This window comes from Schistocerca americana, chromosome 3 (genome assembly GCF_021461395.2).
Source record: "Schistocerca americana isolate TAMUIC-IGC-003095 chromosome 3, iqSchAmer2.1, whole genome shotgun sequence".
In the NCBI taxonomy this organism is placed as follows: Eukaryota; Metazoa; Arthropoda; class Insecta; order Orthoptera; family Acrididae; genus Schistocerca; species Schistocerca americana.
The window spans coordinates 463,289,732-463,866,447 of record NC_060121.1 but is presented as its reverse complement, the minus strand read 5'-3'; the positions used below and the strand labels follow the sequence as shown (position 1 = coordinate 463,866,447).

The window sequence follows — 576,716 nt, the reverse complement described above, 5'->3', positions numbered from 1 at the left end:
CGAAGCAGCCATAAAAGAACTGCAAACTATTGTTCATGAAAATCACGAGACGGGCTAAAATTGACTCAGTTGCATCTACTGATTCGGTTACGCTACTTGCAAAAACTCAGGAAAACTTAAAAGGACACAGTAGATACTCTGAAAATTGGTTCAGAAAGACACATGGAGGAAATTAGTTCATTATCAGAGAAAGTGGTCGAACTTTCGGATCAGCTAAATAATTTATCTACGAAGGTAGATGCCAATCTGAATGACACAAGACTGGTAGTCTTTAATGATACAGAAGAGTACGAACAAATTAGGAATTTCAAACAAAATCAGAATCAAATTAATACGCAACACCAAAGAGAAATCCAGGAAGTACAAGATCAGTTGATACAGGTGATACAAGAATTACCTATTTCAGAGGACACTCGCGCTCCAATACGGTGAGAGGGACATAGAAATACGGAACAGCCACAAAATAATAACACAGGTCACTTCAGAAATTATGAAAGAAATTGGCAAGGTACACCGAATTTTGAGATGGAACCGCCGAAACGCAGTAACAATGACCGATATGCGACTCGCCGAATGATGATTTTGACTATAAGCTGTTTATTACTACACATAAATTCAAAACATTTAAGAATTCCGGCAACGACATTCATCCCCAAGCGTGGCTTCATCAATTCTCTCATTGTTTTCCTCCCAATTGGTCATTAGAGCACAGATTAGAATTTATGTGTGGCTGCTTAGGAAATAAACCAGCTGTGAGAATGCGATCCGTCATCCACGATTGTCACAGTGAAGGAGAATTTTATCATGCCTACCTCTCAGCATATTGGTCTCAAGCTACACAAGACCGAGTAAAACATAACAACATAATGACGAAACATTTCGAACAATCGGAATTTTCTAGTCTTGTCAAATATTTCGAAGACATGTTACATAAAGCCCGGTCCACACGCAACGATCTGTCTGTGCAGACATCGCCGCAGATGTCTGTACGTGCAAAAGATCGCTGCAAATGTGGTGTGTTCACACGACACAAACCCCAATCTACTACTCGCCCGCCATCTGTCGGTGTAGAAAAGAAATATCAGTGGCAAGCGACTACGCTCCCCGAAAACGTCAAAATTTAATTCAGTTATTTTGAAAAATAGAAATGGAGGAAGTTCTGTTGCGGTCTGTGTTCGCAACTTGTGTTGCAAAAAACATTCAGACCAACCGCAGGAAACAGAGAAAGCGCTCAAAATGGTGCAGACAGTGGCTGCTAAAGCGAAAGTAGTTTTGTCACGTAAATTTACTGCGAGAGTTGCAGGGCGAACCTGTTTTGTTTTACATAACCTCGTGTTCCATTTCCTCGCACATTGGCACTCCAATTTCATCTTCAATTGTACTCCTGCTTGGTCTTGGCGTTTCGTGATCACTAAGAAAGCCAAGTAGATCAAAATACCATAACGTTGGCTGGTATACTTGCTCTACTCCTACACCAGATCTTCTAGATTTCTGAACTTTGAATAACTCTTTTCGGTAAACAGTTCGCTGGCAGACTAATTTACTTGACTTGCCTTCATGAACTCATCCTTCAGGAAAGCGTAAATAGCTTCACGTGTGTTGGGTATTATTTCACTCAATGTTTGTTTCGATATTGCAGATGAAAATTCCAAATCATTGTAGCTCCTTCCTGTTGCTAGGAATCTTAAAGTTACTGCCAGGCGTTCATGAGGAGAAATTTCCCTTCTCATACAAGTATTTTTTCTCATAATATGAGGGGTTACATGCTTTAAGAGATAATTATAAGTTTCGACATCCATCCGCAAATAATTTCGCCAGTTCGCAACGAAATTATTTTTTTTATTAGCGTTTCTCTGTTTGCCGAGGCGCCAACTGCCCGCAATTTTTCAATTAGAGCATTGTATGCTGCTGTCTTTTTGTCTCGGTCACTATATTCTTTACTTTTAATCTTCCACAAACATGGGTGGTTTCTGTATATTTCAATGAATTCACTTACAAACTCTCGAGAACACTGACGAGTATCAGCCATTTTAATGCCCTGTGCACACAAATACAAACACTAGACTGAGCAAACAGCTGTTTCGCGCCAGATTTGCGACGATCTCCTGTCCACACGCTCCAACGTGTCTGCGTAGATGTGGTTTGAACCGACAGATTTGAGAGGTTTCGCTCAAACCTCCAACTCCAACTTCCAGGTTTGCACACACCTCAGGTTGGTGCAAATCTTCTGTCCACACCCAACGATCTGTCTGCGCAGATGTGATGTGCGCAGACATTTGCGCAGACAGGTCGTTGCGTGTGGATGGGCCTTAAGAATCAGTATCTTTCAAACCCATACAGCCCCTCAGAACTCATCGGCATTTGCTTAATCAAATTGCCTGGACATTTACAACATATTATTTTGGCAGGACGTTGCAAACACGACACTGAAGCTTTTCAGGGACTCTTACAAAAACTGGACGCGAAAACAAGAGCACAACAATTACAGGTCACATCCGTCACTATTCCGCGATGAAACAAATAATAACTGGACACGACAGTGCTATTCTTACAACGTAATTCGTGACCAAAACAGACACCACCCGTATGACAACCGTTGGCAGAGTAGTAATAATTCCAAGGAAAGATCACCTCTCTGCGGTAATGGATATCACAGAGACAATGAGAGAAACAGACAATATGGGAACCAAAACAATAATTATCAAGGGAGACAGAATAACTTCAGACGCAACAGTTCAGCTCGCAATTACGATTCCGGGAGAAATTCTCCACCACATGACCAACAAAAGAGAAACTATGGAATCTACGGACATGACGACAGACGATATAATCGTAATAACAGACCTGAATTTCATCAGAACTGGCGGGATTCATACAAGGCAGAGCCCTCTCGGCAAGGTGAATTTGTAGAAGTGAGGTCTCCTAATCCCAATAACGCACGCCAACAAAGAGATAGCAGACAATGACTCGCACCGCAGGCAGCCACGTGTGCCGGCTGGCTCAGAGAAGAATTCCAGTATTCTTTACCGACATATACTGCATGATAATTGCATTCAAGTTGAAACTCTGAGTACTATGAAGAGTAAAGGATTGCACCACATTTCACATGCAAAACCGTTTATTGAAAGATAATCTGCTTTTTAACTTAGTCTTTGCTATAAAATTTTTCACTTCACGTTACTAGTACGCTTCGTCAGACGTAGAAAATGTTAACATGCAACTATGTTTTAAAGTTAACTATCCAGTCTGGAACATATTTAGACAGTAATTACGAATGCATTGTTATAGTGAACAGACAGCGCAGTGTTGTTATTTGCACATGCTTGCTTGTTGGTTGCACTATTACGTAACGAATATACGGCTTACATATATAGAACATATACCAGTACTGCTAATGAGATTTTACTGCAACATTTTGGTTTACTTGAAAATACATTATGGATTTAAAGTGCTTTCTGAGAGATACCAGATGACACAGTGGTTAGTTTATTTGACAGCTACACGACTATATCATGACGCTACTAATGTGTGACACAATTTACATTGTTGCTTTTGTGCTGTATCTGCTTTATATCTGCACAGTTTTTCTGAATTCTTCTGGAAAGTAAAGCATGTTTTAGTAGTAACTTTTGTGGTATAGCTACAATGAGACAACCTTTTCCGTAGCACAACAAAACGTTACAGTACAGTACTTACTACATCACAGCAATAAGCGTAATAACTACGATATCTATAGGCAAAGCATTTCACTTTTGTTTATTACGAGGTATGTACAGTGACTTCTACGGAACTTCGCTTATGGACGACGATAATTACGACACTTGGCACATTTTTTTACCAGCGCCACAGTACACGTATTTGAGTGATTAATTTTGTACTTAAAACATTTATTTTTAAAGATTTTTGAATTACAAAGCTACAAAGAAAGTTTTCGGTGATACATTTCATTCAGTTGCTGTAATCTGTAACACCCTGAGGGTATAATTACATTAATCCTCAGGGGGGTACACGCCTATTTTGTGTATCATGTGTTTGGCAAGCACAAGGAGCCCTAGCTAATATGGTATTTGCTTGTACAACTTTACACATCGGTACCATATTTCTCTAACACAGAATTACACAGCTATCTGATTATTTAACAGGGAAACAAACATTTTTTTTTACTACGTCAGTGACAGATGTTTACGTAATTACACAGCTGGATAACTTCACACTTATGCAATCGTATTTTGTCTGTACTTTGTGAACTGTTCATATTTTTTCGGAACCATTGTGATACTATGAGAGCTTTGAATGATGTATTTGGTATGGGATCATGATTTTTAAAGTACGTTTGAGGTAGATGACATGATTGAAATGAGCAGAGAAATTTTTTTTTGGGTTTTGAAATTATTGGAGGAAGCAACGACGATTTTGAGATTTGACTGAGGTGTTATGATGTTATTATTACGACGACGATGTGTATTATGCTGTTGAGGTATGTTTATGATCAATAAGCTGATGCTATATGAGGTATTTATTATTATGAAATATTGAAGAAGTGTCGACGAATATGTATATGTGTAATAAGGTAAGGAATAATGAGTAGTGATTAGGGACACGGATCTGTGAAAAAGGATGTTGGAAACCAAGAATCGTACTTTAAGAGTTATGAACTGTGTGTAAATGCGTGAATGTATTACAATGCCGACGAAAATTTTTTGGACACTGTTATATTTATAGGATTTTCTTTCTACACATTTGTAACGCAAATTCTCGACCTGTGAAATTTTTTATATGAGACTGTCACTGTAGAGCAAACTGCTGTCGTAAATATTTCGGTAAGAAAGCCAAGTGACCTTAAAGTAATGGATTGTGAGCGGCCAGCTGTGCCAGCCGCCTCGAGAAAAAGCCATTAGGTGGAGAAAAAAGAGGCCATTAACCTCGCTATTGACATTCCTTTGTAGAAAGAATCGCAAATATGACACGCTATTACGTGGAAACATATGATTATACTGTGGAGCACGTGATTTGTGCTACTTTCTGAAATGCTTATGAATTGATGGGAAATACTGTTACATCTGCACACTTGATTATGACATGTGTCTTTCTACGAGACTTGAGAGAATTTCTACTGACTTATGAAATGCCACATGGCTATTGAATGATGTTTTTAAGCTTTGCTTTACATAGTTGCTTATTTCATTTGATATCTGGTTTCCAGCTGTGTTACAGCATTGGTTATATAAAATAAAATTAAATGCATTTGCTAATGTGAACACTTTCTGTCAACAGATCTATTAAATAATAATTTTATGATCCACATTCTTCAAAAAGGGAGCACTTGGAAAGGAAAGACCAATACAAAGGGACTAATAACAGTAACTGCATACATAATTTTCTTTTCAACTACTTGGTAATTTTTTTGGTAGAATAACTTGTTGTGGTGCACCACTTTAATTACGTAGACATTAAGATGTGAGTAGACATTTCCCTTATCTGCATTGTTGTCTTTAGTGTAATATTTTTTCTGCTTGAGCTTTGCCATGTTTAGGTATAAGTTATAGCATTTGCTGTTGCTGTTTACCCGGCATAGTGTTACTGAATTTGACTTTGTATTACTCTGTTAAGCCAGTTTTACTACTGATTTTTTTTCTTTTTGCTGCACATTGGCTCATATTTGTTGTAATGTAGCATTTGCTCTGCTAATTTAGATATACTGTTGCTTGCTTTGCCAATTTGCATTTTTTTGTCATTGCTGTTTGTGTTAATTGTTTTGTACTGCTGCATTACCTCGTCCCTTAGTATATATATCTGATCTCAGTAGATTTAAGTTAGCTTAAGAGGGGGTAGACTATATAAGAAACTAACTATGGAGAATAGGTAAAGAATGCATTGAGAAGTTATATAAAAAAGATTTGGGCCAAAATGACTGTTGTACACTGAGAAATAATTATTTTGAAAGAAATATGAATAGAATACAGAAAGCAGGTATAGATAAGACTTTTTGGGAATAATGATGAATGAAGGGAGATCTCCAAGAAGTGAAGAAAGTTTTGTTTGCAATATACTGCAGTAAAACAAACCCTGTCCTTTCCCTTTGTATTATTCCGCTATGTGTTTGTGTACCCTTGTGTATTTGTGTTCTTCCTGTCTTTATGTGTTTATCTGATAAGACTTATGTTGTAGAATTTTTCTAATAATATGTTATATTCTTTGTAAAGATGTTTAGACATTATTTATTCTGTTCTGTTTTAATGCTTTTGCGTAAAATTAATGTTTCGAAAACTATTCTCATTATTTTATATATTTACTTATGTCATACTTCCTGTAACACTGATATATATGCCTATTTCTATTCTTTTGTAAAGCCTGTATTACTACAAATGTTATCTGTATTATTACGTTTTTAATGATGTTTTCTGTACCTTTGTGATTGTATTCTCATGTTATAAAATTGTAATTGACACCAGTTCATCAAATTAAGTAACTTGTAAGCGTTCATTTCACTGCACACATTTATGTTGGTCATAATATATGCACAATATGTGAGAAGCTGGGACTGTTAGTGTTTGCATGTATGTTAAGAATTCAGCAATGTGGGTGCACAAGTGTTGGTTTATGGACTTGCTATATTGTCCGCAAGACTGTTCGATGGTGATTGTGCACCTGTACAGTCGCAACAGATGACTGCTGGCCGTCTCTACAAGGACTACAGTGGGTCTGCATCTTTGGTGGCCCACCAATACCATAATCTCTACCAGGATTACAGTGGGTCTGCTCTGTGATGACCTACCTACCAATATTCTTCAAAACTTCGACTGGCTCTGCTGTGGGTTTGCTCTGTTGTGGCCCATTACCTGTCTGCATGTCAAGAGTCAGCACTGTCTTTCTGTTGGAAGGACAACACTACTTGTTCAAGATTGCATGGAAATCCACTACTTCCATGTGCATTTTCTTTTACTGCTCAGACTTTGAAAAAAAAAAAAAAACCGCTGCAATTTTACTGTGGTGAATGATCAGGACTGTCTTTATGGACTGTGAGAAAGTTTTGCTTTTGACCAACATTGTGTCAATAAATGTGTGAATTGATTTCTTTGTTATTATAATTGTGAAAAAATTTAACAAATATGTATTGGCCAGTGCCCAAAACGATTTGTAAATTTTTTTGTGCGGAGCATGGGGGCTATGTAAGTAGGCTGTTTAGGCTCTTATATTGGTAACGCCACCGCCACGTAGCGCTCTAATGAAAATCACTGGCTGTGCTGTGTGCAGTCTGTGGCTGGTTGGTATTGTTGAAATATTCTCTATTGTAGTGGGCAGTTGGCTGTTAACAGCACATAGCGTTGCACAGTTGGAGGTGAGCCGCCAGCAGTGGTGGATGTGGGGAGTGAGATGGCGGAGTTTTGAGAGTGGATGATCTGGACAGAGACAGTAAATTTGTAAGACTGGATGTCATGAACTGATATATATATATATATATATATATATATATATATATATATATATATATATATATATAATGACTTTTGAACACTATTAAGGTAAATACATTGTTGGTTCTCTATCAAAATCTTTCATTTGCTAACTATGACTATCAGTAATTAGTGCCTTCAGTAGTTTGAATCTTTTATTTAGCTGGCAGTAGTGGCGCTCGCTTTATTGCAGTAGTTCAAGTAATGAAGATTTTTGTGAGGTAAGTGATTTGTGAAAGGTATAGTTTAATGTAAGTGAGGGCCATTCTTTTGTAGGGATTATTGAAAGTCAGATTGCATTGCGCTGAAAATATTGTGTGTCAGTTTAGTGTTGATCAGAATAGGTAAATAGCGAAATGCCTGAGTACGTTCAGTTCTGCTCAACTGTTTGAAAATCAAATAATGTAAGAGGTTTATCAGCACAGTAATTCAATAATTTTTCTGAGGGAACGTTTCATAACTGAAAGCTTATTGTGTGACAGTACTATTGTTGAGCCTTCTGTGCCTTGGCACCTCTGCTATATGGTGAGTAGCAACCATCCTTTTAATAATATTGTTACAAATTCAACAAATATATTTGACTTGTCATTGTCATCTTCAAGCTTTGATGCTTCAGCAGGCATTTAAACTGCTTGGCTGTATATTATGATTCTTTGTCTGTAACTTAAGGCAGTTCATTACACATAACTTGAAGATTCAACACCCAAGAGAAAGACCTGACATAAAAGCAACATTCACAGTGTGATTGGATATGACAGTTATTCTACTCTGAGAACACTTTTACGTATAAATTATGGCCATAGAGTTACTTGTATTGACTAAATTGGGTGTACACTGGTATGATCTACATAAGAAACTCACAATAAATACACATGGTATCTTTAAGTACTGATTTTAGCAACTGAAATGGCTACACATCTACACTGACAACTGAAGTCTGCTGATAAGAGATTTATTACAAAACATAACTTAAGGTAGAGCTCAACTCACATTAAATTAACTTGGTTGGTATGTCATCATAACCGCTGGAATACTTTGATTTTAAGGATTTTATGATGGATGCTACTTCTTAGGGAGAAGTGAGTGTTGTTTCCATTTTACTGAAGTTATTTGTAGAGACTGGTCTCGGGTACTACTTTGCATTGTTTACTGAACATGATAACCCCAAGCTGTCAGTAACAACAAAGTACTTGTTCAAGGAGTTTACAACACTACATGTGTTTGTTACCAGTGTCTTATTTATTTTGCTTTGAAGTGTCACTGGAATTTGCAAAATGCTGAACATGTATGTATCACAGAATCAACAACAAATTTAAACATCACACAGCACATCTGCAACAAACCATACAAATGTGGGCTTGGTTCCTGCTTTCATGCAGTATGAATGGCCCCAATTGAACAGCTCTGTCAGGAGGGTCAATATAGAGCTAGATCAGATGCTTTGGGCTGCTACTTTGCCAAGCATAGGTTTGATTCCTCTTGAAGGTATTGGTACGCGGGAGTTCACAAGACATGGCCTGCATCTCAGTAGGAAAGCGAAGGGTAAACTAGCTGGGATGATAGCAAAATCTTTAAGGGGGGGGGGCACTGAAACTCATGGGAGTACTTTTTTAAGCTAAGATCAGTATCCAATCATCCTACATTGATTGAAATTAATCTTAATAAAAAGTTCAGACAGGCCAGTACTAGTGATGTGAAAATATCACAAGATTGTCATAACAGTACAGTGAAAAATAATGTTAGTATGTCACAAGTTTCACATAAAAGCACAGTAAAACATAATGTTAATATATTGCATCAGAATATCAGGGGATTAAAAAACAAAGTAGATGAGCTTCTTGTTTGTTTAGAAGATTTAGAAACTGAGGGTGGAATAGATGTACTACGCCTATCTGAACATCATGTAGTCACAGGTATAGAAATGGTAAATGTGGGTGGATATAAGCTTTCAGCACATGTAAGTAGAGACACTATGGAGAGAGGAGGAGTTGCCATATATGTTAAAATCAGTCATAGTGTAAAAAATTTGGAAACAAAAAAACTTTGCATAGAGCAACACATAGAAGCATGTGCATGTGAGCTTAAACTAAATAAAGGCACTTTTATAATTGTAGCTGTGTATAGGTCTTCATTGGGAAATTTTCAACTATTTTTGAAAAACTTGGACTCTTTGTTGTGGTACCTGTCAGACAGAGGAAAGCAGATTATTGTTTGTGGAGATTTCAATGTAGATTTTCTGAAAGAGTCAGATGGAAAACTTGACCTTGAAGTATTACTTGGTTCTTTCAATTTGAAATCACTTGTTGATTTTCCTGCTTGGGTGGTACAGGAAAGCAGCACACTGATATATAACATATTCATAGACCAAGATAAATTTAATCAAATAAAAACTTTTCCTGTTAAGAATGGTCTGTCTGATCACAATGCACAGCTAGTTACAGTATTTGATATAGCTCCATACAGTAATGCAAAACAGTCCTCCAAAATAGTGTGTTCCATTAATGATTCAACACTTCAAAATTTTAGGGAAAGCTTGCAACAGTTAGACTGGGATGAGGTGTGCAGGGAACATGATGCTAATAAAAAAAAAATGGTTCAAATGGCTCTGAGCACTATGGGACTTAACATCAATGGTCATCAGTCCCCTAGAACTTAGAACTACTTAAATCTAACTAACCTAAAGACAGCACACAACACCCAGTCATCACGAGGCAGAGAAAATCCCTGACCCTGCTGGGAATCGAACCTGGGAACACGGGTGTGGGAAACGAGAACGCTACCACACGACCGCGAGCTGCGGACTGCTAATTTAAAATTTAACCTAGTTCATGATACCTTTGTGAGTATATTTGAAAAGTTTCCCTAAGAAAACAGTGAAATATAAATGTAAGAAATCATGTAAAAAGCCATGGCTTACTAAAGGGATAAAAATATCTTGTAAACAGAAAAGTGAAATGTATCTTATAGCTAGGAGGAGTAATGATCCCAAAACAATGAAACATTAGAAAAACTACTGCTCTGTATTAAGAAAAGCTATTAAAAAGTCCAGAAGTATGTGCATTAGGTTGGTTGGTTGGTTTTTTGGGGAAGGAGACCAGACAGCGAGGTCATCAGTCTCATCGGATTAGGGAAGGACGGGGAAGGAAGTCGGCCATGCCCTTTGACAGGTACCATCCCGGCATTTGCCTGGAGCGATTTAGGGAAATCACGGAAAACCTAAATCAGGATGGCCGGACGCGGGATTGAACCGTCATCCTCCCGAATGCGAGTCCAGTGTCTAACCATTGCGCCACCTCGCTCGGTATGTGCATTATGTCTGAGATTAGAACATCTGATAATAAAATTAAAGCAATTTGTAATATTGTGAAAAGGGAAGCAGGGAAACTGAAGCACAGGAAGTCTGTATTTCTATCAAACACAATGAAAAGTTTGTTAACAAGGAGTCAGAAGTAGAAAACATTTTTAATAATCATTTTTTAAGTGTTGTAGAGAAAATAGGTTTCAGTTATTCATTAGAAAATGCAAGGCAGTATATGGAAGAGGCAGTACCTATGCAATTTGATAAAATTGAAATTCAACCCACCTCTCCAACTGAAATTAGGGAAAATAATAAATTCACTCAAAAGTGAAAGCTCACATGGAATTGATGGCATTATCAACAGAGTGCTAAAAGCTTGTTCCAAACAAATAAGTAGGATTCTCTGCCACATATGTAGTAGCTCACTGAAACAGGGAATTTTTCCAATTAGACTGAAATATGCTTTTGTTAAACCATTGCATAAAGAAGGGGATAGATCTGATGCTAACAACTACCACCCAATCTCACTTCTGACAGCATTATCCAAAATTCTTGAAAAAGTAATGTATTAAAGAGTAGCATTACATATTTGTAAAAATGAAGTACTAAAAAAATGTCGATTTGGTTTTCAGAAATGTTTTTCAACAGAAAATGCTATATATGCTTTACTGATCAAATATTAAATGCAATGAATAACCGAACATCACCCATTGGGATATTTTGGGATCTCTCAAAGGCTTTTGATTATGTGAATCATGAAATTCTTCTGGATAAGCTTAAGTATTATGGTATGAGTGGGACTGTGCAGAAATGGTTTAATTCATACTTAACTGGAAGACTGCAGAAGGTTGAAATTAACAGTACAGATAGTCTACAAAAACCAGGAGAGTCCTCTAACTGAGGAGGTATCAAGATAGGTGTTCCACAGGGTTCAGTCTTGGGTCCCTTATTGTTCTTAATATATATTAACGACCTGCCACTTTATATTCATGAATATGCAAAGTTAGTTCTTTTTGATGATGATATAAGTATAGTAATCACACCCAAGAAGCAAGAATCAACTGAGAAAACTGCAAATAATGTCTTTCAAAAAGTTTTTAAGTGGTTCTCTGCAAGTGGACTCTCACTAAATGTCGAGAAAACACAGTTTATACAATTCTGTACAGTAAATGGCATAACACCACTGATAAATATACACTACGAATGGAAGTCTGTTGCTAAGGTAGAATACTCAAAATTTCTGGATGTGTGCATTGATGGGAAATTGAACTGGAAGAAACACATCGATGACCTGCTGAAATGGTTAGGTTCAGCTACTTATGCTATTAGGGTTTTGCAAATTTTGGTGAAAAACATATCAGTAAATTAGCCTACTATTCCTATTTTCGTTCACTGCTTTCATACTGCATCATATTTTTTTTGGGCAATTCGTCATTAAGAGAGAAAGTGTTAATTGCACAAAAGCGTGTAATCAGAATAATAGCTGGAGCCCACCCAAGATCACCTAACATACATTTATTTAAGGAACTCGGGATATTCACAGTACCTTCGCAACACATATATTCACTTATGAAATTTGTCATTAATAACCCATCCCAGTTAAAAAATAACAGCGAAGTACATAGCTACAACACTAAAGAAAGGTTGATATTCACTATTCTGGATTAAATCTCACTTTGGCACAGAAAGGGGTGAATTATGCTGCAACAAAAATCTTTGGTCATTTGCCAAATAGTATTAAAAGTCTAACAGGTAGTCAACCAACATTTGGAAGCAAATTAAAAGAATTTCTGAATGACAACTCCTTCTACTGAATGCTACATATTTTACAGATGTTAGCAGACACAGTGATTTGCTTTGACTGTTATCTGTAAGGCAAACAGTAGCCTGTCTTCCTAATCACAGATGATGTAAAATAGCTCATAGTCTGTAATTTTTTCCTTTGGTCATCTTGTCAGACAGAAGTGCATCATATAATATAATTATTTACAGGATACCAGATACATTAACAGTAGCATTATATGTACATCTGAAAGCAAAAAATCAAGTGTTTTCCTGGAGGCAATTTCTTAATCAACACTACATAGCACAATAAATAAGCAATGTCTCTCTCTCTTTTGAAACTCTGAATCAAATCTACAGTGACTTTGCATTATGTGGTGCAAATTGTAGATGTACCATGATAATGGAAGAGCCAGAAAAAATTTATAGGATATCACAGTAAGAATGGTCACAAGAACGTTTTACAAATCTGAAACAAGAGTAAGAAAAGCTTCATAGTGTTCAGTTCATTGTACTAAAATTTACTTTTTTCAAAAATTGAACAGTCACAGTCACAGAAAGTCCTCATGTACTGGATTCGTATACAAAAAGAGATATTTCATTCAGCTGTGGAGAATTCATAGTTAAACTTGCAAACAAGTGGAAGTAATGTGAAAGATTTAAGATAACACTCTTTGTAACATAGTTTGTAATTTGCTCTTTCATTTTCCTGCTGAGAGAGAGCTGTGCATTCCATAGCAAATGGCCTTGTACCTTGTGCAGTCACGTTAATTACCCAGTCTTCTCACATCTCTATATAGTTTTTGTGTGGTGACATTGCACGTCATTGTTCAAGTGCAACACACAAGTATTTTTACCAATTTGACTGTGGTAGAATGAATACTTTTTTAAAAGAATTTTATCGTGCCCTTGTGAGGTTTCTCTCACAATCCCTTAAAGCTGTTTCTGCACGATCAGTATTTGTTTGCATGCTCATAGAAGCCATTATTAATATACCAAGAAAAAAAAGCTGTCCTGCATGTAGCCAAACAACCACCACTTAAATGTATAACAAGGGCTGCTCCTTCTGAAAAGTAGTTTAGTAATTAACTGAGAAGACTGCAGAAGGGTTTTATTAACTTCCTGTCAGGCATAACCTAGAAAACATATCTATTTTCTTAACCCGAGTAACAGCTCTTAGCAACCCAATATTTCATTATTATTGCACTGGAATATTATATATCCCAGCAGAAAAAAAATTATTAGCCTTACTAAGAGACTCTTTTCTTAAGAGTTTATTGTATTTTTTCTTTTCTAATATGAGCTCATATTCGACAACAAATGCTATTTTTCGTTTGCAATAACAACTCTCTGTATGGATCTACAAGATGTTTATGAACTGTGGTAAGGAAATACTGCATTTATTATTTAGGTGTATATCTAAATTACACATTTTATGCTAGGTACCTATTTGGTCCCTGGTGGAGTAAATAGATCAATCACAAAATGATCAAGAAACAGGTAAAATCTGACAATGTGAGACTCCATACGATTTATTTACTTCTACATAATTTATAAATACGCTTCCATTTCTTCGCTCCAGTGTAAATGCAATAACAGCCATACTTCTTTCACACTACACCCACATACCAATGGATCAGACTCGTTTCAAAATCATACCTCACATAGGCCGAAAAATTTCACCTAACTCGTTTTGATCAGGGATCTCTATCAATCGACATGTGTGCAGCACGTTTATGTGTATGTCATTTTGACGTCACTTCCGAGTGGTTCTAGACCACAATGTTGTGTGTGTTAGGCTTTCCTATTGAAAGCCGTGCAGCTACATAGAATTTGTGGCGTCCTTTGTGAACAGTAGCTCACGAGACCACTATGGAAGCCAGCTTTACAAAGTGACATCTGAGTGACAAAAGCTGGTAATTCTGTGGACCAGCTGTACTTCCTTTTACTAAAATGGCGGCAAGTGAAGATGTACAAATCACGAGCTCTGCACATAATGAAAAAAAAAAAAAAAACAAAAAAGAAAAAAAAGAAAAACGCGTATAGAAGTATTCTCTGCCCAAGAAATACAATGCATTGTATGAAACACAGAAGCACCAAAGAAACTGGTATAGGCATGCCTATACAAATACAGAGATATGTAAACAGGTAGAGCATGGCGCTGTGGTCGGCAAAGCCTACATAAGACAACGTGTTTGGCGCAGTTGTTAGATCGGTTACTGCTGCTACAGGGGCAGGCTATCAAGATTTAAGTGACTTTGAACGTGTTGTTACAGTCGGCGCACGAACGACTATTTCACGAGTTTACAGTGAAGAAACACCAAATCTCCGATACCGCTGTGGCTGGGAAAAGATCCTGAAAGAACGGGACGAATGACGACTGAAGAGAATCGTTCAACGTGACAGGTGCAACCCTTCCACAAATTGCTGCAGATTTCAATGCTGGGCCATCAACAAATGTCAGCAAGCGAAACGTTCTACGAACCATCATCGATCTGGACTTTCAGAGCCGAAGGCCCATTCATGTACCCTTGGCGACTACATGACACAAAGCTTTACACCTCGCCTGGGTTTGTCAACACTGACATTGGACTGTTGGTGACTGGAAACATGTTGCCTGGTGGATCGTTTCAAACTGTATCGAGTGGATGGATGGGTACGGGTATGGAGACAACCTCATGTATCCATGGACCTTGCATGTCAGCAGGGGACTGTTCAAGCTGGTGGAGGCTCTGTAATGGTGTGTGGCGTGTGCATTTACAGTGATGTGGGACTCCTGATACGTCTAGATACGACTCTGACAGGTGACACATATGCATCCTGTCTGATCACCTGCATCCATACATGTCCATTGTGCATTCCGACAGATTTGGACAATTCCAGCAGGTCAGTGAGACACCTCACACGTCCAAATTGCTACAGGAACACATTTATGAGTTTAAACACTTCCACTGGCCACCAAACGCCCTAGACATGAACATTATTGAGCATATCTGGGATACCTTGCAACGTGCTTTTCAAAAGAGATCTCCACCCTCTCGTACTCTAAAGGATTTATGAACAACCCTGCAGGATTCATGGTGTCAGTTCCTTCCAGCACTGCTTCAGACATTAGTCCATGCCACTTCGTTTGCGGCACTTCTACGTGCTCGCAGGGCCCCCTATACGATATTAGACAGGTGAACTAGGTTCTTTCGCTCTTCAGTGTTCAAAAATGGCTCTGAGCACTATGGGACTCAACTGCTGAGGTCATTAGTCCCCTAGAACTTAGAACTAGTTAAACCTAACTAACCTAAGGACATCACAAACATCTATGCCCGAGGCAGGATTCGAACCTGCGACCGTAGCGGTCTTGCGGTTCCAGACTGCAGCGTCTTTAACCGCACGGCAACTTCGGCCAGCGCTCTTCAGTGTAATACGTGCTCATGAAGTCATATTTTAATAAGAAACACTGTAAGAAAAGAGCGCGTGAGAAATCTTAATTCTAGAGTCTAACAGTCTGCTGTTCATGTCGCTCCCACATAATGTCAGATTGATCGCGTTAATACTTGCGTGTATTGTGAAATATTGCGTATTTTCGAACATTTGCGATTGCCGCAAAAAGCTCGTAACTTATTGTCAATTGTAAACTTAACTTGCGTGTTTAAGACTGTTTGGCTACTGTTCAAATTCAATCCTTCCGTAATTTCGTTATACATTTACTCGTAAAAAAAAGGAAATTTTTGAGAATACGCTTGCCAACGTATTTTTCTATAATTTTTCCAAGCTACAGGTGTGTATGTAACCTATTTGGCAGTAAATTGTGTTTGTGATATACAATTATTGCAAATAACTAGCATGTTGTGTCACATTAAGTTTCTCTTTCAACAGTAGTATATAGATTATGTATTTGTCGTAATTCAATGCTATTGTCGAATTTATTAATGATTTTAATCTGAAAAACTTTTCAGAGAAACGGTAAATTTTGTAGCTACCAAGATATCCTGTCGTAATACATACATCGTTTTTGGCTTCAGTTGTAACAGGTTACTGGCAACGCTTGTAGCATAAAAGATCTGTAAATTAAATTAAAAGAGAATCAACAAGCTTCGTTTAAAGCTAATTTTTTCTTTCCTGTAAAATATTGCACCAGGCACAATGCAGCCCCACTATGTATGCCGTTCTGAGGCATGGGACAAGCTAGTTGCTATCTGTAAGCAGATGGAAATCACCTAGGCTACTGTCAAGGAATTGGAAACTGCTGTGAATGGATGGATTGCGAGGGCTATTGACAGTCTTATATCAGAAATGACGAAAGCACCTCAAGTACTATCCTCTCCCACAGATACTGCCTGTTCAGCAGGAAATACAATCTGTCACTACTCGTCCTCTTGATTGTGAATGGTGTGACAGTCACAGGTCCAGACATTCTTTACAGAGAAGACAGAGACAAAGGAGAACTGAAGATATTAAACCCACCCCACCAACAAAGAAGTTTGAGGTGCTGTCTCCCACTTAAACTGAGCCAATAGGATTCACTTCACCTGTTCGGAAAAGTGCTGTCGAGGCGAGCAAACTCGAATGGGTAGGGGTCTATTAAACGTCAGCAGTTCACACATATGGTGAATGATACTATCTCTTACACAAATGGCAGCAAGGGATGGGAAGAAACACCAAGTGCACTCAGTGTGTGTGTCTGGGGGACTCATTTAACATGTTGAAAAGGCAATTGTGGCAGCCATTGAGAGAAGTGGATGCCACCAACTGCAGATTGTGACACATGTTGGAAAGAACGATGTCTGTCGTCTGGGATCTGCGGTTATACTTGTAACACACACACACTTAATGTCAAAAGTACGACCATACCGGATATCATGCGAAATTTGTGAGCGGTCTGAGTTTTTCTTGGTAGGGAGGATGCAGTAAGTTATCTGGGATGGAGAGTCATTGCCAGATGTAGAGATAACTTTGGGTGTACCCAGAAGAAACGTGTTTGATCCCTTGCTACGCATTAAATATATTAATAACGTTGCAGACCATATTAATAGTGACCTTAGACTTCTCACAAATTATTTAGTTATGTATAATGAAGTACAGTCCAATTTCACTGCACAAATATTCAGTCAGATCTTGATAAGATTTCGAAGTGGCACAAAGATTGGTAACCTGTCTTAAATGTTCAAAAATGTAAAACTGTGCATCTCACTAAAAAAAAAAAAAGTTGTCTCTTATAATATCGGGAGTCATAATCGAAATCGGTATACTCCTACAATTACCTGGGTGTAAAGTTTAGTAGGGACATGAAATGGAAAGACCACATAACTTCGTAGTGAGTAAACCAGGTACCAGACGTCGGTTTATTGGTAGGATACTAGAGAAACACAGTCAGTCTACAAAGAAGACAGCTTACAAATAACTCGTGTGATTAAAGGGCTTGCACAAAAATTTGCAGAAAGAACACATGCGTGCACATGTGTTCTCATGTCCACACACTGCCGCATTGTACAAGCAGTCTGCTATGCATCCCACTCTTTGATAGTGAGATTTTAGATCCTCTGCTTGGTAAACTGCAGTGGTAAATCTGGCAATAATATTTCGTTAGTTGGTAACTGGCATATTATAAACCAATTTGGACTGTTAATTTTGCATTTCAAACAAAGCAATTCAATGAATGTTCCTGAAACTGAAAAATACGTAACTAAGTTGCTCAGTTGTTATGTGAAGATTAATTGGCTTTCAATACATAATTTGTATTTTATTGTATAAAAAGTTGTTAACACAACTTTAACTATGGAAGGTTATAAACATAGATTAACATGATCAGACAAGACAAATGCGGACATTTCTTAGAAATCTGAATCCACTAGAACAGAGGTCGCGTTTTCCAATCTTGTATTTTTTGTTGAGGAGCTACACATGCCTCACCTTTTCTTTCGTTCAGATGTCAGGCTCCTCTATTATTATGCTATTAAGCAGCCACAGCAAGAATATTCATCCACAGTTGTCACATATCAGTGCAGTTTTGATGAATTTGTAGGTTTCTTATGTGTTTTCCTACTTTAAGACTTATCTCATTCTTTACAGTAGTATGACTTGAGACTTTTTATCCTATACTGATGCTCAATGCATCACATCTCAAATTTTTATTCAAACAATTTTCAGAGGTGGCTTTGCATATGACTTTTCGTTGTCCATAATCGTCTATAAATTTTAGCGTGGTTCCTGTGTAATCAATAGAAATTATTGCACCTGAATCACCTGAACATACTACAGAACAAAACATGCATAGGCCCCAGTTACCTTCCATCTGGTAAACAGTGTGAGAGATTCCCTCCTAACACAGGAAGCAAAGTCTAATTATGCATGGCCTCCATTTAGAGGAAATGAAGCAGCTCTTACATGGTTGCAGCGTTACAGTGTATAAATGTGGTGATGAAAAATAATAACACAACACATATACAATATAACACACTTTTATTAAGGAAAGGAGCATCCATGTCAGAAGCAATTGAACTCAACAAAGTCATCTAGCAGTCAGAGAGATTTTGTGCAAGGCCCTGGTTGACTGCCAGCGATGGTGTTTGCTGACAAAATGTTCCCACAGGGTTTCCTCCCCCACCTCACCCTGTAGCACAGAACACTATGAGGGAGGCTGTATGAAGTGTGGCGGTTGGTGAGGCTGCATGAAGATGGAGAGGTCTTCCAGGAACGTTGTTGTCAGCAGCAGAATGGTCGTTGGGAGGTGATGTATGCCAAATGACATATAGGTGGTAGTCATGGAGATGGGATGGCATGCGGCATGTGGTGGGGGCGACCATATTATGAATGTTTTATGGCATTGAGGCAGAAGTGTGAGTCTTTTATGGCACTAGCAATGATGTGAAATTGGTTGGAGGGTAGCATGGGACAATGATTATGAGGATACTGTCAGTGGAAATGTGGGAATTGAGAGCAACACTATCAGTGTCAAGTGGTGTCAGATGATGGAGCTGTCTGCAGTCTAGTGGTCTGTATGATGATCTTTGATGAGTTTGATGTTGAGTTCTTTGGAGAGGAATTCACATCCAGTAGCAGTTCGAATGCCAATGATATGGTGCCAGTAGTGGAGGCGCGGCAAGTGTAGCAGAGGACGAGAGCTTGGCAACAGTTGTCATCTGGTGAGGTATCTTTTAGTGTCCACATACGTTAGAGTTTGTTAACAAACATTGTTGTAGGTTTCCCATTTAATAATACGTGAAAGGAATGATTGCCTCTTTGAAGCATCTTGTTGGGACCTGAGTATAGGGGGTGTAGGGCAGGTCATGCTGTGTTGTCTTGTGACTTTACAGAGTCACAGTCTTTAGGTGCTTGTGGTAGAAAGACTTCAGGCACCACCTGTGAAAGGGGGTGGAATTGCACAGAGGTGAGCGGTGTGTGCTTGACCAGAGAGACCAGGTCGGATAGATCTGGAGGTGTAATTGTTGGTTCTTGGAGCACAGAGATAGCGTCTCCCTTTATAGGATTTCAGCCAGTGAGTATCCAAGGTCATGTTTCTTGTGCAGGCTCCCAGAAGTACCCATAGTAATGCCTCAGTCCATTGCCCACTGTGGCACATGAACTAGTGGCTGTCATATTCCACACTTCAAGGAATATGGTTAATTCGAACTGCTGGCTCTGGTCAGTTGTGATCGAAATGGGGGAACCATAGTGTCAGATCCACATTCCAATAAATGCTTTGGTGGTAGATTAAAAAATGGTTCAAATGGCTCTAAGCAGTATAAGACTTAACATCTAAGGTCATCAGTCCCCTAGACGTAGAACTACTTAAACCTAACTAACCTAAGGACATCACACACATCCATGCCCGAGGCAGGATTCGAACTTCCGACCATAGCAGCAGTGCAGTTCCTGACAAGCCCCTAGAACCACTCGGTCACATCGGCCTGCGGTGGTAGATTCAGCTGTCATCTCTTTTAGTAGTGTTGATTCAATTCACCATATGACACAAGCAGTTGTTGAGAGAATGTAGCAGTAGCCATTTGAGGCCGGTAGTTGACTCATGAGGTCTCTATGCACATGCTGAAAACATCTTTTTGGAATTTCAGAGCGAATAGGGGGCAATTGCTCTTGATATGAAACTTCTCTCTTTTGACATGGGACACAAGCATGAGCAGTAAGTTTATAGGTTTTCTTCATTTAAGCCATATGAACTGGTCTGACACCAGGTGAGTAGTTGGGTGAATTCTGGGGTATGCCAAGTTATGTGTTGCTCAAAGATGACTCGGTGGAATTGCTGAGGTACAACAGGACATGTCCAATTTTGTGAAACATCTCAGAGCACCTGGCAGGTCGCACCTGTCATAGGTCAAAGTTCAGTCCATAGATTCATAAATAGATCATGAATGAGGGCTTGTAATTGTTGATCACATTGTTGTGCATCAGTAACTATCCATAGTTGAAGTGAGATAACGAGGTGTTCGTGCATAAGAAATAGTCTGCCACAACATTCTCTGCACCTTTCAGGAGACAGACATCTGTAGTAATCTAAGTGCAAAATGATCAGGGGCAAGGATCCTTGGATGAGTTTAAAATAGAGTTGTAGAGTGGATGATGCTCAGTGTAAATAATCAGGGAGAGTCGTTCTACATCTTGCGTGAAGTAGCACACTGCTTTGTATAGTGCTAATAGTTCCCTGTCATATGCAGAGTACTTGCTTTGTGATGGCATGAGCTTGCTTGAGAAAAAAATGAAGTGGATGCTGAATGCCCCCCACCTCTTGTTGTAGAACTGTACCTATGGCTGAGTCATTGACATTTTCTGTTGTTATGATCAGCTGTGTCTCAGAGAGGGCCTGCGTAAGGCAGCCTTTAATGTAGTCAAAAGCAGTCTGCATCTTAATCATCCACATGAGTTTGCATATCCCAGTGATTTTCTTGCCAGTGAAGGCTGTGTTAGTGGTGCTTGCAGAGGGCTGCCTGTGGAAGGTGTATTCTGTAGATTTTTAAGAACAGATGTAGTGTTAGATAGTCTTGCAGTGGTGGTGGTAGCTGAATAGTCTCTATAAGTTATGGTGTAAAGACAGATGCCTGAAGCATTTACAATGTGTCCAAGGAAGCTAACTTCTTTAACTTGAAGTTGACATTTGTCTTCGTCAATCACAATGCTTGCCACTACAGTTGGTGACGTTATTTATGTATTGTCTATGCTGAATGATACAATATATTCGATCAGCAAGTTCAAGGCAGGTGAGATGGCAGAGTAGAGCGGCTTTCACAATCTCAAGTTTTTTCTGCTGGTGGGGGGGGGGGGGGAGAGGGAGGGTGACGTCACATCCCTAAAATGGCTAAACAGAGTGACAAATTTCATATCATCACTGATGCCATTACTTGAAGAAAGATGCTGTCAACAGTTTTGAACCACAAAGTTTGTTGACCTGTCTGAAAAGGGGGTAGCTTAAGATGTGTCATGTGGCCAACAGATTGCCAAGGTGACATTCACAGTGGAAGAACAGCTCAGCAGGTACTGCCCGTACATGGCCTCATATGATTCTAGGTAGGCAATGTAGGATACAATGCACCTACCTGCATGAGGTCTAGAGTCATGAATGGCACAGCTGAATGCGAGTAGGCATGAATCCAGCTGGTTGGGTTGGTGTAGCTCCAGTTTGCAAGCAAAGTGAGGTGCAAGTGAGATCTTGTAGTACATTATCTGTTACACTCCATTGTTTGGCACTGTTGCACACCACCCTAGCACTTCTCAAAGAGTGTCATTGTCACTTTTTATCATATGAGAACCTTTTACCAACAGCCTAAATTGCATGACAGAATAAGGACATGATCACAACATTGTAGATGTTGATATGGTGCTTAATTGGTGGTGATGATAAATTGACCATCAAGGAGTGAGATTGAGAAGATGCACAATAATATTGAGAACATTAAAACTTGAAGTATATGCATAACCTGGAAATATTGTTCCAACTGTGGGCAGTATTGACTATATCTCTTGCATGCTACACATTCCAAGGACGGTAGGTAGCAAAGAAAATGACTTCAAAACAAGACAAAAGTGCATTATTATTAGGGTATATCGAAATGTGTAAATCATTGCCAGCATTGTGGAATACTGGGACAGATAAGTACAAAAACAGAAGTTCTAAGAATGATGAATCATATGATCTGTTGCTCAGAAAATATAGGGAATGGACACAAAGGAAGCTTTTTTAAAAATTTTATTAATGCAAAGTTATGAATAAAAGAATATCAGAGATTTATTTTTGTGTATATATTACCTACACAATTCTAATTCATTAATGCACATATTATTGCCTAACACATTTCAATAAGTGTCTTGAGTACTGTGAGGTGAAGCTGTGCTGGTAAATTTCAAGTTTTCAAAAGAATTGCCAATAGCAAGATATTGTAGCATAAGTGCCCACTTGGTGGAACTGCAGCTTCCATTGTAGTATTTTGTTTTTTGACAATGAGAATACGGGTATCTGTAGAAATTTATCTGGGTAGGTGTGGCAGTGGAGAACAGGGAACTGCCTATGTATGGTGATGCCAATTTATGGGGAAATAATATCCAGTAATGTATCAAATGTTAGACTGTCATCCCATGACGCTGTGATAAGTATTTTTTTGCTCAACCTCTACTTCCTCAACAAGTTTTCATGAATGGTCTTTGATGCTGCTTGAGCCAACTTTTTATCTACCTTTTTCCGCTTGCAATACAGTAGAACCATATTATTGTGCAGCGCTGACGACTATCTAGGATCCACTGTAGATACACACAAATACAAATGCATAGTGCCACTGTTGGGAACATTAGCATATGTGCGAAGTTGAACAGGAAAAACGCATTGTGTTGATGCTCCTTAACTGCTACACTGGGATATACCAGACAGTGATTAGCTTGTAAAAAGCAAGTCTTTGCAGCAAAATAAAGATGAAATGTTTTGTGAAACAGGTACAAAATAAAAATGGTCAATAAAAAATTATTTTTTCAATGTGACAATATAAACTACAGAAGGACTTGAAATACATACAGTCGTATAACAGTGCAAATACATCGCAAACAAAAGTTATGAAATGTATATTAGGCCTAAAATTTCACTCACAGAAAACACAGTGAAAATGTTTTCCAGGTGCCATTAAAAACAGCTTCAGTATGCCAGAGGGAAACAAAAGTAAAGAAGAAAAGCATTCAAATTAAATCACAAAAAAGTGTGCTTACAAATATAGCAAGAAATACAGGAATGAAATTTTTTATGTGAACATGAACTTGGAGAGACATGGACTAGCGAAAATTGTATTGGAGGAACATGAAGGGACATCTGCATAAACTAATTCTCCAGGTAGAGTTGGTTTCAGCACTCTTTCACCAAATGCTAGCTGATGAGGCTTACCACAGATGTATCCCTCACTAAAGCTTCTGTCAATCTTTGTTTCTATACTACAATCCTCCAAAAACTGGTGCACATAGCGTTTTTTATGCCCTCTCTGTAAATCGTCATCAGTTTCAGAAACAACACAAGACTTCTCTTGACAGACAACCTTTACAGCTAAACAATAAATCTCATTTTCACCTTTGGATACCGATGATCTGTCTCCATTTTCGATTACTTGATTTATTCCATTTTGTGCAGCTATTTTAACAGCAAATAGGTTACAGGATCCATCAGGGCAAAACCAAACATCTTCAAAATATCCTTCTGTCCATCTTTGTCCATTGAATGACAGTACATCAGTTCGACCTGTACCAATGCTTCAATAAACTGGACTCTCAGTCACATATGTAGTAACTCACTGAAACAGGGCATTTCTCCAGATAGACTGAAATGTGTTATTGTTAAACCACTGATGCTAACAACTACAGCTCAATCTCACTTCTGATAGCTTCATACCAAATTTTTGAAAACATAATGTATTCAAGAGTAGCCTCACATATTTGTAAAAATGGAGTACTAACAAAATGTTTTGGTTTTCAGAAAGGCTCTTCAAGAGGAAGTGCTATTTATGCTTTCACTGATCAAATATTAAGTGCTCTGAATAACTGAACATAACCCATTGAGATTTTTTTGATGTCTCAAAGGGTTTTGACTGTATGAATCACGAAATTCTCCTAGATAATCTTTGGTGTTGTGGTATGAGTGGGACTGTGCACAATTGGTTTAATTCATATTTAACTGGAAGAATGCAGAGGGTTGAAATTAACCGTACAGATAGTCTGCAAAAATCAGAAAAATCAGCAGATTGCTCCAATTGGGAAGGTATCAAGAAAAAAAATAAAAGAAAAACAGTATTCCACAGTGTTCAGTCTTGGGTCCCTTATTGTTCTTAATACATATTAATAACTTGCCACTCTGTATTTATGAAAATAAAGGCGTGTTCTTTTTTCTGATGAAACAAGTATAGTATTCACACCCAACAAGCAACAATTAGCTAAGGAAGTAGTAAACAACATAGTGCAGAAAATTAATAAGTGGTTCTCTGCATATAAACTCTCACTAAATTTTGAGAAAACACAGTATATACAATACTGTACAGTAAATAGTATAACACCATTAATAAATATAGACTTTGGACAGAGGTCTGTTGCTAAGGCAGAATATTCGAAATTCCTGGATGTGTCCATTGATGAGAAACTGAAGTGGAAGAAACATACAGATGACCTGTTGAAATGTTTAGGTTCTGCTGGTTATGCTATTAGGGTTTGAGTTATAATAATAATGAAATAAGAAATATACATATGTGAATGAAAACAAATTTAAACGATAGTACAATTACATTATTAGAAATGTTCTGCATGTACGAATTTAGGCCAATCAGAGTTCCTCTCTTACATTTCAATTGTAAATGCAGGCAGCTGACTTCAAGGACACCAGTGCATGTCAAAAATAAGAAAATCCTCCTTGCTTGGTTCCACCTAACTTCAATAAAAATACTTAATACTGTTTTTAAGTATTGTCTTATTCCGACACACACATAATACTTAACAATCATAATACATCATAGTTTTAGCTGTACATCTTCATTGTCCTTCTACATACGAGAGAGTCAGAAACAAAATCATGTGCAAAGAAAAATGAATGATTTTTTACATTTGTCTACACCTTACTGTGCATTCATAATTAATGTCTTTCCTGACACTTATGGTCGATCACTGTTTCATTTTTGTTTTTAATAAATTTTAATTTTACCATATCTGGGGGGTTTTTCACCATGTACCTACAAAGGTAATTGCAAATTTTGTTGATAAAAATATCAGTAAATTAGCCCACTATGCCTATTTTCGTTCACTCCTTTCATATGGCATCGTATTTTAGGGTAATTCATCATTAACAGAAAAAATATTCATTGCACAAAAGTACGTAATCAGAACAATAGCTGGATTCCACCCAAGATCACCTTCCAGCCATTTATTTAAGGAACTTGGGATAGTTACAATAAATTTGCAATACATATATTCACTAATGAAGCAAGGTGCTTGCTTGTTAAATAAGTAATACAGACAAATCGGATGTGGAAATATTTCATTTGAAAGTCCATTGTGCTTGTACAGTGTGGTACAGCAATCAAACTTCCAGTTTTAGAGACAAGTTTTTGAAGAATGTAAATATGATAAGAATGTTGTTTGCTTTAGTGATTCTCATTGACAAGTGCAATTAGGTGAAGATACACAGGCAGTAAGGCCCATATGTGTTTTGAAATTTTGTGTAACCAGTTATATGTATTTTGATGACATTAATGCATGGTACTAAGATTGAACTGTGGTCATCTGCTAACCTCTAGTTTATTTTGGTAGTGTCAGTCAGGAAGCTGCAAGTAGAAACAGACAATTCAGCTGTAGCAACATTTAATTCGAGGGTCCATTAGGCTTGTGAAGTGTGGTACAACTGAATTTCACTTGCTAACCTAAAGGTTTTATCAGTAGTGCCAGTATACAAGCAATAAGTACTTTTACTTTAAATACTGTTGGACAGTTGATATTTGACAGTAATGCCATTTATGTTTTGTGCTCAGAATGTTATTTATTTTGAGAAATAATACAATTTTATTTTGCTATAAAGTTCGAAATTTAATATGTGGTCAGACATTTTCCATTATATTTGTGAATTACAATAAGCTACCTGCATGTCTTTTGTACTTGATAAATAATAAAAAAAAATTATGTCAGGGACAAAGATCTTATTATTGAGAGATCGACCTTCACGTCTGTCTTGGTCCACCATCATCTTTGGTAGTGTTACATCGCTGTGTTCTTCGAGCACTGTCTTTGGTCATACTTTGATATATGTAAACATAGCAGAAGTTCTCATTGTATACTGCAAGAATGCGCTGCTTAAGTGATACATCACAATAAAATGTCATCAGAACACCTTCCTTCCTTCTTAAAATCGTGTTTCGCCAGTTCATTGTCTCTGTTAAGTGTGTGTGTGGAGTGTGTGTGTCTGTGTGTGTCTGTGTGTGGGTGGGTGTGTGTGCGCATGTGTGTGTGTGTGTGTGTGTTCAGAAAGTGATGCATTGTCTTCAGGTGACGACAGTCTAATCTACAAACCAAAAATAACATTTCCTAAGATTGAAAGGACAACACTCCTTTCGCATTTTAGATGTGGAGATACCATTGTGATATTTGACAAGCATCATAGAACCATTTATAAGTTGAAATATGTAATTTGAGGTTGTATTGTGCCCTACACCAAGAGTAGGGCATGTACTGGAATTAATTATATTCTTCCAGTAGCTGGTATTCATAGAGACTGTTTGTTTATGTGTATGCCTGATTAGCACAGTATTTTAGCTAACATATGATTTCTACAATTATAATTTTTGTCAGATACACCTTACATCATTCTTTTAGGCTGAACTTGAAATGTCAGCTGTATGTTTAGCATGTTATTTGTAACTATTTAGGAGTGGAAATAACATTGCGGCACTTATTTCAGAGTTCAATGTAACATATTAGGCACCAACCCGATTTATATATGAGTGTGTATGGAAATAACATTGTGACATAAATATTGCTTCTTGTATGTATGTATTCTTGTATGTATGTATGTATGTATGTATGTATGTATTCATGATGTGAAAAGTATACTGTGACATTTGTCAAGTGTCACAGAACAATTCAGATGTAGCAAATTCATGATGTGAAAAGTATACTGTGACATTTGTCAAGTGTCACAGAACAATTCAGATGTAGCAAATAATTAATTTTATACTGTGTTGTGGCTTACACCATGTGTGGTACAATATTCAAACTATAAATGCTGCTATCTGTGTCTGACGACCATACTCTGGACACTTGGATGAAAACGTAGTCTTTTTCTGAATTCCTAGTTGGAAATAAACTAGTATTTAGGCGTTTCATGACTAGTTAAACCATAAAACGTTAATTTTGTGGCACCTGAAAAAGCATATTTCGACATTTACGCCTATTTTTGTCCATTTTAGCTTTAAACTCCTAAAGAGGTATACATTACTTTAATGCACCACAATGTTATTGTACTATTTTCAAAAGATTAGAATTTCTTACAAGAATCTGCACCAATATTTGAAAAAATATAGCTCATAGAATCCTGGCCAACTGCCTGTTTCCACAAAGAAAGGTTTTAGTAGGCCTTGAACTGACCCCAGCTGAAGACAACTACACTCCTGGAAATGGAAAAAAGAACACATTGACACCGGTGTGTCAGACCCACCATACTTGCTCCGGACACTGCGAGAGGGCTGTACAAGCAATGATCACACGCACGGCACAGCGGACACACCAGGAACCGCAGTGTTGGCCGTCGAATGGCGCTAGCTGCGCAGCATTTGTGCACCGCCGCCGTCAGTGTCAGCCAGCTTGCCGTGGCATACGGAGCTCCATCGCAGTCTTTAACACTGGTAGCATGCCGCGACAGCGTGGACGTGAACCGTATGTGCAGTTGACGGACTTTGAGCGAGGGCGTATAGTGGGCATGCGGGAGGCCGGGTGGACGTACCGCCGAATTGCTCAACACGTGGGGCGTGAGGTCTCCACAGTACATCGATGTTGTCGCCAGTGGTCGGCGGAAGGTGCACGTGCCCGTCGACCTGGGACCGGACCGCAGCGACGCACGGATGCACGCCAAGACCGTAGGATCCTACGCAGTGCCGTAGGGGACCGCACCGCCACTTCCCAGCAAATTAGAGACACTGTTGCTCCTGGGGTATCGGCGAGGACCATTCGCAACCGTCTCCATGAAGCTGGGCGACGGTCCCGCACACCGTTAGGCCGTCTTCCGCTCACGCCCCAACATCGTGCAGCCCGCCTCCAGTGGTGTCGCGACAGGCGTGAATGGAGGGACGAATGGAGACGTGTCGTCTTCAGCGATGAGAGTCGCTTCTGCCTTGGTGCCAATGATGGTCGTATGCGTGTTTGGCGCCGTGCAGGTGAGCGCCACAATCAGGACTGCATACGACCGAGGCACACAGGGCCAACACCCGGCATCATGGTGTGGGGAGCGATCTCCTACACTGGCCGTACACCACTGGTGATCGTCGAGGGGACACTGAATAGTGCACGGTACATCCAAACCGTCATCGAACCCATCGTTCTACCATTCCTAGACCGGCAAGGGAACTTGCTGTTCCAACAGGACAATGCACGTCCGCATGTATCCCGTGCCACCCAACGTGCTCTAGAAGGTGTAAGTCCACTACCCTGGCCAGCAAGATCTCCGGATCTGTCCCCCATTGAGCATGTTTGGGACTGGATGAAGCGTCGTCTCACGCGGTCTGCACGTCCAGCACGAACGCTGGTCCAACTGAGGCGCCAGGTGGAAATGGCATGGCAAGCCGTTCCACAGGACTACATCCAGCATCTCTACGATCGTTTCCATGGGAGAATAGCAGCCTGCATTGCTGCGAAAGGTGGATATACACTGTACTAGTGCCGACATTGTGCATGCTCTGTTGCCTGTGTCTATGTGCATGTGGTTCTGTCAGTGTGATCATGTGATGTATCTGACCCCAGGAATGTGTCAATAAAGTTTCCCTTTCCTGGGACAATGAATTCACGGTGTTCTTATTTCAATTTCCAGGAGTGTATTTAAACAAGGGAAGAGTTAGAGGTGCCTCGGCATTACAGTAAAAAATCCTCTCTTCTCTCCTTGGTTGTACGGATTTCTGTTGATGAAACTACTGATAGTTTGGCTGGTACATTGGAAATCTGATTGTTGGCAACTTGTAGCCAGATGCGCCATTCAAGGCTTATTTGATCTGTTCAAAACAACTCCCAAAGAAAAACCAGCAAACAAATGCACACTTTGTCAACAATGGGCTGAAGGTCCTATATTGAAATGACTTGGATAGCCTTCACAGATGCCACCACATGTGTGTTTGCAGCACTTCAATTACTTCAGGTTTTCTACCCTTTGATGCTGCATGTAACTCGTGTAACATGGTAGCAACTGTACAGTGGAGCAAGTACAGCTAGAGTTCCCTAAGAAAATAAATCTCCACAGTAAACATAGTTCTTGTTAAGGCACCATCAAAGATATAGGTATTCAGAGAACAAGCTCCGTATGTTCCCTTGTCACATGAAACTGTTATTAACCTCTGGGCACAAGGTTAACGACAACAAAATACTACAGTAAGTATTTCCCAACAGTCCAGAAGGTAACTGAAAATCTACTGGAGAATGTCGCTCTGTAACTTCAGCAAAACAACTACAGAAATATTGCTCAATCCAATAGGTCTTGGTTTGTACTAGAACCAACTGTATATTTGTGGTGCGCATTATTTCCGAGTTGGAAGGCTCAGGGAGACCTGTCTATAAGAACATTCCTTTACTGAAGGAAGATGGAAAGAAAATTGATGAAGAGCCAGGTGACGTGGGAGAAAAAGCACAGGAAAAAATGCAAAAGGTTTTGCAAAAGAACACCAGCGTGAGGGACATTCGTACAGTGGCATACATATTTAGTGGAAAATCACCTCCTCCAACATGTGCTGAAAGTGAAGCACATTCTATTACAGCTGCTGATACAGAATGTTTTTTTTTCACCATATAAATTACTACTGACTAACAAGCGCTGTAGTCTTTCTCTGGAGAAACTAGAAATGAGTCCAACTATGGTCTGAATAATTGAAACCACTCATTTATCTGTCAGTAATTAAATTAAATATTACACATATTACAACATATGGTGGTATGTGTTTTATTCCGCATTTTTAGCTTGGAAAAATCGAAAAAGGTTTGGGATCTGTTTTGAACATTAAGACAATATAATGCTCGAACAGTCCACGGGTAGCCGGCCGCGGTGGTCTAGCGGTTCTAGGCGCTCAGTCAGGAACCGCGCGACTGCTCCGGTCGCAGGTTCGAATCCTGCCTCAGGCATGGATGTGTGTGATGTCCTTAGGTTAGTTAGGTTTAAGTAGTTCTAAGTTCTAGGGGACTTATGACCACAGAAGTTGAGTCCCATAGTGCTCAGAGCCATTTGAACCATTTGAAGTCCACAGGTATACTGCTGGTTCATAAACGGGCACAATATTTCGGCGATCAGACATGTCGCCATCAGACATGTCGCCATCGTCAGGTGTGCTGTCGAACTGAGCTCCTGAGAGCGGGCGGCTGACCGAGGTGTATGAGGACACTGTAGTTGGAAACAATAAATCACTTGAAAAGCTCGGATGAGTCTTAATACGGCGCCTTCTACCTCTTCCTGCTACATTTGGTCATCCTGATACATTCGGTGGTAGAAGTTGCCACTACAGTTCTCTAGATTTTTGCAGTAGTGTTCTCCGAAAAGAATGCCGCCCTCCCTGCAGGAATTCTTATTTGAATCCCTGAAGCATCTCTGTAACACTTATGTGTTGTTTGAACCTACCGGTAACAAGTCTAGCAGCCCTCCTCAGAATTGCTTCAATGGCTTACTTTAATTCGACCTGGTACAGATCCTAAACACTCGACTAGTACTCAAGAACAGGTCTCACCTGCTCCCTATATGCGATCTCCTTTACATATGAACCACACTTCCCTATAATTCTCCCAATAAACCGAAGTCGACCATTCGCCTTCCCTACCACGGCTTTCTGGTGTTCGTTCAATTTCTAACGCTTAGCAGCGTTACACCGAGATATTTAAACAATGCAACAGTGTCAAGCGGGATACTACTAAGGCTGTATCTGAACATTTATGTTTTTCTTTTCCTACTCATCTGCATTAACTTATTTTTTTCTTCTACATCAACAAGAAATTTTTTGTAAGTCATCTTGTATCCCCCTACAGTCAGTCAACTTCAACACCTTACGGTACACCACAACATCATCACCAAACAACCGTAGATTGCTGCCCATCCTGTCTGCCAATTTATTTATGTATATAGAGAACAACAGTGGTCTTGTCACATTTCCATGGGACGCTCCTGAAGATACCCTTGTCTCTGGTGAACACTTACTGTAGAGGACAACATACTGGGTTTTATAACTTAAAAGGTCCTCGAGCCACTCACATTTCTGTGAACCTATTCCATATGCTCGTACGTTCGTTAACAGCCTACAGTGGGGCACCGTGTCCAATGATTTCCGGAAATCTAGCTATACGGAATCTGTCTGTAGTCCTTCATCCATAGTTCGCAGTATACCATGTGAGAAGAGGGCAGGCTGAGTCTCGCACGACAGATGCCTCCTAAAACCATGCAGATTTGTGGACATAAGCCTTTCGGTGAAGATAATTTATTATATTCGAACTCAGAGTATGATCAAGGATTCTGCAGCAAACCTAAGTCAGGGATAGTTGTCCGTAATTTTGCGGGTCCATTATTTTACCGTTCTTATATATAGGAGTCACCTGTGGTTTTTTTCCTGTAGCTTGGGTCTTTGCCCCGGGCTAGAAATTCGCAATAAATGCAAGCTGAATAAGGAGCCATTACTATAGAGTACTCTATGTCTGCTGGCACTTCCACGATCAGCGAAAGTGTAATGTCTTTATTCTATGCCCAGCCTGTATTCTTCACCTTGTCGATGTAGTGAAAGCTAGGCGACACAACACAGTCTGTTATTACAGTCAATGTTTGTTGATAATGTACACTCTTTGCAACTAATTTGAGTCTATATTCGGCGTTACGCAAATCTTTTAAAATCTCTTTCGTTAATAAGTTTAGATTCAAATTACTACTACTGCCTAGCTGTGTTGTTTAGCAGTTGCCACCAAAGATGGCTATTAACAGCTACTAGGCGGCCGATTAGCGTTTCAAAATGAACTAGTATTCTTGATTAGCCTAGCACATGTACACCGAATTAATGCCTTCAAATGACACAGGGTTTATTTAACACAACACGATGTTTTGTCTGTTGAAAATTATACCCTTTAATATTAATGTGAAATAAGCTATTATTATTGTTGTTATTATTCTCCAGAGATAATCCAATACACGATTCATTTCTCGTGATACTCTGTTCGAAATCATAGGACACCATAGTTTTTCCGTAACTCGGTTTTTATTAACAAAGTTTCTTTCATACGATTCACTACTACGAATGGTCAGACATTAGCTCAATAATAAATGTCTAAACAGGGTCTATAATCGTTCATGGACAGTTCGAATAAATTTTATTTTCAAAAAAGACCAGATATGGAAAGAAAGGTTACAATCCGGACCTGGTGATTTATTTGCTTTCAAATCATTCAGTTGTTTCTCTATGTGGGGTAAGCTTCTTAGTGTGTCGTCCACACGTGAGTCTGTCCGATGGTCAAATGACGGTATGTTTGTACGATTTTGTACGGCTCGTGCGTAGATCTTTCCACAGAAGCACGAATCTCTGCTAACTTCTTGTTGTTGTCATTTGTGCGTTTCATTTGCGTATTCTCTTTTGAACCGAGAGTGTAAAGCCTCTGCTTCCTCAGCACTTTTCGAATTTCATTATTAAACCATGGTATGTCTTTTCAATCCTTAAACCACTTACTAGGCACATAACTCTCCAGAGCACGCTGCTTAAGCCGGCCGATGTGGCTTAGCGGTTCTAGGCACTTCAGTCTGGAACCGCGCGACCGCTACGATCTCAGGTTCGAATCCTGCCTCGGGCATGGAAGTATGTGATGTCCTTAGGTTAGTTAGGTTTAAGTAGTTCGAAGTTCTAGGGGACTGATGACCTCAGATGTTAAGTCCCATAGTGCTCAGAGCCATTTTGAACCATTCTGCTTAAAATTTGCCCATACTTCCTCTACGTCCATCTGTAACAACTAAAACGGCTTATGACACTCAATGTAACAGTTGTGTTACTAAATGTGACACTTCTGTCACACAATGTAACTGGGTTTCTCTTTGGATGCTGTCAATTGTCAGGATGAGCATTCTAAAGCATTCTGTCAGGGTGAAAATATTAAATAAATTAACTTTTCTCTCTTACAACATGTGGGCAGGGTGGGTTCTCCCTTGGCTCGGGTATGAGGTCGAATGAAACATCATTTTTACGTAAGATAACTTTTATTGAAAGTTTCGTACAACTGTATCTTACTGGGACGTTCTGGTTCGGAGAGCGGCGGCTGTGTCGTTTGTGAAGTCTTCTTGCTGCGGCAGCGGCAGTGGCGGCGGCGGCGGCGGCGGCGTCTGATTACGCGTAGCGGTGTGTATCTCGTGTCGCCGTCTCGCCCAGCTGACCGGAGACGCGCAGCGCGAGGTGTCCCGTTTAATTATTGCGAGCGACGTCGTGCATCGGATGGTGATACCTTGAATGTGGCGTCCCAGTGTTTCTCTTCTCTAAGCGACCGCGTGTGTTGTGCGTCGACCAGCGGAGCGGCGCGGCGGGGGAAGGCCAGTGTTCCGAACTCGAACCACGGACTCCCGCTTGCCAGTCTTCGGCTGTCAGGTCTTCATCCCAGCTCACAGGTAACTACTGATCTGAGGCCGTCTCCTTCCCGTCCTCACGAGTCACCCGGGTATGTAAAAACCAGACTTCAAATACCTTTTAACTTCTGTCTTCTGGCGCCGCGGCTGCTGCTTGCTATTCCATTACAGCGGCGGACTTGGTGCGTCTGTGCATGATGCAGTCTCTTCTTGCATGACGGTCTTCAGCACCGAAACTGACTGAAAACTACTGCTACTCTTCTTTTCTTCCTTCGTCTCTCGTCTTCGTCTTCATCTGTCTTCATCTGTCTTCCTCTGTCTTCATCTGTCTTCAACTGTCGGGCCCACCGCGTCTCGTGTATTTATTCACTTCAGTTTACTGGAGGTGAACGACTTCACGGCCATTGCCTCTTCTGTCACGTTGAAAAGCTTCTCGAAGAATCTTCTTGACCTCGGTCATTGGCTCTTGGAATGTAGGCGGGGGCCTCTGATCGCATGTGACGACTGAGAAACACGTGAGCCGGTCATTGCCTCTTCCGTCACGTTGAAAAGCTTCTCGAAGAATCTTCTTAACGTCGGCCATTGGCTCTTGGAATGTAGGCGAGGGCCTTTGCTCACATGCGACAACTGAGAAACACGTGAGCCGGTCGGGCGATGCCCTGACGGCTGAATCGACAGCGCCCGCTTATGTGGAACTAGCTGACTTCATGGTCATTGTCTCTGCTGTTCTGCCCGCTGAATGCCAGTATGTAACTCTCTAAACTAAACCAAGTTTTCCATTTATATTCTAATTTCTAGTTCACTTTGATTTCACTAATTTATTTACTTAAGTACCACTCAACATCTTACCAGAACTAAATGTCAGTTCACTGTCTGCTCTTTCTAGCAGAAATATTCTCCTAGAATTCTTGAATGATTTATTAACTAACGTAACCATAGTTGCTATAATGACATCATGACTGTTAATCCTCGTTGCTGTACTGATGTTATCGATAAGGTACTGCCTATTTGTAGCTACAAGGTCTAAGAAATTGTCGTTGCTTGCGTGCTGCCGAACTAGCTGCTCAAGACAGTTTTCAGAAAAAGTACTTCGCACGACGGTGTGTCTACAATCCTGCAATGGATCCGTAGACATCCCAGTCTATACTCGACAGCCACCTCCCACTAATATTGTGTGGTCTGGTTATTTACGCGCTACTACTGTAGACTTTCGTGGAATGAGTTCAGAACAATCACAGCGGACTTCGAAGGAGGGTAAAAACACCCAACAATTAACTTGGTTTCACCTACACCTGTTATAAGCGACCAAATAACTTTACTGTGACACTCAACTTCGACCTCAACAGAGACAATTTTTTTTGGTCAACTCCAATGAACACTACTCCTCCTATGGTCTTTCCTTTATACGTTCCACGACTCGTTAAATGTCTGAGAGCTTTCCACATTGGGTTTCAACCAGCTCTCGGCCCCACGAATAATTTGAGGGCGAGAACTTTTCTGGAGGACAGTTAATTCAGGATCTTTGTTATGAATACCTCCATAATTTACTGATAAAGTTTTGACAATCCAAATGTCTTTACCCTGAACACGTTCTGACTTCTTTTGCTGCATATCGACTGGTGACTGTTCATCAGAGTACCTCAAACTACATTCTAGCCTAAGAAACCCTCTTGTGGACTCTTCAAATACTCTATTACCCGAGTAGTTGCTTCTTCTGTGTAGTGCACCCCTGATCTATCAAGGGAATTCCTACAAATCCCCACCTTATAATACAGGTCTTGAAATATGCAGCCAAGACCGTCAGGGAATCGGCGAAGCCTTTGGTTGCGACCCTCCACTCGGCTCCAAACCAAAGGGACCCTATCAACTCTGGGAACAATGCTGCAAATTTCTCTGCTCGCACCCCTTGCACGGGGCCAACAGCCTTCACCACCTCCGCCAGCAGCCTGTATGAACTGAGTATTGGCTCAGAACCTGTTCGACAGATGTCGTTTATGCTGAAGTGAGCCACAACTTGCAGACGACTGCACCCTGCATTCTCGATAGCTGCACACAGGGCCACCTCTACATCTTGGATGAGGTTCTCCTGGCAGGCATGCCTAGTGCACATGGGCTTTTTTTCCAGCCCTGAACGCTATATATCTAAGGGGCCCAATAACACACCTGACGTTGGAGCTCCCGTTAGCTAGTAGACCCCTAATTCTCCATCCATCACACAGACTCTCCGCCTCCAGCGACGTGAACGAGTTACCACTAGCCATTCATCCCGTTGTGAGGCCAGATCCACCATGTCAGATACACTAGGAGGTACCTCGACAACAGAGCCTTTGGACGAAGAAGGCGGCACCTGAGGTGTCTCATGCGAAGCCCCAGAGTTTCTGCTACTGGTACACCCTGAGGAAACAGCCTGAAGGTGACTGACCATAGCCAAAACCGCATTCAGCTGTTCGTTAACTGCGACTAGCTCCTCCTGCATCCTCACACCACAAGCGCACATCTTACCCAACGTAGCTAGTCTAACTGAAGACATAAATTATAAAAGCAGACAGAGTCTTAGAAATGCGACTTGCCACCCTCCTGGTGTGTCATCAATGGGCGTTGATGCTATAAGGAGCTATGTAGCTGGCTGTTTAGAAGTAAATGGTTCAAATGGCTCTGAGAACTATGGGACTTAACATCTGAGGTCATCAGTCCCATAGAACTTAGAACTACTTAAACCTAACTAACCTAAGGACATCACACACATCCATGCCCGAGGCAGGATTCGAACCTGCGACCGTAGAGGTCGCGCGGTTCCAAACTGTAGCGCTTCAGATTGAATGAATTTACACTTACAAAAACACGAGATGAAACCTCTTAAACAGAAAAACCCGCATGAAATTTAAGCTATATACAATGAGGAAAATACACGAAAACATGAACGCTTAACTTGCAGCTCTATAGATGTGTATCAGCCGATAGCAGGGGTCTTCGCTTTTACTTAATTCTTTAGAATATTTTGTGCAACACTGATTTAACTAATGGTAGTGGATCCTAAAATTACCCAGTGTATGGTAAAATGCTGGTACTAGTGTGGGTTCACTACTATGTTACCGTCGTAATAGATGTAGTGAATTCACCACGAAGCCTTTTGTGAGAACTTTTCTCTGATACAATCCAACATCTTTTTAACAGAGCCACTTAGATAAAGAGTATTTATTCAACGTGCCTCGTCTGCTACCACCAGTTAAAGATTAGCAGAGTTATCATGATTCTAGCGCTGATTTATTGTATTAACTTACGATGTATAGTGATTTTTCAATTTCTCCAGTCGTATTTGATGACGAAATAAATCTCGGGTGAACAGCCTGGATTGAGTGTACAAAGGACACAATATTTCGGCAATCGACCTTGTTGCCGTCATCAGGTGTACATCAGCACACCTGATGATAGCAACAAGGTCGATTGCCGAAATATTGTGTCCTTTGCACACTCACTCCAGGCTGTTCACTCGAGATTTATTTCGTCGATACGATGTATAGCTTCCCAGAAAGGTTCTCAGCAAACACATATTCATGTAGTGTAACAGTATGCTGTGTAAGAATAGCTCTATATTGATACCCACATGCGAGAGATTTTTGCAGTTCATATCTTACAAATAATGTGCAGTAAAGGGACAGAGTTTCTGCACTCGCTGACGGACGAGCCGGTTCATCATAGAAAAACAAGCATACCATCATCCAACATTGTAACAAACATTGGATGAAGCGTGAGTTATCAAAAACAACGAACAGTCTGAATTAATAGTATAATGAGAACTTTTAATCTTGTCAGAATTGCAGTCGTCTCCAGACTGCAGGCTGGCACTTATGAATATTTCAAACTAAATTGGAATCCTTTTGACTGGACCTGAAGACCGCTTAGTTGTCTTGGATGTCGCCTATCAGATGTATTATTGCTCACTTTTGGTGGCTATAATGAAACACTGTACAGCACAGTGTTATGTTTGTGTTGCTGACAGTAAGAACAGGCGACGAAAAGCTTCATAAAAATTTTGAAGTATCTGTCACTACTCTATAAATTTTTTTGTCAATGTGTTTGTTAACTGCCATGAAGAGAGAAACAACAATCGAATTTCATACGTTACTTCCACCGTTTAAGCGAGGTACTGTTCGGCATACCACTTCTGAGAAAAAAAATCATATGGCATTAGGGGACGGAGTTTTTCTCCTAAACTTTTGTGGTCGTGAACTGCGTAAAGAGCGATGCGCGAAGCATGCAACCACTACCACCGTCATACCTTAGCAAAAGATCTTGCTGAAAACCCAAGGAAATTCTGGTTTTACGTAAAATCGGTAAGCGAGCCGAAGGCTTCCATTCAGTCACTCACTGATCAGTCTGGCCTGGCAACGGATGGCAGCAAAACGAAATCTGAAAATTTGAATTTAGCATTTGAGAAATCTTTGACGCAGGAGGATCGTACAAACATACCGCCCTTTGAGTCTCGTACAGATTCCCTTATGGAGGACATAGTGATAGACATCCTTGGGGTTGAAAATAAATAAATGGCCAGTTCCTGATGGGATTCCAATTCGGTTTTACAGAGAGTACTCTACTGCATTGGCTCCTTACTTAGCTTGCATTTATCGCGAATCTCTTGCCCAACGTAAAGTCTCGAGCGACTGGAAAAAAGCGCAGCTGACACCTGTATATAAGAAGGGTAGAAGGACGGATCCTCAAAATTACAGACCAATATCCTTAACATCGGTTTGTTGCAGGATTCTCGAACCTATTCTCAGTTCGAATATAATGAATTTCCTTGCGACAGAGAAGTTGCTCTCCATGCATCAGCACGGCTTTAGAAAGCATCGCTCCTGCGAAACGCAACTCGCCCTTTTTTCACATGATATCTTGCGAACCATGGATGAAGGGTATCAGATGGAGACCATATTCCTTGACTTCCGGAAAGCGTTTGACTCGGTGCCCCACTGCAGACTCCTAACTAAGGTACGAGCATATGGGATTGGTTCCCTAATATTTGAGTGGCTCGAAGACTTCTTAAGTAATAGAACCCAGTACGTTGTCATCGATGGTGAGTGTTCATCGGAGGTGAGCGTATCATCTAGACTGCCCCAGGGAAGTGTGGTAGGTCCGCTGTTGTTTTCTATCTACATAAATGATCTTTTGGATAGGGTGGATAGCAATGTGCGGCTGTTTGCTGATGATGCTGTGGTGTACGAGAAGGTGTCGTCGTTGAGTGAATGTAGAAGGATACAAGATGACTTGGACAGGATTTGTGATTGGTGTAAAGAATGGCAGCTAATTCTAAATATAGATAAATGTAAATTAATGCAGATGAATAGGAAAAAGAATCCCATAATGTTTGAATACCCCATTAGTAGTGTAGCGCTTGACACAGTCACGTCGATTAAATATTTGGGCGTAACATTGCAGAGCGAAATGAAGTGGGACAAGCATGTAATGGCAGTTGTGGGGAAGGCAGATAGTCATCTGCGGTTCATTGGTAGAATTTTGGGAAGATGTGGTTCATCTGTAAAGGAGACCGCTTATAAAACACTAATACGACCTATTCTTGAGTACTGCTCGAGCGTTTGGGATCCCTATCAGGTCGGATTGAGGGAGGACATAGAAGCAATTCAGAGGCGGGCTGCTAGATTTGTTACTGGTAGGTTTGATCATCATGCGAGTGCTACGGAAATGCTTCAGGAACTCGGATGGGAGTCTCTGGAGGAAAGGAGGCGTTCTTTTCGTGAATCGCTATTGAGGAAATTTAGAGAAACAGCATTTGAGGATGACTACAGTACAATTTTACTGCTGCCAATTTATATTTCGCGGAAAGACCACAAAGATAAGATGAAAGAGATTAGGGCTCGTACAGAGGTATATAGGCAGTCATTTTTCCCTCGTTCTGTTTGGGAGAGGAACAGGGAGAGAAGATGCTAGTTTTGGTACGAGGTACCCTGCGCCCCGCACCGTATGGTGGATTGCGGAGTATGTATGTAGAAGTAGATGTAGATGTAGGCTATCAAACGTCCAACAAGCCATACGAATTACAAAAGCCACTAGTGTTTAATGTGAGAATGTGAGGATAATCTGAAACAAAAAAAAAAAAAAAGGAAATGTGATGCGAGTTGGTAGGCTTACGCTATTCTGTTCTAGTTTTACTTTATTTCTTATTTGTTTGAGCTATTCATGTCTGCGATGCACGAAAGTGAAGCAAACAAATGAACTACACTGAGCGTCAGAGATTCTGCTAATTGTCGCGACAAATTTTGTGAGAAACAGAATAGAACAGAGGGAAGGAAGGTATGTTGTAATCACATTTACCAGAGTGACTGATATAACGCAGTAATATTTAGAAGAAAAGAAGCGATTTTATGTGACCATTTAATGGGCACAGAACAAAATAAATAAACTTCCATGCTTTTCTCGTTGTGAACGCGAATATAAAAAGAATGAGTTAAAATTTCTATTTATTACCAGCAGAAAGTACTTGAAGAGAATATTATTTAACAGACATTATCGAGAACTGTGAGCTTGATGAAAAGTAACGCCTCCAAATTTTTTATGTGAAAGCTCTTCAAACTTTTAAGATAAAACATATGTTATTAATATTCTACATCTTTGTTCTTTGTGTATGCATTGTTCCAGCCCTTATAACTAGAGGGTGTATAACATGGCGGCGAGTAACGTAACTATGTCAGTGTGTGAGAAACAGTGTGCTGTAATTGAGATAGATGGAGCACCCTCTCTTTCAACATGACAATGCCAGACCGCACACGAGCGCTGCGATACGTGCAACGATTTGATGCCTTTGGTTGACTGTCTTAGATCATCCTCCATACAATCCAGACTTGGCGCCATTTGATTTTCATTTGTTTTCAAAACTTAAAGAACACCTCCGTGGATTTCACTTTGATAACAATGAAGCAGTGCAAGCAGAAGTGAGGCTGTGGCTCCATCAACTAAATCAAAACTTGTACATTGACGGTGTCAACAAACTGGTGTCTCATTAGGAGAAATGTGTTCGTCGCCAGGGTAACTATGTTTAGAAATAAATATGTAGACATGAAGAATAAAAAGTTTTAAGAGTTATCACATAAAAAATTCGGAGCCATTACTTTTCAGTATGCCCTTGTACATCTGATTAAGGACTGTTACTGTTGGGTCTCGCCCACTTGTCTCGTGCAGGGTGCCTAAGGGATGCAGCATACTCGGAATGCTATACAACAGTTAAAGCAAACAATATTAGTAGTTTTATTTCTATAAAGCAGATTGACAATACTTAACTTGGAGATTTACAAATAGTAGTCGTGAACGATGGGCGACATGAAAACAGTTATGTTCGTCCCTATACACAAGTCCAGAGAAGCAACTGTTAAGGATCACTACTAGCTGTTACTGTAGCATGCTCTGCGAATACATTCCACTAATGTCCAGCCAAAGCTGGCAGGAGTGGCGCTTATATTCACTTCTCGCAGGTGTCGCTCCTGGCGTGGCTTGGTCCTAATCAGTGCACCATTGGCCAATGTCGTTTCACCGCCTTCTCTGGTCTTGCGTTCTTCGTCTTTGTTCCGGCGCTTGTGGTTACGCTGGAACAGTTATAACTATGAATTGATGTTAACTACAAGGCTGCATGGAGTGCAAATACAGAAAATTTAAAATGTATCAATCAAATAGCGTTCTTTGAACAAATAACGAACATTTTCATTAAAATTATATCTATAGTGTCCAATGAGGAAAACTACCATCAGTATCAGCTGGGTGATATGTATCATGAAGGAGAAATATTTGAGTGATCATGCCACTAACATCGAACCGAATTCGTCGTGTGAGTTATGAATTACACTGCTTGCTTACATTTTGCTCCATGATCGAAACTAGAATACTGCAGTTGTTTGCCATGTTTTTGGACATTTATTTATTAGTAACAGCTGTGGTGAAAAATGTTCCTGATACTGATGTAAATAGGAATACGCCATGAGAAAGAATGTTACTTTTAATACGTAAGTGTCAAAAAGGTCTAATTCCATTTATGATATCAGAAAGAGGTCACTTAATGTGAACGTACGGCCATATATTTACAAAACAAGAGCTAGATAAATTCGATTGAGTGGGAATGTGTTGTCCCTCAGTCCACTGAATATATACACATTTAGAGCGATTTCCGCCTGCAGACAATAATTATATACGATTGTCTGACTCATTACTTCCGGATACACAGGTACCCATACCATTTTGCTTTTTTAAAACTAATCACAGTAGTAAACTGTAAGAATAGCATGTCATGGAGAATGAGTATATACACTGAGGTGACAAAAGTCATAGAATGCCTTCTAACATCCCGTCGGACCTCCTTTTGCCCGAAGCAGTGCAGCAATTCGACGTGGCATGGCTTCAATAAGTCGTTGGAAGTCCCCTGCAGGAACAATGAGCTGTGCTGCCTCTGTAACCGTCCGTAATTGCGAAATTATTGCCGGTGCAGGGTTTTGAGTATGGATTGACCTCTCGATTATGTTCTGTGAATGTATGATGGAATTCATGTTGGGTGTTCTGGCTGGCCAAACCATTCGCTCGAATTGTCCAGAACGTGCTTCAAACCAATCGCGAGCAACTGTGGCCCCCGTGACACAGCGTAAAAGTTCCATCGCTCTTTAGGAACATGAATGGCTGAAGTGGTCTCTAAACAGCCGAACATAAACATTTCCAGTCAATGATCGGTTGAGTTTGACCAGTGGATCCAGTCCAGTCCATGTAAACACAGCCTACACCATTATAGAGCCACTGCTAGCTTGCATAGTGCCTTGTTGATAAGCTAGGTATAGGGATTCGTGGGATCTCCGCCACACCATAACCCTACCATCAGCTCTTACCAACTGAAACCGAAATTCATCTGACCGCTCCACGGTTTTCTAGTCGTCTCGAGGCCAGCTGATATCGTCACGAGCTCGGCAGACGCGCTGCAGGCGATGTCGTGTTGTTAGCAAAGGCAACCGTGTCGGTGTCTGCTGCCATAGCCCATTAACAACAAGTTTTTCCACATTGTCGTAACCAGAGAAATAGAATACCATAGAGAGGCATCACCGCGACTAGAGTGAAGCAGACCGCGCAAGTCTCCGCCATGGTTTCTGAAGTCGAAGGGAAGGAGCGTGGTACGTGGCAGTCGTTAAGAAAATTACGAAGTTGCAACCGTGCGCGTTTATTTGCAGTATTACCTCTGAGTATAGTGCACAGACACTTTATGTACAACGTCTTTTGACAGTGTCAATAGCTTTAATTTAAATACTCTAGCCCCAGATGGTCAGTAGCAAAGATTTTACAAGTAACGTTTACCTTCTGTAAAATTTAGTTTAGGATCCATCTTCTGTGTTATAGTACACCCTTTTCTACAGAAAACTTTCGAAGAATAACAATAATTTCAGAGACGACCGTTCTACAGGAAGATTACGTTAATTTCGGTAGTATCATTAATTTCACATTCAAAGCAAAAGCTGTGTTGTACCGTGCAGAGAGACACCACCCCACACAGCAGGTATATTGCGATCTAAATCACGCAGGCAACGAATATGCAATCAGGTTTATGGATGATCGTATGTTTATTAAAATGATAGCCAATACGCTGCTTTGTGTTCTCATGAATCAGATTACTCTGTTTACGTATAGCTACTCATAAAGCCAAATTCTGCAGAGTTGCGTAGCAGACCCTCCCTTAGGTTTTTTCGTAGTTTGTTTATGATATATGTACATAGTTGAATCAAAGCACTTGGAGACTTGCCCATTATCTAATATACGTTTTCTAAATTTACCGTGCAGTTTTAGTTTTTACAACAAAAAATGGGTTAAATATGGAAAAGTGCAGTTAAATAAGGGGCGAATGTAAACATTACGCTTCGCTACAGGTCAGTCTCACCACAACCAAGATTTCTGTGTTGGGGTGGGAGGGTGAGGGGGGAGAGAGAGGGGGGTGTCCAGTTTCATCGCATTAGCCATGTGACTACCCTTCTACATTCCAATTTCTAAGGTTTAGTGTCAGATTAATTGACACTTTACACCCTATCTATGCTATTATTGCAAGTTATAATTTAAAATATGTAATTATCTGCTGTATATCCAATATTTGGAAAATGACTATTCATATATAAAAGCATACCAAGATTGATTTGTAGTTTATTCTTTGCATATAAAGCACTCCTATTATAACTTGAAGCTATAATTTAAAACAAATAACTGTCTGTTCACAGGGAATTACAAACCTTTCCAGCTGTAATCCATACTTTCTAATGAGAAAGCATACTTCTTTTAGTTTCCAGAAAGAAACAAAAGCAGTTATTGGAGTATGCTTATTGCAACTGTCAAAAACTTTATCATGCAAAGAAGACGTAATTAACTATACTGTCCATCCAGCAACTAAGTTTTCAGTCACAAAAAAAGCTTACGATCTTATGTTCCTGACGTTTCGGAAATGTTACAGAGAATGATGCATGTTGTTGCTAGCTTCCCCAACCTCACAAAGTTCTTGTAATATCAAATGTTTAGAAGAACTTGGGTGAAACGGGATTTACAACAGAAGTGACAAATACACCACTGTTGGCTATACACAGCACAGTAACAGAACACAATACCGGTATGTAAAAAATATTTACACCATTCTTCAATCTTTTTTCTAGATATATGCATTCATTTATACCCTGAGCACACAGCAGTAATAATTTGGAAAGAAACTCTGCAACTGTGTAGCATACAAAACCATACACAAAATCTGTAACTTTCAAAACAACTGCATGATTACTTTCCGAAACATGGCAACTACATAGATATCTGCGGTTATTTCGCGCAGTGTTGCTTGTCTGTTAGCACCTACAGCTCTTTGCAACTGCAGCTGCTCACGGTCGTTAAGCTAAGACAGTTGCCCATTACATTGTCCGTTGTAAGAGGCAATGCCTGAAATCTGGTTTTCTCGGGGCACTCTTGACCCTATGGATCTCGGAATATACAATTCTCGAACAATTTCCGAAACGCATCTAGCGCCAACTACCGTTTCACGTTCAAAGTCTGTTAACTCCCGTCGTACGGCCATTATCAAGTCTGAAACCTTTTCACATGGGTCTTCTAAACATTTGTACTTCACAAATAACAACTCCACCAATGCACTACTCTTACATACCTTGTGTATGGGATCTACCACCGTCTGAGTATTTGCATATCGCTATCCATGACTTGTCACCTCAGTATAGACTTGATAATTTGGTTCTCGAAGAGTGAACTAAGTTTAAACATAGAACACTAGAAGGGAGAAACAGAAAAAATTAAACTCTAAAAATATTTCATTCTGTGATAAATCGCTAATATCCTCCATGTCACAATTCCAGATTCGATGCTTTTTCGGAACACTTTCACTTGGACGTACTAGGAATCCATTTTATGCTTCCAGCACAGCGTAATTCATTAAATTAGAGACTCAGCAGTCCGAACTAGGGCAGTACAAAAGCTAAAAAAATAGCGGTTGCTATCCCTTCTTTTCTTATAGGAAATCAATTTGCACATCTGACCTGTGAAACTTCTCGGAAGTAAGCTAAATGTACTTGCATTTATCTCTTAGAAGTTCTAAGCCAAACTCATTTTAGACATCGAGTGCAGAGTATAAAGTTGGCCACAAAACGCGTGTACAAAATACGGTTGAGCAACGGAAAATATGCAAGTAAATATATTTTTATTGGAGCATTCAAATTGGCTCCAGTTGGCTCCAACTAACGCTTTACTGGTCGAAGTAAATGAAATGCCATTAGAACTACAAAGGAAATATATCACCTTCAAATTCCTCTTTAAATGTTTTCACTTCTTAAATTATAATTTATTAACAAAGGTTAGTGATCTCACTACAAAGTGCTATGCAGGTAGGTGGTGGATTAAGAAGAAACTTCCACCTTTAGCAGAATTTTCCTTCAATGATTCTTCTTTCTGTAAACACATTGCCACTTCTGAAAATAAAAGCTGCTTCAGAATGCCCTTAGTGAAGCTGAATAGAGAGATGCACCTTCCACTCAGGAAATTTTCATAAAATGAGAAAATTCTAGCTGACAACCTAGCAGCATGCCCACTGTAAAGACAGATCTATGCAGATGGGTTTAAACAAAACGATGGAACAGGGAGTACATTTGTAATTATCAAGACTAATTGAGGAGGAAAATCCAAACTCCTTGAAGTTATGTCCATACTCGGTACAGAACTTAGAGATTTTAGAAGGATTTGAGTACACAAAAAAAGTGCAGGCACTGAGGGCGATGTTAATCATGTCTCCTTCGGCTGCCATAGAAGGTACCAAGAAACGACGAAAATATTACAGCATCTGACGACCTCTGGAAATGCTTTGCCTACATTCATTAAAATCCTTTTAGCAACAGACGACACAAAACTATATAAGCTCCTGTACGATTTTATAACAGAGTATCAAATAAGAATATAGGAAAAGAGAACGCTTTTTACATTATAACATAGAAAATATGTTAATTTACTTGGATCATTTACTTAAGTTCAGTTTAAATGAATGTATAACTGTTGATTTTTGTGGTCTGCGTGGATGCTGCCCAAAACCAACAGTAAAAGTAAAAAAAAAATACATGACATTTTTGATTGAGGTATATCAGTAATAGTGATGTAATTACATTCAAAAGGTGCAGCGAACTTCTGGGAAATCTTATGTAGCACCAAAATCATGTGGCTATTGGAGCTGATATATGTTGGTGACAAAATTCCGTTTCTGTGCCTAAATTTTCAATCCATAGATTTTCCCACACCATGCTTATAGTCACAGAATGTACTGCAGCATCAGATAAAAAATACATACACACTAAAACTGGTCTATCAAATTACTTTACCAAAAGAATTAGAAAAAGCTTTTTCAGATTATTTCTCAAAAAGAGATTTAACTTCATACTTCGATGAGTTAAGTAATCTTAATGATAAAGAATATGATAAACAAATTATTGAATTTACTTTTATGACTGGAGGGGAACAAAAAATGCACACTTTTCAATATGATTTTAAGCCTAAAAGAATAATTGGTGTTGGTAAGAATATGAACAGAGAATTAAAATCTGATGACTTTGACATTTCTGTAAGCATGCCTGATAAACTATACCAAATAAATAATTGTAATCATTCAATAATGGTAAACAAATAAAATTTTCTCACCATAAGATTAAAAGATTATGTTAAAATTCTTCCAGTTGAAGTAAAGTTAATTATATTTGGTGAAGTAATTCATATATTATTAAATTTTTATCCTACTTAAATGAACGATCATGCTGCACACTCAGCTCTTCAGAGTAATCACATTTATTATTTGAAGTGCAAAAAATTTACTGAGACTAGTAATCCTCACAGAATTACCACTAAAAATGGACGACAGAGGGTTGAAGGCCTTTGCACAGCATGTAAAACTAAAAGGAGTAAGTTTTTTTTAAAAAAATGTAGGCAAACATAGTTCTAAGACTGCTTTAGCAGTTGGTGAAGGGGTGAGCAAGTCTCTCACGATTAATATTCGTGAAGAAATCATTAATGAATTATAAAAACCAATGAGAAAAAATTTTAAATGAAGAAATGTGATTTCTTTCAGTACTGAACATCTATGGCAAGCTGACCTAATCGGAATGGATTCTGGAAATTTGAAAGGAATTTCGAAGATAAATCGAGGGTATATGTATTTACTGATGTTGTCGACATCTTTTCTAAATTTGCTTGGGCTATCCCAGTTAAAGACAAAACAGGTAAGAATGTAGTTGATGCTTTTGTAAAGGTATCCATCGCTAGAAAACCAAAAAATTTACAAACAGATCATAGCAAAGATTTCTACAATAAAGAATTTAAACAGTTGATGAAGAAATATAACATTAATCATTATTCATCTTTTAGTGAATTAAAAGCATTTGTTGTTGAAAGATTTAACAGAACACTTAAAGAAAAGATGTGGGAAAGATTTGCTCTTCCAGGAAATTATAAGTGATTTGACTTGGTTAAAAATGTTGTTGATGAATACAATAACACAAAACATTTAACTATAAAAATGAAACCAATAGAAGTTAATGACATAAATGTTGGTGTCATCTGGAAGGTGGGTTTAGCATCTCCAAAATTTAAAAAAGGTGATAAAGTTATAATTAGTAACCTAAAAGGAGTTTTTCAGAAAAGGAAATACTGCCAGTTCATCAACAGAAATTTTCGAAATTGATGATGTTATTCATTCTAATCCAGTCACATACAAATTGACAGATATTGACGCAAATTTTTATTAACAATAACTAATGAAAACGAATTTTCCAGATGTTTATCTTGTTGAGAAAGTTTTGAGAACGAAAGGATATAAAGTTTATGTTAAAGGACTGGGTTCTGATAATTCATACAACAGCGGCATAAAAGAAAATAATGTTATTTTATAAATCATAAGTGATATTTAATTCCGATCTTCATGAGAATAATTAGTTTCCTCTAGAGGGGGAATTTCCCCACTCTTTAATTCCATACAGTTAAGTTAGAATTTTCAGAGACTAGATCAACTCTGTTCTGCTGAAATTCCATAATTATTTAATGCTGTGTTTTAATATTCATTATCGTCATTTGAACTTGTTTCAAAATGATTTCCTTGAGACATTATCGGTAATCTTTCTCTCATTACATTATATAGATTAATTGAGTTCAGATTCCTGATTCTCAAAATTATTTCCATTTCTGGATAATCTGCTTGTAATTCATTCAATCTAGAATTTACAGAACAATTTTGAGTTTTTATAACATAATATGGATATTCCCACATATGATTTTTCTTGATTAAAATAAATTCACTGTGTTTGTTTCGATTAATGGTAGGAGGAGTGGCGTGATTGTTAATAATTTCATTTACCATATTTCTCATACTTTCAACTTTATTTTCTAATTAATTAATTTTATTTTGTAGTTTATATTCATCTTTATTACGAACCCATGTTTAAATTATTTTGATTCTTCTTTTTTTGAAGATATAATTAGTGAATAAAGTCCTGCTTCATTAATAAATATTGTTCTTTTTTCATTACAAGTTAGACTACTATTGAGTAAGGTCTGGAAATATCTTCAAATTTTGCTTTATTGTCCATTTTTCCATTTACTATGATGGTTTGATTAGTATTTTCATACTCAAGAATGTCAGCAATGTCTTTCACTTAAAACCACAGATTATTATTTCCAACAATAATCATAAGAACTTACTTATTATTATATCTAAGTTTTTTGTTGATGAGGTCTTCAGTTGATTCCATTGATATAGAATAAAAATACATTAGAATAAATTAAAATTCTGTAGAAGGCACTGTCAACATTTCGTCACACATATTTTTCTCTTCTCATTTATTTCATCAACGATATCATTGGATTGGCCACATAAAATCTCAACAAAGTAAGGCATATTGTTGATGTCCATATTCTGTATTTCTTTTCTTTTGTCTACTTTGTGTATACTAAAATAAGTGCTAAGCATATTTTCTACTAATTTGTAATCTATACATTTGTATTTTCTGACATAAAATATTTTATCATCTTTGGGACTTCCACTATTATAACTGGATAACCTTCCTGGAAGATGATTTTCAGATAATATGCCACCAACTTTGAAATAGTTTTTCTTGGCATATTGCTTGGATGTGGCAATGTAAATAATTTGCTCTTTCTTCGTCTCTTCTACATCAGATATTACTTATTTTACATGAAGGCATTCTTTCTCCTTTTCTTTTACTTCTTGATCTTTTACCTGTATTTCTTTTCCCTTTTATTCAGTAATTTTTTGAGATTAAGTGATGTTATATTCTTTTGTATATTTCAAATAATCTACACACACTTTTCTACAGTTAAATAATATTTTGTTACCAGTTTACGTTATTTTGAATTAAATATCAACACTAACTCTTTAAAATGATGAACTATTAATAAAATCCATTTCTTCTGAACAAGATTATTAGTTCTTAAAGTTTTTATTTAATTTTGGATATACTCGTATTCTAAAGTAAGTGGATCATTGTATTGTATTTCTATGAATGGTATCTCATTACTTTAAAGAAATACAACACAATGTCTATTGATTTTTGATACAATTGCAGTCGCCAAAGATTTGGCGCTTGGAATTTCGTGTAAAGTTGCATCAGCCAAATATTTGGACTCTGGCATTCCATACAAGAAAGCTACAATATCATTAGTAATTAAGACATTATTTTCCTCAAATAATGGAACCCATATATCTCTTAACCTAGAACCCAAATATAGCCGACGATTTTTATGGTTAATAAATTCAAATATATATATATATATATATATATATATATATATATATATATATATATACAGACACATATATATATATATATGTTGATTCAACAACAGTAGTGGATGTATTTGATGTTGAAGGAATTGTCTCCATTTATACAGAATAAAATTTTTTAAATCTCTTAAATATGACTAATGTATGGGATGAATTTAAATTTGATATTTTTGTTAATACAAATAATAAACCGCCAGAGAGACGAGTTGTTATTAATATTTGTAGCAAATATTTTAATCCATCTTTAACTATAGAACATTTAAGAAGGTGGAAACATGATGTAAAAATTAGTATATAGAAATATGGGAAGAAATAGAAAACTTAGATTCTCTCTTTTTTATATTGTAAAAATAATAGCAAATCAAAATTACCTATAAATAATATACCAAAAAAAATACAAATTACATTAAAGCATATCATTATTTTTAAAAGCTTTTCACTCTATAACCAAAACGTTAGACATTGGACAATATCATGAAAGGGAACTAATTAATTTTTTCTATTTGTGTAAGGAATATGATAAAAATTTTTTCTTTATTTTAGAAGATATAGATTTAATTTTTAATATCCATAAGGCACTGTATCATAATTCGCTAGAACCACTCTTTTATCATACTGAAAAGAGAATTCTTTCTTAACCTGTTTGTTTACGAGATTTTCAGTATGAACATCTCTAGCTATCTGATTGTAGTCTAACTATATTTTTTCTTTCACTTCACTCTCTATTAGCCTTATCATAGATTGGCCATTCAACTGTTGAATTTTCTGTTAATTTAATGTGTGACCCTTTACTTTCAACACAGAACTTTCATCGTTTTTCTCATAATAATAAGTCTTTGGTCCAGTCGAAACCCAATTTTCAATCCATTTATTATCTCCTAACTCATCTGTCCACTCGCCCAAAATGCAGCCTTTCTGTAAATTGACTTTGCCATCACCAATATATACTACAGAATCAGAGTCAAAATATATAACATTTCTTCCTAGTCTGTTTAGCCTATCATAAATCAGCCTTGCATTTGATGTAATGAACGCAGCTATGAAGATGATTGTAGCTGCATTGCTTTCCATATAATAATCCTTGAAATTGTACCTCATCTGTACCATGTGCCCAGTAATAAAATTTATGTCTGAATTATCTAGTTGATCATCCAGTAGTATATCATAAAATTTCTGTAAATCTGTGACATACGCAGTTTTACTCATATTTTGCCTTTGTCTAAATTTCCCCCATAATGAGTTAAGAAATATCTTAACAACAGCTCGCTTTCCAGGATTTTACTTTGTTCTATCAAGATCCAAGTCTTTGACTGTTTTGATATACTCTTCATCATTTTCAAAATTATGTGGACTGGTTTCGAGTTTTATTTTCAGAAAGTGTTTTACATGATTTTTAAACAACTTGTTGCTCCTACTTCTAAAATCCCATACTAGATAAACATCTGAAACCTTATACTCCATTTCCACAGCAAGTTTTACTTCATCTATTACCCAAATTCCAATAAAACGTCTTTCATCATCACTGTGATTGCACTTTCTTATTTTTTCTTCTGCACATTTGACACACGAAGGGAACAGCAGTTTTTCACTTTTATTGGTCTTAATGCTTACAGGCAAAACAGGGTGATACAATCCTCTAGGTGCCAACACTTTACATTTTATAAATCTTTACCAATTTTAGTATAATATCTTGGTCTACATATTCTTGATTCATGTCGCTCAGGATAATAATCATAGTATTGTACAGTTGTGCCAGCACCATCAGCTTTAGCTCTTAATTTCAGTGTATTTGTGCGACCACCATAAAACACATTGATCGGATTCAATCGTTCAACAGCTTCAGGTAAATGTTTTAATTTCCTAACCTTTTGTATACTCTACTGAGTTAATCCAATCACTTTCCCACATATCTACTAAATTATGTCCAGCATTTCGTATTTGTGTGCTTCTTGTTAATGTCTTTTGATAAAGGTCATCCATTGTTTCTTTATTTTTATTGTTAATTGTCTCAATTTTAAAGCATTTTTTACATTCATGCTAGAAACAACTGTGGTATTGATAAACAGTTAGTTGCTGTATCAAATCCATCAACTTTTGCACCAGCTATTTCTACTTTGCTGTCATTAAGAGCTTGTGTGATATTGTTAGTGTTTAAACTGTTTAACCAAGCTATGGATTCTTTAGTATATTTCTCTTTCTGTTCTTTATCCAGTACAGCAATTGTATTTTCAGGTAAATGTTTCGATCTGTAAATAGCCCCGCAAACTCCAGTGATGATTAAATAACAGAATGGATCAATATTAGCTATTCCTAGAAATTGCTCACTCAGTTCTAAACAACCTCTTCTCGCAATATCTACATCAGAATTATAGTTCTCGTTAATTTCTTTCTTCATATTTTCCTTAACTCTGGATGAGTTATGCTTCTCTATCTTTTGACTTTATAGTGTTAACACAGTAATACTGAGTATCAGAAATTGGCTCTATGTAATTTTCATTTTTTTGTGTATTGAACAAATGACAGAAGTAGCCTTTCTTCATGTCTTGCAAATCAAAAGTTTTTGGAAAACTACTAAGAGCGTCTTGGACAAAGTTACTGCTATCTATAATTGTTAGGCGTAACTGTTTGCTCTCCAATAAGATCAGTTTAGTTCCTGTGTAGATGATGTATGGCTTTACTGTATTTTCAACACAGTGCTTCAAAATGAATTGGGAATCATAACCTTTTGTATAGTGAGCCAAGAAAGTGTGATAACTGTTTTTCTTTCTGATATCGTCCAATGACAGAATTAATCATTTGTCTTAAATTTGTAAATGGTATCTCCATTAAAATTGTGTACGATTATGAGATTTGGAATATGTGTTCCAGTTTCTTGAGTTGCTTCATAGTCAAACCACATGTATCTCTCAATATATGTACAATTCATTCTCCTGTGGAATATATGTTCACAGCAATTATTTGGTTTACCAGTGAGTATTTTATTGCATTTGGAGCACTGGTAAACAAAAACATTTTTGAATTCTCCATTGACATAGCAACCTTCTTTATCACAATTTGGGCATTCTTGCCCTATAAAATCCTTACCAAATTTTCTTTCATAGATAACCTCCTTTTTGCAATTTGTGTTGAATGTAACATTTGTGATTTCCAATTTTCACTATTTGTTCACAATTCCTCCAAAGTTCAATACCACATCTATGTTCTTTAGATCTAAAACAAATCTTTTTGCACCCTTCACATTTGTAAGCAGTATCACAAACTTCTTGTAGATTTTTTGAGCATTCTTCCTTATAACAGTATCTGTTGTTCTTTTCACAATAAATCTTGTTTTCCACACTTCTGTGTTCTGCCCTTTTGCATAATATGCAAACGTTTCTCTCTATTTTACATCTGTGGTGGTTCTTGATGTTATATGGTTTGTTAAATTTATTACAGAAATACACTGATTCTAGGAAAGCTGTCATACTGTTGATTACATCAAAGTGGTTGTAATCTTTGTACAGGTAGATATTTATTTCTTTCTCAGGACCACTATAGATAACTGAACTGAAATTCTCAGCACATAAACATTTATTTCGATATCCAACAATTGTTTGACATTTTAATGTCATCTGGAGTAAACCCTAATTCGTTGTATTCACACAACTAATTACATAATATGTCAGTTAGCTCTTTTTGTAATTTGCATTTATCTCCTTCTGTAATTTCCTTAATCTCATTTGTAGTTAGTTCTCTGCCCAAAATGTTATTTGTATGGTATGTTAGTGCCACAATTACTGCTCTAGGACAACACAAACTATCATTGTTATTAATTCTTATGACACATCTTTTATTCTTTGTCTTCATCTGGATTTAAATTTTTTTAACCTCAACCACATTTGCCTCTAGTAACTGCCATCATCTAATGTTTAATGAGGTATCTGCTATATCAATAGTCTCATCAGATGTAAAGATATCTCTCATTTTATTGTGCAAAACTTGAACAGCTTCTCTAGTATTATCTGATGCTTTATATCCTGTAGAAATTGGATTGTTAGTTGTTGTGTTCAACTTATCTCCTTTGCTGAAATTAGTGTTCTTTTTAGCTACAACCATAGAATTGAGTGCTTTCGTTATATAATTTGTTTTATCATTGACAGTACTGCGTTGGAAATACTGACATAATTAAAAACGATTGGTAGTCAACAGACCAAGCTTTAAATTTTTCATTAAATCTCGATCTTATTTCCTTTATCTGAAATAAATGCTTCTTAGATGGCTTAGTCTCTTTTTTCCTTGCTCAAATAGTTTGCTACTGAATGGATAAATTTGATCTAGTCTCACTATTTTTTCTTGTCTCAGTGGATTAGCTTTTTCAATAACATCAGCATCATCAAATATGTAAAAATAATTTATATTAGGTATTCGTTTTGGCCTTGATCTAGTCTTTTGGAATAATTCTGGATGAGACTGAAACTTCTGTAATGCAATAGCATTAACTGACTCTGATTTCTTTACTTTACTTTATCCACATACTTTCAACCTATCGAGAGTTTTTGCAGGAGGAGGTAAATTATTTGAAAAAATTACATTTATTAAATCGTCTTTTTAAATCTGCTATAAACTCATTTTATTCCTTCTGCAATAATCAGGAAGTTGATCAACTGTAAACTTTCTCAGTGAGGGTTCCATTTTATTGTCTTTTATTTCGAAAATATTTTCATTTCACTTTTGAAATATGGACAGAGGTCAATTATGTGAAATAATTAAATTAATTATATCATCTTTTCTAAATATCCTATAAACTCGTAAACTATTCCTTCTGCAATAATCATGTGACTGAGTGATTGCAAACTCTCTGCGAGAGGGGCTTCCATTTATTTATGGACAGAAAACATTAGATTTGCGCAAAATGAGAGTTTTCATTTTCAGTTATTTTGATGTGTTTATTTGTCTGTAAATGTTTACTGAGAGCACTTCTAACTATTTCTTTCCACATGTACACACTATTTTATTTTTTTGCATATCTTCTAGTTGAAAAATCTTGCATCTACTTGTGACCTTGTCCCTAGACGTATGACTTAAGTAAAAACAACTAAAATCTTTATTTCTTGACAACCAATACAGTTTTTACAAAGTGCTTCACTTTGTTCTTTTGTATTTAACTCCTATTGATTGCAAAAACAAAGAAAATCTTCCCTGCCCTTAAATTTTTCCAAAGGATTCTTACAATTAGGTATAAGCTGTTTAAAAAGTTCTTTTTTATTATTATATATATTTATTCTAAACATTTTATAACATTCTTTAGACATATGTGAATGTTTATCCTTGGTATATTACATGAATGAAAGTTATCAATTGACTTCTCCACTTCACATTTTTTACACTTCTTCAACACTTCCATTTATTGAGACAAGTTTTTATTAGATTAATTAAACTTATTTCTTAATAAATGAATGCGCTTTCTTGTTGCTGTGGTATAGTTAGTTGTATAGATAAAATATTTACACTCTTAATTTTCTTCCTATCACTAGTATTTTTACTGTCTATTTTCTTCTCATTTATGACTTTGCAGTACAATACATACTTCATGAAAAAGAAATTGTAATTTATAATGACACACTATTAAGAGAAATTACAGATGGAATTCCAGTCACTAAATATTTAGAGCCTGACAGATTAACAGAGTACTATAGAGTTTTAATTTATCTACTATATTTTTATTCTATATAAATGGATATTCTACTGAAGAAGCTAAATAATGCAAGCAACTATAATTTGTTTAGATTAGATTAGTACTTGTTTCATAGATCAGGATACAACACTTCATGATGATGTGGAACGTGTCAGGTTTAAAAAGGATAGTGAGCTAGAGGTAAATGAGTTGTATTATGTTACTGATTGTGAATGTTTAAAAACTAGATTTGAGGAGAAAATTTGTATGGAGCTTGATAATAAATTTAAAATTATTTTGTCAGACATGTTTAATGAAAATAAGTAACTGGGACTTTCAGTTTTTTGAAGATGGTAATATTAAACTAAATTGTAAAGGAATGAAGAGAACTAAAAATAATGATAAGAAATTTCATGATCTGGAGTTGCTTGAATAAATTTTTATCGATTTTATTTTTTATGTTTTATTTTTCTGGGTGGTTTGGATTTGCTCAATAAATAGTCTCCTAGTACACTGAACGTACCCAGTTACTACTTGTAACTGTTCTGAAAGTCATGGCTACGAAGCCACTGATGGAGCGAAATGTGGAAACGAGGAAATGCATTGGAATATAGTATTCACAGAAAATTCCTTTGGCCGACACCAGTCATACGTTCAAGTGGCATGTGGAGGGTACATTACCATTGCCAACATGTTCGTGGCATTTCTCTGAGCAGTTGTAGATGTTTCTGTTTGCGTACTTCATTCTGCACGCTTTTTTAAAATAATATTGTCAGAAGACTGATGGTAAGAGCCTGGCACAATCACAGTACCTTTTAACACACAACTTCGCAGTTGCTCCAGCAGTATGGTGACATATAGTGTGGGATAAGTAATGATATCTGAATGGTTTCGCAAATGTGTGTTCTAGTCTCTACAACAGTAGAGCACAGAGCAATGGTCTTGAGTTGCACAGGTAAATACTCGGATCGTAACTAACAAGATGGCTGCACCTACTTGCCATCACAGATTTCGCCCAAATTTATGGTCTGGGCAAGGGCTGGCCGAAAATAAAAGTAACAGAAGTGGAGGCTCCAGATTGCCAAGGGTATAGAAAAAAATAGCTTTTTTGTCATCGGTCGCTCGAGGAATTTGCCACTTGTATTACTGCAGGTTCCAGGCAGCTGATGGCACTGGGGATGGCGCTGGGGAAATACGGAACAATAATTCGAGGGTCGTGGAGTCGAGTCGCTATGTGAAAACTATTTTTTTGATTTTCAGTTTTTAGATTACTTACACTTAAAAATAAACCAAAACAATTTGGGATTGCAAATAGATTTCCAGGAAGGGATTGTAAGCTGTACATCAGAACTTTGTACATCGATATTTTAAAATTTCTATGGGGAAACAAACTTGGTTTACGTACATAAAAGTTTCTCTCTCATTTAACAGTTTGGCAGCAAACCATGCGTAACGCATCACGTCGCCAAATATTGAGGATGATGCACAGTGGAACGTATTTTGATGAAGTCTTCTCGGAATGTGGTTCCTTTTTCTCTCTCGATGAGATAAGAGCAATTTTGAAGTTTTCTTGTCAAATTTGTTACCTGACGATAAAAATATACATTGCCGGTATGCACTATCGGTATGCATTGGGGAGGGGGGCGTGGGGGGGGGGAATCTCTTTAATACTGCATGATGGGAATCTTTATCTTGAACAATCTCCTCCTATAATTGTGGATTTGTTTGTCCTCTCCACGACCCAATTAATGGAAATAATTTGTTGTCCCAAACGCAGGGCTTCATCACACCAGTAAAACATTTTTTGTATTACCCTGTTGTGCCTTCAGACTTTCAAGTTCTAAAAATCTTAAATCAGGCATGTAAAACAGGCTCAATCTCATACAAAAATAGCTTATAAAAATCAGGAAATAGATGACCAAAAGCTGACATTTTATTGTCTAGAAAGATAAATAGGTAGACAAAAATCCACTTTATATTATTGTCCATGTCCACAATGACAGTCACAGTAAATAACTAACACTTTCTTTAGATTTTCCGTTAAAAACGGTATCTCTTGTCTGTTAATAGTATCTTATATGCCGAGAATGAGCGTCCCACGTCAACAGATGTCACCAGAGCATATTTAAATGACGGTATTAGACGCAATGGGAGCGCACACTCATGTTCTGTTGGTTTACCTGGTGTCAGCCACTGTGCAGAGGGTGGTCAGTAGTGAGTCTTTTTGTAGCATTGTCTTTAGTTTCTCACTAACTTTCGTACCATTAGAACCTGGGACCAAGTCGATTTTTTCTGTCACCTCTTATATCAATCGCAGTTGCGTGCAGACTGGTTTCCCTGAACACTCTAGAGCCTCAATAATAGGGACCAAAATTATGTAATGAGATTTTATATATACATTGTCATTGGAAATTGTTGGGTCCTTGGAAGATGCTCACTGCCTCCTCCTGCAATTTAAGAACAATGTTTTTAATGTCTTCCAAACGCCCTAGCCACGTTCCCCAGTTAGTAAGTATGGGTTTCGGTGGAAGTGGTACTTTGGGAAGTTGCTCTCGACATAACTGGATTCTTGTAGGTGCTTTAATTAAAACCTTTTCAATGGTTGAAACTAGCTTATTTACACATGGAAATTGAAGACGTATCATCTCAGCTACACGATTCATGGCATGGGCAAGACATGTGGTATGGATCGAGGCTGGGTGAAATACTTTCAACGATTTAACAGCAGCAGTCATGTATGCAGCTGCATCAGTGTAGATTACAAGTACTTTATTTTCGTCTAGACTGTTGGGGAAAAGTAATTTGGGGGCTTTATTAAGGAAGTGATCAAGTTTTTCCTGGTTAGTCTTTTTTAGCTCCTTGCTGCATATCAGATGAGGTACAGTGCGAGTGTCAGGATCTAACTTTCCAACAATCAAATTAGCCACATATCGACCTTGTCTGTCAGTTGTCTCATCGACAGAGATCCGCATGTATGAGTCGCCTATATGTTCCCTTATCCTGCTCAATGTGTTTTCATATAAACTATTTAAATAGTTTTTTCTTAGTGTGAATTCTGATGGAAACCTGCGGTGACAGTATTTCTCTAAAAAACTTTTGAACTGGATATTTTCAACTGCATTGAATGGTATATTTGCTGCAACAGTGCTCAACACAAGTAAAGATGAATTTTGTTATTGTTTGTTGCATTTGGTTTAGTTCCAAATGTTTGTTTCAAGTTTGATTTATTTTTTAAATTTGCCTGGTGTTTAATCCCTGCAACGTTCTGACTTAAATGCGACCTCTGTTCAGAATGTACCTAAAAACAAATAGAAATGAGAAATATTTTGTGGAAAAACTTACGTATGAGATCTACTTATCAAAATTAACATACATGAAGGGTTTAGAAACAATACTTTTGCTTAGCAATGACTTACAGTCAGGTTCTAAGGTGAAATTAGGTATTTTAGGTACTATAAAATTACAATTTTCGATAAAATATTTCCATAATTCTTAGCCGGGAAGACCACGAGAGAATGTTAGTCATAAAATTTTTTATTTAATTGAATTTTTAAAATTTAGGTACAATCAGGTACTAACCTGTTGTTTGCTGTTTTTTTTTGGGGTGGGTATGGGGGTTGGGGGGAGAGACCAAACAGCGAGGTCATCGGACTCATCGGATGAGGGAAGGACAGGGAAGGAAGTCGGCTGTGCCCTTTCAAAGGAACTATCCCGGCATTTGCCTGGAGCGATTTAGGGAAATCACGGGGAACCTAAATCAGGATGGCTGAAAGCGGGATTGAACCACCGTCCTCCCGAATGCGAGTCCAGCGTGCTAACCACCATGCCACCTCGTTCGGTACTAACCTGAAATGAGATATTTTTAGATGCTATAAAACTAGCGTTTTCGATCGTAAATTGGCGTAATTCGTCTAAGTTCAACTTTTACTGCCTTTATTTAATGATGAACATAATAGGTATTTACCTAAAATACTAGGTCTAGTTACAAGTTTTTTAGATTTTGACTAAATAATGACGAAATTCCTGCATTCTGCCTTTGTCTTTACTTTTCATGTCTTTTATCAGAACATTAATAAATAGATCATATTGAGCGTTACTTAAGTTTATCTGAAGTGTAAGTAACGTAAAAAATGACAATAAAATTTTTTTTTCGCACAGCGACTCGATCCCACAACCCTCCTATTACCGTTCTGCTGCGCCAACAGCTGCCTGTAAAATACGCTAACACGAATGGTTCACGTCTCTTCCGACCCGCGCCAGATATGCAATTTTTTCTAAACGCTTGACCGCCTGGAGCTCCCACTTCCGTCACTTTCGTGTCTGCCCAACCCCTGCATACACCATAACTTTGGACGAAATCGGTGATGAGTTACGTGGTTGCTTACATTTGGCGCATTAAGCTTGACATTTCTCGGAACTTTTCTCCTGACTCTTCTCCTTAATCGCTATCGCTTGCCGAGATAGAACAGTTTTCCGGATGGTATTTATTGTAGAAGCAATCGAAACACAAATCTGTAGAGCACCACGCACATTTAATGAAAGCTACTGCCTAGTAAGTATACGGATTTTTCAGAAGCAATGCCGGAAAACACACAGTTCTTTTAAATTCGAAAAAATTGTTCCCTTTTTCGATCAACTTCGATGCGGACCACACGTATTTGTTCACACCCGAAAGCAGATGCACTAAACTGATGCAGACTTAAAGAATATATTTTTGTGGAATCTTCCCTCGAAGCGATTTCTCTACTAGTTTTTAGCAAATAAGGAGCATTTTTAAATTTTTTGTGACAATTTTAATCAGGCTGTAAAAATGAACATCGCATGGTTGACAAAGTGGAGTACTTTTGCATGGGAGAATTTCTATGGTACAGGTGATGCTTGTCTTTCATTTATAAAGATCTGATCGAAAAGTCTGGTTATTCTGCGATCCTCACGAATTTAATAACATAAGAGAATTTTTCTTTTTGAAGGAATAGCAAATTTTAGTAACTCTTCGTGCAGCACTTTCGTGAGCTTCCTTGATTTCGTGCAGGTCAAACTACATTTTTTAATTTATAAGTCAAGTCACAAACTACTTTTTGAACATTCCCAAAAAAATTTCTTGGTGGTACTTGCATACAGAAGAAATCGTTAGGGAATATCTTTCCTGAGGCATTTTTAGTATACTGTGCTGTAAAGGGGTGATTAATCTTGTTAAAATCAGTTTTCGCTCTTTCTTCCGAAAGGGATTTATTGTACGTCGATTGGTATTTGCAACCGGTTTGATCGGTTTTCGTTACATAATAGAGGTCAAAATTAGGGATGAGTACTTCCGTCTGTACCTAGAATTCTTCCACAGCTGCTAATACTTCATCCATCGTTGAGACTCGTTGGAGCTATCCAAATATTTGTAATTTTAGTTACGAATCCAAAAGGAATACATATTTGAAGGAAGTGTGCTTAAATAACTCATTTATTAATGATATTATGTACGATGACCCTCCCCATGAACCATGGACCTTGCCGTTGGTGGGGAGCCTCAACGATACATATAGCTGTACCATAGGTGCAACCACAATGGAGGGGTATCTGTTGAGAGGCCAGACAAACGTGTGGTTCCTGAAGAGGGGCAGCAGCCTTTTCAGTAGTTGCAGGGGCAACAGTCTGGATGATTGACTGATCTGGCCTTGTAACACTAACCAAAACGGTCTTGCTGTGGTGGTACTGCGACTGGCTGAAAGCAAGGGGAAACTATAGCCGTAATTTTTCCCGAGGGCATGCAGCTTTACTGTATGGTTAAATGTTGATGGCGTCCTCTTGGCTAAAATATTCCGGATGTAAAATAGTCCCCCATTCGGACCTCCGGGCGGGGACTACTGAAGAAGACATTGTTATCAGGAGAAAGAAAACTGGCGTTCTACGGATCGGAGCGTGGAATGTCAGATCCCTTAATCGGGCTGGTAGGTTAGAAAATTTAAAAAGGGAAATGGATAGGTTAAAGTTAGATATAGTGGGAATTAGTGAACTTCAGTGGCAGGAGGAACAAGACTTCTGGTCAGGTGAATACAGGGTTATAAATAATACAGAATCAAATAGGGGTAACGCAGGAGTAGGTTTAATAATGAATAAAAAAATAGGAGTGCGGGTAAGCTACTACAAACAGCATAGTGAACGCATTATTGTGGCCGAGATAGACACGAAACCCACGCTTACTTCAGTAGTACAAGTTAATATGCCAACTAGCTCTGCAGATGATGAAGAAATTGATGAAATGTATGATGAGATAAAAGAAATTCTTCAGGTAGTGAAGGGAGACGAAAATTGAATAGTCATGGGTGACTGGAATTCAACTGTAGGAAAAGGAAGAGAAGGAAATGTAGTAGGAGAATATGGACTAGGACTAACAAATGAAAGAGGAAGCCGCCTGGTAGAATTTCGCACAGAGCATAACTTAATCATACCTAACACTTGGTTCAAGAATCATGAAAGAAGGTTGTATACATGGAAGAACCCTGGAGATACTAGTAGGTATCAGATAGATTACATAATGGTAAGACTGAGATTTAGGAACCAGGTTTTAAATTGTAAGATATTTCCAGGGGCAGATGTGAACTCTGACCATAATCTATTGGTTATGAACTGTAGTGGTTGGGAAGGGAGTGGGACAGGGTTGTAGTCTCTCCCCGATGCTATTCAATCTGTATATTGAGCAAGCAGTAAAGAAAACAAAAGAAAAGTTCGGAGTAGGCATTAAAATACATGGAGAAGAAATAAAAACTTAGAGGTTCGCCGATGACATTGTAATTCTGTCAGAGACAGCAAAGGACTTGCAAGAGCAATTGAACGGAATGGACAGTGTCTTGAAAGGAGGGTAAAAGATGAACGTCAACAAAAGCAAAACGAGTATAATGGGATGTAGTCGAGTTAAGTCGGGTGATGCTGAGGGAATTGGATTAGGAAATGAGAAACTTTAAGTAGTAAAGGAGTTTCGCTATTTGGGGAGCAAAATAACTGATGATGGTCGAAGTAGATAGGATATAAAATGTAGACTGGCAATGGCAAGGAAAGCGTTTCTGAAGAAGAGAAATTTGTTAACATCGAGTATAGATTTAAGTGTCAGGAAGTCGTTTCTGAAAGTATTTGTATGGAGTGTAGCCATGTATGGAAGTGAAACATGGATGATAAATAGTTTAGACAATAAGATAATAGAAGCTTTCGAAATGTGGTGCTACAGAAGAATGCTGAAGATTAGATGGGTCGATCACATAACTAATGAGGAGGTATTTAATAGAATTGGGGAGAAGAACAGTTTGTGGCACAACTTGACTAGAAGAAGGGATCGGTTGGTAGTACATGTTATGAGACATCAAGGGATCACCAATTTAGTACTGGAAGGCAGCGTGGAGGGTAAAAATCGTAGAGGGAGACCAAGAGATGAATACACTAAGCAGATTCAGAAGGATGTAGGCTGCAGTAGGTACTGGGAGATGAAGAAGCTTGCACAGGATAAAGTAGTATGGAGAGCTGCATCAAACCAGTTTCAGGACTGAAGGCCACAACAACAACAACATGTACGGGAAACGGATACAAGAAATACGTAGGCAGGGTAGGTGTGAATCTTGACCCCTGCACTACGGTCACTAGGTCGAAACGTCTTTAACATTGGAGTTGAAATCTTCTGGGTTGTGGGTTGTTAGGCCACGGCATATTTCATCAAACATTCTACGTTTCGACGTCTATGCTGCGATCTTCTTCAGGATCTTTTGGTGTCCACTGTAGTTTGAGTACTTAACGATATAGGAGGTACACGTAGAACTTTAATATACTTTTTCTCGGTAACTAAGAATAGTCGTATGAAAAGCTACTAGCCAGGTACTGAGGACTGGTCCCTCCAAAACGTACCTAAAACTCATGAAAATCCGTTATTAACAGGTCTGATGGTCTCCATGATGGCGAAAGCGACCACAAAATCGCAGCTTCAGGAGGGGTAGCAAATAACGAATTTAGCTTTATTTTAGGTATTTAGCACCTACGAGCATGCGTAATTAAATCTGTAGATGATTTGGGGATGTAGAAGCTGGAAAATTCGGTACATATATGAGGAAGCAACAATGACTCTAACCAGCTGCTCATCAAGTTGAACAGAACTAGAATGACAGACACGGGATCTTCACTCCTTGTTGCTTCAAATGTGGATCAGATACAGTGGCACGAGGTGAGTGGGGCCACTATGATGTAGACATGGTGGTGAGGCCGGTTGAGGAGGCGGTAGTAATCGTCAGAGGTAATTAGGAAAAGTCCACCACCCACAAGGTATAGCATCATTTATTTAGTCTTAATCTATAAATGTCGTAGTGCTGCGACACCTCCAGATATGCCCTCTGCAGGTACATGGTCCACAGGCAGTGCGGTTGCTGTCAGAAGGTCACAGTGGTGGGATGTTCGTATGATGTCCACGCCCTGCTTTGCTGACACTGTTTACCCCATTTGGCAGCGCATACCTGGGTTATGTCTATGTGGCCCTGAGTTAACAGTGCCAGCAGCGTGAACATTCGCTAAATTCTCGTATGCATCAGTATTAGGGTAATGTTCGTTCTGGTTCACTTTTTGATATCAAACTGATATGATAATTAATTAAACCAATCAATTAAAACACCCCTCCCCCTCCCCTTCGCCTATTGTTCTGCTGAGTGGTTTATGACTCTGTGTGGATACCTATGGTTATGCTAACTGATTTATGGCGCCCTATGGATAATACACTCTTCTGAGAAACGACCCACTCCATCCTCTCCCCTTCCTCTTCCCCTGCCCCTCTGAAAAAGGGACACTTGTTCAGTTCTGAGCCTCTTTTCCCCATCCTGGGAAGTTCCCCAGCCCTCTCCTTACCTTCCCCACGTCACCTCTCCCATCTCACATCTGGAAATTGGTAGGAAAAAAACACACTCTGCATTGGAGAAGAAGGATTGCACGACACGAAATTATAATCAGTGTCAATAATATATTGCTGCATATTCTTTATTTAATCAGTTTGCAGGGGACAAGGCTCCTCCCTGGTGGGAAATAACTCAGCTACGCTAGCTACAGTCATATGATATCACCTCGCATCCTATTGGTGGATACTGGTGAAGTTAGGTCAAAATTTATACTGCTTTGACCCTACAGCCTGTTAGCTCTATGAAAATATTCAGTCACTTTTATTGATTGCTTGCGCGTTTGGCAGGAAATATAAAATTGAGTGACTGTGTGGAACACGGCAATTTGAGGGAAAACGCTACTCATAATGAGGTCTTATATGCACTGATGCATGATTACACAAGCACCCTCCACCACCACGACAACCCGTATTTGATGAAAAAAGGCTTCTGATTAAGTCTTCGCAGGGCAGACGTGCTGAGAACTGCAGCCACGCTGACCGCCCCCTGTATTCTTGTGCACACAAGTCGGGAGGGGAGCCCACACACAGGTGATGGTAGCCCTCTCCATGGCTGTGCTAACAGGTAAGAGGTGGTAGGAAGCGCTAGCTTTCCACAGCCAGAAACATCAGACATGATGTCCTACTCTAAGTGCTACAGATTGGCAGTGTGAGTAACGTATCCCAAAAACAAGAAAACAAAAAAAAAACTATAATAAAGAACTAAACATTTCAGTAAGATCGAGAAAAAACCCTGCCTGACACGTATACCGCAAACAGACTCTGTAAAACGCACACCCACTTAAATCTGCAACCAGATGCACAATGCTAGAAAAATAACTTCCTTACTGCACTTCGCTGGGGACACGGCGTCAACACGTCTGCTTCCCATGGTATTCAGAAAGCTTGTGCCCAGTCCCTAGTGATTGATCCCAGCACAACAAGCGACGTTGGTGATCACATCACAAAGAGTGACATGGTCCAGCCCAAGATGTACAGACAGATAAAAGCAAAAAAAGTAATTAAATTTCAAAAACATTCGCCATTTGTTGGGGGTGTAGTATAGAGAGATATTTGAGAACACAAGCACCATACTCCATATGTTACCTACACTGAGCAGTAGTTTGCTGTTCACCCACTCAGATGGTGCCTCGAGCATCGGTACCTGGACAATCCAGCGACTGCAGGGCAGAAGTCAGCGTCTTTTGATATTTGGTACCTAGGAAACCACTTTCACTCTCTCTCAAGAGGCTGCAAAGCATGTCTTCCAGTTGGCCCCTGGCTGGAGGCACTGCAAGACAAGAAGATCTTGGACGTGTAGTTCTAATTACAATTCCACTCCTGACATAGACTCTCCCCAGTTTAAAAAAATCCATTGCATCCATTCCGAGGCAGGGATGTTGTTGACCATACAACTCGAATTTCTCACGCAAAATATACATTTCTCCCCTTTATATGAGTTATTTTCGAAGACAGAAGAAATTGGGGCATACACGCGTTTTCATATGGCTGAAGTATCGTTACTTGTTATGAAAATCTTTTAACACTGTGGCACAGGATCCATTTGCTCTAAGTATTCTCTCAACAGTTAAAAAAATCGGTTAGAATCGCTTCATATCTGTTATGTTCTGCATCACAGGATTAGAGTATTAAACTGATTTTTGACTCATGATTGAATGCTGAGATCTACATCTATCATAGGATGCTTCATTACTTTCAAACTCTCTTAAAGTAACAAAATGCTTCGTCACATATGAAGTCTCTTCAGGTAACAGCTCGGAGAAGTTGTACATATCAAATTTACACTATGTATCACTTTATAAATTCGGTAATATTGCTGATTTTATTACGACGGTCATCTCTCCCCATGTAAGTGGGAGATTGAAATTCAGTTAAAAGATATCGCCGCAATGAAAAAAAAAAAAGAAAAAAAACGCCTGATTACCGCTCAAAACACCCGAATAATATGCATAGTACTCTAGCCCTTGCTTCCACCCACTCGGCGATAAGTCACTGATGTCAAATTGATTGGCTAATTAATTACACTGACCATGAGAGTCACATTTCACGATTAGCACTTTCTTCCAGCTGTCGAATTACACTCGCCACATAGCTAAAATGGGAATCCCTGAAGGGAATCCTATGTTCTTTTCGATGAACACTGTTGAGTACTGACATCTGCAGCAGACCACAGAAGGATTCTACCACCGCCAACATCATTTCGCATAAGAACCAAGCACATAAGATGCGAGAAATTTGCGCTCATAGGGAGGCATACACGCAGTCTTTTCCCTCGAACTGTTTGGCGAGTGGATTGGGAAGCGGAATGACTAGTAGTGGTACAGGGTACCGACCGTCACACACGATACAATAGCTTGCAATGTAATCATACAGAAACAAATATAAATTTAGTCTACATGTTAAGATGTTGCCCCATCCCTTTATAGGCACATAAACCTCACTGAAGAACGTTGACTCTTATTTATCGAGAAAACAAAAAACGAAACGTTCATTGTCGATTGCCTCTTGGTAAAAATCGTCTTATTACCTCCTAATTTTCTTATTGCAGTCATTTTGTGAGACATATGCGAGAGGCTGTAATACGTCTGCCCTCAACAGTTAGAAGAAGCGCTATAGAGCTCACCTCTCAACTCTGTTTCATCAGAGTATCGCTTACCTGCTGCACTCTCACGAATCTTCCAGTCTTCGACATATAGCGCCTGATAAACAAAGTAAGAGCCTACTGAATATCAGACCAGCTGTGTGGCTGGATTGAAGAGCTTTTAGCAAACAGAACACAGCATGTTGTTATCAATGGGGACACGTCTACAGACGTTAAAGTAACCTCTGGCGTGCCACAGGGGAGTGTTATGGGACCATTGCTTTTCACAATATATATAAATAACCTAGTAGATAGTGTCGGAAGTTCCATGTGGCTTTTCGCAGATGATGCTGTAGTATACAGAGAAGTTGCAGCATTAGAAAATTGTAGCGAAATGCAGGAAGATCTGCAGCGGATAGGCACTTGGTGCAGGGAGTGGCAACTGACCCTTAACATAGACAAATGTAATATATTGCGAATACATAGAAAGAAGGATCCTTTATTGTATGATTATATGATAGCGGAACAAACACTGGTAGCAGTTACTTCTGTAAAATATCTGGGAGTATGCGTGCGGAACGATTTGAAGTGGAATGATCATATAAAATTAATTGTTGGTAAGGCGGGTACCAGGTTGAGATTCATTGGGAGAGTGCTTAGAAAATGTAGTCCATCAACAAAGGAGGTGGCTTACAAAACACTCGTTCGACCTATACTTGAGTATTGCTCATCAGTGTGGGATCCGTACCAGATCGGTTTGACGGAGGAGATAGAGAAGATCCAAAGAAGAGCGGCGCGTTTCGTCACAGGGTTATTTGGTAACCGTGATAGCGTTACGGAGATGTTTAATAAACTCAAGTGGCAGACTCTGCAAGAGAGGCGCTCTGCATCGCGGTGTAGCTTGCTCGTCAGGTTTCGAGAGGGTGCGTTTCTGGATGAGGTATCGAATATATTGCTTCCCCGTACTTATACCTCCCGAGGAGATCACGAATGTAAAATTAGAGAGATTAGAGCGCGTACGGAGGCTTTCAGACAGTCGTTCTTCCCGCGAACCATACGCGACTGGAACAGAAAAGGGAGGTAATGACCGTGGCACGTAAAGTGCCCTCCGCCACACACCGTTGGGTGACTTGCGGAGTATAAATGTAGATGTAGATGTAGAATCCACAAGACTTCCACCAGTAAGAGATGTCCCCTGCCAAGTCACAGACCCCTGCAGTTCTCACGAAATCCCATCACTTTCCGACAGTAGTATTCCATTAGTTAGAAGGCTGTCTAGTCCTACACCCGTCACTAAGTAGAAAGCTGTAACAACGAGAAAAATAACCAACGAACCTACAGGAGGAAACTCACAACCATATAGAATATACGTGGACTGCACAAAGTAATTCAGAGCATAACACTTATAATTAATCAGTATCGAAAGACTGTCTATAAATATCCCGTTGTACATGTCCTAATGTCCTTTATCGTATTCCTATGATTACTAAGAAATACGATAGTGTAAAGGTGTCAGAGTCTTCCTTGATAGCACAGTCTCTCTCTCTCATTGTTATTTTGTAATATCCAATGGAGTGGTAGAGAGCTCAAAAAGATTTTACCGTGTCTCTCTCTTCCGATATATCGAAAACAATTTCAGTTTGTGTGCTGATGTCAAGCATATGTGGTGATCCCATTAAATATACACATATTGATCCAATGGAGCAGGTGATCGGTGAACGAAGTCGCTTCCACTGACCTGCATAAAGTTTACTCTGCTGTACTGTAAGAAGGCCACATCCCACAGACAGTCAGAGGGTAAGCCGATATTAACACATTTCTATCCATTGGCTCTCACAGAAAGCTGGATATAGCATGGCATAGGGTAAGCTACTCCAACAACACACAAGATGATTGAAATAAAAGACAGAGATGATGTTTGTTATTGACAAAAATATGGAAGACGCAACGTATGGAAACTGAAAGAGTTTGGAGCATTGTGGAACGCTTTCAAACGGCTCTCCGAAGGTGATGAACTCTACATTTACTCGTAAACTCATGTTCCACAGTGACAGGGTAGCAGATGTCTTAATTTCTTCCTCGTATTGGTGGTGCATATAGCATCCAGTTATATGATCACTGTTTCGGTGTCCTTGCTGGTGGTCATCATGACCTCCATGTCTTTGGACATTGCATCCTTCATTTTTAAGGATTGCAGTGCATGACCATATGTGGAATAAGAGGTATTCTGCATGAGTTAAACCCACGGAGCACAGATAGTAGCGTGGATGTGTGTGATGTCCTTAGATTAGTTAGGTTTAAGTAGTTCTAAGTTCTAGGGGACTGATGACCTCAGAAGTTAAGTCCCATAGTGCTCAGAGCCATTTGAACTGTTAGTATGCACCATCAGTTTTCAATCTCACCGTGGAGGAAAGAAATGATTTTCTTACACCTAAGAGTGCATGTATCTCAAATTTGCGTATTTTCCATCAATTTTCGTAATTTCACCACGTTTTCCATAACTGAAACGCGTTTTATCCAATTACTCGATTTCGAAACCACCGCTCTCGACGACTTGTCACGTCTGGAAATGTCTGTGATGCTATCAGCCAATGACATTCCAGTGTGATTCTTATATATTGTATCATAGCTAAACCACTTCCATCCACTTCCTTGCGATGTGGGCATATCGCGAACCCTGTTACTCTGGGTACATCACATAACACAAATACTTTTTCTTACGTTAGTGTAGGAAATAGCCATTAATCAGCTGAGAGGAGGTCCAAAAACTACGCTCCTTAGCCGAAACACTTTATAAATTCGGTAAGATTTTATTACGATTGGCCATTTCTCCCTGTGTGGACGGGAGTCAGTATTCTCGCAATCGTGTGTCCTGACCAAAGCCCTAGATGATCTCTCTATGCAGCTTGTAACTGTTCCTCTGTATTTAAACAACGCTCCCTGCAACATTGTCGCAAATTTAATTTGGAACTGACCAGAAGCAGGAGACCGCTATTCAAGCTACATTAGATGTCTCATGAATGAACAGAACGAACTGAGTTTCAATGATTTAAATATTTTGATTTCGGAAAGAACATAATATGTGTTCCAAACTTGCACAAGCGTCTGATGTATTCGATATAGACCAGTGTTATCATTCTGATACCATAACTACCATTCCACGAAGCCTGTTCTGTACCAATCTTACGTCAGCCATCAAATTACACACGATCTCTCTAGATGCTTGCATGCTGAGGAGCTTAGCACTCCTCAGTGGTGTACAGTAGATAGGAGCCTGATACATTTGAGAGTATTGTGTTCATATAACAGACGATTGAGAAGAAGAAGAAATGTATGATTTATGCATAATGGAGCTCCAGAAGGAAGGAGTGTGAAACAATTTACATAAAACGCTTGTGCTATCAATTCTGTAGAATTGTTGTGTGTTTGGATTCCATACCAAGAAGGTATTGGGGAGAGGGATATGATCATAGAACATAAACACGCACTCCTAAGGCTACATAGTTCTGCACTTAAACATGATATAATGTTAAATCCAGTGTGCTTTCCGATATATTAGTTGCGTGGAATGAAACACTGTTAATACTTCAAAGCGGGAAATATATTTCCAATACATGACATAAATTCACTCTGCAAGTTTTCTGGGCACTCACTATGGTGAGAAACTTTAAGATGATATTACGCTCTACACTAATTCAAAAAATAAAATAAAATAAAAACATAAGAGTCATTATGATCCTTGCATTATATTAGCTTTCCAGAGGTATAAAGCCCGCAAAGTTCACATCCATCTATGTTTTAGAAATTGTGCTATGTTCATATCAGTTCTGTTATGGTGCTCGCTTATTTCCAAGTCAGTATCGATCTAAGTGCTGAGTTTTCACTCAGATGGTGCTTTGGCGTTAGGCGGCAACTTTCCCACTAGAGCGCGCCCCGCTAAGTACAACAGCGCAGGCGCAGCACCTGTCCATCTCCGCACTACGAGATGGCGCTGCCTTAGAGACGGACCAAATTCTGCTTCCACCGATCCGCATATTAATATGTAACGCAGCCATTGAGATTGCTGCTAACATAGAACCTTTTCTCCTCACCGATCACACTTGCGCAGTGATACCTGAACGCGTGAGGTATTATAACGAGTGTACAGACCTCCGATCAGTCAGTCTGCATTTGTCTGCACCAGTCTGTACCAGTCTACATTAGTCTATACCAGTCTATAGTCAAGTTTCAGTCTGCGCCTAATAAGATTACCATATTCCTGTACGTAGCCATGAAGATAAATGAATAGACACTTTGTCAAGTATCAGAGATATGTGAGAATAAGATTAACGTACCAAGACCAAAGGAACTTCAGATTGTCAGTTGTAAACAGCATACAGAATCAAGTTACGTAATGTCTATGCTTTTTATTATTTTAATAAATGTGTGTGAAAATTAAATCAATTTCTGTTTAAAGTTGGTCACCGTCAATATGCTACTCTAAGCGTGCAAGTGGCATTTCTATCGTCTGTCCTAACAGCAGAAGATAAACACGCCACGATAAGACCACGAGACATATTGCTGACACTCGCCTACTTCGTTAGAGCGACAAGTCAAATAATCTGATGGTGTGTGTACCGAAGGTCTTACAGTAAGCACACCACAGCGGTTGTTTCCGTGTGTGATCGCTGGCCGGGGCTTAGCTGAAGGCGTGTGAGGAGGTAAGAGGTGGCTGCTTCGGCGTGAAGACAGTTCGGCTCGGCTGGGGTTGTTTGCGTCTGGACGCCGAGTGGGGTCCGATGGGAAGACCGGACCGTGATTTTACGATTAATAGTGTGGACAGCGGCGAGGTGCCGTTTAATTTGATTCGCAAGGGGAGCAAAATCTCGCCTGTTGTAGTTTGTCGAGCCTGAGTTTGAAATACCTTCTATGTGCAGCGGGATGTCATTTCGTCCTCCTGTCTCTCCATTGCTGGGATTACTATCCCCGTTTACCGTCCCATGATTGTACTCTACTAGACGCTGGTGATGGAAGTGCGTCGTTCAGCGGCACGTTAGACTGGGTGCTTTATGTTTGATCTTCAAGTGTATAGTCTTCGAGTGGCATTCCTTAGAGTTTGCCTTGCGCAGTTAGATTGGAGTTTGTTTTGTCTCGTGGTGCTTCTGCTTTCCGTTAACGAAGGTTAAGCTTGATTCGGCTCTCCGTACAACGCTTGGCACCTCAGCAGGCGGGTCAGAGCCACCTTCGCGACTAAACGGAAGCCTTTGGACTGAGAGGTTTTGTGTTTTGCATATTGTTCATAAATTGTTGTTTTGATACAGGGTGTTTCAAAAATGACCGGTATATTTGAAACGGCAATAAAAACTGAACGAGCAGCGATAGAAATACACCGTTTGTTGCAATATGCTTGGAACAACAGTACATTTTCAGGCGGACAAACTTTCGAAATTACAGTAGTTACAATTTTCAACAACAGATGGCGCTGCAAGTGATGTGAAAGATATAGAAGACAACGCAGTCTGTGGGTGCGCCATTCTGTACGTCGTCTTTCTGCTGTAAGCGTGTGCTGTTCACAACGTGCAAGTGTGCTGTAGACAACATTGTTTATTCCTTAGAACAGAGGATTTTTCTGGTGTTGGAATTCCACCGCCTAGAACACAGTGTTGTTGCAACAAGACGAAGTTTTCAACGGAGGTTTAATGTAACCAAAGGACCGAAAAGCGATACAATATAGGATCTGTTTGAAAAATTTCAACGGACTGGGAACGTGACGGATGAACGTGCTGGAAAGGTAGGGCGACCGCATACAGCAACCACAGATGGCAACGCGCAGCTAGTGCAGCAGGTGATCCAACAGCAGCCTCGGGTTTCCGTTCGCCGTGTTGCAGCTGCAGTCCAAATGACGCCAACGTCCACGTATCGTCTCATGCGCCAGAGTTTACACCTCTATCCATACAAAATTCAAATGCGGCAACCCCTCAGCGCCGCTACCATTGCTGCACGAGAGACATTCGCTAACGATATAGTGCACAGGATTGATGACGGCGATATGCATGTGGGCAGCATTTGGTTTACTGACGAAGCTTATTTTTACCTGGACAGCTTCGTCAATAAACAGAACTGGCGCATACGGGGAACCGAAAAGCCCCATGTTGCAGTCCCATCGTCCCTGCATCCTCAAAAAGTACTGGTCTGGGCCGCCATTTCTTCCAAAGGAATCATTGGCCCATTTTTCAGATCTGAAACGATTACTGCATCACGCTATCTGGACATTCTTCGTGAATTTGTGGCGGTATAAACTGCCTTAGACGACACTGCGAACACCTCGTGGTTTATGCAAGATGGTGCCCGGCCACATCGCACGGCCGACGTCTTTAATTTCCTGAATGAATATTTCGATGATCGTGTGATTGCTTTGGGCTATCCGAAACATACAGGAGGTGGCGTGGATTGGCATCCCTATTCGCCAGACATGAACCCCTGTGACTTCTTTCTGTGGGGACACTTGAAAGACCAGGTGTACCGCCAGAATCCAGAAACAATTGAACAGCTGAAGCAGTACATCTCATCTGCATGTGAAGCCATTCCGCCAGACACATTGTCAAAGGTTTCGGGTAATTTCATTCAGAGACTACGCCATATTATTGCTACGCATGATGGATATGTGGAAAATATCGTACTATAGAGTTTCCCAGACCGCAGCGCCATCTGTTGTTGAAAATTTTAACTACTGTAATTTCGAAAGTTTGTCTGCCTGAAAATGTACTGTTGTCCCAAGCATATAGCAACAAACGGTGTATTCTATCGCTGCTCGTTTAGTTTTTATTGCCGTTTCAAATATACCGGTCATTTTTGAAACACCCTGTATTAAGTTGGCTGAGGTTTCTTATGGATTTCCCGGCATTTGGTCTGTTGTCCAGCCCAGGCTAGGTCTCGTTATTTTAATAGTCGGTCCTTGTTTTGGCTTTGTACGATTCTGGTTTACAGCCTGGTGGTTATGGTAGAACGCCGGGTCGCTGTGGTTGTGTTGCATTTTGTATAGGGCTGTGTGCTCGGAGCCGTGGAGTACCATTTGTGTGAACTGCTTCACTGGGGAGTACTGATCGGGCCATTCTTGGTCCTCTTTTGTATGAAATAATTTTATTATTATTTTAAAGTAACATTATCACTTAAATGATTTAATTCTTGTTGCGTTAATTGCAACTTGGTTACTGAGAAATTTAGTAGTGTAATTATGCAAGATTTAATAGTGGCACATGCCCCTTTACCTTTCGTAATCCATTAATTACTCATATGATGTGATTTTATTAAATTATTTTATTCTTATGTCATGTTATTGTGTTTTAAATTTGCTGATCACTGGTGTACTGTTCCAAGTATTAAAATGTTTCAGGTAGCTGTTACTTGGGTGGAACGCGCGGAACCGCAACGGAGAGAGTAGTTGCGTGTCTTACGTGTCCGTTGTTGGCGCGGCCTGGTGTCCGTTGTTTGTTTTCGTGCACCTGAGTTAAGTATTGTGTTTCCTCCTCCCTTGCGGCCCCGTCGTGTTCCTCTCATAAACATATCTTTCAAGGCACTTTAGTTAATTTTATGCTAGTATTATTTTAATTTCTTACATTGGTAAAATTGTGCAGCCTTCATTATGCACACTATTTCTCATAATGTCTCATATATCATGATGTGCGTGTGTAATGGTTCAATAAATGGATGATTGTTATTTCTGTGTTGGCGCCCTTCATGCCTTCTTTCTTGTCCCTATTGGTACGCTATTCTTGTACTTGTGTTGGTATCCCACATCAAGTTCTATAAAATGATCGACAGCAGGGGAGCAGAACACAGTCTCTTCCACACACGACATTTGTCAAGCAAATGTGCACACAGGGATTGCAGTACTTCACAAACCCTTGTCACTAATTTGGAATCACTGCAGTTATAAAATTGAAGTCTCGATTTATATCCAATATGTGGCAGGTGAATGGATTACTTTGCATACATCATTCGTCTAGAGGAGAATGCCAAAATGGGTTTTCTGTTGGTTTAGTGGAGATGATTCATCACACATGCATTGGAAGTCCTCTGATGACTGGGGTATGGAGAGGTTTGTTGTTAACGATTGCAGGTACATAGCACTCTAAGTCACACACAGAACACGCAATTGTATATGAGTCCAACGCAGGTCATACCACACAACTGATACACCATGATAGAGGAATGGAAAGAATGGTTAAATACATGATACATGACCTCCTGCAACATATCCCTCTTTCTATAATGCATTATCAGTCTAACATTAAATCATATCTCGTTACAACTTCTCTTAACCTATTACTCCATCTACTTTCTATCATTCTTTAACGCAGATCCATGTCAGTTTAGAGGCAGATGATTCTCTTTTACAGAAAAGCATCAAAGACAACAGTCAATTTGTATGTATCCCTACGGAAATGGAAATGCCTTGTGGCTAGGGCCTCCCGTCGGGTAGACCGTTCGTCTTGTGCAAGTGTTTCGAGTTGACGCCACTTAGGAGACTTGCGTGTCGGTGGGGATGAAATGATGATGATAAGGAGAACACAGCATCCAGTCCCTGAGCGGAGAAAATCTCCGACCCAGCCAGGAATCGAACCCAGGCCATTAGGTATGACATGCCGTCGTGCTGACTATTTAGCTACTATGGGCGGACATGTATCCCTATTACCTCAATAAAAATACAGCGGAACGTTGTCAAAAACCGTGCAGCGACTGTTCTGTTAGGTACCTGTTAGCTGACTCTGCATGGTTGTCACTGGTAGAAAGTACAGAGAAGCACATTGTAAACATTTTTTGTTAGCGTTTTAAACACTTGAACAGTCTTAGACTAGATCAAACACACATCCATTCGGTGGTTTTATATTGCACCCTAAGCTGGTAGTACAGTGCTCCTTAGCTAAGGAGGACGTAAAGTTTATCGTACTCACATGTCCAATCACTTTATAAAAATCTGAAAGGCAGAATCCGATAACTTTCAGGTCATACCTGGACTGGTGATTCGACGTATATAAATTTACTACTCTACATTTGGTGGTCATCCACATTAAATAATATATTCTAGCCATCCTACCGCTGTCCACAAGAAATCAGTGTTTTTCTGTTTCGCAGTGCTTCCATGTCGACTTTTTCTCGTGTTCCTCTTGCTGTCTCACACTTATTTTCTTGTACAAGAATTTTCTTGCGCTAAGAAGACGTGTAAGTACTCCCTCATTTTCCCTCAATTTTCCCACATTTTGTCATATTTTTCCTTAACTTATATGTTTTTCGTAAATGTAGTTATTTTACTAATTACTTGTCGATTCCACTCATGTGACGTTGACCTTAGCTCGACCGGTGCCATTGACAACTGATGGTGCGTACTATCCATGCTCTATGGGTTTAAATCATCCAGAATACCACCTCGTTCCACATATGGCTATGCGCTTAAGCCATAAAAATGAAAAACGTAGTGTTAAAAAATGTGGAGGTCATGATGACCACCAGCTGGGTTACAGGAACAATGATCATATATCTCGGTGCAATATACACTGCCAGTATGAAGAATTAATGCTCTTGGTCTCTTCGAAAACGGAACATCAAGACATCTGCTATCCCGTCTCTGTGGAACATGAGTCTGTGAGTAAATTTGGTGGTCGCCACCTTCGGAGAGCTGTTTGGAAACGCTCCACAATGCTCTAAATTCTTTCAGTTTCCATATGTTGCGATATCCTCCATATATTTGACGATAAGAAACACTGTCTTTGTCTTTTATTTCAACCATCCTGTGTGTTGTGGGAGCATCTTACCTTTACACCATGCTATATCCAGCTTTCTGTGGGAGCAAATGGTCTGAAACATGTTAATGTCGGTTACTGACACAGACATCAGAGTCATAGTAGAAAACCAAAATGTATGGCGGTGTACAAAGCTGTAGTCATACACCACTTGGTTGTATTACAGAAAAGAAAGAAAAAGCATAAAATTGCTTATGCAAGAACAACACAGGAACGCTCTTTTGCGATTGATAGTGTGTGGGATATGGTGTTACTACAGTAAAGGCGAGAAAACTTTACACAGGTCAGCGGAAGCGAATTTGATCACTGGTCACCTGCTCCAAAGGATCAATATGTAGATGTTTAATCGGATCACCACATATGCTCAATGCCAACACGCAGACGGTATAGGTTTATGAAATATCAGAAGAAAGAAACACGGTAAAATCTTACTGAGTTCTCTACCATGTGACATTAGCGAAATTTTTGTAGTTTTTAGATTTATTCCATTGGACGTTACAAAAATAACGATGAGAGAGAGAGAGACTGTGCTATCAACAAAGACACATACACTATTACACTGTCTCATTTCTAGCGTAGTAATCATAGGAATACGATAAAGGAGATTAACGTGAGAGCGGGATTTTTATATACAGTCATTCGATATTGATAAATCGTAAGTGATATGCTTCTGAATTTCTTTGAGCAATCCACATGTACTCTGGATAGTTGTGAATTTCCTCCTGTATGTTAGGGGGCTAGTTTTCTTCTTGTGACAGATCTCTACTTAGTCTATGATGGATGGAGGACTACACAGCCTAGAGTGGTAGATTCGTGAGTATACGGCAGGTAAGCGACAATCTGACAAAAGAGGAGTTGAGAGGTGAGCTGTATACCGCTTCTTCTAAGTGTTGTGGGCAAATATGAGCCTCTCACATACGTCTCGTGAAGTGATTGCAATAAGAAAATTAGCGGCTAATATGAAGAGAAGAGAGTATCAGCAGCAGAAGTTCTGTCTTTTGTTTTCTCGATAAATAAGAGACAACATTCGTCCATGAGTTTTGTGGCCCTATAAACGGTGGAGTGACATATCAATAAGTAGACCAAATTTAGATTTACTTCTATAAGCAAGCCATCAGACGGTGAGTGGCAAAGGGTACCAGTCATTCCCTTTCCTGTTTCACTCTCAAATAGAGCAAGAGAAAAGGACTGCCTGTATGGCTCTGTATGTGAGTTAATTTCTCTATGTTCCTGCTCCTTATACGAAATGTATGTTGACAGCAGTAGAAACCTTCTGAAGTCACCTTCAAATGTCGGTTCTCTAAATTTTCTGAGTGGCGTTCCTCGAAAAGAACATGGTCTTCCCTCCACGGATATCCATTTGAGCAATCTGGTGAGTGTAATTCTACTGCAGGAAAAAAAAATTACTACCATGCAAAGTGACTTCAGACCAATTCTATGAATTAGTCAATTAATTTGATATCAGTGATGTGCCACTGGGTGGGTGGAAATGAGGGAGAGACTGCTATGGATATGATTCGGAAGTTCTAACGGTTATCAGGAGTTTCCTGCTGCGGTGAAATCTTTCAATGGGATTTCAGTCCCCATTTACACAGGTCTATATGACATCGTAATAAAATAAGCTATATTACCGAATTTATAAAGTGATGCATAGTATAAACCTAATATTTACGGCTCCTCTTTCCTGCTGCTACCTTAAGAGGCTTCATATATGACCAAGTATTTGATTATTTTAAGTGAGTTCGAAAGTGAGGAAGCGTCCTGTGACAGAGGTAGATCTTAGCACTCTGTCATGAGTCAAAAATGAGCTTAATATTATCGTCCTGTGATGAAGGACATAGCAGATATTAAGATGCTAAGAACAGGTATTTTTTACGTGATGAGAAAGTACTTAGAGGAAATATGCCCAATGCCATATTATTGTACAGTATTTTCACAAATAACGATACTTTAACGATGTGAAAACGCGTGTGTGCTCCGATTTCCTCTGTCTTCGGAAATAACTCGTATACAAGGGAGGAATCTACAGTTTGCGTGAGAAATTTGGGTTGTATGGACAATGACATCCATTCTCAGAATGGATATAGCGAATTTTTTTAACTGCGGAGAGTGTATGTTGGGTGTGGAATTGCAGTTAGAACTGTATGTCCAAGCCGCACCTACTTGTCTTGCAGTGTCTGCAGCCAGCGGCCGACTGGAAGCCACAGCTTACAAGGAAACCTCCCCATCGCACCCCCTCAGATTTAGTTATAAGTTGGAACAGTGGATAGGCCTTGAAAAACTGAACACAGATCAATCGAGAAAACAGGAAGAAGTTGTGTGGAACTATGAAAAAAATAAGCAAAATATACAAACTGAGTAGTCCATGCGCAAGATAAGCAACATCAAGGAAAGCGGAGCTCAGGAGCGCCATGGTCCGTGGTTAGCGTGAGCAGCTGCGGAGCGAGAGGTCCTTGGTTCAAGTCTTCCCTCGAGTGAAAAGTTTACTTTCTTTATTTTCGCAAAGTTATGATCTGTCCGTTCGTTCATTGACGTCTCTGTTCACTGTAATAAGTTTAGTGTCTGTGTTTTGCGACCGCACCGCAAAACCGTGCAATTAGTAGACGAAAGGACTTGGTTCTCCAATGGGAACCGAAAACATTTGATCGCAAAGTCATAGGTCAACCGATTCCTCCACAGGAAAACACGTCAGATATATTCTATATGACACTGGTGACGGCATGTGCGTCACATGACAGGAATATGTTGTCGACCCACCTAACTTGTATACTTGGCGAATGGGTAAAAAGATTCTTCTACCTTGCCCGATTTAGGTTTTCTTGTTGATGTGATAATCACTCCCAAAAAAGTTATGAAAACACAAGAGTTTGTCACATAAACTGCAACAAATGAATGCAACAGTTTCACAGTCGCACAGTTTCCCTGTGCTTCGTCAAAACATGTTTTTAACGTTTTCAAATTTTTCCATGTGTAGACCGTCAAATCCTGCATATGTCCAAGCAAATCTGAACATGTCCTGGAATTTCGGAGAGCGAAGTTGTTTATGTGTGAGTGCCTGAACTTTGATAATTGTCTGAAAATAAAAAATTAAACTTTTCACTCGAGGGAAGATTTGAACCAATGACCTCTCATTCCACAGCCGCTCACGCTAACCACGTGACCACGGCGCTGCAGAGCTCACAATCTCTTTGATGTTGCATATCTTCCACACGGACACTCAGTTTGTATATTTTACTTATTTTTTTCATAGTTCCACACACCTTCTTCCTGTTTTCTCGTTTGATCTGTGTTCAGTTTTTCAAGGCCTATCTACTGTGCCAACGTATAACTAAATCTGAGGCGAGTGCGATGGGGAGGTTTCCTTGTTAGTAGCCACTTGAGAGAGAGCAGAGGTGGTTTCCCAGATATCAAATATCAAAAGACGGCGACTTCTGCTCCGTGGTCGCTGGACTGTCCAGGTGGCGACACTTGAGAGGCCCTCTCTCGAACTACTGCTCAGTATGTGTTTGGCAGCCTCCTTGATCGTGTGGGTTATGGGCAATGCGTTGAGGAGGAGGGTGTTTTTGAAATTTAAATACTTGATTTGACTTCATCTGTCCATACATGTTCGGATGGACTACACCACTCTTTGTGAAGCGATCACCAGTCAACAGTTCCCACCAATGCCGCTTGGGAGTCTGGGAACACTCACTAGCTGTCTACAGGCCTGAGCACAAGGCTTCCAGACGCCGTGGAAATGAGACATGTTGTCATGATGGCCCAGCAAAGTGCCGTAAGGGAGTTATTTTTCTAGCATTGTGCTTCTGCTTGGAGCTGTAAGTGGGAGATTGTTTTATGGAGTCTATTTTTGGTATATGTGTTAGGTGTTTTTTTTGGGATATTTCTTGCATTTTTAGGTCTTTATTACCTATGTTTTGCTAGTGATATATTATTCACACCACCAACATTTAATCAGAAGTATTTCTAGGGACTGATGCATTGTGGGATTGATGCCGTAAGGATTTTGATCTAACTGCATCAGTATCCATGAATGGTATGTGTGGTGACAATCATAAGCGTGGGAGTGCCCTAACTGAGTTATTTTCCACCAGGAAGGAGTCTTTTCCGCTGTAGGGTGATCAAATAAAGAATTTGTAGCAACATACACACATCAAAAAAAAGTTTTGCATCACCCCAGTTCCCAGAAGTCCTGAGGATAGATGTTGACTGTGGATATTGTATAACAGACACTGTCCCTTTGATTGTTCAGAGATGTCACTAAAACTGCCTGAAGATGTGAACAACCATGCATGAGTAGCGTCTGTTTGATGGAGGGGGTCTGACAGCCGATCAGTTCCAGTCATCCCAACGGGAAGAAGGTACACGGATTGTATTGTCTGTAGTTCAACCATGCTTAGATGGTCAATATTACGGTTCGATCACGTCTGCATTGATAATTTGTGCCAGAAAGGGTTCTCAGTGAGGGAAGTGTCCAGATGTCTTGGAGTGAACCAAAACAGTGTTGTTCGGACATGGAGGAGGTACAGAGAAACAGGAACTATCGATGACATGATTTGCACAGTCCGCCCAAGGGCTACTACCGCAACGGATGACTGCTACCTACAGATTATGGCTCAGAGGAACCCTGACAGCAACGCCACCAGGTTGAGTAATGCTTTTTGTGCAGGCACAGGACGTTGTGTTATGACTCAAACTGTGCACAATAGGCTGCATGATGGGCAACTTCACTCCTGACGTCCATGGCGAGACCCATCTTTGCAACCACAACATCACGCAGTGTGGTACAGATGGGCCCAACAACATGCCGAATGGAGCGCTCAGGATTGGCATCATGTTCTGTTCAACAATGAGTGTTGCATATGCTTTCAACCACACAATCGTTGGAGACGTATTTGGAGGCAACCCAGTCAGGCTGAATGCCTTATACACACTGTCCAGCGAGTGCAGCAAGGTGGAGGTTCTCTGAGGTTTTGGAGTGGCATTATGTGGGGCCAATGTACACCACTGGTGGTCATGGAAGGCACAGTAACGACTGTACGATGTGTGAATGCCATCCTCTGACTGATAGTGCAACCATATCTGCAGCTTATTCGCGAGGTATTCGTCTTCATGGACGACAAATCGCGCCGCCATCTTGCACATCTTGTGAATGACTTCCTTCAGGATAACGAGATCACTTGACTAAAGTGACCAGCATGTTCTCCAGATATGAAACCTATCGAACATGCCTGGGATAGGTTGAAAAAGGCTCTTTCTGGACGATGTGACCCACCAACCACTCTGAGGGATCTACGCCATATCGCCATTGAAGAGTGGGACAATCTGATCCAACAGTGCCTTGATGAACTTGTAGACAGTATGCCACGATGAACACAGGCATGCATCAATGCAAGAGGATGTGCTACTGGGTACTAGAGGTACCGGTGTGTACAGCAGTCTGGACCACCAGGTCTGAAGGTCTCGCTGTATGGGATTACAACATGTAATGACCAATAAAAAGGGCAGAAATGATGTTTATGTTTATGTTGATCTCTATTCCAATTTCATGTACGGGTCCCAGAACTCTCAGAACTGAGGTGATGCAAAACTTTTTTTGATATGTGTATTATTGACACTGATTTGAATTTCATGTAACGAGATTCTTCCTGTACAGCACAGATTGTATTTTCCTGCCAATTTCCAGATGGGTAGGGGTAGATTATGTGGAGGGGTGAGGGCTGGGGGATTTCCTAGGAGGGAGGAAAAGAGTCTCAGAACTAAGTAAGTGTCACTTTTCCCAGTAGGGTGGGGGAGGAGGAGGAGGAGGAGGAGGGGGATGGGGTGGAAAGTTTCTCAGAAGGATAGATTATCGCCAGGGGGTCATAAATCAATTTGCATAACAACAGGTATCGCCAGGGAGACATAAACCCTTAGCAGAACAGTAGGTTATGGGCAGAGATTGTTTACTTGATGAATTTAATTAATTAGCAAATCAATTTGAAATCAAAAGTGCACCAGAACTAACATTACCCTACAACTGACATCCACTGCCATTGAGTTAGAAGCTTGCTCTGGTGTGGATGGACATCGGCAATACTGCTCTGGCTGTGCACTGCTGCCATTCAGGACAAGAAATAGGTTGCTAAAGTGGGGCTTGGGGAGGGTTCATCTGTCATCTTGCTCTAAGTGTAGAGGTGTGAACTTAGAACTGTGAATTAGTCTGGTGGAGATTCTGCTCAGCCCGGCGTTGCTGCTGGTTGACCTAAAGCATAGTGGAAATTTGTGTAGACACGATATTGCGGAAGATGTTGCCAGTCTATGCATACCTGTCCTAGAATCGGAGGGTATTTATAATGATAATGTTGTACTGCCAGGCATGTGCACATCAACACTTTCGCATTTCAGTGGTATGGAAGTACTCTGCAGGCTGGTTTGTAGTTTCATGGCCTTTCTGCAATGTCACCACGATTGCACTGCTTGATCCGGCCACCTTGTTGTGCAGTACGAGTCTCACTTGTCAAATTGCATATCAGAATCTCTGCGTCTGCCTGCTTGCCTCACGTATGGTTCCAGTGAATCAGCTTCTCATCCAGTATCGCCCAAAATTGGCGATGGGGCTATGAAGACTCCATAAAGGGTGGTGGGTGTCATTTAAGGATTTCATGACCATAAGTTTTCAATGGGTGGGAGATATGAAGAATATGCTGTATGTGTTCAACTAAAAGTGAAAAATGAGCGTTATCAGGTCATTTCTAAATCTGTAACTTACTTTCCTTACCCAGGTGGTATTTCCTACAGGACTAGTCATATTCTGAGGAATCATGGTGTGAACTGAATATCTGCTCCATGATTAGGATCTGTAAAGGATGATCTCGGTTTGCATAAGGTGGGTGTCTACTGTATCCCCTGATCTCGTGGTAAGTCGTATGTTGGTCAGACCATCAGGGTCATGGAGGTCCGATGTGTAGAGCTATGTATCACACGCGATATAACAGCTGAACAAATGTGCTAGTGAAGAATATTGTCTCAGCATCGAAAGTTGCCTTGGTACCGGATGTCCAATGGAATATATCAATACAGAGATTTTGAGTGCTCTTCTAATTACTGGGGCAGTGTTGTAAATAAAACAGTTGATTTTTAATTACCAACTAATCTTTTAAATAGAGAGGGAGATATTTGCTTAAATTCTACTTGGTATCCTGTTCTTTCCGTGCTCAGACAACAGAGGGATAGAGTTAGCGCTACTCGCTCACCCTCTGTTAGTATAAAAAACGCCTGACGCTGCTGATCTTTGGATGTGTACTTGTGCTAGTTGTTTATGGTGTGATCGTAGTCTTCTTGCATACATCGTCTTTTGGTTCCTGTTTCACGTAGCGCTGCCCACCGAGGTTTAAGGTTTACATGCACAATGATCTCTCGTCTCATTTGTGCCATGAAAAGACGGTGTGCTCACTGTACGTATGCCTGGGGGTCTCATTCAACATGGTGAAGGAGCTATTCCGGCAGCCATTGACGAAACAGGAGATAGCGAAGTGCAGACTGTGGTACACATTGGAACAAACAATGCTTGTTGTCTATACTCCGAGATGATACTTGGATCATTCCAGCGATTGGTTGAGAACTATAGGGTGCCCCTTAATGGGTCATGTGTGCACTACACTTCAGAGGCAGCTCCCAATGCAGGTGACCGGGTGTGGGATGCACACTCAGTTTTGTTTAAAGCTGGCTAAAACTTGAAATTGATAGCATTGTGATTTTCGAGAAAAATTTAAATGTATATCGAAAGGGTAAGGTAATATTTAGGGAGGTTCTGTGTTTCTCACTGTGGATGAGATTTCTACTCCATCGAGATGAAACTAGAGCTGTTTCCGAAATTGTTTAGGCAAGAATCAGTATCAAGTGGAGTATAAATGTGTATTTTGATCTATCTACATATCAATGCATACCTCTAGATGTAACCACAAACTTCACAGAAAACTTCAGTTTGCTACTAGAGGAAAGATGTAAGTATGGGCACCCTCACTGTTTTTGACTTAGAGGTAAAATTCTAGACTTTTTAAATTTCACTAAGAATTATAAGGAGGTTATTAATTGTTTGGAGAGAAAATAGTGACTAATGACGGTTATATGTTTTCAAAAATGAAGATTTACAAAAAGCTTGTAAAATAGCACTGAAATTGGGTGCAAATATGGCACTACCAAAAATCTCACAAAAATCTTTTGAATACTTTATTGAAGCTTTGTAGAATATTACAAAACAATAGACTACTCTACAAGGAATAGCTTGTTTATTTAAGTATTTTAAATAAACAATAAATCCAAGATTATTTATAGAAATGGCGAAATTAAGTAGCTCCTTCTGCCCATGACCAGACTAAATGTATCCATGTTTGGCACATGACATTAAATTTTATCACCAAAGTTCATTATTGCTGTCCACAAGATGAGTGTCACAGGAATCTGATAAATAGTTGGATCGTTTGATGGGTGAAATTTTCTTTTTCTGAAAACCTTTGGTTTTACCAGCCTTGCACAATAGCCAGTACACAGCTCTGGAAAAAATCGACAACATCTTCTTGACAGCACTTCTGTCAAGCGATTTGGTCAACTGATCCTGGCATGGCTTCCAGTGATGAGGCTGGTGCTTGCAGCTTTGAGTCCCTGTGTGATGGTTCTCTTCTTAATGTTAGGAGATATGTAGTGGGAAAACACCAAATGTAGTGGATGGGTGCCTGGAGGTGCCATATTAAAACTCGTCCGAGCTTTCCAAGTGATTTATTTGTTTCTATTACAGTGCTCCGTTCACCTCAGTCTGCGTCAGGGCCCCGCAGTGCTGAGGAAGCACCCCAGGGGCCTGCGCAACGCAATGCTGTGTTATGCCGACCTTGGCCAGCCCGCTGAGTTCCGACGATGTCAGGATGGCTGCGCCAGCAGCCCACTCAGCACTGCTCGGTGTGCTCTGCGGTTGGCCAGCTGTGTCCTTCTCGCCAGCATGACTGAGATCGCGGCGAAGAACAAGCGCCAGCTATCTGGTGTCCGAATCTGTGGCCCTCGCCTCGGTAAGTCTCCGACATGTGTCGGGAGCTGAGACGACTGTTCTGCCTGTGATTTGCGCCATGGAAACTGCTGTGTGCGCCCTCTCCAGCAGTTCTACGCCCTGTGGCCTCTATTTGCCTTCGCAACTGCTGGTATGCGTAACTTACTGCAATCCAGCCCACACCTGACTGTAACTCGTGCTCCGAATATCGCACAAAACTGACTTTCCCTATCCTAAACGGTGGTGCTGCTACACAGGAGATATGTCGAACAGAGAAAATGTATCTGCACTCCTCGTGGAATACTGCGGTTTTTAAGTGAGGACTAAAATTTACGCTAGCCACACGTGAGTAATGTGGCTGCTGTCACAGGTAATCTAAAGACATGGGTGACTAAAACTGTATTACTTTTGAATGCATTATGGGAACAGCAGTGATCAATGTCTTGTAAATAATTACTATTAAAAACAGTCTTGATCACGATTTATTTTACAAGGTGACCGGTTTCGACCACTACTGTGGTCATCTTCAGACCACTGAGTAGGAACCCCTTTCTGTTGGAGAATCACAACTGATTCTCCAACAGAAAGGGGTTCCTACTCAATGGTCTGAAGATGACCACAGTAGTGGTCGAAACCGGTCACCTTGTAAAATAAATCGTGATCAAGACTGTTTTTAATAGTAATTATTGACTAAAACTGTGTTTCTAAAAGTAGCTTAGGATTATGCTTTGGGGTATTACTGTGAAATTACTTTAAACTAACCGTAAGGACACGAAAAGAAAACGTTTTCATATATCTATCAAACACCAGGTCGCACAATAACCGACGCTGCATCCACACTACTTGATGGAAAGGTTCCAACTGCTCAATGGTATCTTCCATCAACAAGCGGTACCGTCCTGGTTAACGGTCTGCAGTACCTCCTTTACCCCTTTGGGACGTGGTTTCCTGGTTTCAAACCTTCTCCACTAACTAAGTTCCCCAATCATATTGGTAGAATCCGGAGAACACACTAATCATCCAACACTCGACAAAATTATAGTTTTCTAAGTGGTGGATGTGCTGTTACTAAAAGACTTCTTCCGGGAACACATTTTTCGGAAGCTCATTCGTGACAGAAATATATTGAACATGAGCTATTTGAGGATGTCAACACTGAAACTGGTATCACTGACCGTGAGGCAGTTGCAGCAACAACGATTACCAAAGTTCGAAGGGCAACTAAAACAAGTAGAAGGATTTATACGCTACGCAAACTAGATAAAGAGGCAGTAGTGTCAATAAATAACTTGAAATATTTAACTCTGGAGAGGAGCATGTAGGAGAATAGTGAATCATGTTTAAGAGGATAGTTGACTGTGCACGTGATAGATATTTACGTACATAAAGACATTTCTAAGGAAACTGAAACTACTGCTTAGCAAAAGACATTACCTCCTACCTCTAAGGAATCACTGGAAAGTTCCCGAGTTGGAGAAAATTTTGTTAGGAAAGGACAACAACCCAGCTAGCATTGGAGGAGAGCTCTTGTAAAAGCAAAACAAAGTGTAGTATTATAGACGCAATGTTGCTGAACGAAACGCTTTTGGCGTGAAGCCTACAAGTACTACCACAGCAGAATATTATCGAAAGATCGCTCGCAAAGCCCAAAAGATTTCAGATCTTACGTGTTGCTGGTACCAAAGTTAGTATCCAGGCATTCACAGGTGAGTGTCGGAGCTAAAATTTAGAGTAGCAAAGCAAAATCCAGGAGTATTTTCCCAATTTAATTCTCATAGCGCTGCGAAGAGTGAAACAATATTAGTGCCAGTAACGTTAAGAAACAACTGAGATCGTTAAACGTGAATAAAGCTCCGGTGCTGGATCGAATCCGAATAGTGTTCCTTACAGAACTTGCTACTGAGTTAGCCACTTTTAACCATAATATCCCGTAGATTCCTCGAACAAAAAACCGTAACAGTGGCTGGAAGTAAGCGAAGGTCGCACCCTTCTACAGGTACTGTAGTAGGAGTGATTCACAAAACTACCAATGATCGAAAGACATTACCTGCGGGAAGACCCAGTCTGGGGTAGTTCGGCCGAATGGTGCAAGCCTTTCTATCTGACGCCACTTCGGCGACTTGCTATTCGAAGAAGGTGAGATGAAATGCTGAGGACATCACAAATACTCAGTCCCCGTGCGAAGAAACTGTGCGATTCAGCATTAAATGGAACCCAGGGCGGCGCTAACTTCTTGACCACGAGATGTTGACTATATTAAACGTTGAACATCTGTATCGAATTTAGAAACAAAGACACGAGGGCAGCCGGCCGGTGTGGCCGTGCGGTTCTAGGCGCTTCAGTCTGGAACCGCGACCGCTGCGGTCGCAGGTTCGAATCCTGCCTCGGGCATGGATGTGTGTGATGTCCTTAGGTTGGTTAGGTTAAAGTAGTTCTAAGTTATAGAGGACTGATCACCACAGATGTTAAGTCCCATAGTGCTCAGAGCCATTTGAACCACTTTTGAGCACGAGGGCAAGTACCAATAGAATACACGGATATTGGGAAGGGGGACCAAGTAAAAATTTTTATTGTATGGGACTGAAATTCCACTTAAATGAAAGTGTCTGAACGAAAAGCTTGTTAGAAGATCAATGTGTATAAGAATTTAAAAAAGAATGACAGTTAAGTTCTTTATTTATTTTAATGTTTGGTGGGTGTAGTGGGTAAAACTGTGGTTTTTGTTTTATTTTTTATTTTGTGCTGGCAACTGATGAAGTATGTTAAATGAGTTTGTGGCGCTAGTGTAAAAAAATACCTGTGGAAGGTAAGGATTTAATTCTCTCTTTCTCTCTTTTTTTGCAGGGGGGGGGGGGGGGGAGGAGGTGAAGGGGAAGAGGAGAAAAGGTCGGTTTTAGTTGGGTAGGCAGATAATTTAAATTTATTCATATCGTTCCCACATTTTCATTAATTACTCTTTTTATTTTGTGCTGTTTCTTTACTGATTTCTGTTTCGTTTTGTTATTTGTTTGAATAGTTTCATATTTAGCAATAATTTATTATGTACAGAGATAGTCAGCTGCTATTGGTAACTACTACTACTAAATATTCTGTAATAATAATTCGAGTTATAGTAATGTTATAGTATTTATATCATGATTTCGAAAGGTCGTATTTGGAGACACACGAATTAGAATTTGTTATCAGAATAGTGAACCGTGCACGACTTTTCGCGCTATGACTCCCCTCTCTTCCCTCTCCACCGTATATGACAGTCGGCCATTTGATTAATGAGAAATATGTACAAGATTCATGTTGTAGTAAATCTAGCTATCCTTCTCTTCACTTCAGCTTCATTGTAAAAGTTTATTTTGCGATATGAGCTAGGAATTTGTTTTTCAGAAATCAGAAGTGAAGAAAAATTAGATGTGATTAAGATTTTTAATAGTATTCAAATCATTTTCTCTCTGATAACTAGTTAAAGTATTTTTTTGATAACCGTTTGGGTACTCCTGATAAATACGCATATTAACAACAGCTTATCGCAGTCTCCACTTGAGATAAATAGATAAAGTGCATTTTGCGATACGAGTTTCGATTTCTTCACGATAAATATTTTTCTTTTAGTTCGTTATACGTGTAGCGCTGTTAGAGCTGTTTTTGCGATAGTCGATTGTTTCCTTTCGGATTAGCGTTTCTTTATTAAGATGACATATAGCTTATAGCTACAATTCGAAACATACTTTTTGGTCAAAGGCTACGACTAATATTACAGTTTCCACTTAATCCCTCTTTATGCGGTTCAATCAAATTTTTTCTGAGCTGCAAATGTTAATAGTCCCTCTAAATCTCCCAACACAAATTATAACAACCTGCAATATGAGGTAGTTTTTCATGTAAATATCCTATCAGAGAGGTTAGTGCACGGAATCCTTTGGGAAGATAGTTCCTAAAACGAATGAAATACTTGATGGGTTGAGTGAATGAGCTTTAGTGTGAGTGAATTGTGTGTGCAAGAAAGTATAGGTGTAATACATTTAAGGAAGACTGAATTACCCAGAACGTTTATCTTGAGAGAGCTACAGCTGGTTGAAGATATCACGCCTGAAGAGCTGGTGCACGTGTAGCGGGCAGGCTGCTTCTACGCGCTGCAAGTACGAAGTGGCCTGGTTTAAACGTCGTTGGTGTGCGGCGTACGTTCTTAACGCTTCCCTCAGCTTACTTGGTAACAAATCTAAACGAAAACAGTTGATGTGTCGAACATACATGTTGAACGAGAAGACAGGAGTAGGGGCGGATTTTTAGGATGCAGTGTTGAAGAGTAGGTAACCGTAATTTCTAGGTATTTTGTGTTTGAGAGAACTTTTGTTGGTATGTCGATAAAGCTGGAATAATCTTGGCTGATATGTGAACTGGCAATAACTTATAAATTTTAAATACCATGTCATACATCACTTGCAGCACTAATCATTTTTCATGCGGTAAGGTTCATTGTCGTTTACTCGTTCAGTTTCACCATTTTAATGATCCTGTCTCACCACCTCCGTTCCAGTTACAGCAGATTCTTGTAGCACTTAATTGTTGACGTATAATGCACATTAATCAAATAGTTGGATAATAAGATCGTCACCTACTCCCACATCCAGATTTGCACACTTGCCATTTATTTCATGTGTTACTGTGTTATTGAACCTACACTGTATCAAATACCATAGAATTTAATACTAATTTCAAAGCAAGCGGGTTGACAAACTTCACACCCCTGCAGTCACATATCGCTCTTTAAGTTTTTATTGGTGCAACACTCTTTCACTGAAAGGGAAACTTTTCCTGCGTCAACTTCTGCAAGTACCTCCCGCTGGAACATTGGATTGTTGGATGACAAAGCCAACGAATGTGAATACAGAATAACGTTTGTAATAACAGAGGTATCTGTAATACAATCTCTGATCTACATACACCATCGTCTACGTTCGTTCTGTATTTTATACACCGTCATCATGACGATGTACGGTCATTGTTCTTTAAATCAATCAGCCATATCCAACTTCGTAAAGAGTATGTCACAATAAGACGGCCTAACGGAGTGGAAGAAATTTGATAGACATATATCATTGTCAACATTTGTTCCATAGTTAACATCATTTTCTTCCAATTGACTTTAATCACAAGGTAAATTCAGAACCGTTGTATTACGTAATAGACAAATTTTCAAGCACCATTTTCCTGCTTATTAGTTCGCATAGTGTTTATCAACTATAAGTGTGAGGCGAGTTGGATATAAATGCTTCTTACGCCTTGCCATTAGCTGCCTTTTTGGCAATAATATTTTATCCCCAGTATAACGAAACTGACTCAAACAAATTGAAACGTGGATGCTACGTTGGGGCTCCCGTCCCGTTACCATAAATCTTGAACTATTTGTTTCCTGCATCACTTCTTCCTTTCTAGTGGGCACAACGAGTAATCGCAATATGACTAACAAAATATTGGAAATGATCGCCAAGCAGCTAATTAGCTTTCCTAAAACAATAAATGTCAGATTCAAAGTAATTTTGTAAACCTACAAAACGTGAAAAAATAATGTCCTTCGACTGGCAACTGCACATGAAAATTCAAACAATAAAGATAAACTGTTGTATCTGCTTTAGCTTGTTTAGAAATGTAAGTTATTTTAAATGTTGTATTAGTTTTGCTATATGATACGGTATCTAATGTTTGTCTCACAGCTACCGAATGGTAAAGCAGAAAAGCTTAATTGTATGACAGAATATTTAAAGCTCATGTATTAATTGAGTATAGATGTAGGAGTGCCTAGAAAAATTAAAATCTAGAATACAAATGCAAGGAACTAAGGAGTGAAACTGAAATTACACTGCTAAATCGGAATGCTGCAAGTCGCATGCATTTGTCACTACGAGGGGTCGACCATTACAACAAAAGATTTCAAGTTAATCTGACTTCGGTGTCATAAAATACCTAAACAATACGCAAGATAAAGATTAATATTATTTTTAATTAGTTTAAATAATCTTTTAACATTTCTCTTCTTCTTCTTTTACTGAGCGTTAATTCCATCTAGTACAGGGTATGCTGCATGCTGGATTTGGGAACCTCTTTTTTATTTAACTTCCTATCACCACAGTTGTCACTTACCAAAGGGAACTGAAGTCGTGTGATCCACTTGTCTGTGAACTGTGTAAACAAAGTTGTATGTGTGATCGTACGTATTTTAACTTCTATCGGATTTCCTGACTTGGAAGTTGGCGACCAGCCCAGAATTTGCTTAAACTTGCGTGGGAAACCGCCTAAAAACACACTCAGACTGGCCAGTGCACCAGACACTATCGTTAATCTGCTGATTTGGTACTTGTCTGACTCAGATTTCTGTGTCGCAGTCTAGGGTGCTGTACGTTACCATATACGAGCAGCAAACTTTCTAATGTTTCTCTACAATGGTAAAATAACACTTTTACTGTTTTCGTTGTAAATTTTCGTAAGGCATAATCAGGGCTATGCGCTTTTATATTGCCGCTATCTATGCTGCATGCCTTGTGGCGTAGCTCGTAACGTCACAGGATGGCGTGCGTCGGTTTGCCAGTTCAAATCCCATCACATGAAAATATTTGTTACTTAGCATCTATCGTTTCTGGAAGGTTTTCGAAACTTCTTATGTTTGTAACGTCGCCAAATGCAACAGGAGGGACAACATCACGTGCTTGGGAAACAGGTACTTTTCTTGGACGGCAAACCCCAGAAGTTGATCGACAAGAAGAAGAGAAGTTCATAAGCTGGGACAAATTTCAGGACAAACTGAAGAAACATTTGATTACAGTCTGATAAGCGCGTTAACATATGAAGAACAAGGCCCACTGTTATGGAGAAATACCCAACCGAAAGTACTAAATGTTTTGACCATAGGCAAAATTTTGAACCCAATTTGATAAAATCTCACAAAATCTCACATTTGATGAAAGGAGTCTCAGAAAGACCAAGAATGTCACAGCAACAGGAGAACGCACCAATTCGTGTCACGCCTCCAGAAAATGCACTGAAAATAACTGAATGTGGTTCCTATGGCAGTTTTGGAAGGGCACAATGACCTCGTCTGTCTCATACATCAGGTAGTGAGAGAAGAAATGGAACAGTTCATGGCAACCAGAAATGTCGCACCTAGTACACAACAGATAGTACACGTGAATGCCGACCCCATAAGTCAGGAGGTAATAGACAATGTCAAAGAAGAGATGTGTCGATCTTAAGCACGAATCTCAGCCAGCAGTGGGACGTTGCCTTGAAAAATGGAATCGGTGGCGTCGTATTTTCGCCGCAGCCATCGATCAATAACCCAGAATCTGACTACCTTAGGTACAACCAACTCTTTCGATTAGTAAATTCCCCCTTCTTCGCTCAGATGAGCAGACATTTGGAGGACAGGGGACAGTACGACGGTTTCTTTCTACTGTGGACGCACTATAAAAGTTGTTCGCTACTGCAGAGAAGAAAGACGAATGTTCGATGAATACTACGCCGCAAGACGTCAACCATCACAACAGTCCTATTGAAGCCAGATAACAGCAGACATTTATAATCGACCTGTGGGACGAAGCTGTACATCGCTGTACAGATGGACCAACCGGAGGCCTAGTGGGCCAGCTGTGTCGAATTAAATGAGGCAACCGTTTATGAAGGCAAAGCCACGACAGGTTGAAAGACGGCAAGTCCTTTGGGCTCGACTTCCTTGCACATCATTTATTCATCCATTTGAACACATCCAGTTAGGGCACTTACATTGAGTACGAAAGGCACTGTGATCGCTGTGGGATGTTTATTGAAGGGGTTGACAGTGGCTGGGTAATGAATTCATTGGTAGCTGATTTTCATGGAGTAATTAGAGTTGACAGAGTTACGGCTGCTGCCGGGCGAAGAGAAGCTCGCCAGGAGTAGCTGGTGGCAGAAAAGCCGTTTTATTGGTGCTAGTCTGAAGACTGTGGAGGGACGCAGAAACATATCGGTCAGGTCTGGGGGCCTCGGGTCGCTGCTTTCAAGCAGTGGGAAGCTCTGTGGTGGACCCGGCCTGAGACATAGGGTTTCACCTAGCCATAGGCAGAGGAGATCTCTTAGTGGGGCACAGTACATTGTCTCAAGCACATGCGGAAGAACTTTTTACAACTTTTTCGCCGAGTTGCGACAGACCGGTGTCCAGATAATTGTTCTCTGTTAAGGAGAGTGCAATCTTCCAATTCCACAGGTGTCGAGCTGATGTTTCCTGTGGACCTTCCTGCGAGATCAGTATCTGTTAGCCTCGCGAAAACATTTCACATTGGTGACTGAAATGGCCTGATGTGGCAGGACGCCTGGCACAAATCGTCAGGGTAGCTTTTGCGTTCCTTGCGTCACGTAGACACAGAAGCTGTGGTGCTTTCCGTGCACGTGAGAAAGCAGCGTCTCGATCGCGATGCCAGCTGTACTGGTGAGTGCCTGTTCTATGTCAGGATTGGAGGAGCGGATTTTGCCCATCTTCTGGTAGGAGACTGTGATGACTGCAGAGAATTATGAGATTAGCTCATGAAAGCGCTACCGATGTTGACTGTGATTTTATCTACTCAAGTGTACTCCAGTGGAATGATTTTTGGAAGTAATAGTAGAGTTATGGAGAAAAGTATTCGGGCTGTGGCTGCGAAGGAGGTCAGAGTACGTTTTTCTTGGGTTGTGGCTACAAGTTGAGACGGATCGCAGATTCTGGCTTTTTCCACAAGTTCAGACGAATAATAGATTCATGTCTCGATCATTATCAAATCTGAACGAATATTCAGGTTTTTGTTGGGAGAGATAGACGTGGATTCTCGACGAAAGCAGGAATCGGAAGTCCACCGTTCGAGTCGACACTGCGGTGCACTGATCTCCATCTTGCAGTCCACTATAGGTGTATGATGAGCATTCTGGCCCATTAGACACCTTAGGAATGTGCTCTTTCAGTCAGTAGCAGTCACTGTCCGATTAGGCGTAGTTGCAGCTCTGTCGAACGAAGTAGTCACAGTCAAATCGCGTTATCCGACATTAAAGTTGGAGTCAAAGATAAGTTACTCCCCCTCCCCAACTTTGTCAACTATACATTCAATGGGAGCCTTAATGCAATCAATGATGTTTATGTCAGTCCATGTCCATTTTCACGCACGTTTTTGGCAGTAAATCTGTCGTTCGCCATCTGGTATTTCAGTACACAATTGCTCATTTAATAAATTTTTACATGGGAAATAGCAGGAGTTATCCTGAAATATAATACATTATGTCAATTTCAGTTTCACTGCTCAGGGCCAAAATTTGTCATCTGAGTACAGACATTTCATCGCATTTAATTTCACAGTGGTGCAACTCATGAGTGGTTCTATGTCCTACAATATTCTGATGAAAAAATTCATTAAACGTACCCACAGACCCACCCACCGGAAGGGTACTTGGTATACAACGCCGTTCCCCCCCAGAATTCAGAATTTTTTGGAATATTTTTGTGACACAGTCAACTCCAATGTTGTTGAACTAATATCTTGTATAAGTCAATGACTGGCAGGATCGTTATTTATATAGATTAGATTTGCAGTCAGATACTTTTCAGTTTAATTACCAGTCAGTTATATGTTACAGGATTATGAACATTTAGATTTGTTGTAATTTTAGTTGTTGGTGTGATTGTACTGATCGGTCTGTTTCTTCCTCACCTGAATTTGTGTGTGTGTGTGTGTGTGTGTGTGTGTGTGTGTGTGTGTGTGTGTGCGCGTGCGTGCGTGCATGCTTGTTGGTGTTCGGTCTTTGGTCTCTACACGCCTGTTGTTGTTTACAGCGTCGATAACACGTTGCTCATTTTTGGTAGGGGTTATTTCTTGTGTTATATGTGTCATAATAGTGAAGATTTTGCAAGAATAGTACGCAGTTCGTTCCATTTTAATAATTATACGTTAGAGGATCATGTGAGTGATAACGAAAGTAAAACATGGATAGAGCATGATAAACAGAAATTTCAGTATGGACCAGGCTAAAAATAGGGAGGTAGACGTGTCTGATGACGGACTGACTGATTTTCGTATGAAAGTGTCAGACAGAAACGGTGACAATATGGAGAAGGCAATGTCAGATTGTGAGGAATTGAATTGTGAATTTGATGACAGTGAGTTAATTACCAGCATGAAGGAAGTCACGATCAGAAATGCTTCAGTCAGAAATAGTGATAGGCCAGTTTCGCTGCCAAAGAGACGTAGCATACTGAATTCAAACGTTTCCAAGAGAGAATTAGTGAAAGGGAAGAATATGCAGATGAACACAGTCTTAGAATCCTTAAAGCAGACAGAAGAGAGGAGGCAAAAGGAATAAGAGAGAAGGCAAAAAAGTAAAGATAACGCGGAAGGAAAGTAAGGAATTCGAGACAGAATTGAAGAAAAATGCAGGAGACATCAAAAACAAGGTGAAGAAAATTCAGAAGATGGTTGTCGAGTCAAAACGTCTAGTAAATAACATAGAGAAAGACATGAGAGTAGCTAAGACTGAGGCATTAGGAACAAGGAAAGAGGCACTAGTAACGAAGAAACATCCTAAGCAAACAAAAAGTGCTGTAAGTATAACGACGAAAACGCTGGCCACACCACAGGACAAGAAAATAGTACAAGAAACCCAGGAGGAACTATCGAAAAATTCGCAGAGAATACACTCCTGGAAATTGAAATAAGAACACCGTGAATTCATTGTCCCAGGAAGGGGAAACTTTATTGACACATTCCTGGGGTCAGATACATCACATGATCACACTGACAGAACCACAGGCACATAGACACAGGCAACAGAGTATGCACAATGTCGGCACTAGTACAGTGTATATCCACCTTTCGCAGCAATGCAAGCTGCTATTCTCCCATGGAGACGATCGTAGAGATGCTGGATGTAGTCCTGTGGAACGGCTTGCCATGCCATTTCCACCTGGCGCCTCAATTGGACCAGCGTTCGTGCTGGACGTGCAGACCGCGTGAGACGACGCTTCATCCAGTCCCAAACATGCTCAATGGCGGACAGATCCGGAGATCTTGCTGGCCAGGGTAGTTGACTTACACCTTCTAGAGCACGTTGCGTGGCACGGGATACATGCGGACGTGCATTGTCCTGTTGGAACAGCAAGTTCCCTTGCCGGTCTAGGAATGGTAGAACGATGGGTTCGATGACGGTTTGGATGTACCGTGCACTATTCAGTGTCCCCTCGACGATCACCAGTGGTGTACGGCCAGTGTAGGAGATCGCTCCCCACACCATGATGCCGGGTGTTGGCCCTGTGTGCCTCGGTCGTATGCAGTCCTGATTGTGGCGCTCACCTGCACGGCGCCAAACACGCGTACGACCATCATTGGCACCAAGGCAGAAGCGACTCTCATCGCTGAAGACGACACGTCTCCATTCGTCCCTCCATTCACGCCTGTCGCGACACCACTGGAGGCAGGCTGCACGATGTTGGGGCGTGAGCGGAAGACGGCCTAACGGTGTGCGGGACTGTAGCCCAGCTTCATGGAGACGGTTGCGAATGGTCCTCGCCGATACCACAGGAGCAACAGTGTCCCTAATTTGCTGGGAAGTGGCGGTGCGGTCCCCTACGGCACTGCGTAGGATCCTACGGTCTTGGCGTGCATCCGTGCGTCGCTGCGGTCCGGTCCCAGGTCGACGGGCACGTGCACCTTCCGCCGACCACTGGCGACAACATCGATGTACTGTGGAGACCTCACGCCCCACGTGTTGAGCAATTCGGCGGTACGTCCACCCGGCCTCCCGCATGCCCACTATACGCCCTCGCTCAAAGTCCGTCAACTGCACATACGGTTCACGTCCACGCCGTCGCGGCATGCTACCAGTGTTAAAGACTGCGATGGAGCTCCGTATGCCACGGCAAACTGGCTGACACTGACGGCGGCGGTGCACAAATGCTGCGCAGCTAGCGCCATTCGACGGCCAACACCGCGTTTCCTGGTGTGTCCGCTGTGCCGTGCGTGTGATCATTGCTTGTACAGCCCTCTCGCAGTGTCCGGAGCAAGTATGGTGGGTCTGACACACCGGTGTCAATGTGTTCTTTTTTCCATTTCCAGGAGTGTAGATCATTCAGAACAGCCACAGGGACGTGTGACAGGATTTCAGGAAGATCACTCACTGATTAGTGTACAAGCCAAAATTATGAAAGATGTCAAAGAGACGTTAAATCACATAAGGAAAGGAGGTGTACAAAGAAACCGAAAGAGGACTGCGATCGTTTGAAATGAATGGAACACGTAGTGAATGGGAGTGGATTTCATCCAGATATAATGTAACTGGTGAATGCAGTTGAATCATCAGTATGTCAATGAGCTGTTGCAGCAACCCCAAAAGTGAGTGCACCACTAGTCGCGAGCCCTGACTCGGAGTCCAAACCATTGCACAACTGTGTGCCATTCAGGAGATGTGTATCACAAAAAAAAGGGTCAGCCACTATATGGAAGAAATATGTGTACCGGAAGCGTGGGAAAGAACGAGTAAAAGTAATTATATGGGATTCGTCCATAAGCATTCTGTCACCGTTGAGAAATTTCAGAACTATGGAGACATTGTTAATAAATTGCATCCTAAATCTTGGCTTACGCAGTTTGATAGGTTGCTGTCCCCTTCTTGGCCATTAAGGTAGGAAATGGAATATATCTGTGAAGATATGGACGCTTGATAGCCAAGAAAATGTGAGGTATTTGGCCAGCTACAGAACATACAAAGAATTCAGAGAAGCTTTGGTCACCAGCTATTGGTCACATATGACTCAGGACCCAATAGAAAAAGAAATTATGATGTATCAGGACCTGGAATCATTGGGATGCAGAAGCTGTGTAAAACTCCTTGAATCACTGGTCATAAACAACCATTCTCTGGACGGGCCATGTAGCAGGCAACAGTTTACTACGTCGTCGTTCTAAGCAGACAATTTACAAAACAATTGAGAACATCGAATTCACAACATCTGCTGCAGACAAGAAGAAGAATACTGTGAAGAATACTGCCGCCACTGCACTTGTCGATGGACCATGTGTGTTCTGTGGATGCAGACTTAATTTTAGCATTGACATTAACGATTCTTTTACACATGGTAATGGTTGGCTTACAGTAGCTATTGTACGAGGTGGTACTGGAGTTCCTATCACGCCTGACCTTGAAAGTTTTGTAGACAGAGACATTATTGCTTACCGTACATTTCTGCTACATGAAGATATCATTCAACTTTCAACACGAAGGTGTGGAGATGATACGGAAGCATTCAAAAGCGTTGCTGAGGTCTGGAGTTCGCCTATGAAACACAGCACATTAGAGAGACGAGGAAGAATCATGATGAAAACATGTACAAGCCATCAAATAGAAACAATAACTGGAGAACTAATGATAGAAATGGATCATCAAGAGGACATGGTTCTGAACGACTGCAAGCAGAAGTACCAACATCTGACAGAAGAAACAATGGATTAATCTCCATGGGGGCAGTAACAATGGTCGTTTCAAATGAAACTGGAGAGACTGGACAGGAGGCATCAGTAGGCCTGAATCCGTCAGTCCAACATCATAATGGAAACCCACCCCATGATTAACAGATGGATGGTTTGGATTCAATTAGGATAGGATTACTTTATTTAGGTGTAAATTGTTGTTGTGCAGGAATTTTAGTCTTAGTACATGGTTCACTTTATGTAATAACTCTTATCATCTCAGGTTTGCGATGATTATTGTAGTGTCATTCAGCTGGAAACAATCTGAGAGTAATGTAAATCTCATTGGTTGCTTGTCGATTCTACTCCTTGGAGAAAGAAGATAAGAAGATTTAATACAAACTCAACACAGCAATTTCTGTAATAAAACTTAGTGACAAGGTTATGCGGAGACGTTATCCCTGTTTTCTATCATTCCATATTTGTAATAGAATCAGGATATTTTGTCATCCTACTCGAAATTCGGAATGTACAGGTCGTTTTCATTTCATAGACTTATTCATATATTCACTTATAGTTAGTGTCATTGATGTTCAGTTGTGTTGCTGTGATTGCCCGAGATGTGTTATCACTGGTGCTTATACTGTATCCAAACCATGACCGTGTGTCTGACATGATGTCAGCTATTGAGCCTCATGCACGCTAGTGCACTGTAGGGACCCTTTCATTGAGTACTTCTTGTGAATGCCAGTCGTGGTAGTAATGTGTGAGACAGTTGGTTTCTTTTCCAAGGAGTATTAATTGATGACATAGACAGTGTGAGTCATTCTGAATGGCAACTCATCATGCAGCAGCAGATCACACTCTGGGAACGACATAAGTTTTCCTTATTAGTATGCCAAAACCAGTGGAGACCTGAACACAGACATTAATTTTTTTTTGTACTTTAGAGAGTCTTTACAGTATCGTCAACACACAACTAGAGACCACATTTTTATCATTATGAGTTGTAGTCCCTACCAATACATTGGTGTGGCTAGGAGCACACGATACCTATTTATGTAGGCTTAAATTTGTAATTTTTGTTTTAAAGTTTTTCTTAATTGTTTCTGTGTGTGTGTGGCGCAGCTGGGCAGCGTTTCAGCAACTGGACATTGGGTAAAGGAGGCGACCCAGCTGATGGTTGACAGCTGAACAACATTCCTGGCGGCTGCTAGCAGCTTTTGGAGCAGTAGAACTTCTGATTCATGTAGCTTTACCTACCTGAGCGGCCACGTGAGGGAGGACATGAATAACTGCAGGCGACTCAGGGGGATGACTCAGTGTTGGAAAACAGTAGAGGTAGCAGACAGCATGGCACCTTGGGTGGCGCAAACGCAAAGCACTGCCCTTCGGGCTTGACTATGTCTGAAGGGTTCCTGAAAGTATTATCATCTGTTTGACATACTTCACCAAGACTCATGACAGCGACCTTTCTCTGTAATGATTTTTCTCAATCCACACTAACACTTTCTTGACAGTTGAATTCTTGCGACTCATTCATTCATCCAGACTGTTACCAAACGACATTAGAAAACGGGATTGATCAGGACTGACTAACTACCAACTGGCTGTTGTGCTATTCCACTATTGTATGCACTTTGCTTATCATAGAGCCATGAATACCATACAACCAATCTTGTAAGCTACTCAGAAACAATAAGTTGAACTTCAAGAACCGCACTTTATATGGGTTGCTACCGAAGAATTACTCAGATGGTTCTAAGTGCAACTTCAGGATGCTGTCCTGCCAGCACATTGATGAGAGCCAAACTCTCTACTCTGTGCTACCATTGATAGGAAAGGATGATGTCCAGCTTTGCCCACAGCTGTCCTGTACCCAGAGATACTATTTGAGCTGGTCCTTGCCACAGTCCATGAGCACTGAACAATACATCCGCCTAAGAACTTTTGCTCCAATTCACCACTTTGTTTAAGTGAAAGTGACACGTGGTGTGAAGTAGGGTGGTAATCGTTGTGAAGACATGTGATGCTTTCTCAGTGCTATGATCAGTAGGTCTTGTTGTTTTACCCCATACATACCATTGAGTGTAATTTCAAGGTTTTACTTGTGGCAAATTATTTATATTACTTTCTATTTTTCTTGTTACATGTTGTTTTTATATTTTGATTTCTTACATTTTACACTTTCCTTAGACTTATATTTGGTGGCCACATCTGACATATGATTTCATTATATTCATTTTGTTCATATGTATCCACAGCTATGAAATACCTTTTGTTGTTCGTATGTATTGTTAATAATTGTGGATAATAATTGTGTAACAAATATGCCATTACTTAGAGCTGTCGTTACACAGTTCAGATGTTTCATTCGGTGTTACCATTTACACTCACACATGTTTCATATACAACTGTTTGTCTGCATTTATCTGTATGATTGATTTCTTTCAAATAAAGCAATTTATCAGTTGTACATGTACACCTGCTCACATAGTTTTATTGTTTGCACATGTCACATTCCACACAAGTTTCTCATATAATTATGTTGACATTTGTTGGTATGTTACATTTTTCCATGTACCTTGATTTACAGTGTGTATTTGAAAGTTTGTCCACTTTGGTTTATTCTTACAGATGTCATATAGCATTAATCACACACGTTTTACTACATTTGTCTTGTGTGTATGTTGATGAGAGTGGGTTTGTCAAATGTTTGGACTTTCAGTAAATTCAAATTCTTGTTACTCCCTTATGTGAAATCAGGGAGGAGATGTTCTATGGAGATACAGGCAGTCATCAGTATATTTTGAATTGTATTAGGATATTTGTACTCTGGCCTCAGTAGAAGAGGTAGGGTATTGTCATGCTGGACATGTTCTATTTATGTTTCAATTATTAAGTTGCCTGTGTGATTTGCTTACCAAGACCATAACATCATATACAAAAAATGTCAGCAACATCTAGCATGGCCTTCAGTCCTGTATTAAGCAGTATCTGTTGGGATCCCTGACAATATTTGTGTGTTGGGTGTTGATTTATTTGGTCTCGTTTATCTTGATATTGTCAAAGTAGTCCCTTTTGTCTTTTCAAATTTATTCAGTTTAACTGGTGTATAAATTATTATCAAATACAAACTTTTCTCATCCATGCTGCACCACCATGATTTGAGTGCAACATGACCAATGCAAAAACTTACTGCAAGTGAAGGCTTGTTAAATGTGGCAAGACCTTTTTGCTCATATTTTTATTTTACTTTATTTATTCAGTCAAGCAAACACATACAATTAAGGCATTTATATCGGTAAGGAAAGCAATGTGATCGATATGATGTTTATTAAAGAGAGCTGAAGTGGTTGGATGGTAATTTGCATGTAGTAATTTGACATGACAGGGATGAGCTTATGTTTTGTTGGACAGTTACAGCTGCTGATAGGTGAAGAGAAGTTCGCCAGGCATAGGTTGCAAAAATATAGTAGTCGAGCAAAGACAATTCTCGGACATTTTTGACAACAAATTGATATTCAAATTAATTACATTGTGACATATGATTGGTTTATGTCCCTAACCAATCGTTCTGTTATGTGGTTCTTCATGTAATCCCTCCCCTTAACCCATTAATCTGTTAACGAATTTATGAACCCCTAAGGGATAATCCATCCTTCTGAGAATACCCCACCCCTCCTTCTCCTTCCTTCTCTCTCACCACTGTGGGAAAGCTCCAACGTTCCCCCATTACCCTCACCAATATGTGCAAACTTTTGATATCAAATTAAATGACTAATTAACTAAATTAATCAAATCACTACCCTTCCCGCTGTTTGGAAATTCACCAGTCGTTCTCTCTGCTCCTCACTTCCCACCTCCCAACCCAGAAAAAAGTGGTGGGGAAATCGCTCAGTTGGAGCAGAGCTGTTGGTGTGGAAGGTGCAAGTATTACTCTGTCCAGCACCTACATGTCATAATTAAGTAATTACACTATGGCAGATGGGAGGCGTTGTCTTTTTGGAATATATTTGTGTGTGTGCTCACCATGACAGGCAGGGACTCGCAGAGCTAGCGCACAATGACATCATGAGAAGCATCCCACCCATAAGCCCTGTCCCTCTCCATGCCTCTCAGAAAAAATGGTGGGAAAAATCGCTGAGCTGGTGGACCGGAAGGATCCCATGACAGGAAATTCAACTGCATTACAGAGGATGTATAATATATTGTTTATTTATAAAATTCAGTTAGCAGGGGTTGAATCTCTCTTTTATTTAGCACCAAAAGCTCATCTTTCTTTGCTGTTTGGAAATGTAGGTCTTGTGAAATATATCAAAATGAGTAATTAAATTGGGAAACCCTGAATCTGCGCTGAACTGTTAGACTGGAAGGTGCAAGTATTATCTTGTCCAGCAACTACATATCCTAATTATCTAATTACACCACTGCAGATTAGAGGTGATGTCTTGTTCGAAGATTTTCATGCGTGTGCTCACCTTGACATGCAGGGATCGACTGGGCTAGTGCACAATGCCACCACCAGAGGACTTCCACCACGCTACAACTCTCCCCCTCTCTGCCCACATCTCACAGAAAAAACTGGACGGAGAAAAACTAAGTTTGTGTTGGAGAGGAAGTATCTCATGACACGAAATTCAAATCAATATCAATAAAATATTGATGCATATTCTTTATTTAATCAGTATGATAGTGACAGGGCTCCCCAATTCGGTAGAGTCACGCCTGCAGCCCCACCCCCATTTCCCATGATGTAATAAATGTAATCACCGAGGAATGGAATGAAGTGCGGTATAGTAGCCACCATTTGGGATCTACTGGCCATGTGTCTGTCGCCTAGACGCCACCACAACGATCATATACCACCCAGTGTCCTAATTAGAGATTGTGATACTAAATACCAGTTACAACAGACCAGATGTCAGCCTCCTTTGATCTCTCAGCACCAAACAAAGCATCAACTGGCGCCATTCTGTTGATCAGGAAATTCCAGACTCGTTTCCCACCCATGAATCATCAAGAGGCTACTTCCTGTTTGTGTGAGTGAACCAACATCTCCTAACACGCAGATGGAGGTTTTCATTTTTCCTCACAATATTATGTTCTTATTTTCTAATGGTGGGTACAAAGGGCGAGCTGACGCAATTTCGATATCAAAAGTAGAGCGAAATAGTGCTCTCAGCGAACGATCAGATGTCGGAGAGACTTCACCAGGTAGTCAACCGATCAGTTGACATGGGGGAATAATCGCCCAGCTCAAACACCCATCATATTGACTCTTCTCACGCAACACACACATCCGCTGCTGTCGCCTCACCTAGCATACTGGTGACTTCGCTAGACAACCAGAGAGCGCTGCCGCCGATACTTCTCCCCAAGGCCGTGGGCAAGAGCTGACACAGGCTAAGCTAGTCCGCGACTTCCAGGTGATTGAAGACTCTTACCCACTCGTGCCACAGGCCGCAGCGCACTGCAAGACAAGCAGGTGTGGCTTGGACATATGGCTCTCATTGCCATAGGCTCCCTCCAGTTTAGAAAATCCACTTTACCCTACCCGAGATAGGGAGTTTGTTGACCACACATCTAGAATTTCTCACGCGAAATGTAGATTTTTCCCTTTTATACGAGTTGTTTTCGAAGACGTAAGAAATCGAGGCATACATGCGTTTTCACATCACTAAAGTATTTTTACTTGATGTGAAAATTTTGTAACATTATGACACAGACAACATTTCCTCTTTCTCTCATCACTTAAAAAAGTGTGTTGTAATCAGTCCTGTATCACAGGACTAGAATGCAAAACCATTTTTGGCTAATGGCGGTGTGCTAAGATCTACCTTTGTCAAAGGATGCTTCCTCACTTGCGAAACCCTTAAAGTAACCAAATGCTTCGTTACATACGAAGTCTCTTTAGGTAACAGCACAGAGAAGTTCGAAATATCGAGTTTATTCTGCGCATCACTTTATAAATTCGGTAATATAGCTGATTTTATTACGATGGTCATCTCTCTCTGTGCAGTGGGAGATAGATATGTCGTTAAAAGATATCGCCGCAGCGAAAAAACTCCTGGTTACCGGTCCAACTCCAGAATCATACCTGAGGTACTCTAACCCTCGTTTCTACCCACCTGCGGCGAGTCATAGACAGAAAATTGATAAGCTAATTAATTAACTTGATCATGAGAGTCACTTTGCATGTAGAGTACTTTTTCTTCTAGCAGTCGGATTACAGGTAGCTCAAATGGAAATCCCTGGGGGGGGGGGGGGGGGGGGAACACTTCTGACAACCGATATTTGAAGCTGACCGTAGAAGGATTCTACCGCCGCCGACACACATTTCGGATAAGGACCATGAAGATAAGATACGAGAAATTAGCGACCATAAGGAGGCATATAGGCAGTCTTTTTCCCTTGCTCTATTTGTGAGTGGAATGGGAAAGGGAATGACTAGTATTGGTACAGAGAATCTTCCGCCACTTACCGTACGATGGCTTGCGAAGTAAGATGTAGACGTAAATGTAATCTACCTATTGAGATGCCACTCCATCCGTTTATAGGAACACAAAACTCCCAGAAGAATGTTGTGTCTTATTTATCGAGGAAACAAAAGGCGGAACTTCTACTGATGATCGTCTCTCGCCAAAAGTCTTCGTATTACCTCCTAATTAACTCACTGCAGTCACTTCACGTGACGAATGTGAGAGGTTGTAATAAATATGCCCACAACACTTAGAAGAAGCAGTGTAGAGCTCACCTGTCAACTCTTCTTTTGTCCAAGTGTTGCTTACATGCCATATCCTCACGAATCTTCCCGTCTTCGATATACAGGGTGTTACAAAAAGGTACGGCCAAACTTTCAGGAAACATTCCTCACACACATAGACAAAATATGTTATGTGGACATGTGTCCGGAAACGCATACTTTCCATGTTCGAGCTCATTTTACTACTTCTCTTCAAATCACATTGATCATGGAATGGAAACACACAACAACAGAACGTACCAGCGTGACTTCAAACACTTTGTTACAGGAAATGTTCAAAATGTCCTCCGTTAGCGAGGATACATGCATCAACCTTCCGTCGCATGGAATCCTTGATGCGCTGATGCAGCCCTGGAGAATGGCGTATTGTATCACAACCGTCCACAATACGAGCACGAAGAGTCTCTACATTTGGTACCGGGGTTGCGTAGACAAGAGCTTTCAAATGCCCCCATAAATGAAAGTAAAGAGGGTTGAGGTCAGGAGAGCGTGGAGGACATGGAATTGGTCCACCTCTACCAATCCATCGGTCACCGAATCTGTTGTTGAGAAGCGTACGAACATTTCGACTGAAATGTGCAGGAGCTCCATCGTGCATGACCCACATGTTGTGTCGTACTTGTAAAGGCACATGTTCTAGCAGCACAGGTAGAGTATCCCGTATGAAATCATGATAACGTGCACCATTGAGCGTAGGTGGGAGAAACTAAAATGAGCTCTAACATGGAAATTAATCATTTCCGGACACATGTCCACATAACATCTTTTCTTTATTTGTGTGTGAGGAATGTTTCCTGAAAGTTTGGCCGTACCTTTTTGTAACACCCTGTATAGCATGTGAATCCACATGATTTTCACGAATAAGGGAGGTCTCCCAATAAGTCACAGAATCCTGCTAATTCTGTCGAAATCCCGAGATGTTCTAACAACAGTGCCCATTACTTAGAAGGCTGTCTAGTCCTCCACCTACCACTGACTAGGTGGAGGGCTATTACAACGAGAAAAATAGCACAGTAAAGTGTAGGAGGAAATTCACAATCCTGCAGAGTACGTGCGGACTACACAAAGAAATTCAGAAGCATAACACCTACCATGAGCCTTGGACATTGCCGTTGGTGGGGAGGCTTGCATGTTTCGGTAATAAAGATAGCCATACTGTAGGTGGAGCCACAATGGATGGTACCTGTTGAGAGGCCAGACAAATGTGCAGCAGCGTTTCCAGAAGTTGCAGGGCAACAGTGTGGATGATTGACTGATCTGGCCTTGAAACATCAACCAGAACAGCCTTGCTGTGCTGGTACTGTGAGCGGCTGAAAGCAAGGGGAAACTACAGCCGCAATTTTTTCCGAGGGCATGCAGCTCTACTGTGTGGTTAAATGATGATGGCATCCTCTTGGGTAAAATATTCTGGAGGTAAAATAGTTCCCCATTTCGATCTCCGTTCGGGGACCACTCAGGAGGATGTCATTATCAGGAGAAACAAAACTGGCGTTGTATGGATTGGAGCGTGGAATGTCAGATTCCTCAATCGGGCAGGTGGGTTAGAAAATTTAAGAAGGATAGGTTGAAGTTGTATATAGTGGGAATTAGTGAAGTTTGGCGACAGGAGTAACAGACTTCTGGTCAGGTTAATACGGGGTTATAAATACAGAATCGAATAGGGGAAATGTAGGAGTAGGTTTAAAAATGAATAACAAAATAGGAACACGGGTAAGCTACTATGAACATCATAATGAATGCATTATTGTAGCCAAGTTAGAGACGAAGCCCACACCCACCACAGTAGTACAAGTTTATGTGCCAACTAGTTCTGCAGATGAGACGGAATTTGAGGAAATGTATGATGAGATAAAATAAATTATTCAGATAGTTAAGGGAGACGAAAATTTGATAGTCATGGGGGACTGGAATTTGATAATAGGAAAAGGAAGAGAAGGAAAAGTAGTAGGTGAATATGGACTGAGGGAAAGGAATGAAAGAGGAAGCCGTCTCGTAGAATTTTGCACAGAGCGTAAGTTAATCATAGCTAACACTTGGTTTAAGAATAATGGAAAAAGGTTGTATGCATGGAAGAGATCTGGAGACACCGGAAGGTTTCAAATTGATTATATCATGGTAAGAGAGAGATTTTGGAACCACGTTTTAAATTGCAAGACATTTTCAGTAGTAAATGTGGACTCTGATCACAGTTTATTGGTTATGAACTGCAGATTAAGACTGAGGAAACGGCAGAAAGGTAGGAATTTAAGGAAATGGGACCAAGATAAACTGAAAGAACCTGAGGTTGTAGAGAGTTTCAGAGAGAGAATTAGGGAACGACTGACAAGAACAGGGACAGGAAAACAGAAGAAGAAGAATGGATAGCTTTGGGAGATGAAATAGGAGGCAGCAGAGGACTAAGCAAATAAAAAGACGAGGTCTAGTAGAAATCCTTGGGTTACATAAGAGATATTTAATTTAATCGATGTAAGGAGAAAATATGAAAATGCAATAAATGAGGTAGGTGAAAGGGAATACAAACGTCTAAAAAATGAGTTCGACAGGCAGTACATAATGCCTAAGCAGGAATGGCTAGAGGACAAATGTAAGGATGCAGAAGCATATATCACTCGTGCTAAGATAGATGTTGCACACAAGAAAATTAAAAGAGAACCACCTGTGTGAATATCAAGAGCTCCAACGGAAAACCAGTCCTAAGCAAAGAAGGGAATGCAGAAAGGTGGAAGAAGTACATAGAGGGTCTATACAAGGGAGATGTACTTCAGGGCCACATCATAGAAATTGAAGAGGAAGTAGACGAAGATGTGAAGGGAGATATGATACTGCGTGAAGAATTTGACAAAGCACTGAGAGACTTAAGTCAAAACAAGGTCCCAGGAGCAGACAACATTCCGTTAGAATTACTGATAGCCTTGGGAAAACCAGGCATGGCAAAACTCTTCCATCTTGTGAACAAGATATATGAGACAGGTGAAATACGCAAAGACTTCAAGAAAAATATAATAATTCCAATATTAAAGAAAGCAGGTGCTGACAGATGTGAAAATAGCCCACTTCCAACTTAATAAGCCGCGGTTGCAAAATACTGACGCGAACAATTTACAGAAGAATGGAAAAGCTGGTAGAAGCTGACCTCAGGGACGCTCAGTTTGGATTCTTGGGAAATTTAGGAACATACGAGACTATGCTTACTATCTGACAGAGGATAGGTTAAGGAAAGGTAAACCTACCTTTACAGAATTTGTAGATTTAGGGAAAGCTTTTGACAATGTTGACAGGTATACTCTCTTTCAAATTCTAAAGGTGGTAGGGGTAAAATACAGGGAGCAACAGGCTATTTACAATTTGTACAGAAACCACATATCAGTTATAAGAGTTGAGGGGCACGAGAGGGAGGCAGTGGTTGAAAAGGGAGTGAGAGATGGTTGTAGCTTGTCCACAATGTTATTTAATATGTACCTTGAACAACCATTAAAGGAAATCAAAGAAAAATTGGGATTAGTAATTAACATTCAGGAAGAAGAAATAAAAACTTTGAGGTTTTGGGATGACACTGTAATTCTGTCAGAGACAGCAAAGGACTTGGAAGATCAGTTGCACGGAAAGTTGCAAAGAGGATACAACAAAACCGAAACAGGATAGTGAAATATAGCCAATTTTAACCCAATGATGCTAAGGGAATCGGATTGGTAAACAGACACTTAAACTGGAAGATGAGCTTTGCTATTTGCGCAGTAAAATAAGTGATAATGGCCGAAGTAGAGAGGATATAAAATTTAGACTGGCAATAGCAAGAAAAGCATTTCTGAAGAAGAGAAATTTATTAACATTGACTGTAGAATTAAGATTCAGGAAGTCCTTTCTGAAAGTATTTGTATGTATGGAAATGAAACATGGACGATAACAATTTAGACAAAAAGAGAATAGAAGTTCCTGGGATGTGGTGCTACAGATGAAAGCTGAAGATTAGATGAGTAGATCATTTAACTAATGAGGAGATACTGAGTAGAAATGGGAAGAAGAGAAATTTGTGGTGCATCCTGACTAAAAGAAGGGATCAATTGGTAGGACACATTCTGAGGTGTCAATGGATCACCAGTTTAGTACTGGAGGGAGACTTGGGGGCGGGGGCAGGGGAAATCGTACATAGAGGGACACCAAGAGGTGAATACAGTAAGCAGATTCAGGAGGACGTAGGTTGCAGTAGTTGCATGGAGATGAAGAAGCTTGCACAGGATACAGTACCATGGAGAGCTGCATCAAACCATTCTTTGCACTGAAGCCAACGACAACAACACCTATAATTCATCAATATCAAATGAGCATCTTTTTTATCAAATCCCCATGATTACTACATTAGGAATACGGAAGTGTGATCGTATTAGAGACTTCGCTTACAGCACAGTCTCTCGCTCTCCCTCTCCTCGTTATTTTTATAACAACCAAAGAGTGAAATTACGAACTATAAAAACTTCACTAACTTCACCTGGTAAAGAACTCAATAAGGTGTTACTGCGTGTCTCTCTTCTCATATATCAGAAAGAAATACTGTCTGCATGTTGACACTGAGAATGTTAAATATACTCATGCTGGTCCATTGGAGCAGATGGCCACTGATCAAATTCGCTTGCACAGGCCTGTGTAAAGTTCTATCACTCATGCTGTAGGTGGACCATATCCCACAGGCTTTCAATCACAAGAGAGGTTTTTTTGTGTTGTTCTTTCATCAGCAGTTTGAACATTGTTTTTCCAATGTAACACATCCACGCAGTGTAAGACTACAGGTTTGTACAGATTTTGTTTTTCTACCGCGATTTCGAGGCATTAAATCGTTTCGATCCATTAGGTCTCACAGAATGCTGGATATTACATGGTGTAAATTAAGCTGCTCCCTCAACACACAGGATGGTTAAAATAAAAGACAGAGGCGGTGTTTGTTATTGACAAAAATGTGGAAGACATTTCAATATATGAAAACTGGAAGAGTTCGAGGCATTGTAGATCGCTTCCAAACAGCTATCTGAAGGTGATGATGCGTACATTTAATCTCATCTTCCACAGTGATGGAGTAGCAGATATCTCGGTGTTCTGTTTTCGAAGAGACCCAGAGCATCGATTACTCATACTGATGGTGTATATCCGAGGTATATGATCACTGCTTCAGGCTTCAGTATCCTAGGTGGTGGTCATCATGACTGCCTAATCTTTGAACACTGTGTCTTCATTTTTATGGCTTACAATGCATAACTGCATGTGGAACAAGTAGGTGCTCTGCACGACTTAAACCCACAGAGGGCTGATAATATGGACCACCAGTTGTGAACAGCACCAGTCGAGGAATGGGATGATTTTCATACTCCTAGGCGGGCATGTAAGAATCCTCATGTATCCACATTTGTCGTATTTTCATCAGGTTTTAGTATTTTCCATAAATTTTCGTAATTTCATCAGATTCCCCTGTTGCATCTTTTGAGTCATCCAAGCCACACTGCTTTCTGCATGGACGAGAAAACATTGCCTTGATTTGGACGCTAACAGTGACTTTAGGAAACGTAATGGTGAGCACCTGTTCTGTGTCATAAGATGTGATAGGATTGGAGGAGTGAATTTTGCCCATCTTGTGGAGGAAGGCTATACTGAATTCAGAGAATTCTGCAGTTGGCGCATGAAAGCACTGACATTTTCGATTGGTGATTTTAGCTTTTGGAGCATACTCCAAGCGGGGTGTTTTTCAGAAGTCATGGTAGAGAGATGGAGAAGAGTATTCCGTTTGTGGCTGTGAATGGGGACAGAGTAGAGTTTTTTGGAAAGTGGCTACAAATTGAGACAGATCACACATTCAGGCTTTCGCCACAAGGCGAGATGGATCATAGATTCGGCCCTTGGTTGGGAGATAAGTCTGATGATATATTCAGGTTTTTCTTTGGAGAGAGGATCATGGAGGAGATGTAGAGCCACTGTTCGAGTCGACGCAGTGACGCACTGATCTTCTCCTTGCAGACCACCACAGGTGTGTGGTAAGCGTTTCGCAGCACCAGCACATTAGGCACCTTTAACATCCACAGACTGCTCTTCCACTAGCTGTCACTGTCCAGTTTGGCCACAGGGTGGTAGCTTGCAGTTCTGGAGCTCACAATCTTTGTCAAACGAAGTCATTACAGTGAAATCACTTTATCCATAATTAAAGTTTGTGTCAGACTATTTTGCCACCTTCCCACCAATTTTTTCAACCATTCGTCAGTACAAAATTAATTTTATTCATCAGAAGCTTAAATGTAATCAGTATTATGTATGATAATCCTTGTCCAATGTCATTCATCTTACTGGTAGTAAATCTGTCATTATTTTGATTGCCGTCTGTTAATCTAGTACACAGTACTCCTTTGTTCCCTTATTATAGTAACTCATTTACATGGGAAATAATAGGAATATCTTACAATGTAATATAGTTTTTTTTTTGGTTCAGGGTCAAACTTTGTCATTTATGCAAAGACTTTCTGTTGCGTTTAATTTCACAGTGGTGTAACTGAGGATAGTTTTGTGTCGCAGAATATTCAAATGCAGAAATTCATTAGATGTGCCCACTGACCTGCCCGTCAGACAGGTACCTTGGAAGACGACAATCCCCCAAGGACGACAGTTGCCAAGATTTTAGAGAATCTCATCAACGATGTCATGGGCAGCAAACCTGTCTGAGCGCTAGACGACTCAAAGTCTTCTGTTCCTGTACTGTCGAATGCTTACTGTCACCAGCTGTTTTCTGTGATATGAAAACGATTGAGCTGAAAGTCGCAAATGGGAAATATGTCCAGCCGATAAGAATATATTTCGCAATGGCAGAACACAGCCCTTGGAATTTTTTGTTTTAACAGAATGTAGTCACGATGTTTTTCTTGCAGGCAGCACAAGTAGCTATAGACTGTGGAAGATCAGAGATCCTGACTGATGAAGCTATTCCACAAGTGGAAGTTACGAAGATTTCTCTGGGCTATTGTATGTATCGAAGACATTGTCATTCCGCCATAGTCAGTGAGAGAAGCTAAAGTAGGCAATAGATGTTCTGTTAAACTGTGAAGATGTTCTCGACAGCAAAGAGCTATTCAGACTCACCAAATAAACCTACTTATCAGTGATGATCTCAAGCACTGCATTGCAGGAGGTCAAAGGAAACAATAGATCACTACTGGTCACGAGCAGCCACAACTCATCCCTAAAGGTATCAGTATAGGAACAGTTAAACCGGTACAGGATAGACAGAGAAGTGCCATTAACAAAGTGTTGTGCTCTGCTACCATTACAGACAAAGGAAAGTAATATCGATCTGTCAATATCATCTGGCCTGAGGAACAACGTCGGCGAGTGTGGGCCGTACTGCGCTAGTTTTCGGATGTTTTTGAATCTGGAGGGGCGAAAAAAAAGACCAAGTGGCTTACTGTAAAACACCATATCAACAGTAGTAATCATCCAACAATTAGCTAGCGTCCGTATAGGATGTCACTGGCTGAACGATGCATAATTTGAGAGGAAGTGGAGAAGAAGGTTCAAATGGCTCTGAGCACTATGGGACTTAACATCTGAGGTCATCAGTCCCCTAGAACTTAGAACTACTTAAACGTAACTAACCTAAGGACATCACACACATCCATGCCCGAGGCAGGATTCGAACCTGCGACCGTAGCAGTCGCTCGGTTCCAGACTGTAGCGCCTAGAACCGCTCGGCCACTCCGGCCGGCGAAGTGGATAAGATGTTGCAACGTAATGTCACTGGACCTTCAGAGAGTCCTTGGTCTTCTCCAGTGGTTCTTATGAAGAAGAAGGATGGTACTTGGAGTTTCTGCGTCGACCACCAATGAGTGAACAAAATCACGAAAAAGATGGCTATCGATAGCCGTGTACTGATGACAGCTGTCTTGTGTTGGCCTCTATGGGTTCAAAGCAATGCCATTTGGAAATGTAACGCCCCAGGCCATTCGAGTGTTTTGTGGACAACCTGCTACGACACCTTAAATTGATGACCTGTCTTTGCTATCTGGATGACACTGTCGTTATCCTGAAGACATTTGAAGACCATCTAAGCGCCTGATAACTGTGTTGAAGTACTTTCAGACTGCAGGCCTCTGTCTAAATTAGATGAAGGGCATATTCATCATTCACGAAATAAAAAACAAAAATCTTGGTGCGCCTAGCTGATGACAATCGAGTCTGCCCCAATCCAGAGATAAGACTAATTCCGATTTTCCGACTTCTCGGCACATTGGTGACCTGATCAGCAAATACTGGCAATAATTGCAATAATTATTTGGCAACTCATTTGCTGTTTCGATGAACTACATTTTATACATTGGCTGAATAGTCTGAAGGATCTGTCGGCTCGATTGATAAGAGTGGTGCTGAGGTTACGGGAGTACAGTGTCACACTGGTGTGAGTAAATGGCTGCTACTGAACTGAGGAATGATCTAGCACTGCTGAGAATCAAAGAGGCCGTGAAAGAGGAGGAACCGCCAAAAGAGAATTCCGATTGTTAAATGGAACGTGATATAAGGAGAACTGTAAGTAAAACGGCAGAAAAGGTTGCTTGTCATCACAGTTCGCTTATGGCCAGCTGTCTTGAAGTATTGCTACGACACACCTGGTCATCAGGGATTCGTGAAGACTCTAGACAGATTTGAATGCTAGTATGACTGAGCTGGTCTCTAAGGATCTGTCAGATATTTTATGAACCAATGTATGGAATGTCAGCGACTGAAGCATGTATTGCAATTAGCTCTTGAGTATCAGGTAGCAATTCCACCTCTGGAATCGACCTCACCCAATACACTGTTATCAAATCTGTGCCAACTGCTGTAGCTCTGGAAGTTGCTGGGTTCTTCTAGAAGACATCATTGTGAAGGACCGAACATCCCTTATGATGATGTCTAATCGTGACACGGTTTTACAGTCGAAACTAATATCAGAGGTAATTTCACCCTGCAACATCACCCACATGATGAGAACTGCCTACCATTCATAGACTAATGGTATCACAGAACACTTTAATAGGACTTTGGCAGACGACAGATACGCTCTTGACGTACATTGATGTCGAAGAGAGATTGGGATACAATACTGTCTGCCATGACGTTCAGATACAATACAGCGAATCGAAAGACTGCATGCTTCAGACCATTCTTCCTGCAGTATGTTCGCAAAGTCGTAACCGGACGACACTCAAAATCATTACACGGAACACCTCGGGAACAGGACCGAAGAAGCAAGATGGCTGGTTCGCATATGAACCCTGGGCGCCCAGAAAAAAGGTCGAGAGCGCTATAACGCCAGACACCGATCGGTGAGGTACAGCCTAGGAGACCTGATGTGGATTTTTACGCCCCGCGCGGAAGGTAGGACTATAGAAAAAGTTACTTAAGCGCTACTTTGGGCCTTATCTTATTCTTTGTAGCTTGTCGGACGTCGCATACAAAGATTAGACCCTTCATCAAGAAGACGGAAGTGTAGAGACCTCGTCCATGTCCTCCATATGGAAGCTCTATTACAGTCTTCAGGTGCAGATCGGCGATGGAGGCTTGTTGTTCCAAGGAAAATGAAGACCTTCTCGACAATCGCGAAGCTTCAACCGGAGAGGCTACCTTTAGTGCTCATCATAATGTGTATGAGTGCCTCTGAAAGAAAGAGTCGCTGTTTCTTCAGGAGACGGAACAATGCGCTTTCCATCCAGGGGTTCAGTGCTGTTCTGGCTGTTCGTTGGTATCATAATAAAGGCATTTCAGTGTTAATAGTTTTACTTCATTGACGACTTTTCTTTCGGATTTGAACTTGATTGTGATTTCGACGTGATAATATGCAGAATTGGAAGGAAGTTGAGGCGAATAAGTAAATGATGTCGGAGTGTGAGTGGTGACGAGCAGTTAACGTCACGATTTTATACATTGTGTGAAGCTGGGTGCCATTCCTAGTACGACGAAGAGAGAACACACTGAACTGCACTATGATGGCGGCGAAGCTGACACACATCTGAAATCTATGGAGCTACATATCTTTAGAGGATTGTTAATTAGTTGTTATAGATTAAATTATTCGACGAACCTGACTTTCATAGGAAAGGAATTTGCAACTAATACAGAAATAGTGTCTCTGCCTAATGAAATATGTAATTTCCGTTGACTGATACAATAATTCTATAAACCAAAATAGGAGGTCGTTCACGAGATTCCAGAAATGTATTAACTAAAATTATTGCGCCTAAACTAGATCTTATTCTGTTCTATTCAAAGTAGACCCCTAGGGTGAAAATACACCGATCACACCGTTTCTGTCCCGTATGAAATGCATTGTGGAAGTCTGTCCTTGTTCGGCTGTTTACATTACTCTGCTATTCCGCTTGTCTTTCGCCATGTATCAAATATTCGTCTCTAAATAACACCAAGCAGTGTCTGGTCAGATGGCGAGTGGGGGAGAAGTAGCATCTTGTTTTTAATCGAAAGTGCCTGAATAATTCAGACTGTGTTCGGTCGTCCATTCTCATGGTGAGGTACCTGGTTCGTGCGACACTACCGTGGATTTTTCTTCCCGTGTCCTCCCTCAGACATCCTACAATATAGCGACGGAAATGCTTATAATTTTTAAAAGATGGATTGGATATTGTCGAAGCGGCTGATTAGGTTTCCTGCAAAGTTTCGAGCTTTGTTGCTTCAGAACGCCTTGTAGCAACAGTGGCACACACTTCGCCGTAATCCTCCTCATGTTCAGTTCTTCTGACAGCATACGTTGAGATGAACTTATTCTCATGATGTTTTAGCGGTACTGGATGGTCACTCCTCACTTACTGAATCATTTCTTTATGACATAAGCTGACGACCAACGGGAACGGTCCTCACCATTAGCAGGGGTCTTTTCTGAAACCAATTGTAAGTCTATTTCCGCTTTAAAGAGGAGTCTCTAAAAGCTTGCTTCGTCATTTTTTGCGTTCCTGAAATTTTTTACTTAAGTTTAAAACAAATCTTTTTAAAGATACACTACTCTTTCAGGTAAGCGATCGCAAAACCGCAGACTCACGTAAAAACGACAATGGAAATATTCTCAACGACAACCAAACAATACAGCTCACAGTCACCTGCCACATCTATTTAAGAAGGATGTAACGGAAGACAATTAGCGGTACTTCAGCGTACTCGTACTGGCACAGTGAAGCTGCGAGGGAAAAAATTACAATTAACAAGTGTACTGGACATATACTCACATACAAGTTCGTTTAAGGCTAATAAAAGTGGAGAGCAGAAGCAGAAATGATAAAGATAAATGCGAACATTTTAGGTTAAACGTAGCCTTGACTTTCATAAACACCAGCTGAAATATGAATGATTCATTCGTTTTCAAAGTTCTTTATTTTCCAAAGTATTACATTTACAAATATGATTGATGCATGAATTGTGCCCACCAGTTGGCGGCACGAATGCAGTACCATACCAAAATGGCAACAAAGCAAGAAAACAGTTTTTATGTGTTAGAGTCATAGAGTAAATATCTCTGGAGTGAGCATTGCGTTCTGCGCATGTTGTCAACATTAAACCAGGATTATCACGTGTTTTCGGGACTTCGCTGTGCGTTTGTGCTTTCCTCAGAGTTTGAAGTTTATAATATCAAGAGTTTTTGTTGTGTTTTCACCGTTTGTTGATAGTGTAATAGCGATTGTGAATTACTGTTGTTGCTACGGATGCAAAGAAAAATATGCGAAAGGAGGGGTAGTAACTTTTCTTGGGTTCTATGTTTAAAAATTTCGAGATGCATTATAATTAAGGCTTCATTCTGTAGACCTATTTTCTCCAATTATGACTATACAGTAGATATTACGGCTCGTACAAAAGCTTACAAACAATCGCTTCCTCTCGTAATTTTGCTAGTGGAACAGGAAAGGGAATGGTTTGTTGTTTCAGCAAATACTAACCTTCATGCATTTATCAGTGACTTGTCGATTATGTATGTAGATTTGAAAGACTGGAGACAGATAAATTCAATAGAGTGGGAGTCTGCAATTGTCTTCGTATAATATGTGTGTCGAAACCTTTTATTTACTATAAAGTTACAGTAGGAGATCCTGTTAAGTGTCTCTAGGACGTGGAGAATTATTATGTGTGATTTATATTTTAGTTTCCCGAAGGATGAACAACGAGTAAAGATCTGGCTCCAGAAAATGAGGAGGAGTAATTTTGTCCTCACAAAATATTCCAAAGTATGTTCAAAACACTTTGAAGAGGAATGTTTAGACAGAGAAAAATTTGGATGTGTGTGGCTGAAGGTAGATGCTATACCAACTATTTTTTATTTTCCACAGCATCTACTACCAATTTCTGCGTTCAGCTTAAATCATTTTCTGCACAAATCAGATAAAAAACACAATAGTGTAGCTAATCAAAGTACACATTCATCTTCTTTGGTGTATTTTGCCTTCAATTTATTTTCTTCACCATTTGATTAAGAGGCGTAAAATATTAGTAAACATGTACCCAAACTCTTTCATTTGTGTCATTTTCCACTTCCCTTAATGGTGTTATACGGGTTGACTGTATTTGCTTTACAGTGCATTTATTCTCCGATCGCCTTTTTTCCCCCTTCTTACTCAGTCCACTATTTATTTAATAAACTGGGAGCAAGTACGTAAAATGCGTTAAATAAACACTTCAAAGTGTCACAAGTAAGAAAAATTGTGCTTTAGGTCGCAAAAACGAGAAAACAAATACGCAGAAATAGCAGAAAAAAAGGACGAATTAGCAGGGATATAATCGCTAATGTGTGGCAAATTCGGTGTGTTTCGGACACTTGCCAAGTCGTTTTGCAAGACTGTTGTTGTTGTTGTGGTCTTCAGTCCTGAGACTGGTTTGATGCAGCTCTCCATGCTACTCTATCCTGTGCAAGCTTTTTCATCTCCCAGTACCTACTGCAACCTACATCCTTTGCAAGACTATCACTGCAAAAATGTACGTCAGGCACAGTAATACTATAAAGTGCCGTATCATACCGAAAACTACCAAAAATCGAGTGCATCTGAACTGTGACACCTATCGCAAAGAAGCAGAGTGCAATATCACTTGCCCTTAAAAATTACGTAGCTGGTTTATTCCCGGTACCAATTGGATACAGTTAAAATGTCTGCGCAACATATATAAATAATCCACGACACGCACGAAAAGAATCCGTCTGTACTAGGGATGTAGTGACATTCGAAATATACAGGGTGCTATACGGACAAACACACGATGTCCCGAGATCACGTGACCAGGCCGGCAATGTATGTTGACAACACAAAATCTGTTCTGCGCATGTGAATTCTCACTCCAGAGACATTTACTCTATGGTTAGTGTCAGCGAGATGTTAGAACAGTACAGCGTGCATTCATAATGAATCGTGGAAACGAAGCAGAGTATAGCGCATTGATATAGACAAATTAGATACAAAGAATTTTTAAGATCGTTCAGCCCCGTCAGCAACTGTGATAATTAAACATATAACGCGTCAGCCACAGTTGTGAACTTACTTCTGAGGAGAACGAGAACCCTACAAACGGATTCGGAGCCCGGAAGAAAGACTAGCTATTACTCGGAAAATTATTCCTCAATTTTGAATACATTATTTTCAACTAAAGGAAGTGGAGTCAGGCGTCGGCGACTGCAAAGGCAACGTAACATCAGTGCCGGTGAAGCAAAGGTGAAAAACCTTCGAAAAGTTCTTATTTCTTAATTGTAGCTGGTCATTAAGTACGTTTTCTTTATCAAGCAACAGGTGTTTAAAGATTTGCAACTCCTCAAGGATGTCAAGCCTAGTGCCTTTAACATCGCAATTTATTAGCTCTGTGTTTTGGTGGATTGGGAGCATGGGCCAACTGAACAAGGTGCTCGGCAAAAGTCGAGCCACGTGTGTCATCACCACTTTTCGTGGGTGTATGTTCTTTATATCAAGCTGTGAGGGCTCGCCCTATCTGGCCGATGTAATAACTCTGGCAATCACTACAGGTGACTTTGTGCACCCCAGAACGAGATAATATGTCACTAGTATTCTTTAACGAGTGGCCAAGTTCTTTTTGAGGCTGTTATTCGTAGAATATGCAATCTTAAAAGCCGTGGCTCTTTAAGAGTCGCCCTATTTTATAAGATGCTTTGCCTATGAAGGGAATAGAAATGAAGCTAGTGGAGTTATCCTCTGGTGCGACACCTAGTGTAGATGAGGTCGCAGTTTTTTTACCTGTTTTCGTGTTAAAGAGCTGTCTCACAATTTCTGGTTTATATCCATTATTATAGGCGATAACCTCTAGGATTTGTAACTCGTTCTCCATTACGTCTGCTCAAAGAGGAATGGTGAGCTCTCGGTGTATGCAAGAATGGAAGAAGGCCATTTTGGGGGCTTGGGGCTGTGTAGAGTCGACTGGGACGATATTATCGGAAAAGGTATTTTTCCAAAAAATGTTAAACTTAATGTGGTTGTCCTCTATTGCCAAATTTAGGTCTAAATAATTCAAAGATCTATTAGGAGATTCATTTTCCAGCGTAAAACTTATTTTCTAGTGGAGGTTATTAAAAGTTGTGAAAATTTGATGTATATCATCTTGAGAGCCGTTAATTATGAAGCGTAAGTCGTCTACATATCTTGCGTAAAAGATTCTTTTGCTCGGTAAATCTGCCTTATTTTGAAAGAAAAGGCGTTCCATAGAATTTACAAAGATTTCAGATAAAATACCTGCCAGAGGGCTTCCCATAAACTCCACGAGAAAATAAGCTTTTCGCTGGAAAATGAATCTCCCAATAGATCTTTGAATTATTTAGACCTAAATTTGGAAATAGAGGACAACCGCATTAGGTTTAACATTTTTCGGAAAAATACCTTTTTCGATAATATGCCAGCCGACTCTACACACCCCCAAGCCCACAAAATGGCCTTCTTCCGTTCTTGCACACACCGAGCGCTCGCCATTCCTCTTTCAGCAGACGCAATGGAGAACGAGTTACAAACCCTAGAAGTTATCGCCTGTAATAATGGATATGAACTTGGAATACAGCAGCAAATCGCGTGAAAGATTTTGCATCGGCGGTAACATTTCACACCGTTCCGTCTGCAATTCGTGCAACAATTAAAATCTGAAAATTATGGTCGACTGTTTCAGCTTTGCATCACAAGGCAGGAGCTGATATTCAGGGACTAAGCAATCTTCCATTTATCTGGATAAGTTAATCACCACAATGTGAAAGTGTGGGGCACTGAACATCCTCATGAAATTATTTCCGCATTAACGAGATACGCCGAAGGTACTTGTTTTCTCTGCGATGTCACAGATGAAGCTGCATGTGGCATTTTTCTTCAGTAAGAAGATTGTGATGTGTACCTCTCACCTTGATATGTTGCAGTTGTGATTGTTTCACAACTAAATGCTGATTCCCAAAATTTGCAAAATTGGAGCATCGATGTTCGTCGCTACCCAAAAGACGAACTTGCGCTTCGACAGGTTGGGCGTAGTGGTTAAGATAATGTGGGTCTGTTTCCTTGTCCCTCTAGGTTTCCTGACCCAACGCATTGTGAATTTCCTTTGGATGTACATTAAGGATCGTGTTTACGTACCCCCAGTTCCAAGAACACTGGCACAGCTGGAAGAATGCGTCAATGCTGCTGTGACGACCATTAACAGGAAGTAGCTGCATAAGGTATGGAATGAACTTGACTACCGCTTGGACTTGTGTCGTGTGACCCCCGGGGCAGTCATAGAACTATTTTAGAGTGAAAATTGCAAACTTGGTGAGTTTATAGTTCTGTTCAAGCATCAAACATATTTGTACAGTAGCTGTGAAACCCCGTGTTGACCAAGTATTCACTTTTAGTTGTGCCCGAGATTTCATGCATGTAGAATTTATTTTCGACTTATAAAGCTTCTTTGCACACTAAGTTTGAAGTAGGATCATTGGGAACGTGAAAGAGGAGCTTGTTTCCTTCGCTAACATGGGGAGAGTCACGTGAAAAACAGCTGACACTAAGGTCTACGCCCGCTAAACGCAACATCTGGCGTTGTGCTTTGTTTATAGTGGTGGCGTAATGTAAACTCACGGTGAATGGTGCACGTTTAAAGCGAAATGGTAAATTGTTAAGAATAATCGGGAATTACGGTAGAAATCTCTGTCATCTGCGCCACATCCCGTAAAAATTTCCGCTTGTATGATGTTACTTACAACAGAAGTAACGTGAAGTGCCTGTGTGTCAACGGTTCCGAGGAGCGAAATTAAAACTGTCGCTCTAGGTCAGAGCTACGCAGCACCTCGTTTTCGGAAGGAGTTTCAAAAGAGTGAGTTAAAGTAGGATGTTCCCGTGCCGCAGCATGTTTTGCCTAATGATCTTCTTTGGCTTCTTGAGACCACAAAGTCCTCTCTTTTAGCCATTGTGGGGTATTCAGAAAGACTCGAGCTTTTTCTAAGCTTTTTTATTTGTAAACAAATGAAATCTAAATCTAATGAGCAGGCATTAAATAAGAAAGAAGACTTAATAAATTCGGTAATCTTAAGAAAGAATGTAAATAAAACCTATCGAAAGATACAAAATAGTGTCATTAAGATTTTAATACCAAAGTGAAATAAGTAAACCCGTATATCCTAGTCCAAGGAAATTCAATATTAGTTCGTATTCGTAAATATAAGATTGCAGTATTTAGTTCCACCACTGACATAAACTTCCGAAAATACCTCTGACATTGAGTTAAAAAACTAAGACCACCATCAATTGGTTCTTTTGTATACTACACCGTGATGATTAAAAATACAAGCTACTAGGCTGAGCAGATCATTTTAGATAAAACTTTAAATTGTGATATCATTTTCTCTGAGGTCCAATTTTGATGAAATATAGCCTATATGTTGCCCCAAGCTACGCTCAACTTACGTGTAAAACCCCATGAAAAGTCGTCTAGTACAGTTAATTGCGTATTTAAATTAACAGAAATGATAAGTCTCAAAACTGGCGAAGATACAGTAAAAGAAGTGGAGACGTTTTGTTTCCCATAAATCAAAATTACAAAACGAGAGAACGAATCGCAAGATGTGTAGAGTGCGGGAACTTGCTGCTGGAAAATAAAAGAGAACATTATGTAGTGCCAAATTCTACTGTAAGACAAGAAAAGAATATCAGGAAGCTGTGATGTTTCGAGGCAGTTCAGTATAGGAATTAAACACATACGGCACGAGAACTGTAAAGGAAGTAACTATTATCAGTACAGGCGGTTAGAGCAGACTACTATACAGTAACCAACCCTTACAGAAATGACCACTTAGAAGTTACCATGATCTGTGGAAGTTACGTGCAGGCATAACCGCAGTGTCTTTGCCTTTGCGACAGTGCGTGTATTTGATTATTTGTTTCGAGGTAGTTCGAATGTGTAACTAGTGTTATCTGCATGAAAAAGAAGAGAGGGTGTGACCAGTTGAAACCGAAGTATAATTTAAAAGAAATCAAAATATTCGTCTTCGGTACCTGGAATCTGTACGAAAATGTTTTCACTCTGTACTAGAAAACAACTACTCCTTATTATAGTTTACTGTACTTGTAATCCTTGTTGTTGCTGTTGTGGTCTTCAGTCCAGAGACTGGTTTGATGCAGCTCTCCATGCTACTCTATCCTGTGCAAGATGCTTCATCTCCAAGTACCTACTGCAACCTACATCCTTCTGAATCTGCATAGTGTATTCTTCTCTTGATCTCCCACTACGATTGTTACCCTCCACATTTCCCTCCAGTACTACATTGGTGATTCCTTGATGCCTAAGAACATGTCCTACGAACCGATCCCTTCTTCTAGTCAAGTTGTGCCACAGATTTCTTTTCTCCCCAATTCTATTCAGTACCTTCTCATTAGTTACATGATTTACCAATATAGTCTTCAGCATTCTTCTGTAGCACAACATGTGGAAAGCTTCTATTCTCTTCTTGTCTAAACTATTTATCGTCCATGTTTCACTTCCAGACATGTCTACACTCCATACAAACACTTTCAGAAACGACTTCCTGACACTTAAATCTATACTCGATGTTAAAAAATTTCTCTTCTTCAGAGACGCTTTCCTTGCCATTACCAGTCTACATCTTATATCCTCTCTACTTCGACCATCATCAGTTATTTTGCTTCCCAAATAGCAAGACTCTTCTACTACTTTGTGTCTCATTTCCTAATCTAATTCGCCTCAGCATCACCCAATTTAATTCGACTACTTTCCATTATCCTCGTTTTCCTTTTGTTGATGTTCATCTTATATCCTCCTTTCAAGACACTGCCCATTCCGTTTCAAAGTTTTTTTCTCCATGGATTTTAATTCCTACTCAGAATTTTTATTTTGTTTCCTTTACAGCTTGTTCAATATACAGATTGAATAACATCGGTGATAGGCTAAAACCCTGTCTCACTCTCTTTCCAACCGCTGCTTGCCTTTTGTGCCCTCGACTCTTATAACTGCCATCTGGTTTCTGTACAAAGTGTAAAAAGCCTTTCGCTCTCTGTATTTTACGCCTGCCATCTTCAGAATTTGAAAGAGAGTATTCCAGACAACATTGTCAAAAGCTTTCTGTAAGTCTACAAATACTAGAAACGTATATTTCCCTTTTCTTAATCTATCTTCTAAGATATGTCGTAGGGTCAGTACTGCCTCACGTGTTCCAACATTTCTACGGATTCCAAACTGATCTTCCCAGAAGTCGGCTTCTACCAGTTTTTCCACTCGTCTGTAAATAATTCGTGTTGGTATTTTGCAGCCAACTGATAGTTCGGTAATTTTCACACCTGCTAACATCTGCTTTCTTTGGGCTGGGAATTATCATATTCTTCTTGAATTCTGAGGGTATTTCGCGCGTCTCATATTTCTTGCTCACAAGATGGTAGAGTTTTGTCAGGGCTGGCTCTCCCAGGGCTATCAGTAGTTCTAATGGAATGTTGTCTACTCCCAGGGCCTTGTTTCGACTTAGGTCTTTCAGTGTTGTGTCAAAGTCTTCACGCAGTATCATATCTCCCACTTCATCTTAATCTAAGTCCTCTTCCATTTCCATAATGTTGTCCTCAAGTAAAAAGCCCTTGTATAGACCTTCTATACACTACTTCCATCTTTCTGCTTTCCCTTCTTTACTTAGAACTGGTTTTCAATCTGAGCTCTTGATATTCATAGAAGTGGTTCTCTTTTCTCCAAATGTCTCTCAAATTTTTCTGTAGGCAGTGTCTGTCTTACCCCTAGTGATATAACTCTCTACGTCCTTACGTTTGTCTTCCGGCTATCCCCCCTTAGCCATTTTGCACTTCCTGTCGATCTCATTTTTGAGACGCTTGTATTCCTTTTTGCCTGCTTTATTTACTGCATTTTTATATTTTTTCCTTTCATCAGTTAAATTCAATATCTCTTATATAACCTAAGCATTTATACTAGCCCTCGTCTTTTGACCTAGTTGATCCCATGCTGCCTTCACTATTTCGTCTCTCAAATCTACTGTATTTCTTTCTCCCGTTCTACTCCTAAGAGAACGAAATAATGTCGAAAACTGGAATGCACTGAGACGGACAAATGCCTGTATATCGGCTGTGAAAATACGGTTATCGTATTGCCATCATAGACTGCGATAGGATTTTCCGGGGATAGACCTCGGATGAAGATACCGCTTGTATGGATTGTACCTCAGGCCGAAATTTGGGCGCAAGATCTGTAAGGTCAGTAAATAGCAAGAGGAAGAAATCTAAATATCATCCTTACACGTACACCATAAGATTGTCTCAGTATTGACGAATTTATTTTTATGGAGTCTGTTGTACGTTTTAGCAGCCTTTAAGCGTTTTCTACAAATGGTTAGCTATTGACAATTCGATTAAGTATTTTATAATTGTAAAACAGGCTTAAAAACGAGAATAAATGATTAAGATAAATGGTACACATTAAGTCAAAGGGTAATGTACTTACGTTTAATCGTATCGTCAGGAAACTGTACATGATTTAGTAATTCAGCTTTGTGGTTTAACGACAGATTTTTCAGAGACGTCTAGTATCATGTTGTACATGAAAAGAAGTCACCACTTTAGTGATATGACATGCGAGAAAGGGCTAAATTAAATGTAATGAAGATGATGTCGGTAGGACTGTGCTGAAAATCGGTGTGAGGAGGACATAACACCAGAAAATGGCTGCTGTTCTTGCTTTCTTTCACTTGAAATGCTCGTAAAAGTAAAATGATTGCATGGAAAGACTTGAGTAATTCAAGCACTTACGGCCGCCACAGAAATGCATTTTGCTGACAGGACTTGGAGAAGTATACGTCTTAACCAATATTCTGTTATACGTCTTAACAAATGTTCTTTACTATAATACTTTTTACTTATGTAATAGAAAACTTAGATACAATTGATGAACTAATAGTGTGGACACAAAGAGAAGCCGACGTCAACATAAGTGTCTGATGACTTTATTTTTACCATTTAGAGTACTGGAATGTACATATTCACATAAATATCGTAAGCGTTTATAGCTTTCCCATACATTCGTATAAGTACTGGGAAATTAATCAATCTGAAAAGAAAATATCCCAGATGTAAATAACTAACAAATATATATATATATATATTTATTTATTTATATGTTATCGTTATATATTTTTGAATTTTTTTCGAATTACCACAGGACTTCCATGTGGAACCATTTTACATTTCCTCTAGTCACAGTAGGGGCGGTGTAATGGACACTACAGAATGGATGAGACGAGCCATGAGATGCTACTACCGTTGTGTCATTTGTCTTCGTGCATCAGAATGGATGGAGAAGCTAGGCGAGAAGTGATTGACTGCCATCTCGACCAAAGCGGATCAGCTGACACAAGTATAGCGGTACTTTTCGACGAGAATAATGTTCGCTGTACCTACTTCATTTATGTGTTAAGGGGGTGCAAGTTTCCAGCGTGGGAACACTGATTCTTTCACATTTTATGCATCAGCGTGTAAAGTATTTTTCAAAGTAAAAGCGTGGTCTCAGTTTAGAAACACAAAACCTTTCATTAATCTACAGATGAAAAGATTGAAGTCTGCAATATGTGTGAAACAGTGTTATAGTTTAAAATAGATTCAGCTCGAATACGTAGTCTTCGACTTTGAAATTTAATAAATAATTTCGATAAGTATTTCCTCTCAGATTTTGGTGCATAATAAAGCACGATGGAAATTTATTAACACATAAATTTTTCTTACCAATACATAAATTTCTCCCAAAACAAGTTCAATTTTAAGTATATTATCAACTTCAGTGATACGTCAAAATTATCTGTAACGCCGGGATTCGAGCCTGGACAATTGACTGTCATAGTCCAAGTTTGTACAATTGAGTCAGCTGAGAACTTACCCTTGACCGACTCAAAGCTACAGCTAGTCTGCAGGTCCTATCCGTTCTTCAGAGCATTGTCAATGAAATGCAGACGCGTGGCCTGGCTCGGGACACAATTTCAAATGGTCAAAAGCGTTTACTGCAGTAGTTACCTCGATAGGGAGAAATATTTTACATCCTAGAGTATTCTGGTTCATATTCGGAATATTGGTTTTGGACTTTTGTTGTAAAATGTGAAGGAGGAAGACAAATTCAGAGTCAAAAGCTTCTTGAAATGTGAGGTAGTAGCATCGCATGTTTCGCTTCAAGAGTTATTGTCTGGGAGATTGTCATGGGGAGGTTGTGCGTTGAAGTTTCTCCCTCTGTAATTTCGTTTTGAAGGTAGAGCTCATTACGTAAATCTAAACTATTTATATAGTACTGATCAACTACGATTTCACGGGACTTACATCTACATATTCACTGTCAATAGTAGATGAACATAAAAATATTTTAAACAGTACATATTTCATAATTATGTATATCATTAAGATGGAATAAAGTATTTCCGTATTTATTTTCTCCTAAGAAACATGAGCTATGCTACTGTAGGTACAATGAAAAAGATGTAACCTTACAAGTATTTGAGAATAATTTAGAGATTTGTTTGGTGAATTTCAGACCATCAGAATGCGTGACGGTAAGTTATCTTGTTAGGGCATACTGTAAGTAAGGTCAACAGAACGATAATTTGTGAAATAGTTAGCTATATATTGTGTGTTAAATGTGAGTTATATTTACATGTACAATTATATTCCTTAACTGTTATGAATCAAACTGTACATAAATTTTTCCTAAGAGAGGAAATCTTTAGACAGACACTAAAATCTACGTTTGAAACGGACATGAAATTACAAAAAAGAAACATCAATCACCTAAAACAACAAGTTATATAATTATTTAAATTTTCGTTACATTTAAACTAGATGTTTATGTCGCTCCACTAAGCTTTTATTTTTCGAAGCACAAATTTATATATCTATATAATTGTGATATGGTAGAGCGAATTAAGACACATGTCTTGTTCTTCACAATTTCAGAATATACTCCATTATATGCACAAAATTAGCACAGGTTAATGCATCACTATTGTATGCAAGGTCAGTGGAAAAAAAGAAATGCATAACTTGTTTGAAGTTGCATCGGATTATGTGCAAAGAGTGAATGCATAAAAAATGCCCACATCAGCCGCGTGTATTTGGTGCAGAAGATAAATATTTATTCGGAATGAAAAAAAATGTTGCGACTACACCTAATTTAACAGAACTTCATCCTTGTCAAACAGGAAACAAAAACATTAAGTTGTGTTTATTCCTCCAGCACGAGACAGCGAGGAAGCGAAAAACTTTATTTGACTGATTTAATCTCTCATAACGCAGCAAAATAATTTCAGGTGTTCAAAAGAATATTCTGCATCAAGTCTGTGCTACTTATGTGCTATAGATATTTTGTGTTACAATTCTGGATCTAAAAAAAATATATGTCTCTCTTTCTATATATATACAACCATTTATTTTGCCTGTTGACAGGCCTCACAATGTTCGCCGCGTAACATTAGGATATGATGCCAGAATCCTTAATAAGTGTCCCAGCGTAGTGATTGCAGTTAAGTAGCAGTATATTCTACACTTCTTCTGTGGGAAGTCATAGAAATGCATAGTTTCTGGTATTTCTTTAAAGTGAGTAACGTGTCATTTCGCAGGACACGCTGCAGTTTAGATCAGGAAGTATCGATTTACAGACTCGACCAAAAATTTTGTGCGATATAAAAAGGAAAACTGATAAGAATCATATTCTACCTATCCAGAATAATTTTCATGTAAAATAGCCAAATCTGAAAAAGTACTTCGTATGGCGAAACCGTAATGTTGGTAAATAGACTAGTAAACAAGTATAAATATTTTTTACAGTCAAAGGTTCTTCACAAGAGCTCAAGTACCTTATCAAGAGGATAAGTTTTAGAAATCTGTGGTTTATGGTGTGATCTATTACTGTATCTAACAAGGGAATGATGTCTATATGATCTCGTTATTTACTTTCATTATGCAGTGGTCTCAGCAAGTTATTTTCTGTTTTATCAGGAGGCTGCCGGTTCACAAATTGTATGAGAAGTATATAATATTTGCGATATTGACAAGTAATATAGCCAAACAGTTGCTTGTGTTTTGTGGATTGCGTTCTATTTTATGAAACGATTACACCACTGCAACTCGTTCGATACTTACTATTGTTATCAATTACTAGAAACTGTACTACTAGACACCATCCATTAACGTTTCTGTTAATCAGAATGAAACTGACACATTACGCCGGCATCATATCCTTAATGTTAAGCACTTAACTTCGATGATATTTATACACAATTATAAACAACATGATTGTCTGTGTCGGGTGGAATCTTGAGTCTCTGAAGTCTCCTCTACGAGGACATGCTTTATTACAGTTTTTCTCTGGCTAAGTACTTCTTTATTATTTTAATTGAACTATAATATATTAGGCCAATATACAAGCTAGAAAGAAAATAAGAGTTTAGAAAACTAGCCATGAAAATAGAAAAATTGTTTCTTGGATACGAGAAGGGACCTATATCACATTCTCCAGCCGGTCTGTCTGATTGTGATCGCGCGGACGAAGTCATTAGGCCAGAAAGACAGTGTTTCGGGTAGAGACGGGGAACGTGACCAACGGCGCTATGCGCTCCGTCAATATCTGCGTCGTCAGTGCGGCAGCCTGGCCCGGGATGCGGCGCTTCCGATCGGACGCCGCCTGGAACCGCTCAGAAAAGAGCATTTAGAGTAAGATCAGTTGGAAGATAGCCAATGGGTCTGTGCAAGTACTGCGGCGGTGAAAGGAAGGTCTGTGTCCAACAAGTAAACTACTTTGGTTTCCCTGCTAAAACAAAACCAATTACGTGGAGGAAATACGTGGCAGTTAGCATTTGAATGTTATCTGCACTCAAAACTTACTGTTTGGTTTCTGAAGGCTAATTTCACAAGTTGATCACTGAGCTAGACTGAGTAACAATGTTCTTTAAAATTACTTCTGCAAATCAGTAGAAACTAGAAGCTGAAACACATCCCCACGAAATCTTGTGCATAAAATAATGTATTATTTTAAATGTATGGCACAATGACGTTTAACCAAAATAGACGAGGATAATGACGTAACCGGGTTGTTGAAATGTTATGTTTAATTTGATTTTTATAAAAGACATCCTTGTATCAGTAACCTTAGCAACTTGTCTTAGCGTGGGTGTAGCATTCCATGTGACTGTTGTAAATATAAATCTCAGTTGTGAACGGAATTAAATGTGCACGCACTTTAGCCAGAGTTGGTTCACACTAAACGCATTTAGCCTTGGAAAAAATCTTAGTTATTTGCTTATGTAGGTCACAGACGTTCATTGTTTCATATTTGGTGTTCTTAGTTCGCAGACTTCACGTATTAATGTTAGTGGTGTTGTTACAAATGGTTTCTTCTCTCAACTACATAATAAAATCTAAGGAACATATTCTTTTCGTTAAAATATTTATATACATTTTTCTATTTGTACATCTAACAACACATGAACCCATTTTAACATAGCACCTCTTCAAATCACATTTTATTTGAAAGCAGTCATAATACTTGGTGTTTGTGAGAAATCCCTTTTTTAAGTTACAAAACATAAGTCAGTTTGTAATGTAACGTTTTTTCGCTTAAGCGGTAAATGAAATTGCCAATTTAATTGAAAGTATTATGGCTGATAGTTTGCAGAAAATTAAACAAATTTTATTTGATGATTTAAATGAAAATGCAGTTTCTCTTAGTTCATGCGGTAGAATTATGTAATTCCTCCAGCAGCTCTTTCTCTGATTTATTTAATTATTTACTTTTAAGACTAAAATTTTCTTGCTAGTTTCTAAGAAAAAACAAGTTATTCAGGTTTTTGTTGTAAATATTAGTAACTACTTTAATATGATTCATTACACGCAACTAGCAAGACAGTAGTAGGTTAAGGGCTACCTGAATCTTCGTCAGGCATAAATAACACTAAACAATTTGGTGTTAAACTACAGTGACTCCAGCACGTTATCGTGCTGTAATTAGCCTACATCTATTGATGTACATACATATATATTTTATCTAGACTTTCTGAGGATAGTAAAAGTATTTAGTTTCCTGGTAGTGCAGTATAATAATGTGCCAGTGCACATTAAAGAATAAAAAATACAAAGAACTCTTCCACTCACGATTGCTCTACAGTAGCGGTAGTGTTATTACCGTTCACACTTCACAAAACATGAAGCTTCTACTTTAGCTTTAACACTAGTAAGCACACATAAGCATAGGTTCAACCATTACACAACAGATGTATGTTAACTTTCATTGCAAAAGGATATCTTTCTTTTTAACTTGACTCGTAATCTGACTTCACTCAGCGTCAAAACATCGTCTAAAAGAAGCATTTTGTAGTATTCATACGATCACACTGGCTTTTGGTCTTGTGCATTTTGAAGAGACTATGGAAAAGCTTTTTATTATCTGGGCCTCTATACGCCTCGCTACGTCAACGTCAATCCAGTAAGACTAGGGCAGTGATACAGGCTGTTTTGGAACTCTTTGTGTAGCAGCGAATGCTGCACAGAAACAACATCTGCCACATCATGCAATGAGTGGAGGGTTTGGATATGAAATGGGATCATGAGCACTCAGTGCAAGTACATATTAGGGATTAAATCCATTGTTACTCACTAACGTTACAAACAGAGGGCAAGTAACAAATGCAATCTCATTTTAGCACGCATATTATGCAATTCTTGTGCTGCGCTTTTATGTCAGGAACAAAACCCTCCATATGAATTACTAGTCGAAAATAACTTTGATAAATTTACAGTCACAGACTCTGCTTAAAACATTTCTCAAAAGAGTGTACGGGGGAGCGAAAAAAATGAAAGTCGTGGATTTTTTTTTTGGATCTGTTGCAACGTACCTCAGCTGCTGACCACTACGATGAAAACCGTCCTCCATTATTACTTTAAAAAGCAATAATTAGGTAAGGAGAGAAACTTTTGCACAAAAGCGATTTTCTGCGTTGTCGCATGTATCATCAAATATCACTCGTTGAACAATATGTTACCTAGTGTGTCTGCTTGTGAGTGCAGAGGTTATTTCGTCATTCGCCTTCGTTGTCTAGTACTGAATTTCGTTCGAAATTAAAAGTAAGCTATTTACATAACATTTTTTCTGTGTCAACAGTATGTATACTATATTTTGATTCGTTAAATTTTGGCAAATTTTTTGCCGGATATCCCAAAATACCAGCAAATTTGCTGTTGTCGTCTTCAAGCGGCTAATGACTTAAAGAATACACTTGTTCTAATGTTTACCGCGGAAGACGTTTACCGCGAAAGAGACGATAAGTTGTTTACTGACCGCTCTTTTGCGCTTACTAGATTTTAAACATACTTTAGTATTTAAAGGGAGGTAATAATCGAATGATCTTGGGGGATTGGAGCGCGATAGTATGAAGGAATAGAAGAAACAATTAGAGGAGAATGTGGACATGGTAGTAGGAATGACACAGGAGAAAGGGTAACTGGGTTCTGCAGTAAATTTCAGCTAGTAATAGCGAATACATTGTTCAAGAATCACAAGAGGAAGTGGTATACATGGAAAAGGCCAGAGACACGAGAGCATTTCAGATGCATTACGTCATAGTGAGACGGAGATTCCGAAATTAGATAGCGCATTTTTTTTCACACCCCGGAGCAAACATAGGCTCAGATCAGAATTTAGAACATTTGAAGTTCAAGATCATCCTCTGCGAGAGGTAATTTGGAAAGAAATGGGATACTGAAATACTGAGGAATGATGAGGCGTGTTTGATGTTCTCGAAGGTTGTAGATATTGTGATAATGAGTTCAACAGTTGGGTGTTCAGTTGAAGAGAATTGGAAATCTCTGAGAAAACAAGCAAGTACAAAAGATGAGCAGATATAGGTACAAGGAAAATAGCCACGAATAGACCTTGGGTAACAGAAGAAACAGTTCACCTGATCGACGAAACAAGAAAGTACAAAAATTTTCGAGGAATGACAGCGATACAGCAGTGTAAGGCACTTGCAACTGAAATAAATAGAAAGTGCCGGGAAACCAATGCGAAATGGCTGCAGGAAATCTGTCAGAAAATCTAAAAAGAAATGGTTGTCCTAAGGACAGGTGCAGTATATAGAAAAGCCAAGACAACTTCCGGCGAAATTAAAAGCTAGGTCGACAACATTAAGAGTGCAATGAGAGTTCCAATATTAAACGTACACAAGTGGACAGATAGAAAGAGTATTCTGCGAAAGGAAGAATCTGTCTGATGAAATGACGGAAGAAGAAATGGAAGTCGAGAGTCAGAGTTTAACAGACCTTTGGAGGACTCGAGATCAAATAAGGCGAAGGGATAGACAACAACCCTTCAAAATTTCTACTACCATTGGAGGGGAGCGGCAACCAAAAGACTGTTCAAACTAGTGTAAAGAATCTATGAGACTGGAGTCATACCATAAGATTTCGACGAAAATATCATCCATGACTCTGAAGACAGCAATACATAAGTGCCAGAATTATCGCATAGTCAGCTTAACAGCTTATGCATCCAAGCTGCTGGCAGTTTTGACGCTGCTCTTGATAATGAAAGTAACACTTAAGAAAACTCGGCACACGTTCATAGGATTTGTTAACCTAGAAAAAAGCGTTCGACAATGTAAAATTATGGAAAATGTTCGAAACTCTGAGAAAAATAGATGTGTGCTACAGAGAAAGACGGATAATACACAATATGTATAAGGACCAAGAGGGAACAGAAAGCAATGACAGAAATAAAACAGAGGTTCGGGAGTAGGATTAAAATTCAGAGTGAAAGAGTATGAATGATAAGATTCACTTATGACATCGCTATCCTCAATGAAAGTGATGAAGAATTACAGGATGTGCTGAATGGAATGAGTAGTCTAATTACACAATATGGATTACGAGTAAATCGAAGAGAGACGAAAGAAATGAAAAGGAGCAGAAATGAGAATAGCGATAAACTTAACATCAGAATTAGTGGCCACGAATCAGATAGAGTGAAGGAGCTCTGCAACCTTGGAAACTAAACGTGATGGTAGAGGCAAGGAGGACATAAGAAAAAGGGCTTTCTTGGCCAGGAGAAGTCTACTATTATAAAACATAAGCGTTAGTGTGAGAAAGACATTTCAGAGAATGTACGTTTGGAGCACAGCACTGTGTGGTAGTGAATTACAGACAGCGGCAAAACTGGGTAGAAGAGAGTCGAAGCGTTTGAGCAGTGGTGCTGTGCAAGAATGTTTAAAATTAGGTAGACTGATAAGATGAGAAAGGAGGAGGTTCTCCGCAGAATTGGCACTGAAATGAATAGATGGAAAACACCGTGGAGAAAAATGGATATTAAAAAATAATATGGTAGAGACTAACACGTTGGTACTAGAGGGACTAGCAGGGGGTAAAAACCGTAGGGAAAGACAGAAATTGGAATACACCGAACAAATAACTGGATGAAGGGTGCAAGTACAACTCTGACATGAAGAGGTTGGTACATGAGAGGAATTCGTGACGTATCGCATCAAACTAAATAGAAGACTAGTGGCTAAAAAAATATTTGTAATGAGAAGGCTGTTGTGGTCTACTGTTGTCGGACCATAAAATATAGAAAAAACTCAAAATTCTTGGTTTTGTGCACAATAAGACTGGTAGGTTACTGGAGACCATTGTATGCAAAAGCTGGACAGTATTGAAATTAATTATGCGTTACATAAACCTAAGGTTAAATTTTCGTCTAAGGATATTGCGAATCATGGTAGATCATCGGTTGTATGCAACTGTTTTTGAGATTGTTAGCTAGTAGGGAATACGGTTTGGTATTAAAATTACAAAGCAAAACAATTCAGTTAGAAAGTATCATGTCAGCCGTAAGACACGGTTTTGTTTTGCGAAAATAAGGTACCACAGATGATTGCAAGAAACATCACATGCCGTCAGTAACAGAACTGGAATAATCGGAAACTTCGGGTTCAGTATTTGTAAGTTTCAACCAAATGTGCGGGGTAACTGTCAGCAAAATTGTGCCGTAGAAATGCATCGACGGTCGATGAACACATGGTACATCACAACGATAACGAGTTTCACTCATTACGCTTAATCCCAGAAATAAACCGTACTGATACAATTAATGCTCAGATGACAATGCGGAGGCCTGAGTGCGAATGGGGCTTTATAAGTATGAGATGATGATAAGTTGCGAAACTACCGTTTTACGTCATTTAAGAACATGATGTATTATATGGACACATTACGAGATGCACTAGAATGATATACATAGCTTCAATTCTCCATATGGTTTTGTCGTTTCTGAATTTATGTTACATAACACGTTCAATAAACCATAAACCCTCCTGAAGAACTGCGATGTTGTTCTTAGCGATGTAATGTAGCAATGTTTTTCTTTCGCCATATAATTTTTCGATGCATTAGGAAGCATTACACTGGATAACGTGAAAGTGGTCTATTTCTCTCATATTGGACTGAGGCCAACAGAACTTCTGACAATTCGAGATTCACATCAGGAACCCTTTAAAATGCAAATACTACGCGTGTTCCCTGACGATCTTTTTACTTACGTCTGGGATGTCGAAAAGTAATGCTGTGAAGCAGAAGAAAAGACCCAGTTTGCATCAGTGTGCGACATTCCAAAGATGGACGCAATCCCTTTCTTTGTCTGTGATCTACATAAACCAGTGGGCCAGAGGGATTTTTGCACAATCTGGGTCTAGTCTGCTTATTAAACTTACAGTAGTAGCAATGCGGTATATTTAAGGGGATTATTACCAGCTGTCAAAACTATTGCACTTGCTGTATCCCCAATTGTCGATTATATACTGGATATAAACCTGAGTCGTAAAGAAGCGGTGATGTGATAGTAAGTTCGTCAGTTAGATGGTGGGAGGGTAGGGAAAATAACCTTATCATTACATTTTTGGAAAAAATTGGTAATTCAGGCTCATTTGCCAGACGAAGGAATAGAGAAGTTTGTTTACCATCAGTGATCATCGATAGCAAGTATGGCTTACTCTGTGGCGACCTACTAACGAGCCCAACCTAACCGACTTAGACCTTCCCTCACCGCGACGCAGAAAGGATTAAATGCTGTAAAGGCGGCCTTCTTGATGTACACATTTCCTGGTGTCAGCTGGTCAAATGCGCTACTGGTCTCAGTAAAAGGTGACGCCCAGCTTCGCTTGCCCCAGAATGTGTAGCCCTGCGAGTCGGCCTGCGATGCAGTGCTAGTTTCACCAACTGCCACGAGGGTCAGACTTGCAAACGGAACCAGCTGATGCTCTACTTTTGCTTCAGACGATCTTTGGCAGGGATGTACCACAGCACGCGGAGTGAGGACCGAGTTGTTACCGGAACGAAGTAGCAGCTCTAGGGCGCAGACGTCGGCACGGGCAGCGTTCGCGATCGCGCCGAGAGTCGACAGCTGTCGAAGTCGGTGAGCGAGCGTCTGGATCGGTGAGCAGTGTGGTGGGAGCCGGCGCGGGCGGGCGGACTGCAGGTAGTGCGGTCATGGGGAGTCGTTGGAGTCAGAGCCGAGCGAGTGCAGCGGGAAGAGCGGGTACCAGGCGTGCGTGGGCTGCGTCAGCGTGAGCTTGTCGAGCGCCACCTCGGCGCCGCCGCGGCCCACGTTGTGCTCGAAGCCGGGCTGGCGCTCCCACAGCATGACGAGCAGCGCGCGGCCCAGCACGTCGCACGCGCTGTAGCGCAGCGTCTGCCGGAACTGCGGCTCGAGGCTGTGCCGCACCACGCGCGTCTTGCGCTTCTGCAGCCACCGCTCGCCGTCCCGCAGGTACGTCTTCACGTAGGTGTCTGCGGAAGCACAACACACACACTTACTTTCTAGTTTTCATTTGCTCTGCTAGTCATCAAGACTACAAAACCCCAAAGACGGCATGCAGCAACGATTAGGTGTATTGCGTGTATTGAACCGGGGATCTAGAAGGCTTCGGCCCGCCGTAGCCCTCAGTGGTTCACAACCCCGCAACAGGTCACAGCAGTCCACTCACCCCACGCCCCCCACACCGAACCCAGGGTAACTGTGCGGTTCGGCCCCCTGTGGAACCCCCGGCAACGTCTCATACCAGACGAGTATAACCCCAAATGTTTGCGTGGTAGAGTAACTATGGTGTATGCGTACGTGGAGACAGTGTTCGTGCGGCAAACGCCGACGTAGTGTAACTGAGGCGGAATAAGGGGAACCAGCCCGCATTCGCCGAGGCAGATGGAAAACCACCTTAAAAACCATCTAGAGGCTGGCCGGCACACCGGACCTCGACACGCATCCGCTGGGCGGATTCGTGCCGGGGACCGGCACGCCTTCCCACTCGAGAAGCAGCGCGTTAAGCCGTCGGCACAAGCACCGTGCACCCGAGCGTTGAGCGAGCTGAGTTTCTGACGTCACAGCATGGAGTAGCACGCTCGGGAGTCCTTCCGAACGCGCAGAGCAATATCTGGCATGTCAGATATTCTGACCGTGCGCCTGAGCGTTGACCAATGACATGGCACAACGCCATCTACGTCACAGGCACGCCGTCTCCCTTCAGTACAGAGTTGTGAGGCACCATATTGGCACTCATTTCAAGCCTATTTGTTTATATGCCGTTCCGAGCACCAGCAAATTGAGAATCACTGCAAAACCCGTTGTTAACTATGTGATTCGTTCCAATAAAATAATGAGAAACATCATATTCGTGGCAAGAGAATCATTATAACTTACTTAGAATGAGAGTAGGCTATTTGAAGGCAGCGACACACTGAAGATCCACCCAAAACGCATTGTTCTTGGTACAATGTGTTATAATTAAATTTCAGTTAATAAAATATCTACGATTAAGGTTTTTAGTGAGAGGTAAGACACTATGATTAGATGAAAAAAGTGTGATGTTGGTTTAGTGTAATGAATAGTGGCACTGTCTATCATTGGGTGGTTTTGTAGGGGCGGTGGTTCGCGTCCTAACACAACCAAATGTTTTTTTTCCCTAACATTCGCGTTTTTATTAGGTTCTGATACTTTATTGTTAGTTTAATATAAGTATAGACTATAATATTTGATGTTATGTAAATACAAGTTCACCTTTTTTTGAGGGGTGACTTTGTTCGACTGACTTAATCTAAAGGACAGCTTACGCTACTTGTATAGAGATATTTTGCTCCTTCTTCTTTTACGCTTCGTAATTCACATGTTGCAAAGATTCTGCTACTAGGTAGGAACAGTGATCAAGTAAGACTGACCTTGGTGTTTTACTAAAATGTGGGAATGCTAAATAATGTTTATCTTATGCGGAGAAGTATTCCAGATTTCTAACGCACTGTTTGTAATGGAACTTTTATATGCCTGTTTCCTTATTGATTGGACATGGTACTTTCCTTTTCGTGGACGATGGAAGAAATGTGCATTTTAATAGAGCTAATGTGGGAATTTTACGCTCACCCGTTGAGTAAACAGTGTGATTAACGAACTAGAAACATCCCTGAACTGTCGCTGGAGTGCGTTGCGATCGCGTATACCACGTTGGGGTCCAGGTACCATATGCACAAGTCGCATCATTCCTGATCGTTCAGCAGCACGTTGAACTAGGCACGCTCAACGTTAACGTTCGGCACCACGGTCCGTGTGGTAACGGCTTTAGACCGCGCGGCTAGCCGGTCGGGCCTACGATTAGGTACGAGCATACAGAACAGGTTCACAGATACGTGAGTGGCTGCAACACTTCTTAAGGGGGAGAATCACATTATGACGTTCAAAAAATCCGATTTTTTTTACTGCATAAATCGTTAGCTTAACTAACCAAGAATATGCTTTCAAAATTTCAAAGCGAAATTCGCATTCGTTTAGATTTTATGAACATAAACCCGAGTGCACATAGGGTACAGGCTCGAGCGCAGTTATGGCGACATACTATCATATGATTTCCACGGAATGAAAATCTTCGACACGATTACTGCGCAGAGGGAGGAGACAGCTGGTGCGAGTGGCAGAAACGAACAGCCCTTGCAATGGAACATGAACAGCACCTTACTCCATTGCACACCGACGTACAGAAGGAAGTTCTTCCAATACATGAAGATTTATCAAGGGGTGAATTACTGGAGACATGTTTAGGTGCCCACACACAAAATGCGAATGAAAGTTTTAATCCCACTATTTGGCGACTAACCCCTAAACGCTTGCACTCCGGACTAAAAGTCGTTGAATTGGCGTCGTATTTAGCAGCGGTCTTATTCAATGAAGGAAATTCGTCCCTTCTGATGGGCATGAACGAGGCAGTAACACGCAAAGCTTCAATTATGCCAAACAAATGGATAACCAGCACGTGATCCGGTAGAATCGATGTTGTTGTTGTTGTTGTGGTCTTCAGTCCTGAGACTGGTTTGATGCAGCTCTCCATGCTACTGTATCCTGTGCACTCCGGAAGAATCGACGTAGCTCATTGGAATCTAAGGAAGGTCGGGAAGCTCGGAATGCACTGCTGCAAGCGCAAAACGAACCCTATGAGGAAAAAGAAGGATTAATATATGGTGCTGGTATCGCCGATTAGTGGGTAAGCATTTTACATTATTGTTAACGTCGTTGAATTTCTAGTTTCCGAGAATTTATTTTTCAAACGCGTTTATCTCCAAATGACTTTTATCACATTTGCGTGCAGCCTATCCTAAAAAGTATAGAACAGATAATCTTGAAAATTGATACTATGATTCTTTATAAAATAACGAATTATATGAACCAACTTCTGAGAGGATATGATTCTAAGGGTATTTTTCTTCGCATAATTAGAGGAAAAAATCGTGAATTCGAAGTAAATTGTTCCAACGACTGTAAATTTTTTAATTTTCAGTATTTCCACCTGCATTGAGGTTCATATTCTTGGAAAATAAGTTATTAATTTAAAATCAAAACCTTTCTGATTTCAAATGAAAATCAGAATGGCTACACTGTACACAATTGGAGAACTATACTCACAACATGCAATGGACACACAGCGTAACTTTGTTATTGTTCGCTGAAATTATTCAAAAAATTCACAAAAGCTGTTTGAAATATGAATGAAATGATGTCAAAATTTGATTAAATTCTAGTTAATTCTTCCCACCAAAAAAATCCCTAAAAATACGTATCAAACAGCCTCCTAATGTTGTTTCCCCCTTAAATAACAGAATCCAGTACGTTGTCCTTGACGGCGAATGTTCATCAGAGGCAAGGGTACCGTCAGGTGTGCCTCAGGGAAATGTGATGGGACCAGTCTTACTCAATTTTTATATAAACGTTATGACGGACAGGGTAAGTAGCAGTCTGCGGCTGTTTGCGGATGACACTGTGGTGTTCGGGAGGCGTCGTCGTTGGGTGACTGTAGAAGAATGCAAGATGACTTAGACAACATTTCTAGTTGGGGTGATGAATGGCAGCTAGCTGTAAATGTAGAAAAATGTAAATTAAAGCAGGTGAGTAGGAGAAAACAATCATATAATGTTAGATTACAGAACACACTCATGTCGATTAAATACCTAGGCGAAACGTCTCAGATCGATGTGAAATGGAGCCAGCAGGTAAGGACGGTAGTATGGAAGGCAAATGGTCGACAATTCAGAGGTAGGCTGCTAGATTTGTTACTGGTGGGTTTGCTCAATACAGGAGTATTATGGAGACAGTTCGGGAACTCAAGTGGGAAACTAAGACTAAAAATTTCACTTAACAGTCATGGAACTTCAGGCGATTTACCATTAAGGGCTGGTAGACAGTGATGAATACTGTAATTTCGCAATAGGTAGCTCGCCGCTCCGAAAAGTCCCTATTATAAAGCGGAAGTCGACCCACCACAGAACTTTGAAAGTTTTGAGAGTTGTTATTTTCTAAGCATATGGCTTCGGCAAAAGATTTTTTAGAGTGGATTCCTTTAATATTCAAGTAATCAGATGCAGCTGACAAGTATCTACATAGACATTGCGACAAAGAATGGGACACTACATACTGTCAGCATGACGACAGTAAATTGATGCTGCTTTCCATGGTGCAGCAGCTGAGAGAGGCGTCCAACGACATTCCTGGACACAGAAGAGACACTTCGTCAACTTTTCAGATGAGTCCCGGTTCTACGTAAAACACCACGATGACCGTATCTTGTGCGAATCCTCCGAGGAGAACGAATGTTACCAGACTGCATTCATCATAGTCATAAGGGCCTAGAATCTTACATGATGGTACAGGTCCTATCGGGTGCACAACACAATTAGTTCCGATTTGCATGGTCAGCAATTTGGATAACACATGTTACACTCCTTACGTGTTAAGGCTGGTGGTTGAGCACTATCTTCAAGATCTCTGTGACCTTATCTTTCAGCAAGATCACGCAGTACCACAGGTTTCCTCTGATCGTGAGTAGCCGAGAGATTCACGTCTCACCAATCAAAAAAAAAAAAAAAAAAAAAAAAAAAAAAGAAATGGCTCTGAGCACTATGGAACTTAACATCTGTGGTCATCAGTCCCCTAGAACTTAGAACTACTTAAACCTAACTAACCTAAGGACATCACACACATCCATGCCCGAGGCAGGATTCGAACCTGCGACTGTAGCAGTCACGCGGCTCCGGACTGAGCGCCTAGAACCGCGAGACCACTGCGGCCGGCTCTCACCAATCCCTACCCATTGCAGTAATTGATGAACTCTGGTACAGATTTGGAACTGATGGAACTACGTACATGTATCTGTTATTCAAGCTCAGCTGACTAGACGTCAGCCCGATTATAGTCATTGTTGCTGCCAGATGTGGCAGCTCCATGTGCTAAATGTGGCACATGCATAGCCCCAGATCACCTAAAACTTTAATCACTTATTCTTCCTACTATAGTAAATACATATAGTAGGTTTAGTAACTCGTTACTTGCTATTTTTTTTTTTGGTGCTGCAATTATAGTGGCTTATAGTATGGTGTGGCCACCCACTTCAAACATCGTAGCGCCTACTGCATCGGCATCCCACTACACGTCCAACCAGCACGAGATGCATGTATCACAGGGCGTTAATTCACCAGAAAAACCTAAGTCGTCTGTGTTGTCAACACAAATATTTACCGGCGGCCACAACACAACACATCACAACATCAGGTCTCTACCAACGGCTGCCACAGGGACCGCTACCCTTCCGCGGAGCCTGCAGAACAGCTTCACCAGAGGTCGCAGCTAACCCAGGAATTACTTTGCTACGCCAGGCACGTGGTCGCAAATACTTCCGGCAGGTACATCCGGCAAACGGGCTTTATAAGGCGACGCACTGCCGGCAAAGGGCAGTTCGAGCACCACTTGCAAGTATACCGAGCTGCCACCCCGGCAGCGACAGCCAGACGCCTCCTCTAGCTGGCTGATCTCTTACAGATGGACTTAGTATTGTCGACGAACATCTTGACATTGTAGAATTGTTTGATCGTGATCTCTCCCCGTGAAGAGTCGGGTCTTTTCTATTATTATTTGTTATTTTATATTGGTGACGATCCGCAGATGGGATCGAGTCTGTCGTTCTTTTGGGAGGTTGTATTATTGTTTCGTTTTGGTGAGTCCAATAAATTGATTCCACACTTGTGTTTCCCACATTTCTATTCAGATAGCGCAGATACTTTCTCTAGTTCCGTGAGGTTACATAACCAATGTTGTTCGTTGACAGAATGAAACACTAACTCAGATCATCCATAAAAAAAGACAGGTTGTTCGTCATAGCTAACAGCTCCTTCAGGTGCCTGAAAACGGATTGGAACTAGGTGAAGAGCTTTCAGTTGCTAGCTGCTTGTGGACAGTAGACTACCACCAAGCGTATCGAATCGAGGTGTCGTGGCTGCTGCCATTTTCAAACCATCGAACCCGAGTATCACGCATTGGCTCGTACACCACAAGAGAACGTGCACAGGCCCTGACTAGCAAAAGATGGGCAAGTAAATCGGTCGAGCAATTGCAAAGGAAACATTCTGGCATTCTACTTAAGCGATTTAGGAAAATCACAGGAAATCTAAATCTTGATTACCAAATAGTGACGAACTGCTGCTGTACTCTTGAATGCATGCCCAGTGCCTTATAAGCGCAACACCTCACCGGTTTATGTGCGAAGTATTTAGGAAATTAAAATAAGGTCAAAGTTAAGAGAAAAGAATTAATTTGTTGATGACGAGGAAATAGAAGGAAAGTAAAATGGGTTATACACTAACTACATAAGACGTTATAATTGTAAGTTAAGAATCTCAGTAGAAAAACTGAAATTAATGACATTAGGAGAAATTTTCAGAAACAACAAACATGGCAAAGTATAATAAGCCACTCGAAGAAGTCGCACATTTGAAACATTTGGAATCAAAGAGGCAGTGATATCAGCCGGCCGGAGTGGCCGAGCGGTTCTAGGCGCTTCAGTCTGGAACCGCGCGACCGCTACGGTCGCAGTTTCCAATCCTGCCTCGGTCATGGATGTCTGTGATGTCCTTAGTTTAGTTACGTTTAAGTAGTTCTAAGTTCTAGGGGACTGATGACCTCAGATGTTAAGTCCCATAGTGCTCAGAGCCAGGCAGTGATATCAACAGCAAATTATTACTACTGCGCGGAAGAAAAGCCAGACAGGCAAAGATGCGAAAGGAAAAGAAAATTTTGTAAGAGATACGACTGTACTGAATGGTTTTGAAACATGCAGCAGAAAAAAAATTGTAAGTGCTCTCAAAACATGTAATCCTTTGGATGACACCACAAACAATGATGTAAGGATATAACTACTTGTTAAGCCAATGTTAAACCAAATATCAGCAAGTAAGTGACACTGGCTACAATCTAGACAGAGGATGGAGGAAGAAAGGGTACCTTTAGCACGTATCGCATTCTGACACCTTGAGACAAAAATTAACACACAGTAACGAAATACCTCACGGAACAAGTCTTGATAGATGATATGGTCCTGGAAGGGGTGAGGATGACCTAAGGTTCCATAGTTATTAAGCATTTTGGATATTAAATTCATATTTTACTTAGAGATTTTATATCAGAGAAATCCACGCGACTGGTAGGTGGTGTAGAATACGGGTCAACATACGCTGTTTACAGCTACTACAGTGCGATTTAGTGGGCATCTGAATTTTAAGTTTCAAATCGCGACGTTGCCTTCACACGATACTGTCTGTAGGCAGCCCACAGCGCTGGTGATCGAAAATTGCCTTTAAACTTTTATAGCCTACAAAAGCTTTTTGAAGTGAAAGTAGCAACACAAAGAGAGCCGAAAATGTCAGGCTACCGTTGATGTAGTGCTGGCGGGATTAGTCTAGCGTGCTCGCTGTCAAATGCCAACAAATTTAAGTTTGCACAGTAGAACTGCAGAGTGTGGTGAATTGCCGTGGTACTGGAAGCTACGGAACCTGGTGCAGTGTGGCTCACCTGGTGGGTTCTCGCGGTCCTCGCTGCAGAAGTTGCGGGCGCTGACTACCTCGACCTCCAGCTGGCCCTTGGTCATCAGCAGGCCCAGGTAGACCTCGCCGTAGCGCGCCGACGTGAGGCGGTAGCCGCGCGGCTGGATCTGCCCGGGGCCCAGCTGCAGGTCCACCACGCTGCCAACAATTGGGTCACAAGTTCCAGTGGCGGAGCGTTTCAAGTTGTTGAACATAATGTTTGTCCAAATTCCTGGAAGAAGATTTCCAATCTAGAATACGTATGTTTTAAAGAGCAAACACGAACTCCATCTATAAAATTACGAAGTTTGCTCAGTTATATTTTCTAAGTATTTGGTATAAAGGATCCGTGGTTTCTAGTGGTTTATTACAGAGTAATAACGTAATTATGATGGAGTGGATTTTTTACAGTGATTATCTCCATTTCCGTGAAAAGATCTTCTCACAAGTAGGAAAAACTGTGATATACCGTTCACAGCAACACAAAATGAGCAAAATACTCAGGCTCAGCATAGCGTCATAGACCATTCTTCTAATGCATTCAGCGAATCCATACACGACTTGCATACTGGCCAACTCCACGTCAGTAAACCTACCCACACAGCTGTGTATCGTCATTAAGGTGCAACTCACTGTGCCTGAAAAACAGACTGGCGACAGAATCGTGGTACTGGATGCAAGCTTGAGGGAGAAGAGTAAAGTGGGCATTACTGTTGTCAACAACAACTATCGTGAATGAATGGAGAAACTATATTCTAGAAAAATCATAAGTGCAGACCGTCGATATTTGCACTGTTGTGCAGATATTTTCAGTGCAATACAGGTACAAAGGTAAATGGAGACAGAAATAGAGTGAGAGACTACGGAACCCTTGTCCAAAAATAGCAAATATCCCTGAACGACTTCGGAAATTTCACTGGTGGACACCGCGGTACATACAAGTGGAGCACTGGCACACGTTACAACTCTATACGCTAATGCCCTGCCTAGCACAACTGTTACACACTGATCGACACTTTTACTTGACTATACTCCTACCACAGTATCACTGTGACAACAGTTATTCACAGTATAATGTTTTTGTACAAACGACTGACCCCTTCAACTCTGATGTTTTATGTTGCTGCGCCACGAATAAGTACAGGCGTGGATTTGGGGAATTCTCGCAAGTGTCGCTCAGTTATGGCTGGGCGGCAGTACGTAAGGGAGTGATTGTCACGTTGGATGGCAGGCGCGGGCAGTGATCATATTTTGCAAACGAGGCTGCGAGGCGGGTTTACGACACCGCTCGCAGGCTAGAATGCACGGCCTTGCCGGCTCTGTATACAAATGTGAAGTAATCAGGTTAGCACAGGGCACCGACGTGCTGTGAAAAACCCATGCGCTGTGTGTAATGGCTGAAACTGGCTGAGGAATGCTGACGTTTTAACTATCAAAGAGCACTCCACTTGCCCCCTACGTCAGAGGCGTAGGGAAAAGACGTATAAATAAGAGTCCGGGGACTCAAATCGGCAGTCGTGTCGCCATTCTATATGCGTCTTGAACTGAAGAGAATGACGATTATTTAAGTTGCAGGCCAACCACGACGACCTTTAGGTGATGGATATCGGTTGCCAACCGCTCCCTGAAGCTGCCTCCAATCTCCGCTGCACGGACGTGTCATTGCTGTGGCGGGCCGCGTCACACCTTGGAGCTACGCCGGCGGTAGGAGCGAGAGGGCCGCTAGCCTGTGCTCTCTGAGTGACATCGTACGGCGGAATGCAAGCTGTCGTCCACAGGGATGGGGCCGGAGCGCGAACTCGCGGCCTCCCGGGTGCAGAGCTGTCTGCAGGAACTGAACGAGCTGCCTGGGCGGACGGCCGGAGCTGGTAAGACTCACTACAATTATGGCGGTCGGCTGCTTCGCATCGGCGCTCTACATAGAATCCACGAGTCGCGCTTGAGGAACAGTCAGCTATGTTCCGAGCTATCGGGCGGGGCTAACGCACGCGGCGGCCTCGTAGCTGTGGCGTGAATAGAAGCGCTAAGTCCGCAACGCTGGGCGACGGGGCACCGACGCTGCAGGTTCCGGCATTAGCACGGTGTACAGCGCCATCGCCGAGTTCAGCAGAAGACCCCGCGTGTATCTTCAATGTAATAAAGTGAATGATATACTTGCCCGTGTCTCTCTGCACGCTTCGGCGTGAGCCATCCCTCTCTCCCAAACTATACCTCTCGGTCGTTCTGATATATTACAACCCCAGAGCTCAGGTAGTTGTAACCAAGTTACCGCAAAAATGTAATTTGATATTTTTTTTGAAACTATGTCTTTTATGTTTCACCTTTTAAAATCCCATAGACAGATTTTTTTCCTGTCTCTTTTCTAACATTGCAGTCTAGTACACTGTAACAAAAGCTATGAAATATTTGAAAGTTGTGTTGTGCCCAGAATGATATTCCAAGCGGATGTGAAAAACTTTTAAAATTTTCTCTGGCCAGCACCATCAGCAGAGTTGAAGACAAAGAAGGGTAATACGCAATATTTAGACCAGAATGACAATAACAAAGAACACTGATATTGAATACGAACAATCTAAGCTGACTGACCGAGATGCTGATGCGGCAGGGTGACATCACGATGATTGTTACTGTATCACCACACGCAGTGAAGTAACAACATGCAAGTTGTATACAAGTAACAACACGTAAGTCCTATGTAAGAGTGACTTTCATCTAATAACTGTGCAGAAATAGCTAATCTGAAAGCCTGAAGAGAAAAGTTGTGACCCTGTGGAGCAGTGCAGGTCTAGAAAACTGGGCCACATTCATTCACTCTTGCCATTCTTGTCATGGATGTAATTCATTCTCAGTTTGCAGCTAACCAAGCCTGAGGTGGAACCTGTGACACTCTATTCACGGTCTGTCTAGAAGTCTTCGGTTACCATGCAACAACCGGCCCGCCATGAAGGACTTGGTTGCCAAGGATTGCTGACGAGAAGACTTGGGTTCACCCTACCACTAGTCCTGTGGAACCCTAACTGACGGTACTTGGTGAGTTGCCAAACTACCATCATCACAGGACGTGTAATAGTTGCCCCCCCCCCCCCCCCCCCCCGCCTGCCCTTCGACCTGCCTGTATCTATGAACAAACACGGACGTCGCTGGGTGTTCTCTCGCTGAGAGGCCGTGACGTAACTGTTGATGACTATGGCCACTTTGTGCACAGCTGCGTTTCGTGGGACACCATCTTCGGCGTGAACGAGAGCACCATGGTAACCAGTTAGTCCAGCTGCTGGCCACTAGCCAATGTCCACAGTGTGTTCTGTCAGCAAACTCCTGTGACGTAGCTGCCCAGTGCGTCGTGCTCTCCGTCACCTCAGCAGCCAAGACTGCGAGCCACACAGAGGTCAGCACATACCAGTGAAGCTATCGTCCTTCTGCTCGCCTGGCACTGTCGGCCGTGAAACAAGGTAAGTGTGTACCCGAGAATAATAAATGAATATTCCGTTAAAAATTTCTTAATAGCCTCTCTGGCATTTCGACAGATCCTTATTGCGGCTCAGCTTCAAGCAATCCTGGCAGTCCTGAGCGGCAGTGACGATCTGTCGAAAGCCCGGAGACGCTAGTAAGACATTTCTATCAGAATGTACATTTATTATTCATGGATACAGGCTTATCTTGTTTCACGGTTGACAGTGCTAGGAGAGCAGAAGGCCACACCTCCAGCCCTCTTTAGTAGGTATTTATTTGTATTTTTCATAATATTGGAGAAATTGCTGTCTAATAACAAATTTATTCGTATCGTCGACAGGATATTTGTTGTGTGGCATTTGTGCCTTCTTCTCTGGCGTACGTACTTGAATCCCACTCTGTTCAGCACTGTGTACATCTTTGCACAACATTTTGCTTCTCCATCGCCATTTCCTTAGCGCTGTCAGTAACTCGTATGATGTTAAGAGCCGTCGTGGTTGCCTGCGGAGCCCTTATCTCTGCAGTCACTTTACGTGGCATAAACTGCGAGCTGGCACTACTCTGAACTGTAACGTGACTCTACCTAGTCACGTGAGCGTGTCAGTTCCTGGTACTATTGGATCTAAGGCTAAGTTTCTCGAATAATACCAAGACTGCAAATGTGTACCTGCAAGCAAACAAAAAATAAATTATGCAACTTTATTTTTTCGATATTACAATTAAAACTTTATGACTCCTACTTGTATTGTTGAGATGCAAAGGAAGCCCTACACACACACACACACACATATATATATATATATATATATATATATATATATATATATATATATATATATATATATATATAGAAGGGCGTGTGGGCACACACTGACACGCTTGGCGGAGACGAAGCAGCAGCGACTTACCCCCAGCGGTCCTCCTCGTCCGAGGGGCTGCCCGCGGACGCCTGGGGCAGCTGCGCCGGCAGCTCGCCCACCACCATCGACTCCCGCCTGCTGCCCCCTACAACGGCACACACACCAACGTCTGCAAGGTGTCCACGTCACACTGCGGGCAACATACTCTCAGCACTGCCAAGCCTAAGTCTGGTGGATCATCATCTGTCCTTAACTCAAATCGGAAGGAGACTTAAGTCTACATCCACTGCAGTTCACATGTAAATGAAACTTCCTGGCGGGTCAGAACTGTAAGTCGGGCCGAGAGTCCGCTGCAAAGTGAAAATTTCTTTCTGGAAACATCACAGTTAAGTGTTTCGCTCTCGGTTCATACAACTACTTTTGGACTATTTATGTACAACAGTCTCAAATAGCACGTGGGAAAACTGAAGACCTAAATATTTCCTTGCGAGCTCCGAGTTCTTTTATTTTATTACGACCATCATTCCCCATGTGTGCGTGGGAGTAATCATAATATTTCGGCACTAAGAACAGAAAGTTGGTCCTTTAAATTTCCTGAAAAGATCTCACTGAAGCAAAAAGTGCCTCTGCTTTAACGATTTTCATCTCATATTGCTTCTGATATCCGTGACAATCTCTCCCCTACTTCACAATAACACAAAACGAACTGCCTTCATCTGAAATTATCTGGTGCCCCCCGTCAATCCTATCTAGTAAGGATCTCATACTACGTGGCAACTCTCTAGCGGAGGATGGACAGGTGTGGTGCAGAATGTCTTTTTAGCAGATTTGTTGCGTCTTGTAAACGTTCCGCATGTAAAATGCAGTCTTTTGTCCACTTTTCGTGAAACATTTTCTGTATTATGATAACAATTTAAGTTGATCTTAACTATATATATCTAATATAAATATGTGTGATTTATAGTGTAATCATATTTCACGGATTTTTTAGTACTTATGTGGAGGACCTCACACTTTTGGTATTCAGGGTCAATCAATCGACACGATTCGCACTATGCAAATATTTTGTGTAAATCAGTTTGTAATTAGTTGTGATTTTCTGATGGTATTGATAGATGGCAAACGACAGCATCATCTGCAAACCGTCTAAAATGGCTGCTCGAGTTGTGCTCGTAATAGGTAATGATATTGGGAAAGAAAGACATGCACTCAAAGTTTTACCGATATTTCGATAGTGAAGTTATTATCAACCGATCGATACCAACCATAAAAAACAGTACTGAAACAAACCCACTGAAGTTATCACATTGGATCTGATCTGCAAAAATGCCTTGACCACACCTGGGCCGGCCGCAGTGGCCGAGCGGTTCTAGGCGCTACAGTCTGGAACCACGTAACCGCTACGGTCGCAGGTTCGAATCCTGCCTCGGGCATGGATGTGTTAGGGTTCAGTAGTTCTAAGTTCTAGGGGACTGATGACCTCAGATGTTAAGTCCCATAGTGCTCAGAGCCATTTGAGCCACACCTGACTTGTCCCATCTCGACGGCAATGCTACTCAGTCGCTGCTGAAATTGTACATTACTGTAGCTGTGTTTTGACCTCCTTGTTAATAGATACCATGAAATCCAACATTGCACTAGTCTAATTCAGTATAATTCTGTTGATTTCGTACATAACATTTCATTTTAGAAATCATATTGTTTGTGGCGACAAATGGTTCAAATGGCTTTGAGCACTATGGGACTTAACAGCTGAAGTCATCAGTCACTTAGAACTATTTAAACGTAACTAACCTAAGGACATCACACACTCCAAGTCCGAGGCAGGATTCGAATCTGCGACCGTAGCGGTCGCGCGGTTTCAGACTGAAGCGCCTAGAACCACTCGGCCACACCGGCCGGCTGTGGCGACAAATACAACGGCAGATTGCGTATCCAGTGGGCGTCGCTGGAGACATCCGGCATATGCAGCATATAACGAAAGGATACTGGCAACTTCGAGGTGTTGTATGGAGTGTCTTGCAAAAAAAGTTAAAAGGAAAAACCATGTCCGAAAAAAGTCATCCGACGAAGGTACAGATCATCGAAATTGAATAGATCAGTGTCTTCCGCTGGTCCACCACCTTGGCAGACAACGTTTATACGTTTGCGTACCACAAACGAAACTTCTCCCAATGAGCTTGACATAATTCAGAGCGAACCCGTCCATGCTGGTCACATCACAGAGGCGACTGCGAAGTGCAGTCACTTCAGTGTACAAACGCAGGTTTGCTTTACAGAAGTGGTGTGGGCTTGCGGTAGGTGTTGATTCCTGTAACTTTGTGCTCTGCAGCTTCATTGGATGACATTTCCAAATATAGATTCCTACCCTCAATTTGTTGCCCACGACACATTCTACTACACTGTCAATTTTATCGGTATCATTTAGTTACACCCTTATATTTCCGTTGTTGAAAATCATATTTATATCTAATAGACGCGTCAGTTAATTTTGTGTTCAGCAACTAAAATTTGATCTGAATGCCAGTAAGCATAAAATTATTTTATCGAATGCGCTAAGAATAACATTGAGTCTCTATTTCTAAACATCTCGTCCCGACTATTTCACGAAAACTTAAGAACTAATACTGAGATACTTCGGTATGCTATTTTACAATGCGTGGCCATGATGGCCTAGCGGGTAGAGCACTAGACTCCGTTCCTGGAGATCACAGATTGAAAGCGGGGTAGGTGCTGGGATTTTTACTAGTTGCAGTCCCTCGAGGATGGCCCCATTCTATTCAGCCAGCTATCACCAGGCGATGGCCTACAGACAGGTAAACAGACTGGCTCTCGGCTTGCACGACTGACTTTTTTTATTATTGTCTACTGAAAGTGATTTAAGTAAAAGTTATGTTATAACAATGGCAACGTATAAATGTTTATTAGAATTTCCATCTTAAGCAGTATTCTGTACTTGAAACCTTTGAGGAAATTGCAAATTTGTGGTAAGGTCTTTTGGGACCAAACTGCTGTGGCCTTTGGTCCCTAAGCTTACACACTGCTTAATCCAACTTAATCCAAGGACAAAAGACACACCCATGGCCGAGGGAGGACTCGAACCTCTGACGAGGGGAGCTGCGCGAACTGAGGCAAGGCGCCCCCAAGATCGCGCGGCTGCCCCGCGCGGCAAAATCTTTGAGCATGTGTTGTGAGAGAGAGGCTAATTAGAGCTTTACTCTAGGCCAGTGGTCGTCAAACATTTTTTCTAAACAGCTAGTTCTGATATGGGGAGGCGGCACCTCGCGTCCCATACACTACTGGCCATTGAAATTGCTACACCAAGAAGAAATGCACATAATAAACGAGTATTCATTGGACAAATATGTTATACTAGAACTGACATGTGATTACATTTTCACGCAATTTGGGTGCATAGATCCTGAGAAATAATTGCCTTGATACGCCTAGGCATTGAGTCAAACAGAGCTCAGATGGCGTGTACAGGTACAGCTGCCCATGCAGCTTCAACACGATACCACAGTTCATCAAGAGTAGTAACTGGCGTATTTTGACGAGCCAGTTGATCGACCACCATTGACCAGACGATTTCAATTGGTGCAAGATCTGGAGAATGTGTTGGCGAGGGCAGCAGTCGAACATTTTATGTATCCAGAAAGGCCCGTACATGACCTGCAACATGCGGTCGTGCATTATCCTGCTGAAATGTAGGGATTCGCAGGGATCGAATGAAGGGTAGAGCCGCGGGTCGTAACACATCTGAAATGTAACGACCACTGTTCAAAGTGCCGTCAATGGGAACAAGAGATGACCGAGACGTGTAACCAATGGCACGTCATACCATCACGCCGGGTGATACGCAAGTATGGCGATGACGAATACACGCTTCCAATGTGCGTTCACCGCGATGTCGCCAAACACGGATGCGACCATCATGTTGCTGTAAACAGAACATGGATTCATCTGAAAAAATGACGTTTTGCCATTCGTGCACCCAGGTTCGTCATTGAGTACACCATCGCAGGTGCTCCTGTCTGTGATGCAGCGTCAAAGGTAACCGCAGCCATGGTCTCCGAGCTGACAGTCCATGCTACTGCAGACGTCGTCGAACTGTTCGTGCAGATGGTTGTTGTCTTGCATACGTCCCCATCTGTTGACTAAGGGATCGAGACGTGGCTGCATGATCCGTTACAGCCACGCGAATAAGATGCCTGTCATCTCGACTACTAGTGATACGAGGCCGTTGGGATCCAGCACGGCGTTCCGTGTTACCCTCCTGAACCCATCGATTCCATATTCTGCTAACAGTCATTGGATCTCGACCAACGCGAGCAGCAATGTCGCGATAGGCTACAATCCGACTTTTATCAAAGTCGGAAACGTGATGGTACGCATTTCTCCTCCTTACACGAGGCATCACAACAATGTTTCACCAAGCAACGCCGGTCAACTGCTGTTTGTGTATGAGAAATCGGTTGGAAACTTTCCTCATGTCAGCACGTTGTATGTGTCGCCACCGGCACCAACCTTGTGTGAATGCTCTGAAAAGCTAATCATTTGCATATCACAGCATCTTCTTCCTGTCGGTTAAATTTCGCGTCAGTAGCACTTCATCTTCGTGGTGTAGCAATTTTAATGGCCAGTAGTGTATGTACCGATCTTATTATTAATGGGTAACCTACATAAATTAATACATTATGGGCCTCCAATGGACAAGCAATGTAGCACGGGCGCAATAAATTGGCCGCTGGTCCCCAAGTATTGATCGTTAAAAGTCAGCACCATTCAGAACACTTTGTGCGACTCTTCTGTTTCATTACTACTGTCCTCAGCTACTCCGAAGTTGTGACACTGTAACTCGATGGCGAAGTTTTGTTGTGTTATCTGCGTAAGCAGATTTTTAATTGATTAACACTTTTACTGCCGGCTAAGTAAGCCTTGCCGTTTCTTAGAATCCCGAACATTTTTATCATTTCTCAATATTTTTTTATTAAGAACACAAGCCAACATCTAACTACGATAATAACCTTTTATGAAAGCCTGAAACTTGCTGTGCTTCTTCTGGATTACGCTTATAAATTGTTAAACGTTCCTTTCACATAGGACAATTTTTTCTAGCAAGGTTTCTTGTACATGGCTATTTCTCACTCACTGCACTGCTATGCAGTGTATTTTCTTGCAGCCTTTCGTGTTGGCCTACAGCAACTAAAAAGTATGTTTCATGGTTCAGAAAATGAGGGAACATCAGAAAAGAACGCAATGTTTAAACTAACGTTTTACGCGGTCAAAACGAGAAATACTCACTTGAAGTTTGACACACTTTTTCCTGCACAGAGTTAGAATTGTCATGTGAATCGTCGATGTCGTCATCCTCACTGCCATTTTCAACAAATTGTTGCTCCAATTCACGCAACATTTCGTCGACCGTAAGACATCGCGAAACCGTGTCCTTCGTTTCTATACGGTCAGAACGAACAGCTGCCGCCCTCCAGCAGTTTAACTTCACACCTCAAACGGCCCATTTTAGAAACTGCATTCCTCTCGCTAAACAGTGAAGACGGATCGAGTCCGTCAATGTACATCGCTTCATATTCAAACTGGGAGAAACTGTAAATCGTCACTTGTCAAGACTGGCAATCTTCGAAATTTTCACGTCCCGTCAATTGACGAGATTAGCAGTGATTGTATGAGATTTAAATCCACTGTGCAGTATGGGACACGATACTGCTCTAAGGTATTTGGAGTCCTCTTGAATTGATCTTTAACATACATGAAATATTGTGTTAACATCACAGAGGTAGTTTCAACATGAAATACTATACTCCTAGAACTCATTTCCAACAAATAGTGAGTCCAGCCAACTGTTTTACAGAGCTCATGTCTCGCTCTTTGCGACAGAGTATGAAAGTATAGTTTCCTTCATCTGGTAGCGCCACAGACTTCCTGACTTCTGACAGCGAATATCTGATTGGCACCAACTGTGTTGTCATAAACTTCATCATTATTCATCGGAGATTTACACTATGGCCCTATGTCTGACTTGTGGATTGTCATAATAATTAATATACTTCATTAACCGTGAAGATCTTCACCGCGATGTAATAATCTGTTGTCATAACGAAGCTCTAGTGAATTTCTAAAATAGTAACAGTAGATAAGTAAGTTGTATACAAGAATAAAAATGCCACTTTTTTATCATTAGGTTTGTAGAAAACTCTGTCAGTTGCTTAACAATTTTAACTAAATGAAACATGCACAGAATTTTCACGCATTGTATATAGAACAATCGTGCAGGTTAATCAACGAATTGCATTAATATAGAAACGATTGTGGCAACAAAGAGTCCTCTGTTCTTGGTGTGTCCGGTGTACCCACATAAAACACCAGCATTCATTCTACCGAAACACAACGAAATAAAAAGGGGTAGGACGAAAAATATATGAAAAAATAATAAAACAACAAAACCTTTATTTCGATAGATCAGAAAGTATTCAATAATCCGAACTCTGTATACCAATTAAAGTTAGTTTGCCTAATGGTCACGAATCGCATTATCTTGTATGACTCTGCGGAAAGCTGTGCGTTTTTATTTTGTTTCCCATTCATTTCTCGTCACCATAAAAATTCCAAAGCTCAGAATTAAAATGGCTGAGTTAATGAGGTGGATAAATCCGAATAATTACACTTTGTCTATTAATGCCGTCAGAAGAATAATACCAGTGCGGCAGCCAAATTTCCTCTGCTAATGTTTAGCCTTTACTTTTGTAGACTCATATAATTCTGGAAGCCTCTAATTTTAATATTTTGCCGTATTTCTTGTAATGTGCTATAGCATCAACATCAGAACTGGTTCTGATTGAAGATACAGTTTCCTTTTTGTTTTACAAGATACCCCTATTCCTTGAGTAACCCATGGCTTCTTTGTAGAATTTGCTCTAACCTTGGCTAGTTTTGGGGGAAACAATGTTCAAATAAGGTAAGCACTTTATTAGCAAAAGTGTTATATTTTTCATTCATGCCATGAGCGCTATAAATATTGTTCCAATGAATGTCTCTGTCCCAAAATAATCAATTTTTGGCTTATTGATTACCCTCTTGAGCTCAGATTTAACAGATTTTATATCCTGTTCATTATTAACGTTTAACAGAAGGAACTGCATGTCATTGTCTGAGAGGCCATTGACTATTGGTTTTGTAATATAATTCTGTTCATTGGACTTTTCCATTAAGACATTATCAATGGCTGTTTGTGAGCAATTGGTTACTTTAGTGGGGAACTTCACAGCGGGAATTAAGTTGAATGATAGTGTTACTAACTCAAATAAGTTCTTATTGATAGAGTCTTTAAGGAAATCTACATTGAAATCACCAGCAACCACTCTTTCTTTGTTTTTGGTTGTTAAATGGGCTAGTACAGCTTAAAGGTGGTTTACGAACAGATTAAAGTTACCTGCAGGTGCTCGATATACACTCAATATTATGAAGGACTTTTTGAAAAATTCTGCTTCTGTTGCACATGCTTCCGTATGCTGTTCTAGGCAAAATTTATGAATGTCTATGTTCTTAAATTTATGACATTTCCTGATGAATGTGGCAACTCCTTCTTTCTCAATTTCTGCCGTAGAAGAAATGTAACTTTAATTCTGTTTGTTCGTCCACTTGTGTTGATCGCTGATTGGTCTGAACAAATTAATGTCTTCCATAAACCAAGACAGCCTACATACGCTACTTCAGATGCGAAGAATACAGAAGGACAGAAGAAAAGCGAAGAGAACTGTTGAGTTGTGCGTGCAACGTCGATTCCAAACAAGAATGGAAGTTCAACGACGGTGCACGAAATTACTTTTGGATGGGCAATGGAGTACTACGAAGAAAATAGGAACAAGTCTTCAATGAGCAGACCGAACGAAAAAGATGTTATGGTACCTGTTGGTCAGAACACACATGTCAGCTACAGAGAAATGGTGCGTGCCTCTGGAATATTATAAACCGTTCAGGAAATACTGTGAGGTTAACAGATTATCTGAATCTACCTACACTTGCCTGTTTCCTCACGGCCTAGCTTTATGTTTTTTGTTAAGGATGACCTCTTAGTGTTGGTATCTACATACTTTCGAGCACTGAAGTCTTAAATACCGTGGTGGAGGGTCCAGTTTTGTTGGACTAAGATACAGATACATTAGTTCATGGTGGATGGAGTATTTTCCGTTCGCGACGAACTGGAGTGGATTTATCTGTCTAACCACTAAATAAATAAAAAGAAAAAGAGTTCCCTAGACGCGCCAATGGGGCCCTACTACCGCCATGTCATCATCTGCCAATGGCTTCATCAGATGCAGTACGCAGGAGCATCTGTACATTACATTCCTTGAACTTGGAACTGCTGCTAACTGCTCGAGTAGTTGCGTAGTTGGCCTCAAGAAGATGAGTGCACCCTTACCAGTCCTGCAACCAAGGGAAAATGCTTAGCAGGAGCTGGAATCGAATCCGGGTCTCCTGCAATGCAGTCAGCCTCGCTAACCAATTTTTTTCATCTCATTTTGTTTGTAATTGTTCGTTGCGTATGGTCGGAATGGACGTCCAATGGCGCCCGTTCACGTTCATACTTGGTCCATTCACTCAGGTCTTTTAATTACAGAGGGCAGCTAACTCTCTGACCGAACACACTGACACACTGAGATACCTTGCCGTCTACGTAAAGAAAATGAAAAAAGCGACTCAGCTGCGGAGGTGGACAATTATTACAGTAATATACGCAAGTATCTAATTCCTTACGCTAAGATAAAATTGTTTACTAGCAGCCTCAGAACGAAATTTTTGTCGGACAGCATTTTAGAAAATGGCGTACAGTATCGTTGTGAAATTTCTCTGCAAAACTTCCTGTTCACTATGTCAGTCCTTCTATTCTCACTTTGAAGGTTTGTCTCCATTTACTACGATTCCATCTTCACTCTTCTCTATCTGTTCTCAAAATAATAAATGTTAACAAAACTGTGTGGTATAACTCAACACGACCATCACAACGACGATTCCGACAGCGTTGCCTTGTCCTGCTGTGTATTACCACACTGTGTTCGGTGAATGACAGACTCCACTGTCAACGCCAGCCACGACTGACCAACGTCATAACCATCATCACATCATGAAATCTATGTCTCTTGCTTAATCTTACTGTCCATTGTTCATGTATCCGTGCTTCGTTGTTGGTCTAAGTTTGGATTAATCTTAGACCGTCTTGTGAAAGTTACTAGCCGCGGTAGTGTGTCTCTTATATTTCTTTACGACAAAGTCTCAGCCCATTCTGAAGATTACAATTGATGTATGATTCTTTTACTGACGGCCATGTCCTACACCGTACCCGGGTTGCGCCTATTAAGTCTTCATTGTACTGTTTTTGTGTTGTTGTTCTTTACGTTAAATATGCGCTGTTATTTCGACAGAAAACAAGGAAGACCCGAGAACTTTTAGTGCCAAGTAGTATAATCGTAGTTAGGTTATAATCAACACAAACTTCACAGGCCTATCGTGTTTGGTCTCAAACTATAAGAGATTATCCTTAATTTTTGAAATGGAGGACATGAAGGAGGAATCAAGTGCAGAACTGGCCTTATGTCTTTGTATTTTATTAAGTATGGTCCATGTTATATAAATTATATCCTCGGCGACGGACCCTACTACAATCAACTTTCCATCAGAATCTTTCTACATAATTTAGTGCCATTACAAGTATGTTACACGAGAGGATCCACTTACTTTGTGAGATTCATGTCAAAAGCGAATGCTGATTTGACAGAAAAGGTCAACTTGCGCTTGCGCGGTACCTTGTAAAGAACAGCCAGGAGATTTCGTCATCATTTGTCACGAAAATATGTAGCCAGTTACTGAGTTATACCTCGATTAATTATTGAGTAGGTTCCAAGTGACAGTTCTGCCTTTTTTAGACAAACTGAAACACAGTTTTAGCAGTGAGAATCCAGTGTACACTCGTTTTGTTCATTAATTATCATCGGTGCAAATGAAATTTTGGGAGCGCTTATGGCAAAACACATCCTTAGGCTTGGCAGTGAGAGTCATTCATTTGAGTAATCAGTTTTTCTAGTATCAACGTTCCATTAAAGTACTAGAAGCATGACACATTCTTAATGACTTAAAATTAAATGTTTCTAATTGAACAGACAATGACACAGACTTACCACGACACTGTTGATCAGGCTCACGTTTAGCACGAGCTGAGCTGTATAATGATTCACGCTATAGTTACAGATTCATGCCATAATGATAGTTGCAAGCAGATAAACCATTTGATCTGATGCTTCACTGTTGAAGTGTACAAATTGCTGAGACTCATATACGAATTTACATTCCCGGAGCTTACTAACCTCCCAAGAAGAAATCGATTCTAGAACATGTACTTTGCATCATTTGTAAATCCAATATCTCATAGAATCTCTCTAATGCAAATGTTGGTTTCAGAATGGTTGGGATTCGTTTCAAGCATTTAGATATGACTTATTCGTTTTCAATAATCAGCTAGCTCTATTGACGTAACAAGACATTTTAATGAAAAGAGACAGGAACAGCTTTCTTGAAATTGATGCAGGTATTTTCAAAACTGATATCCATTTCTTATGAATGCTTTATGTTTACTGTAAAAAGTCAAGAAAATCATGCAGAAATTATTTATAAAAGTAATTATACATAGAATGATTTATATTATATTTAATGAATTATGTACAAAAATTAAAAAAACGAAAATGCAAACCCAACTCTTATTTGGAAAACAGTTATGCCTGGGACAAATATACCACCACAAAGTCCGATCTATTCGAAAATAAAGACTACAGACAGACCAAAATAGGAATTAAATTTAAATATTTTACCTCAAATATTACATTCTTACACTTAATTTACCCGATTTTTAAAGAAGAATGATGATAAAGTAATTCAGAATGCTTTGTGTGAAGAGCGCTTTAATTAATTCAGGTAAAAATTAATTGAGCTAAAAATTCGCAAGACGTTCTTTACCAGAGTTTTATGGCGGGCACTCATCTTAGTTGTTGCGCTGCTAACCAATTAAAAGTTGGGCGTACATGCTGGCTACGCAGTTGATAACGGGAAGGGCGGGTGACCGAGCACAAACAGAGGCCAAGAAGGAAGGACATATTTAAGGAAACAGGGAGACAGACAGAAGGAGAGAAGGCAGACAGGCACACACAGAAAGACAGACAGAAAAGCAGATGGGAAAGATACAGTAAGGAAAGTCTTACACAGAGAGAGAGAAAGAGCTTACCATGGTAACGTGCTACACTTTGTCCGCTGTTGATACAGAAGGTGTAGGAAAGAAGAAAAATAATTATATTACAAGAAGGCAAGTGAAGAGAAAAAAGAAATGTGAAAAATACAATTAAAATATCTTGCAGTTATTCGTCTTGCAAAAGAAAGATATGCATACGCTAATTTTTATAGACAAATTTAAATTCAGAGCATATCTTCTGCCATAATTTCCTTGCAAAACAAAATTGCATACACTAGAGCTGTAGACGCAGTACAGTTCAGCACGGCCAGTTTCTACAATACAATACAAGAAAAGGAAAAAAAATCAATAAGATATAATCTACCAAACAATGTTCATGTTATAGGAATGGAAGTTATTCGCAATACAAGACTGAAAACCATTCGTTGAAACCACATATTATGTGTCTACAGTACTATCCTTATTTCGAAATTTCCTGCTTTCGGCTGATGTTTAGCAGGTTAATTATTGTAGAATTTAGTAACGCGAGCATAAGATAATAAGCTAAATGAATGATTTGTAGAATACAGCCTTTCATTTCTTGCATCTACTTTTGTAAAGAATACAAGGAAGATGATTTGAAGAAAGATTTACAGAGAGAGTGTATGACAGAATGCAGGCTGCAAGTGGGAAGATATCATGCAGAGTTACAGAAATCTGAAGTAAGCTTTTAAAGAAAGGATCACTATTATTTCATCGGAATGTTAGTTATTTTTTGTCAAATATGTTTACTACTTAAAAATTAGATTGGTGCGTCCACGTCTATGACAACCACTTTGAGGAACGCAACATACGCTATAAACACTGACTCCTATGAAAAATATCTTGAGAATTTAGATTTGACAACTGCTTTCGCGAATTGATTGTGAGATAGTGGTGCTTTTTCAAAATTACTGCCGCTTTTATTGGGTAACATACTGGAGACGGAAGTGATATGTTGTACCATACAATGAAATCGTGTACAAAAGTTGCTTCCGCGACAAGCCATGCCAATGCAATTGTTCATCACAGAATGTCTGCTTCGTGTTCTGATGCGTGTGAGCTCCGATGCAGTTCATAGCAGAAACTGGTCTAGAATACAAATTAAACTACGTTGAAGAGGCAACACACCGTGTTCGTGTGTGAAGAAACATCAGTCGTTGTAGCGATACAAAAGTACTACGTATTCGATGCTTACCTTCGCATATGTGTAAATGCAGTGCTGACATGCATCTTTTGTGCCAACTCTCACAACAGTGCAACAGTATACAATAGTGAAGCTTACATATTCTGGCAGCTGAGTTAATCTACTATAAAACCGGTGATTTTTCAATCAAGACACAAGCGTGGATGCATATAAATTTCAGCAGTAGCTTTCTGAAAAGTTTAACGCAACAAAAATGTGCGCCCAAGCTGTTAAGGTTCCATAACGGTGATATCTTAGAGAAACAGAGGAAGAAAATTTTACCCGCAAAGGTTCATATTCAAAGCTAAATAATTCTCAGCACCTGGATCATTCTGTCATACAGGCTAATAAAATTTATTTTTAATTGTAGGAAAATACCTTCGGTATTTTGTTGAGGGTTGTATGCATCTGAGTATTGGCATACCCCATTAAATAAGCACCTAGTCACTCCCAGTATTTCAACTGTACTAAATTATCTGTATTGTCTGTGTATTATTGAAAATACTAGTTATTAGCGTTCAATTATCTTGACAAATCGCCTAATGTGATGCGTACGACTCAACTTGCAAGATGCTGTTGCGTGGACAGCGGACCTCAAGCTCCGGACCGCTTTACGTCTGCACCGTACTGAACAGAAGAGCTGTCACTGATCCAAAGCAAAAGAGCAACCAGAAATGCTTGTAAAGGTTCTTTTCAAAGCAAACCAAAAGTGCTACCGTAAGCAGTAGTCATATTTTAGAAATCAACGTAGACAACGTATCAAGTAACATTGTTTTTTAACTGAATTAAATAATGACAGTTCATTGCCAAAGTTATAATACACATTTAAATAATGAAAACACTGATGAAAATTAGGGAGCATCTCTGAAGGTACAAAAGCATATGAAATTTTGTTCCATATGAGCAAGACCATATCAAAGACTCAAAGAAAGACGTTACTGATTTTAAGAAGCACTGTTTTAAAAGATAAATGACGAAGAAATCGTCAAGAAAGAGCTAAGGAGTCTAAGTTTGTCTTACATTGTAAGCTATACGATGTTCATTGTCCCAAGTGATTCGCCGTCTGCATTTATTCACTTCATTTTAACTGTCGTCATGTAGTATAGTAGCGTGTAGTCAGCAGCCAGCGAACTAGGAAGAATGAGACCGACAGAGGAAAATGACATCGAAGCTAAACTGCCAAGCGGCCCAAATCCTTACATTTTTCTAGGTGGAAAGTATTTAGTTCTTCCTCAGTGACACTAAGATATTTTCTCTAAGTTATATAAGGAAGTTTGGGCGGCTTCCTATCATTAGATATGACAGTGGAAGAGCATGAGGGAAGCTGCATCCGAAAAGTGGATAGTAAATTGCGAGGGACAACAGAACATTAAAAAAGATTTGTGGGAGCTATTACGGATGCAGCTATACGACACATATCAAGGAGAGTAAGACAAAACGTTGGCTGAGTCAGCTGGCTGTAGGTATATCAACAAATAATTCATAAAAATGACAGGAAACGAATACTAGAGCAACTAAGTGGAAGAAGGATACAACGGTAGCTTGATTTGTCATCTAATCTGAACATCTGAAACACTAACAGGAAGGCGTGGACACTAATAAGAAAAGTATGTTCTGCATCCTACGACTGCGGTCAAGAAGAACCTCAGTGACTTAGTGATGTGGAACCAATATTCAGCAGTACGGAAGTCTTCTGATGCTGAGCATCATTTGGGACATACTTCAATTCGCGTAAGCCATCGTAGCAGTATTTTTTTTTCACGAGTTTTCTCCTGTGCCTCATCTTAGAGCAGAACTCGCACCTAACGTCCTCAGCTGTTTGTTGGATATTTTCCAATACCTCCCTTCCGCAACAGTTTTTATCCTCTACAGCTCCCTCAAACACCACCGATGTTATTTCTTGTCATCTTAACACATGCCTTATAATCCCATCCTTCTCTTCAATTTTTTCCCAACGTACTAGGTCTACAACTTTGCTTCTGCCGTTTTATCTCGAAGTTCGGGGCTTTATTGTGAAAAACGTACAAAAAATTATGATTCATAGTATTGGCCATCACTGGTCACTATATTCTCCCATCTTTCGGACAGCATACGAATCCCGTGGCGGAAGAACTGGGCGTCTTTTGTGGGGATCCATGAATCGCTTCAATTTTGCAGTTGTTCATATGATTGGAAGTGCTGGTCAGCCACACTGTATGCCACTGATCGAAAAAGGTGGCAGTCAGGGAGAGCAACATATGGAGAATACGGCGGGAGGGATAGGACTTCTCATTTCAACGATTCCATGTATGTTTTGACGTGTTTTGTGACATGGGGTCGAGCACTGACCTGCTGCAAAATTACCTTTACGTGTCTATCGCTGTATTGTGGCCGTTTGTGTTTCAGTGCTGGGCTAGAACGCATCAATTGCTTTCGATAATGATGTCCTGTGACTGTCTTCGTCTGTTTCAGTAGCTACGAAAACGTTCTGCCTTCCACCGCCATACCGGTTTTAGACATCAAAATCACCGTTCTTATGGTGCTGAAAACATTTTCTGCACGTTCTTCTACTAATAGTTCCCTCACCATTGGTCTTACCCAGCATTTTAAGAGCCACAGCCGCAGATTTCTTCATGTTAAAGCAGAAAATTAAAAACTCCCGCAAATGGCGAGAAATGGGTACGTAAGTTGACGCACTTTACCGAGAATAACCTAATGATGCAATCACAAATCGACTAATATTTTTATGGTACTATGTTTACAGATGTCTAAGCTTATTGTATTACACCTATGACCAACCACCTGAACCCCGCTTGCCGCTACTGCCGTCTATTGCAAAACGGCGGAAGCAAAGTTGTAGACCTAATATTTTTCTTCACCAATTCTGAGGATTTCTTATCAAGCTACCTAATTTTCAAAATTAATCTGTACCACAATATCTCCAGCGCCTCGCTTATCTTCCTTTATCGTTCTCCCACAGTCCATATTCACATCCATACTTTGCTTTACTTCAAATGCATATTCTCAGAAATTTCTTCCATAATTCTTTCTTTGATACAAGTAGACTTATTTTTGGTAGGATTGCCCACTTTCCCTGAGATAGTCTACTTCTTATATCCTCCTTGCTTCGCCCGTCTCAAGTAATTTTGCTTCCAAGGCAGCAAATTTTCTTCTGGCCATCTACTTCGTTGTTCGCAATTTTAAAATTAAGTTTATCCATAATCTCATTTCTGTTGCTCCTTATTACATTTGTCTCTTCGGTTTATTCCCAGTCCATATAGTATGCTCTATAGATTGTTCATTTCATTCAACAGATCCTGGAATTTTTCCACTCTTTCACGGAGAACAACAGTGTCATCAGAGAATCATATCAATTATATCCTTATGCGCTCACTTCTAATCTCACTCCTGAACATTTATTTCTGTCATTGCAACTCCAAAGTATACATTGAACTCTTTTTAATCTGAGCACATTGTTCTCGGTCCTCTAATCTTATTGTTCCCTCTTGGCTCTTGTGCATATTGTATATTATCCGTCTTTCCTAATAGCTTACTGCTACTTTTCTGACAATTTATAATATTTTCCCTATTTTATGTCGTCGAATGCTTCTTCTAGATCGGCATATCTTACGAACATGTCTTGATATTTCTCAAATCGTACTTCCATGATCAAGTACAACGTCAGAACTACCTCCCTGCTGCCGTTATCTTCGCTAAACCCAAGACGATCGCCATCTAACTTATCTTCAGATTAGGTTTCCGTTGTTCTCTGCATTATTCTTGTCAGCAACTTTCATAAATAAGATGTTAGATTGATTGTGAGATAACTCACACCCTTGTTTGTCCTTGTTATCGTCTGGATTGTGTGGATGAGGTGTTTTTCGGAAAATTTGGTGATATGTCTCCAGACTATTATAAAAGTCAACGTGAATATCACTATGGCTGCCACTTGTGCCACCTACTTAGGAATTCTGAAGTAATGTTATCTATGCTTTCCGCCTTATTTCATCAAAACTTTGACTCAGATACTGAATTCCCTATATCTTCTATATCCACTACCATTCTTTCCTTTCTCACGTCAACTGACAGTCCTTTCCTCTTGTAGAGGCCTTGAATCATAGCTTCGGCATCAAAGAAGGATGCCGATACATGTGGAATGCTGATGAAATATCAGATATTTTGGATCCAACCAACACCAGTCTGATCTCAAAAGATGTTCGGGGAATGATTGAACCCTCTTGCGTGGTTGACGTAATATTACAATGTACGGTGCAAATGGGGACTTGCGGAGATTTTTATGTACATTGTTAGATATTATTCACTTGCGCAGCATTTATACATGCAGTGAGTTTTCGCATTCAGCAATCCCCTACAGTACTAGACCCTAGTATTTGCACCTAAACTTATGATATATGAGACTTGGTGTTTTCATATTAACTATAAGTGAAATGGAGATGAACTTTCTTGAGGCCATTGTAACTTAACCTGAAGTTGTTCTTCTTTAAGGGAATCTATATGACACAACTTGTAAGATGTTGCTTGCATGTAAGTTACGCCCCCAGCCCCGTTCCGTTTCTACTGCGCATGTGATACTCGCTGTAGAATGGCTACATCACTTAATCATATAATGAAACTCAAGGATTTCATCTGCAATTGAGTTTTTTAAGGAATGTATGGCGTTTTAAGTAGTCACTGTGTTCTACAGGTGATTATGTATTAAATAAAAAAATGTATTAAGCGTTTAATTCAGTTTTTACTTGGCTGTTCAGACATATCGTAGACATACTGCCTGTTTTATCTGTTTCTATTTATATAGCGTAAATAAGAATCCTTAAAATATTAGTGTTTATTCAGCAAATTCCGACACTGCGATAGGATATTCGAGAAGGTGGGATTTTGTGAATCTGTAAAGCATGTGCATGACACTTTAGAATGTTGTGGCCGTAGAAACAACACATCTCAAGGTTGTGCCAAAGGAAGCTGCTTGCAAGTCATAATGATATACTCGAGAAAGAATCAAGCATTTGTTCTGATTTGTACTTCTTTCTATTTTGCCTTTAGATCAAAGTTTAGTAATTTATACCTAAAAAAGCTTTTCCTCTTTACACACGTAGCTTTTTGAGCACCTGCATCATCGAAACATGCTTAGGAAAACACCGTGTTCTGCAGTCTGTGTTATACTGTTTTCGAAGATTACAGTTAATTTATGTCGCTTTTAATGTTAAAGACTGCCTTTTGTCATTTAAAAATATTCAAAAAAATTGTCACAAACTTACTTTCATGAGCAATAATTTTGTAGCAAAGAAAAGTGCAATCCTCTTTCTAGCGTGTCTTATATCTCCATAAAAGAAGAAGCGGCTAACGTTACGATTTTATTACCTCTAAAATTAGCAAAGAATGTTTCCTACGATAGCTGCTGGGAGTATGAAATGGAGGAGGGAGCACTGCAGGAGCGAATAGTAAAAAATGTTGCTGTATGAAAATGCTGAAAATTGAGCGAAGATATCTTCATGCGTTATGAAAAATGTGCTGAGACTGTCAAGAGAAACGAACGGTGAGATGAAGTACAGATTAAATAGAAGTAATGAATAGCTTACCTGCTGTATGTGTGATTACATGGACGTCGGAAAACAATTTAAGTTTCAGGGCACGTCAATAGCATTACTTTGTAAAACGCAATTCATTCAGATTCTTACTTAATAAATTTGGTGCTGAAATGAAGCGTATGGTAATTTAATGTTATCGAGATGTTTTGAAGCTAGGAAAAAGGCACAGATTTCTCACAGAAAATAAATAATTCATTACACAAACATCCGTTCACCAAGTAACTGGAGGTTTTCCCTACTTCAACAAGAAGCAGTACCTGTATTTAATGTTACCACAGAAAAGAAGTGATACACTAGGGCACAACTTCATGAAAGACGATGTAAAGAAAGAAGCTATGACTAACAGGAGAAAAACCACATTCGAAACATGAGACACGATCAAACACAGCTCATGGGATGATATTGTGATGCTTTCAAGAGCTTCCCATACGGATAAAACATTGCAATATATATGCGTTGCTTGACGTGGCGCAAGTTGAAAAAACCAACAAGAAAATCTGTTGACATGTTACACATTGCTAAGATCATCGTTGTGTATTTACACGTTTTTCTATTTGTTAAAAAAAGTAATCTCGAGGATGTGTTCGAAGAATGCCATTGAGTCTCATGTGATGACTAACGATTGTTTGTACTTTTTTTACCTTACCCAACTGGTCAACTTATTAGGCATAATTAGGTCAAAACGGAGTGAGCTGGGAATGGTTCAGTGGCGTTCGCATCGAAGTAGGGACTTACACATCTGGATCAGCAGAACTGAAGGTTTGGTACCTAATTTATTGTTGAGACAAAAATAATGGCCCTTCTGTGTATAAGCAATCATTGTGTATGGAAATGATTAATATCAAGGATTTTCTTTTTAAGTATCACTGTCAACTTTCCAGTTTAATTCGCAATTTAGATGGAGAGAGCGAAGCTCCTGGTTTCCGATATATTTTGTAGTGTCCTGCCAGTTCCATCATTTTCCTGACAACAAAGGAAAACTTTCCGAAGCCCTTCTTCGGTGGTAGGGAAGTTGACACAATATTGCTCCAAACATAAGTAATTGGGGTGGTCGCGTGTCTGTGTGTATTTTAGAGTGTGTATCAGAGTACAGTCGCTGAGTTGTTCGACGTGTCCTGGAAGTAGGTAGGAAATAGTAACCATCTTTTTTTAAAACGCAGTTCGATCTCTGTCTCGAAGGACAGAGATTTGAGATCCATGTACCTTTGTCGAATGACTCACTAGTTTACATCTGAAGGAATAAATAGCAGAGGAGAAAGAACGTCGTTGCGAATGATTTAGTGAACGAGCTGTTTTAAAATCTTCCACCCTCAGCTTAGAACTGTGATCGAGACATCAGTGTACGAGTATATTCGGCATAGACAGTTTTTCCCACAACAAATTTTATTGTCCATCAAGACTGCACATGGACGATGAACCGGAACTCCGCCGACCAAATTTCGAATGTTCAAGGCTATTGTCTGAGTGCTCTGTAGTGGAATTTCGTTTGATTTCATTGCATTTAGCGTTGTATCTGTACTGCACTGAAAATTAGTTCAGAACACGGTCTGCGCTATACCTTGTCTGGGAAGAAACCTGTTCCGTTCACTGACCGTACTCGACTGTAATGGCTACTTTACTCTTCGTCCTCAAGATCACATCCAGCGGTTCTGTCTCGGTCTAGTTTTTACGGTTGATTTAGTTGTTCGTTAAGAGTAATACTCGGAAGTATTACTGACGGTGCACCTTGCACACAGTTTCACTGCACGCAATAGAAGAAAGTCACAACGGCGCTATACAGAACTGTTTCCGCAGCGACGGCAACCAGATCACAGTCGCTTTGCGTTCCTATGTTATTACTCGTCGTTTTGTGTCGTATGTTTCGGTGACTGAATATTACAGGCTCTTTCATTATTTCAAAGGTGTTTTCATAGGAACGAAGGTAACTGGCGTAAGAAACGGAATGAGTCATAACTACATTTTTACTCTGTAAAGATTCGACGGAATCACTTGTCTCTTAAAACGAGATACTGTGAAAATTTCCCTTAACAACCTCCTAAATTTTATTTGTGGACTGCGAGTTCACCCTGTATTTTTAATGTTACAACTAATTTCGGCGCCGTCGTACCGTACAAGAGTAGTCTATCAATTTCTATGATAGCAGTATGCAATTTGCTAATAGTAAGTCCTGACCGATGTATTGTTCTGTGACACAGCACGCTTATTTATGGAAATTGAAACGGTGGTATCGTAGCAAATATTATAATATAAAGATAGTTAGACCGGACTAAAAGTGATCGTAACGGTAGCAACATAAACAGTCTAGATGGACAGTGAAATTTGTTGTGCAACTACTGACTGCGGATTTTCGAAAGAGAAAGAGAGAATATAAATTTTTGCAAAATTTTCCAGAACTAGTATACGGGTAGTCCCTTTTATCTTAACTGCTCCAAATACCTTTTTGTCTAGAAGCAAAGTAAAAGATACATCAAGCGAATGTTGTTTAGCTGCGAGAATGATTGCTTTTCTTTCAGTTTTGTTCGTTATGAAGATTTGAACAGCAACAGTTCTTTTCTAAATAGCACCCTATCAGTGGCGAAATACCACGAAGGGAATTGCAGGGCGAGCTGGAATCCGAAAACCAGTGAATCAGTGACGCAAATGCCTGTAACAGGAAAACGTGATGCCGAAGTCATAAACCCTGGCCTCTGGATCCCTGGAAGAAAGTCAATGGTCGGATGAGTCTTGTTTGACACTGTTTTCAACTTCTGGCCGAGTTTACGTCCCAAGAGTAAAACGGAGTGGGGGTTCAGTGGCGATTTGGTCAGCCTTAACATGGCATTCCATGAACTCCATGGTCACTCTGCAAGGTCGCAGTAAGTACTGCCAAGGGTTATCAGGTCCATCCCATGCTAAAATAATTGTCCCCAATGATAACGCTGTGTTGCAAGACGACAGGGCATCTGCTCCACGGCTTGCATCGTCCAGGACTGGTTTTGTGAGCACGGATGAATTGTCGCATTTCTCCTGGCCACTACAGTCACCAGATCTCAATATTATTGAGCTTTTGTGGTCTACTTTGAAGAGAATTCTTCGTGATCGCTGTCGAATTCCATCATAATTAACTGAACTTGCCACTATTTTGCTTGAAGAATCATATAAGACTTCCGTGAAAGTCAAGTGAGGCCTCTTTTCACCTATTCAGAGACACTGGAAGCTATTTAGAATGCCAGCGGATTTCCTACATCGTTTTAGGCATGATTATGTGTCGTGTTTTTGGTATTTTCATATTTTTGTCCACTCCTTGTAGGCATCCAAATTATTGGGCATTATTTCATCAATGATAACTAAAACGACAGGCCATATATCAACTTCCTCACATGAATTCTTCCTCGTCTTCTGGATGAAGAACCGCTAAAAACCAGAACGCTTATGTGGCAAAAATGCGATGGATGTCAAGCACTTAAACCCTAGCGTACCCCACTGTGTTCTGAACCGAAGGTATCCTACCAGATGGGCTGGTCATGGAGGTACTGTGGATTGGTCTGCTCGGTCTCCTGACTTGACTGGCCTGTTATCTTTGGGAATGCATATTCCTATAACTCTAGAGAACGTGCCGGAACATATCGTGCATACTTGTAATTCTCTTTGGCAGACGTCGCTGGAAGCAAAGTGTTTCAGCCAACGCGTGGTCCATTGTATCACTGTCCTTGGTCATCACTTTGAGGACCATTTGAATATTCTACTCCTTTTTGCGCAGCTCTACAAAACGTTATGAAAGATGCTAGTTTCTGTTACTTACCGGATTGAATGTTGCGTTTACGTGATAGGTATTTACACAGATATTGAGGGGGTGGACTACCGAATTAAAAAAATACAGAGTGCTATTTAAAAAAGACGTATTGCTGCTCATATTTTCGTAACGAACAAAGATACAACAAAGGCAGTCTTGCTTGTTAATGTACACGTGTTAGTTAAACGACATTAGCTCGATACATTTTAGCTTCCGTACCTTAGTCTGTTAAACAGGAACCATTATATGATCATTGTTGCCTGTCCGACCTCTTTTTCTAAGGTACCGAAGAGACATCAAGTTTAAATTGCTGACAAATACTAATATCTACAGTCCATGGCCGGTGTAAAAAATTTAAGCTTCTAATTCAAGGTAATCAAAAGATAAGATCATTTATCTTACATATTCTGATAGGAGGGTGTTGGGTTGGGATAATCGCAAACTCACTCATCAAATCCCGTAAATGGACTATCTACGAGGGCTACTCGTTTATTAAGTTCCTATCCGACGAGGAATGGAAACCACAGTTACAATCCGATGAATCTTTTCGCAGATGTGTTCGGCAGTGTCTCTAACACGCACGTCGATCATTGCGTCACTATTATCCGTTCAGAGCGCACAATGGGAACGTAAGAATGCCTAGAAAATAGTGTCTCCCGCCAACTGTTGAGAGGTTTCACCTAATACCAATCAGCCCACGTAATGTAACTGTCATACATTTCCTTCTTCATGACAATTCTCGGCCGCACATACAGGGGCAATGAAGACGCTCTTGCAGTGTATTTGTTGGGAAGTGTTTGATCACAGTCCAGAATTGGCTCCCTGTGAGTTTTATCTCTGCTCACATGAACTATTAGCTAAGAAGACAACATTTTGACACAGACAACGAGCTGCAGACCAGCATAGAGAATTGGTGGCAAGCAAAGACGGATGCCTTCAGTCACGATGGTACTGGAAAGTTGCCCAACGCTACGACAGGTATCTAAGACGGAGAGGCGACTATGTAGAGAACTAGCTAGAATTTGTAAGGCATTGAAAATAAAAAAAAATTGGCTTCCCACTGTGGTTTCAACTACGCAACCGACTGAAACTTAATAAACGAATAGAAGTTGTACGTGCAAAATGGGACAGTCGAAAATGACTTTACTACTTTGGAATGATACAGAAATTTATTGAGATAACTTACAGAATCGGTGGATGTGTCATTTTTTGGAAAACAACATCAAGTTCTACATAAAAGTGTCAAGTGTCATTTTAGTTCGATGTGACTGTCATTTATGATGCGTTAAGCATCCCACCGGTAATCAATTTCTTACCAAACTCTTTACAGCAAATCGGGCGTAACTCATGCAAGGGAGGTTTAGATTCCATTTTTCAAGTCGGTTAAATTGTTTGTTAGGAGAGGAACATACACACGGTCCTTAATGAAAGTCTAGGAAAAGAAATCCAGTGGTGTCAAGTCTGGGGAGCGACGTGGCTAGGTGATTGGCTGTTCACTGCCAATCCACCGACCTGGTAAGCGATTATCGAGGAAACCTCGAACTTCCATGAGAAAATGAGGTGGTGCATCATCTTGCTAGTAGTAAGTCATCCCAACTCTGTCACATTCATCGATATGTGGAACTAAAAAGTTTTCAAGCATATCCAGATACAGAATACCAGTGACAGTTTTCTCCCTGAAGAAGAAAGGCCGTTCACTTCCAATTTTTGCACGAAATTTCCCATGAACAACCTTATTTGCATCACTAATATGCTGTGACATTGTGAATCTATGTGGTTTCAAGTGTAAACATCTACACAGTACTCGCCAACAAGTGTTTCGTGCAATGTCAGTCTTGTGAGACACACACCGCGTTGAGTTCTGTGAGCTGTGGGTAAAACACTGCATAACCCGTTCGACACAATCGTCAACACGCGGATGACCTGGTGATTTATCATTCGGCAGTGAACAAGCCGTCTCAACAAATTTCTTATGCCAAAGTAAATTTTAGGTAGGCCCGCTTGGAGGTTCTTTAGGGTATTCGGTGCGAAATTTACAGCGAACAGTTGTTGCAGAGTTCGTTTCACGAAACTAAAACACACAGCGAGCGTGCTCCGTACCAGTGAAAGTAGCCACTTTAGTTGTGTTCTACGCTGGCGCCCCTGGTGGCGGAGTGGCTAACTTTTGCACTACCTGAATCGGAGTTGTGTTTATATGTAAATTAAAGGTGTGGAGGTAAGAAAGGAAGGGGATCACTACTGTCAGCTTTATCGGGAAATGAGTTGGACTCAACGGCGACGAGTGAAACTGTGTATCGGACCAGGTTTAAAACTGGGATCTCCTGCTTACTAGGCAGGTGCGTTAACCAATGCATCAACCGGGACACAGCGTTATCTCTACCGTGCGGACTATCTCGGCACCCTTCACAGCATATCCACATACATTTCCATCGAGCGCCACCTATTCGCAGTCCCTGTCCATTTCCTCCATGTTCACTACTCTGAGATTCCCACAGGCAGTCGGACTTATTTGTGCACCTGCACTGAAGAAGGTGGATCCATTGCCCAGCTAGGCTAATCAGTTATAAACACATCAAAATAAGTTTTGCATCACCCCAGTTCCCAGAACTCCTGACGATAGACGTTGACTGTGGATGTTGTATCACAGACACAGTCCCTTTGGCTGTTCAGAGATCTCCATAAACCCTCCCAAAGATGTGAACAACCATGCATGAGCAGCGCCTGTTAGACGAGGTGGTCCGAAATCCGATCAGTTCCAGTCATTGCCTAGACGGTCAATGCCGCCGTCCGATTGCGTCCTCATTGTTACTTTGTGTCAGGAAGGGTTCTCAACAAAGGGAAGTGTCCAGGGATCACAGAGTGAACCAAAGCGATGTTGTTCGGATATGGAGGAGATACAGAGAGACAGGAACTGTCGATGACATGCCTCGCTGAAGCCGCTACCTACGAATGGCTCGGAGGAACCCTGACAGCAACGCCACCATTTTGCATAATGCTTTTTGTGCAGTCACAGGACGTCGCGTTATGACTCAAACTGTGCGCAATAGGCTGCATGGTGCGCAACTTCACTCCCGATGTCCATGGCGAGGTCCATCTTTGCAACCACGACACAATGCAGCTCGGCACAGATGGGCCCAACAACATTCTGAAGGGACCATACAGGACTGGCATCACGTTCTCTTCACTGAGGAGCGTCGCACATGCCTTCGACCAGACAATCGCCGGAGACGTGTTTGGAGTTAACCTGGTCAGCTTGAACGCCTTAGATACATTACCCAGCCAGTGCAGCAAGGTGGAGGTTCCCTGCTAGTTTAGGGTGGCATTCTATGGGGTCGACGTTCGCCGCTGGTGGTCATGGAAGGCGGCATAACGGCTGTACGGAAAGTGAATTCCATCCTCCGACCGATATTGCAACCATATCGGCAGCACATTGGCGAGGCATTCATCTTCATGGACGACAATTCGCATTGCCATCGTGCATATCTTGTGAATGACTTCCTTCAGGACAACGACATCGCTCGACTGGAATGGCCAGCATGTTCTTCAGACGTGAGCCCTATCGAACACGCGCGGGATGGATTGAAAAGGGCTGTTTATGGACGACGCGACCTACGAGCCACTCTGAGGGATCTACACCGAATCGTCGTTGAGGAGTGGGACAATGTGGACCAACAGTGCCTTGATGAACTTGTGGATAGTATGCCACAACGAATACAGGCTTGCATCAATGAAAGAGGACGTGCCACTGGGTATTAGAGGTCCCGGTGTGTACAGGAATCTGGACCACCACCTCTGAAGGTCTCGCTGTATGGTGGTACAACATGCAATGTGTGTGTTTCATGAGCAATAAAAAGGGAGGAAATGATGTTTATATTGATCTCTATTCCAATTTTCTGTAAGGTTCCGGAACTCTCGGAACCGAAGTGATGCAAAACTTTTTTTGATATGTGTGTGAATACGTGGTGTAGGCTCTTTCGGACCTGTCCGAAAGAACAGACACCACACGTTCAAATGAAAAGTGAGTTTGTTTGTTAAGTTATCTCAATAAATTTCTATTGCATTCCAAGGCTGTAAAGTCATTTTTGACCGTCCGGATTTTTATTTTGTTTCAGGACAAAAAGTTATTTGATGTGGTGAAGAAAAATGAGACATCCCGCAGTCTGGTAATCTGATATCCTTCATAGATGTTGGAAATTTCCTAGAGACTTTATCTCAGTGATGGTACTGATGAAAATAAACGACAGCAAATGAAGGTTGCTCGTGAAGCGCAGTTGTCTGCAATGCTCGAGCAGGTGTACAGGCGGCGGTGGGGTGCTCCTGCTGTGGCGGTGCCGGTGCCGGTGAGATGCGAGCAGGGGGAGCTCCCCCCTTGCCTTACCTTTGCGGAGGGCCTTGCGTCAGGCCAGTGGCGAGCGCAGGCGGGCGGCGGGGCCCGCGCTAGCGGCCTCGCATGCATCGGCCGGCTCCTCGAACAGCGTGGGCGGCGCTGGACACACACGCACGCTGCCAGCTCCAGCACGTGCTCCGGCGGCGGGCGGCCGGGCGCGCGCACGCACATACGCGTCGGCCGGGCATTTTCCACTCCTCGCGCCACGTCACACGGCTTTGCACTCGGCTGGAGACTACAGGCAGGCGCTAAACTCGCCGCCTCTCTCGCGTCACTTCACCCGCTAACAGAAGGATTGCTAGCCGGTAGCAACCACCCCTCCCACCCAAACGAACACCACTGTCGGACAGTCGGACGCCCTTTTCCATTTTTGTTTTTCAGCGGCCGATCAAACGTGGCGATCGCGCGACTGGGGGTACTGAGCATTCGTTGGAGCCCCGAACATGTGCACCCACCGGCAGCTCTTCTAAGCACTGAAAATTCCGAATGCGGAACAATATTCCACCCATATCTATCACTTCGCATTTTTTTTAGTCACTAATCTTCCGGCTGGTTTGAACTACCGCACAGCGAATGCCTCTCCTGTGCCTACCTCTTCCTCTCAGGAAAGCACTTGCGAGCTACCTCCTTAACTATTTGCTGGATGTATTCCAGTCTCTGTCTTCCTCTACAGCTTTTACCGTCTACAGCTCCCTCTAGTACCATGGAAGTCATTCCCTGATGTCTTAACAGATGTCCTAACATCCTATCCCTTCTTCTTGTCAATATTTTCCGTATATTCCTTTCCTTACTTTATCAGTCCACCTACTACTCGTTTCTGTAGCAAACACTTACGACAGAGCGGTTTTACTAGCAGTAACTACATTGATAATGAACTGCTAAATTACTGTGAAAGAACAAACAGTCTTGGTTACAGAACTGGATTTTTTATTTTATTTATCCTTCAATGACGCGTTTCACCTTATACAAGCCATCTTCAGATTGGCCTTCGAAGAAAAAAAGTATAACCTTTCATATAAATGTCATGACCCCGATTTAGCAAAATTGGACTAGCTAGAAAGAATAAAACGACTTGCTGACAAAATATGGCGTTAACCGCATAGGATGCCTCGCATAAAAATGTCCTAACATGAAACCGCTGTAGACAGAATTTGAAGAAAATGAAAAAAAAAGCATTGTGTGCTGTCCGATAAAATTGAAATACATTGGATATGGCCCATAAAATGCTCAGACGCCAGTAAACAGTCTAACACACAAAAAACATACCCAAAACATACTCAAGTAAAGTTTAAAAATATATAAAAGAACTTACTGATATAGAAGATGTGAAATACACGGGAAACCACACCTAAAACACGTGAGAGCCCAAACAGCGAAATTGGACTAGCTAGAAAGAATAAAACGACTTGCTGACAAAATATGGTGTTAACCGCATAGGATGCCTAGCATAAAAATGACTCAAGTGAAGTTTAAAAATATATAAAAGAACTTACTGATATGGAAGACGTGAAATACACGGGAAACCACGTCTAAAACACGTGAGAGCCCAAACAGCAAAATTGGACTAGCTAGAAAGAATAAAACGACTTGCTGACAAAATATGGTGTTTGTCAGTTTTTTAAAGGCGTTGTGCGGTGTTTTGGTGTCCTAAAAACACTTCACCTCGAGGATAACCAAGAAATATTCAAAAACCAATAACCGGCTTAGTCTCGCAGGATAAATTTTACTCTTATTTTACTGGATATCACACAATGTTTTCTCAAATTCTGATCACGCCGATTTCCTGCTGGGAAATTTGTATTCACGCCAGCCTACGTTTTTACACCATATTTTACTAATGAGTTGTTTTATTTTTCTTACTACTCCAATTTTGCTAAATCAGGGTCATGTCATTTATATTAAAGGTTATTTTCGTTTTTTTTTCTCTCTTAGGCCAATATGTAGATACTATGTGTAAGGCGAAACATGTCTTACGAGGACCAATAAAATAAAAAAGATCTGTTTGTTCTTTCATACTGTTACCATTGGTTGGTGTATCACGCCACCATGGGTTGGCAAAAGTGTTAAATTATTGTTGAAATGCGTTTTTCTGCCGTGCGAAATTTATGTTTCTGGTACAGAAGTTCCTGTGAATCCTCATATCCCACAGATAAGTAAAACAGCGTAGAGCATACACACCCCTAGCCATTAAAACTGCAACAACGTGAAGTCTGCATGTAACAGAGGTCAATTACCGTGAATGTACTACGTGCTTGGATAGGAAAATGATCAGTATTTTAGTGTAACCGCACTAAGCACATAAAATGATACCATCTAGATTCCGCATGCGAGAAAAGATTATGCAGCGTATTTCTCATTCAGAAATCGCATTCAAATGCTGTTTGTTTGTAAGAAGATCGTGTTATGCCTCAAGTAAGAAAGGTAAATATCAACTATCATATGTTGGAATTTGACAGCTGCAGGTTCATGGCCTCATGAGAATATGGGATTGATGGTTTCTGCGGTACTGTACACATAGCTATGATGGATCTCAACAACTCTGCATCAACAGCGCCCAAGAGGGCAGATATTGTTCTCTCTATCGCGCCGGATTGTACAGCTACATCACAAACCTTGAGTCAGAAAATGGACTTGTTTCCAAAACAAGTAACCATACGGATAGTTCGGCGACGTCTGAAACACCACCGATTGTCAGCACAGGGACCGTTATTGCGACTTGTCTTAAGCTGCAGATGAGAGAGGCGGGCAGACAATGGTGCGCCCAGTGACAACATTAGAGGTAGGACTGGCACAGCGTTGTCTTTTCAGTCTTGTCTCGCTACTAAGTACGGCATCTACGTTTATTTCTACAAACATGGGACTTCCTGGCAGATTAAAACTCTGTACCAAACCGACACTCGAACTCAGAACCTGTGCTTTTCAAGGGCATGTGCTCCATCGACTAAGCTACCCACGACTCACAACCCACAGTCACAGCTTTACTTCCACCGGTACCTCGTCTCCTACCTTACAAACTTCACAGAAGCTCTCCTGCAAAGACTGGAAAGTAAGAGACGAGGTACTGGCGGAAGTAAAGCTCTGAGAAGCAGTCGTTTGCCGTGGTTGGCTAGCTCGTCGCCCGCGATGTACATTGGACGAGGCCTCGAGGAAGTTGAAGTGGCACCCCTGCCTCTCGTGCGGACGTTTCGGTACTGAGCATTACCTTTACCCTCACGGTCTCACTCACAGCGGCAACGAATTTTCGTCGCCTGTTACACATCATTCGCAAGGACGTCCGCCAGAACATCCTGTGCCACCAGGACACACTTCAACGCGTTGAGTTTCTTAATCGTTATGTGGTATCAAAATTGGTCCACATCGCTCAAGTTCTCCTTCTGGCGACGGCGATTGGGCGCTATCTTCAGACGGCCTTTGGCTATTATCGCACGGCTGGTTCCAAGTGCAACGTCCGTTATGAGACACTTACCCTTGCCCCCACACGATGGTAGCCTCGGGCTCGTAAGTGTCCGTATGCGAGCTGCAGCCTTTTATATGAATGGCAAAAGAGGCCAGTGGACTAGACAGGGCACATCTATAATACGCAGCTTACTTGAAGTCCTCGTGCCTGCTTCCATTTCACCACCGGTGTCTGTCGGCCACATCGTGCCTCATTTGTCTCGCATTTCGACCTTTTTCGTTCCAGATACGTGCCCACCCAGTAATAAGGATTTTTACAGCCTATTATTGCGCCGTATTCCCCGGAATGTGATGGAGACCAAACAGTGTGGACTACCATCCACCAGCCCTTCCTCCCTACGGATGTTAGGACACTATGGTATCACATAGTCAACAGGAAATTTGCCACGAAACAGCCACTGAACAACATTGGTTTGTCAAAATCCACTCTTTGTCTCCTTTGCCAGAAACTCGACACTGATGACCATCGTCTGACGAGCGCCTCTTCACCAGATGCCTGGCGCTTCGTGCAGCAAATCATTGCCTACTGTATTCGAATGCCACCAGAAACAATCGATCCGCAAATGTTTCTGTACCCGGAGGACGAACATTTTCCCGCCGCCAGATATCATGCCGTTACATGGGTCAAGGGGTGGGCGGTCGCTTGTCTCTTTCATGAGGGACCTAAATCCCGCCTCGACTTCTGGATCTATTTACGAACAGCCCATGCAGCTCTCGAAAACATGCCACGTTACCGAACATTATTTGCTATCTTTGAGGGGGTATTTGTTAGACAGGTACTAAGTTGGGGGGTGCATGGAGCTGAGGGTACCTACGCCCCCCCCACCCCTGCCCCTTGCGGTTTCTAAGCTTAATCCACCTATGATCGATTCAATTTCCGACCTCAGAGGATGGGACAACGCGTCATAGATTGCGCGGATTTTACGTCCTATTTCTTTCTCTTTACCCAGCATTTGCATTTTTTACTCTGTCGCTGATGTATGTTCCACATAATTTCATAATAATAGTGAATATTACAAAAACAAAATGCAAATAAATAACAACAGCGCCTTCCACTTTTGTTGATTCCTGTGTTTCTCACTTTCCTGTACTCCGCAATGTCGATGGTGATGAGAGGGACATTGTGGCCAGGCCTCGGGTTTCGACCCCTGCCCACTTTGCTCCCTGAGTCCCTACCGATTCACTATCGCTTAAAAAAAAAGAAGATAGATTGGTAGAGTAGTTGCCCGCGAAAGGCGAAGATCCCGAGTTCGAGTCTCGGTCCAGGACACAGTTTTAATCTGCCACGAAGTTTCATATCACTGCACACTCCACCGCAGAGTGAAAATTTCTCTGTGATTACATATGTGCTCTGCAAGCCACCTTATGGTGTTTGGCGAAGTGTACTTTATGAACTATTGCTACTTTTCGCTTTTCCTGTTGCAATCATGAATGGTTCGCGGGAACAACGATTGTTAGTAAGCCTCCACGTGAGTTTGAATCTTTCTAGTTGTACCTTCATAATCTTTCTGCGAGATGTACGTAGCAGGATGTATTAAATTGGTTGACGCTTCTAGGAACGAACGCTCTCGGAAGTTCAACAGTAAACTACATCGTGATGCAGAACGCCTGTCTTGCAGTGTCTGCTGCTGCAGTTGGCTGAGCATCTCTGTGACACTTTCTAAATGATACTGCCACGTTACTTACTAAATGAGGGGTGCTGCTTTACTTTGGATCTTCTCTATTTGCCTGTTCTATAACATACGGATCCTAGACTGACGGGGAATATTCAAGTTCGGGTTGAACAAGGATCTTATAAGCTATATCCTTGGTGAGTGGACTACACTCACTGACAATTCTTCTAATGAATATGAGTCGGGCACATGCCACACCGTCGAATTATTCTATGTCGCCGTTACATTTTAAATCGCATTTTACGCATAATTGCAGATATTGTATGCCTGGACTGCTTCCAGTGATTGTACTGCAATAGTGTAATCATGAAATGTATTCGCAGTAGCAAATATGGATAACCATCAGCTGTATAATGGAATGACGACAGTGAAAATTTGTGCCGGACTTTGACTCGAACTCGGTTTCCCCCCTTATCCGGGGGCGATCGCCTTACCACTAGACTATCCGAACATGACTCACGGCTAGACCCGAACTTCCGAGTCTCAACAACCTGCACTCGTACATCTTTTACGTATATTCCCATATGGGAGAGACGTTTTACTTGGAGGTAAACAAAATACGGTATTTCAGAACTGCTGTAGTCTCCGCGTATCTAAGGAACATTCCATCGTAATTTGGAATAACACAGGCACTGCAATATTGTAATCGTTTAATCATACAATAATGAGTCTTACTGCATATTTATGTGCAGAATATTACGCTTGTTTATGTTGAGGAACAACTGCCGGTCCCTGCACCAAGCGACGATCCTCTGCATGTCTACTTGCATTTCACTTTAATTTTCTTAGAGTTGCGACTTCTCTGTATACGAAAGTATAATTCGGCAACAGGCTCATGGAGGTTTCCTCGTTATCATGACGTCAGACGCATTCTTGCATGGACGCTCCGAAGAGAACGGACATTTCCAGATGACATACGTTATAGTCTTGCAGTCCATACCATGGTATGATGCAGTTGGAAGACGGACGGAGCAGGGCGGGTGGGGGGGGGGCGAGAAGGGAGGGGGGTGACACCGGGTACACAACATGACCATCTCTGATTTGGAAAGCAGGACAGCAGGCCTTATATTTCGACAGGCCGATGGCTGTTCCCCTACTTTGACGTCTCCGTGAATGTATCTTCCAAAAAGATAACGCGAGAGTGAGCGGTGTCCCTGTTGACCTGACCTATCGTGATTCAGGAGGCGTTCGACACAGCCACTAGAAAGGGCTGGCTATAGGTTGCTGTCAGAACGGCATGTCACAACTCATTATCTTCTAAGATTGATGAAATGTGGTAAAGAGTTGAAAAAGCATCGAATAACGTACCTGTATCCGCTATCTAAGCTCAGCTTGATTCGTGTCCGGCATGATTAGAGCCACCGTTGCTGCCACACGTGGCAAATGTGTCTTCTAACGTGCCATGTAGACCCCCAAAATCACACAAATTTATCAAGAACTTTTCCTACTACTCTGTAAACGCACTATACACTGAGGTGGAAAACGTCATGCGATAGCGATATGCACATATACAGATGGCGGTAGTATCGTGTACACAAGGTTTAAGAGGCCCGTCCGTCGGCGGAGCTGTCATTTATACTAAGGTAATTCATGTAAAATGGTTTCCGATGGGAATTAACAGACATTGAACGCGGAATGGTACTTGGAGCTAGACGCGTGGGACATTCCATTTCGGAAAACGTTATGGAATTCAATATTCCGAGATCCACAGTGTCAACAGTGTGCCGAGAATACGAAAGGCTGACGGCCTTCACTTAGCGACCGAGAGCAACGGCGTTTGCGTAGAATTGACGGTGCTAACAGACAAGCAACACCGCGTGAAATAATCACAGATATCAATGTGAGGAGAAATTTGGCGTTAATAGGCTATTGCAACAGACGACCGACGCGAGTGCCTTTGCTAACAGCACGACATCACCTGCGGCGTCTCTTCTGGGCTCATGACCATATCAGTTGAACTCTAGACGAATGGAAAAGGGTGGCCTGGTCAGATAAGAGCAGACGGTAGAGTTCGTGTGTGGCGCAGACCCCACGAAGCTATGAACCCAAATTGACAACAAGACACTGTGAAAGCTGGTTGTGGCTTCATGATGGTGTGGGCTGTGTTTACGTCGAATGTAATGGGTCTCCTGGCCCAATTGTCTCGAAATGCTTATGTTCGGCTATTTGGAGGCCATTTTCAGCCATTCATGGATATCATGTTCCCAAAAAACCATGGAATTGTTACTGGGTCGCAGGTGCTCGCATTTGGTTTGAAGAATATTCTGGACAGTTTGAGCGAATGATTTGGCCACCCAGATCGCCCGACATGAATCCTATCGAACATATACGTGACATAATCGAGAAGTCAGATCGTTCACAAAATCCTACACCGGGTACACATTCGCAATTATGGATGGCTATAGAGGAACATGGTTCAGTATTACTGCAGGGGATTTCCAACGACTTATTCAACCCATGCTACGTCGAGTTGCTGTTCTACCAGGGCAAAAGGAGGTCTGACAGCACATTGGGAAGCATCCCATGTCTTTTGTCACCTCAGTGTAAATACAATTTCCTTATTTGCTGTCCTTCCTGGCGTTGCAGTTTTAATGGCTAGCAGTTTATTAGACGTCCTTCTTAACGATAGTTGTTTCTTAACTAGTGCTCTGCTCTCATTTGAGAAAAGGAAGAGATAAGATAACACGTAACGTAGATTGCTGAAGATAAAGAAGTAGAATTCTGCTGATATCGGTACCACACCCCAAACCTGATGACTTACAATTCCTTTAGGTCAAAGATATAGATTTTTTCACCTTGGTTCTTTTATCTTGGTACTGACATGCTGTTAAAACATTCTTCCGCATACTGTGTGATAACCCCTGACAGTCATGATTCGCTGGATGACAGAGTTGATTTCTCCTTCTTTGAGCTCAGACCTCCACTATTCGGCTACTGCAACTGTTATTTCCTTCTCCAGGATGTAGCTGTAGCCCATGCCTTCTGCTTCAGACAATAAAGTTTCACAAAGACATCTTAGTTTCATTTATAATACTCAGGACAACATTGTGATCGGCTATTTCAACATTTAGCAAAGCGCGCTCTTCATTCTCTTATGCAAGCAGTTGTGTAAAACGTTCGTTCATTCACGAGAGAAAGAAGCAACCTCAGTCTTCCTTAACGCAACGGAGCGTTCATCGCTTGGTACTCGGTAAATGTCTTACACCATGTTTCATTCATAGTTGTCGCTCTTGGTAGCAACGAAATTTTTTCGTTGGGAATGCTTAATATGCCATGTTCAAAAAAGCTGGTCACATTTCCTCGTTTATAGAAGATAAGAAAGCCTATCCGAACAGTCAAACTCCCTTTTTTGTTTCCGTTCTCTGGTACTACCGCTGAGCTATTGTTGATCAATTAATTCATGTGTTGTAATCATTTTCTTTGTAATCTACGGAGTAAGTGCCGAGCACCGGCAAATTTCTTTTCTCTTCCTTGGCTTCTCGAAACTGTTCCCTTCACCCTAATGCTAGTACAAATCCTGGTGCCACAGTCAAAAATTTGGAATATATTTTATTTTCCATTTAATGTTAGGCGTTTTTGTACCAGATTCTGATTCACTGTGAATAGCAAAAACAAAAATATTTATTTTTCTAAACATTTAATGTTCAGTGTATGTTAACTAACGTTTCAATTTCCATTTATTAATGAGTACGGAATTTAAATAAATGTAACAAGAAAATTGGTGCTAGTGAGATTCAACCAACAACTTCGCGATCTCAAGAGTATTACGCTATGCACTTTTTTTTCTAATCCCTATCCCATATCTAAGTTCCTACTTTCCTGACTGTCGTCGGCTGCCATTCTTGACATGATCTCTTTGACGTAATGTTAGAACTTAAAATTTTATGTTCACATGTAAGACGAGATGATCTTTTATATGAAAAAATTAAAAGATGTTAAAAAATTTGGTGCTTCTTCTTGATTAAAGAAGTCAACAATAAAATGAAAAGTAATAAAAAATAAATCTGAAGGAAAAGTGCTAATCTTTGCAGCCTCGAAACAATTTTACTGTAGCAAATATCTTTTATCGTAGAACAACTTCCAAGTGCCTTTGATTAGGCGGTATGTTACAAAATTCTCCAGTGCTTCGTCGCTTTCACTTACGATGACATGGGCTAAGTTCCCCGCTAACCACACTATAGCATTTTGTTTTGTTGGAGCATAACGTTTATTCTCTGGGTGTAAAGTTTTCGTTATCCATATATGTCTCGAGTCCTTTCCTTGTCCACATTTGCATCCTGCTGACTTTGGATTAATCGAGCATCTTTTTAAACACAGCCGCAGCTTTAATGGTGTGTCTTGTTTGATCTATTATATAACTGTATTACATGTAATGTATTATAGTATAACGCCGTCCAAGGCGTGACTGATGTGAGAACTATTCACTGGCGGATTCAGGCTTTATGGTCGCATCCGTTTTAGCATCGCAGCTGTTGGACATTTCGGTAACGCTGCTGCCTCCTTCCGCGATCTATACAAAAGTAAGGCGTCACATCGCCAGTTAATGATCCAACAGTCCTAATCCTGCTTCACTCTTCGATAAAGCTGGAACTGGATTTTTAAACTTGAAGAAATTATACGGCCAAATAAACCAACCTATCCCAGATTTAGTCCTATCTGCAGTTTGTTCTGGTACGGGTAGTATCAGTGCCACATAACATATTGTAGCAAAAATGTATTTGTTAAGGATCTTTCCTTTGTTGTAACGAGATGTCTCTGTCTGCATTTTGCTTCAGTTTTCCTCTAGGAACTCCTAATATATTTGTCCTATTAGTTTCAGTCATTTTTTGAGCGTTGTTACACATAACTACACCTAGTATTTTATGGGCCTCTGTCTCCTGAAATCCACGGCTGTTGTTTAATCTTATACTCTTGCCTAGGATAAAAATCTTAGTGTCATGGATAGTAACTTTATTATCTGATACTGTGCTATAATTATGGAGAATTTTCATAACTTTCATTAGATCCATTTGATGCTTTATTACTATCTATGCGCCATCTGCATAAGTTTTACATGTAAAATCAACACAAAAGATACTTAATGCTGAAACTTGGTCTTCTACTGCGTCCTTGTTTATGGGTAGATTTATATTTGTTAAATCTATCCATCGTCTGACTGTTTATCAAAATTCTCGTATATAACGTTTATGAGTTCTTGACTACACCCTTTTGCGTACGTTACACTATAAAGACATTTGGGACTCATTTTGTCCAAGGGTTTCAAGAATTCAACTGATAATATGGCAGCACTCTCCTTTCTTGAGTACGTTGCCCCTATCAAGTTTTATAATCAGCTACAGCCTGTACCATATACGAGGGCTATCCACAAAGTACATGACGTTTTGGAATTAAAAATAAATAAAGTATTGGAAATTTTTTTTATTCTATACAGATGAAAGCCACACTTAAACACTACTTTCCTACATAGTTGCCATTTAAATTAAGGCACTTATCGTAGCGATGGACGAGCTTGGAAATTCCTTCGTCGTAAAATTCGGCCGCCTGCGCCTTCAACCACGTGGTTAATCAATAACCCGGTAGAAATACGATTTTTGTGGATTTCCTGGAAAGAGGCACTACAATAAACTCTCAAAGGTACTGCCAAACTCTGCACAACCTCAGAAGAGCAATACAAAACAAGCGCAGGGGAAAGTTGGGCTCAAAGATCTTGCTGATTCACGACAACGCCCGGGCCCACACGGCAAATGCCACTCGTGAAGTTCTCGAATCTTTTAAGTGGGAGTTGTTTCCTCATCCGCCGTACAGTCCTGACCTGGCACCGAGCGACTTCCACTTATTCCCAGCAATGAAGAAGTGGTTGGCTATGCAGCGTTTTGATGACGACGCACAGCTTTAAGAAGAGGTAACCACGTGGTTGAAGGCGCAGGCGGCCGAATTTTACGACGAAGGAATTTCCAAGCTCGTCCATCGCTACGATAAGTGCCTTAATTTAAATGGCAACTATGTAGAAATGTAGTATTTAAGTGTGGCTTTTATCTGTATATAATAAAAAAATTTCCAATACTTTATTTATTTTTAATTCCAAAACGTAATGTACTTTGTGGATAGCCCTCGTATTTGCCTGGACAAGTGACTGTCTGGTTGATATGGTTTTCTTTATCACTTGTTCTAGTCTAAACTTCGGTGCCCTATTTAGTACCTTATAATAAGAGTTCGAAAGGGAGATGGGTCTGAACTTAGATAATTCTTTCGTCTTCGTCTCTTTTGGGACTTACATGATTAGTCTTTCTTTAAATCTCGCGGAATAGCATCGTTTGTTCAAATACATTTCATGATATTAGTGATATGCTATTTCTGACTTTCCTTTCGCTACTTGTCTTAGCGTTTCGAGAATCTCGTTCCCAGTGAAGAGGCTGCACAGTGATCGATTATCATCTAGCCTAGTTTGTTTTTTTGTTCTATGTCTCAAAAGACTATGACCTTCTTTATTATCGGTAACATCCTCTCCATAAGGGTTTCGAAACAATTTGTGAACCTTTCTCCTTTTGTATTTCCTTTACTGTCTGTTGATTTCTCCTTTTGTTGTTTCTTAGAGGTTGGTACAAAGATGTTTTTTCTTGCTCGACTTTGTTTATTATTTAGCTCTTACTTTCAGACCATCCAGCTATTGCGATTTGATACGTAAAATTTTAGCTTTAACCTTGTTAATACTTTGTTTATCACACACTGGGTCTATACGTCTGCCATGTAATGCACAGAGACGTGAACACTAGAAGATACAGGTGTCTTATTATTCCCTTCTTTTGTAGCTTGAAACGTATGTTAAAACCTTAATAATCATTAGATTTTTCGCTTTTATCTATCAGTCCAGAGTATTAGGATGTTTATGTACTTGTTTTGTACAGGTCGACTCTACATTATTAAATTTTCATTCTAATTCTCTGTCCAAGTGTGCACTGACATCAGACTTCCATATGTCTCTTGTGCGTTCGATTTACTTGGGTAACGTCTTGATATTATATCATATGACAGAAATTGTCAGAGGAGACGGGAGAAGCTATTTTAGAATTAATTACATTGGTTTTTAACTGCTCTGTTACATAAATTCTATCCGTTATAATTGCTGCTGCATTCGCCACATAGATGTAGCTCGGTGCTGATGCATTTATTGGGTTCCAAGTGTCATGGAAGCCAGGGGCTATAATAAGTGTCTTTAGTTCTGCGGAAGTAATGAAGTTTTGATGTTGATCAGTAACATTTAATAAGCAGTTGAAATCAAAGCTTAAGATAATTTTCTGTAGGATCTTACGCAACAGGGGTACCACTTCCGTCATAGTAAATTTTACTCTCTCTGTTTTTATTACCTAACCCATAGTGGGCATATGCATTCATTATTAGTGGTCAAAAAGGAGTCCTGATATTCCACGACGTGAATCCAACTGTTCCACAAGGACTATTCGTAAAGTAAGGTCCGATCGATCGCCAATAGAAACCGCTGTGAAAATCGAAAATGTTTTACATGAAAGAGTTAGCTACAGCTTCCAGCTGCATCTCTACATGGCCGCTGATCGCCGCTACGACGTAGACATTTGTCATAGCGTTGTACCAACTTCCCAGTACCCTCGTCATAGAAGGCAGCCGCCTGTATTTGCTGCCAGTTCTCTACGATGGTCTGCAGTTCATAACCAGCGCTAAAATGTTGTCTTCATAGCCTGCGGTTCATGTGAGCAGAGATGAACCGTAGGGAGAGCCAGTTGCGGGCTGTATTGCGGGTGATCACTTTGCATCCGAAACACTGCAAAAGCATCTTCATTGCCCCTGCAGAGTGTGGCCGGGAATAGGCATGAAGAAATATGCTCATAACAGTACGTCATGTGGGATGCATGACATCAGACGAAATCTCTCACTAGGCCCTTATACTTGACGCGAGACACTATTTTCTAGGTATCTTTTCGTGCTCATTGTGCACTGGGAACTAAGAACAGCGATATGAGGCGATCTATGGGCTTATTAGAGACACTACCCAACATCTGTGCAAAGCTTTATCAGATTTCCACTGTGGTTTCCATTTCACGCCCGATCGGACCCTACATTTCGAGTCGCCCTCGTATTTCAGAAAACGTAATTCCTTCTCTCACAAGTATACCTGTCGTGCTACAACCATTCCTGAAGATATTCAAATACGATTCGTAGTCCGTCACCTGGTTTTCCACTGTACAATATTTTTGTAAGAGTGCTTAGTCAAAGGCATAGTAATCACGAAAATCAGCAAGTGATGACATTTTTAATTTACTTGTTTCTCTATTAACATTTATTTTTACAATGCTATAGGTCTGTTCCATTAAATTCCAGCTTATTTTGGGATTGATTAAAAAATGAAAAACCTCCTGGTGAGTCTGGAGGTTGAGCTACCCAGGATCCGTGTTCCTTAATGGCTTTTATCTGTCCCACGTCGTCTTATTTTTGTACTGGGAGAACTTTACTGATTCTCAGAGTCTTTCCTTGTTATCGCAATGACGCTGTTCGTTGTCTACTTCTGGATATTTCTCCGGTAGCAACCGATGAATCCTGCATCACTAGTCACAAGGAGCTCTCCCATTTCACAGTCCTCAGACTGAATTACAACATCTTGTTTGTTTGCTCCAATTTCGTCGTTACTTACTCGCCTGTTAATCGTTTGTTTCCCCGCTCGTAGTTTCCGTAATTTTCCCCTCCTTTTCCATATTTATTGACGATTCACTTAGTTCTTGATCATTGGTGTAAGTCATTTCCTCTCCATGAATTTCTTGCTGAATTTCTATAGTATTGTCGCGAATGGGTCGCGGATGTGAGTAGAAATGCATAAGATTGTATAAGATGAACCTGTAGGATAGCAACCTAACGTCAGTGAGGGCGCTGGGAAGCAGGAGAGGCTGCGTTTTGTAGCAAGGGACGCTGGAGCTACATGGCCAGCTACGGCAGAATGTTCTGGAAGGACGACAGGACACGGGAGACGCGCGTGATCGCGGTGGATGCATCAGACGAGCCTATATAAGCAGGGCCGCTGGTGTTGTTCGGATATGCCTTCGGCAGTTGTCTCAGACGCTGCATCTGTGTTACTCTGCCCTCGGGACGGGACTTAATTTCTCGTGGCACTTAGCTGTACAGGTTACATGCAGGATTGCACAACTTACATTCAATGTGTATGTGCCTCTTAGGGTTCGACAGTGGTCTTATCGTACCTCGTGTTTCGCCTCAGTTATTTTATCAGAAGTATACATCCTTTATCCCACCGAGTTCCCTTATCTGCAAAGAATTTCCGGCTTGTTTTCCAGCACCAGGGTTTCGAGTTGGACGAGCCACCTCATTACTGGATTTAGCGTGTAGCTCCCATCCTCATCCGCTCGCAGGAAACTACAGACGCGGCTGTATGTTCTATTCTAGTCGTTGTGTTTTTTCGCTTCTGTCTGCAGAAGACTTTCTGCATAAACACGGAATTATTTCGTGAAAAGCCATGTGACAGTAATCCACTAATTCGAACTAATGTGACTGCGTGTAGCACTCCGCCGCATTGGCGTTATAAGCACGCCAGCAGAGTCAGACAGCCAGTGTGTACATACTGCTAGGACAGCTGCAGCAAATACCTACGCCGGCTCTAGCATAGTAGGCACTCGCCCTAGCATTCAGTAGAACGTTGTATCTTTGCAATTGTGTAGAGTAGTATTTTGGTTTTTATTTTCTTTTCATTGTCTTGTACTCTTATCTGATTTTTGCCACCACAATAATTTTTGTGCTTCTTGTTCTTCTTGCGTTTGGACATTAGTGCACGCCAAGAAGGCGTTTTAGTTATAATAAAATGTGTTCAAATTTGATTGTTAGTTCTTTCCTACCGACCGCAGGACGCTACACTGATGGCATAACGTTGCTCTAAATTCCGCTGTTCCATTTTTGTAACACACAACAAAAACACAACTTCACTGATGAAGCTCTCAAACGTCACATGAGGGCTGTACGAAGCTGAAACTCGGACTGAGCATCTGGAAGGGGTGAACACACCGGTCTACACAAGTAGAACAATACAGCGTTCCCAGATCGCTCGCAGCGTTGTCGGTCTCGTTACTTTTCTAACACGCCGCATATACTGATTTTTCAGGGATTTTTGTGCGAGGTTTTTCCTGTAGAGATATTTTCCGTGGCTCTTCCGAAGATCTTCCTAGAGATGCTTCAGGAAGTTTCTAGAAGGTTCTCGAACATTCTGGCCGTATGGTTGCCGAGGGTGTTGTCCTCGCGTAGCTATTGCAGCACCACCGCTTCATTAGCAGGCTCTCAATTAGTCTGACTTCATACAGAGCACTGTCCATTTTCTGATGTCTTGTGCTTTATCTTAAATATTATACTTAATTAAGTTTCTTTCCTTTCCTCACAGTCATGCCACTTTTTACATTAATGAAATTCGTTAGCCAAACAATACTTCCGCAAGTCCACTCTGGCTATCCTGAATCCATTTCGTTTACTACACATTCAATTACCTAAACACATATCCCGCCAACATCGTAGGCAGTGCCATAAATCGAAAACTGTCTCGAGTTTTATCAGATGGAAATCATAGGGTAAATTATAAATTGTGACAGATTCTTAACCTAAACCATCACAGTGCTTAAATTTACCCGTACTACTCGTATGTTGTACTGTTCTTTCACAAACTCTAACACTGATACACTACATAAATACAGTTTTTGTAACGTTAACCTTTCGAACGCCGAAAAATTCAGCATAGTTCAATTTTATTTCATCTACCAGTCAGTTATAAACGGAGAGCAGAGCTAGACGAACACTATTCCTCTAAAAGGCAAAACCTCGACGTAGCTGTTTATGAAAAAGACATTTTCACTGTACTGGCAATTACTAAGCTACATCAAGAAAGGCAGCGATGCGAGAGCTCGTTGTAATCATGGCCGCTCCTTTCGGAAGGCCACCGCGAACCAGTGCACACCACGGCGACCGGGAACGGACTGACACTTAGTTACCGGTGTCTGTGTCTGAAAACTATAAATGCTTTATTCCGGGCGCTGGACTTCAAATCCGACAGGTATGAAGGAAATCGACGAGTGTCAGTTACTGAAGTCCCTTGTAAGAGAGAGTAATTATTTTTATTTCGACATCATGTGCTCATGAGGAATAAATCAGTTGTAAAGCTCTGGAGCCATTCAATATTTGCACTTCCTTAAACCGCGCAGTCATTTCGTGAAACAACTCAGTACATACATTTTAACTATTATGAACAGTACACTCATGGTCCCATCAGCTAAACATACAGTCACTTTTTCCACATAATCTACGACTCAGAGATGCAGTTCATGTTCTAGGCGCTTTCGGATATACGTTTGTATTAAAAATGAAAGCGTAAAATCTAGAAGATGTTTTGGAGCCCACTAAGACAGAGTCACCAGATGTATCAAATACTGGGCAACTCATTCGCGAGGGGGATTACAACGTCACTGAAACTAAAATATGAACCTATTTAGTAGATCGGAACTGTGAGCACCAAATTAAAAAAAAGAAAAAAATCCTCGGAAGTAAATAATGACTGCCTGAGGCTGTATTCTGAGACAATCACAAATATTTATTTCTGGTGGCATTTATCGTCTTCTGGGTTTGGGACCTGAACCACCAGCCGGATAACAGAATGCATCAAGATTGCAAGTGGTATTTCATAACGATCTGGATCTTGTGATCGAGCCATGCAGTACTGCGCGTATTACTTGATGTATAATCGCCAGGGGCACGAATGCTAGCTGACTCGTATGCGTGTGCGCTTGCCCTTGAGATAAAGAAAATATAGAAAGTCGAAGGAAAGCAGATCAGGTCTTTACGGCTCATGCGTTCGCAAAAAAATGTGAAATCGGAAGTTAACTGTAATTCTTGAAACTACTAAACTGTAAAAAACCATACCATTAGCGGTATCTTTACGCAAAATTAGGCATCATAAAGAAATAATTTGGTTTGTAAAAGACTAACGGAGCTAGAAATTCTTCTTGCGGACTTAGACATATGGTGCAAGGACAGGGTAATATACAAGCATGCTAGGTTCTGTAGTTATTTACAGCGTAATAACTATTTTGTATATTTACAACATAATTCGCCCAAACATAACTGGACATTTGACTCATATTACTATCAAAGTAAGGTTATTTACTTAATCTTTTACAATTTTGTACAATATTTGTTTTACAGAAATAAATTTTTCGCAGAATTATCGAGAAAACATGTGCCATTGCAGTAAAAACAGAGTTGGTTCCCATACTTTGTTTTCAGTTGGTACATGTGAATACAAGTTCTTAAGTTGATTCACTTGGACAACGGTGTTCTGATGGCAACTAGAGGACAACTGAGAGAGAGAGAGAGAGAGAGAGAGAGAGAAAGAGAGAGAGAGCCCCTTTCTGTCGTAACGGTTAAACTGCGAAGAAAGATTTTCAGTTTCCGAAAGTAATTTAAAGCACGAATGTGACTTCAATGATAGAAATAGGAATTTATACATTCTGTGCAGAATTTGTTTCAAACATTGTACCAGTACAGTACAGTATTGAATTACGAGGAGCTAAGTTCAAGATTAAGGAAAGGCAAACCTACGTTTCTAGCATTTGTAGACTTAGAGAAAGCTTTTGACATTGTTGACTGGAATACTCGCTTTCAAATTCTAAAGGTGGAAGGGGTAAAATACAGGGAGCGAAAGGCTATTTACAATTTGTACAGAGACCAGATGGCAGTTATAAGGGTCGAGGGGCATGAGAGGGAAGCAGCGGTTGGGAAGGGACTGAGACAGGGTTGTAGCCTCTCCCCGATGTTATTCAATCTGTATATTGAGCATGCAGTAAAGGAAACAAAAAAAATCGGAGTAGGTATTAAAATCCGTGGAGAAGAAATAAAAACTTTGAGGTTCGCCGATGACATTGTAATTCTGTCAGAGACAGCAAAGGACTTGGAAGAGCAGTTGGACGGATTGGACAATGTCTTGAAAGGAAGATATAACACGAACATCAACAAGAGCGAAACGAGGATAATGGAATGTAGTCGAATTAAGTCGGGTAAAGCTGAGGGAATTAGATTAGGAAATGAGACACTTAAAGTAGTGAAGGAGTTTTTCTATTTGGGGAACACAATAACTGATGATGGTCGAAGTAGAGAGGATATAAAATACAGACTGGCAATGGCAAGGAAAGCGTTTCTGAAGAAAAGAAATTTGTTAACATCGAGCATAGATTTAAGTGTCAGGAAGTCGTTTCTTGAAGTATTTGTATGGAGCGTAGCCATTCATGGAAGTGAAACATGGACGATAAATAGTTTGGACAAGAAGAGAATAGAAGCTTTCGAAATGTGGTGCTACAGAAGAATGCTGAAGATTATATGGGTAGATCACATAACTAATGTGGAGGTATTTTGACAAGGAGACGGGACCGGTTGTTAGGAATGTTCTGAGGCATCAAGGGATCACAAATTTAGCATTGGAGGGCAGTGTGGAGGCTAAAAATCGTAGAGGGAGACCAAGAGATGAATACACTAAGCAGATTCAGAAGGGTGTAGGTTGCAGTAGGTACTGGGAGATGAAGAAGCTTGCACAGGATAGAGTAGCATGGAGAGCTGCATCAAACCAGCCTCAGGACTGAAGACCACAACAACAAGTTCAAGGACAGAGGACATGTGTACAAAAAGCGGCAAGTGGTTTATACTGTTATAGCCTACTTCATTGCTGTCAATGAATTTTCTTAGCAGTACAGGAAACAATGGGTTTCGGAGCTACTGTGTGTTTACCAGTCTGTCGTTATGACCTATGGAAGAAACAAATATTAATATGTTACTTGTTTTGTTACTGGTTGTAAAAGGAGAGAGAGGAAGTGAAGGAAAAAGGAAAAGAGAAACCACGAGGTGAGTGTGTAGGTGGGTGATATTTTGAATATTTTGTTATTGCTGCAATGTAAGAGAATAACGGCAAAATCATTTTCGCCAAAAGAGGACTCCTACATGACAAGACAACATAATCGACTAAATTCCGAAAGTGAGGTCAGTATAGAATAAGGATATTAATTAATACTTGTTGTGATTTCGTACAATACATCAGTCAGTTATTAGTTAATTGCTTTAAGTACTTTATTTTACTAAGCAATATCCTAAGTAGTCAATTAAGAACAATGTTATCTGCTGCCACAGCATATTTAAAAAAATCAAGAACAGTCTGCTATGTTGATAGAAGGATTCTCAGTTAATTTAAAGACAACAAAAGCAATGTTTGAATTAAAAGTCTTAGAATAAAACATATGTGTGTTATGACTAAATCCATAACTGAGTGGAGGAGTGACAAGTACTTGCTTTTAAAATTTAACTAGGTGTTTTTAAACTCTGGGTAAAACATAAAACGTCGGCAGCCTGTAGGCATAGCTTCGGTGCACTGAACACCGGTCAAATGATCATGAAATGAAATTACTAAAATTCATTACCACAGCTTTTAATCGCTTTTACGTCATTTGGCAACAGCTACTGCCGAGTGTCTAAATATTTTTCAGTTGTCAGACATTCATGGTGCAATAAAGACTGAAAATACTTCTGTTTCCACCCATTAAATAGCCTATGATTCAAAAAAATCTTAATTTAACGAGGGATGCTCCAAGTCATAAATCTTAGAATATCTCTTTATTTGTTATGTGTATATGATCCATCGCATTTTTACAGTTTACAAGGAACGGTTGTGTATTATTCATACAAGAAACCAAAAATTTTTGTAAGAATTATTGAAAACTGTTTTCCGTGGCCTGATCTGCTTATCTTCTTAATTATAACATACAGATGTAAGAGATAGTTCACTAATAAGGTGCATCATTATCATGTCAAGAACCTCAGCATGCCGAATGAAAGATACATTTACTCAGGGTATGAAACTAGCTATGCATGCTTACAATAGTAGTCAGTAACATTTTCCAAATTCGCCAGTTCTCAGTAAGTAATTTTCGACGATTTACACTGAAATTTCTAGAGGTTTTCTGTACCAAACATTCGTTGGACACAGATAGCGTAAGGTAATCCATCTCACAAACATGGCTGCCATATATTTCCATAAGCATGGTAAACTGGTTATGGGGTTGTGTATGCGGATATTCATACCGTCTTGCAAATGTTTGTCATTGGAAGGATAAACTTATTATTGAATCAGGAGCCAATTGGTACTTCATTAGTTAATATTTCAAGCGCTGTTCGAACTGAGTCGAGTAACATTTTTCATAGCTGCTAGAGTAGGCAAGGAATGTCAGTATGAAGGAGAACTGCATACAATGATCGAAGCTCGCGCTTGATGACAAGAAAGATGAACTATTTGTAAACTTAAAATTTTTACGGATCCCATAATATTTCTGCGTAAAGATTTAGCTACTGACATAAAGTCAAAGTCAGAGCATCGTCTCTTACCGTTCTTTGGCAAAATGGCAAGAAGGCAGCTGATGTACACGTAGCAAATGATCAGTGGTATTGTACAGTTCACATCCCGAGAAATTTCGTTGCAATCGTCATCGAGGAAACAGGAACCTTCATATGAAATGGCGTAGAGAGACAAGTAAACTATGTTCTAGAGTAACTTAACATAACCTCTACGTATGTTAAGAAGACAACAATTTCAAAATTAACATGTTGAATCATGCCAAGTGTTCAATAGTTATACACCATTCATTCTAACTAATAATATTTACAATGATTCACTTGTAACTTCTTGTACAAGAAATTTAGAAAAAACAGTTAAGTTTGACGATATCATGCAGAATAGTGTTATAGACAACAGTCAGACATCTCAACAACATATTTAAACAGCTAGCAGAATATATCATTCCAATAAAATGTATAAAACAATAATAAAATATCTTACCTTCTCTTCAAAGGTCCAATTGTACATGGCATTTAAAACAATTGGGAACAAGAAATCTTTCAACATCTTTGTGATCTGTTGATACAAGACCGAAGATCGAGGAAAAGGACAGGAACAAAATTTTATCAACACAGAAGTGTGTTCTGTAAAAGCTAAGGCGCTATGGCTTCTCGAAATGCGTTTTGTCATGCTGAATATATCATTTAACTACTTGGCTTCAGTCGTTACTGTTAGCAGTTGGAGAGTGGTTGATACCCCTGTATATCATTCAGATAAATATTAATGTTGCGTTACGCACTCTATTTGCGGATACGTATAATGCACAGTTTACAGTCGTGTAAAGGTACATGTCCGACAGAAGGTAGCTGTCAAACATTGCTTCTATTATGGATAGGGAAAACTCAGAAACGGAGGATCGGCTCTCTCTAGCGGCATGGATCTATGGCGTGGCAGCACACTGCTGTTGAAAGTTGCCACTCTGCGTCTTAGCGCCAGGAATTTGTCTACATAAAAACAAAACATCTAACAGTGTCTCACGAAAGGGGCTGTAACAGTTAAGTGAAAACGATAGTCAGAGAATCAAAGAGCTTCGTCGACTGGTCATGCAGGTCTAATTACTTGTTCAGACTCTATTATTTCAATTTTATACCTGATAAAAACGAAAACATAGCCCTCAGCATCTTGCGTATCTACTAGATTTGGATTTCAATAAGATTCATCTAGCGCTACAGCGTTGGTTAATCACGTCGGAAAATGCTACTGTTTTCAGAAGGGCTACACTGCTGGAAGAAGACGAAATTTTATGGAGTAACTATTGTTGGTTTTATAAAAAAAAGGCGACCTTGCAGGAACTAATCAATTACGAGGCTATTTATTGTTCTGAAGATAGGATGGAAGATTTTCTTTTTGAGTAACCTTGAGGATTATATCACAAAAGTAATTGGTTTATGGCGAAGTAAAACTGCTGCAGCTGAGAGTGGAGTCTTCAGCCACTGACATGAAGAGAACTGCTATAAAATGTGCTTTCTTGGGTGGGTGTCGTTTTTGGTTAGTGAAGTAAAAGTTGCCCTCTGTCTCTAAATGATGAGAAGTTGCTAACAAATTCGATCGATAACAATTCACGAGAGAAGGATGTTGTCACTGTTATCATATGAGTAGGGAGACATTTTAATATTCACAATTATTGTGTTGGAAGGCTTCTTTATAAATGGCAAACTAAAGAATGGAAACGATTATTGGAACACAATTTTCGACACAATATTAATGTACGTATCAGTCGGAAAGTAAATGACCTAGTGCGATAACAAAATCGACGTGATGAGCCAACAGAAGAGGAAATACATAAAAAAGTGTAGCACCACCATCGATAGCGTTTTAAACAGAATGGACCAGTTCCGCAGACTTACACTGACGGACTAGTCAGTACCAACCGTCCACCGTGCCATCCGATGCCAATGTCGTCAGTCAGATGCGATATAGAGGCGCTCTGGACTGACATAGCGCTCACCCAGTCGTTATGAGTTCCCCATACCTTGGAGTAGCTACTTATCGCACAAATAGGTACTAAATTGACATCAGGAAGCTGACCGTACAGTTCCAGTCTTCCCTACCGTGGAAAAATTCCTCACATTACCGGGAATTGAACCCGGGTCTTCCGTATAGGAGTCAGATACGCTGACCACTTAGCTACACAGGTGGGCTTTAAACAGAATACCTGTTGTAAATACACAGTGATCGAATTATATCGACAAAATTTCTGAGGTTGTTCAGCGATTTTTTCTAAGTATTTTGGTATAAGGGACCTGTGGTTTGTGGTGGCTCGGAAAATTATAATTTAATTAAAATATATCAGTTTGTGACCCTAGTTGCATTTGTGTCTGTGAAAATGCCTCCAAAGTGCTGTAAAATGCAATCATCAAAACATCCAACACAAAGCACGGAGTAATGCAACAAATCTCAGACGAAACAAGTTCAAATTTAGTACAGTGTGTTCAGTTTGGTGTGTCAGTGTGCAGTACGGTGTATTGCTCAGAATGTCGATTACCATGATCACAGCAGAGCGTAAAGTGATGCACTATTCAGTGTCTTTCACGATCCATACTCATAGGAGTTTGGTGTACTACATCCGCAGGTGCGACAACCCTAGAAACCGGGAACGTGTGCTTATTAACTAGAGGCTCGTCAACTAGGTTCTTCACATGCTCTCAAAAGAAGACGTCTTTTGATGTCATATCTGATGATCGAGATACCCAAGGAACAGGACCACTGTGGCCAATCCAAGGCATTCCAAACATTTAGATCAACGTGGTTTCTAATGACGAAAGCAAAATGTTCCGACATGCTGTTATGCTGACACCACCTAAGCTAACAAATTCTCAGCGGCATGTCTTCTAGGCACTATAGGACGGTGTGTGATATTTTGTACACGATTCCGTTCAGTTGGCATAAGGTAAAATCACATAAACTTTGACCGTACTACCCCATACATTGACAGCGAACTTGTATAAATAGGATCACATACCACTATCCGTATTGTTGAACACGACCTCGTCCGTAAACAACAAAGATCCAGGAAAAGTATGGTTTTCTGCACATTGCTGCAGGAACCAGTCTGCAAACTCCACTCTGACATTGGAAGTCCGCTGATTGCAATGAATAGACTTTCTGTAGATGATGCATATTATCATTTTTAAGACTTCTTCTGTGTTTCAGGCAGCATCTTGCTGTTTAACAGCCTTGACATTGTAAGGAATTTAAATTTTAAATGGTAGGTCAGTGGAGGACCTCGTTTTTGTTCAGAAGCTGTTTTCTTAGTTTCGGTAACTCATTTGAAAAGGAGTTGGCCACCTGAGGCGGATAGTTAACGTCTGATGATCTTTGTTTTGGTAATTTAATCTGATAGCAGTCAGGGCTATTTGCCGGAGCTATTGTTTAAAAATTTTCTTATCTTGATGCTAATCAAGGCGACCTACTAATTGTAACTGTTTTAAAATTATATTTTACCACTGGTCGCCAAGAAGGGACTAAGTTAATTACTGTGTTTCTTTATTATAATGCATTTTAAGGCAGCTAATAATTGCAAAGATTCCGTATAGTTTCCCATTCGGATCCCTGCGAGGCGACTGCCAAGGGGGAGGTGGCCATGAGAAAGTGATGAAGTACCCAACGACGGGATAACATTCTACGACTCGGAGCTAGGAATGCCAGAAGTTTGAGAGTGGTAGGAAAGCTAGGTAATCTGAAAAGAGAAATGCAAAGATTCAGTCGAGATATAGTGGCGTTCAGTCAAGTGAACTGGAAAGAAGAAAAGGATTTCTGGTGATACGAATTTAGGATAACATCAATAGCAGAAAAAAATGGTATAACAGGAGTAGGATTTGTTATAAACAGTAATATAGGGCAGAGAGTGAGCTACAGTGAATTGTTAAGTGATAGAGTTGTTCTCATCATTCGACAGCGAACCATCACTGACAACAATAGTTCAGGTATACATGCTGGCGCTGCAAGCAGAAGATGAAGACAAAGAGAAAGTGTATGAGGATATCGAACTGCTAATTCAGTATGTAAAGGGAAATTAAAATCTAAGAATTATGGGGGATTGGAACGCGTTTGTACGTGAAGAAATACAAGAAAGAGTTATGGGCGAATATGGGCGTGGCAGTAAGAACGAGAGAGGAGAGATCTTAACTGAGTTCTGCAATAAACTGCAGATGGTAATAGTGAATATTCTGTTACATATCACAACAGGAGGTGGCATACTTAGAAAAGAAACTGGAGACACGGGAAGATTCCAGCTGGCTTACATCATGGTTAGGCAGAGATTCAGAAATCAGATACTGGAAAGTAAGGCGTACCCAGGAGCAGATATATACTCAGATCACAATTTAGTAAAGATGAAGAGTAGACTGAAGTTTAAGAGAATCGTGAGGAAGAATCAGTATGGAAGGTAGTGGGGTACTGAAGTACTGAGGAATGATGAAATGCGTATGAAATTCGCTAGGGATGTGGATACCGTAATAAGGAAAATCTCAGTAGGCAATTCAGTTGAAGAAGAGTGATCATCTCTAAAAATAGCAGTCACATATGTTGGACAGTCAAAGCTACCTACAAGGAAGGTAAAGGCAAAGACACATTGGATAACAATAGAAGTACTTCAACTGATCGACGAAAGAAGGAAATACAAAAATGTTCAGGAAAAGACAGGACTGCAGCAATATATATCCCTCAGGAATGAAGTATGTAGGGAATCCTGGGCAGCAAAGGCAAAAATTGCTCTGGAAGACTTGACATCAAATGAGGGAGAAGAGATATGCATAATTCCACTGGAATTTCTAAAATTTCTAAAATCAGGGATGGCGGGGGGAGGGGGGGGGGGGGAGTTGGTGTGTAGAATCTATGAGACCGACGACATACCACCAGACTTTGGGAAAAATATCATTCACACAATTTCGAAGGTAGAAAGAGCCATTACGTACGAGAATTATCGCACAGTCAGCTTAACAGCTCATGCATCCAAGTTGCTGACAAGAGTAATAAAAAGAAGAATGGAAAAGAAAATTGAGGACGTGGTGGATAACGACCAGTTTGGCTTTAGGAGAGGTAAAGGGTAAAGACATTAGACAACCACTTCTGACGTTACGGTTGATAATGAAAGGAAGAGTGAAGAAAAATCAAGACATGTTCGTTGGATTGTCGAACTGGAAAAACCGTTCGACAATGTAAACTGGTGCAAAACGTTCGAAATTATAAGAAAAATAGGGGTACGCTATAGGGAACCACGGGTAATGTACAATACCTACAAGAACCCAGAGGGAACAATAAGAGTGGGAGATCAAGAACGAAGTGCTGGGATTAAAAAGTGTGTAAGACAGGGGTCTTTTACCCCTACAGTTCAATCTATAGATGGAAGAGGCAATGAAGGAAATAAAAGAAGTTGAAGAGGGGAATTAAAATTCGAGGTGAAAGGATATCAATGATAAGATTCACCGATGGTAGTGAAAGTGAAGGAACTGCTGTATGGAAAGTGAAGAAGAATTAGAGGATCTGTTGAATGGAGAGATCAGCCTAATGAGCGTACACTACGGATTGAAAATAAACAAAGGAAGTGTAAGTAACGAGGAGTAACGGAAGTGAGAATAATTAGAAATTTATCAGAATTAGTGACCACGAAATAGACTAAGTGAGGTAGTACTGCAACCTTAGAAGTAAAATAAACATGTGACAGAGGAAGCAAGGAGGACAAAGAGGGCATTCTTGGCCAGGAGAAGTTGACTAATATAAAACATGGGCTCGTTTGAGGAAGAAATTTCTGAGAATGTATGTTAGGAGCACAGTACTATACTGAATCAGGATTGTCGGAAACCGGAAAAGAAGAGAATCGAACCGTTTGAGCTGTGGTGCAACGAAAGGACGTTGAGAATCGATAAGAAATGACGAGTTCCATAGTAGAACCAGCGAGGAAAGAAATATATGGAAGACACTGACAAGAAGAAAGGACAGGACGATCGGATATGTGTTAAGATATCAGGGATTAACCTCCATGTTACTGAGGGTGCTATAGAAGGTAAAAACTGTAGGGAAAGGTTGGAATACATCCAACAAATGATGTGGACGTAAGGTGCAAGTGCCACTCTTGAGATGAAGAAATTAATGTGGGGCAGGAATTCGTGATGGGCCGCATCAAAGCAGTCAGAATACTGAAGACCAAAAGAAAGTTGCAACTATTTTTTCATATTTGACTGCTTGTGAGCTTAGTATTAAGAGTATTTACCGGAAAAGTTAATTGGTTGTAAATAACTTTTTTTAAAGAGTCCCCCTGAAATATTAATAGAGCTAAAACTTCTTCTTTTTATATGTCTGATCTTATTGTCAAATAAACCAACTGAAACTTTATCAGTTTTTATGATCCAGCGCCTTACCACTCACCTACCTGGCTCCCTACTGCTGGAAGAAATGCAAAGCTGATGTGAGCCCTTCCTAAGTGGACTGTCCAGCGAGGACTGGCCCAAGGAGAGGAAAGTAACGCCCGTAGAGAGAGGGAGTCACTGTTTTCACCACCTGTGCGAGGACCTTACTGGAGGGTCGGGTCGTCGCACTTAAGCATTTTCTAGTCACGAGCGCTTTTGCTTCGGACTGCTCCTGTGATTTAGGCTTGTAAAAATCAACACTTAGCGTGAACCATTAATGTTCGCGCGTTCCTTTGCATGACCGAATTTTCGGTCAGCAGTAGCTTACCAAATTTAGAGGCGTAGATATTCGTTTTTGAAGGCCAGAACTATTGATTTCGGTGTGTGGAGGTCGACATCATTAGCAAACGTCTTCGATGTATTACTTGCTGACTAGCCACAGGCGCAACTCGCAGTCGCAATATGACGTCTGCTGCCGCTGCCGCAGATTCAGCCATGGTAAGGACGCCACGCTATGCGAAGCATCGAATGTCGGTTCGAGAGAGATAGTTAAATTTCTGTGTAGTTAATATGGGGTTCATTAAGCAGTAAAATGTCTGTAGGGGAAAATAGAACACGAGCCTGTACTGATAAACTTAGCCTTGATATTTCTAAAACGGTTTAGAATCAGATACTCACTCATTGCTCCGTCAGAAGTTATCATGTACGAGAGAAGTTAAGGCACTTGAGCTTTTTGTTTAAATTCGACCACGGTCTTGTCTCCTCATCTGCAGTTACATGTCATAATTTAGATTTTTCGGGTTTAATTTTGTGGTAATGTACTCCTACTTTGTCTTGCACAAATGACCGACGAAGACCCTATTTTAAGCGTGGCGACGCGAATTTTGTGTTTGTTCTTACTTAATAAATCTCTTAACCGTATCGCCTCTTTATCAAAGTTATGACAAATATTGATTTTAGTTTGGTCCTGCAATCACAACATAGCATTACGGCCACTTTTAATTGCAGATTTTACTCCAGTTAACCACTTAGTAGCGTTTCCGTAACGCACACAGACGTAATGAGTACTAAAGGTTGTGGGAGCCTCTGCATCACGGGAGCCGGACTGTCAGGAATTGTTACGAACATTACGTTACATACAGATCCAGCAGGCGCGCTTGCAAAACGAGTAATACTGAATGCAAGGCTGAGGGTGAACAGCAATGTCGGCATTACCTTCGTCTAGTCTAGTCGTCAAGTATAGGGAGTGAATTGAACAAGTCCGTTTTGCTGATAAGATACGGTGCATACCGTCAGCATTTGCTATATTGTGTAGACATTTTCCTTGCAGTACACATACAATGATAAATGATTACAGAACTCAAACGAAATGCAGTTCGTAACGACCAGCCATGGGCTAAGAGTCCCGTATACCAAAATTCTTAGAAAATACCCGTGTCAACCTCCATAACTCCGTAGTTGGAGTTCGGATTAGCCATATTAATTACTGTGGAGGCCAGAATGGTCAGACATATATCTTCATTCAACAGACATTTGGAGGAAATGCTCGTCACTAGACAACTCTGGAGTATGATATCTAACTTTGAACTTCAGCTTAGGAAATACCTTATTAATTTACCATTAAGAGACTAAAAGAACAAATGCTTCTAATTTTCATAGATCCGATCACCCCACACGGTTAACAGCCGAAAAAGTCGTTTTGCAAAGTGACAGTGGATGAAGGAATTCGTTGACATTGTTCCCTTTAGGCGGAAGAAGCATTAGATTCTCTGCACTATAGTGTGATTTAAATTAGTGGACATCTGACGTTTAAAGTACAAAGCTGCGAAGTCATCGCGACAAGTACTGCTGTCTGCTGGAAACCGCCACTGCGCTCCGCTATTAGCGCAGACAGAAAACCACATTAAAATCTGTCTTCTACATAAAAAAACCTGAAATTTACGGTACAGATCTCCAAGGCATCTCTAATCGTGTAAAAAATCTTTCTTTAATTTTAATTGGGACCAGATTTATGTTAATAAAGAAAATATATTTTCTGAATGAGTCTGCTATCGTTATGGATATTCTGTGGATGAAACCGTCTAGATTCCTTAATATATTAATTTACTTATAACGTTGTTACGGCTCCTGCTATTATCAGATATGTAAGTCAGATAAAAGGAACATAAGAATGAAGAATGTTTATAATACATTATCGGGCTAAAGAGGTCGAAAACTTTATTTCTTGAGTCATCAGTCTTCTGACTGGTTTGATGTGGCCCTCCACGAATTCCTCCCCTGTGCCAACCTCTTCATCTCAGAGCAGCACCTGCGACCTACGTTCTCAGTTATCTGATGGATGCATCCCAATCACCGTCTTCCTCTAGAACTTTTGTCCTCTACAGCTCCCTCTAGTACCATGGAAGTCATTCCCTCATGTCTTAACAGATGTCCTATCATCCTGACCCTTCTTGTCAGTTTTTTCGCATATTTCTTTCCTGTATTGAACCTCCTTATCCTTACCTTATTAGTGCACCTAATTTTTAACATTCGCCTGTAGCACCACATCTCACATGCTTTGATTCTCTTCTGTTCCGGTTTTTCTATAGTCCATGTTTCACTACTGTACAATGCTGTGCTCCAAACGTATATTCTCAGAAATTTCTTCCTCAAATTAAGGCCTATTTTTGATACCAGTACACTTCTCTTCGCCAGAAATGCCGTCTTAACCAGTGCTAGTCTGCTTTTGATGTCCTCCTTGCTCCGTCGTAGGTAGCAGAATTCCTTAATTTATCTACTTCGTGACCATCAGTCCTGATTTAAAGTTTCTCGCTGTTCTCATTTCTGCTACATCTCATTACTTTCGTCTTTCTTCGATTTGCTCTCAATCCATATTCTTTACTAGTTAGACTGTCCATTCCATTCAGAAGGTCATGTAATTCTTCACTTTCACTCAGAATAACAATGTCATCAGCGAATCTATCATTGATATTCTTTCACCTTGAATTTTATTTCCACTCCTGAGACTTTCTTTTACTTCCATCATTGCTTCTTAGATGTACTGATTGAACAGTAGACTACATCCCTGTTTTACACACTTTTTACTCCGAGCATTTCGTTCTTGGTCGACAACTCTTATTATTCTCCCTTGGCTCTTGTATATATTGTATATTACCCGCCTGTCCCTATAGCTTACCCGTATTTTTCTTGGAATTTCGAACATTTGGACCATTTTACATTGTCGAACGCTTTTTCAAGGTCGACAAATCCTATGAACATGTCTTGACCTTTGTTTACTCTTGCTTCTATTATCCACCGCAAAGTCAGAATTGCCTCTCTGGTGTCTTTGCCTTTCCTAAAGCCAAACTGATGGTCATGTAGCACATCCTCAATTTTCTTTTCCATTCTTCTGTATATTTTTCTATTCAGCAACTTGTATGCATGAGCTGTTAAGTAGGTTGTGCGATATTTTTCCGAGCGTCAGACGGTATGTTGCCAGCCTCATACATTCTACACACCAACGTGAATAGTCGTTTTGTTGGTACTTCCCCCAAAGATTTTAGAAATTCTGATGGAATGTTATCCATCCCTTCTGCCTTGTCTGATCTTAAGTCCTCCAAACCTCTCTTAAATTCTAATACTGGCTCCACTACCTCTTCTTCTGTCATTTAAGACATATCTTGCCCCTCGTAGAGGCAACTGCTCTCTCTTCTGCATTTAACTGTGGAATTACCGTTGTTCTCGTAATGTTAACACCCTTGCTTTAAACGTCGACGAAGGTTGCTTTGACTTTCCTATGCGCTGAGTCAATCCTTCCGACGATCATTTATTTTTCGATTTCTTCACATTTTTCATGCAGCCATTTCGTTTTAACTTCCCTGCACTTCCTATTTGTTTCATTCCTCAGCAACTTGTATTTCTGTATTCCTGAATTTCCATGAACGTTTTTGTACTTTTTTCATCGATCAGTTGTAGTATTTCTTCTGTTGCCCACGGTTTCTTAGCAGTTATCTTTCTTTCTGTCTATGATTTTCCTCCCAACTTCTGTGATTCCCCTTAGAGAGATATGCATTCCTCTTCAACTGTACTGCCTACTGAGTCATTCCTCATTTCTATATCTGTAGCCTTAGCTACTTCCGTATCCCACTTCTTTGCATGTTGATTCTTCCTGACTAATCTCTTAAACTTCAGCCTACTCTTCATCACTACTACACTATGTGATCAAAAGTATCCGGAGACCCCCAAAAACATACGTTTTTCATATTAGGTGCATTACGCTGCCACCTAATGCCAGGTACTCCATATCAGCGATCTCAGTAGTCATTAGCCATCGTGAGAGAGCAGAATGGGGAGCTCCGCGGAACTCACGGACTTCGAACATGGTGGGGTGATTGGGTGTCACTTGTGTCATACGTCTGTACACGGGATTTCCACACTCCTAAAGATCCCTAGGTCCATTGTTTCCGATGTGATAGTGAAGTGGAAACGTGAAATGACACATACAGCACAAAAGCGTACAGGCCGACCTCGTCTGTTGACTGACAGAGGCCACCGACAGTTGAAGAGGATCGCAATGTGTAATAGGCAGACATCTATCCAGACCGTCACACAGGAATTCCAAACTGCATCAGGGTCCTCTGCAAGTACTATGATAGTTAGGCGAGAGGTGAGCAAACTTGGATTTCATCGTCGAGCTGCTGTTCACAAGCCACGCATCACGCCGATAAATGCCAAACGACGCCTCGCTTAGTGTAATGAGCTTAAAAATTGGACGACTGAAAAATGGAAAAAAGTTGTGTGGAGTGACGAATCACGGTACACAACGTGGCGATCCGACGGCAGGGTGTGGGTATGGCGAATGCCCAGTGAATGTCATCTGCCAGCGTGTATAGTGCCAACAATAAAATTCACCGTATTAGGGTGTGGTCGTGTTTTTCGTGGACGGGCATGCACCTTTTCTTGTTTTGCGTGGCGCTACCACAGCACAGGCCTACATTGATGTTTTAAGCACCTTCTTGCTTCCCACTGCCGAAGAACAATTCTGGGATGGTGATTGCATCTTTCAACACTATCGAGCACCTGTTCCTAATGCACGGCCTGTGGTGGAGTGGTTACACGACAATAACATCGCTGTAATGGACTGGCCTGCACAGAGTCCTGACCTGAATCCTATAGAACACCTTTGGGATGTTTTTAAACGCCGACTTCGCGCCAGTCCTCACCGAGCGACATCGATATCTCGCTTCAGTGCAGCACTCTGTGAAGAATTGGCTGCAATTCTCCAAGAAACTTTCCAGCACCTGATTGAACGTATGAATGCGAGAGTGGAAGCTGTCATCAAGGCTAACGGTGGGCCAACACCATTTTGAATTCCAGCATTACCGATGGAGGGCATCACGAACTTTTAGATTATTTTCAGCCAGGTGTCTGGGTACGTTTGATCACATAGTGTACATTGTGATTTGAGTCAGTATCTGCTCCTGCGTACGCCTTGCAATCCACTACCTGAATTGAGAATCTCTATCAGACCATGAAGTAATCTAATTGAAATCTTCCCGTACTTGGAAAAGGCTGGGTGATGCGGGACGAAACCTTACAACGATAAAATTTTTTAATAAGTTCACTCATTAAAACTTGGAGCTTATAAACAAACGTTCAGTGTTGTTTCGAGTGCTTCCACGGGCCAATAAGGCGCGCTAAGCCATCTATTACACTGATCTCCTACTTGAGCTGAGTGAGGGCTGCGGGCACAATTATTTGCGCAGCGGAAGTGACGATAAGGTTGGAGCATACAACACAGGGATCCCATTGGTGCACTACTGGCGAGAGCATACTTGATGCCGAATGTTAACTAATTTAAATCGGACTGTAATAGCTGTTCGTCTTGTTTGGGGTACCGAGGTTAGGAAATCTCTATGCTGACAATATGTGGTTTCTTTTATTCCCTCTCTCAGCCGTGGTAGTAACTTTTAACACCCTTGAAGATTACTGGACGACGAAGCCAAGAAGAGAAATTCTCGAATGGAGGCAGTTAAGCGCTTCTTTTCAGTCTACCCATCTGCATTTGTTAAAACGGCGTAGGACCGAGCTTTCTGGGCTGGATCGCGCTGAGGCAGAGTCCTCCCGGTGGAGCGCGCGGCTGTAGTGTAGTGTAGCTAAGCTGGCAGCTGTGGAGGGGCGAGGCACTTACTGACAAGCTGGCTCCTCTGGTACAGCTGCGCCCTGGCGTGCTCGCCGCGCGGCCTAGACAACGAGGCGTTGTCCACGCTGCACCCTGGCGGCAGAAACACTCTCGCCTTACCACTCGCCGGCATCCCTGCGGACTTGGCGGCCATCTCTACACACTCTACGTACGCTATGTAAAAGCGAGTTATACCACACGCACTGAATGCCACCTTAAGTATGTCACTGGGTTAGCCGACCATGGAGTTCAATCCTTTGCGTAAAAAACGCAGGCAGTTAGATGCAGTATTTCTTGACTTCCGAATATCAGTTGCCTCAGTACCACGTCTACATTTATTGTACAAAGTAAGATCGTAATGACTGTCAAACGAGATTAGTGCCACACGAAGTCTTTCGCGACGGTGTCCTTGCATAAAAAGTTCTCGGTTTACTTGCCGCCTCAAATTTGGATAAAATCCCAAGCTTTCGATGACTACCTCCGTCATCTTCGTCAGGGGTAAAACTGACTGCCGTGGAGCGGTGAGGCTTCCGCTTTTATAACTATTGGACGGCTTCTCAATGGCTGGATGACGTCACGGTGAAACCGCTGCGTACTGAGGCGGAGGCCTCTATATCCATAGATTTTGTTTGCGCGCTCTATCCAGCGTCGCTTGCAGCCCCATCCATCGCAACAGGCGGAGAACTGCGAGGAATGTAAGAAGTCTCTCTCTGCGCTCTTTCTTTATCAATTGCACGCTTCCATGCATTGCTGAGTGCATAACCGGAGTCTCTGTTGAAATTATTTTCACAGAGTCTAATTTCAACTGCTTCCCTGATGACAGAGTCCCAATAGTTTGAAGCGTGAGCAAGTAGTCTTGTTTCATCGAATAAAGTCTTATGTTTATTTAACAAACTGTGCTCAGCCACCCCCGATTTTTCTAGATACCTGTATTTCAGGTGACGCTGATGTTCCACACAGCTGTGTGCTTTTTATGCGAGATTAGTACCAGATTGAGAATTCGTTGGTAAGGACGAGGCAGTGTATCTTGGATGGAGAGTCACCGGCTGCGCGAAAGAATTAAAGGGTAACTTTTTTGGAAGCCAGTCATTTTGCCCCATTGCGATGTAGAACTGTGAAATTGGGCTCAAAGGCGTCTACAACCTTCCACTGTAATCGTGCCAAAGCGCGGTGCCCTGCGACGTCACCCTGGGGATCGGCTACGCTTCAAACAACATGGAGTCGACACATGCGAAAATAGGTCTAACGTTAGAAATTCATGTGAGTTGTAAGCTGTGTTAAAGATGTCACATTGGTACCAAATTTCGCCACAGATCTGTTCAACGTCACTACGGCCCTGTTGCACGACGAGAAGGTCGTCAACCTCCCTCTCTCTTACATCTCAGCCCTCCTATTGACGCCTTTTGAGAACCACGGAACCCACACGTTGAAATCATGTACTTTTCTTATGGACTCCGCCGCTCAGGTAAAGCCTCAGAAGGCACATAAAGGGCGTCAATGAAACCATCCCTTGTATTGGTGTGTTCATTTACACACATCTCACAGTCGACAACGACTGTTAGCACAGTGATATGCAACAGAACGACATTCTTCACAAACATTGACAATCCTTATTATTCTTTTTCAGCCATCCTGTTTTGTGGCCTCCTGTGGTGTGGTGTCTGACTTTCAATGCGTATGATTAAAACACGAAAGAGGTCCTCTGAGCCCCCACAGTTCAGCAACATCCTTTGTGCCAGCCATGTTGTTGAGCACTTTAAAAGGAACCTTTACAGAGACAACCTATGACCGATTCCTCGTCACCTGTGGGCAGGCAACCCCTGTCACACTCTTACATGAGCGTCGCTACGCAGCTGCTCTAGCAGCTGCTTGCTGGAATGTTGAATGTGAGGGGCTTTGAAGGGTTTGCCTGCCTACAGGACCCTAGGTATAAGTCAAGGGTTGCATCTGTAGAGGTACAGTTTTAAAGCGCTCAAGAAACGAATGCAGGTGGCTATGATGGTGTTGTCAAACTTGGTGGGGGAGGGGAGGGGGGGCTGTCTTAGAAAGATGTTTGTCATTTTATTCATGTCTGTATTAATGTTGTAGTCCTGACAATAGCGCCACAGGAATGTGCACAATGGGAGGACTAAAAAAGTGTAAACACTCTTTGCTACTTCGGATCACGTTCAAATTTCTTCGAATGGTTTTGAACGATCACTAGTGGTTTCACCCTGAAGACCAAAGCTAACACTGCAGTCACGCTGCACCTCAAAGGGGTGAGATCGCATTCAATGGGATTGCAGCCCACCTATGTCCTTAGAGAGGGACTGAATCGTCCAGAGGTGTCAGCAGGTCGTCAAGAACGTAGTTATGTTGCACATCGCACCGCAAACTATCGTTGCACGTTGCTGAGGTTTACCTGTAGTACAATGTTTATTACAGTGTACAAACAATAATTCGTGATTTCTTGCGTTTCATATCTTCCCCACAACGCGTTTGGCTTCGTAACGTTCGACTCTGCCGTTCGCGGATAAATGTTATCTATCTCAGATTGATATATCTGTCCTCTTCTATCATCGGCGAAAGTTTCTCTCAACATCCCAGAAACCTATTGTAAATGACCACAAAATTAATTTCTGAATTGTGAAATGAAGGCTTTCACGACCGGTCATGTTAGGTGCTGGTGAATTTTTTGGTTTGGTTGGTCGGGGTTCATGAAATTTCTCTGTTCCTGACGTTTCGTCGCGAGCTGCATTGAATACCTTCAGAGGTACTCCTGGTGGAGTCATTGTCAAGGTCGACGAAGTACAGTAGTACCAGGAGCACTGTCCGCAGCTCGTGGTCGTGCGGCAGCGTTCTCGCTTCCCGCGCCCGGCTTCGATTCCCGGCGGGGTCAGGGATTTTCACTGCCTCGTGATGACTGGGTGTTGTGTGATGTCCTTAGGTTAGTTAGGTTTAAGTAGTTCTAAGTTCTAGGGGACTGATGACCATAGATGTTAAATACCATAGTGCTCAGAGCCATTTGGAACAGGAGCACTTCTGAAAACGTCCGACCATTTAGCCGGAAGATCCAGCAGCAAATAAGTTCTGAATATTCTAGGAATTCCATATGTGAGAAATCACATGAATTTTAGTACCTCAGTTATGGATAGTTGCTGTGTGATTACCACCTGAGCAGTGAAACAAGTGGGATGAAAAATGACCAACTTTCGTTTCATTTAAAACCTGGCGTACTAGCTCATTCATAGTTTTTTGTGGGGAGAGTGGGGCTTAATTGGTTATACCTTTACGACTGAAATTAAATACGTTGTATAGGAACCCATTCTGACTGAAGTTCGGTACTAATTGTCGGAAAACATTTATGTTTTTATTGATATACATCTTGTAGCAACAACTGCATTCCACCGTAATAAATCAATATTCCGAACGACAGTCTCAATACATGCGTTACAACATAATCCTCTGACAGAACTGTTCACTGAGTTCAAAAGTATTAGGCACCATTGCCAGAAAAAGTTGTTTATTTCGCGGACGTAATTGCTGTCCCAACTCCTCTCCCCATTGAGCGATAGAGTTGCTCGTAAGATTCAGTCAACAGCGATAAATTTCTAATATGAGGTCTATTACAGGTTTTTTACTATACATTCGTTTAGATTTTTGGACTCTTCAGCTGGCGTATTGTACAAAAGGCCATTCAGAAAGCATTTGCGTGTAATGGCTCTGGCTCTGGCTCTGAGCACTATGGGACTCAACTTCTGAGGTCATGAGTCCCCTAGAACTTAGAATTAGTTAAACCTAACTAACCTAAGGACATCACAAACATCCATGCCCGAGGCAGGATTCGAACCTGCGACCGTAGCGGTCTCGCGGTTCCAGACTGCAGCGCCTTTAACCGCACTGCCACTTCGGCCGGCCCGTGTTATGAAACATGACCAATCGTGTGTGCAGACACACACTTTGTTCGTTCAAGACCTCGTACCGCATGACAAAATACTCGGTTCAACATCCCTTACCAGCTGTCATGTATTGATCCTATGGCTTTGGGACATTCTGGGTATAAGCTTTAATGGAAAACAGTGAATTTTGTTAATCTACGTTTAATGTCCAGGATTATCAGTAATCAGTGTCACGGAATCAAGCTATAAGGCATAAAACCAAACTAATACAGCATTTCGAGAAAAGAAGGAAATCCTATCATGCAAGATCGTTTCTCATGGTTTGGCTTTATAATGTTTTTTTTCAGATTAACATTCCTTTTTTTCAAAAAGTATTTCTTAATGTACTACTTGCATAAGTCATCCATGTATGTTCATTCACATCAGATTACCAATAAATTATTTTTGAAATGAAAAATTGCATGAAGTCGTTTACCACAACACGACGAATAAATTATAATTCTGATTTATGATGTTCGTTTGGACGCCAAGCCAGTGACATACCTAAGGCACAACAAATATGTACAAAATATAAATACACATGTAGAACATACATGCAAAAAGTAACAAGTTTACATAACACAAAAAGTATGCATGTTAAATAACAAACATGAGTCTAGGAAGACAAAAGTAAAACACTTAAGAAAAAATCTAATACATTTCTGAAATTAGACCAGACTTCAGCAGTACTAGATGTTGTTTAAAAATAGTGACATGCTTAGTAGAAAACACATATCAGCTACGTATATCAGCTGAAAACTTACACATAATCTATTTTACAAAGAAAAGAAACACAGTTTTCACCGAACAATGAAACAAGAAGATGCAGTCTGGCAAGAAGTGACACAGAGACAAGTAAATGCCATGCTATTAAGTACATTTACAGCGACATTTATAGTACAATAGAGGGGTATATTAGATGAACCAAAACATCATTAACCTTCCAAGCAAAAGAGAAATACAATACCTTCGTTATATTGGATGAAGTCACAGACAATAACGAACTGTTGGAAAGTAGCCTTCAGAAAGCTGCAGCAGAATTCAGTAAATATACGAGGCGAGGAAATGTTTATATAGTACAAAACCTTTTCTTACGATTGTTACAGGAATGATAATTACTAAACTTTATGTGTCATATCTTGTCTCTTATTTCCTAGTGAAGAAGAAGTACTGTTGCAATTTACTTGGAACCGCACTTAATTAGTATTGAGAAATTATTGGCATTCATTGCTATGGCAGTGTTTTAGAGAGTGTGTGAAATGAAACTGAATGTTTAGCAGTAATAAAACATCAGTTAAAGAGATAAGAGCAGTAACCATTTGGAAATATTAGTTATAAGACTTTCTTTTTCTACACACTCATCGTGTGATGTAACTCTCAGAAGAATCCATTCTGTGTACAGAGTGGTCGTGTTAACTATGGACTGCGTTATTACTTCCCAAAAAGCACTGTTTTAAGATAGAGCCGGTGATGGCTGCTTATTTTCCATTTGCGACAAGTACTGATGTGGAAAACAATGTTTTTAATAGGATGCAGTGGATTATATCACACAGCGTCAAATAACGAAACGTATGTATATGTGACACTTCAATATCTCTGTGTGACCTGATGTATAGCAATGGCGTATTCCATTCAAGCAGTTGGTAAATGGCGTTTAATTTGTAGATAGGTTTCACACAAATTGAGTGTTATCGTCACTTCAGTACCTCTTTTAAAAAGTTAGAACTGTGGTGATGACAGCAAACTCTCATGCTCTCATCTGAATTTACCAGGTGATTGTCGGTGTCGTCAGGATGGCTCTGGCAGGCGCTCAGTACTTCGTAACGGTACAGAGTTTACTCTTCCGAACGCCGTTAAAAAATTTCTTACATACCTTGCGCTGATGGCAGTCATCGATACTCTGATATTATCGCATACGTTCATTTAGATTCAGTTAACTGTACATAAATTAAACGATATTTTATGTCAAATTAATAATTAGTTTCAAACGAGATCTGGTTATGTTGTACCTCAAACAAAGTTTTTAACCAAATAGTGTAAGCAGGTAGAAAAGGAAACAAACAGGACGAACGCTGGGTTCTGTGCAGAATGTTGGAGGAGTCATTTATCTCACTGGTAGTGCTTCACCAAAGACGTGAGTTTAGCTAGTCGGTCGGCAATTATGTAGTACAATTTCATATTTTTGAAGAAGAAAATCCGTAGGAAAAAAAAAAAACAATTAAGGAGACAACAACTGACAGTACTCAGTATTCAGCGTTACCGATGCTGAGCAGACCAGGGAAAGGACATTAATGTTTCCGCGCAGTGAAAACGGAGAGATTTCATGATGTATTGTTTACGAGGAAGTTGAAATATTTGTGCAGATAATAATAGAAACGGAGAGTATTGTAACTCGAAATAATTTTCAGACTTTGGCCTATAACAGAAGTTTAATATATTTTATCATTTCATTTTTAAATTACAGCATTCACTCTTTTTGTGCTGCAGTTTCTTTCCTAAAATTACAAAACTTTCTCTGGAAAAGTAAGTTTTCCCTAATGTGAAAAAATGCTCCAAGGTGTAACATGTTCGTGTACCTAGGATCAAATATTTAATTGAAATTTATAAGTGTTGTAGTCGAGACAACCTTATCAACACTTTATTTAATAGACTATCTGTTACATTATTACTCTAATACCAAGCAAAAATTAAAATGTGAAATGAAATGAAATGGATGTATTATCAAAAACAGTAACAAGATAAATACATTTGGAAGCAGAGGCTATTGGAAACCAACAAAAATTTTCGTTTTCAAGAAGACATTAAAGAAACTCAGTTATTTTGTAAATATCACATATTAGACCGGCAAAGTATGGCTTAACTATCTACACGTTATGATATAACTAGTTTCATAAATATACAGAATTTCACTCAAAGTAAAATTGTGTAACTCAAGATTTAACAATATCTTCAATATGTTATACAGCACTTCAATGTGTAGAAATGAACACATTTATAAATGTCGTACGAAACACAACCTCACGTCTCACAACAACAGAAACTGTTGTCAATGCCGAAAACGGCTTATGGTAATCTTTAGAGCCATTCCTTCATGTGATTCTGAAGTCGTTCATTGGATTGAAACACCGAGCAGGAAACACTGTGTGCTCCTTTATACTCTACCCTCAAGCGACAGCACCTTCCCCTACTGTCAGAAAGTATCAGTAGGTGATGATTTACGTTGTGGTGTGGCCAAATTGACTGTTGTCTGACCGTCGCGAGTTCGCTTGAGAATAGCTAGGTCAAACATCAGATAAAAGTCTCAGTTTCACAGATGGAAAAGACTCTTGTCACGGCCTGCTTGGATAGCATGAATGGTCCCTTTAGGCACTATCGTAAACATGTAAATATGAGAAATATACAGAACTATAAAACACTGCACAAAGGGAATTTTGCTGGCAGTACTATTTCTGACGCTATCATTCTACAAAACGTGAGGGTTGGCACGACCAATATATATTTTCGAAATAGCTGCCAAATTTCAGTCTCTAAATTCATGCTTGCATAATTTTATCAATTTACGGCTAGGGAGTGCAGTGGAGAGAAAATACTGCACTGATGTCGCTGTGAGTATAGCAATTCTGAGCAGCCGATACATTTTCATTTAACTGGAACTGTGAATAAACTGAAACTTTTTTATCTGGGTGTAAATTTGAGATTGATGTTTTTTATATTAAAGTTTCTTGTAGAACTAAGTGTGTTGCCAATATATGTGGACACATTTGTGTTCTTAAATCACGGAACTTTAATTAAGGCAGAATTTGAGACAGAGAGCATATGTGGCACGTGAGGCCGGTGTGCAGGTAAACTTTTCTGGCTATGAGACGTTCGACATAACAGATACATTTGTTCAGTTTATTTGTCAAGTGTCCACTGCAGTTGTAAAATAAATTAACAAAAATATAATTCTTTGATCTATCCATTAAAATACTTTACCACATATTGCACTATCAGACATGATATGCCGTTGTCTTCCTCCGACCTGAGAATGGGCTCTACTCGGGTAGTTGTTGGAATGGATGGCAGTGTGTGTGTTTGTGTGTGTGTGTATGTGTGTGTGTGTTTGTGTAATTGGGGACTGGGGTGGACACTTGCAGTGAAAATAAGTTCTTTTCATATGCACAGAAAATGGCCAGAGGGCTTCGCCAATTCGTAGCTAAGTACCAGGCCTTTGCTTTTTTTACCTGGCGTTACCCTGTGCATCCATAAATCATGTATTACTAAAAGATTAACTGAATTATACACGTGGCTCGAAGTACGGGAGTGTCACAACACAGGTCCAAACGTTCTCGATTCGTTCTCCATTTAGTTCTCGGACTTTTTTCTGTCTCTTATCACGCGTTTCGTTTCTGCCAAGTATTTGTATAAACGGAAGAGCTGTAGTTGCATAGTGGCTCGGAGTCCACCGGCTGGGTAGTTCAAAGGTCAGAGGAAGGACAGAAAATATCACTTACAATAGGGTTGTGCCTTGAAAACACCTTTACATTGCTTAATCTGTGACACAAACAATGATATTTTTTTCATATTATACTTCACATTTTTAATGCAGTTGAAATGTTAGCAAGCTTCTACACTTATACTGATCAGTAAACAAGAGTCTTGTAATCTGGTTTCAAGTGAAACGGAATAAAAGGTTGTGAACAAATGCCAATAAATTTGTATTGTTTCATTATGCTCAAAGCAAGAGGAATTGAGTAATTGCTAGAAACGGCCTCGCCTGAGGCAGAATGACGAGGTTTCTGCTGTACTTACGGCGTCGCGCCTTCTCGCTGAAGCTCATGGCGCGTCCGAGCGCCAGCTCTCCCTTGACGGCCTTCAGGCTCCGCAGTATCTCATCCGGGTCGCGCATGTGGCGCGTGCAGCTGCTGCGGCGCCGCTCTTTGTTGTACGTAACAGGTGGGATGTCTGGGTCTGCAAACGTCACCACAGGTTACCACAGACTGCGCCCGAGAACAGGCAAACAGCAGCATTTCAGCACGCAGGCTACTAGCTACGAAGGAGATAGTTTGATTACAACATTATCTGGAGTTATTTCAATCCCTCAAAAATGTGCTACAATTTGCGATAGTCACACAAGAAAAGGTTCTATAGGGGATGTCTGGAAAGGAAAGTGTCCAATACGTTTACAGCAGATGTTGTTATTGTTGTCTTCAGTCCTGAGACTGGTTTGATGCAGCTCTTGTAACACTCCGGTTTGATCTTACTGACTTATCCCGCTCGATCGTGATCTGATAGCAGCCCAAAACAGACATTAATTAATGTGACCGTGTACCTAATGGGGCTGGCAATCGGATTGGACTGCTACAGAGTTGTTACATTCCGTATTTGTCCTTCTCGAACGCTGTAATAATAAAATGTCTGGTGGCAAGAAGAACAACAACACAGCTTCATTAATCAACGACCTATATTCATCACAAAAACACAAAGTAAAGAGACAGCCACTGCCTTCGTCGTACAGAATTAATAACGGCTAATCTCAGCACAGGTCCTTTCGTTATTCCTTATCGTCACACGCAATTTCAATCATTGTAATCCAACACTACAATCCAACACTGCAATCCAACACTGCAATCCAAATAATGCCGGCTCGGTAGACGCGTAATTACAAATAGCGGCACAAAAAAAATCACTGAATCACACTAGTAATTATACTTTTTCACTTTCCCGTATATTTCTAACACAAAGGGGCTAAACCACGGTGATGGCCACTCCCTTTGTCGGTACGGTCTTGCATTCCAGCAACAGACCTCCACCCGGCTCGGCCCGCAGCGCATACCACACTACTGTCTCAACACTCACTCTCGCTCTCGCCACCCGACGCACACTATCGATTGTTTGTCCTGTCGACCTGTGCTGTCGCAAAACTTATAGTAAGGGCCTATGGACCCCTTACATCCCCGCCCTCGAAAACTTCTTTGAAGCCACAGGCGTAAAAGAACGGTTAGGGAATTAGACATCACTACATATGAACAAAACACACAGTGCAAATAAGTAATGAAATTACAATCACCAAGAAAATCCTTGACTCCAGCAGTGGGCTGCTTCTACAATAATATTCTACAAAAAGTTATTACATCTCAAAAATATGGCATTGTCCAAATAACACACAACATCAATCCTACTTACTTAACATAGCATGGTAAATATTTTTTATAAACTTATCTTACCAAAAATTTCCAAAAAGTTTTCACTTTCAAAGGTTAGTACGAGTCATTAACTACATATCTGTTATAACTTGCTATAGCAAAGACAAGAAAAGAAACTAGTTGAATGCCAGCTACCCCTTTGGTATGCCGTCTTTCAGCGGGGTTCGTGCCGTCCATACTACTATCACTGTAATTTATAACTCACTTGGCCAACACACATAAAAGTTAAGGAAGAAATTCACAACTTATTAATTACAGATTCCATAAATTTAAATGCTACATTGTATCGCTAAGCATGTCTTACACAATTATTTGCAACACTACAACTAATGTGGTCACCCAATGAAAAATTTTAAACTACTGATCATTTTATTTTGCCAAACATTACTGCCATATGTGAATTGTTATGAAGAAAGCTTAGATGAGAGGTACAATATTTCCTGTTATATTCACATTAATTCAAATCCACTATATGAATATTTGTCATTCATTACTCAGTGCCAGAATCCTGCTTCTAAAGCTTGACCTACGTAGAACCATAATTGACTCTGATAGCTAATTGGATATATGAATTACTAATTATTCATTAGTTACACTTTGTTTTATCAGCATACTGCAGATAAACATGTATACCTACAAATAACTTGCAAACAGATGTTGCTCATGTGCTAAATGACATACTTCAATATTTCAAACATCTCATACTCCATACTCTTCATTACACATAACTTAACACCAACTTCAACTGCAAATACATATATATATATCTTCAACCTATATCAATCCTCCATATACTTCAACACTTCAAACCTCTCATACTCAATATACATCATTATTTCACATCATTTATTCGAACAACTATCTCCCCATGTATTTGTTTCTTTATATGTTCATCTACTTACAAGCTGATACACTACTTCAATTTTCTTACCACAGTTGACCTTTTCATGTCTCATAAAACAACTCTATAAGATTACACAAAATCTTGTTTGACCAATTAGCTTCCCACGACATTTTGTATACATTAGCTTTTTTATCTGGTTCTCATTTTATTACTTCTGGCACTATTCACTTTGTAATGTACTCACACTAAACTGAGCTTTCAACTTATTGATTCTTTGACACCTCACACACAACATCAACAGTAACTACTTATCCTTATTTTATGTCAACTATAAATTTACTACATGGTTCCTGACTGAATTACTTGGATGACCACTACCAATCCTAACTACTACTCACTAACTTTCTTAACCTAAGGATAGAGAAAGATGGTAGAGGAGTGACACTTGAAATTAGAAATAAAGTCTCACCCAGCTGGGAGTGTACCAGTCGCCACTTGGTATACCAGCAAAAGAGTTGCTAGCTCCCTACACCTAACTTTCATCAATTCGTACCTCTTCCTCATCTGGGTTATCCCTGTTCTCGTGTGAGTAGTACCTTTTTATGTTTTCCACATGTTCCTTACCATGCACTCTCTTTGTCCGTGCATACTCCAACTCCACAGTGTTAGGACGACCAATTTTTATAATCCTGTATGGTCCCTTATAAACGTGGTTGAATTTATTTATTTCAGAGTTTATTTTCTTTGATTTTGCATGAACCTTTACTAGTACCAAATCTCCCACTCGGTAAGTTATCGGTTTCACTAGCTTGTTGTGTCTTTCCTGTCTCTTCCTAGCCTTCTCCTTCATACTTAATTCCACTAGCTCCAATTTCCTTTCCTAAGTCAATGAACTTCCTGGTGGGTAGACTAGCAACTCACGAAAATACTGTCGGGTTCTTGATTGAGCAATACTTCACATGGTGCAAACCCTGTAGAATCATGTGGGAGGTGATTCCTGACCCGCTCAAATTCTTCCAGATATTCTTTCCACGAACCATGCTTCCTATGACAGTATGTTCGGCATAAACGGTTCAATTCCTTCATTGTTCGTTCTGCTGGGTTAGAAGCTGGCCTATACCTAGAAATGGCAATTTGCTCTATTCCGTGCTCATTTAGCATCTCTGCCCACTCCTTTGACCTAAATTGTGACCCATTATCACTCAAAATTCGCTTAGGAATACACACCTTTTGAAAATAGTCTTTCTCAAAACGGTTAATAATGGCTCTACTAGTAGCTTTCTTCAACGGGTAAAATTTTATGTACTTGGAAACCAGTTCTTCCACTACTAAGATTTGTGTGTAATTCCCTCGTGAGGCAGGAAGTGGCCCAAAGAGATCCACTGCAACTATGTCCTTAATTGCTGTTGGTACAATTGTATGCATATATCCTTTGTGCTGTACTGTAGTCGTTTTGGATTTTTGACAGGTGTCACATGTACTCAGTATCTTACGTATACGCCTTCCCATGCTGTTGAATGCACAATCTAACTTCAACCTTTCCAGACACTTCTTTGGTCCATAATACGCATTACTATAGTGCGTATACCAAATTAATTTTTCTACCACATGCTCAGGCACACAGAGTTTCCAGTTCTCCTCACTCTCCTTGTTTCTTTTATAAAGTATCCCATTATGAATATAATAAAATGTGCGAATCCTTTCCTCTCCTGCACACCTGTATTTGTTTTTAATTGTCTTTAATTTCTTGTCCTCGTTCTGTTCCCTGCGCACATTCTTCAGGAATTTCCTTATGAATTCTTCATATTGTACTCCCTTCATCAGGTTAATTCTAACTCCTTCTCCTTCTGGCCTATCCACCAACATTCCTCTCGAGTCAGCTGGTAATCTTGACGAAGCATCCGGTATTATGTGTGTTGCTCCTGGTTCATAAATTATCTTGAAGTCATAGTCTTGTAATGCCAGGGCCCATCGCGTTAGTCTGCTATGCGTCAACTTGCTTGTGGTCAGAAATGTAAGGGCATTATGGTCAGTCACGACTTTCACATGCCTCCCGGCCAAATAATACCGGAAACGCTTAAACCCCCACACAATTGCCAATGCCTCCCTTTCAGTAATCGAATATTTCCTCTCCCAAGCATTTAAACTTCTGCTACCGAACGCTATCGTTCTTACACTCTCACCATTCCCGCTCTTCTCCATTTGGTACAAATGTATTCCTAGTCCATAGTCAGAGCTGTCTGCTCCTAAATAAAAATCCTTGGAAAATCCGGGTGGTACAATATGTCTGCACTATATACTGCTTCCTTGATATTCTCAAACTCGGTTTGGCACTCTGCACTCCAATGCCATGGCATCCTCGCCTTGGTCAATTCCCTCATACTCGGGGCATTAAGTACCGATCCTTTGACAAATTTTCTATAAAACTCACAGACCCCAAAGAATGCTCGCAACTGCTTCTTACTATGGGGGGTCGGAAAATTTCTAATAGCCTCCATTTTACTAGGATCAGGATAGATACCCTCCTTGGATATTATATGGCCAAGGAATTTTATCTTTGATTTGCCAAATTCCGACTTGTCCAGGTTTACAGTTACCCCTGCGGTTTCAAAAGCTGCCAAGATTGCATCCAATCTACTCAAATGTTCTTCCCATGATTCACTTGCTGTCAAGAGGTCATCCACATAGACGGTGACCTTTTTAAGTAACTCCTCGCCTAGTATCTTATCCATCGCTCTTATGAATTCAGACACTGACACATTAAGCCCAAATGGCAACACACTAAATTGATAGCACCTCCCTCCATAAGTAAATGCTGTATACTGGCGGGACTCTGTGGACAATGGTATTTGCCAGTAACCAGCAGTTAAGTCGATACTACTAAGCACCTTTGCTCCTCGGAATTTTTGAATCAGTTCTTCTATAGTCTCAGGTTTGTTCCGCTCCGGCTCGATGATTTTGTTCACTGTTCGTGCATCCAAAACTATCCTCACCTTTCCATCCTTCTTATCAACAACAAATAGGGGGTTGTTATACTGACTGTTGGCCCTTTCTATAACACCAAGGTGCATCATCCTCTGTATCTCTTCATCTACTGCTCTTCGTTTCGCCTGGGGAATGGAATACTGTTTTATATTGAACGGTTTATGGTTTTTTATCTTTAGCTTACACTCCACCCCTTTCATGATACCTGGCCGTTGAGAAAATACCTTACAACACCTGTATAATACTGTGGCTAATTTCCTCTTAGTCCCCTCATCTAGGTGTGTCATCTCTTTCAACTTTTATTGATCTTATCCTCTTCATGTCTATCCTCTCGTGCTAATCCCTCAAGGTACATCAACACTTCTTTTTCCAGTTCCTCTTCCCCGTATCCCGTGGTGGGTTCCTCTTCATGACACAAATTTATCCTTCTGAATTCCTCCTCTTCTTCGATTGCACTCCCCTCAGCAAACCTTAATCTCTTCTCCCTTTCTTCCTTTGACTTTGATAGTACCTTCATCAAAATTCACTACTGCATCAACTTCGTTCAACCAATCTATCCCTAAAATAATTGATGTGTTCAATCCAGCCACCACCAAGAATGTTGCTTCGTATTCTTCTCCCTCTATCTCGAAGGTAATCAACACTTGTTCTTTAATAGGTTTACTCTTTGCACCCAACGCATTCACAATCCTCACTCCACTCACCGGGAAACTAGGCAAGCTAATGTTTGCTTTTAGTACCTGTTCATATAACCTCTTGGATACTGCACATGCTTCACTTCCTGTATCGACTAATGCCTCGACATTCAGTCCACATAGCCTTATTCCTATCATGGGTAGCATGGGTTCTTTGGGAATCCTACTTCCTTCTTCCAGTAGATCTTCTCTCAGATCTCCACCATTGTCGTTTCTTAGTAGGTTTACTCTGGTCCTTGTCACTCTCACTCCTGACCGGACCTCATCTGGAGTGTCATTCAGTTTTCCGGTCCTTCCGCCTCTTCTATATGCACTGTGTCATTCATTCGCCTATCCCATCCTCTCTCATGATCTCTTGGTTCTTCACTCCTTCTCCAATCATTTCTCCATTGCCGTTCACCACCATGGTTCCTGTACCTATGGCCACCACCTCTTCCTCTATAATTTGATGAATTACCAAAATGATTCCTTGGGTCAGTACTTCCCCCTCGGTTTCGATCATTAGCCTGATTGTGTTCCTGTGATCGAACAGATTCCAACTGTTCCAGTATTTCCATCAAGGCCTCCCTATCTTTAATTAGGCTCCCGGATACAGTTTCCTGCATTCTCTGATTCAATCTTCTTTTTATTGCTGATATCATTACGTCAACACTCAGGGGTTGTTCCAAGGTCTCGTTCAATTCCCACAAATGTTCGGCAAACTCTCTCAACGTTCCTCTCCATGTATTAAGTGACTTGCGGTGGAGTAGGTCCTCAATTGCTGCACACTGATGACTTTTGGACCAGTATTTCTTCAAGAATTCCTCTTCAAACTGATCATAACTAGTAGTCCCTTCCTTCTTCCTGACTCCCCAAGTGAAGGCCTCACCTTCCATTCTATCTATTGCAAATTGAATCTTGTCTGAGTCTTTAAGATGTGCTGGGAAAACTCCTTTTAACCACTTCATAAATATCATTGGGTGAAACCCTCCTTTCGGTCTAAATTTCTGCCCTGTATTATTTTGGACGTACCGATTATCACTGCTCATCAAGGTAACGACTTTACCCTCCCCAACAGTTAAAGTGACATTGCTAATTCGTTTATCAATTTCTTCTGTCTTGCTCTCCAATTGCTGCAATCCCTGTTGTAATTGCCTGACCTCCATTGCAACCCTCTTGTTATCCTCTTCCCGTTGCACGGCTATAGCATTTCTCAGATTGACAGCTAGTTGGTTTTGCCTATCTCCTATCCCCGTAACCGCATCATTACATTGTTTCTGCATTTGCGTCACCTCGGCGATTCGATGATTGCAATTTGTTTCCACTTCGTTGATTCTTTCTCCCAATTCGGCTTTCGTTTCTTCAATATCGTCTTCCATCTTTTTTGTTAACTTTCCTTCCATCTTCTCCACGTCTCCCTGGACTTGGTCTATGCTCTTCTGTAGCTTCCTCTCTCTCTCGTTGATGTCCATCTTCAGTTGTTCTTCTAATTCTTGTATTTCCTTCTTCAGACTACATTCCATCTTCATCTGCGATGTTTTGATTTCTTGTGCTATAGTTTCTTGTAAATCTTCCCTTAATGATTTTCGTAAATCTTCCTTTAGTGATGCGTTGTTTTCTTGTAAACTTTTTTCTACTGATTTGTGGAATATTTCTTCTCTTTCTCGTAAATCTTCCTTTAGTGATGCATTGTTTTCTTGTAAACTTTTCTCTAATGATGCGTTATTCTCTTGTAAACTCTTTAGTGATTTGTGGAACTTTTCTTCCCTCTCTTTTAGCAAGGCTGCCAACATCGATCATATATCTGCATCCTCTGAAACTGGCTTATTTCTCATTGTTTGTCCCGGTGTCTCGGGATAACTGGTTGAATGTGCTAATGGGCTATCTAATAACACTCCATAATCACTGATTCCCGAATCATCTCTGTCTTCCTGTCCTATCCCTTTCCTTTCAACTACTGCCTCACAAACCTGCTTATCTTCAGTAGACATGTTTGTTTATTTTTAATGCACAGGCAAGGGATATAAAATAACTTCTAGCAACCCAAAACACTCCTAATTATCATGAAACTAAACAAACAGTACCTGAAGTATTCTTCAATTAATCCCTAAATTGATACAATATGCAAGAGCATCGAACATAACAACTCTCAAAACCTAATCACTTCAAATATTAATTTTCACATACACAGCTTATGTGAAATGTTTTAAATAAGATAAATCATACTATTCATAAAATCTATATATATAAAATCCCCCAAAAACAATAAGCATATCTGTATAATTATCATTTAGACAGCGCAGTATGCATAAATAAGTATGTTCAATTTCAGATTATTTTTGGCAAACTTTTCGGAAATTACTGCAATTGGGCACTTTTCCTAACACGCAATTCAGTTTACAAACGTTTATTTACCGCGAAAACTGCACATTTCAATTTAATGTTACGTCAACCAGTCGTCTCCTCTCACCAACTGACGTTACCACGAGTCGCGATGTTTTGACGTTTGAAGTGGGCGTGGCGCTGTACTGCATCCGGAACTGCGTGAAGTCGCGCTGCTCGCTGTGGCTGGACGACGTCGTAGTCCTCAGCCTGCCGCTCCGTGTTGCTGCAGGCGGGCGTAGTTTGTAGTTCGGCTGCTAGATGTCGGGACGGCGCTCGGTGTAGTGCGTCTGTACTTGAACTACTCTTTGCACAGGTAGTTGAGATGACGTGTGAAATCACCTCGCAGATCGAAACTCTTTGGCACAACTGCTACATGGGTCTGTGTGACGTCACTCAACAATTGCGTCGCCACACGAATTGTCGTCCACATAACAGTTTATGGGTCCACAAGAAGCTGTCCGATTTTCACTATTTAAAAAGCAATTCCAGTCAAAATATTATCACTAAACACTTCTTTAAAACTTTCGTTATGAATTCTTGGCTCGGTTTGGTCGTAATAATGTTCACACGTGTCTTTCTTTGGAGTTCACATTTCACAGTTTTTCGTGTGGATTTACGCATTTGCACATTATAACACAGTTTATTGACACTATTATTCTCATCTAAAATGGCAAGAAAAAGTTTAGTCACAATCGTAAGATATTATTACTTCGTATTGTTAAAAAATGCAGTGATTCTTGTCGCGATTTGAAAGTTTATGCTCTGTCTCTATCCAAAATTGAAAAAATATTTTTTTTTTCGTGTTAAGCAAGATAAATTTACCTACTGTTCTTTACGATTCGTCCGAAAATTGCACTTGTCCTTACACGGTAAGCCAAGGGTGTAACACTCCGGTTTGATCTTACTGACTTATCCCGCTCGATCGTGATCTGATAGCAACCCAAAACAGACATTAATTAATGTGACCGTGTACCTAATGGGGCTGGCAATCGGATTGGACTGCTACGGAGTTGTTACATTCCATATTTGTCCTTCTCGAACGCTGTAATAATAAAATGTCTGGTGGCAAGAAGAACAACAACACAGCTTCATTAATCAACGACCTATATTCATCACAAAAACACAAAGTAAAGAGACAGCCACTGCCTTCGTCGTACAGAATTAATAACGGCTAATCTCAGCACAGGTCCTTTCGTTATTCCTTATCGTCACACGCAATTTCAATCATTGTAATCCAACACTACAATCCAACACTGCAATCCAACACTGCAATCCAAATAATGCCGGCGCGGTAGACGCGTAATTACAAATAGCGGCACAAAAAAAATCACTGAATCACACTAGTAATTATACTTTTTCACTTTCCCGTATATTTCTAACACAAAGGGGCTAAACCACGGCGATGGCCACTCCCTTTGTCGGTACGGTCTTGCATTCCAGCAACAGACCTCCACCCGGCTCGGCCCGCAGCGCGTACCACACTACTGTCTCAACACTCGCTCTCGCTCTCGCCACCCGACGCACACTATCGATTGTTTGTCCTGTCGACCTGTGCTGTCGCAAAACTTATAGTAAGGGCCTACAGACCCCTTACACTCTCCATGCTAGTCTATCCTGTGCAAGCTTCTTCATCTCCCAGTACCTACTGCAGCCTACATCCTTCTGAATCTGCTTAGTGTATTCATCTCTTGGTCTCCCTCTACGATTTTTACCCTCCACGCTGCCCTCCAGTACTAAATTGGTGATCCCTTGATGCCTCAGAACATGTCCTACCAACCGATCCCTTCTTTTAGTTAAGTTATGCCACAAACTCCTCTTCTCCCCAATTCTATTCAATACCTCCTCATTAGTAATGTGATCTACCCATCTAATCTTCAGCATTCTTCTGTAGCACCACATTTCGAAAACTTCTATTCTCTTTTTGTCTAAACTATTTATCGTCCATGTTTCACTTCCATACATGGCTACAATCCATACAAATACTTTCAGAAACGACTACCTGACACTTAAATCAATACTCGATGTTAACAATTTTTTTTTTCTTGAGAAACGCTTTCCTTGCCATTGCCAGTCTACATTTTATATCCTCTCTACTTCGACCATCATCAGTTATTCTGCTCCCCAAATAGTAAAACTCCTTTTCTACTTTAAGTGTCTCATTTCCTAATCTAATTCCCTCAGCATCACCCGACTTAATTCGACTATATTCCATTATCCTCGTTTTGCTTTTGTTGATGTTCATGTTATACCCTCCTTTCAAGACACTGTCCATTCTGTTCAACTGCTCTTCCAGGTCCTTTGCTGTCTCTGACAAAATTACAATGTCATCGGCGAACCTCAAAGTTTTTATTTCTTCTCCATGGATTTTAATACCTACTCCGAACTTTTCTTTTGTTTCCTTTACTGCTTGAATAGCATCGGGGAGAGACTACAACCCGTCTCACTCCCTTCCCAACCACTGCTTCCCTTTCATGCCCCTCGAGTCTTATAACAGCCATCTGGTTTCTGTACAAATTGTAAATAGCCTTTCACTCGTTGTATTTTACCCTTGCCACCTTCAGAATTTGAAAGAGAGTATTCCAGTCAACATTGTCAAAAGCTTTCTCCAAGTACTGGTTAAAACTAGAAGACAATTTTTTAACCATATGCACAGATAGATACACAGGTTCATTATGTCGAGCACGCACGCAGGTTGGTTCCAGTCTCTCAACTGGCCTATTTCTAACCAGTACAAGGCCACCACTGGCACAGAGGCAGAGCCAGCTTTCGTTAGAAAATGCAGCAGACTTCTACCCTGCCCTCCCATAAGAAGTAGCAAACGGCGGTGGTATGGTATCACTGGAATGCACGTTACTGATCGTCTGTCTCGAAGATGTTTTTGAATTAACCGTTTTGTAACAGTTCGTTGCGTCACAGTGGTGCCAACTGCTGGTCATATTGCTGCTGCAGATGCAATACGATTCACGAGATCCATAGTCTGAACATGATAACGTTCCCTCTCTGTAGTGCCACGTCTCCGTCCGGAGTCAGATCTTCTTGCGACCGAAAATTCTCGTGACCACAACTGACGGCGATCATCAGTGGCTACATTCCTGCTAAGTCTTTGGGTTCAATATGGCAGAAGGAACATCCAACTTCTCGCAGCTTTATTGGACGACCTCATTCAAACTCAGTGAGGTGTTGGTAATAGCGTTTTTGTCACTTTAAAGGCAATCTTGACTAACATCAACTCACCATGTCCAGTCTTAAAGGTAAATAACGTTCAAGACAGTCACAGCGTGTATTTAAAGCAAACCTGATTTGCATCCCGTAGTGATGATACTAGCGCCACTCTTGTTCGACTGTCACGAAATCTGAACATACATCATTTTCCAGATGTAGAAACGCGCCTGGCAAAGTTCGTTTGTGTCGGACAACTCCTTTTTGGTGTTACGATATTTGTTTCCGTCAGTGTGGATCGGCATGTATGAAAGCTATGTATTATTGGTTAGAAATTCTTATAAAACTTATTACTGCTTATGATATGTGCTTCGGAAAAGAATGTTTCAAGACGCCAATGTTCTAAAATTCCAGTGGCCCAAAATTAACTAGAGGAGCGTATACAGAAGTGCACTTGGCATGAAATTTCGTAGATGAATGGATAGTTTGTAGTAGTCCGATTTTTTCTGTAATTACAGGATTTTTAAAGGAAAAGCTTCTCCGAGATAGACTGCTTCAGACAAGCCACGATAAGCAGTGTAGATGACTAGTTTGCGAAATCATATTACCCTGAATATGGACTGGAGCTTGTGGAAAATACGCATATTCATTACACGTTTGCGCCTATGATAATTTAGGCTGTTCGTTTGGAGGAAGATGCAATCGATTTTATTCCTGCGTTTTTCCAGCCACGGATTGATAGAACTTGTTGACGGCTTGCCTTCTGAGTGCTAACATTTCACCACACAATTACTGTATTACTTCACAGTTGCCTTCATATTTCGTGTGACTAAGGACGAACACATTCATAAATCCCGTTAATCGTTCGTCTTAAATTGGTGTTAAGGAACGGTGTGCTAGGGAACCCTGTATCGGTTGGAGCAGCGTCACTTCACCATTTGTTGTTTACTGTTGCAGAACATGCGGAAAGTAATTACCGCATAATTAAGGAAAGTCTCCAGCGAGAGCAAGGTTAAGCAGATCTGACACCGAGCTACGCTGACATAATATTCACAGCAGTCCTGATGTATCAAAGAGAAACTACAACTGTTGTAAAAGCTGACTGTCATTTTCCCAAGCTACAAATATTTAAAAAAATAGCTTATGGTGCTTGCGGTACACACCCAATATGAATTTCTTGAAGGACGTCGTCTTTCCGGCATTGTCAGCAATGATCTATTTTCCAATAAATTTAATGGCGAAAAGACGATGTCCATCGAAAAATTAAAAAAAAATGCTTACGTTCTATACAGCTAACAGTTAACTGAATAGGAGAATGGCGGTGTGTACGGTCACAGGACTGTGCAGCTGAAGAAAGAGAGAGATTAACAGATGTTGAAAACCTTAACCGGCTATACTCGAAGCAAGACACCTTATACCTCGCAAAAATCTGCTGTGAGAAACGATGTGTGCGCGATTTTTTGTTGTCTTGAGAACGGACTGGGGACAGGAGGGAATGTCGTCCTCATGTTAGGAACTCGCCCTGCGCCCTCATTACCGAGTTTACGCCCCTAGTTCCAAGTAACGCTTTGTCTGACAAGTAGTGGAATAGAGTGGACTGGTGCTAATCTTTTAAGCTCCAAATTCGGCATCTGCGCGCGAGAGGCTGCAGGCACCAGATGAAATAATCAGTTTCGACACAGTCCTGAATAGATTCCAAAAAAGCGTTACTTGGAGGCCATTCTGGTGCTGATCCAATTCTTCTGATCAGTAAACCTTCGATTCGTTAAAGAATCGAACTCCCAAACACAAAATAGCTTCAAACTCCTGGTTATTTGGATGGGGAAGGGGGTTGGGGTAGGGGCGATTGGGAGGTGTTAACGAGAAAATTGTTTTGTAAATGCTCGAACAGTCCACGGGTACACTACCGGTTCATAGTGTCCAACGGGCACAATATTTCGGCGATCAGACATGTCGCCATGGTCAGGTGCGCTGACGAACTAAGCTCCTGAGGGCGGGCGGCCGATTTAAATCCCCCCTCCCCCCCGCGGGCCGCTCTCTTCGCTGCCCGCGTCCGCGCGCCGGCGGTCGCGAAGACGTGGGCGTCGGAATCTGTCGTAGCGTCGATGTGCTTGCTACGTCCGCCCTGGTCGCCAGTTCGTACTTCTTGCTGAGAGTCTTCTTAATTACATTCAGTGCCGGGTCCCAAGCCTTGCTGAGATTGTAGCCGTAATCTCGGTTGATAAGATTTTCCCTGGTGCGAATTTCGATAGCCTCCCTTATAACGCTGCCCCAAATCAGCCGCCCGCCCTCAGAAGCTCAGTTCGTCAGCGCACCTGACGATGGCGACATGTCTGATCGCCGAAATATTGCGCCCGTTGGACACTATGAGCCGGCAGTATACCCGTGGACTGTTCGAGCAACAAATACGCCGTGAGAAACTGAAGAATCACAGTTTTGTAACTGTTTGAAATTATGTTTATAGTTTGTTGGAAGCTACTAACTGCTGTCCTTCTCAAAAAAAAAAAAAAAAAAATGGTTCAAATGGCTCCGAGCACTATGGGACTTAACCTCTATGGTCATCAGTCCTATAGAACTTAGAACTACTTAAACCTAACTAACCTAAGGACATCACACAACACCCAGCCATCACGAGGCAGAGAAAATCCCTGACCCTGCCGGGAATCGAACCCGGGAACCCGAGCGTGGGAAGCGAGAACGCTACCACACGACCACGAGATGCGGGCGCTGTCATTCTCAAATAATGGGTGAATGTATTCGGGGTACCTGCGCGCCATAAATTGTGTTTCCTCATAATACATACACAGTTTCAAACTGTAACACTTGTCTTATTGTTTTAAACTATATTATGATTACATCTTTTAATAAGCGGATTATGGCAGCATCTTAAATTTTTAAATTCGGTCACTAATTATGTGAAATACTGAAAACAAAATTTTTCCTGTTTCATAGACAACCTGCAACTGTGATAGGGTTAACATGCCTCGACTTAGTCACAATAATAGACTAGAGACGATGGTAAATTACGGCCGATACCGCTGAACAGTATAAAACATTTATATGATTGCGTCAATGGAAAGAGTCAAATTGTCTCGTGACAAGATAACTTTTTCTTTTTTTTTGCAAACACTTGCCCTTGGCTGCGTCGCCCTGCTGCGACTGGAAGGACGACCTCCTGGAGCCGGGCAGCGAGCGCGAGAAGTCCCTGCCCAGCTGGTAGGTCTCCACCTCGAGCTGCTCAGACTGGCTGGAGCCGCGCCGCGAGCTGCACGCCGAGCCCAGCAGCCACGCGTGGTCCGGGTGCAGCAGGCTCGGCTCGGGGGAACCCCCGGACCGCTCGTCGCTCTCCTTGTCATCTGCGAACACACGCACGCACCGCCTCTCGCAGTCACAGCAGTAAGAGGTAGCCAATGTACGTAAGTACCACAGACACACGGCAAGGCAAAGAACAGTAGGTAACTACAGGCAGTAAAATTACTGCATAACACCACTCGGGAAATGCTACCGAAGTCTCCGGCAACACGTCCAATGGTAGGTCGTTTAATGACCGAATCTCGCAGGATTACCAGAAAAAAAAGAAAACTCATCCAAGTATGAATATTAGGTACAAGCATTTCTGCTTTCGTCAGTCCTTTTAGAGGTGATACGCACGGGAAAACCGCTGATTTTACGTTCAGTGACTGCGAATTGAAGGTAAAAAGCGACGCATTCACGTACGATCTGTAAGCAAATAGTCACATATGCCATGTGTAGAGGCCCTCAAACATCGAGGAAGGTAGGGTTCCAGACCGAGAAGAGTTCCAGCGAGCAGAAGAGTTTCAGATTCACAAGTCTCAGATGATCAACAGCCTGCAGTAGAAACTATGTGAGTAAGCTTTATATTCATTTTAGCTTGTACTCTAATAAGGACTAGTAAAGCTCATCCATAGCCCTAGTCTAAGGTTATTGGTTTCCAATGTAAATTTTTCAACATGTACTTACTATATGTATGAATATCACTGTGACGAGTAGTTGAACGTAAGGTTTTGAGTAGAGCAATAGAATCTGCCACTTCCACTGGTCTGTAGTACCATACGCTGTGTATACTCGACTCTTAATAAAGTTATAGGCCGATGTCATCATTTGTTCTGGTAACTGACTGGAGAATCCAGTAAGCTTTACCTATGCTTTACATTTACTGAGTTGTAAACCAGTTTCCGTGTTCTTCTGGATGTTAATTGCAAACTCCTGAAGAAGCAATGAAAAGCGGACGAGTAAGCGAAGCCAGAGTCTCATTTTCTTACCATCGTTGTATCTACCTCCTTAGGCCAACGTCTGCAACCACAGAGACCTGAACAATCTCAGCTTGGCTCCATCGCCGTTACGCTCCAGTACGTAGCCGCTTGGATACCAAGGAACGGATACTCTCAAATCCCATATTACCTCTGATCTGAGCATGAGATTCTGAGTAAGTACGTTGCGACCCACGTCGCATTTAAGCATGAACATGTGGAGGAGTAACACTTCCACCAAATTTGATGGCATCCGCTTGATTTTTGAAAGTAAGCAAGAGGAAGTTAAAAATATGAAATTCAGATACTCTACAGAAAACCTGGACCAGTGGTTGTGAAAAGGCAAAAATCCGAGACAAGAAAAGTTTCTATATTTGCTAGAGACATTGCGGAAATATTGGCAAGTGAGATGTGGGAGGTGTGCACTGACCAGAGAAGGACCTCTGCTGGAAGTCTGTCCTGCGCAGCAGCCGCTGGGCCAGCTCGCCGGCCAGGGACCCACGTGGCGACACCTGCGGTGATTTGCCGCCCGCGGCGCGCAGGTTGCGGGGATCCTCCAGGCGGTACCACACCGGGCGGTCCTCCAGGAACGCCTTCTGCAGCTCCACCGAGCACTCGCCTGTCGACAACAATCCATGCATCTGTCACTGCTCCTGTAGGCTTGCAGCTCACCTAAGCAAACTATCTACTCGTGGGTAAAAAGTTCTCGGTTTACTTGGCAAGTCAGATAAAATCCCGAGCTTTGTATGACTGCCTCTGTCATCGTCGTCAGCAGCTAAGTCTGACAATGGTGTTGAAGGAAACAACTGAAAGCTCAGCATTTTATCCGAACTTGACACAATAAATCGAGAACTTTTTATCCGAGAACTACATCGCGAAAGACTTCTTAGCAAACACTGTACCGTCATTTTCTTCGGAATCAGAGACAGTGAAAAAACAGACTCATACACAGTGATATTAAAGTTAGTAGTTTAGAGCTCATCGTTTAGTTTAATGAGCATAGAGTTTACCAGACACTTATTTGAACCAGACCGGTAGTCAATCCGCACACTGCATTAGCGACCATTGCTACGGTACACCATCCAGTCTGAGTGTCGGTTTTAGGCAATTTATTACGCTCCTTTAGGCATACGCTGATATTATCTTCAATCTCCTCCTCAAAAAACGCGGTACACAAACAGTTAATATGCGATTACACACAGAAAAACCTTACGCTATTCACAGAGAGATGGCTTATCACGTTCCTCCCTCAGGATTACTAACGATTATGGTGACCAGAAAGGCATCCGCTTCCTACTGACTCGAGGGACTTAGTCAGATGGTCCGGAGGACATAGGTCACGTCTTCCACAGTCACATCAGTCTTGCAAAAAGTCGGGCAGCAAATACATGAGCAAACCACTGGAGCTTTCTCTACGTGAGATATCTTCCTCACAGTCCACGAATGCGAAATTTGTCAAAATCATTCAATCCTTTGGGCTAACATTCGATTAATAGCTGACTTGGCACCCTCACCCACTAACCGTTCAGAAGAATGCCACCCTAGACTAACACTTCTGAAATTTTTAGCCAGTCGAATATGCCAAATAAATTCTCTGACTATGATATATACCAGCAAGAAACGCACACGTTCCATTCTCACTGTGACGGTACGCCACATATAGTTATTAAAAAAAAAGAAACAGAGTTTTTGTATTCTGATGAATAATTCGTCATATGACGCTAGAAGTGCTAAAGTGTGCTGTGTTTTGTGCAACGAATATTAACATTTGGAACAAAAAGAAATTATTTTTACCGAGATAATGATACAGAACCTTCTTTATTTTATCTGTGTTAATCAACGAAAAAGACCAAAGAAACTGTATCAGGATATTCACTCTCGTGTCTTCGATTCTTGTATAGATGATAGGTGCCATTGTACGCTGGATATAATTGTGTGTAAGTTCCGTAAAACTATTCAGATTATAAACAATATTTCCGTGTAATAACATGTACCTTTTTTAAGGCTCGCATCTCTCATATGAGTGAATCAATATTTTGTGTAAATTTTTTGTTTTAGCGTGTGCACCGGAGGGGACCACAATTTCTCTAGCAGTTTAGGTCGGACATTACGCTGGCAAAACAATTATTCTTAATAAATGTTTTATTAAATGTAAACGTTAATGCAGGAGAGTTCTCTGTTTTTCTCATTCAGTGTTCTAAAGTCAGTAAAATTAATTTAAAACTTAAATCATTAATATTTTCGTTGCATTGAGTCCGGTAAAATTTCGATTAGCCGCTTGACGACAGATGATGAGAAACTCCTTAGCTTTGTCTTGCTAATGAAAAATAATTAAAGCAATTTATTACCTTTCATGAAAATAAAAATATCTCGAGTATTAATTGTCGTTTTAAAATTGGTACAAAATTAAAGTAGTCACCATCAGGCCCCTGAGAACTAATTTTTATTACAACGTTCCGTATAATATACGTAGATTTTTATTAATAATAGCAGCCACTCACGCAAACTTAACCCTAGAAGTCGCTGAGTAGCGCACTGTTTCAAAAATTGTTACGTACGCACCGCAGTAAATCCAAAGTAAGTGCTTGTGGTGGTACTGAGTTTGCTTAACAGTCTCATGCTAGCCAAAATCAGAACCCAATGCTAATGATGACCATTTCCCTTTAAATCAAGTACCACAACAGAAACAGGAAATCACAATTTTAAATAATATTATCACCCACCAAACAAAAAAATTTATTATTTTTATTTTTTGTATACCGCTACATCACCTAAGCAAGTGTTACAAGGATTTCCACTTGTTTCAAAATCTACCTGTCCCTTCAAATCCTTGAACGTCATGTACTCCTACCAAGTTTCCATTCCCTTTACTCTTTCCCACCATTACCCAGTATCACCTGATGAAATTGCCATACCTCGTCAGACATGTGGATTCTTTTCTGAGGGTATGTTTCCTGCAAAATCGAATCATGATACCCTAGAACGTTCCCAATGCCTGAGGACGCTGCCTGACGTGCTTGTCTCACCACAGCCCGACTTCCTTACATCTCTCACATTCCACGTTATTATTTAAGTTAATTTCAATCGCTATCCCCTCTTAGACCCTAAAATTATTCCTCAGATCAAACCATCCTATTAACTAAAACCATCATCTTCTACCACACCAAATTAAGACACCATGCACCCATTCACTATATAACTGCGTTTCTATTAATCCGGTTCCGCCAACATACCTTGGTTTCACTCTTTCCAATAGGCATTCTAAATCCCTTCTCACATCACCTTTTTACCGAATCATATCTTCATCGAAAACCCTCATCTAAAAAGTGTTTCCAGGAGCCGACAGTACTATCACCGTTACAGTTTTCAATACCGCACGTATCATCTCGTCATTCCGACCAATGTTTTTAATGTTTTTTTATTGTTTACCTAAAAAATCGAAGAGTGGCAGTATGGGCATTGTCAGTCGGACCTCCACCCAAATCGGGGAATGGAAACAACGAATAAATAAATAAAAACAACTTTCACAGGTGAAAAGCATTCCAACACAACTAGACGCAGCTGATGTGTCATCGGGGCTCGACTTGGTATCATAACTCCTCTCTTTACTACATATTATGCTTCATAATTAATTTGTCCACATCGGAATTCGAAAATACGTGTTAGGCGTAGTGTGGTTTATCGGGCTGTTGTATGTTCTGTCTTTTTTCAGTACACCTGTCCACATCAAATGCGACGTTTATTGTGGAAGATAAGCTATACGATTCAACCTGTTATCTTAAATCGTTATCACAATGAAGCTGAACCACCGTAACAAATTCGAGACTCCGGGAAGATAGGTAAGGCTCACGAACTGTAGCGAAACAGAAAATAATGAAAAATAATGAGGGATATACATAACGTAACGAGAACTTCACTCAAACTATATACCTCAAATGTAATAAGCTATAGTGCCACGATTAATTTAACGGGCTTATCATATCATAGTCAGCCACTTCGTTATGCGGTGCGTATCGGAAACAAAGGTACTCAGAAAGACAAGTATGTTAAGCCAGCACAACTTCCATTTCCTATTACGGGTCATTTATATCGTTACACTGAATTTTTTCCGTGTAAGAAATGACGATGATGTTTGGATTGTGGGGAGCTCAACTGCGAGGTTATCGGCACCCGTACAAATTCCCAAGCTTTGTTCATTCCAATCTCCCCACTTGCATGAAGGATGATGAAATGATGAGTCCAACACAAACACCCAGTCATCTCGAGGCAGGTGAAAATCCCTGACTCCGCCGGTAGTCGAACCCGGGACCCCGTGCTCGGAAAGGGAAAAAGTGACCTCGAGACCACGAGCTGCGGACCCGTGAAAGAAGGCGCGATACATTAATTATTCTATGAAAAATAAATCAGAATTTTTCAGAATTTCAGGAATCTGGGATATGTTATGTTTCTAAATGCGCAGGAAAATTGTTATGTCAAAGCTGCTGTGTTGATCATGACATCCGTCGTAGTCAACGCCTTACGTCGTATAGTTAACTTGATCCCGTTTGTAAAACCACGATTCGGTAAGTAGCGCTATCTGACTGCATTCGCCTACAATGTAGTAGCACAAAAATACCTCCACAATATGTGGAATCAGTCTCGAAAACTTTGTATGTCACACGAGCAGCTAAGTGTAAAACGAACTGGGAATGTATACAACAGCAGCTTTGGTGTTCACTCCTGGGTGTGTTTTAATGTTATTTCTTTATTGCAAAGACAGTGAGAACATTATACTGACTATGGAAAATTGGAAAATGACAAACTTTTTTTTATAATTGGCCAACTATAAAATACTCAATCTACAAGTTGGTACATGTCGAAAGAGTCATATATGACGGCAATGCAGCACAGCACTCACCGAGGAAGACGCTGTCACGGTCGGGGCAGAAGTCCCAGAGGGTGACCTCTAGACTGCGCTCCATCAGGTCCTCACCCGGCACGTTGGGAAAGTCGAAGGTTGCGTTCCAGATTGGGTTTTGCGTCGGCTCTGCCACGCTCGACTTGACGACGTGTTGCTCGTTCCTGAAAATCAAATACCGTTTTATCCGCAGATGAGGTGAGGAAATTTGCTATTGTTGGTCGACCTTTCTTAATCTCACAGAACAGTTGTTTTATTTTAACGGCTTACAACTTCTACAGAAGACGGACAGATGTGTGTGAGAGCATATCGTGCCTTATCTATTTCCCAAAATATGAATGGTTTTCACCCATTACGACTTGCTTAGGAAGCTTTTAATTCATATAACAATGCACAAATAAAACAACATCTTGTGCCAATAGCACTTTACTGTATCCACTAAATATTCCGAGGGTTACATTCACGATAATCAGTGGATGAATTTCTTTGTTTTACATCTTCAATCATGGCTTCGGCATGAGACGTTGTTAATTGCTAGTGAGATGATAATGAAGGTCATGTACTCGTTCCATTTCGTATGTGCACCAGCGGTAAAACAATGGCTGCATTCATATGTGGTGCTGCCACCTGCCGTCTATGAGTGGTTATTGCACGTTGACGCCGAACTTAGGCGGTGGTCACATTAATGTGACTGATTCGCATAGAAACATATATAAAATGCTTTACTCTAATAGTAATAATTGAGTTCATTAATACTTAGTTCGTCGCTCTAGTGTAATATTTCTTTGTGTCGACAGTCTCTGACATTTGGTGCTGCATGACACATTTCCTCTGCTGTGCCTCACCCGCAACCATCTTCGTCAAGTATTTTCGGAACATATTGGAATTTCTGTCTTTCCCTATTGTTTTTACTCTCTACAGGTTCCTTAAGTACCATGAAAGTTATTACTTGATGTCTTAGTATTTATCGTATTATTCTGTCTCTTCTTCTTCTCATTGTTTTCCACATGTTCTTCTCGACGATACTGCAGAGAACCTCCTCATTTCTTATGCCTACCTAATTTTCAACATATTTATGTATCACATCTTCTCAAACTCTTTGAGTCTTTTCTTTTCCGGTTTACAAGAAAATTGACGTGATACAAAATCGAAGCGTTATTTCATCATTGGTATTTAACTCAGTACTACGTTTGTGAGCACAGATCTGTGATCGTATGAATGGTAGGGCTGCTATTTGTTGCAGTCATCTCCGCGTATGATCAGCACAATCAGTGTTCCCGTTAGATTTTGGGTTCCTTATTCCTTTAAAACAGAATGCTTACAAAATCATTTTGTTATCCGTCTGTATGTCCCTCTGTTGAGACCCCTTTTTCTCAGGAACAAGTAGACGTATCAAGTTGAAACGTATCTCACGTACCAAGGCATACGGTAGCTTGGCGATGTAAAACGTTTAAGCTTCTAAGTCAATGAGACCAAAAAAGTTTTGATACTCACAAGCACGCCACAGGGTATTCCTCGTTGACCTAGAATCACGAAATTTGCGGTAGAAGTAGAAGAAAAAAATACGAAAATTGTTAATTTCTAATTGTTTCACTCGAAAATTTCTTTGATAATTTCTGTCTGTTAATGCCATTTCCTGTCAAAAACCGGCAGACGTGCAAAGTTAAAATGTATCTCTCTTACTAAGGTCTATGGTCCGTAGGCGGTGTAAAACGTTTAAGCTTCTAAGCCAAGGAAATAATTACATATTTAGTCATTTATGTCATATATTTTGATAGTTGTAAACTCACTCATAAAAAAATATAGCGTACGCTGCAGGGCCCCAAAATCATGAAATCTGGCAGGAGGCAATGTTTCACAGTACAAGTAAAGAGAAAAAAAATCCGAAAACTATTAAACTGTAATTATATCGTATCAAAAATATATTTTTGTCATTTAAACTTATATTGCATTTATAATTCGACAACAGAAAAATATTACTCCGGTAGTCGGAAGACAGGTGGTATTACGTATCATAAAATTATATATTTCGACAATAGCTCCGAAAGGATCGGCAGACAGTTGAGGTTTAAAAGTATTGAACCGGCTTTCTTCATTCCAAATAACGTTGGCACAAAGTATAGGCACAAAGAACATTCCGCTTGTTCCAAATACAATATAATGCAACCGGGGTGTATTGCATCATTTGCAATGATTGCCCCATGCGGTGTATCGGACAAACAGGCAGGAGATTTAGCACCAGCTTCGAAGAACATCTTAGGGTTTCTTGCTCAAAATCTGCCTTGAGTACCCACCTTCGTCAGCAGAGGCATTTCGTCACCGATCTCACCATAACTAAGGGCCACACTTTAAGTGTCCTGGGGGAGTTAGAAATTATGAGATCCATTTGTCGTTTTCCACACCAAATCCTGAATGGACAAACGGAGTTGAGACATCGTAGCATTTTGCCAAATTTACATTGCCTTAAGTGAGTGGACATAATATTCTACACTTTCTTCACCCAGTCCTTTTTTTTCACTCCTCGGCTTTTCGATTTTCCTCACCTTGCTTCCCTACTTCCTATGCATCCGTCTTATTATCTTAGGTTTTCCACCTCTTCGTTGCAAGTATGTTTTTAAAATTTTTGTAAATTTCCTTAAATTTTATCTACTGTTAATGAGTATCAAAATTCACTACAATCTTGGATTCAAGGTGAAGAATTTTTTGAAGCATTTTTACTAAAGAATAATTATTAGAAATTTAATGTATTAAAGTTTTAAGGTTTATTCAGTGAACTCTGCCGGCACATATGTTTCGTTGCCCACATATACGTATATGATGTTCCTCTTTTAAGCTCTAGTTTGAGCATAACTTACGGGCGTTATTAACGAAAAATGTCAGCTGCCACTATCACGTTGATATTCTACAGACTGTTTTTCAAAAAAGTTTTGTACTTTTTATCCCAATATTCCTGTTTTTATTCACCATTTGTGTAGGAGCCGCTGGCGGCTGTGGCCAAGCGGTTCTAGACGCTTCAGCCTGGAACCGCGCTGGTGCTACGGTCGCAGATTCGAATCCTGCCTCGGACATGGATGAGTGTGGTGTCCTTAGGTTAGCTAGGTTTCAGTAGTTCTAAGTCTAGGGGACTGATGATCTCAGATGTTAAGTACCATAGTGCCCAGAGCCATTTGAACCATTTTGTGTAGGAGCCATCTACTACATTGGAATTTGGCTGTTTTTGTTCTGTGACACATCGTCTTTTAGCGGTGTTTTGTTTTGGCGGACAACGAGTGTCGGATAAAAAGATTCCGAATTCTTCCGCTCTAATGTTTTAGTCATGTGATTAGTAACATTTTGATATTCTCGTGTAAAAGTTTTTAATATTTAATTTTTTTAAAAAATCTTGAAATAATTTACTATACCAGTGTATGTCTTAGGGTTATTCCTTCTGGATTTATTTTCGTACAGATGTTCACCTGAAGACGTGACTTCTAGTGCCACGAAACCGGTAGTGATCCAGTAACAAAGGACTAACTACAGCTGAAGCGGTTGTTAATACCCAAGATGAATACTGACAGCTGTGGTTGCCCCACCACAAGATAGTCTATACACGTGTCTCGGCTTATTCTTAGATACTCGACCGTTTCTGAAACAAACGACTATCACGGTTTTCGAGGTGTTTTCCAGGTACTTTATGTGCATAGTGGTCAGCACCATGGCGTTTTCAATTTTGCGCCCCGCGTTCGAAACCCGACTATTACTTTTATTTTTGGTTTTCATTTGTATACCCACGTCTGCAGAAGATTATTGCACGAATATTTCCCAGTGTATACCGATAAAACGTTGTCCTTATTCATCTACTAACTGTACGTCAGATGAATGAATTAAAAAAGAGAGAAAATTATTTGAAAAGTGCTTTTGGTGAAGTTCCTGCAGTGTATCTTGGTTCATGATCAATTGCAAGCACCAGTTTTCGGAAAAGTGATCCGTCATACATGGTTTGGCGCGAAATAATTGCAAACGCTCGAAATCATCACGAATATTAACGATGTTTCTTTCCCGAGTGCGATTTTTACGAATAAATGTCACTGTGGCAAACCTGCCTTGGCACGATGCTCGTGGTGTTAGGAATATCAGTGTTTCCAGTTTTTATACGACCGGTATCATGCAAAGGAATTCACCAAATCTTCCTGGAGAATAAATACACTCCTGGAAATTGAAATAAGAACACCGTGAATCCATTGTCCCAGGAAGGGGAAACTTTATTGACACATTCCTGGGGTCAGATACATCACATGATCACACTGACAGAACCACAGGCACATAGACACAGGCAACAGAGCATGCACAATGTCGGCACTAGTACAGTGTATATCCACCTTTCGCAGCAATGCAGGCTGCTATTCTCCCATGGAGACGATCGTAGAGATGCTGGATGTAGTCCTGTGGAACGGCTTGCCATGCCATTTCCACCTGGCGCCTCAGTTGGACTAGCGTTCGTGCTGGACGTGCAGACCGCGTGAGACGACGCTTCATCCAGTCCCAAACATGCTCAATGGGGGACAGATCCGGAGATCTTCCTGGCCAGGGTAGTTGACTTACACCTTCTAGAGCACGTTGGGTGGCACGGGATACATGCGGACGTGCATTGTCCTGTTGGAACAGCAAGTTCCATTGCCGGTCTAGGAATGGTAGAGAGATGGGTTCGATGACGGTTTGGATGTACCGTGCACTATTCAGTGTCCCCTCGACGATCACCAGTGGTGTACGGCCAGTGTAGGAGATCGCTCCCCACACCATGATGCCGGGTGTTGGCCCTGTGTGCCTCGGTCGTATGCAGTCCTGATTGTGGCGCTCACCTGCACGGCGCCAAACACGCATACGACCATCATTGGCACCAAGGCAGAAGCGACTCTCATCGCTGAAGACGACACGTCTCCATTCGTCCCTCCATTCACGCCTGTCGCGACACCACTGGAGGCGGGCTGCACGATGTTGGGGCATGAGCGGAAGACGGCCTAACGGTGTGCGGGACCGTAGCCCAGCTTCATGGAGACGGTTGCGAATGGTCCTCGCCGATACCCCAGGAGCAACAGTGTCCCTAATTTGCTGGGAAGTGGCGGTGCGGTCCCCTATGGCACTGCGTAGGATCCTACGGTCTTGGCGTGTATCCGTGCGTCGCTGCGGTCCGGTCCCAGGTCGACGGGCACGTGCACCTTCCGCCGACCACTGGCGACAACATCGATGTACTGTGGAGACCTCACGCCCCACGTGTTGAGCAATTCGGCGGTACGTCCACCCGGCCTCCCGCATGCTCACTATACGCCCTCGCTCAAAGTCCGTCAACTGCACATACGGTTCACGTCCACGCTGTCGCGGCATGCTACCAGTGTTAAAGACTGCGATGGAGCTCCGTATGCCACGGCAAACTGGCTGACACTGACGGCGGCGGTGCACAAATGCTGCGCAGCTAGCGCGATTCGACGGCCAACACCGCGGTTCCTGGTGTGTCCGCTGTGCCGTGCGTGTGATCATTGCTTGTACAGCCCTCTCGCAGTGTCCGGAGCAAGTATGGTGGGTCTGACACACCGGTGTCAATGTGTTCTTTTTTCCATTTCCAGGAGTGTATATGGGTGAAATATGAGAATTAATTGATATGAGAATGAAATATCACAATATGAGAATTTTAAAAAGATAGCAACTCGTTAACATACCATAGAAACAGATATATTATGTAACACATCTGTGACACTTATTGTGAAATCCAGTTGTAATTTCGCAATTAATATAATACACTTGTATCCCCTAATTTGATAAGATACAATCGTATAGTAATCTTCCACGGACATGAATAGATAAATGGAAGCATTAAAAATAAAAGTAAATAAAAACTGTTATGGGGTTCCGAATAAGGGGTGCAAAATTAAGAAGCCGAGACGCTAAACATTTTTTTTTTTTCAAATAAGAAAGAAACAAAAGCGTACTTAATTCTACGTGATGTAAGTCACTAAACGGAAAAAAACAGCATTTCCAGTCGTGGGCCTCAGCAATTTTTGTTTATTTTAATTCATTAAACGAAAAAAGACAAACAGGGCCACAGAGGGGGGTAGCCAGCGCGTGGAGGTTACTCACGTGGCGGGCAGCAGGCGCAGCTTGAGGAAGGCCTCGGGCAGCGTGCCGAACCCGGTGTCGTCGCGCGGGGGCAGGTCGTCTGCGGCGAGCACCGACACGACCAGCTCGCGGCGCTCGTCGTGGTAGAAGACCTGCAGCTGGACGCGGCCCGACACGGGCGCCAGCGGCTGCTGCGGCGCCGCCGGCTGCGAGGCGCCCGCCCCGCCAGCGGGGCCCGGCGTGGCCACCGCCGCCGCCGCCGCCACCAGCTTCTCCCGCGCCATCTGCTCCTGCACCACGCGCACACCCGCCTCAACTCTTTCGTTTAGGGGAAAGCTACGAAAACGCAAAAATTCGTTGGCTCTGATAAAAAAGGTCTTTTTTGTTCTAATAGTTCTATGTGAAATTAACACATGCAAGCAACGATTGTGTGAAATATGCATGCCGTGCTTACTGGTTGCGCAGCTGGTAATCTTCACTTCATTCGGTATACACTCAGGTGACAAAAGTCATGGGACAGCGACATGTACACTACTGACCATTAAAATTGCTTCACCAAGAAGATATGCAGATGAAAACGGGTATTCATTGGACAAATATATTATACTAGAACTGACATGTGATTACATTTTAACGCAATTACAGTGCATAGATCCTGAGAAATCATTAATAACGGCCGTGATACGCCTGGGCATTGAGTCAAACAGAGCTTGGATGGCATGTACAGGTATAGCTGCCCATGCAGCTTCAACACGATACCACAGTTCATCAAGAGTAGCGACTGGCGTATTGCGACGAGCCAGTTGCTCGGCCACCATTGACCAGACGTTTTCTGTTGGTGAGAGATCTGGAGAATGTGCTGGCCAGGGCAGCAGTCAAACATTTTCTGTATCCAGAAAGGCCCGTACGGGACCTGCGACATGCGGTCGTGCATTATCCTGCTGCAATGTAGGGTTTCGCAGGGATCGAATTAAGGGTAGAGCCACGGGTCGTAACACAAGTGAAATGTAACGTCCACTGTTCAAAGTGCCGTCAATGCGAACAAGAGGTGACCGAGACGTGTAACCAATGGCACCCCATACCATCACACCAGATGTTATGGCAGTATGGCGATGACGAATACACGCTTCCAATGTGCGTTCACCGCGATGTCGCCAAACAGGGATGCTGTAAACAGAACCTCGATTCATCCGAAAAAATGACGTTTTGCCATTCGTGCACCCAGGTTCATCGTTGAGGACACTATCGCAGGCGTTCCTGTCTCTGATGCAGCGTCAAGGGTAACCGCAGGCATGGTCTCCGAGCTGATAGTCCATGCTGCTGCAAACGTCGTCGAACCGTTCGTGCAGATGGTTGTTGTCTTGCAAACGTCCTCATCTGTTGACTCTGGGATCGAGACGTGGCTGCACGATCCGTTACAGCCATGTGGATAAGATGCCTGTCATCTCGACTGCTAGCGATACGAGGCCATTCTGATCCAGCACGGCGATCCGTATTACCCTCTTGAACCCACCGATTCCATATTCTGTTAACAGTCATTGGATCTCGACCAACGCGAGCAGCAATGTCGCGATACGATAAACCGCAATCGCGATAGGCTACAATCCGACCTTTATCGAAGTCGGAAACGTGATGGCTCGCATTTCTCCTCCTTACACGAGACATCACAACAACGAACGCCGGTCAACTCCTATTTGTGTATGAGAAATCGGTTGGAAACTTTCCTCATGTCAGCATGTTGTAGGTGTCGCCACCGGCGCCAACCTTGTGTGAATGCTCTGAAAGGCTAATCATTTGCATATCACAGCATCTTCTTCCTGCCGGTTAAATTTCGCGTCTGTAGCAAGTCATCTTCGTGGTGTAGCAATTTTAAGGGCGAGTAGTGTACATACACAGACGGCAGTAGTATTGGCGGAGCTGTCGTTTGTATTCAGGTGATTCATGCGAAAAGGTGGCCGAGGTGATTATGGCTGCCCGACAGGAATTAACAGACTCTGAAAGCACAATAGTAATTGTATCTAGACATATGGGACAATCCATTTCGGCAATCGTTAGGGAATTCAGTGTCAAAAGTGTGCCGGGAATACAAAATTTCAGGCATTACCTCTCACCACGGACAACGCAGTGAACGATGGCCTTCGCTTAACGACCAGAGCAGCGGCGTTTGGGTAGAGTTGTCAGTGGTAAAGGACAAGCAACACTGCGTGAAATAACACCAGATATCAATGTGAGACGTGCGACGTGGCAGTGCATCGAAATTGGGTGTTAATGGGCTATGGAAGCAGACGACTGACGTGAGTACCTTTGCAAACAGCGGGAGACCACCTGCAGCACCGCTCCTGGGCTCGGCTGGACCCTAGAAGACCGGAAAACCGTGTCGTAATCAGATGAGTCCCGTTTTCGGTTGGTAGGAGCTGATGACAGGGTTCGAATTTGGCGCAGAGCTCACGAAGTCATGGACCTACGTTGTCAAGGAGGTATTGTGCAAGCTGGGGGTGGCTCCACAATAATGTGAGCTGTGTTTACATAAAATGCACTGGGTCCTCTGGTCAAACTGGACCGATTATGACCGAAAATGGCAATTTTTGGCTGCTTGGAGACCAATTGCAGCCTTTTATGGACTTCATTTCATCAGTGACAATGCGCCATGTCACCGGGCTACAATTGTCCGCCGTTCGTTTTAAGAATAGTCTGGATACTGCGAGCGAATGAGTTGGCCAGCCAGATCGCCGGACATGAATCCTAGCAATCATTTATGAGACATAATCGTGGGGTCAGTTCGTGCATAAAATCCTGCACCGGCAGCACTTTCACTATTATGTATGCATATAGAGGCAGCGTGGCTCAATATTCTCCGAGGGACTCCTAACGACTTGTTGAGTGCATGCCTCGTCAAGCTGCAGCACAACACCGGGCAGAGGGAGGTCCTACACGGTATTACAAGGTACATATATGAAAAACGTCATATTTTAAGCAAAAACAGTGGCTGATAAATAATTCTTTATTCATTACTGGCATTGATCTTTACATCATCTTGAGGTATAGCTTTAAGATACCCGAGAATTATGTGAAGATCGAAAACGGTTGGAAATAAAGAAATATTTATTAGCAGCTGTCGGCGTTAGAAATACCAGATTTTTCTATATGTACACAGGATGCATCACCGAAAACATTCATGCTGTAATATTATGAGATTGGTTCAAGATAACGTAATGAGTTCTTTCAGTAAATGATATTAGACACAGGCTGGCGTAGTTTTGTTCTGTGGATAATATTCTTTGTTTCTGAGACCACGAGTGTGTCAAAATTCCTTTTCTGCCTTTTATTTACTTCATAATAGCGTTACGGCATTGTACGGCGAATGCCGGAGAAGTACTAGTTATAAAATGGCGTTATTATTAAAAGTAAAGTTGTGTGGCATTGTTTGTTGGGAGACCCGAAGGACAGGTTCAGTCCCTAATTGGCAAGGTTTTTCTGTCCTTGGGGCAGAATTGTACCTTTCCTTCGCGGTGTGTGTGAGTTGTGTGTTTTAGGTGTATCTGATAAGTGTAGGTGAGCGTAACGGATGTGTGTAGTGTGGTGTGACGAAAAGGGATAGGATGAAATCTGGTGTCAGCGCATAGCCTACTTCTCTGGAGTAGCATCAAGGCGGCCGCCAAGCTTAAAGTCCCCATACGATGGACAGATCACTATCAACAGTGGCAATTGCCCTTACTTCATTAGACACTGCGAAGAGGTTTGGCACAGTCTGACGGTCAGATCACCACCCTTCTTGCCCTTTGTATAAAGGCAAAGGGAAAAGAGTCATCATCACGTAGTGTACCTGTGCAGTCTCCCATCCAAGTAATGGCCACGCACGATTTTGCCTGACTTTGGTGACCTGACGAGAACCAATGCACTCAACGAGGCAAGGCCACTGGCGCGGCATTATTACTAAGGAACATACAAAGCTTGCCTTTGATAGTGTTTATCCTACAGTAGTGGAGACTCTCAGGCATATCGTGTTAGACCATCTGGGGGAGGGGGGGGGGGGGCTTCAACGCAGGTGTTTATCTTTCAAAAGAGCATTTAGTGGATGTCAGCAGGGATATCCTGCATAGGACTGTCATTGTGGAACGAGCGAAATTTTTCGATCTCAATCGCATGGAGCACGCCTGGAGCGTGACTGAGAGGTGTAGGTTCTCCTGGAGGAATGGGAACTGATTTCAGAGAGGGATTTCTGTATTCTTATATGGGAAATGCAAGATATATGTTAGGCTATGATAACAGTCACCTGATACTGAAGCTCTGGAATGCAGATAAAATTAAGCTAAATGATATAACGAACTACTATTTCCATGTCATTTTCGACACTTTTAGCCCTCAGCGCAGAAAGAGGTAAGGTGCTCCATCCTCACGACTTGTACACGTTTACTAGCCTTTTCTCCGCACCTTCACCCCTCACTAAGAGAGGTGGTGCAGTAGCTAGCACACTGGACTTGCATTTGGGTGGAGAGTGGTTCAAATCTGTGTCCTGCCATCCACATTAAGGTTTTCTGTGATTTCTTTAAATCTCCCCAGGAAAATGCTAGGATGGTTCCTTTGAATGGAGATGACTAATTACCTTCTCCATCTTTGACACAATCCAAGTTTGTGCTCTGTCTCCAATGATCTCGATGTTGACAGTATGTTAAACTCAATCTTTCTTCCTTCCACAACTCTCCACATTTTTCACCTGCCTCCTGAATCTCCTCCTCCCCTTTCTCTCTCTGTTCATTTCCTCTTTCCCTTCACTCTGGCTGTCCATTTCTCTATCCATCTCAACCTTTCCCCACCCATGTCCATCGGCATATGTATCCCCTACAATAAAACAGGCCAATGCTACCCCCAAAACATGCCTATCATATACAGCAGACTACATTCAGAGGCTTGAAACGATTTCTTTGCACTTAGCATAGCGGTTACCATGTAAAACAGGTTGATAAAGCAGGCTGATACTACTCGAATACAACACATCTGTTATGCAGGGGCCTAGAAAACTGTTTCTTTCCCCTGACATGTAGACTGCTCTGCAAGGGAAGTTGATATGGCAAGCTGATACTATTCCCACACAACATGCCTGTTGTCGAAGGCTAGAAAAAACACATTTTTGCGTGCATCTCCACTCCTATTGGAGCTAGAACGTTATAAAACACAGAGTGTTGATACTCATGAGTCCTGCTGTTTCTGTGCCAAATTTGGTTGAAATCTACACAGGGATTTTGGACTAGATCTTGGACATATATACAACAGATTTTTTTTGTACTGAAAACGTCTTTCTGAATACTTTTAATACCTGTGCAATGGTGATAAGAGTGGCAGCATTCTCAATGTGATTCATCAGAGTGTGCTGTGTCTATATTGTGCACTGTTAGCGTGTCTACATGCCTTGACAGGTCACCTCAACCTTAGACCTTGTGTAATTTGCCACTTGATGGCGAGAACGGTTGTCAGCAGTCGAAATACTGTACACCACAACGAAGTCATTCTAACAAAAACAGCCGCTGTCATGGAAGACAATATATTAAAGGTCTATCCCATAGTGCCCATCTACAGACAGCAGCATCAGCTGATGACTGGAACCTGCAAATTGGGCCGCTGCCCTTTCGAAGGCAAGAAGAAGAGTTATCAGCTGAGGCAGTAACAAACGATTCCAGAATACAACTTTCTCTCTGCAGCGGGGTGTGCGCTGATAGGAAAATTCCTGGCGTATTAAAAACGTGTGCTGGACCGAGACTCGAACTCGAAACCTTTGTCTTTCGCGTGCAAGTGCTCTACTGACTGAGATACCCTAATATGACTAACTACTCCTCCTCACAGTTTCACTTCCGCAGTATCTCATGTCCTTCCTTCCAGACTTCACAGAAATTCTGCTGCGAACCTTGTGAGACTAGTACCCCTGGAAGAAAGGATATTCCAGAGACATATCTTAGCCACAGTCTGGGGGATGTTTTCAGAATGAAATTTCACTCTGAAAGTTTCGCATGGAAGATTATGTAAAGTATGGAAGGCAGGAGACGAGGTACTGGCGGTAGTGAAGTTGTGAGGGTAGCCTAGTTTTAATCTGCCGGGAAGTTTAAGTGAGTAATGGTCTTCACGTGATCAATCTTGCCCCTTAGCATCCAATGCGAACAAAAATATAGACCCTGCCCCCAGCATCATATGGAGTGAAGAAGATGAGCGAGTGAATACCTGGAAAAGAACATGGATTAATGGTACTGGCTAGCCTCCAATGATGAGTGCAGGACTTGTTTGACGCCTGACGACTGTTGTAGAAGAATTTGGTGGAGGTCAGATTCCAGTTATCTGCTCTGGCATGGATTCCAGTAGGTATAGCAATGTGGTGGGTCAGTTACTTTTTGGGTGCTATTATATATGGGTGTTTGGCGACTATCGTCGCTATCGAGGATAGTTTTAGGGCTATGCAGTATTGGGACAGTATTCTCCAGCACATTGTGCAACTCCATAGCCAACATTTGGACAATGGATTCGTTTTACAAGACGATAATATACGAACAAATCATGCTGGACTCATGGTGGGCCTTTGTTTTGCAAGAGATAAAAGCATCCGAAGTGACTGGCCTGTTTTACTTGCTGGCGTGAGCCCAGTTGAGCAAGCTCGAGACTGATTTAAATTTACAGTTCAAAATTGCTGGAACGCCCTTCACAAACCTGATTATCTCAGGAAACAGCCATCGCGGAGTCGAAGAGGCTTGAGCAACTACGTCTCGAGCACCTTTAGGAGCAGATTTTTGTTTCACAGATGTGCACTATCTGACAGACTGTCTGTTTTACTGATTTTTTTTTCACGAGCTTTTTTTAAATTTCATGAAGCTTGTTCTTTAATTCTCTACCAACTCCTAACATCTACCCCATCGATCTTAAAGTCTAAAGTTTAGACACGTTCACAAATTTTGAGATAGTGGAAACTTTGTTAGAGTAGTTTACAACTGGTGATCGTCACCGGCTTAACGCCCAAGCAACACAAGCTGACATCTGAGACACCGAGCTCAAAGGTGCCACACCTGTAAGATTTCTATGTTGGATGTATCACAGTTAACAGCAACCGCCTGGGGTGTCAAGCGGAGGGAAGTGCTAGGAGCGTCGAATGTAAAATTTATATACAGAGTTTATCCTTCGCATTTACGAGGACATACTGAAAAGAAATGTCTCTGAATTATTTGAGAACTCTTTAAAATTCCTAAATAAAACACGTTGTTAGGATTCTACTCTTTATCCCTTATGTGTACCTATCTGCATCTTTTTACCGCCAGAGGGCTCCGAACTGTAGCGTGTAACATGACGGTGTGTAACGTAGCTACGTCAGTGTGTGAGAAAGCGTGCTGTAATCGAGTTTCGAGTGCGGAGAGGGAGGGAAGAAGAGATTAGTCTTTAACTTTCCGCTGACAAAGTTATTATAAGAGACGGAAAGAGCTCGTCCATACATGGAGCACCCTCTCCCTCACCATGACAATGTTACACCACAGAGGGGCGCTGCGACATCTGCAACAATCCGACGTCTTGGGTTCACTGTCTTCAACCTTCTTCCATAAAGTCCTGACTTGGCCCATCCGATTTTCATCTGTTTCCAAATCTTCAAGGATTTCACTTTGGTAGTGATGAAGAGGTGCAAGTGAGCTGTGGTCCTGTCAATAAACTCAAACAATGTACGTTGACGGTATCAACAAATGGGCTTCTCTTTGGGAGAAATGTGTTCTTCGTCAGGGATTCTGAGAAATAAATATGTAGACCCGAGGAATAAAGACATAGAATGTTAATAACGTCTGTGTTATTTAAAAAGCTTTTTCACATAACAAATTCGGATTATTTTCCACCTCCCGCCCCCTCCCCCACCCCCTTCCGCCGACGCTCTTGTATCTATTCGTTTATCTTGGGGTGCAGTGTACGAGGAGAATAAACGTTGCCACATCAAGAACCTGTGACTCAGAAGATTTTCTGAGTATTCATACGTTGGAAGCTATAGACAAAGGCAGTCACAAGCCTTAAAACCCATGGAAAGTAGATTACAAAAACTGAACCTATTTAACGAGGGCTTTCGATAGTTTTATCAGAGTTTACAAAAGTATGGAAATAAAGGCGAATAATAACCTAGGGACCCGTCTCTATTGGCTGGGATTCAAATTTTGGCACTTCTTAGTAGCAGCTGCGCGCTTTTCAAGGGCACCGTCTAGATTAGTGACTGTATTTACGACTTGGGAGAGCATCGTTGTAGCCACCTACGATCGCTGATATTCTGTTTATATAAATAACATTTGAGCCAGGGCCTTTTGTAATGACAGACACTAATTTTACTACGGCTGTGGTGCTTAAATGGTATTGTGATACATGATTAATCAATAGGAAAGTTTCTGGCCATTGTATTCCCAAGTACTGGGGGATAGAAAAACGTGTTGTCGTTTAGTAGAGCGATCGTACTTATTTGAAAGACATAAAATGATTTAATGTGGATATAAAAATCATTCGTAGTTAGGAAAGTCATTTGAAAACAATGTGTTCCTAGATGACATAATGCTACCATGAGGCATCAGTAAGGAACGAAGTGTGATTGGTTTGGAAACAGTTGAATAACTAGCTAGCTAGCTACATTTGCTAATTGCTACTTCATCTTCTTCAGCCTTCTGCCTTTCTTCTACGGGTTCGACGTTGTTACATGGGTTGAAGCAATGCTAGTGGTACGTGGTGGCCATGAGTTGATATGGATCTACAAAACAAAATTACCTAACAGGATTTAGAAAGAGATTACGTTGGCTGATCGTGGTGTGAGAAATGGAGATCCATCTTTGTATTTGCTTTTTCGAGCTTAGTTATGAACGTCAAGCTGATTTTCCTGGCGCTGTTGGAGGTGGACTAACAGAGAATTACTGTGAAACTGGTTTGACGAACCCTTTGCCAGGCACTTAAGTGTGATTTGCAGAGTATCGACGTGGACGCAAAGAAACAGTGCACATTGTGCAAACACACTAAGGGCCATCACACGGATCATCTAATGTGAACTGGCGAAACAAGCACACACCGTGCAAAAATGGCAACAGATGGAAAAGAGACAATCCTCATGGTTCATGGGCGCCTCCATATCGAGCAGACGAGAGACGAAATTATGGAGGACGTGATGTTTACAGACGAGAGACAGCCGATGTCATATAAACGTGCGATCCAGATTCACATAGGAATCTGCGTCAAAAGAGCGAAGGGGTAAATATGAGGTGAGCGAAGACAGTGGCCAAGACTCTGACTTTGCCGTGAGATGGAATTCAACCCTAGGAGCCTCCGTTGTACATTGAAAGTCTTACTTAAACTGTAGTTATATTAGTTCCATGAATTAAGTAGGCACGAGGTGTTTTAGGCACCGGAAATACGATAAGACTAATTACGAGTTACAGGAACTTGGACATGCATGTATGCACAGGATAACCGCATGAATTGTATTGAATAGTAAGACGTCTTGAAAACCGTACAGGGCTATGAGATGAAGCAGGTTTGTTGAAGACAATGAAATTATCATAAAGAAAATAAGGATATAAGCAAGTTTACAAGCCATAAATTCATTACATCTATTGTGGACCATACAGAATGAGGAAAATAATACACAATAACGTTGTTGAGATTGAGCCCTCGGGAGTTACAAATCGAAAGGCTGGCTACACACGTCATATCTCAAGAAATTCATCGAATATGCCTCGTTAGTGAGCAAATAACCAGTCTCGCAGCCGCAGTCTTGCGTACAAGAGAAAGATTTGGATGAGCTGTTATAAATTGCATTGGACGCCGTCCAGGTAAGGTTTAAACCATTGAGACGGTACTAGAAGATGAAAATGATGAAAGCATTGGATGAAACGTTGGATACATTTACGTCATAAAAGTCCTTTGCTGGTTATACTTTAGACATTAGATGCGAGAAGCACTGAGCGGTGATTGCGGGTAATGATTGAGCACCGAGCCTCTTATGTTTTGCCGTAGGGCTGATGGAGTGCCGAGCCTATGAGGATTTTTTAAAATTTTGTTTCAGTATGTCGTGGTGTGAGGCACTGAGCGGTGATACAGGAATGGATATATTACGAACAAGCCACGTCAGGTACAGATACTTGAGTCCGATCAACCAAAGACGTAGGATTCTTTGCGAATTTTGTATATACTGTTCACAGGAAATGCGACTGTCATCCGGAAAAAGTCCGTTACTGTGATGTTAAAACTATTTTACAGCAAGACAAATATCACCTATGAATGTAATGATTGGGTGAGGAGTATTCTAACTTAAAAATAGAATAAATGTGAGAGCACAAATCCAGGTACGGAAACTAGTCTACGTAAATATTTTACTGTTGTAATGAACGCTATGATAGAATGATTTGTGTTTTCTTACGCTGGCAGCCATATGTTATGCTCGAGTGTATTACATGTATTTCAGAACAGTAATCTGAGCTTCTGAATGACTAATTGTTTTCACTATTTGAGGATTGTAAAGACAAGGAAGTATCTGAAAGAGGGAAGAACCTCATCATGACATTAATAAAGGAGCATGTCAGCGCGCGCTACCAGCGCAGTAGTTAGCTGTAGGGCGCGCCAATAAATAAAACAATGTGAATGGTCCACTAAGCAGAGCGGTTTCCATTTAACATCTGTGGACATCTCAAGAAATGATAACCAGCGTCGCATGTGATCTATATTAACGGCATGTCCACTTAACTATTAACCAGCTGACAAGTACTAATTTGTCGACTGTGTTCCAGTGATTAGAAATCAGGAATTGTGATAGTTTAACTGATACATCATTATGAACTGAAAAGTGTTCTTAAAATGTTAATTATTAAATTAACGTTCATTTGTTGAGAGGCCCTGTAGCCTGAGCTTAGTATTTTCATTTTCTAGGGTCCTTGGAACCCAGGCACATTTGTAACCTAATGAGTTTATCTTATGGATTTACTTTTTAGTTTCTTGAAGGCCAAAGGACCACAGCATTCTGTTACTTACTCACTACCTGAGGTCAGTTAGCCATAAATCTTGACGGCACATCTGTTAATAGTAGTTGTATTAAAGAAGGATATTGCATGTAATAGCTATTACGTCAATATTGCTTTCTCATGTCCAATATTAACGCTGTTTGGAGCCAATGCGGTTACGTTAACAATACAAGCTGCATAGAATAGTGAGGCGGACACCTGACTACAGAGAAATCTGTCTGGGGAAGCGATGAGACGTTGACGCACTGCTGAGATGAGGACGCAGCTTCCGAAGAGTGTTTCCTGCCGACGAGGCGCCAGCCTCTACAGCCCCCCCCCCCCCCCCCCCCCGCCTCCACCCCTCGGGTGGAACCTGTGCCCGCTGCCTGTCCCGGCCAGCGGAGTACCCATGCCTGACGTGTTCCTAACCCTGGGCGACCCCAAACCCCTCACTGAGGGACGCCGCCACAGGAGATTATGGTCTGCTGACCGGCTTAAGCAGCCGTGATGTCGCCGACAGTCTAATCACGGATCAGGGCTGCTGGGGACATCTAATCCACACCTATGGCATTAATTATCAAGAGGACAGTAAATCGACCTGAATTATTAGTGAACCTGTGTGCGACGTCTGCACAAGGGTCTATGAATTCATTATTGGTTTATCCAATTAACTTTAATTCAGGTGATTCAGACGCAGCCAGAAAACGTCATACACTACTGGCCATTTTAGCTACACCACAAAGATGACGTGCTACACACGAGACAGGAAGAAGATGCTGTGATATGCAAATGATTAGTTTTTCAGGGCATTCACACTAGGTTGGCGCCGGTGGCGACACCTACAACGTGCTGACATGAGGAAAGTTTCCAACCGATTTCTCATACACAAACAGCGGTTGACCGGCATTGCCTGGTGAAACGTTGTTGTGATGCCTCGTGTAAGGGGGAGAAATGCGTACCATCTCGTTTCCGACTTTGATTAAGGTCGGATTGAGGCTTATCGCGATTGCCGTTTATCGCATCGCAACATTGCTGCTCGCGTTGGTCGAGATCCAATGACTGTTAGCAGAATATGGAATCGGTGGGTTCAGGAGGGTAATACGAAACGTCGTGCTGGATCCCAACGACCTCGTATCACTAGCAGTCGAGATGACAGGCATCTTATCCGCATGGCTGTAACGGATCGTGCAGCCACGTCTTGATCCCTGAGTCAACAAATGGGAACGTTTGCAAGACAACAACCATCTGCACGAACAGTTCGACGACGTTTCCGGCAGCATGGACTATCAGCTCGAAGACCACGGCTGCAGTTAACCTTGACGCTGCACCACAGACAGGAGCGCCTGCGATGGTGTACTCAACGATGAACCTTGGTGCACGAATGGCAAAACGTCATTTTTTCGGATGAATCCAGGTTCTGTTTACAGCATCATGATGGTTGCATCCGTGTTTGGCGACATCGCGGTGAACGCACATCGGAAGCGTGTATTCGTCATCGCCCTACTGGCGTATCACCCGGCGTGATGGTATGGGGTGCCATTGGTTATACGTGTCGGTCACCTCTTGCTCATATTGGCGGCACTTTGAACAGTGGATTTTACATTTCAGATGTGTTACGACCCGTGGTTCTACCCTTCATTCGATCCCTGCGAAACCCTACATTTCAGCAGGATAATGCACGACCGCATGTTGCAGGTCCTGTACGGGCCTTTCTGCATATAGAAAATGTTCGACTGCTGCCGTGGCCAGCATATTCTCCAGATCTCTCACCAATTGAAAACGTCTGTCAATAGTGGCCGAGCATCTGGCTAGTCACAATACGCCAGTCACTACTCTTGATTAACTGTGGTATCGTGTTGAAGCTGCATGGGCAGCTGTACCTGTGCAAGCTATCCAAGCTGTGTTTGACTCAATGCCGAGGCGTATCAAGGCCGTTATTACGGCCAGAGGTGGTTGTTCTGGGAACTGATTTCTCAGGATGTATGCACCCAAATTTCGTGAAAATATAATCACATGTCAGTTCTAATATAATATATTTGTCCAATGAATACTCGTTTATCATCTGCAGTTCTTCTTGGTGTAGCAATTTTGATGGCTAGTAGTGTATTTCTTCGTTGATTGTGTGACAGAATGAACATTATTATGACACTCTACACAACGTCAGATTCGTTGTGAGTCAATGGCATAATCTTTTACTGTTGGTCACTAATTGAAGACTGGTCAGACATTAGAGCAGGAAGCTCGTGAACTTTATTATAATGGACACAGTATATTTTGTCAGAAGGAACGAATTGTTGTCACCAACGGGCTAGGGGCATGAACTTTTATGCTACCCTGACCATATATCCGACGGAGTTGTCCATCAGTTACGCGGACAAGCTACTTGTGAATAAGTGTACCTGTTTATTTTCACCTAGTCATCTTGGCACCAGGCTAATATTCTCCACTTGTGGCCTGATAATCCTCAGCTGATGAGCATATAAAACAAAAAATAAGAATAACACCCACAGCCCAGCAAAAATGCCTTTGCTGAACTTTTGCTACAGATTAATCTCAGTGCAATTTCATCAGCATCCATTTTGAAGACGACGAGGAGCTAATGTTACATGACAGTTTATCCCCAAACAATCACACAACCAACTTTTTATTGTTATATGTACATTCCAACATTCCATATGTTCATCCTTTATCGCTGCAAGACAACTGGAGACGATATTCACTGCCGACAATGACTGCAAGCTAATTACTTCTTCTTTTCCTTTTCTCTTATTACGGTGAGCGAGATCTGTCATTTTCTGCAGCCTTGGGAGCTCTTTCTAGCTGGCTTGAGACATGTAGAAGTTTACATAAAAGGACCTTAGAGTCATAAACTTGTTCGTTCCTGAAAGCAGCCCTCTCAGGAAGGTAGAGGACAAAGAATTCACTACGCCCCATCTGCGCAAGGCAGGCGTGTTGTGGTGACTTGTGAGCAATAAGACTACATCATACGAGACACTAGATGGAATCCTTTTTGGAAAGGTAACATCTGAAGTCAGGTGTTGCACTCGTAACAGGGAAGTGTGGGATCGATCGTTTTTCTACGGCTATGCCACGAAAGAATGTTCATTTAAATCTATGAAACAGGGACTACGATCGGCTAACAATAATTATTTCTGTAGAAGGTGCCTTTTTCCGTGTGTGTCTATATGAAAATCCTTCGATTGGCGTGGTTTAGCAATCTGTCATGAAGAGAGTGAGATATTCTGCCTTCCTTCCCGCATCAGGCCATCATTGGTTAACCAGACAAAACCAGAGAGAACAGCAATTTGTAAAACTTATTTATAACATTATTATTGGTTGGAACTTCTGCTGCATGCCTGCTGCAGCTGGTCGACGAGATTCCAACGCTGGCAGAACATGCTAAGTTTCGGAGCGTTAAGTGATAGGACACTTGCTGCTGGGGCATCTAAGAGTAGATACTTGCTGCAGAGGGGTCTAGGAATAGAGACCTGCGGCTGAGGTATTGTAGAGAGGGATGTCTCCATCGAAAGGCAGAGTACAGAGGGGAGCTGGACTCAGAATTTCCAGCCGTTACGGCGGTCGTCGTCCGCATTAACACCATATTAGAGTGGTAAGAACGATCCGGCAATACAGTCACTGAAGAGAGGCGGACGTGAGGCGACTTGAATTACATCATGTTTTTATTGGCGGTTTTAACGTTCGCAGCCAGCTAGTTGCTTCTACGATGCACTTTGGCGATTTTACTGTTATTCGTACTTGATTTTCCGTATTCTTCCTTTAAACTACCAACCACATTCACAGTCATTGATCGTGTCCACGGTACTGTGTATTAAACCGGGAACCTAGAAACGACGGAGAGGCTTCATCTCGCCGTAGCCCCTGTTGGTTCACAACTCCACAACAGGCCACAGCAGTCCCGCCACCCCACGCCTGAACCCAGGGTTATTCCGCGGCTCGGTCCCCAGTGGACCTCCCCCCCCCGTAACGTCTCATAACAGACGATTGTACGCCAAATGTTTGCTTGGTAGAGTAATTGTGGTCTACGGGTATGTGGAGACAGTGTTTGCACAACAATCGCCGACGTAGTGTAACGGAGGCGGAATAAGGGAAACCAGCCTGCATTCGCCGAGTTAGTTGGAAAACTGCCTTAAAAATCATCCACAGGCTGGCCGGCACAACGGACCTCGACACTAATCCGCCAGGCGGATTTGTGCCGGGGACCGGCACGCCTTTCCGCTCGGGAAGTAGCGCGTTAGACTGCGCGGCTGCCTGGCTCGCTGTCCACGATATAGTTTCATGTCATGCTTTCATGTGTACACCCATCTGTGCCAAGGCTATATTTCATGATTAAATTCTTTTGTCTACGTATTAAATGTTGACATACTTAATTCAGTGGGTAATTCATTTCTTTGATGTTTTTTAGTAACAAATCTAATTGTAGACTCTTTTGTAGTGAGATGAGCCTCTTCATTAATATATACTCGTGTGGTATGGTGCCTGCACTTTCATCCTTAAGTGGGGCACTCCTAGCAGTTCTCCATCAATAAAAAAATTTCGTTGCGTGACAGTTAATCTTACATTCTTTCTGGTGTTATGTTGACCTTCCCTTCCGCCCGCAGCTAGTGGTCGTGCGGTAGCGTTCTCGCTTCCCGCGCCCGGGTTCCCGGGTTCGATTCCCGGCGGGGTCAAGGATTTTCTCTGCCTCGTGATGGCTGGATGTTGTGTGATGTACTTAGGTTAGTTAGGTTTAAGTAGTTCTAAGTTCTAGGGGACTGATGACCATATATGTTAAGTCCCATAGTACTCAGAGCCGTTTGAACCATTTGAACCTTCCCTTCCCTGTAAGTCACTGGAGATCGGACTTGCGGCACAATGGGGGTATGCAAAACAGCTCAAACGACTCCTCACAATATCAGAACTTTTTGTGAAAGGAACGAATGAACGATGTATGTTCAGAACCGTCCCACCAATGAAAATTTTTGGAAGTGGTGCATGTCACCATGTCAATTTCGTCACTGGTTGAAACCTCGTTTTATTGAGCGATTGCTCCGAGGAGAACAATAAATGAAGGAAATCGACAAATTTACTGTTTAAAAAGAAACAAACTGAATTTTTGTTCTGCCAGTTCTTGTTTATTTCGAACCGACTTTTCGGCTTATTGGGGCATCGTCAAGAAACGACGGACTTGCGTCCACAAGAGACGCTATCGTGTAGGGAACCCAAAATTGGAAACAAAGATATTTTCAACGTTTATACAAACTCTGATCGTGACATTAGGTGAGAAATATCGAACCACCCGTTCCTCACTCTGTTATGCACCAAGCATGTTAAATTGCAGTTTAAATTACATTTGTCAGTGTGGCTGTATCAAACACAGGACATATCCAAAACACATTATTAAAAATGTATAACTTGCGTAAACAAATACTAATAGAACAAAAAACAAATTGTTTGTTTTTCTACCTTAAGTATGAAGCTGTATTATCAATAAGTGACGGAATAATCCGTGAATACGAAAAACAACAAATTTTTATTCAAAAGTAAAGCTCGGAAAATTAGTACTTGACCTCCGGATGACAATCAGTTAATCGAATATAGGAAAGATTTGGGATTGGGCAGGGAAGTTGTAATAAATCATTAGTACATTTTCTAAGGAACTGTCCCGGAATTAACCTCATTTGATTAACGAAAACTACAGAAAATCTCATTACGGATGGCTGGATGCGTAATTGAATTCCACTTCTGTCGAATGCAAGGTCAGTGCCCTAACCATTGGAACATCTCGCTCGGAATTATTTATTTGGGGGTGAGAATTACTTTGCCTAAATTTATGATTTACTAGTACATAATTCCTGGGTAAAATTTTTGGGGCTACCTCAAGATTGCACATGCAACTCTCAATTCGGAAATATTTTAATAAACACTACAAACACTGCAGTCTAAAGTCTATTGTAACGATAAACGACAATGCATACAATATTTATCCGTAACAGGGCAGCGATAAACTACGACATGCTCTCCTCCACTTATTTAGTTCCGTTGTACAACATTACAACTAACACCTAAGTGCTATTGTTTATCTGGGCACTGAATACAAAGTTGAAAAGTAAATCCAATGACGTAACTACGAAGTGGAAAAAGATTTACTTTGGATACGGGAACTAACGAAAATAGATACCTTTTTGGTTTCAGCGACACTATAGCATTTCATTACCACAATATACCGGTTTGATTTGAGTAATCCAAAGAAAAAAATGCTATTCATTTCTGTCCTTTTCCCAGAATGTGTTGTTCAGAATAGTGGACTATCACTATTATGAAATGAAGAAAGATTAGACTTCACCATTCGCGGCTGATTAAGTCACAGGAATACAAGATCGAATTAGGGTGTGTTCGGGGAGGAAATCGGTGTGACGGTACGTCACATAAATGGACATTTGGAGAAAAGAAAAAAAATGTTTTTGCTTGTGTCACGTTTGAATTATATATTATTTCAAGACTGTGTACGTGTGTGCGATGTATAAGAAAGGTTAAAAAAGTTAAATAATACCACCAAAAACCACAAACAGCGATGTGATATATATAAAAAAAGAGAACATTCTTTTGCCGACCACGGTGGCCGAGCAGTTCTAGGTGTTCAGTCCGGAACCGCGCGGCCGCTACGGTCGCAGGTTCGAATCCTGCCTTGGGCATGGATGTGTGTGATGTCCTTAGGTTGGTTAGGTTTAAGTAGTTCTAAGTTCTATGGGACTGATGACCACAGATGTTAAGTCCCATAGTGCTCAGAGCCATTTGAACCATAAGAAGAACATTCTTTTTATCTGTGCAATGAAAACGAATATGATCAGAGACTATTGCTTTATTGAAAGTGCTCCTGTTTTGTTTCGTCTAGAGGTAGGCCGCCATTGTAGAACTAGATAATAATTAATAGGTAGGCCGCCACTGTAGAGCAGGATAATAATGAATGTAAGTTTTTCTGCATTTTTGCAAAATATAATAGAAATTGTTATTAGAATTTGTGTATTATTGACTTAGTTGTCACCTCTCATGATCGCAACCATTAATTCTAATTAACCAAGTTTTTACAGAACTTCGTGGTGCAGGGAGCTCATCTACCCTAGCAGGATTTAGTCGGCCATTACGCTGAATGTATTATTTAATTATAATTTCATGTCATAATATTAAATGTAAATGCGAGAGACTTCTCAATTTTGATATTTCATTAATTTCAAAGTTTATTATTATAAATTTCATTTACTAAAATCCACAACACTGAATGACTTCAGTACGTTTCATTTTGGCCGCCTAACGGCAGACGAGATTGTCTCCAGTTTTGCCTTGCAAATAATGAACAAGAAATATTGAAAATCATTACACCCAATAAGCTCCGCAATATCTCAGTTAATCTCTGTGAAATTTGGTACATAAATAACCAGTAGCCCCTGAGACCCACATTAATAATTACTGTTTGCGTAATAATACGCATATTTTTTTTTCTAAATAGCAGCGCTCACACAAACTATTTATTAGAAGGTGGTGAGTTGCGCGTTGTGTTTAAAAAAATATTATATTGTACGTACTTCAGGGCAGCCGATGTCCGTACGAGTGTTAACGCGGTATAAGTTAATTAAAAGTCTCATGCTAGCCCACAATATTTAAAGCCACCCCAACCAAAATCACAAAATATAATAAAATATAAATAAAATAAAAATATATAACTATTCCCTGATAAAGTGGACACACACATACATATACCGTGATAAGAGGCGCCTAACGTGTGGCAAATTGTCAGGTACCGCGTATGCTTTTTCAAAGGAACCATTTCGACATTTGGGTCAAGCGACTTTAGGCAATCACGGAAAACCAAAATACACTCCTGGAAATGGAAAAAAGAACACATTGACACCGGTGTGTCACACCCACCATACTTGCTCCGGACACTGCGAGAGGGCTGTACAAGCAATGATCACACGCACGGCACAGCGGACACACCAGGAACCGCGGTGTTGGCCGTCGAATCGCGCTAGCTGCGCAGCATTTGTGCACCGCCGCCGTCAGTGTCAGCCAGTTTGCCGTGGCATACGGAGCTCCATCGCAGTCTTTAACACTGGTAGTATGCCGCGACAGCGTGGACGTGAACCGTATGTGCAGTTGACGGACTTTGAGCGAGGGCGTATAGTGGGCATGCGGGAGGCCGGGTGGACGTACCGCCGAATTGCTCAACACGTGGGGCGTGAGGTCTCCACAGTACATCGATGTTGTCGCCAGTGGTCGGCGGAAGGTGCACGTGCCCGTCGACCTGGGACCGGACCGCAGCGACGCACGGATGTACGCCAAGACCGTAGGATCCTACGCAGTGCCGTAGGGGACCGCACCGCCACTTCCCAGCAAATTAGGGACAGTGTTGCTCATGGGGTATCGGCGAGGACCATTCGCAACCGTCTCCATGAAGCTGGGCTACGGTCCCGCACACCGTTAGGCCGTCTTCCGCTCACGCCCCAACATCGTGCAGCCCGCCTCCAGTGGTGTCGCGACAGGCGTGAATGGAGGGACGAATGGAGACCTGTCGTCTTCAGCGATTAGAGTCGCTTCTGCCTTGGTGCCAATGATGGTCGTATGCGTGTTTGGCGCCGTGCAGGTGAGCGCCACAATCAGGACTGCATACGACCGAGGCACACAGGGCCAACACCCGGCATCATGGTGTGGGGAGCGATCTCCTACACTGGCCGTACACCACTGGTGATCGTCGAGGGGACACTGAATAGTGCACGGTACATCCAAACCGTCATCGAACCCATCGTTCTACCATTCCTAGACCGGCAAGGGAACTTGCTGTTCCAACAGGACAATGCACGTCCGCATGTATCCCGTGCCACCCAACGTGCTCTAGAAGGTGTAAGTCAACTACCCTGGCCAGGAAGATCTCCGGATCTGTCCCCCATTGAGCATGTTTGGGACTGGATGAAGCGTCGTCTCACGCGGTCTGCACGTCCAGCACGAACGCTAGTCCAACTGAGGCGCCAGGTGGAAATGGCATGGCAAGCCGTTCCACAGGACTACATCCAGCATCTCTACGATCGTCTCCATGGGAGAATAGCAGCCTGCATTGCTGCGAAAGGTGGATATACACTGTACTAGTGCCGACATTGTGCATGCTCTGTTGCCTGTGTCTATGTGCCTGTGGTTCTGTCAGTGTGATAATGTGATGTATCTGACCCCAGGAATGTGTCAATAAAGTTTCCCCTTCCTGGGACAATGAATTCACGGTGTTCTTATTTCAATTTCCAGGAGTGTAGAACGGGATTTTGGATTCCTGCCATCCCGTATGCGAGTGAAGTGCCGTATCACTGCGCTGCATCATCGAATGTCACTGCCTAAACCAGGACCAGCCACGGCGTGTCAAACACCACGCTTGCAGGGTGTGCTGGCTGCCCAAGGCCCGGCCTGTCAACTGGCTTTGCTCGGTCCTTATTGGAAGTACACGGAACCGCGCGACATTTCATTTAGCATTGTGGTGCGGCATTTTTGGCCGGCGAAACTGTCTGTCTTGCTGTCAGCGCTGTTTAACCTTCGCTATTTGTTCGCGGTATGAAGGCCGTTCACAGGTCCAGTAATTGTTTGCACAAAAAAGAGGCAGTCCAGCGATCTATTTTCGCAATCCTTTGAAATGAATGGGAATGACAGAAGAGAGGGATTAGCACTCTCAGTTAGCATAAGCGACACGTACTGCATATTTGCTATGAAGCGACAATACAATACCACGCAGAAAAAATTTAAATATTTAGAAAGAGCAAAAAATTACAGTCATCGACAGATAGGATTCATTGTTCTGTACATTAAAAACACTTTGTGCTAAATTTGCAGGCGTGAAGAAACTGACAGTGCGAATAGTAAAATTTCTGAAGTGCCATGCATTATTCGATTGTCAGTTGCAATAATTTTCAATGGAACTGAATGAAGAGAATTGCGATTTTATATATTATTGTGAAGTTCTTCGGTCAAATCAAGGGGCATGACCGGAACGATTTTTCAATTCAAAACTCTTTCGGTATAAAACTGTCTATTGTTGAATTTGTGGAGGAAAAAAGAGTTCAGGAACGAAAATTAAAGCAGCCAGAATGAAGGGCAGACTTCGCATTTTAAGTGGACCTGACTGCACGGTGCCCACAGTAAGACATTGCAAGGTAACTTCTATCTGATTTGAGACGGACACATTTAAAAAGAAAATCGCGTTGTAGAAGGGACACATTTTGATAACGATAATCAAATCCCCTAAGCTCATTGGCGTTAAAGTAAACGCGAGATTTGAAGAATTCATTGTGCCCTTGAAAGAATTACAAGGATAGTTTTATAGAGATTTTGAAGACACTGTCAGTCTTACTTCTGTTTCCGAGCTGTTTTCGAGACCATTTGCAGTTTCAGCTGAAAGCGCCCCTGTCCATGTGCAGACCTCACTGGGTGTGACCTACAAGTTAATTCCAGTTGTAATGACAAATCTTTTTGCTTTAGAACTGTCCAGGACGTCTGGATTGCTTTACTCAGGTAGAGTTTCCAAGTCTCCATACTGAGGCTGCAAAAGGGCTGCAATATTTCGATCGATATATTTGTGTGAAATACCTTTGTTCGATAATAAAAGTAAATGTCATGATTACGAGGCAACTTGAATGCGAAAGTATGTGAAATGATCTGTGCCTTTCCGAATGCCGACAGTTTGTACCAGAGAAAAATGATATTATGTGGCCAGCGTGCCAAAAATAATTAAGTAATACTGAAAATTAGCTCTTTGTGGCCTGTGTTTTTGAGAAATGTGAAATATATGACCAAGTAGTATGCAGTGCGATTGCAGTGCCACTTTATTGCGGCACGTTAGCAGTTTCCGATCTTTCCCCTCCTCGCGATCAAACAGTGTGCTTGGCGTTGGGGGAAGTGGTGAAGCATGGCTGGGCGGTTTTTCACTCGTGTAAACGCACAGCCCTTGAGCTGTAATCTTGGCCGCCCCTGGTGTACACTGTTGTCTGTTAAAACTGCAACACGGTGAAGATGGCATGCAGCAGACGTCGAAATACCATCAAGTGTACTAAATGCAAGGATTTGCAGGCGATTAGCATTTCAGCGCACCTGCAAAACTTAAGTATAAGTAACGTTATCTGTATTCTATATGTAAGGAGCGATACACCCAAATGAGCTAAGAATTCATTCATGACCTATTTCTGCTATGTGTACACAAGAGCAATGAGTAAAATTCAGTTACTTGCTACCCTGCCATGTACACTACTGGCCATTAAAATTGCTACACCACGAAGATGACGTGCTACAGATGCGAAATTTAACCGACAGGAAGAAGATGCTGTGATATGCAAATGATTAGCTTTTCAGAGCACTCACACAAGGATGTCGCCGGTGGCGACACCTACAACGCACTGACATGAGGAATGTTTCCAACCGATTTCTCATACACAAACAGCAGTTGACCGGCGTTGCCTGGTGAAACGTTGTCGTGGTGCCTCGTGTAAGGAGGAGAAATGCGTACCATCACGTTTCCGACTTTGATAAAGGTCGGATTGTATCCTATCGCGATTGCGGTTTCTCGTGTCGTGACATTGCTTCTCGCGTTGGTGGAGATCCAATGACTGTTAGCAGACTATGGAATCGGTGGGTTCAGGAGGGCAATACGGGACGCCGTGCTGGGTCCCAACGGCCTCGTATCACTAGCAGTCGAGATGACAGGCATCTTATCCGCATGGCTGTAACGGATCGTGCAGCCACGTCTTGATCCCTGAGTCAACAGATGGGGACGTTTGCAAGACAACAACCATCTGCACGAACAGTTCGACGACGTTTGCAGCAGCATGGACTATCAGCTCGGAGACCATGGCTACCTTTCCCCGTGACGCTGCATGATAGACAGGAGCGCCTGCGATGGTGTACTCAACGACGAACCTGGGTGTACGAATGGCAAAACGTCATTTTTTCAGAAGAATCCAGGTTCTGTTTACAGCATCATGATGGTCGCATCCGTGTTTGGGGACATCACGGTGAACGCACATCGGAAGCGTGTATTCGTCATCGCCCTACTGGCGTATCACCCGGCGTGATGGTATGGGGTGCCATTGGTTACACGTCTCGGTCACCTCTTGATCACATTGACGGCGCTTTGAACAGTGAACGTTGCATTTCAGATATGTTACGACACGTGGCTCTACCCTTCATTCGATCCCTGCGAAACCCTACATTTCAGCAGGATAATGCACTACCGCATGTTGCAGGTCCTGTACGGGACTTTCTGGATACAGAAAATGTTCTACTGCTGCCCTGGACAGCACATTCTCCAGATCTCTCACCAATTGAAAACTTCTGGTCAATGGTGGCCGAGCAACTCTTGATGAACTGTGGTATCGTGTTGAAGCTGCATGGGGAGCTGTACCTGTACGCGCCATCCAAGCTCTGTTTGCCCAGGCGTATCAAGGCCGTTATTACGGCCAGAGGTGGTTGTTCTGGGTACTGATTTCTCAGGATCTATGCACCCAAACTGCGTGAAAATATAATCACATGTCAGTTCTAGTATGATATATTTGTCCAATGAATACCCGTTTATCATCTGCATTTCTTCTTGGTGTAGCAATTTTAATGGCCAGTAGCGTATATAGCGATTGTTAGTGACGTCAGACGTAGTACCCAGTTTTCCAAAATTAACTTAACTGCGTACAGAAACCCCAAAGGCTAACATATTTTGGTGTGAGTTTGGCTTTAATATTCTACATTCAGGAGCCCGTGGGGACTTACGAAACCCCGTGAGCGTATTTAATTTGGAGACGTGGGTTTGCTGCCTGCATACGGGATTTACATTAGGTGTGGAGCGGACGGCGAACAGGGCGTGTCGTGGTTCCGGCGGCGCGCACTGACGCACGAGGAGCGTCACGCAGCGCACGCAGAGCGACGGCCGGAACGGCTGCACGCTCCGCGGCAGTAGTGGGCGAGCGGTCCGCTTCCGCTCCCTGCTCACAGACACTGCTGCCTGCCGGGTCGCGCTGTTTGTACCGCATCAGGCAGGACAGTGGAATTACTTCGAAAGCAGCGTGAGACTCTAAACTAGGAGTGTGCAGCACTTTTGGTACGCTTATGACAAAATTGACGACGAGGAGGAATCAGCTCGAAAGCCATCGTTCTGCGTCCGTTTTCGCCTTAGAACTGAAATACTTTTCGAAGGTCCGCAGTGTAGTTCGCGCCGAAGTATAATACGTAATGGCAGCGTCTTATTCAAGCATCTTCTATAGTTTCTGAGATAAATAGATTACTGACGACGTCACCAGCACAGTGATCATATCCCGGAACGTTTAAAGAAAAATATTTATTTATGTGACTATCAGTTTTAACATTTTACCACTACTAAGTACAGTCTACGCACCAAGTACGAAATCAACAAAGAAATCTTCAATAACCTTCTTGACATTTTGACGCAGAAGCAGATGACAGTAGCCACAAAGCTCGAAATATATAAAAAACTCATTAATAAGACAATGAAGAAAATAATAACAAGAATTCACATGCAACCCTTAAAAAATAATAATAATTTTCTGACAAAAACATTCCCGATTCTGCATCTTTTGGAGACTTCCGGGATTTTATTTGGTTACGAAGTATAAGAAAGGTGACTGCTGGAATGATAACAGACAATTGACTAACGAAGACGCCGTTCTTATGACCTTTGGCTCTATTACAAGATGATGCGGCGTACCAAATTTGGACGTCCACAGATTAATTAAAATTTGTGCATAGAGTCTGTGTTTCTTTTCCTGTTCATGTACTACACATCTAATTATTCAAAGAACATTCCATAGCTGCTCATCGAAATAAAGGTAATTTCCTTACCTACGAAATTCCTAAAAACTAATAAGAATATTAAGCAATCTGCAATAAACTTGGTGAATAACAGAAAGAGCAGAAGAGTATGTGAAGAACAACTATTGACCCTGCTGTCCTGAAACGGAGCAAAATAAATAGAAGAAATATTTACGTAGCTTATGTCGATTACAAAAAGGAGTTTGACAGCGTAACACATTCCTAGCTACTGAAAAGATGAGGCCGAAAGAGAGTTAATACAATTATAATAAAATTTCTCCCGAGACATGGAAAACCAAAATATACCTTGAAAGAAAAGAATACAGCCAGATAATCGAGTGAGGAATATTTTTAGGAGTTAGTATTACTGTCCATGGTTCGGCGTTTGTATGAACCGTCTCAGTTCTCTCTTAGAAACATCTGGAGGCAACTTCTCCATCGCATCCGACAGATCAAAACGACAAAAAAAAACTCCTACATCGACGATTGGAAATTGTAACAAAACTAGAGACAAATAGTATCCAGATGACACATCCATGGAACTAGGCTACAGTGAGTTCAAGACTCTTCAAAAACAGATCGACAATTAGAAAACAGGGAACCACACACACAGGGCAAACACTGACAGTATTCCAGAATGAATCTTTTATTCTGCACTGGAATGAGTGATATTACTAAATTTCCTGAAGACGCTATGCCGGTCCGGGAGTCGAGCACTGAACTATTTCCGCAAGTACCTTTCTCCCACGTTCCAAATTTCGGAGAATTGCATACCTTACTGGACTAGCAACTCATTTCATCGAGAATGTTGCCCAGATGGATGAGAGTTATAAAAGTGAAAAGAAATGATATGTAGAACCAAAGAAGAACTGATGAAAAATTGATTTGAAAAAATAGCGCAAAGATGCGAGATTTGACCTTTTCTGCAAGTGAAAACTCAGTGGATAAACCTTTCTTTTGAATAAATTCTCAACGATTTTCTATAGGGGCCATCTTATCGTCAAACGCCGGCGTGAATCCATGAGTTTCTGAATATAAATACAGTTTCGATAACCAAGTATTTGACAAAGCCTTATGACATATGGTTAGTATATAGAATGAGAGAATTTTCACTTGCAATAGTTCTGGAGTCCATCGTTGGTTAATTGTAACTGGTACGAGATGGCGAACTTCAGTGTGAGTGGACAGACCCAGTAGGGTATTCCTGTTGTCTGCGCCTAGAATCTTTTCCAGTGGTTTGAAATACTTCTTGAGGTATTCACTCACCGGGAACTATTGAGACGGGAGGCACATAGATGGCGTCTAACATAAACCTCACAAGAAAAGAAAAAAATCGCATAAGTTGAGACCAGTGCCCTAGGTAGCCAACGATGCAATGCGAAATCAGTACCCCTTTTACACTCTAGGCGCAGCGCCACACTCTCGACGAAATTAAGCCGCACAGCTGTAACTGAATTACACCTGGTGAAACGAAAGGCACCTTTTGTTGTTGTGTTTTTGCCGTCTCAGTGCAACGTACATTGGGTCATGAACGAGCGAGGAAGAACTCTGCTACCGCAGCTTTACCTGTGTCTACACGAACATACAACTTACAAGTGGCGCCAAGGTAAACCTCAGGTTTTGATGCGTGAGCTAGAACCCATCTCAAGTTTCTATCATCATTCGTGTAGAAGACAGAGTGTTTTCAAATCGACTGGATCTTTTTGGGACACGCGTATTCCTTCTTCAAGTCACAGGCCCCAGAATATCTTATACATTAGAAAATAAACATATTCAAAGTGCACGATTTTCAGTGTTCACTAACGGCAGAATGTTTGGAAAATCACGTGATACGTAGACAAGTAACTTCAGATATGGACAGCGCTAACGTCAGTATTTCAGCGACTGTGAAAGCAAATAAAGTCACAAAAGTGGAGATCAAAAAGTTTCCGTTAGAATGTCGTACAGTCTGGAAACGGTATGCTAATCAGGCAAAATGACTGGTTGCTCGAGTGCCTCATCTTGTATTAGAATTACCTCCAGTATCGACAGGCGTCTTGTGTCGAATCGCGACCAGCACGGAACTTGGCGCACCATTCCGCAAAGACGATTTTTTACAGATATGCTGCCCGGTAAGCAGAGTACATTCTCCGATGGGTGTCTACCGGTGTTTGTCATTCGGTATCCAAGAAAAGAATAACGACATATTAGTCCTGTTTGGACGCATCTGATATTAACGTCGCCTTACTTCATGTTTTCGAATATAGCGCACGCATGTCGGAAAACCACTACCCACCGCGAGACTAAGTAACGCCTCGTCGTGTTGTGGGCGCCTGACGCTATAGGGAAAGCTTACAATAGGAGCAGAGACAAGTTGGGAATAATTCTAGGGAAACGGGGAAACCCACTGCCGCCACACTAATCCCTTGCTTACATGTCGGTGATTGTACACCCGTATCGAAGTCGCGCTACGTTGAATATAAACTGCAGCGACGCCTTGAAACGTTAACTTTTTGATTGTCCCTAATACAGTTCTTATTCAGAATACAGGTATCGACTATGTTTCGAATCTCCCACACAATCGAGAAAATGAGATCGCAGTGAGAACGCCTTAACGTTGTTACATGAATTTAATTCGAAGTTCTTGTAGTTCTTCGCGTTCCATTACAGACACACACTGATGAGCCAAAGCACTATGTCCACTACCCACCGTGAGCCTAAGTAATGCCTTTTTGATGCGATGATTTACCAACAACCGTATGTATTGTAGAAATTTATTTTATTTTATGAACTTCTGTGTGCTACCAGTTTCGGCATTACATTGATGCCATCTTAAGGCCCCTGTACAATGAGTAGAAGAAATGTACTATTATAAAAAATATATAACATACGTTAACAATTGACTGGTATCATGTTAACTATGTAAGTGGCTCAAAGAGATATATTGTATATCGTTAAAACTGTATGTAACATTAGGGCACACACGCTTCTGCCTATGTTATGCTGTTGGTATAATCCTGTATAATTGTATAGGATATGTAGGGAGATAGACATTTCTTGATATGCAGAGATTGAGAAACTTCTTTGTGACCATGACTACATGCGGCAGCTACTGGCATTGCATTAATCCACTCAGCACAATGTGGGGTTGTCCTACATCAGGGTCCTAATGAAGTGTCTAAGATGACCAGGTGTTTGATGATTTTATAGTACGATTGCATTGGTTTACTTAGGGAATGCAATTGGGTTTTAAGACAAACTCTTTTATGCTTTTTATCGTTAATATTGCGGCAGCTGTTTGTGGTACCACACATAATACGACCTAGACCACACCTAAGTAAATATGTATTCTGACATGGTTGTCACATTTTATTGTATATTAATTCATTTTATTGTCATTTATATTAGTTAATATTTATTAAAAAATTTCTTCCACTTTTCCACTGGACATACGAATGTATGCAGTACATCTGATGTGTTGCATGGCCTATTACAACTGTGTGTTACGGTTTTATGAATAATAGCGTACCCATATGCTCATATATCATGCGTTATTTGAGTAAAATAGGGAAAACTATTAACAACAGCATGACATAGGCAGAAGCATATGTGCCCTAATTTTACATATAGTTTTAATGATATACAATATATCTCTTTGAACCACTTACACAGTTAACATGATATCTGTCAATTGTTAACGTATGTTCTATATTTCTTATAAATTTTTTATAATAGTACATTTCTTCTACTCATTGTACAGGGGCCTGAGATGGCATCAATGTAATGTAGCACACACAAATTCATAAAATAATATAAATGTCTACAATACATACGGCTGTTGGTAAATTATTGCATCAAGAAGTTCATGCCAGCCGTCGTCCCACGATTCATAATGGGTCAACGAAGATTAAGTAATGTCTCGTCGCGTTGTGGGCACCTGACGCTGTAGTGAAACCTTAGAAGAGGGGCAGAGACAAGTTGGGAATAATTCTAGCGAAACGGGGAAACCCACTGACGTAAGCGACTTTGAGAAAGGACAGACTGTTACGACCCGCTGTCTGGAGCCAGCATCTCGGGAACGGAGAAACTGGTCGATTGTTCGAGTGCTTCTGCCGTGAGCACCTATGGAAAGAAGATGAAGGACCGTAAAAGCACGAATAGGTGAGGAGGTGTCAGGCGTCAATGCCGCAGCACAGGAAATGGGATATCGGAGGCTTGCGCACTCCGTAAAGCGTGAATGGTAGTGATCTGTGGCAGATCTGACGGCAGAGTACGGCACTGGTGCAGCCACAAGTGTTTTGGGGCACACCGTTCAGCGCATATTCCTGAGCATAGATTTCCGCAGCAGTGTTTAAGAAGGGTAGTAGGAGTAAACCATCGAACCACAGACCTATATCGTTGACGTCGGTTTGCAGTAGGGTTTTGGAGCATATACTGTATTCAAACATTATGAATCACCTCGAACGGAACGATCTATTGATACGTGATCAGCATGGTTTCAGAAAACATCGTTCTTGTGCAACGCAGCTAACTCTTTATTCGCACGAAGTAATGGCCGCTATCGACAGGGGATCTCAAGTTGATTCCGTATTTCTGGATTTCCGGAATGCTTTTGACACCGTTCGTCACAATCGACTTCTAATCAAGTTGCGGGCCTATGGGGTATCGTCTCAGTTGTGCGACTGGACTCGTGATTTCCTGTCAGGAAGGTCGCAGTTCGTAGTAATAGACAGCAAATCATCGATTAAAACTGAAGTGATATCAGGTGTTCCCCAGGGAAGCGTCCTGGGACCTCTGCTGTTCCTGATCTATATAAATGACCTGGGTGACAATCTGAGCAGTTCTCTTAGGTTGTTCGCAGATGATGCTGTAATTTACCGTCTAGTAAGGTCATCCGAAGACCAATATCAGTTGCAAAGCGATTTAGAAAAGATTGCTGTATGGTGTGGCAGGTGGCAGTTGACGCTAAATAACGAAAAGTGTGAGGTGATCCAAATGAGTTCCAAAAGAAATCCGTTGGAATTCGATTACTCGATATATAGTACAATTGTCAAGGCTGTCAATTCAACTAAGTACCTGGGTGTTAAAATTACGAACAACTTCAGTTGGAAAGACCACATAGATAATATTGTGGGGAAGGCTAGCCAAAGTTTGCGTTTCATTGGCAGGACACTTAGAAGATGCAACAAGTCCACTAAAGAGACAGCTTACACTACACTCGTTCGTCCTCTGTTAGAATACTGCTGCGCGGCGTGGGATCCTTACCAGGTGAGATTGACGGAGGACATCGAAAGGGTGCAGAAAAGGGCAGCTCGTTTTGTGTTATCACGTAATAGGGGAGAGAGTGTGGCAGACATGATACGCGAGTTGGGATGGAAGTCTCGGCGAGATCTATTTACGAAATTTCAATCACCAACTTTCTCTTCCGAATGCGAAAATATTTTGTTGAGCCCAACCCACATAGGTAGGAATGATCATCAGAATAAAATAAGAGAAATCAGAGCTCGAATAGAAAGGTTTAGGTGTTCGTTTTTCCCGCGCGCTGTTCGGGGGTGGAATGGTAGAGAGATAGTAGGATTGTGGTTCGATGAACCCTCTGCCAAGCACTTAAATGTGAATTGCAGAGTAATCATGTAGATGTAGATGTAGAAACATCCCTTACGTGTTCGCATGTCGAGCCAACGGCATCATCAGTAACGATTGCAGTGGACATGAAACCGTGGTGACTGGGACGTGAATCAATGAAAACGTGTCGCTTGGTCGAATGTATCACGTTCTTTGTTACACTAGATCGATAGTCGTGTCTGAGTACGTCATCCAGGCGAGCCGCTTCTCGAAATGTACATAGTACGTCGGAGGCGCAATGCGCTGCCGCCAGTATTATTTTGTGGGGGACTTTCACCTGGCCTTCCATGAGACTTGTGGCGGTAGTCTATGACACCAGGAAAGCTGTGGACAACGCGAACATTATTGCAAACAATCTACGTCACTTCACACTTCAGTCTTCCCTGGCTGCGATAGCATTTTCCAACAGAATAACTGTCCATGTCACAAGGTTAGAATAGCGCTAGAATGGCTTGTGCAGCATGACGATGACTTGTCTCGTTGATATCTTGGCCACCAAACGTGCATGTTCGGGACCCCATGGATCACAGCTGGGACGCTATCTGTTGTCATCTCTGCGCTTGCAAATAGCCAGTTCGTTATTTACTACCAATGCCTGACCTGTGCGTAAACATGTACTGCCACATACCTGGACACCTACCCAGTACGTGTAGAATCCATGCTACGTAGAACCGATGCCTCATTTCATTCCAAATGTGGACCAATACGCCATCAAGCAGATGGTCATAAAGTTCTGGCTCGTTGGTGAAATTATGAGACGCAGAATTTTCTTACGCAAGTGGCAAACTGTGATATTTACGTCATCGCAGGGCCTTCCTACTAAAGAATTTGAGCTCTTTTCCAATGCAAGCAAGCCGGAAGAGTGTTGCTGCCGGATATTCGCGCGAGCCTTGTGAGGCGAGTTATTTCCCGGCGCTTCCGGGCGACAGCCGGATGGCGCGCTGCTCGCACACTTCCGCCTCACCGCCGGAGTAGCTGCCAGCGGCAGTCGTCCTGCGAATGCAGCGCCGCGCCTGGAGACGAAGTGGCCGACACAAAAGCTGCGCGAGGGCGAGCCAGAAAGTGAGCGGTACGACACAGCCAGCGAAAAAAATACCGTTGGCCGCATTCGTCCGGACGGTTGTCGTTTTCATTATGGCAGTTGTCACAGCTGTAGCTAACATTTTACAGGAAAATAATCTCAGAAAATCGTAGTAAGTAATAGTTTTGACGTTGTGGAAGATATAAATATGACTGAAAAAGACGGAAAGAGTCATTTTCAAATGGTGGTCGTCAGTAGAAATACTGGTTTGACACAACTGTCTACACTAGTCTGTACTGACCAAGACTCTTCATATCCGCGGTTCTAGGCGCTCAGTCCGGAACCGCGCGACTGCTACGGTCGCAGGTTCGAATCCTGCCTCGGGCATGGATGTGTGTGATGTCCTTAGGTTAGTTAGGTTTAAGTAGTTCTAAGTTCTATGGGACTGATGACCTAAGATGTTAAGTCCCATAGTGCTCAGAGCCATTTTTGAACTCTTCATATCTGTATAAATACTTCACCCTGCGTCCCAGTTAACTTGCTAGCTGTATTCAAGTTTTGGTCTCCCTCTCCATTTTTAAGTCTCGCAACCTCCCACGGTAGTTGTTCCTTCATGCATCGGGATGTGTCTCATGAAACTATCCTCTCTTTCAACCAGTTTGTGCCATTAAGGTATTTTCTTCCTTATTACATTCAATTCCACTACGTTCACACTTACAAAGAATGGAGACATTCGTATAAGACAACTTTGGGAAAGATCAGTTTAGGTTCGGGAGAAATGAGGGAACGCTACAATACTGCCCCTACGGATTATTTCAGAGGATAGAAAAAAAATCCAAAGCCATATTTACAGTATTTTGCAAATTTAGAGAAAGCTTTTGACAATTTAGACTGGAATAAACTGTTTGAAGCTACGAAAGTATTTAGGGTAAAGTACAGGGAGCGACTGCTCATCTACAGCTTGCACATACACTAGATTCCAGTAATAAGAATCGAAGAACAGGGAAAGGAAGATGTAGATTGAGAAGGGAATGGGACAGGGTTGTAGCTTCTCCCCGATGTTATTCAAGTTGTAGATTGAGAAATCAGTAAAGGAAACCAAGGAGAAATTTGGAGAGTTAATGGAAGTTCAGGGAAATGAAATAAAACAGTCAGGTTTCACGGCGACATAATAATTCTGTAAGAGAGGACAAAGGTCTTGATAGAACAGCTGCATGTAATGGACAGCGTCTTGAAAGGCGGACGTTAGATGAACATAACAGCAAAAAAGGGTAATGGAGTGTAGTATAATTAAATGCGGTTATAGTGAGAAAATAAAAATAGGAAATGAGACGCTAAAAGCAGTGGATGAGTTTTGCTGTTTGGGGATTTAAATAACTGGTGATGGTCGAAGGAGAGAGGCTATAAAATGTAGATTGGCAATGGAAAGAAAAGTTTTTGAAGAAGAGAAATTTATTAACGTCGAATATATGTTTGGGTGTTTGGAAGTATAAAATGTAGATTGGCAATGGAAAGAAAAGTTTTTGAAGAAGAGAAATTTATTAACGTCGAATATAAGTTTGATGTTTGGAAGTACTTTCTGAAGATGTTTGTCTGGAGCGTAGCCTAGTGCAGAAATGAAACGTGGGTACTAAACAGTGTAGACAAGAGGAGGAAAGAAGATTTTAAAATATGTTGTTATAAAGTAATGCTGAAGATTACATGAGTGTATCGGATAATTAATGAAGAGGACAGAAACGAATTGCGAAGAAAATAAATTTAAGGCACAACTTGACTAAAAAAAAGAATCGCTTGATACGACACCTCATAAGGCATTACGAAATCGTAAATTTGGTGATGGACTGAAGTGTGTGTGTGTGTGTGTGCAGGGGGGGGGGGGGGAGGGGGTAAAAGAGTGGTAGAGGGAGAACAAGACTTGGCTACAGTGATCAGGTTCAAATGTGTATAGGCTGCAGTAGTTATGTAAAGATGAAGAAACTTGCGCAATATATACTAGCGCGGAGAGCTGCATCAAATCAATTTGAACAGACAGAACACGATAACTTCCACTTCATTTGTTACCGATTCCAGCCATCCAGTCTTCAGCATTCTTCTGTTTACCAGATTTCATAAAATTTTGTTCTCTATTTTTCTCTATTGTCTACTGAGCAAAGCTATCGAACTGTAAATTCCATTTAAATCAAACGAGTTTGCAGATGTTCTAAATTTTTGAAATAACTCCGCTTGCAGTTTCAAATTTTACCAGTGCGGATTTTGTAAATTTTTCAAATAAAGTCGCTAGAAATTTCAAATTTTATAAATTGTAGAACGTTGACGTCAATTGTGATGAGCAGAGTCGCTATTTTTTTTTATTCAGTGGAGCATCTGTGCCCATGACGCAGTAAGTCACTGAAATACATATTGACAAAACGTGGCATTGTAAGAACGTAACATTGGGAGAAACACGATAAGAACATCGAAAACAGGGGTATGGGGTAGCATTTAGTCCTCACTGCTTCCAGGGACAACTGAAAGCATGTCCAAGATCATTGAGCCTGTTTAAAAACTAGTGGTAGCTCAGCTTCAGCAGATCACAGTAGATCTAGAGGAATAAACTCAGGGAAAGTGTAAGTCACTTTTTGCAACTGTGAGTCCTATGAAACCAAATCGGTCACGGGTCAGCAAACATTCGTCCGTCGTGAAGACTAGAACCTAGTCCACAACGTAGGGAAGTGTAAGGTTGTGACTTCACGAAATGAACTACTTGATTCGATATTGTTAATATTTATAAACGTTCGTCTTCGGCTGCTCTTTCAACACTGATTACAGTGTAGATAAGATTAGCAGTCATCAGTCTTTTGCAGATGAATTTTCTGTTCCTTTTTAATCAAACAAGTTTCACCTAATATTTTAAGTATCTTCAATGATTTTATGTCTCCTAAATTTTATGTCTCTCTTTTGGCTCTTTTGTTTGTGGCACTCCTCTTAATACAAGCTCGATGACAGACCAAACTGATACAGTTCCCACATACATTGCTTACATGTCACGAAATACAAGTGTTCTGTAAACGAAATCTTTTGTAGATAATCTAAAGTTCCCAATAATCTGCTAATAAACAGTAGCCTGCTGTTTCCTTTACCTTTTACTGAGGAAATATAATCGTTCCCTTTCAATCTCCACCATCCACGCCAAGGTAATATCGAGTAAAAAAGTGAGAAGAAGAAGTTAGATTAATAAAAGGTATGTAGTGAGAATAAGACTGGATAACCAACGAATGGATAACGTTCTACGCGTTGGGAAATGGAGTGTCAGAAGTTTGAACGTCGTAGGGAACCTAGAAAATCTGAAAAGGGAAATGCTAAGGCTAAATCTATATACAGTGGGCTTGAGTGAAGTGAAACAGAAAGAGGCCAAGCATTTATGGTCATAAGAGTATAGGGTAAAACCAATAGCAGCAGAAAATGGTATAACGGGATTAGGATTTGTTGTGACTAGGAAGGTAGGATAGAGAGTGAGTTACAGTGAACAGTTCAGTGACAGGGTTACTCTCATCGCTATCGACAGCAAATCAACACTGACAACATTATTTCAGGTATACAAGCCGAAATTGCAAGCAGAAGATGAAGAGATAGAGAAAGTATATGAGGATGTTCAACGGGTAATTCAGAACGTAAAGGGAGACGAAAATAGTCACGGGGGATTGGAATGCGGTTGTACGGGAAGGAGTAGAAGAAAGAGTTACACGACAATATGGGCTTGGTAGTAGGAGTGAGAGAGGTGAAAGATTGAGTTCTGCAATAAATTTGAGACTATAGTAGCGAATACTCTATTCAAGAATCACAAGAGGAGTAGGTATACTTGAAAAAGGAAGATTTTAGTTAGATTACATCTTGGTCAGGCTTGACTGGAGCTTAAGAGAAAGGTCAGGAAGAATCAGTGTGCAAAACAGTACGATACGGAAGAAGTAAGGAAAGAAAAGATACGCTTGAAGTTTTCTGAGACTATATATACTGCGACAGTGAATATCTCAAGCAGTTCCGTTGAAGGGGAATGGACATCTGTAAAAAGGGCAGTCACAGAAGCTGGAAAGAAAAATGAAGGTACAAGAAAGGTAACTGCAAAGAAACCGTGGGTAACAGAAGAAATACTTCAGTTGATCGACGAAAGAAGTAAGAACAAAAGTGTTCAGAGAAATACAGGAATAAGGAAATAAGTAGAAAGTGCAGAGAAACTAACTCCAAATGGCTACGTGGAAAATGTGAAGGAATCGAAAAAAGAAATGATTGTCGAAAGGACTGACTGAGCATATAGAGAAGTCAAAATAATGTTTGAGGAAATGAAAAGCACGGGCGGTAACATTAAGAGTGCAATGGAAGTTCCACTGTTAAATACAGAGGAGAGAGCGGATAGGTGGAAGGAGTGGACTGGATGTTTCTATGAGAGGGAGGACTCGCTTGATGGCATGATAGAAGAAGCAACAGGAAGCGATAGGGGATGCATAGCGGATCCAGTGTTAAAATCAGAATTAAAAAGAGCTTTGGAAGACTTAAGATCAGATAAGGCAGAAGGGTTAGACAACATGCAATCGGCATCTCTAAAAATCAGTGGGAATTTGAAAAAAATGGTTCAAATGGCTCTGAGCACTATGGGACTTAACTACTGAGGTCATCAGTCCCCTAGAACTTAGAACTTGAAAAAAATGGTTCAAATGGCTCTGAGCACTATGGGACTTAACTACTGAGGTCATCAGTCCCCTAGAACTTAGAACTACTTAAACCTAACTAACCTAAGGACATCACACACATCCATGCCCGAGGCAGGATTCGAACCTGCGACCGTAGCGGTCACGCGGTTCCAGACTGACGCGCTTAGAACCGCTCAGCCAAACTGGCCGGCACCCCATGCACAGCTGTCTCCATACGTCACTGTGGTGATACATATATACAGTGCAATAGATGGTGCAATAAAAAGTATCCTCGGCAATCCACTTCAGAGTGGCTGATATCGACGTATATGATCTTACTAGATCTACAACAAAACTTATGTATGTGGTATAGTCGCTTCGATATGCTGCTTATGATTTAGTCTTCCATTTAGCATGTACCTGAGATGTAAGCGGCAAACAGAAAGCAGACGCCTACTGAAATGCCGGAAAATAGACCAAAATTGAAATGTACCATCATATGCAACTAGTTTGGAGCATGAATTAAACCTGTGAAAGGCGGGGCTTTTATTAGACGGATTGTTAACTGACAATGACCTCTATTTTTCACTGTAAACTATTAGAATTTCGTGCAGTGTGCTACTTAAAGTCAAAGTATTGTCATACTATTTCCTGTAAGGAAATAATAGTCACTTAACCACAAAACTGACATGTAAACCTACGATATGCGAAAGAATCAAATTTTTAGCTGAATAGCTTCTTCAAAATAGAGCGAGAAAGCCCATGTAGGTAATGGAGTTTGTGTAATGTTCTACACAGAATAGCACTGCTGTGTACACGCGTAGGCATGCATAACTACACTGGACGGTATGTCGAGTCGGTACACAGATTATCGGCTGTCTTGTGTTCTTTCACTATGACAGCGTAGATGTCGATCCGTAGCAGATTTGATGACAGAGTACAACGCTTGTGCAGCACGTGAAAGGTGCTGAATTTGGACGGGATACTCCTGTAACTGAAATATCAGATCTGAAGATGGTTCTGGATGAACCGAAGCCGCTCATATGAATAAAGAAAAATTTTGCAATCAAGACGTATTATAAGTAACATTATTCTTTCGGGATTACGTCAAAGATTAAAGGGTTCATATAGAAGAGGTACAGTGTTCGGATCAGATGCGCAACGTGAAAGAGCGATGGTAGGATAAAAAAATCCGGAAATCGTTAATGGACCTCTGCTTCGGCAGTGATATCCACGGGTTTTACCGCTGGAGTGCTGAAGACTGTACGGTACGAATTGTCGAGTCGGAAAACATTAATTCGGGATTAAATAAACGAAACAGCAAATGTAAAATTCCATTTCGTTATGTAAACATGAAGTACGAAAACACGAAAAAGCAATGAGCATACATGAATATATTAGCATATAAAAGTAAATTTCAGAATATGAATTCAAAATGAAGCGCATAATAAAACTGATAGATATCATTTGAGCGCACTAGATATCGATGAGGAGGAAATTAACTCACTGGTACTGCAATATCATATGATGATTATTCGTATGTGATAGATTGCGAAACTAATTTCCGCAGATAAGATGCAACTGAACAGAAAATCTTTCATGAGTGATGACGTGAAATCGGACATGGTTTTGAAATAAAGTTATCATACAGCTGCAGCGGTAGCATTCTTTTTATTCAACATGATGAGGTAAAATCATGGCTTATCACCTGAAGTGACCGTTTACCCCTAGCGATTATATTAAAGTATCTGTCTCAATTTAATACTACATTTCTAAGTTCTAGTCAGTTTTCAAGACAGATGAATTTTATAAATTTTGCAAATCACACCCTGTACAAAACGTTGACACAAATCTTATGCTAATGTTCTGCTTTCTTATTCTCTTGTTGTAATTTGCTCAGTAATAGTGAGTTCGCATGTGAGTGTGTGCTTGCTTGCTTGCTTGCGCGCGCGCCCGTGTGTGTGTGTGTGTGTGTGTGTGTGTGACTGAGTGAGTCGGAGACGTGGAAGAAAGAGGAGATAGATAGAAAAAGAGAACGAGATGGGGAATGACGCTAGTAGTACTATGTCACTAAGATATAATTTTGAATACTTCTGCAATTGTGTCAAGGCATCTTCAGTCACAGAGGGTAACGCGGATTTATTTAAACGTTCTGAAGCGTTTTTTTAAGTATTTAATTTCTTTTTAAGTTTATCAACGCCGTCAGACTCCATACACTAGCTCAGTCTTCAAAGGGTAGCTCGAAATACTTTTATGAGGTGTTCTCAAACAAAAGGAGTTAAACGTAACAGCAGAAATGAAGGCTCCAGCTTCCCGTACACATTATACTAGAAAATAATGATTTCGTCTGCAAAGAGGAAGCGCCTCTGCAATAGTTAGCGCGGCTGTCTACATTATTCTCGTTTTACTTTGAAAGGAAATTCTCGCTTGCAAAATAATTTACCAGAATGCCAAGTCTTTCTTTAAATTTGCCTGTGCTTTTCTTGTTCGGCATACTGTACGTCGTGTAATTAATTGCACAGTACCTGTCATGCTTTTCCACTCCCATTTGCTGTTCACCATGTAATACATTTTTATTGCTATCTATCCAAAACTGTACTGCAAGAAAAAAACTTTTCCCTCACTGCAACATTAAAATGTATTTTCATTATCTTACGAAATTTCTTTTTATTTTCTCAGGCGTTGTTGAAATCATGAGCTTCAGGAAGAGTTTTTTGACGGTATCACCAAAATGGCGCAAAATACAGAAAAAGGTTCTAGACTGCGAATCATATCTATTTTCAGTGTAGCAGTACGTTTCAATATGGCTATGGGGAACAAAGAAAATTTAAGTATGGAAACACTGAAGTAATGATAGATTGTCTTGTTTTTCCTTAATAGTCTTCTGACTGGTTTGATACGGATCGCCATGAATTCATCTCCTGCGCTAACTCGGATAAGCACTTACACCCCTCTTCTGGTCGATTCTCTTAAACTTCATTTTCTCTTCACCATCACTAAATTGTAATCAGAGTCCACATCTGCACATGAGTACACCTTACAATACAGTATCTGATTTCGAAATGTCTGTCCGACCATGATGTAATCTAGTTGGAAGCTACTCTGTCTCTGGGTCTTCTCCAAGAGTGCCGCCTCCTCTTTTGATTCTTGAACTGAGTATTACTGCAAAACTCAATTAGTCTTTCTCCTGTTTCATTTCTGGTACCAAGTCCATATTGTCCCACAATCTTTTCTTTTACTCCTTTCCCTGCAATTGCATTCCATTTCCCCATCTCCCTTTACGTACGGAATTACCTATTTAGTGTCCTCACATACTTTCTCTGTCTCTTCACCTCATAATATGACCATGAACTACTCAGAGATGAAAGAATAGAGAGCACTTTTTAATTTTTCCGGGTTAGTAAGTTACTCATACAAAAGAGAAAATGATCTGGAAATTAAGCAGTATATAGAAAGATGCAAATTCAGATCAATTCTGATGACTGAAGAAATATCTTAACTACTTAAAAGAAAAACACATGAAAGTGCAGAGAAATTATAGTAAGCCGAAGCTGTACGAATTTCAAGTACGTAATAGCTAAATAGCAGAAATAGCAGAAATGGGTAGGCGAAATCGACTGAAGGGCAAATGTAACATGAGCATTGTTCATGTCATGGTCAGAAGTATCAATCGTATGTCGGTGTTACCCACAAACGAATGAAAATGTAGATAGAAAGAATAAGTTGAACCTGCATAAAGAAAAGGAAGTATTCAATAGTTTGGTAGAAAATGCATCGATTAGAATTAAGCAGGCGATAAAGTGTCGTAACACGAAAATGAGACACTTTCAAAAGCACAAAGAATGGAGTAAAATTAAATTAGCATTCAAAGTTATTTAATCTTGTGTAGAAGACGAAGCATGAAAGTTACTCAATTACTCCATTGATCAATGTCTAAGAAGCACGAGAGATACTAGTACATTTCCAGAAGGGTAATACTTTCGCAAATATAAATGATAAACCCAAGAAGGTTGGTCTTGTCACAAATCTGTGTCGTTGCGCGGATTAATGAAAAGCAACTAATAAAGTTTAATCCTGAGGCTTTTCTGAGACCTCGACGATAGTAATCATGAGCCTATTGCTTGATTAGTTAAAAGGTCAATAAAATTTTATGGATTAAAATCAATTTTCCGCAGCCAGCGGAAAGCATCGAAGCAGAGGACTATCAAATACTATGGGTGGATTGATGTTCACGCTCACCGATCAATTGATTAAGAAAAGCCACAAGATCGCGAATATCAGTCTAAGTTCAGGACCGTTGCGTTCGAATTTCCGCTGCAGAGGAACACTAGTTTCTAACATGTCCGTTGATCTGGCTCCAGGACAGGCTACCCAGCTTGAACGCCAGGAAGACGAGACACCCTCCGGCGAGAAGCAGTAGGAACTGTATTCATTGCCACCTGAGTAAAGTTGGCTAGCTCTCTTTTTCACTCACAAGGGAACTTTCGCAAGTGCCAATAAACGATCTTGATGAAAGTTAGCGAGAGTGTAGAGAGGGTAAGATTGTGCAATACGTATTTCTTTGTTTGTGCCCAATTTCACTTTTAAGGGGCAAGACGCACCCTAAAGGTAATTTTGCATTTTGGGTTTACAGGGAATATCTTTGAATCGATGATATATAAAAAATGTTCATCACAGATAAATTGGTATGTAATTAATGTTCTTGAAACACTGTATAATCAACTTTTGTAATAAATTGAAATTTTTAAAAATACCCCAGCATGATTAATTAATTTTGAAAACTGAAAACTTTTGTTACAACGTAAATAACACATCCCTGTGTAATAAAGCTGATTTTAGAAACACAATTTTCGGAAAATAAGGTGCACACGCTGTGCTGTTGGAATCTTTTCAACATACCTAACTAAAACATCTATACACTCATTACTGTTGTAATCATTTATTTTACTTAGATTTGTTTCATGTTTCAAAACTCTCTCAGATCCATTCTTTTACAGTTCTTAATCTGTATCAGACTGTTAGTGTTTGTAGTGCAGTAGTTGTCGACAGTTTACTATAGTGTGTTGTCTTTCATCACCCTACAAGCAGCCTTGTGCGGAATCAGTTAGTTGGTATGCTTCGTGATAGAATGTTTGCGACTACTTCGATCGTTGTTATTACGAGTTACGCTGCTTGCACCGTGAGCAGCAGATTCCACGATTCAACTTTGCTGATGCAGTAAGCTTTCCCAGGCTGCCCCTCTCTTTATATCTGTAACTTCTCGTGGCTAACTACCTTCTTTCCTCATTCTCGCCTCCGGGAGTTCATCTCAGTTCTCCAAGCACTACTCACTGTGGACTAGACGAGCTGTGATTTGTTTCTTGTAGTTTCTTTTATATTTTACTCGTCCTACAGCAAGTTGGCTGTGTGCCAAGTAATGCAGAGTTGAGGGTGGAGTAACATACGATATACACTGATCTATTTGAAATAGCCAATCTTTAACTGATTTGGCACCACCCTCAACCACCACAATGTCTACGTGCTTGGCGACCATGACAGGAGCAACAATATGTCATTCATTTCCAAATCTGTGGGGCAGGCCTGCTGTTAAGTTGCCCACAATGGTAGCGAAACGATTCACCTCAAGACACTATTAGCTTAACTTGGCCATGATCTGTTTTCACGCTAGACACATTCAGTTCATGGCGACCGTATTCTCGACTGCCTCCCCTTGGATGGAGAAATTCCTTTACATTCGTTACCTTCTACAACAAAGCAGGCCAAGAGGGACAGATGGCGAAGTACAGCATGTGGCTCAGCAAGAACGCAAAAGAGAGACCAGACACACATTTGGTGTGCATCCTCACTCCTCTGGTTCCAGGGCAGTCTCTGATGAAGTAAGTGCCACTATCTGCGATGGGACAACGTCTGTGTGTACGTGCAACTAACCATCCATAATGTCACTACTGCTGGGGTAGCGCAGTCGCCAACATTACAGCCTTTGCCAGCTTGTAGTCCAGCTGTGGGACTTGCACCTTCATCTCTGCCATCACCATCTCTGTAGCCACTGTCGCTAGTAATGACACCACTGTCGATGCCAGTTGTGAGGACATATTGCATGACCCGAGTTCGGAAAACAGTGTTAAGAGTCACTGAGTGAATAGCCATGGGAGGCTGGCACGGTTATTTCTGGCATACCGACTTGTGCACCATTGAGATAAGAGCAGATTTAACAGAGTGACAGCTATATAAATTTAAAACCAGACCTGATTAAAAAATTGTTGCATGTTTAAAGCTTAAAAAGAAGTTATCTAGTTAATTAAGTAAGGAGATTTTAAGTGTCACGGCTGACTGGCGAGTTTCCTCACTCAGTGCAGTTACTCCTATGTCGTTAGTTCCAGAGCTTTATCCACTGCAAGGGAGGCCATGTCAGGTGGGAAGAATAAAAGACAAGGCAGTGCATTTGAAGTGACCCACCGCACGCCATACTTTTATCAGAAACAATTGTGTGAGTGGGGCATTATAGATAAAACTAGGACATTGGAAGAGGGCTAATACAGGCAAAACTTTAATGAGATTCTGCATAAAAGGCATGTATCGAAACGAAGCTGTATAGTATACTGTAGACCATGGACAAATTTGCATGTGTGTTGCACACTTGTTTAGAGGGCATAAGTTACATACGTGTATTTGACAGAAAAATCGAGGCAATCAAAACTAAATCAATGAACCTGGAAAGTTTGGTGAGATGGCTGCTACAAATGTCAAGGTGTTGAATGTTAGAACACAGAAATGTAAATTATATCAATGAAAAAATTGAAGAGGTCAACGCAAAAATTACAGATGTGTGTGGATATATCAAGGCGATAATTAAGGCATTTGACTACCATCATCATCAATAGTCTCAAAGTATGTATAAGTTGTAAACTCTCAAAAACCACTTGGTATACAGCAGCATGTCGTCGAAAAAGCAAAAAGTTATTGACAAGCAGAACGCTATTCAATGGAAGTTACAACTGTTAAAGTTAGTGCACTTGCAATGAGATCAACATCCTTCAGAAACATCTGAGCCATAACTGATGGGCTCAAAGGGCTATCAAGCACTATGGAAGGAAGCAGAAAAGAAGAAGTAAAGAAGCAGAATATGATAGAGTGAAGGCTATTACTGACTTAATTAATCGTTACAGTAATGCAGAGACAGACAGAACATATTGGGTCAGCAGAATGAAGCCATAATGTTAGATTCACACCCAGTAAGTTTAACTGAGAATGCAATAAGAGTTGGTGATGACGAATTTGAAAGAATACCTAGTTCAGTACAGCTAAAGGTTTAAAAATCTAAGATTTCAAGAATTATATCCTGAATGATACAAAAGCAAATATTACGCATGACCAATCCACACAGGAGCCCAGAAGGACGAATGAAAGCATCAAAGATTGTCAAATGCAAGAATATAATTAAACCAGCAGTAGCAGCTGCACATAGCGTGGATAAAGGAGCTGAAGTTCAGTAAAAAAGACTGAACTGTCTACCTCTACAGTACATACATTACGTTGAACCAAATGAAATGATGGATCAGTAACTATTTACAGCATTAGCTGCCACAGGGCATACAGGTCCTACTAACGCATCGTCGAGTAATTATAGAGACAGTTTTTATGAGGTTCATAGACTAATGTGCAGAATATTTTTGCACATTCATGTGGTAATACGAGGCTGGATGATTTATATGAGGCTGATCTTGTAGATATGTGAGACTATTCATGATCAAATAGCCATTTCAGGTACATTCTAATGGTCATAGATATACATTTAAAATTTACCTGGACCCGACATGTGAAGGAAAAGAAGGAGAAGGAGGTTTCAGAGGTTTCTCGACAACTACTGCAGACTGGAATGAATCAGTGTTCCATCAACCTACAGACCAATCACTGAGGTGAATTTTATAATATTAATTTCAAAGCGGTAATGGAGTGCTACGGGATAAATCATTACTGAATATTTTTCAGTTTAAGAGCTAGCACTGTCGAACAACTGCACTGGACGATCAGAAACCGAATGAGGAAGGAATTTAATATTCAAGGTACGTGCAAATGGCTAAACATCCCACCACAAATCATTGATGAGTGTGATTGCAATCCTCACCATACAATTAAGAAGATACCTATTGATGTCCATGAAAACTGACTCCTAATTACGGTGCACAACTGTATTAAGATGGTGGATCCTTGCAAGCAGAGGTTCAGCGACCGTAACTACTTGTATATTTAGAAATAGAAAATTGAATTTGGGAAGTCATACCTACTCAACTGCTCAACAGAGATATTTACTGTTTCCAAGATGCAGGACACAAACCCGAGAACATTTGCATTAAAAGACAGCGTTGTTGAAGAAATTGCAGGGAGTTGTTACACAGAGAAACTACACAAAACCCTGAACCAAACTCGTTCCACATAGAGTGGGTCATAAGATGTCGAGGGAACGTGACATGGGTGAAATGGCTCGGCTTCTCATCAAAGCACAACGGGTGGGTGGCATAATACATACCCATATTCTTCTTCTTCATGACTGCTGAACGATGCTGCTGGTGATACTTTGTTCTGGACAAATGATGATGCACATACAATCACATTATTATACATTATGCTCAAAGAATGGGGAGCTGAGCTTGCATGCCACGGGCCGCAGAGACAGGGGGAGGGTTCCTTGGGGCAGGGAGTGCTTTATACAAAATTTACAGAAGCATAGGGGGAGGGGAGGTCCTTCCCTCAGTAACCTTAGCATGTGGCAGAATGTCATGATTCCTGTAATGACGTTGGAGATAAGGAAGTTCTGATGCTGCTGTCAGCAAAACATGACATGTGCAATTGTCTCAGTTGTAATATGGCACCACAAACAGGAAACCCCTGTGTCAGCACAGTCTCTGCCAGAACTTACAATGCTACACTACTTACGTGAAAATAAATTTGTTTGCTTATCGCATGTCATTCAAACTTTTTTTTAATTTCCAGATTAAGCGGACTTCCGATTATCTGGATCACGTATGGCCGCACCTTGTCTGAATTAATGAGTTTTCACTGTACAGTGATTTTGTTCTGCAAAACATGAGAATTCTTTTTTTTTAACGGATGACTGTGATAGGCAGGACTGTTACCCCACTCCCTGCCTCAGCACTCACTGGTGCGCTTCTGAGGTTGCAAAGCGACACATGTGGCGACCGACAGAGAAAAGTTGTGGGCAGTCAGACAGGTCACCTTGACCCTGCCATCTCGCCCACACGAAATCGAAACCCGCATTTTCCATTCAGTGGACTATCTGATACACGTCACAATATCGGGACCTGACCTGTCGTGCAACCCCTTGATAAACTGTGCCCCCTATAGAGGTCCTAAACAATAACTGATGTGAAATAATTCTACAGTTAAAAATAAGCAGCATTACATCTAGGTTTAGTAAGATAATACAGTCGATTTTAAATATCAACCAAGGATCAATGCATATGTTGATGAATGAAACAACAGCACCGCTATATCAATAGGAACTAGAAGAATAATTCTTTATTTCATGTATATGTATAAATTATCATCTACAGTGGGTTTCCTCTAATAATGTCCAGTAGAACTGTTTGCATTTTCACAAATTCATATTTTCTTTTATCTTCGATGGAAATTGTCATATTTTGCACAGACATTATAGTCTCTGTTGAGCATTTTAGTATTTCGTGTACGAAGCATAAAAGAGGCAGTTGAATATATTTGATATTCGTCTACAGTGTAAATTTTGACGTTCTTTTGCAGCAACATTAGTTTTATTCTCTCTGTGTAAGTCTGACGGTAATACATCGACGTGCGTTCAACATCGAGGTCAATACAAACGAGCCACATTCGCGCCTGGACAGATGGATAAAGGATTGGCGACAGACTTGTTGATAGTTTTATTCTGAAACAGAACTTCAGAGAATTGAGCAAACCATGGAAAATCTGATTAAAATTGGTTGGATGTGAATTTGAACACCAGTCTTCGAATTTGAGACAAATGGTTCAAATGGCTCTGAGCACTATGGGACTTAACATCTGAAGTCATCAGTCCCCTACAATTTAGAACTACTTAGACCTAACTAACCTAAGGACATCACACACATCCACGCCCGAGGCAGGATTCGAACCTGCGACGGTAGCAGTCGCGCGTTTCCGGACTGAAGCGCCTAGAACGGGCGAATTTGAGACAAATCAAAATACTGCATCAGTTCGTTAGGTTCACTTAACGGACTACATTTTCATAGAATTTCGCCAGTATTTCACAATGTGGTACTTATGTTAGCAGTGCTTTTTTAACATGCTTTATTTACTGTCCTTTCACTTGGAATTCTGTAATGCTGGAACACCCTCACGCCAGTTGCCACCCGCAAAGCAATATTACTCCATTTTGTATTTTGTTCTTCGTAAGTTCAAACCTAGTGTAAGGAAGAGCAAGGTCAGTGATTGTCTGTCGCTAGCAATACACACTGGATGTTGCAGCGCCACTGAAAATACGAGGGTTGACTGAAAAATAATGCCTGCACCTTCGTAACTCTTCAACAGTTGGCAGCATGCGGCAGATACAGGCTTGTTCCGTAGCCTCTTCTCTACAGCTCCAGCTGGCGGGAAGCCTTGGCATTGAACGGTTGTGTTGTTACAGTGTAAAGTATGGAACCCTACGCAGACGATCGGTCAATGCGATTTAAGCAACGTGCAGTCATTGAATTCTTGGCAGCAGAAGGTCTCACCCCAAAGGAGATTCATAGGAGAATGAAAGTAGTTTATGGTGAATGTGTTGATGTGATTACTGTACGTCGTTGGGCGAGTAAGTTTAAAGATGTTGAGGTGGGAACATCCGAGCTGAGTGACAAACAAAGAGTTGAACGTCCTGTGACAGCAACCACCGAGTTTCACAAGCAAAATTTTGACAGATTGATTCAGGACGATCGTCGTATCACTCAGAGAGAAACTGCAAGCACAATCGGCATTTCACAAGAACGTGAGGGTCACATTATTGCTTTGTTTGGCTATCGGACGATCTATGGACGATGGGTACGCCGGATGCTGGCTCCTGAAATGAAAGCACACAGACTTGAGATTTGCCAGGAACTCATCTCGCGTTACGCGAATGAAGATGACGCCTTTCTACAATCAATTGTGACAGGAGACGGAACGTGGGTACAGCATATCGACCCGAAGACGAAACGTAAGTATAGAATATCGACAGAAAGACTCGCCCGAGAAAAAGAAATTCAGGACGCAGCCCTCAGCTGGAAAAATCATGGCCACAGTGTTCTGGGACGCAGAAGGTGTTATGCATGTTGATTTCCTTCATCGTGTAACAACAATACATTCAGAGCTTTACATCACAACGCTGCGAACTCTGAAATGACGGCTAACAAGGGACCGAAAGGAAAAGAGCAATGTTTTCCTGCAACATGACATTGCCAACCACACACTTCAGGTGATACCGCAGCAGAACTTCGGAGACTGAATCTCATAACCGTACGGCGTCCTCCATACTAGAGGTGTACATGTCCCGCTTTTAACCCGCCCATGCTTGCCCGGTGGCCAGGCGGGCAGGCCGCCGCTCGTTGTCAACAGAACGGGCAGACTGCTTCACTCCCAGCCAAGCCAAGCAGAACCCAACCCGGGCAGGCTGCGGGAAACTTGCTTGCCTGCCCTTATTACTGCTGAGCTGCGCTACGCAGCCGTTTAGTCTGCGCGCGTCATTGTCGTATTATGAACGTTAATCAAAAGTTTTTATTTTACCTGAGCACCAAAAGACAAACCCCAACATTATATATATATGTATTAATTTCAGGTAAAAAAAATATTGGTTTTATTTGTATATTCTTCCTTTATGCGTATATTTCGGGCTTCTGATCTATATAAATAAAAATTAATTGCCAAATGTGTTGATAAGCGTAAAACTTGAGAACGCCTGGACCAGTTCGGCTAAATTTTTTTTGCTGTGTTCGTAATTCTCAGGACAAGGTTTCTATAAAATAAAATTTTTCGAAAATCGACCGAAAAATTGGAAAATTTGACAAAAACTGAAAGTGCGTTTTCATTGTGTCCGTGTGTTTGTATTGCATACAATCTTGATGAAATTTTGCACACTATACCTTGAAACCAAGAGGAAGGTCACAGTCTACATAAAATTTCATATGGTGCATGGCAGAGGTTCCTTTACATAACGGAACTCGACAAATTGTACGTATTTATTCCGATCTTGATGAAATTTGGCACACTTGATATTCAAAGCAGGATGAAGGGCGCTGCCTGCTTAAAATTCTGAATGGTGCATGGCGGAGGGTACTTTACGTACACACTTCTACACCAACCTACAATTTTATTCCGATCTTGAAGAAATTTTGCACACTTGACCATCAAGAGGAACATCACTGTCTACATAATATTTCGGACAGTACATTGAAGAGAGTACCTTACAAAAGATTTTGACATCGTTTGCAGGTTACCATGAAAGTTCACTATGTACGCATGTTTCCACAGAGAAGGTTTTTGAATATTTACATGTGCATGTATATATATATATATATATATATATATATATATATATGTATATGCGTATATATATGTATATATGTATGTATATGTATATATATGTATATACATGTATATACATATATATACATAAACATATATATATGTATATATGTATGTATATGTATATATATATGTATATACATATATATACATAAACATATATAAATAAATAAATAAATAAATATATATATATATATATATATATACATATACATGCACATGTAAATATTCAAAAACCTTCTCCATGGAAACATGCATACATAGTGAACTTTCATGGTAACCCACAAACGATGTCAAAATCTTTTGTAAGGTACTCTCTTCAAGATATATATATATATATATATATATATATATATATATATATATATATATATATATATATACATTTCTTTTAAACGAAATGTCTATGATCTTTTTGAAATTTGAGAGCTGTCTGACACATTCACAGTCATCGTGTTGGACAATTCGCGCACAGCAAATGTCGTTTAACAGTTGCAAACCATTTTTGGTTGAGTGAACGTGTTATATTGGCTGCAAAAAACCTTGATGTTAACGAAATGAATTTTCAGATTCAAAATATGACACCTGGCGAATTGCTGACATACAAGTCGGTTTATTCCGTTACTAACTACGATGATGTAGTCAACTATCCTACGGAATTTTTAAATTCGCTGGATTTCCCCGGATTACCGCCTCCCAATCTGTAATTAAGTCGGATCGGCAATCATGTTGCGAAAGGTAAACCAGCCACGTCTTTGTAATGGCACCCGGCTTGCGGGGAAGAAGTTAAAGAACAACGTAATCGAAGCCACAATTTTAAAAGGAAAGTACAAAGGTGAGGACAGTTTGATTCCAATATCACTAAGATTCCGACCGACATGCCATTCGACTTTAAACGGTTATAATTTCCAGTGCAGCTTACATTTGCCATGTCGATAGATAAATCGCAGGGGCAGTTGTTATATGTTTGTGGCATCAATCTTGAAAATCATGTTTTTCACATGGCTATTTGTATGTCGCATATTGCCCTGTCGGGACACCTTCAACTTCATTTGTTTACGCACCAGAAAACAAAACTATCAATGCTGCGTATCAAAAAGTATTACAATAAATGCTACCTAGCAATAAACTTTGACACTGATTCATTGATCACCACAAAAGTTGACAGATATATATGAGTTTTCATAGATAGGTGAAGAGTAGATGAACTGAGGTGGCGGAATCCAACAGAGAGAGGACGAGGAGAAGGATAGAGGGTGGGGGGGGGGTGGGGGGAGATGGGCCATGGGATGGGTTCAAAATTGGTTCAAATGGCCCTGAGCAATATGGGACTTAACTTCTGAGGTCATCAGTCCCCTAGAACTTAGAACTACTTAAACCTAACTAACCTAAGGACATCACACACATCCATGCCCGAGGCAGGAATATAATGGGGGAGGTGATCAAAGAGATAGTGGGAGAGGACTAAATGGATAGAGAGAAAATACGGGAGGGAAGATGGACTACGAGAGTATGGAATAAATAAATGCCCAGGCAACGCAATGCAGTCTGTGCTGCACTTTTCAACACCGAAACGGATGGATATTTGTACTAAAGAAGTGAACCTCCAACCCCCAAAAAGAAGATTGGTCACCTCCCCAGAAGAATAAATTATCTACCAAATTAAGATTTTGGAAGTCTAGATTCTTTAACTTTAGTATGTTTCAGCCAAGTATGACATCAATTATATAAATATTTAACTACGTTTCCAGGATGTATTTTACTGTTTCTGTGAATTCATTCGAAGTTGGAAAAATCATTCTAAATTGCCAAAGTGCGTTTTAACAAAATCGAAGGACTTGTTTCGTATCCAGTTCGTCTAAAAACTATAGTACTGGGAATACAATGGCGACCCTGAGCCTTTTTTCGCGGCTCCTACGTTTGCGTCATGAGAGTCCACACTTGTAGTCTAGGTCTGCATCATGAGGGACCATATTTCGGACCATCATGATGCAGACTAAGACGACGAGTGTTTACTTGCATGATGCAAATCTAAACGACGACTCTAGACCCTCATAACACAGACCTAAACGACGAGTCTGAATCCTCATGACGCAGATATAGACGCTGTGGAGAGTGGCTCAGAGTTTCCATTATATTCCTACTACAATACATCCATGGAAAAAGACGCTCTTCATTTTAGGCGTATTTGTAGTGTCTAGGTCTTCAGCATCTTGACTCTGCATGTGGGATTCCCCTTAATATAGAAATACAAGAATAAAATTACATTTTGCAATGTGTGTGGAACTCAACAAAATAAATTGTAATTTAAACTCATAATGTGTATTGCCTTACTCCACAAATGAATATTTTATTTTGCAGAACACTTTTCAACATAAAATCTTTACAAATTTTCCTTCAGTTCCCCTGAAAGTATTATTTAGGCCAAACCACATACTCCTAAAACTATTTGGCTACTTTTGCAAACCCAAGTAACAGAAAATGGTTTACAAACAATAATTAATGTCACTTGGAAGGACTGAAATCAAAAAGTTTAGTCTAAAATAAAAATGAACTGTATGCATTACAAAATTTCTATCTCAGAAATTGACGCCCAGAAAGCACAAGAAAGAAATCTGCACTCTTAATTAGTAAATTTGCGCTCAAACTCATAGTTTCACGTTCAATGTTCTACTGTATTTTCAATGTGTCTGCTGATTAGTGTTTGAATTAATTATGACGAGATCGTTAAGTCTGTCTGCATTAAGACGTGATCGTTTTTCGCTAATTAGGTTTCCAGCGCAACTAAAAATTCTCTCACTAGACGCACTAGTGGCTGGTATATTTAATATTTTTCTTGCCACACACGCAATTCGAGGAAGTCGTTGGGAGTTATTTTTCCACCACTGTAGAATATCTCCCTCGTTCACACAGTGTTCTTGCAAGTATCTGCTGACTTCATCATGTAGGAGAGGAGGCTTTTCTGCCCAGTCCTCAAATTTCGCCATTTTGTACGGCCCTGGATTTGTTTCTTGGTTGCTGTGATTGGGCACTTGTACTGAAACTGTACAGGTTCCAATTAATATTTGCAGAATAATGTGAAGATCGTACTACACATAGTTGATATTATAATAGGTTTTAGATGATGCTGTCATTTATCGCCCTGTAAAGTCACCAGAAGATCAAAACTAACTGCAGGACGATTTAAATAAGGTATATATTTTTGGTGTGAAAATTAGCAGTTGGCAATAAATAATGACAAGAGCGAGGTTATCCCTGTGTGTACTAAACTAAGTCCGTTAAACTTCGTTTACAAGATCAACCAGTCAAATCTAAAGGCTGTAGATTCTACTTAATACCTCTGATTACAAATACGACCTACTTAAATAGGAATGGACACACAGAAAATGCTGTAGGCGTTTTAATGACAAAACACTCTTTTGGAGCGTTGCTACGAAGTTGGAGAGCCTTACTATTGACGGAAGAGGTCGAAAGAGTCTAAATAAGGGCAGCTGGTTTGGTATTATCGTAAAACAGGGGAAAGAGTGTCGCGGAAATTACACAAGAGTTCGGGTGGTAATCATTTCAACAATGGCGTTTTTTGACGTGGCGCGATCTATATATGAAATTTCGATCACCAACTTACACCTCCGAATTCGAAGAGATACTGCTGAGTCCCATATACATTGGAAGAAATGATCATCAGAATAAAATACAAAAAAGCAGCGCTCAGACGGAGAGCTGCAGGTGTTCTATCCCGCGCGAAATTCGAGAAAAGGAGACAAATAAGTTGAAAGTGGTTCGATGAACCCTCAACTAAGCACTTGCGTGTGTCTTGCAGAGTAACCATGTACATGTAGATGAAGAATATAGGCATTATCTTAGGAGCTTACCTTCAGCACACATCTGTCGTGCTGCTTGGTAAACTTCAATTTTTTCATCCTCGGTTAACTTTCTTAATGTGCGGTAGTTAGCCACCATAAACGTTGCAATTTTATGCAACATACTAACGCACATTTTCTGTTCTAGGAAGGCATTAGCGGCTTGTTTCAAAGGTTTCATGTCCTGAAAATACATTTTCTCAACATACATATTTCACAAGTGGTTCTATAATATTCAGATGGAATAAAATTACAAACCTCTTCATCGTTATCCCGTACGGTAAAGTGAGTTTTTAAGGCATAAAACCACGGTAGAACTAATTGTAGGTTTGGATCCTTGTCACTCTCTAGATCAACTGTGGCTTCTTTAAACGGCTTAAGAAATTCTATAAGCTGGCCAGTTATATGGTGGTCATAACCCAGCATCTTATCAGAGGCACCTTCATTATGTAAAACAGCCTTCACTGAATCAATCTGAGAACGGACTGATACAAGCATGTCAAAATAACTATTCCAACGAGTTGAAACCCACTGCTTTAAAGATGAGTTCAGTCTCACACAGAGACCTCTTCTCTTGAAGTACGAAACCGTAGCCCGCACTGTATTAAGAATGGCTAATATATTTGGAACATTTTCTTTCAAAAACTGTTCGCTCAGAACATGTTTCAAGACTGTGTTTATACTATGAGCCATGCATGGAAGACGCTGATATACTTCGAGAGCTTTGAAAATGTTAGTGCCCTGGTCTGTGACAAACGTAATTTTGGCAATGTCTTCACGAGAAACACCCATAGTTTCTAAGCCATCTTCCAACTCGTTTCGAATATTCGAGCCAGTTTTTGGGCAGTCAGGAAACGCAGAGCACATTAGTACATATTTATTCAAACGCCAGTCTGAATTTATGTAATGCATTGTCACGGACATGTAATGCACCCCTTTGTAATTGTCTGTCCATAGATCAATTGTACTGGCACATATACCAGAACGAATCGCATGCACTATATCTGGGAGCATTTTGCTGCGCACTTTATCAGCTAAGGTTTGAACTTTCCTAGCTACTGTCACTCGGGAAGGCATAACATTTTTAATATCAACTGCGCCATATTTTTTACCTATGTCGATCAGTGTCTGCCCTAAATTAAGAAATCCTTCTCCCTCTATACTGCTAAATGGTCTCAGGTCCTTAGCACACATTTCGAGGCACTTTTCGGCCACTAAATCTTTGTCCTCTTTCAAGATATTTACGGAGTGAGGGAACTGCTTGTCAAATTTGCACACATGTCGTAATATACTCGAGGTTCCCGAAGAAGTACTTAAGAGCTTTTTACGTAGTTTGCATTGAGACACACCTACCGATTTATTTGAAGCGGCCTCATAAACACACGAAAACGTTTCCCATGCGGCACTTGTGCTCTGTTTCGTTACCAGCATGTATTCGCCAGTTGTCAATTTTTTTTCAATCTCACTAAAGTTCGACCTATTCATTGTGCTGCCTCCACCGTTGCGATAAATGAACTGCAGGCTAACTACCTGGCTACTCTAGTCACGGTAGCTTGACAGCGCAACCTGTTGTCAGGCGCAGCAAGCTGAGCGGGTCCCGTGAAGCTTGGCAGGCTTGCGGGAACCCAGGCAGCCCGGGCTTGCGGGAGCCCGTATCGCCCGCATTGCCCACTATGCCTCAGTACACGCGCACTCTTGTGTTTACATCGCGGCAGGCTGACCTGCATGAATGGTTGCAGAGGTGCTAGGGGCAAGCAGGCTGCAAGGGGAATTTGTACACCTCTGCTCCATACAGTCCAGGTTTAGCACCGTCTCACTTCCATCTGTTCCCGATAATGAAAGACTATCTGCGAGGACGTCATTATGCTTCCGATGAAAACCTTGAGGGAACTGTGAGACTGTGGTTGCGAAACTTCTTCCGTGACGGCTTCAGAAAACTTGTTCATTGTTGGCAGAAATGTATCCAATTGTCTGGTGATTATGTGAAAAAGTGAATATTGGTAATTAAAGATCACATTCTAAGGCTTATTTCTGCATTTGATTTATTAAAATATTCCCATCTAAACACAATTAACGAAGGTGGAGGCATTACTTTTCATTCAACGCTCGTAATATAATCAGATGTTCTGTTATTCTAGCACTAATAGTACAATAAGGAGATTCTTTTCAATGTTTTGTGCTAACCACAGTAATTAAGGTGTTTAAAATCTTACTGGATAGTCTCTTTACAGGTCGCGCTATTCGTGCCTTGTTTACAAGGGGTGGAAAAAAATATAGAAACACTGAGAGAAATGCAAGCTTGAATGCAAATGCAGATGTTAACCAAGCCTGCATGTCGCGCTCACGTATTTAATCATGAACGTCATCTGTGCAATGTCATCAATACGTTGCAACACTCAGTCGTGGTCAGAACTGTGTTACGTGTAGTTGTGAGTGTATTATATCGGAACTAAGTGAATTCGAACGTGGGAAAATTGTTGGTGTTCATATTGTGGTGCTTATCGAAGATTTATACCGCATACAGAGAAAGCTGAAAAACATCCTTCGGTAATTCATGACTCGGACAAAACTTATTTTGACTGATCGAGACCGACGGTCGTTGAAGAGGGCTGTAACGAAAAATAAGAGCATCGCAACAGTAGAAGTCACTACAGAACAAAATGTCTCACCAGTGAAACCTGGCAGCCCCAAAACAATACAATGGGTGTCTCACAAGCAAAGAATTGCAGGGCGAGCTGGAGTTTACAAACCACTGTTCGTTGATGCAGAAACCATAAATCCTGGACTACGGAGTATTGGAAAAAATCAATTTTGTCAGATGAGTCTTGTTTCAATTTCTTTTCCAACTTCTAGCTGAGGTTAAGTTCCAAGAGTGAATCACAGCAGGGGTTCGGTGATGATTTGGGCTGCCACCTCGTGGCACTGCACGGGGCCCTTGCACACTCTACAGGGTAGTGTTCCTATCATGGATTATCTGACCATTTTGAGTGATCAGCTGCATCCCATGGTATAATGTTTATTCCCCAATGCTGATGTTGTATTTCACGAAGGCAGGTGCCCTCCTCGCATCGCTCAGGATTTCTTTTGTGATGACGAAATGTTGCCGATCCCCTTTCCACCGCAGTCATACGAGCTCAATATTGTTGACCCTATGTCCTCTGCTTTGAAGGGAAGAGTGCGGTATCGCCAATCACCGCCATCGTCGTTAACTGAACTTGTCACTATTATGCACAAAGAAAGATATGCATTTCCTTTGAAAACCATACAGGACCTGTGTTTGTACATTACGAGACGACAGGAAGCTGTTTTGACTGACAATGGTTCTCCTACACCAAGAGGAAATGCAGATGATAAACGGGTATTCATTGGACAAACATATTATACTAGAATTGTCATGTGCTTACATTTTCACGCAAATGGGTGCATAGATCCTGAGAAATCAGAACAACCACCTCTGGCCATAATAACGGCCTTGATACGAGTGGGCATTGAGTCAAACAGAGCTTGGATGGCGTGTACAGGTACAGCTGTCCATGCAGCTTCAACACGATACCACAGTTCATCAAGAGTAGTGACTGGGGTATTGTGACGAGCCAGTTGCTCGGCAACCATTGACCAGACGTTTTCGATTGGTGAGAGAGTGCCGTCAATTCGAACAAGAGGTGACCGAGACGTGTAACCAATGGCACCCCATACCATCACGCCGGGTCATACGCCAGTATGGCGATGACGAGTACACGCTTCCAATGTGCGTTCACCGCGATGTCGCCAAACACGGATGCGACCATCATGATACTGTAAACAGAACCTGGATTCATCCGAAAAAATGACATTTTGCCGTTCGTGCACCCAGGTTCGTCGTTGAGTACACCATGGCAGGCGCTCCTGTCTGTGATGCAGCGTCAAGGGTAACCGCAGCCATGATCTCCGAGCTGATAGTCCATGCTGCTGCAAACTTCGTCGAACTGTTCGTGCAAATGGTTGTTGTCTTGCAAACGTCCCCATCTATTGACTCAGGGATCGAGACGTGGCTACACGCACCGTTACAGCCATGTGGATAAAATGCCTGTCATCTCGACTGCTAGTGATACGAGGTCGTTGGGATCCAGCACGGCGTTCCGTATTACCCTACTGAACCCACCGATTCCATATTCTACTAAAAGTCATTGGATCTCGACCAACGCGATCAGCAATGTCGCGATACGATAAACCGCAATCGCGATAGGCTACAATCCGACCTTTATCAAAATCGGAAATGTGATGATACGCATTTCGCATTTCTCCTCCTTACACGGGGCATCACAACAACGGTTCACCAGGCAACGCCGTCAACTGCTGTTTGTGTATGAGAAATCGATTGGGAACGTTCCTTATGTGAGCACGTTGTAGGTGTCGCCATCGGCGCTAACCTTGTGTGAATGCTCTGAAAAGCTAATCGTTTGCATATAACAGCATCTTCTTTCTGTCGGTTAAATTTCGCGTCTGTAGCACGTCATCTTCGTGGTGTAGCAATTTTAATAGCCAATAGTGTATTAGGCGTTGTTTGTTGTGTTTTTAGTGTTTCCTATTTTTGTCCACCTTCAGTTGATGCTCGTTCGCCTGTGCTATGAAAATGGCTGTTACGTGTTCCATAGTGAAACGTTATAGTGGAGAAATCTTTAAAAACATTGGAAAACTTATTATGCTCATTGTTTTAGAGAATTTTTTAGAAAGAAATGCGTTGCTGTCAATGCGGTAGATGTAGAAATAACATCTGAGATTACAAGTATTTTTGCATCGAATGTACTAGATGAAAAACGGGGCGCCACACTTCACCTTCTCTCTCTCTCTCTCTCTCTGTCTCTCTCTCTGTCTCTCTCTCTATGTGTGTGTGTGTGTGTGTGTGTGTGTGTGTGTGTGTTTGTGTGTATGTGTGTGAATGTTAGAAAATTTGATTATTTTGTGAAAAGGTGCGATCGATGTTGCAATCATTTTTCTTCGGAAATGAAATGGGTACAATAAATAAGGTATTTCATGTGGTAAGTGACTATAATAACTTGCCGAATTTAAACGGTGTAGCAATATCGAAGTAATGAAAACGTGCTTGTTTTCAGTACGAAAATAGGAAACGAAGTAGCGTGATAAAAAAGGAAACATTTCTTTCTAGATGAGGTGCTATACTTCATCGCATTAAAGAATTCCGGAAAAAGAACTGTTTTTTATTTACCTGAGAATTAGGTTACTGCAGGAAACGCCAGGTAAAACTGTGGACTGGCAATACAGTTACTTGCGTTTCTTGCTGTCCTGTCATAGGGCGAAGTAGAGTGGGAAAGGTACGAGATTACTCCAAACTAGGTAGGAACTTTCGTGTTGTGCAGGGTGCCTATTTGTTTTTTCAATGTAAAGGAATTGGAGACTGTCATGAAGACCTGAATGATGAAGTCTTCAAAAATGGTTCAGCGACGTTCAGTCTACATTGGAGCGCTCCATCTTTATAATGATGGATAATACTTCGCACCATAACGTCGAGGTGGATTCCAAGCCACGACAATCATGGGGAAAGCAAGACGTTATAGACTAACCGATAGAAAAACTGTGTCAATGTCGGCCCTACTGCAGTAAGATTCTAATAGCACGATCAGGTTGAAGTCTACGTTGTGGACCAGTCTACGTTGTGGACCAGTACATTTTGACGAAATGACAGTACCACAGGCCACATTGTTTTTGGCTACTACCGTATCATTGTAACTTGAACGATAATCAAAGATTCGAGAGCATTTTTGCACAGAAGTGACTTTTCATTGGCGCTTCCCTCGCCCGCCTTTTGCCTCTTACGCTTTCATACGTGTCAGCACCCCAATCGGCTGCTACTAACTGTGAGATGGCGATACAATACGTTCTCATATTACACATACTTCATGCATATAAAATATCTTAGGTTTATGCAAGCTATATTTTGCAGCTAATTTTTCTTGTCTAACCTAGTTCTTTCTGGCTGATACACTGCGAGTTTTACACTTTGTTCATTAAGAAATCTGGTTTGCAAATTTGACTAAATGTCATTTGAAATTTTATTGTTTGCCTCGCCACTATGCTGTGTGGAAGCATGAGGCTGACTCATAACTGTACCCTTATAGTTTTACGTTTCCGATAGTTTTACGTTTCCGTATTATTCTACAAGCCGTGTGCTTTATGTTCGGTGGGAAGGAGAATTCAACTGTTATAATAATAAACTTGTACGGAGACCTAGTGCAATTTTGAGTTCCGTGTTAAATGTACGACGAAGAGAGTATTGCTTACAGCAGGAAACTGCTTTTCCACTAAGTTTAAACATAGCAGCACATACCACATCTTATTGTGCTGTCCTCCGCCTCTGCCTATAGCAGAGAGCATTTTCCTTAGACGATTTCTCGGAAAGTAACGGCCTCTACGAGCTTGATATTACTTTTTCAGTTGGTATTGTGTACGAAGTCGCTTGCAAATATTAAAAATAACAGCGGCACAATCTGGCTTTGCAGCTGTATTCTGGATTCCCCCTTTTTATGACAGACTCTGTGTTCAGAGAAACAAAAGCGCCTGTTGTCTTGTTCAGGGAATCCACAGCTCTTTTTGTTGATATTAACCACGAAAGAAGTCAGGTAATTGTAACTGCCATGCTGAAGTTCTTTCTCAGGATGAAGACAACGAGACCGAACGACCGCTAGCTTGCGTATTGAAATTAATTTTGTTGTTTCCGTGTTTCAAACATGCGGAGGAAACCAAAGATATGTTTGCTTCTCTAAAGATTTGTTACGGATTCTGGTTAAGAGTTTTTACCAATAATGCACCAGCTGATATTTTCTTCTTATTATGTTAAGCTCATAGATTCTAAACTATCTGACAGTCCGTATTCCTGCTTATAATCCCACTCCAAATTTCGTTCACCGCACCATAGTGATGGATCGTTTACTCCGTTACCTTATATTATGTTCCATTTACGTACAGGTAGTGGGGAAAAATCCAGAATGAATCACGCAGTTGAGAACTATGAACTGGACCTGCGTGGTTTTGCGCAATGCTTTTACCACATGTGCTATCCCTATGTCGTTCAACACGTCAAGCACTTATCTCCAAAGTTTTTGATAATGTGAAATGAAATAGAAACTTTTCCACTCTTTGTGCCCATTTGCACACTTCTTAGCCCTTAACTTTAAACGTGAAAAATAGTAACACTTCTATAACCGTCCCCTGGTCCCATCTATTTGGAAATCATAATAAAAATAAAACTGTGCTTTTAAAATTTTTGGTTCAAATGTTTCAAATGGCTCTGAGCACTAAGGGACTTTACTTCTGAGGTCTTAGAACTTAGAACTACTTAAACCTAACTAACCTAAGGATATCACACACATCCATGCCCGAGGCAGGATTCGAACCTGCGACCGTAGATGTCGCGCGGTTCCAGACTGTAACGCCTAAAATGTTTGCTATAAACTTTGAACTTGGACGTATGCAAAAGTAGTATTTAGCAAAATCAACGATAGAACCTCTCATTCTTAATCTAATTTACCCTTTCATAATTCAATCCGAATAAAGTACTAAACAAGGGTAAAATGCTAAACGTTTTTCCAAAATTTTAAACTGCGTTTCTTGAAAGCAGCAAAGAAATAATTTAAAATCTCCCTCTATAAAAATTTTGACAATGGTCAAATTGAAGCCATGTTACATGCAGGAACTGCACAGTGGTTTAGAACTAGTCACTCTTATGGTCAGCCTGCAATTTGCGCACAAGTGTACATTCATGATCACTCGTTAACACAAACATATTTGTCATTGTCTGAAAACTCATTTTTGAATTGGTTGTCGGAAGATGATAACTCAGAGGTATTGTATATTCACCAATTTCGTCTTCATTGCTTTATAATTTATCGTTCAGCCATTGCCCTAATACGTCACATCTGTTTCCAGAAACTCTATTCAGATTTGACCGAAATAATATGGTAAAACTGAATAAATGAAAAAAAAAACAAATAAATAACGTGTCTACATAGTCGTGTGTCCAGTGGACCCGCGCGTACACCGACACTGGCATTAGAAGCGGCAAGCGAAACGCACCCATCACACAACGCCGTCTTCAGCTCACTGCCGGAATGTACTTAAGAGTTAAAGAGGGTTGGAGGTTGAGGGGGGGGGGGGGGGCGGGGTTGCAACTGTGGCTCCCGATGCGATTTTTTCACACTTTGAATATGATCCACTGGATCAACGACTACAATTGTTAAGGGTCAAAGCGCACAACAAAGAGCACCCTAAAGCGAACGGGAAAAGTCGTGTACGGTTAGACGGGCCAGAGAGCGCAGCTCAATGCTGCGCACACAGAGTGCAACTGTCATGGTATCGAGAGGTGTAAGGAAAGCAACAATCCTTGCTCCTTCTGCGGCCGCTATATTATATGCTATTGCTGTAGACATATTATGGATGAAAACTGGATGAGCGGACGAGAGAAGTGGAGAAGCTTTATATTTTTTTCGAAAATGACTTCTTTTAGAGGAATTTTCGGAAGTGACTGAGAATGAATAATAACCGATACTAACTGGACTTCGTGCAGCAGGAAAGCTGCACAATGTGACGAGAAAAGCAGTTACTTCTCCAAGACTCTGTGCCACAGGTAAGCTGTACTTTTGGTGCGTAAACATCCTGGCTGCCAGAATTACTTCCATTCGAGGTCAAAATGAAATATCTTTCTCAGCCGTACAGTGATTACAGAGTTATTATTTTCCTTTTTTTATTTCGTACACTATTCTCTGCAGCCCACAATCTTCTAACGTACACCATATTTCGTTCAATGCCTTATCACATTTGAGCTTGCTGTGATAATCTTTACTCCTGACGTCAAAAAGACGCGGCTTCAGTTCAGTTTGTTGAATTAAAATACTCAATTGCTCTTTGCACCAAGCTGCCATAGTCTGCTTTCTTCCTACTCAAGATCATTTCATCGAATGTGCAGCGTGTACTGCGGTCGTCTTCACTGCTTCAAAGCACACATATGCGTGAACGCTTCCGTATCTAGCGGCACCCTTCGTGCAGTGTCACATAAGCTTTCACACATGTGCAACATGGAGCAGCAAGATAGGGTTAGCGAGTTTGGTCAGCTTGCGCAGAAATAAGGGAACACTAAAAGATGTGATATTCTGCGAAGGGTGCAGGGAGGGGGGGTGGCAGTTAACTACATTCTTTTTGGAAGAAGAGTGAAACGGTCAGCACTGACAGAATGATGCAAGAGGCCAAAATCAGAAAGGACGTGTGGCAAAGGTGCTCATTGTCATCACAAATATTTACTTCATACAACGTATTAACTGTAAGCTGGGCGCTTAACTCCCTGATCCTGCATCGCCAGAGGTCAGATGGCTTCGGCCGGTAGTCATTTTTTTGCTTACAGCGAACATTACCTAGCTGCAAATACTATGTGAGATAGCTGTTGTGTTACTGTTTTGAACTTTGCTCTGTTTCATGCTGTTTCCATTCCTTGTAATAAGCGTACGTAACTGTTGCAGTTAGGATGTTTATTAAACATGAAAATACATAAGACGAGTTCAGTTTGAATTACGGTTACGGTTTCACTAATTTTTGCCCATGTGCCTGACTTCTGATTTCGCGTAAGCATGAAACACAGGTTAATGTGTCTGCATTAAGGGAAGCAGTCAGTGCTTGTTCCCCCTATGGAGCTCCTCATTCAATGGCGGCCTATTTGGAGGCTGGGTTTGCTTCCTCCGCTCCTCGCAACCCCCTCTGGCAATCGACTGACTTACAGTTAACACACCGTATACAAAGTGATTTTGCTACATGGGGACATACTGCAGGAATGGATCCCTGAGATAAGAAGCAAAAAATATCATATGGGCATCGAGCCAGAAATGGGCTCCATGCAATGTACACTCACTTGAAGGTGAAGATACAAGATCTTTGACAGTGACTCAGGTATCAGCACAGGGCAGGTGGCCAATTACCATGGAGTAAGCCAGACGAATGTGTGGAACTCTCTTCACAGCTGTCACTTCCTGTGTTACTTACAACATGTAAAAGCCTTATTACCTACAGACTTGCCTCTGCGACGACGCTTTTGTTACTGGTTCGTCCCAGAGGCCACCACTGTGCTGGGATCTCTGACATCCATCCACAGAACAGGCTACTTTTACATGGGGCGGTATCGTCAGCCTTCATAAGAATCACCTGTGTCCTACCCCTTGGTACGGTGGCAGTGGACCATCGGCACCAGTTCACCCTCTGGGCGAGGGTTATTGATGGCTTAGGGCCAGTCATCCTTCCGTAAAGCATCACTGTCGAGGCATATCTGCAATTTATGGGGGTGACCCTGCCTCCCCTGTTGGAAGATGTGTCTTTAGTGGTACGAAGGGTAATATGGTCACTACATAATACTGCTGCAGTTCATGCCCTCTTGAGTGTGCAAATAGACCACTAACACAGACGGGACATTCCCACCTACCTTTTGTGTTTTCGCATGTGCTTTCAATTATGGTAACCTACAATGTCAAAGATGTTTTGTCTCCTAAGCGGCTATACGCATTTCCGGCCATACACCGAGATGACCTATGAGGGCTATTCGGAAAGTAAATTCCGATCGGTCACGAAATGGAAACCACAATGAAAATCCGATGAAGTTTTGCAAAAATGTGCTGGGTAGTGTCTCTAGTATGCCTGTCGATCGGCACGTCGCTCTTTTCAAATCGGAGTGCACAGTAAGCACTTAAAGATGCCTCGCAAATAGTGTCTCCCTCGTAGTACGAGAGCCTGGTGAGAGATTTCGCCTGATGATGTGCAGCCCACATAACATAACTGTCATGCGTTTCGTTTTTCATGCCAATTCTCGGCCGCACTCTGCAGGGGCAATGAAGACGCTCCTGCGTCGTTTTCGTTGGAAGTGTTTGATAATTATTAACACAGACCGTAACTGGCTCGTCCTCGGTTTCATCTCTGCTCACATGAACCTCAGGCTATGAAGAGAACATTTTGGCATGGACAACGAGCCGTAGACGAGCGCAGAGAATTGGCGGAAAGCACAAGCGGGTGTATCTATCACGAGGGTATTGGAATGTTAGTACAATGATGCGAGAAATGTCTAAGTCGGAGCGGTGACTACGTAGAGAGGTAGCTGTAAGGTGTAGCTAACTACTGCAAATAAAATATTTTTCATTTTCATAGTGATTTCCATTTCGCGACCGATCGGAACTTACATTCCGAATAGCCCTCGTATTTTGCTCATTATCCTCTTAGGGGTCGTTTCCTGAAGTTTGTCCCCATTTAGCAACTTCACCCTGTATAAAACAGGCAATGAGAGAAGTAAAGGATTACCTGGCTGTGGGAGTTGTTTGACACAGACAGAATATTTATATGATACGGTTGACTAATGAGATGGCAGTGGTCTCCAAAAGTGAACAGGAATTAAATCAGGTGGTTTGTAGAATGGAACGCGTGCTAGTTGACAGCTGTAACAGCCATGAACAAAAAGAGAACTAAGGCAATGGGGGAGTTCAGCAGGTGCACATGCTGAAGGATAAATGTTAAATCAGAACCAGTGGCTCTCGAAAGTGTGAACGCATTTTGGTATGTCAGAAGAGGAGTGGATAAAAAATTAAGGTACAAGAGAGACAACGGCTTTCAATACAAAGAAAAAGCTACTAACATCCAAAACTGTAAACCACGAGAGCATAAAAAAAATCACGAAAAGCTATTTTGGAGCACCATTCTGTATGGGTGCAATACATGGAGAGTGGGAAAGACAGAAATGAAACGATTAGATACCTTTGGAATGTGGCGTTACAGAAGAAACTTAGAAATCAAAAGAATTGATACAAAAAGAAGCAAATGACGTCATACAAAGATTCAATGAGAATAAACGTATAACAAAAAAGATAATGAAACGAAGAGGTTGAGTGGGCGGGCACTTATTATGACATGAGTCGCTACTGAGTAGCAGTTAGAGGTACGGCACAGTGAAAGGATCGCAGACCGTCGGTGATGGTGGTTGCCGCATTTATGTTGAAATGAAGAGGAAAACAAGAATGTAGAGGTGATTCAAAACAACAAATTCACGAAAAGCTATTTTGGAGCACCATTCTGTATGGGTGCAATACATGGAGAGTGGGAAAGACAGAAATGAAACGATTAGATACCTTTGGAATGTGGCGTTACAGAAGAAACTTAGAAATCAAAAGAATTGATACAAAAAGAAGCAAATGACGTCATACAAAGATTCAATGAGAATAAACGTATAACAAAAAAGATAATGAAACGAAGAGGTTGAGTGGGCGGGCACTTATTATGACATGAGTCGCTACTGAGTAGCAGTTAGAGGTACGGCACAGTGAAAGGATCGCAGACCGTCGGTGATGGTGGTTGCCGCATTTATGTTGAAATGAAGAGGAAAACAAGAATGTAGAGGTGATTCAAAACAACCTTAGTGTAGGTGACACTCGTGCTACATAGGTTCCAGTCCCAACCTGGTACACAGGTTTCGTATGTCAGGAAACGTAGCCGTGTCATACACTCCACTGCAGAGAGAGAATGATTCATTCTGGATATAATGTCGAGATCGCGATTTCTCCTCACTATCCTTTTTCCCTCTCAGGTGCCAATAAAGGAAATCATTTCTCCTAGGAATGGTACGTAACAGTGATTGTATGGAGTTTGCGTACAATAGGTCCAGTGAAGAAATGGGGGAAGCATCGATACTTTGCTCAGAGTAGTGCCTTCGCTGGGCACATGTTCGCACTGTGTCTTTGCTACAGACTTGTTCCTTGGTTGTGAACATTGTTTCGTCCTACACTTTGAAGTGTATATTCCTCACTAATGATGATCCATTCCGCTCTTATATTTTTACGCTAGGGCTGTTAAATCCAGTAAGGGCATTTTCAATTGTATACTGTTTTTACGTCCATTTAATAATGCGTCAGTACAGCGAATATAACATTTGGAAAATAGAGGAATGGTGCTGGAAGGCTAAAGCTTAGAGGCGATTCATGAATCTTGCCAGAATAATGCAGTAGGTAAGAGGATTGGGAATGTTGGAGAAAACATCGCTTACCTGTTCCGCTTATTATCATCTCTCCCACGTAAAAGTGTAACTGTCAAGAGAGCCGAGGCACCCCCCCCCCCCCCCTCCCTCCGCCTACAATCTGGAGTACAGAGATGTTATTCTTATATGAGAGGATAACCATCAGTTCTCTAGGATATTGTAAGTTTTTTTTGTGTCACCTATAAAAATTAGTTTTTGTCGCGCCTATATGCGATGAAATCTTATTTATGCGTCTGCTATTATTTTATTACTGAAACGAAATTCCTCTGAATGCAAATAATTAACATAAACTTAAACCAACTCGTCGTAGACATCCTGTTGAAAAATGCAGATCATTTTCTTTACGTGGACTAGTATCCCCGTTTCCTCAATCCAAGTTTAGAATTCTACTGCCTCAAATGTGTTTGTAGATACTGTCCGTTAACACGAGGCACTGGGAATCCAAGCACATGGTATTAAAGTGGGACGTCAATTTCATGGCGTCCCTTCATGCGGTAAAGCACGACAACAAAGCAGCTGGTGATGCCATTATTGGCGTACTGGAGCAGGACGACGAGATAAGGCACCAGGAGCGATGAAGCGCTCACCGTACACTCACAAAGGTCGTCCCTGATGACGTCACTCAGATGGTGGGCCGGAAGACCACCGGCTGTGGCAGCAGGTAAGTGTGGTGTAGATACTGTTACTAAAATAGAGCTGTTATGAAGAAGACAGGGATAATGAAGAGGAGAATTAAAAGAAAATTGACATTGTCTTACACGACGATCGGTTTGGCTTTAGGAAAGGCTGATAGTGGAAGATTGGCTTCATAACGGAAGAAAAATATTAAAAAAATTATTGAAGAAATCTTTGTAGTGTTTGTCGATGTACAGAAAGGGTCCGACAATGTAAAATGCTGAAACAAATTCTAAATTTTGAGAAAAAGTGAGTGTGAGCTTATAGGGAAACTCAGATATAATATGTGCCAGAACCAACAAGAAAAAATGAGTGGAAGACTAGGAACGGAGTGCTTGGATAAAAAGAAACAAAAAAAAACGTGTTAGATAGGGGTGCCGTCTTCAATGACGGAAATAGACTGTTTTTTATTTTAGAAATAAATGCTTCATTTAATGCTTTTGCGCTGTTAGCTAATTTAGCTCTCTTGGGCATTTTCAAGCGACCTGGGAGCGAAACAAACGACAAAAATTTTAGTAGCTCCAAGAATAGATAAATAAAGTAACAATATATATAAGAACGTTTTACACACCTCTGCCACGATGACAAACTGTAATCACTATGTTATTTCCCAAGCATATGTGTGGTGGAATCTGCATACAATGGTACCTCTGAAAAAGGTTACTCATGAACGTTGTGGTAACGGACAGAACCTGCACGTATGTCACTAATTAGCACACCGCACATGAAAAATGTAATAATTTGAGTTCGTTTGATATTACCGTCAAATGACGTTACAACTACTTACGCGGATGTGAATTCCGCATGTAAAATGATCAAATGCAACCATCACGCAGGTCCTTCCCGCTGTGACATCGTCAGTCACACCAAATCCACTAGTTCACATTTAAAATAAAACTGCACAGGACATGGTCAACGATTAAAAATTAAATGGCATACATGTCAACGAATTTAACTGTACGATTGTATCGTCAGAGATATGAAAATAGCTTAAACAAAAGAAATAAACGCTTGATCAAGGACAACACTACATATGTCTATACTAAAAGTTGTGCAAAAAATATCGTAACTGAAATATGCTTACAATGGAGAAACGTGGAATTTGAAACGTTTTGAGGGAAGGGAGAGGGGAGTGTAAAAGATTTTTATTACGTGTGTGATGGAGCAAAGAGCCTTCCAAAATAGAATAAAAACAAGAACATGGATCCGTCATAAAATCGCTACAATACACGTATGAAAGCAAAGGAGGGTGTTCCCGAAGCCTTCTGCTGGCTCAACGAGAGATTGCATGCGATACTCTCACAGCCAGTGGAACCATTTCAAATAACCACTGCTTGATATCCTGCAAAATGGGATCTTTTAAAACAGTAGTACAAATAACAAATAAATTATTAAAATGGATATAGATATGTATACAATATAATAAAAGAAAATTGTCTCTAGTATCTGGGAATAACACACTACTCGTGGCAGGAAGGTCCACATAATTGGCCTAAAGTCACTTGTGGCAGGACGATATATTATACAAAGTTACACCTTTTACAGTTTTATACGTAAGAAGAGCGATGCCAGGCACAAGGGCAAACAGTATAAAATGTAACTGTATCGAAGTTATAAAAAAAAATTCTAAAAACCGTCTATTTCTCAACTCCGTCTGTTCGTTAAAAATCTTTCCTGGGTTTTTATTAAAATGGTTATAAATCTCAATCCCTTCTAAAATATTCATGACACCTGTTTTATCTACTTTATGCAACGTATGCAGAGCGTCGTTAATATTTTTAGTGACATGACTCTTACTATGCATGTGAGACTTTAATGATGAGGAAGAATGTGTGACCCGAATCTCATGTTAAATGATCTGTCCACAGTTTATTTTACAAATTCCCGACTGTGTAAATGGGTTATGTTTTTTTGTGGCTTGGCTGATTATTTTGCCTAACGAGTTCCTAACGAACGACCTATTCTGTCAGATATTTTGCCATAGTATAGGAGTACAGCATATTTTGGTTTTCCTTCGTTCTCAGATTCCCCGCAAGGAGTAATTTCTACGTCTGACTATAGCTTTTTGTGCTCATGTTTCTTCTTTCTGTTCAGTTGGTCGATTATATTGTTTCATACCCGTCCGCAACAACAACGTCTTTCATATCAACAACACTTTCTAATCATTAATTTAAAATAAGCCTTTCTGAATGATTCTGGGTGGGATGAGGAGCTGTGGATGACCGTGTCTCTTGTTTTTTATTAATACTGAAGTAGTGGTTAGAGTTATTGTTTATGATGGTCGTGACAAGGGAATTAATACTGGACTGCTGCTCTACTTCCATTGTAAATAATTTTATCTTAGGATATAAAGTGTTTAGGTGAGCCAACGTGTCGTCGATATCATCTGTGCTTCCGATGAATAAGACTAGTGCGTCGTTCACATATCTTTCGTTCAAATGGTTCTGAACAATATGGGACTTAACATCTTAGGTCATCAGTCCCCTAGAACTTAGAACTACTTAAACCTAACTAAGGACATCACACACATCCATGCCCGAGGCAGGATTCGAACCTGCGACCGCAGCAGTCGCGCGGTTCCGGACTGAAACGCCTGGAATCACTCGGCCACAGCGGACGGCATATCTTTTGTAGTAAATCATCTGTTTAGCTGTGTGTGTGTGTGTGTGTGTGTGTGTGTGTGTGTGTGTGTGCGTGCGTGCGTGTGTGTGTGTGCGTGTATTTATTAAAAAATCAGTTCTGAATGTGATTTACGAAAGTATCTGCTATTGTGCCAGCTGCACAGTTGCCCACGGTATCTCCACCAGGTTGAGAATACAACTTGTCATTAAATAACAAGTACTTACCTGCAATTTGCATGAAAATGCTGTGAGATGAAGCGGGCATTTGGATGCACTTGAATAACTTGCAGTTGTCTTGTCTACACTTTTTATTATTTCAAACATCCCCTTGCATGTTTGGACATTCAGTTATTTTTAAAGGCTGTAAAATACAATACTAAACAATGTATGCCAATCACAGAAAACAATTCAATAGATACATGTATCTTGTCAACATTCATAATCATGAGGCGAGTGCACTTGTCTCGTGGCCAAGAATGTTTATGAGATACAATGTGTCTATTCAACAATTTTCTGAGACTGTTGTATCTCATAGTCTTTGAAAATCATGTAACGCCGAAATGCATAAGACGATTTTGGAAAAAAATAACTGTGGTCGAGACACCTGAAAGTTAAAAAATGTAGTTAAATGATAAGATCAGTTGTTGTAAGCCAACAATTTCGTCTATCTCTGTTACGCTATTCCTTCGGTAATGAAGCACATTATCTTTTATAGTAGTAATTCTTTCCAACATGGGCAAATTAGAATATTAGTTTACAACATCAAATGAGATGAACTTCCCTCGACTGTGGATGCATATATTTATTATTTCATTCGTCAAGTCCACAGCATTTTTAACTGAGTAATTTGTCTCAAAAGTATATAGGCTTTTTATCGTATTGTTCATTTTTTTGCTAATTAGATACCTGGGATTGTCAATTCAGTTAATGTCTGCATGAACTGGAACTTTACTCTTGTGGAAATTTGCTGTTTCACCCGTGAGAGTAGGAGTTTTGGGGTTCATTACTAAACAGTCCCTAATCTCTTGTGTTGAGAAGATCATTTCACGTTGCTAGGGTTCTTTTAATCATTGCATTAAACTTATTGATTGCATCATTTTTAAGATTTGTAACTTTATTATTATTATTATTAAAAATCTCTTGTGTCTTGCTGTTATATTCTTGTCCGTCCGTAAAGACTAGCATGTTGCGATTATCTGATTTTATGTAAGTGAATTATGCAGACTCGACTTACATTTAGGACTTACAGCGCTTAGTTTATATAGGCACTACAACGTTTGGTATTCCTACCACGTTTCAACTGCTCTTCAGTTAACTTAGTAACTTTGCTTGTAATACCGTTTTGTTGTCTAATTGGCATGCGAGCTATGCGAAATTCTAGTTTTGTGTCACAGTTGGCAACAAGGCGGACTTTCTTATGTACACGTAGGCAAGTAAATTTTAACATTTACAGCTGTTGGAAGTGATACAGTCTTTATTGTCTCTGTCGAACTATGTACTTTTTCTGTGGCATTGGAGAAAGCCTTCGAAGAGGTATTCAACGCTATATGTGGAACCTGATCAAAGAGAACAAAACAACAGTGCAGCAAACCATTGCCCTTCACAAGAGGTCCCATAAACGTGCCTTACTGCAACAAATATAAGGAAACACATAACTCAGTTTTGCCATCTGTATGTTTATCTGTACCCTTGTAGTCCATTACTCTGTGCTCTACTGTTGTAACGAACCGACAGGATGATTGCAAAGCGATCAGACTTTCACAAAGGTGAATACAGTTTTCATTAGTGATAAGTGATGCCAAGCCGGGTTCGAACCCCAGTGCAGTATGAATTTTCATTGTTGATTATCCCTTATACAACTGCGAATTCATTTACTATATAAGTTTACAGCTAAACCAACCTTTCTTTGTGACTGAAAACACAGGGGACCAGGCAGGGTTTCTTGCAGCTCATGGTATTAACAGGTCCACTCATTGTTATTTTTTACTTAAATTGTTTAAATTCTGATCAAATATTATTCTATATGTATGTATCATTTATTAGTCGGTATCGAGATTTCTTTTCCGGTCAAAACACTTCACACTCGCTAGACCTATGAATGTCGCGTGGCTTTTGGGTAGGTACACTACTATACTCCTCTTGTTTCCGAATTTCCTTACATTACTACTGTAATGTCATTACCTATCGTTCAAGCGCACAGTTAACGCTGTTTAATTGGCGTTCCTTTGTAAATTCAGCCACGTGGTTGCATGTAAGCTGGTTACTAGCCAAACTAATCCATGTACTGTGTCCCTGCTTCTCTTGCACGTTTCAGTTATTCTCATAACACAGTAAGATCAATCATTTCTCCGAAAAATGCACTAGACGACTGGGCGTGCAGCGATTATTTTCACTATCCGTGTCCTTCTGTCCCAAACAGGAGCGACTGGTATGAGTTATTGTAAAAATTGTGTTTTCTTATGTTCAATGAATATAGAGTTAAAATCATTTTTCTGTGTACGTTATTCACACAAATAAATGTTTTTGTTGTTATTTTTCTTGTGGTCTTCAGTCCGAAGACTGGTTTGATGCAGCTCTCTACGCTACTGTATATTGTGCAAACGTCTTCGTCTCTAAGTAACTACTGCAACTTAAATCCTTACTGTATTCTTCACTTGGCCTACCTGTACAATCTTCCCTCCCCCTCCTTCCCCCACGCTTCCCTCCAATACTAAATTGATGATTCCTTGATGACTCAGAACGTATCCTGTCAACCGATCCCTTCTTTTAGTGAAGTCACGCCACAAATTTCATTTCTACCCCATTCTATTCAGTACCTCGTCAGTGGTTACATTTTTATCCATCTAATCTTCAGCATTCTTCTGTAGCATTACGATTCAAAAGCCTTACGCTCTTCTTGTATGAACTGTTGGTCGTCCATGTTTCACTTCCATACAAGGCTACACTTCAGACAAACATTTCCACAAGAGATATTAGATATTAATAAATTTCTCTTCTCCAGAAACGCTTTTTTTGTCATTGCCAGCCTACATTTCATATCTTCTCTACTTCGACCATCGTAAGTTATTTTGTTATCCAAATAGAAAAACTCATTTACTATTTTTATTGTCTCCTTTCATAACCTAATCCTCTCAGCTTCACTTGATTTAATTCGACCATATTACATACTTATCTTGCTGTTTTTGATGATCATTTATATCCTACTTTCAAGACAGTGTTCATTTCGTTCAGCTGCTTTTCCAAGGCCCTTGCTATCTCTGACAGAATTACAATGTGATCGGCAAACCTCGAAATTTTTATTTCTTCTTCCTGAGCTGTAAACCCTTCTTCCAATTTTTCTTTGGTTTTCCTTAATGCTTGCTCAACGTACAGATTGAATAACATTATGGATAGGCGATAATCCTGTCTTACTTCCTTCTCAACCACTGCTTTCTTTTCATGCCCTTCGACTCTTTTAACCTTTTACTGCATGTATTTTACGCATTATACCTTCAGACTTCAGAGTGTATTCCAGCAGATAGTGTCAAAAGCTTTCTCCAAAACTACAAAAACTAAAAACGTATGTTTGCCTTCCCTTAATCTATTTTCTAAGATAAGTCGTAGGGCTAGTATTGCCTAGCTTCTTTCCTTAGTTTTGGTTTTCCATCTGAATTCTTGATATTCATAGAACTACTTTTCTTTTCTCCAAAAGTCTCTGCAAGCTTCCTACAGGCTGTTTCAATCTTTCCCTTAGTGATGTGAGCTTCTAAGTCTTTACATGTGTCGTCTAGCCATTCCTCCTTAGCCATTTTGCATTTCCTGAAAATCGCATTTTTTAGACGTTTGTATTCCCCTTTTCTGCTTCATTTGCTGCATTTTTATATTTTCTCCTTTTATCAATTAAACTTATTATCTCTTGCTATATCCAAGGATTTCTTCTAGGCCTTGTCCTTTTACCCACGTGATCCGCTGCTACCTTCACTATCTCATCTCTCAAAACTGCCCATTCATCTTGTATTGTATTCCTTCCCACTGTTTAAGTCAGTCAATGCCCATTGCTCTGTCTGAAACTGTCAAGAACCTCCGGTTCTTTCAACTTACCCAGGTTCCATCTTAGTTTCCTAACTTCTTGCAATTTATTCAGTTTTAATCTAAAGTTCATAACCAATAAATTGTGGTCAGAGTCCACATCTGCCCTGCAAATGTCTTATAGTTTAAAATATGGTTCCGACATCTCTGTCTTACTTCATATAACCAATCTGAAACCTACCTCTGTCTGCAAGTCTTTTCCATGTATACAACCTTCTTTCTGTGAATTATTCTGTGTGCAAAATTCTTCCAGGTGGTTTCCTCTTTCATTCCTTCCCGGAAGTCCAAATTCACTCTCTATTCTTTCATTTCTTCCTCTTCTTACTATCGAAGTCCAGTCCCACACCACAATTAAATTCATTGGCATGTAAACTTGTATTATTGTGGTAAGTGTAGGCTTCAAGTCCATTTTGACTACGATAATGCCTTCAGCATGCTGTTCACAGAAGCTTATTCCATTTCTATTTCCTTCTTCATTTTTAGGCCTGCTCCTGCATTACCCCAATTTGAATTTGTATTTATAATCCTGTACTCACCTGACCAAAAGTTCTGCTCATCCTGCCACTGAACTCCACTAATTCCCTATATATCTAACTTCAACCTATCAATTTCCCTTTTTAAATTTTCTAACCTACCTGCCTGATCAAAGGGATCTAACAATCCAAGTAGATTCACAGTTTTGTTTTTCTTGGTGACATCCTCATGATTACACCCTTCATGGATATCCGAATGGGACACTATTTTACCTCCTGAATATTTTACCCAAGAGGATGCCATCATCATTTAACCATAAAGTAGAGCTGCGTGCCCTTGGGAAAAATTACTATCAGCCCCTCGCAGTACTAGCACAGATAGGCCATATTGGCTGGCTTTTCAAGTGACTTAGTTTCACCTCAGCTCTTTTGTTAAAAGATTAATCATAACGTTCTCTTCTAAATTGATTTTAATGAACACGTTGAATGTGCATAGTACCGGGCCTGCGCCTTTTGTACGGCAGGGCCTATAATTAAAAGAAACATTCTTCCCGATTACGTACATGAGTAGCAGTCAAGCGGACGTATGTATAGGCGGTCCCCCGGCCCAATTTTTCACAGCCCTTGCAATGTCACTACATGGCAACATGCATGGAAGTTGCAGAAACTTATCCAAGAGGGGGAAATAGTTCACAATTGTCATTTTAATATAACTGATTCGGTAAGTTTGAGAACGTGTACCCTAGAAATAAATTTGACAGGAAGTACACTAAACGTATTGCATCTCAAACAATCGATAGTTTCTCTTCAATATTTTTTTAAGGTAGATTACTTCGATACCTAAAACGTAAGCATATTTCGAGAATATATTAACAGTACAATTTTTTGCTCTTTCCTAGCACAGAAAATGGTAGTTCCCTATTCGATTGACATATTTTGGTCCGTAAATGAAGCTACAGATGCATGTATCTAAGATATTGCAGAACCTTGTTTTTCGGAGTCTACTACAATCTCAGAATGTTGTATCAGCAAGTCATGAAGGGCCTCTTTTGACCACAGACAATTGATAAACTACTGTTGCGATTAATTCTGCAGTAGCAGGAACGGTTGTCCTTGCGGAAGTTGGGGCGAATGTTGGGCGTGTATACTGCAATGATATTTATTTTGTGCTAGGAATAGACGCTAGTATTATCCCTTTCTGCAGCTGGATAAGGGCTGTACGAAGAATGTGCAGAAAATGTTTTGGGAACTTTCTGGCTATGGTGTGTAAATCTTCACACCTGCCTTGATAGCAGACAGCACCGAAAGCACAGTCCCGGACAGGAAAAGGTACTGTCACCCTTGAGCAGCCTAATAACCAAACAAATCCAGGTTATGGTAAATTGAACTTGAATGAAACACCGTCTTCGTGTGCTAATCTATGTGGCACTAGTTATCACCTGAAGATACTGCTTTAACGCAGTGAAACCGATCGCGTGAATAAATCATAAATTAATGCTTGCCTGCGGTTTTATTCAAATTCAATTTACCAAGAATTTCAACGGCTGTGTCTACCCTAGTAATATACACTAGAGAGCGAAAGAAACTGGTACACCTGCCTAATATCGTGTAGGGCCCCCGTGAACGCCCAGAAGTGCCACAACACTACGTGGCATGGACCCGACTAACGTGTGAAGTAGAGCTGGAGGGTACTGATACCATAAATCCTGCAGGGTTGCCCATAAATCCGTAAGAGTACAAAGGGGTTGGAGATCTCTTCTGAACAGCACGTTGCAAGGCATCCCAGGTATGCTCAATAATGGTCATGTCTGGGGAGTTTGATGGCCAGTGGAAGCGTTTAAACTCAGAGGAGTGTTCATGGAGCCACTCTGTAGAAATTCTGGACGTGTGGCGTGTCGCATTGTCCTGATAGAATTGCCCAAGTCCGTTGGGATCCAAAATGGACATGAATGGATGCAAGTGATCATGCAGGATGCTCACATACATGTCGCCTGTCAGAGTGGTATCTAGACATATCAGGAGTTCGATATCACTACAACTACACACGCCCAACACCATTACAGAGCCTCCACCAGCTTGAACGGTCCCCTGCTGACATGCAGGATCCCACGGACTCATGAGGTTGTTTCCATACCCATACACGTCCATCCACTCAATTTAATTTGAAATGAGAGTCATCCGATCACGCAACATGTTTCCAGTCATCAACAGTCCAATATCGGTGTTGACGGTCCCAGACGAGGCGTAAAGCTTTTTGTCGTGCAGTCATCAAGGGTACAAGACTGGGCCTTCTGCTCCGAAAGACCAAATCGATGATGCTTCGTTGAATGGTTCGCACGCTGAGAGAGTTAATGGCTCAACAGTGAAATGTGAAGAAATTTGCGGAAGGGTTGCACTTCTGTCACGTTGAATGATTCTCTTCAGGCGTCAGTGGGCCCGTTCTTGCAGGATCTTTTTCCGGCCGCAGTGATGTTGGAGATTTGATATTTTAGAGGATTCCTGATATTCACGGTACACTCGTGTAAAGGTCGTATGGGAAAATCCACACTTCATGACTACCTCGGATAAGCCGTGTCCCATCGCCCGTGCGCCGGCTATAACATCACGTTCAAACTCATTTAAATTTTGATAACCTGCCAATGAAGAGGCAGTAACAGATCTAACAACTGTGCCAGACACTTGTTGTCTTATGTGGGCGTTGCCGACAGCAACGCCGTATTCTTTCTTTTTACATATATCTGTGTTTGAATACGCATGTCTATACCAGTATCTCTGGCGCTTCAGTGTAAGTACTGCTAATAAAGTTACAATACATCCCGTCGCACTCAGCAGCGCTACATCTGTCCTTTATTACAAACACAGATAATAGTATCTAGAATCGTTTGAGAATTCTGAACCGAAAAAAGTCTTTACCCTATATTGGAGGAGGGGGCCACTGCTACCTCTGGCCTCTGCCCCTCGTCTCCTCCTTGCAACTTGAATAAGCAAGCGATAAAATGCTGAGCTGGTTGACCTGGCAAGAGTTTTGTCTTCTAATATTTTGTCTTAAACTCAGTACTCCTATAGGATTCTGATATAATCATTCTCACTGAAATTTTTGACTAAAGGTTTAATTATTGGAAGCAGGAAATAGAAAATCTACACATTAAATCCATATGTAATGCAGTGCCTACATCGAAAGGTTACTGGAGCCTACGATTTCTCCCTGCCTTCTCTTCATTTATCACGCTATACTGAACTAAATTGCTGACCTGTTATTGTATCGCTAAAGAATTGCACTGAAATTACTGTAAGCAGCCACATCTGTAACATATTTAGGCATACGCGTTTGCAGCAGAACGACTACGTAAAATTAATCACGAGGAAAACAGATGCAGAGGGAGATTCGTTGGAAGAACCATCAGAAAGTGTAGTCCACCGAAAGGAGGTCACTTATAAAACCGTTACCTGATGCTCTTTGGTCTGGAATCCATACCAGACACGATTCTAGAGGAAACCGAAAAGATCCAAAGACGAGCAGCGCGTCTCGTTACAGGGTCAACTCGTATGCGTGAAAGCGTCACGCTGCTGCTCACCCAACTCCAGTTGCAGGTGCTGAATGAGAGGCGTTTTGCATCGCGATGCGGTTTGCTGTTGAAATTCCCAGAGCGCGCATTCCTAAAAGCGTCAGCCAATACTTTGCTTCCTCCAAAATATAGATCGGGAGAACACCATGAAGGTCAATTCAGAGATTCGAGCTAACACGGTGACTTACCAACAATCGTTCTTTATGCGAACCATTCGTGACTGGAACAGCAAAGATGGAAAAGTGACCATGTACATAATAACCTCAGCCACAAACCGTGAAACGGCTTCACTCTCACCTCACCTCCATCCCCTCTACAAAATGGTTCAAATGGCTCTGAGCACTATGCGACTTAACTTCTGAGGTCATCAGTCGCCTAGAACTTAGAACTAATTAAACCTAACTAACCTAAGGACATCACACACATTCATGCCCGAGGCAGGATTCGAACCTGGGACCGTAGCTGTCGCTCGGTTCCAGACTGTAGCGCCTAGAACCGCACGGCCACTCCGGCCGGCCCCCCTCTACACTTCGACAATGAACGCAAATTATTTGTTGATTGGTGTACACAATTCTCTCGAGGCCTTAATTGTGGCAGTGTGATCTTTATACACTGACAGAAAAATATCGCAACTCCAAAAAATAGTTAATGTAGAGTAATGAAATTTTGAGGATACATTTGCCTACGTCAGATATTTAAGCAATTGACATTGAAAGATCACAGGTTAACGAAAGCGCGAGATAAGCCATTGCAAATGTGAAATGCCGGTACATTAATCAGCGGCGTAAACGCCAAAATGTTGAAATCATACATGCAAACGTGTATGCATTGTGTTGAACAAGTGCCAGATGTCAGTTTGTGGGATAGGGTTCGATGCCTGTTGTACCTATCGGTCAAAACAGGGACGGTACAGCTGTTTGTGGATGACGCTGGAGTTGTCCTCCAATGATCTTCCGTATGTGCTCGATTGGGGACAGATCTGGTGATCGAGCATGTCAGTACAACATGTTGGCACTCCGGCACTCATTTTCCCGTTGGAAAGCACCTACACCTACATCTATATCTACATCTACGTTTAAGTGCTTGGCAGAGGGTTCATCGAACCACAATCATAGTATCTCTCTACCATTCCATATGGAATGACGTTCATGAATGGCAACACAACAGGTCAAATCATCAGACTGACGTACAAATTGGCAGTCAGGGTGCGTGGGGCAACCACGAGGGTGGTCCTGCCGTCATACGAAATCGAACCCCAGGCTGTAACTCTAGGTGTAGGGCCAGTGAGTCTAGCACGCAGACGATTGGTTGTAGGCTCTCAACAGGTCCAATACACGGCCACAGAGACAGAACTTGTGTTCATCAGTAAACACAACAGACCTCCACCTTGCCCTCCAATGAGCTCTCGTTTACAACACTAAACTCGAAAATTGCGATGGTTTGGAATCGGTGGAATGCACGCTATAGGGCGTCCCGCTCGGAGCTGTCCTCGAAGTAACCGATTTGCAACAATTTGTTGTGTCACTGTGGTGCCAAGTGCTGCTCAGATTGCTGCTGCAGATGCAATACGATGCGCCAGAGCCATAATCCGGACACGGTGGTCTTCCCTCTCGGTAGTCTCTCGTGACCGTCCGGAGCCTGGTCGTCTTGCGACTGTACGTTCTCGTGACTACCCATGCCGGCGATAATTTACGGTGGCTACATCCCTGCCAAGTCTTTCTGCAATATCGCAGAAGGAATGTCTAGCTTATTGTTGCCGTATTAAAAGACCTCGTTCAAACTCGAAAATTGCGATGGTTGAGCTGTTGACAATGACGTCTTTGTCGCCGGAAAGGCATTCTTGACTAACATCAACTCACCACGTCCAGTGTCAAATGTAACTAACGCTCACGACCGTTACAGAGTGTGTTTAAAGCAAACCCGATTTGCATCCTTATAGTAGTGCCACTCTAACACGACTGGTGCAAAAATCTGAATATACAGGGCGTTTCAAAAAGAAAGAGCAGATTTCAAACATTTATTTCTCAAAAACTACAAATGATAGAAACACAATTCAAACGTTTCTTGTCAGAGAAAGGTTCAAAGTTTTTCAATGGTCCGCGCAGAAGTTCCATGCAAATCCGCAGTGGCGCTGGCGTTTGTTTGTAGGAAAATGGCGACGACACCACAGGAACGATCATTTTGTGTGCTGCAATTTGCAAAGTTAGAGTCCATTGTTGGTGTGCAACGTGCATTCCGCCGTCAATTCAACAAACAGCCGCCTCGTCATAAGCAAATTTATGAGTGGCATCACAGATTCGTAGAAGATGGTTGCATCTGCAAGCGAAAAAGCACGGGTCGTCCACGCACATCGGATGAAAATGTCGAGCGTGTCCGTGCAGCTTACGAAAGGAGCCCTAGAAAATCCACGACACGGGCAAGTCACGAACTAAACATGTCTAAAACAACGGTATGGCGCGTTCTGAGTAAGCGTCTGCACATGAAGCCGTACAAACTGCAGTTATTGCAAGCATTGCGTCCTGACGACCACAACAAAAGGTTCGAATTTTCAACTGCAATTCTACAGGACATGGAAGAGGACAATTTTGCCGAACGATTAATTTTTTCAGATGAATCAACGTTTCACATTTCTGGTAAAGTTAATCGGCATAACGTACGAATTTGGGCGAGTGAAACTCCGAGGGACGTTATTCAACATGAAAGAGACTCACCAAAGGTTAACGTCTTTTGTGCAATTTCGGTAAACAAAGTTTATGGACCTTTCTTTTTCATGGAGAAAACTATCACAGGAACCATTTACCTGGACATGTTAGAAAACTGGCTATTTCCTCAACTTCAGGAAGATTCAAATCACTTCATCTTCATGCAAGATGGCGCCCCACCACACTTCTCTGAACCTGTACGACGGTACCTAAATAACACCATTCCAGGACGGTGGATTGGAAGAGCAGGAGCACAAGATCAATGTCATCGTCTGTGGCCTCCCAGGTCACCAGACCTTACTCCCTGCGATTTTTATTTGTGGGGGTACATAAAGGACTGTGTTTATGTCCCACCTATGCCCGCTACTCTTCAAGAGGTACGACATCGAATTGTTGCGGCCGTGAATTCGGTAACTAAAGACCAGTTGCGTCGTGTGTGGCAAGAAATGAGATACCGGTTTGATATTTGTCGTGTAACAAATGGTGCTCATATTGAGGTACAGTTTTGATATTTGTTGTGTAACATTTGGTACTCATATTGAGTGAAGGACCGTTGGAATTGTGTTTCTATCATTTGTAGTTTTTGAGAAATAAATGTTTGAAATCTGCTCTTTCTTTTTGAAACGCCCTGTACATTATTTTTCACATGTAGAAAGATTCCTACCAACTTTCATGTATGTCGCACAACTCGGTTTTGGTGTTGCGATTTTTTTTCCGTCAGTATATATGTCTATGGTCTTGTCCTTCCTGTGACAAAGTATTTAACTTCTCTGCCTATTTCAACATCCATTTTTCTGAAAAAGCTGCAATAAAGAATGCAAATAGCAGCGGAATGTACTGCTCGAACTCAGCTCGAGAGCATTGCCTCACGTAAGCCTGGTTCACATCGGAGCTTACACAAGCGAAAGGTCATTAGAGAACAAGAATTCTCTCTAGTGGAAACGGTAGGCTAACTGCATTCCGCCGTATCCGGTTTGCATTCGGTGGCGTTCGTCTTTTAGCCAACCATCAAAAAAAAAGTTCGCCTTCTCTCCGTTTCGGTACAGTACAGGAAGCATTCGTTTGCTATCTTCTACACTTTTGTTGTTAACGTGAGTTACATGATTGCTGGAATGGCCTGAGGAGGATGCAATGTTTCTTATAGAAGAAATAAGCATTCTTAGGTGCCTTTGGGACCGAAGAGATCTACAGAAAAAAGTAGAAAGAAAAGGAATGTAATTTTCAGAAAATTGCAGAAACACGCAGTGGTCCAACTGGGAGCGTGAAAAAGACGATAAATTCACCAGATGCTTGCATCAGGCGGGATCAGAGCTCATAAGACTTTATATTTCTTTTTATTAACAAGACAAACACAATAAATTTCCTTGAAAGTAAACAAATGCGGATAAATATGTATCAAGCTGACTAAAATGTAAAGTATATTAAAGGCATCATCGTTTCAGTTGCTTATGTTCACGATAACTGTAGTTACATGGCTGATGCATCTAAATCTGTCAGAGATTTTTGTTGATAAATAAAAGAAGTTTACCTACGATCACACTATGTAACAATCTACGTATCAGATTTTAGTAAGTAGCCTGTGAGACATGTTGTGAGGTTATCTCAAACTTCAATATTCATATTTTATTGACATTATTTTCCATACAGGTACTTCAATAAAATGCTTGCAGTGCTTCCTATATGTCACTGCAGAAATCAGAAACTATCGGAGACACAGCAGATATTGAAAAGCAGGGCCATCGCTAACCCAAATATTTCCAAACCTCTAATAAAACAGTGTCAATGCTAGCCTTTCTTCAGGTTATTTTCTTCGTATGTAATCTTTAAACTGACACTCGTCAGTTGTAGTGAGAGGCTAACGAAAAGTGTCAGCCGACGTATGTGTGAAGTTTTGGAATAACGCTAAGGAAAGCGGCGCTGCAATTCAGTGCATCTCCATGCATTTCACACTTACATACTAATTTAGACACCTTTGTTCTTTACCTATTCTATTTCGCTTAGTTCCCCAAAATCAGTGGGCTCACAGTGCAAAATAATCCTCTCAGAAAACAAAAAATGTACCATGGAATCTACAGCGTTGTCAAGTCAACCTGCCAACAAAATACCCGTCCATATGTTGCCGAGATTGTTTCGAGTAAGCTGCGGAAATTCCGCTGGGCAGCCCTTACACATCCTCCATACAATCCAGATCTTCCTCTGCGGGATTTCCATATTTTTGTAAAGCTGACGAAAGACGTTCGTGGCCGTCGATTTGCTTTGGACGAAGAGGTGCACACCAGGGTACTATCAGGGTTCATTGACTGTCTTGTCTCACAGTGGGATAAATGTATTAACAGCTGTTACGATTACTTTTGAAATAACAAACAGTTTACTTAATTTGTTCGATGTGTCTCGGTTTCATTTGACTGCCCCTTTTGAATAACTGATTCGTTTTAATTGCTTGCACTGACTCTCGGTGTTGCGTGATTACTTTATGTGATACAATGTCCTTAAATCGTTGCGAAAGAGAGCAGAAAAATGATAAGGCTACTACCACCCTGATAAACAAACCCAGTACTACAATCCTTAACTCGCTATCTGTGGTCTTTCAGGAATTTTCGAGCTCACACACCAAGGTCATTTCTAGCGGAGTTCTTCTAAATCCCCATAACATCCTTAAGACGCCAATCCTGGATTTGTTGTTGACACGTCTTGTTGACAAGCTTTGGGATTTCATAGACAGCGCCTCATGAACTACGTATCTGTTTTCTTCAGTATAGTACAAAATGTGATTGCAGAAACTTGTCAATTTTAACGATCTGAGGTTTTAAGAAGTTGTTAGTTGTGGATGGAGGAAGATGTCAGTGATATAGGTCAAGAAATAGAAAAAGGGATGACGATTTTTCATTAGCCAGTGATTACAATCCTGCTAGCGAACACGACGATCATCCAGAGCAAGAATTGCAGGACAATGGCGATAAGGTCCTTTATGTTTTTCCAGTAAAGTACTTAAAGTGTTCTGAGTAGTCGTAAAGAAAGTTATCGATCCCAGCATTGAATATCAAATTTGTAGTCTTTCTTTTTGTACCTAACGAGTGCTGTTTTTGAAGTTTAAACAATGGAATTTAGTTTTAAGTGAGAATTTACTTGCGACAGGGGTACCATAATTTTTCATGATGTAAAATTCAGTTCTCTAACTGTTTGTTTAGGTACACTGTGTAAAGAACCGCACAAAAGTATATGAATTTGTCTGATGAAAAGTGAAATACTGTAAGCTTGATTTCAAACAACACTTAAATAACAGTAAAAATGTATGTTATGTAACTTTAATTAAAATTTTCAAATGATTTACGTCTTCAATCTCGCTTGAAACCTAGGGGTCCCAGAGACTGCACCTCGTCGTATTCGCTACAGAAAAGTTAACATCAACCCCTCCCATGCTCGATTATCAGTCACTTTGGTATTTTGATAGAAGTGTACACAAGGCGGTGTCCTGTAAGGCGGCTGACCTCGGAAGTGGCAAGGCATGGCCACAAATTTCAACAGTTGGCAATTGCCAAGGCGTGCTCACATCGGGTACTCTACAATTTTTCACTAACCATAGTATAGGAACTACAGGATGAAAAATTTTGTTTCTTATGTTATTTACAACCTTATATATCATCTTTAAGAAAACTGACTATTCTTTCGTTAATGGTCACAGTTCTTGTAATACTTGGGGATTATGTACGTCACTGCACCGAATTAGGATAGTTAGAATGAAAAATACAGGGCGCTGTAAGTTTGCGTTTGGTGCATATAAGATCATATATTGGTGTGTCTCAAATGTACCTGACACATTGAATTTTACTGTGGACTAGGGAGGAAGTCTATATTTGTCTCCAATCTCAAGAAAATGGATTTTATGTACTACACTCACTTCCGCCTGCACACACAATGATACAGCTATAGCGAATGATTCATGATATCCATCATGTTTCGCAAATGCTTCAAGATACTGAAACTAGTTTTTAGCATGTGGTAGCACACAAAGAGAAGATTGTTTTGAAATCTTGTTAATGTGCGAAACTTCCATACATATCATATTAGAAAAAACTAGTTTTTCACGTTCAGTTGAAATACCTAAATCGTTTTATATAAAATTCATCAAATGTATGCTAAGTAACAAATTTCTAATCATTACCTTTACGAAAAATGCATGTTTTCTTGTTTTTAATTACACATCACACACAAAATTCTAGATTTAATTACAAATATAAATTCTTAGCTATCGATATTGTATGAAGGATTGTTTACATTAAGAGAACATCATAAATTTATGAACAGTCTTTTATAAAATATCGATAATTGATAAATTATTTTTGTAATGAACTCTGGTATTTTGTGTGCATTATATAATTAGAGACAAGAAGACACTTATTTTTCACGAGAGTGAGGGTTAGATATATGTTAATTACCAAATTTGGTGAACTTTATATTTAAAAGATGTAGGTATTCAAGTAAATAAAAAGAACATGGAGTAGGGTGGCTTCTTTATTTACATGTTACATTTATTTGTCAGGAAGTGCAAACAGTCATTCTTCTTGATTAAGTCTTTATAATCGGCAGAACTGAGGAACGACAAGCATGGAGATGAACGATAATCCTTTATAAGTTCTATTTGTTTCATATTGGTCCAGTCGGCCATGGTGCTAACGAAAATGCGTACGAAAAACTGAATCCTTCAACTATTAGTGACTGTCAAACAAACCAACAAATAGGGATAACCATGGACATCCCCACGACTGTTGTATGTACCTGTGCGCGGTGGCCTGCATGCACACAAAAGAGGTTTGCATAACTTCGGATCACTACATGCGCTCCCTTACCTCTACATACAACGGCCGCATATGCCTAGTGCTCAAGAGGAAGGATCATTTACATTTGTACACTTTGCACCTAGTCATCGGGCGGCGGTGGTTGCCCCAGACGCAAGTAAAAGCACGTGTCTCCCGTCTGGTGTGGGGAAACTCCTGGCCCTGCACATAGTGCCCGTGTGCACAATTCAGAGGCATGTGTGACTCTGCACCGGCGCATGCGCCTCCTTGCCTCTTCGAGCAAGAGCAGCACGCGCCTAGTGCGATAGTCGGACAGGTGTAAACGCACCTTGATGTATATGGGTTTGCGGAGTGAAGACGAAACAAAAATACTTCCCCAAATTAAGACTACAACACAGATGGGAACAGGTTCCATCTTCCTCGCGCTGTGTGCCTACCATATCTATGCTTTGTACGCTAAAGCGAGCGTTCATGAATACAGAAGTGACACATCGAAACAACGAAAGCTTAAACGTTTCGTGTACAACTGAAATCATTGACAAACTGCGAACACATTTTCGACTTTCGCGGTGACTCTTTGAATTGACGTATCAGTTTTGGCTTTGTGGCATTCGCTTCAGAACTGTTCCAGAGACTCGACAGGCAGTAGACCGCTCCATTCACACCATCAACAGAACAGGGTCTACTAACGGTATACTACATCTTCCACATAACTGGGAACGGATTCTGCACAACGCTGGTGACTGCTTTGAAGGACAGTAACAGGTGCAATCATGTAACTGTTTTGTATCAGTTGTGAATAAATAGTTTCCACTATTTAATTTCCAATCCTCGTATTTTGCTTGCTTGCCTTGTCTGTTTGCTGCAGTGGCACGTAAAGTGCCCTCCGCCACACACCGTTGGGTGGCTTGTGGAGTATCAATGTAGATGTAGATGTAGATTTCTCTCTTCCGAAATGACCATCCCACCTATCCTGCTCCCTACTCAGGCACCGCAGCTGCAAGCATTAGATGCTGCACAGCTAATGCAGATGTTTCAGTTCCAGATGCACCAGATATCTATACTACTCAACACGGGGCAGCAGCTACTGGCTAACGCTGCGCGCCAGACAGAACAAACACCACCCGCAGCAACACTTACTGCGTTTGCGACAGTTTCGTGAACAAGAAGAGGAATAACTCAAGGGGTTGTCCCGATTTGAAGCTCACATACTCGCTCACAACGTACCAGGTACTGTGAAACCCCCAGATCTACTATCCATGGTAGGAGGGCAGTGTTCCGCCGTATCAACAAACTTTTTCCTAACGCCACTCCAAGTGAACTTGCTTACGAACAAGTTAGCGCTTCACTAACTAACTATTATGAAGAACAAGAGAATGTGGTAATAGCTAGGTACCAATTCTTTAATTGCAAAAATCGGTCAGAACAAACTTACCGCGTGTGGGTCACAGATTTACAGGGTATGGCAAGGAAATGCAAATTCAAATGTGCTTACATTGCTTTATATTCGGATGCTATGTTGCGTGATGCAGTCGTGTACAATTTACCTGATGTCAAATTCAGAGAACAGATTTTGAAACTGTCTGATCCATCATAAATCTGAGCAGCCAGTCATTTGTCAGGTTGAGTCCCTTACTTGCGATTGACCTATTCAGCAGCAGCTTGCGCATAAGCAGCTTACTAAAAAGGCAGCTACACAGGTTCAAAATGTTCAAATGGCTCTGAGCGCTATGGGACTTAACTTCTGATGTCATCAGTCCCCTAGAACTTAGAACTACTTAAACCTAACTAACCTAAGGACATGACACACATCCATGCCCGAGGCAGGATTCGAACCTGCGACTGTAGAGGTCGCGCGGTTCCAGACTGTAGCGCCTAGAACCGCTCGGCCACTCAGGCCGGCAGCTATACAGGTGAACAAAATTATGTCTTCCCCTGGTGTTATTTATGGCACAAACCCCAAGACTGCCCCTCCCACAAGCTTGTGGTAACAATCCGTATGTTTGCAACGGCCCCCCACAAAAATCCAGTCACAAGGCCCATGTCATTAATGCAGTATATTCCAAGTCTGCAACAGGCATTAGCAAAACTAGCAAGCGTGCAGTTCTTCAGTGATATACCAGTTAAACAAACTTTTTGTTCATTTACTTGTTTATGGGAAACATGTGAAATTTCAGTTGGACACAGGTGCCTGTGTCACATTGCTAAATCGACACACATATGAACTGTTAGGCCCCCACGCCTGTCTAAAACTAGCACGCAAATGGTTCAAATGGCTCTGAGCACTATGGGACTTAACATCTGTGGTCATCAGTCCCCTAGAACTTAAAACTACTTAAACCTAACTAACCTAAGGACATCACACACATCCATGCCCGAGGCAGGATTCGAGCCTGCGACCGTAGCGGTCACGCGGTTCCGGACTGAAGCGCCTAGAACCGCACGGCCACACCGGCCAGCTAAACTAGTACGCAACTGGTGGCTTATAGTAGACACTCCCGTTCTCAGAATATGTACATTGCCTGCTATGTATCGCTCGCATACGCTAACAGTGACTTTTACAGTGCTGCAATCACGCGATTGTGCGAACATATTGGTGTTGATTCTTTTGATTTGTTGGATTTAACATTCAGGCCAATGTGTTCTCAGTGTCTGCATTCGATGAAAAAGACAGTGTAGCTAGTTTGCTAAAAGAATTCCTGGAACTCTTTTCGAATGTTTTGGCAACGCTAACAGTTTTGTTGCTTATATTCCTATGAAAGACAACGCTCGGCCGTAATTTTGCCGGCCAGAACTGTTGCCATTGCATTATGGGACAAAGTCGCAGCTGAACTTAAAGATTTTGCAAAAACAGACATAATGTCTGATGGGATAAACGCTATCAGTAGTATTACAATGTTGTAATCCGTCTTGATTGCAAAATGTTTATTCATATGACCTGCTTCGGTTCCTCTAGAACCATCTTCAGATCTGCAATTTCGGTTTCAGGAGTAACCCGTCCACTGAAGGTTGCTCTGTGTAGTGGACGGGTTACTCCTGTAACCGAAATTGGGTATCTGAAGATGGTTCTAGAGGAACCGAAACCGGTCATATGAATAAACATTTTATGATCAAGACGGATTATAAGTAACATTGAACTTAAAGAATTGCAAGATAGTGGAGCTATTGCGTCCATATAAGCTAGTCAATGGGCAAGTCCACTGGCTTTGCTCCCCAAACCATCAGGTCGCATTCGCCACTGTGTTGACTTTAAGTCTACAGTCAACCCACGAACTGTGATTGACACTTACCCATTGACACACCCAGAGGATCTCATGGACAGATTAGGTGCTACTTTTCAAAAATTGATTTGAGCGACGCATGTCTTCAAATACTGCTCGATGAAGAATCTCAAAAATTGTGTGCAGTAAATGCTTATTTGAGCTTGTTTAAAGATTTGCGTTTGCCTTTTGGCAGTACTTCTGCACCCGCCATTTTCCAACGGTATTTGGAACAGCTGACTGACAAGTGCCAAACTGTTCAAACTATTTGGACGATATTGTCGTCGCAGGTCGTACACCTGAAGAACATATTGCAAATTGACTTGCTTTGTTTCGTGTGTTATCTGATGCAGGACTAAAGTGCAGGCAGGTCAAGTGTGATTTTTTTTAAAAACCTGAGTTGCAGTATCCTAGTCATGTCATAAAGAAGGTCATGTCAAGGTGTACATCCTCTTCAGTAGTATTTGTTAGCCATACGAGACTTGCCAATACCTCGAAAATCTCAAAACTGCACTCAGACTTAGGAAAAATGAACTATTATATTCGGTTCATACCAAATGCTGTGCAAATCACCGCTCCATTGCATGGCTTGCTTCGAAAGAATGTCCCCTTTGTTTGGAGTGCCAAGTAGTTTTTTTTAAAAACTTAAAGATGCATTGCTCAGTGGTAGATGCTTAGTTCACTTTGATCCTGACGAACCAGTTGTGCTGCGAGTTGACGCTTCCTGTTACGGAATCGGTGCAGTGCTTTCCCACAGAACTGGCGATAAAGAAAGGCCTCTTGCTTTCGTATCAAAAGTGTTGTCCAAAGCTCAGTGCAACTATTCAAAAATTGAAAAAGAGGCCTTGGCTACTGTATATGGTGTCACCAAATTCCACCATTATTAGTATGGCAGAAAATTCTACTTAGTAACGGATCACAGGCCTTTGCAGTCCTTGTTTCATCCGACGAAACCGGTTCCGGTACCAATTGCGCAGAAATGGACTTTTTCCTTCTCTCAACACCGGTACGAGACTGTGTATCTCCCGACAGCTCAACATGGTAATGCGGACGCACTTTCACGTCTTCCGATTGGCCCTGATACAGACTTCGACGCTTCTGCTCCATCTTGTTGTCACGTCGATGCTCAGGACCCTGAATTGCTTCAATCTGAACTACAATAAAATTGCACAGGTCTCGGAAGCTGATTCAGATTTAAACATTTTGCTAAAATACATTCGCAGATCTTGGCCTCGTTCCTTGCATAGCATTACGAACTCTGTACTGCGCCGATACTTTGCCCGTCGGCCTAGCCTCGCTGTACAGAAAGTTGTGGTTCTTGTTCAAAATGACAACGGACAGACACGTGTGTTGATCCCTACAGCTTTGCCAGAACAAGTGTTGCAGTTACTGGGGGACTGGGACGCTTTACTTGGTAGGATATGGACGCCCAAATAGAACAGATCTACATCTACATCTACATCCGTACTCCGCAAGCCACCTGACGGTGTGTGGCGGAGGGTACTTTGAGTACCTCTATCGGTTCTCCCTTCTATTCCAGTCTCGTATCGTTCATGGAAAGAAAGATTGTCGGTATGTCTCTATGTGGGCTCTAATCTCTCTGATTTTATCCTCATGGTCTTTTCGCTTGATATACGTAGGAGAGAGCAATATACCGCTTGACTCCTCGGTGAAGGTATGTTCTCGAAACTTCAACAAAAGCCCGTACCGAGCTACTGAGCGTATCTCTTGCAGACTCTTCCACTGGAGTTTATCTATCATCTCCGTAACGCTTTCGCGACTACTAAATGATCCTGTAACGAAGCGCGCTGCTCTCGTTGGATCTTCTCTATTTCTGTCAACCCTATCTGGTATGAATCTCACGCTGGTGAGCAGTATTCAAGCAGTGGGCGAGCAAGTGTACTGTAACCTACTTCCTATGTTTTCGGACTGCATTTCCTTAGGATTCTTCCGATGAATTTCAGTCTGGCATCTGCTTTACCGACGACTAATTTTATATGATCATTCCATTTTAAATCACTCCTAATGCCTACTCCCAGATAATTTATGGAATTAACTGCTTCCAGTTGCTGACCTGCTATATTGTAGCTAAATTATATGGGATCTTTCTTTCTATGTATTCGCAGCACATTACACTTGTCTACATTGAGATTCAATTGCCAATCCCTGCACCATGCGTCTATTCGTTGCAGATCCTCCTGCATTTCAGTACAATTTTCCATTGTTAGAACCTCTCGATATACTACAGCATCATCAGCAAAAAGCCTCAGCGAACTTCCGATATTATCCAAAAGGTCATTTACATATATCATGAACAGCAACTGTCCTACGACACTCCCCTGCGGCACGCCTGAAATCACTCTTACTTCGGAAGACTTCTCTCCATGAAAATGACATGCTGCTTTCTGTTATCTAGGAACACTTTAATCCAATCACACAATTGGTCTGATAGTCCATATGCTCTTACTTTGTTCATTAAACGACTGTGGGGAACTGTATCGAACGCCTTGCGGAAGTCAAGAAACACGGCATCTACCTGGGAACCCGTGTCTCTGGCCCTCTGAGTTTCATGTACGAATAGCGCGAGCTGGGTTTCACACGATCGTCTTTTTCAAAACCCATGCTGTTTCCTACAGACTAGATTTCTAGTTTCCAGAGAAGTCATTATACTCGAACATAATACGTGTTCCAAAATTCTACAACTGATCGACGTTAGAGATATAGGTCTATAGTTCTGCACATCTGTTCGACGTCCCTTCTTGAAAACGGGGTGACCTGTGCCCTTTTCCAATCCTTTGGAACGCTACGCTGTACTAGAGACCGACGGTACACCGCTGCAAGAATGGGGGCAAATTCCTTTGCGTACTCTGTGTAAAATTTTGTCATCTGTGCGACAATCTAGAGAAGGAACTACAGTCCAGTCTTCCTCTGTGAAACAGCTTTGGAAAAAGACAGTATTTCGGCCTTTAGTCTGTCATCCTCTGTTTCAGTACCATTTTGGTCACAGAGTGTCTGGGCATTTTGTTTTGATCCACCTACCGCTTTGACATAAGACCAAAATTTCTTAGGATTTTCTGCCAAGTCAGAACATAGAACTTTACTTTCGAATTCATTGAACGCCTCAGGCATAGCCCTCCTCACACTACATTTCGCTTCGTGTAATTTTTGTATGTCTGCAAGGCTTTCGCTATGTTTATGTTTGCTGTGAAGTTCCCTTTGCTTCCGCAGTAGTTTTCTAACTCGGTTGTTGTACCACGGTGGATCTTTTCCATCTCCTACGATCTTGCTTGGCACATACTCATCGATTGCATATTGCATGATTGTTTTGAATTTTGTCCACTGATCCTCAACACTATCTGTACTTGAGACAAAACTCTTGTGTTGAGCTGTCAAGTACTCCGAAATCTGCTTTTTGTCATCTTTGCTAAACAGAAAAATCTTCCTACCTTTTTTAATATTTCTATTTACGGCTGAAATCATCGATGCAGTAACCACTTTATGATCGCTTATTCCCTGTTCTGTGGTAACTGTTGCAAATGGCTCGGGTCTGTTTATCATCAGAAGTTCTAATATGTTATCGCCACGAGTCGGTTCTCTGTTTAACTGCTCAAGGTTGTTTTCAGACAATGTACTTAAAAAAATTTGACTGGATTCTTTGTTCCTGCCACCCGTTATAAAGGTTTGAGTCTCCCAGTCTATATCTGGAAAATTAAAATCTCCAACCAAAACTATAACTTGATCGGGAAATCTACTGAAAATATTTTCCAAATTTTCCTTCAGGTGCTTTGCCACAACAGCTGCAGAACCACGGGGCCTATAGAGATATCCAGTTACCATGTTTGAGCCTGCTTTAACCATGACCTTTTCCCAAATTATTTCACATTTCGGATCTACATCTACATCTACATCTACATCTCCATCCATACTCCGCAAGCCACCTGACAGTGTGTGGCGGAGGGTACTTTGAGTACCTCTAACGGTTCTCTCTTCTATTCCAGACACGTATTTCGTGGAAAGAAAGATTGTCGGAATGCCTCTGTGTGGGGTCTAATCTCTCTGATTTTATCCTCATGGTCTCTTCGCGAGGTATACGTAGGAGGGAGCAATATACTGCTTGACACCTCGGTGAAGGTATGTTCTCGAAACTTCAACAAAAGCTCATACCGAGCTGCTGAGCATCTCTCCTGTAGAGTCTTCCACTGGAGTTTATCTACCATCTCCGTAACGCTTTCGCGATTGCTAAATGATCCGGTACGAAGCGCGCTGGTCTCCGTTGGATCTTCTCTATCTCTTCTATCAACCCTATCAGGTGCGGATCCCACACCGCGGATCAGTATTCAAGCAGTGGGCCAACAATCGTACTGTTACCTACTTCCTACGTTTTCGGATTGCATTTCCTTAGGATTCTTCCAATGAATCTCAGTCTGGCATCTGCTTTACCGAAGATCAACTTTATATGATCATTCCATTTTAAATCACTCCTAATGTGTACTCCCAGATAATTTATGGGATTAACTGCCTCCAGTTGCTGACCTGCTATATTGTAGCTAAATGATATGGGACCTTTCTTTCTATGTATTCGCAGCACATTACACTTGTCTACATTGAGATTCAATAGCCATTCCCTGCACCATGCGTCAATTCGCTGCAGATCCTCCTGCATTTCAGTACAATTTTCCATTGTTACAACCTCTCAATGTACCACAGCATCATCCGCAAAAGGCCTCAGTGAACTTCCGACCATCCACAAGGTCATTTATGTATATTGTGAATAGCAAATTGTCCTACGACACTCCCCTGCGGCACACCTGAAATCACTCTTACTTCGGAAGACTTCTCTCCATTGAGAATGATATGCTGAGTTCTATTATCTAGGAACTCTTCAATCCAATCACACAATTGGTCTAATAGTCCATATGCTCTTACTTTGTTCATTAAACGACTGTGGGGAACTGTATCGAACGCCTTGCGGAACTCACGAAACACGGCATCTACCTGGGAACCCGTGTCTCTGGCCCTCTGAGTCTCGTGTACGAATAGCGCGGGCTGGGTTTCACACGATCGTCTTTTTCGATACCCATGCTGAATCCTACAGAGTAGATTTCTAGTTTCCAGAGAAGTCATTATACTCGAACATTATACGTGTTCCAAAATTCTACAATTGATTGACGTGGGAGATATAGGTCTGTAGTTCTGCACATCTGTTTGACGTCCCTTCTAGGAAACGGGGATGACGTGTACCCTTTTCCAATCCTTTGGAACGCTACGCTCTTCTAGAGACCTATGGTACACAGTTGCAAGAAGGGGGGCAAATTCCTTCTAGTACTCTGTGTAAAATCAAACTGGTATCCCATCAGGTCCAGGGGCCTTTCCTCTTTTGTGCGATTTTGTTTCTCTGTCCTTCTGTCGTCTATTTCGATATCTACCATTTTATCATCTGTGCGACAATCTAGAGAAGGAACTACAGTGCTGTCTCCCTCTGTGAAACATCTCTGGAAAACGCCAGTATTTCGGCCTTTAGTCTGTCATCCTCTGTTTCATTACCATTTTGGTCACAGAGGGTCTGGACATTTTGTTTTGATCCACCTACCGCTTTGACATAAGACCAAAATTTCTTAGGATTTTCTGCCAAGTCAGTACATAGAGCTTTACTTTCGAATTCATTGAACGCCTCTCGCATGGCCCTCCTCACATTACATTTCGCTTCGTGTAATTTTTGTTTGTCGGCAAGGCGTTGGCTATATGTTTGCTGTTAAGTTCCCTTTGTTTGCGCAGCAGTTTTCTAACTTGGTTGTTGTACACGGTGGCTCATTTCCATCTCTTACGATCTTCCTTGCACATCCTCATCTAACGCATATTGTACGATGGTTTTGAGCTTTGTCCACTGATCCTCAACACTGTACTTAAAAGAAAACTTTTGTGTTGAGCCGTCAGGTACTCCGAAATCTGCTTTTGTTACTTTTGGTGATCAGAAAAATCTTCCTGCCCTTTTTTAATATTTCTATTTACGGCTGAAATCATCGATGCAGTAACCGCTTTATGATCGCTGATTCCCTGTTCTGCGTTAACTGTTTCAGATAGTTCGGGTCTGTTTGTCACCAGAAGGTGTAATATGTTATCGCCACGAGTCGGTTCTCTGTTTAACTGCTCAAGATAGTTTTTAGATAAAGCACTTAAAAAAATTTCGCTGGTTTCTTTGTCCCTGCCACCCGTCTATATCCAGCAAATTAAAATCTCCTCCCAGAACTATAACATGGTATTGAAATCTAGTCGAAATATTTTCCAAATTATCCTTCAGGTGCTCAGTCACAACAGCTGCTGAGCCAGGGGGCCTATAGAGACATCCAATTACCATGTCTGAGCCTGCTTTAACCGTGACCCTCACCCAAATTATTTCACATTTCGGATCTCCGTCAATTTCCTTCGATACTATTGCACTTCTAATCGCTATAAACACGCCTCCCCCTTCACTGTCCAGCCTGTCTCTGCGGTATACATTTCAATCTGATTTTAGAATTTCATTACTGTTTAAATCTGGTTTCAGCCAACTTTCTGTCCCTAGTACTATGTGGGCATTGTGACTGTTTATTAATGAGAGCAGTTCTGGGATCTTTCTATAGACTCTCCTGCAGTTTACTATTAGCACATTAATATTGTTATTCCCTGTTGCATGTTGCCTACTCCTACCTTGCCGCGTCACAGGAGGCGTCTTGTCGGGCCTAGGGTGGGAATTCTCTAACCAAAAAAACCCACATGTGCACTCCACACGTACTCCGCTAACCTTGTAGCCGCTTCTTGCGTGTAGTGCACGCCTGACCTATTTAGGAGGACGCTATATTTCTCCACCCGATAGCCGAGTTCGAGAAATTTGCACCCCAGATATCCACAGAATCGTCTGAGGCTCTGGTTTAAGCCTTGTACTCGGCTCCAAACCAAAGGACCGAGATCGGTTCTGGGAACGATACTACAAATAGTTAGCTCAGATTCCACCCAGCGAGCGAGGCTTTCCGCCATCACCAACTCCGCCAACCGCCTGTATGAACTGAGGATAATCTCTGAATCCAGACGGCAAGAGTCATTGGTGCCAACATGAGCAACAATTTGCAATCGGGTACACCCAGTGCTCTCTGTAGCCGCCGGAAGGGCCTCCTCCACATCTCGGATGAGACCTCCTGGCAAGCAGACAGAGTGAACACTGGCCTTCTTCCCTGACCTTTCCGCTATTTCCCTAAGGGACTCCATCACCCGCCTAACGTTGGAGCTCCAAATCACTAATAAACCCCTCCCCCCGTGTTCCTGCTCGGACCTTGCTGAAGGAGCGGGCACATGTCCACTCACAGGCAGAGCGGGCGATGCTACACGGCCAGCCTCCACATTGACGCTCCGCCTCGTGCACCGCGAACGCCGCTGAACCCGCCACTCGCCTTGGGGAGAGGGTGGCCCAACCGCATCCGGTACCCGCGAAGATGTCTCGACAGCAGGGACAGTGGGTGAAGCATGTAACACCTGGGGTGTACCATGCCACGCACCAGACTCCCCACTGCCGCTACACTCCGAGGCAGCAGCCTGAACACGTTCAGCTGTTCACGAACAGTGGCCAGCTCCTCCTGCGTCCGTACACAGCAATCACACATCTTTTCCATCCTAAGAAATCAATTTACTGTAGAGAGTTAATCAACTTATAAGTAGACTGCTAATGCACTAAAGGCGGCCGATAGCTGGCTAAACTGTGGTTACTTCTTGTTGGAAGCAATGAAAATAAGCACTATCTGTCTCTGGACTGTGTTGAAACAACCACGAAACCTATGGGACACTATTACTAGTACTCGAAAATTAAAGCTTCCTAAAAGCAAAAACACACGGAAAAAGAAGTGACAAGTAAGAAAAAAACAGTTAATACATAAATTTACGTAGCTCGCTGTACAGCAGACGTGAATCAGATGGCAGTTACAGTGATGTTACAGTGTCACGAATGTTTGGAAGATCAGTCCGCTCCGCCACAAAAATTCTCTGTTTGGCCTAAGCAATCACCATGGCAAAGTGTGCACATAGATTTTGCAGGACCTTTTTGGAACACCCCTTGATTGATTGTGGTTGACTCGTATAGAAAGTTTCCTCTTGCTGTGCCAATGAAGTTGACAGCGTCATGTAGCACAATTCAGGTGTTGTCGTCGACTTTTTGCCTCGAAGGTTTACCTGCAGCAATAGTGTCAGACAACGGACCTGGATTCACCTCAAATGGATCTGAAACATTCTGTGAACGCAATGGCATACAGCGTCTAACTAGCGCACCGATCCATCCACAGTCAAACGGCGAAGCGGAACGTTTTGTCAGAACATTCAATCAGCAAATGTTCAAACATCGTTCCGCACACTCCAGGGATCAAGCATTGCAACTGTTTCTCACCTCCTCTCGTTCGCACCCACAAGACGGACCATCGCCGACGGAGTTGCTTCACGAGGGCCGCCATCGGGCACTGTTCCACCTGCTCCACCCTCCTCAGCTTCCGGCACCGAAGGAAGGCCTCAAGTATTACTTCAAAACCACATGATATTGTCTTTTACCGGGTTTTTAGCGGCAGCAGACAGTGGGTGTGAGGCGCGATCGTCCGTTGGCTTGGCGCTAGCATGTATTTTATTTCTGGTCCAGATGGTTTGCAGCGCTGCCATCAAAATCAACTTCGCCACTGTCATGTGCACCAATGGTCTTTCAGTGTCTCTTCCCGCAGATTCAGGGATCCAGAGGACAGCGCGGCCACAGCAGCAGCCGGAGGGTGTCATCATGGCACCGCGGGACGACCCCATGGAGACGGGGCCTTCACCTCTTCCACCTCCTTTCGTCCTACCGATGGAGCTGGACCTGCCCAACCGCAGCAGTCGCCGCCTTCTTCATCTGGTTTATGGCATCCGAAGGTGGACGCGTACCCCTCTGGTCGTTTCCCAAGGGACGTTTCCGCCAGAGCAAAGGCAGGATTGCGGAGTGCGACCCGAAGCTGGACGTCCCCTGCAGCCACAGCTACCGGTCCAGCGATGCGCCCACACTCCTGCCTTCCCCGCCGTGGTAGCACTCCCTACACGACGACAGTCCGACGCCTTTTTGGTGGTGGGGAGGGGGGGAGGGGGAAGGAATGTTTCGGCGTAACGACAAGCGCTGGCACCAAGGCGAAGAACGCAAGAGCACAAAAGGCTGTGAGACGACGTCATGTAATAGTACGCTGAGTAGGACTGGGCCCCGACTGGAGCGGCCTCTAGCCGAAGAATATAAGCGCCGCTCCTGCCAGCTTCGGCCGGACATTAGAAGACGGGCACTAGTAGACCCGGAATAGAAGATAGAACTAGAAGAGCCATATGACCGCGTGTGACCCATGTCCAGTATTTGCATGGGCATTGTATATAGTGAAAGACATTGAGTATTTGCATGTCGCCAATTGCTTACGAGACGACATTGTAAACCAAAGTTAAGTATTGTCAATCTACTCCATTGTAATAAAAACCATAAATGTGATTTCTAGAATTGTTGTATAGCTAAACGAGAAAGTGGCATCCTTTAGGCACCCTATGAGAGACGAGTGCTCAGGACACCACATTTACAAATTACAAATCTGTGAAATGGACCACATACATTAACAATAGTGGCTACAGCGTTACTGCACACAGTATTGTTCGATAGTTGAGATTCGCAGTGACCGAACAGAACTTTCCCAGAGCGAAGTTAAACGATTCAGAACTAGAGTTTGGTAGTTACAATGAAGTACACTCTAAGTATCCATTCTTAACACTCTTTGTTATCTGATGTGCCATGTTTATTAATCTAACTACTATGTGGATAGTGGAACGCTAGGCCTAATTCTCATTGCAGGAAGCAAAGTTACAATTATTATGTGCATTTTTCATAACATTACTATGGTTAAACTATCATTAATACTTTCCATTCTGCATGTTTAATTCTTTAAAATGCAAAAACAATTTCGGCTTTCGGTCTCCGTGCCACAGCAAATCAAAATGCAGGCTCCTCATTTTTTTTACGAAAACTTTCAAATACAGAATTGTATTTTTTATGTGCAACGAGTGGTATCTTTACTCATTTAGCGTAAAGTTTAGAAAGCCTCGAAATTAAAGAACATTTAGTTCAATGAACACCAGCTTTCTACAGTACATATTTTATGGTGTTTCACCGAAAGTAACTATCAATCCAGACAGCGTTGATATTTTTTACTATTCAACGGCAAAGTAATGGTGTGAAGTTAAATTATACTACAGAAATTAATCTCCGAATATAGCTTCATTTTAGAACAAATTTAAATATTACTAATCTAGCTCAAAAACTCAGAGTATGTTTGAACAACCAAGCTGACAATATTTTGTACTTACGTTTGTTTAATTTTCCATTGGACAGACTATTTAATTTTATAAACAGTGTCAGCACGAACACATCAATAACATTCAATTATAAAAATACAATGACATTGAAATTGTTAAATAACAGTAAAGATTAGCGAGTGCTGTTCAACGTTCGTCATTAACTATTCACAAAGGAAAGGCAGAATCTGCGCTGTGATGCTGCTTTTCTGATGGACACACTATACACATAGAGTATAAATATCTCTGGAGTGAGCATTCAGGTGCGCGGAACTGATTTTCTGTTGTCAACATACATTGGCATTGTGGGCATGTGATCTCAGGACGCTGTAGGATTGTCTGTAATGCATCCCACAAATTTTAAATGTCGTCATATCGCTAGTACAGGCAGAGTCCCTTCATAAGTGCTGTGGATTTGGCATAAGTGTTTTGTAGACACCATAACAAGTTCCATCTGATACCTGGAATAAACTAGACTCTCTGCTCTGATAACCAAAATGAACAGGCACGAAGTCACGGCACCATCACGTCAGTTTGTAGTCGTTCTGTCCACCACGTGATGTCTCATCATTTTGCTAATCCATTGTCAGAATATAGTATCGGAATTGAGGAAATAATGACAGAGGTTATTAAGGGTCATAACAGCTTTATAACGTATGTCCTTATCAGTTTTGTTTGGTGAAATGCTGAGAAGTGAAACAACGTTTCAAAACATCAAAGTAATAAATGGTTCCTGTTTACCTACTGCATTATGTTTCTTCTTACGTAATTAATAACTTCATGAACAACTATTTTTTTGGTGTCATTAATGCTGACCTTCTCAATTAAAATGATATGAAATGGAATTTGCCACGTCAACTTACTTTCTCATTGACATACATTGTGGGCGTCAGCTTTGTTCTGTTATTGTAAAACGTAAATAAGTTTTTCCTTCCAGATATCTGACATCGCTTTTATCAGAACACTCAATGAAAAAATATCCAAGTCATCATGGAATATTTGCAATCTGAAACGAAAACAAAGAAATATAATAATGATTACGAAGACACAAAAGCACAAAATCCACTATTGGAACACGAGCGAGCGCGACAAACACAGGTTAACTTACGATGTAAGCTGCCGACGATACCGTCAAAACTCTTTTCCCGCGAAACATTGACGGGACGTGACGTGAAGATCCGTTGACGATCTGTGTGAATGCTGCTATTTGAAATGCATTGTGGGATGTTTTGTCGTAACGTGACTTCCCCTAAATAAAAAGCATCATCCTCGGATCACGTGACAATTTCAGCTTAATGTAACAGCATGCGCAGAACGCATTGCTCACTCCAGAGGTATTTGATCATGCCACTCGATGAACTTTTACAATGTCAAGGGCCCTAAACACGAGCGACTTTATGTAGAAATCCATGACCAAGTGGCGCCATCTGTTCATAGACTGTACATGTCTGTGCTAAGCGCAAACCAAACGATCGATTGCTGATCGCAATCCCCAAGCAATCTGATGAATCGCATGCGACCTATCTGTTATGTGTAGCAGTATGACTGGGATTAGTTTTTCTAGGTTTAGCGCGGATGTGTTGCTTTGCTTTGTTTCGCTGTGCCCAAGGGAAGTAAGGATTTTACTTTAGAATTTATAGTCATAAAGAGAACAAGATCAACTATTAAAGTGAAGCTGAAGGAGTAGTTACTATTAAATACTAAGGAGGAATACAAATCTTAAAACAGTTATAGTCTTTGCCTTTACAGTGTGCACCATTATGAAGCTTGTGCTGTAAAGTAGAAATTCATGGTAAGTCACAATAAAGTAGGCACCAATGGGTGGTTTTGTGTTATTTATGAAACAAATAGAAACTTTGTTAACGTTTTTAATTTCTAATTAGGATGAGGTAATATTAGATGGACATTATAATTTAAATGTTTAAGACACTCATATTCCATACCCACATTATTAAGTTCTTTGAGGAGTTTAAGATGCGTTTGCGAAATACAAACTGGAAAGTTGCATACAATACACTTGGTTTCAGTGAAAAATATAATATATTCTGTAGCACAGCTCACAGGTATCAGGAAAAGCGTACCAAAATAAGTTTCATAAATTTAATTTACACTTTATTATTTCTTTTAATTGCAATTATTTGCCGAAAAAAGGAAAGCTGTGATTACTACTAAACATAGTTCATTTTGTATAGCACCACTTCCTGATACACATTTGTGCGAAATACTCTTTGAAATTTCCTGGTCAATCGCTATTGTGTGGCGGAGTCAAAACAAACGAGTAATTGTAGCCGATATCGTCCGTGTGTCGCCCCTAACCCCCGCCCTCCATCCTCCACCACTCCTCATCCTCCATCCCCCTCCTCATCCTCAACCCACCCAGACCTGCTTCATTCAATAAAAAAAATTAAATTCTGGACAAATTATTGTTTCTATTTTAGTAGACTTCCTTATTATAATGATCTTCACCTACTAAGCTTTTGTACCCAGGTGTATCATATGTAAACCCTGTAGTCTGTGTCTTTTCTCTTATTATCTCAGCTAGGTCTTCTGCTTTAGTTTTGATCTGAAACTGAGTTGATGTCGAGTTTTATTTACAATCGTTTGCTTGACTTTCTCGGAATATTCTGAATCGTAATGTTGAGAGGGCAACCGTAATGAATACGATACTCGGTAACACGATTTTACCTCATTTCACGTTCTATTTTTTTTTAAATCAGTGCTACCAAATTAAGGCTGCTAGCGTTATTGCTTTCTGGATATAACGACTGACAGAGGTTGCGCATTGCTTGTACGGATATTAACGAATGTAGTATTCAGCCGAATCGAAATGCGTTTATGTTACACATTGTCGTTGATGTTTCTTATTTTATCTACTATTAGTGAAGATCGCTTGTGGTAAAAGCAGGAGGTTTTCTTATTTAATGAATTTTAATAAAGCTCTTGTATACCATGCATCTGTGGTAACTGTACAATGGAAAATTTAACATTAATGTAACAATGTTACTTATGGACTGATAGAAAGAAACTGGTAAACTGATCAGCGTTAAAGCGATAGAATGAAATAAAAATTCTGCAGGCAACTGAAATCGATTAAAATGTGCAACCGAAACGCTTTATAAACTATGCTCACCTTTCCTGTTTTTATCAACACCAAGTTTATTCCGACATCTATTTGGAAATCTTTATCACTATTTAGCACTTTAGAAAAACGGATGACATACTCATAACAATTTCTTTTATAATCAAGGTTCCTAAAATCGAAAACAGTGACTTTACAGTCGAAATGTCTGACTGCATACAAGAAATGGACATTGCATTTTAGCATTTGTACACCCACTGTTTGACTTGTATGATTATCGGAATGTTAAAGGTTACTCCAGTACTACGTATATACTGAGGTTTGCTTAGAGGGAGTTCTGTGTTGGAGCGTAAAATGTTTCATACTGAAAAAAAAAGACATTTAGTGTTCGATATCTGGTAGGTATGAAAGTCAGAGGTGGTACGCTACACCAGCTCGACTGAACAAGCGTCAAGAGATGAAATCTCTTAGGAAATTGTGCGACACCACGGAAAATCTAGATGATAACATTACACGGATATCAACGCTGTTTCCCATGAAAGGTTGTCCAGTGTCTTTAACTCGGTACTATATTATACGCTCTTACTAAATTCTCCACGATGACCCGCCAGGTTAGCCGAGAGCGCTAACGCGCTGCTTCCTGGACTCGGGTAGGCGCGCCGGCCCCGGATCGAATCCGCCTGGAGGATTAACGACAAGGTCCGGTGTGCCAGCCAGCCTGGATGTGGTTTTTAGGCGGTTTTCCACATCCCCTTAGGTGAATACCGGGCTGGTCTTCACGTCCCGCCTCAGTTACACGGCTCGCAGACATCTGAACACTATTCCATGGATTACACTAGTCGCAGACAGCTGGGGTACACTAATTCTAATTCCATCCCGGGGGGGGGGGGGGGTACTGGGTGGTGGCAGGAAGGGCATTCGGCCACCCCCTCAACTAACATTACCACATCTGATTAACCATACCGACCCTGCGTATCTGCGAGACAAACGGCACATGCAAAAGAAAGAAACGAACTAAATTCTACACAATAACGATTAGCTGCATCATTAATGCATTCAGAGTTAATGAAATTCTTACTTCGTCAATCTGATAGATTTGAATGTGTGAACTAATATTTTGAAACATTTGGTGTCATTTTCTTTTTATCTTTTTTCCCCAACACTATTTTTCTTTTGTAACTTATTTCTATGCCTGTAGGTCTCTTACTCTCTCCTCAATTGCTCATAAATCTTTCAGTATTCGTTTTCTTGTCTCCGCCGTATCTACAGGGGGAGGACACACATGTGGAAAGACCAAAAATACAGCGCATTACCGCGTCTACGACTGTGCAGGAAAATCTTTGGCATTCAAAACAGCTCACAGTTGTCTCGGAGTGGATAAATACAAGTCCTGTATGGTATTTCAGGGGAATCTTATACCATTCTTCCTGCCAAATGATGGCAAGTTCAGGAAATTATGAGGGAGGTGGATATCGACCAAATATGTGAGATAATATGTGTAAGAGGCAGAAAACAGTCCTACGGAGGCTCAGTTGAATGTACCAGGCACGTCTTCTAGAAAGGTACACGAGAGAAGCGAATTGACTACGAGGGAAGATAAGTTGATAGTAGACCTAGACCAACGGAATAAGAAAAGAGAATAAAAGGAAGAAGCAAGGGCTAAGAAATTCAAAGAGCAGCATAGGAAAATGCATCAGGAAACGCAGGAGCTAATAAAGAAGTATGATGTACATATAATGAAGGTGAGCTAGAGAAACTGTTGGAGCAACTTCCAAAAACAGATCAGAAGGTTACTCAGCTAATGAAAGAAGGATCAGGAAAAGGAAAGAGAGAAGTATAATTGCGGCAGAAGACTGAGTAGGGAAAGTTGAAGAATATATTGAGCTGTGGTTGTGTAAGGAAACGGATAGTCTGCGAATAGAGAACAGAAAAATTATGTTGGAAGAACAGATAGTGCGTGAAGAATCAGGAGTCACGCCTCCAGATCCAATAGGTGATGTATTAGAAGTGCAATTGCATTGGAATTCAAAGAGAAGACAGAAAATATTAACAAGACACAGCAGAAGCATGTAGAGCATGTAGAGAAACAGTAAACGGTCTTAAGGAACGAGGGATGGATGATATGGGCTGAAGCCGTAGTATGAAGCATATTAACGACTGTGTGGCACTTCAAAGAGTTACTGACTATGAAGACAGCCAAGACAGAAGAGTTAAGGTGTGGAAAGATCAGTCGGATCAGAGTTTTGAGGAAAAACGATGTACACAGAGCAGAGGTATTTGGGCACGTTCGAGCCTTTTGACTACACACTACATGTCAGTACATAAGTGCCGTGTGTTCAAGGAGAACGGTAACATGGGCCACCCCAAGTCTTGAATTGAATAGTTTGACTATTTAAATCCATCATCATCGATGATGATACACAAACTTGAATACATCTGGCGTTTATTGAAGGGAGATCTGTTGCGGAGATGCAAATAATAGTACTAAAGTGCAGGGCATATCGCGAGCTCAAGGAGCCGGTTTTGGCCAATTACTCGTCCAGACATAATAAAGCCAAGGTTAAGAATGAAATTACTATGGAACCTGTCGTAGAAAGGTCAGGACTGTGAAGCTGGGTAAAATTCTGCCATGAGATGATGAAAAAGAATGAGTTGTTGGCTGTACCATATACACACATCAAAAAGTTTTGCATCACCCATGTTCCCAGAACTCCTGAAGATAGACGTTGACTGTGGATATTGCATCACAGACACAATTCCTTTGACTGTTCAGAGATGTCACTAATCCCGACGAAAGATGTAAACAACCATGCATGAGCAGCGCCTATTACACGGAGGGGGTCAGACAGCCAATCAGTTCCAGTCAATCCACCAAGAAGGAGGTACACGGATCGTGTTGTCTGTACTTCAAGCATGTCTAGACGGTCAATACCGCCGTTCGATCGCGTCCGCTTTGTTGCTTTGTGCCAGGAAGGGCTCTCAGCAAGAAAAGTGTCCAGGCGTCTCGGAATGAACCAAAGCGATGTTGTTCGGACATGGAGGAGACACAGAAGGACAGGAACTGTCGATGACATGCCTCGCTCAGGCCACACATGGACTACTGCTGCAATGGATGACCGCTACCTGGGGATTACGGCTCTGAGGAACTCTGACAACAACGCCACCATGTTGAATAATGCTTTTCGTGCAGCCACAGGAGGTCGTGTTACGACTCAAACTGTGCACAATAGGCTGCATGATGCGCAACTTCACTCCAGACGTCCATGGCGAGGTCCATATTTGCAACCACGGCGCCAAGGAGCGCGTTACAACATGCCGAATCGACCGTTCAGGATTGGCATCACGTTCTATTCACCGATGAGTGTCGTATATGCCTTCAACCGGACAATGGTCGGAGACGTGTTTGGAGCCAACCCGGTCATGCTCAAAGTCTTAGACACACTGTCCAGCGAGTGTAGCAAGGTCGATGTTCAATGCTGATTTGGGGTGGCATTATGTGGGGTCGACGTACGCCGCTGGTGGTCATGGAAGGCGCCGTAACGGCTATACGATACGAGAATGCCACCTCCGACCGATAGTGCAACCATACCGAAAGCATATTTGCGAGGCATTCGTCTTCATGGACGACAATTCGCGCACCCATCGTGCACATCTTGTGAATGACTTCCTTCAGGATAACGACATTTATCTACTAGAGTGGCCAGCACGTCCTCCAGACATGTAATTCCCTGGGATAGATTGAAAAGGGCTGTTTATGGACGACGTGACCCACCAACCACTCTGAGGGATCTACGCCGAATCGCCGTTGAGTGGGAAAATCTGGACCAACAGTGCCTTGATGAACTTGTGGGTAGTATGCCACGACAAATACAGGCAAGCATCAATGCAAGAGGACGTGCTGCCGGGTACTAGAGGTACCGGTGGGTACAGCAATCTTGACCACCACCTCTGTAGGTCTCGTTATATGGTGGTAAAACATGCAGTGCGTGGTTTTCATGAGCAATAAAAACGGCTGAAATGATGTTAATGTTGATCTATATGCCAATTTTCTGTACAGGTTCCGCAACTCTCGGAACTGAGGTGATGCAAAACTTTTTTTGATGTGTGTAGTTCAGAGAAAATGATTACGTTTTGTTTCCAACGATTACCAAGGCATTACCAACATATTCTGATAGAATGCTGCAGTGGTGAAGAAAATGAATTTTAATATCCTCTGCAGGAAATTGTATTTGTTTATGTGATGACTGATCACATCAGCTAGTGGATCAGCGAGATAATCTTACTGGACCATAGTGCCCGCATCACGAGAGGAGAAAGAATAATGCACATCCCAATGGCAGAAACCAATTCATGCCTTATCAAAAGGACCATGGAAAATGGAATAATCTGGATGGTCAGAATGGAATGATTACATCTCTCCAGCAACGGGAATATGGATTATAGCCAGCAGAGGAATCATCAGACACAGCCATGACAAGTGGCAGAAATTACTGAATTACAAGGACCTGGGTCATGGCACAAACTCAACTGGAAGGCACACATGGATTGCGCTCATAACAGGCTGAGAAAATATAACTTGAAATTACAGATGACTTATTACTTCAAGAATGTGGAAAGACGACTCAAAAAAATATCAACTGGTTTGCAGGCCATGCCAGAAGTCAAATCCACTATAGACATAAACCAAGTGTCACTATTTCCCATCACATCAAACAGATTAAGACTAGCAGCAACAGATTTAATGGGATCGTTACCTTTCATGAGAGAGAGATATAATTATATTTTGGTGGCGGTAGAAATAGCCTCAAAATACAAGGCCTTAGTCCCACAACGAAAAGCAACAACCAGGAGGCTTTCTAATGCGCACCATAAGGTATTTCTGAAGCAGGTTGGTTGAGTGGAAAAGATTATCTCTGATAATTGGCGTCAGCTCCAGTTGAAAAGTTTTAAAGGAGTTCTGAAGAAGTACAGGCTCTGGCCGATATTTATATCAGCTTACTCTCCCTTGTAAGATCTGTCTGAGAGTATAATGAGAGAATTTAGATCCCTCTGCTGATTATACAGTAATAAACATCATGCATCGTGGGTTGTATTCGTCACTAATTGTCAGGCAGGACTGAGGAATAAGCTATCAGCAGACAAGATTAGAGAGATGAATTGAGTTCTTGAACTGACACCATCAGCACAACACAAAGTAATGACTACATTGCCAATGAAGAAAATAAGAACAATGGCAGAAAAGAGGAAAGAAAGAACAGACAGGAAGTCAATGACCTGGAGTGATGATGCAGGTGAGAAGTGTTTGATATGGTCATGTAGGCTATCAAGCAGACAGAAAACAGAGTGTCATAGGTTCTTCCCACTTTATTGTGGACCTGTGGAGAATTGACGTATTATTCATGCCAATATGCTAGAGGTAGAGTCGCTCAAGACAGGCAAATATGGAGGAGAATATCATGTTAGAAACATTAAATCTCTTCGAGAATGATGCAAAAATGGAGTAAGGCATTCGGATAAGAAGAAATCATAGTATTGAGTGGGTTAAAATGAAAGCAGTAGTTAGTTAGGCGAATCGTATTGTATGTAAGTGGGAATAAATGTTGACATGTGAAAAGAGAGGACCAGCTCGCCAATACAGTGTGTGGCTTCGGATATATGGTAAATGTGGGAATAATGTATGAGGATGATGAATGTTAATCAAGTGAATATGCTGCAAGGGGACCAAAACACTCAAATAGAAGGGTGAAAGATACGTTATGAGAATATGTGCAGTACTCGAATGTAAGACAATATACGTGAAAATTGGATTTTTGACACTTTTGAAGGGAGTAGTAGGTATTTTGTATGTATGCACACCAAGCGAGCGTCAGAACGTGATACATGATGTTGAGTGGAACGATACTTGTCCAGATATTGTGTGGTATATTTTATATCTATTGCAGAGAGAAAGGGTGAAGTTTTGTAGTGCATATGGAGCACAGTAGTAATTGTTGAGGATAGGGAACAACTGTTACGCCTTAAAAGAAGTAGATGAGAGTGAAATACTGACTGATGAGTGGAGTAATAGTTGGGTGCACACTTGTGCATCTGACCAAGGGAACAAACTTGATACTAATTTTGCAAAATAAATGTACACATTATTTTTTTTGTTAGTTGTAGGTAGAAGTGGTAGCACTCACAGTGGAAAGAGAAGGAAGAGCTTATCAAGGTGGGAGAAGCATGTGTACTGTCCCCGTTAATCGCCACGTCCAAAGTGAAGGTAAAAAGCAATAAGATTAAGTAAGAGGATATCTTGCTTCGTTATTTTGTGTTTTAATATGTTCGCAAAACCGAGGTCGTTGTATCACACAAGGTGCCGGAAAGAGTGTGGGAATGGCAGAAGAGTTAAAAGAACACAAAGAGAAAGAAGTACGGAGACAAGCATACAGGAGGAAAGGCCAAGCTTGAGAATGAGGAGTAACTTCTGTTGGGTGACGGCATCTTCTCCTCTCTGTTTGAACAAGTAGTAATTAACTGAAATGTAGATGTGTAGAGAAATTATCCTTATAAGCATGAAGCTGAAGTTGAATGTATGTAAATGATTTGTGCAACAGTATGATTTTGTAATCAATAAGAACAATAAGAATTACTGCTCTACTAATACTAAGAATATGCACAGAAAAGCAAATAATATGATATTAGTTAGAACATTTTGTCCAAACAAGTCACTATAAGATAATGTAAGCAGAAGAATAAAAAAAGAAGAATGGAGACCAAATTCAAATGAATTGTGTCTTGATAAATGTAATGTATTTAGGTACATTACGATGGAAACCTGTTTAGAATCAAGGGAGACTAAAATAGACATGTAGAGTTGAATAAGTAAAATTTGTGCCGTGAATACTGTGGAGATACAAGCTGGCAAGGACGAGCAATGAACAGTACGTGTCAGTACAGCAGTGGCATGCACACAGGGAAGAGTCCTGTGGAGGATGTGCTGAGGCGAACTGAGTACCAGCTGACAGCCTAGGAGGCTGTACAGGCTCTGTGAGCAGTGGAGTGTGGTGTCAGACGCCCCATTGTTTGGCACACGCTACGAGGGGATCAGCTGGACAAACAGCACAACGTACTGATGACGGCACATCTTTGAGACTAGAGTGGAAGGTGCCAGCGTTGACAGATGATCTGGGTCGACAGGCTCCCATGAAACAACACACGCTCTGAGCTGACAGCATTCCACTACAGAAGGGTGGTACAAGGCTGTGGCTTTGCAGATACACATTCAGGAACCCCACAGGGGAACGACAGTAACCATTCCTTTCCGAAGGACATCAAGTTGGCCAGACCACAACCCATGGTAGCGCTGTTCTAAGGGAAATGCATCCATTATTCGTTTTTCACCTAGTGAGAGAGAATCACGTGCTTTTAACCACAGAATGTGGCTTTGTACAGCAACTCATATACTGTCTAGATATACATCGATGGCAATACCATGCTAGGTACGCTAGTCTGACATTACTTGTCATACTGGCTCTTCTATGAGCAATTCTGCATCTCCCTGCATTTAAGCAGTGTTGGTGCAAACCCAAACAGGCCAAAGAGCGTAGATGGACTCCACATATGGTCGCACTACACAAGGGATGATAAGCTGGTTGGAACCTAGTCTTTTTGCCATACACTTACGTGCAAAAACCAAATCTGGTGCCGCCACACATGGACACATGCTTCCCCCACTATCCCCACTTCCCCAGCTGTCGATATAACATACGAGGAATAACTTCTAGACGACCTTGCCGTGAAGGAAGGATGACTCGCCCACATCCAAGTTGCCACGATGAGTAGCCTGGAGGAGTGCAGCTGACAACAAGTGATGGGAATCTGCACTCATCCTCGAACTGAACCCGTCCCTTCACATTAATTTTCATACCACTGCCGAATAATTTTTCTTTTGAACATGCCACAACCGCTGACTAATGGACACAGATGTCACTCATAGTGAAGAGAGAATGTTTTGATCTTTTGCTGATAGTGTGTTACGCATTCCTCGTGAACTTACGACTTTGAACATATGGTATTTATCATATTTTCTCGTTGTTGTGTGCTTGTATGTAATAAAAAGTCACTCACTCACTCATCCGACACATTTTGCCTAAATAGGTGAACTGCCAAAGGCGCAGTGGCACTCAAATTATGGTGCCAACGTTGGCTTAATTATAATTGTTCATGTAATAGGGATTTTCTTAGACTGAGGTATCATTTATGTGTTAATACACTTCAAAGCATATAATTTTCAGTAGGCTTTCACCCCAGTCTGCCCCAGCTAGAACAATCTCAAATTGCCTGTGGAATTAAAATTTTTATTGGGAAAGAGCATAAAAAGAAAGGGGAGGTTAATGAGATGTTTTGCACGGCCTCATGCACTCAAGTTCTTAGGCTACCTTAATTTCTTATCACACCAGATTACACAATGGTGGTACATTTTTTTTGTGTGTGTGTCATTAGATTACTCCTGGTCTCTAATGGTAACAGGGACACTCATGCAGTGATAACATAAACTATGTTTCTTACTCTGCTCCAATTACACAATTTTTGTATAGTATTATATTTTACATTCGGCTCTTTGTGTTAAAACACGTAATTTTGTGCATTGATGATGAAACAGGTGAAGGAATCCTTATATCAGGAGCCACCAGTAGCTTCGAGTAAAAGGAATATACAGACGTATTGTAATAATATATCTTCCCTTCCATCAATGTGTGGGTGTATTTATCAAAGAGCTGGGCAGAGTTTTATTTGGTTTGTTATTTAGATTCTTTGTGATTGATATTTGTGAGATTGAAGTCCTCTCGCAACATCACGTAATTTGCCTTGAGCCTCGTGCATAAGTATGAATTAAACTCCCAGTATAGGAAGAGATTACCAGTGGATAATGAGGAGGAAAGGGCCTTAAGAAATTTGGGATTTGAGATACCACATCAGCAATTTTCGAGCATGAAAGGTCCTGTGCAACATTTCATTTGTGAGGAGGGAGTCATAAGAGGTGGTTAATTATTGTAGCTAGCCACATCCCATCTGTATAAGAGACGATGGGACGAATTAGCATTTTTCCAGCATGAGATTTTCACTCTGCAGCGGAGTGTCAGCTGATATGAAACTTCCTGGCAGATTAAAACTGTGTGCCGGACCGAGACTCGAACTCGAAACCTATGCCTTTCGCGGCAAGTGCTCCACCAACTGAGCCACCCAAGCGCGACTCACGCCTCATTTCACAGCTTTACTACTGCCAGTACTTCGTCTCCTACCTTCCAAAGTTCACAGAAGCTTTCCTACATGTTCATAACAATTAAACAAGACGATTGCACTTCGCATTCAAACGAGGGATATGGCTGCAATTTTAATGGCAGTACTAACTTTCTTGCTTTTATATTGTGATTGGATTTCCTGCTTGTTGTAATAACGACGTGTAGAGGCAGACTGGAAGCTGTCTTGGTAGAGCGACTGCTGGAGGGGTCCTTTCATGCCGGGCAGTGAACTCACAGTCATGCGAGTGTGGAAAAATGATGCCATGTGCCTCTGAGTAGTCAGCCCACTCTGTTTCCACAAGAGTTGTATAATCATTTGGTTTCGTCAACTTACAACGACATTGTCCCCTTCCAACTTATCCCAGATCTGCATTTCTGCTGTGGATGAGTCTGCCACCAAACCAAGGTATCTAGGGGAAGGGTTGGGGGTTATGGGTGGGGGAGCACTATCACACTCTAGCGACAGTATGAGTAGCTCGAAATCGACAGATTGTAAATTTCAAGTTAGAAAATTTGTTTTGTTCATGAAACGACAATTTGTTAGTTCCTTATAAGCTTGGAATAGCAGGAGACTGATACAAACCTGCTGGAAAGTCTGAACTTACAGACACTGTCATAGTCAGGGACAGACGAATATTGACTCGTTCGGTCATATAAACAGACATAAATCCAACAATCCACCCGTGACTGTGGCAAGAAGAAATATTAACAAAAGAAACTATGAAAACTACAGCCTACCACCCATCTTACAGAAGATGGATGTATAAGTAGAATATTATCGTAGAATAAGGAAATTCGCTATCTGAAACTAAAGTCCTCTTTACGCTGCATGGAAAAGTTGTATTGTTGTGTGTGTGAAGGCTAATTTATTCTCTAGGCAGGTCCATTCTTTGTGTTTCGAAGTTTTACTTCCTTAATTGCAAATTAAATATGTTTCTGAAATTTAGAAACGACACTGCAGTACTTTATGGCAAGTAAGAATCATGCGGAAAACAGTATGGTGACCAGCTGACACACACCAATTATGAATCAAGTGTGCTGCTTTTTATCTATGTTTCATTTCCATTCAGAAATTTAACTATAGCGGACGACTGTGTATCTGATGAGTTCATGTTTTCCTGATGTGAACACACCATGTACTAGATCTCCTACCAAATGTCGTGACTATTTCCGTTAGAGGATATGAGGAAGATCAAGCTCAAATTTAAATATGATGCTAGCTTCGAATAGCGTTGCAAGACAGGTCTTAATTGAGTTACGTTACACCGTACACTAGAGAATCAGAAGGGCATGCTAATCACAGTTTTGTTTGAAAATCAAATGGCTCTGAGCACTAAGGGACTTAACATCTGAGGTCATCAGTCACCTAGAACTTAGAACTACTTAAACCTAACTAATCTAAGGACATCACACACATCCATCCCCGAGGCAGGATTCGAACCTGCGACCGTTGCGGCTGCGCGGTTCCAGACTGAAGCGCATAGAACCGCACGGCCACTGCGGCCGGCTTTTGTTAGAAAACTTTGTTACAAGAAGAAAGGAAATTTCCCTACTCGTGTCCCACCGGTGATGCTAAGTGAGCAACAATAATTGGCTACCTACCAACATCTTAGCCATAATACACATGGAAAATACATTAGATGAAGGTAAGGACCATCTGACAATAGAAATAGTACAAAATATTCGAACCTGTCAAATGAACATAGAGTTCATAAGAAAATGTAACACATTTCAAGGCTCGTATGTCAATGTAAAGTGGACATGCTTCTTATCCAAGAACCTTACTTGGAGAACGAAATGCAGAGAAGAATGATATCGTAATGATAACCTTCCTTCAATACTACCGAAGTACAATGTATGTATGAACTGATTTCAAAGAAGTTCCGCTATTAACACTTTGCCATTACTGACACGTATCGCTACACGATGCTGATTCATTTTTCCCACCGTTTATTCGGTAATTTTACCTAGAATGTACTGGAAACAATTGCTAGGAGGAAGAAGTCTTTGCATTTTTCTTACTGGGAATATGCTGTCTTGGCGTCGTCTCTATGACCGCTTCGTCGGCATGAGGCAGTCAGTGACTCTCATTACGTAAGAAGGCAAAGGTCCCCGAGAGCTGGGAAACTTTCGCAGAAATAAGGTTGCAGCCTGTCTCATGCTTTCGTCACCAGAACCGGTGGCTCTCCAAGCCCCGAGCAGAAGGCGCTGTGCCACCATTGCCATTCTTACAGAATAATTGAGCACGAGACTTTGCCTATTCTGTCTGGACTTCTAAAGACGAGACAATAAGACACTGCCTGACCAGCGTGGGAAGGGTTGCTGCAGTCACCACAAAATTTAGTTTATCCAATCGAACTGAGTCGCCTCGTGACCGCGCTTGGCGCAAAGAAGCCGACTAATAGGTAGACGCTACTCCAGTTCAGTACCTACCTCTTATATGGTAAGATACGTTTAGTATGACAAGAGAGGGAAGTTTCTGCAGCATTAATTCGTCCTGCCGATATAGAGTTTCTTTGAAAGTAGAGAGTTGTGGAGGGAGATCTAGGCTTCGTAGTCATTCGGTCGCCACCCGCCGTTAGGGTCACTCTTCTCCCAGCCACCAATTGTGGTTGATTTTGGTGAAATGTAAGTGTCGCGTGGTAGCATGATTCGTGTTCTGAGCAGCTCGTGACTTGCTTAGTTTTCCACGCAGCTTGGGTTGCTTGGTTTGGTTATGATTTGTGGGACCTTGTCGTACCGTTAACTTTGATTTTGGGAGCCACCCAGATGAGCACATATTCTTGTCCTTTCTCCATACAATCTTCCACAATTTTTAGTATTAGCGTCATTTCGTAATTTGATACGCATTTCTGCTAATTTTTATTGTGATTTTTGTCAGTCGTTAGAGAAAATAAATACCTGTTAATCTGAGTCTTGACCCTAATTTCACGACTTTTTACATTATTACACAACTTTTTCATGGTTAGGCGGCCCACTAATAATAAATACTACTTGGGGAATCCTAAGCTCGTTGCTCCATTAAGTTTCGGGAATGCAGCCGCATAAATTCTGCTTCTTCTTCTAATATTTCGGCTGTATACCTTTCAGCCATCTTCAGAGAGAGCCGTACGACTGACGCTCCAGCGCTCGCTCCATCCTTTTAAACTCGCGGACCGCGCCACTGCGCATGCGGCCACAGATAAACAAGGCGCCAGTGATGTTGATCTGCGGCAAAGACGTAACATATGCATGAGTTACGTCTGTGGCTGCGCATTCGATCCATGCTGGGAGGCCAATGTATTACTGGGAGCTGAACTGTAGCGACGTCTTTGTAAGTTCAATATTGAAAGTGCCGGATTCCATGATTTATATAATGTGAAACCGCTGTCTCTATTAATTATATTCTTCGCCAAGCGGATTTCAATGGCCTCTTTTACTACGGAGTCCCAGAAAGATGAAACAGAAGTCAGAATTTCGACATTTTCATATACCATAGAGTGACCAGAATCAATACAATGCTCTGCCACAACCGATTTACTGGGTTGTAAGAGCCGAGTGTACCTGCGATGTTCCGTACACCTCTCTTGGACTGTACGATTCGTTTGTCCGATATATGAAAGGCCACATTCACATGGTATCTTGTAAACTCCAGGCTTGCGGAGTAGTAAGTCATCTTTAACGGAACCCAGGAGTACAGCCGTCTTCGCCGGTGGACGAAAAATCACTTTTACTCTATGTTTAGTGAGGATCCGTCCTATTTTGGATGAAAGGCTTCCCACATACGGCAGGACAGCCATGGATTTAAATGTTTCCTCGTCATCTTCTGCATTCCTTACGGACACCTTAGGTTTTATTTGTAGTGCCTTACGTATCTGTTGTGGAAAATACCCGTTGTCCTCAAAAACTCTCTTCAGATGTAAAAGTTCGTCTTTTAAACTACTTTCATCAGATATGACGTGTGCTCGGTGTACCAAAGTTCTTAGAACACTGCTCGTCTGCGAAGGATGGTGACAGCTATTTGCATGTAAATATAAGTCCGTATGGGTCGGTTTCCGATATACTGCATGACCCAGAGTGCCATCTTCTTTGCGCCGAACCAAGACATCCAAAAATGGAAGACATTCCTCCTTTTCCACTTCCATTGTAAACTGAATTTACAAAGACGTCGCTACAGTTCAGCTCCCAGTAATACATCGACCTCCCAGCTCGGATCGAATGCGCAGCCACAGACGTAACTCATGCATATGTTACGTCTTTGCCGCAGATCAACATCACTGGCGCCTTGTTTATCTGTGGCCGCATGCGCAGTGGCGCGGTCCTCGAGTTTAAAAGGATGGAGCGAGCGCTGGAGCGTCAGTCGTACGGCTCTCTCTGAAGATGGCTGAAAGGTATACAGCCGAAATATTAGAAGAAGAAGCAGAATTTATGCGGCTGCATTCCCGAAACTTAATGGAGCAGTCTTTGCGCCGCGAAAACCTGAAGATTCACATCAAGTACCTCTTCGGGGAGGAGATGGTTTTATGTTTTCGACGACTGGACAAGCTACGACATTTGAGAGCGAGATTATTGAGCTCTTTAAGTTTTTTACTGAGGTGCCGTGACCATGGCATAATTCCGAAGTTTGCCAGGTTAGTTCATTTTATAAAATCGACTTCCATGAATAAGATTTTATTTAAAGCTGGTTCTGCTATCGTTAAGGAGAGGATCCGATTTACACGAAGGAAGCTGGATCTTGTTTCTCAAGAACTTTATCGTCTGCACCTGAAGATGTCTGTGGAGTTACCCAGCAACTCTTGGAACTGGATAGAGGGTACAACATGGGCCAAATCTGACTGGGTTCGTGAGGTAGCGACATCAAGACAGACTGCAAAGTTCAGCCGACTTGAGCCATCTCCACAGCAAGAAAGTATCATTCGACGCTCCGTCATTAATATGACGGGTAGAGATTTGGACGATGCTACGATGATGGTCTTAAGCAAAGGACTGAATTTTGCACCCACGCCAAAGGTTTTGCCTATACCTGCATTCATCAGTGCCGTTGAAGAAGCTGTTCGACCACTCTCTACGGATTCTGCAGATGAAATAAGACGCGAAACTTGTCGAGCTGTTATGAAGGCTCGCCCACAAAGAAGCAATATATCTGTGGCAGAGAGGACTGCACTACGTATGCTCCGCCAAGATACCGAAACGGTGGTTCTCCCTGCTGATAAAGGTAATGCCACTGTTTTAATGTCACGTGACGACTACCATGATAAGATATACAGCTTACTGAATGATAGTATGTACCGGAAGATCAGTAAGGACCCCACCAACAAGGTGGTAAGGAAGACGGCGTCGCTTTTGAATGCCTCCCCATTTCCACTGGAAGTCATACGAAGACTGAAACCAAGTGGTGCAGTGCCTCCAAGGCTTTATGGACTCCCAAAGATCCATAAGAAAGACGTTCCTCTACGTCCTATCGTGAGCAATATTGGTTCTCCCAACTATGATTGTGCCAAGCACCTGGCGTCACTATTGAGGCCGCTTGTGGGAAAATGTGATCATCATATAAGGAACTCTGCAGATTTCATTGGCAAGTTAAAATCTTTGAAACTGAACACCTCTGATCTATTAGTCAGCTTTGATGTTGTGTCGCTATTTACTAAGGTACCTCTCTCTGAATCTTTAGATCTCATTAGAAGAAGTTTTGATAAGGAGATTTTAGCTTTGTTTCACCATGTGATGACCTCCACATACTTTTTATTTAATAACGACTTTTTTGAACAGACTGACGGTGTTGCCATGGGTAATCCTTTGTCACCCTTGGTGGCCAATTTATTTATGGAGGACTTCGAGGAGAAGGCCCTGGAGTCTGCTAGTTTGAAGCCTACAGTTTTTTGGAGGTACGTTGACAACATCTTTGTAGTGTGGCCTCATGGCGAGGACAAATTGCAGGACTTCTTAAACCATCTGAATTCCATCCATGGACAAATTCAGTTTACAATGGAAGTGGAAAAGGAGGGATGTCTTCCATTTTTGGATGTCTTGGTTCGGCGCAAAGAAGATGGCACTCTGGGTCATGCAGTATATCGGAAACCGACCCATACGGAATAATATTTACATGCAAATAGCTGTCACCATCCTTCGCAGACGAGCAGTGTTCTAAGAACTTTGGTACACCGAGCACACGTCATATCTGATGAAAGTAGTTTAAAAGACGAACTTTTACATCTGAAGAGAGTTTTTGAGGACAACGGGTATTTTCCACAACAGATACGTAAGGCACTACAAATAAAACCTAAGGTGTCCGTAAGGAATGCAGAAGATGACGAGGAAACATTTAAATCCATGGCTGTCCTGCCGTATGTGGGAAGCCTTTCATCCAAAATAGGACGGATCCTCACTAAACATAAAGTAAAAGTGATTTTTCGTCTACCGGCGAAGACGGCTGTACTCCTGGGTTCCGTTAAAGATGACTTACTACTCCGCAAGCCTGGAGTTTACAAGATACCATGTGAATGTGGCCTTTCATATATCGGACAAACGAATCGTACAGTCCAAGAGAGGTGTACGGAACATCGCAGGTACACTCGGCTCTTACAACCCAGTAAATCGGCTGTGGCAGAGCATTGTATTGATTCTGGTCACTCTATGGTATATGAAAATGTCGAAATTCTGACTTCTGTTTCATCTTTCTGGGACTCCGTAGTAAAAGAGGCCATTGAAATCCGCTTGGCGAAGAATATAATTAATAGAGACAGCGGTTTCACATTAGATAAATCATGGAATCCGGCGCTTTCAATATTGAACTTACAAAGACGTCGCTACAGTTCAGCTCCCAGTAATACATCGACCTCCCAGCATGGATCGAATGCGCAGCCACAGACGTAACTCATGCATATGTTACGTCTTTGCCGCAGATCAACATCACTGGCGCCTTGTTTATCTGTGGCCGCATGCGCAGTGGCGCGGTCCGCGAGTTTAAAAGGATGGAGCGAGCGCTGGAGCGTCAGTCGTACGGCTCTCTCTGAAGATGGCTGAAAGGTATACAGCCGAAATATTAGAAGAAGAAGCAGAATTTATGCGGCTGCATTCCCGAAACTTAATGGAGCAGTCTTTGCGCCGCGAAAACCTGAAGATTCACCTAAGCTCGTTGTTCTCACTGTGACGGCGTTATCGTTGTACACATGGCCGAACTCAACGATTAATTTTCTTAAGAATTCAGAGGGAAGAATGAACATCTCCCTCGATTGTTTTGTACGATTAAAAATTTGTTTTATGACGAGCATTCCACATATGTTTCTCGACTCTGCGCCAGAACAGGGACGCAACTTTCAACACCATCAACAGATTATGACATTCATTGATTAGCAACCAGAGTAGGAGCAGAGACAATTGTGAATGTATATAAATCTACTACAGTTCTTTGCCCCAAGTTGATCAGCACCTTCACTTTACGTGATGACTTTAACAGTCATCATTCTGACTGGAAGTATAATTTATTTGGAACTGGACAACTTCTATTCAAGTGAGCTGAAGAGAACAAGCTTCAATTAATTTTTCATGATAAAGCACAGTTATCATCGGATCAGCTGCCTCAAGTAAAGATTTCAACAATGATCTGATTTTCGCCTCGAAGAATACAGGAAATATCACATCACGCCAACGGAGAGGTATTTCATAATTTCTCAAAAAGCTATCGTCGGGCAGTTACCTTTGAAATTGATATTCAGGCCCCGATCATCAAATCTTTTCGTACACGAAGATGGAATTTCCAGAATGCCGACTGGCGCAACTTTGCCATAGCACTAGACAGGTACTTAAGATTTATATCACCTACATCATGCAACTACAACCGGTTTGTTGACGCTGTTGTATCGAACATCTAAAAAGCACATCCCAAAACGATACCGAGAGAGAAGTATGTACCTTACTGGTACAAAGAAGAGTTTGAAGGGTTTCTCAGAATTGACGACAATGTTATCAATGATTCTTTGGAAAAATTGCTTCGAACTCTTGATTTAGCTTGCAAAGAAAAATGGATGTAAACTTCAAAAGATTTTGTTTGGAAATTCCCGGAAACAAAAGCTTGAAACTTACTAAGGAAGCTGGAACAAGTCCACCCACTCAGAAAAAGAACAGTCTAATAACACAAAATGAAGTTGCTGACCGAATTTCTCCCTGTAAGAAATCCTAGAGATAAAGTGCGTTCAAGGACTGTAAAGTAGGAACTAAGAAGAGTCAAAGCTAATTCAGAAACAGACATTGTACATTAAGGCCTATTAATACAAGAAGATATTAGCATAGCATTAAAGCGCATAAAAGCTCAGAAAAAATGTGTTTAATGGTATACACAATAAATTTCTATTGGAGATTGATCTTTGAGCTAAGATGTGGCTGGTAGTGTTCTTAGTATCATTCTGAAGACTGGACAAATGGCTAAACAGTCAACAGAAACCAATAATCGGAATCTCCAAACAAGGAAAACTAACACACAAAGAAGGAAACTATCGTCCTATAGCTCTTATTAGTTTTTGCTATTAACTACTGGAAAGAATGATCCTATGTCGAAGAGGTAGAAAATCCCAGTCAAAAAATATGGTTTTCTAACTGGGTGGAGTTGTGGAGACCAAGTCCTCAGTCTCACAACTTTTAATGTATTACAGTTTCAAGAAAACTTGAAAAAATCAATAGAATTTTTTGATTTAATTGCAACTTGTGATATCACATGCAGAGAGGGGCACCTTCTGAAGTACTTTATAGAAGTCTAGCTCAACTGTTCAGTAATATGCTGTGCGACAGATACTTAGAAATTATCCTAAGTAAGGAAACCAGAAATCGTTTAACTCTGAACACTAAATTGCCTCAGGGTTCTGTACTTGTGCCTATTCAGTCTGCAAATTGCAGATATTCCGCATACTGTCAGAAGGAAATTCGCTTATGCAGATGGGGTAGCCATTGGAATCAACAGAAATTTCTCAGAGAATGCTGAAGTGATACTGACAGATAATCTCTCAGTCTTGTGGCTATACTAATGTAAATAGTTATTGAAACTCAGCCTTAATGAAACAGAATACACCCGCTTCCATCCGTTAACTGAAAATCCGTTTTAAAGTAAATCCTGTAAAATACATCTTACCACAAATCGAATTTCACTATTTCTTGACCTGTGGATCACACTTGACTAGTACTAGAAACAAATTTCACACTAGGAACAATATCCTCCAAGAGTTGTATGGTACCATTCCATCGCTCTGCTGCTCTGCATTGGGGTTAGAGTAATACGTAGCACGGCAAGCACGACATCCACTCAATACAACAGTGCGTACGATCAAAGGTTGTCTGGAAATTACAACAGCCTACTGACACCTCTCCATCTCAACTCAAAAGACATTACGCTTCGTTACATGGGCTTCCCATTCATGGCTATATCCCACGTGTTACACCCGATAGGCTAAAATCCAGAAAACTAGCATTCACTGAACGTCTGCTGAATTTCTCGATGAATGATTTGATGTATGCCATAAATCTAAACAAATATGAGCTTGCAGGCATTGATTTGTCCGAAGTACGTGGAAAACAGCAAATCATATCAGCACGAAACACAGTGTACCCAGGGACTATCGACTGCTACGGTCGCAGGTTCGAATCCTGCCTCGGACATGGATGTGTGTGATGTCCTTAGGTTAGTTAGGTTTAAGTAGTTCTAAGTTATAGGGCACTGATGACCACAGATGTTAAGTCCCATAGTGCTCAGAGCCATTTGAACCAACCAGGGACTATCTATCGAGCGGAAACAAAGTGCTAGAGTCATTTTGAAGTTGCGACGAGAAATCCCAGATCATCCAAAATATCTTGCAGAAGTCATCATTTCCAAACAATGGAAAGGTTGTATGGACACTGATGCCAGATGCTGCTGACTGGAGTGAGAAATTAAATTTAACATCTTACACTACTGTAGCGTATATATACGATAATTTCAATCTGTTTTGTCTACTTTTCGGTATTACTAGTATCTTATATTTGTGTAATAATACCATTTGTTATGCCACATGCAAAAAAATGATAAGTAAGAATGAAGGATTTTATGTTTTGCAAACATGAACGGAATGTTAGATACATAAAATAAAATGGAGAATGTCGTGACAATGTACAAATAAGACCGATATTAAACTTAATTTCTAGGGAAATCATCCTTTAAAACTTACCTGTCTTGTCACTACTGTTTCAAATGGTTCAAATGGCTCTAAGCACCATGGGATTTAACATCTGAGGTCATCAGTCCCCTAGACTTAAAACTACTTAAACCTAACTAACCTAAGGACGTCACACACATTCATATGCGAGGCAGGATTCGAACCTGCGACCGTAGCAGCCGCTTGGTTCCGGACTGAAGCGCCTAGAACCGCTCGACGACAGCGGCAGGCACTAGCAATAGTGGCAAATAAATCCCTAATACTGTGACTTACACCGTTTTGCGCAGCCGAATTAAAGGACCACTTTTTAGAAACCGAATAATTGCCTCCCATTGTGACGCATAAGTTTTAAATTTGCATCAAAAGTGCCTACAACATTCTTTTGTAATGGCGCAAAGGGAAAAGATGCAGCTCAGAAGTTCATGTGAGTTGTATAGTGGGTTAATTATGTCACATTGACACCAAATTTAACCAAAATTCTGCTCAACTCCACCGTGAACGTGACACACGATGAGAAGGTCACTGCAGTCCCTCTTACCACATTTCACCCCTTCTTTTGATGTCTCTGAGATGAAGGTGAGAGCCGCGACACCCAGCGTTGAAATCATACGGTTTTCTTATGAGTTTCCTAGGAGGACACTTGAGATACACCGCAACTTAGTATCGACACGAAGAGGCGTCAATGAAACCACACCTTTCATTGGATTCCCACACATTTCGCGGCCGAAAACGACAGCGTTAGGCAACACCTTTGACACCTTTTGGCCGGGGTTTGCCTGCATTCAGGCGCTAGATCAGATGTGGCCTGAATCGGTGTCGAGGTTCCTGAGAGGCACTTTTGTACCTATTCAACAAAGTTGCGTGGGTGGCAGCCAGAAGGGTGTTGCCGAACTGGGGCTGAGGGGGTCGTACAGGGGCCCTTTGCCGTTTTATTCATGCACAAGTTGATGCTGCACTCCCGCGTAATCACATCACAGGGGGCGGAAAACATGACGGTTGAAAATGTATATGAACCGTTTGCTGCTTCGGATCACATTTAAATTTCGTTGAATGGTTTTGAATGAACCCTAGTGCTTCCAATCTGTACACGAGAACAAAAGTTGTGGTCGCACTGCACTCCAAATGGGCGTAGTCACTTTCAATGTAGATGCAGTCCCACAATGCCCTCAGAGAAGGATTTAAACGTCCGATATTGTCAATAGTGTAAAATGTTATCAAGAGCAATTTCTGCTGATCATCGCATTACGACCTGTCGTTTTCTACTGCGAAATGTGTGGAAAGCAACGCCCCAGGTAAAGGTGTGACTACATTGACGCCCTTTATGTCACCATCTGATGGCTTTTCTTTTTGATTCTGAAATGTTTTCGTCCGCCACCTGTAAAGAAACAGTGTGATTTCAATGCTGGGAGTCGCATTTCTGATCTCCATCGGAGAGGCGTCAAAAGAAGGGGCAAAATGTGGGTACAGGGGCTGTCACGACCTTCTCATCGTGTGAGACATTGGGCAGAATTATGGTGCAATTTGAAATTTGGTTTCAGTCGTACATCATTAACCGACCTTACAGCTTCTGAGCTCTGGCCTTTTATTCGCATGTGTCGAAAGCTTGCTGTCTGAAGCGTCTCCGAGTAAGAGAGAGACGTCGTAAGATACTACGCTTTTACAACGTTACAGTGGAAGGTTGTAGGCACGTTTGAGTCAAATTTGGAACTTATACGTTGCAGTGGGAAACGATTACGGGCTTTCGAAAAAATGATCCTTTAATTTTTTTGCTCAGTGAACTTATCTAGGAAGACAGGTTACGAGGCTTTCACGTCCAATGCAGATTCATTACTGCAGTTAAATTACTAACTATCGCTCTCTCTAGAGCAAGATAAAACAATGTACACCAGAGCTATATAAAGCACTGTCACAATAGTGAAGCAGTTGTTTCATAAGCCTCTACTTTCTTCTTGTCAGAACAGTTTATAGTCCAAGTTTTACTTCCATACAAAGCTACACCCCAGACAAATACCTACAGGACAGATTCCCTAACACTTAATTTTATTGGAAATGTTAGCAAATTCTGTTTTTTTCATAAATACTTTCCTTGGTATAGCCACATTATATCCTCTCTATTTCTCCATCATCAGTTACACTGACATGTGGAATAATCAGGTCTATTGCCGGACGTTTGTGTCACTCTGGCACAATATTTCAGCCACGTAACTCGTTGCCTTCTTCAGGTGCTATATGAGACTGACGTATTGGAGGATCTTGTCCAGTATTTATGCCCAGAGGGCCCTGGGCGCTCTGTCTGCCGTCCGCGCCCTCCTGGCGTTGCTTGTAAGTTGCTGTCTCTTCCCTGGTGGACTCTGACATCATGGTCAGTTTCGATGTGGTGTCGCTCTTCACACGAGTGCCACTCACCGATTCACTCAATATCATTGGAGAGAACTTCGATGGTGCCCTGCTCGATCTGTTCAAGCATGTACTGACCTCAACATATTTTATTTATGGGGGTCAATTTTATGAGCAAAAGGAAGGCTTGGCAATGGGCAGCCCTTTATCACCAGTGGTAGCCAAGCTTTTGATAGAAAGGTACGAAGAGGAGGCACTTGATCAGCCACTTACCAACCCAAGTGCTTTCTTAGGTATGACGATGACACATTTGTCATTTGGCTCCATGGCAGGGAAAAGCTAGATGACTTTTTGGAACATCTAAATTTATGCCACCCAAGTATAAAATTTACTACAAAGCTAGAGAAGGATGGACAGCTCCCATTCTTGGATGTGCTGATCAAGAGGAAGGCAGATGGCACTCTGGGGCATTGTGTGTATCGTAAGCCCACCGACACTGACTTCTACCTTCAAGCCAGTAGCTGCCACCACCCGGCACAGAAGAATGGAGTCTTAAAAACATTAGTTCACAGGGCTTGGACTCTGTTGGATGCGGAAAGTCTGGCCACTGAGATAGAACATCTACAGCTGGTGTTCTACAGAAATGGGTACTCCTCCACAGACATCCAAAGGGCACTTTGTGCTACCAGCCAACCACAGGGTACAGAAGAGGAGCAAGAGGAGGTGAAGAAGGAGGCATACCTGACATATACTGGACCTATTTCTGCAAAGATCAGCAGAATTCTTTCAAAACATGATATAAAGAGTATCTTCTGTCCACCCTCCAAAATTGTAACAATGTTAGGGAGTGTGAAGGACGACCTGGGGCTATCTAAACCAGGCATTTACAACATCAAGTTCCAGTGTGGAAAGTCATACATTGGCCAGACAACCAGGACGGTGGACATCAGGTGCAAAGAACACCAGAGGCACACCAGAATCGGACAGGCAACCAAATCTGCCATAGCGGAGCACTGTCTGGAGCTCAGTCACTGAATGGACTACAACAACACCAAAATTGTGACACAGACGCCAAGATTTTGGGACAGTGTCATAAAGGAGGCCATCGAGATCAAGGTCACAGACGACCTAATAAACCGAGACAGCGGTCGCCAGCTCAGCTTGGCGTGGAGTCTAGCTCTGGAGCTTATCAGAGCCCAACGAAAGGAACCAGGAAACTCCTCAAGAAGTAATAACACCACAGGAGCAGCGCCAAGCGGGCACGGACCACGAACGCAACTCCCGACGCGGGACGGGCCTCCGACAGCCGCCACGACCGCAGATGATGGAAGAGCTGGGCGCGGACGACCGTCGGAGCACCAGGGAAGTGCCAACACCTTGGGAGCAGCGCCAAGCGGGCGCGGACCACTAACGGAACGCCAAAGGCGGGTCCGCCCCCAGACAGCTGCCACGACCACAGATGGTGGACGAGCTGGGCGCGGACGTTTGTGGGAGCGCCAGAGAAGGGCCAAAACCTCAGGAGCAGCACCAGGTGGGCGCGGACCGCGAACGGAATGCCTGACACAGGACGGGCCTCAGAGAGCTGCCACGGATGGCGACCAAGTCGGGCGCGGACGTCTGAGGGAGCACCGGGGAAGAGACAACACCTTACAAGCAGCGCCAGGCGGGCGCAGACGGCAAACAGAGCGCCCAGGGCCCTCTGGGCATAAATACTGGACCAGATCCTCCAATACGTCAGTCTCAGGTAGCACCTGAAGAAGGCAACAAGTTACGTGGCCGAAATACTGTGCCAGAGCGACACAAACATCCTGCAGTAGACCCAATTATTCCACATGTCGAGATCTCGCCAGGAAAGCCTGAAGAGTTACATCAGTTACATTGCTGGCCAATTATCAAAGCACGTTCGCTACATGTAGTGTCTGATTTCCTAATCTAGTTGCCTCAGTACGGCCCGATTTAATCCTACTACCTTCCAATATCTCTGTTTTACTTTCGATGATGCTCATTTTATAAACTCTTTTGTACGTACTACCAACTATGTTCAGGTGCTCTTCCGAGTCGCCTGCTGTCTCTGACAGAATTCTGTGGCATCAAGAAACCTAAAAGTTTAAATTTATTTTCTCTGAATTTTAATTTTTTTCCACGTTTTGCTTTGATTATATTTATTGCTTACTCGATGCACTAGGTTTCAGCCGTGTTTGAATCGCATCTAGACCACTTATACCCTTTCATGTCCAACGCTTATAACTACAGCCTCGTTTCCGTACAAGCTGTATATGATCTTTCACTCCTTGCATTTTATCCCCACTACCTTCAGAATTTCGAAGATTATATATCAGTCAACATTGTCAGAAGCTTTGTCACGTCTACAAACTCCATAAACGTGGGGTTGCCTTTCTTTAACCTATCTATGAAAGTGTCCACCTCGGTAGCCGAGTGGTCAGCGCGACAGACTGTCAGTCATAAGGGCCCGGGTTCGATTCCCGGTTGGGTCGGAGATTTACTCCCCTCAGGGACTGTGTGTTGTGTTGTCCTAATCATCATCATTCGTCCCCACCAACACGCAACTCGCCGAAGTGGCGTCAAATCGAAAGACTTGCATCCAGCGAATAATCTACCCAGTGGGAGGCCCTGGTCAGACGACATTTACATTTTTTTATCTTCAAAATTAAGTCACATGGTCAGTATTGCCTCCCGTGTCCCTGCAAACTGATTTTCCACTAGGTAGCTTCTACCAGTTTTTTGTATTTTTCTGCAAATAATTCGTGTCATTATATTGCAACATAACAGATAGTTCGATAATTTTCACAACTTTCAGCACCTGCTTTCGTTGGAATTAGAATTACAATTTTTTTTAAGTCTGAGAGTATGTCAGTAGTCTCATATATCTTTCACACAGGTGGAATAATTGTGTTGCAGATGGCTCTCCCAAGTGTCTCCCTAATGCTGGGGAATGTTCTCACTTACTTTCTCTTCTCTTTCTATAATATTGTCATGGAATTTCGTCCCCTTAAATGGACCCTCTATATGTTCCTTCCAGCTTCCAAATTTTCCTTCTTTGCTTCGTACTGGCTTGCCATCTGCACTTTTGATACTCATGTAGTTCCTTCTGTTTTCACCAAAGATCCCTTTAATTTTCCTACAGGTGGCATCATCTTTCAGCTAGTAATACGAGAATACGAGTACCTGCCTCTACATTCGTTCCCTAGCTTATTCTTTTTAGCCACTTTGCACTTTCTGTGAATCTCATCTTCTTAACTTCCCACCTTTTTGCAATTTCTTTAGTTTCAATTTGCAGTTCATAAGCAGTAAATTATGGCTGCAGTCCTCACCTGCTCCTGGAAATGCCTTACAGATTAAAATCTGAATTCTGAATTTCGTCTTTTCATTGTACCATCAATTTGAAAGCTTCCAGTGTCTCTTGCCCCACACACACATTCTTCTTTTATGGTTCTTAAACCAAGAGTAAGCGATGATTAAATTATGAACCCCCCCAAAATTCTACAGATTAATTTCTCCATTCATTCCTTTCCCCCATTTTCTTTTGACCTATTGTTTTTGCTGCTCTTTCTTTTGCCCCTACCAAATTTCAAACACCATAGTTAAATTTTCGTGTTTTCTCACTATATGAATAGTTTCTTTGATCTCGTCATGGATTATTTCGCTCTCTTCATCTGCTGGGAGTCGTGCTCGGGTAGCCAAATGGTAGGCTGGCCGTTCATGATAAGCGGGAAACCTGGTTTCTAGTCCCGATCCGGCACAAATTTTCATTGTCGTCATTCCATTATACAACTATGATTGTCCATACTTGCAACTGCGATTGTATTTCATGTACGGTCCAAGTTGTCAATAAGGCACTGTGTAAGTTTGTGCACTCACTAATGGTGTGGGCTCTGTTTACATGGATTGGTCTGGGTCCCTCGATCCAATTGAAGTGATCATTGACTGGATTCGGTTACTTGGAGACCATTTGCAGCCATTCGCGGTCTTCGTGTTCAGAAACCACAATTGAATTTTTGCGGGTGACAGTGCGTCATCTCACCGGGGCGTAACTGTTCGCAATTGGTTTGAAAAACATTCTGGACAGTTCGAGCTAATGATTTGGCACCCAGATCGCCCGACATGAATCTCATCGAAGCTTTATGGGACAAAATATAGACGTCAGTTTGTGCACAAAATCCTGCACCCGCAGCACTTTCGGAATTTTGGATGACTATAGAGGCAGCATGGATCAATATGTCTACAGGGGACTTCCCGTAACTTGTTGAGTCCACGCCTCGTCTAGTTGTTGCATTACGCCGGGAAAAAGGATGTCCGACGCGTTATTAGGAGGTACCCCGTAACTTTTGTCTCCTCAGTGCAGTAGCTTATCTGCATTCCCACTTCCTAACTCATCACTACCTCTGTTTTATTTTATTTTGAGGATCCTGTGCTGGCCTGAACGGAAGTACTTTCCTTTTTGCCTCCACACATCACTAATTTTCACTATAAATTCAACCTATCCATTTCTTTCCTTAAATTTTCTAACCTACCTACCCGATCAAGGGGCCTAACATTCCGCGCTGCAACCCGTAGAATGCCAGTTTTGTTTTTCGGGTGACGACATCCTCCCGAGTAGTTCCCGTCTGGTTATCCGAATGGATTATTGTATTTCTTTCGGAATATTTTACCCAAGAGAACGACATCATCAAACCATAACAGTGCAGCTGCGTGGCCTCGGGGAACAAAGTAACGGCTGCTGTTTCCCCTTGCCAGCAATTCGCAGGACCAAGGCAGCAAGTGTGTATTGGCTAACGTTACAATGCCAGATCAGTCTATGATCCAAATCGCTGCCCACGCAACTAATGGAAGTCTGCTGCTCAACATAAAGGACCACATTTTATTCCGCCGTTCACGCTGATACCCTCCGTTGTAGTTGCACCTACGGTCCGGCTATTTGTATTGCTGAGGCACATAAACTGCCTCCGCCCCCCCCCTCTCCCCTTACGGCTGCCAGCTAGTCGAGGACCATGATGTACAGAGATGTAGAATTAAGTGTTATGTTTGGTACTAATATGTGGGCCCCAATTTTGAAGTTAAGTACTGGTGATCTCAGTTATGCTACTCCCCTTACATTCGGCTTTCTAGAGTTTATTCTCTGTCCAAATTCAGTGTTCATGAGACAGTTCATGCCATTCGACATGTATGGTAACTTTTCTTCATTTTCACTGAGGACAGCAATGTCATTATCTAATGTTATAATGAATATCCTTTCACTCCGGATTTTGGTTACTCGGCTGAACCTTTCTTTTATTCCTGCTGTTTTCTCTTCGATGTCCAATTGAACAGCAGGGGAGAAGGACTGCGTGCTTGCAATTTTTAGGCCGAGGACTTCTGTCTTTGTCTTCAAATATTGTTTTCCCTCTGCACTCTTACGCACCTTTACCTACAGCATGAATCCTATTTTTCTGAGAATTTCAAACACATTGCAAAGCATTTTAATTTTTCTTGTCTTGCTTCCATTAGAAAACGCAACGTCAGAACTACCTTTGGTGTGTTATCTTTTTCTAAAACCATACTGATCATCATCTAAAAGATCCTATGTTTTCTTTTTAGTTCATCTGCGATTATTTTTATCAGCAACATGGATGACGTGAGTAGCTAAGCTCATTCTTCGACAGTTCTCGTATTTATGTACATTTTTTTATCTTCTTGAGCGCGCGATAAGTCTCAGAGAATCTACACAGTAGCATGATTAATTGAATAATGGTTTGGTTGGCAATTCACCGGTCGATTTTAAGAATTCTGAAGGAGTTTATGAGTTTCTCATGCCTTGTTCGTTCGTAAATCATTCAGAGCTCCAACGTTTCCCAAATCGATTCCCATTTCTTCTCCTATCATGCAATCAGACAGTTCCTGCCCCCTTGCGGATGCCCTCTGTTTACTCTTTACACATACCCGACCTGTCGTCTGCTGTTAACAGTGGGATTCCTTTTGCACTCCTAGTGTCAACACCTTTGTTTTAATGTCATCGAAAGCTATTTTGACTTATCTCTATGCTATATCTGTCGTTCCGACTCCTAAAGAAGGAAAAGAAACGGATAGAGGTTGAGGGGATCCTTCTGTCTTGGGTGGAAACTGCTGCTAAAAGGTGGAAGAATCAGCAGTAACAGACCCTATCCAAATGCAGTAGCCAATGGAAGCAAACGCATGAAGACGAATAATACGTATGTACAGGCCTATTATTGAAGATCGTGACAAAATAAAAACACCTACAGCCATCCTTATGATTTTATTTTATTTTGTTGCTACCAATTTCAACACTTCATTGCGTCACCTTCGGGCTGTTTTTGATGCGGTATAGGTTGATACGATCCCCATGCATAACACACCAGTTGCCACCATTACTGGATATGCAGATAATGTGTCAGGGACGGCTGTAGGTGTTTTTATTTTATCGCGATATTAAACGGCCATGGTCCCAGAGACTTCCTACTAAAAGGATGGACATACAAAAACTTATTACTGAAAAGGTGTCACGTCGAACTCCCCATTGGACTAGTACCGAATCGGCGTTTACGGGACGGACTGCCAAGATGATTTGATAGTGAGGAAAAGATTAAAAAGAATACTAATAGAAGAATAAATTGTCAGTTTTCTTAAAGTTCGAGGAAGCTAGAAAATATGAAAAGCGAAAGAAAAGTCTGAATATACAGGATGAGTCACTAACTATTGCCACCAAGAATAACTCCGAAAGTATGACAGGAGCTGAAATGTCTGTGGGACAAAAGTTGCATGGGACAACGTGGGCCATAATATGACGTTGGTTTTTTTGTTGATAGGTGGGGCCGCGTCAAATATATGAAGTTCAATTTATTTTTTTAAATGTGTTACTGTAGTCTGGTAGCCATTTTCTGATAGCGGCTATTGAGACGAATGCAATTACGTGTAACAGTGAGGTCTTTGAAGGTCAGCGTAGGTCACAAAGGTGGCATGAACGTCCATTTACAGAAGCTGTTCGAAGTGATGACCATTGGTATCACTGCAGTGCTGAAATCTTCTTATCATGGATTGAGTGATATTCCTCATCACATCGACACTTATCGAAGCACATGCTCTGACAGTTTTCTCTCGCATATCTTCAGGTGTAGTTGGAACGTCTTAATAAAAAATGTCTTATACGAATCCCCACGAGAAAAAGTCGAGAGGCGTCAAGTCTGGCGAACGAGCCGGCCACGACACATCTCCTCCGCGTCCAGTCCAACGATTTGAGAGTTGCTTTGCAACTAATTTCTAGCCATCAGCGAAAAATGTGCCAGACACCCATCATGTTGATAGCACATGCTGTTCCTTATTCCTAAAGGTATTTCTTCGAATAAGAGACCTAAAGTTTCTTGCAGAAATGTGGTGTACTTCCTACCATTAAGATTTCCTTCGATGAAATAGGCGACTATAATTTTGTCCTCCAGAAACCCACACATTCACCGACCATAGTTTTTGGTGTGCAACTTGCCGCAGCCAACATGGATTTTCAGTTGCCCAATAATGCATGTTACGCAAATTAACATTTCCATGGTTCGTGAATGTAACCTCGTCAGTAAATAATATCAAATTAATAAATGTGTCTTTACTCTGAATCTGAAGTTAAGCCCAGCGGCAGAATTCAATGCGACGCATACAATTCGTACCAGTTAATACTTGGTGGAGAATGATATGGTAAGGATGATACTTATGGCGATGCAGGACACGAACAACACTACTCTAGCTCATGCCAGATTCCCTTGCGATTTGACGCGAACTTACACAAGGATCTCGAACCAATGGCAAGAGTACCAATTTACGTTTTCTCGTTAGTAATTTTCTTTTGCCTAATATTTTCCGATGCGTTAAAGATCCAGTTGTTCTCAATTTATGATACACATATTTAAATGAACGACGTGTATGGCTGAGTACGTTGAGGATATCTTCCAGCGTATAAGTCTCTAGCTCTCGCTGAATTTCGTTGGCATTCTCCGTAAATGAGAAGCACATTGACTCATTCTTCGAAGGAATACATCACTTACGTTCGCTTGATTCGACGATACTAGTCTTACCGTTCCTATTAGTGTTGTATTGCGAAACCGTCGAATGGTGTTTACATGTCAAGGGCACGTTAGATGGATACGCCGTATTCGGCGAATATTTACCATGTGCACGATATACGAGAAATAATTGTTAGAGCATGTGCTTCGGTAAGTGACGAAGTGATATGGAATACCACTCAATCCACGATAAGATTGCAGCACTGCAGCAATGGCTATCACTTCGAAAACTTTCTGTAAATGCCACCTTTTTGACCTTCGCTTACCTTCAAATACCTTACTGTTACCCATCATTGGATTCGTCTCGATAGCCGCAATCAGAAAATAAGTACCAAACTATAGAATCCCATAAAAAAAACAAAGTTGACCTTAATACCTCTGAAGCGACCCCACCTAGCAACAAAAAACCAACATTATATGATGGCCCCCGTTGTCCCATGCTACATCTGCCCCGCAACTTTCCAGCTACTATTATATTTTCGGAGTTATTCTAGGTGGAAATAGTTAATGACTCACCCTGTAGACGTACGAGGTGGTTCTCAAAAGTAATGCCCGCGAATTTTTTATTTAAAACTGTTATAGCTTTTTAAATAAAACAGACGTTAGTAGCATTCTACTTCTTTATTGTTAATGTCTACATATTTATTTCTCAACATAGTCACCTTGGTGGCACACATTTCTTCCAACGAGAGATCAGTTTGTTGGCACTGTCACTGTTGGATGTCTGACATTGTTGACAGAGCCACAACCTGAAATCTGCTTTCACGTCTTCTTTACTATCAGTTTATCTTTGGAAACAGATAAATACCGGGTGGGGTCAAGTCGGTACTATGTGGAGGATGATCGAGGACAATGACCCAGAGACATCGGATTGTTGCAGATGTCGCTGCCCTCAGGTGTGATCTGGTATTGTCATTCCGAAGAAGAGGATACTCCATGTGTGGACGAACTGTTCGAAACTTGATTACAGCACGCTGTTTCTCATGCACCGACAGAGTTGCGTAACACACAGGCATGTTACAACTACGATTCGGAGCCGTTTAGTGGCAGAAGACCAGATATGAAGACTACAGATGTAGTATGTTAGTAACGTTCGTATTATTTAAAAGGCTTTAAGAGCTTTCACGTAAATAATTGGAGGCATTACTTTTCAGCTCGGCATCGTAATAGGAAGAAAATAATACAACGATAGTATAATTCCTTATTAATAGGTAGCTAGGCCAGTGTGAGTTACTGTGAACAATTCAGTCATTCGATAAACTCACCAGAATAGACTTCAATGCACCGCCAGTAATAATACTAAAGTTGAACGTAGCTACTACATCTTACGCAGAATGTGAAGAGAGGCAGAAACGGTGAACTGGTAACGTAGAAAGTAACTTAGAATGTAAAGGAGATGAAAATTTAATACTCATCGGGAATTTAATAGGAATGGGAGAGGAAGATGACTCCTTGATTTCTACAATAAATTTCAGTTAATAATAGCAAATAACTTCTTCAAGAATCAGAAGAGAAGGAGGATACACAGAAAGTCCAGAGACACAGGAAGAACTCAAATCACAGTTTAGTAATGATGAAATGTAAGCTGATATTTAATTGTGTTGTCAGGATGAACGTGTAAACAAGTGGGATACTAATATACTGAGGAATGATGGTGTGGATCTGAAGTTCTGTGCGCTGCAGACACTGCAGTAGGTAGTTTAACTGAAGGGGAATGGACAACCCTAAAAACGGCAATGAGTGATGGCAGACACTAATGGCTACAAAGAAAATAATTGCGGAAAAACCTAGGGTAGTGGAATAAATACTCCCTCTGACCAACGGTAGAAGGAAATACAAAACTGTTCATGAAAACAAAATGCAACAACATAAGTCACTCAAAAAGAAAATGTGGGAAGGAGCTGCAGCGAAATTGTTCCGAGAGGTATGTGAAGAATCAGAATACAATTGCCGAAACTTCCTGTCATATGAAACTGAATCGTCATTTTTTGTATAGAGCCTTAGACTTCGACCTATCACGTTCATTGCTGTTTCGTTTGCATTTTTATTCATAGTAAAAAGTGCCGCACAAAATCAGTTTCAAATGATCCGAATATTGTTAAGATAGATGATTTTACTATTCTTTTGGTCACCGTTTAATTAATACGGCATTCATTCTTTTTTCAAGTATCTCTGCGCCATCAGCAGTTAACAAAATATGTTACATAAATATCTGCCCAGGCCTATATCACGTTGGCTTCGGTTTTAAGAAGAATCGCTGCACAGATGCACATATTGATAAGCCTATTTTGCTGACTTCAGTCTGTTGTAGAATTATGGACCATGTTTTGTGCTCACACACTATAACGATTTAGGGGAAGAATTATCATTTATCCCGCAAACAGAGATCTTGAGAAACTCAGTCCGCTGTGTTCGTTAATAAAGTCCTAAGCACAGTGAGGGAACGGTACCCAGGTCCATGCCATATTACTTGACTTCCAGAAGGCATTAGGTATAGTTTCGTACCGTAGTTATGTGAACTACTTTATTGAATATACGAGCACAAATGTGACTTCATTCAAAACACCCTGACGGATACATATCGACACGTTGTCCTTATCGGTACCAAATGGACAGGTATAAAGACAATTTTCAAAGTTCCCCTATGGAGTGTTATAAAGCCGTTATTGTTACCAATATATACGATTAAATTAAATGAAAACTGAACACCCGCCGCAATAGGACGATGGAATAGCTCCATTCAAAAGTAATGACTACACGCATTAAGACATCTATCCCACTAGGAGAAGCGACGATCAATTACTGTTTCCGAGAACGCGGTCGGCCTCTGACAGATTCACAATCTCACTCAAACTTGTACTTTTTTTTAAAAGTGCTTTTTAGTTCAGCTGAAACCGATGTCCACGTATATCTTTCTTCAGGTTGCCAAAGATGTGAAAATTACACGGTGAATTATTAGGGCTGTACGGAGGATGCTGCGTGCCGTGTGTTTCCCAAGTAAATCGCTGAAGGGTAGCCTTCGTTCGATTGGCAGTGTGGGGGTGGGCGTTATCGTGCAACTGAATGATTCCATCAGACATCATTTCACGACTTTTGACTTTATGACGTGCTATCATAGCGCCACGCACTGATTGTGGTTACGCGCTTGAGGAATTCCACGAGCAGAGGATCCCAGCATGTCATCATGACCTTACCGGAACTTTTTTGTGAACAGATCTGGATTTATTTGGCACGGGAGATGTGAGATGTTTCCACTGCTGACTTCACCATTTGCCCTCGGGCTCGATAGTGGCACCACGTAAGGTCATCATGATCTTTTTCTATCGCTGGGATCCTCTGCTCGTTTAGTTACTCGAACGTGGAACCACACTCATTGTGTAGCGCTTTAAAGTCAAACCGCCCCGGAACGCTGTCGGACGGAATTATCCTGTTTAACGATAGCGCCCTCCCCCATACTGCCAACCGGACGATGGCTACGCTTCTGCGATTTGGTTGGGAAACGAAGCAATATCCTCCGTACAGCCCGGATCTTTCACCGTGTGATTTTCACATCTCTGTTGAGCGGAAGAAAGATCTGCGTGGATTTCGGTTCTATTCGGACTAGGAGGTGCAGTAGTGGGAGCGGTTGTGGATCCGTCAGGGGCCGACTGCGATCTACGACACAGAATCGATCGTCTCGTCTCTCAGTGGGATAAACATCATAACGCGTATGTTGATTACTTTTGCACTCCATGCTCCGATTGTGGTGGATGTTCAATTTTCATTTGCCTACCCTCATACATAAATGATCTAATCGATATAGTCGCATGTTCCGCGAGGGCGTTGGCATACGACGCTGTTGATGTACTCCTGTAAAGGAATACATTAAGGCCAGCAGAGGAACGACAATTGGTGCACTGATTGGAGCTAACATATTGGATGTAAACAGGTGAAGAGGTCCATTACTGATCGTTTACGCTATTGGTAATAAATCATCAGGAACATATCAAGAAATAACCATCTGGAACGACCAAAATTGGAATAACCATTTAAAACTATACAAAACTATTGTCCGACAGATTTTTGAGTATTGATCATCAGTCTAGCACCTTTAACAGGATGAATTAACAGAAGAGATAGAGAAGATCGAAAGAGGAGTGGCGAGTTTCGCAGCGGTATCGCTGAGTAAGCACGAGGGCTTTACGTACGTGCTCAACAAACACCAGTGGCAGTGACTACAAGACAGGCGTAGCGAATGACGTAGTGGTTTACTATTGCAATTTCGAAATATACGTCCCGGGAGTAGACAACATTCCATTAGAACTACTGACAGCCTTGGGAGAGCCAGTCCTGACAAAACTCTACCATCTGGTGAGCAAGATGTATGAGACAGGGGAAATACCATCTGACATCAAGAAGAATATAATAATTTCAATCCCAAAGAAAGCAGGTGTTGACAGATGTGAAAATTACCGAACTATCAGTTTAATAAGCCACAGCTGCAAAATACTAACATGAATTCTTTACAGACGAATGGAAAAACTGGTAGAAGCCGACCGCGGGGAAGATGTTGAAATGTTGGAACACGTGAGGCAATACTGACCCTACAACTTACCTTAGAAAATAGATTAAGGAAAGACAATCCTACATTTCTCGCATTTGTAGACTTAGAGAAAGCTTTTGACAATGTTGACTGGAATACTCTTAGAGAAAGCTTTTGACAATGTTGACTGGAATACTCTTAGAGAAAGCTTTTGACAATGTTGACTGGAATACTCTCATTCAAATTCTGAAGGTGGCAAGGGTAAAATACGGGGAGCGAAAGGCTATTTACAATTTGTACAGAAACCAGATGGCAGTTATAAGAGTTGAGGGCCATGAAAGGGAAGCACTGGTTGGGAAGAGAGTGAGACAGGGTTGTAGCCTATCCCCGATGTTATTCAATCTGTATATTGAGCAAGCAGTAAAGGAAGCAAAAGAAAAATTCGTAATATGAATTATAATCCATGGAGAAGAAATAAAAACTTTGAGGTTCGCTGATGACATTGTAATTCTGTCAGAGACAGCAAAGGACCTGGAAGAGCAGCTGAACGGAATGGACAGCGTCTTAAAAGGAGGATATAAGATGAACATCAACAAAAGCAAAACGAGGATAATGGACTGTAGTAGAATTAAATCGAGTGATGGTGCGGGAATTAGATTGGGAAATGAGACGCTTAAAGTAGTAAATGAGTTTTGCTAGTTGGAGAGCAAAATAACTGATGATGGTCCAAGTAGTGAGGATATAAAATGTAGACTGGCAATGTCAAGAAAAGCGTTTCTGAAGAAGAGAAATTTGTTAACATCGTGTATAGATTCAAGTGTAAGGAAGTCGTTTCTGAAAGTATTTGTATGGAGTGTAGCCATGTATGGAAGTGAAACGTGGACGATAAATAGTTTGGACAAGAGGAGAATAGAAGCTTTCGAAATGTGATGCTACGGAAGAATGCTGATGATTAGATGGGTAGATCACATAACTAATGAGGAGGTATTGAACAGAATAGAGGAGAACAGGAGTTTGTGGCACAACTTGACAAGAAGAAGGGACCGGTTGGTAGGACATGTTCTGAGGCATCAAGGGATCACAAATTTAGCATTGGAGGGCAGCGTGGAGGGTAAAAATCATAGAGGGAGACTAAGAGTTATACACTAAGCAGATTCAGAAGAATGTAGGTTGCAGTAAGTACTGGGAGATGAAGAAGCTTGCACAGGATAGAGTAGCATGGAGAGCTGCATCAAACCAGTTTCTGGACTGAAGAACACACCAACAACGTCCCGAAATAGCCCGGCAACTTATAGCTTCCTCCCACATATGTAGCCATGTATGGAAGTGAAACGTGGACGATAAATAGTTTGGACAAGAGGAGAATAGAAATCATCAGGAACATATCAAGAAACCCGTTAAGTTACATCAGCTTAATAAAAAATGGTACATTATAAGAAATTAGAGCTCTTGTCGAGGTGTACCAAAGAATTGTTCTTTCCAAGCTAATTGGTGATTGTAATAGGAAAGGGGAAGCTTCGCCATACTTGTGGAGTATTGGTGTAGCTGTAGATATTGATATAATCTGCTACAGGTTACTGTAAAATTTAGAAGACTAAATATTTTAGGAGATCCATCAGACGGAAAGAACTCCGCCTCAGCGATAGATGATATGATGAATGGGTCTTCTCAATTAAGCACGTATTATTAATATCACACATTTTCCTCTTCTGTCTCAGCCAGGCAAGTCAAAGTTTTTCAGAATTTCAGGTAGAGCTTTTGATAGTCAATATATATGACTTTGAATAACTGGATGGTGTTATAACCGTATGAATTAGACCCATCTCTGCTGTGCTTTAGTCCCCAACGCTTATGATGTGGATATTTAACTTTTTCTGTACCATTATTGTAAGTGGCACCCGTTAAGTTACATCAGCTTAATAAAAAATGGTACATTATAAGAATACTGTCTTTTCATACTGTCCCGTTGTTGTCGAGACTGTGCCATACTTTTCCTAGATGGAGGTACTAGGTTAGAAATGTGCTAAATATGCACTTGTCCATCGATAATTTGCTCTCGCTGTAGCAATGTCTATTCCATCTTGTTTTCTGCTCTTTATGATGGCAGTCTATAACTACTTTTTTTACCTGTAGCTCTTACCATCACGAGATGTTGTCATCTGTAGTCGCTGATGGTTCCTAAAGAATAATAAAGTCGCTCATAGTTCACCGCAGCTAAAACGGCAAGACTCCAAACAGACAAAAATAAACTTGTTGTTACTCATGGAAGAAAATGTTACTTTACACTAGGCTTTGTGCCATTACAGTTGGTTTCAGAACAAATGTTTTGAGTAGTGAAAATGTCTGTATTTAGTTAAGGAAGAGTTTGCGTTGTGCGCCGTGTGTTCGTGTTGTGTCCGGGATGGGATTTCTGGCACGTAGCGAGTGACATGCTCCATGCAGTGCAAACGTATCAAAAGGCCGGGTCCGGCACCCGACTAACTGCACGACACATGCAAAACATCAAACAGAACATCAGCACCTTATGGTGCGAAAGGCAGATGCGAGATGCACATACTCTATGCGGATGGGCCTCCTCATTACAAACAAATACAACCTCTGGCACTTTTTGTCCCCGTGGTCCTTGCTGGAGGGCCGTGCTCACGAAGCAAAAGCACGCCTCGGTTCTCCCGGGCTACAGAAAAGCGTTACCACGCATAGAGCACGTGAGACGCGAGTGCCAGATGGGACAGTTGGATAGCGGGCAGTCCTCTGAAGAACAGAGCAACTTCCGGTCACGAGAAATTGCGTTTATTGATTAAATATTTACATCACAAAATAAAGGCAGTTACTAACTTCAATACAGTTTTCTTTTTTGCATATTATATATTGATAGATTTACTTGTATTAAGTTTAACATTGAAATTAAATCATACACATTTCTATACGGTTATTATAAATAGAATATGTACATATATTAATTTTTATATATAAATTTCAAGTACCTGAAAGTCAAAGAATTCTCTACCTTCCATTCACGTAAGCTTGTATCAAATTTACTAGTTTTTACATTACCAGTATGCTCCGTACAAGACAAAAATCCAGTAACACAGAACAGTTATCTACTACAATAGGATGTGTGTTTGTCGTACATGCCTGGCATGCGAAATCCATTCACCAGTGAGTCATGCATAGAATATTCAGAATAAAGTCCACTAGTTTAACTCCACGACATACAGATTGAAAGACAGCAGTACGAATTTTATGTTTGTGCAGTTTTATATAGGTACTACATCAAAGATTCCAAATTTTGTTTCTCGAAATATAATATAAAATAGATGCTTTAGTACAGGACATCGCCGTAGTGGTAGTAGTCAAACATACTGAGCAGGGAATCGTTTCGCGGGTACTGATTCAGTTCGTGTTTTCAGTTTCAGAAACGAAAACTGCAATGGGACCTGGATATGTATCCATTTGATACATTCTATTAGGACATAGAAATATTTTTTGGATAAAAATCACCATGGATATAAAACATCCTAAATTGAAATACATAATTTAGGGTAAAGAAAACTTCATTTATTCTTACAAGCTACAAAGACTAATTCACTAGTTATATCTGCCGCAATGGGACAAAAGCAATGTTAGTTTTTCAGAATATGAGAAACGACTACCTACTGCGATCGTGAGTTGTTTATGTTGGGATTAATTTATTAGACTACACTGTATTAACTGATTATACGCTGAAGTTTAAATATCTTCTGCATCTACAAAATACGGGTCTGTTTTCTCTAATTATAGGAAACCCTTACATGATTCATGCCGAATACAAGGAACAAGTTTAGTACACAAAATAAGTTTTAATTAATCTTCTTCTTACAGAAAGCCTTTTGAAATTGATTCTCGGTATCTAATGCATTTTACTCACTTTACGTAATAACAATATACGGTACAACTCTGTAACTCAATGAACTTGTACTGTGTTGTCCAAGTGCTTAAAATGCTTACTGAATGTGGGTAATTTTGAGAAATGCTTAATGTGATGAATATAAAATTATAAATCCATGTCTAGACGTTAAGGACAGTTGAAAGCTGTCAAAAAATTTAAGATGTAATTGAAGAAAAATAGTATTCATTTCGGAATAACGAATGCTTTCAGCCAAATAACTGCTATACAACTTTCAAATACCAAGAATCAAATAAGAACAAAATAGCTTTGCCCATTACAATCATTCACGTATACCACCTTCATCTTAGTAATAGACAATATTCTACATCTACTGTGAAAAATGATTGTCGCACAAAAATAAAAGTTGAGGAATGTTGTGGAAGATCAGTTTCCAACAAATGTAACTCGCTGTTGTGCTTTAGAGTTTTCCTATGGAAACAACATACGGGAATCGAAAGTAATGGAAAACCTAAAGACCACAATGATGAGATCGGGATGATTCACCTACTGTACATTTAGAATTATTATAATAACATATCTCTCTTGTGCAATAAAGAAAGTAATAATACAGATTCTGAAGACGTGACGATATAGCCAACATTCTGCGTTCTAGAACCCAGAAAGGAAAACTGATTCAGGATGCGATGAAAGCTGCCTGTTGCTATTTTTACCGTACGTGACTCGATAACTGGAAGTATTTAGGTGCTTCGTTACTGGCTGTGGCGTAGTTACCCATGGAGGAACGACACTTTGCCTACATACAAAATTATTTGTTGTTCACGAAAATATTCTCAGCACATAATTCCATTATAGAAAATAGTGGTGTATGTGAATACAAAATCCTATGGGTTTTTGGGGTCAGTCATAAATGGATATGTAAGGGATTTCGAATTGTAGATTAACTTAAAAAGCTGCGCCATGTAGATATAAAAATAGCCTCGAAAACAAAATTAAACAAAATATATTTGTCAGTAAATAGAAATACAAAATATCGAGCATAAAAATAGAAAATATTTCTGGGATGATAGTCTCACCTTGACAGCACACAAAAGGAGTCATTAGGGAGATATATACAATACGTTTTGTTAGTTCTACGGGTTGTGCTCACTACAACACCAAGTAGGCCGACACCGCGTCACTCTGCTAGCTACTGTCCCATCTGACACATGCGGTCAAAAAAGACCACACTTCTCTAAACATATATTATTTTCAACTTACCTACTTTGTCATACAAACTACTGCTGCGTAATCAATGTGTATATATACACAGAACTATGTGCGCCTAGCTATAGCAAGCATAGTCTACTAAATAAAATAGCATCTCTAGCTTGAAGTTTACTTTCCCCATGAGCAGAACACACTGACAAGGAAAGGTGTACATTATAGTCGTTTACTCCAATGAGAGGAAACTGAACTACGAATAAATATCTTACCGGAATCACAAATATATAAGAGATATGAAAATATGCTATGCCACTCTTTCGCTCCAGGGGCGACGAAGTTTCACATTCTGAGCGATTCCTGTTCAGCGGAGCTCTATCACTGTCGAGAGTGTGAGTATTTAACAAGTGTAACAGTTATTAATACTAGAAACTTGTCTACAAAAGTTAAAGCGGTACTCTTTAGCAAGGTTATTACAAAATTTCACAGCACGCAGTTAAGGCTACTAGAAAAAGCAGGCAGCAGTTTTACATACATATGAGTATATTAAGCTCATGCGCTAATATTTTAAAATTGCGAAGAATTTTGCCACAGTCAGATGTCACTTCATTTCACAACGCTCTCAAAATAGCATGAACTCTTCATAATATTTCGGTGGAATTTTGTTACAAAATTAACCTGCTTTTCAATTACAAACCTATTTCTTGCGATGTAAGGCACAATACCCCGATCTTTTTTTCGACGTAATTACTTACACATTTCTGCTGTTTCCTCCAGAGTGTCTTCCTACCGAAGTGATACGTCACTAAACTTATTTGCGCCTCGGAAATTCAAGTTTTACAACCTTCTACCGCAGGAGTTCATGATGAAGAGTACAATGACATCAAATGAGGTCTTTCGACCTTTGGAGAAGACCGGTGACCTTGGTATACATATATGAATCGCAAAATTCACCTCTCGGTCACAACAGAGTCTATTTAGATGGCTTTCGGCCATCATCAGGTCTTGTAATTCATTGGCACAGAGGACGCACAGCTGTTAAGTGAATTATTTATGAGTTCAGTTAACGACTACGCGTCTTGTCTACCGTTGCCCTATAAGGTCTGATAATGGCTGTAAGCTGCCCAAATAAAATCAGTTGTGACCAAGCGGTGAATTCTACGATTTATAAAAGACACTAATACAAAAGCATTTTATCCAGCAACGAGAGCCCACGAGACAGCTACTACATGGATGTCTAGAAGAAAGCCATTGATAATGCCTAAAGGACACCAAAATTCTATGAAATCTAGAATTTATATATATTCTATATAATGTATGCAATTCCAGTAAAAAAAAAACTCTATTAAACTATATACCAATGAGATTTCATGTCTAAGTTATACTTTACCTTCCTGCTAACTTCTGTAATGCAGGAATATTTATTTTACCACTACAGAATTCTAAGGGTCCCAGCTACATGGGACAATCATCACAGAAGAAATTCGACGGAGGCCATTTATGTCCTCGATATAATGGAAAAACTGCTGAGTTTCTACGTTTACTGTTGCTACAGATGTCTTCAAGGAATTTGGTACATCTAAATGGCAGATACATCATTCTATGATATTTGACGTAATCTGCGTAACATCACAATTTGCCTACACTTACTGCAAAAGCGTGACTATGACAAGCTTCCTGTGATCCCTCCCCATTTACTCGAACTCTCTTGCATTTCTGTTATTTCAAAAACAACGACGGCAGTATGTATCCGTTATTTCATTTCAAAAGAGCCTTACGCGTTCATCATCTGAAATAAATAAAATAGTCTGCTATGATGCGTGTCAAATACATCACAACTCATTTCTCTTGGTACAAGGCACCTTTTTCGTCATTAAAGTCGATTATAATGGACAAGCTACTCAGAGCTAGGTATTAATCAGCTTTTGTTCTCTTAAAAGTTTGAGAACGAGATATTATTAGTGAAAATTAGATGACAGCGGATAGAAAATAAGGGGTAGGTTTGTTTCTCAGTAACTATGGAGAATTTTAGTGAGACTTGCAGTTGAGTAACATGTTTACAGGGGAAACAGTGTGAGTTCTCCTTTGTGAAAGGCGAAATTTAGAAGTAGTATCATGACGCGCGCGTGCGCGCACACACACACCACACACTCACTCACACACACACACACACACACACACACACACACACACACACACACACGTCCGCGAGATTTTTAAAGAAGGAAACAGTTGCTGTGTAAATGCGGGAAACTGATGGATAAATGTTGTGATGTAGTCTGTCAGCCTTGCTGCTACAAATTGGAAAATGTTAATTGAAGATGCGTTTCTCCAAACATTATGTACGAATATTAAGCAACATATCAAATCGTAGTCCCAGCCCTAGTGAGAAATAAGTTGGTCACATGACTAGGTACGCTCACGGTCTAGTTCGAAGTAGTACGTGTTGATACGTCGCAGCACTAGCAAGGAGAGTGATCGTTGATAATGACGTACGAGGCAGCCGCAGCGACTCGCTTCTAGCGTCCTTATACTTGTTGACTACAGAAAGGAGAAAGAAGTGACAATGCTGCAGGAAAAGTGAGACAGAACGGGCAAAAAAAAAAGGAAAAAAAAACTGGCAAAGCTGAGAAAGTGTGCAAATTATGACAGAAGAGACACAAGGCGCTGAAATGGGTTACACTGAGGTATCTGTCCTGAGTAAGAATAAGCACTATGAATATCCTACTGGAGATATGGATAAATGCGTTATTAGGATGAGCAATACAAGGGTATACCAACTTTTGGTAAACTTCGCAGCTTTTGTCGCACAGAATTAAACTTCAAGGCTAGCTAACTCTGAGGAATGATTTCTCTATGTGGGACAGATGTTTATTTAGACGGAATGTGGATCAGTACACATTACACTGTGAATAATGCTGGCAAAGTTACAGTGTCCGAGGAGTATTATGAGACAGAAGTGTCGGTCAGTGTTCAGTGTTGTTTAGCTATGCAGGGCATTGGAATGTGTACGTGTAGCGTGTGACAGCTCTCCACTTGGAACACTGAATTGTACGAAAAAAACAAACACGAGGATGAAACTTCCTGGCAGATTAAAACTGTGTGCCCGACCGAGACTCGAACTCAGGACCTTTGCCTTTCGCGGGCAAGAGCACTTGCCCGCGAAAGGCAAAGGACCCGAGTTCGAGTCTCGGTCGGGCACACAGTTTTAACCTGCCAGGAAGTTTCATATCAGCGCACACTCCGCTGCAGAGTGAAAATCTCATTGTGGAAACACGAGGATGCTGTCACCTGGGCCAGGTCTTCAGTTCGTTTTGCCGGTTAGTACGCTGTTTAATAGGAAGGCGAGTATTGATTTTTACAACTAAAACGCAGCCAGTTAAGCGTATTTCTTGTTATAACATCAAAGCTACTGCATAGTAAAACTAGAATAAAAATGTTGAAGGATTCTGGACGCCGCAGACATAGCTATAGCGAAGCCGACAATGATCGCTACCCGAAAATGTGATTTTAAAGAAGTCGATGATCTACAGCTGTACTCTTACAATATGTGAATGTCTACGACAAAAGTTTCGTATGGAAAATGAGAAGTGAATTTCGAATGTCTATGCCGAAGGATTCAGTCACGAACATCGTTTATAATTTCTCACGATCTGAGAAGTAACATCACCTAGTTGTCACGGTATTTAATTTAAACTCTTTTAAAACTGGCAGCCATTACTTGAATGTGTCATTAACCACAGAGGATTTTCTTTCACATAAATGTGACATATATAGAATCTAGCGACTGTTCTTTCTGAAGACTGAGCAGGACACACGTGGTTGATAAACCTGTTCCATTCAGCAGTAGTTATTTTAGAAGACACGCAAAACTCTGGATGAAGATTCAATTAATAATACGAGTCCTGCATCCCGCATAACAGACTCGCAGTACGAGAACAAGAAACCAACAATTACTCAACGTTAGTGATGCACTTAAGCCTAGGATAAAATGAGGTAATTTTCATGCTGAATATAGATGTTAACAGACTGCAATCCATCTACTTTCCCGGTGGATTTATGGCTTCGATAACTACATTCATATGATCAATCCAGTTATACTTATTGTTGTTAAAGTACCTAGAGTAGACCCAGGAAAATCGTTTCCCAAGAAACTATTTTTCCTTTCGTAAAAGCAAGCCTTTTAAAACGACATTTACTAAATAGTTCACGAAAAGTATGAGTCATGCACGATTTATACCAGTGTGATACTACCATTCTGCGACGTATATCCTTTTACACTTTGTGGGAAGAATTTATGAGGCTTATTTCTCTAAACGTATTTCCTGTTTATATCATCTTTCACTTGCTTCTTCTTTGCACAGTTTTATTGAGGCCTTTGTGTGAACGAACAATATCGACAGTTCTTACAGCCACCTTGACGTTTTTGCATATTATTTTAAAGGGATTCGCTGTAAATCCTCCTTACAAAATCATCCAAAGCTCTCTGTAATCTACCATATGCACTGCATCTTGATTTTCGTAGAAAACTCACATATAGTGAAATTGTCGGTGTTGTTTACCATAGGACTTAAATACTTTGGGGTATCATGCTTTTAGAAGTAATTTGCCGTATCAGGTAACACCAAGTACGTAAATAAATGTACATGCTCGACAATTCAACTTTTTTGTACAACCAGCACATTACACATGAATTCCAAAGGAATATCGAAAATTAATAACTATATTATTGAATTTAAATGATATGATTGATACTGATACACAAAAATTTAAGCTATACCAATTCTAATCATATCGCGAATTTGCCACTCCACGGAGGAAGAGCTACACTGTGTAACCCTAAGCAAGTGAGAGTCTATGGTCTGACAATTACTGAACTTATAACCCATAATACATTAAATAAGACTTACCTCTTGATGCACACACATTATCAATATCTGACCAAAAATCCAGATTTGATAAATAAGATAACTACAACATTTGAAAAACCAACCAGGGCACTGGAATTTCTGAACAGTTCTTGTTCATTATAAAAATTTGTAATTAGTAAGCTTATGATAAGTTTGGATCAGACATTCGTCACTTATGCAATATGTATGATCTTTACCTGATTTTACATTTTCCTAAAACCGATATTATCCTGCTCACTATCTGTGAAAACAGTAAGTGTTTCCGTATGACGTATATGTTTCTATTTAACAAGGTAATGTAGATCCAAGTAGCTCAGGGTTTTGTACAGCTTCGCTTTACATTAAGAGTCTTTGCAGATTGACAGAAGTGCTCTTACGGATTTGTATTCCTACTAAACCCGAGAGAGGTTTCTGAAACTACTTAACTGCTGATTAATGATTGTCGACTCGCTTTCATACCTGAAACTTTTTACAGTGGGGAATAACTTGTTTCATAGCGAACTCCTGCTATGAAGTGTTTGCCTAGGAATGGGATATATATGACAACTCTTAGTAGCTCTCCTTCTTTTGACAGTCTTCTTTATCGGATGAACAGCATTTATGGATAACGAATACTGGTCTTACGGCTTTCTGTTCTACCTTAACTTTTTGTAATTGGAATGCAGTCTGGAGTATGTCTGACAGTCAAAATTTAATTATAGTTTTATTTAATGTTTTTGTCACTCTTGGGGTTTATTCCTGCCTACATTCATACGTCATACTGTTTGTGCCTATAACTGCTTTAAGTGCGTGTAAAATACTAGAATTATTTTGATCTTCATGTTGGAACTTGTGGGGCGTTATTGGCGAAATTCATAGGAATGGAGGTGGAGGCATTTTGGAAGGCTGTTACCTAATGAACTTCATTTGCAGGGTGAGAAAATGGCTTTCTGTTCAGTATCATTGACACATTTCTCAGGGATGGCATTTGCATTTGCATAGCATCACATTTCAAGCAAATATATTTACGTGTATGGAGTTCCAGTGATGATGTGTAGATAAAGCACTAGTAATTAATAGAATTACGTCAATGTAAAGCGCAGTAGAAGGACTCCGAAATGCAAAAGAATGTATACAATACATATACACTTCAGTAAGGCGAGGTAACAGGAAACAAAACCATTGAAGAGTCGACACCCCTTTTCCTGGGCCCATAAGATTCTCTACAAAGTAACGTCTAAGGTATAACTGTATTCGCCAGTTGTATTCACACATCCTGGTTCGAGACATGGTACCGAATCGCTTAGCATCAAATAATGGTAAATAAATGAACTTTTAATTCATACTCTTGCTGGCGGTGGTCTTCCTAAATACGTAGTACTTATCAGATGTCTCTGCATCAAGTTTACTGGCAGGAATACAACATAGTGGTTGGTTTTCTACTTTAGGCAAAAACTTCGGGAGATGACAACAAATACATCATATACTCAGCAATATGTGTTGTTTATAACAGATAACAAACGTGTTTTCTATGATCCCTGATTCTCCGAAGTTAGCTCACACTATGCTCGTGGATTTGAATTCGAGGGGTGTTCTTGTGAAAAGTCTATTGACATACGATGCATGTAAGTAATACGAAGATATTAAGTGAACACTTGAACAAATCTACAGAAATCATCAGCATCTGAACAACTTAACCAGTAGATTAATGTACCGCTGTAGACATTGCTTCTTTGGAAGCTGAATTAAAAAGATGATGAACAAGGTGACTACGAAGGGTAAGCGCGGCACATACTAATGTAAACAGCGGTAACAAATAGCTGCAGTTCGTAACAGATCACGACTCAGAACCAGGTCTACAAAGACAGCATGAAGACATTGCAGGAAATCAGTGAAACCATAAGATGTTGTGAACAGCAGCGATTCTATCCCACATTAAAAGCATGTGAACTTAAAAATTTCTTTTTCCTACTAGCAATGAGATTCTGAGTTTTTTGCCCCCATTTTCATACATCATGTGTTTTACAGCATTTCTCCCTGAGTACTTCTTAACACACACATAATGTTCGCGAATTGTTAATTATTTATAATCGCAAAAATTACTTTAAAATTAAGCAGCAGGTTAATGCTATTACTTACATGTATCACTGTCACATTTTCCGAACGATCATCATAAATTTTGAAACCGAAATTGTAAGGTATACTCTACTTCCGAATGTCTTTCGTGGTACCCAATAGGTAAGCAGGTGACGGATTCAGTCAAGAAACTACATAAACCTGTATCAATGTTACTGTGATATATACCACAGTGTGTAGCGAAAGTTTCGAGATTAATGTGCGTGATAAATTCCTTGTGGAAAATCTTTGTCGGATAGAGCACAAACAGCGACAAATTTCCCATTCTGTCACACAGTAATCTCAGCCAGAAGTGGTGTTGTCTTTACTCAGCGTAAGTGGGTTACTGTGCTTGTGTTAGTTTTATCGTGCGACGAGTCTTGAACTTTGCTGCGAGAGATCTCGATAAAGTGCTTGAGTGCGTGGAAGAATTATGCGCTAAGCTGTAATAGCAATATCCATTTGTGAAACTATAGAATTATGCACTGCGTTAGATATGTTCGCGTGCTTCATATAGACTCTGCATCAGTCTCACAGCCTGTTCACGCCAGCTCCACATACAGGTACATCTGCACTTTTATGTTGACTAATGAACACATTAAAGAAATAATTGTACAAACTTTGCATAAAATATAAGATATAGAGAGTTTTGTGAAAATATTGTGTAAACGTCTTAAGAAACGTGTAGGGGAAGTAGAGGAGTGTGCTCTAACTGCCATTTTTTTTTTTTTGTAGCGGGGGGCAACAGTCTATAAAACTTATGAAACAGCTAAGAAAAATATTGAAAGACTGTAATGCTGGTGCACTCGAGTCGAGAGGTGTTGTGGGGGCGTGTAGATGCACATCGCCAGTGCTTTCCCTCGGGAAAGGCCGACTCTGAGTGTGTGAGAGCTATGAAAGTGCGCTGTGTGCCAGCTAACTACGCTACTGTCTATACCGGGGTCTTAGGCAGCTTGCGACGCGTCGGTGAGGTTGGCGTCTTGTCCTGGTCTCCTTCTGAAACACAAAAATCAAAAGTTCAGCGCGCAAGATACGTCTTGCTGTCAGGAATGCAGCGGTGTGCAAGCATCACCGAGCACGCCGCAGACAGACATGTTACAACACTGGTAAGTTTGAAAAACGGTGTGCAGTCGAAGCTTAAGGCGTGTTATTATTTCATATGATTTGCTGTCTGCACAGAACTCATACAGAAAAGTGTTTAGCGGTTTTCTGGGACGGAAGTGGGTGTTACATATTAGAGCACTATACACTATAATTGAAGCTGTTACGTTTCTCGCTGTTGGTAAAGCTTTTAATCATAAGAAACATCTACATAAATTCATCTGGGAAAATTCCTATTTTGTCATAGCTTTACAGCGGACTTAAAGCAGGTCCACTTCATATCATGCTTATTTGTTGTAGATACTTTGTCAGTACAGTACCTCTAAATTGACAATGGGAAATGTGCTTGTAACTCACCAAAAATAATCAACATGTAAAAAATACTGAATAAGACTCACCGGTCTGAGTACCCTGTAGTGGGACTAATATAAAACATTGTATTATTCTGTAAGCATTAAATTAGCTAAATTTTCTTTATATCAAGCCATTCATTGCAGTATATATGAACATTACGATACAGCTATACTCATTATGATGAAAGAAGAACCCTGACAAGTGGCAGCGCTGTTGCCAGCTTTCAGCTGCGAAGTTGGATAGACTGACGGTGGTGCGGAAGCTACGTGACCAAAACAGTGCCTTCTACAGAGCTTCGGCAACGTTGAGGCTTTGCCGTAGAGATGTGGTTAGTTGTGGCAGGCACGCGAATCAGTCGCGCACAACCACTTTGACTGTCAGGGCACTTCCTTCGCCACACGGACTATAGCTATCAAGATATACAAAAACGAAGAAACAAGATAATTAATTGAGCGTTGCAATCGTTTACTACATTGTACAACAACGACTCGCTACGGAATGAATGTTTTGTGTTTACAACAATTGTATAACGACCATTACACAATTCCATCAGAAAGGAAGAAATCCGCATTGAATCATTTGTGATAAAACTAATAACAGATGCTACGTTGTTATCTAGTCGGGTGGCTTTGAGGTCCACGGCTGCTGAAGATGTTCCACGCCCGAAGAACAATCGGCAATTTGAAACGGCTCATTTCAAAGCAAAGTGGGAGCACTTCTTACCTAAACTTTCACTATAAACTTTCGCTGTAACTCATTTCTTGGAGACAAACAAATATAACAATAGGATCACAACAGTACAGAGAAATGTCTCAAGGGGCCAAACTAAGTTGCTCCTTGAGAGTTCACTACACTTGTTGGAAACTATATAAGTTTATTTTCGATAGTTTATTTTTCAAGATAGTGAAAACATAACAGAATGATTAAGGCACATAACTGCTTACTGTCTCAGAGGTTTGGAAAGTGTTGTGGTCAATGTAAGTTATGTTGCTATCCATCCTCTGTCAGTTTCCATTATTCTTGCTCCAAGTACAGTCGCGGTCAGTTAGACTCAACTCCCATTTTTGATCGTCTAATAATTCAGCAGTTACACCGCATAATAAGCAATACAGAACATAGCACATGGCAAATTATCTTTTTTCCTTGCAGTAACAGTCGACCAGAAATGTCAGTGTTACAATTTCCGATATTCTGTTCCAAGAGACAGACGTTTTGTAACATATAACTTAACGAAATATTAGAAAATTCGCGTTACCTCTGGTTTGGGCCAGAGTTTACGTAACAGTACAGAGGAAACGATGGCACGCAATATGAATCCTTCCCAACACTGCCATGACTCGTTGATTACTAAAGAATAATATGAAATTAATTACCGTCATTTTAAAAACCCACTCATTCTTACTTTCTGGTAGACTACAGTCGTCTTAATACAAAGATATTTGTACGATTTGCAGCAATAAAAATAATTATGTGTTAAAATATAATATGGTCTACCGCGTTCTTATTGCCACAGTTCCAGTTCAGAAAATATGTCAATTTACATAAGTGATGGTCTTTAAAGAGATTTCAAACTAATTATAGAGAACAAGTATGTGACGTATTACACCTAACTCGGAACAGCAGTTACTCCAGCCGAGAATTTAATGCTCATATTAAATACAGCTAACGACAAACCTTCTATCTTATCCATTAGTTCAGAAGTTATCTATTACTGCAATAACATTGAAGAGAATTAATTTCCTGAAGAGTCATGTGACACCTGATTGGCAGGTGCGTATCATACCAGTTCTTTCGTCTGTAATACTTACCCATACACTATAGTTCCCATTAATTGGGTGCATTTTGTAGATTTTAATGCTGCCTAAACTACACGATACGTTTGGAAATCAGTCTCACTAGGTTATACGAAATGTAAATATATTCGATTACTAGCTACAACACATCGCAAATTATGTCTTGACTGATCTCTGGAACAGTTCTAGGCCTTGGTTAAGGATTATTCAGTTAAGTGCAAAGTCACTGAAAAGAACAGCTAGTACCATTTACAGCTTGTTACAACTACATGAGAGTTCACATCTCTTCAACAGAGGGTTTATAATAATTTAGAGGCAGGTAAGACATTAAAACAATACCTTCCAGTCAGATTAGGGTTAAGTATTCAAACTGTGTTCTAATCTGTCGTGAATAATAACTACACATACGGAGTCGCTTGAAAATACCTGCCATCTACTCAAATTCTAATTAGAGAGAATTAAAATAACTCCGTGATGTACCACAGACACAAGACCCACTTACCAAGCTGCGACCCCAGTGACTCAGAAGCTGGTTTTCTAGCAATCGGCTCGTCCAGCAAGTCACACATGCGACTGAAACAGAAAAAACCCTCTAATTTTTCATATTTCAGTGTCAGAGCAGTTGTCTAACAACAATACGAAAATATCATACAGGGAAGCACGGTGATAGAAAGTTGTTACTTAAACCAAAGAAATGTGACAAGTAAACAACATGGTACATAGTATGATGTGTCCAGGTCATAGATTGGCCTGAGCCCTGGGAGCTGAAAACAGGAACACAGCGAGCTGTTGCTTTAGTTAGGCAACTTGAGTCCTATTTGGGACGATCAGGGTTCAATGATCGTGCAGACATCCTGATTGTAAACGCCGTTTCTCTAATTGAGATCGTGCGAAAGCCGCGACGCTTTATTCAGAAAGTCATGTTTTTTTCCTTACCTCATTATTGTCCAACTGAACTAAAAGTGCTCCGTCTATAATGATGTGATTTTCATCGAACCTTTAACTTTTCTCCTGTCGTTCAAAACCATATGATTTCGCACTGGGCTTATTATTTGGTTCAACAAAGTTCCCAGACCCCTTCACAGAGAACATATTTACAGCACGGGTGACAGCTAATAGTAAGGAGGGTATGGTACATACAGGATTGGGTATTTAGGACCACAAGATGTTTTCTGTCGGTATTTCAGTCTAGGGAATGATTTTAGAATCAGATGAAGGCATTCGCTCTTGAGACCGCCATAAGCACTTTCCGCCATTTTCTACAGTTTTTGTTGTGCCAGAAATAAGGTTGTGTTTTGTGAAGCACTTGTAAATTTGGAGTTCTATAATGTGTTATATAATATATTAAACCTATTTGGATATATTGTTAATTCTTCAGTTACTGAATTTTATGGCAAGTAAAAGTCTATATGTTTTGAAATTAGCTGTATAACATGTAGACGATTAAACATTATTTCATCAGTCGTGCACTGTCTTGCAATTTGAAACAGAAGGAGCTCTTATACCACGGAACTCGTGAACTAACTGCGTTCCGTTAATGTCATAACAATCTTTAAAATGGAAATCTGAGTTGTATCTAAAAGCCTATTTTTCAAAATACGTTTAACTTGTAGCTCACTTTTGAAGGTACTTCTGCTTGATTTCAGTTACTGATTACTGGTGTGTAACAGAATAGTAACAGCAAGATTTACTCGACAGCAACGCTTTAAAACTCCTATAGAATATTTTTCCTAGGCATGTGACCACATTGTATCTTTGAACATGTTTTCAGTTTATAAAAGCCTAATCTTCTGGGGTATTTGTTGTAAATTTATAAAACAGAAAGCATCGCATAAAAAGTGAATGCCATCTTTTAAAAATGGAACAAGAAAGTATATTAAACTTCGATTACAGGGCTGGCTACAGGGGAAAGCATGAAAAGTCTTCCAAAATACAGTACTCTCCCTTCACCATAACCCATATTAAGAGTGGAAATGTTTGTCCACTTACATTTATTGGAATGTCCATCTCCTGTTAAGCATTATTGTAGTTGTAGGTTTTAGTCACTGTCATATGTCAAAGATATTGTGATAAGAATCTGTCATGTTAGACATTCTGCTCAGGAAGGATACTTCATAATACTGAGCCTTCCAATATTAGAACAATATTTCCTGGAAATTCCATGTTCAGGTTGAGAGAGGACAAGTTACTCACTCATTTTCCGCAAACAGGCAATTATTAAAGATTTTATTACAACCTGATGCACCTTGAGCGAGACTGTAGAAAGTTAAAGACCTGAGCAGATGTTGATGGAGCCTGGTAGGGCGCTAAAAGCATGAGGTATTTTTATGGTTCTTAGCTCGTAGAAACAGCATGTTTGGCGTTGAAAGCAATTACCGGCAAGCCCATACGTCGGTAAATCGTGCCGGACGGGCCCACAGCCATACAGGGCAGTCAGGGCAGCCCCTCCTTGAGACAGGTCTCCAGCAGAACAATGCCAAGCTACCTGTAGCAGCACAAGCGGAACGCTGGGCTGGGGGCGACGGACTCAAGGAGCGTGTCTACACAGTAGTCGTAAATCAGGTATTGTGTGCAGAACCATGCGTAATAAAAATTCACAAGTTTTCATGTTTGCCGATACTGCAAATAGGCCTGTGAACCACTTCCATCGGCTGCTCGGTTGTGTAAGAAACTTCAGCGTCTGAGAAATGTCTAGAAACAGAATCTTTATTACACCTCATAGCTAGGACTAACAAGCTCCAAGGCACAGGCGATTTAGATAATCTCTTTAAGATTGTATCTGTTCACTTGTTGGCATGGGAAGCGACAGCACTTTGTAGAAAATCATCTTCCCCCACCACAAAAACTTTAAAAAACCAGTAATTGACGGTTTAATTATTTTCCAGAGACGCAGGTTTCTTAACTCTTGCCCTGGTTTGACATGAGTTTGTGCTGTTGTTTGGGAGGGGATATTTAGCGCTTCTAGAGCCCTGAGATTGGCTCAAGACGGGGTGAAGGTGGTGTCGTTTGTGCACTTTGTGGGAAAACGGATTTTTTTTTTTTTTTTCTGGAGAAGTGCGAGGCACTTGGGTGCAGGACTTTGGCTTGGTAAGAGCACTTCTGGTCGAAGCTCTGGCATGTGTGGTCGGTACTTGGGACCTGTCCTAAGACTGACTTTACTCGTGAATAGTTTAGACTGGGGAGCGTGAAGTTCTTAGTGTACCGATGGTGTGACTTCAAACATCTCGGACTACTCATTTGCTGAGGGCACACTTATTCGTTTTTGATTTACCAGTCTTGACATTTGGTAGCCTTGTGCACACTGTCGTATAAGAGAGGCAAATCGGTCTTGGTAAGACCAGTGAACAGGTGAGTCACACACAGAAATCTACCGTGATTTCAGAGCTCTGGTAGAGAGTGAACTGCGATCCGTCTGCCTGACCGCTAGACCATGAGATTTTGGCATTTCTTTCATGGCCGCGATCGATTCACAGGTGCTGCCTTACGTCTCACTTCCACCATACCCATCTCGCCAGCTGCAAGTTAGATCGCCTCACGAAGCAAACAGCGTAAGCTACCGCCGCTCCGTCATTGTCAGGGCGTACCGATCTCAATCACCACTTGCTCTCAGCTGCACCTGTATAGTGAAACTACAGTAGATTTGACCAATCAAAATCTGCTCAGCGTCAGATCAATTCAGATTGCGTTATCCACATTTTAAGGCCAGAGTACTTGACTCACATCTGCCACAGAGGATCCTTGTCCATTGTGGTCTTAAACTACCTGTTAGTTGCTTACGGTATTCAATCAAAAATTATTTAGCATAATTTATGTCTGTTTTTTCTTTTGAAAAATAAAAGTTGTACTAAATTTTACTTCATTCTCAATCATTTTTACAGTCCCCACAGGGTTAACTTACAAAGGTTAAATATTTCGAATTTCTTACTGTAGTAGAATTTAATTTAAAATAAAAATATAAGATCATTCCAGCCATACAAGGCGAACAGTACGAATAGCTATTCTAAGCTGAAATTTGAGCTGATATTGGATGTTCGTCCCCTATAAGAAATTTAACAGACTAGTATAAGGAATGTTGTTCTCGTCTTCAGTCCAAAGACTGGTTCGACGGAGCTCTCCGCGCTACTCTATCCTGTACAAGCCTCTTCATCTTCTAATAACTACTGCAACCTACATCCTTCTGAATTTGCTTTCTGTGGTCAATTCTCCATCTCCATCTACCGTTTTTACACCCAAACACTTCCCACCAGTGCTAAATTTATCATCCCTTATGTCTCAGAATGTGTCCGATCAACCGATCCCTTCTTTTAGTCCAGCTGTGAAAGAAATTTCTTGTCTCACGAATTCTACCCATTATCTCCTCATTAGTTATGTGATCTACTCACCTAATCTACAACATTCTTCTGCAACACCATATTTCAAAAGCTTATATGCCCTCCTTGTCTAAACTGTTTATCGTCCATTTCAGTTCCATAAATTCCAGACAAAACCTTCAGAAAAGACTTCCTAAGACTTAGGTCTGTTTTCGATGTTAACAAAATTCTCTTCTTCAGAAACGCTTTTCTTGCCATTGCCATTGCCTTTCATTTACTCTCTCCTTTGACCATGAGAAGTTACTTTGCTGCCCTAATAGCAAAACTCTTCTACTACTTTAAGTATCTCATTTCCTAATCTAATTCCCTCAGCATCACCTGATTTAATTCAGTTGCATTCTGTTACCCCTATATTACTTTCGTTTATGTTCATCTTACAGTATATCTTCCTCTTAAGAAATAGTACGCTCTATTCAATCCACATTCCAAGTCGTTTGCTGTATCTGACAGAATTACATCGTCGGCTAACCTCCAAGTAGGCATATCTTCTCCCTGAACTTTAACTCCTTCTACAAATTTTTTTTTTTTGGTTTCCCTGACTGCTTGCTCAATGTACAGATTGAATAACATCAGGGGTAGGCTACTACCCTGTCTCACTCCCTTCTCAAACAGTCCGTCCCTTTCGTGCCCCTCGACTCCTATAACTACCGTCGGGTTTCTGTACAAATGATAAACAGCCTTTCGCTCCCTGTATTTTACCCCTGCTACTTTCAGAGTTTCAAAGGGTTTATTCAAGTCAACACTGTCAAAAGATTTCTCTAAGTCTACAAATGCTTGAAACCTACGTTAGCCTTTCTTTAACCTATATTCTAAGATAGGTCGTAGGACCAGTACTGCTTCGCGTGTTTCAAGGCTGCTTGCCTTATATGTATATGCACTGAAGCTCCAAAAGAGCCGGTATAGGCATGCGCATTCAAATACAGAGATATTTAAAAGATACAATATGGCGTTGCTGTCGGAAACGTCAATCCAAGACAATATGTGTCTGGCGCAGCTGTTAGATCGGTAGTGCTGCTACAATGGCAGGTTATCAAGATTTAACTGAGTTTTTACACAGTGTTATAGTCGGCGCAAGAGCGATGGGACACAGCATCTCCAAGGTAGCAATGAAATGGGGATTCTCCCGTACGACCCTTTCACGAGTGTACCGTGAATATCAGGAATACCATAAAACATCAAATCTCTGAGATCGCTGCGGCCTGAAAAAGATCCTGCAAGCACGGGACCGAAGACGACTGAATAGAATCGTTCAACGTGACAGCAGTGGAAACCTTCTGCAAATTGCTGGAGATTTCAGTGCTGGGCCATCAACAAGTATCAGCGTGCGAACCATTCAACGAAACATCATCGATATGGGCTTTTGGAGCCGAAGGCCCACTCATGTACCCTTGATGACTGCACGACACAAACTTTTACGCCTGGCCTGGGCCTGTCAGTATCCTCACTGGACTGTTGATGAATGGAAACTTGTTGCCTGGTCGGACGAGTCTCGTTTCAAATTGTATCGAGCAGATGGAGACAATCTCATGAATCAATGGACCCTGCATGTTAGGAGGGGATCGTTCAAGCTAGTGGAGGCTCTGCAATGTTGTGGAGCGTGTACAGTTGGAGTGATATGCGACGCCTGATACGTCTGGATACGACTGTGACAATTACGTAAGCGTCCTTTCTGATCACCTGCATCCATTCATGTCTATTGTGCATTCCAGCGGTCTTGAGCAATTCCAGCAGGACAATACGACATCCCAAACGTCTGGAATTGCTGCAGAGTGGCTCCAGGGACACTCTTCTGAGTTTAAATACTTCCGCTGGCCACCGAATTCCGCAAACAGCAACATTATTGAGCATATTTGTGATGCCTTGTAACGTGCTGTTCAGAAGAGATATCCACCACCTCGTACTCTTACGGATTTATGGACAGCCCTGCAGGATTCATGGTGTCAATTTGCTCCAGCACTACTTCCGACATTAGTCGAGTCCATGCCACGTCGTGTTGCGGCACTTCTGCATGCTCGCGGGGGCCCTACACGATATTAGGCAAATTTACCAGTTTATTTGGCTATTCAGTGTAGAAAGGATGCAGGTTTGTCTTTATAAACAAATAAAAAATCTTGTTTATTAACTGCATGAAGGATGTATGAGATCTTCAGTACCAAAGCCTGCCGTATTTTCGACAGTCTGGAAGAACATCTGGGGATGAAAGATTTGCAACGTTTAGGACTTTCACACAGGTTTTCGAATGGCTCCTTGACCAACGAGTGGATTTCTATCACCGACGTACTAAAACATTGGTAGAACGTTCTGACAAGGACCTGGTGGCTATTTTTAAAAATAGCGCCAGGGGTCTTGGTCACTGCAGTTATTGAAAGTTAGTTGGCCTGCTATCATGATGCATAACTTACTTTTTAAGGGACTCTCATGTATGGCTGCAGACATGTTACTGAGGAAGTGGAAGCGGACAGTCATCATCAAACTCCGCTGTTCTTTTTTGGAAATCAATCCGAGGGTTGATTTGCACCAGTGAAATTTTCTGCAGATCTCTTGTCTTCAGTCTTTCGAATTTCATATTTATTTTTCGGTAGGTATTAAATTTCATGTGAGCATAATTTGGTCTGTGTATCATAATCGTAGTCTTCAAATGGCTCTGAGCCTTATGGGACTTAACATCTGAGGTCATCAGTCCCCTAGAACTTAGAACTACTTAAACCTAACTAACCTAAGGACAACACACAAGTCCATGCCCGAGGCAGGATTCGAACCTGCGACCGTAGCGGTCGCGTGGTACCTCGCCCAGAACCGCTCGGCCACAGCGGCCGGCTCAATCGTAATGTTCCTGTAGCTCTATTTTCATTAACATACTGCTCTATTAAGTTGCTCGGAAGTCCCTCGTGTCTCATTAGAGAGGCAGTAAGCTGTACTATACTTTTGACTGCATCTCCACAGGCTTCTCTTCTCACTTTCTGTGTTGAAGACCTGTTCGTCTCTAACAGTGTCAGTCCACTTTGTTTTAAGCGTGCGTTTATAACACCACATCGCAAAAGAATTTAGGCTCTTGTATTCCTCAGTTCCCAGAGTCCTGGCTTCACAGGCAAAACATGTAAGACTGCTTTCAAAAACCTTTACCTGCTTTTTGAAGTGAAGATATTTTACTTGTTTTTGAGGACAGTTCTTGCTTGAAAAATTCTGCTTCTGACTTCTCCCTTGTTCCATCCATCCCTGCTGATCTTTCTTAATGAATGAGTAACAGAAATAACTTGCTCAAGTAGCTCCTACGTAAGATCGGACTTTATTTCTATTCTCTATCACATACCATAATTTTTGTTTTGGACATATTTATTTTCATACTACTTTCTTCCTCATAATTAGCATTGCTTTAAGGTCTTCTGCACTTTCATCTATGCAGGTACATCATGTGCATAGCTTAAAACATCCGTTCTTTGACCTGTATTAGGACACCTTGTCTTGTCTAAGTACCTTTTTCATAAGGGACACAAAAATGAAAACGAGACAGATGGAAATAAAGTAAGTGAATATTAATTATTTCAGAAGTGATCGCCGTAACAGCCATAATCATTAATCCCACTGAGACACAAGGAGGCCAATGCCTCCATGGGAAAAATGTTTCGGATGGCTTACGGAAACATGATTGTACCCAGGCGTGCTCCTCTTAGTCCGAAGCAAATTGACGGCCATCAGTGTCTTTCTTCAAGGCTTCAAAAATATGGAAATAGTATGGGGAGAGATCGGTACTGTATGGAGGATGTGTAAGGACTTCTAAGGGAAACTACTGCAGCGTTCTTGAAATAATCTTGGCAAATGTGAGAAGGCCTTTAAACATGCTCCTTGCATTCCCGATCTCTCCCCATTCGATTTCCATATATTTAGAGCCTTGGAGAAAGACACTGGTGGCCGTCAATTTGCTTCGGACCAAGAGGTGCATTATTACGGCATATTGATAATGTTTACTTTATGGACCATCTGACAGCAACTGAATGAAACACAATTTTAGTGACATACGCGTTTCCCCCTTATTGTGTGTCATTCAGTTGCTGTCAGACGGTCAATAAATTATCAATATACCGTAATATTACACGCAACTGAGGAAGACAGACTACAAAAGAAGAGGTGCATGTCAGCCTACAATCGTTCCGTAGGCAACCACAGACATTTCTCCATGAAGGCATTGATCATCTTATCTCATAGTTGGATAAATGCATTAAGTTATTGTGATTACTTTTGAAATAATAAAAGGCTTACTCACCTTTTTCTATGGTCTCGTTTTCATTTGAATGTCCCTTATATTTAGAGGTTAACTGTAATCAGTGATAATTTACAACCTTGTCTCGAACACTTCTTCGTATCGGCACTTCTTGGTTTATTTTTCCAACAGTAACAGCTGTCTCATCGTTCACTACTGTCTGTTTCGACTTTTTTCAAGTCTTCAAACATTTTGCTCCATGTTAGTTATTGAAGGCTTCTATTACGTCTATGAGAGCAATGTACACTCCTGGAAATTGAAATAAGAACACCGTGAATTCATTGTCCCAGGAAGGGGAAACTTTATTGACACATTCCTGGGGTCAGATACATCACATGATCACACTGACAGAACCACAGGCACATAGACACAGGCAACAGAGCATGCACAATGTCGGCACTAGTACAGTGTATATCCACCTTTCGCAGCAATGCAGGCTCCCATGGAGACGATCGTAGAGATGCTGGATGTAGTCCTGTGGAACGGTTTGCCATGCCATTTCCACCTGGCGCCTCAGTTGGAACAGCGTTCGTGCTGGACGTGCAGACCGCGTGATACGACGCTTCATCCAGTCCCAAACATGTTCAATGGGGGACAGATCCGGAGATCTTGCTGGCCAGGGTAGTTGACTTACACCTTCTAGAGCACGTTGGGTGGCACGGGATACATGCGGACGTGCATTGTCCTGTTGGAACAGCAAGTTCCCTTGCCGGTCTAGGAATGGTAGAACGATGGGTTCGATGACGGTTTGGATGTACCGTGCACTATTCAGTGTCCCCTCGACGATCACCAGTGGTGTACGGCCAGTGTAGGAGATCGCTCCCCACACCATGATGCCGGGTGTTGGCCCTGTGTGCCTCGGTCGTATGCAGTCCTGATTGTGGCGCTCACCTGCACGGCGCCAAACACGCATACGACCATCATTGGCACCAAGGCAGAAGCGACTCTCATCGCTAAAGACGACACGTCTCCATTCGTCCCTCCATTCACGCCTGTCGCGACACCACTGGAGGCGGGCTGCACGATGTTGGGGCGTGAGCGGAAGACGGCCTAACGGTGTGCGGGACCGTAGCCCAGCTTCATGGAGACGGTTGCGAATGGTCCTCGCCGATACCCCAGGAGCAACAGTGTCCCTAATTTGCTGGGAAGTGGCGGTGCGGTCCCCTACGGCACTGCGTAGGATCCTACGGTCTTGGCGTGCATCCGTGTGTCGCTGCGGTCCGGTCCCAGGTGGACGGGCACGTGCACCTTCCGCCGACCACTGGCGACAACATCGATGTACTGTGGAGACCTCACGCCCCACGTGTTGAGCAATTCGGCGGTACGTCCACCCGGCCTCCCGCATGCCCACTATACGCCCTCGCTCAAAGTCCGTCAACTGCACATACGGTTCACGTCCACGCTGTCGCGGCATGCTACCAGTGTTAAAGACTGCGATGGAGCTCCGTATGCCACGGCAAACTGGCTGACACTGACGGCGGCGGTGCACAAATGCTGCGCAGCTAGCGCCATTCGACGGCCAACACCGCGGTTCCTGGTGTGTCCGCTGTGCCGTGCGTGTGATCATTGCTTGTACAGCCCTCTCGCAGTGTCCGGAGCAAGTATGGTGCGTCTGACACACCGGTGTCAATGTGTTCTTTTTTCCATTTCCAGGAGTGTATGTAGCTAGTACTAGTTGTTTCTGTGCAGCTGAATTTAGAGCTACTTCTTTGTACTGTTTTTTGTTTTTTTTTTTTTTGTTTTGCGGAATTGAGACTCATTTTCAGGGATTTGTAGCTTCAGCTTTGTGCTATATGCCGTTTAGGACAACTGTGGTTACCATTTAGAAGCATGAATTACTAGACTCAGAGTTCTAAAATTTTCAAATTTTCTGGCGTTTCTTGTCTAGAGAATGAGTATCAACAAATATTTCTCTGAATCTGGGATCAGCTTCCCCTGTTCATGCATACTGCATGCGACATTAAACATAACAATTTTCGTTTGAAGTCCTCCTTACCTAACGAGTTCAGCTGGAATGTTGTCGTAACAGGAAATTGCTATTTTTCAGTTTCTTCGGAGCTAACTGAAAACCCTTTTTCCAAGATAGGTTCACCCAAGTTATTTGCATTTACCTCTGTTTCATCCTCAATAGTGTTTTGAGACACTTCTTCTCCGCTATACTCTTTTCCTAGGTACTGTTTCTATCTTCTAGCATTTTCATCATCATCATCATTATCCAATCTATTATTATTTCCATTCATAAGTGTTCTGATTCTATTCCTTTTGTCTTTTGTCTGATTTGTACACTTTGTCTTTGTATTCTTTTTTTACTTTACCTACACTTGAGATGTACACTTGAGTTATTCTTCTCTTGCTTATGTTTCCTCTCTATTGATTCTGTTCCTTGCGATTTTATATCTCTTTTCATTTAAAAGACATTATTTAGTGACTTACAGTACACGGATATATTACATTAACTTCTTGTAAAATGAGTGCGCAGACTGTATGAATTGTCAAAATGACGTCGTGTTCCACCTACAGCTATTAGCGGAATATGGCTTCCTCTCAACAATGTAATACATGTCGTACACCTAGAAGTATTTGAAACAAATATCCGAAACATAGTGAAATAAATTAAAGAAAAGGTAGCTAAACAGTGCCACATGGTAGAGAACTGTGTTATCGAAGTCTGACTTGTTATTTCTTTAAAAAGTTCTGAAAATGATAGTTTATAAGCGTTGCAATCCTTTTAAAACGATTAAATACTTTGTGGCGCCGCATTCATACTTTTACAGAGAGTAGTTTCTCAACATGGTGAAAGAATCGTAAGTTAATGTTTGAAACACAAATGTAATTCCACTTCAGTCCTGCTACTAAACAATATTCCTTAGTTGTGCACAAATGGAATCATTAGGATTTTTTAACTTGTGCGTGTTTAAATGTGCTTACAATGAACACTGTTGTGGATGACGCATTTCTAAGAGAGTGAATATGTAATAATATACAAAATAACAACAACAAAACATAACCTACTTATTCAAGCTTGTATCGGCGATTTTCTTAATTCTACCTGTATGAAAAAATACAAAAATGAGAAATTTAGCTATTCATGATTCGAGCGAGAATATGCACATGATCCTATAAAAATCATTACAGCCACAGAATGAAAACAGTACTAGCAGAACAGATATTTTGCTAATTCTCTACTTTTGAGTCACTTATCTGTAACTAATATAATACAGTTTACCACTTTCGGAATCACGCCAACAGTTATAAGCAACAAATACAACTGCGAGCTACTAAGAAACGTTGAAATTTTGAGCCCACAGATGTTTCTACGAAGCTATATACTATGTAGCAAGCACTCTGTCTTCAGGCGACTAGTGGTCCATCGAGACCATCCGACCGCCATGTCATTCTCAGCTGAGGATGTGGATAGGAGGGGCGTGTGGTCAGCATCATAATGATGGTGTTGTTTGACTGGAGTCGCTATTATTCTGTTGAGTAGTTCCTCAATTGGCATCACGAGGCTGAGTGCGCCCCAAAAAATAGTAACAGTGCATGCTGACCCAGACGGTCACCTAACCAAGTGCTGGCCACGCCCGACAGCGCTTAACTTCCGTGATCTGACGGGGACCGGTGGATCCACTGCGCAAGGCTGTTGCCTATATGCTACGTAACAGTTCTAAATTGCTGCACTTTAGTGTCTTCTTGCATCCCCTGGTTACTCAGTGAATCACAAATAAAAATTTGCACCAAACACAAGTTTTCTCATTACAGACGATAAAAATCTACAGAGAGAGTTGTTTACTTAAAATATCAGTGTCATTTACCAGTCTTACGGGAGTGTTGGGTCTGTTGCACGTTCATGTTATTAAAAGCCAGAATTTTGTGAGTGAAGTATTATGATGGTGCAAACTCACAAGTCTGTGGCGTGTTCGACGAGCAGCTCTGCGGATTCTCCGGAACGGTCCATGATGGCGCATACCTCCTCGAAGCTTCGGTCCACCAGCGACACGCCATCCCACTCCAGTACCTATGGGCAAAGCAATGCGTACACCTGAGATTCGTTCGGATCTACAAAGCGAACGACGAAAATATTTGTAAACTTTGCGATGATGTAATCAGCACTATGCTGGACATCTCTTGATAGACTTTTCTGTTGATGAAATTCTGAAAATTTTCTTCGGTATATGCTGAGTATAACAATATTTACAAGTAACTGTGTTTGTAATGGAAATGCCGTGTGGCTAGGGTCTCCCGTCGGGTAGACCATTAGCCTGGTGCAAGTCTTTGGAGTTGACGTCACTTCGGCGACTTGCGTGTCGATGGGGATGAAATGACGATGATAAGGACAACACAACACACAGTCCCTGAGCGGAGAAAATCTCCGACCCAGCCGGGAAGTATTTGTAATTAACCAGTTTAGGAAAACGTTTGGAATGGAAGCCGCTGCGGTATGTGAGATTTGAGCAGACGCTTTGTTTCTGTATTGCTTACGTGTCGCAGCAATATCTGTGTGAGTGGTTCGTAGAAGGGCGGAAAGGATATTACTGCAATATCAGAATAGTCACGGTGAAGGGCGACGGGAGAGGGCACCTCTCAGAGTGACTAAGGAATTGTGGAGGGCGTAGACGAAATGGTTGAAGAGAAGAGACTGTCCAGTATGATGGCACTTGCACTTTTATGACAACAACGAAGTGGAAGCAGCTGAACTAGGCGATTATCATTCTTTTACCATGGCATATTTCTGCAACAGATGTATACAAAAACTTATTCCGTGCAGTGATAATGTTTCAGCAACGGTGCTAATTATATATGAAAGTAAGACAAGGATAATGCAAGCGTGTACAACGTACAGCATCTACAACCTTTCTCTATAAATCACTGAAGCGCAGGGCGTAGTGTAGTTTACACTGTAAACACATTACGATTTCTTTCGATTCCATTCGCTTGTGAAACGCGAGAATAATTTTTGCTTAGATGCCCCTGTGCGCACTGTAATTAGTCAAATTTAGTATTCGCGACTCCCATGACATCAATAGGTAGGGTACTATAGTATACGAGGGTTATTAGGAAGGTTTGGAACGATAGGTTGCGAAATGGAAACCACAGTGAAAATCAAAACTGTTTTATTTGCAACAATTAGCTACAACTTCCAGCTACTTATCTCCTTAGTCGCCGATCCGACTTGCACGTTTGTCGTAGTTTTGTACCAACTTTCCAATACCCTCGTTAAAGAAACCAGCCGCCAGTGCTTTCCGCCAATTCTCTACGCTGGTCTACAGCTCGTTGTCTTTGCCAAAATGTTGTCTTTATTGGTTCACATGGCTATAAGCACTATGGGACTTAACATCTGAGGTCATCAGTCCCATAGACTTAGAAATACTTAAACCTAACTAACCTAAGGACATGGCACACATCCATACCCGAGGCAGAATTCGAACCTGCGACCGTAGCAGCCAAGTGGTTCTGGACTGAAGCACCTAGAACCGCTCGGCCACAGCAGCCGGCGTCTTCATTGCCAGTGGTTCATGTGAGCAGAGCTGACACTCAGAGAGAGACAATTACGGGCTGTATTGTGAGTAATCTAACATTTCCAATTGAAAACGATGCAGTAGCATCTTCATTGCCCTTGCAGAGTGCGGCTGAGAATTGTCTTGAAGAAGAAAGCACATGACAATTATACAGGGTGGTCCATTGATCGTGACCGGGCCAAATATCTCACGAAATAAGCGTCAAACGGAAAAACTACAAAGAACGAAACTTGTCTAGCTTGAAGGGGGAAGCCAGATGGCGCTATGGCTGGCCCGCTAGATGGCGCTGCCATAGGTCAAACGGATATCAACTGCGTTCTTTCAAATAGGAACCTCCATTTTTTATTACATATTCGTGTAGTACGTAAAGAAATATGAATGTTTTAGTTGGACCACTTTTTTGCTTTGTTATAGATAGCGCTGTAATAGTCACAAACATATAAGTACGTGGTATCACGTTACATTCCGGCAGTGCGGACGGTATTTGCTTCGTGATACATTACCCGTGTTAAAGGGGACCGTTTACCCATTGTGGAAAAGGTCGATATCGTGTTGATGTATCGCTATTGTGATCAAAATGCCCAACGGCGTGTGGTATGTATGCTGCTCGGTATCCTGGACGACATCATCCAAGTGTCCGGACCGTTCGCCAGATAGTTACATTAGTTAAGGAAACAGGAAGTGTTCACCCACATGTGAAACGTCAACCACGACCTGCAACAAACGATGATGCCCAAGTAGGTGTTTTAGGTGCTGTTGTCGCTAATCCGCACATCAGTAGCAGACAAATTGCGCGAGAATCGGGAATCTCAAAAACGTCGGTGTTGAGAATGCATCAACATTGATTCCACAGTACCATATTTCTATGCACCTGGAATTGCATGGCGAAGAGTTTGAACGTCGTGTACAGTTCTGCCACTGGGAACAAGAGAAATTACGGAACGATGACAGATTTTTTGCACGCGTTCTATTTAGCGATGAAGCGTCATTCACCAACAGCGGTAACGTAAACTGGCATAATATGCACTATTGGGCAACGGAAAATCCAGGATGGCTGCGACAAGTGGAACATCACCGACCTTGTCGGGTTAATGTATGGTGTGGCCTTATGGGAGGAAGGATAACTGGCCCCCATTTTATCGATGGCAATCTATATGGTGCAATGTATGCTGATTTCCTACGTAATGTTCTACCGATGTTACTACAAGATGTTTCACTGCATGACAGAATGGCAATGTACTTCCAACATCATTGATGTCCGGCACATAGCTCGCGTACGGTTGAAGCGGTATTGAATAGCATATTTCGTGACAGGTGGATTGGTCGTTGAAGCACCACACCGTGGCCCGCACGTTCACCGGATCTGACGTCCCCGGATTTCTTTCTGTGGGGAAAGTTGAAGAATATTTGCTATCGTGATCCACCGACAACGCCTGACAACATGCGTCAGCGCATTGAAAATGCATGTGCGAAAATTACGGAAGGCGAACTACTCGCTGTTGGGAGGAATGTCGTTACACGTATTGCCAAATGCATTGAGGTTGACGGACATAATTTTGAGCATTTATAGCATTAATGTGGTATTTAAAGGTAATTACGCTGTAACAGCATGTGTTCTCAGAAATGATAAGTTCACAAAGGTACATGTATCACATTGGAACAACCGAAATAAAATGTTCAAATGTACCTACGTTTTGTATTTTAATTTAAAACACCTACCTGTTACCAACTGTTCGTCTAAAATTGTGAGCCGTATGTTTGTGGCTATTACAGCGCCATCTATCACAAAGCGAAAAAAGTGGTCCAACTAAAACATTCATATTTCTCTACGTACTACACGAATATGTAATAAAAAATGGGCGTTCCTGTTTAAAAAGACACAGTTGATATTCGTTTGACCCATCTAGCGGGCCAACCATAGAGCCATCTGGTTTCCCTCTTCAAGCTAGACGAGTTTTGTTGTTCGTAGTATTTTCGTTTGATGCTTCTTTCGTGAGATATTTGTCCCTGTCACTATCAATGGACCACCCTGTACAATGTTGGTTGCATAGCTTGAGGCGAAATTTCTCAGCAGGCCCTCGTCTTGGCGGGAGACACTACTGTTCTAGGCATCTTATGTGCTCCCTGTGTGCTCAGAACTAAAAAGAACGACGTAACGCGATCGACGGGCATACTAGAGATACTGCCCAAGACACCCGTGCAAAACTCCATCGGATTTTCATTGTGGTTTCCATTTCGCAACCGATCGTTCCTTAGTTTCCGCATAACCGTTGTACTATAGCATATAGCATAATTCCGACTTAAGTCCGGTTCTTGAAACTTCGTGCGTCTATTTTCGAAGAATATTAGTTGTCTATTTTCAGTTGTTTGCAATTTCAGGTTCTTCAAGATTCCCGTGACGCTCTCCCGTGCGTCAAACAAAACCATTCGTGCTTCTCTTCTTTTAATATGTTCAGTATCCCCTATCAAACCTATTTCGTGTGGTAATAATATTCTAAGAAAGCGTACGACTGTTTTGTAGGGAATCTCCTGTACAGACTGTCCTAATTTCCCTGTGTCCACCGACGAAAGTAAGTGTTTCTCTTTGTTCACCTTAGATTGAGTCTATGTGATCATCAAATTTCATATCACTGCTGTGGAACGCAGTAGTGCAGAGATTCTGCGTGGCAAGTCCTTGGTAGGTTGCCACACTATGTGGCACTAGACATCTAAGCACATGTCACGTAATATGCCTAAATTACCGGCCTGTGGTTTGTGTGTGCGGAAATGGCGGCCTATAGCGCCCCAGCTGTGTTCTGTCGCGTTCAGATGAAGCGAATCTGGTGATCATTAAATCAACGTGAATTCGCTGTCATGCTCCTCAGTCTGTTGTAGGACGATTGCAGTCTTTTGAGATGGACAACAAGTATCCTGATGGAAGATACCATCGCCTTTGGGGAAGACATCAAGCATAACGGGATACAAGAGATCATAAGTAATGGTCGACAGCTGTCATAGTGCATTCTATTACTACCATTCGTCCCACGCAAGTCCGGTAAATGTTCCCCATAACACAATGATGCCTCCACAGGCGGCTTTCGTGGCACGGTGCACGTTTCGAGCAGCCTTTAGGCTGGATGGCGGCGTGCGTGGACACTGCCTTCAGCCTGGTGTACCAACAAATGTGATTCAAGTGACACATGTCCTTTGAATCACGGTCGATCTATGATGATCCCGCTGCAATCAGTCCCGCTGCAATATTAACTGACGATGGGCCAACATGGGAAAACGAGATGGTCATCTGTTGCGACGCCACAGAATGTGCTGCACTGTACGCTCCGAAACGCTTGTGCCTGCACTAGCATTGTACACTACAGGCCATTACAACTTCTACACCAAGAAGAAATGCAGATGATAAACGGGTATTCATTGGAAAAATATATTATACTAGAACTTTTTCAAGTAATTTGGGCGCATAGATCCTGAGAAATCAGTACCCAGAACAACCACCTCTGGCCGTAATAACAGCCTTGATAAGCCTGGGCATTGAGTCCAACAGAGCTTGGATGGCGTGTCTAGGTACAGCTGCTCATGCAGCTTCAACACGATACCACAGTTCATCAAGAGTAGTGACTGGCGTATAGTGACGAGCCAGTTGCTCGGCCACCATTGACCAGACGTTTTCAGTTGGTGAGAGATCTGGAGAATGTGCTGGCCAGAGCAGCAGCCGAACATTTTCTGTATCCAGAAAGGCCCGTTCAGGACCTGCAACATGCGGTTGTGCATTATCCTGCTGAAATGTAGGGTTTCGCAGGGATCGAATGAAGGGTAGAGCCACGGGTCGTAACAAATCTGAAATGTAACGTCCACTGTTCAAAGTGCCATCAATGTGAACAAGAGGTGACCGAGTCGTGTAACGAATGGCACCCCATACCATCACGTCGGGTGATACGCCAGTCACCTACTCGTGGTCACGGTCCTTTAACGACTTTATACCAAACGGTGTGTGTGTGTGTGTGTGTTTGGAGGGGGGGGGGAGGGAGACAAAAAGTCGTTACCCATTGTAGTCCACCGAAAACATGGAAATGTTGACAACCTACAAAGAACCTACTACTACTTCAACTCACATTACGTTCGACATGATGATGCCGCACATTGCGCGACAGCTGTGCGAAAGTGCGGTGATGAGAAATTTGTTGGAATAGTTACTGGAGGACGAGGGACAATAGTAGTGCCTTCCAGATGTCCTGACCTTATCTCAAGAAATTTCTTCTTTTGGTGTTATGTTAAAGACAATGCTACAAAACCACAGACAACTGTGAGCTGAAAGAAGCTATTTACAACGCTTTTGAAGACCTTGTTCTAATAAATGACTGTGCGACAATCATGCCTAAGGGTCCCAAATCGTCTGACGAAAAGTAACAGCAGGGATGGAAAAAAAATTAGGGCAAGGATGTTATAAATTAGGTTGTACCTTCAATAAAGCTTTCAGTTATTTCAGAATTCGAGTTGTTTGTTATGTATTCGATTAGGTTACGATGGGTAATGACTTTTGGCCTGCCTTGTAGATTATCACGACAGTAGCACGTGAACGGGCAACCATCTACGCCGCTTCCGAGACGGTCGTTCACAGGCGCCGGTCCATACCAAAGTTCCTTCAAAGTCGGTCATGTCAGTGAATTTCCCCATTTACGTCCCGTATAGTTGCTATAATGAGCCCCATTTGTGTTGATACCATTTATATACATTCCTTACAGCGTCACGTCCCTGTGACGCGAGAAGAACCTATTCACTGTCACGGTGGGTAGTGCTCAGAATATCTTCATTCGTCAGTACATCTATATGAACTGAAAGCGCCCAATTGAGGCTCGTTGATATACTAATCAGAGAAGAGCAAGAGTCTTATTCTGCATTGTTCGAAGTACACGATTTTACATTTCTGAACATGCAAAAGCAAGTTTCCAATTTTTACACCGCAATGAAAAGTTTTAATATTTGACGGAGTGTCATTTTGTTGTTTTCGTGATTACGTTTCTCTTTTTGTTACTTATAGGGCCTATTGCTATCGAGATGACGCTCATACAATTCTGTCTGAAGTTAATATTTTTATATCTAATGGTTGCTTACGTCTATTAAGGAACCTTCATCGACGGACATTAACTTTTAACGATAAGGAGACTGTATAAGCGGACTGATTTCCGCGTGAAATCATCGGGCTTTGTTTGTATAGCATTTTCTCTGGGAATATTAACGGGTGCTTGACGGAGCCGCACACCATTAGGCAATGTCTTACCTGAAAATGGCAGGGTGAAATATGAAGTGGGCATCAGAATACTCAGGGGCAATACAGTAAGCCTGCGTGATTGATTTCGACTCTGGGCCTGCAGTTTTGCGGCTTTTCGCTTGTCACGCTCTTTTATGTAGTTGTAGCACGAGAGGGAGTTGATTGAAATTTTCTGTTCCTGCACTTGACGTTACAAACTAGCTGCAATTTAGGTGTATTATTTCTCGAAGTATTGCCTCCTTAAATGAGCTGAGTTTGGGTGTGGGTTCAGTCGTAGTTCGCTTAGCTAAAAGTAGATCTAAGGAGTGGGTCCGGCATGTGTAACAGATAAGGAAGGGAAGTTAGAGATGTGATGATACGTACAGTTGTGTGACCTTCGGGTAAGTGAGTCAGTACTTAAAAATGTGGAGCAACAAGATGAGCGACTTACAACAAACAATAAGATCCAGAAGCAGAGCCATGTACAACAAGAAGACATAAACTATGGTTGACTCATGCCAGTCGTATATAATGTATTTAATTGGGACTGTTGCATAAACTATAGTGTAGATATTGTAGACGTACGATTGGTTAGTGGATGCAGTAGGTAACCGAAAGAATACTCTGGTGTTAGTAAAAGCGGATGATAATTTCACGTGAGTGGAAGTTGTCTAACTAGTGGCTTGGAACTTAGTTGAGTTAGGATGTTTGAGAGTCCGGTCTGATACATAAATATCTTGAGCAAAAATTCTAAACTGTAGATTTGGGTGAAATTCCACTTCAGAACGAAAGACTGATTTTTAACGACGTGTGAATAAAATTTTAGGCTGACGGAGCGTTAACATATGATTAATCTAAATAAAGTATTTTGAATATTGCTGTAATTCAGATGAGGTGGTGCCACGGCGTACTGAACTGCTGTAGACGACCTGCTGTAAGAGAATTTACTTGCCTCAACTCTGGAGTCGGTTGCACACTTACAAGATGCCCATTATACGTTCTAGATGTGAGTTGAGGGTCTCAGAGGTCGTTGTTTGCCAACGTATTCGTCACTGGAGAGTGACTGGGAAACTAGCTGTACGGAATATCTGGTGCTTAGTTTGCAAAAAATCTACTGATACTGCGAATCCGATTCGTTTCTCCTACGATGCCAAATGGAGAATAGAGCGTGGGACCGATGCAGCTGCTTGTGCCAGCTCCGCTTTTCAAAGGAACGTAAGACAATTCAGTGCATTTCTTCTCAACGTCGAGAGCTTAATTCCAAAGGCACAGTAAAATGGAGAGCTTAAGAACTTAGAAATTTCAGTTTCTGAGCACAATCTCACAAGTAACATTTGGTGAAACTAAAATCTTGTCTTATGCTTCTACATACTTGGATTCTACAGAATTTAGAATATGCCGCAACAACTCCAACTGGGAGAGGGGATATTACACTGTCCAGTCGCATTAATGTGACCACTTGTCAGAAGCCTGAGTAACCAATTTCTGCAGAGCGGGACGCTGCGAGACATGCAGGAAAAAAGTCTGGAAGCTACCGACAGGGATATGGAGCCATACTCCCTTCAGTGACGTGGCCATGATCCATAGCGGGAGCAGCCCCATTGAAATGGTCCCACGGATTCTTGACTGGGTTAAAATCCTGGGAGTCTGGTGGTCAGGGGAAGACGTTAAACTTGTCCTGGTGCTCCTCGAACGACGCACATACACTGCGAGCTGAGAGACACGTTGCATTGTCCTGCTGGTAGATGCCACAATGCTGAGGGAAAACAAACTGCATGTAGCGGTGGACATGGTCCACAATGATAGATGCATACTTGTGCTGATGCATTGTGCCTTTCAGAATTACGAGCTCACTCAGAGAAAGCTGTTAAAACATTTCCCATACCAGATCACTTCCACCTCTGGTCTGTACGCGTTTGTTCTCAGACGTTTTACGCTGTACACGCCATCGGCCATCTGTCCGATGGAGCGTAAAACGTGATTCATCTGAAAAGGACACCTGTCGCCGCTCATTGGACGGTCAATTATGATATTGGCGAGCAGATTCCAGCCTTCATTGCTAACGAACAGCTGTAAGCATGGATGCACGAGTCAGGCGCCTGCTGCGGAGGCTCATGCGCAGCAACATTCGCTGTACAGTCGTTTAGAAAGTACTGTTGTAACCCATTAGTTCACCTAGGCGCTCAGCTGTGCAAAAAAAAAAAAAAAAAAAAAAAAAAAAAAAAAAAAAAAAATTGAAATGGCTATGAGCACTATGGGACTTAACATCTGAGGTCATCAGTCCCCTAGAACTTAGAACTACTTAAACCTAACTAACCTAAGGACATCACACACATCCATGCCCGAGGTAGATTCGAACCTGCGAGCGTAGCAGTCGCGTGGTTCCGGACTGAAGCGCCTAGAACCGCTTGGCCACCAGCGGCCGGCAGCTGCTCAACGGTTGAACATCGATTGGCCTGAGCACATCTCTTCAACTGTCGTTCCTCCCTGTCCTCAATGGCTTCGTCGTGCACCACTATTGCCTCGACCTCGGATTTTGATAAAACCATTTTTCCGTACACAGAATACTTTCAACACCGCAGCACTCGAACAATCTACAAACTTAGCCGTTTCAGAAATGCTTCCACTCTTGGCCCAAAAGCTAATGATCATCCCCTTTTTGGATGTCGGATAAATCGCTCTTTCCGCGTTGTGACAACGACGGCACCCGTGTCGCGTCTCTCACATACTCGCTTTGTGTACCCTTCACTGCTGGTGCTGCCAGCTACCGTCGGCACGTTAACGTCCGACATAGACGGTGGTCATATTAATGCGATTGGACCGTGTGTATACCAACGTTGGTCTTCCGACGTTACTATTACCACTGTGCTCCAAAGTAGACTTAATATCTTTTATTGCACTTTTATCATGTGAATGGATTGCGAAAATGCAGAAGAATCGTTATGTACAAGAACTGTCGTGAAAAGGGCGATTCCAGTAACACAGCGTCGGGCATTCGAGAATTTTAATGTCAAGCGTAGTCTGTGGCAACGCATGTGCAGCAGCAGCGCATATTGGAGTGGGGGATGCTGGTCCACGTGACATTAGTTGAATCGAGTAAGGAGACGGCGGAACACGCTTGCAGCTTAGACGTCAGAATGGAATACATTGATTACAGGTATTAACAATATAGCAATCTGCCACAGATTTGGACCAAGGGATCAATATTCTCATAAACTTCTTGCATTAAACTGTTTTGAACCAATCGAAATGTAAATGATTTATAAAGCAAATTCTGGAGTGTTGTGAAGTTGGAAGCAGCCAAAGGCGGTCCGAAAGTTGTCGAAATTTTAGTGCTGAATTTTAGAGCACTAATAAGTAAGTCTTGGCTCAGATTTGGTCTGGGACATGTTATGTGTTACTTAAGATGAATTTTAGATTACTCTTCCATTGCTCGTGTGGCTAAGTTGGTCGGTATTTGCGATACAGAACAGGAAGTTAGGAAATATACGAAATAAAGAGTGAATTTTGTATAATCTATGTAGCCTGAGTGATGATGTAATGCCAGTCTGTAGGTGTCTTTTTCTTCAGTTCAAGAGGACAGCACATTTAGCAGCTTCGAATAAATATCAATTAACTAGCGACATGCTCCGAGTTTGCACGATTAGTACGAAGTATCTACTTGTTTGGTCTAGCGCTAATAAATAGTTCACTAAATCCTACCTCCTAAGTAGGCCTATCAGTGAAACCATATTTAAATCCCTACAGTAGTTCCTGAGATTGGCCTTCACATACACATACACAGAACATACGGCGGGGGACTATAATTTATAATATGTACAGATACCACTCTGCTCTCAGGAGTTGCGGCGACTGTTTACTTCACAGCTTTTCCCGCCAGGTATCCCTCCTCTGTAGCTCCCATCTGAGCCACGTGACATCACTTTAAACGCCAATTAAATATGGAGCAGATAACAATATATATGTTGCACACTCATCATTAATGTAATTATAAGTTACTTACAATGACATTTCTGTCAATCAGTCTATCTATTAGTGAAAAACGCTAGAAATTCTGTTAAGTAGTTCCCAACACTAGACGTACGGAATCATATGGAAAAACACGGTTCGGGACTTTAAGTAATTTATATGGAAAGACACGGCTTCATTTTTGGGCTCCGTATCTCAGTCGGTAAAAAACGGAACCCTTATAGGATTGCTTTGTTGCCCTTACGACTGCCTGTCTGTCCGTCTTTGAAGACCCCTTTTCGTCAGAAACTGGTAGAGGCACGAAGTTTAAGTTTGTGTCAATTACTAAGTTACGCGGTTCCTTGGCGGTGTAAAAAATAAAAAATAAAAAAATAAAAAAATCTTCAACGTGAATAAAATAAAAAAAATGTGGCCATTTATATCATACATTTTGATACTTGGAGCCTCAATCACCAAAACTTATAGATGTACTATTTACATGCGTGTCGGGCATTTTGATCTAGCGGTAATGCGCTTTCCTCGAAAGCAGAAGTCGCGAGATCGAATCTTGGTTGGACAACACATTTTTTCAATCTTCGTTTTAACCTGGTCTTCACGTCTCAACGACGTGAGGAGTCGACAGTAATGAGACGTCATTCCGATTCCTCGTTAAATTGTAGGTCCCCTTTCCCTGATTGAAGAACGGGGATTGGTTGGGCACACGCAAGTGGCCAAAGTGGTGCCCAACAGAAATACTTGCACCTTGCTGCTGACCCGCACGAAATTATTATTACTTTCTACACAGATAATTAAGATTGTACGGAACTCTCAGACCTCGTCGTACTCTCACTTGCCCGAATTGTTTTTAGACAGTAGCACTGTAACACACAATTCATTTAGGCAACGACATGCAAAAAATGTTGTCTGTAGACAATAAGTGCTGCATCTGTGAGGGACGAGGAGCTGCACCAAATTGAGTAATACCTATTTTTCCGAGGCCACACTGACGCCAGCTCAGGGTTTGGTAGTCGTATGCACTACATCTGAGCTGTAGCTCCCACTGCGATGTGTTCGCCAGAGAAACTTTATGGTGATTTCAGTGCCGTCTGAGGGCAAAGTGTCAGGGTGGATCCATTAAAAACCACAGAGATAGCTCCTAAAAAGTTACAAAACACTAGTCAGCAAATATGTGATTGATTGTGTCATAACATCGTTGTTCTGAATATTCGCTAGTTGTCATAACTCGATTATGATATTCTATGGCCATTTGTGATCGTGTTCCAGATATTAACAAAGAGTAGAGCACGTTTTGTCCAAAAAGTTATTTGCGTGAACTTGAAAACACGTAGTAGTTTCTACGTGCGAATGCAAACTTCCTCGTGTGATTTCCTAGCGTTGCTGCTCTTGGATCACGGGATCCTGTGAAAAAATTGGAACTTTGTAAGGATGCTGATGACCGCGCAGTTGAGCTCCCCGCAAACCAATCATCGTCATCATCGTGTGACTGCACTGATGTTTCGACAATTTTCAGGTCGCCATATCTTCTCGCAGGTATCTCTGTAGGTTTCTCCCGATATTGTAAAAGGGTTTCAGAAATCAACAAGTGAATTAAGCCTAGAAAAGTTGTAAGACTATGTGGGTACAGTACAAGCGACGCCTCACCTTGTCACCTTGCTGTAGTCCGCCTTTCTCTGCAGGCCCGCCCGGAACAGTCCACACGATGTAGGCGAACAGCCGGCCGTCGGCTCCCGTCTTTCCTCCGACGACACGCATTCCAAAGCCACGAGCTGCAACATACAAGTGTGATGGCGTTAGCCCATGACGCAGACAGGGGGTCGGGCGCATCAAGTGTACAGCGCACCACTCAAACATAGGCTGGATATGATTCTATCGACAGAGACTTTTGGCAAGTGGTATCCAACCTATCGTTACTAGTAAATGAAAGTTTCAACTATAAGGCATGTAATGTATCTGGAATCATGACAGATCGATACTGATATCAAAAACACATCTTCAATTACTGATCATTACGCATTGTAAACTGAAATACAACCAAAGCTTACAGAACAAATTACAGGAGTAATACAACATTGGAGCACAACAGGTTCACATCTGTAACAACACATTTTGATATATGTTGAGATACACTACTGTACGAGGGAATGTGACATCAAGATATGGTGTACCCTTTATTACAGCTTGAACTCTGCTGGGAGAATGGGAACTCATTCTTCTTCAAGAGACGGAAGCAGTGATGTTGGGCGCTGGGGTCTGGAGCAATGTCCCCGTTCTAAACAGTGCCAAACGTGTTTCCATGGATACAGGTCGGGATTCTGGAGAGACCAGTCCATCTCAGGGATTTTAGTATCCACAAACCAGTGGTTCATAGATCCTGCTTTATGGCAGGTGCACTGTTAGGCTGATACTAGCAATCAACATCTATGGATTGTTCCTCTACTGTATGCAGTACACGATATTGTCAAATGTATTCATATCCTCCCGCATTTAGCGTTTCCCTAAACGCAACAAGGGAGCACGAAAAACACCTCCATACTGTTACACAATTTCCTCCGTACTTCAGTGTTAGCGCTAATACGCTGTGGGCGGTAACGTTCTCTCTTGGGCGGGGAGTTCATTGTGTACAAGTTGAGCCATGCGCTCACTCATATCAATACCTATGCTTGAGGCACCTCTTTGGATTTCGTTGTTTAGCTACGGTTTCCGTGGCGTCTCATGAGGTGGCGCCTCTGCGGCGCCTCGAGCGACTTTTGTAAGCGCGCACGAAACTCACACAAGAGTGCGTCTGCTGGGGTTGAGTAACGCGCAAACAGTCTTCCTGGGTCGCGACCTGTTATTGCCAGCCATGGACTTCCGCACGCTGAATTTGTTTGGATTGTATTTACTTTGGGTCTACTAGAGAGTCGGCACTTTCCTCAGTCTGTGCTGTGCCGAACCATACTTTGATGGTAGACCTGTTTCCTGGTGCCTCTTGGTGGCGGACGTGGACACGTACACCAAGGCAGACAGGCCTCGACATGGGCACTTCCATGTTTACTGAGGCTTGTGTCATCAGGGGCACATCATATTTCTGCACTAGTGTGGAACAGGCATCTGACGTTACCTTAGAGTATATTGTGTGGTAAGTATGATCACAATGACCACACATGTAAACTGACTGATTGTATTTGTTTACATTGCATATGAAAACATATTATTATGGAATATCTCGCTTCATTGTTCCACTGGCCTGTACAACAAACGAAACTGCTCACGCAATTTATGACGGCGTACCCAACGTTTGGCAGGTTTACTAATCAGTGTATATTGTTTTTATCTGAAGATAGCTTGTACGTAAGAAGTAACTAGTTATCAAACAAAAAAATTGCGATCTTGACTGTCAGGGATTTTTCCAAACACACAGAGTCAAACTTCTTGTGAGAATGACACATTTCATATCCACACAGAACCATCGCCTGTTACCACTGCATTGTGGACATTTCATGGTACCACAAAGATCCACACTATCCGTTAAAAGGAGACAGAGGTCCACCACAGATAGAGTCCGTTATCTGCGTACCTCACACTCTTGTCGGTGTGCGCATTGCTGAATATGTAACCGAACTGGCGCAACTTACTCATTCGCCGAGATGCTTCGACGTTGTGTTCATCATGTATTCTGCTGGCATCCTACTATTTACAAGACTGTTTTAGATGCACAGAGAGACTAGGCCTGTAATATTAATACTAATGTTCTATGTGGCCAAACTGTGTTTCGTGGTGGACGTTTACATTTTACTTTAAGTGGCGTCGAAGTTGTTCCTGGGACAGCATCGCTTAAGGTCGTGATGATACTGTATTACGATTAATCGATATGAAAAGGCGACCCGAACTGATATCTCCGGCAATTTTTTTTTGATAACCGTATGTGTATATGGACACGTCGTAAGTGTAAATTATCGAGAGACAACAGTGTATTGCATTTATTTGGGGTGTGAAGTTTAAACTGATTGTTGATATGACTTTCTATAACAGTATTTAGGAGCCTGTAGAAGTTAGAGATGTAATAGAATAGGACAAAGAAAAGAAAAGTCTCTGGTAATCCATCAAGTGGGACAGCAGCCGGACCCGTGGTTCTTGAATAATGATGACAAAACAAGTTGCTGTATTTTTATCTAAAGTCCTTTATTCTTTATTAAAACGTTCTACCAGTTTCGACATCACATCTTCAGGCCCCGAACGTAACCTGTCATCCACAAACGTTTTCATGTGCAATGAGCAGAATCGTATGCAGTGGACCAAAATTAACATGTTGGGCTTATTATTGCCACGGAAGGTACGGAATCCAGTTAATTTTGGCCCGCTGCATACGATTCTGTTCATGACACACGAAAGCGGTTGTGGATGGCCTATCTGCGACAGGTTTTCCCCCTCTACGCACAACGTCTCTTTTGCTAAAGTTGTTTGAGAATTTTGTCTTAAGCGGATTTGTTGAGCGTGGGTAATGGTAATTGATGTTTGTATGTGTTCTGATACAGTGATGTCAGTCTTGTGTCATATGGTAACGAGAAAAGGGAGAAGATGAAAGACTGTACCGGGACATTGTCTGTTTCTATCGAATTTCACCAACGGGTCCACAGACGGAAGGAGAACTATCTGCGAATACAAGGTCGCATGCGCTTCTTGAAGAGAAACTGCGTAAAGTTTCGGAATTGGTTTCAGGACATAAAGTCTTATTGTCAGGAAACTTGCACCGCCGCCTCTTATCCCCTTTGCCGGCGAAATACTAGCGGTGGAAATTTCTCCCACCAACAGGATTAGGTGCTGCTCCCTTCGAGTCGAGAGCCACCACACAGGCCTACGTTAGCAGCCTCGGCTACGGCGGCGAGCAACAGGACAAAAGTCGGTGTAATTACAATATAGTGTTGCCGTCTAATTTACAAAACGTTTAGTGGAATTCTGAAACCAATGCTTAAAGTCCTACGGATTCTTCCTGAACAGCTGCAAACCATCCATGCATCACTTGCAATCGTTTTGGAACCCATCTTGCGGATAGCTTTCTCATGTCGAAATATTTGTGCAAAATAATATGTACCCGTGCATTCGAGGTGCCCACAGCACTAGCAATCTCACGCACCTTAACTCTTCTGTCATCATTCATCATATCATGGATTTTATCAATGATTTCTGGAGTTATAACCTCCACAGGGCGTCCAGAACGTTTAGCATCACTTGTGCCCATATGGCCACTCCGAAAATTTTGAAACCATTTATAAACTGCTCCAATCAAAGGTGCACAGTCACCTTAATGTTATCAAGCTTTTCGTTAGTCTCCTGAGGCGTTTTGCCTTTTATAAAGTAATGTTTAATCACCACACGAAATTCTTTTTGGTCCATTTTTTGACAATCACTTGACTTCCTTTATTCACACGGATGCCAAACACAAAGAAATAGACCAATATGGCTGAAACTTGGTGTGCGTTCTTTCCAAAGACGCTACTAACTAAACATGACCTCGATACGCGCCGGTGGTTCCATTCCTCGGACTTTGCACGGACTTTTCAAACGCCCCGCGTACCGTACAGTTCATTTCAGTAAGGCAGTGGTGTTACATTCCGTTTCTTTAGTCTCATCCTTTGTCCTACCGTATCTTAGCCACGGGTATCTCATTTCAGTTAATGTGGATCTCTTGTGAATGTATTGTGCATTTTATATGTATTCGAACTAGAATTATTTGTCTGTTGTTCGATTCTCTTTCATTTCGCGAGTTTGGTTTTCTTGCGAGATAGTGAATCGCCACCACATGCTTCTCATGTGGTATACTGAGCTTTCAGCTCTGCTAATTCATCCTCTTCATCTCTTTTGCTGTTGCCCTTTTAATAATCTTCCGTATCAGAGTGAATTTGTTTTATTCGAACATCTTTGGCGAGTTGTGTGTTTTGCATTGTGTTTCTTATCTTACCTGAATTAGATCACGTCCGTTCTTTGCACGTGGTGAGCTCTCAAAACACCATTATCATTTACTCAGCTTCGTCGTTTAATCTAAATTCCTTATCACGCTCCAAATTGCTTTTGTTCCGAATGTTTCCTATTTTTCGTATATCCGGGGCTGGGAATTTCTATGCAAGTTCTTTGCTTAGTACCCTACTGCTTTCCATCCGAGCTCTTGATATTCATAGAGCTTTTTTCTTTTCTCCAAAGCTGTCAACCACTTACACAAAGTTCTGAGATTTTTACAGAATTTTGTTACTTGTTCTGCTACGTTAAAAAAGTTCCGCGCAGCATACTACGCTATCGCAGGTCCGAATACTTTTGATTACTGAATGTTGGTGATCTGGACAGAATGGAGCGAGCGTACCAAAACTGATAACTATTAACGAATTTCAAATCCTTTATTGACCGTTAAAAGTTGCAGTTCTTTAGATACTCGTATCAGGTTGCGAATCCTATAGCTGGGCTGTCTCCTGCTGAGGGAATGTGACATGTGAGTGAACGTGATAGCATAAACTATGAGGAAGTATGTGTTTTTTGTCAGGAGCAGTGTTTTAGGGCGGACGTAGTAGCAGCTCATGAACTGTTAAAATGAGAATACAAAACAAACATTTTACACAAGAACTTTTTCATTACTTAGTAGGTTCAGTTAGACTTGTCGTAAAGAAAGTTCTTTACAGTAGGAAATTGAAGGTTTTATGCACACAGGTGACACGTCAGTGTGCCAATATTTTAAACAGATTTTCCAGTTGGGATCGCCGGCCGGAGTGGCCGAGAGGTTGTAGGCGCTACAGTCTGGAACCGCGCTACTGCTACGATCACAGGTTCGAATCCTGCCTCGGGCATGGATGTGTGTGATGTCCTTAGGTTGGTTAGGTTTAAGTAGTTCCCAGTTCTAGGAGACTGATGACCTCCGAGAAGTTGAGTCCCATAGTGCTCAGAGCTATTTGAACCATCTGAAGCAGTTGGGATGACGTTATACTTCGCTTCAGGAGAGTCTGTGATTCTAAGAAAACTCACGGAGGTACGTGGGTCAAAGACCAATAGACAAATGCCGCGCCGTCGCAGTCATCATTCAAAGAGTGCAACAAAATGTAGATCAACTGACAATTTCAGAACCAAAATTGACCGACTTTTCTTTCCAAAGCGTTTCAACAACTCATACTTGATGTTGTAAAGAACGTTATAAATTTTCACGTGTATCAGTGTATTAAATGTGTTCCCCTTTTTTACCTATGTAGTTTTACATTTGATATGCCTCTCTTGCTGTGTACTACATACAGGCAGGCAGAAAGCGTTAACATAATGGTTTGAAAAAGACTTTCAGCGGTCGAAACCGAACGTGATTTAGTATTATTACGTAGATGGCTATAGAGGGTTGATGACTATCCTTCCGGTACGAAATATAGCATAGTTCAAAATCTCGATAACCTACGACTTACGAATTAAGCGAGTAAGTCAGGCCACCTCTTTCTGCAACAAACGCAAGTAGAACAGAAAAAAGGTGTGCAATTAGGAAAATCGTTTGTTTTTAATATTCCAGACCACTGATAAGAAACAATAATTAAAAATAAGCATCATGTTTGAAAATAAACGAGAAATAGACAAATAGATCACAATTTCCATATAAATGTAGCAGTAGGCGTGCCAGTGAAGAACGTCGCTTATTCTGGTCAACAATGCATGCAGCTATTATGCATGCAGCTATTAGTGTATATACGGGATGAACACACATAACTTGGTTTAAATGGCTCTGAGCACTATGGGACTTAACTTCTGAGGTCATCAGTCCCCTAGAACTTAGAACTACTTAAACCTAACTAATCTAAGGACATCACAAACATCCATGCCCGAGGCAGGATTCGAACCTGCGACCGTAGCGGTCACGCGGTACCAGACTGTAGCGCCTAGAACCGCTCGGCCACCCCAGCCGGCACACATAACTGAAATCATTTTAACGATTTAAATTTGGCAACCTAATGTAATAATCCAATATTTGAACACAATAGCAACCGCGTTAACAAATGTAATTCAAAATAAATTGAAAGCGAAACATCCGTCAAACGCTTTAACACAAACTCAGCAACTTTGGTAACCGGTGCCAACACAGAAGAGGAAAGTTAGTAGTTTCATGTTCCATGGTTCATTTGTACGATTAATCGTAATGATGTTAATGACTACTTTTACATTTACAATACGCATTAATATGTACAGCTGGCCTCTTGTTTACCATTCACAAGTTTTTTTTTTGTTTTTTGTTTTTAAACAATGTGAATTAGTAGTTCCTATCCAGTAACTTTTACATACAACAAAATAGAAATTCTTTTACGCGGAACATAATGAGTTGTGAGAAGGAGAAATTTTTTCAGTTTGTTTTAAAATTTAATTTTGCTGTTTGTGTGACATTTTGTACCTTTAGGGTTTCACACATTTTGTATCATTGGATAGGTGCTTAAAGGGTTTTATGGTAGCACTGTGCGCCGTCCGTTTCGTGCTAAAGTCAACCTTGATGTGTAGTAATGATCGTCATTTCTTTCTTCTGGTGTTGTAATTACATGCATCATTATTCCTTTTGAATTGCAGTGTATTCTTTACAACAGACGTCATGATCTTCGTTTACGGTGCGATCCACTATCGGAATTTTTTCTTTTGTTGTTGTATAGAGTTTCCACTTACTGTGATAAATACAAAGGATGAGCAAATGTCTCTTGTAAACGGCTGTGCAAGAACAGAGTTGCATGCGAAATGTCGACTTGCCTTTATGCGCAAAATTTCCCGATGTTCACGGAGACAGACACAACCTTAAAGTGCAACCTTAAAAAATAATGTACTGTACCGGGTTAGCAATGTGGGCTCCGGTGCTCGTTGTCAGTAGTGCCACTGGCTATTGCAGTCTATGCGTGACACAAAAAGTGATCCCAAAACGCTATTTATTTTAACGAATCTTGACAGGATTTATCGCAGTATGTGAAAAAGCACAACAACTGACGTTGCAATTCTCAAAACTCTCGTTTGTTTTACATTAACAAATTTCTGACGAGAGATATATCCGGAGCACAGCCTGTGTGATTTGTGGTCATGCGCTTGCGTTTAATGTCTCGACCTAATTTAGTTGTTTTAAGGCGTAAATTACAAGAGATAGCATGATGGTAGTTGTAAGCATACTATAGTGTTACTATCTATCCCACGGGTATCGATAGTCGCTTCTCTGGCGATCTCAGTAGTGGCTTAACTTCTGTGGTGCGTGTGTAATGCAGCGTCGGCCTCATTTGAACTCTTCCGTCGGGAGGGTGAACTTGGAGTTGGAGTGGCTGCTTAGGACGGATATAGGATCCCATATTGGTTTGATTCCTGTGGATGCTATCGATCGGTGGGACTACACTAGGCATGGCCTTCACCTTAATAGGAAAGGGAAGGGAAAACTGTCTGGGTTAACTGCAGAAAACATAAGGGGGGACTCTGTCACAAGTGGTAAAATACCAGTGGTCACAGTTGTCAGAGGGATGCCTTTTTTAGGATAGGGGAGGGGGATAGAAAACGAGTTTTAAGAGTGATTGGCAGACACACTCAGTTTGAGAAAACAGATGAACAGGAGTCAGATTTCAGCATACAGCCTCCATTTAAACAATGTTTAACAGAAAGTAATCAGAAACCGCCAGTTCATCTTTGCCAAAGCAGTCGTAATTCCATTAGTATGCAGTATCAGTTATCTTTATTACACCAGAACATTCCGGGACTCAGAAATAAAGTTGATGAACTACTCATTTGTATCGATGAAATGAATTCGTCTAACCAAATTGACATAATCAGCCTCTTGGAACATCAAGTGACCACTGGTATAGATATGTTAGACATTTTAGGATTTAAGCTAGCTTCCTGCTTCTGCAGAGTAGATATGGATGAAGGAGGAGTTGCCACATTTATTAAAAACTGCCATAAATTCAAGAACATTGACATTAATAAATTCTGTTTAGAGCAACATCTAGAAGCATATGCAACAGAAGTAGAGTTCCATAACAGATCCTATATAATAGTAACTATTTACCGAGCACCGCAGGAAATTATAATCTATTCATAAATCATCTAGAAGCTCTTTTGGGTTATTTAACAGGAAGAAACCAAGAAATTTTGATTGCTGGTGACTTTAATACAGATTTTCTAATGCAATCTTCCAGTAAACATTTACTGCAGTTAGTAATGTTGTCTTTCAATCTAACTCACGCTGTAAACTTTCCAACTAGGATCACTAAATCCTCAAGGACAGCCACTGATAATACAGATTTTCTAATGCAATCTTCCAGTAAACATTTACTGCAGTTAGTAATGTTGTCTTTCAATCTAACTCACGCTGTAAACTTTCCAACTAGGATCACTAAATCCTCAAGGACAGCCACTGATAACATTTTTATAGACAAATCAAAGGAACAAAATCATATCATAAAACTTGTAATAAATGGACTAACCGATCATGACATGCAGCTCCTTGTTTTAGATGTAAATTCTAAGCAGATTATCAAGACTGCTAAATCTGAGTATAGGAGAGTAGTCAATCAACCAAAAATTGAGTGTTTTAGAAAACTGCTTAAAGATATGAACTGGAAGGATGTTTATAGTGCTCATGACATGAATGAAGAATATAACACATTCATGAACAGTGTCAGTACCATGTCTGAAAACTGTTTTCCGCTAAAAGTTACTCAAATTAAACAGAAGTCTATAATAAAACCATGGATTACACAAAGAATAAAAATTTCCTGTAAGACAAAAAGGAAAATGTATCTATCGACCAAGAATTGCTCCAATGGTGACGATTTAGCTAAATACAATGATTACTGTAAAATATCAAAAAAAGGAATTCAGACATCTAAAAAAATGCACTACGAGAAGAAGATAGCACTGTCAGGGAACAAAATAAAAACAATATGGGATACAGTGAAAGAAGAGACTGGTAGAACCAGAAAGGAACAGGAGCAAATAGCACTAAGGGTAGATGACACATTAGTAACTGATGGGCATAGTGTGGCAAATCTATTTAACAAGTACTTTATATCCTTTACTGATAGAATGGGATTGTCAGGATCAGTAAATAATGCCCTTGAATATCTGAAACTAGCCTTTACAAATAGCTTCAGGTACATGAATATGTCACTCACTTCACCAAAAGAAATAACTTCCATAATAAAATCTTTAAAAACAAGCATTCTAGTGGTTACGTTGAAATATCAACAAAGTTAATTAAGGCATGTTCTTGTGAGTTTAGTACAATTCTAAGTTACTTGTGTAACCAGTCAATTATAACTGGGACATTTCCTGACTGGCTAAAATATGCAGATGTTAAGCCTCTATTCAAGAAAGGGGATAAAGAGATACCATCAAACTACAGACCGATTTTACTTTTGCTAGCATTCTTAAAAATTTTAGAAAAATTGATGTACAGGCAGCTTCTCAACCATCTGACCACAAATAACATATTATCAAGAACACAGTTTGGATTTCTGAAAGGTTCTGATATCGAGAAGGCTATTTACACCTACAGTGAAAATTGACTTACTTCCTTAAATAACAAGTTACAAGCAGCAGGTATTTTCTGTGATTTGTCAAAGGCATTTGATTGTGTGAACCACAACATCCTTTTAAATAAATTACAGTTCTATGGTGTCACGGGCAGAGCTGCAAAATGGTTCAAGTCATACCTCACTGCCGGCCGCGGTGGTCTAGCGGTTCTAGGTGCGCAGTCCGGAACCGCGCGACTGCTACGGTCGCAGGTTCGAATCCTGCCTCGGGCATGGATGTGTGTGATGTCCTTAGGTTAGTTAGATTTAAGTAGTTCTAAGTTCTAGGGGACTGATGACCACAGTAGTTAAGTCCCATAGTGCTCAGAGCCATTTGAACCATTTTTCATACCTCACTAACAGGAAACAAAGGGTGTCAGTGCAAGGGACTAGTGAATTAAGTCATCAGTCATTATCAGAATGGGAAGAAATTACATTTGGTGTTCCACAAGGATCCATTTTAGAGCCATTGCTTTTTCTTGTGTACATTAATGATCTCTCATCAGTTACACTGCCAGAAACAGAGTTCGTTTTGCTTGCAGATGACACAAGTATTGCAATACACAGTATGTCGAGTGTAGTTCTAGAAAGATCTGCTAATGATATTTTAATGGATATTAATAAATGGTTTAAAGCCAATTCACTGACATTAAACTTCGAAAAGACTCACTATATGCAATTCAGAACCTGTAAGAGGTTTCCACCCAGCATATGCATAAAGTATGAAGAAGAGCAGATAGAAGAGGTCGACAGTCTTAAATTCCTGGGATTACAACTTGATAATAAATTCAGTTGGGAGGAGCACACCACAGAACTGCAGAAACGCCTTAACAAATCTGTATTTGCAATTCGAGTGTTAACAGACATAGGCGACATAAAAATGAAAAATCTTGCATACTTTGCCTACTTTCATTCCATAATGTGATATGGTATAATATTTTGGGGTAAGTCTTCAAGTCAAATAAAAGTTTTCAGAGTCCAAAAGCGTGTAATACGTATTATTTGTGGAGTAAATTCACGGACGTCCTGAAGAAACCTGTTCAAACAATAGGGTATACTAACTACTGCCTCTCAGTATATTTACTCCTTAATGAAATTTGTCCTAAATAATATATCTCTTTTTTCTTACAAACAGCTCAGTTCATACGTACAATACCAGGAACAAAAATGCACAAGGACTTAAAAGCACTTACTTTAATTCAAAAAGGGGTCCAGTACTCTGGAACACACATCTTCAATAATTTGCCAGCAAACATTGAAAATTTAGTTACAAATAAAGATCAGTTTAAAAGGAGCCTGAAAGACTTACTAGTGGCCAACTCCTTCTACTCCATTGTTGAATTTTTTAATAGAAACAAATGATGTATTGTATATATTCATACTATTAGTATTGTTATTTCAGATTAAAAAAAATAAAAATAAAAAAATAAAAAAAATTGACATGTTCCACATCCACGAGGGTCTCCTCAACACGGATCTATGGAACGAAAAACTAATCTAATCTCTAATATGACTGCAGAACGCGGTTTACAGTAATTTTGTTGAATTAATTAAAATTCTTGCCACGGATGTTGTGTATTTCGTATCAGTGTTGACGTCTGAGTATTGGTGATCCGTCTGAAAATGATAATCCCGAAATTGCGTGTCGTGTCTCGAGAACAACAATCAACCACCTCGTGTCGGTAGCGGGACAAGGACTTATCCTGTCGAACATTAAAAGTGAGCAAGTGTGTGTGTGTGTGTGTGTGTATGTGTGTGTGTGTGTGTGTGTGTGTGAGAGAGAGAGAGAGAGAGAGAGAGACCGAGAGAGAGAGAGATAATCAGTTTCAGCAAATATCACAAGCGTGGTTACTTTTCGTTCGGATATTGTAACATCAAATCGGTGACACGTTCGCTCTTGAGTATAACTAACTACGTCACTAAAAATGATAAATGCAACTGTATGATCTGTGTCACTCGTCTAGACTTACAACATCCTGTTTGAAGAGTGGATTTCATGTGTTTGTGTTCCAGGAATTTGTACTGAATGATTAACTTTTCGACAATAGAGATTCCAACAGACTACGTGGCAGTGGCACCAATAATGATTACATATTTTACTTAATATGTTAGTAGTGAACGGTGGAGCCAAAAAGTAATGTATTTGGTTACCAGGATGTATTTTGATCTTGTCACGTAAAGTTGGATATCATTGTGTGTGTGTGTGTTTGTTTTCTCAGCCACTTAAATGATAAAAATTATCGGATTCCACTTTTAGTTCCAGTCGGAGAAACAAGACGTTGGGGAAACCAGCGACATAGGGTTTAGGGATCTACTCGTGAAATGTGTAATCCTTTCCCTGTGTTATGTAACTTCCTGAAGTGTAAATTTGTGGTAAGGTCTTATGGGACCAAACTGCTGAGGTCACCGGTCCCTAAGCCAACACACTACTTAAGCTAACTTAAACTAATTTACGCTATGGACAACTCACACACCCATGCCCGAGGGAGAACTGGAACCTCCGACGGGGGGGGGGGGGGGGGGGGGGGGGAGGGGGGGCGCACGGACCGTGACAAGGCGCCCAAGACCATGCTGCTACCCCGCGCTGCTTGTGCAGTTTATTTTGGATTAAGAAGGACCGGTAATTCATTTATTTTAATCCCCGGGCATATTGTATGCTCTCCTTCAGCCAAAATGAATCAACCTCACATTATTACGTATTTCTAATGCAACAATTGATGCAACAGGACCCGATAGAATTGTTTATTAAAATTCGTTGAACGATACTATGACATGAAGTTTTGTCAGTCCACCTTTTGTGTTTCCAAGCGACGAGAGCTAATTCCGTGCTGAGCACTGCACAGGATATTCTGAGCGAGCTTCTGCTTCCATAGTTTTCGCCAGGACTTAAAACTGTAGAGAACTCGTGCTGACAGTTGTCTCCACCCCCGCGTTGCCCGTTACATAAATCAGCGGCGCGAGCCGAGGGCTGCCTGCCACGAGACGCCCTCTTTTTTTTAGCAGAGAGCGCCGAGCGGAAACATAATAAGAAGATGGTTCGCGCATCGGGTGGTAATTCAGGGCCGTTGTCGCTCTAGATTTACTGGCCTCTGCCCGCTACCCAGAAAGTGCTCCCAGTGAGCGCAGGAAGAGGGTGGGGGGAGGGGGGGAAAGCGCGAAGGAAAGAGGCAGCTACTCATTTATGACCACTTCTTGCTCCGGGATCCTACGCAGACTAAGTTTCAAGACCAAGACGTCACTCTGAGTTTCTCACATTTAAAATACTAGAAACGAAAGCACTTTGATAAAAATCACAACTCGACAGCAACTTTCTTTTGTTGATGGCAGTCATGAGTTATTTCGGCCACTACATACTGACCAGTATAGAACTGATGCTGAAAATGTATTATATATACAGAGATGCAATGATTAGCTAATATTATCTTTACAATGGCTACAATATGTAAATATTATCTCCAAACACTTAGCCGAATCATGAGACTCGAAATTAAATCACAAAATACACATATTAATTATCCTACACTATAAAAATTCATTAATTCTCATTCATTAACAACCTAAGAACTGAAATGTCGTGCAGGTGTCGAAAACAAAGTGGAGCAATCGTTCATCCAATTATGTTTTGTGCTCTTAATTGCACTTTGAGAGTTTCAATAATATGTATTCTCTCCGTGAGCGTTTATCAGCGCCTGCAAACTCCGTGGCATGCTCCGTGTAAGTCTACCGAAGCTACCCTGCAGTATTCGTTCCCATTCATTTTATTTTTATTTTTTTAATTTGCACGTGAAGTTCCGTAGGATCAAATTGAGAAGCAAATCTCCAAGGTCATTGATTGTGTCAGTACATGAAATTACAACATAAAAGTAATAACAGGTAAAAATAAATTTTTTATGAACCCGAAAAAAGTCAGTAGTTAAGCTTAAGTAAACGCAATCAACAATACAACAAGAATCAGCTTAATTTTTCAAGGAACTCCTCAACAGAATAGAACGAGTGACCCATGAGGAAGCTCTTCAGTTTCGATTTGAAAAGCGAGATACTACACAACTTTCTGCACATGAGTTAAGGAAGTCCGCTCCAAATGCAGGTTTGATTTCTGCCGAGTATTAACTGAGTGAAAGCTGCTTATTCTTGGGATTAAGCTAATATTGTTAACAAGAAATGACAGTAAGAAATATGAATATTGAGAGGTCAATGTCAAAATACCCAGCCTCGTGAACAGGGGTGGTCAAGATGTTCGTGGACTTACATCACTTATTGCCTGAACCGCCCATTTCTGAGCCAAAAATAGCCTTTTACAATGGGAAGAGTTACCCCAAAATATAATACCATACGACATAAGCGAATGAAAATAAGCAAAGTAGACTAATTTTTGTGTCGAACGATCACCTACTTCAAACACCGCTCAAATAGTAAAAATGGCAGCATTATGTTTTTGAACAGGATCCTGAACCTGGGCTTTCTACGACAGTTTGTTATCTATCTGAACACCTAGAAATCTGAACTATTCAGTTTCACTAATCATATGCCCATTCTGTGAAATTAAAAATCAGAATTTGTTGAATTGTGTGTTAGAAACTGTAAAAACTGGGTCTTACTGTGATTTAGCGTTAGTTTATTTTCTACAAGCCATAAACTTAGGTCATGAACTGCACTATTTGAAACCGAGCCAATGTTGCAGACAACATTGTTTACAACCAACCCAGTGTCATCAGCAATATAAATATTTTAAAGTTACCCATAATACTAGAATGCATATTATTTGTATAAATAAAGAACGGGAGAGGCCCCAACACTGATCCCTGAAGCATCCCCCATTTGTCTGTACCCCACTCAGATCCCACATCACAGGCATTCTCAAAATTGTGAATAATGACCTATTGCTGTCTGTTGCAAAAATAAGAAGTGAACCAATTGTGAGATACTCCTCGTATTCCGTAATAGTCCTACTTATGGAGCAATATTTTGTGATCAACACAATCAAACGCCTTAGTTAAATCAAAAAATATGCCTAGCGTACGAAACCTTTTGTTTAACCCATCCAGTACCTCACAGGGAAAAATGAATACAGCATTCTCAGTTGTGAAGCGATTTCTAAAGCCGAACTGTACATTTGATAGCAAATCGTGTGATATAAAATTATTAATTATTCTTACAGACACAACCTTTTCAACAATTTTAGCAAACACTGATGGCATGGAAATAGGTGTAAAATGGTCTACATTATCCCTTTCTCTTTTTTTTATAAAGCGGCTTCACTACCGAGTACTATAAACGTTCAGGAAGCTGACCATTCCTAAAGGAAAAATAGCAAAATTTGGCTAAATACGGGGCTAACGTGTGCAGTATAGTACTTTAATATTCTGCTAGGCACTCCATCATAACCATGAGAGTCCTTAGTCTTCAGTGATTTAATTATTGATTAAATATCCCCCTTGTCGGTATCCACAGAGGAGTATTTCAGACATCAGTCTCGGAAAGGCATTTGCCAAGAGAGTTATATGATTCCCTGTAGAAGCTAAATTTTTATTTAATTTACCAGAAGTGCTCAGCAAGTGATCGTTAAATACTGTAGATATATCTTATTTATCAGTAACAGAAATATTTTTACTGTGAACTGACTTTATATCGTCGACCATGTGCTGCTGACCAGACACGTCCTTCACAACCGACCATATGGTTTTAATTTTAATCTGTGAATTAGCTATTCTGTTTGCATACCACATACTGTTTGACATCCTAATAACATTTTTAAGCACCTTACAACACTGTCTGTAATGGGATACTGGAGCTTGATTGTGACTACTTCTAACATTTTGATATGATTCCCGCTTTGTTCTACATGATGTCCTTATCCCACTAGTCAGCCACCTGGGCTGCCTATTACTGCTAGTACCCCTTTTAGAACGCTCTAATGGAAAGCAACTCTTAAAGCGCATGAGAAATGTGTTAAGGCAATCATTATATTTATCATTTACGTTATCGTCACTATAAACATCCTGCCACTCTTGTTTCTTTACAAGGTTTAAAAAACTCTCTATAGCTGCTGGATTAACTTTCCTACATAGTTTGGAATTACAAGTGACATTTGGTTGAGTAAAAAAGCTTTTTAGTGTTAAAATTTGTGCATCATGGTCTGAAAGGCCATTCATGGTTTTACTAACAGAATGCCCATCTAGTAATGAATGAATAAAAATATTGTCTATGGCGGTGCTACTGTTCCCTGCACCCTTGTTTGAAAAAACACAGTCTGCATCAGATCACATGAAATTAGGAGATCTACCGACATTCTTTTTCCTGCGCTATCATACACAAAATTTATATTGAAGGCACCACATATAACTAATTTCTGGTACTTCCTACAAAGTTAATCATGAGCCCTCTCTAGCTTGAGCAGGAATGATCTGAAGTCAGGGTTAGGGGACCTATAAACAACAACAATTACAAGTTTAGTTTCATTCAATTCAACTGCCTGTGCACAACATTCAAATATCTGTTCAGTGCAGTGCCGTGATAGGTTTATGGACTCAAGTGGACTACTATTTCTTACGTACATAGCCACTCCCCCACTCCGCAAGGAACTCCTTGAAAAACATCTAGCTAATCTGTATCCTGGTAAAGGAAGCCTCTGAATTATCAAATTATTTAAGTGGTGCTACGACATACCAATAATTCCAGAATCAACATCTGTAAGCAGTTCACTAACTTTATTTCGATTACCTCTTATATTTTGATGAAATATGCTATATCCTTCTCTGCTTGGAAACTTGACATCCTCTGATGGTGAGCCCTTAGTTAGAGGGACTTCAATCTAAAAAAGGTGCACCTCCAACCCCAACGACTAGAGGAATTTTCCGAGGAGTGATCCCACCACCACCCACCACACTGCCACCTATGAGCTTTGCCAGCCTCCCCTTCCCATACCTATTGAGGCACCGGCCATGCATAGTGAAACATGATCTGCTGATAGACCCAACTGGCACCACTGAAATGTGACCCATGCCCTCTGCCATCAGCGCCCTCTCCAGACCCATGTTAACGCGCCTGACAGCCACATTAAGATCAGGTCGATCATGACGCTGAAACAGTTACACGAAATGCACATTTGTGCCACGAGTTTGAGTAGCTATCTTTACCAGATCACCACCTACATCATATTTCCCGTCCCTATCAAGACTGTTCCATGCCCCACCCACTATCACTACTTGATCCTCCTTTGTAAAATTCCTACGTAAGTGCCCTATGCTGTCAGTCACCTGAGCCAACCCTGTACTAGGCTTCACAATCCTGGTGATCTGGTACTCACTCCCCAACACTTCCTGCAACTGTTGGCCGGCACCTCTACCGTGCGAGCTACCTAGCAGCAGAACCTTCTTCTTTCTGTTAGACTTTGAAACTGACCTAGGCCTCCTAACTGCTGACGACTGCTGCATGTTCCCTACATCTATAGCTATTAGAGGCTCCTCTCCACTCAACTCTGACAGTTGGTCAAATCTATTGCATATACGCAAAGTATAACTGTCTGAATACCTCCTCCTCCTAGGTGCCCTCTTGCTAACTGCCAGTTCCTATTCCCCACCACCTTCCACCCTCCTCAACCTATCTAGTTCCTCCTTTGCGCGTTGTAACTGCACCTGAAGTTCACTGGTCTTACGACCCTGCCCCCCTATCAACTTATTTTTACTACAGATTCTGCATTCCGAGGAGAGGATCTCGCTAGAATGCCCAATGGCTTCCCCACTGCGTCCACCCCCCCCCCCCCCCCCCAATGAATGAAAATACTTTGAACAAAAATCCCACACCGTAATCCACTACTCACAAACCTATGACAGAGCCCACACTTCTCACTCATGGCAAAATTTTACAGTTACTGACAAAAACTATATGTCTATGTTATCAAAGTTCAGTTACACCAGTAGAACTATTGATAGAACTAACAATAGCGGTCTCGAAATTCTCTGACTACTAAGAAATCAACCACTTGTAGTAATATTACTACACCACATCTAACACCAATACCAACAAAACTTCACAAAATTATAAGCTAAAACCAAAAATTCAAGCGACAACTGGAACACTCAACGAAGTCAAAACAGTGAATAAAAATTTTACTGAAATATTTCACTAGAAACAATAAGAAACGTCAGCTGAAAACTGAAACACGTGATTTCAAATTGGTTCAAATGGTTCTTTGCACTATGGGACTCAACTTCTGAGGCCATCAGTCCCCTAGAACTTAGAACTAGTTAAACCTAATTAACCTAAGGACATCACATACATCCATACCCGAGGCAAGATTCGAACCTGCGACCGTAGCGGTCTCGCGGTTCCAGACTGAGGCGCCTAGAACCGCACGGCCACTTCGGCCGGCCACGTGATTTACTGAACGACTTCAACGCAGAGAAAACTAAAAACTAAACAACACAGCGAGCGAACGTTTCCAAAAGTTTATTAAATTGTTGTTTCGCCTCAAACAGCACGAAACACCGCTGAAAACTATTAAATTTAATAACTGCATAACAGTGCACAAATAACTTTGTCAGTACTTAGCTTTATACGCGCTACTGCTTAAACTGCACGCCGCAACATGTAAACACACTACTGAGGGGTGAGTCTTGCACAAACGACCAAAGCACACTCAAGAATAACAGACCACTCGAGCCAATAACACAGGAAGGATGACTGAGATTAATGAAAATCCACTAATAAGTTACTTTTACAGCAAATATTTACACAAATAAACTTTGAAATAAGTAAATGAAGACTAAAACTTTGTAAAATATTGACGTGCAAATTCAACAGCAGTCCAGTACACGTGATGCCACACCGCGTCTTCGATGGGAGCTCTTCAAAGTCCTTGGAGAGTCTGTGATGGAACAGGATGACCACGAACACGCCTCTCTAGCACGTCCCACACATGCTCAATAGGGTATAAATCGGGATTCACCGCTGACCAGTCCATTGCTTCAATGTCCAGGCTTTGAAAGACATCCCTGGTGACACCCACCAAATGGGCCCAGGCAAATCATGCTTGAGAAGGAATTTAGGGCCACCACCTTATGTAGCAGCCACCACATGGTTCAACAGTATCTATTCGATTTACTGCCTCGCCATAATGCGACCAGGAACTACGAGAAGATCCATACGGGTGTCAACACTGATGTTTTCCCTAAACATCACAGAATCTTGACCGAATCTATCAGTTTTATCGTGTCGAGCGCAGTAGTAGAACGGGGCTTCTGGGTTGTAACGTTCTTTCTCGTTACTCAATCCTTCCACTACTATCGGACACTGCGGTTCCGCTGGCCCTTCTGAGATTATCTTGTAGTTCTCTGGCGGTAGCCATGTGACGCCCCAACGCTGAGATAGCCAGATATTGGTCTTCACTTTGGTTCTAATGCGTCGGCAACTTTGTCCGACGATATTCTCCGTATAAGGTGTTCGCAATCTATGGATGACAGATGGAGGGACATTCGCATCTGCAGCAAGACGACAGGAAATTCTTGCTTCTTGGATCAAACAGACTGTCCTTGCAATTTTAACTGCATTAAGAAGTGCCATTACATGTACTTGGTTCAGTAAAACGTCCAGAAATGACAAATGCCATATGTGCTGCTCACTTGAGAACACTGGGACTCCAGTAGTCACTTTCTTCAGAGGAGTCACTTGACACTGTAATGCTTAACACAGCTGATAGATAGCGAATGAGTTTACTTGTTCCGTGCATTGATTGCGAAGTTCTCAGGCTTTGCAAGACAACAAGTACCAATCGTATCAATACAGAGTTAATATACCGGACGTTGATATGTGTTTCCATAATTCTTTTGAGCAGGATATGATATCGCAAATGACTGTACAACTGAGTAGTACATGCTGAATACCAGGAACGAGAAAATCAATGCCGGCAAACGGATAAACAAATGCTGACAGTTTCAGAAAAATTGGATTACTTATTCAAGAGAAAGAGCATCACAAATTCAGCACGTCAAAAATGTGTCGGTCCACTCCTGCCTTCATGCAAGCAGTTATTCTGTTTGGCATTGATTGATAGAGTTATTGGATGTTCTTCTGAGGGATATTGTGGCAAATTCAGTCCAATTGACGCGTTATATTGTCAGAATATCTCACCAGGTTGAAACGCTCTGTCCAAAATGCTCCAAAGGTTCTCAGTTGGTGAGAGATCCGACGACCTTGCTGGCCAATGAGGGATTGGCAAGCACAGAGACAAGTGTAGGGGCGGGATAGGCTTACTGAAATGTAAGTCCATGATGGCTTGCCATGAAGGGCAACAAAACGGGGTTTAGACTGTTGTCGACGTGCCACCATGCTATGAGGGTGCCATGAATGACAACCAAGCGGTCCTACTATACAAAGGAAAGGCACTCCAGACCATCACTCCTGGTTGTTGGGCCATATGGCGGCTGACAGTCATGTCTGCATCCCACCGCTGGCCAGGTGGTCTCCAGACAAGTCTTCGGCCTGGCAACTCATTGACTTGAGTAGAATTGGATTCAATGATGAGTCCCACTTCGAACTGAGCCCGAACAACAAGTGTGAGCGTGTCTCGAGACGCCTTGCACAGCAGTGGGATACAAAGACTATCTCTCACCCTAAAAGCCTAAAACTGGGAGAGGTGGTCTTGGGTGCCATTTCTTTTGACTGGACCAACGAGAAGTCAGGTGCTATGCTCTTCTGACATGAGAGCAGCAGTATAGGCTGCGCAAAATGCCATGACTGCTAGATGTGCAGCTGGCTGGGGAGGAGTGGGGAGAGGTGCAGTGGTGGGGGCGCTCACAGCGCTGTAGGGGAAGCGCTGAGCGCTGGAGGGTAAGTACCATCCTAAACTGAACCCCACACTCACATTTTTTGTTAATATTAAGTGGGATCCCTCCAAACCCACACTTGCATGGTGACCGTTCAAAAAGAGCTACTGCGACCTCTGCTTTTTGTATTACCTAACAAGAATTTGGCAAAAAATGCAGCGATTTATTTTCACCTCGGTTTTTAACCATGTTTAACTTTCAGAGAAGCGTTATGAGCTGCGAATTTTGAGTAAAACCTACACATTTTTCCGGTTGTGCTGTCAACATTTGCTTCTTTTGCCAAAACACAGTAGAGTTTATACTGTCTCACCTCACTAACACGTTTCGCATACACAACTGCAAGAGAATTCTGAAACAACAGCTCATGAAGTGGGGAACTGAGGAAAAGAAAAGGCAGTAGCTTATGAAAAAGCACATCCTCGGTACAAAAAAAACGAGTAATAGCCTTTCTCGTTTTACCAGCTATCGATGGCCCTTAAAAATTACATTCTTCCACCAAAAAAGTCTGTAACTATTGGAATAACACGGTAGATAATGAAGTTTTACGTAGTAACTGCCCGCATCTCGTGGTCGTGCGGTAGCGTTCTCGCTTCCCACGCCCGGGTTCCCGGGTTCGATTCCCGGCGGGGTCAGGGATTTTCTCTGCCTCGTGATGGCTGGGTGTTGTGTGCTGTCCTTAGGTTAGTTAGGTTTAAGTAGCTCTAAGTTCTAGGGGACAGATGACCATAGATGTTAAGTCCCATAGTGCTCAGAGCCATTTGAACCATTTGAACGTAGTAACTATATGGTAAAATACTTTCCACTTTGCGCGCTGTCTTTTGCCAAAATCTCATTTTGATATCTGAAGCCTTTTATGAAATATGAAGAAATTGTGCCTATTTCACTCTGGCTTTATCGCTGGCGATGCGCGATCGCAAATGGGTGTGCTACATCAGATCCGTTGTTTAGAGATTGGTGTCAGATAGACACCTCTGCCCAACTCTAAAGAAAAATTCAATATGTTGGCTAAATTTCATACTAAACAACCTATTGGGAATGTGCACCAAACACAAAATCATAGCGACCTCTATTTTTCATTTCAAACTTCTCCGAATTCCGCGCACTATCTTATTTTCAAGTAAGTATCACAATAACTATGACCATTAACGAAATGATTAGCACATAGTCATAAACCTGACGTGTAAAGCTATATATCAGTAAAGCAAAAATGATTTTTTTTTTACCAAATATTTTCTATAAAATCGTTTGAGAAAGACTGCCGGATGCGCGCTACGGTTCTGTAATCGCTGACTGGCCGAAAGGTGGAAAACTCTTATTAGCCTCCCCTTCCGAACCAAAGAATGAACTCGCCAGCGCTTTGGACCAAAATTGGTCACTGTGCATCGGTCACCGTATCCTGCGCGAGCTATTCTCATTCTGGACAACCCGCCCTCCCCCCTTATGGCGAGAGGTAATGCACAGTCTATGAACATTGCCGAACATGATAGTTTTGGTATAGGGGGGGGGGGTTAAGGTATGGGGATCCGTAATGCTGCACAAACATATTGACCTTCAGATCTCTGAACAAGAGCTGCGCGGGTTAGCCATGCGGTCCTCCCTCGGGCATGTGTGTGTGTGTGTGTGTGTGTGTGTGTGTGTAGTCATCAGCGTAAGTTAGATAAAGTAATATGTAAGCCAGGGATCGATGACCTCAACAGCCTGGTCCCATAGGAACTTACCACCACCACCACCTCATCGGTGAAACTTATTGTGACACTGTACCCCTTCTGTTTGCGCGTCTTTTCAGGGGTACATTCGGCTATGACTTCGTGTTTATGGATGATAATGCTGAATGAACGACTGCATGGATGAGCGCAGATGGAGAAGTTTTTGGAACGAGAAGATATTCTACTAACGGACTGGTGTCCCCATTCCCTCGACTTAAATCCCATCAAACATGTGTGGGATACATACTGTGTGGGAGACATACTGCAGCACGTCAATATTCACCAATCACTACGCAGTTGACAACCACTGGAGGAGTGATGGAACGCACTACTACAAGAATTCCTTACGAACTTGTCGCCAGCATGCATGCTCGTTGCAGAGTATGCACTGCCGTCCGAGCTGATCACACCCTATGTTACGATCGATGTCCCATCTTTTGTAATATCCAGGAGACCATCATAAATTGCGGTGACTTTAGTGTAATTATTGTCACTGAGTAAAAGTGTTTGCCTATTTCTTTCAGCTATCTTATGTGCTATAATAAAACAGTTCTTTCTATGTATGTCCCAAGTGTCATCGAGTTATGTTGCTTGGCAGTGACACACTATGCGAAAACTAATAACGGTAGGGATAGTTTGTGAACAATCAATATAGAATCATTTTAGGTTAGTATGGTGTTCGTTTATTTGTTCCAGTCTCTAGAAAACGGAATACACAAAAGCTGCATGAAAAAAATTGCGATATTTGGACGAATCCATAGTTTTATGTCAATTAAATATAATAAAATTTTGCCGAGCTTTCAGCCACGTCAGATGGCTCACGAACCTTCGGCGGAGTGGCTCTGAGCACTATGGGACTTAACATCTTAGGTCATCAGTCCCCTAGAACTTAGAACTACTTAAACCTAACTAACCTAAGGACATCACACACATCCATTCCCGAGGCAGGATTCGAACCTGCGACCGTAGCAGTCCCGCTGTTCCGGACTGCAGCGCCTAGAACCGCACGGCCACCGCGGCCGGCTCGGCGAAGTGTTCCTTAGTCATTATCAAGTGGTGACTGTATCACTGCTGCTCCTGTTCATATATAGCCGCGCTGCCGACCATTACGTCACCAATGCACAAACCGGCGCCATACACTCGTGATGTAAAGATTTTGTTGTGCACCCTTCCGATGGCAGGGTCGCAATCTGCTCTTAGCTGCAGGCGACCGCTTTTGTAGAGGGCGTTAGACGAATTTTCATCTCGGTCGCTTGTTCTTTAACGCTGTTCCAGAAACCATTGGCCGTTTAATATTAGATGTCTCATAGACCGTAGTCTGTTTTTCCAAAGCATATTCTGCTACTGCTAATTCCTCAGTTCACCGTAGGCAAAAACACCTCTCATGTTCATTAGTGCGCACGGTTTGACCGACATACTCGTAAAACAGTACACTGCCACACGGTACTTCGTATACCCTGTCATTCTGAGGCTTACATCATCTTGCTCATGTTTCACTAGTTATAGAATTTTTGTGGGATACCTGAAGAGTAAACTCATTTTATTCCTATTTCCTGTTACTGAGCCACAGAACAGCAAAAAGGCCAGCTGTTTCACGTCCTCCTAGGGGGCCGTCTGCTTACGTGTCTTCATATAAACTGACTTTTGAAATTTTCCGATTGCTGCAACTGTTTGCCTTGTATATTTTTCTTAAATGTTTGAGTTCTTGCGTCTGAGCTGACTTCGTTCGATGCACTAAGGTCTTCAGAACATAACGTTTCTGAGCTGGGTGGTGGTAGCAGGCAGCTTGCAGATACTGGTCCGTATGGGCCAGTTCCCGGTGAACACAGTGGCTGAGACACCAATTTCCTTTTCGATGGAGGAAGTCAACAAATGGCAAAGCATCGTCCGTCTCTACCAGCATCGGAACCTAGATGGTGTCATAGATGTTGCTGATGTGACCCATGAACTCTCCCAGCTTTTCACATCCGCGAGGCCAGTCGACCTGACAATAAAAGAAACTAGGCTCTGTAAAAGCCGTTCCAAGCTGATTATCTGAATCTTCTTCTTAAACGCATTCGGCATACCTGAAGCGAATCTTCCTATCGCGCTGTCCGTCTGGTTAAAATATTTACCACCAACCAAAAGAATACAATGGCGTCAGACTGTGCCTACTTAAATTAGAAACAGTCATCAAAGAACTACGAGAGCAGTTCTGTACAGTATTTTAATAACATGGATGGCGTCTCGGTTGGAAACCTAGGTGATTTCTGAATACCCTTGTCAGTAAACATAATGTGAACATTAATATGAGTAGAAATCACTACACAATTTTACGAAAAGCAGCATAAGTACTCGCAGGTTTCGGGAAGAATATTTGCCGTCACAACATGTAAGACTGAAGGAAGAATTTAAAAAAGGCAGAATGTGATTCTTAAAGTCTTGGATTCTTCTAAGGCTTTGTTCCCTACGTTCACTTACGACTTCAGTTCAGTCTACATCTACATCTACATGGATACTCGGCAATTTACACTTAATTTCCAACTTGGCGAGAAATCCAACTGAAAGTGAACGCATTTTACAACATAAATTTTTCAAGACCTGAAGATGACAGCAAAGTCTGTCGAAACCGGTTGTTTGTAAATAAGGAAATATCTATGAGATCTTGGCTAGAGGAAGTTTCTACCATGAACAGAATTAAAACAAAACTTTGTTACTTGTTGTGTGTTGTCTTCCCTGCTGTTGTAACAGTAGTAGCCAATAGTGTACTTGGCTTACATCACAATGCTCTCTCCTTTGAACCCCTCTGTGGCTACGACACCCGTTCCACGCGACTCCATGCCCTGGCGCAACACGTCTGCGCCGCGCCCGCAGCCTGCGTGGCGTCTAGAGCGTGGCCGGCTCGTGACCCTGGCCCTGTTCCGCGGACCTGTTGCTAGGCTAGTGGCCTCATTCTCGGCGTCACCTGTTGCCTAGCGCACACCGACGACCTGTTGACCAACTCAACCACGGTTACGTTGCGTAAACCATTTCTCCTGTCTTCAAACGAGAATCTTATGTTTCGAATGGAACGACTTAAGGGATTGGAATTTTCTATGGGTACTTCCCTACTTCATTACGTAACAATACAACCTCAAATAAATGGGAAATATGGCCTGTATAACAGACAAATACTGAAAATTTTCTGTAAGCTAACAATCGCCGCGCGGGATTAGCCGAGCGGTCTAGGGCGCTGCCGTCATGCACTGTGCGGCTGGTCGCGGCGGAGGTTCGAGCCCTCCCTCGGGCAGGGGTGTGTGTGTTTGTTCTTAGGGTCATTTACGTTACGTAGTGTGTAAGCTTAGGGACTGATGACCTTAGCAGTTAAGTCCTATAATTAAGAAAAAAGCTAAGAATCTTGAAACACCGTGCACCAAGTTTGAAGTACAGGGGCTATTGATCTGTAGGCTAGAATCAAGAATATAATTATCTTCACCTTTAAATATAATTTTAGAAAAAGCAAGTCTTTCATGACCGCAAGACCCTGCCATACTATTTCTAGATTCTGTGCAGCATAAAAATAAAACGTTACTAGTCAGAAGTCATTCCACTGCCCCATGAATTTGTTGTAAATTACCTGTTGTGGACGCTGTTCTTATACTCTTTAATTTGGAATACTTGATGATAACTTCTCCCAGGCATGAGTCGTGAGAGTATTTGGCAACATTTTTGGTATAATGTGTTTTCCCCTGAAACCGGATTGTGAAAGATTTACTGTTGAAGACCAAAGTAACGAAGTTGTGCGTGCCATTAAGGTGAGGAATATCTGGGCTCTTATGTTTACTTCCTTGGTTGAAAGAGGGTTGAGGAGACTTGCGAGAATGAGAAGCACACAATGTTGATTTTCTCTTTAGATATATGAGCTGAAATCGTTCGTGTGGAAGAAAAACAATCTGCAGCCAGCCGAAAAACATCCGAACGCTGTATGATAAAAGTATGCTACCAAAGAACGACGTGTAAAATGTATATATCGCACCTACCCGTCTGAGAGTTGTAAGTATTTAAAATTGATATTTTCCGCAACTTTTGGATGTAATTTGTTCATTTAATTTTTGGGGTACTTTCGTAACACTACAATTTAGACTGATCTCTTTCTTCTTCACTGAGTTTGCAAATGAAATATTATTTATCGGTTTTTCTAATTGGCTTTTCAGTGTTAGGGGGACCTGAAAATAAAGTGGGTTCCATACATTAAATTCAAACACATAAACTATTAACAAGTTTTTTTTCAATCAACAACCTCCTGCCAACTAGTGTGCGAATTTTAAATGCCGGAACTATAAAAATGTTTTGGATTTTGAGCAAAATATGTGGAGATGGTATTTTAGGCATCATCAAGAGTTTCAGTTTTGCCACTTTCAAAATGTTGTAGCGATTGGAATAAATGGAAATCCGATGGTGGAATATCGTGAGGAGTATAGCGGTTGAGCCAATACCTCCTATCTCAATTCATCAATTTTTTTGTAGGGTTAGTTTTGAGAAGTGCGATCTTGCATTATCGTGCGCCTTTTCTCTTGACAGTCGTTGGGCACTGTTCAACTAAGGATTGATTTACTCGATCCAGCTGCTCACAGTAGAGGTCTGCATTCAAAGTCTGTCCAGGTTTCAGAACTTTAAAATTAACGACCCAACGAATACTCCACCAGACCCACAAAAACGCCTTTTTGGAGTGTAAACCTGGTTTAGCTGTATGATTCATTCGGAGAGAGTCACCACCTTTTGCTTTTTGGATTATCGCACATAACAAATGTTCCACTTTCACGGATCAAGCGATCAGAAAACGCCTCTGTATTGTGCTGCTGAAGCAGTAAGTGCTTGTAGAGGGTTGATTAGCGTTGTCTTTTCCAAGCTGCTGGAAATATTCTTGGGTGATCGAAAATGATTGGTTAAGAGTGACTCGCAGTTCCTCGATTGTCTGAAACGGATTTGCTTCCACTTCTTTGCTTAACATGTCACTGTCTAAAGTTGTTACACGTCTTGGTCGATAGGCGTCGAAAAGGTGAAAATTACCGGATTAGAATTTAGGAAACATTTACGAATATTTGATACTCTTGTATAAACATATCTAACGATTTTGGCAGCAAATATTGCTTTCCTTCCCTTTTAAATTCAAAGAAAAATACAATGCCGGATTTTAAGCTCTTCTAGTGCAAAAAGAAAGAGAAATAAATTGTCCTCTTTAGATTCAGTATATAAGATTTTACCCAGGAAAGAGATCGTTTTCCCTTTCTTCGCTTTATGGCATCATATGGGGTATAATACTCCGGCGACAAAATAGTTCTCCTTTCGGATCTCCGGGCGAGGACTACTCAGGACGACGTCGTTATCAGGAGAAATAAAACTGGCGTTCTACGGATCGGAGCATGGGATGTCAGATCTCTTAATCGGGCAGGTAGGTTAGAAAATTTAAAAAGGGAAATGAATGGGTTTAAGTTAGATATAATGGGAATTAGTGAAGTTCAGTGGCAGGAGATACAGAACTTTTGTTCAGGTGAATACAAGATTATAAACACAAAGTGAAATTGGGGTAATGCAGGAATAGATTTAATAATGAATAAAAAATCGGAACGCTGATAAGCTACTACGAACAGCTTAGTGAACGTATCATTGTAGCCAAGTTAGACACGAGGCCCACACTCACCACAGAAGTACTGGTTTATATGCCAACTGGCTCCGCAGATGATGAAGAGTTTGAAGAAATGTATAATGAGTTAAAATAAATTGTTCAGATGTTTAAGGGAGACGAAAATTTAGTAGTAATGGGAGACTGGAATTCTGTGGTAGGAAAAGGAAGAGAAGGAAAAGTAATAGGTGAATATGGACTGGGGCAAAAGAATGAAAGACAAAGCCGCCCGTTAGAGCTTTACACAGAGCATGATTTAAACATAGCTAGGGGTTTCAGATTGATTATAAAACGGTAAGACAGAGATTAGGAACCATTTGTGTATGAACTGTAGATTAAAGCTGAAGAAACTGCAAGAAGGTGGGAATTTGAGGAGATGGTCCTGGATAAACTGAATGGACCAGAGGCTGTAGAGTGTTCCAGTGGAAGCATTAGGAAACACTTGAGAGGAATAGGGTAAAGGAATACAGTAAAAGAAGAATGGGTAGCTTTTAAAGGTGGAATAGTGAAGGCAGCAGAGGATCAAGTAGGTAAAAAGATGAGGGCTAGTAGAAATGTTTTCTTGAATTTAAGTGATGTTGAATTTAACTGATGAAAGGAGAAAATATAAAAATGCAGTAAATGAAGCTGACTAAATGGAATACTAAAGTATAAAAAATCAAATCGACAGGAAGTGCAAAATGGGAGTGCAGTAGTGGCTAGAGGACAAATCTAAGGATGTAGAAGCATAATTCACTAGGGGTAAAATAGATGTCGCCTATAGGAAAATTAAAGAGACCTTTGGAGGTAAGAGAACCACCTAAATGAATATCAAGAGCTTAGATGGAAAACCAGTCCTATGCAAATAAGGTAACGCAGAAAAGTGGAAGGAGTATATAGAGGGTCTATACAAGTATGATATATTTGAGGGCAATATTATGGAAATGGAAGAGGATGTAGATGAAGATAAAATGGAAGGTATGATACTGCGTGAAGAAATTAACAGAGCACCGGAAGACCTAATTCGAAAAAGGGCCCCGGGAGTAGACAACAACCCGTCAGAACTACTGATAGTCCTGGGAGAGCCATTCATGACAAAACTCTTCCAGATGATGAGAAAGTTGTATCATACAGGTGAAATATCCTCAGACTTCAAGAAAAATATAATAATTCCAATTTCAAAGAAAGACGGAGCTGTCTGGTGTGGAAATTATCGGACTATCAGTTTAATAAATCATGGTTGCAAAATATTAAATGGTTCAAATGGCTCTGAGCACTATGGGACTTAACATATGTGGTCATCAGTCCCCTAGAACTTAGAACTACTTAAACCTAACTAACCTAAGGACATCACACACATCCATGCCCGAGGCAGCATTCGAACCTGCGACCGTAGCGGTCACGCGGTTCCAGACTGAAGCGCCTATAACCGCACGGCCACACCCACCGGCCGCAAAATATTAAGACGAATTCTTTACAGAAGAATGGAAGAACTGGTAGAAGCCGACCTCAGGGAAGATCAGCTTCGATTTCGGAGAAATGTAGGAACACAGTACTAACCCTACGACATTTCGTACACGATAGGTTAAGGTAAGTCAAACCTACGTTTATAGCAATTGTAGATTTAGAGGAAGCATTTGATAACGTTGGCTGGAATACTCTCTTTCATAATCTGTCAGGAGCAAAATTCAGTGAGCGAAAGGCTATTTACTATTGGTACAGAAACAAGATGGCGGTAATAAGAGTCGGGGGATATGAAAGAGAAGCAGTGGTTAAGAAGGTTGTAACTTATCACCGATGTTATTCAATCTGTACATTGAGTAAGCAGAAAAAGGAAACCAAAGAAACATTTGGAGTAGGAATTAAAATCTATGGAGAAGAAATAAAAACTTTAAGCTTGCCGATGACATTGTAATTCTGCCAAAGGCAGCAAAGGACTTGGAAGAGCAGTTGAATGCAATGGACAGTATCTTAAATAGAGGATACAAGATGTATAAAATGATCGTAAACAAAAGCAAAACACGGATGATGGAATGTAGTCGAATTAAAACAGGTGATAGGGAGGGAATTATATCAGGAAATGAGACAGAAGTAGAAGAAGAGTTTTGCTATTCGAGCAGCAAAATAACTGACGATGGTCGAAGAAGAGGGGATATAAAGTGTAGTCTGGCAATGGCAAGAAAAGCGTATCTAAAGAAGATATCGTCGGGTATAGATTTGCGTGTCAAGAAGTCTTTTCTGAAAGTATATGTATAGAGTGTAGGCATGTATGGATGTGAAACATTGACGATGAACAGTTTAGAAAAGAAGAGGGTAGAAGATTTTGAAATATGCTGCTACAGAAGAAAGCTGAAGATTAGATGGGAAGATCACGTAACTAACGAGGATGCACTGAATAAAACTGGAGAGAAGAGAAATTTGTGGCAAACCTGACTAGAAGAACGGATCTTTTGATAAAACACATTCTGAGACGTCAAAGGATCAATATCTTAGTACTGAAGGGAAGTGTCTGTGGTAAAAATCGTAGAGGAAGACCAAGAGATGAATGCAGTAAGCAGATCCAGAAGGATGTAGGTTGCAGTAGTTACTCTGAGATAGAAGGGCTTGCATAGGATAAAGTAGCACGGAGAGCTGCATCAAACCAGTCTTTGGGCTGAAGACCACAACAACGGCTACAACAACCGATGTGTCTAGGAAAGAGCCGCTGCTGTTCTTGGTCAGAATATTGTGACACCAGAAAATCGATGGAAAATGGCGGGGCAGGTCGTCGAGACTGTAGAGAGTAAATGAGCGGTAGTCAACCTTCTTTTCCCACCAACCACTTTTGTACCTCTGCTAGTAGCAAAATTTTCTAAACGGCCATCGGTTATTGGTATTTACAAAGTAGGGAAGTAACTTTGTAATAAGTACTTGATGTTAGAATTTTATTAAAACATAATGAAAATTTTTTTAAACGAGTAGCGCATACCGCCACTATGAAAAATGAACCGCCCATCAGCTGGCGTCGGGGATCAGGTTGACTACCACTGGTGTAGATGTACGAGCCTTGTGCGTGTTTAACACAGTTTTCTTCCCCCCCGAGACACAACTCTCAAAATTAAACTCACAGCTTAGATAACTACCTGTTGCGCAAATATGATGTCAGCTCCCCATACATGGTCCTTTAATGCAGGTGTTTGCACTGTTACACTGGACACATCACCTAATATGGGCCGTCCGCGGTGGCCGAGCGGTTCTAGGCGCTACAGTCTGGAGCCGCGCGACCGCTACGGTCGCAGATTCGAATCCTGCCTCGGGCATGGATGTGTGTAAGGTTAGGTTTAAGTAGTTCTAAGTTCCAGGTGACTGATGACCTTAGAAGTTAAGTCCCATAGTGCTCAGAGCCATTTGAACCATTTTTGAACCTAATATGGGCCACTCGAATGTGTTTATGGTTATTTATGTTGGAAGCTTGGCTTTAGAGTTAATAAAACTTAGAATCTTGTTATATTCTTATTCACTCTAAGCTATCTCTTAGGACACCATAAAAACTACTGGCCCTTGCAGAAGAGATAATGCCAAGCCAGTGAGCCGCAGCGTTAGAGCGTGCCGCCTTCATAGGACTTAGCTTCAGATAAGGAGAAGTATGGCAAGAATTTAGTGATTAAAATCGGCAAGAGAGTCCAAAGCAACTGGCTCCGAACTCTCGCTGCAGTTGTCTCGAGCGTCGCATCGCGATGTTCTCTGAATCTGCAGATAGTGGAAAGCTAGGGGACTCGGAGGAGGAAAGCCAGGCAGAGCGGCGGCAGCCATCGGATCTCTCAGTAAAGCCGAGGAAGGCAGAGACGGGGACTGCGCGCCGGCGATTCCCCTGCTTAATTACCGAGTCTTCTGTCGAGTTAGGCCTCTCCGTCAAACTAAGCTCTGCCGTGCTTACCACACCGGCGGAATGCAATGAGCATTTTCTGGCTGTAGGCGGAACAGTCACTCGTCGCTCTGTAATCTGTAATACCAGGAATTTGTACAGTTAGGATGGTCCCTCGGATGAGTCGAGTCCGCCTCAACGAACAGAGCGACAGAGCGGATGCAGCCATTGGCCAACAAAAACCGAGAAATGCAGGAACCGAACGGGTGCACTGGCAATGTTCTTTGCTGCCGACCTAGTCATCTGGAAGAAACCAAAGCGTGTTCATTGATCAGTTTTCTTTCGTTTTAATAAAATTTGGTCATAGGACCTTACACACATCCTATTTGCTTGCTGTAAATTACAGTTATCGTTCCCATTGTTTAAAAAAGTTATTTAAAATTTAAGTTCACGTCTTCGGAACAGACATCTTTCTGTGAACCACGTACAATGATCAACAGGCATCAAGATATGTTAATACATATATATCTTATGAAAAACACATTCAAATAGAATAGAATATCGTCTCTCAACGTGTTATAATACACTGTCGGAAAAAGATCACAACAAGAAGTAGGAATTGTGAGACATAAACGAACCTTGGTAAGCGTATTTCTGCATCTGAAATATGATGTCCAGATTTCGCGCCAGTCATATAAGTAATAGTAACACCACTATGAGGATTCAAATCAGGAGTGCTTTAAAGAAACACTGTAACGGTCGTGAAAGTTGCACTACTGTCCATTAAAATTGCTACACCAAGAAGAAATGCAGAAGATAAACGGGTATTCAATGGACAAATATATTATACTAGAACTGACATGTGATTACATTTTCACTCAATTTGGGTGCACAGATCCTGAGAAATCAGTACCCAGAACAATCACCTCCGGCCTTAATAACGGCCTTGATACGTTTGGGCATTGAGTCAAACAGAGCTTGGATGGCGCGTACAGGTTCAGCTACCCATGCAGCTTCAACACGATACCACAGTTCATCACGAGTAGTGACTGGCGTATTGTGATGAGCCAGTTGCTAGGCCACAATTGGTTCAAATGGCTCTGAGCACTATGGGACTCAACATCTTAGGTTATAAGTCCCCTAGAACTTAGAACTACTTAAACCTAATTAACCTAAGGACATCACACACACCCATGCCCGAGGTAGGATTCGAACCTGCGACCGTAGCAGTCCCACGGTTCCGGACTGCAGCGCCAGAACCGCACGGCCACCGCGGCCGGCAGGCCACAATTGACCAGATGTTTTCAGTTGGTGAGAGATCTGGAGAATGTGCTGGTTAGGGCAGAGGTCGAACATTTTCTGTATCCACAAAGGCCCGTACAGGATCTGCAACATGCGGTCGTGCGTTATCCTGCTGAAATGTATGGTTTCGCAGAGATCGAATGAAGGGTAGAGCCACGGGTCGTAACACACCTGAAATGTAACGTCCACTGTTCAAAGTGCCGTCAATGCGAACAAGAGGTGACCGAGACGTGTAACCAATGGCACCTCATAACATCACGTCGGGTGATACACCAGTATGGCGATGACGAATACAAGTTTCCAATGTGCATTCACCGCGATGTCGCCAAACACGGATGCGACCATCATGATGCTGTAAACAGAACCTGGATTCATCCGAAAAAATGACGTTTTGCCATTCGTGCACCCAGGTTCGTAGTTGAGTACACTATCGCAGGCGCTCGTGTCTGTGATGCAGTCTCAAGGGTAACCGCAGCCATGGTCTCCGAGCTGATAGTCCATGCTGCTGCCAACGTCGTCGAACTGCTCGTGCAGATCGTTGTTGTCTTGCAAAAGTTCCCATCTGTTGACTCAGGGATCGAGATGTGGCTACACGATCCTTTACAGCCATGCGGATGCCTGTCATCTCAACTGCTAGTGATACGAGGCCGTTGGGATCCAGCACGGCGTTCCGTATTATCCTCCTGAACCCACCGATTCCATATTCTGCTAACAGTCATTGGAACTCGACCAACGCGAGCAGCAATGTCGCGATACGATAAACCGCAATCGCGACAGGCTACAAATCCGACCTTTATAAAAGTCGGAAACGTGATGGTACCCATTTATCCTCCTTACACGAGGCATGACAACAACGTTTCACCAGACAACGCTGGGCAACTGTTGTTTGTGTATGAGAAATCGGTTGGAAACTTTCCTCATGTCAGCTCATTGTAGGTGTTGCGACCGGCGCCAACCTTTTGTGAATGCTCTGAAAAGCTAATCATTTGCGTATCTCAGCATCTTCTTCCTGTCGGTTAAATTTCATGTCTGTAGCACGTCATCTTCGTGGAGTAGCAATTTTAATGGCCAGTAGTGTAGCTAGCTTTGAGGATAGACGTGAAGAGTTGGTGTCAGTCAAGAATGCATTTAAGACGGGAAAGACGCCATTATCAACACATCATTGAGTCTGAAAGAGGTCGTGTAAAAGGGCTACAAGCAGTTGGATGTTTCTTCTGCGATAGTGCAAACAAACTTGGCAGGGATGTAGCCTCTTTACTGGATTGCTGGCAGTGGTGGTCACGAAAATGTACGCTCGCAAGAAGACCGGGCTCCAGACAGCCAGATGTCACTACGGAGAGGGAAAACCAATGTGTTCGGGGTATGGTTCTGGTGCATCGTACTGCATCTGAAGCAGCAATTTGAGCAGTAGTTGGCACCACAATGACACAACGAACTGTTACAAATGGTTCGTATGTTCTGATGGAAGCTAGTTCTGCCTCAGTGCCATTGATGGCCGTGTGTTGGTTAGAAAGAGACCAATTAATGGCCTGTCCCCAACCTGTCTGCGTGCTAGACAAATTTTACCTACACCTGGAGTTATGGTCTGGGGTCCGACTTTGTATTGCAACGGGAGCAGTCTCGTGGTTCTCCCATGCACGCTCACTGAATATTTCTACTCACGCTCACGTACCACTGTTGTAACCAAACATGGCCTACAGAATGTTGACATGTTGCCTTGGCCAGTCGAGCGCATATGGGACACCATCGGACAACAAATCCAGCATCACCTACGTACAACATTAACCGTCCCTGTATTGATCGCCAAGGTTTAGCTGTTATCCGGCACCTGTAAAACACAATGCATGCTTGCATTTAACATTCTGTCGGCTACACACGTTGTTAATGTACTAGCATTCCACATCTGCGATGACTTATCTCTCAGTTACTTTAACCCGTGATCTTGCAATGTTAAACACTTAAATAATTTACATAGACAAATGTATTCCCAAAATTTCATTACTCTACATTAATGATTTGTTAGCGTTCTGATTTTTCCGGTTAGTGTATTAACGATTTACAATCAAATTGAAATAGTAATATTGCTTTTCTATATGAATTCATTGAGAGCTGTAAGAACTTTCTCATTGTGAAATAATGTTCCACGGGAACTGTGCATGAAATGAACTTGTAACCTGATGTGGGCCGCGAAATATTTACTCTAGAAGCTCACCCCCAAATAAAATGTGACGCAGACTTTTGAGGTCATCCGTTTCTTGATACAAGAGAGGCTTATACAGGAGAGAAACAGTCAGGCTGAGATTTTTCACCTCTCTGTGGTTGGATGTCGGGCTAAAGGAAGTAAATATGCCGATGATAGTCAAATGAGGCTCTGGGTTGGCTTACTGGTCTGCTTTTAATGCTTCTTTACGTGATAGCAATGAACATGCAGGAGAGTACAGACACTGGTTTATAAAAACATAAGTGTGGCTTACTATAACAAAGGCCAAACGGCCTATACTTTGTTAAGTTTGTAAGTAGGCTGTTTGCTACGTAAGTAGGCTGTTTAGGTTTTTATGTTGGTAACGCCACGTAGCGCTCTGTATGAAAATCACTGACTGTGCTGTGTGCAGTCTGTGGCTCGTTTCCATTGTTGGAATATTTGCTATTCTAGTGTTGGGCAGTTGGATGTGAATAGCGCATAGCGTTGCGCAGTTAGAGGTGAGCCGCCAGCAGTGGTGGATGTCGGGAGAGAGATGGTGGAGTTTTGAGAGCGTATGATCTGGACGTGTGTCCATCAGAGAGAGTAAATTTGTAAGATTGGATGCCATGAACTGATATATATATATATATATATATATATATATATATATATATATATATATATATATATATATATAACTTTCGAACACTATTAAGGTAAATAGATTGATTGTTCTCCATCAAAATCTTTCATTTGCTAAGTATGCCCATCAGTAGTTAGTGCCTTCAGTAGTTAGAATCTTTTATTTAGCTGGCAGTATTGGCGCTCGCTGTATTGCAGTAGTTGGAGAAATGAAGATTTTTGTGAGGTAAGTGATTCATGAAATTATAGGTTATTGTTAGTCAGGGCCATTCATTTGTAGGGATTATTGAAAGTCAGATTGCGTTGCGCTAAAAATATTGTGTGTCAGTTTAGTGATGATCGGAATAAGTAAAGAGAGAAATGTCTGAGTACGCTCAGTTTTGCTCATCTGTTTGAAAATCAAATAATGTAAGAGGTTTATCAGCACAGTCATTTATAATTTTTCTAAGGGGACGTTTCAAGTTTCGTGCATACACATTAATTTATGGTACTACAGACCAAGAATCGTGAAAGTGCCAGATTCTCTTACTTTAATTCAAGTCTTTCATTAAAGTACTCGTCACAAAGTAAGTGAAATACAGACATATGTATATGCAGACACATGTGTGATGGAAAGCTATAACCCAACCCCAGAGGTACGCAAAGGCAAGCTCTGTAAGTTCTTTTTAGTGCACAAAGATAACTGAAGATATTGGTCACTCACGTGGTATCCGCTGTAGTCTGTCGGTCATTCGGGGTTCGTACTCTTTTAAGAGGTGTCAGGGGGCCTCTGATACGGCGTTTTGTGGCTGTTTGCTTGTAGATGATGCATGACTGTGTCGCTTTTTTATCTCCATTTCAGAGAGCGCAAAATCAGCGGTTCCCAAAGCGTGTGACCTTTTAATGGACTGCACTGTCTCTACCTAAGCTGCAAGGCTTAAAGATAATATTCATACTTCGATAGTTTTTTCCCTTTTTTCTAGTAGCCTTTCATGATTCGGTCATTACAAACTCAACTGCTGTATCAATCTTTTCCACGCACCTGCAAACTCATTGCAGATGGAAGAGAGACTGTTCAGATCTCCGACTGACTCATCGTCACAGTCAAAAACTTGTGTATCATTGTTGTTGCTCCCATGCAAGACAGACAGATAACATCCATGAACACATCTCAACCTGAAAATTCTGGTAATGTTTCGTCTAAGCAAATTATGGTCTTCAAACCACAGCTTGGTCGGGATGGCAGGTTATACCTCTGCGTAGTGCCATCTGCGAACGAGTTTTGATGTGTTTTCCATTGTTCTTGTTACTCAGCAGCGATTCTCGGTGCCTGGCAGATGTAAAATTCTTAATACGGAGCTTCAGTGAATGCTGGAGGAAGTGCAAGATCTCAGACCCTTGATATACACCAACCAAGGCATACTGAAGTGCTTTCTGACAAATGGAATGACCATAACCGGTAGTCAGGACAGCAAGGCAGCAGATTCCGTATTAAAGAAACATATAAATACTGTCAAAATAACCGAATTATGAAATGAACATTTGGTAACAATTGAACTTTCATACCAAGGAGGCATATGGATAATTGCTTCACTGTATGCCCAATAAAGTCATTCGATAGCACCCTTTGCAAATTATATGAAGCTAATAGCCGAATACGCACGAGGTAAGAAGGCTGTCATATCCTCCGTTGGGCATCGTTGTGTGTGTGTTGTCCTTAGCGTAAGTTAAATCTAAACGTAGTTACGAAGATGGGAACATACCGACACACAGTGGACATGACGGACTGAAAAGTAATATAAACATCACACTCGTAAATAAAGCTGCCAGAGAACGCATAAGGGACTGGAGATTACAAGACCACATTACTGTCAGTGACCACAACGCGATCACTTTCAGACTAACAAGACAAAACAACACAACCAAGGCAGTACACACGTGACACTATTCCATAAAGCTGACTGGGAGAGACTAGGAGGAATAGTACAAGACGGAAACCTTGAAACCATCGACGGGGGCATTGACTGCAAGACACGCATGCCTGCCGACCTCATCACAAAAGCATGAAATACATCCAAGGCAAATACGCAGAACACAAAACGCACACTAACGCACGGACAAATAAACAACTAGACTAAAACAAGAAACGCGAAGGGGAAGACGACTATACCAGCCGTCAATCGCAGACAGAGATACACAGCAGTTCACTCACCCCACCGTCGCCCCACACCGAACTCAGGATTACGGAATAAGGGGAACCAGCCCGTATTCGCCGAGGCAGATAAGAAACCGCCCTAAAAACCATACACAGACTGGCCGGCACAGCGGACCTCGACACTAATCCGCTGGGTGGAATCGTGCCGGGGACCGGCACCCCTTCCCGCCTGGAAAGCAGTGCGTTATACTGCACTGCTAACCGGGCGGGTTGGGGGAGGCGGGGGGGGGGGGGGGGGAGGGCGGGAACCATACAAAATAACTTCTGAAAAAATAAAGAGCCCACTAGTTTTGGGAACGCTATGACAGGATGCCCCCCCATGAACCATGGACCTTGCCGTTGGTGGGGAGGCTTGCGTGCCTCAGCGATACAGATAGCCGTACCGTAGGTGCAACCACAACGGAGGGGTATCTGTTGAGAGGCCAGACAAACGTGTGGTTCCTGAAGAGGGGCAGCAGCCTTTTCAGTAGTTGCAAGGGCAACAGTCTGGATGATTGAGTGATCTGGCCTTGTAACAATAACCAAAACGGCCTTGCTGTGCTGGTACTGCGAGCGGCTGAAAGCAAGGGGAAACTACAGCCGTAATTTTTCCCGAGGGCATGCAGCTTTACTGTATGATTACATGATGATGGCGTCCTCTTGGGTAAAATATTCCGGAGGTAAAATAGTCCCCCATTCGGATCTCCGGGCGGGGACTACTCAAGAGGATGTCGTTATCAGGAGAAAGAAAACTGGCGTTCTACGGATCGGAGCGTGGAATGTCAGATCCCTTAATCGGGCAGGTAGGTTAGAAAATTTAAAAAGGGAAATGGATAGGTTAAAGTTAGATATAGTGGGAATTAGTGAAGTTCGGTGGCAGGAGGAACAAGACTTCTGGTCAGGTGACTACAGGGTTATAAACACAAAATCAAATAGGGGTAATGCAGGAGTAGGTTTAATAATGAATAGGAAAATAGGAATGCGGGTAAGCTACTACAAACAGCATAGTGAACGCATTATTGTGGCCAAGATAGATACGAAGCCCACGCCTACTACAGTAGTACAAGTTTATATGCCAACTAGCTCTGCAGATGACGAAGAAATTGAAGAAATGTATGATGAAATAAAAGAAATTATTCAGATTGTGAAGGGAGACGAAAATTTAATAGTCATGGGTGACTGGAATTCGAGTGTAGGAAAAGGGAGAGAAGGAAACATAGTAGGTGAATATGGATTGGGGGACAGAAATGAAAGAGGAACCCGCCTGGTCGAATTTTGCACAGAGCACAACATAATCATAACTAACACTTGGTTTAAGAATCATGAAAGAAGGTTGTATACATGGAAGAACCCTGGAGATACTAAAAGGTATCAGATAGATTATATAATGGTAAGACAGAGATTTAGGAATCAGGTTTTAAATTGTAAGACATTTCCAGGGGCAGATGTGGACTCTGACCACAATCTATTGGTTATGACCTGTAGATTAAAACTGAAGAAACTGCAAAAAGGTGGGAATTTAAGGAGATGGGACCTGGATAAATTAAAAGAACCAGAGGTTGTACAGAGATTCAGGGAGAGCATAAGGGAGCAATTGACAGGAATGGGGGAAATAAATACAGTAGAAGAAGAATGTGTAGCTTTGAGGGATGAAGTAGTGAAGGCAGCAGAGGATCAAGTAGGTAAAAAGACGAGGGCTAGTAGAAATCCTTGGGTAACAGAAGAAATATTGAATTTAATTGATGAAAGGAGAAAATATAAAAATGCAGTAAGTGAAACAGGCAAAAAGGAATACAAACGTCTCAAAAATGAGATCGACAGGAAGTGCAAAATGGCTAAGCAGGGATGGCTAGAGGACATGTGTAAGGATGTAGAGGCCTATCTCACTAGGGGTAAGATAGATACCGCCTACAGGAAAATTAAAGAGACCTTTGGAGATAAGAGAATGACTTGTATGAATATCAAGAGCTCAGATGGAAACCCAGTTCTACGCAAAGAAGGGAAAGCAGAAAGGTGGAAGGAGTATATAGAGGGTCTATACAAGGGCGATGTACTTGAGGACAATATTATGGAAATGGAAGAGGATGTAGATGAAGATGAAATGGGAGATACGATACTGCGCGAAGAGTTTGACATAGCACTGAAAGACCTGAGTCGAAAGAAGGCCCCCGGAGTAGACAATATTCCATTGGAACTACTGACGGCCGTGGGAGAGCCAGTCCTGACAAAACTGTACCATCTGGTGAGCAAGATGTATGAAACAGGCGAAATACCCTCAGACTTCAAGAAGAATATAATAATTCCAATCCCAAAGAAAGCAGGTGTTGACAGATGTGAGAATTACCGAACTATCAGCTTAATAAGTCACAGCTGCAAAATACTAACACGAATTCTTTACAGACGAATGGAAAAACTAGTAGAAGCCAACCTCGGGGAAGATCAGTTTGGATTCCGTAGAAACACTGTAACACGTGAGGCAATACTGACCTTACGACTTATCTTAGAAGAAAGATTAAGGAAAGGCAAACCTACGTTTCTAGCATTTGTAGACTTAGAGAAAGCTTTTGACAATGTTGACTGGAATACTCTCTTTCAAATTCTAAAGGTGGCAGGGGTAAATTACAGGGAGCGAAAGGCTATTTACAATTTGTACAGAAACCAGATGGCAGTTATAAGAGTCGAGGGACATGAAAGGGAAGCAGTGGTTGGGAAGGGAGTAAGACAGGGTTGTAGCCTCTCCCCGATGTTGTTCAATCTGTATATTGAGGAAGCAGTAAAGGAAACAAAAGAAAAATTCGGAGTAGGTATTAAAATTCATGGAGAAGAAATAAAAACTTTGAGGTTCGCCGATGACATTGTAATTCTGTCAGAGACAGCAAAGGACTTGGAAGAGCAGTTGAATGGAATGGACAGTGTCTTGAAAGGAGGATATAAGATGAACATCAACAAAAGCAAAACAAGGATAATGGAATGTAGTCTAATTAAGTCGGGTGATGCTGAGGGAATTAGATTAGGAAATGAGGCACTTAAAGTAGTAAAGGAGTTTTGCTATTTGGGGAGCAAAATAACTGATGATGGTCGAAGTAGAGAGGATATAAAATGTAGGCTGGCAATGGCAAGGAAAGCGTTTCTGAAGAAGAGAAATTTGTTAACATCCAGTATTGATTTAAGTGTCAGGAAGTCATTTCTGAAAGTATTCGTATGGAGTGTAGCCATGTATGGAAGTGAAACATGGACGATAAATAGTTTGGACAAGAAGAGAATAGAAGCTTTCGAAATGTGGTGCTACAGAAGAATGCTGAAGATTAGATGGGTAGATCACATAACTAATGAGGAAGTATTGAATAGGATTGGGGAGAAGAGAAGTTTGTGGCACAACTTGACCAGAAGAAGGGATCGGTTGGTAGGACATGTTCTGAGGCATCAAGGGATCACCAATTTAGTATTGGAGGGCAGCGTGGAGGGTAAAAATCGTAGAGGGAGACCAAGAGATGAATACACTAAGCAGATTCAGAAGGATGTAGGTTGCAGTAGGTACTGGGAGATGAAAAAGCTTGCACAGGATAGAGTAGCATGGAGAGCTGCATCAAACCAGTCTCAGGACTGAAGACCACAACAACAACAACAACATGACAGGATGACGGCGCGATACAAAGGGATGGAGACAAACACCACAATTCCTGCTGCACAAGCTCCTACCAGATGACATCGTCAACACTGACACACACAAACAAGCAGCACTGCAAGAGGAACTGAACACACCATTCGACAATACCACTGTCACCCATGTCCTTTTGCGCAAGGAGAAGTGGCGATAGCGATCTGAGAGCTTAAAAACAAGAAAGCACCTGCACTAGACGGAATTCATTTAGAAGTATTAAAACAGATAATACCACAGATAATACCACAGATGACCCCATTCCTTACAATTCTGCTAAACGACGCTCTACGGCTGTGTCGTGTGCCTACAGTTTGGTAGGTCTACAGGGCAATCGTAATAAAGAAGGCAGCAGACGGTGAACCATCAGATCCCAAGTCATATAGACCTATATGTCTTATAAGTACACTTGCCAAAGTCCAGGAAAAGCGCCTTACAGGCGCACAGAGCTTTCCAGGGCGGAAGCTAACACCAGTTCGGCTTCAGTGAGGGAAAGTCGATTGATGATGCCATCAACCAAGCGTTACAATCTGTCAACACAAGGGCTATGTATACAATGGCAGCTAGGATAGACATTTTAGGTGCCTTTGATAATCTCTGGTGGCCCGCAATGGCCAAGAGGCTCAGACACTGGAGGAACCCAAAGCATTATACAACAGTCTAGTATACTAAGGAACACGGTGGTTCAATGGCAGATGGAGGGCCGAAAGGAAATCAAACAAATTACAAAAGGCTGCCCCAAAAGGTCGATCTGTGGCCCCATTTTCTGGGACATCATTATTGAGCCCCTCCTGCAACTGGTGGAGGAAACAATTACGACAGACAGAGTTGTCGCACATGCAGACGAACTTTGAGCTGCAGTGTCTGCTAACAATAGGTCCCAGCTAGAAGAAAGAGGAAATGTAACACTTAAAACACTAACACAACGGTGTCACAACAACTAACTCAAGATAACCGACAACAGAACAACATACACTTTACTGAAAGGGTCTCTCCACATGAACTTAAAATAGGGGATACAAACATTAAACGAGCAGTCACCAAGCGCTTTCTTGCGGTACACATAGACGAAAAGCAAAATTTCCCGGAATACATACGCATTGTCCAAACAAAGCAAAAAAGATAGTGCATAAACTGGCAAACCTAAATTCCGAACAATTTAAACTCCCCATGTCAGTTACACTGACCATTGTGCTCTCTTCGAGTCGGTACTTAACTTCGCCACCTGCACATGGGCTCACAGGATGAGCCTGTCAACAAACCAGACCCTGGTCTGACGAGCACAAGGGAGCGGCTTACTTAGATAATCGGGAGCTTTCGGCACCCCCTCAGTGCAATCACTCTGTGTAGTGTTCGGAATCTACCCGATATAAGTTACGATAAGAGCGGTTATGTACTGGCTTAAGGTGGGAAGGCACGACTCGGTTCGGAAGATCATTGGAGTAGCAATTGACACGAAACGCCAATTAAAAAATTGGAAGTTGGATACCTGGCAAGGTGAGTGGGACACATGTGATAAGGGCTGCAGACTACACGAGTTCTTTCCCGATGTGAGGGAGATACTACAACATATCGATCCCTGCCGCGGTATGGTCCACTTCTTAACAGGACACGGCCCTTATCCCACGCATTTAAACCGCGTGAGTCTGACGCAGGCACCAGCATGCACATGTGAGGAAGAGGGCACTCCAGGACACTCCGTGTTTTTCTGCCTACGATACACCAACATCAGGCACACAACACACTTAAACATCAACAATATTCAAGATACCATACACGCAACGCTCCGAGATGAAGACCAATGGACCATGTTAAACACACTCACTTACGATATATCCAAAGCGACCTATAGAGAGTATGTTCGAGTCAGACAACTAGCCTATAAGCAAAGACAGGAAGGAATATGCAGGGTGGAAAGCAGCACTGACTCCGACATGGAATCAGGTGATGACACTGATTCCGACATGACCGTAAATGAAAATGAAGAAATACCCTAAATAAACAACACATCAGCCTAAAAAAATAGAGGTTAAGGTTTGGCTATTAGAAAAACTAGAGTAGATGTTAGATTTAGATGAAGGGCTGTGATTGGCGGTCGGTGGCTCGATGGACAATTCCAAGACAGTGACCGTCATACTCACTTGGTGAAGGGACATTCTTCCACTATCATCTTTCCTATCTTCTATTTTTATTCTTCCTAAGAATATGGCTGTGGTTTATAATTCAATTTTACAAAATTTTGTGAATTTCGTAAATGTTTGTCATCCTTTATGTATCCATCTTAATTGCAAGAATCGTGTTTATTTTAGAAATTTTTTTCCGAATTTGTAATATCTCTTATGGTTATAATACGTCATAAATTCCTATCTTCCATTCATAAATCGATATTTTTAAGGTTTTAGTTTTTTAATCACTTTTAAGTTTATAAGTATTTAAAGCTGCAATATTATTAATCCATATTAAAAATACGAAATAACAAATAAGTATCACATTCTGTGCACTACAATTTCGTATTGTGAAACTACGACCTGTCTTAGTAACAACGTGGTAGGTCATTTGTAAATAGCAGCAAATGAATAATAATAATAATTCTATACAGCAAAAATAATCTCTCTCTCTCTGCAGGAAACGGAAACACAGTGACTAGAAACTATTGCGATATCACTCTTCTTAAACACTACTACAAACTATATTTAATGAATAACAGCATGAAAAATTTATGATTTATGCTAATAGCTGTTAATCGAATTCTTTCTAATATCATGCCTTTCAACAGCTGCGGTTGGCCGGAATATAAAATGGTTTGTTGCATAAAAAATATCACAGAAGCTGTTATTTCCTAGGAACAAAATGAATTCAGATCAGGTCGTTCATGCACAATGTTTCTGTAATTAAAAACAATATAGAAGAAAATGGAAAATTTAGTATACAAACCCATGTGGTTTTTATCGACTTTGAGAAGGCTTGTGACCATGTGAGCCGTGATAGCCTATGGAACATATGTAGGTGTGGATACCATCGTCACCTAATAGAGGTAATGGAAAGTAGTGCACATAGGTAGAAATCTATTAGAAGAAGTAATTATTAACCAGGCTGTAAGACAAGGGTGTGGACTGTCATCTACCCTTTACAGTATTTACATTCTCATTCTTCGTTAATCGAAATGGCAAAAAATTGAAGATGTCCTCCAAGGCAAGTATGCCACAGAACAAAATGTGTAAGAAATACAACATAAAGTTTTTTAATAACAAAATGAAAATAATGGCATTCCAAGGAAAATAACCGGTCACATCAAAAATCCTTTATATAATTTAGTTTTGGAACAAGTCTCCCAATTCTCTTACTTAAGCTGTACTATATGTTTTGATTTTTTCTCTGATATTTAAAGTAAAATACACAGGTTTCAAATTGTCTGTGGTACCATCAGCAGAACACTGGGCCATGAGGTAGAAACGAACCATCGCGAAATTATATAAAGGTCCTGTGTTATCGTAAGGAAGCGAAAGTCTAATTACTACAAGAAACAACAAAAAAAATCGAATAGCAGAGATGAGGTTCCAAGGAAATCCGAATGGCTGAATAAGAAGAGACGTGATTGGAAATGAAGGTATTAGAATAGAATTAAAGATTTTCAATGTGAATGAAAAAATATGAAGTATCGTGAGAATTGTAGACAACATTTCATGAGAATACCAGGACGTAGAATTCCCCAGAAGACCATGAAGTACAAACCGAATGGCAAAAGAGATATTAGAAGTCAACGGGAAAAATGGGGATTATTTTGTTTGTGAGTTCGGAAGGGAAAAAGAAGAAGGATAAGACGACGACGACGATGATGATAATGATGATGATTATGATGATGATGCTGGAGCTCAATATTAAGACCTAACCGATTAGAAACTGCCTTCTTTGCCAGTTGGTCAGCCTTATCATTATCGCTTAACTGACTGTGGCTAGTAACTCCCTGATTATGGTTTCTACATCCTGTAACCTCCTGTACTATAATAATGAAGTGTTTCTCTGTCCTGGTCTGTTACTAGCTTCAAATGCTTGAGTACAGACACCGAGTACGTTAATCAGCTTTTGCTACTAGGATTCGAAATGCTGGTGTATGTTACAACGGCAAAATAAGAAACCCAGAATCCAAAATCCTCCGGCGGAAATGTATACGATCAAAATTATACATACGAGTAGCACTATCCCAGAGCAAGTAATGCATTTGAAGTACTGCCGATGTGACACTACCTCCTGTTATAGTACTGATACTGACAACAAACTACGTAACTTTTTAACAACATGCTGAATAATAACAGAACTCTGGGACGAAGAAGAAATAAATAACTAAATTTCAAAAATTGCTTGCACTGACTAAAAATTTTTCAAAGTTGCGCAACTCTATACATAAGAGAGCTCAAGTAGGTTGTATAATATTTGTGTACTTGTGATCTTAAAACCGTTAATTAACTTTTCTAAGCCGGTCTTCGGAAAGATATGAGACGTCTTACGCAAAAAATTGTCTGTCTTGGAAATTAAAAAAGCATTTGACAATTCACGCAGCTATTGCTAACATATCGCTGAGGTACCAAAATATTATTAACGCCAGAAATCTGTGACAAGGGGGCTCTAATTGCTACTGACTGAGAACGTAGTAAAAAGTACTACGTTTTAAGATTATTAAACTACGCAACTCTGAATTCTCTACATTAAAAGATAGCGGCCGACACTGTGTCCATATTGATTCTTTTCATATCTGGCTAGACGTTAGTGCAACCATCTTCTTCTTTTTTCCGTGCTGGTGGAGGCATGTAGTAAATTCAGTGCTGGTGATAGATAAAATCGCTAGGATCACACTTTATTAAAATGTTTGTGCAATCTACGAAAAGATTAAAAGTGTATATGTTATCCACTGATTTATTAAGAAACGACATGGACAGTAATATCCTTATCGTATTCCGCAAGGAAGCTGCAAATATTACTTCTGGGTATAAAGATAATTCGGCATAATATACAACGCGTTACTTTCTGACACTCAAGATGTCACAAACTTCGTAATACATCCATAAGACGTTGCAACACTTACTGTCCCCAGGTGTATTACGAACGACCTTTACTATAGGTTCCGTAGTTTTCTAAAAGCCTACTGCACGGTCCTGGAATTATCAAAGAACCCCTGTTTGTCATGTAGAGCGCGCTAATCTCGTGCTGTCGAGAGAACCTGTAAGATTGGAAATTTATCGTAAGGTCTTATGGGATCACATTGCTGAGGTAATCGGTCCCTAAGCTTACGCACTACTTAATCTAACTTAAACTAATTTATATTAAGGACAACACACACACCCATGCCCGAGGGAGGACTCAAACATGCGATGGGTGAAGCCGCGCGGACCGTGACAAGGCGCCCTATACCGAACCTGTATACCTATAAGTTTTCATTTGTGACTGGTGACTTTCCAGTTCACCTTCAGCAATGCACTGTGACCTTTCTTTGAAACCATCGGTTGATTGTGCCAGCAACCCGATAAAAAGTATAAATAACCGTTGCCTACAAATACATCTAAAATACTTGCTTTTTAGCGTATCTGACGCTACTAAACTTGATCTTTCCAACTGCGCAAGTAATTAATCTGCACTCAAAACTAACGACTTCAGAAAGGGGGCAAATTTGGGGGGGGGGGGGGGGGAAATACAGGTTTGTTATTTTTTTTGGAGCCTGTCCACATCTTGATGGCGCCGAGCATGGAACTATCGTTATTGTCTCAAAATACATCTGCAAAATAAGCATGCCTGAAAAACTGAGGATGCTGATTGCAACGTTCTCATTATGAATAATCACCCTTGCTCGACCTTTTACTGGACGATGAGGAATATTTCCAATCTTTCGGAACTGTGAAATAAAATGACATGTTACACCGCAGTTGACCGCTCCCAAATCGTGATAGCAGTGCTCCACGGTATCCAAAGACATTCTTCTGAGAAACGGGCTCAATATACCTACATAAATTAATTTTCTAAACGTAAGCTATAATCGACACACTGTTCATAACAAAAATGCGAGCAAGAGTTTGAAATTACGGGTCTAATACAAATCTTTCCATTTCCTTTGAATCAGCGAGTGGTCATTTCCTCTATGGACAAAATTGCGGTTTGCGGAGACGTAGTGATTGTTTAACGGCAAACTGAGTCAATTTTAACAGAACTTAAATTTAAACCACTTACTTATACTTAGAAGATATTCCGAATTACCAATAAAGTATTGAAACGATTAACACTTGACAGTCCACATATAACAGTTTATTACTTGAACTACGGAAGTCCGCGCGTTTAGAGAAGCACACAAATGTTGAAGTATTTAACAACAGATGCAAGACAATTTTTCTTCTTTAGGGCCATCAGCATAATACGAGTATATGTCTGATAACGACATGATTATTACAGTAAATACAACAAATAGCTGCTTATAATTGGTAATCTTTATTTACGACATACTGTTTGGGCTTTATCGCCATTTTCAACTTGCTGCGATTACAATTTTTGCGAAGAACATGTATGGATGTCAATGCCATTAATATTTAAGTAGGTGTAATGTACTCACGTCTAGACCGATGTGACGTCCATATTACGTATTTAGTGGACTGTCTTATAACTGTTACTGTTTGAATAAGATGGTAAATGATGCCAATATGTTGAAAATAAAATGTTAATTACGATGTTCCACTTTCACGACATTATATGTTTACAAAGATTGTGCAGATGAACAGCAATATTATTTTATTAACTAAAATTTGTTACGAATTGTCTTTGATTGTTGCATTTGTTACTTCTGATTTATTCCTTTTCGTGTTCTAAGAGTTCAATAGAGTTTATGATGTAGTACTTGTGTGTAAATTCTGTGTGTTCGTTTATATTTTTTGTGGGTATTTTCTCGTGTACATATACAATTCAAATTCTTCAAGAATGTTAATTGCAAAACATTTTGGTATTCTGTACAGGACCTGTAGTGCATTTGAAAAATCTAAATCAAACTTCTGATACGATCGAAAATGCACTACAAATTCTGCAAAGAATGCCAAAAGGTATTGCAATGAACATTCTTGAAGAATTAGAAATCTATGTACACGAGAAAATACCATTAGAAAATACCAAACGAACATACGGAAACAGTCTGTCGTAAATAAAGATTACTGATTATACGCAGGTATTTGGTGCATGAACTGTAATAATCATGTCGTTATCAGATGCTAGACAACTGGCGTCAGTTTGTTTCATAATTGCGGAACACATTTTGGACTAGCTTAAGAGGACAATATCTCTGTAAATGTAGCAAGCATTGATTATGTGTAGCTCAGTCCGATCTATTACTTGGCGAAGCTTTAGATACAGTGCCGTGCGGTCGCGTAGTAGAATACACTGATGAGCCAAACTATTATGTCCACGTGCTTAATACTGCATCAGCCCACAACTGGACTGCAATATAGCGGCGATTCTGCGTGGCTTGGCTTCGGTAAGTAATTGTTGCGTTTAAGGAGGTGTGTAGCACCATATGTCTACTCACAGGTTACGAAATTCTCGTAAGTTGCTGGCCATGAGATTGTGATCCTGAGCTAGCGCCCGATAGCACCTTAGGTATCTTCCATCGGGTTCAGATCAGGTGAATTGGGTGCACACGGCATTAGCATGAGTCCACTGTAGAAAGACTCTGGCCTCGCGATATGCATATTTATCCTATTGGAAGAGGCCATCGCCGTCGGGGCAGACTTGAATCAGATGGTCCTCAGTAATACTCTTGTAGTCCACAGCTGTCATGATACTTTCGATTACCACCTCCTGGATGACGGCATATCTGTACACGACCATCAGCCACTCGTAATAAGAAACGTCATTCAACTGACAACGCAGCACGTTTACACTGATCCAGTCTCGATAATCCCACGACAACTGCAATTGGAGAAGTCGTTGGGTCAACATCTGAGCGCGTAGGGGATCGCCTGCTGCGGAGCTCTGTGCTCAACAATGTGCGGCGAACGGTGTGGTGAGAAGTTCTTGTGTCTTCACCAGCTTTGTACTCTGTCGTCAAATCTGCCACAGATCGCCGCCTGTTATACAGAGCGGGCAAGCCTCCGCTCTATACGTTCGTGATGAGGCGTGCACATCCAACATCTTGTCGCCTGTTCGTGGTTTCACCTTCCTTCATCTACTCTTCATAGATTCTCACGACAATGCAACGTGAACAATCGACCATCTCCGCGTTTCCGAAATTCTCGTCCGCAGACATTGGGCCATAACAATTTACTTCATTCACTTACACGTATGTCACATATATTGCACACATACATATTTCATTTTGTGCTGTTTTACGCGACTCCAGAGATGACGTTAAATTTATCTGTGGTATTCAGTCTTATGGCATGATCTTATGTCTCGCAAGAAACTGACAAAATTCTCGATTCGATGCAGCATTCGTTCTCATGATGTAGCTGAAGCACCGAACAACGCAAATGACAAATTGCGCTTCATACTTTTAAAATATTACAAGTTTACTAAATAAATGTTAGACATACAAACAGGTCACTTTACAATATTTCTATATATCAGGCCCTTCCTCCTCACTCTCTCTTCCTTCTCCCTTTCTCACTCCATCTCCTCCTACCCCCCTCCCCCTCCTCTGCGCAGCTATCTGCATGTATACTCCGTGGAAAGCATTCTGATACAAATGCCAGTCCTGCTGGACAGCCAAGATTTCAGGCATTACAATATTTTTCACTCGCACGCCCGCTCCTATGGGAGCTAGGTGGTTCTTACACCCATAGTACTTCTTTCCTGACGATAAGTACTATGTGTACCAAATTTGATGGAAATGTATCCATGGAGAAGAAATAATAACCATGAGGTTCGCCGATGACATTGTAATTCTGTCAGAGACAGCAAAGGACTTGGAAGAGCAGTTGAACGGAATGGACAGTGTCTTTAAAGGAGGGTATAAGATGAACATCAACAAAAGCAAAACGAGGATAATGGAATGTGGTCGAATTAAGTCGGGTGATGCTGAGGGAATTAGATTAGGAAATGAGACACTTAAAGTAGTAAAGGAGTTTTGCTATTTGGAGAGCAAAATAACTGATGATGGTCGAAGTAGAGAGGATATAAAATGTAGACTGGCAATAGCAAGGAAAGCGTTTCTGAAGAAGTAAAATTTGTTAACATCGAGTATAGATTTAAGTGTCAGGAAGTCGTTTCTGAAAGTGTTTGTATGGAGTGTAGCCACGTATGGAAGTGAAACGTGGACGATAAATAGCTTGGACAGGAAGAGAATAAAAGCTTTCGAAATGTGGTGCTACAGAAGAATGCTGAAGATTAGATGGGTATGTCACATAACTAATGAGGAGGTATTGAATAGAATTGGGGAGAAGAGGAGCTTGTGGCACAACTTGACTAGAAGAAGGGATCGGGTGGTAGGACATGTTCTGAGGTATCAAGGGGTCACCAATTTAGTACTGGAGGGGAGCGTGGAGGGTAAAAATCGTAGAGGGAGACCAAGAGATGAATACACTAAGCAGATTGAGAAGGATGTAGTCTGCAGTAGGTACTGGGAGATGAAGAAGCTTGCACAGGATAGACTAGCATGGGGAGCTGCATCAAACCAGTCTCAATATTGAAGATCACAACAACAACGGTTTAGAAGTTGTTCAACACACAGATACATTCATTTATTCATAGTAAATAGTTCTTGTATGACTGTCTCATCCGTATCGGACAAGACAAGAAATTAACACTAGTGATGAAACTGCTTTAAGGTAGCATCCTATCCGAAATATGTCGCCACGAAGGAATATAATATCGCGCTAAACTAAACGGAAAAACTACTGACGCTAATGCGGGAGGTGCGCGTACTGTGTACTGGAGCTGCTGTCGTTATGTCCGTTCATGAAATAAATATCGGGCCAAGATTGGAAAATTAATAGTAATTCACATTACTTGATTTAGCAAATTATTGCCGTCTTCAGATGTGATAATTAGTGCACAAACAGTTTAATTATAGTATATGAAAGCCAGTTACATGCATACTGAACATCATGAAATGGTATAAAATATGACACATGTGAATATTTTACTAACTTATTTTATAACATTTCATGAGTTTCAGGATGCACTTAGCTACAGTTCATCCATCATGAGGGATGTGTTCGTGGGTTAATTATCACACGATGTTTGCCAATAATTTGGAAAAACCATGAATGTGAATATTTGCCATAATTAGCACAGATTTGGACAAGTTGAAATAATGATTTATTATAAGAATGATTAATAACGTCCTATGCTTTCATTTGACAATATGTCAACTAAAGGAAAAGTCGTTATGAACTCAGACAATTTTTTTCTCAAAATTCCTGGAACTCAAGTTACATTAACAGTCAATAATTAAATTACTTTTTCGAATTTAACGCATTGTGTAACGTCAACGACGGTAGAATCACAGAATTTTGGCCTTTACAAACTATCGTGTCATTTGCGAATGGAAGAGTGAAAGAATTGTTGTACACTATGAACATTTCTTCATTCACAGTTTCATGCGGGTTTAAACTGAAGTTGTGTTAGATACACAGCTGTGAAGTCAGTGAGCTTGTTGTAAAGCGATTATTGCAATATCATCACCAGTTCCCACAACACTCCCCTTCCCAATTCCGAAGGTATCCCTGATCCGAACGCTTCCGAACCCAGATATCTGGTGTTAATGACGAAAACGGAAGGCAAATGACAGCGTTTACGACACCGTCAGTTGTTATATACCGGCAGTCGTCCGAGATGCGGCCTCGAAAACACTTGGGCAACTGTCGCTTTGATAGCAACTTGCGTGTGGAGCGTCCCCGGAACATTAAGGAGTTTACGAGGCGGAATTGAAAGTGCGACGCGGACATAAAGCGGGTTATTGCGGGCGCAGCTGCTGCAGACACGGCCGCTGTTTGTTCCTCTCAAAGGAAATAAACTGCCGGCCCGCCACTCCCAGCGACACTGCAGCTGGCCCAGGCGCGGCGGAAACGGAAGCGGAAATTAGACCGAATCGAATGTTGCGTCGATGTAATGACTCGGCAATAAAAGGAGGCAAACGCCCCGGAGGTGCGAGCCAGTGCTCTGCCGGCTGCCGCGTTCCAGGGTCTCTTGTGCGTAGCTCCTCTTACTCCTCTTACACTGACAGGTTACATCATTACGGGAGTGAACTCCTAAGTCTGATACATTTTCAGTAATCGAGAACACTTATTCATTTGCATTACATGTAAGTAAAGCCGTCTGCACACGGGCCGTGCAGCATGCCGAGTTTCTGACGCTATAGCACGGAAAAGCACGTTGGGCAGTCTTTTCGAACGTGTAGATCAATATCTAGCATGTCAGATATTCTGTGTTTGAACGTAGACCATTGAGATGAAAGAATGCCACATACGTCACACGACCCCACCTTTCCTCAGCAGACAGTCCCAAGACGCCACATTAGCATTCACTTGAAGCCCATTTGTATATATGTCATTTCCAAGCGTCAACAAATTGTACGATTGTTTGTAGTAAAGTAAGGGGGAACGACTTGTAATAAAACGAGGGGAAACATATTGGCGATAAAAGAATTATTGCAATTTGCTTATTATGAAATTACTTTTCAATGCAGCGTTACATTGAGGATCCACCAAAAAGGCATTGTTCTTTGTACTGTTTGTTATAATTAAATGTCAGTTAATGGTACACTGAGGAGCCAAAGAAGCTGGTACACCTGCCTAATATCATGTGGAGCCACCGTGAGCACGCAGAAGTGCCGCAACACGACGTGGTATACACTCGACTAATGTCTGAAGTAGTGCTGGAGGGAACTGACACCATAAATCCTGCAGGGCTGTCCAAAAATCCGTAAGAGTGGGAGGGGTTGGAGATCTCTCCCAAACAGCAAGTCGCAAGACATCTCAGGTATGCTCAATAATGTTCATGTCTGGGGAGTTGGGTGACCAGTGGTAGGGTTTAAACTCAAAAGAGTGTTGCTGTAGCCACTCTGTAGCAAGTATGGACGTATGGGATGTCGCATTGTCCTTCTGAAATTGCCCAAATGCGTCGGAATGCACAATGGACATGAATGGATGCAGGCTATCAGACAGGATGCTTACGTACGTGTCACCTGTCAGAGTCGTACCTAGACGTATCAAGGGTCCCATATCACTCCACTTGCACACGCCCCACACCATTACAGAGCCTCCACCAGCTTGAACAGTCCATGCTGACATGCGGCGTCCATGGATTCATGAGGTTGTTTCCATACCCGTACACGTCCATCCGCTCGATACAATTGGACATGACTTTCCAAGTCATCAACAGTCCAGTTTCGGTGTTGATGGGCACAGGCGAGGCGTAAAGCTTTGTGTCGTGGAGTCATCAAGGGCACACGAGTAAGTCTTCGGCTCCGAAAGCCTATACTGATGATGTTTCGTTGAATGGTGCGCACGCTGAATTTTGTTGATGACCCAGCATTGAAATCTGCAGCAGTTTGCGGAAGGGTTGCACTTCCGTTACGTTGAATAAATCTCTTCAGTCGTCGTTGGTCCTGTTGCAGGATCTTTTTGCGGACACAGCGATGTCGGAGATTTGATGTTTTACCAGGCTCCTGATATTCACGCTACACTCGTGAATTGGTCGTACGAGAAAATCCCCACTTCATCGCTACCTCGGAGATGCTGTGCTCCATCGCTCGTGCGCGACTAAAACACCAAGCTCAAACTCACTTAAAAATTGATAAGGTGCTATTGTAGCAGCAGTAACCAATATAACAATTATTACGCCAGACACTTGTTGTCTTATAGAGGCGTTGCCGACCGCAGCATGAACGGCAATGCAGACTCTGTAATGTGCTCCCATGCTGGCCACAAGGTTGAAAAGGAATTTCTGTGACAAGTCGTTCCATTCCTGCGCCAGCTTGGTTGACAACTATTGGATGTCGTTGGTGCCCACGGACGTGCTGCAATACGTATGTGCAACGCACCCCACATGTGCTCGGAGTGATTTAAATCGGGTGAACTTGCAGGCCAGTACGTTCGCCGAATATCCTCTCGTTCCAAGAGCTACTCCACCTTCGCTGTTCGACGCTGTGGTACAGTGTCATCCATAAAATTGAAGAGAGGACCGAATGCACCTCTGAAAAGAAGCGCATGGGGAAGGTGTACGTTCTCACAATAACGGTGACTGGTATGTGTTCAAAGATCTGAAGGCCAGTACGCCCACACAGCATCATGCTTTCCAACACCGTAATACTTGGACCACGAAAAATGATAGTGTTAGATGATAATTCCGGGTGCATTATGAGTACCCAGCTTTCGTCATTATAAGGGGACATCCACATTTGTCGAACGTTATCGTTTTGGTGGTTCAGCAGCTATGGTATAGAGACGCATAACGTTGCACGGAGTACTGCCTTCCAAATCTTTGAACACGGTGCACTCAACGATCAACGTTATTGCGACACTTTGCCCCATTCCCCATGTGCGTCTTTTTAGGGGGTCAATTCGTCCCTCTCTTCGTACTAAGATGAGATTGAGCACGTGTGTGATGAGTATTGTCAATTTATAGCAGCACGTCCACATGTTGCAATGACCATTCAGGAGTTTTCAACCGCTCTGGTAGAGAAATGGACCACCCTTCCACAAGTACTCCTTACCAGCACTTTGTAGAACATGCACTGCCGTCCGTGATGATCACACATCCTATTAAGAACGATGTCCTGCCTTTCGTAATACCCAGGGGACCACGATGAGTCGCGATGCATCCAGTGTAATAAAATTTGTTTGATTGAAAATGTAATTCTTGTTCGTCTCATTAGATATTTCGTACAGTTACCTTTTGTACTTTACCGAAGCAGTTGTTTCTACATTTGATCCAAGTTTCATTCAGCTATGTTACTTGGCAGTGACACCTCATGAGAGGGTTACTTTCGTGCTTAAGTTTTGCACACCAGTATACTAACAAAGTAGAAATATGTTCTTGCGCAGCACAGATGTTTTTTTTTTTCCTTACAGGAACGTGTCTTGTTTGTTCTTGCCACCATTAAGATTTCAATTATGTAATAAAGGAACACTGAATAAAAACACGTAAAAAAGAGTCTAAAATCATTTGAATGACGTCCTTGGAAAATTATATACAGTACGGAAGCTACATGACGTGAAATGTAAAACTAAATTTACGTTTCTGTAGCCAGCACATGCGGGATTTTATTACTCGTGAGTAAGGCATAGCTCGTTAAAAAAGAAATATTACATGTCAACAAACTCCGGCCAGTACTCATAAGCTATAGTAAAACATAACGAAGCTGCTGGTCGACTGACTGATGAGGCTATCAAACGTGTACGCATATAACAATGGCAACAGTCCTGTCTCGGAAAAGTTTCTTCTCTAAGGAACGAAAGTCATCCCCCCAGTTCCCACACTGCTAGGCTCGCACATCTTCGTAATCCTCAAATAGCGATTTCCGGTTGGAATCTATTTCAGCATTACACTAAAATGTATGTCGTTAACTATCCAGGCATTGACTGACATGATATGACGGTAATTGCCAGTGAATGATGATTAGCGAGCTGATGTGATAGGCTGAAATGATAATGACTTGGGAATGAGTGGTCTCAATCACTTATCAGCCACAAGTGTGCCTGAGCTCCCAGACTTCGTTCCTGCCATACGTCCTCAGGTTCTGGACGTGCCAGTTTCGAGTTGTACCACAGGAAAGATAAAAATTGTTTGCCGGCGTCTTGTATCGCTGGAGGAAGGGTGCGATGCCCACTTCTTGGACAACTCTGCGACCCTAATGAAGTACGTGGCGTGTAACGCTCGCCACAGGGTTATTTTCTGCAGCATTTGCGGCTTCTGTATCTTGTCTGGCCGGCCGGTGTGGCCGAGCAGTTCTAGGCGCTACAGTCCGGAACCGCGCGACCGCTACGGTCGCAGGTTCGAATCCTGCCGCGGGCATTGATGTGTGTGAGGTACGTAGGGTAGTTAGGTTTAAGTAGTTCTAAGTTCTAGGGGACTGCTGACCTCAGCAGTTAAGTCCCACAGTGCTCAGAGCAATTTGAACCATTTTTATCTTGTTTGACGCAGCGTAGGCCCACTCAGGAAACGCGTACTCCATAACGGGGGCGATATTGCTTGAAACAATCATTCGCAGTTTCTATACAACATAACTGTAGAACACTGTTGTTAGGTGCATTAGACGAAGCTTTCATTGCAATGAAAGTACATTTGACCAACCTTATGGAGTTGACTGTAATGATCTTTTTTCCATATCTGTTAACTTAAATCCAATCCCGTCCACTGCATAAACATTAAAAATTGTTTTTATGTGCCCAAACAGCTTTTAGTGACAGGGAAACGATTTATTGATGGAATAGGGTTGATGAAGCAACCAACAGAAAATAACGTAAACGGCAGGAAAACGTAAAATATGGGAATGTAAAAAATACTACATACTCGTATAACTTCTGAATCACATGAAAATGTGTTGCCGCTACTGATATCGAAACCTGCAGGTGCCACTGGTTCAGTCGGCAGAGCATTTGCCAGCGAAAGGAGAAGATCCCAGGTTCGAATCGTTACTCTGAAACTTCAGACCAGCTCAAACTCCACTGCAGAGTGAAATGTCATTATGGACGGAAGTTTTATATACAACATTTATGATACTTTCTTCGAGTCTCTTGTTAATGGCTAATGATACCTATTCTAATTTAAATGTATTCATACGTAACAATGGAAAATCCAGAATGGAATAATGACAATATTACGAAAATTATAGATTGCTGATCACCATATACCCGAGATGTTAAGTCGCAAACTGGCCCAAGACAAAAGACTACTTAAAAGTATGACAACGCCACGCTCTTACGAGTCACACTGTACCAACCGTCTCATCCGCTTTCAACACTACGAGACCGCGCTGAGTGTTTGTGCAGCATCTCATGTCCCACATTACTACCGCCAATACCGTACGTGTTTAGCAGTCTTTTTCTTTGTGCCTGTCTGCAACACAGCATTTCCGCTATATGGTGAGTAGCAGTTTGTCCTTTTTATTATGTACACTTATGTTTCTGTACTGTGTAACGGAAAGCCTTGTTTCGTGTTAATACGATTGGAAAAAATTCATAGTTCTGGGTAGCATCAGGGTTAAAAGTAGATATCTTTATAAATGCTATCAGAAAGTCTTCTCATTGTCTCCGGAGAACATATATGAAACGCAAGGCCTGCGTTACCACGTCGTCTCCGTGTCGCTCACTTCGATAGTAAATGTTAAAACTGGCTCCTACTGACGTCTAATCGTTAAACGTGCACTAAGTTCAACGATTGTAGGTGTATTAGCTAGTGAGAGATGCCTGTCGCTACAGACAGCTAAACAGAATCAACTCCGAAAGCTATTTGCATCGAGCATGAGAATCTTCACGTTCCTGAACCGATTGGATATTCTCGCGTACGCCCGACACCGTCATATCTCCCACGTCGTATGATGTAAGGCGCAACAGCAACGTACAAGGCATGCCCAGTATTTCTGCGTTAAAGCGATGATTATTTATTTTATGCATCTTGGTCTTCCTTCCAATCTACATCATCATTACACAGAGTACAGTCCTAAACGTCTTTCCTAATGAAACAGAAGAACGGAAGATTAAGATTCAATGTCCCGTAGAAAACAATGTCCTTAGATACTAATTTCAAGCTAAGATGAGGCAAGGTGAAGTGAATCAACTGTGTTTCTTTTACAAAGGAATTATCGCGGCGTTCACGTTAATTAATACGAGTGTTGACTGAAAAATAATGCCTCCACCTTCGTAACTCTTCAGAAGTTGGCAGCATTGGTATGCGGCAGGTACTGGTTGTTCCGTAGTCTCTTCTCTACAGCTCCAGTTGGCGGGAAGCCTTAGCATTGAACGATTGTGTTGTTACAGTGTAAAGTATGGAACCCTGCGCAGACGGTCGGTCAATGCGATTTAAGCTACGTGCTGTCATTGAATTCTTGACAGCAGAAGGTGTCACCCCAAAGCTGATTCATCAGAAAATGAAAGCAGTTTATGGTGATTGTGTTGATGTGAGTACTGTGCGTCGTTGGGCGAGTAAGTTTAAAGATGTTGAAGCGGGAACATCTGACCTGCGTGACAAACAAATAGTTGGACGTCCTTTGACAGAACCAGCGAGTTTCACAAGCAACTTTCGACAGATTGATTCAGGACGATCGTCTTATCACTCAGAGAGAAAGCTAACAAGGGTCCGAAGGAAAAAGGGAAATGTTTTCCTTCAGCCTGACATTGCCGAACCACACACTTCACGCGCCACCACAGCAGAAATTCAGAGACTGAATCTCACCACCGGCATCCTCCATACGTCCAGATTTAGCACCGTCTTACTTCCATCTGCTCCCGATAATGAATGACGATCTGCGGGTACATCATTTTGCTTCTGATTAAGACGTTGAGAGAATTGTGAGACTGTGGTTGCGGAAACAGAGTGTCGATTTCTTCCGTGATGGCTCCGGAAAACTTGTTCATCGTTGGCAGGAATGTATCAAATTGGCTGCTGATTATGTGGAAAAGTGAATACTGGTAATTAAAGATCACATTCTAAGGATTATTTCTGCATTTGATTTATTAAAATATTCCCATCCAAACCCAATTAATGAAGGTGGAGGCATTACTTTTACATTGAACCCTCGTATAATGAATACACATATATCCTACATTCGTATGGCAAAACTCCGTTCCCGTCCCACAATGGGCCACCAGACTTTGTAATAATGAATAATGAGGAACGTTTATTTGCTGTTAATTTAAATTAAAAAATACTAAAGATTTGTGGCAGTTCTGCCTGAAAATTTCATAATCAAGTATTATATTAATTTGTAATTTAAAAATTAGAATATTCATAATTATATATATTTTTATTAAATACATATATTTTAAGTTGACATGGCGTAAAGCCACAAAAATCTGCACTTGATAATAGCCTAAGGCCGAAATTGCAATCGTGAAATAAAGAAAGTGTTACAGTCACTGGCGTAAATATGATCTCTTTTATTAATGTCTGGGTAGAGTTAAGAAATTGTTAGAATTAGTTTATTTCAATTAGAGTTACGATTTAATAATGTAGGAGATCATGAGTGCGGCCATTGTCGGTCATTTTCAGATTAAAAAAAAAACAGGCATATTAAGTAACCAAACCATCTAAGTTTTTGATTAAATATACATTGAATCTGAATGCGTCCGATAGGGAAAAACTGATCATCACATGTATTAAATTCCAAATGCGACTGAAATAAATAATTACCTGCAGCTCATTTGTTTCCATCGTATTTGGACAAATGCGGCTGACTATTTCAAAAGTGCCGTTACTAATTTAAAGTTTGGATCAGACTGGCAGAATAAAGAGATTATGTATAATTTATTCATGTTTCACTTAAATTATTGTGTGGGTATTTCGCCACCTTGGTGTTGTATTCCTGCGTAGTTCTCTACAAATATCTGTGTATTTTTCAACTATGTTGAGAAAAAGTGATTTTCATCATCTTGATCAGGCATGTACTAATCCAATTCTAAGGACCGGCTCGTTTATTAACAGTGTTGTCATATTGGACTGGTAAGGATGTAGTTCTGCTGATTTACTTTCATGTTTCTCTTCCCATTTGTTACGTGACCGCACTAATTAATTTACATTACCATATTGATTTACTATGTTAGTGTGGCGGAAGTTATCAGTTGTAACGTGCTCTATTGTTTTCACTCTGGGTAGTTTCCATAACTGGGAAACGATTGCCTTATAAGCAGCACATGATCAGACATTTCGAATCATTAGTCACTCGTTGTGGCAAAGGTTAACAGCGTATCCATCGCCACATGCGCTACGAAGCAGACACAAGCAAATGATTTTAGCGTTAACTGAATTTTCCATCGGTCCTCGGCAGAAAATGATAATAACATGAAAGAGGAAGCACTTCCTGATATTGTTTGCAGAATATTGTGTGTTTCCCATTTACTATTAGATGATTTTAGTTGACAGTTGCCATTGTCAATAGGAAACAGATGATTTTTTATGTGAAAATGTGTGTATAAAAATCCGAGCCATCTTCAGATCTACTGACAGTCCTAACACGGGTGCTGCTTTGTTCCTGCAGCTAGCGTTGCCTGTGATACATCTTATTTCAAAAAATGGTTCAAATGGCTCTGAGCACTATGGGACTCAACTTCTGAGGTCATTAGTCCCCTAGAACTTAGAACTAGTTAAACCTAACTAACCTAAGGACATCACACACATCCATGCCCGAGGCAGGATTCGAACCTGCGACCTTAGCGGTCTCGCGGTTCCAGACTGCAGCGCCTAGAACCGCATGGCCACTTCGGCCGGCATACATCTTATTTACATCCACACATGAACTATGTAACTGTCACCACTGCCAATCGCCTTTACTTCGAACGTGGAAACCACGTGAACGTGTCACTATATCTTAACCGTCAAAAAAGCAAAGCAGCATGATTTTGATCTCTGATTTGCTCATGCGAACTTTTTTCGGTCGAGGAGGTGTTTCAGTGTGCCACTGCTCAGTTTGCCACTTCGCCTCACTATCGTACTGAAAAATCCAGGGTTCCGCACTTGTGATCACACAGTTGAACCATTAGTGGTCAATGGTAATCCTCTCGAGAAGACCAACACACACGTTTCTGCGATTGTCCTTCCGCTCAGTTGTGAGGTTTTTCGGCAACATGTCGGAAACCTTTCGCATATGCAAAACTTCAATCGAAAATTTGATGTGTGGTGAAAGTGTTCTACATTTAAGGGGTCACCCATCGTCCTTATTGTTAAACGTTGGTTTGATGTGACAAGAGCACGCACGCGTTCGGCGTTTTCGTCGGTTTTTCAAATTTTCCCTGAGCGAGGTTCATCTTCAATGTGTTCTCAGCCTTCCAAAAATGTTTTGTGCCAGAGAAAAACTTGTGCTGTTGGTAAGGAATGTTCCCCATTGCCTGTTTCAATTTTTATAAGGTCACACTCGCGGATTCCTGAAGTTTAAAACGTTGCTCTAAATTCCGCCGTTCCGCCGTTCCATTTTCGTAACACACAACAGGAACACTTCACTGAGGGCGCTCTCAAAAATCACGTGATTGCTGAACGGAGCTGAAACTCGGACTGAGCATCTGGAAGGGATGAACACACAGCTCTACACAAGTAGAATAACACAGTGTTGCCAGATCGCTCGCAGTGTTGCCAGTCTCATTATTTTTCTCACATGCCTTCTGATACGTGAGAATTTATCAGTAGTAGCTTTCAGAGTCTTTCCGACCCTCGCCCACCGTAGCTCTCCGAGCACCCCTCCACCAGCAGCTGTTGCCGGCACATTACCGCTTGCGCGTGCACATACTTGGCTCCACATAGATTGCGTGAAAGAAGAAAATGAAACTCCAAATTAGAGTAAGTAGCCGCAATAAAGTAAAAGGGCAAAACTTGGAAATAAACTGATCTAAACATAAAACAACTGATTAACAGTTCCACCATCGTACAACAAAAGATTTGTGTGTGTTTTTTACTGACACATATTTTGCTGCAGTTATGTGCATCGTCAGTGAGCGTTCTTCTTCATCTTACATTGTATACTAAGTTTCCTCTGAATTCTCTTCAGTGAAAGGAACATGAAACTTTATCGGGTTAGTATCTGCTGGAACTAAGACAAGTAGAAGAAAAAAGTTCTCTAATGACATAAAAATAGCAAAGTAGCAGAAGTAGAAGTCAATATCTCATTCAGAGTTCATCGCAAACATCGGAGATGCACACGACTTGATCCTATTAAATAATTTAGTAATTAAGATTACTAGCTTCTTCTTCCTCAGCGAACAAATAATACCAAAAATCAATATGGATCTGGCCCTGAACGACATGGGCATTGGCTCTCACTTACAGATCTAAATCTTTCCCTCGTTCTGAAACTTCGACACAACTATACCGCTGGGAAATCTTTAATACGGTACGACTCACAATATGAGATAAACATCAGGTATTAGTGTGACTCAGGGCACAGAATGTTTTTCTTTCTTTTTTAAGTCTCAGACTTCCTTTTTAATATAGTCCTTTGCCATAGTTCTATAGATTACTGTTAATAAAGTATACAGATATACTACTGCCCCCCCCCCCCCACTCTCTCTCTCTCTCTCTCTCTCTCTCTCTCTCTCTCTGTCTCTCTCTCACTCTCTTATTTCTAGAATGCACGACTCGTTTCACATACTCAAACGTATGATGTGTACAGATTCAGACGCAACAAGGAACCTGAAAGTTATTGCCCCTTTGTTAATAAAATCAGCTTTTAACAATAGAAGAGAAATTAGTGCAATCATCGTTGCTGTCACAGGGTACCAAGTAAAACCCAGTCGTACTGATACAAGACAAACAAGTGCAACCCATGTTGCTTTCGCTAAACAATATCCTTGTAGCTGTCCATTGCGCACTGTGCTACTGACACGATGACGTGTACCATTTGGGTAAACAGGAGCATATATTTATATTTAATTGGTCACTTAACTAGGACAAGTTGTATGATACATTAAAGCATCTTACTTGCTTACTCTAATGATTGACGTAAATCACAATGAAATTAGTAGAGAGCAAAGAACTATACAACTCAACTCAAATTACAAAATGACGCTAACACAGCCATAGGGTGCCAAAAATGTTTGGACAACGGTGTGGAGTAAGCGCAACAAGATCTATTTATCTGGACAGATCGCAAAATCGAAGTTAACGTTACAACAAGAAAACACAAATTATAACCGAATTAAGCAACATGAGTTGCTTCTCGTAGTAAGCAAGTAACGAGCTGCACAAAATATGAATCACACTACCGCAACTGCGACACTTAAATTCCAGTAAACAGCTAGCGTTCACAGGTCAGCACGAAATGGTGGCCAGAGATGACAGCATTTCTGCAAAAGCTCGGTGCAAAATAAAGGAATACAAGTTCACCGTCTTCGGCACTGAACTTTCAAAATCCTCCATGGTCGTGCCATTGCGACGGGCGAGAATTGTCACTAAATTCGTGAACAAACGGGGGAAAGTTCACATTTTTAAACACGATGCCGAAGCAGTAACATTGTGACTGGTCAACCTTGCGCCCCAAGAACACTGTCCAGAGCGACGCAATATTTTTGGCTATTGGAGTGACCGCGACTGACTCTCCCACGGTCGACGGGCTGTGCCACGGCGTCTGGCTCTTCGAAGTACACGCAGTAAGGCTGAAATGCCCGCCCTGTTGGCCGTGCGGATTTGTGTCGAGGTCCGGTGAGCAGGCCAGTCTGTGGATGGTTTTTAGGCGGTTTTCCAACTTCCTCGGCAAAAGCGGGCTGGTTCCCCTTGTTCCGCCTCAGCTAGACTATGTCGGCGATTGCTGCGCAAACAAGTTCTCCACGTACGCGTACACCACCATTACTCTACCACGCAGACATAGGGGTTACACTCGTCTGGTATGAGACGTTCCCTGGGCGGTCCACCGGGGACCGAACCGCACAATAACCCTGGGTTCGGTGTGGGGTGGCGGAGGGGTGAAGTGGACTGCGATAGTCGTCGTGGGGTTGCGGACCAGTGCGGCTGCGGCGGGGACGGAGCCTATCCGTCGTTTCTAGGTCTCCGGTTAACATAACATAAGGCTGAAATGTCATGCTTCGTTACGCTTTCGGTACTCTGGGCCGACCGCGGCTATTGTTGACCATAGGCGGTGCAGGAACCATTCAACAGCCGCGCAGCACGTCGCTTTCCAACTTCCACGAAACAGCCCGTATCTTCCAAAAGACGCCATACAGAGGTTTCGAGTCACACCACCCCAGTGTACAGAGCGCAAGGCTGCCTTTGCAAACGCACCGCTCCAGTATGGTCACTAAAATAATCGCCAAAAAGCCGCAGAAAATGAAGTAATATTTCATAGAGGTATGTGACAGTAGTCACGACATCTACCACATCTAGGGCAGGGGCGTATATTCAGTGTGTACCAGGCGTTCGCCGCACGCAGCGTCAGAATTTATCTACTTACTGGATACTTCTAGATTTGAGGAGAGGATTGTTTGAAAAATTGAAACACTCAGAAGGAATGGTCTGGAACACTCCACGTTAAGAGGACGTGTAGAACAGCGGAACCGTAAGAAGTGATTTAAATGCAGACATTTGGCATGCACATAATCCCAGTAACACCATCTTTTGCTTGACCAGAGAGGTCAGTGTTACACAACGCTCAGCTGGTGCAGAGTCTTCACACGAACCGTAAACGTGTAACCATGTGCCACCACCATACCTCGAAAGGAGCAGATTGACTGGTCTCTGGGAGGCGGGTCTGTCATACCGTGACATTGTGGCTCGTACTGGGAACGCTGCTTCAACAGTGTGGTTTATGTGGAGCCAAGGGGGAGAGGAGGGCCGTACACAACGCCGGCAGGGTACTGGACAACACAACGTGACCACCGCGCGAGAGGACCGCCAACTTGTCCGCTTAGCTGTAACGGGCAGAACAGCTTCGTTCAGAGTTGGGCCTTCTTCTGCGGGCTGGACTCGTTGCATGCATGCCGCTGCGTCGGCTTCCATTGAGCAGAACATACCAACGCCGCAACGCGCGTGAACGCCGACACTGGCGTGCTGAGTAGCAAAGTGTAGTGTTTTCGGATGGGTCCCACTTCAGCTTATCCCACAGGGATGACCACACACGCATTCGGTGCTTCCGTAGTGAACCCAATAGGGCAGACTGTCTTGTTGAGGGGCATAGACAACAAACGGCAAGTGTGATAGTTTGGGGCGCCATTGCCTTAAAAGGCGATGTCGCCTACTACGTCTTGAGGGCAATCTGAACAGTTATCGCTACATCTGGTGGATTTTACGGCCTCATCTGCAGGCCGTTCTACAAGCCATATTGCAGCAGAACCCAGCCGCATGAGACGAGAAGTGTGCAAGTCTTCTTCGAAGAGCCGGCCGCGGTGGACGAGCGGTTCTCGGCGCCTCAGTCCGGAACCACGCGGCTGCTACGGTCGCAGGTTCGAATCCTGCCTCGGGCAAGGGTGTGTGTGATGTCCTTAGGTTAGTTAGGTTTAAGTAGTTCTAAGTTTAGGGGACTGATGACCTCAGCAGTTATGTCCCATAGTGCTTAGAACCATTTGAACCATTTTTTTCTTCTTCGAAGAAGACGGGTACCACTGTTTCTCTGCCCTGCCCGATCGCCTGATATGTCGTTCATCGAATAAGTCTGAGATATGGTCGGTCGGCAACTTTTTCTTTCAGGTCCTTCTGCAGCAGCAGTTGATGCTACGTCGACGCTCCTTCAAATTACGTGGCAGAGTTTTTCCCAGCTGTAATAATTGTATCCAGAAGTCATACAGAAGCTTAGAAATAGTTCGAAAAGCTGCTAAGAGCCTGCGTAGTACGCTGTGCAGCTCGTACAGTATCAGAGCTCATAATTTCACTCCTCTTTTGCGAGCATCCTTCGCATTCGCATCACAATCTTTCCGAAATATCTCGCAGTGCGAAGATGGCGTAAACGAGCAATGAAATCTGCTCTCACATCCTGTAGCGTCTCAACAGAAATGGGTTCAGATGCCACTTAGATCACCGATTCAAGTTTGTCCGTGGTGGCATAGTTCTGGTGGACAGTGTCTTTCAAAGTGACCCACAAAAAGTAGTCACAAGGAGTCAGATTGGGCGAATATGGGAGCCAACCACCCCTGCGCCAGTACATCTGAAATAATCCAGTCCCGAAGTATTCATCAAGAAAGCGAAAAACCTGTTCGGTGCGGTTTGTTCTGATCCCATCTTGTGTACTACTCGGTGCCTGGTTGATCCTCCAACACTAGCTGTGTGAAGACAACTGTTCCAAAATTGTAACATAACGTTCAATAACGATCACTTCTCTTTTGAAAAAAAGGCCAATAATGCCTCTTATGAACACCTCAGACGAAACAGTAACTTTCGGGAGAATACAGTGGTTTCACGTCACGCAGATGGGGATTTTCGGAACCCCAAAGACGCCATTTTTGTTTATTCGCGACTCCACTCAGGTGGAAGTGTACTTCATCTGTGTACCAGACGCAGACGGTATCAGACCCTTTATTATAAACAACTTTGAGAATCTGGTTCACAAGATCAGCCCTTTTTCGTACAACTCGTACAGGTATGGCCCATTGGCTTAGGATTTTCAATGTAAACATTTATAGGCTCTGACTCAGTATTTTCTGCGTGATGGAACGCTTTAGACCAGTCTCTACTGCAATTCTTCGGACTGATTTCCTTAGAATGTGGTGAATAATTCGAGAAACCTTGGCGACAGAAGTAACTACAGTTTACCTGGAACCAACATTCCCCGCTAGATCGTCAGTCACGCTGCTTGCCCAGTGGAATCTTGCGAAGAGCTTGCCAATAGTTTTCTCACCAGGTCCTTTTGGAACATTAAATCGTGTTTGAAAATTAGGCATTGTTGCCATAGGACTGTGTTTTATCCTTTGGTATTCCAGTACCAGAAAAATACGTTGTTGAATGGAATACATAACTTCACCCTCTTCCTTCGGTAGGCCTGCGCTAACCTGTTTTCACTTTTGAACGGCGCAACTGATCGCATTGAGCGGGTGCGCACTATTTATGGCCAGTACGCATCCCAGATACAGCGCCGTCTACAGGGTGTTACAAAAAGGTACGGCCAAACTTTCAGGAAACATTCCTCAGACACAGAGAAAGAAAATATGTTATGTGGATATGTGTTCGGAAACGCTTACTTTCCATGTTAGAGCTCATTTTATTACTTCTCTTCAAATCACATTAATCATGGAATGGAAACACACAGAAACAGAAAGTACCAGCGTGACTTCAAACACTTTGTTACAGGAAATGTTCAAAATGTCCTCCGTTAGCGAGGATACATGCACCCACCCTCCGTCGCATGGAATCCCTGATGCGCTGATGCGGCCCTGGAGAATGGCGTATTGTATCACAGCCGTCCACAATACGAGCACGAAGAGTCTCTACATTTGGTACATGGGTTGCGTAGACAAGAGCTTTGAAATGCCCCCGTAAATGAAAGTCAAGAGGGTTGAGGTCAGGAGAGCGTGGAGGCCATGGAATTGGTCCGCCTCTACCAATCCATCGGTCACCGAATCTGTTGTTGAGAAGCGTACGAACACTTCGACTGAAATGTGCAGGAGCTCCATCGTGCATGAACCACATGTTGTGTCGTACTTGTAAAGGCACATGTTCTAGCAGCACAGGTAGAGTGCCCCGTATGAAATCATGATAACGTGCTCCACTGAGCGTACATACTGACGAAACTAAAATGAGCTCTAACATGTTCACATAACATCTTTTCTTTATTTGTGTGTGAGGAATGTTTCCTGAAAGTTTGGCCGTACCTTTTTGTAACACCCTGTATAAGAGCTTATCGAACTATTTAAAAACTTTTGTTTAAAATTCTTGTTCCTTTCACAATAAACATACCAGCTGTTGTTCTCGACTATTGAGCTTATTTTCTGCGATACTTAATTTTGAAATCAAGGACTCCTTTGCTGGATACCTAGAATATATGTGTATATGTATAATTGTACGTAGTGCCAGTATATAGGTGCATAATGAACGTGTTTCTATTTTTTTGCTGCACGCCAAACAATAGTTAAAAATACTACAAACAATAAAAATATTCTTTCTTATCAGTTATTTATTGCACTCTCTTAAACAACGTTTTTGGTGTTGACTTCTTTTGCAAGGAAATAAAGTTTTTTTTGGGTTAGATACACAAGAGCACGCCACATACTGTTGTCCGTGAGAGAAACACGATTTTTCCAAATGCGCAACGGCAACTTTGAGTGTTCGCCCTTGGGATTTGTTTATAGCCATTCTAAAAGAAATTTTTAGCGGGAATTGTAATATTTTGAATTGAAAAGGCAAATCCATTGATGTAATTGGGAAAATATTGGCTTTCTAAAATTATTAAACAGTGTTGAACTGATAAATGAAGAAAATAAATAAGTTATAGGTCGCTGCAGGACAAACTGTATAATGTTTGCACGTTCGAAAACTTCAGTTGCTCTCTTGTGTCTGGCGGTATGGTTAAGCATAGGTCGTGATGTGCCCCTTCCCTCCACCCCCGCCTCCCACCTACTGCCCCTGCACATGACGATGCGGCACGTGCAGTGTCGCTGCCAAGTGGTGCCTGTGGAGGAGTGTGCGCAGGCATCGTACTACTGAAGAACTGCACATGACATGGTGCATATATCACACGACAAATTTAGTATTTTAAAACATGGTTTATGTTATGGTATGTTATGTTAACCAGGGACCTAGCAACGACGGAGAGGCTCCGTCCCCGCCGCAGCTGCAGTGGTCCGCAACCCCACGACGACGACCGCAGTCCACTTCACCCCTCCGGCGCCCCACACCGAACCCAGGGTGGTTGTGCGGTTCGGCGCCCGGTGGACCCCCCAGGGAACGTCTCACACCAGACGAGTGTAACCCATATGTTTACGTGGTAGAGTAATAGTGGTGTACGCGTACGTGGAGAACTTGTTTGTGCAGCAATCGCCGACATATTGTAGCTGAGGCGGAATAAGGGGAACCAGCTCGCATTCGCCGAGGCAGATGGAAAATCGCCTAAAAATCATCCACAGACTGGCCGGCTCACCGGACCTCGACAGAAATCCGCCGGACGGTTTCCTGCTGGGGACCGGCGCTACTTCCCGCCCGGAAAGCCGTGCGTTAGACCGCACGGCCAACCGGGCGGGCAAACATGGTTTCGTTCACTGATGTACAGAAAGATGTTCCAATTCCTACTCCAACATCCTAAGGATTTCTTTTGTTTTAACTTTCTAAAGCGGCCGATGATTATCTTCAGGCTTCAAACTCCCTATACCAAATTTCATTTAATTCGGTTCAACGATTTAATCCTGAAAACCTAGCAACGGATTTACTTTCATTATGTCAGTATCGGTTATATTTTTGTCAAAGTTACTGCAAGACATTTTTAGAGATTTTCCTACGTCTTTTGAGAGCGATATTAGAGTAAGTGCATTTAGCGGGAAAGAACCACACTTACATAAGTGAAAAAATGTATGCTGTAGAAGTAGATAATGTTGAATTCAAAATGGCTCTGAGCACTATGGGACTTAACAGCTGTGGTCATCAGTCCCCTAGAACTTAGAACTACTTAAACCTAACTAATCTAAGGACATCACACACATCCATGTCCGAGGCAGGATTCGAACCTGCGACCGTAGCAGTCGCACGGTTCCGGACTGCGCGCCTAGAACCGCGAGACCACCGCGGCCGGCAATGTTGAATTACTACGTAAATTGTGTTATGTGCGATCTGTGAGTTCAGACCTTCTGAATTGTACATTTTAACATGTTTATTCGTTAGGGGAAATGTTTATTGTTTTAAACAATAAATTTGTTTTTCATTAAGTTTTAGCCCCCAAGCGTAATTTATCTCTCTTTTCACAGTCAATGACCAGCGTTTCAGTGCTACGCTAACCAATCTAAACTTGTATTTTAACATATCTGCTTGATTCGCTAATTATCATGCACATTTTTAATGTATTATAAGAAAGTTTTTACGGAAATAATTGTTTCAGTGTTTCGTCTCAAGCATCTTTATCACAAAATTACTATCGTATTTTCGCATTTTCGCTTAACGTGATTCCTATACAGGGACAGCAGAACTTATTTTGCGGCATCTAGTCAATTGCAATAATATGAAATCATTGATATGACTGTAAAGGATCATAATTATTTTTTTTAGATTTGTTCTGAAAGGTTTTTAACAATTTTGACGCTTTACTCAGAAGCTGACCAGGACAAATGAATTACTGTCTCGACGCTTTGTAGTCTCTTACTGGTTAAAGTATTCTTAGGGTTCCGTATCTCAATCTGTAAAAACTTTGTTGTCCGTCCGCCTGTCTGTATATCTATCGGTTCGACTATTAAAAACCCTTTACCTCAGGAATGGTTAGATGTATCAAGTTGCAATTTATGCTACCTACTAAGGTTCACGTTTCCTTAGCGATGTAAAAAACTGAAGCTTCTACGTCAATGCAGTCAAGAGATAGGGTCATATATGTCATGTATTTAGTTAGAAAGGAGCGTTTGGCGTCATTGGCAAGAGGGTTCCTTGCGGGGTAGGTCCGGCTGCCGTGGTGCAGGTTGATGCAACGGTTTGTGGATAACAAGAGTCATGAAATGAAGTGATCTGCCCAGAGTCCGAACCTGAACAAAACGGAACGCGTTTGGAATGAGAACATCGACATCGTCGCAGGCCCTACTACCTTCTCTGCTTTCGGCTCCTGAGGAAGACTGGGCTACCATTCGTCCACAGACAGAGTTCAAGTCATCACAAAGGCGAAGAATGAGCACACCCGATATTAATGTCTGCTAATAGGTGTCCCGATACTTTCGATCAAAAATGGAAGCCAGAGCTGGTAATAGTGAGGGTGGATATAGAGGGTGGGAGAAGGAAGAGGTAAGGATCTAGGGCTCTTGATGGTAGGGATTGGAACAGTGGGGGCACATTTTTGGTTCAGGAAGCTTGAGTCTGTTGAAGTTGCCTTGGAGTGGGACATGAGAGTGTGTAGATGGAGGGAGGTGGTACGTGTAGGTATAGCCTCAGCAGCAGCCCTGGAGAGGATCGACTAGACAGTTGAATTGGGGGATGTATAGGGTTTACCAAGTTTCTTGAGGAATTTAGGGAGAGCGAAGAATTTTTTTCAATTGGCAGTGGGTACGTAATGGAGAGCGTACGGCTGTGTGGTGGAGTGCATGAAGTTCCAGAAATGTAAGGATGGTAAAATTTTGGTGTTGCAAACGTTTAGGGTACGTTAAAAAAGGTAGCATTGGTTCAGATAATTCTTTTGTAGGCGTGACATTGGCTACCACTCTCGAGCAATTTATTAGCGTATTCTATATGTTTTGCACATGCGTCAAGATCGTAATTGGAAGACCGACCACACTGCCAGCTGTTAGCGCCTTCGAAGGCTGAAATTCGGAAATCAGATGACAGATGGGCCGCCGTTCACCTTGGCCCTCGTCATGCTCTGTCTGCTCCATGGAAATAATGTCCCCGGTTGATAAAGTTTTCTGCGATGCGAATATCCACTGAACCCTTAAAAAATAAATAGCAACTGCTAAATTTCTTATTTTATTCTAATCCGTTTTATATGCAGTGCTGTGCCGTCCGCTGTGGCCGAGGGGTTCTAGGCGTTTCAGCCCGGAACCGCGCTGCTGCTACTGTCGCAGGTTCGAATGGTGCCTCGGGCATGGATGTGTGTGATGTCCTTAGGTTGGATAGGTTTATGTAGTTCTAAGTTCTAGGGGACGGATGACCTCAGATGTTAAGTCCCACAGTGCTCAGAGCCATTTGAACCATTTATATGCAGTGGATATAGAATGTTCGACAATGGCACATTGCGTCTGTTCCGAAGGCGAGAGCAGCGTTTATGTTTATAAAAATTGGAATTTTCCACCTCACTCTATCCATCCATTTGCCTCCGTCCCCATTGCCTCATCTTGCTGACTTTTAGTTTCTTAATGCAGCTCCTCAGGGCCCCGTATTTGTTATCATCAATCCTCCTCCATCATGATCACGATCATTTTCGCCCTGTTCCAGAGTCACTATTATACTATAGCAGCTCTAACATCACCATCAGTGATTAAATTCTAACTGTAATTAAAAAATAATATAAAAAGTATTAAAAATCATAAAATATGCCGAACAACGTGTCTTCTTTTCTTTTTTTAATGTCTTTTATTATCCTCTATTTGTATGTATTTTAAACTTATGTTTAAATGTGCGTAAATTCCTAAGGGACCAAACTGCTGAGGTCATCGGTCCCTAGACTTACACACTACTTAAACAACTTAAAGTAACTAATGCTTTAAACTTTTCTGGCATATATATGATCCTTGGCTGAAGAGCAGTTTTTAGCCGCTGCTAGCTCGACCCTTTCTGGGAAATTCAAATAACAATAAAGAAAAAAAATAGCTGTATTCCTAGCGCTAACTACATAGAAATGTAAATAACACAGCCTTAGCATTTATCTATAGCATTGAAGTTGTTGTTTCAGAGCAATGGTAACCAATATATAGGTTTCTCTTTTTTATTTTGTAGTAGGTGATTGTTACCAAAGGGAGAACGATGTTCTAAACAGTTTGACACTGGGCTTCTGCGGGATTTAGTGATTATTTTTATTAGTTTTTATAAAAATACATTGCGCCTTGGGCACCTATCAATAGTCAAAAATAACGTTCCAATGAACGCAGAACGATTATCAGATTATATCTTGAAATTCGCGATTGATTATGTAAAATAAATCTCTATAGGTAATCAAAAGTAGGAACATGTGGCTTACAAACACATAGATGTGACGACAGCGCTGCTCTTGACTAATGCGATTATTACTCCACCCTCGGAGTTTACTACCGAGCGAGGTGGTGCAGCCGGCCGTGGTGGCTGAGCGGTTCTAGGCGCTTCAGTCCAGAACCGCGCGACTGCTACCGTCGCAGGTTCGAATCCTGCCTCGGGCATGGATGTGTGTGATGTCCATAGGTTAGTTAGGTTTAAGTAGTTCTAAGTTCTAGGGACTGATGACCATAGATGTTAAGTCCCATAGTGCTCAGGGCCATTTTGTTAAGTCCCATAGTGCTCAGAGCCATTTGAGGTGGTGCAGTTCTTACCACAATGGACTCGTATTCGGGAGAACGACGGTTCAAATCCGCGTCCGACTATCGAGATTTAGGTTTTTCGTGATTTCCGTAAATCGCTCCATGCCGTTGCTGGTATAGTCCCTTTGAAAGAACACGGCTGATTTCCTTCCCCATCCTTGAAACAGTCCGAGCTTGTGCTCTGTGTTTAATGATCTCAATGTCGACTGTACGTTAGATTCTAATCTTCCTTCCTCCCTTCCTTCCTTCTGTGATTAGTTTTCACCCACATAATGATTCTGTACCCTGGGGATTGAATATTTCTACGCGATAGCTCCCCTCCAAACTGCTGGAACAGCTTCCCTTGTTTCCAAAATAAACTGGATCACAACAAGACTGACCATCTCTGGAAGTATACTTCGGTCGTCCCTTTTGCTGCACAATTTCTCATCCAGGCACTTTAAAGCGATTAGGTGGAGAGCTACATTCGGTGTTAGCTATCAGTATACTGTTGTAAATCGTGTACCGTGACTGCTGTAAGTGGCAATTCCTGTGGGCGTAGGGAGTAATTGTAATAATGTATAACATCAGCGGTCATCAAAGAGACCAAGTCATCACTTCACGGGGTGTGATGAATGGCAGCTCATTATAAATGTGAAAAAATGTAAGTTAACGCAAATCAGTAAAAAAAGAATAATCCTGTAAAGCTCGAATACAGCATTAGCAAAGTATTGCTTGACACACACAAATCTATTAAACGTCTCGGCTTAACGTTGCAAAATGACATGAAATGGGACGAGAACGTAATGTCCGTTTATCGGCAGAATTCTAAAGAAGCGTAACTCATCTATAAAGGAGACCGCATACAGAATACTTGCGTGGCAGTGTTTGGAGTACCCACAGGGTCGGACTTAAGGAAGAGCGGAAGGAATTAAGAGTTGCACTGCTAGATTTGTTACCGATTGCTTCGATCATGGAGCATTTATTTAATACTCCATGAACTAAAATGGAAACCCTGGAGGAAAGAAGACGTTCTTTTCGCGAAACGGTATTGGGAAACTTTAGAGAATCGACATTTGCGATAGATCGCAGAACGATCTTGCCGATTCAACCCATCTCTCGCATAAGGATCGCGAAGACAAGATAAAAGAAATCGCAGTTCACACGGAAGCATGCAGAAAGTCGGTTTTCCCCCGCTCCCTTTCAACGCATGGTGGCTTGCGGAATATGTGTGTTGATGTAAAGGTAAGGTGGTTTTCTGTCAGAAGCATCTGAATTGCATCAACCAATATTTTAAAGTTTAGAAGCACGTTTGTGATGCATTCACCTGTGGTATAGATCAATTACTGTGAACAATGTTACAAGCATTAGGTTTGATGTATTTTCCGGCCAAGTGTCAAAATGAAACTTTTCATTCTACTCATTTTCTTTGTCTGGTTGCTTACTGCTATTCACTGACACTCGCTAATAATTACCGTGGTATCCTAACTCTCCCACAGAACCTGCTCAATCCAGGAAACTGAACGAGACGTGAGCTACAAGGTCGCGAACAAGGTGGTTGGAAGAGGCTTTGGATTACTGGGTTGCACGTAACGGTGAAAATGTGTTAATAGCTTTCTGCTGCTGAAACCGAACATACGCTTTCCGGTTCGGTTATAAATTCCTGTTGTCTGGAATACATTGCAAGAAGTAGAGGCGTATTGCAAGAGCACTTCGTTGAATTAGAAATTCGAGAAACAACTACAGTCATATGTGTACTGGAAATGAATTTTGTAGCTGACCAGTTCTCAAGCAGTATTTTAACTTTATAAACTACAGCGCTAAATATTAATTTTCTTACAACAATGCAAAAATATTTCTTGGAACTTTCTTTTATTAATTTTGATGCTGTCGATACAAAAAAATGACTCTGAGCACTATGGGACTTAACATCTGAGGTCATCAGTCCCCTAGAACTTAGAACTACTTAAACCGAACTAACCTAAGGACATTACACACATCCATGCCTGAGGTCCATGCCCGAGGCAGGATTGAACCTGCAACCGTAGCGGTCTCGCGGTTCCAGACTGGAGCGCCTAGAACCGCTCGGCCACTCCGGCCGGCTGCTGTCGATACAGTATCGCGTCCAACATAAGCAGCATTTCTTATGTTACTGAACTTTCACCTTTAGATTGCATTCATATGCATTGGTGCATGAGAATTCGTGATGAATGGAATATATTTGCTCATCGTAATGGAATTATTAAAATTTGTTACCTAAAAGCGAATCCAGTATGAATAACATTTCATGCGCTTCAATTTAAATCAACGTATCGAAATTCATAGCATTTTAGCTTGGTGAGGTGCGACTCCGCAGTCAGTTATCGAGTGAATATCTCCACCGTCCACGTACCTAACGTTTCCGTTTCCCACTTTGCGTAGTCGAAAATTTGATGACGAAAGATTGCCAAATCGAGGTCTTCGAAATCCCAGAAACGCGTTACAATCCAGAGAGCATTCCTCGTAGGGCATCCTTAGCTTATAGTGCGGTGAACATGGAGGGGGAGATGAACAATAAGTAACTTGCTTCACTGGAAAATGTTGTCTCTTTTTTTCGTGTGCATCCAGACAATGGTGACTATTTAATCTATATTTTATACTAAACCTATTGCTATTGAATGTCAGTGTTTGGTTTGACTCGAACAATAACAACACTGCAATGTGCACGAATTTCCTGACTTTATTACCTGTTTGACGATTCCCTGTGCTATGACTACTTTATTACAGTTGACTCGCACTGGGAAGTGTTCTAGTTTCTGTCAGTACCTGTGAACTTTTTTTATCAATACCATTTGTACGTTTATGTTTCCCTGTGGTGGCATTGCTTGGTGCCTTGTCCTCATGCAAATCAACGAAACTTGGAAATGGAATAACAGCCAAAATATCCCAATAGTGGAAAATAAACAATAATTTTGGTGCAAGGAGGTTATGATGTCATTTCAGAAATTTTGTGTGACTGTGATCTACCTGCGCGAAGGGAAGGAACCCACAGTTCAGATTCTTAAGCTTGTTGTGAACAAGGTCTCGAGTGGCTACTTTTTAACTCGGCCAGAAACAAGTAGCAACTTTTTACCACACATTTTTGAAATGTGAAAGCTATACGAATTCAAGATCTAGTCTTTTCGTAAAAGCTACGTTTTTCTGTTAGGTATCGTTTTCCGTGTCTGGATGTTGTCAACCTGTCAGGGAGCACTTGGAGCACTTGAGTGGAGGAGGAGTAAGCGGAAACTAGTAAACTATGCGAACGCGTGGACGATATAGTTGTGCTTTGCACGTTTGTATAGAGAGAACTATATTGGGTACTCGAAGTAATTACTTAGGACGCCTGGGTGCATGTACAACATAGGCTTATTTACCTCAATTATTGAAGCTGATATGAAATATACGGCCTCTCTCTCCGTTTGAAAAGGCTTCGGAAGACAAGACAGTACTGACAAATCGCGCGTATCATCCTCAGCCGACAGGTGTCACTGGATGTGGATATGGCGGGGAATGTGGTCAGCACACCGCTCTTACTGCCGTTGTCAATGTCGTGACGGGAGCCGCCACTCCTTAATCAAGTGGGTCCTCAATTGACCTCACAAGGGCTGGGTACACGCCGCTTACCTACCACGCTCGGCAGACCCGGATGGTGCTACCTAAGCCCAGCAGCGATTAATTTCGGTGATCTGACGGGAACGGGTGTTATTAACTGCGGCAAGACCTTTGGCCTCAAAAATACAGAGTATCACAGAAACAGTGCGACAAGCTTCGAAGGGTTCGAGAGGGTGTCTGAAAGAACAAGTCGAGGGCAGAAACCCGTGTCCGGAAACTCATTTATAGACGCTGCAGAGCATCGAAGTTATAGACGCCAGCGCCACCTCTTCGGCAGCAAACGTAATTTTATATGCTAACTGATCGTAGGTGGAACACCTAGCAATGTTGCTTGTTATGCAGAGATCTCGAATGATTTCCAGAATCACCCGTGGAGAAGATAGAGTTAGCTGCTGCTTAGAAAGGTCTTCTATGAATTCAGTGCTCTGTTGCATCTGTGGATGACAGTTTCGGACACGGATTTCCATCAGCACTTTATTTTTCGCTGGGACCCTCAAAATCTCCAATGTTTTTTTTTCCGTGTGCAAGAGAAATTAAACTGCAGATGGAGTTCCATGTGCGAAACCGTCACCCTACAAGGCAACAGAGCATCGCTTTCGTAGGAGACAAGGTACGTGTACGCAGCAGCTTGCTCGATCTTCTCCACTGGCGATCGAGGCACTAAGTCATCATCACTGAATAACTTACAACATTCTCAGACGTCCCACCTATGGTCCATCAGCGTACGAAGTCACCTTTGCAGTCGAAGGGGTAGCCTAGTGGCAGGCGCCGGCGCCTTTAACTTCGACGCTCTGTAGCGTCGATGGAGGACGGTTACAGTCACGGGTTTCTATTCTAGGTTTGTTCTTTAAGACACCCTCTACAACCGCTCGATGTTTATGGCAATCTTCATGGAACAAACCTGCATATAATATGTTTGTTTACATACTCATCATCCACATTCTTTCCAGAATGACCACAAAATATACTTTAAAAATGAACACAAACATTTATTTCGTGGTAACCATTTTCGGTGAGTTTTTGACCACCTTCAGATCCTCTCACCATAATGGTAGGCGATGGCGGTGAATGAAGTGGGTGCTATAAATCCACGAACGTCAACTGCTTAACTTCGATGTTCTGACGGGAACCAATAAGCAGTTGACGGTGGTGGAGGTATAACACACGCTCGACTCACCGCCGCCGGCTACCGTTATGGTTTGAATGTCTGAAGATAGTCAAAAACTTACCGAAACGGTTACCACAGTAAATACTGTTTTTGTTCATTTTTATAGTGCTTTTTGCCTGACCTCTGTTTTCCACTAGAAATGTTCTCCAAGATTACTGATCACAGAAGGTGCCTTATAACTAACAGCGAAACGCATCTAGTGACAAATATTCCTTAACTGCAGTAAGCATAATATGAAGAAACCAATAGTAACTGAAAATATTTTTTTAGCTTACCTAAAATACATGTGAATTTATTCGAAATGTTTAGATTTACGTGTCAACAAAACTGAACTCTATGCTGTATTTGAAAACTATAATAATCGGTACAGCCAGATAGACTGTATTCAGACCATACTTTGCGGTTGGAAGTAGTTGCGAAGCTGCAAAGTAGGGTATCTTTTCTCACTGTCTTGCGTTAGGTGATGAAATTTATTTTTCCATATTACAACACTACCAATATTTCGGTGAACTTACCATTAAATTCTGTATTTATTGGTTTATATCACCATTATTACTAGCATTTATTATCAGGCACATAATGCTATATATATAGGAAAATTTTAGAGAGAGCAAAACGAGTAGTATTTATTGTTCCATCTACAAATTTTCGCTTATTTATTTTCTTTTTGCTACTACTACTTTACGCTGTTGCCACTGTAAGTACCATTGTCTTAGACGAGCGAGCAGGTGACGTAGTGAGTCACGAGGTACTACGACATGTTCGACATGCTGATGAAGAACAGAAGTGACTCATTGTTCTGTGTGAATAGCGTTGATGCAAGTGATGTCTGGATTTATTAATACAATAATCCAAGAAGGGGGGAGAATAAGAATTGATTCATAACAACATAACTGATAATTCATGTCAGAGAATATGTGCCCTGTTCCCATTGAAGCAGATTTCTGAGACAGCTACACTTGATGCTCGGAAAGCTTACATGCACAACAGTACCTGGTTCCAATGCAGTTTAAAACAATTGATACCCGATCCTCAACATTTGGTTCTATACTCATATCATCGCCTCTACATGTTGTCCAAATGTCTACAGACTCGTTTCAAGCAGTCGACTCAGAGCCTTTCCTTTCTCTCACTTTAACCTGTCCTTTTACCGTGTAACTTTTCTCCTTTCGCGAAATGAAGGTAGTTAGGATTTAATATACCTTGGGCGCAAGGTCGTTTGTAACGGAGCATAAGTTCGCAGAATGCAAGTAAGGCGTAGAAAACTGAGAGGGACCTTCCAAAGAATCATCCTGAATTTTATACTACTTGGCTTTGTGAAATAGCATACAAAATGAGTCAAGGGAGAAGTTTTGATTCTTTCCGACTGCGGGTCGAGTGTACAAACCATTGCACTGTCTCAATCACCAATTTTATGTAAAGAGACTCTTAGACAAGTTTCGCGCGTGCAATAGAGGGAATGAGTAACTTGTGCGAGACCTTTACGTCTCCAAACGTCTGCAACATCACTTAATTCGACATATCTATGCTTTTAACCAAGTTTTCAAGTCGTTTATTAAATTGTATTGTGATCAAAGATGAGTGAGGAGATTAGTACTATTTTGAGATTTCCTACACTCTTCGAATGAGTTCGCATAAACAGTAGATATAGTTTATTTCCATCAGAATTACATAAGACACAATTTTCTGTACGAACATCTCCCTCGTCTTCGACACAACAGTATACAGTGCTCAGGAAACACGTTAGTCCGCGTTTTGTGCGACCTGAAAGCTCTTCTCTGAAAACGTATAGTCAGGCAAATTCTCAGCCTTTGTAGTGGTACATGTGAATGTGGTCGGAAAAAAATGATTTAGTCCTAAAACTAGCTGTCAAAGATTTCCATCCTTTTTGTAGAAGTTTCAAGCTTTATTGAACTACTACATTATCTGGAACCTAATTACGCAACTCCATCACGATATTTGCTGAATACTTTTTTACTTGATGCTCAATTAATGTCACCATGTCATTTCCCCTCGCTTTATTATAAGTACTCTACATCTACATCTACATCTACATCCATACTTCGAAAGCCTCCTGACGGCGTGTGGCGGAGCGTACTTTGAGTACCTCTAACGGTTCTCCCTTCTATTCCAGTCCCGTATTGTTCGCGGAGAAAAAGATTGTCGGTATGCCTCTGTGTGGGCTCCAATCTCTCTGATTTAATCCTCATGGTCTCTTCGCGAGATATACGTAGGCGGGAGCAATATACTGCTTGACTCCTCGGTGAAGGTATGTTCTCGAAACTTCAACAAAAGCCCGTACCGAGCTACTGAGCGTCTGTCCTGCAGAGTCTTCCACTGGAGTTTCCACTCCCAGATAATTTATGGAATTAACTATCATCTCTGAAACGCTTTCGCGATTACTGTAGCGAAGCTGCTCTCCGTTGGATGTTCTCTATCTCTTCCATCAACCCTATCTGGTACGGATCCCACACTGCTGAGCAGTATTCAAGCAGTGGGCGAACAAGCGTACTGTAACCTACTTCCTTTGTTTACGGATTGCATTTCCTTAGGATTCTTCCAATGAATCTCAGTCTGGCATCTGCTTTACCGACGATCAACTTTATATGATCATTCCATTTTAAATCACCCCTAATGCGTACTCCCAGATAATTTATGGAATTAACTGCCTCCAGTTGCTGACCTGCTATATTTTGTAGCTAAATGATAAGGGAACTTTATTTCTATGTATTCGCAGCACATTACACTTGTCTACATTGAGATTCAATTGCCATTCCCTGCACCATGCGTCAATTCGCTGCAGATCCTCCTGCATTGCAGTACAATTTTCCATTGTTACAACCTCTTGATGTACCACCGCATCATCCGCAAAAAGACTCAGTGAACTTCCGACGTCATCCACAAGGTCATTTATGTATATTGTGAATAGCAACGGTCCAATGACACTCCGCTGCGGCACACCTGAAATCACTCTTACTTCGGAAGACTTCTCTCCACTGAGAATGACATGCTGCGTTCTGTTATCTAGGAAAGCGATGCATTTTTGTCAGCTCTTAATGCTCTGGAAACTTGAAACAGCATTTTTTCCTGGCACCGAATCTACGACACAAAAACCACCCGATAGGAACCTTTGCCTTCAAATGTCACAACGAAAAATAACTTTAACCGCAATTTCTGATTTCGCCAAATAACTGTGTGGCTCATATCTACGTGAATTTTGCGCACCGTCACTTGTAGCATCATTCAGTTATTCAAAAGCGCAGATCACTCATTGCTCAGCGGTAATGGCATGCTTTACACGTAATGAGATCCACGAACAAATTAACAAGTAACAGATACTTTGTAATTGGTATCTGTCGCGACAAAATCGAATACATACGATGCAAAATTTACTGTTATCTTTACAGACCTATTTTAAGAAGCGGCTCTATCTTTCAATAGAATACTAAGCTTTCTAGTCCCACGAGCTCTAAGGACAAATTGATAGGTTCAGTGTCGTGGAAGTAATTTTGAAATGGTAAAACAAATACGAAGATTGATGCGAAAACTCATCTAGGAAGCTTCCTTCACGTCACGTCGGCTCCATCAGCCTCCACCCCAAACCGCAGAGCAAATGCGCTGTGGTAGAAATTCGGCGCCAGTCGTGTCCGTGGCGATAATAATAAGGGAAGGAAAATGGATATTGCGCCTTTATTTGGGCTGTAAGGCCCTAATGCATTCATGTATGCGTCGTTACTCACTTCGTTAAAGTGCATTACCATTCTTTACCCGCAGGAATAAAACTGTTGGCGAGCCACTGTGCAGGGTGCCAAGGACGGGACGCTATTAGCGCTGGTGGGAAGCGTTACATTTTAAAAAGGTTCTCCGTCGGAACGACAGGCCGACTCAGGCTACGCCAAGGCCGCAGATCGATCGATGTCCCAGCGACAGCTCTGCGCTGACGTGGAGAGAACGGTAGGAGGAATGTCATGAGGAGCTGCCATTCATATAATCTGTAATTCTCGCTGATACGAGACAAGCTAACGAATCAACTAGATAAAGTACGATGAGCGGGCTGTATCAGTTTGATTTGTCGATGAATCCACGAGAGCAAAGTCATTAACACATTATGTAACGTGCCGTAAGTGTGTGACTGAGGTTTCCGCGTTCGTGAAATGGCACTGGAAATTAATAGATATTTGGTGAAGTACGTCATGACCAATATCGAACCACAGACGCGAAAAATGTCGTCCGCTTTGGTGACTGATGCTCCAGGAGAACTGAATCACTTTTGCTTGACAACTCATTTTTCTCCATAGACGAATTTCTGACCAGGGAAAGTTCCTACCGCTCTATCCCCCCCCCCTCCCCCCTTTTGATTTGATAGTAAGATGGCCCAGTGCACAGATCAAGTATGGAAACAGAAAGGTGTACTGAAGTGTGAAAAAAGAAGCAAAATAGTAACAGTCAACGATAAAAAATAAATGTCGTGTGACTTGGGCCTCCCGTCGGGTAGACCGTTTGTCGGGTGTAAGTCTTTCGATTTGACGTCACTTCGGCGACTTGCTCGTCGGTGGGGATGAAATGATGATGATTAGGACAACACCCAGTCCCTGAGCGCAGAAAATCTCCGACCCAGCCGGGAACCGAACCCGGGCCCTTAGGATTGACATTCTGTCGCGCTGACCACACAGCTACAGGGGTCGGACACAGTCAACGATAAAAGCTCAAGATGGGCAACATCGAGACTATTGGAACAGCCACGGCGTCGTAGTTGGTTACGGTGTTGGACTGCGAAGAGGCCGTGTTCAAATCTCACTCGTGCCCCATACATCTTTTTTCACAAAGTTATGAAACGTCCGTCCTTGCATTGACGTTTCTGTTCGCTGTACTCATATTTGTGTATGTGTCGTGGTGTAACGTCCTTTTGCAATAGCGAGGTACAAGGAACGGACCTCCAGATACACATACATCCTGTTTGTTCTAAGCAAGTACCACTTGTCGTTAATCATGCGTTCCGTTTTCGAAGTTTTGACTCTACAATTCATTTGTTATAACATAGTTCACACCTGTTTATTCGTTGTTTTTCAATTCTGTGAGAGGTCTATGCAGAATCTCGCCTGTTCTCATTATTTATCAAATTGTTCAAATGGCTCTAAGCACTACGGGACTTAACATCTGAGGTCATCAGTCCTCTAGACTTAGAACTACTTAAGCCTAACTAACCTAAGGACATGACACACATCCATGCCCGAGGCAGGATTCGAACCTGCGACCGTAGCAGCCGCGTGGCCCCGGACTGAAGCGCCTAGAACCGCTCGACCACAGCGGCCGGCCATTATTTATCATAATTACTTGGAAATGTAATATATTCTTACAACGTGACTCATATTCTATGACCAATGTTTAGTACGACATCTGCCAAGATTACAGAAGGAGAACAGATACGTCAATGACCGGACGGGACGTTCATAGTTTTGTGAAAAAAAGATGGGGCACAAGAGACGTCTGGACACGGATCTCCCACTCTGCGGTCCAATCCTGTGACCACACGACCACGACACCACAGTGCTTGCAATCCACTCGATATTGCACATCTTGAGCTTGTACCGTTGACTGTTTCTATTTTGCTTCTTTTTTCACAATTCGGTACACCTTCTTCCTCTTTTCATGCATGGTGTGTGTTCAGCCTTGACGGACTATGCACTGGGCCACCTTACCAATACATCTGAGGGAGGTGCACTGGTAATTTCCCTTGTGTGAGATAATATTGTCACTTCGTAACCACTATCAAACCCATATCCGAAACTCCGTTCGTCAGTGAAGTAGGGGGGAGGGGGGGGGGGGGGGGGGGGAACTTCATAAAGTAAGTATCCCATTACTGTGGCAGGCTAGTTAACTTTTACTCAGGGCTGCACTACATATCAAAGAGACAAACATGCCTAACACTATTTTAAGATAGTCACAAATTGTCTACCAGTCTTCCAATTCCTTGATGACAGAAATCCATTGCTTGGCCACGGAGCCGCTCGGGAACCGCGCTGTGAACCTCTTCGTCGTTGGTAAGTCTCTTTCCTCCGCACCCTTCCCCCAACCTGTTCTTGCAGCTTGCCGAGAAGATGAAAATCGCACGTTGCAAGAATATCTGGACTTTACGATCAACTCCACTCTTGTTTGTGCGCCATTGATCAAATTACTGGCACCATTTCACCAACGCTGGCCGCGATTTTGTATTTGGTCCACATACCGCCAGAATTTTACGGTGAGTCTGCCTGAAATTTAGACTTTTTGCCCACAAAAGTCGTACCGTCCTTGAACTTCGACTTAGGCGTACAGTAGAATGCATGAACAGAGAAAGTTTGCATTTTTGAAAGAAAAATTGCTAATTTTGAAAAGAAAAATGAACATCAAAATTATATGGAATTATTGGTCTTGCGCTTAAGTTTAAACTTACAATGAATTATGGAACTTAGCTCATGCTCGTACAACATAAAAAAATTAAATACTGGTGTTACTATTCACCCCGCATAGAGCGGTAAATAGAAACAGCAGTGTTAGTCTTTTATTATTATTGTTATTATTATTATTACTATTTATTGGTCTTTGTGGTGAATAGGGACTTGTCAAAACCTGTTTTTATCTTGTTCAAGGAAGTTTTATTCAGTACAAAAACTAAAAATATTGCGTTAATTGCGGGTTTTATTGTGCTGTCAAAATAAAAACTGTTATATCTCTAATTAATTTATTGTAACATTTAATTAATTAACTCGTTTTATCATTAATATTTTAAGTCACTGACATATTAAATAACGATCATGTCTTTGAATCTAGATGTCGTAGCCCAAGAAGTAACAGAGAGCTTTCTAACATCATACCCTTGACCACTCCTCATTTTTTGAAATTGACGTGCTTTTTCATGTTTTAAGCAAAAAACCCTCAACTGAGCGTTTGTCTTGAAAATAACAACTCTTACATGCATATAATCTAAATGACTGCTTACTTTTTCCATATTCTGTAGACACAGCGTAATCACCTAGTCTGAGAACAGTGCCACCAGATTCCTCATTCCCGTCAAATATTTGGTCTTTTCCTGAAGAAACACTGACAATTACTATTTCTATTCACTCCACAAATACCGAAAACACTGCCCTGCGTTTTAAATTAGCCTAAAAGTTAGATTAAAGTGTACTTTAAAACTGAAGTTCTAGTTAATGAAACGGAACTGCCTATTTCCCACACAGATACTTAAATTAAAACAACAGAATTGAGATTGGTACCTACAGATAAGGTTAGAAGCGAGGAAATTCAATATGGCATCGGATATTTACCATAGTGAAAAGAAAACATCAACTGTGTCGCCAACTTGGAAATTCGTAATTTTCCTGTTAGGCTGGTTCACCACCAGCCTAGACAACAAATCTTTGAATGATATAGCCGTTTGTCTTCCGACACGATATCATACAACTTCTTTGGAAGTTTCGTTTCTATTTACCCCTTTTTCCGGTAAGTTGCCGGTTGCTGCACTACTTCACTTGCTCGATGTTATGCACCTGTTACCCATACTGCAGCAGAACTGTGTCTGCATAAAACCTGGAACAAGTACTCTCTTTTGACAGTGTGCCACTGTTGCTGCGCGTTGATCTTAGCGTGGGAGGATATGTGCCACTCACTTTCTGAAGTTCCTACGTACATCACTTAGCATTGATAGCACGTTTACTATGGACAATAACGTAGAGACAGAACAGAACTGCCTCCTGAACGGAGAATGAATATTCCAGAATGGAAACATTCAAACATAAGAAATTTCTAGAACCTTCTACAAATTATAAAAACTAAAGACGAAATATTTGCTTGTGATCAGATTCGAACTGGCGACACGCAGCACGCAAACAAGTGGCGCTATCCACTACTCCACCGCTGCTGCACAGTCCACAGCAATATAATGTGTGTGAAATATTTCACAACTGTAAATTATCTCTTTCCCTATCAATGCGAGTGTGATCCATCGAAAATGCAAATAACTAATTAACCACCCATTGGAAGGGGAGAACTGCAAATAATGAACGAGCAGACAAACAACTGGAGAAAAAAGCGCTCGCAAAATGAAATGTTCATACAGTCAGTACATTCTAATTTGAGCCAGGAACCTCAATCATAACCCCAATAAACAATGGAAACCACTTGTTAATGTGAACAAGGTGATTTTTTGGACAAATGGCTTATAACATCGCAAAACTTTTAGTGGTCACGTACGATCAGAATTTATAAAATATAAATGTTGTGGAATACAGTATTGTAGGAAATGAAACGTGGTTTATACGAAGAACAAACAGGGAAAAAATTCAAAGCATATGAAATTTGTTTCCACGAAATGACGTTAAAAATTAATTGGGCCGAACTAGAAAGAAAAGGACACCAATATAGTCGACACAGCTACATTTTACATACGCTTTACAAACGATTTCCAGCAGTTTACTTGCTTTGGAAAAAAACCGTACCCAGAAAAAAAGTAATGGCACGTCATGGTTGTGCAAGAATTAGTAGATATGTAGAGATGATTATAATAATAGCGCAGAATAGCAAGAGATGCATGACGGTTTAAAACCAGTGAATGACTCCCTAAAACAAGGTCCTGTCTCTTCTTGTCTGTCCACTCCCCCCCTCCCCCCCCCTCCCCCCCCCCCCAATTCAGAGGCTTTAAGCTCCCTGGAAATGAAATAATAATTCAGCTTAATCGAAACTTTATTATAAATATTAAATGACCGAAAATACACAAAATCGTTTTTGATTTAAAAACAAGAATTTCGACTGCCGCTGGCTTTGTGGGACGTAGACACAAAGATAAGAGTCCTGAGAAAGAAAGATTTTTTGCCTATACTATCAAAAATGGTTGAACCAGGAGAATAAATTTTCTGGTCGATGAATCCAGCATAGCCCGAGCCAAGACTCGTAATGTGAAATATCTGGACAAAGATAACATCTGAAATCGACGTGAGCTATTAAAGTATTGCAACCGCAGTTTAGCGTTTGCGGGAAGGAGAATGACTGAGGGCTGCATTTCCGACTATAGAAGAAGTTGTACAGCATATTGTATTTTCATAGCCAGAAATTTGTACCAAACCTGAATGCCTGAACTCTACGGCATAGTCTACCTGCTCCTTGAAATAAGATGATCAATTTTTTTTATGAAGATCTCTTATTGCACACTGGACGGTGATTGATACAATTCACTGACAGTCACAAAAGTGTCGTTGCGGACAATGACGAAAGCTTTGTAGTCACTGAAGGATCATAGCTCACACAAATAAGGAACATGGATACTACAGTCCTCTTGCCTTGTCGTCAGTCGCTCCCAGCCGCCAAACGCTGACAACAAATTGTTTTGTGTACTATTGTGATACGCAGAGCACGTGCCTATTGAGGAGTTTTCTGTGCAATGATATTTTAATCTGATACAGCGCAGACTGCTATTTGGGTTTCCGGTATAATTAGTTCATGTGGGGTTGGTTTAGGCTAATGAGGCTCGGTTATTTCATCTGTCGGAGCATCAGGGTGATTACTGCATGTCAGTAAAGACATACTGCATGGTGCATACAGTGCTGAAAGAGAGCCGATGGGAAAATTGTACAGAAACATGGGGTATCGGGCAATGAAAAGCTGACTTGCCTTTAAGCTAACACATAAGCTTGGAATTATATCAGACGCAAGCAGATTCACCTGTATATCAAACCACTCAACTCCTTCGTTTACCACTACACGCACACACGCAAGTTCGCGCACACACACATACATGCGCACACACACACACACACACACACACACACACACACACACACACACACACACACATTCTGTCGCTGTCGCTGCAGCACACAGCTGATTAAAGTGTTTAGCTACAAGAAATCCGCCTCATCTTTCATGATGAAAGAATCACAAGAACAAAGCAAGTATACGGAATTATGATGCAATGGAACAAAACACTTAAATGAAAATACATACAAGATTAAATGAGTCATACGAAACACTATGAATAGGTCAAGCGTCCTAAAGATATCAACTGAAAAGAAAATTGAAGATCTATTACACGGCGAACAGCTTGGATTTAGGAAACGAAAAGGCGCTACACAGGCAGTTCTGACGCTGCGCTTGGTAATGGAAGCAGAACTTAGGAGAAATCACTACACTTTCATAGAATTTGTCGATCTAGAAAAAGCATTCGACAATGTACATGGTGCAAGATGGTCAAATTCTGTGAAAAATGAAAGTAAGGTATAATGTGACTGTTGTTACATGATACGTACAAGAACCACGACCGAAAAATAAGAATGGAACACCAAGAACAAAGTGCTGTAATTAAAAAGGGTATAAGACAGGGATGGTGTCTTTCGCTCTTATTGTTCAATCTACACACCGAAGAAGCAATATCGAAAACTAAAGTTCAGGAATGCGTTTAAAATTCAGAATGAAAGGATAACGGTGATTCAGTTCGCTGATGAATCTGCTATCGCCATTGAAAGTGAATTACGGGAGCTTGTTGAATGGAATGAACAGTTTATTGAGTATAGAATTTCGACTGAAGATAAACTTAGAAATGATATAAAGTAATGAGAAGTAGGAGCAATAGCACAAACGATTTTAGCGATAAACATAATATCAAAATCGAAGACCACGAGGTTAATGACGTTAAGAAATTTTGTACCCTGGAAGCAAAATAATGCATAACGGACGGAACAAGGACGACATAAAAATAGAGTAACACAGGCATAGAGGGCATTCCTAGCAAATTGAAGTCTACTCGGATCAAACTGCGGCCATAATTTGAGGAAGGAATTTATAAGAATCTATATTAGGAGCGCAGTACCGTATGGTAATGAGTCAAGGACTGCGCGAATACCGGAATCAAGAGAACAGAAGATTTTAATTTTATGTTAATATAGACTAGACTAATAAGGTGAAGAATGAGGGGATTCTCCGCATAGTCGACGAAGAAAGGAAGACATGGAAAACAAATCAGCGAGGTGACAGACATGGGGGAAAATTAGAAAGTATTTATTCCTATTATTAATGATAAGAGAATCGAAACGCCATTGTCCGCTGTCAGCAGATGCTGTAAAAGTGAGATGACGATGTACAGCCGCGCGAGGTAGCCGCGGGTTCTCTGGCGCCTTGCCACGGTCCGTGCGGCTCCTCCCGTTGGAGGTTCGAGTCCTCCCTCGGGCATGGGTGTGTGTGTTGTCCTTAGCGTAAGTTAGTTTAAGTTAGATTACGTAGTGCGTATGCTTAGAGACCGATGACCTCAGCACTTTGGTCCCATAAGACCTTACCACAAAATTCCAATTTCTGACGGTGTACACACTATAAGGGAAGTCATCGCGGTGCAAACGATTGTGGTCGATTACAGCTACATTGTGCGTCACGTGATAGTAACTTGTGGCCATACGGTACACAAAGAATCCTATCAAAAGCTTTGAACACGTATGCGGTAACCTATACAAGAAGAGCCAGCAAGTGTAAGGAAAACCAACTGAGAATAATGCATCGCCTATAAGCGCCTGCTCACGAATTATTTGTTAGTATTTTTCGAACCATCATTCTGATGCTACACCCAGATTCTCCAGTGTCGCGATTTGTCATCGGATACTTTTCTCCTGTTTAGAGGAAACGAGAACCAAGAAAACTACACTGAAGAACTTCACACATCACTAAGAATTCTTTTCAGGCAGCATTGCCACAATAGAAGACACGTTGCCGGGATTTATCTGAAGATGACCTACAATGCTGTAACATTAGAAATAAAATATTTGCAGCACACGTATGATCTTCAGTTAAACACTTCGTGTAGGAGTCGAATGGAAAGTTAGATAATAGAATTAACGCGCCCGTATCTGTGAATCCAGTAACAGTGTATAATAGCAAGTGAGATAAAACAGGGAAGAGGGCTTCTGTCCATAGATATCGACAAGCAAGAGCAAATATTCTTCCGCGGTGGCCGTGCGGTTCTAGGCGCTCCAGTCCGGAGCCGCGCTGCTGCTACGGTCGCAGGTTCAAATCCTGCCTCGGGCATGGGTGTGTGTGATGTCCTTAGGTTAGTTAGGTTTAAATAGTTCTAAGTTCTAGGGGACTGATGACCACAGCAGTTGAGTCCCATAGTGCTCAGAGCCATTTGAACCATTTGTTGCAACTGTAATAATTGCTAGTGCCAACAAGTTAATCTTTAAATTTTTCAATCTGTCTAATGGCTTTCACCGGCCAAGGTTCCTAATCCTGTCCATCTGTGACTATCCATTTTAGAGATGGCCACCGTGCTTCAACTGAAGTGCCTCTCTGTTATTCCTTATCGCAGTATCCACATCCTTAACAAATTTCAAATTCGTCTCATTACTCTTAAGTACTTCTGTATCCCACTTATTGCCATACTGATTCTTCTGAACTATTCATTGCTAAATTGTGATCTGAGTCTTTATCTGATCCTGTGCACGATTTACACAGTTTATCGTGAAACCAAATATACTTTAAGTCGTAGCTGGAGACAGTGCGATAATATGTTCAGTAGCTACGGAAAAAAAACACCCAGAGGCTGAATTTGTACACTGCTTTCAGGTTGTATGAACTGTAATGTCAAATACTTTTCAGGTGGGATATTTTCTCTTAAGGTGAATGATTTTTATGCTCAGTCCAGGAATCAAGCAAGAGCAAGCTATTTTGACCAGCTATTTGCCAAAGGTAGTACTCATACCACAGTTGTAGTTCTCTTATGCTCATTTTCCCACTCTTGCTTGCTGAGACGAAATATTCCCTACTGCCCTTGCAAGATCACGAACACAAGAAAGAATTGTAGGTAGGCAGAGCACCTCTAACTTCTCGAAGCACAATAAATAACTTTCCAGCCAATTTACCGTCGAGATTAGCAGTCGGCATAATTGTATACGAACGCGTTAAGCCTTTCATATGCATTTATTCTTGAAATCCCGATTGGTCGCAATTGAAAAAAAAAAAAGATCCTTACTGAACTTCGTTAATCTCATCTACAAATTTTCTGGCCGATTTCACTTTTTGTTTTGCATCGTCAAGTTGACGCTTTATTTGAAATCTCGTTACCTTACGCCTTCCAATTCTGTAGCACTGTTTGACGTTGTGCAACCGTCCACTTCTTCCCTTGAAATCAATGTAATCTAAGTCATACGGAATTTGATGTGAGTACAGAGCGGAATGCACCCGTGGTCTAGGAGTAGCGTCTTTGATTAATGTTCTCTATCCCAGGTTCAAAAGTCACTACCGTTTAAATTTTGATTAATAATCAGCATTGGCGGCCGAAAATTTCAGCCACAAGAAGTGATCCTCATTCTGAGAATGGCCTTGTCAAAGGGGGCGAAAGAGCGGACAGAGGTTTAGGGCACTCTCTTGTCCTTGGGGTTCGAAACTGCACCTAAAGTCGAAGAATCAGCAATGATCAACGCCGTGAGATTGCAGAAGGCAATGGAAACCACTGCATTAAAGGCACATAACGTGTATCCATAGGACATGTGGCTTCTAATCGAAAAAGTGTCGTGATAATCTCTCCATTGGCAAAAGGTTCCGGAACAGTCCCCCACTCGGATCTCCGGAAAGGGATTACCAAAGTCTAGGAGACCATGAGAAAAATATTGAATATAAAAGAGAGGATAACGTTTTATGAGTCGGAGCGTGGAATGTCAGAAGCCTGAATGTCGTAGGAAAGCTATAAAATCTGAAAAGGGAAATGCAAAGGTTCAATCTAGGTGTAGTACGGGTCAGTGAAGTGAAATAGAAAGAAGACAAGGATTTCTGGTGAGTTGAGTATAGGGTAATATCAGCAAGAGAAGAAAAAGTTATAACGGGAGGAGGATTCGTTATGAATAGGAAGGTAGGGCAAAGATTGTGTTACTGCGGACAGTTCAGTGATAGGATTGTTCTTATCAGAATCAACAGCAAACCAACGCCGATATCGATAGTTCAGGTATACATGCAGACGTCACAAGCTGAAGGTGAACAGATAAAGTATGTGAGGATATTGAAAGGGTAGTAAAGTATGTAAAGGGAGATGAAAACCTAATAGTAATGGGGGACTACAATGCAGTTGCAGGGGATGGAGTAGAAGAAAAAGTTGCAGGAGAATATGGGCTTGGGGCAAGTAATGAGACAGGAGAAAAACTAACTGATTTCTGCAATAAATTTCGGCTAGTGATAGCAAATACTCTGTTCAATAATCACAAGAGGAGGAGGTATACTTCGAAAGGACAGGGTGATACGCGAAGATTACATCATGGTCAGACACAGGTTCCGAAATAAGATGTTGGATTGTAAGGCGTACCCAGGAGCATATATAGACTCAGATCACAATGTAGTAGTGATGAAGAGTAGGCTCAAGTTCAAGAGATAAGCCAGAAAGAATCAATACGCAAAGAAGTGGGATACAGAAATACTAAGAGGTGACGAGTAGGCTTGAAGTTATCTAATGCTGTAGATAAAGCAATAAGGAATAGTTCAGTAGGCAGTAAAGAGGAATGATCATCTCTAAAAAGGGCAACCAGAGAAGTTGGAAAGAAAAACGTAGGTACAAGGAAGGTAACTGCGAAGAAACCATGGGCAACAGAAGAAATACTTTATTTGATCGATGAAAGAAGGAAGTACAAAAATGTTCAGGGAAATTCAGGAATACAGAAATGCAAATCGCTGAGGAATGAAGTAAATAGGAAAATATGAGGCTAAGCCAAAACGGCCTCATGAAAAATGTGAAGAAATCGAAAAAGAAATGATTGTCGGAAGGACTGACTCAGCATACAGGAAAGTCAAAACAACCTCCGGTGAAATTAAAAGCAAGGGTGGTAGCATAAAGAGTGCAACGGAAATTCCTCTGTTAAGTGCAGACGAGAGCGCGGATAGGTGTGAAGAGTAAATTGAAGGCCTCTATGAGGGGTAAGATTTACCAGATGTGATAAAAGACGAAAGAGGAGTCGATTGAGAAGAGATAGGGGATCCAGTATTATATTCAGAATTTAAGAGAGCTTTGGAGGACTTAAGATCAAATAATGCAGAAGGTATAGATAATATTCCACAAGAATTTCTAAAATCATTGGGGAACAACGACTATTCACGTTGATGTTTAGAATGAATGAGTCTTCCGACTTACCATCTGACTTGCGGAAAAATATCATCCAAACAATTCCGAAGACTGCAAGAGCTGACAAATGCGAGAACTATCGCACAATGAGCTTAACAGCTCACTGACGAACAGTTTGGCTTTAGGAAAGACAAAGGTGCCAGAGAGGCAATTCTGACGTTGCGGTTGATAATAGAAGCAAGACGAAAAAAAAATCAAGACACGTTCATAGGATCTGTCGACCTGGGAAGAGCTTTCGACAGTGTAAAATGGTGTAAGATATTCGAAATTCTAAGGAAAACAAGAATAAGTTAAAGGGATAGACGGGTAATATGCAATATGTACAAGAGCCAAGATGGAATAATGAAGACAAAGAACGAAGTGATCGGATTAAAAAGGGTGTAAGGCGGAGATGTAGTCTTTCTGCCCTACTGCTTAGTCTGTACCTCGAAGAAACTATGAAGGAAATAAAAGAAAGGTTCAGGAATGCAATTAAAATTCACAGTGAAAGATATCAGAGGCATGATTCGCTGATGACATTGCTATCCTGAGTAAAAGTGAAGAAAAATTACATGATCTTTTGAATGGAATGAACAATCTAATGAGTACAGAATACTGAGAGTACATTGAAGAAAGACGAAAGTAGTGAGATGCACCAACGAGAAAATTAACATTAGGATTCATGATCACGAAGTAGATGAGGTTAAGGAAGTCTGCTACCTAGGCAGCAAAATAACCAATGACGGATGGAGCAAGGACATCAAAAGCAGACTAGCACTGCAGAAAGGGCATTCCTGGCCAACAGAAGTCTCCTAACATCAAACATAGGCCTTAATTTGAGGAAGACATTTCTAAGAATGTGCGTCTGGAGCACAGCATTGTATGATGGTGGAACATGGACTGTGGGAAAACCGGAACGGAAGAGAATCGATGCATTTGAGATGTGGTGCTACAGACGAATGTTGAAAATTAGGTGGACTGATAAGGTAAGGAATAAGGAGGTTCAGCGCAGAACCGGAGAGGAAATGAATATGTGGAAAACACTGACAAAGAGAAGAGGTTGGGTGGTAGGACACCTGATAAGAGATCAGGGAATGACTTCCATGGTAATAGAGGGAGCTGTAGAGGGTAAAACCTAGAGAGGGTGTGGAAAACATGCAGCAAATAACTGAGTACGTATGTTGCAAGTGCTACTCTGAGATGAAGAGGTTGGCAGAGGAGAGGAATTTGTGGCGGGCCGCAACAAACCAGTCAAAAGACTCATGACCCAAAAAAGTAGTAGGTCAATCCTATACACATCGTAGAAATTGTATCGACCATCTTTGAGACGCGCAGACGCCAGTCTTTATGAGTGCGGCTTGTCCTCCCTTGAATATCCGTAGGTTTTCTCATGCGCTACACGGACGTATTGCTGCGGACTTATTAGAAATCTGTTTAGAATTGTTTTTTGCTATGCTGCGGATTATCTACCATGTACGTAACTGTGTTCAGTACCTGCTCCTTGGACAACGATTGTCCTTTACGACGTCCACTTGAGATGGTTTTTGTGGCTCCTTGTTCGACAAGTATGATGAAGTGCACGGCACGACACCTGTTTCCGTATCAGTTTCATGTGTTAAGCACGTATCGTCATCATTGTACTCCTCATGTACACTGCCCTCACAGTCCTGTGTGTACACACGACACATTTCACTGACTAATCTTACAGAAACACTAGTATTTTGTAAGGTGTCAGGCAAATCCAACACCTTCCATGAAAACCCTGACATGATAAGCAAATCCGGCAGTATGTCACATAGCTCCGAATAAATCCTGACATTAAATTAATCAAAGTAATAAGATCAACGAGTGAGCAAATGGAATACCACAGAGTAACACAAGAACGCCTAAATGCGTGTCATACCTTCCCACCGTGAAACAAACGCAATTCCGACGGAAGAAACGAGAACAGAAGCCGAGAGCAGAACCGTGTTAACCTAGAAGGCCCTACGATAAGGGACGGACACCCACATCGCCTGCCGACCACCAGGACCACCTCTCAGCCCATGTTAAAAGTTAGAGCCCCCTAGAAGAACAGCATAGATCTTACGATAACACTAAAAGGGCCACACCAGCTGCAAGTTTTAGCGGGAGACTTTTTCGCGTCTCTGTTACGTTGCAAACGTTAAAAACATTGCCGCACCACTAAAAGTATAACGTTTCGCATTGGATAGACAGAATTTTGTAGGCGGAGCTTAAGGTTAACATTGAGACCCTGATTGGTCAGTTGAAAACACATCCAGATAGCTTTTTTTAAACCAACTTCGGTAAATTGTAGTAAGGAGAAGTTAGGAGACAGTTGCTTCCGAGACGGCTAGCTGTATGGAGCGGCGCCGCCCGCAGCCCCCTGACGCTGCCTAACCAACGACAAGGTAATGAACGCACGTGATGCCGCATAATAGCGCATAAAGCTTCTCTCAGAACTGCAGAAGTCTCATCTGTTACACCCCCTTTTTACGTAATACTAGTGTCGATCGTCAATTAAATCTCATGATGTTAACATTTGCTGCTTGAAGTAAAAATCTGAAACGCGATGATTTTTCTGTTCTATAATTATTGAGAAGCCACATCAGCCACTGTAATTTACGACAAGTTAGATAAGTAATTAAAGATAATTGAGGGTCACTGTAGACCATTTTGATAGTTTTCTCTCTTGTGAAACTTAATTTAAACCTAGATTATAGATGTGATATGGCATAGGTGATCCTTCGATCCATTGTAGAACTTGGAAACCCATTCAGGGAATATTCATTCACATTTTTGTTGAACGCAGTTGGCTTTTATCATCCTGTATTAAAATATTTCCTTTTATCAATAGTGCAATTTGTATAGAATGTTTTGTGGGTAGAATAAAATTTCAAATGGTGAACTGAACTGCTTTTTCGACGTTATTTTACCAGCTAACTAAAAATAGGAAAGCCTTGAACCCCTTCCACTAAATTTAGTTAGTATTAAGATTCTTTTACAGGGAGTGCAGTGGAGCTGACGCTGAAATCATTAAGTATTTGATTGTATCATCGCTAGTCTCACTGAACTCTTCTGAACTCTTCATGTCATGTGTGGTCTGGCGTCTCCTTACCAGAAACAGGTCCCAGGTTCTAACCAGTAAATTCCCTAAAAAACACGCTCAGATCGTCGTTGCGCGAAAGTGGTAGGGAGACACGACTTAGAACAAACAGACACCACGCAGAATGTCAGAGAATGGCGACCCTGCCAGGATGGTAAAATACCATGATTGAAGGTTGACCACATGCCCAACTAAGTCAGAAAAATATCCTGTTAAAAATTTTTTGTAATAAATTTTTTTTTTGAAAGGCGTATATAGTTGAAAACAGTAGCTGCAGCGATAGATAGTAATAAAGTATTCAATTGAAAGTGAGACATTCTAACAGAGACAATAGCATAATTAAGTTATGAATTTTAATATTGTTAGAATTAAGTTTTCTCTCCAATGCAAGCGCACAGGTGGCGGATACATCATTGACAAATTGATTCTGATCCAACAATTAAGTGAATGGATTGTCAGTCTTGTGTATAATAAGTGTCAAGTCGTGTGAACAAAAAGTTTATGAAACGCGTGAGATCGTATGAGAGCATGTTGACGAGAAGTAGGGCGCGTGAATTGCTTTTAAAACACAAAATAAGGGATTCGGAAAGATTAGCAATGGCAGATCGATACCTTGACCGAATTGAGGTAGAGACCCAGAATGAATATGGACACAGAATAGAGGACAGTACTACAGACGATGCAGTATCGCGAGAAATAGGACAGATAACGCACCATAACGAGGATAATGTACAGTCGTGCTCAAAAGTATCCGAACGACCAGAATTGCACTTGGCCTGATTCGCATGCAACCCACATAACGCAGCTGTCTAGCAGGTCCTCTAATCGCTCCTTAGTACAGTCGTTTGACTATTGAAAATGGTTCCAACAAGTCACCACTAGAAAACTCTGCTCTGTCTCGCAATAACTCAAGATGTAAAGTAATACCACGATACTACAAATATCAGAGAACATCTTATCACAGATAAGACTGTCCTTAAGGCTTGTAAGCTCACATTTACTGCAATAAATGACATACCTGAAATGCTACCACTCTCATTATTACGTCAGATAGGTAATGCACGTAGTAAGTTCGTCGTATTCATGATTTCCTCTTCAAAGTAACGTACCGCACTTGTTATTTAACACAAAATTACATTAAAAATTTAAGTAATTCACGAGCAGCTTGTTGAGAGTATGTATGAACTTCAACTGACACGACGAACCGTCTCGTTCTGCATATGGATTCAAACCCAGGTCATGCAGACTCAGATTTCTTGACTGACGGAAACTGACAGTCATTCCTGACTAGGCATACAGAGCGTGATATACCTCGATTTTAGACGGTATCAGTTAGCAAATATCAACTTTAAATTACATAACGTAAACATTTTTAACGGACGCGAATTCCTACCCATCATCTATTGTCCCTGTTAATGAACTACGAGAGATGTTAAATATTGCTTCTTCACAAGTAACTTACTTGAAATGCCGTGAGGTAAAACTTTGTGTTAGACAGGGTTCGAACCCAGAACGTAACCGGATTGTTACCGAAGCACAATCAACTGTGACATATCGGATTTTCTCGGCAGTAGCTAGATGTTTTAACTGAAATGACGAGACGAAACAGCAATTTTTTCCTTCCCACGACTCCAAACTGGAACCTATCGTTGTTATATTCTAGAGAAAACGAACGTTGAATATGGGTTTGTTACATCAGCAGCGACACGTGAGCATGTTTGAACTAGAAATAATATGACGAAGAGTTCAGTGCTGACTGGGAATCGAACCCCACACATACCGTTGTTGACTACATGCAAAGAGACGTCAGCTACCGAATTTTTTCTCCACCAGCAGCTCGGAATAACATCCTCGCACTTACAGTGATCTCTCAAATATTTTTGTGTCTCACTGGGAGTCAAAGACGTCAGATATCGTTAGTGTTGACAACGAATGAAAATGCATTAAAAATCAAAATTATTATCCATCAGCAGATACGTGTTCTCATGCTAGAGCTTGATAATACATAATGAATACTTTAATGCTGGTCCAGCATTCGAAGCGATTTATGCGCAATATGTGGAGATGTTGAGGAATCAGCAGTTTTGAACAGACAACAAATTGTAGTCGAGCTGTATTGTCACGAAGGGATCAAATTCCGCGTTAGGCCGGTCTGAGTAGCATTCGAAATTCAGAACCAATTTTATCGACATACAGAAGCTCAAATAAAAGACGGAATAAGGGTCCTGTGACCCTACATAGCGTTTGTTTCGTCGTTAGAAATAAATAACTAGTATAAGAAAGGTTACTGGTTATAGAGTTCCCACATTTCACCACTCCTGCCTTTATTGTGGTTCAACCTTACGTCTACTTGGTACAGAAGGAACATCATGCTTAATGTGAATTTCAGACGATAATACCATTATACCTTCTTCACTTGGCGTAGCCAGAAGATATTAGAATCTCTCTCTCCCATTCAAAAATCATCGGCAGAAGTGGGAATTAAACCCAGACCATGAGTATATGAGTCTATCAGCAACCCAACACACCATGATATTCTCTTCGCGGTGCCTCACTTTTCTGTTGTAATGCCGTTGCGCCACACTGGATGAGAATTCTGTCACACAGGCTCTTTGTAGTGGTTTGCAGCATGTTCAGTACATTTATTTACTTGGTTGACCGAATCGCCATGAACTAGCTGCCTCGGCTACCCAGTGCATACATTCGATTCTATTTTGTAATCACCGAAATAAAATCACGTTACTGCCACCTGCACAGAACTTCCAACAGTGTAGGATGCAGAAATTTAAATAGGAAGTGTTCCTTTCCAGTTGAGCTACTCTACTGCGCAATCAGTTTGTCGAAAACGTCCTGCAGTGAAAAAGAAAAGCTGTAACTGTCTGTCTATCAGAAGTCTAGAACCGGACATAAGGATTATATCACTGCACTGTGGAATGCGGAATGTCTGGAGGAACTGTTGTCGACTTCTGGAGGCGCTCTCGCTAGATGACAGCTAGTAGCGTCACGGTAAGTGTCGCGCACTGTAGATAAGATGTCGCGAGTTCAATTTTATTAGCTGCTAAATTTTTTACAACGCAATTCTGCTGTCTGCTGAAGTTACCAATTTAATCTAACTTTGAACATAATTCCCTTCACTTCTCAACCCAAAATAGCCTTCAGTGGAAAAATGGCTAACTCCTGCGTCACTTTGTTCTTTTCAGGTTTAATAGCGGCCAGGCAGCAGATGCATCTCGAAGCTTTTGTAATATGTGTGGGAAGAGCGCATCGTGCCAAAATAGTCAGAAAAGTATTTTCTACATTAGCTGTCGTCTGGTAGTGGCATGTTATTCTCCTTCAAACCTTGTTTGACAGCTTTAACTAAGAACAAGTTGTCTACTTGCATGTAATCAATAAACTGCATGTGCATTGTCAGACTGTTAGAGATAACATCAGAGAATTCGCATATATCGTTGATGATTAATTTCTTTCTCATGTTAAGTATTGTTTTAGCAACACTAAAAGAAACCTTACGAAAATTGTGCACTGTATTATAAGAAATTTAATAAATCTACCTACGATAACCTGTTGTACACGTTGACAGGGAATGCTTGACATAGCTGTATTGACATCTTCAACTTTTGTGGTCCTGTCCTCCTCAGTTGCGCGTAATACTACGGTATATTGATAAGTTTCACTTATGCACCGTCTGACAGCAACTGAATAAAACACAATATGAGTCTATCAGCAACCCAACACACCATGAAATTCTCCTCGTGGTGCCTCACTTTTCTGTTGTAATGCCGTTGCGCCACACTGGATGAGAATTCTGACACACAGGGGATAAAAACCTTACGTTCAGCGAGACTGGAACCGCGAACCAGAACAGCCTTTTTTTCACAGGACAGCGAGTCACCACAGAGCTAGCGAAGAGATGTGTCGCACATTCCTCTTACGATGCCAACAGTGCTTAGAACTCGTAAACCGCTATTTAAAGGACGAGTTTAGTTGCGATTTCCACATGCACCGACTTTCCTGGGCTGAAAACCGTAAATTTACAATCTTTTTTTACACCTCAAGCGATAATAACTCAGATTATTCAATGGAAATGACAGGAAAAATCAAGTGAACTTTGAGGCTTAATTCCGTGCACACCAGGAAGTAACTCGTCGATCACAGAGTTGCCAAATATACCTTGCCTTGTTGCCAAATCTCAGTTACAGTACTAGCAGGATGAAGACGAACCGATGTGATCCTACAGCGGGCTGGGAAGTGACCATATCTGGCGTCTCAAAGGCGCGGCTGCTACAGCCTGGAATACGTAATGCGTCTGATTCGCATTTCTGTAACTAGGTTCAGGGACTGGAGCGTAGTTACTAATAATACTCAGAACTGACTGCTAACTAAGCATCATAAATCAGTAACTCCCCTAGTTGTTTTTATATTTCTTGCGTAACTGTACTCGAAACTAAGAAACTCATTCACGGACGTTTTCGTGCCTCGCCGATGGTCGAGCACACAAAACAAATAAAAATAGAAAACGAATGTGTGTGTGTCTGTGTGTGTGTGTGTGTGTGTGTGTGTGTGTGTGTATGGGGGAGAGAGAGAGAGAGAGAGAGAGAGAGAGAGAGAGAGAGAGAGAGAGAAAGAAAGAGAGAGAGAGAAATAAAGATAAAGAAGAATGAGAGAGAGGGTAAAAAATTGTTGTAAAGAAATTGAATGCTGGTATGTAAAGAAATCTTTCATTAAAATGATACGTTCCACATCATTACGAAGTGTCGTATTCATGATCTATGGAACAAGTATTAATCTAATCTAATCATATCTTTTGCTGACTATTCGTGAAGAGTCATGAATTACCGAAATTTTCGCCAATATTACTAACCAAATCTAAACTAGAAAATAAAAGACGACAGTTTTTGTAATAAACCGGGACTCCCATCAAGACCCTTTCTAACCACGAAAGATGTCTAATATACCTCCATTCAGAAGTAACAAAGTGTGTATGCATTTAAAGGTGAAGTGCATGATGTGAAGTTCTGTGACGGGGGTACGAACCCAACACGTAATCGGATTGTTAACTAAGTACAATCAAATGTTACGTATCGCATTTTCTTACCAGCTGCTAGGTGTTTGAATCTAAAATAAGGACACAAATTTTTTGTGCCTGAGCGACAATCGAACCGCACTCCTATCGTTCTTCTTTATCGTCCACGAATATAGCTCAAGTATCAATTGCTTACTCACCAACAGTAATATGTGTGCGTGTTTGACCAGAAATTGTTTGCAACACATGAACAGAAATACACGTTAATTTTCACTAGCGGGTCAGTGGGCACATGATAGGGCTTGAAATGAAATTATGAATATTTTTGTACTGGATCAGGAATCGGACCCACATACTTATCTTTGGAGGAGACCTAGAGAAGATTGCAGTCTTGTAAAAAGGAACGAAGTGATTGAACTATACTGTTCCGGGAGATTCAGATCCTCGAAAGAGGAGATACGAATTCGAATCACAGTCCAGCACCAAATTTTTCAACGTCTAGTTCAATCAAGTACAAGTAAAATAAGAGCCCTGTTCCTTTAAATGGCTATTGGTTTATCAATTAAAATTAAATTTTGTAATGTAAGTAAGGTTACTGGCGACAGTATTTCTTTTACAATGACCTCCGCCTATGTCATTTCCCAAAACAACCGGCACTGTCCTGTTGGGAATGAAGGAACGTGATGTTTATTGCGGATTCTGGATTATAACGTCTTTCTCTTGAGGTTACCAGAGGTAAAGTAAATCTGTTTGTGCCTCTTAAAAGTAAATGCCTGAATCTATGCATTGCACTTGTGATAGTTCGTTCCACCAGACCATTGTGGCCACATTTCCCAGCCCCAGGAGTGTGCTGTAACGGGTGATGTGCTTGGCTTACAAAATTAGTCACGGTGGAAAAAATGCGAGTCTATTAAATGGTTAAGTAGAAGCAAGTTTCTGACGCGGAGATTATGCTATTCTCGCGTCAGCAGGATGTAAAGACTCTTCTAGGCATCATAGCCTCGTTGTGAAGCCATTTTGAAATTTTCACTAATTCAGGAGATTTCGTAGTTCGAGAAAATCCACTGTGAAGTTTCAGATAGTAATAGCGAATACCCTGTTCAAGAATCATAAGAGGAGGAGGCATACTTGGAAAAGGCCGGGAGATACCGGAAGATTTCAATTAGATTACATCATGGTCAGACAGAGATTCCGAAATCAGATACTGGATTGTAAGGCGTACCCAGGAGCAGATATAGACTCAGATCACAATATAGTAGTGATGAAGAGTAGGCTGAAGTTCAAGACATTAGTCAGGAAGAATCAATACGCAAGGAAGTGGGATACGGTTCAAAAAATGGTTCAAATGGCTCTGAGCACTATGGGACTCAACATCTTAGGTCATAAGTCCCCTAGAACTTAGAACTACTTAAACCTAACTAACCTAAGGACATCACACACACCCATGCCCGAGGCAGGATTCGAACCTGCGACCGTAGCAGTTCCGCGGTTCCGGACTGCAGCGCCAGAACCGCTAGACCACCGCGGCCGGCAAGGGATACGGAAGTACTAAGGAATGACGAGATACGTTTGAAGTTCTCTAACGCCATAGATACAGCAATAAGGAATAGCGCAGTAGGCAGTACAGTTGAAGAGGCCATCACAGAAGTTGGGAAGGAAAACAAAGGTACAAAGAAGGTAGCTGCGAAGAAACCATGGGTAACAGAAGAAATACTTCAGTTGATTGATGAAAGGAGGAAGTACAAACATGTTCCGGGAAAATCAGGAATACAGAAATACAAGTCGCTGAGGAATGAAATAAATAGGAAGTGCAGGGAAGCTAAGACGAAATGGCTGCAGGAAAAATGTGAAGACATCGAAAAAGATATGATTGTCGGAAGGACAGACTCAGCATACAGGAAAGTCAAAACAACCTTTGGTGACATTAAAAGCAACGGTGGTAACATTAAGAGTGCATCGGGAATTCCACTATTAAATGCAGAGGAGAGAGCAGATAGGTGGAAAGAATACATTGAAAGCCTCTACGAGGGTGAAGATTTGTCTGATGTGATAGAAGAAGAAACAGGAGTCGATTTAGAAGAGATAGGGGATCCAGTATTAGAATCGGAATTTAAAAGAGCTTTGGAGGACTTACGGTCAAATAAGGCCGAAGGGATAGATAACATTCCATCAGAATTTCTAAAATCATTGGGGGAAGTGGCAACAAAACGACTATTCACGTTGGTGTGTAGAATATATGAGTCTGGCGACATACCATCTGACTTTCCGAAAAGCATCATCCACACAATTCCGAAGACGGCAAGAGCTGACAAGTGCGATAATTATCGCACAATCAGCTTAACAGCTCATGCATCGAAGCTGCTTACAAGAATAAAATACAAAAGACTGGAAAAGAAAATTGAGAATGCGCTAGGTGACGATCAGTTTGGCTTTCGGAAAAGTAAAGGGACGAGAGAGGCAATTCTGACGTTACGGCTAATAATGGAAGCAAGGGTAAAGAAAAATCAAGACACTTTCATAGGATTTGTTGACCTGGAAAAAGCGTTCGACAATATAAAATGGTGCAAGCTGTTCGAGATTCTGAAAAAAGTAGGGGTAAGTTATAGGGAGAGACGGGTCATATACAATATGTACAACAACCAAGAGGGAATAATAAGAGTGGACGATCAAGAACGAAGTGCTCGTATTAAGAAGGGTGTAAGACAAGGCTGTAGTCTTTCGCCCCTACTCTTCAATCTGTACATCGAGGAAGCAGTGATGGAAATAAAAGAAAGGTTCAGGAGTGGAATTAAAATACAAGGTGAAAGGATATCAATGATACGATTCGCTGATGACATTGCTATCCTGAGTGAAAGTGAAGAAGAATTAAATGATCTGCTGAATGGAATGAACAATCTAATGAGTACAAAGTATGGTTTGAGAGTAAATCGGAGAAAGACGAAGGTAATGAGAAGTAGTAGAAATGAGAACAGCGAGAAACGTAACATCGGGATTGATGGTCACGAAGTCAGTGAAGTTAAGGAATTCTGCTACCTAGGCAGTAAAATAACCAATGACGGACGGAGCAAGGAGGACATCAAAAGCAGACTCGCTATGGCAAAAAAGGCATTTCTGGCCAAGAGAAGTCTACTAATATGAAATACCGGCCTTAATTTGAGGAAGAAATTTCTGAGGACGTACGTCTGGAGTACAGCATTGTATGGTAGTGAAACATGGACTGTGGGAAAACCGGAACAGAAGAGAATAGAAGCATTTGAGATGTGGTGCTATAGACGAATGTTGAAAATTAGGTGGACTGATAAGGTAATGAATGAGGAGGTTCTATGCAGAATCGAAGAGGAAAGGAATATGAGGAAAACACTGATAAGGAGAAGGGACAGTATGACAGGACATCTGCTAAGACATGAGGGAATGACTTCCATGGTACTAGAGGGAGCTGTAGAGGGCAAAAACTGTAGAGGAAGACAGAGATTGGAATACGTCAAGCAAATAATTGAGGACGTAGGTTGCAAGTGCTACTCTGAGATGAAGAGGTTAGCACAGGAAAGGAATTCGTGATTCGTGGTGGGCCGCATCAAACCAGTCAGTAGACTAATGACAAAAAAAAAAAAAAAAAAAAAAAAAAAAAAAAAAAAAAAAAAAGAAAGAGGAATACATAACTTTATTCACGAAATGCCACATTTGCATACGTGTTGAGTATGACACAGCATACCAGTTAAACACAGGCCGAATCGAAATCAAAGTGAGTAGTATTTTACTAATTCGTGCAGATAGAGGCACGCTTGTGTACAGATAGTCAGTTTTATCAAAACAGACTTTCGTCGTAAGGTTATCGTAGGTAGATTTATTACATTTCTTGTAATACAGTGCACAATTTTCGTAAGGTTTCTTTTAGTGTTGTTAAAACAATACTAAACATGAGAAAGAAATTAATCATGAACGATAAATGCGAATTCTCTGATGTTATCTCTAACAGTCTGACAATGCACATGCAGTTTATTGATTACATGCAAGTAGAAAACTTGTTCTGAGTTAAAGCTGTCAAACAAGGTTTGAAGGAGAATAAAATGCCACTACCAGACGACAGCTAATGTAGAAAATACTTTTCTTAGTATTTTGGCACGATGCGCTCTCCCCATACATAATACAAAAGCTTCGACATGCACCTACTGCCTGGCCGCTATTAAACCTGAAAAGAACCAAGTGACGCAGGAGTTAGCCTTTTTTCCACTTGAGGCTATTTTGGGTTGAGAAGTGAAGGGAATTATGTTCAAAGTTAGATTAAATTGGTAACTTCAGCAGACAGCAGAATTGCGTTGTAAAAAATTTAGCAGCGAATAAAATTGAACTCGTGACATCTTATCTACAGTGCGCGACACTTACCGTGACGCTACTAGCTGTCATCTAGCGAGAGCGCCTCCAGAAGTCGACAACAGTTCCTCCAGACATTCCGCATTCCACAGTGCAGTGATATAATCCATATGGCCGAATCTAGACTTCTGAGAGACAGACAGTTACAGCTTTTCTTTTTCACTGCAGGACGTTTTCGAGAAACAGATAGCGCAATAGAGTAGCTCAACTGGAAAGGAACACTTCCTATTTAAATTTCTGCATCCTACACTGTTGGTAGTTCTGTGCAGGTGGCAGTAACGTGATTTTATTTCGGTGATTACAAAATAGAATCGAATGTATGCACTGGGTAGCCGAGGCAGCTAGTTCATGGCGATTCGGTCAACCACGTAAATGAACGTACTGAACATGCTGCAAACCACTACAGGGAGGCCCGCATCTCGTGGTCGTGCGGTAGCGTTCTCGCTTCCCACGCCCGGGTTCCCGGGTTCGATTCCCGGCGGGTTCAGGTATTTTCTCTGCCTCGTGATGGCTGGGTGTTGTCTGATGTCCTTAGGCTAGTTAGGTTTAAGTAGTTCTAAGTTTTAGGGGACTGGTGACCATAGATGTTAAGTCCCATAGTGCTTAGAGCCATTTGAACTACAGGGAGCCTGTGTGTCAGTGTGCTGCAGTGGTGTTACGATAGAAAATGAGTCTTACAGAGCAGGCGTTGGTGGTCTGTTGGGTTGGTGATAGGTTCCTATGATGATGGTCTGGGTTCGATTCCAACTTCTGCCAATGATTTTTAATAGGAAGAGACAGATTCTAATATCTTCTGGCTACGCCAAGTGGAGAAGGTATAATGGCATTGTGGTCTGAAATTCACATTAAACATGATATTCCTTCTCTACCAAGTAGACGTAAGGTTGAACAACAATAAAGTCAGGAGTGGTGAAATGTGGAAACTCTATCACCAGTAACCTTTCTTATACTAGTTATTTATTTCTAGTGACGCAACAAACGCTATGTAGGGTCACAGGACCCTTATTCCATCTTTTATTTGAGCTTCTGTATGTCGATAAAATTGGTTCTGAACTTGGAATGCAACTCAGACCGCCCTTAACGCGGAACGGAATTTGATCCCTTCGTGACAATACAGCTCGATTAAAATTTTGCGCGTGAATGGGTTCGATTCCTGGCACGGCACTAAAGTTTTCATTATGTATTACCAAGCTCTAGCATGAGAACGCCTGTCTGCTGGTGGATAATAATTTTGATTTGTAATGAACTTCCATTCGTTGTCAATATTAACGATATCTGACTGTTTTGACTCCCAGTGAGGCACAGGACTATTTGAGAGATCACTGTAAGTTCAAGGATGTTTTTCCGAGCTGCTGGTGGAGAAAAATGCGGTAGCTAACGTCTCTTTGTGTGTAGTCAACAACGGTATGTGTGGGGTTCGATTCCCAGTCAGCACTGAACTCTTCGTCATATTATTTCTAGTTCAAACATGCTCACATGTCGCTGCTGATGTAACAAACCCATATTTAACGTTCGTTTTCTATAGAATATAACAGCGGTAGGTTTCGTGTTGGAGTCCTGGGGAGCAAAAAATTGATGTTTCGTCTCGTCATTTCAGTTAAAACATCTAGCTACTGCCGAGAAAATCCGATATGTCACAGTTGATTGTGCTTCTATAACAATCCGATCAGGTTCTGGGTTCGAATCCCGGTCCAACACAAAACTTTACCTCACGGCATTTCAAGGAAGTTACTTGTGAAGAAGCAATATTTAACATCTCTCGTAGTTCGTTAACAGGGACAATAGATGCTGGGTAGGAATTCGTGTCCGTTAAAAATGTTTACGTTATGTAATTTGCTATCTGATACTGTTTAAAATCACGGTATATCACTCCCTATATGCCTAGTGAGGAATGACTGTTAGATTCCGTCAGTCACGAAATATTAGTCTGCATGACCAGGGTTTGAATCCATATGCAGAACGAGACTGTTCGTCGTATCATTTGAAGTTAATACATATTCTCAACTAGCTGCTCGTGAATAACTTAAATTTTTAATGTCATTTTGTGTTAAATAACAAGTACGGTATGTTAATTTGAAGAAGAAATCATGAATACGACGAACTTACTACGTGCATTACCTATCTGACGTAATAATGAGAGTGGTAACATTTCAGGTATGTCATTTATTGCAATAAATGTGAGCTCACAAGCCTTAAGGACAGTCATATCTGTGATAAGATGTTCCCTGATATTTACAGTATCGTGGTATTACTTTACATTTTGCGTTATTGCGTTAAGGAGCCGAGTTTTCTAGGGGTGGCTTGTTGGAGCCATTTTCAATAGTCAAACGACTGTACCAAGGAGCGATTAGAGGACTTGCTAGAAAGCTGCATTATGTGGGTTGCTTGCGAATCAGGCTAAATGCAATTCAGGGCGTTCGGATACTTTTGAGCTCGACTGTACGTCAAGGCGTAGAAAACGTAAGTCAGCATACGACAGAGGAGCAGGAAAGTAGAGAGACAGTCGATGAAGATTCTAACTTGCGTCTTGAATACGTGGAACCCATAGTACAAGTAATCAGAGCTCCCTCACCACAGAGTACAAGGAATTCGAGCAGAAACGTGTCACCGCACAGTTCAATGCAATCGGTTGCAAACCAACACTTGGGCGAAAGTTCAGAGTGTAGGACGTTGGAAGAAAACGCAAGAGGACCCACCAGTCTGGCAGAATTATTACAACAAATGACGGAAACCATGACAAGACAAAATAAAGTAATTGCGAACCAAATTAAAATTCAGAATGCAGAAATGACGAAACAAATTGCAGAAACCACGAGACACATGCGTGAGATTAAAGAACAAAACAAAAAAATTCAATTACACCAAAGTCATATTGAAGACGAGGCAAAAGAATATCGAGAAGTGATAGGAAACTTAATAACAGGTCACAATCAATTGAGAACAGACATTGACAAGGTACAAGCGGACGTACAAACATTGCGTAGTGACATTCAGGACGAGATCAAAACATTACATAACAACACCCAGGGAGAAGTAAAGAAACTAGAGAAACAGATAAACGTTATTACTAGACTAGCAGCAGGTACAGCGCGTGAAATTGTTGAAAACAGTGTGTTACACAAACGTATCACGAAAGCAGCGCTGAAAAGATATGATAACCGCATAGTCAAAATAGAAGCACAAATGAAGCAACAATTTCAGAAATTGCGAACAGAGTTGTTGCAAACCATTGAAGAGCGTAGTGAACAAGATCGAACACGCACTGAGTCTGCAACCACATCCGTATCTATAACAGCACCGGAAAAACAAGCAATTAACGAAGATATCATGCATTTGCGATTCCAATCACAGGCGGAAAGTAACATACGTGAAATCAGACAGCCTGCACACCAACAAACACGTTTCGAAATTCTTGATGAACAAACGGCACCACAAACACTTGCAGAACCACAAATGTATGTTTCTAGACAGTCTGGATCGTGCAATGAAGCGGCAGGGTTAACCAGACAAGATACCGAACCAATACGTGACAATGGAAAGCCAGGTTGCGAAGAGTACAGTGCAATGCATTCAGCTACACGTTCACAACCGATGGAAGAAAATTATTGCGTACCACTCCAACGATACTACGCAAGGGTAGGCGAAAGTTACAGTGGACAATATCCAATGGATCCACCACAACCTGAAAGAACGACGGGAGAAATGATCAGAAACAAAAGTGGCGAAGAATCGCGAATTTCATATGGAACTATGACGAAGTACGACGACGATCATTTCCTCACAGTCAGAAAATTTCAACACTTTCGAGAAGGAAACTCATTACATCCATGAACTTTTATTGGTCAATTTCGAGTAGGATTACCAGAAAACTGGACGCTAGCACACAAATTAGACTTTATATGTGCACACATGTCAGGAACAGTCGCAGAAACCATGCAGAATGTTGCAGCGACATGCCGATCGTACGAAGATTTCAGAGAGAAGTTTCTCTAACGATGTTAGTCCAGCGAAGCACAGAAAAAGAGTGAAGTACGAATTATTGCAGAACCTATATTTTGAAAATTCAGGAGAGAAGAGTCCCGTGAAATTTTTCGAAGTAATGGCAAAGAAAAATCAATGCTTAGATGTACCATACAGTGACGGAGAGTTGATTAAATTATGCGCGATGAAGTTACCATTGAAATACCAGCAATCATTAGTAGGTCGCGGAGGAATTCTAAGGGAACATAAGATGACGCAAGAAAAACTAACGGCAATCAAAGAATTCTGTACTCCATATAATAAGAAAACTGTCAGAGGATTTCTAGGTCTCACAGGATTCTATAAAAAAATTATTTGGATCGACTCTCTGGCAACACCACGCCTATGTGCATTGACTGGAAAAAAGACGCCATGGGTATGGGATCAACAAGCCAACGAAGAATTTTTAAAAGTGAAAAACGCACTGACAACAGCACCGATTTTAGCATATTCTGATAAAACACAAAATTTTTGTATGGCCACTGATAGCGCGGAAACAGGTTTAGGAGTTATTTTATTCCAAGAATACGAACAGGCAGGGCTAAGATCATATAGAACAATTGCATTTGCCAGTCGGGTACTTACAAAAAGTGAGAAAAACTATTCACTCACGGAGCTGGAAGCATTGGCCATTGTATGGGGCTTCCAACGTTTTCGATACTTCCTATTCGGAAGAAAAACAAAAGTATACACTGACCACAAAGCATTAGAATTTCTGTTATCTGCCAAACTAACTCATGGGAGGTTAGCCAGATGGATGTTAATACTACAAGAATTTGACTTCACTATTACACACATACCAGGACCAGCGAATGTATTATCAGATGCTTTATCACGATGTCCACAGGGTGCATCCAATAACATAGGTTTGGAAGCAGCAGAAGGCCAGTTTACAATGTACTATATGAAACAAGTACCTTTCGAAAACTACATTACGACAGCATTGAAAAACATAGGCAAAGAACAGGGCAAGGATCCCGAAATACTAGGAATCAAACACAAGTGGAGAAGTAAGGATTTTCCAGACATTCGACAGCACTATCTCGTAAAAAACAATGTTTTATTCTTTAGACGAAATGTTGCAACGAATGAATGGTTAATTTATATCCCAGATGAACTAATTAATAAGTAAATATGGTATACGCATTTAAGTAATGGCCACTTTGGACCAAAGAAATGCTTTTTAAAAATAAAACAAACAAGCCATTATCCTAATATGGAAAGACGAATTAGAACAGTATGAGTCAAATGCAAAAAATGTATGAGGGCTAAACACGCCACTTTCCAAACCAAACCACCTATGTTTCCAACAATCCCTAAAAAATTAAAACAAATAGCTGAAACAGATTTGATGGGGCACCTCCCACGCACAAAAAATGGATATACACTCCTGGAACTGGAAAAAAGAACACATTGACACCGGTGTGTCAGACCCACCATACTTGCTCCGGACACTGCGAGAGGGCTGTACAAGCAATGATCACACGCACGGCACAGCGGACACACCAGGAACCGCGGTGTTGGCCGTCGAATGGCGCTAGCTGCGCAGCATTTGTGCACCGCCGCCGTCAGTGTCAGCCAGTTTGCCGTGGTATACGGAGCTCCATCGCAGTCTTTAACACTGGTAGCATGCGGCGACAGCGTGGACGTGAACCGTATGTGCAGTTGACGGACTTTGAGCGAGGGCGTATAGTGGGCATGCGGGAGGCCGGGTGGACGTACCGCCGAATTGCTCAACACATGGGGCGTGAGGTCTCCACAGTACATCGATGTTGTCGCCAGTGGTCGGCGGAAGGTGCACGTGCCCGTCGACCTGGGACCGGACCGCAGCGACGCACGGATGCACGCCAAGACCGTAGGATCCTACGCAGTGCCGTAGGGGACCGCACCGCCACTTCCCAGCAAATTAGGGACACTGTTGTTCCTGGGGTGTCGCGACAGGCGTGAATGGAGGGACGAATGGAGACGTGTCGTCTTCAGCGATGAGAGTCGCTTCTGCCTTGGTGCCAATGATGGTCGTATGCGTCTTTGGCGCCGTGCAGGTGAGCGCCACAATCAGGACTGCATACGACCGAGGCACACCGGGCCAACACCCGGCATCATGGTGTGGGGAGCGATCTCCTACACTGGCCGTACACCACTGGTGATCGTCGAGGGGACACTGAATAGTGCATGGTACATCCAAACCGTCATCGAACCCATCGTTCTACCATTCCTAGACCGGCAAGGGAACTTGCTGTTCCAACAGGACAATGCACGTACGCATGTATCCCGTGCCACCCAACGTGCTCTAGAAGGTGTAAGTCAACTACCCTGGCCAGCAAGATCTCCGGATCTGTCCCCCATTGAGCATGTTTGGGACTGGATGAAGCGTCGTCTCACGCGGTCTGCACGTCCAGCACGAACGCTGGTCCAACTGAGACGCCAGGTGGAAATGGCATGGCAAGCCGTTCCACAGGACTACATCCAGCATCTCTACTATCGTCTCCATGGGAGAATAGCAGCCTGCATTGCTGCGAAAGGTGGATATACACTGTACTAGTGCCGACATTGTGCATGCTCTGTTGCCTGTGTCTATGTGCCTGTGGGTCTGTCAGTGTGATCATGTGATGTGTCTGACCCCAGGAATGTGTCAATAAAGTTTCCCCTTCCTGAGACAATGAATTCACGGTGTTCTTATTTCAATTTCCAGGAGTGTATTTTCATATTTGTCCTTTGGAACTTACTTCTAAATATGTTACCTTGACACCATTAAAACGGGCAACAGGTTTTACTATAAGTAAAGCATTCAGACAAGATTTTCTCAGGCAAGTAGGTCGAGTGGAACGAATAATTTCGGATAATGGCCCACAATACAAATGGCAGAACACATTAAAACAACACAAAATAAAACCCATCTACATATCTAAGTACAAACCTAGCGTAAATCCAGCAGAACGATCTATGAAGGACATAGGCACTTTATGCCGATTATATGCAGGCAAAAGACACAACACTTGGGATATATACCTTAAAGATTTTCAAGAAGTAATAAATGAAATGCCACATAGCACTATACTATTACCTCCAGTTACTGTACTTAAAAATATTGAACCCCCAAACATAACCAGAGAAAATGTTAGATTTCCTATTGTACCATGTAGACAGCACAAACAAGTCATAGCAACAGCACTCTCCAACATCAGAAATGCAGCCATTAAAAGAAAAGAAAGAGGAGATAGAACAGCAATTAAAAGAACATTCTCAGTAGGCCAGAAAGTATTTGTAAAAGAAAAACCATCTCTCCAGTAAACAGAAACACAAAATACATACATTTTATGCTGCATACAAAGGACCTGTCATAATTAGCCGAATTGCTCATAATAATGCTGTGGAACTAATGAACCCAAAAACAGGCAAAACCTTAGGACTTCACCATGTGAGCCATATCAAAAAGTTTGGAGACTAATTTTATTACTGGTAAATAATTAGCACAATATTTCAAGTGTATGTTGCAGATAAGATCGTCAGGAGAAAGCAGAATGAAGAGAGAGGAAGGTGGGAAAAAGAAAGTAGTTTCAATTAAAACAAAAATAGAAATAACACCAATAGTGGCATAGATTAAGGTGAAGGGATAAAGCATAGATAGTCTAACAGCATGAAATACTAAAATGCTATACACCACAACACTACACAAAAATAAAAAACGAATTTGAGGATTCTTGTAGAAGTTAAGACTCAAAATATCTTAGAATTGTAACATGGAAAGGGCGCCGAAATTTGTAAACCTTTTTAAAATGGCGTAAAACAGTGTAGGTACTAGACATATGTTAGATGAATATAAGTAAAACTTTTTGTAAGAACCATTGTAAAAACTTCAGCAAGGAACAGATGCAATGACCCACAAGTTGCAACGTGAGAAGTATCAAGAATGAAAAGGATGTAATTAGCAAGACACGATACCTACAAGTCAGACATGTCGAGAGAAGGGAAAGGACAGTGAGACTAACAAAGGGCACTTGTAAATCTACTGCTGAAGGGACCAGTGCAGGGACAGACAAGCAAACACCGGACTTTCACTGCTTGTAAACCCCGGGATGCCCCGACTCAGCGAAGCGAGCAAAAAACAGCCCAACGAGAAAATCGCTTGGGCAAGCCACCACTGGGAAAACAAATAAGTGTAAAAGTCACACTACTGCTATTAAACAGCACACTGATGCACGAAACTGAAGAAAACTTCCACAAAGTAAAAATGACACGTCCGAACAATTTATCAAACTGTTACTAAGAGGAGAACTTCAAAGCGACTAGTTATCAATAAATATTCCCATATCCTGCCCAGAGAAAAACCAAGATACAAGTAAGAAGCAGGGAAAAAGCAGGAAGAGCAGAAGTTGAAGGTTCGCAAGATTGAGACCAAGAAAGAAGATGGGTGAAGAATAGACGACATACCTTCCCAAATCCCTATCCTATTGTAATCTAGTGGTCTGCGAAGTATCACAAAGAAAGACGACCACTTTCAGCGGCACATAACGAGGATTTCACACATACAAAGCCAATAAACCACGAGATTCTGCACTGACAGCGCCATTCCATTATGGGACCTCCACAACAGCAACACACCATTGCAAAGCCATCAAGGAACGACAAACGAAACTGTACATCAAATACTTGCCCACATCCAACTCACTCAAGTCCATCACCTTCGTGCAAAAACATTCGCCAACCTCATGCTTAAACATTCATAGGATTGTGTGAATGTGTGAAATCAAATTTTGTGAGGTAGGAATTGTGCAAAAGAAACATGTGAAAAACTAAATATGTTAAGCACACCAGACAGCTAATAAACTACAAAATAACAGTCATTGACTATGGACTTCAGTAAAAAATAGACTATCGATAAAAATAAGTCATTAGTTCTGAAATGGACAGCATATAAAGAACTAAAGTAAGGCATAATAAACACTAAAACTATATGCCACATATTTTCTCCTCATAAAAATAAAAGAATAAATATGTTTTACTTATTTTCTCCTTATAAAAACAAAGAATAAAAAAATTATCTTCTTGAATGTTTTCCCATTTCTTTAACATTTGTACCATTTGTTAGGATAATATCTCAATACTTGTGTATGTATATTTCTTTGTCAAGGCAATTCTTGGAAATAATTATTATTTGTTAGTGTAACAATGTTGAAATGAGTGTCTAGAAACAAAAACATTTTACTTGTACATGATACTTAGAAAATGTGTTAGGAATAGATTTTACTTAATTACTACATTTATAAAAAAAAAACAATATTTCTAAGAAAATCGATGTCAAAGACTCCTCACTTACGATAACAAACTTCTTAAAAAACAAACTTCACACTTAAATAAAGAAAGAAAATAATTGAAAATTAATAATTATAACAGCATAAAAATATTCTTCTCTTGTCAATATAGAATAATGTGGAAGAATATAAAAATATAAATTAGTAATACAAACTAGCATTGATCCAGGATAATGTGGCTGAACAGTAGGCAACAAAATTTAGATAAAGGAATAATTTTTGACTGACTTAGACAACGATTCAATCATTGCCTAACTTCAGTGCAAAAATTAAGTTCGGAGGGTGGTGATATGTAAGGTGTCAGGCAAATCCAACACCTTCCATGAAAACCCTGACATGATATGCAAATCCGGCAGTATGTGACATAGCTCCGAATAAATCCTAACATTAAATTAATCAAAGCGAGTGAGCAAATGGAATACCACAGACTAACACAAGAACGCCTAAATGCGTGTCGTACCTTCCCACCATGAAACAAAGGCAGTTCCGAGGGAAGAAACGAGAACAGAAGCCAAGAGCAGAACCGTGGTAAGCTAGAAGGCCCTACGATAAGAGACGGATACCCACATCGCCTGCCGACCACCAGGACCACCCCCCAGCCCATGTTAGAAGATAGAGCCATCTACAAGAACAGTATAGATCTTACGATAACACTAAAAGGGCCACACCAGTTGCAAGATTTAGCGTGAGACTTTTTCGTGTCTCTGTTACGTTGCAAACGTTAAAAACATTGCCCCACCACGAAAAGTATAACGTTTCTCATTGGACAGACAGAATTTTGTAGGCAGAGCTTAAGGTTAACATTGAGATCCAGATTGGTCAGTTGAAAGCACAGCCAGATAGCTTTTTTTAAACCAACTTCGGTAAATTGTAGTAAGGAGAAGTTAGGAGACAGTTGCTTCCGAGACGGCTAGCTGTATGGAGCGGCGCCGCCCGCAGCCCCCTGACGCTGCCTAACCAACGACAAGGTAATGAACGCACGTGATGCCGCATAACAGTGCATAAAGCTTCACTCAGAACTGCAGAAGTCTCATCTGTTACACCCCCTTTTTACGTAATATTAGTGTCGATCGTCAATTAAATCTCATGGCGTTCACATTTGCTGCTTGAAGTAAAAATCTGAAACGCGATGATTTTTCTGTTCTGTAATTATTGAGAAGCCACATCAGCCACTGTAATTTACGACAAGTTAGATAAGTAATTAAAGATAATTGAGGGTCACTGTAGACCACTTTGATAGTTTTCTCTTTTGTGAAACTTAATTTAAACCTAGATTATAGATGTGATATGGCATAGGTGATCCTTCGATCCATTGTAGAACTTGGAAACCCATTCAGGGAATATTCGTTCACATTTTTGTTGAACGCAGTTGGTTTTTATCATCCTGTATTAAAATATTTCCTTTTATCAATAGGGCAAATTAATAAAGAATGTTTTGTGAGTAGAATAAAATTTCCAATGGTAAACTTAACTGCTTTTTCGACGTTATTTTACAAGCTAACTAAAAATAGGAAAGCCTTGAACCCCTTCCACTAAATTTAGTTAGTATTAAGGTTCTTTTACAGGGAGTGCAGTGGAGCTGACGCTGAAATCATTAAGTATTTGATTATATCATCGCTAGTCTCACTGAACTGTTCATGTCATGTGTGGTCTGGCGTCTCCTTACCAGCAACAGGTCCAAGGTTCAAACTAGTCAATTCCCTAAAAAACACGCTCAGAACGTCGTTGCGCGAGGATGGTAGGGAGACACGACATAGAACAAACAGACACCACGCAGAATGTTACAATTTCATCTATATCTTCTTTCTGAATCTACTAAATTGCTTGGTTTCCTTTCTGACGAAATGCCAACTGCGGCAACTGTTGTTTTCGATATAATTTTATGTTTGCTCTGATTACCGTCGCCATTGCTCTACTTTGAACACGTCTGGCAGTGTAGCACTGTTATGAATTACTCGTCGACCAAGCAGTTCAACGACGCTGTGTAGCCTCATGCTGTGCTCACCACTGGATACCTCCAGTCCTGCTCCCTGTTGCCATTAGCAGCCAATACTGTGGTTGAATGGTAGGCAATATGTGGGGGCGTCGAATGCCGTAAACATAATTGGCCCTTTGCAAACTCCCACTGAAGTTTTTTTTGTGAGTACACTACTCTTTTCTGCTTGCTGTAATCAGTGTTATCCACTCTTGTCACCTGTCATTAAAGAACCAAATCAAAAGTTACCATAAATTTTATGAATGGCCATTTTAATGATTTTTCGTAGCGAAAGCTTACTACCTATGACATAAAATCTGCAACGGTTCAGCTTGGAGTACAGGCCAGGTCTCCACAAATATATCAATTTACGTTGCGATGAGAAGGTGATCACTTACTGCTTGTAAATTTTTTTGAAGAATCATGGTCGCCAACAGCTGTAGTTATCAGTTTATTGTACAATTAGCTATCGGACTTAAACAAAACATCTTTTGATGTATTGTGACATCGTAGTGAGAAGTATGACAACCCATCATACTACAAGCAAAGATCTCCCTCCAACTCTAAATCAGGAGCACATATTGCTTTGCCAGAGGATTACTATATGATGAATATTCTCCTAATTTATTGTTGAATGTTATTTGTAACATGATGCTTGAAAGTGATGATGAGTTGCCGCAAATCTGAGTACGACGTTACAATACACCTGAAGAGGTCTGTTTATAACTGTAGCTACGTGTGTAATAAACTGATTACCACAGCTATTTGAAACCATGATTTTTTAACAATATCAACATTTTATTAAAAATCGCATTCGCCTTTGAGTAGTTTTGTTAAAAGGAATAGTACTATTAGCCTGCAAGGAATATTATTGTTCCTGTATCCCATGTTATCATTGTATATTATTTTGGCCGAACATGCATTAACAAGTAGTTCCAGGATGTTCAACTTCTCGGAGGTGGTTTTGGTATTTTAGAACTGACAACTAAAATTACAATCTTAGTGACTAAAACTATATACTACCTTATTCTCTATTTTTTCATTCATTTATGAAGAAGAGTGATGTTAGTTCTCCTTACCTAGTAAATGAAATGTACTTACAGGTATCTGGATAGATACGTCTACACTGTAATATTCAGCAGTAATACGATAAAACGATACAGAGGTAATCGATTTTAAATTAATTTAAACAGTTTATAAACTGTAAATTCATCCAAAATTTTTTCATTTTTTTTCTTTCCAAACTATGTTAGTCTAGTTTAGGTAGCGAAGCAATTCATGCAGATAACAACCGATGATTATCTCCCTAAATTATGGCGAACTAGTAAGACAATGTTACAAGTTGAAAATAACAGATACTATAACTGAAGTTGTGGCCCACTACGGAAAACACACAGTCCCATGAAATTTTCTATTGAAGACAATACAGTTTTATATATTTAGGGCGCCATATCAAGTTAAGTAATGATAGTGAGGTACAGTATAAAATCAATAAATTTAAGCGCATTTGCGGGACTATAAATAAAACCTTAACAAAAATAGGAAAGACACAAAATTGAAGTTTAAAAAATAACGGCTGTGGCTTTTGCGTTTATGGCAATGAATCTAGATTTGAAAGAAAGACAAAAGTCGCACAGAATCGGCTGAAATGAGATTTTTAAGATTTGTCAAATGTTGATCAAGGAGCGATGTTTCACGAAACGAGAACACACGAGAAGAATTAGAAATACTTAACACAATCGAAAAAGTGGTAGAATATGTTGAAAAATGGAGGTAACATTTTAAACCTATTGAAGGAGAGAGAATTCTAGTGATTGTAAACAAGCACTCAGGAAATAAGAAGCGTTGGAAGACAGAGAAAAAGAAGGTCTTAAACATCTGAAATCGGACAGCAGATTGCCTAAATCTGGAAGTGAAGAAGGAAAAGAAGAAGAAGAAGATGATGATGATGACTCGTCTTGGTAGTCTGCTGACTTATAATGTAGCATAGTTAGAAAAATCGTCAGGATCTTCCGTTGCAGAGACGGCTGCTGCTGCTCTGTCTGAACGCAAACAGTTCCCAGTTTGTAGCCAGTAGAAAAGAAACGTAAATAAAACTTTGAGCTCTTCTTTCATGCAAAGAGGCACTATTCAGTATGGACTACCTTTCTTTTCTAAAGCTCTTTCCAGTGTTCAGAAACGATTAATAATTTCTGTGATTATTGCTCAACTAATTAAATCACGCACTCAGTTCCATCAGCCCCCGATGTTCTGTTACCTAAATGTACCAGGCAGCTAAATAAAAAATCGGGGCTTCGCGGCCAAATACTGTTATTTTTCAATGGGATATTTGCGTAACAGAAATAATAACGTCAATTTGTGGAAAACGGTGTGTAGCGGAGCGTGGAAAACTTTACGGTTCGTCGACTAAGGCCGTAATCGGGTTAGCGGACCGGTGGCTAACGGGCCGTGATGGGCCCGTGGCTTGGCGCGGTGACAGCTGCCAACAGCGGATGCTGCCGGCTGCACGCCAGAGACGTGCGCTGCGGGATGCCTGTTCGTAAGGAGAGCGCTCCTCCGCTGACAATCACAGCTGTGTTCCTTACTGAGCAGTTCCCTTTAAATGCCACGAGTGAGCCTCACTGTGGAAGATTCCGAGGGACTATTAAATTGTTATAGTCCCGAGTACTTGAGAAATTATGTACAGTTATCTTCAGCTACTTCGAGATATAGTCCAACCATGCGACTCAATTAAAGAAGGTCTGTTTTCATAACAAACCGAGAAGCAGGACACAAACAGATTAAATAATAATTTATCCAAACTCCCCAGCAGAGGCACTTCCATAAGAAAGTGCCATTCTCTTCATTCAAATTTCCTCATCCCCCGTTGCCAAGAGCAGCCCCCCATGACACAAGCAGTAACACAAGCACCCGTGCAGTAATCAAACGAAAATCATAAATGCATATAGACACAATAACATTAAATAGCAAACACAGGTAACTATGACACATGTTTGTTTTAAAACAGCACACAGTTAAATTCAAATGGCTCTGAGCACTATGGGACTCAACTTCTGAGGTCATTAGTCCCCTAGAACTTAGAACTAGTTAAACCTAACTAACCTAAGGACATCACAAACATCCATGCCCGAGGCAAGATTCGAACCTGCGACCGTAGCGGTCTTGCGGTTCCAGACTGCAGCGCCTTTAACCGCACGCCCACTTCGGCCGGCAGCACACAGTTAATGTGAAGAAGTACGAGTAATTTGTGCTGGGAAACGCCGAATATCGGACATCCTGATGTACGCAGGACAACAGGGTACATTTCGATGGCGACACGTATTTGATAACAAGATCCCACAAAATCTCGAGTAGAACTACGAAGTAAGTGAATCTTACGAACCTTACGCTGCAGTATGTTATTTCTAACGTAAGAATAAGAGATTAAGGAAAAACTAATGAAGTAATACATATATCAGGGAAACTCGTATTTTATTCATATGGAAGCAACATGTATCACAAGCAACTGAAGATAGTTTGTAGATAAAATGAAGCGAAACATGTATGGCATAAAAACAAAGAGCCTTTTTATTAAGATGCATAGACGGACAACATCTATTATAATATAATAATAAGGAAGCTATTCAAGAAGAACAGAGAAATAAAGGAATGAGAGTCTGCGTCTACATATTATGTCGCCACCAAGAGTGCAGTGCGTCGTCGTTGGCACAAAGTGAACCAAAATCATTGTCTCCTCCTATTCCACTCGCGGGTGATATGCGGGAAGAATACTTTCAACAATCTTTATACGAGCGCTATTCGGAAAGTAAGATCCGATACGTCACGTAATGGAAACGACAGTGAAAATCCGATAGTCCTTCCACAGATGGGTTGGGCAGTGTCTCTAGTACGCCTGTCTATCTCGTCACGTCGCTCTTTTGCGTTCTGAGAACACAGTGGGCAAACGATAGTATCTCCCACCAACTATGGGTGCCCGCTGCGAGGTTTAGCCTGATTTCATGCAACCATACATAACGTAGAATGTATCATTTATTTCCTTCCTCATGACAGTTCTCAGTCACACACTGAAGGTGGATTTTGGCGCCCTTACAGCGTTTTTGATGGGAAGTGTTTGATCACCAACCATATAGCCCAAACTTTGCTCCTTCTGATTTCATCTCTGATCACGTGAACCGCTGGCTATGAAGACAAAATTTGGCGCATACAACGAACTGCAGCCAGTGTGGAGAAGTGGTGGAAAGTACAGGCGAATGCCTTCTATGACCAGGGTATTGGAAAGGTGGTACAACCCCACCACAAATGTCGACGTCGGAGCGGCGACTATGTAGAGAAGCAACTCGAAGGTTTGACAAACTGTTGCAAATGAAACATTTTTGATTTTCACTGTGGTCTCCAATTCGCGACCGATTGGACCTCATTTTCCGAACAACTCCTGTCATTATTACGCCTGGTGAAGTACACTGCTGACCACTGAAGCTGAAACAGTATAAGGGCAGTAAGCAACAAAAATCAAATTGGTATCAAGTGTACTACATGCTTTGATGTGCAAATGATTAGCTTTGCAGCGCAACCGCACAAATTAGATAGTAATAACGTAGTGTACATTATATTTGTAAGAAATGTTTCGTAACGAATTTCTCATTCAAAATCGCATCTGAATGTTAGTTGTTTGTGACAAGATCGCGTTACGGCTCGTGTAAGATGGAGAAAGGTCTAGCAACATGTGCCTCGATTCGACTGCGACAAGATCGTGGCCTATCGAAACTGCAGTTTGTCATCTCATGTTGGTCGAGATGCCACGACCGTCATGCGAATATGGAATCAACAGGACCAGGAGTATCATACTCAACACCATGCGGTATCTCAATGGCCCCATGTGTCTAACGCCCAAGACTCATATACACTGGGCAATAAAGTTCAAGCATCACTTTTTCGAAACAACGTAATTGTCTCCCAGTGCGACGCTTGAGTCTGAATTTGGGTCAAAGATACCTGCGACCTTCCACTGTAATGATGCAAAAGCATGGTGTCCTGCGGCGTCACCCTCGTGATCGTTGACGCTTCATACATCGAGGTATCGACATGCTAAAACAGTATCAGCTCAGAAGTTCATATCAGCTGTAAGGTGGGTTAATGATGTCACATGGGCACCGAATTTCACTACAATGCTGCCCAGCGCCACCACGGACATGTCACCCGACAGGAAGTTCGTCACAATCCCTTTTACGCACATTTCACCCCTTCTTCTACCGCCGCTCCGACACCGCTTACACGGGGTTTGCCTGCCTTCAAGCGTTAGAGCAGCCGCGAGACTAAATTGGTGCTTTTAAGTTTCTGAAAGGTACAGTTTTAAAATACGCAACAAAGCTGCGTGGCTGGCACCGAGGGTGTTGCTGAACTGGCGACTCTTGGGGGGAACTTTTGCCGTTTCATTCACCCACATGTTACTGTTGCATTCCCTGTGATCACGCCACAGCAGGGCACGAAAGACGAGGGCTGAGAAAGCATAGAGCCCCTTTGCTTCTTATGACGTTCCAATTTCGTCGAATGGTTTTTAACGGTCCCTAGTGATTCCATTCAGTATAACAGAACAAACATTATGCGCGCACTAAACTCCAAAGGGGCCAGATCACTTTCAGTGGGCAACAGTGTCGAACATTGTCAAGAAAGTTGCCATGTTGCTCTGCGCACTGTCGTTTTCGACAGCGAAATTTGTAGGAAACAACGCTCCAAGAAACGGTTTCATTGACATCCTTTATGCCACCCCCTGCGGGCTTTTCGCGTCTCGGTTCTGACCTCCTACGGAGAGGCGGCAGAAGAAAGGGTGAAATCTGGCTAATAGGACCTGTGACAACCTTTATATCGTCTGACACGTCCATGGTGCCGCTGGGCAGAATCGTGGCGAAGCTTGGTGTCCGTGTGACATCTTCAACTCATCTTAAATCTCACATGAACTTCTGAGCTGTGGACTTTTTTCCGTTGTTTGAAGCGTCGCAGAGCCGGAGGATGACGCCGCAGGGCGCGACACTTTTGCATCGTTACAGTGGAAGGCTGTAGATAGCCTACCTTTGAGCCAAATTTCAAAATTATGCGTCACAATGGTAGACAATTACGGAATTTCCAAAAAAATGTAGAAAATTACGGGGTTTCGAAAAAGTGATCATTTAATTTTGTTGCGTTCCGCTGTGTAGTTCGCTTGGCCGAGCACTTCGTACAGCTACGTCACGTTTTGGGTCACGAAAAGGGCTCGTTTGCAACAAAAGAGGTATCTACGCGGACAGTACTTCGACATGTGGAGCTTCACGGTTTGTTGTCATGGAAACCACTGATGCGGCTTAATGTGGCAACAGAGACTGGCACGTCGACAGTGCTGCTTCCAGCTCCAGCACTGCACGCAGGAGAAGAACGTGTCAACACTGGGTGGTACCTGGGGCGTTGCCTCTTAACAAGGCAATGCAGGACGACATGTTACCCGTACTGTCTTGACTTCCTTAGATACAACGGACGGAGCTTAGGACAGCTGCATACTCTATACGGGCGACAAGGAAAATTCCGTTATTTACTGTAATTTCTAGTGTTGCATTTTTAATGACCGGCAGAGTAACATTTTTATTGAATCTTTGAACTCTAAAAATTTTGAGAGTACAAGTCTCAAAGTTCATTTAGTATATGATACTGGAGGTGGTTCATAATTTTTGCGACGCTCTCGAGACGATTATGGATAACCTTGGCGTGTCATGTTAATTTTCACAGAACTTTTGAATCTGACGAAATAAAGCAAAGCGACCACCAGGACCCAAGTATAGGATGGTGTCTTAACCTTGCTTAGGAATTTTCTGATAAATCTCAGATGTTGTTCGTTGCTCCTTAGACGATTTGACTGAAGCGTACCGAAACGACTATCTAAGCAGATCGCGTCTGCTGTGAGGAATACTGCTGTTCGTTTGCCATTGCAAGAGGTAAAAGAAGTTAGAAATGGACGATAAAATTCCCTGGGTTTATGTGTGACTTTTGCATCTGATTCCCGTACTTTACCACACTTTTCTCATTCTTTCTTTCTATATGTGTCTTGGTCTTTTTTCGGCGTTGGTTCCACGCGAAGGACGACAAATCCACTAAGCAGTAACGAACAACTGATGAAGTTTATCTCATCAGCAACGTAATTTTACCTGACAACCGTCGTAAATTTCCAGTTGTCAGAAGAACAAGTTAATAAATTCCAGTCTGAGATTCCTAATCAAGGTTAAGGCATCGTCCGATGCTTGGGTCTTGTTGGTCACTTTGTGTTATTTCGTCCAATTCAAAAATTCTGTGAATCTCAGCATGTGCATAGGAACCTTCGAATTCAGTCGATGAAAACTTCACTCAGTTTTATCTATTTATTTATTTTTACTGCAGAGGAGGACAAGTCTCCCGACAAAATAAAATGAGCACAGAGCCACACGAAAGAAGTTCATCAATGAAGCGGCCTAAGCGAGGGCTATTTCTCAGATGGAAGAAATAACATAGTTCTGCAACTCAGTGGACAATATATTGCGAAACGATATTGTATTTATTTTATGCGTCTCTGGTGACATCCATGAAGTATAGCTACTTTCGCTTCTCCAAGAAAAAGGATGCAGTGAGATCTGTTTGTTGGGAAGGCTTCTGTGCACTCAAGGATGTGATGTGAACATGTACTGTAGTCTGTCTGCTTCGTGGCACTGTGTAACTCATTCGAGGATTTTCGATAGCCAATAAATACAGCAGAAAGCTTTCCCCTGTCTGCATTTTTCTGGCTATAGAGAACGAATTGAGTTTCACACTATAGAAGCCGGCGAAATCTATTTTGATCCATTAGTGGGAGACATCCAATCTCGAAACCCGGCCATCACTTGGGAGAAATACATTGTTCCATAAAACTACAAGACATCATCATCAGTGGGAAATCTCCATAGTCCTATGTCCCCGTGCTGCAACCCGCTTTAACACCTGAACGGCCTGTAATCTTTAGAGTATTCCAGATTGTTACGATGTTACAGTGCTCTACTAGACATTATTGCTAGAAGAGACGTCAGTTAGTTAGCACACTCCATACAGAATGTGACCGGTACTACAGTAGTCCATTGGTCTTTCCTCTCTCGAGTGACTTCATTTATTTTCAATTCCGTACTATTTTACACCCATAATAAACTGCAGCCTTAGAAGAAGAAATGAAAGAGTATTGTATAAAGTCCCGTCGACTATGACATCAGTGAAGGAACTTAACCTCTGACTTGACGATATGACACTAAATCGGTCATGAACTTTTCAAAAGAAATACACCGTCTTTCACTCTGATTATTCCAGGAAAACCGAAATCTGGAAGCCGCATTGGGATTAGAAGCCCGCTTATGCACAACGGGTGTCCAGTAAGCTAACCGCTTCACAAAGTCGCTCGATTTTGCGTCTGCGTCACAGTCTAAACCAGGAACTATGCGTAATATCTGGTGAAGATTTTGGGAGAATTTTGTACTTTAGACTCCATTTTATCGTAATGGAATCCACCTGAAATGATTTGGAGAAGCTTCGGGCGATTAAAACAGGTATGGACTGGACAACTGTGTTTTGAATTTAATCTCTTCCTAATATAAAATAACAAAGGTTCCATTTCGCTCATGTGGATTCATTTCTGAGCTAAATTACACCTGAAATGAGTTAATCAATAGAAACAACAGGTGACATCATGATTTAAGTGAATACATCTTTTTCCAACAACTCTTGCATCGAAGATCTGATTATCAATTTTATACCTATACCAGTTTGAATAACGAACTCATTGTATCCTGTATTGTGCACATTCTTTAAATCAGGCAAAAAACTGACAGGCAGAAGAAGATCTTGGCAGAAAAAACGAAAGAGACAGCGGAGTGCATCCATTAACAGTTATTGAAAAATGGAAGACAAAGCCATTGCGTGAACTAATAAATTTAAACGTAGTGTTTGGAAGAGCAAAACAAAGAAGATTAAGATTCAGAAGAAGAGCACTAGGCATCAAGTATGAGTCACATGAAAACGAGAAGTCACAACGCAGGTGATAAGGTTGTAATTACCGTGTTAAGAACTGAAAGTGCTCCATCATTGTTAGGCAGAGACACTGACAAACGAAGGATACGTTTCAAAAAATGGTTCAAATGGCTTAATGGGACTTAACATCTATGGTCATCAGTCCCCTACAACTTAGAACTACTTAAACCTAACTAACCGAAGGACATCACACAACACCCAGTTATCACGAGGCAGAGAAAATCCCTGACCCCGTCGGAAATCGAACCCGGGAACCCGGGCGCGGCAAGCAAGAACGCTACCGCACGACCACGAGCTGCGGACTACGTTTCATGGGATGATGTCCTCAACCAGAGACAGAACTCTTACAATAATCTTACAGCATTATCGAAAATAAATACAAACCATTGCATTTGTTGTGGACGATATCTGAAAAAATGGTTCAAATGGCTCTGAGCACTATGGGACTTAACATCTTAGGTCATCAGTCCCCTAGAACTTAGAACTAGTTAAACCTAACTAACCTAAGGACATCACACACATCCATGCCCGAGGCAGGATTCGAACCTGTGACCGTAGCAGTCTCGCGGTTCCGGACTGCGCGCCTAGAACCGCGAGACCACCGCGGCCGGCGGACGATATCTGATTGCCATCGTCATATTCAGTAGTGAAAATCAGTGTCAATAGCATTATTGAACGAAATGGTTAAGACACACTCAAATAACATACAAAACGATAAGTAACTCTGACATAGAGAAGTAGAGAGTAAGATTAAGGTTGACGTGCCGTTGACGAAGAGACTGGCCAAGGGTATCGGCCATGTTGTTTCCAAAGAATCCACACAGGCTTATGGCCTATGCGATTTAGAGAAACACGAGAAAGCTAGATATGGTTTTTTTCCGAGTCATCAGTCTTCTGACTGTATAAAGTGGCCAGGTACGAATTCCTCTCCTGTGCCAACATTTTCATCTCAGAACAATTATTTGCTGCGTGTATTCCTGCAGAGGAGGTGGAGGTATACTTGGAAAAGGCTGGGAGATGCGGGAGGATTTCAGTTAGATTACATCATTGTTAGGCAGAGATTCCGAAATCAGATATTGGATCGTAAGGCGTACCTAGGAGCAGATATACACTCCTGGAAATTGAAATAAGAACACCGTGAATTCATTGTCCCAGGAAGGGGAAACTTTATTGACACATTCCTGGGGTCAGATACATCACATGATCACACTGACAGAACCACAGGCAGATAGACACAGGCAACAGAGCATGCACAATGTCGGCACTAGTACAGTGTATATCCACCTTTCGCAGCAATGCAGGCTGCTATTCTCCCATGGAGACGATCGTAGAGATGCTGGATGTAGTCCTGTGGAACGGCTTGCCATGCCATTTCCACCTGGCGCCTCAGTTGGACCAGCGTTCGTGCTGGACGTGCAGACCGCGTGAGACGACGCTTCATCCAGTCCCAAACATGCTCAATGGGGGACAGATCCGGAGATCTTGCTGGCCAGGGTAGTTGACTTACACCTTCTAGAGCACGTTGGGTGGCACGGGATACATGCGGACGTGCATTGTCCTGTTGGAACAGCAAGTTCCCTTGCCGGTCTAGGAATGGTAGAACGATGGGTTCGATGACGGTTTGGATGTACCGTGCACTATTCAGTGTCCCCTCGACGATCACCAGTGGTGTACGGCCAGTGTAGGAGATCGCTCCCCACACCATGATGCCGGGTGTTGGCCCTGTCTGCCTCGGTCGTATGCAGTCCTGATTGTGGCGCTCACCTGCACGGCGCCAAACACGCATACGACCATCATTGGCACCAAGGCAGAAGCGACTCTCATCGCTGAAGACGACACGTCTCCATTCGTCCCTCCATTCACGCCTGTCGCGACACCACTGGAGGCGGGCTGCACGATGTTGGGGCGTGAGCGGAAGACGGCCTAACGGTGTGCGGGACCGTAGCCCAGCTTCATGGAGACGGTTGCGAATGGTCCTCGCCGATACCCCAGGAGCAACAGTGTCCCTAATTTGCTGGGAAGTGGCGGTGCGGTCCCCTACGGCACTGCGTAGGATCCTACGGTCTTGGCGTGCATCCGTGCGTCGCTGCGGTCCGGTCCCAGGTCGACGGGCACGTGCACCTTCCGCCGACCACTGGCGACAACATCGATGTACTGTGGAGACCTCACGCCCCACGTGTTGAGCAATTCGGCGGTACGTCCACCCGGCCTCCCGCATGCCCACTATACGCCCTCGCTCAAAGTCCGTCAACTGCACATACGGTTCACGTCCACGCTGTCGCGGCATGCTACCAGTGTTAAAGACTGCGATGGAGCTCCGTATGCCACGGCAAACTGGCTGACACTGACGGCGGCGGTGCACAAATGCTGCGCAGCTAGCGCCATTCGACGGCCAACACCGCGGTTCCTGGTGTGTCCGCTGTGCCGTGCGTGTGATCATTGCTTGTACAGCCCTCTCGCAGTGTCCGGAGCAAGTATGGTGGGTCTGACACACCGGTGTCAATGTGTTCTTTTTTCCATTTCCAGGAGTGTAGATTCAGATCACAATTTAGTAATGATGAAGAGTAGGCTTAAGTTTAAGACACTAGTTAGGTGGAAACACAGTGCAAAGAAGTGGGACACAGAAATACTAAGGAAAGGAGAGACATGCTTGAAGTTCTCTGAGGCTATAATATTGCGATAAGGAATAGCCCAGACGAAACGACATCTCTAAATAGGGCTATCACAGAGGCTGAAAAAGAACTTTGATACAAGGCGACGAAACGGCGGGTAACAGAGGAAATACTTTAGTTAATGACGAAAGAAGGAAGCACAAAAATGTTCAGGGAAATTCAGGAATGAAATAAACAGCAAGTGCAGGGAAGCTACAACGAAATGGCTACATGAAAAATGTGAAGAAATTTCAAAAGCAAGGATTGTCAGATGAACTGATTCAGTATATCGAAAAGTCAAAACAACGTTCGATGAAATTAAAAGCAAGGGCGGTAACATTAAGAGTGTAATGGGAATTCCACTGTTAATGCAGAAGAGAAAAAAATGGTTCAAATGGCTCTGAGCACTATGGGACTTAACATCTGTAGTCATCAGTCCCCTAGAACTTAGAACTAATTAAACCTAACTAACCTAAGGACATCACACACATCCATGCCCGAGGCAGGATTCGAACCGGTGACCGTAGCGGTCACGCGGTTCCAGGCTGAAGCGCCTAGAACCGCACGGCCACACCGGCCGGCTAAGTGCAGAAGAGAGCGAACAGCTGAAAGGAGTACATTGGTGGGGTCTATGAGGGGAAGACTTGTTTGATGATGTGATAGATGAAGAAATGGAAGTCAGTATAGAAGAGATAGGGGATCCAGTATTAGGATCAGAATTTAAAAGAACTTTGGAAGGTTAAAGATCGAATAAGCCAGAAGAGATATACAGCATCCCATCAGAATTTCTGAAAACATTTGGGAAAGTGGCAACAAATCGATTAATCACGTTAGTGTGTAAAATGCATGATGTTGGCGATATACGATGGACGTTTCGGAAAAACATCACCTACACTATTCCGAAAACAGAAAGAACCTACAAGTGTGAGAATTATCGCACAATCAGCCTAACGGCTCATGCATCCAAGTTGTTGACAAAAATAATATACAGAAGAATGGAAAATGAAGCTGAGAATGAGTCAGATGACGATCAGTTTGGCTTTAGGAATGGTAAAGCAGTTACGACTTTGCGGTTGATAATGGAAGCAAGCCTGAAGGTAAATCAAAACACTTACATAGAATTTGTGGGCCTGGAAAAAACGTACGAAAATGTAAAATGGTGCAAGATTTTTGAAATTCTGAGAAAAGTATGGGTAAGCTGTAGGAAAAGGCGGGAAATACATAATATGTAGAAGAACAAAGAGGGAATAATAAGAGTGGGATGCCAAGAACGGAGTGCTCGCATAAAAAGAGTATAAGACAGAAAAATAGTCTTTCGTCCTTCTTGTTCAGTCTGTACAGAGGAGAAGCAATGACGAAAATAAAAGAAAGATGCAAATGCGGGATTAAAATTCAGGGTGAAAAAATATCGAAGGTAAGATTCGCTGGTGATACTGCAATCGTCAGTGACAGTGAAGAATAATTACAGCATCTCTTGAATGAAATGACAAGTTTAATGGCAACAGAATACCAGTTGCGAGTAAAACGAAGAAGGATGAAAGTAACGAGATGCAGTACAAATGAGAACAGCGAGAAAACATCAGAACTGGGGATCACGAAGCACACGAAGACAAGGAATTCTGTTATGTAGCCAGCAAAATAACCCGTGACGAATTGAACAAGGAGGACGTACAAAAACAAACGCTCTGGAAAAAAAAGGCATTCCCGGTCAAGAGCAATCTGCTTGTATCAAACATAGGCATCAACATGAGGAAGAAATTTCTGAGAATATACATCTGAAGCACAGCATTGTATGGTAGTGAATTATGGACTGTGGAAGAACTGGAATAGACAGAATCGAAGCATTTGAGATGTGGCTTTACAGAAGAATATTGAAAATCACGTGGACTGATAAGATAAGAAACGAGGAGGTTCTCCGCAGAATTGTCGGGGAATGAACGTATAGGAACCACTGACAAGAGGAAGGAACGTGATGATAGGACACCTGTTAAGGTATCAAAGGGTAACCCCGTGCTACTAGATGGAGCTATAGAGGGTAAAAAGTGTAGGGAAACACAGACTGGAAAACATGCAGCGAATAATTGTTCTGAAATGAAAATGTTGGCACCGGAGAGGAATTCGTAACCGGCCACTTCATATAGTCAGAAGACTGATGACAAAAAAAGTCAGTTTTAGCGTTCTCGTGTTTCTCTAAATCGCAGAGGCCATAAGCGTGTGTGGATTCTTTGGAAAGAACATGGCCGATACCCTCGGCCAGTCTCTTCGTCAACGGCACGTTAACCTTAATCTTGCTCTCTACTTCTCTATTTCAGTTATTTATCTTTTTGTATGTTATTTGAGTGTGTCTTAATCACTTCGCTCAACAATGCTATTGACACTGAGAAACGAAGGATACATTTCATGTGATGATGTCCTCAACCAGAGACAGAACTCATACAATAATCTTAGAGCATTATCGAAAATAAGTTCAAACCACTGTATTTGTTGTAGACGATATCTGACTGCCATCGTCATACTTAATACTGACAATCCGTCGCTTACAGTGCCAGCCCCTTCATACTAACGCTTTTAGAGAATTGCTCGAGTGTGGAGACAAAGTTAACTGGTTAGAGAAAGAGCGAGAAATAAAAGTGCTTTTCAGCTGTTGTGCTATGTGTTTTACTCAGTTAGTAGCTTTCCCCCAACAGGCTGGTACATTCGGCAGCCATTGCTTGCATCCACTAAGCAAAACCAGAATGAAATTTTCTCTCTGTAGGGGGGTGTGAGCTGATATCAAACTTACTGGCAGATTGAAACTGTGTGCCGGACCGAGACTCGAACTCGGGACCTTTGCCTTTCACGGGCAAGTGCTCTACGAACTGAGCTATCCAAACACGAGTCACTCCCCGTCCTCACAGCTTTACTTCTGCCAGTACCTCGTCTCCTACCTTCCAAACTTTACAGAAGCTCTCCTGCGAACCTTGCAGGTCCCGAGTTCGAGTCTCGGTCCGGCACACAGTTTTAATCTGCCAGGAAGTTTCACCTTCGGGAATGCTCTTCATGAACGGAAGCACAACAGGTCGAATCACCAGAATGAAGGGTGCGTGGGATAATCACGAGAGTGCTCATAATGTTATACGGAATCCTACCCTGGACCGTAACTCCAGGTGTAGGTACAGTGTGTCTAGCACGAAGATAGGTTGTTGCAGGCCCTCAAATGGCGAGGCAGAACCAGCTTTTGTCAGAAAACACAACTACCACCACCCCGCCTTCCAGTGAGCTCTCCCCTTGACACCACTCAAGTCGCAAGCGAATGTGATTTTCGGTAGGTGGAATGAGCGTTAAAGGGTTTCTGGTTCCTGGCTTTGCTTGAGGGTACCGATTTGTAACGGTTCGGTGTGTTACTGTGGTGCCAACTACTGCTGATACTGCTGCTGCAGATGCAGTACGATGTGCCAAAACCGTACGCCGAACACAATGGTCTTCCCTCTCTGTAGTGCCACTTGGGTGTTTGGAGCCCGGTCTTCTTGCGACCATACATTATTGTGACCACCGCTGACAGCAATCACGTACGGTGACTAAATTCCTTCCAAGCCTTTTTGCAACATCGCAGATGGAACATCTGGCTTCTAGTAGTCGTTCAAACTCACTGAGGTTCTGATAATGGAGTCTTTGTCGCCTTAAAGGCATTATTGACTACGATCGACTCACCATCTCCAGTCTCAAAGGTAACTAACGCTCACGACCGTTCAAGAGCGTATTTAAAGCCAATTTCACTTGCATCCTCTTAGTGGTACTATGTACTATGCGACTAGCACGAAATTTGCAGAGACATCATTTTTCATATGCTGAAACACACTTACCTACTTTCGGTTATGTTGCACAACTCCTTCGGGGTGTTGCAATCTTTTTGCCGTCAGTGTAGTTGGGGATGAGAAAAACTTTGGTAGTCCTGCAAATTTCGCAGGAGAACTTCTGTGCAGTTTGAAAGGTAGGAGATGAGGTACTGGTGGAAGTACAGCTGTGAGGACGGTTTAGGAGTCGTACTTGAGTATCTCAGTCCGTAGAACACATGCCCGCAAACGGCTTAAATCCAGAGTTCGAGACTCTTTTAGGAAATAACATATTTTGGATAGTACTGTCAATGTGACAGATGTACTGGTTCACTGTCGAGTAGAAAGAAGACCAATGTTACGCACACAGAGGGAAACAAAGGCAGTGGTGATAACACACAATGCAGAATAGTTGTAGATGATAAATATTTGTAGATGACTATCACCTTGACCTTTTAGCTGCATGGTGTAACCAGTGGCTCCTAAAAATCAATCCCCCAAGACCCAGGCAATCATTGTAGGTCATACCAATCGCTCCATCCGGCTCCTTGATTTTTCCCTTACCATCTACGCCCGTCCTATCCACCTCTCCCCCACCCTCACCTACCTTGGACTCACCATTGATCGTCACCTCACCTGGACAGCACATCTCTGCTCTATCCAATCCAAAGCCCAGAACCACCTCTGACTCCTTAAACTCCTTTCTGGCCTGACATGGGGGTTGAATCCCTCTATCATCCTCCACACCTACAAATCCTTAATCCATTCTATCCTCTGTTATGCCAGTTCTGCCTGTGTATCTGCCCTCCCCTCCCAAATTCTGTAAGTCCCTCCAGATCCTCGAGCTCCATGCACTCCACCTCGCCTTCCATATACACCTCCTGTCCCCCCTGATGGATACTCTATGACCTGATTCCTTTCCCCCATCTGCTCCTTTTCCTCGAACATATCCACATCCTCTGCATGTCATGCTGACTTGATCCCCCTCATCCCCTGGTTGCTTCTCTCCCCCAACCTCTGCCATGCCTTCATGATTGTGTCTCTGTACCCTCCACCTCTACACCCATCATCTCCTTTCCCAAGGTGGCTTCCATCAACTCCCCATCCCAGATAATGCCATCTCTCCCTCCATTTATCCCTCCTATCAACTCTGATCCTCACCTCCTCCTCCCTCCCTCCGTCCTTTTCCTGCCCTCTCTCTCTCCCCTTCCCCTTCCCATCCTATTTTTTCCCTGCCTACCCTGTCTCTGACTCCCCTCTCTCCCCCGAGTCCTTTTGCTTACCCCTCCACTGCCTTTCCCACTCCTTCTCGCTTCCACCCTGTCCCCTTCTTTCTATGTCCTCTCCCTCCATCGCCTCCCCCCTTTTTTTCTTTTTCCCACCTCCACCCTTTTTTCTCCCTCAACGGTCCGAGTCCTCTCCTGCCCCCATCTGCTGCCGTGTCGCTTCTATAGTGCTGTTTTAAGTGAATGTTCAGTTTTGTGCGTCCCCTGTCAGTGTTGCAAACAGCCAACATACTGTTTGTATTTGTGCTTGTTATCTCGTGTGAACAGAAACCAGACTGTCACTGTGTGTTTTTTTTTTAATTGTGCCTGTCTACTTACTGTGTGTCCTCATCCGCATCGTCAACGCCGTGTTATTATATTTTAAATTCTATAACTTTTCACCACTTTTCAGTTCTTTTCAATGTCACCGTTTTATCACCTGTTTTTATTGTTTGATTATTGTATGATTATGTTTTTCAACCTTTCTGTAGGCTGTAGAGCGGCCTATTAAGCTGCTGCGAGGCACCCACCCCTCGGGGGGGGGGGGGGGGAGGGGGAATCGAAATGCAATAAAGGGAAAAAAAATCGGAAGGATACAGAGCCTGTTCTAGCTGGCTAATCCCTTGGTATAGTCGATGAATCTCTTGACGTTGTAGAATTGTTTGTGTTCACTCTCCATGAAGAGCCTGGTCTTTTTTATTATTATTTGTTATTTTGTATTTGTGTCGATCCGCAGTTGGGACTGAGTCGGTTGTTCTTTTGGATATTGTGTTATTGTTTCGTTTTGGTGATTTCAATAAATTGTTTTCCTACTTGTGTTTTCCGCTTTTCTATTCTGCTAGTGCAGATACTTCAGTGTTTGTGTGTGTATGTGTGTGTGTGTGTGTGTGTGTATGTGTTTGTTCTCCTATCCGGCAGGCAGCACGCAGGAAATAGTTTTTAATACGGCGTGTGCTGACCACGAACGGCAGTGCACGCTCTCTAACTTGCTACCATACTGGCTACAAGATTGGAGAGGAGTTCTCGTGGTCGGGCGTCCATTCCTCCACCATCGCAGTGAACAACTACTGGAAACTCGTTGGTACATATGGACGCGCTTCAGTCGTCTCCCCAACACATCCCACACGTGCTCGATGGGATTTAAGTCGGCCTAACAGTCAGGCCAGTCCATTCGCCGAATACCGTCTCGCTCCAAGCGATCATTCACCTGCGCTGTTCGTTGCTTTCCCTCATTGTGATCCATAAAAATGCAGTCAGGATCGGTTGCTCCCAGAAAAGACGCTTAAGGGGAAGGAGCACAATGTCACACTAAAGTGGACCGATAAATGTACCGTGTTCAAAGATTTGGAGGTCATTACACCCATGCAACATCGTACCTCCCCAAACCAAAACACCCGGACCACATTCGACAGTGTTCCTGGGTGCATTATGTGTTGTCACCTTTCGCTATATTAGGGTATGTATAGCATTGTCATTTTGGTGGCGTAGGTCTTACGGTGCTGGTATCTCCAAATGTCTGAATAATCTACACCCCTCGATCAACCGCACTGGAGAAGGAAGGGAACGACCTGTCACAAGAACTCCTTACCAACATTGTGGCCACCACGGGAGGACGTTGGAGAACAACCACTGCAGCCCATGGTAACGACACACGGCATCAAGAACCATGTCCCACATGCTGTTATGTTTAGCGGATCATCATGATACGCGGTGACTTCAGTGTTATTACTGTCTGAACAAATGTGTAATTTATTTTCTTCTAATTGTGTATTTCTTTCACTTAGCTTCTATACTACACTATACTGTACTCTAGCTTATCTTCCTGTAGTCGAAATTTAATCGAGATACATAACGTGCTAGTGACAAATCATGCGAAATTTACTGTCGTCCTTTCTGACAGCTGGTTTCAATTGCTTTAAGTGTGATAATCACGCAAATCTATTTGATTTTGTAGTACGTGAGGGATATGTATTTCCAAGAGAGTTTTTCGTTATTCAAAGATCGGAATGTGGTTGAAAAACATATATTCCGATTACCTGAAAACAGCGTTAGGATGTATGAATGTTGAAAATTTTTGCTTTCAAATGTAACTAATGGTGCAGAGAACAATGGCTCACAGATTTTGGTTGAGTATCTCATTAACTCTTATTTTCGCTCGTCTGGGTATCGGACAACACCAACACCTGAATACTTCGATAATTTCTGGTAATGATTACAATACAAAAAGAATTTTCCTTTCGTACTGCATTATTCCTTAAATGAGGCTAACCTGTAGAGATTCAAGTCATCACTGACATACAATAAAAAAGCCTTAAATATCAGAAGAAATTGTGGTGGGGGGGTGGAACAACACACGATCGATTGTTAAACTACGAAGACTGTTTAAGAAGTAATGCAACACATTACTTTTCTCGGCCAATTTCAATTGAAAAAATGCGGAATTTGTTGTGGAATCTCCTGGCATATTCCTACTTTAGCCGCTGCAGTTTCTTAAAGTTACGATAGATGGCAGTGCTATACGTAGGTTTCAAAATGAGTCTGTAATTGAGGTGCGTTCTACCCAGATATTCACAGACGCTTGCAGAAAGTCTACGGAGATGTGGCAGGGAACAATAGCGCGGTGGGTAGTTGGGCGATGCGTTTGTCATCATGGCAACAAGGTCGCTCAAACGTGTTCGATCTCAGGGATGCTAGCCGACGGCACACAGTGGTGTTGAAACGTGCGGACACTCTCATTCGAAGTGGTCGACAGGTCACAATAAAACACCTTGCTGCTCAACTGGACGTCTCTATTAGTAACACTGACACGTTCGTCCATTGAGAAGAGCTCGCAATACTTCAATTGACTATTCTATCTCATCCACCCTGCAGCTCGGAACTCGCACCTTCCGGTTTTGAAACTGTTTGCACCAATGAAGGATGTACTCCATGGGATGCATATATAGATTATCGGGAGAATATTGGTGCAGCATGACGTTGGTTCCGACGTCGACCAGTAGAGTTCTACGATGCAACCATACAGGCCCTCCCAGTAAGGTGGCGTAAGGCCATCGCACTGAACAGAGATTATGTTGAAAAACAGGATTTTGTAGCCAAAGAGTGGGGGATAACATGGTGTACTGTAATCTTGAATAAAATCAATCTGCTTTCAGAAAAGTCTTGCATTATTTATTATTGATCAGCGTTTAATAAGCCTAAAGGGACCCATTTCACTATATCATGTTTCATGATACGTTTGGTGCTTAGTACTGAATGTAGTTCGGGTGACACGGGCGTTTGCTCTACCCACTGGCAGCTGCAGGGAAGTGCGGTCAGCTCTCAGGTGACGCGTGAGCGGCTAATGCAGTGGCGGCCGCCAACTCGGCGAGCGGCCGGATGTCGCCCGGGCTGGCGACCGTGAGTTCATTAGCTACACTCCCAGGCCCCTCCTCTGGGAGCGGCCCATTTGCCCGCCACTGTTGAAGGGAAGCCGCCACGTGGCGCACTACCGCTTGAGGTGCCGCAGCGGGGAATCCCTACACCCGCACACAAAACTCTGGTCAGCCGTCGAACACCAGAACGTTACTATGAAACGTCCAAGCCTGTTTCCTGTCCTAATACTGTCTAATCCGAGCTTATGCTCGAGTTCTGATCCGTTATTTATGTAACCCTAATCTTCCTTGCTGCAAACGGTTACTGTGATAAGGCGCGATACAGTTGAACCCCCTATCAGCGGCAACCACTACGAAATAATCTCATGACAACAGTCACAACCAACGATGTCGCTATGATGAACGCCATTTGGCCGTCAACTTGTCACGTTGAGAATTCTTCTTGCCATAAATTGCAACGCACGCATCACCTTAACCTGAAATGACTCTTCGAGGCACGCTGATCGCCTGAGTGGTGAACAAAAGTGGCACTAAGATGCAAAGGAGTTAGACGTTGGCTGCGAGTGGAGCGTTGATTTAAGTCAATGGGGAAAGATGAAATTTTGTGCCAGACCTGGATTCGAACCTAGATCTCTTGCTTAACAGGCAGATGATCTGACCACTTAGCTATCCGGACACAGTGATTATCACAACTGCACGAACTAACCATGCGCGCCTCCCGTCAAATCCAAATTCTCAATTTATCCACATGCTACGAATATAGTACCCCTTGCCCATTATCCTCATTACTCGTAGCATTTTGCAGTTTCCTTTAAGAGTTAGAGCCTGGTATGCATCTGCACTTAATTATAGTGCATCTTGCCTTAATTATAGTGCATTGTGGATAGATAAACTGAGAATTTGGGTCTGACGGGAGGCGAGCTGAAGCAGTCAGTGCAGTTACAGTGACCACTGTGTCCGAATGGCTCAGTGGTCAGTGCATCTCCCCAGCAAGCAGGACATCCGGGTTCGAATCACCGGCACAAATTTTCAACTTTCCCCTTTGATTTAAATCAATGTCCACTAATAGCCAATGTCTAATTCCTTAGTTGAAGAGAAAGAGATCTCTCTACTGAACTGCAGTGAGAATACAGCTTTATATGTTTAACTACATTATACTGTTGGCTATACGTACGTGTCTTGTGTGTGAAAATAGTATCGAGAATGAAGTTTACAATCACAGAAACACGAAAAAAAAAAAAAATGGTTCAAATGGCTCTGAGCACTATGGCACTTAACATCTGAGGTCATCAGTCCCCTAGAACTTAGAACTACTTAAACCTAACTAAGTACATCACACACATACATGCCCGAGGCAGGATTCGAAACACGAAACACAAAGTTATTAATTATTTACGGTAGCACATGAGAATATGTAAATAAAAGTTGCAATCCACAATCAAAATAGAAAGAAAGAGAGTGCACGCAAAACTGAAGGACCCGGCATAAACACTTGCGCTCTCAAGCTCGCAAAGTAATTAAGAAGAGAAAGAAATTGTTGTGTTTTGAATATAATGATCGAGGACAGATACTGGCAATCGTATACTGAGCAACTGATGAAAGAAACAGTGTGTGCTAATAGCGCCCTGGTGCTTAACGGAATACCCCACTGAAGGATGGGTATGATCATGACGTGGTGTGTAGGCCACGTGTATCACACATTAGTTTACGGTGAGGACATGTCATTTGGAGCTTTTACCCTTTGGAGATTGTCAAAGGTCGTCAAGCAAACTCAGGCTGGATTATTCGGTAACATGAATCAATTTTCTTTTAACTCGAGAAAGTAATTTTGTATTTTATAACAAGCGAAGCGGTGAAAAATTTCCTGGGTGGAATATTTTAAAAACAGTTTAAGTGTTCATTTAGCACGAATGCAATGTTTCTAATGTGTAAACAGAAATGCATTTATGTATTATATTCAGCGGTATGTGGTAGTGATTTATGAAATTAGAACTAATTAGTGTGTCACGAACTAAGAGTATTGTACCAACCTGGATGTGTTCAATTAAAGTCTTATTTACTGTATGTCATAACACCCTGGAAACAAAAAGACTCGTATGGAATTGTGGCTGGTGAAACTCGATAGGTGAGTCACCTAATTGTAAAGGGGTATATTTCCTCGCCCACAACGGCCTCATTTCCCGCGGTGTATGGACAATCGGTTTACGTCTGTCTTGCTTTAAGAATGTGATTATTTACAGCTTTAAAATGTTTTTCCATCATGATTTGGCACAACAGGTGCCTGTCATTTTATCAAACTGCCAATTTCGGAAGACGAGGAATAAGCCAGGTATTAATTTGTTGTTGAAATGTGTGTGAAATCTTATGGGACTGAACTGCTAAGGTCATCTGTCCCTAAGCTTTCACACTACTTAAACTAAGTTATTCTAAGGACAAACACACCCACGCATGCCCGAGGGAGGACTCGAACCTCCGCCGGGACCAGCCGCATAGTCCCAGGTATTATGGTTGTCAACATCTAGGGCCGAGAGGGAATGAGCAATTACGTTTCCAAACAATCGCCAACGAAAGGGAACATTCCACGAGTCCGAGCGTTGAATGTCATACGGTTTAACGTGTTAAGGAAACTAGAAAATCTAGTAATGGAAACAGGAAGGATCAGTCTAGATATAAGAGTGGCCAGTGTAATGACATGGAAAGAAGATAAGAATTTCTGGTCACACGATATAGCAGAAGAAAATGATGTAATGGGAGCAGGATTCGTTATAAATAAAAGAGTAGAGCAGAGACTGAGTTTCTGTGAAGCGTTCAATGATAAGGTTATTCTCATCACAACTGGGTGCAAACCAACGCCAACAACGACAGTTCAGGTTACACGCCGATGTCACAAGCAGAAGATGAAGATGCAGAAATAGTATACGTGGATGCTGAACTGATAATTCAGTCTGTAAAGGAAGATGTTAATCTAGAGATGTGGGTTGTTGGAACGCCGTAGTAGGGGAAGGAGTAGAAGAGAGTTACGGAGGGATGTGGAATCGATAGCAGAAAGACTAATTTTCTGCAATTAATTTCAACTACCAATAACAATTAAGCTGTTCAAACAACACATGACTAGGAGAAGTACAAGAGAAAGGCCCGGAGATATTGCAGAACCCAGCTGAAATACATTATGATCAGGCAGAGACTCCAAAATCAGATACTGGGTTGTCAGTGGTACCCAAAAGTAGATACCCAAGAGTACATTTGTACAACACAATTTAGTAATAATGAACGATAGACTGAAGCTTAAGCGAATAGTCCGGAATGTGCAGAATGGTGAGATATTCAAGTACCAAGGGACATTGAGATGCGTTTGAAGTTATAGGCAGTGCAGTCTAAAAGGAGTGGACGGCCCTGAAAGTGGCAAACAGGGAAGTTGGAGAGAGTAAGGAAGAAGGTATGCAACTGTGAAGAAATCTTGCATAACAGAAGAAATACTTCAATTAATCGACGAAAGAAGGAAATAGAAATATGTTCAGAGAAACACAGAATTAAGATGATATGTAGCGATGAAAGAAAGGAGAAAGTGCAGGAAAACCAAGAGGAAATGGCTGCAGGAAAACTGTGAAGAAATCGATAAAGAAGTGGTCGTCGAAAGTACTCATTCAGTGAATAGAAAATCAAAGCAATCTTCGCTAAAATTACAACCGACGGCGACAACATTCAGACTGCAATGGGGATTCCACTGGCGGCGCAGAGGACAGAGCAACTATGCGGAGAAAGTACCTTTAATGCCTCTTCAGGGGATACGTGATAGAAAGTTTGGAGGTCAGAATGGAAGACATAGGAGATTTACTGTTAGAGTCAGAATTTAACAAAGCTTTGAAAGACTTGTATCAAGTAAGGAATAACTAACATGGTACTACAGGTTAAACACTGCAGAGGAAGACAGAGGTAGGAACACATCCAGAAAATAACTGAGGATGTCAGTTCCAATTGCCACCTTGAGATGATCGGGTTGGTAGAAGAGAGGAATTCGTGGCCGGTCTCATCAAACCAGTCAGAAGATTGATGGCGTGAAAGAAAATGAGACCACAGGTCTCTTTCACGAAAATACTCAGAAAAAATCCCTGGACAGCGTCCGAAATTTAGTCTGTTGTGTACGAATTCACCTTGTATGTGCTTGAACTGCTGATGAAGAGCGGTAACCGCCGAAACTGATGCAGCGAACTGTTAAGAATAAATAAGCCGCGCGGGGTAGCCACACGGTCTATGGCGCCTTGCCACAGTTCGCGCGGCTCCCCCGTCAGAGTTTCGAGTCCTCCCTCGGGCATGGGGGTGTCTGTTGTCCTTAGCGGAAGTTAGTTTAAGTAGTGTGTAAGCCTCTCCCGTGGTCTAGGGGACGGCACGGTAGCTCAGCGTGTTCGGTCAGAGGGTAATGCGCCCTCTGTAATAAAAAAACTGAGTTAACAGATCAACAACGAACGTAAATGGATGTCTTACGACGTCCGCCTCGAGCAGATGCAACGAACTAAAAAAAAAAAAAAAAAAAAAAAAAAAAAAAAAAAAAAAAAAAAAAAAAAAAAAAGAAGGGGGTAGCGTCTTTGATTCATAATCAAAACGTCTTCGGTCCCGGGTTCGATCCCCGCCAATGCCTAAATTCTGATAAATAATCAGCATTGGCGGCCGAAGACTTCCGACATAAGAAGTCAGCCTCATTCTGCCAACGGCCTTGTCAAAGAGGGCGGAGGAGCGGATAGAGGTTCAGGGCACTCTCTTGTCCTAGGGGTGGGAAATTGCCCCTAAAGGCGGAAGAATCAGCAATGATCCACGACATGAGGATGCAGAAGGCAACGGAAACCACTGCATTAAAGACACGTTACGTGTATCCACAGGACATGTGGCCTGTAATTGAAGAAGTGTCATGATGGTCTCTGCATTGGCAAAAGATTCCGGAATAGTCCCCCATTCGGATCTCCGGGAGGGGACTGCCAAGGGGGAGGTTACCATGAGAAAAAGATTGAATAATCAACGAAAGGATAAAGTTCTACGAGTCGGGGCGTGGAATGTCAGAAGCTTGAACGTGGTAGGGAAACTAGAAAATCTGAAAAGGGAAATGCAAAGGCTCAATCTAGATATAGTAGGGGTCAGTGAAGTGAAGTGGAAGGAAGACAAGGATTTCTGGTCAGATGAGTATCGCGTAATATCAACAGCAGCAGAAAATGGTATAACAGGTGTAGGATTCGTTATGAATAGGAAGGTAGGGCAGAGAGTGTGTTACTGTGAACAGTTCAATGACCGGGTTGTTCTAATCAGAATCGACAGCAGACCAACACCGACAACGATACTTCAGGTATACATGCCGACATCGCAAGCTGAAGATGAACAGATAGAGAAAGTGTATGGGGATATTGAAAGGGTAATGCAGTATGTAAAGGGGGACGAAAATCTAATAGTCATGGGCGACTGGAATGCAGTTGTAGGGGAAGGAGTAGAAGAAAAGGTTACAGGAGAATATGGGCTTGGGACAAGGAATGAAAGATGAGAAAGACTAATTGAGTTCTGTAACAAGTTTCAGCTAGTAATAGCGAATACCCTGTTCAAGAATCACAAGAGGAGGAGGTATACTTGGAAAAGGCCAGGAGATACGGGAAGATTTCAATTAGATTATATCATGGTCAGACAGAGATTCCGAAATCAGATACTGGAGTGTAAGGCGTACCCAGGAGCAGATATAGACTCAGATCACAATATAATAGTGATGAAGAGTAGGCTGAAGTTCAAGACATTAGTCAGGAAGAATCAATACGCAAAGAAGTGGGATACTGAAGTACTAAGGAATGACAAGATACGTTTGAAGTTCTCTAACGCTATAGATACAGCAGTAAGGAATAGCGCAGTAGGCAGTACAGTTGAAGAGGAATGGACATCTCTAAAAAGGGCCATCACAGAAGTTGGGAAGGAAAACATAGGTACAAAGAAGGTAGCTGCGAAGAAACCATTTGTAACAGAAGAAATACTTCAGTTGATTGATGAAAGGAGGAAGTACAAACATGTTCCGGGAAAATCAGGAATACAGAAATACAAGTCGCTGAGGAATGAAATAAATAGGAAATGCAGGGAAGCTAAGACGAAATGGCTGCTGGAAAAATGTGGACATCGAAAAAGATATGATTGTGGGAAGGACAGACTCAGCATACAGGAAAGTCAAAACAACCTTTGGTGACATTAAAAGCAACGGTGGTAACGTTAAGAGTGCATCGGGAATTCCACTGTTAAATGCAGAGGAGAGAGCAGATAGGTGGAAAGAATACATTGAAAGCCTCTATGAGGGTGAAGATTTGTCTGATGTGATAGAAGAAGGAACAGGAGTCGATTTAGAAGAGATAGGGGATCCAGTATTAGAATCGGAATTTAAAAGAGCTTTGGCGGACTTACGGTCAAATAAGGCAGAAGGGATAGATAACATTCCATCAGAATTTCTAAAATCATTTGGGGAAGTGGCAACAAAACGACTATTCACGTTGGTGTGTAGAATGTATGAGTCTGGCGACATACCATCTGACTTTCAGAAAAGCATCATCCACACAATTCCGAAGACGGCAAGAGCTGACAAGTGCGAGAATTATCGCACAATCAGCTTAACGGCTCATGCATCGAAGCTGCTTACAAGAATAATATACAGAAGAATGGAAAAGAAAATTAAGAATGCGCTAGGTGACGATCAGTTTGGCTTTAGGAAAAGTAAAGGGACGAGAGAGGCAATTCTGACGTTACGGCTAGTAATGAAAGCAAGGCTAAAGAAAAATCAAGGCACTTTCATAGGATTTGTCGACCTGGAAAAAGCGTTCGACAATATAAAATGGTGCAAGCTGTTCGAGATTCTGAAAAAAGTAGGTGTAAGCTATAGGGAGAGACGGGTCATATACAATATGTACAACAACCAAGAGGGAATAATAAGAGTGGACGATCAAGAACGAAGTGCTCGTATTAAGAAGGGTGTAAGACAAGGCTGTAGCCTTTCGCCCCTACTCTTCAATCTGTACATCGAGGAAGCAATGATGGAAATAAAAGAAAGGTTCAGGAGTGGAATAAAAATACAAGGTGAAAGGATATCAGTGATACGATTCGCTGATGACATTGCTATCCTGAGTGAAAGTGAAGAAGAATTAAATGATCTGCTGAACGGAATGAACAGTCTAATGAGTACACGGTATGGTTTGAGAGTAAATCGGAGAAAGACGAAGACAATGAGAAGTAGTAGAAATGAGAACAGCGAGAAACTTAACATCAGGATTGATGGTCACAAAGTCGATGAAGTTAAGGAATTCTGCTACCTAGGCAGTAAAATAACCAGTGACGGACGGAGCAAGGAGGACATCAAAAGCAGACTCGCTATGGCAAAAAAGGCATTTCTGGCCAAGAGAAGTCAGCTAATATCAAATACCGGCCTTAATTTGAGGAAGATATTTCTGAGGATGTACGTCTGGAGTACAGCATTGTATGGTAGTGAAACATGGACTGTGGGAAAACCGTAACAGAATAGAATCGAAGCATTTGAGATGTGGTGCTATAGACGAATGTTGAAAATTAGGTAGACTGATAAGGTAAGGAATGAGGAGGTTCTACGCAGAATCGGAGAGGAAAGGAATATGTGGAAAACACTGATAAGGAGAAGGGACAGGATGATGGGACATCTGCTAAGACATGAGGGAATGACTTCCATAGTACTAGAGGGAGCTGTAGACGGCAAAAACTGTAGAGGAAGACAGAGATTGGAATACGTCAAGCAAATAATTGAGGATGTAGGTTGAAAGTGCTACTCTGAGATGAAGAGGTTAGCACAGGAAAGGAATTCGTGGCGAGCCGCATCAAACCAGACAGTAGACTGATGACAAAAAAAAAAAAAAAAAAAAGGCTTGGGACCGATGACCTCAGTTGTTTGGTCCCATAGGAACTTACCACAAAATAAATAAGTAAAATAAACTTAAAACGAGCAGCATTTGTAGATACGTGTGATAAATGGACCATGACAACGATTCTTAGATTTTTGTGTTCGCATGACAGAATGTCTCAGAATGCATTTAGTTTCATAAATTTCGAATGGCTCGTTTCTGGACCAAGGTTCTCTATCTAAAAAATTACAAATTAATCATTTTTCACCACGTCTGAACGTTGCAACATAACGTACAGTCACTGTGTGGAAACGACTTATTGTATGGGCATTTAATTTTGGGCAGGAAAATTGCTTGGAAATAAAAACTGTGCAAAAAGCAATGGAAAATTACCTATAGACAGCATTGCTAACAACTGGCTGTTTAGAATAGCCTCGTGTAAATATTCAGGTATTGTAGATATCAAGGCCACAACGAACCTAAAACAGTAATGGCTACAGTCACTATTCGCACTGGCGTTCATTCGCAAGTAGGAAACAATTTTTTTGAATACCATCATTTTCGTGATAAATACGTTTAAATCCTTGCAATTTCAAGTCAATTTTGGTACGAAATAATCATGTTTGTTGGTTGTGACTCCAGGTAGCTCCGATAAGATCGATGTGTATCTGAAAGGCCTAGATTCATGGTTTTTTTTTACCCGATTCATTTTGATACCATCATTTTCAGAACTAAATCACTTGTAATTACGTAACGAGGAGCTAGATCTATGTACCTTGTAACTGCTCCGAGAATTTCAGAGCAAATATTTAAGCTTAACCAGTGATAATGTGCCTATTTAACTATACGTTTAGAGATATGAAGACGGCTGTACGTAGCAGTACTAGATACTGATATTATACGATCCGGCCTTGCAATGTGTATGGGCTAGAAAGCTACTGGAAAAAGTTAAAAGAGTGATTGCTATTTGTTGTCCACAAAATAACATCATTACATCTGCATTCATGGACAACAGCGCCTGCTGTAGAGTAAAAGAAGCTTTCGCTGACTCATCTTTAGGAGCACTGGTTCCGACAGGGACACGGCTGCAGGCGGCATGTTTCAGGGCCTCTGGTTCTCAATGGAACTCCAAGACTTCTACAGCGTGGCAACATGAGCGCATTTCTGAAATCGCATTTCGATGAATTCGTTTCGGCGGGTGGCGCAGATGTTTCAGGCACAGTCCTTTCAGACGACCTCGCTTCAGATACACTGAAGATCTGTAGTAGGAAACCTTTTCAGTCAACGAGCTCTCTCGGAAGCCGTTTTAAAAATTCTGTCGTGTATTCATCGGAAAAAAGTCGTCCACCCTCTAGCGGAGCTTATTGCGCAGTTTCTCTTTGCAAGAGTACTTCACAGTTTCACGTACTCCCTCGCCGTTCCTCACGCTACACGGGACATATTCCTGTTTCTTTTACCATTATACGCTGATATTTAGCACGTCGCAGAAAGACACAGAGTTATAATGATAGACATGTCAGTGACGAATGGTAGCCAAATCTTTGATAAAATGCCTTATTTTTGCTGTCTGCAGTGTGATAACTTGGAAGTTGCCTTGATTTAGTAACGGCATGAAGATAGCCAGCCGTCTGCCTCAATTGGCGAGCGTTTGTGCTAGTATTACTATTTTCAGAGAACAGTTCGACAGTTTCTTGACGGTTCGATTTTGTCAATGCAGAATTAACGTCTTAGCTCTTCAGTCGTTAACACCTTCTCTGTCCGAAACCACCCTGCAAATTATTGCCTCTTCCGGTAACTGAAAAAAAGACCTAAATTAAGTAGGGTGATATCCTGGAGACTGAAAATTATAAAAAACAATCCACCCAATTTTATGAAACAAATGATAAAAGGTATTACACCAATCATTGCATGAGAAATTAAAAATACGAGTATGATGTCATGTTCATCATAAATATCTTTATTTCTAGGAAATGCAACAAAAAAATTACGTTACCTGTAGTATATAATATTAACCCGAAACAACTGTTATAATAGGCTAATGGCTTAAATGAGTTACGGCATGACGACAAGCAACGTCGATGTAGTCACGGCATTTTGCACATTTCTCATGAATTTTTCAGCCCGTTTATCACTAATTTTTACTGGTACTTGCCGTTTCTCGAATCTGTCACGAGTTCTCAGTTCAGTTCTACCAATCGCCACTCTTTAATTCTCTCTTCTGCACTACAAGGTCTGTTCTTGTTAATATGCAGTCATTCTCTTCTTAGTTTTGGAACATATGTTACCGAACATTTTTACCAGAGGGCTTTTTGCACTATTACCACGTCTCCACAGCAGCACAGATTCCTCTGTTTTGGTCCTTGGTTACAGGTTCTTTTATGCTCTTACGATTCTTGTTTTCTCAGTCATAATGTATTTCAATCAAGCTACGTGATGTGTTCGTCAAAGAGTGTCCATTATTATCGGTATTTTAATTATCCTGTGCGTTTGGTCTCTACCATTCTGCTTTTTTAGCTTTAATTATTCTGCAGTCACTATGTATAAATTAATTATAGATTTTATTTTTATGTTTACTGGATCAGAATAGTGATATGAAGATTTGCTATGTTTCATTCTTCTGATGTCAAGCGTTCAAAATACGTATACTGATTGTATCTTTTGGCATCAGCGTTTCCTAGCTCCAGAACTACAGTGTTTCCACCAGATTTCAAGTACGTGGTTTTCCTCCTATATTTATAAATATCCACCATGTTGAATAGTACTTTATTAGTTTCCTCATTATTTAGTTTAAGTCTTCTTCACCAGAGATAATAACAGCCTGAACATATGTGAATTACTTTATGATCATATTTTCACAGTTCATTATCTATTTTTTAGAGTTTCATATGCATAAAAATTGAAAATATGTTGTTGGATGCCCAAGGTGACAATGGGCCGAAAAAACGTTGACACAAGTCATACTTTCAAGTATTTCACGTAAGTTATTAATGGTGTAGTTTTTTATTTATCGCTATTTAATTTTGTCGCTACTAGTTCCAAAAGAACACAAATCATGTTTTGCATTATTTTGGTTATGTGTTTTCGTATCACACTTAATATTTAAGATTTTCATTTAGTGACCGGTGTAACCAATCCTTTGGCAGTTACGAGATACAAAATATGTGTGGATTTTTAGCTGGAGCGCATTACATTCAGCCTGGCTGACTCGCACATGTTGGGACGGACCCGCGTTGGACTGCTGCAGGGGCTACCTATTTTTCCATAACGGGAGAAATGAAAGCAGAGATAAAAATTGTTGTGAACTTTTATCAAGATTGCTATGTGGGGGTTATAAGACGATTTCCGTAGGATAAACATTCAATTTCCTGAAATTGTAGTACCTCTATCTAGTTTTGTGAATAAGTTAATTTGCATTTTCTTGTCAAATGATACTTAGTGTTGAATTTCCTAGTAGATAGTGTCGGAAGTTCCTTGCGGTTTTCGCGGATGATGCTGTAGTATACAGAGAAGTTGCAGCATTAGAAAATTGTAGTGAAATGCAGGAAGATCTGCAGCGGATAGGCACTTGGTGCAGGGAGTGGCAACTGACCCTTAACATAGACAAATGTAATGTATTGCGAATACATAGAAAGAAGGATCCTTTATTGTATGATTATATGATAGCGGAACAAACACTGGTAGCAGTTACTTCTGTAAAATATCTGGGAGTATGAGTGGAATGATTATATAAAATTAATTGTTGGTAAGGCGGGTACTAGGTTGAGATTCATTGGGAGAGTCCTTAGAAAATGTAGTCCATCAACAAAGGAGGTGGCTTACAAAACATTCGTTCGACCTATACTTGAGTATTGCTCATCAGTGTGGGATCCGTACCAGCTCGGGTTGACGGAGGAGATAGAGAAGATCCAAAGAAGAGCGGCGCGTTTCGTCACAGGGTTATTTGGTAAGCGTGATAGCATTGCTGAGATGTTTAGCAAACTCAAGTGGCAGACTCTGCAAGAGAGGCGCTCTGCATCGCGGTGTAGCTTGTTGTCCAAGTTTCGAGAGGGTGCGTTTCTGGATGAGGTATCGAATATATTGCTTCCCCCTACTTATACCTCCCGAGGAGATCACGAATGTAAAATTAGAGAGATTCGAACGCGGACGGAGGCTTTCCGGCAGTCGTTCTTCCAGCGAACCATACGCGACTGGAACAGAAAAGGGAGGTAATAACAGTGGCACGTAAAGTGCCCTCCGCCACACACCGTTGGGTGGCTTGCGGAGTGTAAATGTAGATGTAGATGTATTTATTTCTGTACTGTCAGCATGTGCATACAAAGAGCTAATCGTGGGATATTGATTAGTTATAGCATTTTTGGACCAAGGGATCGGACCTTACTGTGGAACAACTGGCAAAGTTGCAGGAAGAGAAATGTTTACCTGAGGAGTCGAGCAGCCCGGAGTCGTTCCGTACTTTTGAATGAAACAGGTGGAACTATTTCCATGTCCTTTAGGGAATTAAGTCATGAGAATTTAATGAAAGTTTTTACTGTTTGTATATATCTCTGGATAGTGGCATTCTTTCAGGTATGTGCTGTTATTATTGTTACTGTTGCTATTATGGCAGTTAGCTGCTGCATTGAATTACACTTACAACAACTTTTAATTGAACATCGCTGCAAAAAGTACATCCATGTTTTCATAAATCTTAAGTAATTTACAGTACTTTCGCAGTGGCCTAACCGTACAAAAAAAAAAAAAAGGTATTCCTATACGGTCTTAAACTACAGCTTTAACATTTCTTCATTTATTTTACTTTAAATGCATTTCGTGTGTGTTACGGAATCATTTTGGTAGGTACTTTCTGCTCATAAGAAAGAATAAAATACAATGACATTAATAAATTACTACATCATCTGTGTTTCACAATACAAACAGCACCCCACGCCTAAAATCTGAAATCAATACTTGTCTTTACTTGAAAACATGCCGTCTGTATTGAAATGTGACAGCTGGGTTGAGTGATTGGTTCTATGCAATTAAAAAATTGGCATTCGTTTGTCGATGTGAACTGCTATTGAAGTTAATATGCGTTTACCTATGCATTAAAATTAGCAAATCTAATTATAATGTTGTACGTCGGCATAGAATTACATATTCATAACAAAAATACGCAGCTGTATATACACATTTTATATGCAAAATTTCCGGAATTGGCCATCCGTTAATGTTGGGTGAAACAAGAGCTACAGCACTCGTGTACATTAAATAATGTCGAGGTATTTCCTTTAGAAAATTGTTTTACGAGCGTAATAAATTATTGAAATTCTGCCTTTAGTGACTAAATTAATTTGGTGCTGTGGAAGTAGTTAATTCTTTCTCGTCGAAAATATTTACAATATTCGATAGCTGAGAAATTAATTTATGTTCGTTCATAGCTTTGCATTTTTAGGATAGCCTATTAAACCATCGTATTTTTCATCCTTCTTTTTCTTCCCTTGAGGTAAGCTGCGAGTTTTCGTTGATCTTCATCAAAATACGTTTATTAGATTTATGTTAGAAATACCGGGAAATGAACTGAGAGAAGATGGTAAATAATCTCACTGACAACTGTGGTAATATCCACTACTCCAGTGGGCTGATGTGTAGTCCCACGTTTTCTCATCGACTACTGATTCTCACAACTAAAATAAGTTATAAATTAAAGCATGGAAAGTAAACGTAAATGTATTTTACGGGAATATTCTTCTCATCTGTATATGGCGAACCATCTCGAGAGCGCATCTTCGCTAGAGGAAGTACAGGGTTGAACAAAAATGTGGAAACATAAATGCAGATGCCGGCAAGCCGGCAGTTTGCGTTGCTGTGTATGACCACGAGAGGCGTCCGTGCAGTGTCCTCAGTACGTTACAGGTGTCAGCCGTTGCCAGAACAGTGTTCCGTGTAGTTAAGCTGCAGATAAATGAATTCGAACGTGGGCGTTTGGTAGGTGCTCGTATGCTAGGTGCTTCCGTAAGCAGGGGAGGCACCGTATCGAAGATTTCTACAGCGTGCAGGGAAGGCGGAAAACTCATCCGCTGAGTTAGAATGCAGACGATAGGGCGTGGTGAGCGACCGTGACGGACGGTCACTGAAGAGGGCTGTGACGAAAAGCAAGAGGACGACAGCTGTTAACGTCACTGCAGAGCTGCATGTCGCACTCGCGAGTTTTGTTAGCCCTAAAATAACACGGAGGGCCCTCCAAAAGCAGTGCATTACGGGGCGAGTCGGAAGTCCAAAACTACTCATCGGTGATGCAAATGTCTGTAAAATGAAAACAAGCTGCCAAAGCCATGCAACCTGGACTACATAGCAATGGAAAACGTCTTTTGGTCGGATGAGTGGTTTTGCACTGTTTCCACCTTGTGGCCAACTCCCAGCAGTAACATATGGCGCAGGTTCGGTAGTGATTTGGTCAGCCATATTGTGATATTCCGTGGGCCCTAGGTTACTTAGCAAGATCGTATTACTGTCAAGGATTATGAGACCATTTTGCCTGATCAGGTCCAGCTCATGATACAATATTTGTTTCCCATTGGTGACGCTGTGTTCCAAGACGCTCGGACAGCTCACATCGTCCATGACTTGTTTTGTGATCACGAGGATGAATTGCCGCATCTCCCCTTGGTACCGCAGTCACCAGATCTAAAAATTATTCAGTCTTTGTGGTCTACTTTTGAGGCAAGAGTGCGTGATCGCTGCCCATCTTCGTTATTGCTACGCGAGCTTGCCACTGTGTTTCAGGAGGAATTGTATAAGATTTGCTTGAAAATCATACAGGACCTGTTGTTATCCATTCTGAGACCACTGGAAACCGTTTTGAATGCACCTTATTAGGCGTGGTAATGGGATATGTTTTTGATGTTCCATTACTTTTGCACACACTCAGTAGATGTTTAAACAGTGCATGTGTTTGACAGCATTATGCTACATCATCCAGATTCGGTTTGATTCCTCCATAATGTATACAATTCCGTGTACATCGTTTTACATTTCCATACTCGTGACGCTGATCCAGCTGATGATCATTAGACTTCTAAACCTCTTCACTGGCGGCACGATGTTAAGGAGTCCACACGATAGTGGCGGTTTCATTAGATCCCAGATTACGGCATGTAGTATAGTTTCGTTGATCTACATATTCCAAACTTCCTTTTGTTTCGCCGAATGGTATTAATGGACTAATTTTTCTTTATATCCGATGATATTTTCGTGCTGTGTTAACTGCAGAGACGTAACATTCTTTGATGGAACGAAAAGTAGTCATTGCAAATGACACACAGTATGAAAGAAATATCATTTAAAAGATGAAAACCACTACAACAGTAGCTATCATGTCGTTACATGAGTAGTATGGAGAGGAGAAGGAAAGGCCGTAAGGAGAAGTCGCCAACTTTTGTTGTTTTCGGTATGGTGGTCGCATTAGAACTAAGTGGTCGGCCGGGGAGGTGTCTGCTTCGGGAATCGGCTGTGTGGATGTCTTCCCCTGCGAACCGGATACTGCTTTGTTTGCTGCGCAGCCACTCTCCGGCCGTTTACTTTGGAAATCTGCTGTAAAGTGCACTTAGCCGAAGGCGGCGGCGCGATGACACATCAGCAAACAACACCTGTAGGCGACAGCATCGGCGCGTTGCAAACCCTCGTGAGGACCGCTGACACCCCGCGTGGGATTATTGGCCCTGTGGAGAGTTTACACAGCGGGGCGGCCACTCTGACGTCTACTTACAGGCCAAAGCTTAAACGGAATTCTATGTTGATGGGATCGATGTGTAATAGGAGCATTGGCAATTAATTCAATGTTCTGATAATATTTTTTGGATGGTTGTCTTCCGCACTCACTACTGATCGTGCTTTGTGAATAAAAGCGCAACATGTTCAGTGTTAAACTCATTTAAATTTGCAATACTCTTCAGACAGGGAAAAAATAATAAATTAAAGTTGCTATTGTTTCGTCCCATTTAGGACTTTTGCTCTGGAGATAAAGAATGAGTAACTTCAAAGAAATCATCATCATATCGTTTTGGTTTAGGCACCCTAGCCCGTACTCTTCAAGTAAACTGCAACTCCTACGATGGGCATTCAATAAGCAATGCAACACAGGTTTTTCTCGGCCAGTTCCGGTTCAAACAATATAGTATTTTGGGACATCATGGAGTGTTCCTGCTTCATCCCATAGATTCATGAAGCTCCGATAGGTGCCGGCGCTGTACGTAGACCTCAAATGGCGTCTGTAGCTGAAGTGCGTTCCAAGCCGAGAGCTGTCACTGAGCATCTTTAGGCTGCAAACCAGAGTATCGCAGATATTCATAGGCGCTTGCAGAATGTCAATGGAGATGTGACAGTGAAAAACAGCACGGTGAATCATTGGGCGGGGCATCTATCATCGTCACAACAAGATCGCGCAAACTTATCGGATCTCCCGATGCTGACCAGCCGCACATAGCTGCGAGTCCTGCAAAACTACCTCGAGGAAACTGAAGAAACGATTTCAATGTGTTCGTAGCCACAAAAATGCGAACGAACTTTACCTTCTCCATGACATGGCCTCAACAAGTCTGTGCACCCGAGAGGATGTGACGTGACTCATACACCCTACGGCCTGGATCTCGTACCTTCCGACTTCAATCTGATTGGCCCAGTGAAGGATGTCTTCTGGGGGAAGCGTACATAGATGATGAGAAAGTTACTGATGCAGCAAAACACTGGCTTCGACGTCGACCAATAGAGTGGTAACATACGGGCATACAGACCTTCCCAGTAACATGCGTAAAGCCACCGAACTGAACAAAAATTATGTTCAGAAATGGGATTTTGTAGTGAAAAGGGTGGGAATAAAATCAGAGAGAGAGAGACGGGCGGGGGGGTGGGGGTGAGGGAGGGAGGGAGGGAGGGAGGGAGGGAGGGAGGGAGGGAGGGAGGGAGGGAGGGAGGGAGGGAGGGAGAGAGAGAGAGAGAGAGAGAGAGAAAGGACAATATTCATGTGATTTTTGGAGCTAGTTGTCCTATTGATTAATCAAGTTTTCGCTAGAAGAACTTCCAGCGTAGCTTTCGTTTAAAAGACATTCTCGGAGCCACGGTTCCCAGCGACTGTGCATTATGAAAAGTTCTTGCTTTTATCGTAGAAATGAACAACTCTCTATTTTTATTCATATTTACCAGCCCGAGAGATGAGAATACCGAGGCTTTCTTCGCTTAGTAGGCTAAGCACAACGACAGGCCAGCTTTAAGACGTTGCTCGCTTCGTTCCGCCTCCCATCCAGTAAAACCTAACGGCGCTGCATCAGATCTCATCCAGTATTCATTTTGGACAAAAATATTCCAGGTGGGAGACTGCATCAAGCGGCTTCATTAAGGTTTCGGGAACAGGCTTCTTTGTAACAAGGGAGGGGGTAGAGTAGAAAATTTCCACCTGCAGTGCAAAGGTTAAAGTTGAATGAGAGTTCAAGTTGCACCGTTGAACGGTTAACGCCACTAAAATAATTAAAGTCTCTAGCGAGAAACTTTTTCTGTAAAACTTTTAGTGTGGAATATGCATGTAGAAGCGTCTAGAACAGGCTGTATGAAAATATCCTTGGTGAAGAGGGTCGTTTCGTAGAAGATGCGGGCGTAAGAAACAATATTTCATGTACAATATCGCGAAAGAGTACGTATGCACATAGAACTTTACCCTTGCTACAAATGCCGTGTGGTTTATTATTTGGTCCGGCAATATTTGAAACACCATTGCTGTTAATCTCTGTCCCTTTTAATGCAAGTTTCTTAGTTCTGACGTTGTAGCGAAACCAAAAAACGCCTTGGCTGACAGTTAGTGACTACAACGTTTTTGATACATTAGTGGCCGATTTAATCAAATCGAAGGAAGCTTTAATCTGTTTTGGGTCTTTTTGAAAAGTTTCTCTCTTCTTTAGAGTCATCCTTCTGTAGAATGAGGTTCTGTTTTTAGTAATATGAATTACATGCAGTACCAGAGTTTCAAAACACTCGGGTAACATCTAACACGATCATGTGGTTACGGAAAGAAAAGAACATTGACCTCTTATTATCAGATTGGATGCTGACTGCTTCACCAAAAACTGAATGTAATAATGAAAAGTTGAAAATTCCTTGGTGTTAGCTGACATCGTTCCAAGCTGTCTTTAGGGAGTGACAACAGACAGTTGTCTTATATGTAATGCAGTTTTAACTCACAGTTGCAACCACATAAATGACAGACGAAGTGATAGTTTTGAAGTACACTAATCAGCCAGAACATTATGACCACCGACCTACTATCAATATAAACCCGTCCGGGTGATAGCAGCGTCACCTGGAGAGGAATGACTGGTAGTCTCTCTCTCTCTCTCTCTCTCTCTCTCTCTCTCTCTCTCTCTCTCTCACACACACACACACACACACGATGTGCATGTAGTATCAGTGGGAGTGTTGTCCATGTACAGAATGGGGAATGCACGCGACCTATCTGAGTTTGACAAAGGTACAGATTGTGATTGCCAGGTGGTTCAGCCCGAGCATTTCGGAAACTGCACGACTTGGCGGGTGTTTTAGGAGTGCTGCGGTGAGTGTCTTCAGCACGAGGTGAAACCAAGGTGGAACCACGTCCAGACGTCGTGGGCTGCCACCCGTCATTACAGATGTCATAGGCTGGGCAGACTGGTTAAACAGGACATGTGGCGAGGTATGGAGGAACCAACATCAGACTTTAATGCTGGGCAGTATACAAGTATGTTTGAACACAGTGCACCGAACTCTTCTAAGGGTGTGTCTCCGCAGCCGACGACCCTTGCATGTGCCAAAGTTGATACCGCGACATCGGTGGCTACTACACAAATGGGCACGTGACCATCAGCACTTGACGTTGACGCAGTGGCAGAGCGTTGCACGTCTGTTAAATCCCGATTCCTTCTTC

The 576,716-nt window shown here is 41.5% G+C and overlaps 1 protein-coding gene and 1 pseudogene across 1 annotated transcript; both read right to left on the bottom strand.

Moving 5' to 3' along the window:
• Positions 1-79,313: 79,313 nt before the first annotated feature.
• LOC124608406 lies at positions 79,314-79,471 on the bottom strand (annotated as a pseudogene).
• Positions 79,472-137,804: 58,333 nt separating this feature from the next.
• On the bottom strand, positions 137,805-420,676 carry LOC124606155 (regulating synaptic membrane exocytosis protein 2). The gene is made up of 15 exons (XM_047138120.1): positions 420,566-420,676; positions 408,100-408,212; positions 396,072-396,142; positions 393,259-393,317; positions 268,517-268,687; positions 244,718-244,887; positions 238,607-238,770; positions 234,140-234,328; positions 232,569-232,794; positions 221,550-221,563; positions 217,998-218,150; positions 209,299-209,463; positions 150,058-150,178; positions 145,689-145,858; positions 137,805-138,106 (listed from the first exon to the last, which is right to left on the bottom strand). The coding sequence occupies exons 1-15, from the start codon at positions 420,674-420,676 to the stop codon at positions 137,805-137,807; spliced, it is 2,199 nt and encodes a 732-aa protein (XP_046994076.1).
• Between the last annotated feature and the right edge of the window lie 156,040 nt (positions 420,677-576,716).

What these genes read in the sequence shown, in the direction of transcription:
- LOC124606155 (XM_047138120.1), bottom strand. Translation starts at nt 420,676, where the DNA reads ATGCGTGTCGTCGGAGGAAAGACGGGAGCCGACGGCCGGCTGTTCGCC. An exon ending in CTGCGCCTGCTGCCCGCCAC is followed by an intron (nt 238,771 to 244,717) that starts GTGAGTAACCTC and finishes TTTGATTTTCAG; the next exon opens with GAACGAGCAACACGTCGTCA. An exon ending in CCGTGACAGCGTCTTCCTCG is followed by an intron (nt 234,329 to 238,606) that starts GTGAGTGCTGTG and finishes TGTTGTCGACAG; the next exon opens with GCGAGTGCTCGGTGGAGCTG.